General features: G+C 45.4%; 3 protein-coding genes and 2 pseudogenes across 3 annotated transcripts in view; 3 read left to right on the forward strand and 2 right to left on the reverse strand.

Moving 5' to 3' along the window:
- Nucleotides 1-15,883: 15,883 nt before the first annotated feature.
- On the reverse strand, nt 15,884-359,965 carry TSPAN12 (tetraspanin 12). Its single transcript, XM_073573369.1, has 8 exons — nt 359,796-359,965; nt 326,046-326,186; nt 250,669-250,751; nt 247,351-247,486; nt 133,863-133,937; nt 102,714-102,821; nt 56,645-56,788; nt 15,884-16,667 (listed from the first exon to the last, which is right to left on the reverse strand). Exons 2-8 carry the CDS (start codon nt 326,109-326,111, stop codon nt 16,365-16,367), a joined length of 915 nt encoding a protein of 304 aa, XP_073429470.1. The 5' UTR covers nt 326,112-326,186; nt 359,796-359,965; the 3' UTR covers nt 15,884-16,364.
- Nucleotides 359,966-421,967: 62,002 nt separating this feature from the next.
- Nucleotides 421,968-449,055, forward strand: ING3 (inhibitor of growth family member 3). The gene is made up of 12 exons (XM_073573370.1): nt 421,968-422,152; nt 422,265-422,336; nt 427,115-427,215; nt 427,954-428,019; nt 439,703-439,799; nt 440,711-440,782; nt 440,859-440,978; nt 444,596-444,765; nt 444,849-445,039; nt 445,502-445,697; nt 448,259-448,297; nt 448,503-449,055. Exons 1-12 carry the CDS (start codon nt 422,125-422,127, stop codon nt 448,617-448,619), a joined length of 1,269 nt encoding a protein of 422 aa, XP_073429471.1. The 5' UTR covers nt 421,968-422,124; the 3' UTR covers nt 448,620-449,055.
- An 83,525-nt stretch (nt 449,056-532,580) lies between these two features.
- Nucleotides 532,581-576,716, forward strand: part of CPED1 (cadherin like and PC-esterase domain containing 1) — a 600,308-nt gene continuing 556,172 nt past the window's right edge. Inside the window, exon 1 of the mRNA XM_073573371.1 lies at nt 532,581-533,279. Coding sequence (XP_073429472.1) covers nt 533,067-533,279 — 213 coding nt within the window. The 5' untranslated portion in view covers nt 532,581-533,066. The remainder of the gene's footprint in view (nt 533,280-576,716) is intronic.
- Nucleotides 566,435-566,574, reverse strand: LOC141087845 (U2 spliceosomal RNA; annotated as a pseudogene).
- LOC141087846 (U2 spliceosomal RNA) lies at nt 566,543-566,661 on the forward strand (annotated as a pseudogene).

Genomic DNA, 576,716 nt, shown 5'->3' on the forward strand with positions numbered 1-576,716 from the left:
CTTTTTACATCGATATGGGACCAAAACCAAACTGACTTCATATTCATTTAGAACCAAGCTTGTTACATAGATATGGTAACAGAAACAGCTTACTACAAAGACATGGGAGCATAACCAAGCTTACCATAAAGATAGCTGTACAGGACCAAGCTTATTACCTACATAAAGGAACATAGCTGAGCCTACTACTTAGTTCCTTTACACAAAGTATGATGTTTTGGCTCTCACAGACCTGTAACAACTTCTTTAAGAGTCTCCTCTTTCCTCCACTCCTTACCTGTAGTAATGGCACCTGTTTAAACTTGTTATCAGTATAAAAAGACACCTGTGCACACCCTCAAACAGTCTGACTCCAAACTCCACTATGGTGAAGACCAAAGAGCTGTCAAAGGACACCAGAAACAAAATTGTAGCCCTGCACCAGGCTGGGAAGACTGAATCTGCAATAGCCAACCAGCTTGGAGTGAAGAAATCAACTGTGGGAGCAATAAATTAGAAAATGGAAGACATACAAGACCACTGATAATCTCCCTCGATCTGGTGCTCCACGCAAAATTCCACCCCGTGGGGTCAGAATGATCACAAGAACGGTGAGCAAAAATCCCAGAACCACGCGGGGGGACCTAGTGAATGAACTGCAGAGAGCTGGGACCAATGTAACAAGGCCTACCATAAGTAACACACTACGCCACCATGGACTCAGATCCTGCAGTGCCAGACGTGTCCCACTGCTTAAGCCTGTACATGTCCGGGCCCGTCTGAAGTTTGCTAGAGAGCATTTGCATGATCCAGAGGAGTTTTGGGAGAATGTCCTATGGTCTGATGAAACCAAACTGGAACTGTTTGGTAGAAACACAACTTGTCGTGTTTGGAGGAAAAAAATACTGAGTTGCATCCATCAAACACCATACCTACTGTAAAGCATGGTGGTGAAAACATCATGCTTTGGGGCTGTTTCTCTGCAAAGGGGCCAGGACGACTGATCCAGGTACATGAAAGAATGAATGGGGCCATGTATCGTGAGATTTTGAGTGCAAACCTCCTTCCATCAGCAAGGGCATTGAAGATGAAACATGGCTGGGTCTTTCAACATGACAATGATCCAAAGCACACCACCAGGGCAACGAAGGAGTGGCTTCGTAAGAAGCATTTCAAGGTCCTGGAGTGGCCTAGCCTGTCTCCAGATCTCAACCCTATAGAAAACCTTTGGAGGGAGTTGAAAGTCTGTGTTGCCAAGCGAAAAGCCAAAAACATCACTGCTCTAGAGGAGATCTGCATGGAGGAATGGGCCAACATACCAACAACAGTGTGTGGCAACCTTGTGAAGACTTACAGAAAACGTTTGACCTCTGTCATTGCCAACAAAGGATATATCACAAAGTATTGAGATGAAATTTTGTTTCTGACCAAATACTTATTTTCCACCATAATATGCAAATAAAATGAAACAAAAACAGACAATGTGATTTTCTGGATTTTTTTTTCTCAGTTTGTCTCCCATAGTTGAGGTCTACCTATGATGTAAATTACAGACGCCTCTCATCTTTTTAAGTGGTGGAACTTGCACTATTGCTGACTGACTAAATACTTTTTTGCTGTATGGAGGCCTCCTTTTATGGAGGATCAGATTCTGTACGTTCTGTATGTTCTTCAGCCCAACATCTCGTCCTGTACCGTGTATTTAACTTCTTCCTCCTCCACCCCTATGGTGCTCTTAACCATACTGATTAGCTCACCCACATTCCCGGAACCAAGTGATATTTCTTGTTCCCTGGTTTTAGGGGTGGACGTGGAAGAGGAACCCTCAATCTCCCAAGCGTCCTCTGAATCCGAGGACTGAATTTCGTCTGAGTCTGGGTCAGATTCTATCAGAGCTTTCTTCCTCCTCCTAGAGGGAGGCGGTCTGGGAGAAGGGAGCCATGGAGGAGTGAACCTCCTGTATTATGAGGGATTTGATGCTATCCAGGAGGGCTGCTCAGCGCGAAGGACCTCTCTGTACAGGACAGGCAGAATTTTCTCCGTATGTCGAGGGAGTCTGGCAGCACACATTTTACACTTGTGGCTGGTTCTCATAGGGTCAGAGACCTTTTCTCCCCATATTAGAAAGAGAGGTATGCTACGCCATTTTAGTAAATAATGCTGGATAGCCAGGGCCGACGCCTGCTACTTACAGTAGCAGAGAGAGAGGGCTTGTCACCGTCCATGCCGTCTACAGTCAGACAGGTCTTACCTGGTGATCTCCTCACCCGGACCTTCAAAGATCGAGGGTCCAGCGTCATTTGTGCACCTCCTCCTCCCTTTGGCCCAATGGGGGGAAACCACATGAGGACGCCCCAGAATGTGACCGCCGATCCCAGGAGTAATGCACCCCCCCGGCGCTCCACCGTGGAACACATAGGGACAGACCGGAAATGACGCGCGCCCCAGTGGAAAGCCCAGTAACGCCCGAAGTGGAGGAACGCCACCCCCGGCCAGCGTGAACCCCCGGGAACCGGCAGCACGGAGGAGGAAGTCGGGGAGCTATCTGGAGGACCCCGGCGTGCACATCACCACCTCGCTTTACCCCCAAAGGAGGCGCAGGAGAGGCGGGAGAGTCCTGAGTCCCACCATGCAGGCGGAGACGGGAGCAGCCATCAGAGGAGGAGAGCAAGGCCCCCGACCTCAGCTGCCCGGCATCTGACAGGTATCTGTTGTGAGTTCATTTTTCCCTTCACCAGTGAGGTCTGATGAACTCCCTCTTCTGGCGAAGGAAGGTAGTGAGGCTGATTACCAAACAGCTGAGCAGGTAGATGATGACTGGATATAAGGCAGCCGACGACCTGCTGCCTTGCTGGTGATTGCCCTGCTGGTTCAAGGAGTCCGGTCTGATTCCTGCTTCTCAAAGCTAAGTTTTTTGCTCTGCTCTTTGTACATTTTAGTTTTGGTTTTGCTTGCCTTGTGTTTTGGAGTTCAGCCATCCCCGGCCGGGGGTGAGCTGAATTCCATTTTTGTCTCTAATCAGTTGATCTCTGGCTCTGTCTTCAGAATATACCTGAGTGCTGATATAGTCTTTTTGAAGCCTAGCGACTTCAGGGCCTGTTTTTCCTATCAGTCTGTTGGTACATTTTTGGATAGGGTTTTTGCGGATTGCAGACAGCGGCTTTTCTGTCCTGTCCTATTTCGTTAGCTTGGGCCCCATCATTTGCTCAACCTATCTTTCTATCTGTGTTAGTGTTTTTCATCTTGCTTCACAGTCATTATATGTTGGGGGCTGCCTATTGCTTTGGGGTCTGCTCTGGGGCAGTTTAGATTTTCCCTTTCTGTCTTTAGGATAATTTAGTTCTCCGGCTGTGACCGAGGGGTCTAGGGCTCCATAGGAACCCCCCACGACTACTGCCAGTTGTTGTGGATAGGTTCAGGGGTCTGCAATCCGATAGCTACCAACTTCTCTGGTTTTCTGGACTTAGCTATTATTTTTGCTTTTTCCTCCTTCGGTGACTCATACATAACAGGTATCCCAGCTGATACTGGGCGTGGGGTGCTCCCGATCGCCGGCCACGGCAGCACCATTGTAGACCTCTTCATGCCCCATAGGGGACAGGAAAACACTGGTGTTTGCAGGAAGGGGAGGGATATTTAACCTCTTCCTGTCCCCTATTAGGGCGGGGTAGACATCCTCCGATGTAGCTGTCGTGGAAGGTGACTAGAGAAAAAGGATTTAGTCAGCCACCAATTGTGCAGGTTCTCCTACTTAAAAAGATGAGAGGCGCCTGTAATTGACATCATAGGTAGACCACAACTATGAGAGTCAACATGAGAAAACAAATCCAGAAAATCACCTTGTCTGATTTGGCAAGATTTATTTTTCAAATTATGGTGGAAAATAAGTATTTAGACACCTAAAAGCATGCAAGATTTCTGGCTCTCACAGAAATGTAACTTCTTTAAGAGGCTCCTCTGTCCTCCACTCCTTACCTGTAGTAATGGCACCTGTTTGAACTTGTTATCAGTATAAAAGACACCTGTCCACAACCTCAAACAGTCACACTCCAAACTCCACTATGAAGACCAATGAGCTGTCGAAGGACCCCACTGTATATGCAGTATGATGGACAGATAACCCCCCACACACAGTATGATGTACCTATTAACCCGCTATATGCAGTATGAGGACATAACCTATGATCCCATAGCCCAGCTATATACAGTATTGACTGAGGCTCCTATACTCCGTACAATGCCCACAAAGCCTCCCTTTACACAATATATGCCCCCATAATTGTATACACTATGATGGCCCCATAGCTACTCTTACACATGGTATGATGTCTCCATAGCCCTCACATTTTAAAGCCCCATAGTATTCCTATATACAGTATATTAGACCCATAATCCCCCTTTATGCAGTTTGATTAGACCTATAACATCCTTTACACACTATGATGTCGTCATAGCTAACCTATGCACAGTATGTTGCCCCCTTTTCCCCCAATATACGGTATGATGGCTCCATATATGACTCAGCTCCCTTTATACAAAGATAGTCAAATATAAGCAGAATGATGGCCCTATAGCACTCTACATGTATGATAGTCCCAGCAGCCCCCCCTTTATACAATATGATGGCCTCATAGCCCGGCTACATAAAGTATGATGTGTACACAGTAAAACCAACTAACCAACAAAATAGGAGACATTTTATATTATTCCAGTTTATTTTCTTTGTTACTATATTTCAAGAAATATGTTTTCTTATTGTACATATAACACAATTGAACTTTCACACTTGGATAAGAACACAAGGAATACAAACAATAGTGGTGCCATTATTATATGTTTTTATGTATTATTGACAGAATAAAAAAATAACATCTTTTATTATAAAAACATCATGGATAAAGATAAACATTTAGAATAAAATCCTTTTTTGTTACCCTCAATATACATATTCGTATACATACAATTATTCCATGCATGAAACAGATACTCATGCAATACAGAAACATTCATAAGAATATTGTAGTCCAGTAGAACAGTTATACACTGGGATGCAACTATGACTATGTAGCACCCACGCCCTGCAGCCTAAGGGGGCCAAAGGTCTGTGTGGCCCATATTAAAGGCCAATATTATTAAAGACAGTGGTATTAGGAACATTGTTGTAGATGTTTCTTTTGGGCTCACAAGTTTTATGTTACACCACTGGTCATACATCAGTAAGGCCTTGATATTGGAGCTTAGTCAGATAATATAGAGGCTAATACAACTGTAGTTGTATTCAAATCCATAGTTCATGATACGTCCACAGTACTTAGCCTCCACTTCTTCCCCCCACAGATGTCCCATAGTCATGACCATGATTAAGGGCATAGAAATTGTGTAAGGTTTTATGATCATGATGGATTCTCCTGTTTCTAAATTAATTTCTAGTAAAGATAATTTCTAATAAAAAGAGCTTCACCAGCAGGAATTGGCACCCATTCGTCAACTTTCTGGTGTATCCCAAACAATATTGGTGTGGTGAGGTTCTTTATTTCTTTTTTCCTACAAACTCTTTTACAAGTAATTTTCATATAATCTACCCTAAATACCCCTCCAAAAAAAAATATAAAGGAAAAACATTTAACAAATATCTGGATAACATAATAAATGAGCTACAGTCAACTGAAAAAATTGTTCTATCCTGATCTAACAGAGCTTTGGAAAGTCAATTGTATTTTTACATTTTACTAGGCAACCCAGGTTTTTACATTTGTTACTAAGTATTTACTTACTGTAGTGTGCCCATTATGTTTTTATTCCAGATAGCTGAAGAGCCCAGCGTTGCCTGGGCATAGCAAATAACTGTGGTTAGTTATAACAAATCATAATGACTATCCTCCATCCCATAGTCCAGTGCCCAAATACCCATCATACATATCCTCCATCCCATAGTCCAGTGCCCATATTCCCATCATACTTATCTCCTCCATCCCATAGTCCAGTGCCCAAATACCCATCATACATATCCTCCATCCCATATTCCAGTGACCATATACCCATCATACATCCTCCATCCCATAGTCCCGTGCCAGTATTCCCATCATACTTATCCTCCATCCCATTGTACCGTGCACATATACCCATCACACATCCTCCATCCCATGGGCCCGTGCCCATATACCCATCATACATATCCTCCATCCCATAATCCCATATCCCCATCATACATATCCTCCATCTCATAGTCCAGTGCTTATACCGGGCTTTGCGTGTGGAGTGAGTGTGGCTATGTGGAGTGGGCTTGGCTTGATACACATACACTCATTGCGTGTGGAGTGAGTGTGGCTATGTGGAGTGGGCGGGGTTATATGGAGAGGGCGTGGCTTGATACACACATACAGAAATCTATCTATATATAAAAATGAGTGTAACTGCAAACTATTAACAAGGGGAAAACTTAAAGACTTAGAAGACTTAAAGCGAACCTATCAGCAGGTTTGGCCAATATAAGATGAGGCCACCGCCTTTCAGGGCTAATAGACAGCATTCTATAATGCTGTAGATAAGCCCCTGATCCAACCTGTAAAATAAGAAAAATAAGTTTTATTATACTCACCTGGGGGGATGTCCGGTCCGATGGGTGTCGCAGGTCCGGGTCATCCCATCTTCTTGCAATGCTGCCCTCCTGCGTACTTCTCTGCCCTGTTGAAGGCAGACCAAAGTACTGCAGTGCGCAGGTGCCAGGAAAGGTCAGAGAGACCCAGCGCCTGCGCACTGCAGGAATCTGCTCTTCTCTCAACAGGGCAGAGAAGTACACCTGCACAGGAGAACAATGCCGTGATTGACGTAGCAGGAGGGCAGCATGGCAAGAAGATGGGAGACGCCGGACTCGGACCTGTGACACCCATCAGACTAGTCCGCACCAGACCTCCCCACCGGGTGAGTATAATAAAACTTATTTTTCTTATCTTTCAGGTTGGATTGGGGTCTTATCTACTGCATTATAGAATGCTGTACATAAGCTCTGAAAGGCCGTATATTATATCAGGCAAACCTGCTGACAGGCTCCCTTTAAACATGTTAGCTCTTTTTTTAAAACATTACCCATTAATAATACCCAAAAAGAAAGAAGTTACACAAGATCTTTTCCATCTGACAGGACCAAAGTCTAATATTAAAGTGGTAGTCATTACACAAGTGGGGAAAAATGCAAAACTGAGCAGGTTATTAAAAGGATCCTTAATAAAACAATACTCAAAGTGATCATAAAACATTGTGCAAAAAATATGATTCCAACATATGCAATCTTCATACACTGCTCCGGTCACTTGCTCATACTGATACAAGGTGGCTCAGAGATGTTACTAGCAGAGGAACAAAGCATGTGTCCTTCAGGACTATATTAGTAAGTTATCTAATCCACTACAGGGTGGGGCATTTATGTCTACACCTAAATAAAATGGGAATGGTTGGTGACCCAGATCGGCGCGCTGAATTTGCAGAATGGGCAAAACAAAAATTGGAACAGGACCCTCAGTGTACACAGAACATTATGTTCAGAGATGAGGCAAACTTGTTTGGGTGGGCCATTTATATGGATACATCTAAATAAAATGGGAATGGTGAAAGTTTTCTTGCGCAGGGTGTCTTGCATTGAAATCTTCTGCAATGACCTGGGTACTGCGTTCACCAGACAGAAAACATAATTTCTATCTGCTCCACACGTGTTAACCTCTGTGATATGTCAATGGCTGTAAACAAAGAGAAACTTGTAAATAACTCATGAAAGAAGAAAGTTGCGTTAAAACCAAGCACATCATTGTTTTTCTTGTGAAATTCTCAATAAGTTTGATGTGTCACATGACCCTCTTCCCATTGAAAAAAATTAAGTTGGATCCAAAATGGCCAACTTCAAAATGGCCGCCACGGTCACCACCCATTTTGAAAAGTTTCCCCCCTCCCATATACTAATGTGCCACAAACAGGAAGTTGATATAACCAACCATTCCCATTTTATTTAGGTGTATCCATATAAATGGCCCACCCGGTATTAGAATCATAGAATCATAGAATCGTAGAGTTGGAAGGGACCTCCTGGGCCATCTGGTCCAACCCCCTGCTCAAAGCAGGATTCGCTAAATCATCCCAGTCAGATGTCTGTCCAGCCTCTGTTTGAAGACTTCCATTGAAGGAGAACTCACCACTTCTCGTGGCAGCCTGTTCCACTCATTGATCACTCTAACTGTCAAAAAGTTTTTTCTAATATCTAATCTGTGTCTCTTCCCATTCAGTTTCATCCCATTGCTTCTAGTCTTTCCTTGTGCAAATGAGAATAAAGTTGATCCTTCTACAATGTGACAGCCCTTTAGATATTTGTAGACAGCTATTAAGTCTCCTCTCAGTCTTCTCTTTTGCAAACTAAACATTCCCAAATCCTGCAACCTTTCCTCATAAGACAGGGTTTGCAGACCGGTCACCATTCTGGTCGCTCTTTTCTGAACTTGCTCCAGTTTGTTGATGTCTTTTTTAAAATGTGGTGCCCAAAACTGGACACAATATTCCAGATGAGGTCTGACCAAAGAGGAGTAGAGGGAAATAATGACTTCACGTGATCTAGACTGTATGCTTCTGTTAATACATCCTAGAATTGCATTTGCCTTTTTTGCTGCTGCATCACACTGTTGACTCATATTCAGTCTGTGATCTATTAGTATACCCAAGTCTTTTTCACATGTGCTGTCACTTAGCCCTATTCCTCCCATTCTATATATGCTTTTTTCATTTTTATTGCCCAGATGTAGTACTTTGCATTTCTCCCTGTTAAAAACCATTCTGTTAGTTGCTGCCCACTTCTCCAGTTTATTTAAATCTTTTTGAATCCTCTCTCTCTCTTCTCTAGTATTAGCTATCCCTCCTAGCTTTGTGTCATCAGCAAATTTAATCAGTTTACCCTCAATTCCTTCATCTAAATCGTTGATAAAGATGTTGAACAATACAGGGCCCAGGACAGAGCCCTGTGGTACCCCACTTGAGACATTCTTCCAACTGGATGTGCAGCCATTTACGACCACTCTTTGGGTCCGATCACTAAGCCAGTTATGAATCCACCTAACAGTTGCCTTGTCCATTCCATACTTAGTCATTTTTTCAATAAGGATTGTATGAGAGACTTTGTCAAATGCTTTGCTGAAGTCAAGATATACTATATCTACAGCATTTCCTTGATCCACCCAATCAGTGATACCGTCATAGAAGGAAATTAAGTTAGTCTGACATGACTTATTAGTTAGAAACCCATGCTGACTCTGTTTAATCACTTCATTCTTATCCAGGTATTGACATACATGTTGTTTAATAATTTGTTCAAAGATCTTTCCTGGTATAGAAGTCAGACTCACCGGCCTATAGTTGCCTGGGTCCACCTTCTTCCCCTTTTTGAAGATAGGAACAACATTTGCTCTTCTCCAGTCTTCTGGCACTTCTCCTGTTCTCCAAGAATTTTCAAAGATTATGGAGAGGGGTTCAAAAATTTCTTCTGCTATCTCCTTCAGTACTCTGGGGTGTAATTCATCGGGACCTGGAGACTTGAATTCATTTAGGTTAGCTAAGTGTTTCCTCACTATCTTTCTGTTTATAGATATCCTGGATTCTTCTATTCCCTTAATGGGACAGTGAATAACAGTTGATGTTGCATTTCCTTTCTGAGAGAAAACAGATGCAAAATAGGAATTTAAAAGTTCAGCCTTCTCAACATCCTGTCTTACCATTTCATCATTTTCATCCTGTAAAAATCCTATAGCATCTTTGACTTTTCTTTTACTTTTGACATATCCCCAAAATCCTTTATTATTGCTTTTGACATCTCTTGCAAGCCTCAGTTCATTTTCAGCTTTAGATAATCTGATTTGTGCCCTGCAGGTTCTGCAGACAGCATTATATTCTTCTTTAGATATGCCTCCCTCTTTCCATTTTATAAACATTTTTTTCTTCCTTTTTAGCATGTGCTTAAGTTCTGTGTTCATCCATCCTGGTTTCCTTAAATGCTTCCTATTCTTCCCTCTTTTCGGAATTGTTAACAACTGTGCTTTGAGAATTTCATTTTTCAAGATTTCCCATCCTTCCTGGACATTTTTGTCTTTAAGGATATCCAGCCATTGGATCCCTCCAATTCTCTTTCTGAATCCCTTAAAATCTGCCTTTCTGAAATCTAACCTTGACGTCTGAGTCTTCACAGGTCTTCCACCTCTAGTAATCCAAAATTCTAAAATAGCATGGTCGCTACCTCCTAGGGTCCCAGCCACTTTTACCTCCTCAACCATTTCCTCCCTGTTTATAAGGATTAGATCCAAGGTAGCAGTTCCCCTTGTTTTCTCCCCTACCTTTTGGAAGATAAAGTTGTCAGCAAGAGAGGATAAGAATTTCCTTGACCTGTTAGTTTTGCCTGAGTGAGATTCCCAACAAATGTCTGGATAGTTGAAATCTCCCATGACAACTATGTCATATTTTTTGGAGAACTTGGCCATCTGATGCATAAAGAGTTCATCTATATCTTCGGCTTGCACAGGCGGCCTGTAGTAAATGCCTACAATGGTGTCCTTTCCATTGTTCTGTCCTTGTATTCTTACCCAAACAGTTTCCACAGAACTCCCAGTCTCTGAAGCTTCAATCTCTGTGCAGATATACGCGTTTCGAACATACAATGCGACACCCCCTCCTTGTTTATCAAGTCTGTTTCTTGCAAATAAGTTGTATCCTTCTAGTCTTGTATTCCAATCATGTGTATTGTCCCACCAAGTTTCAGTGATTCCAATGACATCATATTTCTGTTCCTGTGTTAGTAGTTCCAATTCTCCTTGTTTGTTGCCCATGCTTTGTGCATTAGTATAGAAACATTTTAGTTTGTGATTGGTTTCTCTTTCTCCAATATTTTTATATTAGGTCACCAGATTTGACAATTCAAGCTGCAATAGGTCTTGTACACCTGAAGAGACTGGTGTACTATGGTAACTGAAAATTTATGTCAGAATGGCTAGGTTTCTGATATTAAAATGAGCTTTTTAGAGCCCAGCTTAAGGTCTCATTCGACATTCATGAAATACGTACATGTTTTACCCGTGATTTACACGGACAGAACACGTACCCATTAAAGTATAAGGTGCTATTGATATGGCCATGGTTTTTTTGTGGACTGTGGGTAAGTAAAAAAAAAATCATGGAGGCATGTCCCTTTTTGATGCGAGTCATGGATCAAAATTACCCACACAAAATCTATGAGTCTATAAAAATCATGGATGGCATCTAAGTGCAAATTTAAAAAAAAAAATTGCTGATTAAACACGGATGAAAACTTGGATCCAAAACACACTTACGTACGATAAAAATCACGAATGTCAGACAAAGGTCTGAGATGATCTTTTAATGTGCTCATTTTAATACCAGGACAGGAAACTTAAAAAAAAATTATTAACCAGGTATTCTGACATGTAGTTACAAAGTAAGTACACAAGCCTCATGAGGTGTAAGAGATCTGTTTACTAATAAAGGAAAATTGTACGGTGAAATCAGGCGACACATTCAGTTTAAGGGAGACAGTACTTTATCAGATTAAAGGGAATCTGTCACCTATTTTTTGGCATATAAGATTCGTCCACCGCCATCAGGGGCTTATCCACAGCATTCTGTAATGCTGTAGATAAGCCCCCGTGTAACCTGAAAGATAAGAAAAACGAGTTAGACTATACTCACCGGGGGGGGGGGGTGTCCAGTTTGGGTCCTCCCATCTTCTAACAATGACGTTCTCTTCTTTGCTTCCCGTCGTGGCTCCGGCGCAGAGTGCTGCAGCGTGCAGGCGTCGGGAAAGGTCAGAGAGGTCCGGCGCCTGCGCACTTCAGTACTTTGTTCTGCCCTCAACAGGGAAGAGCAGAACGCCTGCACCGGAGCCCCGACGGGAAGCAAAGAAGTGGACGTCATCGCTAGAACATGGGAGGACCTGAACCGTGACACCCATCGGACCCGGACTGGACCACCCCCCCGGTGAGTATAATCCAACTCGTTTTTCTTATCTTTCAGGTTACATCGGGGGCTGTAATGCTGTAGATAAGACCTAATGGCGGTGGTCGCATCTTATATGCCAAAAATTAGGTGACAGATTCCCTTTAATATAAGGAAATTGTGTTTACTTTACATATTTTTCCAGTTTCATATATTTAAAGATTAGAAACAAATGAGAGTAATAAACCAAGGGACAGTGAACATTTTTTTTTTTTTTTTTTTTTTTTTTTTTTTTAACAGAACTGTAAAAAAAGATTTCGCTGTCCTTCCACCGCCATTGTATCTCTATAACCTGCATACCTGCCTACTGAAATAATTAGTCGGTGACCTGTCACTTATTCTCCAGCTCTTACTGTACTATAAAGTATGTGACATGCATTTTCTGAAGTGACATTCTACGGCAATTGTATTTGAGTGCCGGCGCGGCGCACTTGAACAATCCATTTGTGAAAATATTACTTTACATCTAGCATAGGTGTTAAAAGAATTTTCTGGTTTCAGAAAAGATCTGTTCCCAGGTACACTGATGTTAAAAAAAAACAACTTTGCTTTACTAGGTCCACTGCTCTGTTCACTGACTGCAGCACAAACATGTCAACAGCGCTGCAGCCATTCACTAAGCTTAGCAGCTTGTGCCATCTACATCGGCTGAGTAAAACACACTGTGCCTGGGGAGAACGTTTCAGAAAAAAGAAATCTTCTTACAGTGTAAATATTAAGCCGCGGTCACACTTGTGAGTGCAATGCAAGAAACTCGCACTAGTCTCTCGCCTCAATACCCAGCACTGCCGCCGGCACTTGGATTGGAGCGTTGAGCTGAATAGAAAGACATGCAGTTACGCTGGCACTACCGGGTATTGAGGTGAGAGACTCGTGCGAGTTTCTTGCATTGCCCTCGCAAATGTGACCCCAGCCTTAGAATGTATTATAGAATACAAGAGTAGCAAAGCATAGATTAGTTCTTTTAAGGGCATATTTACACATACAGTGCCTTTCGAAAGTATTCGAACCCCTGGAACTTTTCAACCTTTTCCCACATATCATGCTTCAAATATAAAGAAACCAAATATAAATTTTTGAAGAAGAATCATCAAGTGGGACACAATTGTAAAGTTGAATGAAATTTCTTGGTTATTTTAAATTTTTGTTGAAATTCAAAAACTGAAAAGTGGGGCGTGCAATATTATTCGGCCCCTTTAACTTACCGTATATACTCGCGTATAAGCCGACCCCCCCTAATTTCGGCCCTTTTAACTTAATACTTTGGTGGCTGCGATTACAGCTGAAAGTCACTTGGGGTATGTCTCTATCAGTTTTGTACATCGAAAGACTGAAATTCTTGCCCTTTCTTTCTTGGCAAACAGCTTAAGCTCAGTGAGGTTTGATAGAGATTGTTTGTGAACAGCAGTTTTCAGCTCTTTCCAGATTCTCGATTGGATTCATGTCTAGACTTTGACTTGGCCATTCTAACACCTGGATACGTTTATTTGTGAACCATTCCATTGTAGATTTTGCTTTATGTTTGGAATCATTGTCTTGTTGGAAAACAAATCTCTGTCCCAGTCTCAGGTCTTTTGCAGACTCCAGCAGGTTTTCTTCAAGAATGGTCCTGTATTTGGCTCCATCCATCTTCCCATCAATTTTAACCATCTTCCCTGTCCCTGCTGAAGAAAAGCAGGCCCAAACCATGATTCTGCCACCACCATGTTTGACAGTAGGGATGGTGTGTTCAGGGTGATGAGTTTTGTTGCCTTTACGCCAAACATATCGTTTGGCATTGTTGCCAAAAAGCCCGATTTTGGTTTCATCTGACCAGAGCACCTTCTTCCACGTTTGGTGTTTCTCCCAGGTGGCTTGTTGCAAACTTTAAATGACACTTTTTATGGATATCTTTGAGAAATGGCTTTCTTCTTGCTACTATTCCATAAAGGCCAGATTTGTGCAGTGTACAACTGATTGTTGTCCTATGGACAGAAAGTCCCACCTCAGCTGTAGATCTCTGCAGTTCATCCAGAGTGATCATGGGCCTCTTGGCTGCATGTCTGATCAGTCTTCTCCTTGTTTGAGATGGAAGTTTAGAGGGACGGCCGGGTCTTGGTAGATTTACATTGGTATGATACGCCTTCCATTTCAATATGATCACTTGCACAGTGCTCCTTGGGATGTTTAAAGTTTTGGAAATCATTTTGTATCCAAATCCGGCTTTAAACTTCTCCACAACAGTATCACGGACCTGCCTGTTGTGTTCCTTGGTCATCATGATGCTCTCTGTGCTTCAAACAGAACCCTGAGACTATCACAGAGCAGGTGCATTTATACGGAGACTTGATTATACACAGGTGGATTATATTTATCATCATTAGTCATTTAGGACAACATTGGATCATTCAGAGATCCACAATGAACTTTTGGAGTGAGTTTTCTGCACTGAAAGTAAAGGGGCTGAATAATATTGCACACCCCAGTTTTCAGTTTTTGACTTTCCACAAAAATGTAAAATAACCAATAAATTTTGTCCAACTTCACAATTGTGTTCCACTTGTTGTTGATTCTTCACCAAAAATTTACATTTGGTATCTTTAGGTTTGCCGCATGATATGTGGGAAAAGGTTGAAAAGTTCCAGGGAGCTGAATACTTTCGCAAGGCACTGTAGCTTTTTTGATGCATTTGTTTTCTGCAGGCTATGGCTAGGAAACCACTGCAGAAATAACACTTTTTTGATGCATTTTTTTGTGCCAAGCCATTCAGATCTTGGCATAAAAACATTTAAAGGATGGACATGCTGAATTTTTGTTAAAAACAAAAGAAAGTGCACCACATGTCAACAAAATCAAAGTAAAGAAGCGCACCGTGAATGAGATTTCTGAAATCTTATTTATTTTGCTATTGTAAAATGGCACATTTCTTACTGCCTGGAAAAAAAACCCAATAAAAATGCTATGTATGAAAAAGTGCTAAATCTGTTATTCTCTTGCTTTAGAATGCACTTAGAATTTTCACACATTTAGGGCTCTGCTGATAGCACTCGGCCCAGTCTTATACTATGGGGCAGTGCAGACCTCAGATGATTTTATCATGCCGATTTGGCATTGGAAAACAATTGCAGCATGTGGCTCTGATATTTGGATCAAGCGCACCCATACAAGTCTTTGTGCGCGTGTGAAACAATGGACTGCACCGGGATGTAAGCCATGTGCAGTCCAATGTACACACACACAGAGACAATGGAGACGATGGAGAAATTACTAGGACAACCCCTTCCTAAACTAAAGGTTATGCCCCGACAAAATAATAAAGCCTATACACCCCTCCCATGCCAGCGCCGTTCCCACGGTGTTGGCACTCGCTCTCCCCAGGGCTGTGATGCGGTGTATGACACGTAACACCAGCACCCAATCAGCGCTTGCGTCATGGTCTCTGCGTATTCTCTCTATTCAGACTAAAAAGGCTTGGCACAAAAATAAAAAGTATCATAACGGTTTTCTCGCCATAGCTTGCATTTTTTAGGCAGAAAAGCCACATGTGAACATATCCTAGCAGTTTTATTGACTTCTCAGTTGAATGCTATATTTGTATGTCTCAGTACCTTATCCATGTGTAATAATCTCCAGGGTTCGACATTATGTTAAGTATCAAATAAATGTGTCACTAGGACTAGTGTGTCACATTTAACAGTGTTTTCAGCAACAAGCTATATTTACAAATTAAGTTACAAAGTACACGGGGGATCATTACAAGAGGCGGCTATGAGGTTCAGCCTATTACATCAGCACAGCCTCCCAATTTAGGTCGGGCCACACAAACGTATAAAAAAAGTTCAGATTTGTTTTACCTCCTGGGAAACATTCGCCCAGTAAAACTGACCCTGTGTCAATGGAAGCATGTCTCCCAATCCCTTTTATGTCTTTTAATACAGTATATCACAAATAGCATATACAGAATCATTACTGAAAGGTATCAGATAAGATCCTCATCCCTGAATCATTTGTCCTTGATTAAAGGAGCCAGTGATCAATGAATCCACTTTCTGTACCAAGGTCAAACCTGTGGACTCAGCATGCACTAATATTTAGCGGAACATACTTGGTTTATTTTTCCATCCCTGTCTGTCATTGATCACGTTGATTCCATACCGCCTGTGGTAACAAAAATGAATTATCACATAGGGGAATCCATTGTATAGACAATACCAACAATCCAACATGGCTTACATTCTTGAAAACATGCTGCAGTCTTGTAAAAAAGTACATCAAAAGTCAGATCTGACATGGTTTCTTACACAGTGAACTCATCTACTGTGTCAATCATGTCGAGAATTGTGCTATAATAAAGACACTTATATGGCCGACAATCACAACTCATCCATTTCCAGGTATATGTTAAGTCCGTTAGCAGTAGTCCTTGAGTCAGAAATCCTTGTGTGGTTGGGTGGTAGGATCTCCGCTGTGTGGCACTTGTGCTGGGCATCTTCATGGCTCAGAGGTAGGATTGGTTCGGTTTTTGGATCCTTCTTGTCATAGTACAAAGCCCACAGCAAGGTGATAGTGAGAATCATAGCGAGGATCTGGGTAACACCAACAGCAATCCCAAGGAATCTTAAAACTTGCAGTTGCTTGGTTCCTCTCAGGAAGCCATACATTTTTCTGCTACAGCCCTAGAACAAAATTAACACAAACCGTTAATAGTAAAATTGCACATTTTAATGCAGATGTGGCAAACTTAGTGCTATCACAGCAAAAAGAATATGGGTCAGAAATGGTTAATAATGGTTAACAATACCAACCTGACAATAGATGAAGTAGCAATAAAATAGAAAAATTTTCTTGTATGGAAAAAAAAAAAAAACTAAAAACCCACTTTTTATGATGTAAAACAGCTTCTTAGTGTTTTAAAAATACAAAGTATATTAAAATACATGCTCAGTACTTCGTCAGTATTTTCCATCAGTATTTGTAAGCCAAAGTCAGGAGTGGGTGATGAATACAGAAGTGGGGACGTGTTTCTATTACAGTTTTCACATGATTGTTCCTCTCCTGGTTTACCGATGTAAAATACTGACCAAAAACTGAACATGTCTTTAGAGTGAGGGTGGGCTGAGTGCTCGTGATTTTAAAAAGTATAATTTTAAAAAATATTCTGGAGGTGGAGGGGTCTTGCTAGAAGTGTAATTGCTCCAACACGGAGGTTCCTGCATTGCGTTAAGACGACTTAGTATCCAACTGCATAGTAAAATGTGCCATGTAGCTGTAACCTAAGGGCCAAAGTTGCCCACATCTGCAATATAGGTAAAGCTTTATTTCCCCAGTAATCATTTAGACAATGGCTAGTAAAAACTATGTATAAGCGTCCTTGTTATGGCTCCTATGACTTAACTTTCCAGCAATATAAATAATCTGTGGAAACTATATGAAAATACTCATGTACTGGTCAACTGCATAAAAAATGCATGAAATAAAATAATTAAATAGGACAGATTAAAAAGCCGAGCAGAATACATCACAGAAACTACAGGGCAATTTCTATTTCAATATTTGGAAAAAAAACCCAATAAACACTGAATTATCTCCATTTATGAATACTGAGCTCTAAAAAGCCATAAGGGATATCACCGCAACAATTCGAATATTAAATTCAAGCCTGCAAAATCTTGTTTCTGAACAAGCAGCAAGACCTAAGCTCCTAGACTTCTGCCAGGAATGGATTTTCTATATTACTTCCATTATTCTATTATCCTATAAAGTCAGTGCTGCGAGGAATCTAGATACCTTATTGTATTATAAATTGAAGCGTGTCGCCTGTTTGTTTGTAGTATATAAACACATAAGTGCGGTTAATCTGCATTGTCTTGTAGTATCACGTTGCTTCCATCATAAGACGCGCAGGACTTTTGTTGTCCTATCTATAATTAGATCTTAACGCTCTCAGATGAGTCTCCTATATGTGGCATCATTTCTTCTATCCTCAAGTGTATCTGGAATTGCTAATAAAGCCAAAGTAACAAACGGCAAAAATATACAAGATTGTTTCTGCAACTGAGAAGATAATTAGCTAAGAGCAATTCCCCCGAAAACGGCTGTATTATTGAGGTGAATTCTCGCTCATCTTCCCTGTAAATGTTTGTTTTCCTCATAGGATAAATAGCAAGGGTCAGAATGTGGCCATCCCTTCTAATTAGCAGTTTTGGTAATTTTACAGACTACTAATGATAATAATTAGTAATGTATACGAGAGTCCATGCTGCAGTGACATTCAATATAGCACTGTTTTTAGAACAGAACCTTGAAGAGCCTCCAAGTACTTTCTTTATCTGTTGGCCATAACATTAGTTTGGACAACTGCCAGCACTAATGGCTATTTCTACCAGCTTAATGTGGTTAACGCTCAGCGACATCAAAATGATCGTATGTTAGAATTCAACAGGCTAGATCCTTCTGAACCCCAATGTCATTTTAATGGGTACAGTGGAAGGCCCCATACACAAAGTATTGGTCAATGCCATCAATATCTCTATGACTTAGGTCTTGGGTTTCCTCCCACACTGCAAAGACATACTGATGATTTAGATTGTGAGCCCCAAGAGAGACAGAAACGATGATGTCTGTAAAGTGCTGCAGAAAATATGACGGCGCAATATGAGCAAATCATAATAAATACATTATAAGCATGAGGCCTTGAAGGGAATCCATCAGCACAATTCACACACCGAACTTACGTACAGGTAGCTCTTTCAAAGACGAGTCCAGTACCTGTATATTGCCAGTCGATTCCTCCATTAATGAAAAATGTAGCATTTGATTTGATGTGAACATGAGACTGAAGTTCTGAATCCTCTGTTACTCCAGCTCTATTCCCTGTCCAGCTCTACCTCCTCCTGCTTGACCGACAGCCTCTATGCTGTGTGACTTCAGACAAAGAAGGTATATCGACATATATATTATTTGGTATGTGAAATTCTGCTAAGTTTAAGTTTTGCTGCGGAAATCGGTTGGATTTTGGAGTTTGAAGAATATTTCCAGAAAAAATGTAAAGAATGGCTATTGATAATAATGAAGCAGTTTTTCAAGGTTTGAGCTGGAGCTTAGTTTTGGTAAAAGGAAATGCTGATACTTCCATCTTTTTAGCTAAAACTTAAAAATGGTCCTTCCCGACCTGTGACGCAGCGTGTGCGTCATGAAAACTTGTGCCATTCTGACCTGTGACGCAGCATATACATCATAGTGGGGTCGCATTCCTGCGGGTCGGGTGACTGAAAGGTCACCCGACCCACAGGTACAGGAGGACTTGTACTTCACCCCAGGGGGGTGGCTTTGCCCCCTCCCCCGTGGCTACGATCATTCCGATTGGCTGTTGAAAGTGAAACAGACAATCAGAGCAATTGTAATATTTCACCAATGAAACTTGGTGAAATATTACAATCCAGCCATGGCCGAAGCTGCAATATCATCGGCCATGGTTGGAGACCATGATCTGCCCCACCACCGACTGACGGCGGTGATCTGCCGCCATCAGCCTTTTCTCCCCTCCGCTCTGTCCTCCGATCCCCCGTGGTCTGATCCCACCCCCTCCCCCCCAGTACCTGCAGAGTCCAGGTGTCCCTCAGTCTTTCCCCATGGGCGCCGCCATCTTTCAAAATGGTGGGCACATGCGCAGTGCACCCGCCGAATCTGCCGGCCGATTCATTCATTCATTCCAGGTACATTTTGATCACTGTGATAGATCCTATCACAGTCATCAAAATCAAGAAATAGTAAATAAGACCCCCTTTATCACCCCCATAGGTAGGGAAAATAGTGAAATAAAGAAAATATATTTTTATTTTTCCACTAGGGTTAGAATAAGGGTTGGGGTTGGAATTCGTGTTAGGGTTGGAATTAGGGTTAGGATTAGGGTTGAAGTTGGAATTAGGGTTAAGATTAGGGAAAGGGGTGTGTTGGGGTAAGGGTTGGGATTAGGGTTAGGCTTGTGGTTAGGGTTATGGTTGGGATTAGGGTTAGGGGTGTGTTTGGGTTAGGGTTGTGGTTAGGGGTGTGTTGGGGTTAGGGTTGGAGTTAGAATTGAGGGGTTTTCCACTGTTTAGGCATATCAGGGGCTCTCCAAACGCGACATGGCGCCACCATTGATTCCAGCCAATTTTGCGTTCAAAAAGTCAAACGGTGCTCCCTCCCTTCCGAGCCCCGACGTGTGCCCAAACAGTGGTTTACCCCAACATATGGGGTATCAGCGTACTCAGGAAAAATTGCACAACAACTTTTGTGGTCCAATTTCTCCTGTTACCCTTGTGAAAATAAAAAATTGAGGGCTAAAACATCATTTTTTGAGGGAAAAAAATGATTTTTTATTTTCATGGCTCTGTGTTATGAACGCCTGTGAAGCACTTTGGGGTTCAAAATGCTCACCACACATCTAGATAAGTTCCTTGGGGGGTCTAGTTTCCAAAATGAGGTCACTTGTGGGGGATTTCTACTGTTTAGACACATCAGGGGCTCTGCAAACGTAACATGACACCCGCAGACCATTCCATCAAAGTCTGCATTTCAAAACGTCACTTCTTCCCTCCCGAGCCCCGACATGTGCCCAAACAGTGGTGGACCCCACATATGGGGTACCAGTGTACTCAGGACAAACTGGACAACAACTTTTGGGGTTCAATTTCTCCTGTTACCCTTGTGAAAATAACAAATTGCGAGCTAAAAAAAACATTTTTTGAGGAAAAAAAAAGATTTTTTATTTTCACAGCTCTGTATATAAACTTCTGTGAAGCACTTGGGGGTTCAAAGTGCTCTCTACACATCTAGATAAGTTCCTTGGGGGGTCTAGTTTCCAAAATGGGGTCAATTGTGGGTTATCTCCAATGTTTAGGCACATAGGGGATCTCCATACGAGACATGGTGTCTGCTAATGATTGGAGCTAATTTTCCATTCAAAAAGTCAAATGGCGCTCCTTCCCTTCCAGGCCCTGCCGTGCGCCCAAACAGTGTTTTATGACCACATATGAGGTATTGGTGTACTCAGGAGAAATTGCCCAACAAATTTTAGGATCCATTTTAACCTGTTGCCCATGTGAAAATGATAACATTGAGGCTAAAATAAAATTTTTCTGAAAAAAAAGTACTTTTTCATTTTTATGGATCAATTTGTGAAGCACCTGGGGTTCAAAGTGCTCACTATGCATCTAGATAAGTTCCTTGGGGGGTCTAGATTCCAAAATGGGGTCACTTGTGGGGGAGCACCAAAGCTTAAGCACACAGGGGCTCTCCAAATGCAACATGGTGTCCGCTAATGATTGGAGCTATTTTTCCAAAAGTCAAATGGCGCTCCTTCCCTTCCGAGCCCTGCCGTGCGCCCAAACAGTGGTTCACCCCCACATATGGGGCTTCAACGTACTCAGAACAAATTGGACAACAACTTTTGGGGTCCACTTTCTCCTTTTACCCTTGGGAAAATAAAAAAATTGTTGCTAAAAGATCATTTTTGTGACTAAAAAGTTAAATGTTCATTTTTTTCCTTCCATGTTGATTCTGCTGCTGTGAAACACCTGAAGGGTTAATAAACTTCTTGAATGTGGTTTTGATCAGCTTGAGGGGTGCAGTTTTTAGAATTGTCACTTTTGGATATTTTCAGCCATATAGACCACTCAAAGTGACTTGAAATATGAGGTGGTCCCTAAAAAAAATGCTTTTGTAAATTTTGCTGTAAAAATGAGAAATCACTGGTCAACTTTTAACCCTTAAAACTTCCTAACAAAAAAAATGTGTTATCAAAATTGTGCTGATGTAAAGTAGACATGTGGGAAATGTTAATAATAATAATAATTTTATTTCTATAGCGCCGACATATTCCGCAGCACTTTACATTTCAGAGGGGACTTGAACAGACAATAGACATTACAGCATAACAATAATCACATAGGTCATAACTAGTGTTGAGCATTCCGATACCGCAAGTATCGGGTATCGGCCGATATTAGCTGTATTGGAATTCTGATACTTAGTTCCGATACTTTTTTCATATCGATTACCGGAATCGGAAGTTCCCATAATGCTAGGAGCCCGCTCGATTTGATTCAGCCAATGGGGATCCTCAGAAGTGTGGGCACATCCTGTTAGGCATGTTAACTACTGGCATGGCAGTGATTGGCTGCTGAAATGATGTCATGATGCACTATAAAAACCGCTGCAGCCACCATTTCTGGTCACTCTGCTGTGAATTCAGTTAGGGACAGGCTGCTGTTGAAGACTGTGAGGGACAGTTAGAAATAGCGATTCTCGAAACACATATAGTGCTTAACCCAGGCTACATAAACCACCACTGTAGCTTGCTTTTCCCTAGCAGCGCTGTTTTCACAGCTGTCTGCAAGGGCTGTGTGAGTGCAGACCCACGCTGTGTAGTGTGTCCTGCAGGCACGTCTGCTTGTAGGCCGGCCAGCGTGTGTCTCTGCCTCATACACATTTTTCTTTTATTGCTGCTTTTTTTTTCTCCTGTATAGTGTGCTTCCATACGTATCCATATACGTTGTTTGCAAACACTAAAGGAGTGGACAGCGGAGCCTTTCAGCAGCCTTTCAGTGCTATAGCCCATTTCTCTGCACTGTTTTTGGCTGTCTGATAGGTCTCTCTGTGTGTGAGTGCAGCTCACGTTGCAGTGTGTTCTACAGCCACCGCTAGCTGTAGTCCGCTCAGCGTGCGTCACTGCCTCATACATAGTCCTTTTTTTGCAGCTAATTTAGCCAGATTTTTGCTCCTATATTAGTGTGCTTCCAACCGCATCCATTGTCATTGGTTGGTTGCAAACACTATATAGGATTAGATAGAGGAGCCTTTTTGCTGGCTTGTGCCCTTCAGGGCCAGCCAGACTAGTATCACCCTATTTTTTGGAGCCTCATCAATTGCATTGTAGGTTAGCTTCCTGCATTGTAATCGCTCCAAAAAGTTTGTGATACTATAGCTTTCAAACTTTGGTCACATCCTTTACTCCCCCCCCCCCCCCCCAAAAAAAAAGGAAATAAAGTTCACCAAACACTCCACTTTACAGTTGTCTAGGCCACATTAGATCATATTAAAGTGTAGTACACACACTCTTAGCCAAATTAGTGTTTCTTATACTGGTTAGCAGGTGTTCAGGAATAAGAACACTAAGCCACCCCTTTTTTACTTTTCTGCCTATCTTTATCAGTCTACCAAGATGAAGAAGGCAGGGAGTAAGGCACGTGGTCGTGGCCGTGGAGTTTCAGCAGGGAGAGGACGGGGGGATTCAGCAGGGAGAGGACGTGGGGATTCGGTGTCTGCTGCGGCCACCAGTGACCTGGCATCCCCCACTTTTACCAGGCAACAGTCCTTCATGCGCAGCTTTGTAGGACCTCGCCGTACCCCACTGCTGCGTGACGAACAAATTGAAGCCGTTGTCGGATGGATGGCAGCTAACGCATCCACTTCAATGACTTCCGCATCCTCCCAAGGCCAGAGCACTGAAGAGCAACCATCTGTCTCTTCACCACCTGCCAAATTGCCCAGGCAGTCTGAGAGCCCTGGACAGGAGCCATCTCAATCTTTACTTCTGTTCTCAGAATCTGTTGGCTTGGAAAGAGGTGGCCAGCCAAGCAGCATTCTAGAGCGTGAAGAAGAGGGAGTATGCAGTGATGCGCAACTGCTTTGTCCCTCTGAATCTGAAGAGGCGGGTGGGCCAGTGCCTATTGTCAGCACACCTCAGTGCTCATCTGATGATGATGAGACTCAGTTGCCAATTTCTGGTGCGTACGGTGCTGGCGAGACAACCCAGGACCAGCCGGTGCTTGAAGAGGGGAGTGGAGATGATGAGGTCCTTGACCCATCATGGTGTCAGCCACAGGAAGGTGGTGGGAGCAGCTCTGAGGAAGAGATTCCCCGAACGGCCAAAAGAGGAGGGAGAGGGCGGGGGAAGACTTGGTTGCCTGTAGCCTCCACTTTGGCACCCGTGAGGAGCAACCCTCTTCCAAAACACAAAACGGGCGCTCCCAGGACTTGCAGTGCGTGGTCTTTTTTTGACACAGTTGCAGATGACATTTGCTTTGTCAAATGCAAGCTGTGTCATCAGAAAGTGAAACGAGGGAAAAATGTGACCAACCTCAATACCACAAATATGTGGAAACATGTGCGTACCAAGCACGAGGTGGAGTTACACAGACACACTGAAGATGTAGGCCAACCTTCAGCAGCACCTACCACCTCTTCAGCTCGTGTTGGGGCCTCTTCCTCCAGCTCACACACAGCTGGTTCGGCTTCCTCACTGGAACGCCATGGAAGAACCACTGCCACTGTTGTTCAGAGACCCAGTGAAATTCCACCCACTGAACCACGTTCGCAGTCATCAGCACACTCCCAGGCCACTCACCAGCAATCGGTAGCACAGGCATGGGAGAAAAAGCGGCCATACTCGGCAAACCATCCCCGAGCACTGGCTCTGAATGCCGGCATTGCCAAACTGCTGGCCCTTGAGATGCTGTCATTCAGGCTGGTGGAGACTGACACCTTCCGGAACTTTGTCATTGGCAGTTCCACAATACAATGTGCCCAGCCGCTTTTATTTCAGCAGGCAAGCCGTCCCTGCCCTGCAAAAGCATGTGGAGGGAAAAATTAAAAATGCACTACTAAATGCCGTCAGTAGCAAGGTCCACCTGACCACCGATGCGTGGACCCGTAGCCATGGACAGGGACGATACCTTTCCCTCACTGCCCATTGGGTCAATGTTGTGGAGTCGGGTACAGATCTGGAGAGTGGCTCTGTACGTATTCTGCCAACTCCAAGGATTGCAGGAATGCAGTCTGTACATATTGAGTCCTCCTCCTACTCTAGTTCCTCGGAATCAGCACTGCGTGAGCCTGTTAGGCCAGATATGAGCACAGGTGTGGCCAAACGTCAACAGGCCATTCTTAAATTAATTTCTTTGGGGAATTGGAGCCACACAGCACAGGAGCTCTGGAATGCCATCAAGCAGGAGAGCGATGTGTGGTTTGTGCCAGCGAATCTCCAGCCAGGTTTGGTAGTGAGTGACAATGGCCGAAATCTAGTGGCAGCTCTGGGCCTAGGCAACCTCACTCACATACCATGTCTGGCACACGTGCTCAATTTGGTCGTGCAGAGCTTTCTGAGGGACTATCCGGATCTTGATGCACTGCTGCACAAGGTTCGCCTAGAGTGTGCTCACTTGCGGCGTTCCAGCATGGCAAGATCGCGCATTGCATCTCTGCAACGACGATTCCGCCTGCCAGAACATCGCATCATATGTGACCAGGTGGAATTCAACGTTACATATGTTGGAGCGGTTGTGTGAGCAGCAGGCAGCAGTAATGGAGTACCAGCTGCATCAGGCGCAAACAAGTCGCACTGTGCGCCGGACACACTTCACCACCACTGAGTGGGCCACTATGAGGGACATCTGCCAAGTTTTGCATGCCTTCGATGACTCCACGCGGATGGCCAGTGCAGATGATGCACTAATCAGCATGACTGTCCCCCTCATCTGTCTGCTTCAAAAAACCTTACAAGCACTAAGTGAGGAGATTTTTGAAGAGGTCGAGGATGAGCAGTCAGAAATGCCATCTGCTTCTGGCAAATCTGCGCAACGTGCTTCCACACAAAGGCCCAGGCAGGGGACACTTAGTGAGGAGGATGACGAGGAGTCAATGGAGGAGGAGGAACACATCTCTCCAGAGGAGGGAGGTACACAAGGCTCTAGTAGTCAGTGTGTACAGCGAGGGTGGGGTGATGCTGAGCAGGCAGAGATGCTGCCTCAAGCTGGGGACAGCGTTTCCGGTCCAGTTGGCAGTCTGCAGCACATGGTTGATTTCATGCTGCAGTGCTTGTTAAATGACCGCCGCATCGCCAACATTCTCCACACAGCTGATTATTGGGTGTGCACCCTCCTAGATCCTCGCTACCGGGACAACTTACAAAGCCTCATACCACAGTTGAACCGGGAGCGAAAAATGCGGGAGTACCAAGAAACACTTGTGCAGGCCATCATGTTCTCCATTCCCCCCGCAAGTGTTGCTGGTAGTGCTTTTCAAAGCAGCCATGTGGGTAGAGGCAGTGGAGGAAGCTCTGCACAAAGAGGTAGCAGAGGCAGTGCCGCAGGACAAGGCAAGGCCAGTATGGCCCAAATGTGGAAAAGTTTTGTGGGACCGCCACAAACGGCTACACCATCACAGACGGCTCCAGTCAGCAGGAGGCAACGTTTCCGTCAGATGGTGACAGACTACTTGTCGTGCCCTGTTAGTGTTCTCCCAGACGGCTCTTCCCCGTTCAAGTATTGGGTCTCTAAGCTGGATACATGGCCAGAGCTTAGCCAGTATGCATTGGAGGTGCTGGCTTGCCCTGCTGCCAGTGTATTATCGGAACGTGTCTTTAGTGCTGCAGGTGGTGTGGTAACAGACCGTCGCACGCGACTATCCGCCGATAATGTTGACCGGCTTACTTTTGTGAAAATGAACAAGGCCTGGATCTCACCTGAATTTGCCAGTCCTCTTCCAGAATAAATAATTGGCTGGCAACAGGATCCAGGTCTCCTGTTGTGTTCATGTTTCTATGACCTGAACTTTATTTCCTGGGCTACAGCAACGCCCGTTGTTGCTCAGAAGTGCTGTCCGCACAGACAAAACACTCGCTCATGTGTAAGTGGGGTTCGGTAACGTCAGCTGATCCCCTGCTGTGTGTATGGCAAAGTGTCCTGCTCCCTCCACAGTCAAACAACCTCAGATTTACACCTGGCTCCAAGTAGGCCTCGGCCTACTACCTGATTTTCCCTGGGCTCCGACACCGCCAGTTGGTGCTCAGAAGTACTGTGCGCACAGACAAAACACTCGCTCATGTGTAAGTGGGGTTCGGTAACGTCAGCTGATCCCCTGCTGTGTGTACGGCAAACTCTCCTGCTGCCTACAACTTCTGACTACCTCTGATTTAATATGTTCTCTGATTTGCCCTCTGTCTCCACTCTGTTTTGAGTATTTCCTCCGGCCTACAACACCGCCTGTTTCTGCTCTCAAGTGCCGTCTGCACAATCCACACTTGTTCCTGTGTTACCTGGGTCCTGTAACATCTGCTCATCTCCAGAGGTGAGCACGGCAATGTCTCCTGCTTTGTCTACATTCCCACTACTTGTAGTTGAAATGTGGACAGAGCAGGAGACATTGCCTGACTCACCTCTAGGGAGAAGCTGGTGTTACAGAACCCCAGTAACACAGGAACAAGTGTGGGTTGTGCAGACGGCATTTCAGAGCAGCAACTGGCGTGGTTGGAAGCCAGAGGAAATACTCGAAACAGAGTGAAGACAGAGGCCTAATTGGAGTACGTTGACAGTTAGTAGTAGTCTAGAAACAATCGCAAACTGCCACCAAGTAGGCCTCGGCCTACTACCTGATTTTCCCTGGGCTCCGACACCGCCAGTTGGGCTCAGAAGTGCTGTACGCACAGACAAAACACTCGCTCATGTGTAAGTGGGGTTCGGTAACGTCAGCTGATCTCCTGTGTGTGTATGGCAAACTGCTGCTGCCTCCAAATTCAAAATACCACAGCTTTACACCTGGCTCCTAGTAGGCCTCGGCCTGCACCCTGATTGTCCCTGGGCTCCAACAACGCCAGTTGGTGCTCGGAAGTGCTGTCCACACAGAAAAAAACACTTATTCATGTGAAAGTGGGGGTCGGTAACGTCAGCTGATCCCCTGCTGTGTGGAGGGCAAACTGCTGCTGACTCCAAATTGTAACTACTTCAGATTTAAACATTCTCTGATTTGGCCTCTGTCTCCACTCTGTCTCTAGTATTTCCCTGACCTCCAACACCGCCAGTTCCTGCTCACAGTTGCCGTCCACGCATTCCACACGTGTTCCTGTGGTTCTGTAACATCAGCAGATCCCCCAATATGTGTCCGCCACTGTCTCCTGCGCTGTCCACCTTCCCACTGCAAGCGGTGGGAATGTGGACAGAGCAGGAGACAGTGGTAGACACACATCAGGGGATCTGCTGACATTACAGAACCCCAGTAACCCAGGAACACGTGTGGATTGGGCAGACGGCTGCTGTACGCATAAACTGGCGGTGTTGGTGGTCACGTGAAATCCTGGAAACAGAGTGGAGACAGATGCCTAATTGGAGAACGTTGACAGTCTGTTGTAGCCTACAAACAATCAAAAACTACCACCAAGTAGGCCTCGGCCTACACCATGATTGTCCCTGGGCTCCAACAACGCCAGTTGGTGCTCGGCAGTGTCTTTGGCACGGGTACTCCCTGTTGCCCAGCCTGTTTTCAGCACGCCTGCTGTTTCCGGGTAGTGTCAAGGTCACTATGCCACCAATCCGTTGTCCTGTCGTCTTGCGGCCGGGTTAGCCGACTCTACGGTGCCTGCAGTTTAGGTGACTCCTATGTGGGCTGCGGGAACTGGCACTGAAGGCTGGATCCGTAGTGCCAATGGGACATGGACCCCCTGTAGGACTGTGGGTTTCGGTAACTGCGGCCGGCTTGCGGCCTGGCTACTTTGCTTTGAATGGGTACCTTCTGCTACCCACCCGGGTTCCAGCACTGTCTGCTGGTTCTCGCCAGAGCCTTTGGCCTAGGTGCCTCCATCTCGGTATCCGAAGTCCAGCACCGTCAGCTGGTCCTTGGTAGTGCTTTTTAGCACAGGTACCTTCTGCCTAGTAACCGTGGTCCAGCACCGTCAGTTGGTCCTCGGTAGTGCCATTGGCTCTTGTTCCTTCTGCTACCCATCCGGGTGCCAGCACTGTCTGCTGGTTCTCGCCACAGCCTTTGGCCTAGGTGCCTCCATCTCGGTATCCGAGGTCCAGCACCGTCAGCTGGTCCTTGGTAGTGCTTTTTAGCACAGGTATCTTCTGCTTAGTAACCGTGGTCCAGCACCGTCAGTTGGTCCTCGTAGTGCCATTGGCTCTTGTTCCTTCTGCTACCCATCCGGGTGCCAGCACTGTCTGCTGGTTCTCGCCACAGCCTTTGGCCTAGGTGCCTCCATCTCGGTATCCGAGGTCCAGCACCGTCAGCTGGTCCTTGGTAGTGCTTTTTAGCACAGGTACCTTCTGCTTAGTAACCGTGGTCCAGCACCGTCAGTTGGTCCTCGGTAGTGCCATTGGCTCTTGTTCCTTCTGCTACCCATCCGGGTGCCAGCACTGTCTGCTGGTTCGCGCCAGTTTCTCAGCCTTCTTGTACCTTCTGCTACATTTCCAAGATCAAGCTTTTTGAAATTGTCTTTGGTAATCCTTATTGATCTCCATGACGACGACCCTGATGATGACGACCCTGAAGACCACACCAAAGAAGACCAGAAATATGACCCTAAATAATAAGACCAAGAGGACAAAGAACATGAAGACAACCACCAAGATACAGAACAAAAGACAGAAGAACAAGAAGCAGAAGAAGCAAAAGCAGAAGAACAGAAAGCAGAAGAACATTAAGCATAAGACTAAAAATCAGCATAGAAGAAATCAAAATTATAAGCAGAAGAAGACTAAGCAGTAAATGGGGGTGAGTCCGTTCCTCCTCGTGGTGCCCCTGGAAAATGCCTGCTGCTGCAGGCCAAACTGAACGCGGACAAATCCTGTTGTAAATCTTTTGTGACAGGCAGAACGTAAGATGTAATCTTATAACTTTTATAGATAAGTACTACAGGAATGCCTGTCACCATAAGAAAATGAAGACAAAGAAGAATAGGAAGAAGATGAAGAAATAGCATATTAAAATTAATAATAGCTGAATAAGAAGAATATGAAGAATGGAAAAAAAAATTAATGGGAAGAAGATGAAGAAGAAGAAGATGAATAAGGTGAAGAAAAAGTTGATGAAAAAAATGCTACTGCTGCGGATCATGAAGGAGAAAGTGTGGGAGAAGTACAAAAGAAGGTGAAGAGCATGGAAGTTGTGAAACATACAGTACATATCTGACAAAATATAAAAAGGTTAACATAGTCAATATCTTTTTAACTCCGAACGTATTGAAAAAAAAAATTGGAATTAATGTTATGCCATGTGATTTGAATAAACCACTATGCTTTTAATGTCTCCTCCACCTCCCACAATACATTCTACATGATTCTTATTTGTTTTCAATTATGTAGAATTAGCCAACAAGGAAATAAAGGGCTTTTTTTATTCCGATACCGGAAGTCCCATTGACTTGAATGGGACTTCCGGTATCGGAATCGGCGATACCCGATATTTTTTTCGTATCGGGCGATACCATCCGATACGATATTTTTGGGTATCGAACGGTATCGCTCAACACTAGTCATTGTAATCAAACTAAAGGAACAAAAAAGCGCAATAGGGTCTTATCCGGGTTATTGCTGGAGAAATAGATTAGAATTTACTCACCCTTTTTAGGAGAGATTAAAGCATGTGGGATCAGTAATCTGCTTGCTGCACGTCCAAAGGTCAACTCTGCGACCGCTTCAAACATCAGATTTCGGAATAAATTCTTGGACTTTTGTGCGCCACCAGACAAAATCACCAATCCAGTGTCTGCAGCTAGGCGGCTGTCACGTGACAGCCGCCTAGCTGCAGACACTGGATTGGTGATTTTGTCTGGTGGCGCACAAAAGTCCAAGAATTTATTCCGAAATCTGATCAACACTAGTCATAACAGATACCAAGAGGAATGAGGGCCCTGCTCGCAAGCTTACAATCTCTGAGGAAAAAAAGGGGTAGACGCGAAAGGTGGGTGGTAACAGATGCCTTCATTGTTTGGACCAGCCATAATGTTCAGTGTGTAAAGGTACTGTCACACTTAGCGATGCACCAGCGATCCCAACCAGCGATATGACGCGGTCAGGATCGCTGGTGCATCGCTAAGTGGTCGCTAGTGAGCTGCCACACAGGTAGATCTCACCAGCGACATAGCAGCGGTCGGGGGTCGTTACTTACCTGTCAGACGAGGCGATCCCGACATCCTCCCGCGTCCACGCATCGCTCGTTAGCGCCACAGGAAGCCCAGCAGGAAGATGATGATGAGAAACGGTCTAGGACATTCCTGCACGATCAGCGATAATCAGCGGGGGAGCCGGTCGGAGGCAAGTATCACACATAGCGATATCGCTAACAATATCGCTGCTACGTCACAAAAACCAGTGACGTTATAGCGATATTGCTAGCAATATCGCTTAGTGTGACAGGCCCTTAACAGAACAGACACAGAGGGCTAATAAATGCATAAAGCATGTGGGAACATGATGCGGGGAACCTGGTTATGGTAAAACTTTTGACTGTGCCACACAGGGATAGTTAAGTTAATGTGTTGAGGCGGTAGGCCAGATTGAATAAATGTGTTTTTAGGACAATCGTATTGACCTGGGAAGTGCATTCCAAAGAATTGGCGCAGCACGTGTATAGTCTTGGAGACGGGAGTGGGAGGTTCTGATTATTGAGGATGCTAACCTCAGGTCATCAGCAGAACGGAGGGCACAGGTAGGGTGGTAGACGGAGACAAAGGAGGAGATGTAGGGCGATACCGAGCCGTGGAGTGCTTTGTGGGTGAGGGTAATAAAGTTTATTTATTAACTATTTTGTGTCATATAGCTCTCTGGTTTAACAGAATAAAAATTCAAAATGCCAAAATTTTCGCCAAATTTCCGATTTTTTCACAAATGCAAAAATTATTGATCTAAATTAACCACTAACATGAAGCCCAATATGTCACGAAAAAACAATTCTCAGAATAGCTAGGATCTGTTGAAGCGATCCTGAGTTATTACCTCATAAAGGACACTGGTCAGAATTGCAAAAAATGGCCAGGTCATTAAGGTAAAAATAGGCTGGGTCATGAAGGAGTTAATGTGACAATGCTCCCGTGAACAAAGCTGGGCTCATAACAGGGCTCATAGTCTTACTAGCTTTGGTGTAAACACCCTATGCATATAACCTCAGACTTCACGGGATAAAATATATTAGTGTCCTTATCAACTGGTGGTTTCTATAGTGTACTGTATAACCCTAGCAGCTAGTTTATCTAAGATTTCTTGACGCTTCAACTTAAGGCCAGAATTGAAATACTGGCAGGGGATTACTCAAACTTTTACTCTTCTACTGACTCTTTTCTGCAAGTCCCTCTGCTAGCAGCAAGCTGGCCTAGACTTTAACCAGAATATACGCTGTAATATAAAAATGGATATAATCTTTGGCTGAACAAAGTTTAAGAAGTCCTGCATTGTATTCTAAGCTTCCATGGACTGGCTCTGTCTGTTATGTCTTTTTACGCTTACATGCACTTGTGTACTACAGTTCGGCATCTATATATTAATCCTCTTTATATCACATTACACAGTTCCATTGAAAAAGTGGAACTACATACAGTAACTACTATTAAGAACAAATTCTACTTCACTGCCATATACTGTAAGTCTGAAAATCGCATTGACAAATTTGTAAAAATCTAATGAATTGCAATAGAGTATTTATTCCTCATAATTTTCAATTATAAACTCATTTCTATAATTTTAATAGTTATTTTTATTTCTCAATATATCTGCTGTACATTAGTCAGAAGAGCAGTAAGCATTTGGAGAATATAGCTATCACATTTCATCTAGTGTTTCCAAGACAAGGTGTATACAAGAACACAAGAGTAAAGCCCCCGTTAAACATAGCGATATCGCTAGCAATATCGCTGTAACATCACCGATTTTGGGACGTAGCAGCGATATTGCCAGCGATATCGCTATGTCTGATACTTACCTCCGACCGGCTCCCCCGCTGCTCATCGCTGGTCGCGTGAGAATGTCCTGGATCATTTCTCGTCAGCCACTTCCTGCAGGGCTTCCTGTGGCCGACGAGCGACGCGTGGATGCGGGCAGGAGGACATCAGGATCGCCGCGTCTGACAGGTAAGTAGTGACCCCCGACCCCTGCGATGTCGCTGGTGAGATCTGCCTGTGTGGCAGCTCACTAGCGACCACTTAGCGATGCACCAGCGATCCATATCGTTGTCGGGATCGCTGGTGCATCGCTAAGTGTAACGGTACCCTTAGGCTGGTTTCACACTTGCGATTTTTAGCGCTGCCCCTTGTGCGCTATCGTGCGCATGCGCATTGCTCCCCTATATTTAACATGGGTGTGCATGGTCTAGCGCATGCACGCGTTCGTATGCGTTTTCTTGTGCATGCGTTTTTTGTAGTGTGCACCTAGGCACGCTGGACACAACCTGTTGCATTTTTGGTCCGTCCAACCTGTCTCAAAAAAACGCATGTGCATGTTAGTGCACGGAATGCGCAAAAAAACAGCACTACAGTCTATGGGAACACACGCGTGCGCTAGGACATGCGCACGCATGCTTTTAAAATCGCATGCTTTTTTTAGTTAACATGGTGACAAACTGGTTAAATCGCATGCGCAAAAAAACAGCAAACGCATGCAAAACGCATGATGCGATTTTTGCATGCGTTTGGTATGCGCAAGAGGCGCAGCGCAAAAAAACACTAGTGTGAAACTAGCCTTAGACAGGCACATTTGTCCAGACGAAAAAAAATTCTCACCCAGAATGCAAACAAGCAGCATTATAGACTCCTATGATGTTGTTAGTTCACGCTACTAGACACACTGTTGTGCCATGATTTGTGCTTGTATTCAAAACTGAATGGGTGAGACTGTTTTGAACTATTTTGCCTACCCAGTGAGAGGACTGTTTATGGTATTAGTTTGTGCTGTGAAAGGGTGTGTGCACACGCTGCGGAATCCGCTGCGGATTAATCCGCACGGATTTTGCAAAAACCGCAGATAATCCGCAGGTCAAAAGACCTGCGGATTATCTGCGGTTTTGCCTGCGGTTTGGTCCTGCGGATTCACTATCTCCACAATGGTGGAGATAGGAACCCGCAGCGGTTTCCGCAGAAAGAATTGACATGCAATTCTTTCTGCGGATTCAAAACCGCAGCAAATCCGCGCGTTTTTTTCCGCAGCGTCAGCACAGCGTTTTTTTAGTACCATTCATTTGAATGGTACTGTACACCGCAGCTAAAACTGCTGCGGGTCCGCAGCGGCCAAAACCGCTGCGGAAACGCAGCGGATTCCGCAGCGTGTGCACAGACCCAATAGGCTGTTTGCTTGCATTTGAGCACTGTGGACGTTTATGAAATTTAATAAATATTGCATGGTTTGACAAAAGAATCCGATGCCTGAGTGTACCCCGACATCTGCTAGAGAGCTTGAATCACTGCAATGTACATAGACATACTTACTAGACACATAGTAAATGGACATACATACACATACAGTGGCATGTAAAAGTTTGAGCACACCTGGTCAAAATTACTGTTATTGTAAACAGTTGAAAATGAAATGATCTCTAAAAGGATTAAAGTTACAAAGGACATATTTCCTTTGTATTTTAGGCAAAAAAAATTGTCAACTCTTATAGTATAAAAATTACAAAAAGGAAAATGGGCCAATGCAAAAGTTTTAGCACCCTTGGAGATTTGTGTGCTGAGATACCTTTGACCAAGGTTTAAGACCTTAATTAGCCTGTTAAGGGTATGTCTTGTTCACTATCATCGTTAAGATAGGCCAGGTGATGCAAATTTCTCAGCTTTATAAAAACCCAGCATTGTCTAACCTTGTGCCAAAAACAGCAGCCATGGGTTCTTCTAAGTAGCTGCCTAGCACTCTAAACATGAAAATGGTGAAGGCCCACAAAGTAGGAGAAGGCTATAAGAAGATATCAAAGCATTTTCAAGTTGCCTTTTCCTCACTTCAGAATGTAAGTAAGAAATGACAGTTAACAGGAACAGTGGGCGTCAATACAAGATCTGGAAGTAGAATTTCAGTTAGAGCTGCTTTTAGGATTGCTAAAGAGGCAAATCAGAACCCCCACTTGACTGCAAAAGACCTTCAGAAAGATTTAGCAGACTCTGGAGATGTGGTACATTGTTCTACTGTTCAGAGACACCTCCACAAATATGACCGTCATGAAAGAGTCATCAGAAGAAAACCTCTCCTGCATCCTCACCATAAAATTCAGCATCTGAAGTATGCAAAATAACATCTAATCAAGCCTGATGCACCTTGGAAATAAGCCCTATGGACTGATGAGGTTATAATAGAAATCTTATGCCATAATGATCAAAATCACCAAAAAAGAAATACAGATGGCACTCACCGGTTAAAATCTTCCTTATTCTATTTCTTTAAAACATCGGCATAGGGAGGATGGGAGCAGGAGTGGAGATGATGATAGCTGTTTCGCGCTGCAGTGGCGCTTCTACTGGTCTCAGAGGGGAGTGAGCCCGGTCTCACTTCTTAACAGAGGGAGACAATCAAACCCCACCCCCACTGCTTCAACACATATGCAGCAATTATCAGTGACAGTTAAAATATTTTAGAAAAACAAATAAAAAACCACATATACAATCATGAAAGCTTATTATAGGAAAACAGACATATCCAATCTCTCATTTAGACCAGCAGATTCTTGTACCCGAGTACGCATGATCCATATGGCCTCTCTTTTCAACAGAAGTTTATGTAAATCTCCGCCTGGCACTGGAAGGGACACCCTTTCCAAGCCAGCAAAAGAAAGTACCTCTGGATTTCCTCCATGAGATTCCCTGACATGTTTAATTAGGCGTGGGACACCTTTACCTGATCCAACCGAATTATAATGCTCCCTAAATCTCACATATAGGGGGCGAATGGTCTTACCGATGTAAAAAGCTTTACAACATAAAACAAACCACGTGAGTTGTTTTACAGGTGATAAAATCCTTGACAACATTAGATACTCCCCCGATGCACAGTGTTCTATCTACAATATGGTAACTACAGAATGGACAATGTCCACACTTAAAATTACCATGTGGGACACTCTTGCTTAACCAATTACTTTGTTGTTTCACCATCCGCTTTTTTACTACTATGTCACCCAAGGTAGTACCCCATCTATTGGAAATAATGGGACCCCTTGCTGCCACCTCTACGATATCCTTATCACCCTCCAAAATATGCCAGTTCCTGCGAATGGCAGATCGTATAACCCCATCCATAGGGCCAAATTTGAAACAAAAAACGAATCTCTTTTCAGATCCACGGGCAGGGCGACGATTGCGACCTCCTGCCTGATCAGCCCTAACCTTAGCCTCATTAAGAAGACCATTAGGATAGCCCCTACACAATGGAACTTATCACATAATTCCTCTGCTTGCTGATTATAACCTTCCTGAGTATTATTAATTCTCTTCAATCCCAATAATTGGCTATAAGGGAGAGACCGTTTTACATGATTTGGATGGAAGCTATCAAACCGAAGAACGGCATTTGTGGCAGAGGGTTTACGAAATAACTTGGTCTGCAACTCACCATCTACAACACTGATCTGTACATCCCAAAAAATTGAGGTTAAGACCTCCATATCTAGACGTGAATGACATTCATGCCATTGGACTTATTTAGGTACTGGACAAATTCATCAAATGATTCCCGGGTCCGTCCCATATCATGAATATATCGTCCACATAGCGCACAAAAAGTCTGATATGTCTCAGAAAATTGTTCCCCACATTGTACACATAGTCCTCCTCCAACAGAGCTAGAAAGAGGTTCGCAAAAGTACAAGCAACCGGAGTTCCCATCGCGGTCCCAGTGCATTGTAAAAACCATGCGTCTTCAAACTTAAATGCATTGTGTTTTAAAACAAAATCAACCCCTTTGCATACAAAATTGACAAGACAGTCACTTCTCTTTAAAGACCCCAAAATCCTCCTCAAAACCACAATACCTAGATCCTGGGGGATCCTCGTGTATAGGCTTTCTACATCAATCGACACCAAAGAGAAGCCTGTTTGCCATACAATGCCTCTAAGCGCCCCCAAAAATTCATCAGTGTCTTTGATGTAGGAAGGGATATCTTGCAATACGGGGCGCAACAACCAATCCATGCATTGTGACAATGCTTCTGTGAGGGATCCAATCCCTGACACAATGGGGCGTCCTGGTAGAGCAATAGGGGATTTATGCACCTTTGGAATATAATACCAATGGGGGCGGCGTGGGAACTACGGTAATAACCTTTCAGCCTTTTTCTTAGACAGCAAGCCTAATTCCACATTTTTCCGTAAAAAACTCTGCAATTCATTTTTATACTTAATCGTTGGGTCCTGTGCCAATTTTACATAAGTAGACGTGTCAGATAACTGTGTCATAGCCTCCATCATATACTGCTCTCTTTGTAATAGGACTATATTACCGCCCTTATCGGCGTTCCTCACGACCACATCAGACCACTCTCTGATCTCAAAGAGGGCACGTCTTTCCGAGGCCGACAGATTAGGCGGAGCAGTCGGATATACAATGGACTCGACATCCTTCAACACCTGCGTTTCAAATAAATCGATAACATTCCCAGGAACCACCTGGGGCATAAAGGTGGATGGTACACCTCCTGTAAAGGGTTTCAAGGGATCTAAATCTGCAGAATGAGCCAATTCTGGAGCAGTCAGATCGCACAAAACCTGGGCATCCGCCCTAACATCGGCCAGTGAATTGGTGCCAGCAAGAAACCCCAAGGGGCCCACCTGACATGGACTCTCTCCTTCTAATGCTGTTACCTCTGAAACACCGGAAGAAAATGATTTGTGTAAATGAATTTTTCGCATAGCTCTAAAGAGATCTATTTTAAAGTCCACAAAATTAAATGCTTCTGAAACACAAAAACCCAATCCCTTTGAAAGAACAGACACATGTGAGCTATTCAGAGCATCATCAGTTAAATTCAACACCATATTACTACAAGAGTCTATTGCTGTTTCTGCCTCCAACAGCAATAGACTCTTGTAAATCTGTGGCTAGACCTCAAAATAGCAGTGCATGCAAGATGACCCAGGAAACTCACAGAACTGGAAGAATCTTCCAAGGAAAAATGAATGAATATCCCTCAAACAAAAATTGAAAGACACTTGGCAGGCTGCAAAAAGAGTTTACAAGCTGTGATACTTTCAAAAGGGGTGCTACTATGTACTAATCATGCAGGGTGCCTAAACTTTTGCATTGGCTGGCCCATTTTCCTTTTTGTGATTTTGAAAATGTAAAAGATGAATATATATGTAAGCACGTTGAAGATTAAATGATCTCTAAAAGGGCTAAACTGTTCGTAATAACAGTAATTTTGACCAGGGGTGCCCAAAAGTTTACATGCCACTGTACATAAGACGTACACATATACACTTGCATGACACATAACATGAACATACATAGACATACTGTACATGACACGTTACATTGACATAGATAGGTCCAAAAATATTTTGACAGTGACAAGTTTTGAAATTTTAGATGTTTACTAAAACATATTTAAGATACAGTTATATAATCAATATGAGATTAGAGTGCAGACTTTCAGCTTTAATTTGAGTGTATTCACATCTTAATTGGAGTAAGGGTTTAGGAATCTCAGCTCTTTAATATCTAGATGCTTCCTTTAAAGTGATAAAAAGTAATTGGACAATTACCTAAAAAGCTCTTTAACCCCTTCCTGACATCCGACGTACTATCCCGTCCATGGGACCCGGGCCCCTATGCCCATGGACGGGATAGTACGTCTACCGCGATCTGATCGCGGCCTGGTGTCAGCTGATTATCACAGCTGACACCCGGCACAATGTGTCAGGGGCGGTCACGGACCGCCCCCGACACATTAACCCCTTGCACACCGCGATCAAACATGATCGCGGTGTACCGGGGGTTAAAGGGAAGCATCGGCAGGGAGGGGGCTCCCTCCGTGCTTCCCTGAGCCCCCCAAGGCAGCGCAATGTGCAGCGCTGCTGCGGGGGGCTCCTTTCCTGCAGGCCCCCGAATCCAAGATGGCGACGGAGGCCTTCGGGGGCCTGCAGGAAGCTGGCTTCCTCAGTGCCTGCAAAGCGCAGGCATGAGGAAGCCTTCTGCACTGCCTGTGATGTGACAGATCAGCGATCTGTCACAGGACAGTGATGTCCCACCTGGGACTATGTAATAAAGTAAAAAAAAAATAAAATAAAAAAAAAGTGTTAAAATAATTTTTTAAAAAAAAATCGCCAAATAAATTAGAAAAAAAAAAATATTCCCCCAATAAATCCATTTTTTGGAAATAAAAAAAAAAACCAAAACAATAAAAGTACACATATTAGGTATCGCCGCGCCCTATAAAACTGTCCCATTAGTTAACCCCTTTAGCGAACCCCTTAAAAAATAAAAATAAAATACGAAGCAAAATATAATGATTTATTATCATACTGCTGAACATAAAGTGCAATAACGCGCGATCAAAAAGACGCGTATAAATATCCATGGTACCGCTGAAAACGTCATCTTGTCCCACAAAAAATGAGCCGCCACACAGCATCATCAGCTGCCAAACATAAAAACCGCCATAAATAGTAAATCAAACCCCCCGTTATCACCCCCTTAGTTAGGGAAAAATAATAATAATAAAAAAAAAAAAAATGTATTTATTTCCATTTGGGTTAGGGCTAGGGTTAGGGCTGAGATTAGGGTTAGGGGTGCGTTGGGATTCGGGTTGGAGTTAGAATTGGGGGTTTCCACTGTTTGGGCACATCAGGGGCTCTCCAAATGCAACATGGCGTCTGATCTCAATTCCAGCCAATTCTGAGTTGAAAAAATCAAATGGTGCTCCTTCCCTTCCAAGCTCTGCCATGCGCCCAAACAGTGTTTTACCCCCACATGTAGGGTATCAGCCTACTCAGGACAAATTGCAAAACAATTTTTGGGGTCCAATTTCTCCTGTTACCCTTAGGAAAATAAAAAATTGGGGGCAAAAATATCATTTTTGTGGAAAAAAATGATTTTTTTATTTTCACGTCCGAGCGTTATAAACTTCTGTGAAGCCCTTGGGGGTTCAAAGTGCTCACCACACATCTAGATAAGTTCCTTAGGGGTCTAGTTTCCAAAATGGGGTCATTTGTGGGGGTTTCCACTGTTTAGGTACATTAGGGGCTCTCCAAAGGCAACATGACACCCGCAGACCATTCCATCAAAGTCTGCATTCCAAAACGTCACTACTTCCCTTCCGAGCCCTGATGTGTGTCCATACAGTAGTTTTCTCCCACATATGGGGTGTCAGCGTACTCAGGACAAATTGGACAACAACTTTTGGGGTTCAATTTCTCCTGTTACCCTTGTGAAAATAAAAAAATTGGGGACTAATTGATCATGTTTGTGGAAAAAATACGATTTTTTTATTTTCATGCCCTGGCGTTATAAACTTCTGTGAAGCCCTTGGGGGTTCAAAGTGCTCACCTCACATCTAGATAAGTTCCTTAGGGGCTCTAGTTGTCAAAATGGGGTCATTTGTGGGGGGTTTCCACTGTTTAGGTACATTAGGGGTTTTCCAATCGCGACATGATGTCCGATCTCAATTCCAGCCAAAAACGTCAAATGGCGCTGCTTCCCTTCCGAGCTCTGCCATGCGCCCAAATAGTGGTTTACCCCCACATGTGGGGTATCAGCGTACTCAGAACAAATTGCACAATAACTTTTAGGGTCCTGTTACCCTTTGGAAAATAAAAATTGGGGTGAAAAGATCATTTTTGTGGAAAAAATATGATTTTTTAATTGTACCGCTATACGTTATAAACTTCTGTGAAGCCCTTGTGGGTTCAAAGTTCTCACCACATATCTAGATAAGTTCCTTGGGGGGTCTAGTTTCCAAAATGGGGTCAATTGTAGGGGGTTTCCACTGTTTAGGTACATCAGGGACTTTCCAAACGTGACATGGCGTCCGATCTGAATTCCAGCCAATTTTGCATTGAAAAAGTCAAACGGCGCTCCTTCCATTCTGAGCTCTGCCATGTGCCGAAACAGTCGTTCCCCCGCACATATCAGGTATCAGCGTACTCAGGACAAATTGCACAATAACTTTTGCAGTCCAATTTCTCCTGTTACCCTTGGCAAAATAAAAAAAATTGAACCTGAAGTATTTTTTTGTGAAAAAAAGTTAGATGTTCATTTTTTTTTTTAAATATTCAAAAAAATTCCTGTGACGCACCTAAAGGGTTAATAAACTTCTTGAATGTGGTTTTGAACACCTTAAGGGGTGCAGTTTTTAGAATGGTGTCACTTTTGGGTATTTTCTATCATATAGACCCTGCAAAGTGGCTTCAAATGTGATGTGGTCCGTAAAAATAAAATGGTGTTGTAAAAATTAGAAATCGCTGGTCAACTTTTAACCCTTATAACTTTCTAACAAAAAAAATTTTTGGTTCCAAAATTGTGCTGATGTAATGTAAACATGTGGGAAATGTTAGTTATCAAGTTTTTTGTGTGCCGTATCTCTGTGATTTAAGGGCATAAAAATTCAAATTTGGAAAATTGCGAAATTTTCTAAATTTTTGCCAAATTTCCGTTTTTCTCACAAATAAACGCAAGTTATTTGAATGAAATTTTACCACTAGCATGAAGTACAATATGTCACGAGAAAATGTCAGAATCACCAGGATCCATGGAAGCGTTCCAGAGTTATGACCTCATAAAGGTACAGTGGTCAGAATTGTAAAAATTGGCCCGGTCATGAACGTGCAAACCACCATTGGGGGTGAAGGGGTTAATGGGCTACATGGGCTAGTCCCATGTTAACCCATCATTAAACAGGCACATGGTGTGGAGCTGATTCCAGGTTTGGCATTTGCATTTGGAAGCTGTTGCTGTAAAAGTACAACACGCGGTCAAAGGAGCTCTCAATGGAGGAGAAACAAACCATCATTAGGTTGAAAAAAAGAAGAAATCTACCAGAGAGATAGCAGAAATATTAGAAGTGGCCAAATCAACAGTTTGGTTAAAAAAAAAAAAAAAAAAAAAAAAGAGAGCGAACTGGTGAGCTTGGGATCTCAAAGGCCTGGACATCCACAGCAGACAACAGTGGCAGATGATCACAATACTTTCTATGGTGAAGGAAAACCCCTTCACAACATCAACCTAAGTGAAGTACACTCTCCAGAAAGGTGGTGAGGTGTTTCAGTATCTAAGTCTACCATAAAGAGAAGACTTCATGAGAGCAAATACAGGTGTAAACCATTAATTTGTTTTAAAAATATAAACGTCAGATTAGACTTTGGCAAAAAACATCTAAAGAAGAAAGCCTAATTCTGGAAAAGAATTCTTTGGACAGATGAAACTAAGATCAACCTGTACCAAAATGTTGGGAAGAAAAAAGTATGGTGAAGGCTTGAAATGGCTCATGATCCAAAGCACACTACATCCTCTGTAAAACATGGTGGAGGCAGTGCGATGGATCCTGTAAGGAGCCACATTGAAACAGTTGTATGCCCAAATATTAGCAAATATGGATATTCCGTGACCAAATACACCAACGAAATACCAATATACAGTGGCCAGATCATCAAATACTAACATACAGAGTCTAAATAATACCAATATCCAGTGCTCAAATAATGGCAACCAAACAAAAATTACATTGTCAATATAATACAAACCAAATACTGATGAACCATGCTCAAATACAAAGCAAATACCAACATATAATGCCCACAAATAACACCAAGATATGCCTATATACAGTGGGGAAAAAAAGTATTTAGTCAGTCAGCAATAGTGCAAGTTCCACCACTTAAAAAGATGAGAGGCGTCTGTAAATTACATCATAGGTAGACCTCAACTATGGGAGACAAACTGAGAAAAAAAAATCCAGAAAATCACATTGTCTGTTTTTTTTTCATTTTATTTGCATATTATGGTGGAAAATAAGTATTTGGTCAGAAACAAGCAATCAAGATTTCTGGCTCTCACAGACCTGTAACTTCTTCTTTAAGAGTCTCCTCTTTCCTCCACTCATTACCTGTAGTAATGGCACCTGTTTAAACTTGTTATCAGTATAAAAAGACACCTGTGCACACCCTCAAACAGTCTGACTCCAAACTCCACTATGGTGAAGACCAAAGAGCTGTCAAAGGACACCAGAAACAAAATTGTAGCCCTGCACCAGGCTGGGAAGACTGAATCTGCAAAAGCCAACCAGCTTGGAGTGAAGAAATCAACTGTGGGAGCAATAATTAGAAAATGGAAGACATACAAGACCACTGATAATCTCCCTCGATCTGGTGCTCCACGCAAAATCCCACCCCGTGGGGTCAGAATGATCACAAGAACGGTGAGCAAAAATCCCAGAACCACGCGGGGGGACCTAGTGAATGAACTGCAGAGAGCTGGGACCAATGTAACAAGGCCTACCATAAGTAACACACTACGCCACCATGGACTCAGATCCTGCAGTGCCAGACGTGTCCCACTGCTTAAGCCTGTACATGTCCGGGCCCGTCTGAAGTTTGCTAGAGAGCATTTGGATGATCCAGAGGAGTTTTGGGAGAATGTCCTATGGTCTGATGAAACCAAACTGGAACTGTTTGGGAGAAACACAACTTGTCGTGTTTGGAGGAAAAAGAATACTGAGTTGCATCCATCAAACACAATACCTACTGTAAAGCATGGTGGTGGAAACATCATGCTTTGGGGCTGTTTCTCTGCAAAGGGGCCAGGACGACTGATCCGGGTACATGAAAGAATGAATGGGGCCATGTATCGTGAGATTTTGAGTGCAAACCTCCTTCCATCAGCAAGGGTATTGAAGATGAAAAGTGGCTGGGTCTTTCAAAATGACAATGATCCAAAGCACACCGCCAGGGCAACGAAGGAGTGGCTTCGTAAGAAGCATTTCAAGGTCCTGGAGTGGCCTAGCCAGTCTCCAGATCTCAACCCTATAGAAAACCTTTGGAGGGAGTTGAAAGTCCGTGTTGCCAAGCGAAAAGCCAAAAACATCACTGCTCTAGAGGAGATCTGCATGGAGGAATGGGCCAACATACCAACAACAGTGTGTGGCAACCTTGTGAAGACTTACAGAAAACGTTTGACCTCTGTCATTGCCAACAAAGGATATATCACAAAGTATTGAGATGAAATTTTGTTTCTGACCAAATACTTATTTTCCACCATAATATGCAAATAAAATGAAAAAAAAACAGACAATGTGATTTTCTGGATTTTTTTTTCTCAGTTTGTCTCCCATAGTTGAGGTCTACCTATGATGTAAATTACAGACGCCTCTCATCTTTTTAAGTGGTGGAACTTGCACTATTGCTGACTGACTAAATACTTTTTTTCCCCACTGTATAGTGCAGAAATAATACCAGTCAAATAATACTAATGCACAGAGCCCAAATATTCCAAAACTGTTTTAAACAGTTAGTGATTTATTAGCACCAATTACCACAGTACCGCGACTACCCCATTATCTCCCAATATCATTTATAACAGCCTCACACATAACAAGTCTGATTGGCAGCAGCAGAGCTGAATACTTATAGGAAGCATCGCAGCATCAGAGCAGAAAGTAAGTGTGAACACACGTGCGATCCATCAATCCATCTGCTATTGATACATAGAATTACATGACACACAGTACATGGACATACTGATATGACACATAGTACATGGACATACATAGGACGTACATTGACATACTGATATAACAGTACATGGACATAAATAGGACGTACATGGACATACCGACATTACACATAATACATGGACATACATAGATGTACATAGGACATGTTACAAGAACATACATGGACATGCACAAGCATACTTATGTGACACATAATATAGGTTTGCATAATACAATATTATTTAGCATTTAATATGAGGATAGTGTATAATACCTCTACATGTTTACATTTAGGCTAAGGATAAAAGGTCATACAACCGTAATTCCATGGCAAGTAAAAAAAAAGGCAGATTGTATGTGGGCTGCAAAATCACAAATTGCATCTAGATCTATGGTGGTCAAAATACTTGACTTCATTGACAATCATTATACGAGATGTCTCAATGTGACACTGCAGCCCTCACATTGCGTAACACGTCGCTGTGGGGACCTAGCTTTAAGACTTTGTTTTACAAGGTTAACAATCTAAAAAATATCAGAATAAAATCTCCATTTTGTGTTACTCTGTGAAGCTTAGTCATCCGTGTATTTCACCTCCAACAAGGTTCTATCATACAGTTTTCGTCACTAAGACGTCTCAGCAATGCATTCTCTTTCTGGTCTACCTTTTTCAACCTTTGGAACACAGTGGGAATTTGATAAATTGCAGCTGAATTGAACACTAATCCCAAGGGAGTTCTCATGTCTCTGCTTACTATTGGTATCCATTATTTGTTTGTAGTTTTATGCCTCTGGGGAACACTGCTATTTTCTACTGTTTTCCAATACCGGGCTCGAGAAGCTTGATTATATTTTATTTAACTTCACAGTAAGCAAGGTCATCTTTATCTATGGGTAGATGCTGTAAGTAAAAAACATGATGGGTACATCTAAAAAAAACATTTCTTGTAATTTAAAATGAAATTCAGGTGAAATTGTATTATAACTAGATAATTCACTTGTAAAGGTCCATTTACACTGCAGATTGTCATGAACGAGTGTTCCTAAAAACCCTACTATTATGATAATATTGCGGTATAAACAGGTTGCCATAACCCAACAAATTAAGCGTTTTGCCCATCAAATGATCTTTTGTGCTGCAAAAAAAAAAATTAAGGTTCTCGGCAGCACCACTGTCTTGTATAATCAGAATATGTGCTGCAAAGAATGCACTCTGGAGGATTTATTACAGATCGATTATTGTGCATCATTATAGAGATCTACTTGCATAAACAGTCTAACTGCCAACCTACAGCTTGTTTGCAAAGCAGCAGTCGTTTATTAGTGTCCCAGATTCACCCATGTAAATATACCCTAAGGACATGTTCACATGTTGAGTATTTGAGGAGTTGTTTTACCTCAGTAAGTCAAAACAAGGAGTGGAACAATCAGAGGAAAAGTATAATAGAAACACGTCACCACATCTGTATTTATCATCCACTCCTGGTTTTGGCTTACACATACTGTACTGAGGTAAAAACTCACCATGTGCATGTGGCCTAAGGCTCCATTGACATATTCGATTTTTGTATATTGGTGTTTCCATATACTTGTTGTCACTTGCAGAATATTGGTCCACAAAAATGTATTGAGACACATCAGAAGTCACTGATTCAACTGAATGCGTTGACACAAAAAAATGCTCCTATCATATCACCCAAATGTACCTTTCAGGTTATCCCTCAAGTACCCTCACTTGTCTTCCCTTCTTTTGAGGTTCATGCTGTTAGACTCTACGTCCCCTTCTCCATGTGAGTGGTGGTGGTGTATCATCCTCCTGGCCCCTCCCATCAGTTTCTGGATCACTTTGCCACCTGGCTTCCACACTATTTCTCCTGTGACATCCCACCCTCATCATGGGAGACTTCAACATCCCCATTGCTCTTCCCCTCTCACCTTTTATCTCTAACCTCCTATTTCGGCCTTTCGCAGCATACTAACTCCCCCACGCATGAAGACGGGAACTCCCTCCACTTGGTCTTCTCCCGGCTTTGCTCAGTGGATGATTTCACAAACTCCCCTCTCCTGCTCTCTGACCACAACCTTCTATCATTCTCAATCAAGAACTGCCATCCCGCCTAGGTCACCCCCACTTTCCACACTTTTAGAAACATACAGGCCATTAACACCCAGAAACTTATGAAGAACTTGCAGTCATCATTGGCCCCCCATCTCCTCCCTCTCATGTCCTGATTCTGCACTGAAGCATTACAATGAAACACTTCAAAATGCCCTGGATGAAACTGCACCTCCTATACACAGAACAACGAGGCATAGACGGCGATAACCCTGGCACACACTGCAAACACGCTTCCTACGGCGGTGCTCCAGGTGTGCCGAATGTCTGTGGGGAAAATCCAATCTACCCGAAGATTTCATCCATTATAAGTTTATGCTTAAAACATTCTGCCCTTCACCTCTCAAAACAAACCTATTTCAACATCCTCATCACCTCACTGTCCAATAACCCGAAATGTCTCTTAGTAGATCAGTAGATTTGGGTTCCAGTACCATCTCTATGCTGATGACACACAATTATACACTTCTCCTAATATCACGCCTGGCAGTGATTGTCTTACTGCTGTCTCTAACATCATGTCCTCCCTCTATCTGAAACGGAACCTGTCAAAAACTGAACTCCTTGGGTTTCCTCCCTCTACTAACCTACCTATGCCCGACATTGCCATTTACGTGTGTGGTTCCACCATTACTCCCCAGCAACATGCCCTGCTGTCTTGGGGTCATACTTGATTCCAAGCTTTTATTCACCCCCCACATCCGATCACTGGCTCGCTCTTGTTATCCGCACCTCAAAAACATTTCTAGAGTTCAACACTTTCTTACTTTCGACTCTGCAAAAACTCTTACTGTTTTTCTTATTCATTCTCGTCTGGACTATTGTAACTCTCTACTAATCGGTCTCCCTCTTACCAAACTCTCCCCTCTCCAATCTGTCCTGAATGCTGCAGCTAGGATCATATTCCTCACCAATCGTTATACCGATGCCTCTAACTTGTGCCAGTCCTTACACTGGTTACCCATCCACTCCAGAATTCAGTATAAACTTATTACCCTCACCCACAAAGCACTCCATGGCTCAGCACCACCCTACATCTCCTCCCTTGTTTCAGTATACCACCCTACCCGCGCCCTCCATTCTGCTGATGACCTGAGGTTAGCATCCTCAATAATCAGAACCTCCCACTCCCGTCTCCAAGACTTTACACGTGCTGCGCCAATTCTTTGGAATGCACTTCCCAGGTCAATACGATTAGTCCCCAATCCCCACAATTTTTAGCGTGCCCTAAAAACGCATTTGTTCAGACTGGCCAACAGCCTCAACACATTAACCTAAATTTCCCTGTGTGGTTCATTCAAAATTTTTTATCATAACCAGGTTCCTCGCATTATGTTCTCACATGCTTTATGCATTTGATAGCCCTTTGTGTCTGTACTTTTACTTATTTAGACTGTTAACTGGTTCATGCAGCAACAGGAATACCTGATTCTTACACTATGGCTGGTCTAAACCATAAAAGCAATTGTTACCATCCACCTTTCGTGTCTCCCCTTTTTCCTTATAGATTGTAAGCTTGTGAGCAGGGCCCTCACTCATTTGGTACTGTTTTGATCTGTGTGTTTATGGGTATGCTGTAATGTCTATTGTCTGTAGAAGTCCCCTCTATAATGTAAAGTGCTGAGGAATAAGTTGGCGCTATAGAAATAAAATTATTATTATTATTATTATGGACAGCACCACATCAGAGTCGCGGCCGTGAGCAAATAGTTTTCTACAGATTGCTAGCCTAGGAAAACCCCGCCAGATGACAGAACATAAAGACTGTCACAAGGACCAACAGATGAAAATCAGATCCCTAAACCGATGAAAATTTTTTTTTTTTAATAAGAAAAAGGCAAACAACTGACATATGAATTCAGCCTAACAGTTCCCTTCTGCTCCAACATAAAAGTTGTGGCTGTATATAATTCTTAAACTGGTTTCACATAAATCAGTTTTGTTTTTTAATTCTTGAATCAGACACAGCTAATGCTCGAGCATTCATAGCCGGAGAGAAAAATTTAGCATTCAAAGCTGTTTGATCTGGCACAGTCCAAGGAACAACTAATGTGCCAGTTTCCGGAAATGATACAACTATGAAAATGGAATAATATCAGGCATCGGATCCCTTTGTTGTTTCTGTACCATGGCAGAAGTAAAAATTAAACACTAATTGGACTAATGTATATGTGATCCAAGCCTTATTACTACACTTTGCCCTTAGTATAAACTAGGTGTGACCTAAACATAGCACCAATTAGTGATGAGCGAACCCAAACAGCAAGGTTCAGGGTCCGTAACTGGACAGCTAGCTTTCCCAGTCTGGGCACTTCTGGCCCCATGAAAGCCATGCCAAATAATGGTGATTGGCCTGTGCAGAATGTAAAAAAATAAATTTAAAAAACATGTGGGGTCCCCTCTATTTTTGATAACAAGCACAGGTAAAGCAGACAGCTGGGGGATGCTATTCTCAGGCTGGGAAGGTCCATGGATATTTGGCCCTCCCCAGCCTAAAAATAGAAGCCCGCAGCCACCCCAGAAAAACACATTCATTAGATGAGCCAATTCTGGCGCTTTGCCTAGCTCTTTCTGCTTGCCGTGTTGCATTGGCAAGCGGGGTAATATTTTGGGGTTTATGCTAGCTGTGTAATGTCCGCTGATATTAAGCTCAAAGGTTAGTAATGGGTTGGGCTCTATCAGACATCCTCATTACTAATTCGTTAAATAAGTAGTTTAAGAAAACAGACACAGAAAAAAATAGTTTATTTGAATAAAGACTCTCCCACACTCCCTTTTTTACCCATTTATTAAAAACAAGTAAAGGAAGTTCAGAAGGTAACAATAGTGAAATGTGTCACAGCATCTATCGAATCCTATGGAAATCTCGTTCTCAGAAGGAGACTTCATAGTTCATTCCCGTTCAGCAGCAGGCAAGGAAATTCTCATGCTCGTGGCTGCCATTGACTTCAAGTAACCCTATGGAGTCTGGCCCCCCTTATTAGTCCTGCACTCGCGCTACCCTAGCAAAACCCGGCCGTGGTAAACGGTGGTGATATCAGTAAGGTTACCTCCATTCACAGCGACGCTGCCTTGAGAACCGGCTGCTATGAAATTAGATAATCTTACTGACATCTTCTCAGTTCACAGCAGCAGGGTCTCGTGTAGTATAGCGTTGGACCCAGCAGTGGCTGCTGCTCCAGTCTATAGAAAAAAAATTCTTTGAATGAAGCTCCATAGACTGGATGAAGACCACTGGGATCTTCGTTTGACCTTCATATTATGGATTATGGCAGATCCTGTGGGTTATTCTTTGTATTTATTTTTATAAATTAGGAAAGAGGGAAATTCTTGGGGAGTTTTTTTTTTTCTGTGTTTTTTTTCAAATCAAGTTTATTTTTGGTGTGTGTTTTCTTTTCTTTTTACTTACTGGGTTAGAAATGAGGGTGTTTCTCCATTACTAACCTGTGCACCTGATGTCAGCAGACATTACACAGCTGTCATCAACCCCACAATCTCATTACCCTGATTGCCACCAAACCAGGGCAATCAGGAAGAGCCAAGGCTAAGGGTGTGTGCACACGCTGTGGATTCTGCTGCGGATGCGCAGCGGTTTTGGCCCTGCGGATCCGCAGCAGTTTCTGCTGCGGTGTACAGTACCATAATATCCTATGGGATATGGAAACCGCAGTGCAGACGGTGCAGATTTTTCCGCGTGGATTTGCTGCGGTTTCTAATCTGCAGAAAGAATTGACATGTCAATTCTTTCTGCGGATTCCGCTGCTGTTTACCATCTCCTCCATTGTAGAGGTGATAAACCGCAGGGCAAAACCGCAGGCTAATCCGCAGAGGATTTACATGCGGATTTTGCAAAATCCGCGCGGATCAATCCGCAGCAGAATCTGCAGCGTGTGCACACACCCGAAATGCCAGAATTGGAGCATTTAATGGATGCACCACTTCTGGGGCAGCTGAGGGCTGGCCATTCCAAGTTTATTAATATCAGCCTCCAGCTGTCTGCTTTTTCTTTGCTGGTTATTAAAAATAATTTTTTGTTGTTTCAAAATCAGACCCATCATCAAAGACTTGACAGAAAAGTTCTTGAGGTTCAACACCCCAACAGAAAACATTTCCATTGATGAGTCCCTTGTAAAATTCAAAGGAAGACTGCACCTCAAGCAATTTATTTCTTCTAAAGCCCCCGTCACACACAGCGATCTCGCTAGCGAGATTGCTGCTGAGTCACAAGGTTTTTAACGCAACAGCGATCTCACCAGCGAGATCGCTGTGTGTGACACTTATCAGCGACCGGCCCCCCTGCCGGGTATCGCTGATCGTGCTGGAGTGGCCTGGACATTTTTTTGATCGTTGGTCTCCCGCTGTCCAGCATGCATAGCTGCAAGTGGCAGGTGGGAGACCAGCGAGCTGGAGCTGGTAACCAAGGTAAACATCGGGTTTCTAAGCACGGCGCTTAGAAACCCGATGTTTACCGTGGTTACCAGCTCCCTGCACCAGCGCGCTGGTATCTTAACGTACACTGCGGGTAACTAAGCGACGTGCGTCACTTGTTACCCGCGTGTCGCTGTCCTGATCGCTGGTGAAGCTGCCTGTTTGGCAGCTCACCAGCAATCATGTAGTGACACACCAGCGATCCTGACAAGTTCATATAGTTGTCGGGATCGCTGGTGAGTCGCTATGTGTGAAGGGCCCTAAGAGAGCAAGGTTTGGAATAAAGCTCTATAAAATGTGAGAGAGTTCAACTGGATACCCATCTGCTTTTCGCATTTATGAGGGTAAAGATAGCCAACTAAACCCACCAGGATGCTCTACTTATCTGGGGACATCTGGAAAAATTGTTTGGGAGCTGATAACTCCATTTTTACAAAAAGGCTATAATCTGTATGTTGACAACTACTACACCAGCATACCCCTATTTAAAAGTCTGGTTGACCATAACACAGGGGTTTGTGGGACCATTCGCAAAAACCATCAGGGGTTTCCACAATCGTTGGTTTCTTGTGGTGGCTTCCACCATTCCCACAAACCCGACCCAGTAGCAAGCATGGTGTAGGAGTTGTCTTTCTCCAGTCAGATAACTGCTCCTTCACCCAAATTCCACTGCCACACTCTGTTACTCTCTCTTCTTTTGAAGGGTACTCTGTCCGCATCTACTTCCTCTCCAAATGGCTGTCATTTACTGTCTCCCCATGGCCAGAAACCACCTTCTTTGACCACTTCAGCCAGCACATAGCAACTTCATTTCCTTTCTGCTAACTTCCCTACTATAATCATGGCTGACTTCAACTTCCCCATTGACATTATCCACTCAGCTGACTCTTAGCTTCTCAATTTCCTCCTTCGACCTCATTCAATCATCTTCCACAGCCACTCACAAAGAGGGCCACACACTGGAACTCATCTTCACCCGCCTCTGTTCCCTATCTAACCTCTCTAAAGGCCCCGTCACACACAGCGTTCTAGCCTATCTAACCTCCTCGTTTGGCCTTTCGCAGCTTGCTAATTCTCCAACGCATGAAGACAGAAACTCCCTCGACTTGGTCTTCTCGGCTTTGTGCAGTGGATGATTTTGCAAACTCCCCTCTCCCGCTCTCTGACCACAACCTCCTTTCATTCTCTATCAAGAACTGCCAGTCTGCTCAGGTAACCCCCACTCTCCATACTTATAGAAACATACAGGCCATTAACACCCTGAAACTTTTGAAGAACTTGCAGTCTTCATTGGCCCCTCTCGCTTCCCTCTCATGTCCTAATTCTGCATTGAAGCATTACAGTGAAACACATCAAAGTGCCCTGGATGAATCTGCACCTCCTATAAATAGAACACCACAACACAGATGGCGACAACCCTGGCACACCCTGCAAACACGTTTCCTGCAGCGGTGCTCCAGGTGCACCAAACATCTGTGGAGAAAATTCAATCTACACGAAGATTTCATCCATTATAAGTTTATGCTTCGAACATACAACACTGCCCTTCACCTCTCAAAACAAACCTATTTCAACACCCTCATCACCTCACTGTCCAATAACCCTAAATGTCTCTGACACTTTTCATTCTCTACTCAACCCAAGAGTACAGGCCCCAACCACGGAGCTTCGAGCTGACGATCTGGCCAATTACTTCAAAGAAAAAATTGACCAGATCTGACAGAAAATTATCTCCCAATCACCTCATACCATGCACTGTCCTCCCTCCCCCACTGCATCTAGCTCACTCTCTGATTTTGAACCAGTCACAGAAGAAGTAAGCAGGCTCCTTGCATTTTCTCGCCCAACTACTTGCACTGGTGACCCATTTCCGTCACATCTCCTCCAGTCCCTTTCCCCTGCTGTCACCCCTCACCTAGCAAATATTTAACCTCTCTCTCTCGTCTGGTATCTTTAGCTCCTCATTTAAGCATGCCATCATACATCCACTACTTAAAAAACCATCCCTCAACCAAAACTGTGCCGCTAACTATAGACCTGTCTCTAATCTTACCTTCATCTCTAAACTCCTGGAACCCCTGGTCCACTCCCGTCTTATCAGCTGTTTCTTTGATAACCCTCTTCTCGACCCTCTCCAATCCAGTTTCCACTCTTTACACTCTATTGAAACTACCCTCTAAAGTCTCTAATGATCTACTAACAGCTAAATCAAATGATCATTACTCCATGCTAATTCTCTTGGATCTCTCTGCAGCATTCGACACTGTGGCTCATCAGCTCCTCCTCACTATGCTCCATTCCATTGGCCTCAAGAACACCAATCTCTCCTGGTTCTCCTATTTCTCTGACCGCTCCTTTACTGCATCTTGCTGGTTCCTCCTCCTCTCATCTTCCCCTTACTGTTGGGGTTCCTCAAGGATCAATCCTAGGCCCCCTCCTCTTCTCTTTGTACACTGCCCCTATTGGTCAAACAATCAGTAGATTTGGTTTCCAGTACCATCTCTATGCTGATGACACACAATTAAACGCTTCTTCTCCTGACAACACGCCAGCCTTTCTAGAAAACACCAGCGATTGTATAAATGCTGTGTCTAACATCATGTCCTCACTATATCTGAAACTGAACCTGTCAAAGACTGAACTCCTTGTGATTTCTCCCGCTACCAATGTACCTACACCCGACCTTGCCATTTCCGTGTGTGGTTCCACTGCTACTCCCCAGCAACATGCTCGCTGTCTTGGGGTCATACTTGACTCCGAGCTTTCCTTTGCCCCCCACATCCGATCACTGGCTCGCTCTTGTTATCTGCACCTCAAAAACATTTCTAGAATTCGACCTTTTCTTACTTTTGACTCCGCAAAAACTCTTACTGTTTTTCTTATTCATTCTCGTCTCGACTATTGTAATTCTCTTCTAATCGGTCTCCCTCTTACCAAACTCTCCCCCCTCCAATCTGTCTTGAATGCTGCAGCCAGGATCATATTCCTCACCAATCGTTATACCGATGCCTCTACCTTGTGCCACTCATTACACTGGCTACCCATCCACTCCAGAATTCAGTATAAACTTATTACCCTCACCCACAAAGCTCTCCATGACTCAGCACCACCCTACATCTCCTCCCTTGTTTCAGTATACCACCCTACCCGCGCCCTCCGTTCTGCTGATGACCTGAGGTTAGCATCCGCAATAATCAGAACCTCCCACTCCCGTCTCCAAGACTTTACACGTGCTAAGCCAATTCTTCGGAATGCACTTCCCAGGTCAATACGATTAGTCCCCAATCCCCACAATTTTAAGGGTGCCCTGAAAACGCATTTATTCAGACTGGCCTACTGCCTCAACACACTAACCTAATTTATCCCTGTGTGGCACAGCCAAAAGTTTTACCATAACCAGATTCTGCGCATCATGTTCCCACATGCTTTATGCATCCATTAGCCCTCTGTGTCCGTACTGTTACACACTTAACATTATGACTGGTCCATACAATCAGGGCAATTGTTACCACTCACCTTTCGTGTCTACCTTTTTCCTCATAGATTGTAAGCTTGCGAGCAGGGCCCTCATGCCTGTTGGTATCTGTTATGATCTATGTGATTATTGTTATGCTGTAATGTCTATTGTCTGTAGAAGTCCCCTCTGAAATGTAAAGTGCTGCGGAATATGTCGGCGCTATAGAAATAAAATTTATTATTATTATTATTATACTCACTCTCTCAATCTCTCTTCTACATTTACTGGTTGCACTAGTTGTCATATACGCTACTCTATTATTCTTGTAGGGGGATGTATGACATTTTTACTATTTTTACTTGAGTTGTTGCAAATTGATTCTCAGGACCCAGTTTATTGACCATGTCAGTACTCTGTGGTCAGTAAACGGGAGCTCTGAGAATCACCTTCTACCTCATGGCATCTGCGGATCATCTTTAGATTAGAGATTAGATGGCTTTGTATAGTGCTCATTGCGTCATGACACATGTGACATCGTGCCAGGCCTTCTACTCAAAAGAACTGCAGCGGATACAGCCACGAAAGAGGCAATTCTTAGGGCTCAAATCCAGTAACCAAAGATTACTGAAATGACTGATAAAGCGGGTCCTGCAAATTGATTCAAATCAACTCCAATTTTTACTAATCGTACCTGTACCATTAATATCACACATGGTCTTGGCCTCTAATCAGTATTTATTTTGCCAATTTAGAGATGTTTTTCTGTACGTGAAGATGGAGGCAGCCATCTTGCCTCTGTTGCTGCTGTGCTCAGTTAGGCCGGTTTCACATTAGCGCTTTTTAAGCGCACGCACGGCCGGGGGTAGCTCCGCCCCCGAGCCGGCTCTCTGCCCGGCGTGCCCGCCCCTTGCTTGTAGCGCCGCCTACTAGCGGACAGCGGCGCCTGCGATCGGCGCACCCTATCTTTAGCATAGGGTGCGCAGATCGTGCGCAGGCCGTGCGCTAGTTGCGCTTTGACCTGCGCTGCGCACTTCTGACGGTGCGCCGTGCGCGCCAAAATCCGAAAAGTTCAATTTTGGCGCGCACGGCGCACCGTCAAAAGTGCGCAGCGCAGGTCAAAGCGCAACTAGCGCACGATCTGCGCACCCTATGCTAAAGATAGGGTGCGCCGATCGCAGGCGCCGCTGTCCGCTAGTAGGCGGCGCTACAAGCAAGGGGCGGGCACGCCGGGCAGAGAGCCGGCTCGGGGGCGGAGCTACCCCCGGCCGTGCGTGCGCTTAAAAAGCGCTAATGTGAAACCGGCCTTAGAGATCTGCTTTACAGCAGGTGTACAGACAAACTGAAGCTTTAAGATGAGTTACAGAATGGAGTTCAATGGGAAAGGTATGCCCTGTGAGCTGTGCATTGTTAAGGTACGGCGAGTAAACTGTGACCATGACCTGTGTCAGTGGTGTATCTTGTGATACTTGCATCCAGCTATATAATAGAGGTCAAGTTGAAAAAAAATCACCAAAAATGTAAAATATATTATCTTTATAGAACCTGATTTATAATAAGGTATTTGGACAATATTAACATTAAGAATAGAGAATACAGTGCGTCCAGGGCTGTACAATTTCATAATGATCCTTTTGTTGCATGAAAATTTCAGGATAGCTGCATATGCAAAAAAACTCAAAATTTCAGACCTCAAATACATAGCAAATTCCAAAAGAATAAAAGTGTATTGGGTTTGAAATTTTTTGCGGCCCATTTGAAACACCTTTAAGGTGTGGCTTAAAGGAAAAAAAGTGTAGCTTAAAATGCAACAACAGACACCATGTTTTGTAAAAATTTTAGGTGCAAAAAAATAGCATACACCAACTAAGACATGGTGTAAACTCAGGCAAAAGTCTCCACAGCAGCACCAAATAAATCATCCAGCTTAAGTCCCTGTTCAAAATCTGCTGCATTTTCAGAGTGTCTAGTCAAAGACTGCACTATGAGATAGGATTAGGAAATCTCCCCCTAATGTGTCAAGGAGGCTTAATAAATATCACATAACATTCAGGACAGGATGCCCAATTTTTAGTAATACTTCTTGAAAACAAATAGAAAATTAATTTCACGTCTAAATTTTTGCATTTTTTTTATCTTTCTGTATGGTCAAGAAATTAAAATTAAAAAAAAAAATTAAAAAGCAAATGTCAAACATGTAAAAAAAAAAAAAATGTCAAATAAATCTGTACCTCTTGATACAAATCACTGAGATCTCCATGATGTGCTTGTTTGGAGCAACCAGCGTATTCTTTCACACAGCAGGAATCAGGGGGCCAATCCATCTCTGTCATCTCCAGCCAGTCTGTTAGGTATACCACTCCGCAGCACCTGAACTTTTTAAAAACAAAAGCATACCGTGATTAATCTCTAATGTAATTCTTCCACGGACCATAAGAGATGAACTGCAAGCAATCACAATTCTCCAAAAGCTTGCCATGTATTGACAAAGCCATTATGCATAATGGTAGCATTTTATTCTTAAGTAATGCATACACATATACGGTCATAAATTAGACACATCTTTTCTCTAACTCAGCCGCCAGATCCTGGCAGTGCCTTCATCACACCTTATTTGCTTTATTATTTAAATAAAAATTGAGGCATGATTAATGACACGAAGCACATCATCCTTTACCCAGGGCTGATAGCTATTGAAGTTATTGTTGACCAAGTGTGAAAAGTGAAACATTATACCTCTGTGCTAGGAGAATAATGGATTATACAATGATTCATGGTACAATTAAAGATCTTTCTTATTGTTCAGGTTTGTACTTACAATAGCTATACAAGACTAAAAATATCATAATACTCGCAGATTCTCATACATATAAGTTAAAGTGTACATCAAAATTAATTACAATTAAAGCACAGAAAAATAAAAACAATGACTCGTTAGGCAATTCTAGACATAATACAGAAGAAATTGTGTCTATTCTGTTTTTGGCGATAATATGTCTAAGGTTTTCATGCCTGTTGACTCAGTGGGGTCTACACTGTATGATGTTAGGGCTCTGCCATGCAGGGCACATACAGGAAGCTGCTAGTAAAATATAGCACAAACTTTAAAGGGAACCTGACAGTGGATACATGATGCCCGACCAACTAGTAACAAGTACACTGCGCGTCCGCCTGGATGGCGGTGATATGATTGCTAAGACTCTCAAGTATACCCGACATAAGGAGTATTGGGGGAGGGGGGATGGCTTTGATTGTATTACTACAAGATATGTGAATTGTTACATGTATATTGATATCCACTGTTTATTGTTTAAAATCTTTTGAAACCTAAATAAAAATAACTGGTTTAAAAAAAAAAAAAACAAGTACACTGCGCAACAAATTTCAGGGAAGTTCTTGTTCCCTGAGAAAATTTTATTATATCTTATAAATTTTGATATGCTGAACACAAATATGTGCTACAAAAGTCTGTATCACATAAGGTTTTTAAGAAACAACAGTTTATAGTCTACATTATGACGTCTGAGACACTACATACATGTACATCGATGTCAGTAGCAAAAGCAATTGCTGAAGTGTTTTGCAGAAGACTCATTTATAATCGATGTCAGATGCTTCTCGACTAAGATTCCAGCAATAATCAGCCAGCATTGATGTACTCCACTTTCCCTGGTACCTTTTCTCCATCAACGCAATGTCTTGGTGAAATCTTTCACTGTGTTCATCGCTAACGGCACCAAGATTAGCTGGAAAAAAGTCCAAGTGAGAATGTAGAAAATGCATTTTTTAGTGACATATTGCATTTCATCAAATGATATGCTGTGAGCATGTTGCCCACGAGTTGTTCAAAGTTCGGTGCCCTGCTGTTGCCAAGGAAGTTGAAAGTCACATCTTTAAAGGCTCTCCATGCCACTTGTTCAGCACCTTGCAAAAGACCACCAAAGCTACTGTCATTTATTATATCTCTGATCTGTGGGCCAATAAAAATGCTTTCTTTAATCTTTGCATAACTTATTCTTGGGAATTTCTGTTGCAAGTAAGAAAAGGCTTCCGATTCTTTGTTCATTGCTTTGACAAAATTCTTCATAAGCCCAAGTTTAATATGCAAAGGAGAGAGAAATATCTTTGCTGGATAAACAAGACGATTATGTTTAACATTCTTCTGTCCAGCAACCAGGTTTTCGCGGAGTGGCCAGTCCTTTCTGAAACTGTCCCACTCACAAATAAAACAATAATACTTGGTATATCTAAGCTGCAGTCCAAGAGCAAGTGCAACAACTTGCTCCAGTTATAATTTCTATTAATGTGGGCCAACAGTAACTCCATATTCTCATACATTTCTTTCAGGTGTACGGCATGACCAATAGGTATAGAAGGATAGATATTTCTGTTGTGTAGTAAAACAGCCTTCAGACTTAAAACTGACGAGTCAATGAACAGTCGTCATTCCTTCGGGTCATGTTCGCATCCAAGAGTAACAATACCAACAAGTCGTTGCAAAAGGTTAAACTGTCAACATGGTTGAAAAATTGATTAAGGACTTCTTGACTGCGAAAAACAAACTCTTGTTCCTGGTAATAAGAGATTCCGTTCTTGTAGCCTTGATCCCAATAATTCTACCTGCTTCTTTGACAATTTCAAATCTCTGACCAAGTCACTCAGATCACCTTGACTGAACAGATGTGGATTAGATGTAGAAGGCTCAAAGTCTGGGTCTGCAGCAGTTTAATTTTCCACTGACACTGTTAGTTCATATTCGTCATCCTCCACTGTCCATACTTTGGGCGGCTTTGGAACACGAAGACTTTCACCGCGTGGCACTGGTCTATGGCTGAAGGAATATTAGCATATTCTATTGATTTCTTGTTCTTTGCTGAAGATCCTGTTACATTTGTAAGGCAGAAGTAGCAATCTGTCACATGATCTCTCTGCTCTCTCTATATCATTGGGACAGCGAATGGCATTGAAGGTCGTGATCCATTCAGCCATGATCTAAGTATACAGTTGTGGCCAAAAGTATTGACACCCCTGCAATTCTGTCAGATAATACTCAGTTTCTTCCCGAAAATGATTGCAAACACAAATTCTTTGTTATTATTAACTTCATTTAATTTATCTTAAATGAAAAAACACAAAGAATTGTCCTAAAGCCAAATTGGATATAATTCCACACCAAACATAAAAAAAGAGGGAGGACAAAAGTATTGGCACTGTTCGAAAAATCATGTGATGCTTCTCTAATTTGTGTAATTAACAGCACCTGTAACTTACCTGTGGCAGGTAACAGGTGTTGGCAATAACTAAATCACTCTTGCAGCCAGTTGACATGGATTAAAGTTGACTCAACCTCTGTCCTGTGTCCTTGTGTGTACCACATTGAGCATGGAAAAAAGAAAGAAGACCAAAGAACTGTCTGAGGACTTGAGAAACCAAATTGTGAGGAAGCATGAGCAATCTCAAGGCTACAAGTCCATCTCCAAAGACCTGAATGTTCCTGTGTCTACCGTGCGCAGTGTCATCAAGAAGTTTAAAGCCCATGGCACTGTGGCTAACCTCCCTAGATGTGGACGGAAAAGAAAAATTGACAAGAGATTTCAACGCAAGATTGTGCGGATGTTGGATAAAGAACCTCGACTAACATCCAAACAAGTTCAAGCTGCCCTGCTGTCCGAGGGTACAACAGTGTCAACCCGTACTATCCGTCAGCGTCTGAATGAAAATGGACTGTATGGTAGGAGACCCAGGAAGACCCCACCTCTTACCCCGAGACATAAAAAAAAGCCAGGCTGGAGTTTGCCAAAACTTACCTGAAAAAGCCTAAAACGTTTTGGAAGAATGTTCTGTGGTCAGATGAGACAAAAGTAGAGCTTTTTGGGCAAAGGCATCAACATAGAATTTACAGGAGAAAAAAAAGGCAAAGAAAAAATCACGGTCCCTACAGTCAAACATGGCGGAGGTTCCCTGATGTTTTGGGGTTGCTTTGCTGCCTCTGGCACTGGACAGCTTGACTGTGTGCATGGCATTATGAAGTCTGAAGACTACCAACAAATTTTGCAGCATAATGTAGGGCCCAGTGTGAGAAAGTTGGGTCTCCCTCAGAGGTCATGGGTCTTCCAGCAGGACAATGACCCATAACACACTTCAAAAAGCACTAGAAAATGGTTTGAGAGAAAGCACTGGAGACTTCTAAGGTGCCCAGCAATGAGGCCAGACCTGAATCCCATAGAACACCTGTGGAGAGATCTAAAAATGGCAGTTTGAAGAAGGCACCCTTCAAATATCAGGGACCTGGAGCAGTTTGCCAAAGAAGAATGGTCTAAAATTCCAGCAGAGCATTGTAAGAAACTCATTGATGGCTACCGGAAGCGGTTGGTCGCAGTTATTTTGGCTAAAGGCTGTGCAACTAAGTATTAGGCGGAGGGTGCCAATACTTTTGTCTGCCCCATTTTTTGGAGTTTTGTGTGAAATGATCAATGTTTTGCTTTTTGCTTCATTCTCTTTTGTGTTTTTTCATTTAAGACAAATTAAATGAAGATAATACCAAAAAATTTGTGATTGCAATCATTTTCAGGAAGAAACTGCGTATTATCTGATAGAATTGCAGGGGTGTCAATACTTTTGCCCACAACTATCAGTATTGTCTTTTGATTTCTCCCCTGCCCAGGAGATGTGGTATGCGCTGTCAGCCGAATGATTAACTGCGCCTGCGCGGAATTCACATAAGTGCTTGCATATGTGTAGATCAGCGATTTATGTTATTTCAGTGGAAAATTCCGAATACACAGTTTCAGAAAAAGTTCATATGCGTTTTTAGAATTATAACAGAATATTATAATGTTTCACATCATTTCTCAAAAACCTTACGTGATAGGAAAAATCTGAAGTGATTTCTGAAATCAGCATGAAAAAATCTATCAGGAACACTTAAAATTGTCTGAGGGACAAAACCTTGGTAACACAGTGGTATTAGATAGTTACAAATTTCAGCCAAGTATGTTTGACTCTGGAACACTGCACCAAAAATACATTTTAAAAGCCAGGAAACGAGCCATATCATTGACTAGTCAGAATATTGGATCTCCGGCGGCTCCTCCCCACTTGCTACCAATGCAAGGTCTCATACTATACATACAAACAGGGAGCGACCCATTACTCAAGGGGTAAGAGTGTGGAGACCAGCCTTCTAAACTACTAACTTGTGCAGCTATGTTCCTGACCGGCCTTTAACAACACAGAGTTTAAGAGTCAAAGATATACATGGCTGGAATCATACAGCCAGTGTCTGAAACAAGTGCTTATCACTAAATTAGAACATCATCAAAAAGTAAATTTATTTCAGTTCTTCAATACAAATAGTGAAACTCATTATATAGAGTCATTAGAAACAGAGTGATCTATTTCAAGTGTTTATGTTAATGTCGATGATTATGGCTACAGCCAATGAAAACTCAATAGTCATTATCTCAGAAAACTAGAATACTTTATAACACCAGCTAGAAAAATGATTTTAAAATCCGAAATGTTGGCTTACTGAAATGCTCAGTAAATGCACCCATTACTTGGTTGGGGCTCCTTTTACATCAATTACATCAATTTACATGCATCACTGCGGCATGGCATGGAGGCAATCAGCCTTTGGCCCTGCTCAAAAGTTATGGAAGCTCAGGTTGCTATGATAGCAGCCTTCAGCTCATCTGCATTGTTGGGTCTGGTGTCTCATCTTACTCTTGACAATACCCTATATATTCTCTATGGGGTTAAGGTCAGGCAAGTTTGCTGGCCAAACAAGCATGGTGATTCTGTTGTTTTTAAACCACTGCTTGTGGCAGTGTGGACAGGCGCCAAGTCCTGCTGGAGAATTAAATTTCCATCTCCATAAAGCTTGTCGGCAGAGGGAAGCATCAAGTGCTCTAAAAATTTCCTGTTAGATGTCTGTGCTGAATTTGGCCTTGAAAAAAACGCAGTGGACCTTCACCAGCAGATGACATGGCTCCCCAAACCATCACTGATTGTGGAAACTTCACACTAGACCTCAAGCAGCTTGGATTGTGTGCCTTTCCTCTCTTCCTCCAAACTCCGGGACCTTGATTTCCAAATGAAATGCAAAATGTACTTTAATCTGAAAATAACACATTGGACCACTGAGCAACAGTCCAGTTCTTTTTCTCCATGGCCCAGGTAAGATGCTTTTGGCGTTGTCTATTGGTCATGAGTGGCTTGACACAAGGAATGCGACACTTGTAGCCCATGTCCTGGATATGTCTGTGTGTGGTGGCTCTTGAAGCAATGATTCCAGCAGCAGTCCACTCCTTGTGAATCTCCCCCAAATTTTTGAATGGCCTTTTCTTAATCCTTTCAAGGCTACGGTTAAGCCAGTTGCTTGCGCACCTTTTTCTACCACACTTTTCCCTTCCACTCAACTTTCCATTAATATGCTTAGATACATCACTATGAACAGCCAGCTTCTTTAGAAATGACCTTTTGTGGCTTACCCTCCTTGTGGAGTGTGTGAATGACTGCCTTCTGGACATCTGTCAAGTCAGAAGTCTTCCCCATGATTGTGAAGCCTACTGAAACAGACTAAGGGACCCTTTTAAATGATTAGGAAGCCTTTGCAGGTGTTTTTTGCTATTTATTCTACTTTACTGAGATAATGACTTTTGGGTTTTCATTTGCTGCAAGCCATAATCATCAATATAAACAAAAATAAACACTTGAAATAGATCACTCTGTAATGACTCTATATAATATATGAGATTCACTTTTTGTATTGAAGAACTGAAATAAATTAACTTTTTGATGATATGCTAATTTAGGGAGAAACACTTGTACATGCTGCCTGTCGATCGGGTAGCATGTGTCAGCTGTCAGGTTTCCTTTAACAAATCAAGAATTTTTAGTTTTTTCCTTTCCTTCTTCCAAAAGCAGTAACTTAATTTTCCATCAAAATAGAAGCATGAGGGCTTGATTTTTCAATAGAAGAGATACAGTTTTGAATCAGTTGTCAGATTCCCTTTAACATATCCAATGTAAACCATGAATCCTACCCTCTAATAAAAAAGCCAAGCACAATTTTGAAATCGGTGTGTTCGAATTCCGCAATAAGGTTATTTATTAGGCCAGGCCATGATGTTAGTCTGGCTTGCCACTGGTGTTCCAATTCAAATTAAAGGTGGAAGGTAGGGTGTAGGCCAAAGCTATATGCAGGACACTTAAATTCTTGTGTTTGGCTTGAAGACTTTGTGCACATTCGTGCTGGAAAGGTAAATAGGCATTCCCCAAACTATTGCAAGTTTGAATCATGGAAATATCTAAGAGCATGAGTCTCTGCTTTCGGTTCGCTTTTGGCTATTTCAGAGGGGTATATATTGGGAGTATTCTCTGAAAACCTTGAACAGAAGCTTCTCTTCAACACAGGGCACTTTCTAGGAATTCAGTGATATGTGTTACTGGAATAACCTTCCCTACATTGAAAAAATGTACGGTATATCAATCCATACCTACAAAGTGTAAGTCTAAGGCTGGAGTAAGACACAACGTATAAAAATATGGTCCGTATTTTACGGTCGTAATACGCAGAAATGTTCCCTGAACAGTGATCCGTATGTCATCCGTTGGCAAGGCTAGGATTCGATTTTTGTGCATGTAAGCATCCGTATGACGTCCGTATGGCGACATTTTCTCGCCGGCTTGCAAACTGGACATACATTGCCTTGCAAAAGTATTCGGCCCCCTGGAACTTTTCAATCTTTTCCCACATATGCTTCAAACATAAAGATACCAAATGTAAATTTTTGGCGAAGAATCAACAACAAGTAGAACACAATAGTGAAGTTGAACGAAATTTATTGGCTATTTTAAATTTTTGTGGAAAGTCAAAAACTGAAAAGTGGGGCGTGCAATATTATTCGGCCCCTTTACTTTCAGTGCAGCAAACTCACTCCAGAAGTTCATTGTGGATCTCTGAATGATCCAATGTTGTCCTAAATGACTAATGATGATAAATATAATCCACCTGTGTGTAATCAAGTCCCTGTATATTAATGCACCTGCTCTGTGACAGTCTCAGGGTTCTGTTTGAAGCACAGAGAGCATCATGAAGACCAAGGAACACAACAGGAAGGTCCGTGATACTGTTGTGGAGAAGTTTAAAGCTGGATTTGGATACAAAATGATTTCCAAAACTTTAAACATCCCAAGGAGCACTGTGAAAGAGATCATATTGAAATGGAAGGAGTATCATACCACTGTAAATCTACCAAGACCCGGCCATCCCTCTAAACTTTCATCTCAAACAAGGTAAAGACTGATCAGAAATGCAGCCAAGAGGCCCATAATCACTCTGGATGAACTGCAGAGATCTACAGCAGAGGTGGGACAGTCTGTCCATAGGACAACAATCAGTTGTACAAAGATTTCCATAAAAAGGGTCATTTAAAGTTTGCAACAAGACTCCTGGGAAACACACCAAACATGGGGAAGAAGGTGCTCTGGTCAGATGAAACCAAAATCAAACTTTTTGGCAACAATGCCAAACGATATGCTTGGCGTAAAGTCAACAAAGCTCATCACCCTGTACACACCATCCCCACTGTCAAATACGGCGGTGGTAACATCATGGTTTGGGCCTGCTTTTCTTCAGCAGGGACAGGGAAGATGGTTAAAGTTGATGGGAAGATGGATGGAGCTAAATACAGGACCATTCTTGAAGAAATCCTGTTAGAGTCTGCAAATGACCTGAGACTGGGACGGAGATTTGTCTTCCAACAAGACAATGATCCCAAATATTAAGCAAAATCTACAATGGAATGGTTCACAAATAAACATATCCAGGTGTTAGAATGGCCAAGTCAATCCCCAGACCTGAATCCAATCGAGAATCTGGGGAAAGAGCTGAAAACTGCTGTTCACAAACGATCTCCATCAAACTTCACTGAGCTTGAGCTGTTTGCCAAGGAAGAATGGGCAAGAATTTCAGTCTCTCGATGTACAAAACTGATAAGAGACATACCCCCAAGCAACTTGCAGCTGTAATCAAAGCAAAAGGTGGCGCAGCAAAGTATTACCATATATACTTGAGTATAAGTCGAGATTTTCAGCCCATTTTTTGGGGCTGAAAGTCCCCCTCTCGGCTTATACACGAGTCATATATCTGGGGGTTGGCGGGGGAGCGGGGGTGTCAGCGATCAAACTTACCCCCTCCTGGCGCGGTCTCTGCAGTCCCCCCTTCTCCAAGGTCTCCCTTCCTGCCTTCAGCGGTCAAGTGGTACCGCTCATTAAACTCATGAATATGCTCATATTCATGAGTGTAATGAGCGGTATCATGTGACCGCTGAAGGCAGGGAGACCGTGGAGAAGTGGGCTGCAGAGACCGTGCCAGGAGGGGTTAAGTATAGCGATATTCACCTGTCCCGGGTTCATTCATTGCTGCTCACCGCTGTCTGCTGCATCCTCTGTCTGTGACATTTAGGCAGCAGGGGGTGCAGTAACGTGGTTAGTGTGTGCTGCACCCTCTGCTGGCTGAACAGTCACTGACACAGGAAGCAGGCAGAAAGCGGTGAGCAGCAATGGACCCCGGGCAGGTGAATATCTCAGGTGCCGGGTCCTGAGCTGGAGAGGCGAGGATGGCATTTTATTTTTGCAGCAGCATATGGGGGCATAATATATGGAGCATCTTATGGGGCAGCATATAAGGGCATATTCTATGGAGCTGCATATGGGGGCAGCATATGGGGGCATATTCTATGGAGCAGCATATGGGGGCATAGTCTATGGGGTAGCATATGGGGGAATATTCTATGGAGCAGCATATGGGGGTATAATCTATGGAGCATCTTATGGGGCCATAACCTTTATGGAGCATTATATGGGGCATATTATTTTATGGAGCATCTTATGGGGCCCATCATGAACTGTATGGAGCATTATATGGGGCTCCTGATTGAATATGGATATTCAAAAACATTTAATCTACAGATGTCTCAATTAATTTTTTTTATTGGTATCTATTTTTATTTTTGAAATTTACCAGTAACTGCTGCATTTTCCACCCTAGGCTTATACGCGAGTCAATAAGTTTTCCCAGTTTTTTGTTGCAAAATTAGGGGGGGTCGGCTTATACACAAGTATATATGGTAAGTTAAAGGGGCCAAATAATATTGCATGCCCCACTTTTCAGTTTTTGAATTCCCACAAAAATTTAAAATAACCAATAAATTTCGTTCAACTTCACAATTGTGTTCCACTTGTTGATTCTTCACCAAAAATTTACATTTGGTATCTTTATGTTTGAAGCATATGTGGGAAAAGGTTGAAGAGTTCTAGGGGGCCAAATAATTTCACAGGGCACTGTATAATGGATCCCAATGATAGGTTAAAACACAAACTAAAGAATAGATATAAACACACAGAATGAATATATATACATATATATATACACACACACACTCACGTCATTGAGACACATTTTTATAGATATACATACACATATATATATATATATATATATATATATATATATATATACAAACACACACTTTTTTTTATTTCATAGAGTTCTATATAGTATAATAGCTGCTAAATCAATTGCTGACTTCTGTAAAATCATTACAGAACCCAACATGAAATGACACATGGTTTACATACAGTAAACCATTTCATTTAGTTTTTTTATATGTCTTTGACTAATAATTAGATTAGGGTATGTTTGTAAAATTTTGGACATGTAGGTGTTAAATTAAATTAAGGGGTTAATTTGTTGAAAAAAAAATTGTGTTGGCTCCCGCTGTAATTTCTCTGCCAGAGAGGGAAAGCCAGTGACTGAGGGCAGATATTAATAGCCTAGAGAGGGACCATTGTTTTTGCCCCCCCCACCACCGGCTAAAAAAAAATCTGCCCCCAGCCACTCCAGAAAAGGCGCATCTATAATATGATATGCTCACTACATGGGGGGGTCCATGAAAATGGAAAATAGTTTCAGAAACATTGCCAAAATGAATTGTGCCTTTGTATACTGTAGAATTAAAACTGCCTATTACTGCAAATAAGAGGTCAAATTAAATTCTGGAAAACAGACCAGTATCATTATTCCTACTTTACCAAATTTCACAGCAGGCACTACACTTCTCCTACTTCTATGTTGTTAGACACTATCACGAGCAGTAATAGTGTCAGACATGATAAGCTAATGTCAGGCCGGATTAGCTTTCTGCTGACAATAGAGAAAACTCCTGCCCAGAAGTCAAATCATGATTTCACCAATTTCATTGTTCAATATTAATAAGATTTTCTAAAATTAAATTTAGGCAGAGAATGTCTCTAAGATGTCCAATATGAAAGTACCTTTCTAAATAACTGCAATATTATGCTGTGCACTCGCATCTAATATCTGTATTAAAGTAATTTTTTAAGGGTACTTCCTCCTAATCTTGTTTGGTGAATAGATACAAATGGAATGGGTGTTTTCTGTCCTTAACTACTCAGAATTTTTTACACATTGATATAAAAGGCTTTAACACGCATAGCAGAATTAATTGTAGCATTATTATTTATTATAGCGCCATTTATTCCATGGTGTTTTACATGCAAGGAGGGGTATACATAATAAATACAAGTACGGTAATCTTAAACAATACAAGTCACAACTGGTACAGGAGGAGAGAGGACCCTGCCCGCGAGGGCTCACAATCTACAAGCATAAAGTATTAAAGGATTATTTTCAAGTTTGAAAGTTATCTCCTATCCATGCAATATGTGTAACTTCCTAATCATGGGGGTCTGACTGCTGGTGCCCCAGTGATCCCGAGTACCAGGGCTCTGAACCTCATGTGAAGGGAGCTGAGGTCGATAATGCACACTGCTGCTACATTCATTTTTATGTGAGCACTTTGCCATTTTCGGCAGCCCCATCAGGTGAACCCCGGTTCTTGAGAATTTGGGGCACCTCAGTGGTTGAACTCAATATGAGTGAGAAGTTACCCATATCCTATTGATAGGAGATAACTTTTTGAATTGAGAATACCCCTTTAAAAAAATAAAATATCCAAGTTTTAAGATATCGCAAAAAAATGTGTGAATGAAATACAATATTAACGACTAAATAAAAAGCAGCATTTACTTCCAATTCATTTCTTTTTTCCAATCTAAAGTCAGTTAAAATATTCTGCCTAAGAAGAATATTATAGTCGCCCATATACTTATTAGCCATCACCAGACTCAATGAGATACCCAACCTCCCCATACATACACGTATCTTAATAAAGAAATATGTCTGATGAAGATTAGAAACCTGCAAATTTATTTTTAGAGTTTACCCTTGGAGTGACTTATCTTCTCAAAAAATGCTGTTTTCTTTATTTGTCTTTATGTTTAACATTATCTGTCAGGGAGAGGTGATCATGACAAGATTATTATGTTTCGCTGACCTTATTTAATAAGCGTTTACAACTTTAGTCAGAAACCAATCCTCTTATACACAATAGTGCAGCCTGTTAGGCCATGTGCACACGTTGCGGATTCTGCTGTAGATCCGCAGCGTTTTTGGCCCTGCGGAACCACAGCAGATTTAGCTGCATTGTACAGTACCATTGTTTTCAGTGGAAAATGAAAAACGCAATGCACATGCAGCGGATTTGCTGCGGTTTCAAATCCGCAGCATGTCAATTCTTTGTGCAGAATCCGCAGCGGTTTTACACCTGCTCCATTGTCCAGGTGTCAAACCGCAGGGGAAAACCGCAGGCTAATCCACAATATTACTAATAATTAATCCGCACGGATAAATCCGCAGCACCTTTCACTACGTGTGCACATAGCCTTAGTGCTCCTGCCTCCTATACAGAAGGTTCTAATTAAAATCCAGCGCAGGAGCTGGCACAAGTAAAGCTGCAGCTAGTATAACTATTACAATCATCTGGAAATCTCCCTTAATTAGGCTTGATTAAACAAAGCTGAAACTTTCATGGATCATGGTTAACAAGTAACTTTCCAGTATCCTGTTGGATTGAAGCCCCTTGTTTGAAAAGATTTGATCCCTTTGGATCCAATATTCCAAGACATGCAAATACTTGTGTCAAACTCCGTTGTCATTCATATAGTCTTGAAAAATCAGGTCTAGAGACTTTCTTCCTACTATTTCTGGTTACTTGGTGACTTTTTTTCTCCCAATTTTACGCTTTTGTCTGGCTCTGGGATTAAACAAGGGAAGCTCTAAAGACACAGTTCAGCTAGGTAAATTACTTTAAAACAACAAGTGGGATTCTTCCTCTGATACGGACAGCATCACCCACCTAATCTATTCTATTATTTCTAAACACTGTTTTTGGTGATTCCTTTGGAATACTGCACCCACACACACAAACGAAACACCATTTGAAAGGTAAACTTGCCCCCTTCAGCAAGAAAATAGCCAAACAAACCACACATCCACGATTTGATCACAAAATACAGTTTAAACATTAATTTTCATAAACCTGCAGTAAGGAAAAATGATCTGCACGTGGCACCACAGTACCCAAAAACACACTACCAACACATTTGTAAACATGCACTGCTTTTTCTCTGATTACTTCGCCCCACACATACACATGATACACCATTTGAAAGTTAACTTGCTCCTTTCAGAAAGAAAACAGCCAAACAATCCATACATTCATGATGTTATCACTAAATACAGTTTAAACATTTATTTTCATAAACTTGCAGAATGACAGAATGAATTGCAGGTGGCACCTCAACCGGAAAACATTTTTTGGCCTCTTCTAATCAAAATAATTGTATTACCAATCTACATATATATAAATACCTGTCTGTGTTCATCAACTCATGAAATACATTTATATTTGACCAGCTTGCTTTTTCTGAAATTGCCTGCACCCCTGGACGACCAACGTGCGAAAATTTCACACGGGCCAAGCTAGTACTCTTAAATACGATTGTTGAATTATCTTGAGACCAGAGAATCTCATCTATTTCTTTTTTCCTCCTTGTGTTATAAAATTAGTAATGAATGACTGTATACATTATATCTAATCGTATGCCTAATTTGCTATTTCCTATTGAATTATACAGCTATACAATGTTATTTTAATTCTGCTAATAAAACTTTAAAACAGGAAATATGTTAAAACTATTCAAAGATGTTCCCTTTATTTTTCCTTGTAGGCCTACATGGAAAGTTGCAGCCATGACTCACATGACATATCCATCCACATACATTCCACATGATAAAGCTCAGTATATTGGGGACATGATGTTGTCTCATGGTTTCTTCATTCAATAGGATTGCTGCTGCTGGTGAAGCATCCATGTGACTAGGTTTCATTGCCACTGTATGGAGCTCTTTTAAATACAGTAGCCGATTAACGGTATGTGCACATGATCAGTAAATGCTGCAAGTTGGACGCTGCGTACTTGTGCAATGTCCAACAGGCAGCAACCAGCTGTTGCAGCATAGTGGATGGATTTCAAGAAAGTCTGGAGACTGACATGCGGCACGGCTTTCCAGACCTCAGCATGTCAATTTCTCTTGCGGAGACACTAGTCTCTGAAAGATAATTTTTTACCAACAAAATGTATTGGATGCAGTGAATCCGCTCGGTTCAGTGAACACATGCGGATTTACCTGCGTTCAATAGACAGCAGCACTTTGGATGCAGTGAACATGCTCTGAATCCAAAGCACTCCAATTCCAGATACTAGCCTTATAATTTGTAACATAGTGACATAGTTAGTAAGGCCGAAAGAAGACATTAGTCCATCCAGTTCAGCGTATAAAATTCTGCCAGAATAAATCCCCAGATCTACGTCCTTCTAAAGAACCTAACAATAACTGTAAGATACAATATCGTTGCGCTCCAGGAAGACATCCAGGTCTCTCTTGAACCCTTCAATTGAGTTCGCCATCACCACCTCCTCAGGCAGGTTATTCCAGATTCTCACTGCCCTAACAGTAAAGAATCCTCTTCTATGTTGGTGGAAAAACCTTTTCTCCTCCAGACGCAGAGAATGCCCCCTTGTGACCGTCACCTTCCTTGGTATAAACAGATCCTCGGAGAGATACTTGTATTGTCCCCTTATATACTTATACATGGTTATTAGATCGCTCCTCAGTCGTCTTTTTTCTAGACTAAATAATCCTAATTTTGCTAATCTCTCTGGGTATTGTAGTTCCCCCAACCCGCTCTAGTTCCATTATATCCTTCCTGAGCACCGCGCCCAAACTGTACACAGTACTCCATGTGCGGTCTAACCAGAGATTTGTACAGAGGCAGTATAATGCTCTCATCATGTGTATCCAGACCTCTTTTAATGCACCCATGATTCTGTTTGACTTGGCAGCCACTGCCTGGCACTAGCTGCTCCAGGTAAGTTTATCATTAACTAGGATCCCCAAGTCATTCTCCATGTCAGATTTACCCAGTGGTTTACCGTTCAGTGTGTAATGGTGATATTGATTCCTTCTCCCCATGTGTATAACCTTACATTTATCATTGTTAAACTGCATCTGCCACCTTTCGGCCCAAGTTCCCAACTTATCCAGATCCATCTGTAGCAGAATACTATCTTCTCTTGTATTGACTGCTTTACATAGTTTTGTATCATCTGCAAATATCGATATTTTACTGTGCAAACCTTCTACCAGATCGTTAATAAATATGTTGAAGAGAATAGGTCCCAACACCGACCCCTGCGGTACCCCACTGGTCACAGTGACCCAGTTAGAGAATATACCATTAGAACCACCCTCTGCTTTCTATGACTAAGCCAGTTACTTACCCATTTACACACATTTTCCCCCAGACCCAGCATTCTTCTTTTGTGTACCAACCTCTTGTGTGACATGGTATCAAACGCTTTGGAAAAATCAAGATATACCACATCCAATGACTCACCTTGGTCCAGTCTATAGATTACCTCTTCATAAAAACTGATTAGATTGGTTTGACAGGAGCGATTCCTCATAAACCCATGCTGATATGGCGTTAAACAGTTATTCTCATTAAGATAATCCAGAATAACATCCCTCAGAAACCCTTCAAATATTTTACCAGCAATAGAGGTTAGACTTACTGGCCTATAATTTCGAGGTTCACTTTTAGAGCCCTTTTTGCATATTGTTACCACATTTGCTATGCGCCAGTCCTGTGGAACAGACCCCGTCGCTATAGGGTCTCTAAATATAAGAAATAATGGTTTGTCTATTACATTACTTAGTTCTCTTAGTACTCGTGGGTGTATGCCATCCGGACCCAGAGATTTATCTATTTTAATCTTATTTTGCCGGTTTTGCACCTCTTCTTGGGTTAGATTGGTGACCCTTAATATAGGGTTTTCTTTGTCTCTCGGCATTTCACCTAGCATTTCATCTTCCACCGTGAATACCGTGGAGAAGAAGGTGTTTAATATATTAGCTTTTTCCTCATCATCTACAACCATACTTTCCTCACAATTTTTTAATGGGCCTACACTTTCACTTTTGATTCTTTTACTATTGATATAGTTGAAGAACAGCTTGGGATTAGTTTTACTCTCCTTAGCAATGTGCTTCTCTGTTTCCTTTTTGGCAGCTTTAATTATTTTTTTAGATAAAGAATTTTTCTCCTTATAGTTTTTTAGAGCTTCAACGGTGCCATCCTGCTTTAGTGGTTTAAATGCTTTCTTTTTACTGTTAATTGCCCCTCTTACTTTTTCGTTTAGCCACATTGGGTTTTTCCTATTTCTTGTCCTTTTATTCCCACAAGGTATAAACCACTTACAGTGCCTATTAAGGATGTTCTTAAACATTTCCCATTTATTTTCTGTATTCTTATTTCTGAGGACATTGTCCCAGTCAACTAGATTAAGGGCAAATCTAAGCTGGTCAAACTTTGCCTTCCTAAAGTTCAGTATTTTTCTGACTCCCTGACATGTCCCCCTAGTGAAAGACAAGTGAAACTGTACAATATTGTGGTCACCATTTCCTAGATGCCCAATTTGTGGGGTTATTTTTTTTACTATTTTTTAAGCAAGTTTCCTTTTATGTCTTGAGAGTACGACCTGACGTTTTTGGAACCAAATTCTTCAAAATGGCAGAAGCAATTCATAAATTTGGTGGACATAGTATAAAGTATAGCATTAAAAAAACCCACAACATTTGGCAACTTTTTGATGCCAAAAGTTGCAGGTTGCATCACATGGCACAACAATTGTGCCAAAACCCTGGCATACTCAAAAATACAAACCATAGATGCCCTGCAATTACTTTTAAAAGTCACAATTGATAAATCATACAAAAACATCTGGAATCGCTAAACTCCACTCTCAGAGTGGAAACAAAAAAAAAAAAAAAAAACACAGGTGGGCCGATATAGTATATATAAACTTTAATAAAGACAAATAAAATAATGAATTGGGTGCAAAGAAAAAAGGCACAAAACTACACAAAAACCAGATGCAAAGATGATGCTTAACCAAAAAAAAATGAACTGGCGTATAGGTTGGTATGCATGCAAAATAGGAGCATATTCACACTGGCCATTACACAAACAAAACACAAGACAAATAAAATGAACATATACCTTGCTGTAAGGAAAAGCAATAATGCATATAAGAAACGTAGCGTATTTGGTGAACACCATCTTTTAGTTAAAAAAAAAAAAAAAGTGTAAAAACCATTCCACCAGCGTCAAGGTGTACCACAATCAGGCTGGTCCTAATCTCGAGTATTAAAACCCCATACCATGTGTCAAAGTGACAATGTGAATAAGGCCAGAGCAGAATGGGTCCTGAATGGATACACAGCAAATGGGAAGCTATATAAACATTATGTCCAGGTCAAAGAAAGCTAGAGGTTCATTACCATCCTAATTGTGGCACATCTTGATGCTGGTGGGATGGCTTTTTTTTTTTTTACCAAAAATAGTGTTTACCAAGTACCCTACATTATTTATATGCACTAATGCTTTTACTTCTTTGCTTATAGCAGGGTATAGGTTAATTTTGTTTTAAGCAAAGACAAAGATGAATCGGGGCCACAGGATACGGGGACGGAAGCAATGTAATAATGTACCTACGACTCCCATGCAGTTTACGACACATTTACTTCATTTTGCAGAAATTTTATAAGCAACTTTTATATTAAAGGAATAAAGAAGTGATAGTTAAAAAAAAGATAAATTACAAACCATTTATTTCTAGCACAATTGCCACTTGTGGCCTATTAAAAAAATCCCAATGCATTTTCTAATCTAACATTTGACAGTATATATTGCACAGCATTATGATATTATGCATTATATGTAGATGTCATCTGCTAAAGAGACTGTCTCTGGTTCTTTAGCGTAACCTTTTAACGCAATACAAACATTTATGTCCATCAATTACATTTGGTTATTGCTCCTCTGAGACTTATCCTAATTACATAAACTCAGCTTGTTGCCAGAGGAAATTCATGGGCCTAATACCTAATCTACTAATAAATAATAAAATGTCATAAAGGACCTATGTAAAATCTATACTGTATGAGAAAGTATGGAGATTGATAGAAGATAAGTTGTATGTTTTTGGCAGGTTATGCATTAATCTGAATGAAATGAACAAAGTCATTTTACACAGTGATGAAAACAGATTTATCCCTGAGCTTCTCTCTATTTGGGGGCTTTCCCCACTGGAAACCTAAACTGATACTAAACTTATGAAACATAAATCACCCAATGATTGCAATATTGCACCGCAAAAAGTATTCATGTCAAAACAAAGTATATTTGTTTTGGTTTTTTTTTAAAAAAACCCTAAATGCCATGGGCAGCAACTAAAGCAGATGAAGAGTGCCCAAGTGTCAAAATGGCACATTTAATCATTATGCAGAGCTGCTATTTATCTGCATGCAAGCCCGATAAATCTTCTTCAAAGTCACAGTTATAAAGCATGTCTTCATTTGTCAATGTCCCGAATCTGATGTTTAATTTACTATAATTACAGGAAATGCCTCCAAACTTTAAAACCTTTGAAAGTAAGTCGATTAATCTGCTGCTCGTACTCACTCTCTTCATGCTATAATTGAAAATCTGTATCTCATTGTTTTACGACTCAAATTCATCTCCCAACATACATCAGGATAGAGGCTGGTGGAACAATTGGATCTCTGCATACCATTTATTAGGCATGCCTTGTGTATAAAACATTCACTCCAGCCTGGTGACTAATATATGGGCACCAAGCTATGATTTACAAGGCAGTCATTTACCCAGCAACATGTAGCTAGGAAAAATGCAAATCCCATTACATATATAAACACAAACAATTTATATTCATTTCGTTAATTATGCTTCTCATAAAACAAGAGATAATTTCTCTTTCTTGTATTCTGATAATTTAAACTGAAATTGCATTATCATAAAAGCACAATATTAAAAAAAAGAAAAATGAATATAGTGAGAGGAAACCCAAAGAATCAGCAATTAGATTATATGTGATTTTTTTAATAATATACACACAATGATTCCGAAATAATAGGAATAAGATACTTGTATTATGCTCAATGAAATAAGGGGGGCAGAGATGGGGGGGTGATGGCTCTAGTAGGCAGCATTTCTCCACCTTCTGCTTAGATTATTACGGCAGATTATCAAGCTTCATCTGGACTTTACCCCTATCTGGGGTTATCACAGTCAGACTGGGAAACAGCTCATATATAATGTCAGAGACATCGCACTACACTTGCTCATAGAGCCAGTGCGCGTGTCCTGAGTACAGAAGCAGTGCTAAAAGTTACCTGGGGAGCAGGGCAGCAGCGGTGACAATGCGTGCTTCAAGCTAATACTGTCAGGGTCCAGTCAGCGCCGGAAAGTAAAGAGGCATAGGACCTGCGGACACTGAAAATGAGCAAGCTGGCACAGGACCTATGGTCATGTGACTGCAAGGGGGCGGGGATTAGCATCCTGTTTTCAGATATGACAGGACACCATACAACAACTCAGAGTCAGGCAAAACGGAGGTCACAACAGTACGGGCAAACGAGGTACAGGAGGGACAAACAGACGGGTAGTCAGACAAAGCCAAAGGTCATACACAAGAGGGCGACGTGGTACCAAGGGGACGAGCAGAGAGAAGTCGGGTCACAAGCAGAGAGTCATACACGAGAGGTAGCGCAGTACAAGAGGGTCAGGCAGAACTCGTAACAGGGACAGAATCGGATCACACCAAGCAGGCAACAAGTTATCAGGCACAAGGCACACATATACAAGAGGTCACTTAACTCAGCCGAGGGCAGGAGTATAACTGACACCGGACCCAGGTCCAGTGAGCACTAAATAGCCTCCTTCTGCCAGAGAGAGGCAGCACAATTAACCAATAGTCTAACCAGGATGGGTCAAAGCGAAATCCCGTCCTGGATCATGACATAGAATTTGTCACAAAGTGCTAAGTTGTGCCTGTTATGACCCCGCTGCTCTTCGCATTGGGTTTCCAGGTGTCTCCTGGACCTATATGAGATATAAACCACTCAATTAGGTTTGGGCATTTAGTGGTCACTTCCGATGGCTGGCTGGTTCTTCCGGAATCATTCTTGGCCATGGACAACTCACCTCAATTAACTGAATAAGACTGAGAAGCAAAACCAGCTACAGCCCAATGTAAGTGTGGAGCAATATGTAGAGCGGGTGAAATAAATATTGAACAGATCACCAATTTTCTAAATATATTTCTAAAGACGCTATTGACATGAAATTTTCATCAGATGTCAGTACCAACCCATCCAATCCACACAGGCAAAGAACTCAAATCATAGATATCCAATAATTACATTATATGTAATAATGAGAACTAACACAAGGAAAAAGTATTGAACACATGAAGAAAGAGGTGCAAAAAACCCTGGAAAGTCATGACATCATATTAACTCTAACAATAAATAGAAAACAATCCTGCCACCTAGCAAAAAATATCAGCTGGCTCAACTGATGGCCTATAAAAAGGGGTCTCATTACCAAGGTGCGACACAAGAAACATCCCATGATGGGTAAAGCCAGTGAGCAGTCTCAAGACCGTTGCAACCTTATTATTGTAAAACATACTGATGGTATTGGTTATAGAAGAATTTAAAAACTACTGAAGGTCCCTGTGAGCACTGCTGGGCCCATAATCTGCAAGTGAAAAGAACATCATTTCCCCTTAAACTGGCTATGACTAGGTGTACCCCTAAAAAATTGAGACATAGGATTGAAAAGACTTATCAGAAGAGTTGTCTAAGAGCCAAGGAGCACCACCTGTGAAGAGCTACAGAAAAACCTGAAATCAGCAGGTAAAATGGTTTAAAAAAAAACTATAAGCAATGCACTCAACCTCCATGGCATGTATGCACACTCACCATGCAAGACTCCATCGTTGAACAAAAAGCATGTTAAAGCGCATTTAATGTTTGCTCAACATTTAAACAAGCCTGTGATATAATGGGAAAATATAGTCTGGTCAGATGAGATCAAAATTGAACTCCTTGGAAGTCACAAGGTACTGCATAGTACCCCAAAAACACCATACAAACAGTGAAGTTTGTAAGTGGTAACATCATGGTGTGAGGCTGTTTTTCAGCATATGGTACTGGCAAAAGTCATATCATTGAAAGAAGGATGAATACACAAACGTATGGAGACATTCTTGATAACAGTCTGCTGCCATCTACCAGGATGAGAAAGAGGAAACAAGGGTGGACATTTCAGCAAGACAATAATCTGAAACAAACCGCCAAGGAAACTCTCAATTGGTTTCAGAAAAAGAAAATAAAGCTGCTAGAATGTGCCAGCCAATCACCTGATCTGAAGCCAACAGAAAATGTATGGAAGCAACTAGAGCTCAGAGTTCATAGAAGGAGCCCATGGAACCTTCAGGATTTGAAAAATGTTTGTGTGGAATATTGGGCCAAAAATATCACCTGAGCAGTCAGAATCAACAAACGCATTTGTAAAAAGCATTAAATAAATTTCAGTAAGCATGTTCAATACTTTTCCCTGTGTAATTTCTCATTATTACACATAATTTGATTTATGGACATCTATGGTTTTATTTCTTTGCCTGTGTGGATTGGAAAGGCAGTTACCAACATGTGGTTAAAATTTCATGTTAATAGCTCCTTTAAAAATATATTTATTTAAAAAAATCGGTGAAATGTTCAATACTTATTCATATACTTATGCATATAGTACAGGCAAATGAAGTTATGTAGCTGAACTTTATGAGCAATGTGGCGACATTTCGGTTCAAGATGTGAACCTTTCTCAAGCAAGGATGAACCAAAACATTGTCAGATGGGCTATTAAAGTCTATCTATATTGCACTTTAGTTTGTTGCTGTGCTGTCTTGATGTATTTATTATATTCAACAGGCTTGGCTTTTGTCTGGGAGGCGTGTGCACCCACTTGTTAGCTGGTGCCGTTTCCACTCAAATGTATGTATATATATATATATATATATATATATATATATATATATATATATGTTATATAATCGTCTAATTCTGTCTAACTGAAATCCCGCAGCAGGCGCAGTCCGGCTGCGAATTGGCGTGGAATTTGAATGACGCACGCCACCGTTGGGAAATCTGCAGCGCTAGCCGCTGATCTCCCTATGGTTGCTGCGGGTCATCTCCTGCAGCTTGGAGGTCAGCAGCAACACAACTGGGAGATGACCGGTGTAGCGCTCAATGTGCGGATGGTACCCAGGGTCCGGAGGAGAGGAGACTCTCCTCCAGGCCCTGGGTACCATAAACCTGTAAAAAATAGAATTTAAAAAAACAAACAAAAAAAAAAAAAACTCACCTTCCGATGGCCCCCGGACTCTTTCCCTCCTCTCACCACGCACCCGGCATCTTCCGGTCCCAGTAATGCTGTGCGCAAAAGACCGCTGATGTCGCGCTCTCGCGAGAGTGACATCATCTCCGGTCCTTTGCGCTAAGCATTACTGGGACTGCAAGATTCTGGGAGCGTGGAAAGGAGATCGGGGACCATTGGAAGTTGAGTATATCTCTCCGTTTGTAATGGAAATCCCGCGTGCAGAGCACTGTGCCCTCCCGATGCCATAGCATCGGGCCTCCATCTAGTGTATATATTATATAAATTTTTTTTTTTTTTTTTTTTTTTCAATTAATTAAGGAATGTATTTTCTGGGGAGGTGTTAACTTTTTTTCAACTCAGCACATCAGCGTCCCTAATCACCCAATCACTCAGCGTCTCCCTACTTACATTGTTTTGCTCGAAGCAGTATGCAGTCATGGCAAACTGGGGGACATTATTGGTCTATATAGAGGTCTATACATGTGGTATTAAAGGTCCATTTATCAGGAACTTGTAGGTAGTGATTTTCAGCCCCAAATTTGAAGGTAAGGACTGATTTAATGAACTCACATTCTCATATTGTCTAGGCACTCTGAAGAAACTCAGTAACCAGTGCATCTATTTTTGGTTAAAGCTTTCCACTCGGAGACCAGATGTTATATGGATGATTCATCTGCTTCTCAACAAAAGAAAATCTTGAAGAATACTCTGTCCATAAACAGAGGAGAATAAGAGAAATCTCCAATCTAACAAATAGCTATTTGGCTGTACACTTTTATCTAATACTCCTAGAAACTTTTTTGGTAGCATAAATATTTCACCATTAGACAAAACAAAGATAGCATTCCAGGAGGCAGGACAAGTGATGGAGATGTGCTAGAAGGCAGATCAACCAGGCAGCATGGTGGCTCAGTGGTTAGCACTGCAGATTTGTGCAGTCGCCCTAAGGACAACATCTTGCAAGGAGTTTTTACGTTCTCCCCCTGTTTGTGTGGATTTTCTCCAGGTTCTCCAGTTTCCTCCCATATTCCAAAGATTGCTCTAGATTGTGAGCCCCAATGGGGACAGTGCCAATAATGTCTGTAAAGCGCTGTAGAATTAGATGGCGGCTGCTACTGATAAGATTCTATGTAGATAGGAGGGGGAGGCTACTCTAAAGCCCCCGTTACACACTGCGATATCGCTAGCAATATCGCTGTAAAGTCACCGATTTTGTGACGTTGCAGCGATATTGCTGCATGTGATACTTACCTCCGACCGGCTCCCCCCCGCTGGTTATCGCTGATCGCGCGAGAAGCTCCTGGACCAATCCTCGTCGGTCACTTCCTGAGGCGCTTCCTGTGGTGCTGACGAGCGACGCGTGGAGCCGGGCGGGAGGACGCAGGATCGCCGCGTCTGCAGGTAGGTAGCGATCCCCGTCCCCAGCGATGTCGCTGGTGAGATCTGCCTGTGTGGCAGCTCACTAGCGACCACCTAGTGATGCACCAGCGATCCTGACCACGTCATATCGCTGGTCGGGATCGCTGGTGCATCGCTAGGTGTAACGGTACCCTAAGTGAATGTAACCGTAATTCAAAATTATTTTTGTGACTGTTGCAATTAAAGAAATTACACCATTTGTCTTATATATAGCCTCTGAGTTCCACTGTCTATCATGGACTGGTGAATGAGTTAACTGAGAGACTGTTCGTAAGTCTGATCTGACAGCAAGTTCCTCTCGGATGATTCAGAGCCCAGTGACCACATCAAAGTTGAATGTCCAAGAAAACAGAGTTTGTAAAAGCAAACTGTGGAACATTTTCAATGAAAACTGCAAAAATGATTAAGCCTTTAAACAAAAAATAAATTGTCCCCAAAGGTGGACAATCCATTAAATGTTATTTTAGAAATTAACTAGGACATTATATTGGAATTTCAGCCAGAATTGTTGATGACTTGCTGGGTAAAAGGATGGGAGAAGAAATATTTCTGTGTATATCCGACAATCTGATCTGTAAAGGCAGGTACAGTGCGTAAATGTAACATATAATAAAGATTACAACAAACACCGTGCCTGAAACAGACATTTTCTTCATCCAAAACCACTTCTCACTTTTGTCAGCACGTTCGCCTTCCTTTATCTCCATTTCCATATCTATTCAGACTGGTCACATTATGTCACAAAAGGCATATCTGCGCACAGCTTATCAATGAAAAAGCCTTGATTTGGCTGAATCTATTCACATACTGATCACATAGGTGGAAATGAAGCTGTGAAATGCTTATATATGAAGGAAGAATCTGCCAGTTGACGAAAGGCTGCACATTTTGGTTGGCGAATTTCATCCAAAACTGCTATATATATTACATATACAACAGTGACACCTACAGGGGGATGCATGTACTGCTAACTAGTTGACACCAAGTACTTGAGTTAATATTGATGCAACAGTTATATGTTGTGCTTTATTCTAAGAGTGTAAAAACAGTAATAAAAGAGTTTGTAATGTTGTATGGAAAAAATAAAGTAAAAAAACAAAAAAAAAAAAAAAAATCCGAAACATAACAGGTGCATGCAAAGGCAGGGTTATAACCCAGGGTGTGGAAGCACTTTATGTAGTTTGACACTCTGTAACATATATTGACAATTTGAGAAAATAAGGCTATAAATATGTAACTCCAGCTGGGAAACATATAGAAGACCCTGAAGTGTGTGAATTGTGCGAAGTCTAGGTCCTTCATACGTCTACTGCCATGCACCAGATCCTGAGCTCCTGTATTTCTACCCACCGAGTATATGCATTAGATTTCATAGAGAGAGACCTAGGTACCCTGTATTTAGTAGTCTGGGCACAGATGTGTGCTTTAAATATTAATAACAACTTATAAGATAGGCCTGAATTTGTTTTTTTCACCCAACAGAAAATAAACGCATTCTTTTTAACTTACCATATACATTTATGAAAAAAAAAACAAAACAAGAAATTCATCAGTAATTGAAAATGCCAGCAAAGCAAATTTTCACAGATGCACTCAACCCTACCATTTCCACTTATGGATTCTTAAAAATTTAGATTACTACACATGTGCTATAATAATCGTACACGGATTAATAATTTAGCTCTAATTACTATAATTAGTGATCTTTTAATGAAGTATAACATGTTTAATTAAAAAATTATACAAATATTAAATTACATTTAAAAGGTCGTTCGCTTTCACCAAACTTTTCCCATAGGTTCAGTTAGGTATAAAACACACACACACACAAAAAAAAAAAAAACGCACTTTACTTTGAGTGCTTTTCACACTCATCAGGGCTTACGCCGAACCCCTCCAAAAAAAAACAAAACCGCGATTTGGATGCATGTGCTGATGGGCGCCTTAGACTATAATGATGCTGGCAGAGTGAATGTGCGCTCTGCAGTGCATCATTTTCGGGAGTGTACACCCACTGGAGGACATCATAAAAAGCACCCTTACCCTCCCATGGTCCAGAGCTGTGCCTCTGTCGTTGCCTCCATCTCTATTGTTTGGCTGCAACAGTGATGGCACACTAATAGTGCTGCAGACAGTCACTGAGCTCTGCGAGTTGTGCTGTCTACTTGGGAGTTTTGCTGAGATCAGTGATTGGCTGCAGCGCTGTCGAGGAGATGCTAACATATGTGGTGCTTCTGTTTTTACAATACTCCTTTGTAGGGCATTCCTTTCCATTTATAATAGTAAACCGTTACCAATGATCCAGTGCTACTGAACACTGCAGGAAGACATAAGTCTTTGTATTCTCCACCTTTCTTTCACTAATAGAAGAGGCGTCCTAATATTACTGGCTTTCTAGCAGTTTACCAATGTATGAAAAGCATGCTTGTAAACTGTTGAGAAATAGAATAAAATCTTCCTGTTAATGTAAGAGTTGTAAAACTCTTTACCTCACAGTCCAAGTGCTGGCAGCGCACACAAAAGCTCAATCTGCTTTCAAATTCATGACTTATTGTATATTAACACCCCGCAGGCACAGGGAACTTTCCGGAAGAATTGTAGTAGACCTGCTGGTAATGTGGAATTACTATTTTGTAAATTTATTACATAGTATGTCTCCGTGGAGTCTACTACTTGCTAGAACATCGTTCATGGTTGCCATGAGAACTCAAAAAGTCATCAGCGTGAAGAAGTACCGTACTTGGTCCGCCACATTTGCATTAGATTGTTATCTCAATTTATTTTTGTTTTTCACTGTAACACCTCACTGAGAAGCAACCAAGTTTTTACAAATTCCTTACTTAAAAGCGGTTGTTCTTTATTGGACAACTCGCTATCAAGGGGTGACACCGCTGCTGGATGTTGATGACAAGTGACCAATGGTGGGGGCAAAGCATTGAGTACACAAGAGCGGCACCAGTATGAGAGGTATGCTTTTTGTTTTTCGCCTCATCAGATGGCTTTTGCATTCACAGAAGGAAAGTCTGCAGTCACACAGTGACTGCTGAGTCTGCCAAGTTTTTCTGCGTGGGATGCAATCACTGTCATGATTCTACTGTAAGAGTAGGTGGTCAGATGACTGAATTTTTGCAATTTACACTATAGAATAGATTAATTGAAAAGAATGGAGAGAAGCCAGAAAAATCTAGTTGGCATGTGACTACAATCATGCATTTTTTAAAATTTATTTTTATTTTTTTATATAGCACTAACCTATTCCGCAGCGCTTTACAAACATTATTGGCACTGTCCCCGATGGGGCTCACAATCTAAATTGTATCAGTAGGTCTTTGGAATGTGGGAGGAAACCGGAGAACCTGGAGGAAACCCATGCAAACATGGGGAGAACATACAAACTCCTTGCATGTCACATACATGAGGTCTCGTGCATTGGGAATACCAGGGAATTATTATTATTAGTATTAATATTTATTTATATAGCCCCATTGATTCCCTGGTGCTGTACATGAGAGAATCATGAATCATGACAGTGTGCTTATTGAACAGTGTGACAATTCAGCAGACTACAATCACAAAGACTGCTGACTTTTTTTCCATTTCAGCCAGGAAAACTTTACTACTAGATTGTCCACTAGTCGACAATTCCTTTAAGACTTTGTGAGCTTGTTATTCTTATACAGTGGGAAAAATAAGTATTTGATACACTATGTAATTTTTATTGTATGTACACTTCAACTGTGAGAAACAATGTAAATATTAAAAACCAGAAAATCACATTGCATGATTTTTAACTAAATTGCATTTTATTGCATCAAATAAGTATTTGATCACCTACCAATCAGCAAGAATTTTTGAACTCGTTACCTGTATAAAAGACACCTTTCCACATACTTAATCACACCAAAGAGCTGTCTAAGGACACCAGGGACATAATTGTAGACCTTTACAAGGCTGGGATGGGCTACAGGACAACAGGCAAGCAGCTTAGTGAGATGGCAACAACTGTTGGCACAATTATTGGAAAATGTAAAAAAAAACCCATAATATAACTGTTAATCTTCCTCAGTCTGGGGCTCCATGCGAGATCTCGCCTCGTGTGGCAAGGATGATTCTGAGAAAGATCAGGAATTGGGCCAGAACTACACAGGGGGACCTGGTCAATGACCTGAAGAGAGCTGGCGCCAGTGTCTCAAAAATTACCGTTAACACACTACACCGTCGTGGATTAAAATCCTGCAGTGCATGCAAGGTTCCCCTTCTCACACTAGAACATATCCAGGACCGTTTAAAGTTCGCCAATGACCATCTGGATGATCCAGAGACAACATAGAAGGTCATGTGGTAAGATGAGACCAAAAGACAATGTTTTGGTATCAACCGCACTCGCCATGTTTGGAGGAAGAAGGAGGAGTACAACCTAAGGAACACCGTCCCAACCGTGAAGTATGGTGGGGGAAACTTTATACTTTGGGAGTGCTTTCCTGCAAAGGAGAAAGGACGACTGCACCGTATTGAAAGGAGGATGGATGGGGTCATGTATTGCAATATTTTAGCCAAGAACCTCCTTTACCTCAGTAAGAGCATTGAAGATGGGTCGTGGCTGAGTCTTCCAGCATGACAATAACTTGAATCACACAGCCAGGGCAACATTAGAGTGGATCCGTAAGAAGCATTTCAAGGTCCTTGAGTGGCCTAGCCAGTCTTCAAATGAACTCAACAGAAAATCTTTGCAGGGAGCTGAAACTCAATGTTGCCCAGGGACAGCTCTGAAAACTGAAAGATCTGGCGAAATCCCTGCTGTACTGTGTGCAAACTTGGTCAAGAACTACAGGAAACGTCTGACCTCTAACTGCAAACAAAGGTTTCTGTACCAAATATTAAAGTTCTGTTTTTCTATTGTATCAAATACTTATTTCATGCAATAAAATGCAAATTAATAAGATTTTCTGGATTTTTTTAAGATTTTGTCTTACAGACCTCTCTAATCTTCAAAGGTGGGAAAACGTGCAAAATCACAATGTATCAAATATTTATTTTCCCCACAATATACACCTATTACTCACAAAATGTTAGCAGAAAAGGTTGTGAAAGTAAAGTGAGTTACACAGCTTGATCATGCTTATAGCTCCACTCCTATACAGTCCTCATTCAACACTTGACTGGAGACAAATACTCCTATTTTGCATTGTATTTTGCACATTGCTGTACCAAAACTGAGCAATAAAAACGGTGAAAACAAAACATGGTAAAACTCCTGTTTTCATTGGCAAACGCAAAGTTAATTCTTTTATGTGATGTCCAGACCGCAATTTTTCTCCACACTAAATTCAATTGGCACTGGAAATGAATATCTCCAATCAAATGTCTTAGATTCGTCATTACTGTGTAATGTAATTATTTAATAGTATTTTACTGTCACCGTCAGCTGAAATTATATACTCACAATATGGTAGTACGATCCTGTCGCTATGGCAGCATTCAATTACTGTATGCAGTAATTATTCAGTCATTGTATAGTAGTAGTATTCAGTTACTCCATATAGAAATCAGTCACCTCACTGGAGGCATTATTTAGTTACTATATGCTATATTCATTCACTCACTATGGAATTATTCAGTTACTCTATACAGTAGAAACTCACTGTATGGTAGTGTTATTAATTTACCATATGCAGTAATTATTCACTCACTGTATGGAGACATTTACTATATACAGTAATTAGTCACTGTATGGCAGTACTATTTAGTGAACCTCTTAGTGAACCTCTTAGTTCTTAGACAATTTTGTACTTAATGACCAAGCCAATTTTTACAATTCTGACCACTGTCACTTTATGAAGTTATAGCTCTATAACGCTTCAACGTATCCCACTGATTCTGACAATGTTTTCTCGAGACATATTGTACTTCATCTTAGTGGCAAAATTTCTTTGATATGACTTGTGTTTATTTATGAAAAAAATGGAAATTTGGCAAAAATTGCGAAAGTGTTGCACTTTTCAAACTTTAAATTTTTGTGCTCTTAAATCAGAGAGTGATGTCACACAAAATAGTTATTAAACAACATTTCCCACAAGTCTACTTTACATCAGCACAGTTTTGCTAACAATCTTTTTTGTTAGGACATTATAAGGGTTAAAAGTTGACCAGCAATTTCTCATTTTTCCAACAAAATTTACAAAACCATTTTTCTTTTTAAGCACCACCTCACATTTGAAGTGAGTTTGGGGGGTTAATATAACAGAAAATAGCCCAAAGTGACACCATTTTAAAAACAGCACCCCTCAGGGTGCGCAAAACCACATTCAAGATATTTATTAACTCTTCAGGTGCTTCATGAGAACTAAAGCAATGTGGAAGGAATAAATTAACATTTTACTTTTTTCACCAAAAAATTTACTTTGGAACCAAACTCTTTTATTTTCACAAGGGTATCAGGAGAAAAAAGGATCACAAAATTTGTTGTGCAATTTCTCCCGAGTACACTGATACCACGTACGTGGGGGAATGCCTCTGTTTGGGCGCATGGCAAGGCTCAGAATGGAGGGAGCACCGTTTGACTTTTTGAACGCAAAATTGGCTGGAATCAATGGCACATGCCATGTCGCATTTGGAGAGCCCCTGATGTACCTAAACAGTGGAAATCCCCCCAATTCTAACTCCAACCCTAACACACCCCTATCCCTAATCTCAATCCTAACCACAACCCTATCCCCAATACAACCCCAACCCTAATAGCTCTAACCCTAGCTCTAACCCCAACCTTATCCATAGCTCTAACCTCAACCCTAACCCTATCTCCAACCCTAATGGAAAAATATACTTTTTTTAATTTTATTATTTTTACCTAATTAAGGAGCTGATAAAGGGGGGTTTGCTTTACAATTTTTTTTTATTTTGATCACTGTGATAGGGTCTATCACAGTGATCAAAGTGAACAAATTCTACTATTGTTGCAGGGTGCTGGTTGGCAGATCTCGGTGGGCGCACTGCACATGCACCCGCCATTTTCTCCCTGGAAGAAGACACCGAGGACCAGAGGACAGGATCGGGGGATGCAGGAGGTGCCAGAGGTACCGGGGAGGCTTGGGGACCCCATTTCTCTCTCCTCCTCTGATGTGCTAGATCATATCCGAGGAGAAATTAATAAATCAGACTTTTTTTGCGGTAGCTGTTATTCGGTGAATAATGGCGATCGCAACATTGGGGACAGTAAAAACCGACCGAAATCATGTTAGCTAGCCGAGACCCCGGAGATTTTCCGACACTGGGGGGGCGCTATAACCTTATTTCTCAGCATCGCTAAAAAGCGGCGCTGTGGAGTAAGTAGCCTTAACTGCCGCCTTTAAAATCCGTATCGGCAGTCGTTAAGGGATTAAAGTACAGTATTATTCATTTACTATATATTATGATTCACTCATTAAATGGTGAAATTATTCGATTATACGATATACAGTAATTATTCAGTCACTGTATAGTAGTATTATTTAGTTAATGCTTGTAGTACTTAAACCATTACAGTAAAGTGTCATTCAGTCACTGTATGGTTGTGCATTTGAAAAAAATGCATCAATCCACCAGCAGCCATGGATTATCCTTTATTGGTCACCAGAACACAGATGCCACGTATCGACCCACAGAAGACACTGGGTCGAGTGCGACAAGATAAAATAGAGGTGTCTGAGAATTTTGTCTAGTGATATAATTCAGTAACAGTATGATGGCAATACGTATCTGAGACTATGGTGGTGCTATTCATATACTCAGCATGGGTACACTGTTTAATCACTGTATGCCATATAAAGTTATCTTACAAACATTGTGTGACATTATTCCACTGTATTACGTTATCGTGCAATCACTGTGTGTTAGTATTATGAAGTTATTTCATGCAGGTTATGTTTCACACACTGTATGGTGGTATGATTCAGTGACTGCGGTGAACATTTCACCTTCAGAAAAAAAAAGTTTACAATTATTAAAAACAGGATGCTGTTCCTTTAAAGTACTTCCTAAACTTGAAATATGGAGTCTTTATATATATACATAGACAGAGGCGTACACAATATAAACTATACAGTGGATGCAATAAGTACTGAACACTTCAGGCATTTTCTAAGTAAATATATTTTTCAAGGTGCTATTGACATGAAAGTCTCACCAGATTTCAGTAACAACCCATCCAATGTACACAGGCAAAAAAATCCAACCATAAATGTTCATAAATTAAGTTATGTGTAATGATGAGAAATGACCCAGGGAAAAAGTATTGAACAAAAGGGAAGGGAAGTAAAAAAAAAAAAGCCATGGAAAGTCCTGGCACCAGCTGAAACCTATCAGTAATTAGAAAGAAATCCTGTCACTTAGTGAAAAATAACATTCACAACCTTATTGCTTAACCACGCAAGACTCCATTGATTAAGAAAAAGCATGTACAAAAGCACATTTAAAGTTTACTCAACAACATTTAGATGGTAATAAAGAGACATGTATACAAATAATCTCTAACATGATATTATTAGAATATAAAGATCAATGTTCCAGTAAAGAATTTGTCTCATCCACCTTTTTCAGGAGAGCACTGCTTCCCAGCCTCCGGTCTTCCTGACTTGTCAGAGGCGGTGCACTCCTGAAGTGGCATAATAACACAGCTGGTCAGATTTGTGCGGTCTCCGAGGCTGCTACCTAAGGCAACATTGCCTCTGCTACATGGGAGAAACGTAAGGGACTGAGGCTGGTTCAATGTGGCCATCTTTAATGTGCCATGAGCAGGCTGTAATGCATAGAGCCTGCAAGCAACATGTGCTCCTTACCTGGGAAACCAACTACTCAGACTGCAGGGTGGTCGGCAACCTAGGCAATGAGCTTTACACTATAAAGTTGTGCGAATGGGGAGGATTTTTAGTAGGAGGTAAATTGCAAAGTCACTTGCTTTTACTAGCACTTTTACCTATTTAAGAATTTGCGACAACTCCTATTAAATCAAGGTTAACAGAGGAATTCAAATTCTGTGTTTTCAACCTCTTCAGAAAAAAATACTGTATGTTTCTACTTTAAATATATAAAATATACTAACATACTTTACCGGAAAATTGTTTTGCTGATCTGGTAATTACCTTTACAGGTCCCAGTAATGTGGCAATGCAGATGAGCACTTAATTCCAGTGACAATCTGCGTGTGGAAAAAAAAACGCAAAATGCACTTGTTTCTTCCATATATCGGATCAGACTCACCTAAGTCCATGTGAGCCTCAACGGGGACAGTGATGATAATATGTGTAAAGTGCTGTGGAATTAATGGCGCTATACAGCTAAAATAAATACATTTTTCCCAAACCACCCCAGTGAAATTAAGCTCTTTTCCTGTTTTAGCTGCCTCTGACAAAACTTGAGCAAAACTACACTGGATTGCTTTTTACAATGAACAATATTACTTGGGGTCCATCACACACATTACATCCTACAGATATTAATGTCCCCACCTAATATATTACCTTCACAACAGTTCTATCATGGGTTTTTGGGGGGAGGTAATATGTACACTCTAAGGTACCATAAGGCTAAAAGTGTCTTCTCCGATTTCTGGATCACTGCATTTATAAGTAGCATTGGTAAGACTGCCTTAAAGATTTATAGGTCTCAAGAATCTGAACGATGACACAAATTTCATTAGCCTGAGCTACTTGGTTATGCACCTACTATTAACAGCCACAATATTAAACCAGAATTAATTACAGCTCACCGAAAAATTTTAAATTAAAAATAAACAAGCAATTAGCGCATTGTGAATCGGATAAAATCCCTTTCACCTTAGCTGATGTTCCTCTGAACCAGACAAATCAATGAAGAAGCAGGAAATGCTTAAATTAACAGGAAATCTGTAAAACAATGGATTTCTTTAACACCATGACAAGGCCAGCAGAATGATAGTCACAGCACAGCTCGGTTTCCGGTGCGCTGGCATTTATTTCACTCCTGACATCTTTCCTTTGTGCACTTCCTTACGTAGTGGTTATGGAGATGCATATAACAAATATGAAAAGTCCTTGGAAAGATAAACTATAGCCTCCATCTCCATGTCCTTTATCTCAATAGAGGAAATGGCAAAATTTAGGATTTGCAATATCTCCTGGTTACATCTTCTCACAGTGCTTCTGGTATTATGGATAGGATATAATGGATGGATGAGCGGTCTAAAGCTTTAACACTTGGAAAAAACTCTACTGAATATAGTATGTTTTGTATTTGGCATGGTTCTTTTACACAGGTAAAAAAATGATGCTTTCATCAATTGAAAAGAAGATAAAAAAGAAAATCAGGAACTTTTCCCGATTCAAAGAATTAAAGCGTAACAGTCATTTTAATTTTTGGTTCCTGAATCAATAGTACACATGAAAATAACAATTTTGTAATATATCATATTAGAGAAATCTGCTTTCTTCCTCTTCTGGACTGATCTTTCACTCTGAACTCATGGTTAGAATCAGTATTCAGGGGTGACAGATTTCCCCATTACTGAGACAGAAGCGGACACTTTGTGCTTTTATTGTATGGAAGAAGGAGGCAGACACAGACATTCTGCTGCAAGTTCTCCTGAAACAACTGAGTAGGTTCACAATCTGCAGTATTTTTGAAGTTTGCTTTTTCAAGCATAAAAAGTGCAGCATTCTAAAGCACAAGCAAAATGAATGCATTTTCTGAAATCTCATGCACATGCTTTTTTTTACATGCATATTTTAACCATCAATACATTTTCTTCAGTGTTTCTATCCATTCAAATGAAAGCATAAAAAACACAATAATGCAACAAAAATGCATCATAAATGCAAAAAGGAAAAACGCTGCAAAATCTTCATGTCCTTACAGTTGTCAATAGAACTTTAACCCCTTCAAAACCGCTGATACATATTGAAACAGCGGTCGATAAGCCACCTTATTCCCTCATCACCATTTTAAAACGGCGATCAGGAATCAGTTAATTGCACCCTACGGGTCAAAAAATGTCTAGGTAGACGAGACCCTGGAGAACACAATCAGGGATGAATTTTCCAGTCCCTGATCATGCCAATCACATAAAAAATTGAGCTCAGTATTAAAATCAGTTCTTTAATTTCCACAATGATATAACATGTCAGAGGAGAGAGAAATTGTGTACCAAAGCCCCAAATGGTACCTCAGCCATCTCCCTTGCCCTACGCCTCCCCTTTATGAAGAAAAACATGGATTTTTGTGATAAACTCACCGTAAAATCCTTTTCTCCGAGACGCTCATTGGGGGACACAGGTACTGTGGGTGTATGTCACTGCCACCTGGAGGCTGACACCAAGTAAAAAAAGAGGATAGCTCCTCCTCCGCCGTATACACCCTCACCCCGATTGTGGGCGGAAACCAGTTTGGTGCAAAAGCAGTAGGAGATCAAACAAAAATCAGACATCAACCTTAATGCAGGTAGCAACATATCTAGAAAAACACCACTCTAATATCAAATAAAGAGCATACTAAACAGAAGCCAACTTGGCTATTAGAGTGGGTGCTGTGTCCTCCAATGAGCATCTCGGAGAAAAGGATTTTACGGTGAGTTTATCACAAAAATCCATGCTTCTCCTTCGCCTCATTTGGGGGCACAGGTACTATGGGACGATCTAAAGCAGTCCCTGGGTGGGAAGTTGACTCACCGATCCAAGCTTCATGCACCTCCTTTCTAAAGGTGCGCCACCACTGCTTGGAGAATATTTCTACCCAGACTCGCATCCGCTGAAGCCTGAGTATGGATATTGTAATGTTTGGTAAACCTATGCTGGCTGGACCAGATTGCTGCCTTGCAAACCTGTTCCGACGAAGCCTGGTGCCGAAGCGCCCAAGAGGCGTCCACTGCCCGAGTAGAGTGTGCTCTGATCCCTGCTGGAATCGGCACGCCTCTGATTCGGTAGGACTCCTGAATATGCCAAACGAACCCATCTGGCTATGGTCGATTTTGAGGCAGCGAGTCCCTTCCTGCGACCTTCAGGGAGCACGAACAGTGCATATGACTGATAAAAGGGTGCCGTCCGTGACACGTACCTCCTGAGTGCTCTCACCAGGTCCAATGTATGAAGGGCCTTTTCCACATGGTGTACCGGTGCTGGACAAAAAGAGGGCAAGACAATATCCTCATTAATGTGAAACGAGGAAACGACTTGACAAAAAAGGAGGAGCTGGTCTAAGAACCACCTTGTCTTTGTGAAAAGTTAGAAACGGGGCTTGACAAGATAGAGCTGCCAGTCCAGAGACCCGCCTGATTGATGTTATAGCTACAAGGAACACTACCTTCCAGGAAAGGTATGACAAAGACATCCTGTAGCAGCTCAAATGGAGCTTCCTGGAGAACACTTAGGACCAGGTTAAGGTCCCAGGTGTCCATAGATGCCTTATAGGGAGGTACTAAGTGGGAGACCCCCTGGATGAAAGTCTTTACCTGCAAGTTGGTAGCAATCCTGCGCTGAAAAAGGATGGATAAAGCCGATATCTGTCTCCTGAGAGAACTGGGGGCCAAGCCTGAGTCTAGGCCAGACTGGAGAAAAGCCAAGATGTTAGTGATAGAGAATCTCAGTGGAGAACAACCGCGGCCTTGACAACATGCAAAGAATACCTTCCAGGTGTGGTGGTAAATTCGTGCTGAGGAAGGCTTCTGGACGCTAACCATTGTAGCAACCACTTTGCGCCCAAACCCCACCTGAGTCAGAATCCAAGATTCAACGGCCAAGCAGGCAAACACAGGGCTCTTGAGTTCGGGTGGCAGATTGTGACAGTGATAATGCCCACTTGGTACACTGGGCGCGTTCGGACTCGCAGGCTTTGCATACTCGCTTGGTCTGCACCTGCGGAAAACCAGACCAACAGGAGATGCATGCAGCGTATAGAAACGTATGCATCTTAGGTTTTCCTGACATGCTGTACCTGTCAGGCATCCGTGCTGGAAACCCGCCGGGGAGGGCGCTCTTCGTTTTTCCTAGCGTGGCCTCTCCAGTCCTGTGTCCCCTGTGTCCTGGAAGTGCGGGGCGTCGCTTTGTCCTGCATGCCACAACTGCGGGCAGGCCCCCGGAAGAAAAAAGGGATCCTGGGGGCGGTACTTCCGTGTGCGGCCTAGCTTCGGCCCGAAGTCGGGGCCTAAATTTCTTCGGTGCCCGCCCAGGCCACTGGGGGCGGGGCCGCCGTGACGCGATGCCAGGGCGGGGACTTCATGGCTGCGGCCTAGCGACGGCTGAAGCCGCGGCCTCGATTTTCAACATCTGCCGGGGGGGGAACGCTGGGCCCCAGAACCAAGGCATGGATCCGGTTCCGCCGGGGAGGGGGGGCTGTATGAAAAAGGACGGTGCAGGCACCCTAGCTCCATCCGACCCCTTCAAGGGGTGAGGAGAGGGACCGTCCGCCGCCTTGCAGCACCGCAGTCTTAGCATTGGTGGAGCAGTGGGGGCCGCACGGACTACACTTATGCCTCTGTGCAGCCCAGGGTTTCAATACCTTAGGGTGGACAGGGCTAAGTCCGGCATCATGTCCCACGGTCCAGGAGAGGATACGTTGAGGCGACACTCACACGTGCTCGCCCGTTGTTGGTTTGGGGAGATTGGACCCTTTCAATAGGGTCCATCGCCCGTATCTCACCTCCGTGGTCTGGCAATATCCCACGTTGCGGGATAGGATACGTGAAGGAGACACTTGCACATGCTCGCCCGTTGTTGGTTTGGCGAGATCGGACCCTTTCAATAGGGACCGTCGCCCCTGTCTCACCTTCATAGGGAAAAAATAAATAAGTCTGGAAACAGACAGATGTGTGGCTCCAACAGGTAACATCAAAAGTGGACCTCACAGTTTCTTAACCAATTGTGAAACAAAATTTTCAAATTACAAATTATTATTTCAAATAACAAATTATTGGAAACTCTTCCAATAGTGAAACTAAATTTTGGCTAAAGCAACATTTTAGAGGTCAAATTTAATTTTTTATACATTTCACTTTCCATTAATTCCTGTGTAGCACCTGAAAGATTACAAAAATTTCTTGACAACAGTTTTTAAGTATTTGAGGAGTGCAGTTTTTAAAATGGTATCACTTTTGGGGAGTTTCCAATATACCCTATATGCCCCTCAAGGTCCATTGAATCTGAATTGGTCCCTAAAGAAAAAGTTTTGTATATTTGTTGAAAAAATGAGAAATTATGTTTTAAAAATGTTGCAAATCAAAAGAAAACATATGGGAAAAGTTATTAATTATTTTGTACAGCATGACTGATGACATTGCGCTTATTATTTACTATGACAGACGTGTTATTCAGTAGGCCCAGGAACAAGAGCTATTGTTCACATGAGACTGAACATTGAATCTTGTTGTAGGTTGAATTGATGTTTGTTGCTTTGTTAAATGGCTGCTGATTACCTATTGTATATCAGTCCCTACAGTTTATTGTTCTGCTATCCTTGAGGGACAAAGAAGCTAGTTAATTGAACAATAGTAATATGTTGATTACCCATTTTATCAATCCATGCAGTGTGTTGTTCTGCAAACAGAGGACAAAATATGCAGGTTAATTGAACACTTGAACAATAAGAGATGACCTTCTCCCATCTTTCCCCTATCCTGTGGAAAAATGCCTGAATAAGAGCTCTGAACTATAAAAGGGGGATTAGCCTCTTTTTCCAGAGAGACTCGACATGACAGTAGCCAAGGAAACCTGGCTCCAATAGGAGGAATACAGATTTGATTCACTGCCCATCATGGAACCCATGGAGATGTTTGAAGAACCCAGGTTGAGACAATCTGGTCAGGTCACCTGGCCAAATACCTCAATGGACTGTCAATTTCCTAAACTTGCCGCTACTTCCTCTCTGTGGGTGCCCTCCAAAAGTGGGGTGCCACTGGTAGGGTAAGTTGGCCTTTGAAACCCCAAAGTTGTAGATTTTTATTTCCCGGCGAGCCAGTGGAAGTACGAGACTGTCATTTTCATCATCTCATGTACTTGCTGGAACAGTTCTAGATGTTATTGTAAACTGATGGTTCAATAAAGTATTGCCACACTGTGTTAACCTCAGCCTATGTTGTCTAAGTAGTATTCTGCCCACGGAAAGGAGTACGGGCGTTCAGTGGGATAAGAATTGATCCATGCGGTCTTTCTAATGACAGCCAGGACAGAGGATGAGAGCACCCACTGACCCTTATGTCTCCACAATAACTATCTGGCTTAACCCCTTTTACCTATCCAGACATCCAAGTTGAGTGGTACTTACTGACCTGGCTATTTTTTGCACACAGTGGCTGTGCATGCGCGATTACTGCTGAGTGTCAGCTAACACCCGCTCCCAGCACTCAATCCCTCAATCAATATTGATCACCGCATTTAGCATGGATGCAGAGAGAAGGAGCCCTCCCCTTTGCACTCCAATCGTCACCCTCACGTCATCACGAGCGGCAGATCGTTACCATGGTGACCCAATGCCATAATGATGACATCTAAGTCACCAGAGTTAGCAAGTTTGTCTGTCAGTGCTGCGCTGACAGATTGTAAAGCACAGCAAAGCTCATGCTTTGCTATGCCTTACAAGCGATCAGACTGCAAAAAGTGAACGTCCTATAGTTGGACAAAGTAAAAAAGTATTGTAAAAAATAAATAAAGTAATAATAAAAATAGATATATTGTACTCAAATATTTTTATGGGAAAAAAGAATATTAAGTACACATATTTAGTATTGTAGAGTTCGTACCTGACCTATAAAACTGTCCCACTAGTTAACCCCTTTAGTGAACAACGTAAAAAAAAAAAAATAGGCAAAAAATTATGCTTTCTCATCATACCACCAAACAAAAATTGGAATAAAATAAGATCAAAAAGATGAATGCAAATAAGGTATTTCTGAAAACGTCATCTTTTCTCGCAAAGAAACAAGCTGACATACAGCTCCATCAGTGGAAAAATAAAAAAAGTTATAGCTCTCAGAATAAAGCGATGCAAAAATTTTTTTTTTCTATAAATAGTTTTTATTATGTAAAAGCGCCAAAACATAAAATAGACAAAATTTCTGCGGAGGTTGGCACCCTAAAATACGATGTGGTGCCGACATTCAATGACCGCTGTCCCTCAGAAAAATCCCCAACTACTGCACTGTAAAGAAATAAAAAGTGCACATGAAAGATTGGTACTTATCTTGTGCTTTCACAATGCCCATGCGTACAACAAAGACATATCGCCATCACCAAAACATCTACTTTTCAATCGCCAAGTTCCCCAGTCTCTGTGTGCTTCCCCAATTGATGTTTAAGGTTCATAAAAATACACAGTTCTTCATTCAGGCACAATCGCCCACAACAACAAGGAAAGGGGAGCACAAATATCCCGATGTCCATAATTTACTGCCAGGAGGTTTATGTGCTCAAAGGGGGGGGGAGTCTATTTCCAGGTTCACTTTTACAGACTGTGTGTCACTGGATTTCAGGATGCGGTCAACACAGCCCATTCCCTATAGGAGCTGCAGGACCAAGCTTCATCACATAAGCCAGGTGAAACATCACTGAGTGAAACATCAGTAGGTGTGTCATCATCCAGCGCCACCGGCTTTCCGACTACAGGAGCAGCATCTATTCCATCATAGCATTACCTCATGATTATATGCCACATGCATTCCATTTCATCCATTTATTTGCATTCTTTGCAGCACCTAATACAGACCCATAGCAAAATATATTTAGGAGAAGTCTCATCCACAGAAGGTCTGATAAGATAATCTCATGGTGATATGTAGCCCAGACTTCACAATCACAAGTTCAAATGTAAAACGTTTGCAGATTTGGATGAAACTAAATCAGTCAAAAAAAAAAGACCACTAGGCTACCACCAAGAGGTGACCTGGATAGTATAGACATTTTTACCAAAGTAGTCACTGACAAACTGATTAACTTACTTTGTTATTTCTTAGAATGCATGTGTACTGGGATTATGGTGACAAATAATTAAACATTGCTTAAAATTGATGGCTAAAACCTCTCCTTTTCATTGTGATTTAAGAAAAAAAAAATCACATCAGCGGAAAAAAAAAAAAAAAGTTATAGCTCTCAGAATGAAGCGATGCAAAAGTAAATTTTTCAATAAAATAGTTTACATTGTAAAATCAACAAAAATATAAAAAGTATAAAAATGGAACTGCTGTAATCGTACTGACCCAAAGAAAAAAGCTGCTTTCCAATTTTAACACACATGGAATGACAATGAAAAAAACAGCAATTCAAAAATTTTATTTTCTACCTCAGAAAAATCAGAATAGAAAGCGATAAAAAAAAAAAAAAAAAATTGTGTATGAAAATGGTATCAATATAAAACGTCAAATTGTCCCGCAAAAAACAAGCCCTCATATGGCTGTTGGCCAAAATATGAAAAAAATTATAGCTCTCAAAATACAGAGGTGCAAACACTAGTTTTTGAAGAAAAAAAAAAAAAAGCATTTTTAGAGTGCTACAGCAGCCAAATAAAAAACTATATAAATCTGGTATTGCTGTAATCGCACCAACCCGAAGAATAAAGTAGTCTAATCACTTATACCGCATGAGGAACAGAAGAAAAAACAAATCTAAACAATTCTTCACCTGCTGTTGATTTGTTCATTCGGCCTCCCATAGATCATAGTGCGGCTCAGCTCACATTTATCCTGTGCTCTACGCTGATCACTTACACTGGAGTTTCCAAGTAAATCTCTGAAATTTGAATCTGAGATTTAGATGGAAACCCCGTTGTAAGTGCTCAGCGTAGAGTACAGTATAAACGTGATCCCAAATGTTATGCAAATGTTCCCAATGAAAGCTTCAAATCAAACCACAAAAAAGCCTCCACTCAGATATGTCATCTGTCAATGAAAATAAAGGGGGCTTCCATGTCACTGGTAGTACAAATGCTCTGGAAAAGCAAAATGGCCCCTCAGTCCCATTGTGCCTAAACAATATTTAGCTTCCACAAGTTTGGCATTTCTGTAGCCAAAAGCATGAGCAGGGTAATGTACAGGCACTACAATGTACTGGTCACTACAACAGCAGTTTGCAATTCTCACTCCACAACATCCACTGCTGCTTGTTTCTGGAAAAAAATAAGTCAAAATAGTCACTACACCTGTAGATAGATTCCCAAAGGGGTATAATTTCCAAAGTAGGGTCACTCGAGGGAAAATTCTGCTCTTCTAGCACTTAGGAGCTCTATATATGGAGTCCGCAAACTATTCTAGGAAAATGTGCGCTCCAAGAGGCAAATAGTGCTCTGTAGCGCCAGAGTCTCACAGTGTGGCTACGTAATACGGAACAGCTACACATGATGCCATTTTTACCCAATTCCCAGTGTGGAAATGTATAAACTGGGGCTAAAACTAAATTTTGGTGGTAAAAATGTAATTATTTTTATCTTCAGTGCGGTCAAGGAGATCACTGCATCCCTAGATGAATTCATTAAGAAGTGTAGTTTATAAAATGGGGTCTCTTATGGTGGGGGAGTTCTGCTGTTCTGGCACCTCAGGGGGTCTGCCAATGTGACATGGCACCCTTGAATCAGTCCAGCAAAATCGGAACTTCAATATGGCACTTATTCCCTTCTGAGCTTTGCACTGTGCCTCAAAAAATTTTTTTATTTTACCACATTTGGGGTATCGGCATACTCAGGAGAAAATGCCCAACAAATTTTGGGTTTCATTTTCTTCTGTTACCCTCATGAAAATACAAAATTTGAGGCTAATAAACATTTGTGTGAAAAATGTGATTTTCTTCATTTTCATGTCTCAATGTTATCGTCACGGTTACGTGTGTCTGGACGCAGCGAGTACCGCAAGGCGAACCCATGACACGCGTGACCCTGGATACACCGCCTCCAGTAGGGCGAATTTAAATAATAAAACGTGCAGCTGGATACACCGCCTCTAACTGGCGAATTTAGGTAATACACATTATATATACAGTAGTCTGGAAACCCCTCCTCCAGTAAGGCGAATTTAAATAATAAAGGGGAAACCTGGGTAACAATAACAATGGTGGGCCCTGCGATAGGGAATAGGGACGTGGAGACCTCCTGTACTCCCCTGAGCCAGTGTCCCTGCACTCCTAACGTTCCCTATGCCGGTTCCGCACCGGGCGACGCACGCGTGCCTCAAACCCTGACTCGCCCTGCACCTAAACCCTAACTAGGGAATTGGTCGGTGTGGAAACTAATCCCACCACTGCACTAACCACACATAAGGGAAAATGACAATACAGGGGGAACACCACTTAGCTTTGTTCTGTTGCGTACGCTCCTAGCAACAGAGCCCACCACCTGCGTGCATCTTCTCCTCCAACTGGATCTATCACCATAACCGGATCCATCACCCTAGTGCAGCCTTGGAGCAGAGTCCACCACCAGTTGCAGCTGCCCAGTTAACAGAGTCCTGAAGAGGAGTCCAGCTTCTGCCAAAAAGTCCAGCACGCTTGAGTCACACTTTTCTGCCAATAAATCCAGCATGCATGAGTCCAGTTTTCAGCAACCAAGTCCAGCATGCTGAGTGCAACTCTCACCATAGTCGCCACTCCACCAAGCCATGCAAGCACTTCCTGCTGACACCATAAACTGCGACTCCACCACGCCATGCCAGCCCTTCTTGCAGACCACATCGTTGGACTCCACCAATCCATGCCAGTACTCCCTGCAAACTCCATAGCTGCCACTCGTCCCCTCTGGCTGGGCTGTCCAGGACTCCTGTTCAGCTCCAACTTTCACCCAGGATTCCTTGAGAAAGACTAATTATCACCAACAGTGATTGAACACACCTGACACTCTTTTATAGAGCCTCACACCTGATTTGTAATTACATGCACATTAAACCTAAAGTGTAATACCACTCACCACCACCGGGGCAACTTAGAACAAACAACACCACGTGTAATAATTCTAATGGCCACCTGAAGCAATCAACCCACTTTGGCACCAAGCCAAAGGAAAAAAAAAGTTCACTTTGTCCATTTACTTGTCAGATCCACTTTGGATCATGACAGTCATAAACTTCGGTGAGGCACCTGGGGTTCAAGATGCTAACACATCTAGATAAGTTCCCTGAGGGGTCTATTCTCCAAAATGATGTCACTTGTGGGTGGTTTCCCCTGTTTAGGCACATCAGGGGCTCTCCAAACGCGACATGGCGTCAGTTAATTATGCCAGAAAATTTTACATTTAAAAAGTTAAATGGTGCTCCTTCCCTTCCGAGCCCTGCCATGTGCCCAAACAGTAATTTCCCCCACATATGGGGTATCAGCATGCTCAGGAGAAATTGCACAACAAATTTTAGGGTCTCTTTTTTCCTATTACCGTTGCGAAAAAAAAATTGGGTCTAAAGTAAAATTTTTGTGAAAAAAAAAGATAATGCTCATTTTTTTTCTCCACATTGCAAAAATTCCTGTGAGCCACCTGAAGGGTTAATTAATTTCTTGAAAGTGGTTTTGAGTATCATAAGGGGTGCAGTTTTTAAAATGGTGTCACTTTTGGGTATTTTCTGCCATATAGATCCCTCAAAGTCACTTCAAATGTGAGGTGGTCCCTAAAAAAAATGGTTTGTGAATTTTGTTGGAAAAAGGAGAAATCGCTGGTTAACTTTTAACCCTTCTTAACAAAAAAATGCTATTTAAAAAATTGTGCTGATGTAAAGCAGTCGTCAGAAATGTTATTTATTAACTATTTTGTGTAACATGACTGATTTAAGGGCATAAAAAATTTAAAGTTTGAAAACTGCAAAACTTTCTAAATTTCCATTTTTTTCACAAATAAACTATTTATAGCGAAGAAATTTTATCACTAACATGAAGTACAAGAAAACAATCTCAGAATCAGTGGGATCTGTTAAAGCATTGCAGAGTTATTACCTCAAAGTGACAGTGGTCAGAATTCTAAAATCTGGCTTCGTCATTAAGGGGTTAAAAGCACCAACTGCCATCTCCTATCTCAATAACAGGAAAGTCTGTATTCACTGAAGACAGATTTCACCCCAGAATTGAGAATTTTAAGAATAATCAGTCCAAGAGGAGAAAGAAGCAGATTTCCGTAATAAGATATATTACAAAAGTTTCTTTTTTTTTTTTCCACATGTTCTATTGATTTATGGAAATATAAAATTAACGACAATTACTCTTTATAGGACACTCCAGGAAAAAACTGACACTATCAGTGTTATACATACTTTAGGGCCTGATGAATAGAGGACATCTCAGTCTGATTTTCTCAGATTGACGGAATGGAAAATATAACCATTTTTTTTTCTTCTCTCCAAGTTCACGCTGATCAAAGTCCGATCAGAATAATGGGACCCTTTTTCTCGGATGCGGGGAAAATGGTTGTGTGACCCTACCCTAAATATTTGAGTCATCCACTATTCCCTGTATACCCGCACCAGGCATAATTAATGACATCATTTTTTTCTGGAGTGTTCCGTCAAGAAGTGGTGATATGCTAACACATGAAGATGATGATTACATATAGATAAAAAGCGCAACAAAGCCGTATATATTGGTGGGCGCAAAATAGTACTCCCACAAATAGTTCAATGTCCTTCAGTCATACACCAAGAAAAAAATAAGGCAGCAATGCAACCTAATTTTTCACTTAAAGGTGGTTGTTGGGCCTTAGGCTACAAGTCTGCAGTCACTTCCAGCCACATTCTGACTAGATGTTTCCAGCATCACTCAATACACTTGCAATGAGCGAGGCCTCACACATCTAGACGAAACCTAATGCATGCATGCAAACTGCATACTTGTGGTCATGCGCCTGCTGTTGCGGGTGCCTGAGAATCCTCACAGTAGGCAGTGCGCTCTGAGGGTTCACAAGTCTGCAGTCATATAAAGTGACTGTAGACTTGTAGCCTGAAGCTGGACAACCACGTAAAGATAGATGGAAAAAAAAACATCCTTTAATATGAATCTTGTAATACTCCATAGTTACATTTCTAGCACAGAGCACAGCATGCAATATTGAGATACAACTGCAAAAATGAAGACATATTTCTACATGAACCAGCAAGAAAGTCTCCTTGTACTATTGACAAAAAAATAATTCTTACCTCTCGTTGAAAGAAATTCCATGCATTAGTCAGCCATTGGTATCTGGGTAGACCATAGTTTGGCATTCTTGATTTCAAACTAATCATATCCGACCACTGAATTACAGCCTAAAATTCAAAAATATTCAACATTCAGGCTAGGCAGGACTATAAAATACCTAAACAGGATAAAAACAAGGTTAAAAATTGGCTGCGCTGCTGGAAAGAAGTCTCGTGCTGCGATATTCTTAGAAGGTTCTTAATTGTCCACTACGCGTTGCATTGATATCCTGACATCTCTATCAAGTGTAAATAAAAAAAAAACCTGACAGGTTCAATTACAGCCTGAAATTCTAAAATATTCAACATTCAATTGATATAGATCCCTTTCAGGCCTTCAGGTTAGACATGACTATAAAATAAGCAGACAATCCTAATTCACATAATTTTTTTGTTATTTTTACTTAATGAGTAACTGTCATTTTATTTTTGTTTTTCTTGCAAATTAGTAGTCAACGTCAAAATAAAAAAAACTTGTAATATATCTTGTTAGAGATAGCCATTTCTTTTTCCACCTGGACTGATCTTTCATTTTCAAAGTTCTCAATTCACGGATAAGATCTATCTTCAATTTTCTGAAATAGAAGACAATTGGTGCTGATAAAGCTCTATGGAGAACTGCCACTAACGCTTTCTCTCCTCAAAGCACCAACTGTCATCTCCTAATTCAGTAATGGGAAAGTCTGTCTTAATACATTGTATCCATTAATTCCGAGAGAACGATCAATCTAGGAGGAGAAAGAAGCAAATTTCTCTGATTCGGTTACAAATTTTCAAGGATACTTCTTGATTTATGAAATACAAATAAAATGATTGTTACTCTTCAAATTGTACTTATCATATACATTTTATAGCAAAAATACTATATACTTGCACTATAACTTCATAGTAGAGATGAGCGACTTTGCCTTTTTTAGGGTCGAGTCGGGTTTCATGAAATCCGAGTTTCTCAAAAGTTGAGTCAAACGAAATCGGCCGACTATAGGGAAAAGACGGGAAAAGTCGTGAAACACGAAACCCAATGCAAGTCAATGGGGAGAAAAGTGGCGATGAGTGGAGGACTGTAAACACACCTGGCATGAATTTTAACCCTAGAGGCGGAGAAATCTCTCTCTCTTCCCTCTCTCCCACTCCAGCTATGCTACGCTTCTCTCATTGGCTCAATAAAGTCACGTGCAAGCATTCAGCGAAACCCGACTTTGGCACTTGGGTCGCCGACCGCATGGCCAACTTCACATTGTGGTCAGGTTTCGTTTCATAAAACCCGACTTTGGCGAAAGTCGTCGACTTTTGAATCTGACCGACTTGTTTTGCTCAACTCTACTTCATAGGCTTTGAAACATTTAAGCAATACCATGGTCTTTGAACATTGAGGCCACCAGATTAGATACAAGAGACGTAATCTGCCAGCTCTTATTGGATTATGCTTTATCCCCACTAGAAGAACAGCTCTCAACACTTCTTATCATGTCTCATGCTTTACATTTATTGACCTACATATGATTGTGTGCATATTCCTTTATTGTCCTCACATTTTGATGGTTTACCACAATGCACCCACCAGGTGAGGAATCTTTTCAGGTGTGCATTTATGTGTATGCTTCTAATGTCACAGATAAATTGGCTGGAAATAGGTGAAATGGTAGGAAAAAGTATAATTCGGACATGTAACAGGTATGAAAACTAGCTCTTGAAAAATCAATACTGTTCATACAAAAATTATCTTAAAGGGATCCTGTCAGTTAATTATGTTTATTAAAGGGAACTTGTCAGAAAGTGATAAGTCGATATAGGTCTTAGGACAACAATACTAATAATAATAATAGCACATGTAAGTCCCTAAAAGATGCTTTGATGTCAATTTCTCCCAGCTTCACAGTGTGTCAGCTTAAGAAGGAGGAGGTGCGGCGAGTGACATTTCTGGAAGGAAGTGCATCAATATTGTAAGATGATGTGCCTTATTAAGATACAGGAAAAATATATATTTCTGTACCATGTTAGCCAGTGAATAGAATATGAGAGTCCTCAGTGGTTGATACCTTTTAATGGCTAACTGAATAGAAGGTAAATTGCAAGCTTTCGAGACTACACAGGTCTCTTCATCAGGGATAAAATAACACAAAATCTGAAGAGTCGCATTTATACACAACAGGATACAGAAATAATGCAATAGATGAGACAAGCAACGTGAAGCAGAACTATAGATGTGGGATGGGGAGAAAACAGCTGTGGCCATAAATATTGGAACAGTTCATAGATAAGGAGTGTGAAAGTTTTATTGTCCTCTGATTAACATCTGGTCCATGGTTGTGATGCCCCTAAATAGTCTGCAGAGCACACTCTTTAGATGATACAAAAATAAAAGAAAAAAGAATAGATCTAGCTGTGGACAATCCTTTTTGTATCCCTGATTACAGCGTCATGGACATGACATTACTGGTATTAAAAGGTAACATCAAATCTCAGAGACAAACATTTGGGAGTATAAACTTATGACAACCTTTGACACATTCAGGAACATGTGTTGTTCTTAAACCTCTATATAATGTTCAGCATTGATAGTGACTTTCAAGTTTTGTAAGCTGCCCATGCAAATTGCACTAATGCAAGCAGTAGATCACAAGCCTCTAATATTGACTTGTTGCTTGTGAACATGGACTTCTCCAGAATCTCCAAATCTTTTGACATTGTGTATTGTAGATGGTGGGATATTCACAGTCTGTGCAATTTTACGTTGAGGAGCATTATTCTGAAACTGTTCACCAATCTGTACACATGCATCTAAAATTGTGGAACAGTTGACCATCTTTTCTTCTGAGATACTCTGCCTCTAAAATGCGGTTTCCATACAGTCAATTGACTTGATTGAAAACCCTCCAGCTGTTTCCTTACTAATACTTACTTTTCCAACCATTTGTTGACCCTGTTCCCAACTTTTTTTGAGATTTGTCGCTGCTATCAATTTCTAAATTAGTAAAAAAAATATTCAAACGAAATGAAAAAATGTCTAACTTTCACCTTCTGATAAGTGTTCTATGTTCGGTTGTAAATAAAAAATGAATAAAAGCCTTCCAAATTGTTGCGTTATTGCTATCTTTACATTTTACACAGCAGCCCAACATTTTTAAATTGATGTAAATTTTGTGCACTTTTACTTCCATTTCAGGATGGTCCCTGCACTGATTTGGTATCTTAACTATTGGACCTCATAATGAAGTGCATAATACAAGAGATTGGTTAGGGTGAGCACTTTGATCCCCTATTTTGGTTGGTACTTGGGCAGCACCGTGGCTCAGTGGGGTCCTGTGTTCAAATCCCACCAAAGACAACATCTGCAAAGAGTTTGTGTGTGTGTGTGTGTGTGTGTGTGTGTGTGTGGGGGGGGGGGGGGGGGGGTTTCCTCAGGGTATTCCGGTTTTCTCCCACATTTCAAAGACATGCTGAGAGGGATTCTAGATTTTGAGCCCCATTGAGGACAGTGCCAATAATGTCTGTAAAGCGCTGTGGAATTAATGGCGCTATGTAAATGAGTAAAATAAATAAATACTGGGTCTGTGTATTTGTGCCTAGTATGATCTCTTGGCTATTACCATTATCTTGGCTTTAGAATCATTTACAAATGATTAATATCTGGATTTTTGATATAATGTATTGATATGGTGGTGCTTTATTATTTATTTGCTATACTGTTGTATGCATATTCATAGATCGCTCTATGGGGGACCTTTATAACTGCTTAGATTGTGTTATTATTTCTATGTGACCAGCCTTATACAGATAAAGCATTTCTGGTTACCTCATTTTTCATTGTGTGGATTCAATATAAATTTTTTTTTTATATTTTTATCTGATACATTTTCAATAACATTTCTGATTGTTTCATTATATTCACACTACTTGGTTGTTTTCCTGCCTACTTTATGGCTTTGTTGAATATTTGATATATCTATTACTGTTTTATGTGTTTGTATTCCAAAATGTATCTGGGCCACTTTGTCTGCATGATATACGAAGATAATGTTTTGCATGAATCATTTATTTATATTTCATGTACATGAGAGGGATTGTGGTGGGAGGAAGTTGTTTTTTATAATTATATAGAAAACCTTTAATAAAGAAGTTATCTGATTGAAAGAAATACTATATATGCCACCATAATCTGATGTTACAACCCTGTGAAATGAAGCTTGGCAAATAACCCTGGATGTCTGTTGGGAGTATGTCAATGCACTTGGAAATTATCAACTAAACCCCAGTGAACATTTAGATTACTTATAAATATAAAAACACTAGCTGAAGAGCTCGGCTTTGCCCGAGCATAGTAACTAACTGTGGGTCCCGGTCTCTCCCTTAACCACCCCGCTCTCCACCCACCATCATGCTCTCTCCTTCCACAGCATCGCTGTCCATGCACAGTCCCACTCTATCCCTCCGCAGCCCCGCTCTCCATCCGTGTCCTGCTCTCCCTCCATAGCCCCGCTATCCATGCTCCGTCCCGCTCTCTCCCTGGCAGCTCCGCTCTCCACCCGCGTCCCGCACTTTCCCTCTGCAACTCTGCTCTCCAGCTGCTAGTGGGCAAGGCTATGTGGAATGGGTATGGCTTAATACATACACACACACACATACATACAGCTTTATATATATAGATGTATTCTTTTCATTGTTGTACTAGGGGACCTATACAACCATACCACTGGTAACAATAGTAAAATCATCCTAAGGCCTCCTTTACATGTCTGTATAAAACCAGTACCGGTGTCATCAGTGTTTTGGATCTGTGTGCTGTACATGTTTTTCATGGACCCGTAATGGCCCTCATCCCTACGCTGCCGATAAAAAAAGGACATGTTTCCATGTGGTTTGCATGGATATGTGCACAGTAGGATAGATTATAATTGATACATATGGCACCCGTGGTGAAAACGGATACCACACACTGTACTAATTTATTACAACGTTTTGCATGTGTGATGGAGTGACATTGTGAACGATGTAGAGTCGTATCATTTTGGTGACCGGCGAGGGTTGCGAATTATAGTATCAATAGTGAAGTCTCAGAAATCTTCGTTTAGAATACAATATACTGAAGGCCTAACAAGATTCTAGTATTTTTCCTCATCTTACAATTTCACTTTAAAAGAACTAGTAGGTCTCTTGATATCGCTCTGAATGGCATCAAATCTTCCATACTTGTGCACATGCCCTGGAGTTCAGGGACTACACGTTAATACAGACAGTACTAAAAGTTGTGCTCTTTTATTCCAGCTGTTCAATAATGGACAGGGCAAAAACTTCCACTCTATCACTAGCATTGTATGTGGCACAGTTATAGAAAGCTACTGAAGAAGGATTCTGAAGATCACACACTACTGAACTTGAAAACCCAAGAGATCAGTAAGTTTATAGCGCTGAACTTCTTAACTCACACAGTGACATAAATACATACAGATATTTTACTGGAAGGCAAGGGATGGACAGAAAATATATAATAAAGCAATATGCTTGCCAGCACCTCGGGGCTGTTAAAGACACTTGATATGTTCATTTTGGGGTCTTTGTTTCCCATAAATAGTAAGTTGGACAATGTGAAAGCCTCAACACCTGCCCTACACAATGCACCAGCACTGCATGCTGACAGATACTTATTACATGTGCCGCATCTATTGGAAAACATACAATACACTATATTATACTGGAGAACGCTGCGATAATACAAATTGTATGAATGCAAGCACTATAACAAAGCAGATTCTATAGGTCGTAACGTGGCTTTGGTGGAGTTAAAATATATATTCTTGTTTAGACTTGTGTGTACAATTTTGCAAGATTAGGTAACATTACTGAAGTCTGTTCATACACCGGCTTCTGTTTTGCTAATCTTTATGAACCCATTAACTTGTAAAGAATGTGTATTGTTCTGCCCTCCTCATATTTAGCATTTCGACTGTGATGTTTTTATGTGCTGCACATGTCCAATTGTTGATGATAACCAAATTACTTTGAAAAGGTTGTCCATCTAAAACATACCACCTATCCGGTGGATATGTTGTAATTTGCTGATTGGTGGCTCTCATGACACCAATCAGTACATAGGGGAACTTTAATACCCATTACAAAATGGCATGGCAGGTCGAACGCCCAATCACCACTCAACTCACTCTCTCTAGCGTTGCTGAGAGTTGCGCAAGGCTTTTCCAGTGGCCCCATAAAAAGTCTTGTGTGCCGGTTGAGCAGAAGCACTATATTACGTAGGAGGTAACTTGTTTTCTGCGGACAACCCCCTTAAAGCCTGATTATAGCTTTTGAAAACGTCATGATCAGTAGAAATTTCTGTGACTGTATGATTCTTCTGAATGAGGTTTGGAGTCATCTGAATGAGGTTTGAAGAAATTCATATATATGCTGCAGAAACAAGCAGTGAGCCAGAAGAAGCATGTGTCCACACAACATAGCCATCACTCTAGATGCTGTCCTGCACCTCCCTGTCCTACCTCCAAGTTATCCGCTACATGGAATTACTATAAGGCTATGTGCCCACGTTGCAGAAATGCTGTGGAATTGTCCACAGCATTTCCGCAACTTCCCACTGCGGGTAAGACGCATGCGGAATTCGCATGCGTTTTGCTGCTAAACAAGTGTTTTGCAAGAATTTTTAGATTGCAGAATGCTAGCGCTTTTCCAAGCGATTTCAAGCATCGCTTAGAAAAGTGATTGATAGGTTGGTCACACTTGTCAAGCATAGTGCTTGACAAGTGTGACCAACTTTTTACAATTGATTATGCCTATGCAGCATCAATAGTAAAAGCTAGAATGTTAAAATAAAAAAAAAAATAAAAAATATGGATATACTCACCTCCTGGAGGCCCCCGATCTCAGCGGTGATCCCGGTCCTCAACAGCGCTGCTGGCAAGTTCCGTTCCCAGGCGTGCTTTGTGAGAATGACCTTTGTGATGTCACGGTCGCGTGACTGCTACATCATCAGAGGTCATTCTCGCAAAGCACGCCTAGGAACGGAACTTGCCGGCAGCGCCGCTGAGGACTCCGGGGGCCGACAGAGGGTACATATATCCCTATTTTTTACAGGAATATGGTACCCAGGGCATGGAGGAGAGTCTCCTCTCCTTCAGACCCTGGGTACCATCCGCACATGAAGCGCTCACTTTACGCATGGATTGCATAGCCACATGCGTAAAGTGAGCGTTTCAATGCAATCCTATGGCGGCGGAATCGCCGAGATTCCGCAAAATTAATGGATATGCTGATGATTTTTCCGCTATGCGATTCTGCAGCGGAAAAATCCGCAGCACTGGCACAGCAACTGCGAAATCTCATAGGATTGCATGGGTTGCGTTTTGTTAGTGTTTAAGCGTTTCCACAGCGGCAAAAATGCGGTGGAGACGCTAAAAAACGCAACGTGGGCACACAACCTAAAGCATGATGTACTAAAGTGAGTGATGCCAATTCTCTATTTTTTGATACATGTGCCCTTCCCTTAGGATATGCTTACATGCAATGTGTTTGCAATGTTTCAGTTGTATTTAATTTTTTTTTTAATAAATTCCCAGTTTTTACTTAATTAGATCCAGCAAAAATTGGTGATGGAGTATATTTTACTGCATACAACTTCCATTCCATTAAGAACAAAATACTGTCATGCAGTGTATACTGCAACTGTACAATCTGCATACAAATAGACTAGAATCACATAATAAAAGTGTATGTAAAACCTGTTAAATAACGTGAATAAGTGAAAAACAATGTCACGTCCTTTGTATGCCTTATAAAAAACACTGTTGCTGTTTCCACACGCTTTCCTATCAGCATGTATGACTAAGTAAGCAAATATTGTTTGACTTGGCACTATGGCTGATAGAAATGAAAGACTGGAAACAGACTTGTGTTTTACAAGACATGTTATGGTCTGCGAAATATAGATAATATCCTATACAAACTGTTTTGGATACCTTGGTGATTCAAACAAACAGGTCTGTGACCATACATTATACAGATTGGGACGGTTTTCAGAATGATTGCAATGTGGTTTTAGAATTACAGAGGAAAATTAAGACTAGAATATACAGTGGGGAAAAAAGTATTTAGTCAGCCACCAATTGTGCAAGTTCTCCCACTTAATAAAAAGATGAGGAGGCCTGTAATTGACATCATAGGTAGACCACAACTATGAGTCAAAAAGAGAAAACAAATCCAGAAAATCAGCTTGTCTGATTTGGCAGGATTTATTTTGCAAATTATGGTGAAAAATAAGTATTTAGTCAATAACAAAAGTTCAGATCAATATTTTGTTATATATTCTTTGTTGGTAATGACAGAGGTCAAACGTTTTCTGTAAGTCTTCACAAGGTTGGCACACACTGTTGTTGGTATTTTGGCCCATTCCTCCATGCAGATTCTCCTCTAGAGAAGTGATGTTTTGTGCCTGTCATTGGGCAATACAGACTTTCAAATCCCTCCAAAGGTTTTCTATGAGGTTGAGATCTGGAGACTGGCTAGGCCACTCCACAACCTTCATATGTTTCTTACGAAGCCACGCCTTCATTGCCCTGGTGGTGTGCTTGGGATTATTAGACCCATCCATGTTTCATCTTCAATGCCCTTGCTGATGGAAGGAGGTTTGCAGTCAAAATCTCACGATAGATGGCCCCATTCATTCTTTCATGTACACGGATCAGGTGTCCTGGTCCCTTTGCAGAGAAACAGCTCCAAAGCATGATGTTGTCACCCCCCATGCTTCACAGTAGGTATGTGTTATGAACAGGTCACCGATGAGGATGGCAGGAATATGCTAGGCCACCAGGAAACCAGAAAGGTTGGTCACTTAGCGAATTGCAGACCCCTAATCCTAACAACACAACTAACAGTAGCCGTGGAGCGTACCTACGATGCCCTAGACACCTCGACACAGCCGGAGAACTAACTAGGCCTAAAGCAAGAAAGGTTAAATCTAAACTGCCCCGGAGTAGAACCCCAAAGAAATATATAGCCCCCAAACATATATTGTCGGTGAGACCAGATGAGGGACAAACACAGGCAGAAAATATACTGAGCAAATGATGGGGCCCAAACTGTCTAGATAGGACAGGAAAGGAATGACTGTCCTCAATCATGCAAAAACCCTAAAAAATCCAACACGTCTGATGCACAAAAAAACACTGAGGTCTCACGACATCTCCCCCACTATATCAGCATTCTGGTGTAAACTGGCAGTAAAGCAGAATAGACTAACATAACAGGGGACTGAACAAACTGACACAAGCTGTAACATATGGAGCAGAGTCCAGCACAGCCCCAGCAGGGAGCACGCTGAACCCGCACAGCAAAGCAGAAAGAGGCAAAACCATATCAGAAGCAAAGGATTACAACTTAGCAGAAAAATGCAGGATCAGGCAGGAGACAGCAGACCTCAAGTTGCACAGGAAGAACTCATCACCAGCAACAATTGAGGGAAGCCTGCTCACTTAAGTACTCCCAATCAGTAACCCCAGATCTCCAATCATCATTGTCAGGTGGCAGACTTCTGTCAATCTGGCCAGCTCCACTACCCACAGTAACCACCAGAGGGAGCCCCGACTCAGAAGAGAATTCACAACAGGTATGTTGCTCTTTGGATGCATCTCAGCATTCTGTCTTCTCCAAACTCGATGAGTTTGTTTCTACCAAACAGTACTATATTGGTTTCTTCAGACCATATGACAATCTCCCAATACTATTCTGGATAATCCAAATGCTCTCTAGCAAACTTCAGACGGGCCCGGACATGTACTGGCTTAAGCAGGGAACATGTCTGGCACTGCAGGATCTGAGACCTTGGCAGCGTTGTGTTACTGATGGTAGCCCTTGTTACCATGGTCCCAGCTCTATGCAGGTCATTCACTAGGTCTCCATGTGGTTCTGGGATTTTTGCTCACTGTTCTTGTGATCACTTTGACCCCATGGGGTAAGATCCTGCGTGGAACCCCAGATCAAGGGAGATCATCGGTGGTCTTGTCTGTCTTCCATTTTCTTATTATTGCTCCCAGTTGATTTCATCACACCAAGCTGCTTGCCTATTGCAGATTCAGTCTTCTCAACCTGGTGCAGGGCAACAATTTTGTTTATGGTGTCCTTCGACAGCTCTTTGGTCTTCACCATAGTGAAATTTGGAGTGTGACTGTTTGAGGTTGTGGACAGGTGTCTTTTATACTGATAACAAGTTTAACCAGGTGCCAATACTACAGGTAATGAGTGGAGCACAGAGGATCCTCTTAAAGAAGAAGTTACTAGTCTGTGAGAGCCAGAAATCTTGCACGTTTTTAGGTGACCAAATACTTATTTTCCACTATAATTTGAAAAATAAATCTTGCCAAATCGACAAGGTGATTTTCTGGATTTGTCTTCTCATTTTGACTCTCATAGTTGTGGTCTACCTATGATGTCAATTACAGGCCTCTCTCATCTTTCTAAGTGGGAGAACTTGCACAATTGGTGGCTGACTAAATACTTTTTCCCCATTGTAAATGCAATGTGCAAAGCATAAACATTAGTCATGAGAAAACTGGTTATCCAAGCATGCTCATGTGCTAATCGAGTGTCTTACGCATGCTCAAATAATATGTTTGCGTCCCCGTGGCTGCATGTCTCGCGACAGGTATTGCATGTGTTGTGGCTGTCTAACAGCCACGAGACATGCAGCCGCGGGGACAAATATATTATTCGAGCATGTGGAAGACACTCGATTAGCACATGAGCATGCGCGGATAACACCATATCCAAGCACGTTCGCTCATCACTAAACATGTAAATCAGCCTTCTGTAACAGATGTATAATATTATCTCCCAGTACAATACCTGGTTCCTAAGTGTTCGGAATGTACGCTAATATTGTAAGTGGCAACATTGTTTTATTATTACATTCAATGTAAGGGAAATTTACTGTGTTAGAAAAGAAACACGCAATAATTGTAAAAGACAGAGGCATATCTGGGGGGGCCGCCGGCAGGAAGGTGCAGTCGGGCCGCCTAATGCAATGACAGTCGACACAGAAGCTGAAGACCGCCGACTCCCAGGGAACAATTGTACTCGCGTCTTAGATGCAAGTACGATTGAAGCAATGACCACGGGGTCAGAACAAAGCTAGCAGTGTGACCATGTCACGTGATCACGCTGCTGATGTCACTCACCCGCGCTGCAGAGGTGCACATTGGTGGTACATGCTCCAGTGGAACTGAAGACACTGAAGATTAAGTGCATGGGGGGGTTTAATGTGTGTGGGGAGATTTGGAGTGGGGATGGGGGGATTTAATGTGTGGGGGGAGAATAGGAGTCAATATGGGGGGGGATTTATTGTTTGGGGGGAGATTTGGAGTGGGGTTGGAGGATTTAAATGGAATCTGTCACCCCATTTTAGCCCTATCAGCTGTCGGCACCGCCATCAGGGGCTTATCTACAGCATTCTGTAATGCTGTAGATAAGCCCCCGATGTAACCTGAAAGATAAGAAAAACAAGATAGATTATACTCACAGGGGGGTGGGGCAGTGGGTGTCGCGGTCCGGTCCAGGTCCTGCCATCTGCATACGATGCAGTCCTCCTCCTTACTTCTACTGCGGCTCCGGCGCAGGTGTACTTTACTCTGCCCTCAACAGGGCAGATAAAGAACTTCTGCAGAGACATCGTCATCTATAAGGCACCTGGATGTAAATGTTATTTGTGATACTGACTAATTCTCTTGTTTTTATTTATGTTAGGAGCATTAAAGGGGTTGTCCACATTTGTGATGAGTTTGCAGTCATTCTATGTGACTGCAAACTTCTGAATCCTCACAGTGCTCACTGCACTCTGTTAGGATTCTCTTGTGCTGGCGATTTACATATATGTGTTCACATGCTGACTAGACATGTGTAGCAAGGTGGCCCAGCTAGGGGGGAGGTCCCCTGTTTACCTCGAACAGACGACACAGCCCCGAGACGGAGGCAGATTTCGGGTACAACAGGTCCAAGTTTATTGGCCGTCCTCCTGACCTCAGCAATACACCGCAGCACTTCCATAGCTCTCCGTATTCAGGCCCGGGTACCTTCACCTTTCTTCTGTCGTAGTGACGTTCCTCACGGCTCTGTCACTGGGGCCGCCCTAGGCCTATCTACTGCCAGCACTTCACCGGACAGAGGTCGTCGTCAATTTGGTACCCCGGGGCCTCGTCTGTTCTGCGGTTCTTCTTGTCGGGGCCACCCCCCTAACTTCTTTTCTCCTCAGTCCCCTAGTTGAGCTCGCCACACTGTCCGTACTCCTTCACTGATGCCTCTCCTTCTGAGCTCCTCCCGGGATTGGAACTTTCTGGAACCCTCCTGTACTATTTATCACCTTCCCTGGTCCCTGTAACACCGCCCCCATGACTAACCGTTTCTACAGCCATAAGCTGCTGTCAAGTCCTGTACGCACACTCCCCCCTGCCATCTTGTGGTCAAACCAAGGTATTGCACCCATTCTACAATTTTTTCAGCTGTTTCCCTTCTGTCATTATTAACATCTGTCTAAAGTGCACAAACCATCCCTTCTTCCTTCTTCCAAGTCCGTTCGTCCGGTTACCCCTTCCTTTGTCTATTGTCGTTCTCGACAATCGTCCCTACCTTCGTCGTCCTGAAGCTTTTCCACAGTCTGCTGTCGGACCGGTTGTTGGGCCAAACCCGCCACATGCGGGGCCGAACCAAATCGAGAGCACCATGCTCCGAGCAGCCTACTGCTACTCGCCAGCGTGCATGCCACATGACAACTTCTTTCAAATTGGGCTAGGTACACTCGGATTACTCTACGGCGTGTACGTCCCACTACTCTCCTCTTCTGTCACCCTCAACTGTCCGGAACGCCATGACCGATGCCTTACGCCTACCAGGTCATTGTTAGCGTCCGCCTATTCTTCTGGGGTGTCCGTTGTGTCAGGGACCTCGCTTGGGACCACTGTCTGATTCTATATCTTCCATCTCTTTGTCCTTCAATTTAAAAAGTCATGGTCGGCGTCTTCATCACACATACCTCGTACCCGGGACCTGTTGCATATTCCTTATGCATATTATACATTAAACCAACTTTTATGTAACCAGATTTTACTAATAGCATAAGTAACTTTTTTTTTCTTTTACCTTTTTCTTTAAACCAACATAAAAAAACAAAACAGGCATACTCCCCCTTCCTTTAACATTAGCACTTTCCCGTATGCATCCCCGCTGTGTCAGAAGAAAAACAAAAAAAAAAAACATTTCCCTTAATGTGGACATAAAACTGTCCTGTAGACTGCACAACAGTGCACGACAATCCCGGTAGTCTGGGCCATCTCCTGACCGCCAATGTTCCGCCAACTCAGCAGGGGACTCCACAGCCATTAAGTCCCTGGGATACTTGAGGTGTCTCTGTGAGTCCTTTTACGGGGGCTCGTAGTCTTCGGGGTAGGCGACCACTGCAACAGCGTAGTAGCCGCGGGGGCAGTACTCCTTATAGCAGGAGACCAAGTCTCCCTCCTGCAGAGCCCGGCTGTGACGGATGGAAGTCACATTCAAGTACACTTTTTGACCAGTGGCGAGGTCCCGGATGAACCCATAGCCTTTTTCCACATTTGTATATACCAGCCGCCCGGTGGACAATGGAGCCGCCATGCCAGACTCTCCTTTCTCATGGAGTAGCCCCCAGATCTCATGCTCTCTGGCCTTCTTTCCCTCAATGACCTCCGCATCCCAAGCAGAGGGTCCGGTGTAGGCCGCAGAGTCCGGTGGGTGGGCCGCGGTCGTGAGTGGAGCAGAGGTGACCGCAGATTCCAATGAGTAGGCCGCAGCCGGCTCCGGGAATGAAGTCGGAGTGGCCGCGTGGAGGCTGCAGCTGGAACCAAGGCGGCCGCGGGCACCGGCAAGTCGACCGCAGTCAAGGCCGCAGATGGAGCAGTGACCGCAGATGCCGGTGAGTCAAGCGTGGCGGCTGACGGCCCGATTACAGCAGTGACCGAGAGTGGGGCCAACGTGGCGGCAGGCCCCGATGAATAGGCCGCCGCCGGAAGATGGAGCGTGGCAGGGGCAGCCGCAGGTTGGTTCTGCACCGACAACAGTACGAGGTGCCGTCGGGCGGGGTGGCTCGGGGTTGTTGTAAGTGGCGACGGTTGGCCTGGCGGGGACCATGTAGTCATCCAGAGCTGGTGTCACCGAAGAGCGAGAAGTCGAGCGGGGAGGCCGAGAGCCGGTGTCAGGGCCCCAAGGCCTGTCCGGAGCACGGAGCATGGGGACGGGATCTGCATGTGGTGCCGCCGGCGGGGCCGGGGACACGCTCACCTTCCCAGGCGCCGCGGCTCCCAGCAGACTTTCCCACAGCTCCTTCCCCAGCCGATGATCTTCACCCCGCTGTCCGGCAGGGCCAGCCTCCAGGATCGACGGTTCCGCGGGGAGGCTCCCTGGGCAGGTCTCCCAACGAGACTCGATCTCGTGGAGCCACCGCCACTCCAGGCGTCCGATACCACGACAGTTGCGTCTCATTCCATCCAATGTCCAGTAGCTGAATGGCGCCAAACAGCCGCAGCAGGTCTCTCCACCCGGGCCACTCCCATTCTTGGGTGGGGAGGTGGTCGGCTTCTCCACCCATCTTCCAGGGTCTAACATGAGGGGGTGGTTGTCTCCAAATGAACACCACTCCCCCCAGGGGCGGATTTGATATAGCCCCGGATCATCCAGTCCAATTAGCAATGTCTGTGTCTCTTTTTGGCGCCAAATCGCCACAGCCATTCTTCCAATTCTTGTACCGCTCCGGTTCCTCTGGTGACAGAAACCAAGTCCCAAATTTATAATGTACAAATAAAGCAGCCTAAGTCCTTTTGCTTTCCTTTGTCGCAGGCCTACCGCTGAAGTTGAAGTATTGGCGGCAGCGATCCTGCCGACTACGCCAAATGTAGTAAGGTGGCCCAGCTTGGGGGGAGGTCCCCTGTTTACCGCAAACAGACAATACAGACACGAGACAGAGGCAGATTTCAGGTACAACAGGTCAAAGTTTATTGGCCGTCCTCCTGACGACCTTAGCAATACACCGCAGCACTTCCACAGCGCTCCGTATTCAGGCCCTGGTACCTTCACCTTTTTGTCGTAGTGACGTTCCTCACGGCTCTGTCACTGGGGCCGCCCTAGGCCTATCTACCGCCAGCCAGCACTTCACCGGACAGAGGTCGTCGTCAATTTGGTACCCCCGGGGCCTCGTCTATTCTCCGGTTCGTGTCGGGGCCACCCCCCTAACTTCTTTTCTCCTCAGTCCCCTAGTCGAGCTCGCCGCACTGTCTGTACTCCTTCACTGACTCCTCTCCTTCTGAGCTCCTCCCGGGACTGGAACTTTCTGGAACCCTCCTGTCCTATTTATCACCTTCCCGAGTCTCTGTAACCCTGCCCCCCATGACTAACGGTTTCTAGAGCCATAAGCTGCTGTCAAGTCCTGTACTTAAACCCCCCCCGCCATCTTGTGGTCAAACCAAGGTATTGCACCCATTCTACACTTTTTTCAGCTGTTTCCCTTCTGTCACTACTAACATCTGTCTAAAGTGCACAAACCGTCCCTTCTTCCTTCTGACAAGTCCGTTCGTCCGGTCACCTTCCCACACATGTGTGGCCTCACTCACTGAAAAGGAACTGATCAAGGCTGAGCACGTCTAGTCGGAATGTGGCCAGAAGTATACAAATCACATGCTTGTGCTGACATGACCGTGCACTCTTGCCACCGGCAAGGGAGAACCCTTAAAAGTGTGCAGTGCATTCGCTGTGAGAATTAAGAAGCCTGCAATGTCAGGATTCAGCTCTGCAGGTTCCAGTCATCACATGGACTCTTCACTCATATGCGACTTTCATACTTATGGTCCTGTGACAACGAGCTTCTCTTCCTGCTTCTCTCAGTTTTCCACTGAACATTGAGAGCATTAGGGAGAACAGCTCGTTGGTACATGACTAAGGGTCCTGTTTCACTTAGCGATGCACCAGCGATCCCAACAATGATACGACCTGTAGGGATCGCTGGTGCGTCGCTAAATGATCGCTAGTAAGCTGCCAAACAGGCAGATCTCTTCAGCGACGCAGCAACGATCCAGCGATCAAACACAGCGATGCATGCAGGCTAGTGGGACGCCGACAACAAGAAAATGGACCAGGACATTCCTGCATGATCAGCGATATCCAGCAGGGGGCAGGTCGCTGCTGCGTGTCACATGTAACAAGATCGCAGGCGAGATCGCTGTTGCGTCACAAAATCGGTGATGCATTAATGATCTCGCTATGTGAGACGGGGCCTTTAGTATGCAAATCGCATGTGTGCTTGGGGGGGAGGGGCGCCAAACTGAATTCTTACCCTGGGTGCCAGAAAACCTAGATACACCTCTGGTAAAAGATAATACTTTGCCTAATGCATTGCCCTCTTAAAGGGGTTATGTAACCTTTAAAAAATGCAACCTATAAAAAAAATGATGAAAAACAACAAATTATAAAAATTCTCCAGCCCCCTTGGTCCAGCACATATGCTCTAGTGGCCCCCCGCTCACTGTTTACAAGCAGGAGGCACACACAACCAATCTATACTGGCATCATGGCACGTGACTGCTGAGACTAATGACTTTTTGCAGAGGTCACATGCCGGCACACCGGTAAACACAGACTTCGAGAGCACCAATGGTTTCTGTGCTGGATTTGAAAAGTTTTTTTGGGCAATGAAAGCACATCTCATATAGGAAAAAAAAGTGTTTTTATTTCAGCATATTTTAAGAGCCATAACTTTTTAAAACAAAAGTTTGTGTTGCACATGAGAGCTTTTTTGTGAATAGTCATGCTTTTAAACTATTTGGAGCAAATTTAAATTACTGATTAACTTGTATTATTTTTCTTCTAAGTAAGCTGTGAAGAAGAAAAAGCATTTCTGTCACTACTTCTCATGTTTTTTTATTACATCATTCAGTGTGTAGCTCAAAATACATTTAACTTTTTTGTATAGGGTTTGGCGATTGCAGCAATACCAAGCATGTGTATTTGGTATCAACCCTTACAAAATAAAACTACTTTTTATGATAAAAAATTATTTTCTTTTTTTTGGTAAACCTTACCAAAACACACCACTTTCCAACTAATCAATGATATGCTTTGGTATAAATTAGGTTAAGGAGTTATATGGGTGGTTTAGGAGTGATCCTGACCATTACAGTGGGAGCCCGATTGTCACTCAATGCCAGGCTCATCGGTGTTCTGACGGGAACTGCATCTGTGCCTGCGTGCCCGCCATGTTGTAACTGTATGTCTTGGTAGCATACAGGGAATGGTCAGATTCAGGCTGCCCGAACCACGGCACCATGAATTGGAGCCTGACTGTACAATTGCACCCGTGTATGTTTTATTTCCTTAGCATGCTTCAGCATTTCAAAGTAAGACATACACAGGTGCAATCAAGTAGTAAGGCAGCAATTCATGCTGCCATGGTTGGGACAGCATAAATATGACTGTTTGCCTTTAATGTATACCAATCCATCACATATTTTGTATTTTTTGGACTGTGTACATCTATGATTAAGGAGAAAGATAACAGCATCCTTCCGGATCACTTAGAGAACCACTATGCACTGACGCAGTTCTCTCTCCTCCTGCACCACACTAAGGGTGTGTGCACACGCTGCGGATTCTGCTGCGGTGTACAGTACCTTTATACCCTATGGAAAAAAAAAACGCTATGCAGACGCTGCGGAATTTTCTGCGTGGATTTGCTGCGGTTTCAAAACCGCAGAAAGAATTGACATGTCAATTCTTTCTGCGAATTCCACTGTGGTTTGCCATCTCCTCCATTATGGAGATGAAAAACCGCAAGGCAAAACCGCAGGTCTTTTGGCCTGCAGATTTACCTGTGGATTTTACAAAATCCGCACGGCCAAATCCGCAGAGCATTCCGCAGCGTGTGCACAGACCCTGATGGATCCGATCAGGACAGGTGAGACAGGTGAGACAGGACAGGTGAGCAGGACAGGTGAGAATGCTAAAAGGATCTGCACATCAACTGCTGATTAGCTGAATGGCCTTGCTGGTAATGTGATCAGTCAGCGTCCTGGAAGAAAAGTCAAAACCTGGTAATTTCAAATTATTTAAATGTGTATGTATTTATGTAGCAGAGCTGTGTGTGTTAAATGTACAGAACAGTGCTTGTATGTTGCTCACACATGATAGGGTAGGAGGGTATGAGTTTCAATTTTTTTATTAATCTATTAAGAAAATATGTTAAGAACCCAATGTACATAAAAAGACAATTACAAAATTTACAAAAAAGCGGAATACTGCCAGTAAATAATTGGTTAAGGAATCCCAATGTACTCATTTTTTCCCCAAATAAGAAACCAATAGGACATGGGGAATTATAATGACACTAAGTTAGGGGAAAGCAGGTAGATCAACACCTATGAGAACTAATTTGCCCCTAAAAATCTTTTCCTACCTAAATGCGGAGGTTGGCACCCTAAAATACAATGTGGCGTCCTCATTCGAAGACAGCGGTCTCTCAGAAAAATCAATAACTATTACCTTATATAGAAATAAAGTGGACATGAAAGATTGCTGCTTATCTTGTGCTTTCACTATCCTCTTGTGTATTACGGAGACCGATATCACCATCAACAAAACATCTGCTTTTCAATCACCAAGGTCCCAGTCACAATGTGTTTCCCCCATAGAGGTTTAGGGTTCATCAGGAGACACAGATCTTCATTCAGGCATAGTCGAACATAACAGCAAGGAAAGGGGTGTACAAATATCTTGGCAACCATAATTTACTGTCAGGAGGTTTATATGCTCAAGGGGGAAGTCTACTCCTGGGTTCACTTTTCCAGACTGTGTGTCACTGGAGTGCAATGTGCATGCCACACAGTGCTCATCAAATACCCCAGTCCCTTTAGGAGCGGCAGGACCAACGTCATCAATAGGTGCTGCATCATTCAGCTCCACTCGCGTTCCATTTAAGTCATTAACAGAAGCCGCATGTGTGCCATCATAGAACTATATTCTCATTACATGCAACATGTGCTCCATTTCATCCATTTGCATGCTTTCCAGCACCTATTAAAGGCCCATAGCTATATACAGTGCATTGCGAAAGTATTCGGCCCCCTGAAACTTTTCAACCTTTTCCCACATATCATGCTTTAAACATAAAGATACCAAATGTAAATTTTTGGTGAAGAATCAACAAGTGGGACACAATTGTGAAGTTGAACAAAAATTATTGGTTATTTAAAATTTTTGTGGAAATTCAAAAACTGAAAAAGTGGGGCATGCAATATTATTCGTCCCTTTAACTTAATACTTTGTTGCGCCACCTTTTGCTGCGATTACAGCTGGAAGTCGCATGGGGTATGTCTCTATCAGTTTTGTACATCGAGAGACTGAAATTCTTGCCCATTCTTCATTGACAAACAGCTCGAGCTCAGTGAGGTTTGATGGAGATCGTTTGTGAACAGCAGTTTTCAGCTCTTTCCATAGATTCTTGATTGGATTCAGGTCTGGACTTTGACTTGGCCATTCTAACACCTGGATATGTTTATTTGTGAACCATTCCATTGAAGATTTTGCTTTGTTTGGGATCATTGTCTTGTTGGAAGACAAATCTCCGTCCCAGACTCAGGTCTTTTGTAGACTCCAACAGGTTTTCTTCAAGAATGGTCCTGTATTTGGCTCCATCCATTCTCCCATCAATTTTAACCATCTTCCTGGCCCCTGCTGAAGAAAAGCAGGCCCAAACCATGATGATGCCACCATCATGTTTGACAGTGGGGATGGTATGTTCAGGGTGATGAGCGGTGTTGCTTTGATTTTGATTTCATCTGAGCAGAGCACCTTCTTCCATATGTTTGGTGTGTCTCCCAGGTGGCTTGTTGCAAACTTTAGATGACACTTTTTATGGATATCTTTGAGAAATGGCTTTCTTCTTGCCACTCTTCCATAAAGGCCAGATTTGTGCAGTGTACGACTGATTGCTGTCCTATGGACAGACTGTCCCACCTCTGCTGTAGATCTCTGCAGTTCATCCAGAGTGATCATGGGCCTCTTGGCTGCATGTCTGATCAGTCTTCTCCTTGTTTGAGATGAAAGTTTAGAGAGACGGCCGGGTCTTGGTAGATTTGCAGTGGTATGATACTCCTTCCATTTCAATATGATCGCTTGCACAGTGTTTCTTGGGATGTTTAAAGTTTTGAAAATCATTTTATATCCAAATCTGGCTTTAAACTTCTCCACAACAGTATCACGGACCTGCCTGTTGTGTTCCTTGGTCTTCAAGATGCTCTCTGTGCATCAAACAGAACCCTGAGACTATCACAGAGCAGGTGCATTTATACAGAGACTTGATTACACACAGGTGGATTATATTTATCATCATTAGTCATTTAGGACAACACTGGATCATTCAGAGATCCACAATGAACTTCTGGAGTAAGTTTGCTGCACTGAAAAGGGGTCGAATTTTATTGCACGCCACATTTTTCAGTTGATTCTTCACCAAAAATTTACATTTGGTATCTTTATGTTTGAAGCATGATATGTGGGAAAGGTTGAAAAGTTCCAGGGGGCCGAATACTTTTGAAAGGCACTAATATATAAACACATATATACACACACACTGTATATTCATTTTTTTCCAACTCATGATGATACATAGCCCAAACTACACACAATCACCCGTTCAAATGTAAATGTTTGCTGATAAATCAGTCCAAAAAAAAAGAGCACTAAGCTCCAGAAATCCAGTGAATTCTGCACTCCCAAATCCAAATGCCCCCCCCTCCCTTCTGAGCTCTAGTGGGCCTAAACCACATTTAGTGTCCATATGTTTGTTACTTCTGTAGCAATGACAGCCTGCCAAATTTACAGGGGTGTGTCTCCAGAAGCACAAACTGGGTATAAAACTTACTGGTCACTACAGCATACTGTTCACTGCAAGGGCATATTACTGTATTTTTCGGATTATGATGCACTTATATACCCCAAATTTGTGGGGAAAATGGGGGTGCGTCTTATAATGTGGCAATACCATTCCGGCCGCAGGTTGGGATGAGAGGGTCTTCAGATGTTCGGTGTGGCGCCCCGCTGCTGCCGAGATCTCCATCTGCGCATATGCCGCCCCTGGCCAGTAGCCATTTTTCCGAAGTCCAGTCCACCGCATAGGAAACCATGTCACTGCAGAGGCTCTGGGCTTTCACAATGTCAGCAGAGCCACCGCAGCACCAAACACCCCCTCATCCCAGCCTGTGGCCTGCAGCAACGCTCCACTCTTGCCCCCTCCAGTGGCAACCCTAGTACTCAGTAACATCCACTGTTGATTGTTTCTGGAAAACACCCATGGCCTCAAAATAGTCACTACATATTTAGATAATTTCCCAATTAGGTATAATTTCCAAAATTTGGTAACTTGAGGGGGGATTCTGCTTTTCTACCACTTCAGGGCTCTGTATATGGAGTCCACAAACTGTTCTAAGAAAATCTGGGCTCTATGAGGCAAATAGCGCTCTGTCCCTCCCGAGTCTCACCGTATGGCTGAGCAGTAGTGCACAGCCTAGTATGGGGTATTTCTACATTAAGCAGAAATTGTTGGACAGATTTTGGTGCGATTTTTACCCAAACAATTTTTTTTGTGGTAAAAATGTAATTACTTTTTCTTCACTGCCCAATAGTATAAAATTTTGTGACATACCTGTGGTATCAATGTGATCACAGCAACCCTATATTAATTCATCAAGAGTTGTAGTTTGTAAAATGGGGTCACATGAGGCATTCTGCTGCTCTGGCACCTCAGGAGCTTTCACAGTGGGTCATGGCACCCGCAAACCATAACAGCAAAATCTGAACTCCCTTATTAGCTTTGCATTGTGCCTGAAAAGTATTTCCTGTTTACATGTAGGGTATTGGCACACTCAGGAGAAATTTTTATAATGGGTCCATTTTTTCCTACTAGCCCTTAGAAAAATTAAAAACTTGGGGCGAAAACAACATTTTAGTTTTTAAAAGTGTAATTATTCTTTCTTCAACACCCAATAGCATAAAATTCTGTGAGGCACGTGTCAATATGATCACTGCACCCTTAGATGAATTCATTGGGGATTGTAGTTTGAAAATGAGGTCAAATATGGGGGTGGGGTGGGAGGGGGAGTTCTGCTGTTATGGCACCTCAGGTGCTCTGCCAATATGACACTGCAACCTCAAACTATTCCAGCAAAATCTGAACCTATGGGATATCGGCGTACTCCGGAGAAATCGCACAACACATTTTACGGTCTGTTTTCTCCTGCTATCCTTGAGTAAATTAAAAAAATTTGGGGCTAAAACAATAGTTTTGTGGGATATTATTTTTTAATTCTCACAGATAAACGTTGCAAAATTCTGTGAAGCACCTGGTTGCTGAAGGTGTTCACCACATGTTTAGATTAATTCCTTGAGGGGTATGGTTTCCAAATGGGGTCACTTGTGACTAAACAGTGGAAAATCCCCACATCAGGGGCTCTCCAAACGGGACAAGGCACTCACTAATGTTTTCAGCAAATTTTGCATTCAAAAAGTCAAATGGTGCTCCTTCCCTTCCGAGCACAACCATGCGCCCAAACAGTACTTTTCCCCAAAATATAGGGTATCTGCATACTTATAAGAAATTGCACAACAAAATGGATGGTGCCATTTTTCCTGTTATCCTTGTGAAAATAAAAAATAGGGACTAAAAACTTTTTTTGTGAAAAAAATGTGATTTTTTTTATTTTCTCTGTTCAAGAATATAAATGTCTGTGAAGCACCCTGGGAGTTCAAGGTGCTCACCACATATCTACATGCATTCCTTCTGGGGACTAGTTTCAAAAAAGGGGTCACTTGTGGGGGTTTCCACTGTTTAGGCACATCTGGGGATCTTCACATGGGACATGGCGGCCGCTTTCCATTTCAGCATTCAAATGTCAAAATGTGCTCCTTCCCTTCCGAGCCTTGCCGTGTGCCCAAACAATACTTTTTACCCCACATATGGGATATCGACATGCTCAGGAGAAATTGTACAGCAAATATGGGGTCTATTTTCTCCTGGTACCCTTGTGAAAATAAAGAAATTTGGGGCTAAAGTAAAATTTTTGTGAAAAAAAAAGTTAACTGTTCATTTTTTCCTTCTACATTTTACTAATTACTGTGAAGCACCTGAAGGGTTAATCAACTTCTTGAATGGGGTTTTGAGCACCTTGAGGGGTAAAGTTTTTAGAATGGTGTCACTTTGTAGTATTTTATGTTATATAGACCTTTCAAAGTCACTTCAAATTGTGAAGTGGCCCCTAAAAAAAAGTTTCATAAATTTTGTTGGAAAAATGAAAAATCGCTAGTCAACTTTTAATCCTTATAACTTCCTAACCAAAAAAATTATATTAAAAAAATTGTGATGATGTAAAGTACACATGTGATAACTGTTATATATTAACTATCTTGTGTGACATAACTCTCTAATTTAAGGGCATAAAAATTTAAAGTACAAAAATTGCTAAATTTTCTCCAAATTTCCATTTTTTTCACAAATAAAGGCAAGTCATATCGAATAAATTTTATTACTATCATGAAATACAATATGACAAAAAAAACCCACATCTCGGAATCAGTGGAATTCATTAAAGCATTCTAGAGTCATTAGCTCAAAGTGACACTTGTTAGAATTGTAAAATTTGGCTTTGTCATAAAGATGCAATTACCAATGTACTAGCAGGATGCAGCAGACACCCCCATAATAAAGGCGGGGCATCACAGGTGCAAAATACTGATGCAAACAGCCAGTCATAAACCTAACAAATCATGGAGGTGGTGGGCTGTGTAGTATTAAACATACACCCAGATGGAGCTTGCATAGGACCCCAGTCACACTTGCATCAGTATTTTGCACCTTTGCTGCCCATGCTTTTATCATGGGGCTCTGCTGCATCCTGCTAGTGCATTGGTAATCTGACCTGATGTTTGTAAGGCTATATTTTTTTCTCTGATGTTTTCTGGTCATGAAGGGTCAAACAGCCTTGGGGAGTAAAGGGGTTAAAAACTGCACTTCTCAAATACTTCAACACCGTGGTCAGGAGATATTTTAACTATTCAGGGTCTACACAGAAATTAATGCAAAATTGAAAAAAAAAAAAGTACTTTTCCTCTAAAATATTGTTTAACCCAATTTTTTTCAATTTTACAAGGGATAGTATGAGAAAATAGACCCACAATTTGTTACCCAGTTTATTCTGAGCTCACAGATATCCAAGATGTGGTCAGAAACTTCTATTTGGACATACGGCAGGGCTCAGAAGGGAAGGAATACCATTTGAATTTTGAAATACAAATTGGCTGAAATAGATTGTGGGCACCATGTAGCATTTGCAGGGCTCCCAAAACTGTCTCCATTTTTGAAACTTCACCCCTCAAGGATTTTATCCAGAGGTATAGTGAGTATTGTGAACCCACAGGTACAACAAAGAATTTGATAACATTAGGTCAACATATTGAAAATTTTCATTTTTTTCCCCCTAACAATGATGCTTTAGCCCCAAATTTTTCACTTTTTCAAGAGATAACACCAAAAAGTGGTCCCCACAGTTTGTTACCCATTTTCATTTAAGTGCAGCAATACCCCACATGTAGTCAAAAAGTTCTGTTTTGTTAAGTGGCAGTGTTTGGAACAGAAGTTCAATATTTGAATTTTGGAACACAAATTTGGCTCTACTGGAATAGATATTCGCATTTGCAGAGCACATACAGTTCAAAAACAGAAAATCCCCATAAACTTATCTTTTGTAAATTATACCTTCTATTGTATTTATTTAGGGAGGTAGTCAGTAGGGTTCGATACCACCATTTTTTATGCAGTTAATACAAGTTTGAAAAGTTACAATATGCATTTTTTTCACTGAATCTTTTTTGTACGTTTTCGGGAACACACCTCAAATTTGATTGCATTGGTTTTTTCAGTGTTCAGATATAAGTCCAATATGGCACCAATTTGAGTACTGGACACATGGCTGTGCCTATTAGAAATGGTGCACCATTTGGTCTTCACAGTAAAATTGATGGAATTCCAGGACCTAATCAAAGCTTACAGAGACATTGAGCTACCAAACAAGAAAATCCTTCCAAGAATTAATACTCACAAACAAACGCATGCCCCTAAAATACATTTGCGGATTATAAAATATGGTCTTGCAAAAAAAAAAACCAAAAACCCAGCTGTACATTGTAGCAATAAAAAATTGTTCTATAGTGGATGGCAAAATGTTCAAAATATGGAGGAAAATGAAGCCAACTATGATAGAAACCTGAATTTGTTCCAAAGATGAAAGAACATAGGCAGGGCTTAAATGACAGGGATTGATGGAGCTAAACCTATGTGAGGGACGAATGTGCCAGTCGACATGGTACACCATAACATGCTCCTGCCCGCTATGTGCGCAAAACAACCTACAGAATTTTAAAAGTATTGTCTGGTACAGGAGGTTCAGCACGAACCATGCAATAAAGCACATAGTGTAAAAATACGGAACAGCCTCATTATTAGAGATCCTCCAATAAGATGATCATGCCCGTATCACCAACATAAATAATATGTAAGTAATAAAAATGAAAACAAAAGTTTTGTGAAGCAAGACAAATGTTTGTGAGTGATCAAGTCCTGGAATTGTCAGATGACCAGACTTTTCAAGAACATTTGTGGGGTCCACATTCTGGTGTATACAGACGTGTGTGTGTTCACGAGAACTTGTCTGAATATTAGTTTGGTATGTGATGATCGCGTCCTGGAATTAAATTGTGAAATGGGGTAAAATGTGTTTTACAGATGAAAATATTCTCTTCACTGCTTGTTCCACAAAAAATTACTCTAGCGAGAACCACTAAACAAGAATATATAAATTATTTGAAAAAAAGAAAGACCCTACCACATAATTTGGTGTAATTCATGACAATTTAATAATTGTAAGATGTGTGTTAGATCTCAAAACATGCAAATAAAGTCCGTGGAGCCTCATTTAAGAGTCTCAAACACGAGACTAGCCAGATCTTCCTCCAGGGAAGGACCCAGCCAAAGGAGTGGCTCCTTTCGGAAACCACCATTACCACCATATTAAGTGGCCCTTTAAGTCAATATCCAGCTCTTTATGAGTTTACAGATATGACAAGGGAAATACCAAGGCCAGGTTATCCATCCACAGACAGCTGTTTCGGGGTGTTGCCCATCATCAGTGTGGAGTAGGATTCTGGCTAGGTGGGAGCAATGCCTAGTAGACCAACATCACAAAACAATCACTGACCTCAGGGAGACCAGTCAAAGAAAACACTGCGGCAGCCGGAAAAGGCGCTCAATCTTTAATGAGGCTCCACGGACTTTATTTGCATATTTGTATTTCCCAGGGAGCAATGCACCTAGGATTTCACTGATTGAGCGCCTTTGCCGGCCTACTCCACACTGATGAGGGGCAACACCCCGAAACAGCTGTCTGTGGATGGATACCTGGCCTTGGTATTTCCCTTGTCATATCTGTAAACTCGTAAAGAGCTGGATATTGACTTAAAGGGCCACTTAATATGGTGGTAATGGTGGTTTCCGAAAGGAGCCACTCTTTGGCTGGGTCCTTCCCTGGAGGAAGATCTGGCTAGTCCCATGTTTGAGACTCTTAAATGAGGCTCCACGGACTTTATTTGCATATTCGTATTTTCCAGGGAGCAATGCACCTAGGATTTCACTGATTGAGCGCCTTTGCCGGCTGCCGCAGTGTTTTCTTTGACTGGTCTCCCTGAGGTCAGTGGTTGTTTTGTGATGTAGATCTCAAAACAGGAGGAGATAGAAAGGCCTAGCTGTGATGGGCACATGGGGCAATAATACTAAGAGTCGCTTCCTACAAACCAGGCATCTTTTTTGGGGGATACTTTTGGGTGGGAGTGGCAGGGACAGGGCAAATTAAGTGGCTTTCTGCAAGTCTCAGAGCATTCTCGGACTCGAAGCCTGCCTCTTGTACTGCCAAGTCAAATAGGAGACACTTGACAACTTTTTCTGGGAACTAGAGAAAAGTTAGTGCTCACTGTGACTTTTATAGAGGATGGAACGGTTGTAGGTAGAAATCTGGATGAGGTAGATTGCTAGCTTTTTCTACCTGGCCTTGGTCTTTTGCTTCACCAGGTATGGTTGAAGCACCTGGTCTGACAAGTCAATGTGTCCCATAAATTTATTATAGTCCAGTATGCAAACTTATTTTTGCTTGTCCCATGTCTCTGATAGTCACAGTGGTGTACACACGTCATCAAAATTGTTTGTACCCCTCGTTTAATGACAGAAAAACCCACAATGAAGACAGAAATAACTTGAATCTGCCAAAAGTAATAAATTAAAAATCTTTGAAACTGAACAAATGAAAGTCAGACATTGCTTTTCAACCATGCTTCCACAAAATTAAAAAAAAAAAACAAAAAAAAAAACTCATGAAATAGGCCTTGACAGAAATGATGGTACCCTTAACTTAATATTTTGTTGCCCAACCTTTTGAGGCAATCACTGCAATCAAATGATTCCTGTAACTGTCAATTAGACTTCTGCACCTCTCGACAGGTATAGAGCAAACTGCTCCAGTTGTCTCGTGTTTAAAGGTTGCCTTTTCTAGATGGCATGTTTCAGCTCTTTCCCAAGATGCTCAATAGGATTTAAGTCAGGCCTCATAGAAGGCCACTTCAGAAAAGTCCAATGTTTTCCTCTTAGGCTGGCTTCACACTTGCGTTGTATAGCGCTGCGGATGGCACCCAACTTCCTTCATTAAGCCCCGCCCACTGCCGCACCTCTTCCTTCAGCTCTGCCTACATCTTCATTCATCCTGCATACCCTATCTTTAACAATAAGTGCGCAGGCCAAGCGGATGCATGCCGACGCCTCCGCATGTGTCGTTTTGACGCTGCTCCGAACACAACATGTTACATTTTGTTTCGGTCAGCGGGCGCATCAAAACATCACATGCAGATGCATCAGCATACATCCGCATGGCCTGCATACCCAATATTTAAGACAGGGTACGCAGGACACATGAAGACCTAGGTGGAGCTGAAGGAAGAGGTGCAGCAGTGGGTGAGGCCTAACGGAGGAAGAAAGACGGAAGTAGACTGCCATCCGCAGCCCTGTCGAATGCTAGTGTGAAACTAGCCTTAGCCATTTTTGGGTGTTTTTAGCTGTGTGTTTTGGGTCATTATCCTGTTGCAAGATGCATGACCTGCAACTGAGACCAAGCTTTCTGACACTGGGCAGCATATTTCTCTCTAGAATCCCTTGATAGTCTTGAGATTTCATTGTACCCTCCACAGATTCAAGACACCCTGTCCCAGATGCAGCAAAGCAGCCTCAAAACATAACAGAGCCTCCTCCATGTTTCACAGTAGGGACAGTGCTCTTTTCTTGATATGCTTCATTTTTCTGTGTTATCATAGAGCTGATGTGTCTTGCCAAAAAGTTCCATTTTGTCTCATCTGTCCATAAGACAATCTCCCAGAAGCTTTGTGGCTTGTCAACATGTAGTTTGGCAAATTCCAGTCTGGCTTTTTTATTTCTTTCAAAAATGGTGTCCTTCTTGGTCATGTCCCATGAAGTCCACTTTGGCCCATACAACGATGGATGGTGCAATCTGACACTGATGTTCCTTGAGCTTGAAGTTCACTTTTAATCTGTTTAGAAGTTTTTTTTGGTTCTTTTCTTACCACTCGTATTATCTGTCATCAATATTCCTCCTGCAGCCACATCCAGGGAGGTTGGCTACAGTCCCATGGAACTTAAATTTCTGAATAATATGTGCAACTGTAGTCACAGGAACATTAAGCTGCTTGGAGATGGTCTTATAACTTTTACCTTTAACATGTTTGTCTATAATTTTCTTTCTAATCTCCTGAGACATCTCTTTCCTTCACTTCCTCTGGTCCATGTTGCGTGTGATACACACCATGTCACCAACAGCACAGCGAGTATCTGTAGCCCACTCACTGATTCCAAGATTGTAGACACCTGTGATGCCAATTAGTGGACACACCTTGATTTAACATGTCCCTTTTATCACAATATTTTCAGGAGTACCATCATTTCTGTCCAGGCCTATTTCATGAGTTTTACGGTATATTTTTTTTTTTTTTTTAATTCTGTATAAGCATGGTTGAAAATGTCTGAGTTTCATTTGTTCATTTTCATAGATTTTAGATTTATTATTAGTTTTGTCAGATTCAAGTTATTTCTGTGACCATTGTGAGTTTTTCTGTCATTAAACAAAGGGAACCAACAATTTTAACCACGTGTGTATATTTTGTATATTAGAAATGCATTGCATGTTTGTATATTAGAAAGTTGCACATGTACCCTGATGTGTTCTTGCACATTTTATATAATTTAACATTGTATTTTGCGATCTTGGCGGGGATAAATTGGCAGAATGACAGACGGATCTTGAAACTCATGAGGGACTTGTGGATTGCAACATGTTGCTCAGGGCTATAGGAATTGAAAAATGAATGCTTTAGGAGGTAAATTAGGGGTCTCAATTTACATTGATCATAGCTGGGGTCATTTCTTGGAGGGGTTGGGCATGGTCACTAAAGTTAAGTTATCTCAATAGGGTTTCATAACGGGTTCAGGTCATGACAGCTGAAAAAATAGAGATACGGTGGACAGATTTTGTTGCCCAGTAGGAATGGTGAATGAGGTTTTTTTGTACTAAACCCATGTTGTAGGGTAATGTCCAAACATTTTCTTTTTAATTTTAGGGACATTTGTGGGGATCCATGAACGGGAATGATAGGATACGGGTTTTTGGCCATATATATTTATTTTGTGGACAATTGTAAGACTTCTCGGGTAATTTAAAAAATTCAGAAGGGGTAAAATTGGTGACATTTACTTTTATTTCAGGGGTTGCTTGAAACCGAGAAATATGAAGGGAAAATGCAGTGATATCATACCAGAATCGAGGGGGGACTGCAGAACTTGGCTCTGCCTCTGATGCCTCAGCAGCGACAAATGACTCCTCTACCATTGAGCTGTCGGCTCTTGTGTAGGAAGAGTCATCGTAACTGGCTGAAAACTGTTCCATTTCAGAAGCAGATTTGGTTTCACTCATAGAACTGCCGGAGGAAAGCTTGCTCTACGGTGAACATTCTGTGGGCCATTATTTTATTTTATACGAATGCCTAACAAAAAAAAAACTAATCTAATCTAACACTAGTAAGCCTAACACAAAAGTAGTAATAAGAATTAAAAAATTATAAAATTAAAAAATGTCATCTTAGTGGAGGGATGACACGGGTGGGGGATGATCAGGGAGGTGAAGAGATTGGGAAAGAATTTATTGAACTAGATCTAGAAACATGATTTTTTTTATCTAACAAGACAGCACATAGGTGTACAGCATCTCTCTCCCAGAACAAATGAGAGAAGACAAAGGCACAGCCCCAAGTGCTGCTATATTAACAAAACATTTTGGGGTTTGATCACTGTGATAGGGTCTATCACAGTGATCAAATGTCAGGAACCAATAAACTTGGTTCATGATGTTGTCGGGCGCCGGCAGGCAGATCTTGGTGGGTGCCATTTTGCTTCACGAACAGGAGGAGGGGGGGCCGGGGATGGCGTTTCCGGTGCCAAGGTACCATGAGGAACTTGTTAACACCATTTGTCTCTCCTCTGATATATTAGATCATGTCAAAGAAGAGAGAAATTATTCTTAAACGGGACTTAACTTTATATTTTTTGTTTTTTTAACGTGATCGCCATTATTCGTTCAATAACAGCAATTATGTAATCAGAGGCTGTAAAAACTAGCCCCGATTGTGGCCTCCAGGGTCTCAGATACCCCTGGTTACTGAAATTCTAGAGATTTTCAGATGCTGGAGGGCCGCTATTGCCTTACTTTTCAGCGCGGACAAACAGTCGATGAGGAATAATGCCCGTTAAGTGCAGTTGTTAAAAGACGTATTGGGGGTTGTTATGGGATTACAACGTTATTATTTACTGTTGATGCTATAGATAATTGTATTTAAAATATTGCAAAGGACATACATAATCCAATAATGTAATAAAGATTTTTAACGTACCGTGATTTCCTGTTCATATGTCCATACTCCACATGCCAACTCAATGCAGAAAATGACTAGCAAGCTCCCAAAATACTGCAAGAAAAAAAAGATAGTGTATAAATGTCAAATTTAGCACTTCAAAAATCTATTACATTAACCTGTAATGCAAAAAACTTGAAGATGCAAAGCAACAGCACTAACCACTGAGCCACCATGTTGCACTTTTATAAAATCAGATTTTTGTCTTTGTCATATTATGGTCATGAATTGGCTCATGAGTGGCGTAACTAGAGCCTGATAGTCCCTGATGCAAGATTTGGAAAGGGCTCACCCATCCTGATGGCCTTCATCCTGATATATATGTATGTGTTGATCAGCAGTGATACTGCTGAGGTTCTGTGTAAATGTCTTAGGGAAGTTGTCAGGTAGCTGGAGAGATAGGCAGGACCAGCTACCTACAAATCCACCCAGGGGTGTGTCTGAAAACGCTGGTAGTAAAAGACTATGTGAGTGTGAAGGACCTGTGATGAGGTCATAGCCATGTGACCCGGTGGGTGTGGCTATGGACCATATAAGGTGGCCAGGGTAGGTCACGAGTGAATGCTCGGACCCGGTTGGTCCGTTGTGGAAGGTCCCGCTGGGAGATGGGCTTCCTGCCTGACAGCACGTGAATGCTGTGAATAATGGCTGCAAGCGTCTGACAGTTCCCAGGGAGAGGGAATGAACGTCTGCAGTGAGCTGAAGCAGCCATGAGGTAACCCTGACGGGGTGAGATATCTGTGAGGCTGAAGAGCCTGAGTACTGGACATTGCGTAACCTGTGTGACCACAGGCTTAACAGAGGGAAGCTCTGTCATGAACGCTATGCTGATTATATGAGCTTTATGTTGCTGCTGTGGGTTTATGATGCCTGAATAAACCGCATGGATTGTTATTCTTTTATGGAAAACCAGTGCCGGACGTGATTATTTTGCTGCCAAGCAAGTGTCCCCAACCTTGACAGCGCTACCTTACAATATATACATTATATATATATATATATATATATATATATATATATATATATATACACACACACACACACACATATACATACAAGCAACATGACCGAATTACGTCACTTCTATGCGCCACCGGTCATGCGCACGCCAACATCAGCTGCTGGCCTCTGATTGGCTGGCAGTATTTATTGCTGCGAATGAACCTGATGGGTCTGTGCATTGCAATACAAATAAGCTGGCTGTGCATCTGAGGACGCACATCCAGCTGAAATTTGCTGGCGTTGGCGGGCCCCTCACCTGCTGGACCGGGTCGTATCAGTCGTCACCACTGTATTTTATTACAGTTAAAGCTCACTCAGGAGATCTGAGTCAGGATTGAGTGATTATTAGAACACTCATTTGCCATTTATTAGATAGTGTAAACATGACAATCAAAACGATGAATGATTAAAATGCTCATTCATCTTGTGAAAAGTTTGTTGAAGCCAGAATGAAAATCGTGGTTATCAACAGCACATTGTTCTATGTAAATGGGATTTTCTTCCAGTAAATATATCTATGCAAATGTCATGTGATTTTCATGCGAGTACAATCCGATTTTTTAACACACAGCATCAGATTTACATCCGATTTACATGCGAATGCGGTCTGATTGCAATGCGATTTTAACATGAGCTTCTACATAGAGCAATTGTCATTTACATATAGTTTTCAAAGGAAATATTCTTCAAATATTTAATATATATATATATATATATATATATTTTAGATAGATTAATAGATTAGATACAAAAAAGACAAATGTGAGTGAGCTATATAATCAGTGCTTTACCTGGGTGGTTTACTCTACATGAGATCAGCACGAGCGTCGTTAGAACTTTTCCCACGGCACTGGCGCTGACGTCAGTGAGTTCAACAGAATTCATTGGCTGTGAACTCCCAGGACCTTTCTGTTGTCATAGTGTGAGAACTTTCTCATACTCAGTGAGTTGAAAGGATTTCACCACGAAGCGCTGAGCAAGCACACAACACTCGGTGTCTTTGCTGGATGGCAGGCTATATAGTCGCATCATGCAACAATGCATCCTGCCATATAGATGTAGCAGAGCTAGATGAGTCGCAGGACAAGTGGATTATCATCTTCTTGACAGACAGGTGAGAAATATTGCTGTTTATTATTTTAATTCTATTACAGGAAACATTAGCTTCTGTGGAGTGAACGATGATGTGAGTATGGTTTAGTTTAGATTCATTAAAGGAGTTTGAGTCAGTCTTTCAATTAAAAAATTTTATTCTGAGTGTGTTTTGTTATACAATATAACTTTGGAGTTTGTAATGGGGGTATCTTATAGACTGCTCTCCATTACTATCCCCTGGGCTTAATGTCACCTGACAATATAAAGGTGACATCAACTCCCCGAACTATCACCCCACTAGCCACCGCACCCGGGCAAGAGGGAGGCCAAGTATGAGAATTGGAGCAGGTTATGAATGCGCCTTTTCTGGGGAGGCTGAGAGCTGATGTTTTAAGTCTGGGAAGGGGCCAATATCCATGCCTCCTTCCTAGGCTATTAATACAGCCCACAGCTGTCTGCCTAGCCTGATTATTATAGGGGGCCCTACATCTTTTTTTTGGGGGGGTCCCACAATTTGAATAACTAGGAAAGGCTAAGAACACTTGTGAGCTGATATTAATTGCCAGGGAAGCTCCATGGGTATTACCCTATTTCCAGCCTATAAATATCTGCTCCCAGTTTTCCGCTTTCCCTCTGCTGGTTAATAAAATGTCTGGGTCCCACACCATTTTTTCAGAAAATAAGTAAAAAAAAAAAAAAAAACTACACAATCACTGTACTAATTATAAGTCTAACATGTTTATATCTATGTGTATATATCTATTCTATTTTGCCAGGTCATGCTGTGATTTTACTGTTTGCGGCAGATGAATTGCAGACTTTTCAAAAGACATGGGTGCGTAAAAAAAAAAAATCAGATGCCACTCGCATGGTCTAAGTGCCGTGCGTTTTTTTTCCATCACACCCACTGATTTGCACTGGCGAATCTCATAGATTAACATTGTTCAAAGTGCAATCAGATTTTTCATCGGATTGCTCTCGTCCAATTTCCTCGCAGATGAGTATGAGCCCTAAAGATCTGTGTTGCATAACAAGCTGTGCCCCACTGTAATAAACACACAATGGGAGATTTCTAAGTAATGTAAGTAATCAATTACCATAATTTACAACAAACAAATTGCATACAATAACAGCAAAGAGCTTGAAAACAATGAGGACTGCTAACATAACGTATGGTAAAGAACTACATAAATTATCCAATGAAGATTTAACAATATAAAACATGAAAATATTTAAAGATGATGCATTCAATGGTGAAAACATTTACCATATCAGCAGCTGTTTTGGTGAGCATTATACACTATATAGAAATCACAACAGGATTTGGAAAGCTAGAAACTAAATAAAGTATGTTTTTCACCATCAAAACCATTTGCAAATACTATACCGATCTCTGTCACAGCACATGATCATTCACAGCTGTATTTACAATTCTGCCAGCGAGTAAGTGCACATCAGCATTCATTGCTGGTTCCTTACGGAGCTCACCCAGAGATTTGCATTCTAGGGCAGGAAGTGTCCCTATTACATCAGGCACTGTACAGTAAGATTACGGACGAATTGCTAATGGTCCCTCTGCACTAGCTCCGCCATGAAATCATCAGCGCTTGCGATCGCAAACTAGAAATCAGAAATCTATGGCTGAACTTCAAAATGAATAATTATTTTATCTACTGTACATTTCATATTAACTGCAAACTACAAAACAAAAGGTGAAACTGTTTTTAAAGGGAATCTGTCACCAGAAATTTACGGGCTATGTAAATGCCCTGTGTCCGGTCCGATGGGTGGTGTTTCTTCTTCTTCTTCTTTTCTCCACCCCATCCATGGCCGACGTCTGCAATATTTTCAGGAATTAGAGTAATTCTCCTCCATATTTTGCACGTGTGCAAAGCAATCTTGCCTCGCGCACGCGCAGTAGGCTTTGCCCAACTGCGGGCAAAGCCGAAAATCATTAATGCGCATGTGCACTATGTCTCGGAACACAGCGAAATACTTACGGGACATAGTGTACCAGCGCATGAGCAGTAATGATTTTCGGCTTTGCCCGCAGTTGGGCAAAGCATACTGTGAATGCGCGATGCGAGATCGCTTGGCGCACGCGTGAAATATGGAGAACTACTCTAATTCCTGAAAATATTGCGGACGTCGGCCCACGAATGGGGTGGAGAAAAGAAGAAATACCGCCCACCGGTCCGGACACAGGGAATTTACATAGCCCGCAAATTTCCAGTGACAGAATCCATTTAAATGGGTTGTCCAAAACTGGACAACGCCTTCGTAACAGCTAAACTGCCAGGATTTAAAAATAAACACATACAGTACAGACTAAAACTTTGGACACACCTTCTCAGTCAAAGAGTTTTCTTTATTTTCATGACTATGAAAATTGTAGATTCACTCTGAAGGCATCAAAACTATGAATTAACACATGTGGAATTATATAATTAACAAAAAAGTGTGAAACAACTGAAAATATGTCTTATATTTTAGGTTCTTCAAAGTAGCCACCTTTTGCTTTGATTACTGCTTTGCACACTCTTGGCATTCTCTTGATGAGCTTCAAGAGGTAGTCACCAGAAAGTATTAAGTTACGTACCGGTAACGGTATTTTTCCGAAGCCCATGACAGCACCACGAGAGGGGGGATCCGCCCTTCAGGAACAGGCAACCTACAGATACAAAAGGGCGGCACCTCTCCCACGCATCAATTGGATTACAGAGCTTGAGAGGCTACCATAATTAGTGGCACAGCATATATACAATCTATATCTCCTATTTACAATTTCAATACCTTCTCCCATATAAGGTAAATCCGTGAAACAATCTTCTAAAGGAGTGCACCCCTATACATGAACAAGGGAGGGAACTAAGGATGCTGTCATGGGATTCCAAAAAATACCGTTACCGGTACGTAACTTAATGCTTTATTCGGACTCCCATGACAGCACCACGAGAGAATTACAGAGATGTAAACTAATTTAGGGAGGGACTACAGCCTGCAGCACCCTTAGCCCGAAGGTGAGATCTGAGGAGGCACCCATGTCTAACCGATAGTGGTTAAAAAAGGTGGAAGGAGATGACCAGGTGGCCGCCTTACTGTACATATCTGGTCAATTGACACTCCCGATCTCTCTGCCCAAGATGACGCCATGGCACGAGTGGAATGCGCCCTCAAATTCTGTGGAGCCGGACCGCCACCTGCTGTGCAGGCAAGAGAGATAGCCTCCCTAATCCACATTGCTAACGTGCGTTTGGATACTCTACACCCTTTCCTGGGACCTTGGAAGGATAGAAATAATGCGTTCTCCTTCCTCCAAGGATCCGTGGCTGATAAATATTTAAGTAGGCATCTTTTAACATCTAACGCCTGAAGTTTTTGTTCCTTAGGATTGGTCGGATTAGGGAGGAAGGAAGGCAGAACTATCTCTTGTGTCCTGTGAAAGTGTGACGCTACTTTGGGAAGGTATGCCGGGTCCGACCTTAGGATTACTCTATCCTGTAAGAATTCTGTATAAGGGGGCAATCTGGAAAGTGCCTGTATATAGCTTATTCAACGTGGGGATGTTATCGTTACCAGAAAAGCTGTCTTGAGTGATAGAACCTTTAGTGAAGCCGGATCTAGAAGTTCGAATGGTTTTTCTGTCATGGCTGTAAGGACTAAATTTAAGTCCCATGGTATACATCTGTCCTTGTGAATGGGTCTCGATCTAGCAGCCGCTTTGATGAATCTTGCCACCCAATAGTTGCTGGCAATATCACATGCAAATAGGGCCCCCAAGGCTGAAACATGTACCTTTAATGTACTTGTGGAGAGACCCACTTTGAGACCCCTCTGGAGGAATTCCAGAATCTGTTTTGTGGGTATTCCATCCCTGACATTAAACTCAAAAGGTGGACAGGAATCGCCTCCAGGTTCTAGCATAGATATTTGTGGTAGCTTGTTTTCTGCTTTTCAAGAGGGTATCAATTAAATTTTTGGAAAAACCTCTATTCTTCAATAGTGTCCTCTCAAACCAAATGCCGTCAAATGAAGTCCCGCTACCTGTGGGTGGCTGACTGGCCCCTGGTAGAGGAGATCCGGAAGGTTCGGCAGTACCCAGGGATCGCATACCGACATGGTCTTCAACCATGTGAACCAGGTCCTTCTGGGCCAGAAGGGGGCAATTAATGACCCTTGCTTGATCTTCCCTGATCTTCCTTACTACCAGAGGTAAGAGGTTTAATGGTGGAAAAGCATATGCCAGAGAGAAGTCCCATTTTATCAAGAGGGTGTCCACTGCCAGTGGATTTTCCCTGGGATTCAAGAGCAGAATGTTTTTTCCTTTCTGTTTTCTTTGTTGGCAAAGAGGTCTACCTCCAGCTGACCCCATTTGCAGACGATCAGGTTGTAAATGTCCGTGTTTAAAGCCCATTCTTCTTGCCTTAGGGCCCTGCGGCCTAGAAAGTCTGCCTTCATGTTGTCTTTCCCTCTGATGTGGAGCGCAGTTAAAGATTGAAAATTTTCCTCCGCTATCTGAAAAAGATGCTGCGTTATCCGCATCAGGGCCTCGGAGCGTGTTCCACCTTGATGGTTGACATAGGCTACTGCTACCTGGTTGCCTGAAAGGATCCTCATATGATGACCCTGTAGGTACATAACGAGTTTTTTAACTGCTAACTCAATCGCCAACAGCTCCCTCTGGTTAGATGAGGTCTCCGCATCGGAGTCCCAATGTCCCTGTACTACTATGTCCCCCATGTGGGCCCCCCAACCCAAGGGGCTAGCATCTGTGGTTATTATGCGGGTTATCTGCGTCACCTAGGGCACCCCTGAGGATAAGTTTTTGTCATCGAGCCACCACCTAAGAGACGCAAGAGTCAAAGGGCTTAGCGATACTTGAACCTGTAGAGACCCCTCTAAGGCCCTGCTATTAACTAGGACGTCTCTCTGAAGGGATCTAGTGTGAAATTGTGCCCACCTGACTGCTGGGATACATGAGGTTAGAGAGCCTAACAGAGACATGGCTTGTCTGAGGGTCATGGAGGGTCTATTAATTGCCCGAAGTACCTGCTGTTGTATATGTTCTAATTTATCTGATGGCAAAAGACACTGCTGAGTTTCTGAATTTAACAGTAAGCCTACAAACTTTTGGACTCTTAGGGGCTGAAATCGGGATTTTTCGTAATTTATTATCCATCCGAGGCTCTCTAGTCTGGATTTAGCCTTCTCTATCTGGGATAGACAATGGTCCACCGAATTCCCCACAATCAAAAAATCGTCTAAGTATGGGACAATCAAGATATCGGCCTCCCGCAAATGAGCCATGACCTTGGCCACATTTTCAGAAATACCCGAGGCGCCGCTGAGAGACCAAAAGGAAGAGCTCTATACTGAAAATGACGGATCAGACCGTCTATTGAAACTGCTACTCTCAGGAACTGCTGGAAGTCTACGTGGATAGGCACATGCTAGTACGCGTCTTTCAAATCCACGACTGCCATAAAACACCCTTCAAACAACATCTTTATTGTTGAATTGATGGATTCCATCTTAAAGGTGTGATTAACAAAAAACACCAAGGTTACTTACCGGTAGCCGGTTTTTCCGGAGCCCATGACGGCACACATTAAAAGAGGGGATCCGCCCAGTCAGGACAGGAACCCTACTGAAGATAAAAGGGCGGTACCTCTCCCTCGCTTCAGTTGGTTTACAGAGCATGAGAGGCCCCCCCGGGTTAGTACACATGGTAAAACTATCACCACATCATATCTAACTAAAAAACACCCAAACTATAGTGCACACCAAAGGAGTGAAAAGGGGGGGAATATACAGGTGCCGTCATGGGCTCCGGAAAAACCGGCTACCGGTAAGTAACCTTGGTGTTTTCCCGTCTCCCATGACGGCACACATGAGAGACTTTTGTAGAATAAGACACCTTAGGGAGGGACCACCGCTTGCAGCACCCTTCTACCAAAGGTTAGGTCAGTAGAGGAAGACAGATCCAGTCGGTAGTGCTTAAAAAAGGTGGAAGGTGAGGACCAAGTAGCGGCTTTACAAATTTGTTCAATTGATACCTCAGCCTTCTCTGCCCAGGAGGTAGCCACGGCTCTGGTGGAGTGAGCCTTGATGCCTTCTGGAACCGGAGCGCCACTTGCGGAATAGGATAACATAATGGCCTCCCTGATCCATCTGGCAATGGTACTCTTAGCTACCCCGTGCCCTTTTCTACTACCCTGAAAGGCTACAAAAAGGGACTGATCTTTCCTCCACTGACTAGTTACTGACATATATTGTAATATGGCTCTTCTTACATCTAATGTATGGAACTTTTGCTCCCCAGGGTTTCTAGGATTGTTACAGAAAGATGGCAAGGAGATCTCCTGAGTCCTATGAAACTTTTGGACTACCTTGGGGAGATAGGCCGGGTCTGGTCTTAGAACCACTCGGTCCTCCAAGATCTGTGTATATGGAAGACATATAGACAGAGCTTGAAGGTCGCTGACTCTTCGGGCTGATGTTAAGGCTACCAGTAAGACAGTTTTAAGTGTAAGTAACTTTGGTGACAGTTCTAGTAGTGGTTCAAAGGGGTCTTTAGTTAAGGCCTCTAAGACTAGGTTGAGGTCCCAGGGTGGTATCTTTTGGATAATGACCGGCCTTGACCTGCCACAGGACTTTATGAGTCGGGACACCCACCTATTGGCTGCTAAGTTGCAGTTATATTGGGCCCCCAAAGCTGAGACTTGAACTTTGAGTGTGTTAGGGGCTAACCCCAGTTGTAGTCCCGGCTGTAAAAACTCTAGGATAGGTCCCACTGGCGCTACATCCCCCAAGGGTTCCCCCAGGAAGTCTAGGAACTTTTTCCACGTTCTACCGTACATTTGGGATGTTATAGGTTTCCTACTTTTCAACAGGGTGGAGACTAACCCTGGAGAGAATCCCTGGCGACTCAGTAGTGCCCTCTCAAATTCCAGGCTGCTAGATGGAAGCCCTTCACCTGAGAGTGGACCACTGGTCCCTGGGAGAGCAGGTCTGGAATCTCCGGTAGTAGCCATGGATCTGTCACTGATATAAGCCTCAGAAGGGAGAACCAAGGCCTTCTCTGCCAAAACGGAGCTATAAGAATTATTCTTGCTCGATCCTCCCTGATTTTCCTGACCACTACTGGGATCATTGTTATCGGGGGAAATGCATAGGCCAGGATGAACTTCCAGGGTATTTGTAGGGCATCTACTGCGAAGGGGTTTTCCCTTGGGTTTAGTGAGCAGAACTTCCTGACCTTCCGTTGTGTGCGGTAGCGAACAGGTCTATTTCTGGTTTGCCCCAGGCCTGAACTATTTGTTGGAAGACTTTGGGGTTTAGGGACCATTCCCCTTGTCTTAGGTGCCTGCGACTCAGGAAGTCTGCCTGCATATTTTCTGCCCCCTTTATGTGCAGTGCTGTGATGGATAACAGATGTTGTTCTGCTAGCTGGAAGAGTAGATCTGATATTTGCATGAGGCCCCGAGATCTCGTTCCCCCTTGGTGATTGATGTAGGCTACTACTGCTTGATTGTCCGTCATGACCCGGGTGTGGCGGCCCCGAAGTAAGGGAAGGAAATGTTTCACGGCTTTTTCCACTGCCCACAGTTCTTTTACATTTGAACAGTGATCCCTTTCTAGCGAGGACCAGGTCCCCTGTATTGAGTGGGATCTCAGGTGTGCTCCCCATCCTGTGGCACTCGCGTCTGTTGTAACGATGTCCTCAACTGGTTTTTGCCATGGGACACGGGCTGTTAGATTCTTTTCTACAGTCTACCAGAGCAGGGAATCTCTTACAGCCACTGAGAGACATAGTTTGCCTTCTAAATGCCCTTTTAATTGTTTCTGTGCTGACAGAACTTCCCACTGTAGTTGCCTTAAGTGATACTGCGCCCATGCTACTGCGGGTATGCATGATGTCAACGAGCCTAAAAGTGACATTGCGTTCCTCAGTGTCATATTTGGCCTTTGTATTGCTGTGCGAGCTAGGCCCCTTATCTTGGTCACTTTGCTCTCTGGTAGGATGCAGTGTTGTTGCTTGGAGTCAAATATCAACCCTAGGAAGGATTGCTCTTTTACTGGGGTTATCCTTGACTTGGGGATGTTTACTATCCATCCTAGTCCTACTAGAATTGCTATCACTTCCTTCACTTGATGTGTGCAGTGGGACTCCGACCTCCTTATTACCAGAAAGTCATCTAGGTATGGGACAATCACTATGTCCCTGGAACGCAGAAAAGACATTACTTCGGCCTTCACTTTGGTGAATACTCTGGGGGCTGTAGACAGGCCAAATGGAAGGGCTGCGTACAGGTAGTGTTTCACCTGCCCCTGGACATAGAGTGCTACTCTCAAATATTTTTGATACTCCCGATGAATTGGGATGTGATAGTAGGCATCTTTTAAGTCTATCACTGCCATGAGGCAATGCAATGCTGGAACAGGATCTTTGTGGCCGTGTTGATTGACTCCATTTTGAAGGAGCAATTGTCTACCCACTGATTGAGTCTCCTCAGGTTGACAATGGTTCCCCAACAGCCATCTGGTTTTTGTATTAAGAGGGGGGAGTAGAACCCCCTTCCTTCTTCTTGCACTGGGACTTCCTGTAGGACTTGTTTTTTCACTAGTCCCAAGACTTCCGTCTCCAGGGCCAGCTGTTGCTCTTGGGCTTTCCTTCTGGGTGTCATTATGAAGGTATGCCTGGGCGGACAGATGAATTTTATTTTTAAGCCGTCATTGATTATATTTAGGACCCATGTACTGGGGGAGATATTTGCCCAGGCGGAAAGGAAGAGAGAAAGCCTTCCCCCTACCTCCAGCCCAATGTCATTGGGGAGATTTTTTGGAGGAAGTGGAGGGCCCTTTAAACATATAGCCCGATCCTCTTCTTTCTTTAAAGTCCCAGCTTTTTCTATCTCCTGGGGGACGACCCCTGTTAAATCTCCTCCTCCGAAAGGGCTGCTTTTTAGGTTCTCCCGGAAATCGGGGAAAGCTTTTCTTCCTATCCCCAGCATGTTCCAAAATCTCTTCTATTTTTTTCCCGAAGAGGAATTGGCCATTGCATGGAATGGAACATAACCTATGCTTTGATGGTAAATCTCCGGGACACCCTTTAAGCCACAGGGCTCGTCTTGCCACGTTAGACAGGCTTTTTGCTGCCCTTGCTGTCAATCTTGCGGAGTCTGCAGAGGAATCTGATAGGAAAGCCGCTGCTCCGTGCACCAGTGTCAATTTAGCCAGAATTTCGTCCCTAGGAACTCTATCCTTGATCTGGTCCTCTATTTGTTGCAGCCAGACCATGAGAGCACGAGCGGTACAGGTACCAGCTATCGCTGGTTTCAATCCACCTGCTGAAGCTTCCCAGATGTGCTTCAGGAACCCGTCTGCTATTTTGTCAAGCGGGTCTTTCAACACGCCAGAGTCCTCTAATGGTAGGGATACCTTTTTTGAGGATCTGGCTACGGCCCCGTCAATTTTTGGGACTTTTTCCCAGGCTTCTGAATCCTTCTGCTCAAAAGGGTACCTCCTCTTTGATGCGGAAGGTAAGCCCCCTGACCTCTCCGATTTTTTCCATTCCCTGTCAATTAGTGCTTTTATTTTATAATTTACAGGGAAGGTACGTTTTCGTTTTTCCTCCAGTCCTCCAAACATTACATCCTCTAATGATTTGGGAGCTTTTTCCTCTTTAAGGCCCATTGTAGCCCTAATCGCTCTGACCAGTTTTTCCACATCCTCTGTTGGGAAACATGGACGGCCGCCTATATCGCTGTCCGAGGAGGATTCTGAGGACTGAGCAGAGGAAGAGTAGGTGGAGGGGGACAAGGATCTATCCCGCCCCATCTGCCTTGGCGAGGCCTCTGAATCGGAGCTTCTTCTACGATTTCTTTTATCTTTCTTTTTAAGGGCTGCCCTTAGGGAACCTTTCATCTCCTGTTGAATTAACTGTTTAAGGCTAGTCACCAAATCAGGGGTCTCCTCCTGTATAGTTTTATTTATACAGTCAGCGCAGAGGTCTTTCTGCCACTGATCTGCCAGCGGGTGTTTACATAGGGCGCATTCTCTATTTTTGGTTTTGCTGCTGGCCTTCCTCGACCCCTAGTGATCAAACAGAGAAAATGGAACCCCGTTACCATAAGGGTGACATTCACGTAGATCACTCACCACCGCTGTCAATCAGGGGTACCGATCTCGGAGGCTCCTCAGATGCACTTGTGACGTTTCTCCTGGACGTCTCAGTCATGCCGATTGTGTTTATGACTGCTGCTCCCACCACTCGAGCGACTGCTCCTGGTATGTTGGCGGCTCGGCCTGGCATCTGGCGAGAGGTCTTGCTGCTGACGCTGCTGCTGACGCTACTCGTCTTGCCCCACTTCCATCATGAAGCCTTGGGCATGAGTGCGTCTTCTGTGGGCATCCCCCTTCAGTAAGGGGGATCCACTGCACGCTCTGCCTCCTCCGGTTACCCCACAGCCCGTCCCCCCCCGCCATGCCGTCGGGATCTCCTTTCGCCGGCCGGCGTTATTTGTTATGGGCGCCGCCATCTTGGATAGCCGGCTCCGCCTCCCGACGTCACGCAGGCACGCCCCCTCCCAGCGTGCCCTGCGTGTGACGACAGGGGAGCGCGGCCCGAAGTGGCCATTCCCTGACGCTCCTGGATGCAGCAGAGGGGGAGAGGGCGGCGCGGCAGCCACGGAAAAGCCCCCGAACCCCAGGCCGTGCTGCTCCTGCGCCCGCTCGGACGCTGAGCCCCCGGGGGACCCGCAGACGGCGCTTCCCTCCCCCCACGCACGGCGCCCAGGACCCTGCCTGTTCTTCCACGCCGGCACGAGAGAGGGGCAAGTACGTGTTCCTTCAGTACACGGGTCCCTGTCAGGACAGGAAACCCAACTGAAGCGAGGGAGAGGTACCGCCCTTTTATCTTCAGTAGGGTTCCTGTCCTGACTGGGCGGATCCCCTATCTCATGTGTGCCGTCAGGGGAAACGGGAAAATTCATTGAGGGAACTTAAATTAATGATGGTTCTAAATGTCTTATCTGGTTTTTGGATCAGGAATAAGGGAGAGTAGAAGCCTCTACCTCTCTCCGATTCCGTAACCGCCACCAGGACATTTTTCAGGCACAGGTTTTTTACTTCTGCCTCTAAAGCAGCCTGCTCAAGGGGCGACGATCTTAAGGGAGTTAGTTTAAAGGTATCCCGTGGCACATAACTGAACTCCAACCTGAGCCCGGTGGATATTACATTCCGCACCCAGTCACTATTGGTGATCTGCAACCATGCTGGGAGGAAGGCTGACAGTCTACCCCCCATGGGAATTGCTAGTCATTGGCTCGGTTTCTTTCGCTCTCTTGAGGAACGCCTGAACATGAAGCCCGTACCTCTTCTCTTTCTATCTTCCCATCTGGGACGGTCTCTAGGTGAAGGATTGCGCCTTCTCCTCTGACCGAATCTCCTTACATTGAATGGACGTCGGTAGGATGCAGACCACAAATTCGGGAACTTTTTCTTATCGTCCCCGGCTTTCTCAAGCAGCTCATCCAGGACTGCTCCGAACAAACATTCCCCCTCACACGGGATAGTACAGAGTTTTGCTCTGGATTGAATGTCTCCCTGCCAGCACTTTAGCCACAGGGCTCTATGAGCCGCATTAGAGAGTCCTGCTGCCCTGGCGGCCATTCTTACCACATCAGCAGAGGCGTCCGCTAGGAAGGCTGCAGCCTCCTGAATTACTGGTAGGGCCCCAAGAATTGTCTGTCTAGACGTCCCCTGTTTCAACTGTGATTCTAACTGGTCCAACCAGATCATCATGGACCTGGCCGTACATGTTGAGGCTACTGCTGGTCTTAAAAAACCGGCTGCCATCTCCCAGGTACTTTTAAGGAAGGTATCTGCCATCCTATCTAAAGGATCTTTAAGGGACCCCATGTACTCGAAAGGTAGTGAGGACCTTTTTGATGCCTTTGCGATTGCCGCGTCTAATTTGGGGGCCTTGTCCCAAGTGTTCACCGTCGGATCATCGAAGGGGTATCTACGTTTGAGGGCTGGTGGTAGCGAACCTCCCATCTGGTTTCTTCCACTCTCTACGGATTAGATCTTGAATCTTTTTGTTCAAGGGGAAGACCATTCGCTTCCTCTGCTCCAGCCCACCGAACATGACATCCTGCATGGATAACTGAGGTCTGGGCTCCTCCACTTCCATTGTTCCTCTCACCGCTTTTACCAGCTTGTCCATTCGGTCAAGCGGCAGACAAAACCACCCCGAATCCTCCTCTGAGGAGGAGGATGAGGGGGATGAATCATGGGAGTCCTTGCTTCTCCTCCATTCTACCGAGGAATCTGACTCCACAGGGTCCCCACCCCTTAAGCTTTCCGGTTAGGACAGGGATTTCAGGGTTTCCCTAATCTCTTCCCTGACTACATCCTTTAAGCTTGCAGCTACTACGAGCGCTTCCTCCGCCACTGTCTGCTGGATATAGGGGGGACACAATCTTTTGGGGCATGAGTCCGGTTAGCTGGCATGCACAAAGTGCACATTCTCTGTGTTTTGTTTTACTCGAAGATTTCTTCCCCTAGAAATAAAACATAGAGGGAGGCCCCGTCACTGAGTGAAAATTCACGTAGATCACTTACCAGTGCCGCAATTAAGTACCGGAGAATGAGGGGGATTTTTCTCAGTCGATGCTCCTGTCCGTCTAGAGGAGCTTTTATGACTGGATTGGTCACTTCACCCCGCACGTTCTTTACTGTCACGGGACTCCTTTTTCTTTTGTTTGACCTGCCGAAGGTCCTCTAGGGGCGGCAGTGATGATTGTCGCTGCTGCCGCCGCTACTGCTGCTTTTGCTGCTGCCGTTGCTGCTCCTGATCGCTCTCAATTACTGTGTGCAATAATGTGGCCAAAGCATGGAACCCATGTAGGGCCCTGCTTATATACCCCTCCTCCGGACAGCAGCTACCTGCTGCGCCCCCACTTAATTGGGTCCCCTCCCCCCCAGCTGGCGCTGCCACTGGCCGGTGGTCCGGCGCTTACCGGCGCCTCTCCCGATGGGCACTGCCATCTTGGGGTCCTCGCGCCTGCGCATTGGCGCCGCGACCCGGAAGCGCCCTCAGGCTCTGCCTCCGACGTCACCGCAACCCTGTGTGTGACCGGAAGTTACATGGGACGCCCGGGCGTCCCCTTACGCTGCGCTCCCCGGCACCACGGGGCTATGCCACCACCGACCACGCAACCGCGCCACCGGGGCCAGGAGACCTGGGGGGCATACTCACTGGCGGCAGCTAGTCTTTTTCCATGGAGAGAGACATCCTCCGGACGCCGCTCCCTGCTGTACACGCCACCGCCGTGCGCCCATCCAGGACCACCGTGGCGTCTTTCAGCACCGCACCTGGGATCCAGCATTTTGTCTGTAGGATCCCGTCCCCTCAGGAACAGGAAACCAACTGATGCGTGGGAGAGGTGCCGCCCTTTTGTATATGTAGGTTTCCTGTTCCTGAAGGGCGGATCCCCTCTCTCGTGGTGCTGTCATGGGAGTCCGAATAAATGGTTTTCACTTCACAGGTGTGCCCTGTCAGATTTAATAAGTGGGATTTCTTGCCTTATAAATGGGTTTGGGACCATCAGTTGTGTTGTGCAGAAGTCTGATGGATACACAGCTGATAGTCCTACTGAATAGACTGTTAGAATTTGTATTATGGCTACAAAAAAAGCAGCTAAGTAAAGAAAAACGAGTGGCCATCATTACTTTAAGAAATGAAGGTCAGTCAGTCCGAAGAATTGGGAAAACTTTAAAAGTGTCCCCAAGTGCAGTGGCAAAAACCATCAAGCGCTGCAAAGAAACTGGCTCACATGAGGACCGCTGTTGTGAGTTGATTTTCTGGTCCACCAGTTGTGAGTTCTCCTTCCAGGCTCCCTCTGGTGGTAACAGGAGGTAGTGAGGCTGATTTAATCAGGAGAGATCAGCCACCTGATAATGAGGATGACGATTGGACCTCAGGAATCTCAGACTGGATTTAAGACAGCTGACGCGCTATTCTGGTGCTGGTGATTCCTTCCGGCTTGTCAGGTCTTGGTTTTCAGCTCTGTTCCAGTCATCTAAAGCTAAGTTTTTCTGCTAATGTTGACACTTGATTTTGTTGGTCTATTCAGTTTTTTGTGTGGTCAGCCAGACCCGGCTGGGGCTGCACTAAATTTCCACTCTTATTTATCTGTATTTGCCAATTTGCTTTTTGTCCCTTATTAGATTGGTCTTTTTTTGCTCTGTCTCAGAATATTTCAGAGTGCTGATATAGTGGGAGAAGTCTAGTGACTTCAGGGTTAATTTTGCTATCAGAATTGTTGGACTTTATTTTTGTAGGGTTTTTTGCAGATTGCAGACAGTGTCTTTCCTTTCCTATCCTTTCTAGTTAGTTTGGGCCCCATCGTTTGCTCAGCCTATTTTCCTGCCTGTGTTTGTGCTTTCATCTTGTTTCACCATCAATACATGTGTGGGGGCTGTCTTTCCTTTGGGGTCTGCTCTGGGGCAGTTAGTTTTCCCCTTCTTTTCTTGTTTCAGGCTTATTTAGTCCTCCGCCTGTGACAAAGCGTCTAGGACCATCGTAGTTACGCTCCACGGCTGCTGCTAGTTGTGTGGTTAGGATCAGGGATCTGCAATCTGCATAGTTACCAACCTCTCTGGTTTTCTGTGATTTAGCTTGTTTTTTTTTTTTTCTCCTCGGTGACCCATTCATAACAGACCGCCCCAGGAAAGGAAGACCAAGAGTCACCTCTGCTGTGGAGGATAAGTTCATCCGAGTCACCAGCCTCAGAAATCGCAGGTTAACAGCAGCTCAGATTAGAGACCAGGTCAATGCCACACAGAGTTCTAGCAGCAGACACATCTCTACAACAGCTGTTAAGAGGAGACTTTGTGCAGCAGGCCTTCATAGTAAAATAGCTGCTAGGAAACTACTGCTAAGGACAGGCAACAAGCAGAAGAGTCTTGTTTGGTCTAAAGAACACAAGGAATGGACATTAGACCAGAGGAGATCTGTGCCTTGGTCTGATGAGTCCAAATTTGAGATCTTTGGTTCCAACCACCGTGTCTTTGGGCGACGCAGAAAAGGTGAACGGATGGACTATACATGCCTGGTTCCCACCGTGGAGCATGGAGGAGGTGGTGTGATGGTGTGGGGGTGCTTTGCTGGTGACACTGTTGGGGATTTATTCAAAACTGAAGGCATACTGAACCAGAATGGCTACAACAGCATCTTGCAGCAGCATGCTATTCTATCCGCTTTGCGTTTAGTTGGACCATCATTTATTTTTAAACAGGACAATGACCCCAAACACACCTCCAGGCTGTGTAAGGGCTATCTGACCAAGAAGGAGAGGTGATGGGGTGCTACGCCAGATGATCAGGCCTCCGCAGTCACCAGACCTGAGCCCAATCGAGATGGTTTGGGGTGAGCTGGACCACAGAGTGAAGGTAAAAGGGCCAACAAGTGCTAAGCATCTCTGGGAACTCCTTCAAGACTGTTGGAAGACCATTTTCGGTGACTACCTCTTGAAGCTCTTCAAGAGAATGCCAGGAGTGTGAAAAGCAGTAATCAAAGCAAAAAGGTGGCTACATTGAAGAACCTAGAATATAAGACATTTTCAGTTGTTTCACACTTTTTTAATTATATAATTCCACATGTGTTAATTCATAGTTTTGATGCCTTCAGAGTGAATCTATAATTTTCATAGTCATGAAAATAAAGAAAACTCTTTGAATGAGGTGTGTCCAAACTTTTGGTCTGTACTGTATACAAACCTCCCAGACCTGTGCTGGTCCAGAAATTCTGGTACTGTGATTCCTGCCAGTCACTGGCCAGTGTTATATCATATGACTGCTGCAGTCAGTCTGAGGCAACTGATTAGCTGCCAGGAGTCACAATGCCCACCTTGTGGGAATGGTGTCAGCAGGTCAGGAAGGTGAATATTTTTTTTTTAATGAAGGGCAATTTAGTCGTTAGGAAAATGCATAATAGAAAGTCGCTTTAATGGGAATATACAGGAAGGCACACTGGTGGACCAAGGCACAAACGTGTGATCCATTGGGGTTTCAACTGGGCATTAGCAGCTATTGTCAAGTTTTCCCAGGATTTCCAAAGTTGTTACTTGATATTTTGTGGCACCTGCTAAACTTATAGGTCTCAAAAATTGTATGTTTTTTTAAGTGGCTTTTCAGTTTTTGGGGGAAATAGTTGTGCAAAATTCTTTAAAATGGCAAATGCAGGTTGATGAATTTTGTGCTAAACCAAAGATTTTTTTTTTGTCTTTAACTTTTTTTATGCACCTTTTAAAGCCAAATGTTGCAATTTTCTTTGCACATTACACAAATTAAAATTACACAGACATACTACATTAGTTTACTATTGTACACTACATTAGGTTATTAGATTAAAGGATTATCTTACATAGAGTACAATTGTGCAAAAATTTTATAAACTATGAATTAGGCTAAAACAGCTGGATAAAGAAAACAACGCCCATAATGCAAAGCAAAAAAAACGTCCATGGTATACCATTAGTGATAAATATCAGTGAACCATGACTGCCTTATCTTTTACTTGCTCCACTAACAGCTACTGGAAATATATTGAGGAAGGAACGCTGTAAGTTCACATTTTCTTCTTTACACAAGGAGTATAAGGGCTTGTAAACATGCTTCATTTTTCTGCGTTTCTCCATGTGCTTTAAAAGGATAAAAAAAAAAATCACTGCACTTTACAGTACCAGCAAAGTGAGTGAGCTTTCTGAAAACCCATGCACAAAGCAATTTTCAGATCTGCAGAATTTCAATTCTTTCAGCGTTTTTGAAGATTTTTTTCAACCATTTAAATGAATGGGGAACAAACGCAAGGGAAAATACATATCAAATGAACATAAAAGCACATATAAAATGCATCTAAACATGTGTATTTTTTGTAGTATTTATGTAGTATTTGTATTTGTATTAGTATTTGTATTTTGTAGTATTTTTTCTGCCAATACTCTGGTTTTTGCTGCAGGAAATCTGCTGCAGATACTCAAGTTGCGCACATACAGTACCCGTAGTGATTTTGACACATTTGACGCGGAGAAAAATGCATCATTTTATAGCACCAGCAAAGTGAACGGGATTTCTGAACTTGTTTTTTATCTGCAGCATGCCAATTCTTCAGTTCAAAAGAACGGTTAAAAAAAAAACCTCAAGTAAAAACGTATCAAAGACGCAAGTAAAATAAGGCGCCAAAACTTCACACAGCGTTTTGCTTGCCAATTTGAAAAATCTGTGGCGAATACTGAACGTGTGCACATATTCTAAAGCAGAGGTCTCAAATACGCGGCCCGCATGCGACTCCTGAGGCAGGCATCTGCAGCCCGCGGTGCACCACATGTCTTACTCCCTGAGGCAGGGGGGAGGCGCGGATTCAGAAGCGGCGATGGCATTGGCTGTTCTGTGTGCACACACTGCACAGGACCTGTGATGAGGTCACAGGAGGAGGAGGAGTCAGGGGGGTCACATGATCAGGAGCCTCAGTGTGTGCAGGACGCTGGTGTCTGTGCTGGTTGTCACGGTGCTGGATGAAGGCAAGTTTATGCGTGGAGTCAGGAGGGGTTTACAGGGTGGATGTAGCAAAGCCCTGTGTGTATGAGGTGTACGGAGCAGAGCTGCGTGTGTACGAGGTGTACGGAACGGAACTAAATCATGTTGTGGTTTTAACACTTGAATATTTCTCTCGCATATTTTTGCAACTGAAAAAACTTAATGCGTAACCATCGTTATCATTTTTGTTTCATAAAGCGATTGTACACATGGAAATAAGAAACTTTGTAATATATTTCATCAGAGAAATCTGCTTCTTTTTCTTACACACTTTCCCATTACTAAAATAGGAGATGAGAATCGCTACTGATAAGATTCTATGCAGGCTGGAGGAGGGAGGAGCTCTGCCTCTAACCAGTCCTCGCACCAGGCCCGGATTGGCAATATAAACAACCGGGCATTTTCCCGCTGGGCCGCTGTCACGTGGGCCGCAGGCGGCAGCGCCCGATCATCTGGCCGCTTGCCAGCTGCTGCGGCTGCGGCCACTGTTGCTCCTGCCGCCGGCCCTCTGCCGTGATAGTTTCCAAGTTCCTCCCGCACTGCAGGGAGATAAGCCGCCACACACCCCCCACGCACCCCATCCTCGCCTTAGCATGAGACCCCCTCCCCCCCGCAGCCACTCACAGCGTCGCACTCGCTTGCCTGCTCGCTCTGTTCGCAGGACCTGTGATGAGGTCACAGGAGGAGGAGGAGTCAGGGGGGGTCACATGATCAGGAGCCTCAGTGTGTGCAGGACGCTGGTGTCTGTGCTGGTTGTCACGGTGCTGGATGAAGGCAAGTTTATGCGTGGAGTCAGGAGGGGTTTACAGGGTGGATGTAGCAAAGCCCTGTGTGTATGAGGTGTACGGAGCAGAGCTGCGTGTGTACGAGGTGTACGGAACGGAGCCCTGTGTGTACGAGGTGTATGGAGCGGAGCTCTGTGTCTATGAGGTGTATGGATCGGAGCCCTGTGTGTACGAGGTGTACAGAGCGGAGCCACGTATGTACGAAGTGTACGGAGCGGAGCCGCGTGTGCACGAGGTGTACGGGGCGGAGCCGCATGTGTACGAGGTGTACGGAGCGGAGCTGCGTGTGTACAAGGTGTAAGGAGCAGAGCTGCGTGTGTACAAGGTGTACAGAGCGGAGCCACGTGTGTACGAGGTGTACGGAGCGGAGCCACGTGTGTACGAGGTGTATGGAGCGGAGCCGGTGTGTACGGAGCGGAGCCGTGTGTGTACAAGGTGTACGGAGAGGAGCTGTGTGTGTACGAGGTGTACGGAGAGGAGCCCTGTGTGTACGAGGTGTGAGAAGCCCTGTGTGTATGAGGTGTGAGGAGCCGCGTGTGTACGAAGTGTATTAAGTTTGAAAGGAATGCGGCCCCCCAGCTCAAATTTTTTTTTATGTGCGTCCCATTTACTCTGCCAAGTTTGAGACCCCTGTCCTAAAGAGAGGACAATGAGCTTTTGTAGCGGGTATGGTGTAGATAATTTTAATAGAAACCGTACTCGGAATCCTTTTAGCAGTTAGTAGTAAATGTGTAACTTCTACAGTCTCAAAGTAAATTTTTTTTTTTTTGTTTGTTTCTGGAGATACATTACATGCTTTATATGTGCTGTACAGCAACGTCATAAAACACGTGCCAAAAATAAAGATGTGTGTGGCAAGTTTTAGTATCTTGCAAATCTTAAATTAAATAAGCGATATACAACTTAAAAAGCGGGAGATAAATTCCAGCCTGAGCGGTGTTCAGACCAGGGACATCACAGATGCACATGTAATTTATAGCCATCAGTTGTTTATTACTTTGCCAACTGGACAGGATATAAAGCAAGTGGAATCCAAAGTAAATTCCAGAAATCTGAATAAAGCAACTGTGTGGTCTTTAGTGATAAATAACATATATTTACAGCTTGCTCTGTGCTAGAAGATTGATAGATTGACCGAAACGATGGAACCTCCGGTCTGAGAAGCATCATGGCGGCCAGATTACTTTTAGAACAACTGAAAAGAATGCCTTCATATGGTGATAACAGTATCAAATTGATAAAACAATTCTATTCTAGACTAATTGATTGAAATATTCTTCAAAACCAGGTATGAACTTGATAACTCAGCCCTGAAGGAAGGGCAGAACGTCTAGAAGATTTATCTAGATGGATAAAAATGGCATAAATAGAAACATAAAACGGTATAGCTCAAATTAAGGTGAAGATTAAGGCACATAAAGGCTGCACAAACCCAGCTAGCCTAATGGCCTTCCATTCCATCGGTTTTCATATACTGTAAATTATGCACAAGTTTTATAGCTTGTTTTTCTTGTATTAAACCCAGTTTTCATACCGCTTCCAATCTGTCACCTCAAAAATTATGAAAAGTAAATTCAGAGAGAACGGAAATGATAGAACACTATTATTTGAGTTGAACGCTAATATTTCCTTTAATTAGTGTTGTTGCCAAGTAATTCGCAGGACACAGATCTTTAGCCATGTCAGTAATATGGCTGATGGACACCAGCGCAGAGAACCACCTATTCAATGACGGCATCCCAGCTCGGAGCAACATCATGTGGACGTCATGCATCATTGATGATGTTGTGCCAAACTGGCTAATCAACAGATGAGACATAGATGCCCTCGGTAAGAGATGTTGCTCAGGCTCTCGTCCAGCAGACAGATTAGGGACAAGGCCACTGTACCAGTTCCTGCAAATCGATTCACTCAAAATTTACATTTCTACACTCGAACATATTAATTTCCCAATTATCTTACATTTTCTATGATACTGTTGGTTCTTAAGGTATTAATGTTGTATTTACATTAAATATTAAAACCTGGATTAGAAGTATAGCCTGATCTTCCACTCCATAACAGTGCTTAGTACTAAAAGTCATGAAGAACATCATGCATTGTTTTTTTTACATGCGCATGCGAAGACAACACTATGTGAAATATGTATTGCTATCAAATGAGAACTATACGGCAAGAAAATCTATCAAGCTAGAGAATAACATCACAAAAGCCTGTGAAATAAAAAAGTAATGATGGTGACCTACTGAGCCAACCTCACTGCCAGTCTGTATAGTTACAAGGAAATGTACTGTGGGTTTGGTCAGGTACAAGTGCTTTAGATGTAGGTAGCTAAAGAATTAACTCTGATTGCCGGAACGTGATCTGTTCTTCCTTTCATCAATACTCCCCAAGATATGGAACATATCAAGCAAGAATGGAAAGATTACCAACCCCTTCTCTTTAGAAAGATTTCTTTCTCCATTTCTCTGGATCTTCTCTCTCGTCTTAAATACTAAACTCACTGATAAAACCACTTTAAGCTCTTCCAGACTGTACAAGAACTCCCCACATAATTGCATATAACCAAAATGCAAGCCCATGTTTCAATATTCTGGATGTTTTATTCTCTCTAACAATGCCATGTTAGAAGTTTTTTTATTATAAAATGGATCCTTGCTATCTTGGGTGGAAGTGCCTTGGCTTAATTTTCTTGCTTCTCTCCAAAATGCAAGCCCATGCAATTTGCATACCCCAATAGAATACTGTAATACTCTCCCTTACAGTAAATTACTACATACTCTGGTATCCATTCTATCTTAAAGTCTAAGTACGCTTATTTCTCTTCCACCCTTATACAGCCCAGGTCCCAGCATGGTGGCTCAGTGGTTAGCACTGTTGCTTTGCAGCGCTGGGGTCCTGGGCTCAAATCCCATGAAAGACAATTTCTGCAAGGAGCTTATGTTCTCCCTGTGTTTGAGTGGGTTTCCTCCAGGTTCTCAGGTTTTCTCCCACATTCCAAAGACTTACTTATAGGGAAATCGGATTGTGATCCCCAATGAGAACAGTCCTCATGATGTCTGGAAAGTGCTGTTGTGGAAATTAATGGAGCTAGATAAGCACGTAAAATACATACATAGATCAGGGTGTGCCAGTCCTTAATTTAACTTGTACAGCCCAGCCCAACTCTGATCCTTCTTACATTTTTACCAATTGCCTATTAAAATACAGTCTTCTACAGATGAAGTCCCGTTTAACTTGACAAGTAAGATACTATCTTGATAATTTGTCACAAAATATTTTCATAATCCTCTTCAGTGAGATAAACTAACATGGCACGAACCACTGAACAGGTTAGGCGTCGGATTATAATTTTATTGCCCTGTATTACAGTGCTGTATTAGGGCTCTTTCACCTGTCAGTGTCTCCAGCATGTGTGGTGACCGTTTCCACATGTACTGGAGACACAGACACACGTAGACACATTGAAATCTACGTTGCTATGCACATGTCCGTTTGCTTCCACGGACCATGAGTCCATGTGACCCACACATAGACATGGTTTTTTTTTTACCGGCAGTACGGGCCGCAAAACATCCTGCACACTTGCACATGGATGACACACTGGGATGTCATCCCAGTGACACGTCCCGGTGTCTGAAAAGTAGTGATATTTTAAGCGCTGTTCTCCAGTGCCTGATGCTGAAGACAGGTCTTATTCTCCCCTGCTCTGTCGGCGATCAGTGCAAGCTGAAGAGAATGATGAGAGTTGTATTCAAATGAGATCAATGACAGCAGGCGGAGGCTGATGGGACTATAACTCCCATTAGCCTACACCTGCTGCCGCTAACAACAGTGACAGCAGGAGTGGCTAATGGGAGTATTCCTCAGATGCCACCTGCACTATAAATAAAAAACCTGCGTGGGTTCCCCTGTATTTTCTATAACCAGCCAGGCAAAACTTACAGCTGGGTGTGGCAACCCTCAACTGGCAGCTTCTATTATCAAGAAGATGGGTCCTCACGCTGTTTTTTTTTAATATAAAATTTTAAAAACCAGCGTGGGCCCCCCCCCCATTTTTGACAACCAGCCTTGCTAAAGCTGACAGCTGGTATTCTCAGGCTGGGAAAGGGCTATGGATATTGACCCCCCCAGCCTAAAAATAGCAGCCCACATTTGCCCAGAATTCTGCATCTATTAGGGGCACCAATTCTGGCGCTTTGCCCAGCTCTTCCCACTTGCACTGTAGCAGTGGCAAGTGGGGTTGATGTCACCTTTTACTGTATTGTCTGATGACATCAAGCCCATGGCTTACTAATGGAGAGGTGTCTATAAGATACCTCTCCATTACTAATCCTACATTTATATGGTAAATAAAGACACAGCAAGTATAAAGTCCTTTATTAGAAATACAACAAAAACACACTTTCCATTTTTATTTAAAAATAATAAAACACAGTTATACTCACGTTACGCCTAATTCCACTGAATCCCTCGTCTCCTGTAATAAACCAAAAATAAAAAAAATATCCCTCACCTGTCCATCATTCTCTCCCACGTTGTAATCCATGGCTAGGAGATTAATAGTTTCAACCTGGATGGTGCCAAAAGGAGACGGTTCAGGCTGAGAACCACTGGTGACGGAGCTGCTACCGCCGGTCATTGAGGCTGCGTTCCCAGCCGAGCTGAAATGCTGTGACCTCAGCACCATGGGAAAAAGTCAGCCATGAGGCCACCTCAGTTCAAGCACAGTGAGTTCACAGCAGATCACCATGAGAATGGTACCAATAAAAATAAGCCCTTACATGACATCAGAAATCTGGAAACGTTATAGCTCTCAAAAGTCTTCATGATTGATACCAGCCAAATATAAAAAAATATAACTCTGGTATCGCTGTAATCACACCGACCCGAAGAATACAGTAGCTTAATCACTTGAACGGCATAAACGGCATAAAAAAATATAAATAAAATCAATTCTTCAACTGCTATTGATTTGTTCATTCTGCCTCCCAGAGATTGCAGAAAGGCTCAGTTCACGTTTATTCTGAGCTCTGTACTGAGCGCTTACACTGGGATTTAAGTGTAAATCTCTGAAGTTTGTTATTTAGAGGGAAACCCCGGCGGACGATTCCCTATAATGAGGCAGATGAAGGCACTGTGGACGCCGTCTGGCCTATGATTCGGCACAGTCTGTCTTTTTAGGTGTGCATAAAAGCATGGTTGGCAGTAGTTTTGTGAAGGATACCACTGAACAGACATCAGACGGTGTCTAGAATAACTCTTCTGCCTCATTATAGCGAAAGGTTCCTTTGTCCGTTTCATCAGAATCATATCACTCGGAGATTTCGATGAAAACCCTGATGTAATTGCTCAGCATTGAGCGTTGGAAAAATGTGATCCCAAATGCTATGTAAAATGTTTGCAATAAGAGCTTCAACTCAAATATAGGGGGCTTCCAAGTTTAATAGTATTACAATGCCTCTAGAAAAGTGCTATGGCTCCTCGCCCCCTAAAGAAATCCAGTGAATTCTGCACTCCCACATCCAAACGCCCCACCCCACCCACGCCTTCTGAGCACCACAGTGGGCCTTAACCAAATTTATTGTCAACATGTTTGGCAAGGTTATAATTTCCAAAATAGGGTCACTTCTGCTCTTCTAGAACTTAGGGGCTCTGTATATGGAGTCCAGAAACTATTCTAGGAATATCTGTGCATCAGAAGACTATAAGCGCTCCGTCCTTCCTGAGTCTCGCTATGTGTACAAGGAGTACAGCACAGCCACATATGACGTATTGCCACGTTCAGCAGAAATTGGGTGAAAAAGTTTGGAGCCATTTTTACATATTTCCCAGTATGATAATGTAAAATCTGGGGCTAAAACTACATTATTGAGTTAAAAATGTAATTGTTTATTCTTCACTGCCCAATGGTATAAAATTCTGTAACACCTGTGGTGTCTATATGATCACTGCACAACTAAAATGAATACATTGAGAGATGTAGTTTGCAAAATTGAGTCACTTATGGGGGGATTCTACTGTTCTGGCACCTCAGGGGCTCTCCCAGTGGGTCATGGGACCTGCAAATCATAACTGTAAAATCTACACTATGATATGTCGCTCTCTCTATTGAGCTATGTACGGTACCTGAAAAGTAGCTCACAATTACATGTAGGGTATTAGCGCAATCAGGATAAATTTCACAAACTGTGGAATCTATACTTTCCTATTAGCTGTAATAAAAATTTTAAATTTGGGACTAAAAAACATTTTAGAGGTAAAAATGTAATTATTCTTTAACGCCGAATGGAATAATTTTCTGTGAGGCACATGTGGTGTGAACATGCTCACTGCACCCCTAGATGAATTCATTGCAAGGTGTGGTTTGTAAAATGGTGTCGCTTATGGGGGGTAAGCAGGTATCTGCTGTTCTGGCACCTCAGGGGCTCTACCAATGTGACATAGCACCCTCAAACCGTTCCAGCAAAGTCTGAACTCCAATATGGCGCTTCTTCCCTTCAGAGCTTTACAGGGTGCCTCAAAATTAGTTTTCGACCACATGAGGTATTGGCACACTCGAGAAATTGCACACAAAAAAAACACTGTACGGTGCTTTTTCTCCTGTTACCCATGTGAAAAAAAAATTGGGGGCTAAAAACATTTTTGTAGGAAAAATGTGATTTTTCTTTTATTTCACAGTTCTACGTTATAAACTTCTGTGAAGCACCTGTGGGTTCAAAGTACTCACCACACATCTAGATACATTGCTTGAGGGGTCTAGTTTCCAATATCCACTGTTACACACATCAGGTGGTCTCCAAACACGACATGGTGTCCACTCTCAATTCCAGCCATTCAAAAAGTCAAACAGTGCTTCTTCACTCCTGGGCCCTGCCATGCACCGAAGCATTAGTTTTCCCAAACATAAGGGGTATATGCGTGCTCAGGAGAAATTGCACAACAAATTTTGAGTTTTAATTTCTTTTGTTACCATTGAGAAAATAAAAAAATTGGGGCTAAAGATTTTTCCTTCCACATTGCATTAATTCCTGTGAAGAACCTTAAGGGTTAATAAACTTCTCGAATGTGGTATTCAGCACCTTGAAAGGTGGAGTTTTTATAATGGTGTCATTTTTGGATATCTTCTGTTATATAGACCAGTGGTTTTCAACCAGTATTCCGCGGCACACTAGTGTGTCGCGACACATGGTCGGGTGTGCCGCGTGTCCGCATGGCTAATTTACATGCGATGCAAATTAGCCATGTGGAGGCAAGCAGGGCGGCGGGTCGGAGAGGCAGCAGTCCCGTGTTCCTGTGTCGCTTCCTCCCTGACACAGCAGTCAGCGGCGCGGCTGGATGACATCATCATTCAGCCCCGCGGCTGCTGTGCCAGTGAGAGGAAGCTGCCGGTGAGGAGGGGTGTGTGTGTGTGTGTGTGTCTAGGTGAGAGGTGTGTGTTTGTGTGCGTGTGTAGGTGAGTTGATGGATGTGATGAGAAGCAATGATGGGAGTCATGGAGAAGGCGGTGATGGGGAGAGGGCAATGGAGAAGGCGGTGATGGGGGTGATAAGAAGGCGGTGGTGGGGAGAGGGCAATGATGGGGTTGTCGAAAGGGCAATAATGGGGTGGTGGGGAGAAGGAAATGATGGAGGTAGTGGAATGGGCAATTTCTACATGAAGTGGATTATGATGGGGCATATTACTACAAGAAGGTGATAATGATGGGGCATATTACTAAAAGAAGGGGATAATGATGGGGCATATTACTAAAAGAAAGGGATAATTATGTGGCTCATATACTGCAATATAAAGGGGTACAATGAGAAATACTATGGCCATGAGGCTGGAGTACAAGCGCCAGCTCATATACTATATATATATATGGTATATGCTGATAATTATGTGGCCCATATACGTGGGACTGTATGTATGACTTTACATGGGACTGTATATATATATATATGGGAATACATGGGACTGTATGTATGAGGTTACATGGGATTGTATATATAAGGGGGTTATCCTTTTTTATTTAACTTTTTTTAAAATAAATAATTTATTGAAAGGACCTCTGCCAGGCATATTTCACTCTTGAGGGCTTAAAAAGCAGCTCTTGTGGTGATAAGAAGCTGATTTAAAACCCCCAAGAGTGAACTCCGTGAGAGCTGTATGTGTGGAATAATAAATGATATTTTGCCGGTCTTCAGCAGTCATGTCCTGCTTGAATTGACTCTAGTGGCGTAGCTCGTAGCACTTTGCAGCCGGCTCTATTCTACTTATAGAGAAAGCTGAGTGCTACGTCACTAGTGGCAATTCAAGCAGGAAATGCAGACCGTAGTAATATAAGTCATTATAACACACATACAGCTCTCACGAAGTTCACTCTTGGGGGTTTTAAATCGGCTTCTTATCACCACAAGAGCTGCTTTTTAAGCCCTCAAGAGTGAAATATGCCTGGCAGAGGTCCTTTAAGACTTAAAGTTTAAGTGTGGCAGATAATGTAATACTCTTCTATTTTAGTGTGTGGCTGCGCACACTATCTCAGCAGTGATGGAGAAGTATTTGAGAATGGAAAAGGCAAATGCCGAACAGGACCCTGGACACAATTCTAACCCAGATGAAGGCCCTAGTATGAGAGGTCGACAAAAGAAAAAAGACAAGACAGTGAGCTCAAGGCAATACAGTGAAAGCTATCTTTCATTTGGATTTACTTCCGCTGGGGATGCGACAGCACCAACACCACTGTGCTTGGTGTGTGGTGAGAAGCTTTCCAATAGCGCCATGGTGCCAAGCAAGCTTAAACGCCATCTCCAAACGAAACACCCTTCCGTTCAAAACAAGCCGATGGAGTATTTTGTACGCTTACGTACAAACAATGAGAAAGGGGCAACTTTTTTGAGAAAAAGCACAAAGGTAAATGAGAGAGCCCTCAAAGCTAGCTACCTTGTTGCTGAACTCATAGCTAAATCAAAAAAGTCCCACACTGTGGCAGAAACATTAATACTGCCAGCTTGTAAAGCTATTGTAAATGAGATGCTTGGCCCTGACGCAGCCAAAGAGATAGCTAAAGTGCCTCTCTCTGATAACACAATTGCCAGACGGATTGATGACATGTCTGCGGACATTGAAACTGTTGTTTTATCGAAACAGGCCCAGGTTTCACACTGAGTGAGTAAAAATACATTTAGAATCTATATTATTAACTATATGTATAATATGTACTGTTTTAGTGTCATTTTGTGCCATTTTGGTTGGTGGTATGCCCCGGGATTTTTTACGTATAAAAAGTGTGCCGCGGCTCAAAAAAGGTTGAAAATCACTGATATAGACCACCCTAAGTTACTTCAGATGTGATATGGTCCCTAAGAAAAAAGGTTTTGTAAATTATATTGAAAAATGAGAAATTGCTGATCAACCTTTAATCCTTCTAAAGGGCCTTTTACACATAGCGATATCGCTAGCGATATCGCTAAAGCGTCACCGATTTTGTGACGCAGCAGCAATATCACTAACGATATCGCTACCTATGACACTCACCTCCGACCGGCTCCCCCGCTGGTTATTGATCACGTGAGAACGTCCAGGGCCGTTTTCTCGTCGTCGGCTTCCTACTGGCGCCGACGAGCGAGCCATGGACACGGGCGGAAGAAGTCATCGCCGCGTCTGACAGGTGAGTATCAACCGCCGACCTCTGCTGCATCACTAGTGAGACCTGGCAGCTCACTAGCGACCATTTAGCGATGCACCAGCGATCCTGACCAGGTCGTATCGTTGTCTGGATTGCTGGTGCATCGCTAAATGTAACGGGGTCTTAACTTCCTAACCAAAAGAAAATTATGTTTCAAGAATTGTGCTGATGTAAACTAAACATGTGGTAAATGTTATTTATTAACTATTTTGTGTGACGTAACTATCTGGTTTAATGGCATAAGAATTAAAAGTATGAAAATTGTGACATTTTCAAAATTTTCGCAAATAAACTTAAGTCATATCAAACAAATTTTACCACCATCATGAAGTAAAATAATGTCACAAGAAACCATTCTCAGAATCACTGGGAACCACTTAAGCGTTCCAGAGTTATTACCTCATAAATGGACACTGGTCAGATTTAAAAAAATGAGGCCAAGTCATTAACCTACAAAGTCACTCGGTTCTTAAGGGGTTGCTTACATCTGCTGCTCACAGTATAGCGAATAGTGTGTAGAGACCCCTAAGGCCGGGGTCACACTAGAGAGAAATACGGACGAGTGAGGGGCGTAAAAACCACGCATTGCACACGGACCAATAAGTCTCTATGGGGCAGCTCCCATCAGCCGTGTATTTCTCGCTCATATTTTACGGTCCGTGCCAGTCGCAGCATGCTGCGATTGTCAGCGTATTCCGCACGCAATACGTTAATGCATGTCTAAGGGTGCGAAAAAACAATGCATTACACACGGACGAGATGTGTGACTTGCGAGAAATACGCACCCGGTGTCCTTTAGAAAAGCCGGCAATTCGGTGCGCGATACAGTAAAATCACACTGACATGTTTAATAAAGAAAAGAAAAAATAGATATATACACATAGAATACACACACACACATATATATTATATATACATACACACACACGTCATTGAGACACATATATATATATATGACGTGTGTGTGTGTATATATTATATATAAAGAAAAAAGAAGAAAAAACAGGACAAAAAACAAAAAAAATCCGGGTGCAAGCCTTCAAGGTACATACCAAACCTCTAAATAGTCCTTCAAAAAAAGAAAGCAGAACACCATATAGGTTTCAATAAAGTGCTATTTTAATAGCCCATGAGGCTATGTGCCCAAGCAGCAACATTTCAGTTCAGTGGGTGTGAATCTTGAAAAGTAGCACTTTATTGAAACCTATATGGTGTGCTGCTTTCTTTTTTTGAAGGAATATATATATATATATATATATATATATATATATATATATTATATATAAATTTCATAGAGTTCTACATAGCAGAATAGCCGCTAAATCAATTGCTGGCTTCTGTAAAATTATCCCCAAACCCGACAGGAAATGACACATGATTTACATACAGTAAACCATTTCATTTCAAGTATTTTTTTTATATGTCCCTGAATAATAATTAAATTAGGGTTTGTGTGTAAAATTTGGGACGTTTAGGTGTTAAATTAAGGGGTTAATTTGTTGGAAAAAAATGCGTGGGCTCCCGTGGCAAAATCGCAACCAGAGAGGTAAAGCAGGTGAGTGAGGGAAGATTTTAATAGCCTAGAGAGGGACCATTGTTTCTGCACCCCCCCCCCTCCGGCTACAAAAATCTGACCCAGACACCCCAGAAAAGGCGCATCTATAAGATGCGCCTTTTCTGGTACTTATCCTCTCTATTCCCATTGCCCTGCAGTGGTGGCTAATGGGTTAATATTAATGGCTTAATGTCACCTTGCAATTGGAAGGTGACATTAAGCCGATTAATAATGGAGAGGTGTCAATTAGACACTTATCCATTATTAACCCTAGACTATTAAATGGTTAAAAAACTAAAAAAACACACACAGACATTAATTAAAAATTATTTTAATGAAATAAAGACACCTAGTTTTTGACAAGATTTATTGCTCTGATAATCCAAAAATAAACCATCAACCTGTAACAAAAATAAAACAAAAAAACAACCATATCCTTACCTCTCCACTGCTCAGTCAGGTCCCCCGCTGCAATACATCAGAAAGGGTTAAGTGGTTTACACAGGGACCGATGCTAATGTGACCTGCCCCATGTAAACCACTGCCAGAATGAATTATTTCATCTCTGCGCAGCCTCCCTGGCTGCCCGGAGAAGAACTAATTACCGAGGGAAAGTTTCTGCATTTTTTCCCATGCTCATGTCGGGTTTTGTAATTTTTTTTAATGAAGCCGGCAAATATTTCAGCGACAATTCGGCTATATAGAACTATATAAAATATAAATATATATACATAATACTATATACACACACATACATGCACACATACAGGGGTTGGACAAAATAATGGAAATACCTAATGTTTTGGTATCAAAATCTTCGTACGTTATAAACATGCAAACAGTGACATATGGTAAGGTTTTGTAGTTGATTATTTGTGTTATGTGATATGTGTATGTAAATTAACTGTTTGTTTTGCAGAATTGTAAGAACATAGATGAAAACCTGATACCAATGGCAGACCTCTCGGATTTTCAAAGAGGCCAAATTGTTGGTGCTCATATGGCAGGCGCTAGTGTAACAGAAAGTGCCCGAATGCTTGGCGTGTCAAGAGGTACTGTCTCCAAAGTAATGACAAAAACAGGGGAAGAGTCCTGAGGAGAGAATTTGCTTATTCCCAGTGCCTTCTGGGATAAGTGAAGAGTCTCCGCGAGCTCAACGATCACTGGATTTTGGCTGTTGCAGCTGAAAAGAGGAAATCGGTAAACCGCGCGCCAAAATTTGCCTAATTTTTCATCGCTTTAACAATAACAATATGGAAAAGGCCAAGAGCCATTTGGTGAGCTGCATTTCTTGCTACATGTTCACAGACTTACCAGTGGAAAAGCCAAACTTCACACGCCACAAATGCAAGCTTGTGTCTCTGTTGGAAGAAAAGTTGCAAAATCTCGAAGAGAGGATAGCTACAGTGAAGATCATTAAGGAAGGTGAAGAGTTCTTAGAGCAGAATTATCTCTTCATGTTACAGAAAGAAAAGAAATTTGAAGTGCACCTGAAGAAACAGAGGAATGGAAACATGTGACCCAGAGAAGCAGGAGGATCGGGAAGCTGTCAGCGCCCATACTGCTAAGGAACATTGTAATGAAGTTGAGCATCTCATCTGGCCCCCACAATCCCCAGACCTCAACATTATTGAGCATTTATGGTCGATTTTAGAGATTCAAGTCAGACTTTGATTTCCACCGCCATCGTCGCTCAAAGAACTGGAGGGTGTTTTAACTGCAGAATGGGCTACAATTCCTTTGGAAACAATTCACACCTTGTATGAATCCATACCTCGGAGAATTGAGGCTGTAATCGCTGCAAAAGGTGGCTCTATACCATAATAAACTAACTTTTGTTGATGTTTCCAGGTGTTTCCATTAACCCCTGTACATACATACACATACAGTACAGACCAAAAGTTTGGACACACCTTCTCATTCAAAGAGTTTTCTTTATTTTCATGACTAAGAAAATTGTAGATACAATTTCTGTCCCTGCCCTGAAAAATAAAAACATCAAACAGGGCCGGAGCTCAGGAGGAATACTGATCTGGTGTAAAGAGGAGCTCCACCAGTACACCAAACCGGTGAAGAGAGGAGGCAGCCACATATGGATCAGGATCAGCAGCTCCATCCTCACCTCTCAGTCTGATGTCCACCTCTGTGCCACCTACATACCACCACCAGAGTCACCCTACTTCAATCAAGACTGCTTCGAGATACTACAAAGAGAAGCCGCCCACTATCAGGGCCTGGGCAAAGTTCTCATCTTTGGAGACCTCAATGCAAGAACAGGGAGAGAAAACGACTTCCTGACCACGGATGGGAACATCTACATATTTGGAGCAGAGAATGACGGACAAGACTCAGTACTAAGAGAGAAACAGCTATGACAGTACATTCAACAAAAGTGGTAAAAAGCTCCTGAACATATGTAGAAGTTTAGGACTTCATATTCTTAATGGACAAACCAAAGGAGACTCCTTAGGTAGGTGTACACTAAGCTCCCATGTAGGGAGAAGTGTAGTAGATTATGCCATTACAGATATGAACCTGACAAATATCAGTGCTTTCATAGTCTCCCCAGAAACGCACCTGTCAGACCACAGGCAACTTCTTCTGTACTTGAAATCTACAGAGAAACCATCCACTCAAAAGCCACAGCAGAGCGGCCTCTTCACCCGGCCTCCATCCTATAAATGGCACAAAATGTCGGCATTAAAGTATAAAGAGGCTCCCTGCAGACCTGAAATACAGCGGATGCTCCACCACTTCTACAACTACGAGTACAAGCTTAACCCAAAGGGAGTGAGTCAAGCTGCAAAAGACATCAACAATATATTCTATGCAATGGCCAGACTGTCCGACCTTAAAAAAGTCAACTACAAGAGACCAAAAGAAAAACAGATCAAGGGATGGTTTGACAGAGAATGTGAAGCCGTACGGAAGACCCTGAGAACGGCCTCAAACAAGAAACACAGAGACCCCAACCACCCGGGTCTGAGGGAAGCCTATGAAACCATACAAAAGCAGTACAAAACCATCCTCAGGAGGAAGAAGCAGAGTTAGGCTATGTGCACATGCTGCGGTTTTTGCTGCGAATCCGCTGCGGATCTGCAGCAGTTCTGCAGACAGTGTACAGTAGCATGTAAATCTATGTGATTTACAATCTGCAGTGCACATGCTGCGGATTTTTAACTGCGGAAAAGCTGCGGTTTTGAATCCGCAGAAAGAAATGACATGACTTCTTTTCTGCGGATTCTGCTGTGGTTTACCATCTCCTCCATTGTAGAGGTGATAAACCGCAGGTCATTTCAGATACAAATCCGCAGACCAATCCGCAGCGTGTGCACATAGCCTTACATCTCCATCAAACTTAACCAACTCCAAGATGCCCTCCAAGACAACTCCGTCTGGGAACTATGGAATCACATGGGCACAAAAGACAAAAAAAAAACAACATCCATATCCTAAATGGCAACATCTGGCTCCAGTACTTCAGAGACCTCTATAAAGACATTCCAAAGGAAGAACTAAGCCAAGAACAGGAAAGCATAATGGCAAAACTAAAAGCAATGGAGGAAAAAGTAAAAAATTTCCAAAACCCTGTGGATACACATATTACATTACAGGAAGTAGCAGAGAGAATCTCTTCCATAAGATGTAGAAAAGCCGGTGGCCTGGATGGAATCCTACCAGAAATGCTGAAGTACAGCCCACCAGAAATACAGGCCACAATGGTTAAACTCTTCAATATTGTGCTAAATGCCAGCTACTTCCCTCATACCTGGAACCAAGGCCTCATCACACCCATCTACAAGAATGGAGACAGGTATGACCCTGCCAACTACAGAGGAATGTGTGTCAGCAGCAACCTGGGAAAACTGTTCAACAGCATCCTGAACAAGAGGATCCTCAGTTTCCTCACCGAACACAACGTCCTCAGCAAGAGCCAAGCAGGGTTCATGCCAAACCACCGCACTACTGATCACATCTACACCCAGCACAGCCTCATTCAGAGACATGTCCACAATACAAAGAACGGGAAGATATATGCCTGTTTTGTGCACTTTAAAAAGGCCTTTGATTCGGTGTGGCACCCAGGCTTATTCCTGAAACTGCAGGAGAGCGGAATAGGAGGAAAGACCTACGATGTTATCCAAAGCTCCTACACCGAGAACCTCTACAGTGTGAGTGTGAACGGCAGAAGAATGGCTTATTTCCAGCAGAGCCGGGGAGTCAGACAAGGCTGCAGCCTAAGCCCAGCGCTCTTAAACATTTACATCAACGAGCTGGCTGCCGCTCTGGAGTCTTCCACAGCACCAGGTCTCATCCTCCACGATGTGCAGGTGAAATTCCTGCTGTATGCAGATGACCTGCTGCTTCTGTCACCAACCGAGAAAGGCCTCCAAGACAACCTGAAAATCTTAGAGAAATTCAGCTCCACCTGGGCACCACCGGTCAACCTAAAGAAAACGAACATCATGGTGTTCCAGAAGAGAAAGAGAAAATCAGACCAGCACCCTTCATTTGTCCTCAACAAATGCACCCTTACAGGAACGGACAAATATACCTACCTGGGCCTAGAGATTCACCAGTCAGGGAGCTTCAAACAAGCCATAGAGACCCTGAAAGACAAGGCATGCAAAACCTATGCCATCCAAAGGAAACTACCATCTGAAGCCACCAGTGAGGGTCTGGTTAAAAAAATCCGACTATCATCGCCCCAATCCTCCTGTATGGCAGCGAAGTCTGGGGTCATCACATCTACCCAGACTGGTCAAGGTGGGATTCAAGCCCAACAGAAATATTCCACCTGAAATTCTGCAAGCACCTTCTCCAAGTCCATTGGAGCACCTCCAACAGTGCTTGCTGGGCCGAGCTGGGCAGATTCCCTCTACACCTAACGGTTCTAAAGAGGGCACTGTCATTCCGGGCTCACCTACGTAGCAATCCAAGCTCCCATCACCATAAAGCCCTGACACATGTAGGTGAAACAGAATAACCAGGACCCTTGGAACAGCTCACCCAAACCCAACCTGACTAGAACACCATTAACAACCTGACAAAAGCCAGAATCAGGAAGATGGTAGACGAAGGCCAGGAGAGGTACGTAAGTGACTGGAAGAACGACATCATCAGCTCACAGAAACTGACCATGTACCGGAGTCTACAGAGAGACTACAGACTGGCCCCATATCTGGAGAAACTCCCAGACCCCAGAGACCGCAAGATCCTGAGTCGATATAGACTCAGTGTCAACAGTCTGGCCATCAAATCTGGCCGACACAGGCAGAGCTACAAGCCCAGGGAGGAAAGACTGTGCCAACACGGTGACCAGGAGGCCCTGGAGGATGAGACCCACTTCCTGCTACACTGCCCCAAATACTCTCAGAATCGTAGAGTTGGAAGTAACCTCCTGGGCCATCTGGTCCAACCCCCTGCTCAAAGCAGGATTCGCTAAATCATCCCAGACAGATATCTGTCCAGCCTCTGTTTGAAGACTTCTATTGAAGGAGAACTCACCACCTGTCGTGGCAGCCTGTTCCACTCATTAATCACTCACACTATTAAAACGTTTTTTCTAATATCTAATCTGTCTCCTCCCATTCAGCTTCATCCCATTGCTTCTAGTCTTTCCTTGCGCAAATAAGAATAAAGATGATCCTTCTAAAATGTGACAGCCCTTGAGATATTTGTAGACAGCTATTAAGTCTCCTCTCAGTCTTCTCTTTTGCAGGCTAAACATTCCCAAATCCTGCAACCTTTCCTCATAAGACAGGGTTTGCAGACCGGTCACCATTCTGGTCGCTCTTTTCTGAACTTGCTCCAGTTTGTTGATGTATTTTTTAAAATGCGGCGCCCAAAACTGGACACAGTATTCCAGATGAGGTCTGACCAAAGAAGAGTAGAGGGCAATAATGACTTCACGTGATCTAGACTGTATGCTTCTGTTAATACATCCTAGAATTGCATTTGCAGTGAGGGACTCACTTCAGGAGACTCTCACATCTCTTCCCGGATTTCATCACCATGAAGGAGGAAGAGAAAACATTTATCCTGCTGGGGGAAGAAGAGAGAGCAGTGGAGATAGCAGCGCAATATGTGAGCGAATGTCATAGACAGCGAGAAAGAACTATGATATGCCATGGACTTCTATAGCCCCCACCCTGGATCTGCCCCATGCCCCCCATCCACCTTCCCTATGCCACGGACTTCTATAGCCCCACCCTGGATCTACCCCATCTCCCCATCCACCTTCCCTATGCCACGGACATCTATAGCCCCATCCTGGATCTGCCCCATCCACCTTTCCTACAGTCCCTATCCCCATTCCCCTTTGTACACTTGCTTTGGCAAAACTAATGTGTATTTAGTCCTGCCAATAAAGCTTCTTTGAATTTATATACATACTATATATATATATATATATATATATATATATATATATTACACACACATTAATATATATATATATATATATATATATATATATATATATTATATATATTTATTACACACACATTAATATATATATATATATATATATATATATATATATTATTACACACACATTAATATATAATATTAATAGCCCATGAGGCTATGTGCCCCAGCAGCGTTTTAGTTCAGCGGGTGTGAACCTTTTTCAAGCATTACAATAGTGCAAGGTGAGTACCTTATAAAGCATACAAGTTACAATAGTAATTTACAATAATCAGTCAATAAACACTGTATACAATACAGATATAAGGACTCTGTTGGCAATTCCATAAAGTGCAAATATAGTGCAATGTGCAGAGAATGTGAATCATAATAAAAACACTCCCAATCAGCATAAATCCTGTTAATAAACAGTAATTAGTAATCAGCGGCAGCTGTAAAATAGAGAATAGATGTCACTCACCCATTAATATCAATAGAAAACAAGCCTGATACCGGTGTTCATGAGGGCTCATTTCTCCATATTACGCATGTAAAATACGGACCGTATTTCTCGTCGGTTAGTGCGACCCCGGCCTAAGACAGAAATATGGTGGCTCCTGGGAGGGAAGAAGTTCATTTTCTCCCTGTAGCCACATTTTAATTAAGACCGCCATGAAGCATTGTAACATTATTTACCTGCACATAAACTTTATGTCTGCAGGTAAACAGAATTTTCCGAGGTGAAATATTCCCGTTTAGGGCGACACTGGGGCCCAGAAGAGTTTTAGCCCCTTAACCCCTTCATGACCGGAGCTTTTTCGGTTTTGCGTTTTTGTTTCCTCTCCCCTTCTTTCCAGAGTCATAACCTTCTTATTTTTCCATCAATATGGCCATGTGAGGGTTTATTTTTCTGTGGGACGAGTTGTACTTTTGAACGACACCATTGGTTTTAGCATGTTGTGTACTCGAAAACAGGAAAAAAATTCCAAGTGCAGTAAAATTGTAAAAAAAAAAAAAAAAAAGTGCAATATCCCTTTTGTACTGTGTTTTTACGATACCTCATTAAGGATATATACTGTATCCGAAACGCGTTGTATCTCCTCTTTTTTAACCTATCAAATAAAAAAAAAATATATGAAATATCATCTTTGGATGTGAGTCCTGGGAAGCGCTGCCATTCATGGGCTGGATGTGCCTTTTTTGATATAAAGTATAATGTGCCACGAAAAAAAAAAAAAAACAATCTCAAAATCACTGGGATTTGTTTAAGCATTCCAGAGTTATTACCACATAAAGTGACACTGGTCAGATTTTAAAAATTTTGCTCGGTCACTAAGGGGTTAAGAAAAAGAGGTCCCAGAAATATTTATTCATAGGGAATACACTAAAACAGACTTATCAAGAGAGCAGACAGGCTGTCGCTAATAATATTACATCAGGGAATGGTTATTCATATTATCCACTCACAATCACAAGTACCAAATCGAAGCTGTGGAAAGAGAAGTGTAAACGTAGCAGCATATTACAATGCCCAAATAAACGTACTTAATTAAAAAAAAAAAAAAAAAACTGGGAATTCGGCACAGATCGAAATTTCATAATTGTTAGACAATTCACATGCACATTTGCACTTTGAGCTAATTTATAAGCAGATGAATAAAAGGAGACTTTGACATTATTTGAGACCAGATGGCAGGAAAAGAATGCAGATTATTGCCTTAATGTGTCTTGTCAGTGGTAAATCACGTGTATGCAGTTACTGGATATACATAATACATGGCATGCATATGACATTTGAAATCTCCTCTTCCTCATTTGCCTCAAATGATGAGGATCCTCAGCTGACATCGCTCATCAAGTTCTTTTTTACCACATTCCCTTCAATATGCGTGTTATTTCAAAAGTGATTTTTTTAACACGCTGATGACTAAATCATTAATATACGGCAAACACAGACAGAATCCTTTTATTAAAAAGAAGCAAAGGCCATGTTTCATATTTAGCAATAGTAAAAAAAAAAAAAATGGGATAAAAAGGTGGATTAACTCCGCGCTGCTTGAAAGATAGAAGTCCAAATGGATATTCAGATGAAAAAGTGGCTTTATTCGACGCGTTTCAGAGTACCATGACTCCATCAGGAAACCACAAAAGTATATCTATATATACTTTTGTGGTATCCTGATGAAGGAGTCATAGTACTCTGAAACGCATTGAACAAAGCCACTTTTTCGTCTGAATATCCATTTGGCCTTCTATCTTTCAAGCAGCGCGGAGTTAATCCACCTTTTTATCCGATTTCTTTTTACTGTGGCTGGTCACGAGGAGACCGGTGGATCTGCAGCAGCTAACATTTCTATGAGCCTGTGTTTGGGCTCTATCTGGGGCGTAAAATCTGATTAGCGGTATTTCTTAATACCCAGATAAGACCCTATTGCGCTTTTACTTTCCTTCCAGCTTTTTATTGATTCATATTTAGCAATGCCATTTACTAAGGGGAGGCAGATCACATCATATCCAGGATCTTGTATATGAATAGACTCCACAGGACCAGGTTATCAGTGGGAAATATTGATTACAATCGTTAGCCTATGCTCGCTGATTCACTTCTCTGCTCTTTTCCTCCCTTCGACTCAATGTGACATTTTAGAATTCAAAAGATGAGCAGGGCTGTAATTGCGGTCTCAGAGAGAGACATAGATAATTCCTAGTGAGACACAGATTCTCCTTTGGCACCAATTTATAAAGCTCCCCATGGTAAATTTGACCACACATCGCGGGACTTATTAACTATTCCAGATACTGGCAGGCAGAACAGCACAGCTTCAGAGCTGATATTCTATAAACGCAAAGTTCTGCTCACTGGGAATCTCTCTATAGACTACCCAATTTCCTTATACAAGGACGAGCTTATTTTTCTGATTGTTATTAACATTAATTTACAGGTCACAGAGATAATGTGTTCAAACTACCTAACGACCTATAGACATTATTTATCATCATCATTCCATTTTGTTTTTCTAATTCTGCCACAGTTTGCAACCTATCTATCCATCTGATATCAACCTATATCTCATATCAATCTATTTCATATCTATATTTGTCTCATATCTATCTATATCCATCTGTATCACATCTTATCGATCCTCACATCTGTCTCATCTCTCTCAATCTCATGTCAAATTCAAAGAAGCTTAACTGGCAGGACACATTAGTTTTGCCAAAGCAAGTGTAAAGTAGGAATAGAGAGACTGTTGGATGATGGTTAGGGACTGTAGGAAGAAAAGATGGGGGCACATCCAGGGTGGCTACGAAAATCCATAGTTCTTTTTCCCGCAGCCTATGGGCATGCGCTCACATACTGTACAACTATATTCACCAGGGGCGGACACAGAATGTAGTGGGCCCCTGTGCAAGAAATTTTTCGCCCCCCCCCCCCCGCCCTTCATAGGGCAACAAAGTTATTTGTTGTTATCTAATATTGAGGCTATGCAGGGCTGGATATAATATCTGTAGGGTGCTGCTGGGCTGTATTTATTATTTGCCAGTTGCAGCCTCCAAATTATATATACAGGCCAGCACAGCCTCCAAATAACATATATAGCCCACTAGCCCAGCATTGCCTCTAGTTGCTAATATATACAGCCCAGCACAGCCTCCAATTAATATATACAGCACAGCCTCCAGTTAATATATACAGCCCAGCACAGCCTTCAGTTAATATATACAGCCCACCACAGCCTTCAGGTAATATATACAGCCCAGCACAGCCTTCAGTTAATATATACAGCCCACCACAGCCTTCAGTTAATATATACAGCCCACCACAGCCTTCAGGTAATATATACAGCCCAGCACAGCCTTCAGTTAATATATACAGCCCACCACAGCCTTCAGTTAATATACACAGCCCACCACAGCCTTCAGGTAATATATACAGCCCACCACAGCCTTCAGGTAATATATACAGCCCAGCACAGCCTCCAGGTGATGTATGCAGCCCAGCACAGCCTCCAGTCAATATATACAGCCCAGCACAGACTCCAGTTAATATATACAGTACAGCAACAGCGTTCAGGTAATATATACAGCGCCCAGCACAGACTCAAGGTAATATATAATACAGCCCAGCACAGCCTACAAATAAAATATGGTATACAGCCCAGCATAGCCTTCAGTTAATATATACAGCCCAGCACAGCATCCAAATAACATATACAGCACAGGATAGCCTCCAGTTAATATACAGTTGTGGCCAAAAGTATTGACACCCCTGCAATTCTGTCATATAATACTCAGTTTCTTCCTGAAAATGATTGCAAACACAAATTCTTTGGTATTATCTTCATTTAATTTGTCTTAAATGAAAAACACAAAAGAGAATGAAGCAAAAAGCAAAACATTGATCATTTCACACAAAACTCCAAAAATGGGCGAGACAAAAGTATTGGCACCCTCAGCCTAATACTTGGTTGCACAATCTTTAGCCAAAATAACTGCGACCAACCACTTCCGGTAACCATCAATGAGTTTCTTACAATGCTCTGCTGGAATTTTAGACCATTCTTCTTTGGCAAACTGCTCCAGGTCCCTGATATTTGAAGTGTGCCTTCTCCAAACTGCCATTTTTCGATCTCTCCACAGGTGTTCTATGGGATGCAGGTCTGGACTCATTGCTGGCCACCATAGAAGTCTCCAGTGCTTTCTCTCAAACCATTTTCTAGTGCTTTTTGAAGTGTGTTTTGGGTCATTGTCCTGCTGGAAGACCCATGACCTCTGAGGGAGACCCAGCTTTCTCACACTGGGCCCTACATTATGCTGCAAAATTTGTTGGTAGTCTTCTGACTTCATAATGCCATGCACACGGTCAAGCAGTCCAGTGCTAGAGGCAGCAAAGCAACCCCAAAACATCAGGGAACCTCCGCTATGTTTGACTGTAGGGACCGTGTTCTTTTCTTTGAATGCCTCTTTTTTTTCTCCTGTAAACTCTATGTAGATGCCTTTGCCCAAAAAGCTCTACTTTTGTCTCATCTGACCAGAGAACATTCTTCCAAAACGTTTTAGGCTTTTTCAGGTAAGTTTTGGCAAACTCCAGCCTGGCTTTTTTATGTCTCGGGGTAAGAAGTGGGGTCTTCCTGGGTCTCAACCATACTGTCCCTTTTCAGTCAGATGCCGACGGATAGTACGGGTTGACACTGTTGTACCCTTGGACTGCAGGGCAGCTTGAACTTGTTTGGATGTTAGTCGAGGTTCTTTATCCAACATCCGCACAATCTTGCATTGAAATCTCTTGTCAATTTTTCTTTTACGTCCACATCTAGGGAGGTTAGCCACAGTGCCATGGGCTTTAAACTTCTTGATGACACTGCGCACGGTAGACACAGGAACATTCAGGTCTTTGGAGATGGACTTGTAGCCTTGAGATTGCTCATGCTTCCTCACAATTTGGTTTCTCAAGTCCTCAGACAGTTCTTTGGTCTTCTTTCTTTTCTCCATGCTCAATGTGGTACACACAAGGACACAGGACAGAGGTTGAGTTAACTTTAATCCATGTCAACTGGCTGCAAGTGTGATTTAGTTATTGCCAACACCTGTTAGGTGCCACAGGTAAGTTACAGGTGCTGTTAATTACACAAATTAGAGAAGCGTCACATGATTTTTCAAACAGTGACAATACTTTTGTCCACCCTCTTTTTTATGTTTGGTGTGGAATTATATCCAATTTGGCTTTAGGACAATTCTTTTTGTGTTTTTTCATTTAAGACAAATTAAATGAAGATAATAATACCAAAGAATTTGTGTTTGCAATCATTTTCAGGAAGAAACTGAGTATTATCTGACAGAATTGCAGGGGTGTCAATACGTTTGGCCACAACTGTATACAGTTCAGCTACAGCCTTCAGGTAATATATACAGCCCAGCACAGACTCCAGGTAATATATACAGCCCAGCAAAGCCTCCAGTTAATATATACAGCCCAGCATAGCCTCCACTCCAGGTAATATATACAGTCCAGCATAGCTTTATGGTAATACAGTCTAGCATAGCCTTCAGGTAATATATACAGCCCAAAACAGCCTCCAGGTAATATATACAGCCCAGCATAGCCTCTAAATGACATATATAGCCCAAGACAGCCTCCAGGTAATATATATAGGCACCCCCGTTTCCCTTTGCTTCATAATGCTCTCCCCCATATGCGGTCTACTTTTGGCATAGTGCTTCTCACCCTATGTGGCCCCCCCAGTTTATGCTGCTTCTCCCCATGTGCCCCCCAGTTTATGCTGCTTCTCCCCCTATGTGGGTCACCCGATTCATGTTTCTTCTCCCCCATGAGCCGCCCCATTCATGAGCAGCCAAGCATCTCCCCCAGGAGCCCCCCATTCATGAGCAGCCATGCTTCTCCCCAGGGGCCCCCACATTCATGAGCAGCCAGGCCATGCTTCTCCCCAGGCCAGGGGCCCCCCATTCATGCGCAGCCAGGCCATGCTTCAAGTTCTCCCCAGGCCAGGGGCCCCCACATTCATGAGCAGCCAAGCCATGCTTCCCTTCTCCCCAGGCCAGGGGCCCCCCCATTCATGAGCAGCCAGGCCATGCTTCAGTTCTCCCCCAGGACGGAGCCCCAAAAAATCATGCCTGCCATGCTTCAGTTCTCCCCCAGGAGCTCCCCCAAGATCATGCCTGCCTCGGTCCCAGTCCCTCAGTCCTGGTATTCTTACCTGGAACAGGCAGGGCAGACCAGACCAAGAGGATCCATCCACTGTCTACACATTCCTGAGCTGCAGCATTTAGTTATGGGGCACGGCACACAGTGACTTCATAGACACACACTGACGCTGCGGCTGCAGCCACTGTCCGACCGGCACCCCACGCACAGTGAGTGACAGTCAGTCTGTCTCCTCTCCTCCCCCACAGCAGCAGTGCAGCACAGCACTGATGCTGATCTCACCTCAGGGCTGGCTCCTCTGCACCTGTGCTAGCACTCTCAGGACCCGCTCCCGCCGCCTCTCGCAGCGCTGTTATCCTCCTTGCGCCTCAGGTCCGCGGTGCTCCACATGGTAAATTTGAATAGGTAATTAGCCATACCTCCCAACTTTTGAAGGGAAACAGGGACAAAGGCTGCGGTGTGTGCAGCTGCAAATTTTAGGCCACGCCCCGACCACACCTATTTTGTGACTAGTCACACCCATGTCCACGCCCAACCGCACCCATATAGCACTGGTGATCACACTGACTAGTACTGGGGGCATAGTGGTTGGCATTATGGGCACAGTGGCTGGTACTGTGGGCACACTGACTGGTACTAAGGAAAAGAAAAAAAGAAATCAGAAAAAAGAAAAGAGAGATAGAAAGAAAGGAGAGCAAGAGAGAAAGAACAGAGAGAAAGAAAGTGGGGACAGAAAAAAAGAACAGAGAAAGAAAGAGGGGAAAGAAAAAAAAACAGAAAGAAGGAAAAGAAAAAAAGAAGAGAGAAAGAAAGAGGGGAAAGAAAGAACACAGAGAAAGAAAGCGGGGACAGAAAAGAGTAAGAAAGAGAACAGAAAGAATAGAAAGAGAAAAAAGGGGAAAGAACAGAGAGAAAGAAAGAGGGGGAAGAAAAAAAGAACAGAGGGAGAGCGAAAGAAAGAGGAGAAAGAAAGAATAGCAAGAGAAAGAAAGAAAAAGAAAGAGGAAAAAAAGAAAGAACAGAGAAAAAGAAAGAAAGGGGAATAAAGAACAGAGAGTGAAAGAAAGAAAGAAAAAAAATGAAAGAAAGAAGGAAAAGAGAAAGAAAGAGGGGAAAGAAAGAACAGAGATAGAGAGAAAGAAAGATGGGAAAGAAAGAACAGAGACAGAAAGAACAGAGAGAAAGAAAGAAAGTAGTAAAGAAAGAAAGAACAGAGAAAGAAAGAAAGAAAGAAAGAAAGAAAGAGAGGGGAAAGAAAGAACAGAGAGAAAGTAAAAAAAGAAAGAACAGAGAAAGAAAGAAAGAAAGAAAGAGGGGAAAGAACAGAGAGAAAGAAAAAAAAGAAAGATTAGAGAGAGAAAGAAAGAACAGAGACAGAGAAAGAAAAAGAGAGAAAGAAAGAACAGAGAGAGAGAAAGAAAAAGAGAGGGAAAGACACAACAGAGACTGAGAAAGAAACAGAGAAAAAGAAAGAACAGAGAAAGAAAGAAATAAAGAAAGATTCTATAAAGATACTATAGCAACCCGGCTCCCATAGTAATGCCCACCTGAGCCTCCCGGTGTAGGACATACACACACATGGCCGGCATCCCCGATTTAAAGGCGATCCTGCTGTCCGCGCTTTCGGAGGAGGACATGGTGATGGATCTGAAGCATTCCTGGTTCTGTCACAATCGCCTCATGAAATTACCTCATTTCCGGTCAGCTTCCAGCACATCACTTCCGGTGGAACGTCACGTGCGAGTTTTAGAGTGCTCCTCGGGGCTCCGCTGTGTACTCCTGTGTCGGTGGGAAAAGCCCACTTTGTATGCCTCGTACACACTTGGCACTGCTCCGTACATCCAGTGCACATATGGCTCCACTTTGTACACACACGGCTCTGCATACCCCATACACACGCGGCTCCGCTCCGTACACCTCATACACACGCGGCTCCTCTCCGTACACCTCGTATACACGCGGCTCTGCTACATCCACACTGTAAAACCCTCCTGACTCCACACAGAAACTTTACCTCATCCAGCAGCAGCATGACAACCAACGCAGCAGAGTCCTGCAGCAGAGTGCAGACAGACACGGAGCCTGAGGCCCCTGATCATGTGACCCCTGACTCCTCCCCTCTCACAGGTCCTGTGCGCACAAAACTCACAGCCCAGCAGCAGCCACACGCTTGGGAGCCATGAATTAGCCATGCGGTGCTGGAGGGGTCCCCTCTCCCCCAGTGCCCCCGTTCAATGAACAGGCTGCACGGGCGGTAGGTCCGCCCCTGATATTCACAGTATGCTGTTCTTCCCCCAGCAGGATATAACATAGTAACAGTTTTGAAGGCTGTAGGAAGACCTTATGTCCATCTAGTTCAGCCTATTTTTAGTGCAGCTATTCTGCATTGTTGATCCTGGGGAAGGCAAAAAACCCACAGAGTAGAAGCCAATTTTCTCCATATACGGTTCCTCTTCCTCCTTCATACGGCTGAAATCCGGGAAGAGATTGGAGAGTCTCCTGAAGTGAGTGTCCCTCACTGCTGACTATTTGGTGCAGTGGAGCAAGAAGTGAGTCTTATCCACCATGTCCAAGTGTGGGTACATTCTGTCTTCTCTGAGCTTGTAGCCCTGTCTAGGTCGGCCAGATTTGATGGCCCAACTGTGGGAACCGAGTCTAGAAAGCTTAGGATCTTGCGGGCCAGAAGATCTTCCAGATATGGGGCCAGTCTGTAGTCTCTCTGTAAATTCCAGTAGATAGTCAGTTTCTGTGAGGTGATGATATAATTCCTTTAGTCACAGACATACCTCTCCTGGCCCTCTTCTACCATATTCCCGATTCTGGCGTACGCCAGGCTGCTGTTTTGGTCCGGTTGGGTTTGGTTGAGCTGTTCTGGACATCTTGGTTCATGTGAACCACCTACACGTAGTAGGACTTTATGGAGATGGGAGCTTGGACTGCTACTGCTGCAATGACTGTGTCCTCTTTGTAACTGCTAGGTGTAGAGGGAATCTGCCCAGCTCAGCCCCCCAGGCACTGTTGGAGATGCTCCCATGGACCTGGAGAAGGTGCTTACAGAAGTCCAAGTGGAATATTTTTGTTGGGCTGGAATCCTACCTTGACCAGTCTGGATATGTGTGAGGGCCCCAGACTTTGCTCTGCCATACAAGAGGATTGTGTCGATGATGGCATCGAAGATTTTTAGCAAGACTCTTACTGGCAGGCTCAGATTGTGGAATTTCATTTGGGTGGCATAGAAGGTTTTGAAGGGCTTTGTTCTTCAAGCCCTCTGTGGCTGTTTGACGCTCCCTGAATGGTGAATTTCCAGGACCAGGTAGATGTATTTGTCCATTTCTGTAAGAGAGCAATTGTTTAGCACAAATGAAGCTTGCTGGCCCGAATCAGTCTTTCTCCTCTATAACACAATGATGTTGGTTTTCTTTGGCTTGATTGGTAGTGCCCAGGTGGAGTTGAAGTTCTCCATGATTTTGAGATCATCTTGGAGACCTTTCTATCTGTCTCATAACTATCCATCTCATATCTATCTATATCTATCTATGCTACCAAATATCTCAATACTCTGTTGATTTATCTGCATCATATCTATCTCATATCTCTGTGTATCATATCTTCAGTGCTCTGAAAAAGTAATCATACCCTGTGAACGTTGCCACATTTTTTCACATTACATCCCCATATGCAAAATGTATTATAGGGATTTTATGTGATCTACCAACACAACGTAGCAAGTAAGTGGAAGGCTATGTGCACACATGTGGAATTCCCGCGGAAATTTCCACGGGAATTCCGGAATTCCCTGCCGTGGGAAATATGTGAGAAAACTGCATTTTACATTCCCACCTATTTCCCACGCAAAAACTAGCGATTTGCAAGCGTAATTAGCTTGCAAAATGCTAGCGTTTTCCAAGCGATCTGTAGCATCACTTGGAAAACTGATTGACAGGTTGGTCACACTTGTCAAACATAGTTTGATGAGTGTGACCAACTTTTTACTATTGAGGCTGCCTATGCAGCATCAATAGTAAAAGATATTAAGTTTAAAATAATTAAAAAAATAAAATATCATCATATTTTCACCTTCCGGCTTCCCACGCAGCGTTCCCGATCATCGCGATGCTCCCCGGCAACTGCCGTTCCCAGTGATGCCTTGCAACAATGACCTTTGATGACGTCGTTGAGGCCTGGTGATGCTGCGCGGGACATCGGAAGGTGAGAATATCACGATTTTTTTATTTTAATTCTATTTTATACAGGGATATGGTACCCAGAGCCTGGAGGAGAATCTCCTCTCCAGATCGTGGGTACCAACCGCAAATGTTCTGCTTAATTTTCGCATAGTGGGCATAGCCACATGCGGGAAGTAAGCAGAACAATGCATTCCTACGTGTGCGGATTTTCCCGCGATTCCGCACAAAGAATGAACATGCTGCATATTTTTCCGCGATGCAATTCCGCCATGGAAAAATCCACAGCATTAGCACAGCATGTGCGGAATCACATAGGATTGCATGGGATGCTTTTTGATTGCGTTTTCGTGGCAAAATCGCGCGTTTAAATCGCCGCAAAAAACGCTACGTGTGAATACAGCCTAAAAGAAATGATACATGGATTTCTAAATCTATTCTATTATTTCAAAAACAGTGTTTTTCAGTGATTCCTTTGTATCTCTGTTAATACTGCACCCACACACAAATGATACACCATTTGAAAGGTAAACTTGCCCCCTTCAGCAAGAAAATAGTCAAACCACACATCCACAATTTGATCACAAAATACAGTTTAAACATTAAGTTTCATAAACCTGCAGTAAGGAAAAATGACCTGCAGAGGGCACCACAGTACCCCAAAGCACACTACCAACACATTTGTAAACAGGCACTGCATTTTTGCTGATCACTTCGCCCCACACCAAATGATACACCATTTCAAAGGTAAACTTGCTCCCTTCAGCAAGCAAACAGCCAAACAAACCATACATTCACAATTTTATCACTAAATACAGTTTAAACATTAATTTTCATAAACCTGCAGAAAGACACAATGACCTGCAGGTGGCACCTCAACCGGAAAATATTTTTTGGTTTCTTCTAATCAAAATAATTTATTGTATTACCAATCTACATATATAATTACCTGTCTGTGTTCATCAGCTCATGAAATACAATTACATTTGACCAGCTTGCGTTTTCTGAAATTGCCTGCGCCCCCGATGACCAATGTGCAAAAATTTTGCACGGGCCAAGCTAGTATTTTAAAAATACAAATCTGAAAATTGCAACATGCATGTAAATTCAGCCCCACTTAGCCAGAACTATATAAGATCACCTTTTGCTGAAATTACTGCTGCAAGTCTTTTGGGCTAGGTCACTAACAGCTCTGCACATCTAGAGGCTGAAATTTTTGCCCATTCTTCTCTGCAAACTAGCTCCAGCTCAGTGAGACTGGATGAGAACAGCAATTTTCAAATCTTGCCACAGATTTTCAAATGAGATTTAGATTTGGAGTTGACTAGACCAGGCCTGGGCAAACTATGGCCCATGGGCCACATCCGGCCCCCCTCACTGTTCCTGTGCGGCCTGCTGACACAGCTAGAGAAGAACTGATCTTTCTGAGATTAGTCATTGTAACTGTAGCCCCGCCCCTGTCTTCTCATTGGTGGATGCGGGGCTGCTCAGTTCCTGGCTTACAGAGAGAGCTGGTGAAACCTGTGCAGGAGGCAGAGTGGTCAGGTCAGGAGGAGGGAAGCAACTACAACACCCATCTGCTGTAGATAATGGGCAAGTAGTTTCTAAGAGGAGCCCAGATACCACCTGGGAGGCAGCATCCTGTGTCTGCTGTGCTGAGTAGGTTATAGCACCTGCGTTGCCTCCTGTCACACTGTGGAGTGAAAGTTGTGGGACTGCAGCATATTAGTAGCCACTGCATCTCCCTGGCAGCTGAGTATTCCTACTGAATATGGGGTCCAGCAGTGAAGTGCCCCCTCACCTCCACTACATGCAGTCTTCAGATGGGATATTCTCTGTGCTCCCCAAGCTGCTCTTCTGCCCCACAATGAACTCTGCTGACTCCTCACCTCTGTGAGAGATAACCCTTACCTCTCTCTTTGCTTCCAGCTTGTACTGTTGTATGTCCTGTGCAGGAGAAGTAAGGCTATGTGCACACGCTACAGATTTACCTGTGGGTTTTTCCACGCAGATCTGCAGGTAAAACCGCAGGTAAAGTGACCTGCGGTTTTCCTGCGGATTAGCCTGCGGTTTTGCCCTGCGGTTTCACATCTCTACTATGTTAAAGGTGTGAAACCGCTGCGGAATCCGCCCCAACAATTGACATGCTGCGGTTTGTAAACCGCAGCAAAACCGCGTGGAAAAAACCGCAGCGTGAGCACAGCGTTTTTGAAATGCCATTGGATAACATGGTACTGTACCATGTCTGCGGAACTGCTGCGTATCCGCAGGGCCAAAACCGCTGCGGAAACGCAGCAGAATCCGCAATGTGTGCACATAGCCTAAGGGTTATGCCCCCCACCATGCTCCCCCTGTGATCTGTGGCTTATCACATCCACTCCATAGACTGCAGTAACGATTTCTCACCCCCTGCCTGTCAGCTCCTGCCCCATATATGATGTGGATATATGCATGTGTAACAGAGGTGGGGAGCAACATTTTTCCAATGTTCCCAATTTATTGCTTGAGCAACTACTATTACGATAAGCTTTATTGCAACAAGTATTATCAGGCTATGTTAACAAGACTGTAATAGTTGTCCAAGTGCTGTTCGTGAAAAAAAAAAATAAACCCAACCTCACACAGAGCACTAGGAGCAATGTTATGGAATTGGGCTATCCAGATTACAGTCAGAAAATATCTGTGTGAGAAAGATCACAGTACCCATTGGTCTCTTCTGTATTTCGGATGAGACTCGCTTGTTGAAGTCTATGGGTGTGCAAAAAAAAAAAAAGGGATCCCATATGAATCATCTGTATAGCATCCGATTTTTAATAAATAATAATAATCTTTACTTTTATATAGCGCTAACATTCCGCAGCGCTTTACAGTTTGCACACATCATCACTGTCCCCGATGGGGCTCACAATCTAGAAACCCTATCAGTATGACTTTGGAATGTGGGAGGAAACTGGTGAACCTGGAGGAAACCCACATAAACATGGGGAGAACATATAAACTCCTGCAGATATTGTCCTTCTTGGGATTTGAAACCAGGACTACAGCGCTGCAAGGCTGCAGTGCTAACCACTGAGACACCGTGCTCCATTAATAACAATGGACACTGCATTTTGTAAATTTTATTCACTTCTGATGTATAAAAATGGATGCTATACGGATGACAATACAGATGGAAAATAGTCTTTCTGGATGAAAATAACGATTTTTAATATGCTCATGTAAACTTAATCACATAAGCAACTGCTTTTTATAAAGTGATGAAATTAATATTATGCAGAATTAAAGGGTACTCCGAAACCGAAGGTGAATTTCATACTAAATTTAATTCAATAATCTAAATCACTTTTCTAATATATTTCAAATAAAAAAAATCTACCTTTCCCTCTCTACTTTTTTATTTTTTTTACTTCCAATTACATTTTTTTGAGAATCCCAGTGCATTTTGGGGTACTCACACGGGACGTCATTAGGGGGCAGAGGCTGCTTTCCCGACCATGAAATAAAGCATTTTCTGTTTCAGAGACTGGACTGGTCCCTGCCGGGTCATCACTTCTCTTTAGAGCAAGCAAGGGAACGCACGGTCACTGTGCTTTCAAACGCATTAGTACAGAAAACTCATACTGAGTATGCATCAGAATTTACGCACGACGCATTATCAGGTGAGCAGGACGAGCCGAGCCTCCAAAACAGACATCACTGATGGCACCTAATTTCAGAGAGGGCACAGAGGCTGCAGCAGTGATTGCAGCTTCTGCCCTTGATGACAGCTCAATCAAGTATCCCAGCATGCACTGGTGAGTCTCAAGCAAAATGTCATGGGACGTTAAAAAAAAAAAACCCACAAGACTATAGAGGGTACATTAGGGAATTTTCACTTTAGTAAATTAGAAAATGAGATTAGATTATTACACTGAAGAGATATACATTTAATATGATATTCACCTTTGGTTTCGGACCTCTCCTTTAAGTTCAGCCGATTGGTTCGGCCCTCTAAAGCAATGTCAGTTTCTCATGCGGCCCCTTGGGAAAATTAATTGCCCACCCCTGGACTAGACCATTCTAACACATGAGCAAGCTTCTAAACATTCCATTGTAGTTCTGGCAGTATGTTTCGGGTCATTGTTCTGCAAGATGGTAAACCTATACCCTAGTCTCAAGTCTTTTGCTACCACTAACAGATTTTCCTTTAGGATTACCCTGCGTTTAGCTCCATCCATCTTCCCCCCTCAACTCCAACCAGATTCCCTGTCCCTGAAGCAGAAAAGAATCTTCACAGCATCATCTTACCACCATGTTTGACAGTGTGGATGGGGTTTACAGGATGATGTGCAGTGTTTGTTTTCTGCCACACATAGTGTTTTGCATTTAGGTCAAAAATGTCTACTTTTGTCTCATCTGACCAGAGCACCTTCTTCCACACATGCTAGCTGTGTCCCCTACATGGCATTTTGCAAACTGCAAACAAGTCTTTTTAAGTCTTGCTTTCAAAAATGGCTTTTTTCTTGCCACTCTTCCATAAAGGCCAGATATGTGGAGTATATGATGGATAGTTGAGAATGTGGACAGATTCTCCCACCTGAGTTGTGGCTATCTGCAGCTCCTCCAGAGTGACCATGGGCCTCTTGGTCAAAACAAGATGGACTGCCAGCTCATTAGTATCAAATTACTGCTACCTTTTTAAGACTATGGAGAACAGAGGGTTAGGAAGGAGCAAGGAAAGGAAAGACAACCAAAAATAGATTGCAGTGCATCTTTATAGTATTTAGTTTATCATCATTTTACATGCTCCATTAATTACATAGCACTTTACAGACATCATGACTGTCCACACAATCCAAGTTCCTTATCAGTATGGCTTTGGAGTGTGGGACGAAACTGGAGGGTACCTAAGTGAATCTCATGGGGAGATCATACAAATGCCTAGTGCATGTTGTGCTTGGTGGGACCTGAACCCAGGACTTAAGTGCTACAAGGCAACAGTGCTAACAATTGGGTCACTGTGCTGCCCAAGTTCACCACAATCAGGCAACGACTGGGGCTGAAATTCAGCCTGGGCATTTGAAATCACACAGGCCCATGTTCTCCCCATCTCCATGAACAAGATGGGATATATTACTAATAATACCCTGGATGGAGGAAAGGAAGATTTTCTACAAGACCAATATTTCTAATGATACGCATGGCCCACAGGTGAAAGTGACGGAGTCAGCGACTTTGTGCTCCGTCACAACTCTTAACAGTATGAGGGTCTTGAATACACCAATTCTGTTAACAACGTAGCAGACAAGGCAGCCCATAACCAGACAGGCCCTTCTGGCATTTGCCAGAATTGCCAGATGGCCAGTTCGGCTCTGACCACAATGCTAGATGCATAGCAACACTGTTCAGTACTACTAGCTGCTGTTCAATGTTTTTCATGCTGCCGTTTTTGAGCATCAGCTGTATAGAAACAGGAAAGCATGAAACCTCTATGTCTCTGTGCTGCGTAAGGGAGACATTATAAAGGTCACCTGAAAGACAACTGGAAATTAGAGCTAGAGCACTGGCAAAAATTCAAGATACAAGATATAAAAATTATCCTGAATTAGTGTTATTCCTCATGTATACAGACACATCAGCGTATCTTTGGAAGTCATCTGATATCACAGGTAAATTTTAACGCCCTTTTAAGCTGAAAATTTGCATTCTACACGGGCCAATAAAAGGCCTAACGAGCTATTCGTTCCGAATTATTAGCCATTGTGTCCAGAGCAGTCATAAGTCAGCTGACAAGTAGATGCTCATTTTTCAGGCAATAGCATTGTTTATACATCCTAAAATTTATTTTAGTTAATAGGATTTCTCCCTGTGTAAACATGAAGATGCTCTGCCGACAATATGCAAACCGTATGGGGTCACCATGATCTTATTACCCATCATTCATCGCCATACAGTTTATATCGATTTGTGTAAAATATCATTTAAAAGAAACGACAATCAACTTATCAAACCGTCAATCATTATTTTTTATGGGCAGGAATAAGTGAGCAAATTAGCCTTTATTGGGTAAGGTGGAAATGATCAAAGACGACGAGAGGTGCAGAAAGTTTTATTTCCTCATATTGGGATCTGTTCCCATTATTTTACATTAAGGAATCATAATATGGAAGTCACATAGTTCATGCCAGCAACAAAATTTAAGCTCTTTATAGAGATTCAAAATGCATGCAAACTACTAGACTGAGAATAAGGAATGTTTAGTAAAATATGTAAGAACTTAAAGAATATAAATGTCAACCTTTTAAACATATTTAACACATTAAAGACAGTAATGAATTGTTAACTACTTCTAACATCTATAGGAGTGCAGTAGGAATCCTTCTAATTATGTTGTTACAAAGTAAAAAACACTTTGCCCATACAAATAGAAATGGTTAATTATAGCTGCTTGAGACCAATATTGTTCAGCTAACAATCCTGTGTAAATCTGATCACCAAGTGTTTTTTTTCTTTCTTTTATTTCAGAATGCAATTGTGTTTGTCCGTTCCACTTCTCTTTCTTCTGAATGGGAGACAGGGATAATGGCATTTGATGCAGGCAGGTGTTGTCCTTGGTTCAATATACAGATTCTATTTCCCAGGGAGACAGGTTTCATTTCATTATATCACAAGCTTATTATAATACGCTGATTAAGGCGCACTGGAAAGCCTGCAAAGCCGGTTTATCTCTAGGCAAGTTTACAGGTTTCACTTGTAGACACTAAGAATTATATGCAACAAAACAAAATCATTGCCCTATGGAAAATATGACTTCAAAGCTTCTCAAATCCTGTCTAAGCAGAAAAAAAAGATGGTCATGGATATACAGTGAGTACAGAAAGTATTCAGACCCCTTTAAATGTTTCACTTTGTTTCAATGCAGATATTTGGTAAATTCAAAACTGAGTGAAAAAAATAGATATTAGACCTACCGGTAATGATGTTTCCAGGAGTCCATCCTGACAGCACCATGCAGGACGTCCTCCTCCTTACAGGGACAGGAAAGCACATGAGAGGTTAAAAGGTCATGTCTCACTCCCTTTCCCTCAGTGATTTAACGAGTACCACAACGTGGATAATGCAAATAACACTTTAATGATACAATCATATTACAGCATATGACATAACATGAACAGCGAGGGAACTACCCGTGATGTCAGGATGGACTACTGGAAACATCATTACTGGTAGGTCTAATACCTATTTTCCAGGATGTCCACCTGAAAGTACCATGGAGAGTACCAAAGCACCTCCTCAGGGTGGAATTACCGCCTGGAGAACCTTTCTCCCAAATGTGTTCTGTTAACCAGATAGCTTGTAGTGCTTGCAGAATGTGTCAAGTCTGGCCCAAGTTGCTGCTCTACAGATCTGATCAACCGAGGCGCCCGCTGACTTGGCCCAAGAGGCCAATACTGCCCTTGTTGAGTGGGCCTTTAGAGTTTCTGGTGGGTTGGCGCCTTCAGACTAGTATGCGTTTGAGATAACTGAAGTAATCCATCTTGCGATGGATGCCTTAGAGGCTTTTTTCCCCTTGTTTTTACCCGCAAAAAGGATGAACAGGTTTGGATCAATACGCCAACTGTTGGTGGCCTCTAGATAGTCTATAACCGCACGTCTCACATCCAGTGAGTGGAGACGCTGTTCCTTCTTATTACGGGGGTTGTCACAGAAAGATGGTAACACTATCTCCTGGTTTAGATTTTGGCAAGAGACTACCTTTGGAATAAATGCCGGATCTAATCTCAAGATTATACGATCTTCTCCGATGTGGAGATATAGGTCTCTGGTGGACTGGGCCTGGATTTTCCCCTATTCTCTTAGCCGTGGTAATGGCTACAAGAAAGGCCGTTTTGCGAGAGAGAGCTGAGATGGACATCTCTCCACTGGAGACATAGGGATTCCTACATAGGGATCTGAGGACCAAGCCAAGGTCTCAAGGAGGGGTGAGCTGCCTAATCGCGGGGCGTAGACATTGCGTGGCCCTTATGAATCTTACTACCCAAGGATGAGAAGCCAGGGGGTAATCAAAGAAGAAGCTCAGGGCTGAAATCTGGACCTTTAAAGTGCTGTTCTTAAGGCCTTTAATAAACCCCGACTGTAGGAAGTTTAGGACACTAGGGAGGTCAGGGGTACCCGCCACGAAGTCGGACCTGCCACCCTCCAGACAGAACCTCTTCCATACCTTCAGGTAAATTGCGGATGTAACCAGCTTCCTGCTGGCCTGTAGGGTAGATATGACCTGATCTGATAAGCCTTTTGCCTTCAGGATCCAAGCCGAGAGGTGAAGTCTTGCTGGATTCGGGTGGCGGATCGGGCCTTGGTGGATGACGTCTTTCTTCAGAGAGAGCTCGACTGGGCTTTCCACTGCCATGGCCCCTAATAGGGGAAACCAGCTTCTTCTCGGCCAGTATGGGACGATCATTATCACCTTCGCGCCGTCCTCGCGGATCTTCCTGAGTACCGCCGGTATGAGTGCCAATGGTGGGAACGCATAAGAGAGGGGTTCTTCCCAGGCCTGGCTCAGGGCATCTACGCCTTCTGGGTGGTCCGCCGGGTTGAGGAAGTAGAATCTGGAGACTTTTGAGTTTTTCCATCTTGCGAATAGGTCTATTCTGGGGGTCCCCCAACGCTGACACAGCTGATGGAAAATCTCCTTATTCAGTTCCCACTCTGTCGGGCAGACCTGCTGTCTGCTTAGGTAGTCCGCTACCACGTTCTGGGAACCCTCCAGGTGGATTGCAGTTACTGAGAAGATTGTTCCCTCTGCCCTGCTAGGGTTTGGAGTGGTCGATGCCTGGGGCCTCCCTGGTGCTTCAGGAATGAAACCGCTGCTACGTTGTCGGACAATATTCGGACATGTTGATTCTTCAGGACCGTCCGGTTTCGCCTCAGTGTTTCCCAGACCGCATAGAGTTCCCTGAAGTTGGAGGATTTGTTTCTGATGTCTTCTGGCCATCTTCATTGAAAGATCTTCCCTTCTATGTGGACTCCCCATCCCCACGTGCTGGCGTCTGTGGTGACTACCACGTATGGAAAGGTGGTCCATAGTATTCCCACTTGCAGGTTCCTGGGCTGTGTCCACCACCGTGGTGATTTCTTCACCGGTCCTGGCAATTTTATGAATTTGTCGAGTGAAGACTGACGCTGTTCCCATATTGGAGGATCTCCTTTTGTAAGGGTCTAAAATGGAACTGGGCCCATCTGACGCACGGAATGCAAGCAGTCATTAGGCCCAGAACCTTCATTGCCTCTCTTATGGAGGAGTAGTGCTTTAAGAGGTCTTCGACTCTGTTTTGAATAGTCTCCTGCTTTTCCCTTGGTAGCAGGGATATCCTGACTCCTGAGTCTAGGAGAACGCCAATGAAGACCTTTCTGCTCTCTGGTATCAACTTCTGCCAGTTGATCACCCAGCCAAGGAACTTCATGACAGTGACTGTTCGGTTCCTGTCTTGAATGAGCGCTTCTTCGGATCCTGCCACCAGGAGGAAATCGTCTAAGTATGGTATGATCACTATACCTTGACTTCAGGTAGGCCACTACCTCTGTTACCAGCTTTGTGAATATTTGGGGGGCTGAAGCCAGCCCTAAAGGGAGGCATTGGAACTAGAAGTGGCAGGTCCGGGTCGGTAGTCTGACTGCGAACCTTAGCAGTCTCTGGGATGAGGGATGGATCGGGACCTGATAGTAAGCACTCTTCAGGTCGAGGGTGCACATGAAAGCGTCCCGGTCTATTAGGTGTTTTGCTGACCGAATTGATTCCATCCAGAACCTTTTGTACCTGACCCAGGCATTCAAAGGTTTTAAGTTTATAATAGTTCGGGCCTTGCCGGATGGTTTTGCGATGGAGAACAGGGAGGAGTAGTGTCCCTTTCCCATCTCTGTCAGGGGAACTGGTACTATAACCTCTGAACTGACCATGTCCTGTAGGTCTGTCCATATGGCGGAGTCCGCCGGGACTACGGTGGGGGAAATATATCTGTTGGGGGGAGGGGAGCAAACCTCTATGCTGTAGCCCTCCGCAATGGTCCTGAGGACCCACAGGTTGTGGGTAACTTGGGCCCAATTTACTGCGAAGTGGCGAAGTCTTCTCCCGATACCTAAGCCGTCATTGCCTCCTAGATCTGGAGGTTACCGCAAAAAGGGAGCCCTTGCTTCTCCCACCCTAGCTGTGGGAGCTCCTATAAGAGCTTCTGTTGGACCTGCCCTGGCTCCTAAAGTCGGCCTGTCTCCTAGAAAAGAAAACTCTCCGAAAGGACTGGGGCCGCTTTGTTTTTTCTTCTGGGAAACCTTTGTTTTTGTCGGACGCTAGCTCTAATATACTATCTAAGGCTGGCCCGAACACCCTTAGTCTCAAAAAGGGGATGGAGCATAGCTTCGCCATAGAAACGTTATCCCCCGACCAGGATTTAAGCCAGACCGCTCTCCATTAGACAGGGAGCTGTTCCTGGCTGCAAACCTTACTGATTCGGCCGGCGTATCTGACAGGAACGCCGTGTCCGATTTCACGAGGGGAAGGGATGCTAGGATCTCGGATCTAGGGGTCATGTTGGTCAGGTGCTCCTCTAACTGCCCCATCCACAAGAACATAGACCTGGCCACCGAGGTGGCTGCTATGTTAGCTCTAATGAGGGCTGCAGAAGTCTCCCAAGTCCTTTTTAATAGAATGTCCGCCTTTCTGTCCATTGGGTCCCGGAGGCTTGATGAGTCCTCGAACGGGATGGCAGTCTTCTTGGTGACCTTGGCTATGGGAACATCGATTTTAGGAACCTCTTCCCACGATCGTGAAACCTCAGGATCGAAAGGCAGTCGACCTTTAAAGTCACGGGATAGTACGAGTAGATGTTCCGCATCCTTCCACTCGTCTAGGACCATCGCTTTGATGTGTTCGCTTATAGGGAACACTGTGTCTCCAAGACATAAGTCCCCCGAACATCAGGTCCTGTCTAGATTGCGGCTTCGGAACTTCCTTGATCTGCATAGTGTTCCTCACCGCCTGGACCAACTCGTCAGTGTCCTCTAGCATGAACAGGTATTTTCTGCTCCGATTCTGTCTGTCTGCTGGGATCTCTCCTTCCTCCTCTGGATCAGAGTCCTGGAAGTCGGAACCTTCGATAGAGCTTGGTTCAGAAACTGTCTCTGCATCCCACCTCGGACGCTTGCGGCTCGGCCCTGGACTGGGGGACTGCTGCAGTGAGAGGCTGGACCTGGAGGCCTGGACTTCCTCACGTATCAGGGATCTGATCTTTGAGAGTAGGGATGGCTGCTCATCTCTTATGACCCTTGATGTACAGGGTCCACAGAGGGTTTTTCCATGGGTGTCTGGCAGCTTTACTCGGCATACAGGGCATCTGACCGATTTGGATGCAGACTTGGCGGGGTCTTTAGTCACTGTCGGGGGGGGCTGCTGGGGTTCCCTTATCCTATTGGTGTAAGACAGGGGTAGTCAGGTCAGTCATCCTGTGCTGTGGGGATGGCTGTGGGGAGGGTGGTCTGCGCCAGGCGCACTTACCCTTCCATTCGCCAGAGCCTCGGCTTCCATTGCCTCCACGATCTGCGATGCCAGAGAGACGCTGTCCCCCAAAGCGCGCGCTGAGGTACAAACACAGCTCGTGACGTCACCGAAGTGACGCGCGTCCTCTCGCGATAGGCTGGGAATCACTCCGGCCACTTCCGCTTCCAGCCTGGACGCTAGCCCTGCCTGTGCTCCTGACGACGCTTTGATTGTGACGCCGGCGCCCGCCCGGCTGCCTGTGGGAACCGTGCTCCACCTGACACAGCGGCCCGCTGTCTGGAGCCGAGAGGCTCCCTCCAGGAGTGTCGTCCTGCTCTCTGGCCTTTGGGGCAGAGGGACTCCCGACCGGGAAGGTCCGGCCCTGGGCTTCTTGACAGGGGGAAGGCTTGGACTGACCGCACAATCCCCCTGAGCCCTCCGGTAAGCTCTGCAGCAATCCTCTCGCATGTCCCTCCATGCAGGGACAGGAAAATCACTGAGGGAAAGGGGGTGGGACGTGACCTTTTAACCGCTCGTGTGCTTTCCTGTCCCTGTAAGGAGGAGGAGGACGTCCTCCATGGTGCTGTACGTCCTGGAAAAACAAATGTAAACATTTTTGCAAATTTATTAAAAAAAAAAACAAAAACCTGAAATATCACATGGTCATAATTATTCAGACCCTTTGCTCAGTATTGAGCAGAAGCACCTTTTTGAGCTAGTACAGCCACAAGTCTTCTTGGGATGATGCAACAAGTTTTTCACACCTGGATTTGGGGATCCTCTGCTATTCTTCCTTGCAGATCCTCTCCAGTTCCGTCAGGTTGGATGGTGAACATTGGTGGACAGCCATTTTCAGGTCTCTCCAGAGATGCTCAATTGGGTATAGGTCAAGGCTCTGGCTGAACCAGTCAAGAATGGTCACAGAGTTGTTCTGAAGCTACTCCTTTGTTATTTTAGCTGTGTGCTTAGGGTCATTGTCTTGTCGGAAAATGAACCTTCAGCCAAGTCTGAGGTCCAGAGCACTCTGTAAGAGGTTTTCATCCAGGATGTCTCTGTATTTGGCAGCATTCATGTCTCCTTCAAATGTAACCAGTAGTCCTGTCCCTGCAGCTGAAAAACACCCCCACAGCATGATGCTGGCAACACCATGTTTCACTGTTGGGATTGTACTGGGCAGGTGATGAGCAGTGCCTGGTTTTCTCCACACATACCGCTTAGAATTATCACCAAAAACTTCTATCTTCGTTTCGTCAGACCAGAGAATTTTATTTCTCATAGTCTGAGAGTCCTTCATGTGTTTTTTTTAGCAAACTCTATGCGGGCTTTCATATGTCTGCCACTGAAAAGAGGCCACTCTGTCATGAAGACCCGACTGGTGGAGGGCTGCAGTGATATTTGATTTTGTGGAGCTTTCTCCCATCTCCCCACTGCATCTGAGAAGCTCAGCCACAGTGATCTTGGGGTTCTTCTTTACCTCTCTCACAATGCTTAACTCTCACGATTGCTCAGTTTGGCTGGACAGACAGGTCTAGGAAGACTTCTGGTGGTCCCAAACTTCTTCCACTTTAGGACTATTGAGGCTAGTGTGCTCTTAGGAACCTTGAGTAAAGCAGACATTCTTTTGTAACCTTGGCCAGCTCTGTGCCTGGCCACAATTCTGTCTCTGAGCTCCTTGGCCAGTTCCTTTGACCTCATGATTCTCATTTGGTCTGACATGCACTGTGAGCTGTGAGATGTTAGGCTAGTTTCACACTAGCGTTTTGGAGCGCAGCGACGGCCTGCGCACGGCCGCCGCTAAGCCCCGCCCCCTGTCTCGCCCCGCCGGTAGCTCCGCCCACCGGCGCATGATGCCTCATGCGCCCTGCATCCCCTATCTTTATCACAGGGGGCGCAGGCCGTGCGCAGTATGCGTTTGGCGGCGCATGCGTCCTTTTGAGGGTGCGCCGACCTGCGCCAAACGCAACCTGCTGCAGTTTGGCTGCGTCTGCGCACCGTCAAAAAGGCGCATGCGCCGCCAAACGCATACTGCGCACGGCCTGCGCCCCCTGTGATAAAGATAGGGGACGCAGGGCGCATGCAGCGTCATGTGCCGGTGGGCGGAGCTACCGGCAGGGCGCGGCAGGGGCGGGGCTTAGCGGCGGCCGTGCGCAGGCCGTCGCTGCGCTCCAAAACGCTAGTGTGAAACTAGCCTTATATAGACAGGTGTGTGCCTTTACAAATCAAGTCCTCTCAGTTTAATTAAACACAGCTGGACTCCAATGAAGGAGTAGAACGATCTCAAGGAGGATCACAAGGAAATGGACAGCATGTGACTTAAATATGAGTGTCTGAGCAAAGGGTCTGAACACTTATGACCATGGGATATTTCAGTTTTTTTCTTTAATAAATTTTCAAAAGTTTCTACATTTCTGTTTTTTTCAGTCATGGAGTGCAGAGTGTACATTAATGAGAAAAAAATGAACGTTTTTGAATTTACCAAATGGTTGCAATGAAACAAAGAGTGAAAAATTTAAAGAGGTCTGAATACTTTCCGTACCCACTGTATGTTTACTAGGAGAGAGTCTTACAAGACAAAAGGAGGTGTTAAAGATGAGTGAATATTCTTGAATAACATGTTACCTGAGCATGCTCGGGTGTTATCCGAGTATCTTAGGCATGTTCAAATAATAATATTGCCTAACAAACAGGAGATCCCCGCATGTGTTGCAACTGGCTAACAGCCGCAAAACACGCAGTCGTAGGGACTCCAACATATTATCCAAGCACGCCCAAGATACTCGGATAACACCCGAGCACACTCCGATAACACATTATCCAAGCACATTCTCTCATCACTAACAAGTGTGTGTCTCAGCCACAGTAGCACAATTGACTCAAATATTTCACTAAAAGTCCTACACACTTGTTCACTGTGTGCATGGCCCATGTGTTTATATTCAATTGATTTCTTGTTTTTGCAAGATTATGGAGGTCTCCACCCCTCCCTTATGGGCCATGCATATATAAGCCCTCTTCCATAGCGTGTCCACATCGGACATTGCCTTTCTGAATCCTGCTCATATTAGGTACTGTACACACGGTCAGGTTTTTAAATACATCGGTTAGGGACTGTTCTGATATGAGTATACCTTGACGTTTGGCAGAGCGGTTTAGTATACATTTTTTGCAAAAAACGCATCAACCAAATACCCTGTATTGTTATCTTTTTACTAGCACTTGCTGTTTACTGTTACTTTTTTACAACAGAGTATTTTTATATGCTTGTTATACTGTGTTTTTCTGTGTTTCAGTCTTTTGGTGGTGTGAACACTGTCCTACAGACTTGTTCACAGTGTGCATGGCCCATGTGTTTATAGTCAATTGGTTTCTTGTTATTTTCATACTGCTGTAAGTATACCACCAGCTCCACCCACAAAATAAAGTTCACAAGGGACTGTACAATTTGTCTACTCATTGAAATAAAATAATAAAATGAGGTGTAATCAAACATTTTTTGAGTAATGAAACGCTTTCAAGAGATGAAAGTAAATGATAGTCAGAGTGGTGCAGGCAAGAAAGGAGAAAATGGAAGAATTGCACATATGTCACCACCTATATTCAGTGCCTCTATTGGACGTTTCTAACAAAAACTGGCTTTACAAATGGCGGCATGGAGAACAATGTAATAAATAACTATGGAATGGAGCACTTAAATCAAATAATCACGTAACCCCTTAATGACCGCTGATAAACATTAACCCCTTTCTGACATCAGACGTACTATCCCGTCCATGGGACCCGGGCCCCTATGCCCATGGACGGGATAGTACGTCTAGCGCGATCAGCGGCGCTCACTTTAAACTAGTAGTGCTATATGTATTCTGCTATATTTACCTGATAAGAAAAAAGGGAGAGACTGATTTTACAGGCGATTGGTAATACCACTACTCCACCAACTGTGAGTGTTAGTGAAATTGAACAGTGTTTTTCTATTGAAGAGACCGCTAAGATGAAGAATTTGTTTCATGATCTGGATAGATCAATAAGAGAAGAGTTACATAGTAGCATTGATACTAGATTTCTAGGAGTTTACCTGGATGAAAAATTTTGTCCAAAGGGATTAAGGATTAGCCATGAGTCTCCTTTCCCTAATGATCTGGCATTTACTACCGAATGGAATGCTATACTTTCTGACAGTATGCGCAATTTATTAAGGTGTCTAATGAAAAAAAGACTGGCTTTGAGTGATAAAGCCACAGAATGTGTAGAGAATATTTCTGCTAAATTGAGGTTTTTTTTAAATCACATCAGCTTTATAAAAAAATTAATACAAATATCTCAACCAGCATTCTCAAATTAGAACATGATATCATTTTGAAAAAAAACAACAAACTTACAAGGGACAGAGAATTTTACAATAAGAAAAATAGTATTTTAGCCGAGTATAGTTCGGAACCTAATGAGGAAAAATCTGATAATCTCTGTCGCCTGGACCTCTAAGTTTGGGAAACAGTTTGGAGCAATCGAGGCTGGAAAAATAGTAGAAACATTGAGAGTTTTTGTCAACACTAATAGAGCACCGGGGAATATCTTTAGTAATAAGGGTAAAAATGAGGTGGATTCTAGACATAATACTAAGCAGTTGGAGAATATTGATAACAACATTAGTACCCCTGTTGAAGGATCTTGAGGCTTACTAACACCAGTTATCCATAATAAGCCCATGAAGGGGGTACCCCCAAAAATGAGCAAGACATTAGTCAGAATACGGAAAAAATCTGGAAGATTTTAAAACCAAATTTTATGAGAATAGAAGGATATCATCTTTTGGTATTCCTTCGTTTGTACCTGAGGAATTACCGGACACTCCCTCTGATCAATAGACTTTGGGAATGTTGAAGTGGAGGATCTTTTAGATCTTTCCATACATGTTGATACCCCATCACAGAGCATGTCTCAAGATGGGGTCAGTAATATAAATCTTGGCTTAAATACTGACCGAAGGATTGATAATTGTTGCAAAATTCCAGTTGCAGAAACTTACCATAAAATTGATAATAACCACATTGTCATGGTAGATAATAGTGGAAACAATTCGGCAGGGATTGTTTCTTATTTTTGCCAGTGGCCACCTCTATAAAAGTAAGGAAAAAGAACAATCTGGAAGATTTTTTTTGGAGTAAATCCAAAAAAAAAGAAAGCCTCCTACAGAGGTACCGGGGGGGGGGGAGGAGGAGAAAGAAAGGCAACAAAAATAAAAAAAAGTAATCAGTGATATTAATTTGAGGGATAAAAGCACTAATATTTTTAATTTGTCCTCATATAAACTCAAACCGATTGAAGAGAAAGTATTATCCAAGGGTCTGTCTTTTAGTCCCTCACATTACCCTAGTGATTTTGATTTATTTATGGACATTCAACTTTTCTTGAGAAAGCTCACACTTCGTAGACACTTTTTAATACTAAAAAAGGATGATGTGAAATTACCAAAAGAAACATTGATCCCGGTTTCTGATACTCATTTACATATGGATGTGAAGTCCAAATCGAAATTTTTTCCTATAGAGAACATGGGGAGTTTTATTAATGTATTTGGGGACCTTGTACTGAAGGAATTCAAATCCTTGAAAAATTTCAATGATAGAAAAGGTAACCTGACTAGATTAGAGAAAATGGCATTGAAAAATCTGGCAAACAATCGCGAAATAGTTATACACCCAGAAGATAAGGGTGGGGGGATTGTTATACAGGATTTTAATACTTATTGCCAAGAGGCTTTTAAAATTTTATCGGACTCCAATTTTTATTCTAAAGTTAAATCTTATCCTGGTACCAATATTTTACAGGAATATTTGTCTTTTATAAAAAATGCCAAGAAAGATGGTATCCTTGATGAGAAAGAGGGGAGGTTTTTAATGGTTAAAAATCCGAATATTCCTTTTTTTTTTATCACCTCCCCAAGGTACATAAAAGATTTTAATAACCCCCTAGGCAGGCCAATTATATCAGGCATTGGTTCTATTCATAGCAGATTGGCTGAATATATTGATTCTGTGATGAAAGTCCATGTTTTTACACTACCTAGCTTTTTAACCCCTTCATGACCCAGCCTATTTTGACCTTAATGACCTGGCCATTTTTTGCAATTCTGACCAGTGTCCCTTTATGAGGTAATAACTCTGGAACGCTTCAACGCATCCTAGCGATTCTGAGATTGTTTTTTCGTGACATATTGGGCTTCATGTTAGTGGTAAATTTAGATCGATAATTTTTGCGTTTATTTGTGAAAAAATCAGAAATTTGACGAAAATTTTGAAAATTTTGCAATTTTCAAATTTTGAATTTTTATTCTGTTAAACTAGAGAGTTATGTGACACAAAATAGTTACTAAATAACATTTCCCACATGTCTACTTTACATCAGCACAATTTTGGAAGCAAAATATTTTTTTGTTAGGAAGTTATAAGGGTTAAAAGTTGACCAGTGATTTCTCATTTTTACAACAAAATTTACAAAACCATTTTTTTTAGGGACCACCTCACATTTGAAGTCACTTTGAGGGGTCTATATGGCAGAAAATACCCAAAAGTGACACCATTCTAAAAACTGCACCCCTCAAGCTACTCAAAACTACATTCAAGAAGATTATTAACCCTTTAGGTGTTTCACAGGAACTAAAGCAACATGGAAGGAAAAAAAGGACATTTTAATTTTTCCAACCAAAATTTTCTTTCAGCATCAATTTCTTCATTTTCACATGGGCAACAGGATAAAATGGATCCTAAAATTTGTTGGGCAATTTCCCCTGAGTACACCGATACCTCATATGTGGTCAAAAACCACTGTTTGGGCGCACGGCAGGGCTCAGAAGGGAAGGAGTGCCATTTGACTTTTTGAATGGAAAATATGCTGGAATATTTAGCGCTTGCCATGTCGCGTTTGGAGAGTCGCTGTGTGCCTAAACACTGGAGCTCCCCCACAAGTGACCCCATTTTGGAAACTAGACCCCCCAAGGAACTTATCTAGATGCATAGTGATCACTTTGAACCCCCAGGTGCTTCTCAAATTGATCCGTAAAAAAAAAAAAAGTACTTTTTTTCACAAAAATTATCTTTTAGCCTCAGTTTTTTCATTTTCACATGGGCAACAGGATAAAATGGATCCTAAAATTTGTTGGGCAATTTCTCCTGAGTACACCGATACCTCATATGTGGTCATAAACCACTGTTTGGGTGCACGGCAGGGCCCGGAAGGGAAGGAGCGCCATTTGACTTTTTGAATGGAAAATTCGCTCCAATCGTTATCGAACACCATGTCGCGTTTGGAGAGCCCCTGTGTGCCTAAACATTGGAGCTCCCCCACAAGTGACACCATTTTGGAAACTAGACCCCTTAATGAACTTATCTAGATGTGTAGTGAGCACTTTGAACCTCCAAGTGCTTCACAAAAGTTTATTACATAGAGCAGTGAAAATAAAAAATCATTTTTTCCTCAAAAATGATTTTTTAGCACGCTATTTTTTATTTTCACAAGGGTAACAGGAGAAATTGGACCCCAAAAGTTGTTGTCCAGTTTGTCCTGAGTATGCTGGTACCCCATATGTGGGGGGGGGCACTGTTTGGGTGCACGGCAGGGCGCAGAAGGGAATGAGCGCCATTTGACTTTTTGAAATGAAAATTAGCTCCAATCGTTAGCGGACACCATGTCGTGTTTGGAGAGCCCCTGTGTGCCTAAACTTTGGAGCTCCCCCACAAATGACCCCATTTTGGAAACTAGACCCCCTAAGGAACTTATCTAGATGCATAGTGAGCACTTTGAACCCCCAGGTGATTCACAGAAGTTTATAATGCAGAGCAGTGAAAATAAAAAATCTTTTTTTTTCCTAAAAAAAAATTTTTTAGTTGGCAATTTTTTATTTTCACAAGGGTACTAGGATAAATTGGACCCCAAAAGTTGTTGTCCAGTTTGTCCTGAGTACGCTGGTACCCCATATGTGGGGGGGAACCACTGTTTGGGCACACGTTGGGGCTCAGCAGGGAAGTAGTGACATTTTGAAATGCTGACTTTGATGGAATGGTCTGCGGGCGTCATGTTACATTTGCTGAGCCCCTGTGTGCCTAAACAGTAGAAACCCCCCACAAGTGACCCCATTTTGGAAACTAGACCCCCCAAGGAACTTATCTAGATGTGTGGTGAGCACCTTGAACCCCCAAGTGCTTCACAGAAGTTTATAATGCAGAGCCGTGAAAATAAAAAATCATTTTTTTCCCTCAAAAAAAATGAATTTTAGCACGCAATTTTTTTTTCACAAGGGTAACAGGAGAAATTGGACCCCAAAAGTTGTTGTCCAGTTTGTCCTGAGTATGCTGATACCCCATATGTGGGGAGGGACCATTGTTTGGGCACACGTCGGGGCTCGGAAGGGAAGTAGTGACGTTTTGAAATACCGACTTGATCGAATGGTCTGCGGGCATCATGTTACGTTTGCAGAGCCTCTGATGTGCCTAAACTGTGGAAACCCCCCACAAGTGACCCCATTTTGGAAACTAGACCACCAAGGAACTTATCTAGATGTGTGGTGAGCAGCACTTTGAACCCCCAAGTGCTTCACAGAAGTTTATAACGCAGAACCGTGAAAATAAAAAATCTTTTTTTTCCTCAAAAAATGATTTTTTAGCCCGCAATTTTTTATTTTCACAAGGGTAACAGGAGAAATTGGACCCCAAAAGTTGTTGTCCAGTTTGTCCTGAGTACGCTGGTACTCCATATGTGGGGGGGGGGGGAACCATTGTTTGGGCACACGTCAAGGCTCGGAATGGAAGTAGCGACGTTTTGAAATGCAGACTTTGATGGAATAGTCTGCGGTCGTCATTACGTTTGCAGAGCCCCTGATGTGCCTAAACAGTGGAAACCCCCCACAAGTGACCCCATTTTGGAAACTAGACCTTCCAAGGAACGTATGTAAGATGTGTTGTGAGCACTTTGAACCCCCCAAGTGCTTCACAGAAGTTTATAATGCAGAGACGTGAAAATGAAAAAATCATTTTTTTCCACAAAAATAATTTTTTAGCCCCCAATTTTTTATTTTCCCAAGGGTAACACGAGAAATTAGTCCCCAAAAGTTGTTGTGCAATTTTTCCTGAGTACGCTGATACCTCATATGTTGGGGTAAACCACTGTTTGGGCACACGTCAGGGCTTGGAAGGGAGGGAGCACCGTTTGACTTTTTGAACGCAAAATTGGCTGGAATCAATGGTTGCACCATGTCGCGTTTGGCGACCCCCTGATGTGCCTAAACAGTGGAAACCCCTCAATCCTAACTCCAACCCTAACCGCAACACACCCCTAACCACAGCCCTAACCCCAACACACCCCTAACCACAGCCCTAACCCCAACACATCCCTAACCACAAGCCTAACCCTAATTCCAACGCTAACCCTAATTCCAACCCTAACCCTAATTCTAACCCTAATTCCAACCCTAACTCCAACCCTAACCCTCTTTCCAATCCTAACCCTAACCCTCTTTCCAATCCTAACCCTAACCCTCTTTCCAACCCTAACCCTCTTTCCAACCCTAACCCTCTTTCCAACCCTAACCCTCTTTCCAACCCTAACCCTAACCCTCTTTCCAACCCTAACCCTAACCCTCTTTCCAACCCTAACCCTCTTTCCCACCCCAACCCTCTTTCCAACCCTAACCCTCTTTTCAACCCTAACCCTCTTTTCAACCCTAACCCTCTTTTCAACCCTAACCCTAATGGAAAAATAAAAATAAAAATATTTTCTTTATTTTATTAGTTCTGCCTACCTATGGGGGTGATAATCGGGGGGTTTATTTACTTTTTCTTTCATTTTGATCACTGTGAGAGTGATCAAAATGAAAGAATGGAATCTGCAGCCGGCAGATTCGGGCGGGCGCACTGCGCATGCGCCCGCCATTTTCTAAGATGGCGGCGCCCATGAACCGGACCCGCCGGACACCGGGAGCGACAGGGGGACTTAGAAGGTGCCGGGGGAGGTGAGAGTGGGTGAGGGGGGGATCGGAAGCTGGCGGGGAGCGGAGGGAATGGGAGGGGGGGCAGATGATGACAGCGGCGGCAGATCGCCGCTGTCATTCAGTTGCGGGGGGGGCGATCACCGGTGGGGGGGTGGAATCGGTGTCTCCAGCCATGTCCGATGCTACAGCAGCATCGGCCATGGCTGGATTGTAATATTTCATCAATTTTCATTGATGAAATATTACTATCGCTCTGATTGGCTGTTTCACTTTTAACAGCCAATCAGAGCGATCGTAGCCACGTGGGGGCGAAGCCACGCCCCCTGTGGCGAAGAACAAAGCCCCCTGTATCTGCGGGTCGGGTGACCTTTCAGTGACCTAGGTCACCCGACCCGCAGGGGGGCTTTAAAGTCATGACGCCACATAGGCGTCATGGGTCGTTCTGACACGACTTTTCATGACGCCTACGTGGCGTCAAAGGTCGTGAAGGGGTTAAGGGACTCAGCTCACTTGATTTAACTCTTGAAGACAGTACAGTGGAAGTATTCATATATATTTGTAACTTTCGATATTACAGCACTTTATTCAAATATTCAGCAAGATTTAGCCCTATCATGTCTATTATTTTATTTGGAATCCGATGATCGGCTTTCATCCCCCCAGAGAACCTTTATATACAATGGAATTTCACTAATCATGAAAAATAATTTTTTTACTTTTTTAGGTGCCTTTTATCATCAATTAACGGGTGTGGCTATGGGATCTAAAGTAGCACCAACCATTGATAATCTCGTTATGGGGGACGTTTTGAGAATATTTCTATAGAGAATTCTGTTTTTAAAAATGAGATCATTTTTTATAAGCGTTTTATTGATGATCTCATTTTAGTCTGGGAAACCGGCACAATAACCTTGGTTCTTTCATTGATCATCTGAATTCCAATGAATGGGGTTTTAATTTTACTTCCCATTTTAGTGATACCGCCATTGATTTTCTGGATTTAAATTTATTGAAAACTGCAGTATTCACACTAAGACGTTTTTTAAGAAGGTAGATGCAAACAGTTTTTTTACATTTTGAAAATGGGCATTATTTTAAGTGGGTTTTTAATATACCGGTAAATCAGTTTAAGAGGATTAGGAGGAATTGTACTGAGGAGAAAGATTTTTTTTTAGAGCAGGCGGAGTTTAAAAAAAAAAAGGTTTTATGCACAAAATTATCCTAAAAAACTTATTGAAAAATCCCTCAGACATGTACAGACTGAGTGTGATCAGGAAACGCTACTTATAAAGAAAAGGAACCGAGAGGATGGGAATTTCTCGGTTAATTTTCTAACCACGTTTAATAAGTGCCATAAACAAATGAAAAGCATATTAATGAAGAATTGGCACATTCTCCGCAGTGATCCTATCTTGGGGAATTCCTTGCCTGAGAACCCCAGGATCACTTATAGGAGGGCTCCCATGATCAAAAATATATTAGCCCCCAGTCGCTTGAAGGAGAAGACCTCTAATCGTTTTTTGAACATTAAAAAAGCCAGCAATATTGGAGTGTTTCGGGTGAGGGAAACTGAAATGCCATTGTTGCAAAGGCATTACTCAATGTTTCCTCTTTCAGCTCTACCTCTACTAATGAATCTTTCCCCATACGTGAGCGATTGTCCTGCGAGTCGGACTTTTGTCATTTATTTGATACAGTGTAGCTGCAATAAACAGTATATAGGGCGGACAACACAGACATTAAAGAAAGAGAATCAATGCACATCGCCACAATACTAAAAAAGGCTTCATGAAGCACGGCCTGTCCAGACACACTACTATTTACACAATGACGGGATTTCTTGGGTTTGCGGTTTTTACCTATTGACCAGATTACTCCTAATACTCCTAACAGATTCCAGGCTCTGTGTAGGAGAGAAATTTATTGGATTTATAGGATGAATACTATAAATCCAAATGGCCTCAATGAGGTGTGTGATATCTTCGAGTAAAACTTCCCCTCATGTATTCATCCGGCCATTTTTTTTGTTTTTTTTTTACCCTTTGGGTTACTCACAGTCATGGTCTCTGGCGCTCCCCGTGTATAAAGTTTATTTTCCATTTTAACAAAAATTTTTTCTTATCAGGTAAATATAGCAGAATACATATAGCACTACTAGTTTAAAGTGGATGACCTTGATTCATATACATACACTTAGTCCCACAACCTTATTGGTTTGATCCTGGTGTGGGGAGTCTTTTATGTTTCATTTTTAAATACTCTTATTTTTTTTCTTTTTTAATTAGTTCAACTTGGATGTAAGTTATTGTGTCTTTTAATACTTGGTCTTTTTTTGTGAAAGTTCTTGCATACTTGCATTTGGCTACTGCCCCCTCCCCCTCTTTTTTTTGTGAACAGCGGGGGGCCAAACCTCGATATGATATAAACCGCCAACTTCTGATTTATCTTCATTCCTGTACATTAGACCTGAACAAGAGGTCACTGAATGGACCTCGAAACGCGTTGTCTGTTTGTACCATAAATAAAGCACTGATATTGGAACCAATTTCTACAATCTACTGGATTTCCTCTATGATGGTTGAAATATAGCAGCGTGGGAATCTGGTGTTTTTTTCCCTTTTGGGATCTCCTCCTTGAGTATTGGAAGCAGATGCTGTCTGCCTACACCATCCTGCTGCAGCTTCATTGCATGTGACTAAGCGCATACAGTAGTTGTGGCTTTACACAACTATTGAGGGTGAGTACACTGCACAATTTAATTTATATTCATTATATTTACACTGGTAAGGCCCTATGGGCGCGCTTTTGTGGTTTTTTTTATCTTTACATACTCCAAAATGGTACCAAAAAATATGCAACTCGTCCAGCAAAAAGCAAGCCCTCACACAGCGCTGTTTGGCAAAAAGAAAAGTTAGAGTTCTCAGAAAATGGTGACAAAAAAACTACTTTTATAAAAAAATCATTTTTACTTTGTGATGGCAAAACCTAAAAAAAAAAAAAAAAAAAAAATGAAATAAATATTGAATAAACGTGTCTCATCACTTCTGCCACACGGTGAACTGTGCAAAAATAAAAATAAATATTCTTGTACTGCTATTTGTTCATTCTACCTCCCAAAAATCAGAAAAAGTCTCTGCTCAAATTTATCCTGCGCTTTCCGCTGAGCACTTACATTGGGGTTTCTGTGTAAATTCCCCAAATCTGCGATTCAGACAAAATGACAGACGGAAGCATTCACTTAGGAGGCAGATGGAGTCACTTTGGACTGGTCTCTGTTCAGATTTTCATTATTTTAGCCATCTTTTTAGCGCACAAGTGTGGGTGACCACAGATCTGTGCACATTTAAAAAGATGGACAACATCGGAGAAGATGCCAAACAAACTCCAAAGTGTCTCCATCTGCCTCATTATCATGGGTGGTTCTGTTGGGGGTTTTGTCTGAATCGCGCTTTTCTGTGATTTATATGGAAAAAAAACGACATAAGTGCTCAGCATAAGCATATAACACAAGATTGCGTTGGGGCTCTACACTGTATGGGGGCACAATGTATGGGCACTCAACTGGCATATTTGCAATTATCCAAAAAAAGATAGATGTTACAAAATAGTCACTGCAACTGTAGATGTAATTCCTTGAGAGGTGCAATTTCCACAAAGCGGTAACTTTTGGGGTTTGTCTGCTGTTCTGGCACCTTTGGGGCTCCGCAAATGGCACCCGTAAGCTATTCTAGCAAAATCTGGGCTACTTCCTTCTCAGCCCTGACGTGTGGCTAAACAATTTCTGACGACATATGGGTGCATCACATGTTCTGGAAATGTTGTGCAATAAACTATGGGGTCCAGTTTCACCTATTAACCCTTGTGTACCTGATAAATTTGTAACAAATACAAAAATTACATTTTACCACTAAAATGTCATATTTCTCGATGTTCCAAAGTTCTGTGAGGCACCCAAGGGTTCAAAATACTCACTACACCCCTAGATGAATTCCTTAGGTAGTGTCTCTTCCATTATGGGCTCAACTTATAAGATTTCTGCTGTTTTGGCACTTCAGTGGCTCAGATAATGGAGCCCAGAATCTATTCAAATGAAATCTGTGTTCTAAAACCCAAACTCATCCCTGCTGTGTGTTGAAACAGTAGTGTACAGCCACATTGGGGGTTTCTTCAAGTCAGGGTCTTTCCAAATGCGACATGGCATTCCCAATCTAGTCATGATGCATAGCGCTCTTTACTGTCCTAGCCTTATCATGTGCCCAAACAGAAAAACAGGAAAAATCGTGCAACAAATTATGGGGTCCATTTTCACCTATTATCCGTGAAAATTACAAATTTGGGTCTAAAACAGCATTTTCATTAAAAAAAATCTTCAATGAAATGATCTAATATTAAAATACCCATTGGTTCAAAATGCTTACTATAACCCCAGGATAAAATGTTTGAGAAGTGTAGTTTTTAAAATGGGGTCACTTGTGGGGGGATTTCCACTGTTTAGGCACATCATGGGCTCTCCAAGCGTGACTTGATGGATGCCCACAAACCATTCCATGAAAATCTGCATTTCAAAACTAGTTTCTAAGTTTCGCCCAAACAGCAGTGTTCCACCACATACGAGATATCGGCGTACTCAGGAGAAATTGCACAACATATTTTTGGGTCCATATCCTCCAGTTACCCTTGTGAAAATTAAAAAAATTGGGGCTAAAGTAACATTTTTGTGAAAAAAAAGTAATATGCTCATGTTTTCCTTTCACATTCGATTAATTCCTGTGAGGCACCCGAAGGGCTAAAGTTTCTTGAATACGGTTTTGAGGACTTTGAGGAGTGTAACTGTTAGAACGGTGTTACTTTTGGGTATTTTCTGTCATATAGGTCCCCCAAAGTCACTTCAAATGTGATGTGGTCCCTAAAAAAATGTTTTTGTACATTTTGTTGGAAGAATGAGAAATTGCTCATCAATGTTTAATCCTTCTTAACTCGATAACAAAAAAAAAAAAGAAAAAAAAAAGATGTTTCAAAAATAATGCAAATGTAAAGTAGACATGTGGTAAATGTTATGTGTTAACTTGTGTGTGACATAACTCTCGGGTTTAATGGCGTAACAATTAAAAAAGTTTAAAAATAGCTAAATTGGCTCCAAATTTCAGACGTTTTCACAAATAAATGTAAGCAATATTGAACAAATTTTACCACAATCATGAAATGCAATGTGTCACAAAAAAAAAAGCCTCAGAATCTCACAGGGATACATTGAAGCGTGAGTTATTAGCTCATTAAGTGACACTGGTCAGATTTAAAAAATTTGGCCTGGTCATTCAGGTTAAAATTGGTTTGGTAACTAAGGGGTTAATATACAGACAGAAATAATCTGAGATATTTTATAAATTAGCTACACTTATCTCAATCGAAATACTTGTTTAAAGGGTATTTGTCAGCTGATTCCTGGGCACCAAGAATCAGAGAACAACTCCTGTATTACAAACATTCATGTTTTATGAAGTGTGTATGTGACTTCTCCGTATTGGAAAGTGTTGCATGTATCACTAGCAAATTTTTTTTTTTTTTTTAAATGGTGAAGTTTAAAAACAAATAGTAGTTTCTTCACACAGCAAGCAAAGGACATTATTAGTGCACCTGTCTGATGACAGCTAATAACTTCAAATGCCTTAATTTTATCAGACAAGCTACCACATTGGAAACAAATTGTTCCAAATCTTTGTAGTGCGGAAATCTAAAATCGCCATTAAAATGGCAAGAATGACTAAAATCTCAATAGAATCATTTACTCAATCTTGGACAATTTTAACTGGAGGTAGATAATAACATAAGCAGCAATTTTAGATAATTTAATCTAAATCTATCAAACCTGCTAAACATGTCATGAATATTTTAAGAGTCCTATGACACTCTTTGGTCCTTTTTAAATACAGTAGTGTTTTAAGAATCCAGCTGAGGCTCAAAGAAGCAATGCAGCCAAAACGTAATTAGAATTTCCCAAACGACGCATAAAATGTGTTCTTGGAGAAAATTAGTTGCTCTGGGAAGAACAAATCTCATTAAAATGTGTCTTATGCCCTGTATCCTATATACACTGCACAACTCCCCCATTAGAATTCCCAAATTTTGGATTAGGAAAATATATAACATCTTTAGAAATCTGGTATGCAAAAGATGAAACCCCAGAATTAAAATTTAAAAACTACAGCTACCCAACGATCAGGAAGGGAGGTTAAGGTACTGCCACACTAAGCGATATAGCTAGCAATATTGTTATAACTTGTGACATTATAGCGATATTGCTAGCGACATCGCTGTGTCTGATACTTAACTACGACCCGCTCCCCCGCTGGTTATCGCTGATCGCGCGAGAACGTCCAGGACTGTTTCTCGTCGTCAGCTTCCTGCGGCGAGACGAGCGTGGAGCCGGGCGGGAGGACGTCAGGATCGCCTAGTGTGACAGGTAACTACTGACCCCCACCGCTGCTATGTCGCTGGTGAGATCTGCCTGTGTGGCAGCTCACTAGCGACCACTTAGCGATGTACCAGCGATCCTGACCGCGTCATATCGCTGGTCGGGATCGCTGGTACATCGCTAAGTGTGACAGTACCTTTAGAGCTGCGGCATACATAGGGGTACTTCTTGGCCTCCCAATTTCAGCATTTCAGAGGGAACAGAGGATGTGGGCAGTCTAGTTTTTACATTTTTTCAGAAAGGTCACAGCTTGCTGGAATCCCATAAATTTTAAGTCAACTTAAGGGCTCACACTCATCATGGAAAATAAAATCACTCCGATGTTGATTGAGAAAAGTAGGATGAGTGTCATGCGAGTAGAATGTGATTTTTCTTATATAGCATTGGAATGACATGCATATGACGTGTAAGCAATGCTCTTTTTTCTTCACAACTATTATTCTACAATCATTTATAGGACCATTGACAGTGTTGTATGCTACAGAATAGAAATGCATCTGTAAAAATCGGACAGCATACGAATGGTCCATTATTTCTTTTGCAACCGTTGACTTTCATTTGCGAGTCTCGTCCAATATACGGGGCCATTTGCAGCATGCTGCAATTTTTTTTTCTCATCCCGAATCCAGCTAAGAAAAAAATAGAGCAGCACTAGCTCAATGACTAGCATTGGTACAAGTGCAATCCAGTTTTTTAACCCCTGGGCCATTTTGTGTATTTGCGCTTTTGTTTTTTGCTCCCAATATTCCCAGAGCCATAACTTTTTTATTTTTTGGTCACAACGGCCACATGTGAGGGCTTGATTTTTGTGAGACAAGTTGTACTTTTGAACGACACCATTGGATTTAACATATCGTGTAATGGAAAAAGTGCAATTCCACAGTTTTTTGCCCTAGCTGTTCACCATGTTCACTAAATGCTAAAACTGACCTGTAATTAAGATTCTCCAGGTCAATACGAGGTCATAGGCACCAAACATGTCTAGTTTCTTTTTTAAGTGGTGAAAAAAAATCCAAACGATGGTTAAAAGAAACAAAAAAAAAAAAAGGGCGCCATTTTCCGAGACCTGTAACATCTTTAATTTTCATTTTTTGGAGCTGGGTTAGGGCTTATTTTTTGCATGCCAATCTGAAATTTTTATTGATACCATTTTTGGTGTAGATACAATCTTTTGATCACCCATTATGGCATTTTATTGCAATGAAGTGACCAAAAAAACGTAATTCTGGCGAGTGCTCCTCCCTCGATAGATTAATAAAAATTCTGAATAATACAATCTATATGGAGAAAAAGGTAAATATCAAAAGGGGAGCTACCGCCAAGTTTAGGAAATAATGGGGAACTGGATCAGATGTCCATCGGTATTATCAAGGGAATCGAAAAATGATGTGATTATTAATTTACTATATTTTAACATATGATGGCTTCTTGGTTATTGTTACGGCCACCACCGCCGCGCACCCTGCTCCGGTCTCCACTGCGCACTCTGCCGCTTGCCTCCATACTCACCTGTCGGCTCCGCAGCATTCCTCCTCCCAGCGCCGGCGGCAGCGTCCTCCTCTGGCCGGTCCGCGGCCTGTGACGTCAATGCGACTCCTGCGCATGCGTCCTAGGCCGCGGCCGGCTCTCCCTGGCTGACTCACTATTCCGGCGGTGCCCTGACCGGCTAGCACCGCCGGACCAATGGCAGCGGGCCCCTGCCTATATCAGGCCGCCCTCCCTTAGTGGAGGCGCCTGATCGTTAATGTTCCATTAGCACCCTGGGCCCCCTGCGTTAACCTCTCTGCCTTGTGCTCCCTCCAGCCTCCGCTCCTGTTGTCCGTGCTCCAGCCTCCGTTCCTGTTGTCCGAGCTCCAGCCTCCGCTCCTGTTGTCCGAGCTCCAGCCTCCGCTCCTGTTGTCCGAGCTCCAGCCTCCGCTCCTGTTGTCCGAGCTCCAGCCTCCGCTCCTGTTGTCCGAGCTCCAGCCTCCGCTCCTGTTGTCCGAGCTCCAGCCTCCGCTCCTGTTGTCCGTGCTCCAGCCTCCGCTCCTGTTGTCCGTGCTCCAGCCTCCGCTCCTGTTGTCCGTGCTCCAGCCTCCGCTCCTGTTGTCCGTGCTCCAGCCTCCGCTCCTGATGTCCGTGCTCCAGCCTCCGTTCCTGTAGTCCGTGCTCCAGCCTTCCTTCTGTGGTCCGTACTCCAGTCTCAGTCCCGCTGCCCGTGGTTCGTTCCAGCCGTCCTACTCCAGTTCGCCTACCCGGGCCTAGCTCCCCAGCACGCTCCGAGCCGCTCCTCTTGGTTCTGGCTACCGCGGCATCCGAATTCCCGGACCTGCTCCTAACGGTCCCTGTATAGGGGTCGGGTCCACCTGGTTGCTCGTCCGGGGCCCCTCGGTACCGCGGTCCAGAGGGTCCACTCTGGGACTTCCACCTTGCCTAGCGTGAAAGTAACAGTACGATCAGGCCATGGACCCCGCCGGTATCTCCGCTCCCGCTCAAAAGGAGTTGCTTTTCCAACGGGAGAACCAAGGGCGGATCATGTCCATAATGAAATCTATGGAGTCACGTCTGTCAGCTCTCCAGGCTGCCGATCCGGGGAATGCTGCCCAGCTGGCCAGTCTCCAGCAAGAGTTGGGTCAGCAGCGGGATGCTCAGTCCCATATCTTGTCGTACATGGCTTCCGTGGATAATCGTTTGGTGGCCCTCCAGTCCGCCGTTGCGGCCGCTGTCGCACCTCCTAGTCCTGCGCCGTTTCCTTCTCCCCGCCTAGCCAAACCCCCCCGATTCAGTGGGGATTCCAAGCAGTGTCGAGGGTTCTTGAACCAATGTAGCCTGCACTTCGAGCTTCTGCCTCATCAGTACCCCTCCGATAGGGCCAAGGTGGCCTTTGTCATGTCCCATCTGGAGGGAGAGGCCCTGTCTTGGGTCAATCCTCTTTGGGAGAGGGATGATCCCATAGTGTTAAATATCCAGCTCTTCTTGGACACCTTTCGGAGGGTATTTGATGAGCCAGGCCGGGTAGCTTCCCTTACCGAGTCCCTTTTCAACCTGCACCAGGGCACCCTGACGGTCGGTCAGTATGCCATCCGGTTCCGCACAATGTCGTCGGAATTGGGGTGGAATAATGCGGCTTTGGTGGGAGCCTTCTGGCAGGGCCTGTCGGGCAGGATAAAGGACGAATTGGCGGGTCGGGATACTCCCTCCACTCTCGAGGACCTCATCTCCCTGGCTACCCGCATAGACCTCCGTTTTCAGGAACGCGCACGGGAGGCTGCTAGGGATAGGAGATCCCCCAGGCCAGCTCCGCCTTCTGATCGGTCTTTTACGCCACGACCAGCGAGTTCCGCTCGCGCCCCTCTTCCCGAGCCCATGCAGGTAGACCGGGTACGGTTAGCTGAGACACGTCAGAGAGAGAGACGGGCACAAGGTTTATGTCTCTATTGTGGAGGAGCCTCGCATTTTATCCGTTCTTGCCCTGTGAGGACGGGAAACTCCTCCGCCTAGGCCAGGTAAGAGAGGCCTCCCTAGGTGAATACGATTCCTCTCAACCACTTACGTTATCTGTTCTTTTGCTTTCAGGGGAGAGGCGTGGGTCCGAGATGGCCTACGTGGATTCGGGCTCGGCAGGCAGCTTCATCCGGCGTGATGTGGTGGATAAATACCGGATTCCCTTGGTGGCCCTGAAGAATGCTCGTTGGATTGCCTCTGTGGATGGCAGACCACTACGGGAATCCATTTCCATGGTCACAGAAGAGGTTGTCTTGCAAGTCGGTGCTCTCCATCGGGAGAGCGTGGCCTTCTACGTGTTACCCGATTTGTCTCACGCCATTTTGCTTGGTCTTCCATGGCTCCGGACTCATCAGCCGGTCCTCGACTGGTCGTCTGGGGAGGTGTTGCGCTGGGGTGATCGGTGTCTAGGTCGGTGTCTGAACTCTATTCGTCCTGTCGTCTCTGCACGCCCCCCTCCGGGACTCTCGGGGCTTCCGGCGGCCTATTGGTCCTATGCCGACGTCTTTGACAAGAAGGAGGCAGAGGTCCTTCCACCGCACCGCCCTTTCGATTGCCCAATCGAATTAATCTCCGGTTTCACTCCTCCCAGGGGTAGGATCTACCCGCTGTCTCCTGCAGAGACTACAGCTATGTCCGAATACGTCCAGGAGAACCTTGCCAAAGGTTTCATTCGGAAGTCTTCCTCTCCGGCAGGAGCCGGTTTTTTCTTCGTCAAGAAGAAGGACGGTTCGCTGCGTCCATGCATCGACTATAGGGGCCTCAACAACATCACTGTCAAGAATCGGTACCCTCTTCCTCTCATCCCGGAGCTGTTTGACCGCCTCAGAGGGGCAAGGATCTTCTCCAAGCTGGACCTCAGAGGAGCTTACAACCTTATCCGTATCCGGGCCGGTGATGAATGGAAGACCGCCTTCAACACCCGTGACGGTCATTACGAGTACCTGGTGATGCCCTTTGGTCTATGCAACGCTCCGGCTGTGTTTCAGGAGTTTGTTAATGAGATTTTCCGAGACCTCTTGTACTCCAGTGTCGTGGTGTACTTGGATGACATCCTTGTCTTCTCCTCGGATCTTCCGTCTCATAGGAGGACTGTCCGTCTGGTTCTGCAGCGTCTCCGGGAGAATCGTTTGTATGCCAAGATGGAGAAATGCCTGTTTGAACAGACCTCACTACCGTTTCTGTGTTATATCGTCTCCGACGCCGGGTTGCAGATGGATCCTGAGAAACTGTCTGCCATTCTCAAATGGCCCCGTCCCATCGGCACAAAGGCTATCCAGCGATTCCTAGGATTCGCCAACTATTACAGACAGTTTATCCCGCACTCCTCCTCACTCTCCAGGCCGATCTCTGCCCTTACCCGTAAGGGGGTCAGTTCTAACTTCTGGCCATCGGAGGCTGAGGAGGCCTTCCACTCGCTAAAACAAGCTTTCTCTACGGCTCCAGTGTTATCCCGTCCGGAGAGCAACAAACCCTTCGTGTTGGAAGTGGATGCATCCTCAACAGGCGCCGGGGCAGTTCTGTCCCAGAAAACCCCCTCTGGTCGCCTACGTCCCTGCGGGTTCTTTTCCAAGGCCTTCTCCGCTTCGGAGTGCAATTACTCGATTGGCGACCGGGAGCTCTTAGCCATCAAGTTGGCCCTGCAGGAGTGGCGCCATCTTCTGGAGGGCGCCGTCCACCCGTTTATTATTTACTCGGACCACAAGAACCTGGCTTACCTGCAGTCCGCCCAGCGACTTAACCCTCGACAGGCCAGGTGGTCCCTGTTTTTCGCTCGTTTCGACTTTGAGCTCCATTTCCCTCCCGGAGACAAAAACACCAAGGCCGATGCCCTGTCCCGAGTTTTCCAACCATCCGAGGCTAGGGAGGAACCATCTCACATCATCGAGCCTACAAAGATAATCACTGTGGCTCCGTTGAATTTGCTTTCTCCACCGCCAGGCAAGACGTTCGTGCCGGAGAGTCTCAAGGGTAAAGTCCTACAGTGGGGACATTCCTCCAAATTGGCTGGTCATGCCGGAATACAGAAGACCCTTGCTCTCGTGTCCCGGTACTATTGGTGGCCAACCCTCCACCGAGACGTAGCAGGCTTTGTTGCCGTCTGTTCCTCCTGTGCCAGAAATAAAGTCCCACGTCGGTCTCCGTTTGGTCGGCTGCTCCCTTTACCGGTGCCTACATCTCCTAGTGAGAGAATCACCATGGACTTTATCACCGACTTGCCCCGCTCCTCCAGCTGCACGGTGATCCTAGTGGTCATGGACCGCTTTTCCAAGATGGTGCATTTTATTCCTCTGACCGGTCTTCCCTCTGCGCCCGAATTGGCCAAAGTCTTCGTCCATCACATTTTTAAGCTTCATGGCCTACCCCGTCGTATTGTGTCGGATCGTGGAGTTCAGTTTACGTCTAAATTTTGGAGAGCGCTATGCCGGCTTCTGGATATTTCCCTGGACTTCTCTTCTGCCTACCATCCACAGACCAATGGGCAAGTGGAGCGAACTAACCAGACGCTGATCACTTTCCTTCGTCACTTCTCCAACGTTCACCAAGATGACTGGGTGGACCTACTACCCTGGGCAGAGTTCGCTTACAACAATCATGCCGGCGAGGCCACTACTAAGTCTCCGTTCTTCGTGGTATTTGGCAAACATCCCAGCATGCCTCTCCCTGTAAGCCCGGTTTCCGAGGTTCCCACAGCCAACGTCTTGTCCCAAGAATTTTCGGAGGTCTGGTCCGAGACCAACTCTGCCCTCAGAAGGGCCAGTGAACGGATGAAGAGACACGCAGACAAGAAGAGGTTGGATCCTCCACCATTTCGCATCGGAGATAAAGTCTGGCTCTATTCCAGGTATATCCGGCTGAAATTACCTACTTACAAGCTGGGTCCCCGGTACATTCGTCCTTTTGAGATTCTGAAACGTGTCAACGAGGTCGCCTACAAGCTGAGGTTGCCTGCTTCGCTCCGTATCCCGAACACCTTCCACGTCTCTCTCCTGAAACCTGTGGTGCTGAATCAGTTTCAACCCTCTCCTTGTCCTGTTCCCCAGCCGGTGGGTGCTGACGACACCTTCGAGGTAAGGGACATTCTCGCCATGAAGAGGGTTAGAGGTAGAACCTTTTTTCTTGTTGACTGGAGAGGGATTGGTCCTGAGGAGAGATCCTGGGAACCCCGGGAGAACATTAACGCTCCCCACATTCTTAGGAGATTTTTTGCCAATCGCAGTAAGGGGCGGCTTAAGGGGGGGTACTGTTACGGCCACCACCGCCGCGCGCCCTGCTCCGGTCTCCACCGCGCACTCTGCCGCTTGCCTCCATACTCACCTGTCGGCTCCGCAGCATTCCTCCTCCCAGCGCCGGCGGCAGCGTCCTCCTCTGGCCGGTCCACGGCCTGTGACGCCAATGCGACTCCTGCGCATGCGTCCTAGGCCGCGGCCGGCTCTCCCTGGCTGACTCACTATTCCGGCGGTGCCCTGACCGGCTAGCACCGCCGGACCAATGGGAGCGGGCCCCTGCCTATATCAGGCCGCCCTCCCTTAGTGGAGGCGCCTGATCGTTAATGTTCCATTAGCACCCTGGGCCCCCTGCGTTAACCTCTCTGCCTTGTGCTCCCTCCAGCCTCCGCTCCTGTTGTCCGAGCTCCAGCCTCCATTCCTGTTGTCCGTGCTCCAGCCTCCGCTCCTGTTGTCCGTGCTCCAGCCTCCGCTCCTGTTGTCCGAGCTCCAGCCTCCGCTCCTGTTGTCCGAGCTCCAGCCTCCGTTCCTGTTGTCCGAGCTCCAGCCTCCGTTCCTGTTGTCCGAGCTCCAGCCTCCGTTCCTGTTGTCCGAGCTCCAGCCTCCGTTCCTGTTGTCCGAGCTCCAGCCTCCGTTCCTGTTGTCCGAGCTCCAGCCTCCGTTCCTGTTGTCCGTGCTCCAGCCTCCGCTCCTGTTGTCCGTGCTCCAGCCTTCCTTCTGTGGTCCGTGCTCCAGCCTTCCTTCTGTGGTCAGTACTCCAGTCTCAGTCCCGCTGCCCGTGGTTCATTCCAGCCGTCCTACTCCAGTTCGCCTACCCGGGCCTAGCTCCCCAGCACGCTCCGAGCCGCCCCTCTTGGTTCCGGCTACCTCGGCATCCGAATCCCCGGACCTGCTCCTAACGGTCCATGTATAGGGGTCGGGTCCACCTGGTTGCTCATCCGGGGCCCCTCGGTACCGCGGTCCAGAGGGTCCACTCTGGGACTTCCACCTTGCCTAGCGTGAAGGTAACAGTTATGTTACAGTTAATTTAGTGACAAAATGTATAAACAGTGAAGAAAGATTGAACATGATGGACCAAGTCTTCTTTCAACCTATGTAACTATGTATTATTTGTGGTACACCAGAAGGATAGGGCGTATTTGGGGGAAGGGGGATTACTGGAATGAAAACATTCAGTGTTCAGTATACTGTATATGTGAACAATAGTGGTGTATGTATACAATCCTTATGTACCGTATATATTTTAGAGAATGCAATTGTGATCACAAATTGTTCTGAAATGTATTTTGCCAGTTTTATTAAGAACGTTTTAATTAAAAAAATAAAATATGGCATTCATTGACAGCAACTATGCACTTTGTTTCCAGTATTATACTACTGTAATAAAACAACAATAGCAAACAGGAACTAGCATAGGACATCAGCACCTAAAACGTTGGTCTTCGTAATACAGCTCTTCTGAACATGTTGACTCTTCTCTCTCAAGCATAAAATATATTTTATTTCAGTGCACTGTAAAAATGTGCAGAGGGGTTTCATTTAGTAAAATATCTTTTAATTGGGTTTAAACTGATAAATGTCATAATCATGCCAATAGCCATTGTGCAGGAGGGGGCCTTCACTCCACTATATGAGCAGAAGTTGGAACAGTATACTTTAATCTGTACAGACAATGGCAGCATCTCATCATTCATTTACCAAACTATCCAGTTTATTATTATATGGAAGCATGGGTACATTTGTGAATATTTGCATGTTGCTGAACAGTGGGACCCAGAATTAATGCTACTGGTGGGTTCTTGGCAACTCAGTCAGAAATTGATAATGTCACAACTGTATCCTTATACAATGTACTAGAGATGTTAATTTTTTTCACATTAGTGCCATGATGCTATATAGTACAAATCAGCCATAATATTGTCATTTACATGGGGTGAAATAAGTATTGAATACGTCAATTTTCGAAGTTAAAATATTTGTAAAGGTGCTAATGATATGAAATTCTCACCAGATGTCGGTAACAACCCTTCCAATCCACACAGACAAGAAAATCGAACCATAGATATCCATAAATGAAGTTATGTGCAATAATGAGAAATGGCACAGGGGAAAAAGTATTTAACACATGAAGAAAGAAGTGTAAAACGCCATGGGAGGTCATGACAACAGCTGAAATCTATCAATTAGAAAGCAATCCTGCCACTTAATGAAAAATAATATCAGCCGATTGAACTTTTGGTTTATTAAAAAAAAAAAAGAAAAAAAAAAAAAGGTGCCACACAAGAAGCATCTCATGATGGATAAAACCAGCAAGCGGTCTGAAGGCCTTTGCAACCTTACTGTTTCAAACATACTGAGGTCATTGGTTACAGATGAATTTCTAAACTACTGAAGGTTCCAGTCAACACTGCTTGGGCCATAATCAGAAAGTGAAAAGAACATCATTTCATCATAACCGGCCATAACCATGTGCAAGATTTCAGACAGAGGAGTGAAAGGAATAATCAGAGGAGTAGTCCAACCAATAGCCAAAGACCACCTGTGGATAGCTATAGGAAGACCTGGAATCAGCAGGTACAATTGTTTCAAAGAAAACAATAAGTAATCCAGTCAGTCTCCATGACCTGTATGCACGCTCACTTTGTACTACTCTATTGCTGAACAAAAAGCATGTTCAAGCGTATTTTACGTTTGCTCGACATCATTTAGACAAGCCTGTGAAATGCTGGGAGAATATAGACTTGTCAGATAAGACCAAAATTGAAATCTTTGGATGTCATAATACACACCATGTTTGGAGGCCAGAAGGCACTGCACAACACCCCCAAAACACCATACCAACAGTGAAGCTTGGAGTTGAGAACATCATAGTGCAAGGCGATTTTTCAGTATATGGCATTGGCAAATTTGATATCATTGAAGGAAGTAAGAATGGACAATGTAGATAGAAACTTTTAGTTGGTTTCAGAAAAAGATGATAAAGCTGCTAGATTGATCCAGCTAATCACCTTACCAGAATATAATAGAAAATATATGGAAGGAACTAAACCTCGGGATTCACAGAAGAACCCCACGGAAAATACAGGCTTTGAAGAGTGTTCATGTAGAAAAATGGGCCAAATTCACACACGAGACATGCATGCAACTAGTTTCTCCATACAAGATGCATCTTGAATTTGTCATCACTAACAAAGGCTTTTGTACGTAGTATTACATACATTTCAGTAAGCCTGTGTAATTTCTCATGATTACACAACTTTATTTATGGACATCTATGGCTTGATTTCTTTGCCTGCGTGGATTGGATGGGTTGTTACTGACATCTGGTGAGAATTTTCTAACAATAGCACATTTAGAGAAAATTGGTGATGTTTTCAATACTTCTTTCACCCGCTAAGCAAAAAGAATCCTAATTTTTCAAAGTCAATGCTAAACTATTATTAGAATAGACTGAATTAAGAAATGTAAAGTATTAGATATTAAGAGGCTTTCTATCTCTGAATAATCTGGTCCCTGTAAAGTGAAACCCCTTCCCCCATATAACTACATACAGTGGGTATGGAAAGTATTCAGACCCCTTTAAATTTTTCACTCTTTCATTGCAGCCATTTGGTAAATTCTGAAAAGTTAATTTTTTTCTCATTAATGTACACTCTGCACCCCATCTTAACTGAAAAAAACAGAAATGTAGAATATTTTGCAAATTTATTAAAAAAGACTGAAATATCACATGGTCATAAGTATTCAGACCCTTTGCTCAGACACTCAAATTTAAGTCACATGCTGTCCATTTCCTTGTGATCCTCCTTGAGATGGTTCTACTCCTTAGGAGCCTTGAGTACTGCAGAAATTCTTTTGTAACCTTGGCCAGATGTGTGCCTTGCCACAATTCTGTCTCTGAGCTCCTTAGCCAGTTCCTTTGACCTCATGATTCTTATTTAGTCTGACATGCAATGTGAGCTGTGAGGTCTTATATAGACAGGGGTGTGCCTTTACAAATCAAGTCCCATCAGTTTAATTAAACACAGCTGGACTCCAATGAAGGAGTCAAGTAGGATCATAATTAAAAAACTGCACCCCTCAAGCTACTCAAAACTACATTCAAGAAGATTATTAACCCTTCAGGTGCTTCACAGGAACTAAAGCAACATGAAAGGAAAAAATGGACATTTTAATTTTTCAAATTTTCTTTTAGCATCAATTTTTTCATTTTCACATGGGCAACAGGATAAAATGGATCCTAAAATTTGTTGGGCTATTTCTCCTGAGTACAGCAATACCTCATACGTGGTTATAAACCACTGTTTGGTGCACTGCAGGGCCCGGAAGGGAAGGAGCGCCATTTGACTTTTTGAATGGAAAATTAGCTCCAATCGATAGCGGACACCATGTCGCGTTTGGAGAGCCTCTGTGTGCCTACACAGTGAAAAAACCCCACAAGTGACACCATTTAGGAAACTAGACCCCTTAAGGAACTTATCTAGATGTGTGGTGAGCAGTTTGAACACCCAAGTGCTTCACAGAAGTTTATAACGCAGAGCAGTGAAAGAAAATAAAAAAATCCTTTTTTTTTCCTCAAAAATGATTTTTTAGCCCGCTATTTTTTATTTTCACAAGGCTAAAAGGAGAAATTGGACCACAAAAGTTGTTGTGCAATTTGTCCCGAGTACACAGCTACCCCATATGTGGGGGGGAACCACTGTTTGGGCACACGTTGGGGCTCGGAATGAAAGTAGTGACGTTTTGAAATGCAGACTTTGGTGGAATGGTCTGCGGGCGTCATGTTACATTTGCAGAGCCCCTGATGTGCCTAAACTGTGGATACCCCCTGCAAGTGACCCCATTTTGGAAACTAGACCCCCAAGGAACTTATCTAGATGTGTGGTGAGCACTTCAAACCCCCCAAGTGCTTCACAGAAGTTTATAACGCAGAGCCGTGAAAATAAATGATTTTTTTTCCACAAAAATAATTTTTTAAGCCCCCAATTTTTTATTTTCCCAAGGGTAACAGGAGAAATTAGACCCCCAAAGTTGTTGTGCAATTTTTCCTGAGTACACGGATACCCCATATGTTGAGGTAAACCACTGTTTGGGTACACGTCGGGGCTTGGAAGGGAGGGAGCACCGTTTGACTTTTTCAACGCAAAATTGGCTGGAATCAATGGTGGCGCCATGTCGCGTTTGGAGACCCCCTGATGTGCCTAAGCAGTGGAAACCCCTCAATTCTAACTCCAACCCTAACCCCAACACACCCCTAACCCTAATCCCAACCCTAACCATAACCCTAAACATAACCCTAACCACAAGCCCAACCCTAATCCCAACCCTAACACCAACACACCCCTAACCCTAATCTTAACCCCAAATCCAACCCCAATTCTACCCTAACAGAAAAATAAAAATATTTTATTTAATTTATTATTTGTCCCTACCTATGGGGGTAATAAGGGAGGGGCAATTTACAATTTTTTTTTACTTTGATCACTGTGATAGATCCTATCACAGTGATCAAAATGAAAGAATGGAATCTGCCAACGGGCGCACTGCGCATGGGCCCGCCATTTTAGAAGATGGCGGCGCCCATGATCCGGGATGGCGGGACACCGGGAGCCACAGCGGGACTCAGAGGGTATCGGGGGTGATCGGAAGGCGGAGGGAGCGGAGGGAAGGGGAGGGGGAGCAGAAGATGACGATGGCAGCAGATTGCCCCGTCACTCGGTGGCAGGGGCCGATTGGCCCCATCAGTCGGGGGGGTCGGATTGGTGTCTCCAGCTATGCCCGATGCTATTTCAGCATCGGCCATGGCTGGATTGTAATATTTCTTCAAATTTCATTGATGAAATATTACTATCGCTCTTATTGGCTATTGAAAGTGAAACAGCCAATCAGAGCGATCGTAGCCACGGAGGGGGGGGGGGCGAAGCCATCCCCCTGGGGTGATGTACAAAGCCTCCTGTATGTCAGGTGACCTTTCAGTAACCCCGGCCACACAACCCGCAGGGGGGCTATCAATTCATGATGCCACATAGGCATCATGGGTTGGATTGGCACCGACTTTCATGAAGCCTACGTGGCGTCAAAGGTCGGGAAGCGGTTAATGAGAAAAAAAATGACCTTTCTTGAATTTACAAATGGCTGCAATGAAACAGAGAGAAAAATGTAAAGGGGTCTGAATACTTTCCGTACCCACTGTACGTAGGTCAATAGAGGGAGACTTGGCACTTAGTTGTAAGGCTATGTGCACATATTGCGAATTCTGCTGCGTTTCCGCAGCGGTTTTGGCCCTGCGGAAATGCAGCAGTTCCGCAGACATGCTACAGTACCATGTTATTCAATGGCATTTCAAAAACGCTGTGCTCATGCTGCGTTTTTTTCCGCGCGGTTTTGCTGCGGTTTACAAACCGCAGCATGTCAATTGTTAGTGCGGATTCTGCAGCGGTTTCACACCTTTAACATAGTAGAGGTATGAAACCGCAGGGCAAAACCGCAGGAAAACTGCAGGTCACTTTACCTGCGGATCCGCACAGAAAAACCCGCAGGTGAATCTGCAGCGTGTGCACATAGCCTAACATACTGTAGAGGCAATTGTGACCCGCACTCAGCAGCCAGGTGGGTGGGTAATGAGGGAAAATGATGCTGAGCCACCCACTCATCAGTGTACAGTGGGCGGTACTAAGCAGGAGGAGTGAAAAGGAAGCCATGTCAACCAACTGTTTCCTGCCCTCAGCAGTGTAGCACTAGCAGAGATTAGCTCCTGTATCATTAGAACATGTTTTTGCTTGAGCTTCTCCGGCACCACCAGCCTGTGGCTAGCAGCTCCTGCAGCATTCACTGCCCACATCAAAGAACTGTACAGAGCGTTTTGGGCACTACCAAGTCAGGGAAAGGCGGTGCTCACCAGCTTCTGCTGCATCCAGCGCCCACATTGAAGTGCTGTAAAGGAATGTACAGATTGATGAGGCCACTAGCATGCACAGGATATGTTAATCTTGGAGTGGTGTTGACTTATGTCCATTTAAAAATGGCTTGCCATTCAGCTTAAAGTGTTTGCAGTTTCCAGTAAAACCTGCATTTGCTAGGACCATTAGTAAATAATAAGGTCAAACACTTGAACATGCTGGAATTTATTTGCCAATTTTTGGGTATGGACAAATGAATGTTGCGTTTAAAACTTTTCAAGATAAAAGGGATTGTCCACTACTAGGATAACCCATACTTGGGTCTAAATCTTAGGTGCCGATAAAATAAAAAAAAAAAACTTATACTCACCTCCCATACCGGCACCTTACCAACAGTGTCGGCACTCATGTTACTGGGGCTCTGGTGCGGTTGTTATGACATGTGAGCACAATGGAAAATCAGGGCTGGCGTCACTGTTCCCGCCTTCGTACGAATTGAACATGAAGAGGAAGGAGAGGGCTGTGGCTGCTCTCTCACTTCTTCTTCATGTTCAATTTGTACGAAGGCGGGAACAGTGATGCCAGCACTGACTGGGTGCTGAGCTCATGTGTCATAAGCTCATGATAGCCTCGGAACAAACACGAGTGCAGACATCGCTGCAACGGCACTGACCCAGAAGGAGAAAATAAGCTTTCTTATTTTATTATGGCCAAAAGTGGAGTATGAGAAGGGGTTATCCTAGTAGTGGACAACTGTTTTAAAGGAGAGGAGCAGATTTGACAATGTTTTAGATTCCCCTTTGCAGGGAACTTTAGTACAAAAAAAAAAAAATAGTGACAATGTATTTACCCAAAACGTTGTTTATCAGGAAATATTTTAACAACATAAGCTAACAATAACAAAGCCAGCAATGCTTAGGAAAAATTCCATCAATGTCTATGAAAGTAGGCCAGTTGGGCAACATACAAATTGGTCTGTCCTGGGTATTTTGCCGATGCCTTTGCACTACAACTATTACGAATTCTATTAAATCGTTTATGTGAACATGAATTTTTATATATTTATGGATTGCAGTCATTGTCCTTGGACAAGATCTCTGCCCTCAAGTGGATGTATTTTCTATTACAAAGTAGCAAAAAGGGGAGCAGCATCCGTTCCAGGTGAAAAAAATAGCTTTATTTGCCAATCAAAGATAAAGACCTTTTTGGTCGAAACGTTGTATCAAGCATAGCAAATGGCAAAGGGAGCGACCATATATAGTGTGGGTAAACAATCACCATCATGGAAAAGCCCCTCAATCACAAAGCATACATAACATTTACAAACAAAACATCAAGTGCATATAAAAAACAATATAGTGTCCAAAATACAATATACAATCGCACAAATCTGAGAAATCACATTGTTTCAAAACAACAAATAGATATAAACAAAGGACATAAAGCGATCTCCCAATCAACACATGGCATAGTCGCTGTTATGGTGATATCTCACCAATCCCCATTATCCCAACATGGCCCACATATTCCTAACAATAGAAGCGCCATATCACATTAGCGCCAAAATTGTGGCCAATCCTTACATGCATTGCAGAATAGCAGACATAGGTACCTGTGTAGGAGCTTAACCAATAGCTGGTGGTGGCGCCGCGCAGTCACAGGAAACGCAGAGATCTCGCGATGCCTCCACGTCAGGAGTATCGCGCAAGCGTGATCTCAGAGCCCGCCCCACTCCGCCCACCCGCATGTGTCAAAATCACTAATATGTCATTGAGCCACATCCATGGCTTCTATACGCCAGATCAGTGGGGAACGCAAACTAGAGGCAGGAGAACGTCACATGACCGGTCATATGTACCGCCATGTAAACAAATCCACTACCATCCCAAAAGCATCACCACACTACATCAAACTATTGGAACAGAAGCTCCATATAACAAAAAATTAATTTATAAAGATGCAAAAGGCACCAAACTATACATACACGTAAACATTTTTATTACATATAAAGGACAACATCTGGCCCATAAGGAAAATAGAGGGCACAGGGACTGGACAGCAGGCCCCCGCAGAATATAGCAATGCCTTCAGGACTGTTCAGTCCCTATGTCCTCCAATCACTCCCCAGGCGCCAATTGCAATATAAAATGTACAAATTAAAAACAGTGAAGAAAATCCTTCATATATAAACTTGATACTTTAAGAGTATGTCAACACCAATAGAGAGAAAGTGGATTTTATCGAGTACAAATAAGTAAATTATAGTCCACATTCAAACCCCTTGGTTGTAATGTGTCCAAAGTGGAAATCCATCTTAATTCTTTTTTCTTTAAAAGTTTAACTCTGTCACCACCACGTCTCAACACTGGAACCCCATCAATCACTCTAAACCTCAATTAGTTGACTGAATGTTTGCAATCAACAAAATGCTTAGGTACAGGTAAATCTAGAAGTTTAGTCCTAATGGTACTTTTGTGTTTACTGATCCTCGCCCTAATCTCCATGTTTGTCTCTCCCACATACATAAGCCCACAGGGGCAAGTAATCAAATAGATAACAAAACTTGAGGAACATGTATATCTCTCTTTAATGTAAAACTTTTTACCCGACCGTCGGTGACTAAAGCTGTCACCCTTAATCATATTCCCACAGCTTGCACATCCCAAACATGGGAAATTACCTAGTCTTGGTGGACAGGGTCGACTGGAGTAAACTTTTTTCACAGACCCTATATCAGCCTTTACCAACTTGTCTTTCATATTGTAACCCCGTCTATACGATAGAATTGATCTATTGGTAAATTCACTAATCTGTGGTAAACCCTTTTGCAGAAGGCTCCAGTGTCTATGTAAAATCCCCCCCAAGTTTATTACTTACTGGGCAAAAAGTAGACACGAATGGAATACGTTTAGGGGCCCCCACATCCCTCTTATGTCTAATTTCATCAGGAGCAAGGTCTAAAGCTTTTTCTTTATAGCGTTTGAAATCCTTTTTCGGGTAACCCCCTCCTGACAAATTTGTCACACATTTCCTCAAGTCTAGTATCCATTAAAGTCTCATCTTTCACGATTCTCCTAACCCGCAAATCTGACTCCAAGGTAGTGATTCAACCATCCTCCTTGGATGATTGCTATTATAGAAAAGAAGACTGTTCCTATCTGTTTCCTTTACAAAAAGATCAGTGCATAAAGCACCATCGCGTTTGTACACCATAGTGTCAAGAAATTGAACTCGGTCAGTAGAGTACGTCAAAATAAATTTCAATTCAGGAATGACACCGTTAAGTTCATCCTGAAGCTTCAACAAATCATCAGAGCTGCCATCCCATAGGCAAAAAATTTCATAGATGTAGCGCCACCAGGCCCGGACATTGCGCCAGTAGTTGGAACAGTACACATGCTGGTCCTCAAATACCGCCATATAGATGTTAGCATAAGTGGGGGTCACATTTGACCCCATGGCGGTACCCCTCACCTGCAGGTAAAAATCATCCCCAAAAAGAAAATAATTCTTCCTGAGGATGAAACCCAGCAGGGTGAGGACCAGCTGTGCACAACCCGAAGCCATGTCAGAGCCCGATAGCACCACATCGACGGCATTATTGATTTTACTCAGAAAATCATTAGTATCTACAATGTAAGATTTTGCTGATGTAAAATCTTACATTGTAGATACTAATGATTTTCTGAGTAAAATCAAAAATTGTCAGGTGAACTCTGATACTGTGTTGGCCTCCTTTGATGTGGTCTCGCTGTATACATCAATTGAACATGACAGAGGACTTAATGCCGTCGATGTGGTGCTATCGGGCTCTGACATGGCTTCGGGTTGTGCACAGCTGGTCCTCACCCTGCTCGGTTTCATCCTCAGGAAGAATTATTTTCTTTTTGCGGTATTTGAGGACCTGCATATGTACTGTTCCAACTACTGGCGCCATGTCCGGGCCTGGTGGCGCTACATCGACGACATTTTTTGCCTATGGGATGGCAGCTCTGATGATTTGTTGAAGTTTCAGGATGAACTTAATGGTGTCATTCCTGAATTGAAATTTACTTTGACGTACTCTACTAACTGAGTTCAATTTCTTGACATTATGGTGTACAAACACGATGGTGCTTTATGCACTGATCTTTTTGTAAAGGAAACAGATAGGAACAGTCTTCTTTTCTATAATAGCAATCATCCAAGGAGGATGGTTGAATCACTACCTTGGAGTCAGATTTGCGGGTTAGGAGAATCGTGAAAGATGAGACTTTAATGGATACTAGACTTGAGGAAATGTGTGACAAATTTGTCAGGAGGGGTTACCCGAAAAAGGATGTCAAACGCTATAAAGAAAAATCTTTAGCCCTGGCTCCTGATGAAATTAGACATAAGAGGGATGTGGGGGCCCCTAAACGTATTCCATTCGTGTCTACTTTTTGCTCAGTAAGTAATAAACTTGGGGGGATTTTACATAGACACTGGAGCCTTCTGCAAAAGGGTTTACCACAGATTAGTGAATTTACCAATAGACCGATTCTATCGTATAGACGGGGTTACAATTTTGAAAGACAAGTTGGTAAAGGCTGATATAGGGTCTGTGAAAAAAGTTTACTCCAGTCGACACTATGTCCACCAAGACTAGGTAATTTCCCATGTTTGGGATGTGCAAGCTGTGGGAATATGATTAAGGGTGACAGCTTTAGTCACCGACGGCCGGGTAAAAAGTTTTACATTAAAGAGAGATATACATGTTCCTCAAGTTTTGTTATCTATTTGATTAATTTCCCCTGTGGGCTTATGTATGTGGGAGAGACGTCCTTGGAGATTAGGGCGAGGATCAGTAAACACAAGAGTACCATTAGGACTAAACTTCTAAGATTTACCTGTACCTAAGCATTTTGTTGATTGCAAACATTCAGTCAACCAATTGAGGTTTAGTGTGATTGATGGGGTTCCAGTGTTCAGACGTGGTGGTGACAGAGTTAAACTTTTAAAGAAAAAAGAATTAAGATGGATTTCCACTTTGGACACATTACAACCAAGGGGTTTGAATGTGGACTATAATTTACTTATTTGTACTCGATAAAATCCACTTTCTCGTTTATATATGGAGGATTTTCTTCACTGTTTTTAATTTGTACATTTTATATTGCAATTGGCGCCTGGGGAGTGATTGGAGGACATAGGGACTGAACAGTCCTGAAGGCATTGCTATATTCTGCGGGGGCCTGCTGTCCAGTCCCTGTGCCCTCTATTTTCCTTATGGGCCAGATGTTGTCCTTTATATGTAATAAAAATGTTTACGTGTATGTATAGTTTGGTGCCTTTTGCATCTTTATAAATTAATTTTTTGTTATATGGAGCTTCTGTTCCAATAGTTTGATGTAGTGTGGTGATGCTTTTGGGATGGTAGTGGATTTGTTTACATGGCGGTACATGTGACCGGTCATGTGACGTTCTCCTGCCTCTAGTTTGTGTTCCCCACTGATCTGGCGTATAGAAGCCATGGATGTGGCTCAATGACATATCAGTGATTTCGACACATGTGCGGTTGCGGGTGGGCGGAGTGGGGCGGGCTCTGGGTGATATTGTCCCGTCTGTGAGATCGCGCTTGCGCGATACTCCTGACGTGGAGGCATCGCGAGATCTCGGCGCTTCCTGTGACTGCGCGGCGCCACCGCCAGCTATTGGTTAATCTCCTACACAGGTACCTATGTCTGCTATTCTGCAATGCATGTAAGGATTGGCCACAATTTTGGCGCTAATGTGATATGGCGCTTCTATTGGTGTGAATATGTGGGCCATGTTAGGATAATGGGGATTGGTGAGATATCACCATAACAACAACTATGCCATGTGTTGATTGGGAGATCGCTTTATGTTCTTTGTTTATATCTATTTGTTGTTTTGAAACAATGTGATTTCTCAGATTTGTGCGATTGTATATTGTATTTTGGACACTATATTGTTTTTTATATGCACTTGATGTTTTGTTTGTAAATGTTATGTATGCTTTGTGACTGAGGGGCGTTTCCATGATGGTGATTGTTTACCCACACTATATATGGTCGCTCCCTTTGCCATTTGTTATGCTTGATAAAGACCTTTTTGGTCGAAACGTTGTATCTTTGATTGGCAAATAAAGCTATTTTTTCACCTGGAACGGATGCTGCTCCCCTTTTTGCTACTTGGTTGCCTTTTGATCCTATTGGGTCCTGGGATCTTTGGAGCGTGCATTCCATCAAGTTCGTGTGCTGTTGGCTGTTTCGTATTTTCTATTACAGTCACCATCCCGGGATAGGCCATCTACAAGTACCGTATTTTTTGGACTATAAGACGCACCAGACCATAAGGAGAACCCCAAATTTTTAGAAGGAAAATAAGGAAAAAAATTAATGTGCCAAATGGGGGTCCACCTTACAGACCAAATTCAGCTTACTGGGGGGGGGGTTAATCTGTATGGCTGTTGGAGCACGGTCACAGGGAGTGTTCGGTGGTCCAGCAATATGATTCCCATCCCAGACTGGTGGGGCAGGTTCGGCGGTGCTAAAGGTGTGGGGGCTCTGCAAACATATTCTGAAAGCCCGGAGCCCCCGCACATCCATTGCTCTGATGAGGTGGCCTCCGGGAAATCCCACACACACCCATTTTCCCCAAAAACTTTTAGGCAAAAAATACGGTATATACCAAGATGGGTATTGCATCTTCAAGATGTTCTACCTTAAAACATTTTTCTACTTTAAATAATCAGTAAGACTGGGTGTATTTGTCACTGAAATAATGAGAGAAATATTAGGAAAATGAGATACATTTTCATACTAGACTTAAACTAATGAATACATTAAAGTTTAAAATTACAATTTTGTAAAATTATATGGTTTAAAATTAAACATTTGTTTTTTTTTTTATAAATTTTCTTGTGCAAGGACAGTATGGTCTAGTTAATGGTATGTAATATGCAAAAAAGTAGACTTCACATACCGTACTGTATAATGTGGCAGCTAACATGCCGGTCTGACGCACATAATTACCGCGGATAATTTAATGAACTGAAATGTTAGAAACAAAGAATGAATATAGAGCATGAGTGAACTCATACAGGTCATGTTCCTACAGGCTCACACAGAAGAGGAAGGCTCCCCACTCCTTCCTTCAGGAGAAGGAAGCCAGATAACACAAAATATAAATGAGTTCTTATCTTCTCACAATAAACTAATTTAATGATGCGTCTGGGCAAAGGTCACAAAAGCCCAGTGAAGGAAGCTTAACACAGCTGCCTAATCTCTGTTCTGCAGGATGACATTTGCCAACTCTGAAACCCCAGTTAATCTTACAGTAATGCACAGAAAATAACCATCTCCTGCTCTGATTCCAGTTGTTTGACTTTCCACATGACTGCTATATGACATGAAACTTCATATAAACTATGCAAAATACGATTTTATCTTTTTTGAAGCTAATATTGGTGCTGGTCTGGTTTTCTGTGCCCTAATGTTCCCATCCAATATCATTTAATGCCATTGATAATCTCAAAGCTGAGATTCATCAAACAGTGCTTTTATACAGTGCTTGCCTGCTGCTTACTTCACAGAATTTGCTGGCTGATTGCTTTTTATTTCTGCTCCCTTAGAGCGGAGCAGTGGTAGGACCCGATAAACAGTGCTGAGTGCTGACACAGGGGCATTGTCGAATAGGAATCTGAGGCAGGTTAAAATCCCCATCCTGTATGGTCACTGGCTCAGGCTGTGCCTCTGTCTGTACCTGATAATACTAATTTGGATTAGCTGCTCGGTATCTGTGCATTTCCACTTCATTCTTTGGAGAGCAGGTCAGGACATTTTCATTATAGCATCAAGAATGGTGATAAACTACACTGCTCAAAAAAAAAAAAAAAGACAACACTTAGGGTACCGTTACACTTAGCGATGCACCAGCGACCCCGACAATGATATGGATCGCTGGTGCATCGCTAAGTGGTCTCTAGTGAGCTGCCACACAGGCAGATCTCACCAGCGACATAGCAGGGGTCGGGGGTTGCTACTTACCTGTCAGACGCGGCGATCCTGAGGTCCTCCCACCAGCGTCCACGCGCCGCTCGTCGGCGCCACAGGAAGCCCAGCAGGAAGCGCCTGACGAGAAATGGTCCAGGATGTTCTTGCGCGACCAGCGATGAGCAGCGGGGGAGCCGGTCGGAGGTAAGTATCAGACATAGCGATATTGCTAGCAATATCGCTGCTACGTCACAAAATCGGTGACGTTACAACAATATTGCTAGCGATATCGCTATGTGTAACGGGCCCCTTAAACACCACGATATAACTCCAAGTCAATCACACTTCTGTGAAATCAACCTGTCCAGTTATGAAGCAACACCGATTGTGAATCAATTTTTCCTGCTGTTGGGCAAATGGAACAGACAACAGGTAGAAATAAATCGGCAATTACGAAGACACCCCCTATAAACGGAGTGGTTCTGCAGGTGGGGACCACAGACCATTTCTCTTTTCTCATCCTTTTTGGCTGTTGCTTTGTTCACTTTTGCATTTTGTCATTGCGCTCATCCATAGAGGTACTGTACAGTAGCATGAGGCAGTGTCTACAACCTACAGAAGTTGCTCAGGTAGTGCAGCTTATCCAGGAAGGCACATCAATGCGAGTGTCATGCCCGCCATGTCCGTTATGCCTGTCATGTCCATTATGCCTGTCATGCCCGCCATGTCTGTTATGCCGCATGACCCATGGAGCAGTGTGCAAGTGCATCGAACTATCATGCCCGCCATGTCTAGTATGTCGCATGACTCCAGGAGCGGTTTGCACATGCACTGAATTCTCATGCCCGTTATGTCTCATGCTGCAAGATGCCTGGAGCGGTGTGCACATGCGCCTTACCTCATGGCTGCACGCCGTTGCTAGGTAACCATCCGTCTCTGCTCTGATTCTGCAATCCTCTGTATTCCTGGAACCTCTGATCATGTGACCTTTACTATGTTCTAGCACTGTCTCATTCTGCAATCCTCTATGTATTCCTGGAGCCCCTGATCATGTGACCTTCACTATGGTTCAGCCCAGTCTGATCTAGCAATGCTCTCTATGATCCTGGAGGATCTGAACCGGAAGTCCTTCCCTGATCCTCACCCGGAAGTGCAGGTGCTATGGTGCTATATCAGACCGCCCCTTCCTATTGTCGGGACCTGATTGTCGGGTGTTGCTTCCCTGCATGGCTGCTTAGTCGCTCTCTGTATTCTGTTCCCCTGCACTCTGCTCTGAAGTGCGTCTCTGCACACGCTCTGGTGCTTGTACTCTGCCTCTTGTCTCGTGCCTTGTCTTGCGTTTGTCCATTGTGCCATGTTTTGTCCGTGTCATGCTTGGACTTGTAGTCCCTCCGGTGTTCTCTGCCTTGCCTGCTTTGCCATGTCTTGCCTTTGCTATGCTTTGCCTTGTGGTCCTTCCTATGTTCTCTGTCTTTGCTTGTTCTTCCTTGCTCTTACCTATGATGCTCTGTAATGCCTCCTGGCACACGCACCATTCCTCCTCTCTTACCTCTGGTGCTCTCTTGCACATTTCCATGCTAGTCTCAAGGTTCTCCCTTGACCCGGCTCTGGGCTTCGGCCTACACTCCGCTGCTAGCTCTGTTCCATTCTGACCTGATTCTGTGTTTCTGCTTATGTTCCGCTCCATGTTCCATACTCTGTCTAGCCTTGCCTTCTTTCTCGCTTTGCCTAGCCTTGTTTCTTTGTGTGCCCTTTGCATGCGCCTGGCCTTCCTAGCCTCCTGCGTGTGCATCAGCCGTGCCTGCCCTAGCCGTGCCTGCCTGCTTGTGCCTCAGCCGTGCTCGTCGGTTAGTGACAGCTGTGTCGACTGCTAAGCCCCAGTCGGGTTCGCTGGAGTCTTACCCGCCTGTTTGTGCTGCAGCCCGTCCAGCTAGCCAGTGCCCAGTCATGCTCTCCGTGCTTCTCTTAGCACACGCAGGACTCTGCCTTCCACTCTGACCCTGGCGTGTCTCTCTGCTCGCGCAGGACTCTGCCTTCCACTCTGACCCTGGCATGTCTCTCTGCACGCGCAGGACTCTGCCTTCCACTCTGACCCTGGCGTGTCTCTCTGCACGCGCAGGACTCTGCCTTCCACTCTGACCCTGGCGTGCCCCTAGGCACGCGCAGGACTCTGCCTTGAACCTGACCCTGGCATGCCCCTAGGCACGCGCAGGACTCTGCCTTGTACCTTGGCGTGTCTCTACACACGCATCCTGTCTTGTATGTTGAACTTTGAACCCTGGCGTGTCCCCTACACACGCACCGTGTTTCGCACTTTGAACCTGGCGTGTCCCCTACACACGCACCTTGCCTTGCACCTTGCCCTGGAGCCTGGTGTGCCCTAGCACGCACCCTGCCTGGAATCTTGCCTTGGACCTCGGCGTGTTCCCTAACACGCATCATGTCTGGAGATCTATCGTGCCTCCTTGCCTGAACCCTGGTTTGCCTGCCGGATGCCCGGGAACCTGCCGATCGCTGCCAGAGATCGTAAGCCTCATGACTGCAGCCTGGTGTCCAGAACTGATGTCTGCAGCCTGATGCCTTGATCCTATTGATCGCTGCCAGTTGTCCGGAGTCCGATGCCATTGAGCCCTTGCCTGTACCCAGGCGTGCCACCTGGCATGTACCATGCCATGGACCTTGGCGTGCCACGCACGCACCTTGCCGTGTTTGCTTGTTATCACGTTTTTGCACTGAATGCTATCCTGAATTTGCCTTAATGAAGATCCCTTGAACTTACGTGTTGTCTTGTTTCCTGCACTGGTACCTAGTGCCTACTTGAGCCGGCTGTCTGGTGCCAGCAGTCATGGTGGCTCACCCCCTTGGTCTTGCCCTTGACACTCCCTGTATAGGGGGTGGTTCCTCACAAGGTCAGCTCGCCCTAGGTGGGTGGGTGCCACGACCCAGAGGGTCCACTCTAAAGAAAACGACTTAGCATAAGCTGATCTCGTCACATCGAGCTGTGGCAAGAAGGGTAGCTGTGTCTGTCAGCGTAGTGTCCAGAGGATGGAGGCACTACCAGGAGACAGGCCAGTACACCAGGAGACGTGGAGGGGCCGTAGGAGGGCAACAACCCAGCATCAGGACCGCTACCTCTGCCTTTGTACAAGGAGGAACAGGAGGAGCACTGCCAGAGCCCTGCAAAATGACCTCCAGCAGGCCATAAATGTGTATGTCTGCACAAACGGTCAGAAACCGACTCCATGAGGATGGCCTGAGCGCCCGACGTCCAACACCCTGCAGGACATTTGGCATTTGCCACAGAACAGCAGAATTGGCAAATTTGCCACTGGCGCCCTGTGCTCTTCACAGATGAAAGCAGGTTCACACTGAGCACATGTGACAATCTGGAGACGCCGTGGAGTGTGATCTTCTGCCTGCAACATCCTTCAGCATGACCGGTTTGGCAGTGGGTCAGTAATGGTGTGGGGTGGCATTTCTTTGGAGGGCCGCACAGCCCTCCATGTGCTCACCAGAGGTAGCCTGACTGCCATTAGGTACCGGGATGAGAATCTCAGACCCCTTGTGAGAGCATATGCTGGTGCGGTTGGCCCTGAGTTCCTCCTAATGCAGGACAATGCCAGACCTCATGTGGCTGGAGTGTGTCAGCAGTTCCTGCAAGATGAAGGCATTGAAGCTGTGGACAGGCCTGCCCGTTCCCCAGACCTGAATCTGATTGAGCACATCTGGGACAGCATGTCTCGCTCCATCCACCAACATCACGTTGCACCACAGACTGTCCAGGAGTTGACGGTTGCTTTAGTCCAGTCTTGGAGGAGATCCCTCAGGAGAACATCCGCAACCTCATCAGGAGCATGCCCAGGTGTTGTAGGGAGGTCATACAGGCACATGGAGGCCACACACAATACTGAGCATCATTTTGACTTGTTTCCACTTTCATTTTGGGGGTCTCTCCACATCCAGGCCTCCATTGGTTCAAAAATTTGATTTCCATTGATGATTTTTGTGCGATTACGTTGACAGCACATTCATCTTTGTACAGAAGTACTTAATGAGAATATTTCATTCATTTAGATCTAGGATGTGTTATTTGAGTGTTCCCTTTATTTTTCTGAGCAGTGTGTATAAGAAACTGAGTGAAAAGGATTCCACTTATACCGAACACTGTCGGGTGGCAGTGGTATCTGTAGTCACGGCTTTAAAAAGAAACTGTCAGAAGATTTATGTGATGTAATATGACAGCAGCATGATGAAGGGGAGGACCCGGATTCCAGCGATGTATCACAGTTCACTGGGTACAACAGTTATGATAGTCACAGTTTTCTCTCCTGCAGATCTAGCAGAGCTCAGTTGATGATCTGTGTATAACCGCCTCCACTACAGATTTCTGTGTACATTGTATAGTGACTAGTGATGAGCGAGTATGCTCGTTGCTCAAGATTTCCGAGCATGCTCGGGTGCTCGAGTATTTTGGGCGTGCTTGGAGATTTAGTTTGTGTCGCTGCAGCTGCATAAATTACGGCTGCTAGACAGCCTGAATACATGTGGGGATTTCCTAACAAACAGGCAATCCCCACATGTATTCAGGCTGTCTAGCAGCCGCAAATCATGCAGCTGAGGTGACACAAACAATCTCTGAGCACATCCAAAATACTCGGACACCACCCGTGCATGCTCGGAAATCTCGAGTAACAAGCACACTCGCTCATCACTAAGGCTGTGTTCACACTTTGCGTTTTTTTCGCATTTTTCCAGCGGATTTACAAAAAAATCCACTCAAAAAACGCCTAAAAGAAGGTTCCCATTCATTTTAATGCATTTTGCACTTTGTGTGCATATTGATGCGTTTTTTACCGCGAAAAAAACGCAGCATGCTCATTAATTTTGTGGTAAACTCCTCATTTCTGGCTATTTTCTGTGTGTCTGGAGATGCTCCGGAAAAAATCGCGGCAAAAACGCGCGTTTTCTGGGAAGGAGTACGGTTTCAATGCAGAAATTTTCTGCATACGTGTGCACATAGCCTAATAGTGACAGCTGTTACTCAGTGGTAGGAGTGTGGTTTGACTATGAGGCACCAAGCAAGTTGTCCTCTTTTGATAATCTCCTGCTGATAAAACACTGATTGTATTGAAAGAGAAAAATACAGCCTAGTAACTGACAAATCTCTACTATGCTGACAAGAATCCCTTTAATTCCACTTTATGATTCTATGGCCAAACAGAAGTATGAAATTTACAAAGTGGATGTAAATTTACAAAGACAACCTCTTGAAATTCTGCTATAAATTGCAGCATAAAAATACATGGTGTTACATTTATTGCATCATTCTGATAAAATTCAGAACACATGACACATGCACAAAAACTGAACGGGTCATAAGACCCTGTTCACACCACCCAAGAACTAAGACACAAAAACAGAACACAGTATGACAAACGTGCATAAATACTCTGCTGTAAAACATGGATTTTTGTGAGTACTCACCGTAAAATCCTTTTCTCCGAGACGCTCATTGGGGGACACAGAGACTGTGGGTGTGTGCTTCTGCCGTCTGGAGGCTGACACTAAGTATACAAAAAAAGAGTTAGCTCCTCCTCCGCCGCATACACCCTCGCCCCCAGACCGGGCGTAACTCAGTTTAGTGCATAAGCAGTAGGAGAACGCGCCTTAAACTCAGGCAAGAAATTATACGTCTGGAAAAGGGACCACCCTGATCCTTACATAAGGATTTGTATAACTTAAAATAAGCAAAAGCCAACTGGCTAGTAGGGTGGGTGCTGTGTCCCCCAATGAGCGTCTCGGAGAAAAGGATTTTACGGTGAGTACTCACAAAAATCCATGTTTCTCCTTCGTCTCATTGGGGGACACAGAGACTGTGGGACGTTCTAAAGCAGTCCCTGGGCGGGATCTTAGCTCACCCAATCCATGCTATTTTGCGCCCCTGATTAAAGGTGCGCAACTGCTGCCTGGAGAATCTTTCTTCCCAGGCTTGCATCCGAGGATGCCTGGGTATGTACGTTATAATGTTTGACAAACGTATGCAAACTGGACCAGGTAGCTGCTTTGCACACCTGTTCCGCTGAAGCTTGGTGTCGCAGTGCCCATGAGGCACCCACTGCTCGAGCCGAGTGTGCCTTGATCCCTGCCGGAACCGGCGTGCCACTGATTTCATAAGATTCTTGGATCGTCAGGCGAACCCATCTGGCCAAAGTCGCTTTGGACGCAGCAAGCCCCTTCCGCCGCCCTTCTGGGATCACGAATAGAGAGTCTGTCCGGCGGAAAGATGCTGTCCTTGTCACATACCTCCTAAGAGCTCTTACCAGATCCAGTGTGTGCAAAGCCTTTTCTACCCTGTGCACCGGTGCCGGGCAAAACGAGGGTAAGACAATGTCTTCGTTGATATGGAATGCAGAGACAACCTTCGGCAAGAAGGGAGGAGCTGGCCTTAAAACTACCTTATCTTTATAAAAAGTCAAGAACGGCGGTTTACAAGATAAAGCCGCCAATTCCGAAACCCGCCTAATAGACGTAATAGCTACCAGAAAAACGACCTTTCTGGACAGGTAAGGTAAGGAGACTTCTTGTAAGGGTTCGAAGGGGGGCTCCTGAAGGGCTCTGAGCACCAAGTTCAGGTCCCATGATTCCGTCGGCGCCTTATAGGGGGGTACTAAATGTGCGACCCCCTGCATAAACGTCTTAACCTGCCAGACCGAAGCGACCTTTCGTTGAAAAAGGACCGACAGGGCCGAGATTTGCGTCCTGAGCGAACTCGGAGCCAGCCCTGCGTCCAGCCCTGCCTGCAAAAAAGCCAGTACGTTGGGGGTTGAAAAAACCAGAGGAGTCACTCCGCGATCCCTACACCAACGGAAAAAAACTTCCCAAGTCCGATGATATACCTTCGCCGAGGAAGGTTTTCGGGCACTCACCATCGTGGCCACCACATCGCGCCTGAATCCTGCCTGTGTTAACAGCCAAGATTCAATGGCCACGCCGTCAAACACAGGGCCCCTAAGTTCGGATGGTAGATCGGCCCCTGGGACAGCAAGTCCGGTCGATCTGGTAGACGCCAGGGTACGTCCACCACTAGCTGAACCAGATCTGCATACCAGGCCCTCCGAGGCCAGTCTGGCGCTAGCAGAATTGCTGGAACCTTCTCTCTCCTTAACTTTCTGATGACCCTTGGAAGCAGAGGTAGCGGGGGGAACAAGTATGGGAGACGAAACTGGCTCCATGGAAGCACCAGAGCGTCTGCTGCGATCGCCTGCGGGTCGAGGGATCGAGCGACGAACCTTTGCACTTTGGCGTTCTCTCTGGATGCCATAAGGTCCATGTCTGGTGTCCCCCACCGTTGGCAGATCTGTTGAAAAACCTCGGGGTGCAGGGACCATTCCCCTGCCGCGACCCCCTGTCGGCTGAGAAAATCTGCCGCCCAGTTTTCGACTCCCGGAATGTGCACCGCTGAAATTACCACGTGGTTCTTTTCGGCCCAACGCAGTACCAGTCCGACCTCGCGCATGGCTGTTTGGCTGCGCGTGCCCCCCTGATGGTTGACATATGCTACTGCTGTAGCATTGTCCGACTGAATGCGCACCGGCCGGTGTCTCAGGAAACACTGAAAATGTTGCAGGGCCAATCGTATTGCCCGTATCTCCAGAATGTTGATCGGGAGAATTATCTCCTGAATGGACCACCGCCCCTGGGCTGTGTGACTCTGGAAAACTGCTCCCCAACCTTGCAGGCTTGCATCGGTCGTCACCACCAACCACTGTTCCGGGGGAAAGGGTTTCCCCTGGACAAGAGACGAGTCGCGAATCCACCATCGGAGTGATTGTCGGACCAGCGGAGACAAATTGCACCGATGACTGAGGGATAGCAGCCTTCTGTCCCATGCTGACAAGAGCGCATGCTGAAGCGGACGGAGATGGAACTGGGCAAACAGGATTGCCTCCATCGCCGCCACCATTCTGCCCAACACACTCATGCCGTACCGGATGGATCTGGAGCCTGGCTGTAGAAGGTTCCGTACCCCCTGTTTGATCTTTCGCGCTTTGTCCTGAGGGAGGATCACCAGCCCCCGGGAGGTGTTGAAAACCATGCCTAGGATCAACCAGCCTAGACGCGCCAGGGTATCCAGCGTGATACCGACATTCTCCTGGCACGCCTGAAAGGACGGCCCCTTTACCAAAAGGTCGTCCAGGTAAGGTAGTACCGTTATGCCCCGAGCATGCAGGATGGCCATAACCACCGCCATTATCTTCGTAAAGACTCTGGGAGCAGTGGCCAGACCGAAGGGCAGAGCAACAAATTGAAAATGTCGCCCTCCGATCGCAAAACGCAGGAACCTCTGGTGTGGAGGAAAAATCGGAATGTGCAGATATGCATCCTGCACATCGATCGAGGCCAGGAACTCCCCTGGATCCATGGCTGCAATGACCGAACGGAGGGATTCCATCCGGAACCGCCTGACTCTGATGAATTTGTTTAGGATTTTTAGATCTAATACTGGCCTTACTGTCCCGTCCTTTTTGGGGACCGAAAACAGGTTGGAGTAAAAACCTTGTGTCTCTTCGCTTTTCGGTACTGGGACAATGACCCCGTTGCGCTGTAGCGTCATTATGGCCTGTAACAAACTCTCCGCCTGCGACTCTGTTCCGGAAAGTCGGGAACGGAAGAATCGCCGTGGCGGGAGTCCGAGAAACTCTATCTTGTACCCGGACGATATCAATTCTGCCACCCAAGCGTCGCGTGCCACTGCGACCCAAACGTGGCTGAACCTTAGTAGGCGTCCGCCCACTCTGTCGTCCGAAGGTACGAAGCGCCTCGAGTCATTTTGCTGGAGGCTTTTGGGATCTGGCTCCCCTTGTTCTGGGCAAACGGCCTCGGCCTCTACCCAGCGGATTGGCTCTGTAAGAGATTTGCCTTTCCCTAATCTGACCATCATTTGCGGAGGTGGATGCTCTGGCCGAAGTCCCCCTCCAGGGGTTACGAAAAGGCCGAAAACGCCTCTGTGTCTGCCTGAATGCTGGCCAAGTCCTCTGCTGCGGGAGGAAACTACTCCTCCCCCCTGTGGCTTCTGAGATAAGCTTATCAAGCTTCTCACCGAACAACCGATTGCCCTGAAAAGGCAATGAGGTCAAGGACTTTTTGGAGATAGAATCCGCTTTCCACAATCTCAGCCATAATGCTCGCCTAATGGCGATCGCATTTGCTGCTGCCACCGCAGAACACTCGGCCGCGTCCAGAGAGGCGCTGACGAGAAAATCACTTGCCCCTAAGATCTGATTTGTCACCTCCAAGACCTCCGCAGGCAGGTCTCTGTTTTGGAGGGCATTCTGCAGAGCGTCCGCCCACGAAACCATGGCCTTAGCCACCCAAGTAGCCGCAAAGGAGGGGGCAAGGGCCGACCCCGCTGCCTCATACACCGAGCGGGCAAGCCCCTCTATAAGGCGATCAGTTGGGTCCTTGATAGAAGAACCGCTGGGTATCGACAATAGCGATCTTGACGCTAAACGTGATACCGGTGGGTCCACTACTGGCGACTCCACCCATCCCTTATGGAGTTCAGGAGGAAACGGATACTTAGCTTGCAGCGCTTTTTGCATTGCAAAACGCTTATCCGGGTGTTCCCTATGTTTCTGAACTAGCTCCTCGAACTCCGGATGCGTGGCAAACCTTCTATGCGGTCGCCTGGTCTTTTTGAAGGAGACCTTGTGACCTGAGGCCGTGGACACATCGTCCTCGATCTCTAAAGTCTGGTTGACTGCCTCAATGAGGCTGTCCACCGAGTCTTGGTATCCCAGGCTCTCTGGATTCCAGGCCTCCTCCTCGCCCTCATCCTGCTCGCTTCCTGAGCTCGGCGACGGGGAACGAGATACCCTAATACCCGCCACCGAAGCCCCAGAGGGTCCGGCCGACGGGGAACGAGCTCTTTTGCTATGAGCTTGTCTGGTGCTGGAGCGGCCTCTAACGGTCGGAGGGTCCTGAGACGTGGACGAGCTGTCTTCCGCTGGCAGACCACCATCCTTGTCCCTACCTGGGCCTTGGAGAGACTCAATTGCCTTTGTAAGGGATATCATAGAGTTTGATAAAGACACCGCCCATTCTGGAGGGTCCTGACCTCTGGGCTCTGCAACAATGGGGGGCTCCTGGGCTCGCTCCGACTCGCAGGCTTCACAAAATTTACCCGGCTGTGCTTTAGGCAGCCTGACCCCACAGGAAACGCAAACAGCGTATAGGAAAGAGTGAGCTTTCCCTTTGCCAGACATATTGCAAGGTAGGGTAGGAGGAGGAGGATAACCCCTTCCTTGACTACTAGTGCGGCACTCGCAACGGGGATGCACTTACCCACCGGTAATGGCCCAACTTTGCGTCTCTTCCGTGCGGCGTTACCCGCCGGGGCACTCGCACTCCGGGAGATAGGGGGCGGCTTCCGGCCCCACTTCGGCGAGGAAATGCAAGGAGGGGGGCGGGAGGTCCCCGGTTACTGTGCGCGCCCGCCGCTCTCCGCCCCCGGAAGTTAGTGGGCGGGGCTTCCGGCTATCCCCGGAAGTCGGCGGGCGGGCGCACGGACTCCGGACCTCCCCATACAGCGGGGACCGTGGCCGCCCGCGGGGCTCTGGCCGCACTCCACGTGCGGCGTTGGAGGGAGGGGGCGGGAGCTCCCCGGTCACTGTGCGCGCCCGCCGCTCTCCGCCCCCGGAAGTTAGTGGGCGGGGCTTCCGGCCATCCCCGGAAGTCGGCGGGCGGGCGCGCGCTCACGGATCTCCCCATACAGCGGGGGCCGCGGCCGCCCGCGGGGCTCCGGCCGCGCTCCGCGTGCGGCGTTACCCGCCGGGGGCAGCGCCGGGTGAGAGACGGACTACCTGGTCCCGGCCTATCAACCAAAGGTGAGCCGGGCCGCCGAGGGGGCTCTACGGAGGTGCTTCTCAACCCCATCCCTGGGCAGGGAGGGGGAGGCTACTGTACCGCTCTCCGCTCTCCGCTTCAATCCCTGGCTTACCTGCGCCCCAACTCCACCCCTGGACTCACTACCTAGGGGTGGTAGGGGCATTTCCACGTTGCAGGAGAGAACAACGTGGAGGATCGCTCACACGTGCTCGCCCGTTGGGGACGATGGGGAAACCGCAATCCTCTTATCAGGATGCGTTGCCGCCTCTTTCAAAATAAAAAAGAAAAATAGTTGTCTGGGGAAAAGTCCCAGATGTGTCCCTCGGTGCGGGAGAGAAACACGTGGAGGGTTACTCACACGTGGTCGCCCGTTGATGATTTGGGGAGATCGGACCCTCTCTATAGGATCCGTCGCCCCTGTCTTATCTTCATAGAGGAAAAAAAAAAAAACAAAAAAAAAAAACCTAGTCTGGAGCTCCAGACTGCGTGTGCCTCCATCAGACACTAAGCAAAAAACTGAGTTACGCCCGGTCTGGGGGCGAGGGTGTATGCGGCGGAGGAGGAGCTAACTCTTTTTTTGTATACTTAGTGTCAGCCTCCAGACGGCAGAAGCACACACCCACAGTCTCTGTGTCCCCCAATGAGACGAAGGAGAAACATATGTAACTGTAAGTAGCAAGTGCTAGTAAAAGATGTTAACAAAACCAGGGTATTTTGTTGATACTTTTTTTGCAAAAAAATGTACGCTAAGCCACTCCGCCGCGTCAAGGCATACCCTTCTCGGAGCAGTCCTATCTAATATATTTAAAAACCTGAACATGTGAATAATACCTTCATGAGCAGGGTTCAGAAAGGTTTTTAAATATATTAGATAGGACTGCTCCGAGAAGGGTATGCCTTGACGCGGCGGAGTGGCTTAGCGTACATTTTTTTGCAAAAAAACGTATCAACAAAATACCCTGGTTTTGTTAACATCTTTTACTAGCACTTGCTACTTACAGTTACATATGTTTTACAGCAGAGTATTTATGCACGTTTGTCATACTGTGTTCTGTTTTTGTGTCTTAGTTCTTGGGTGGTGTGAACAGGGTCTTATGACCCGTTCAGTTTTTGTGCATGTGTCATGTGTTCTGAATCCATTGATTTCTTGCTTATGCAAGCTTTGGGAGATCCCCGCCTCTCTCCTTTGGGACATGCATAAAAAGCCATTTTGCCCAGCGAGCCCATACCGGGCAGCACCTTTCTGAACCCTGCTCATGAAGGTATTATTCACATGTTCAGGTTTTTAAATATATTAGATAGGACTGCTCCGAGAAGGGTATGCCTTGACGCGGCGGAGTGGCTTAGCGTACATTTTTTTGCACAAAAACGTATCAACAAAATACCCTGGTTTTGTTAACATCTTTTACTAGCACTTGCTACTTACTTGCTAAAATTGTAGCAATGCTGAGCATGCTTGTCAACACTTAAATTGGTGGACAGGTACAGCCAGAATGTATTCTAAGCCACACAGAACATGAGAAATACACCACAAATATCAGTCTCACAGACCCCTGGAGCTAGATCTAGATTTTGTAGAATTTCAGGTCTAGCTAGAAGTGCCCTATATCTAGTAGACTTCAAGGCTGGCAGCTCCTGGAATGTGTTACATGATAATGTTGAATGTTATCAAATTAAGAAGTCTAAAGGAGATGTCAACTTTTGTCACTAAGTGCACTATGGAAACAGAAAGTACTCATTTAGATTAATAGGAACATGAGACTAAAGTGGTTTTGAACATGGTACCTTCATCTTCATTTGAAAACAAAAAAAAAAAAAAAAAAAAAAAAGAGATTCCTATACAATGACAAATGTTTTCTTCATAAGCAAGTATAGCCATTGAAGAAAACCAATGAGGAAAAAAGCATGGCTGTAGAGGAAAGGGGGTCCAGGTAAAAGAAAATTAAGCTCCCTTATGGTGTTTTATAGTAAGCTGTCATTATCTTTTACTTATGTCATCATCTTTTACTTTGTTAGCTAAACAAGATATTCTGCCTTGCACTGATGAGGGGCAAACACTCCGAAACAAGTTTGGTATCTGCAAACTTGTACTGACCTGGAGAATCATATTGCCAGGTCAAATTTAGCATTTATTGAACATGGTAAATAAAAAACCCAAAAAACAATTGTGGAATTGCACTTTTTTTTGCAATTTCAATGCACTTTGAATTTATTTCCAGCATGCTATATGGTAAAATCAATGGTGTCCTTCAAAAGTACAACTCCTCCTTAAAATAAAGAAGCCCTCATAGAGCTATAGTGACAGAAATTTTTTAAAAAAAGTTATAACTTTTGGAAAAAAAGGGAGTAAAACATGAAAGCGCAATGACGGACAATCGCAAGGTTGTGGTGGGGTCAAGGAAGGATCTGATGACCGGATGCGTGCTTAAGAAAGGGGAAGGACCACTGAAATGTCACCCAGGTGTGGAGCTTCAGTTTCTGATATGGTGTCTCTACCCGACCTACATTGGAATAAAATTTCTGCCTCACACCTTCACAATCCTAAACATCTGAAACGGCAGAAATTTGTTTGTGTAAGGCTAGTTTCACACTAGCGTATGGCCGAGGTGCGGAGGGCTGCGGTCTTCCTCCGTGACGCTCCGCCCCCCCCGGCCGCACCTCCTCCGGTCAGCTCCGCCTCTGTCGGCATGCAGCCTGCGCACCCTATATTTAGCATTAGGTATGCAGGCCGTGCCGATGAATGCAAATGCCTCCGCATGCGTCTTAATGCAACATGCTGCGTTTGGTGCAGGTCGCCGCACTGTCAAAAAGACGCATGCGGAGGCATCTGCATTCTTCGGCATGGCCTGCGTACCTAATGCTAAATATAGGGTACGCAGGCCACATGCTGACAGAGGCGGAGCTGACCAGAGGAGGTACGTCCGGGTGCGGAGATTCACGGAGGAAGCTCGCAGTCCTCCGTACCTCGGCCATACGCTATTGTCAAACTAGCCTTAAGACGTGTGTACTAGACTGCTGTGCTCCACCCCGAAAGTCACCAATCGTGTAATGTATAAATTGTACTGCGTCTTTTGTATATATTGCGTCATGTGATGTTTGTCAATGTAATATGTAGTAATGTATAATGTAGGATGTGATAACGTAAAATAGCATAGAGCGAGACATAGCTTGAAACTTAGGACATGAGCTAGGTAGGATAAGATAGTGACTGTAGTTAGAATACATTAAAGTAAGGATAGAGTTAATGTCGTGACTAGCCCATAGTGTAAGGGGCTTAGTGATAGGGCTCATAGTCACATGCGAGAAACTTGGATGAGTCTCACACGTCAATGCTGCCGGCATTCGGATCGGAGCGTTCAGCTGCATGTATTTCTATGCAGCTGAACACTCCGCTCCCGAGTGCTGGCAGCAATGCCGTGTATTGACATGCGGGACACGTCCGAGTTTCTCGCATGTGAGTATGAACCCTTAAGGAAAGAAACGACTTCCTGTAGATAGTGAAATAGGGACAGGTTCAAGTTGAATTGTCTGTAAGCAGTGCTGTCATTTGGGTGAACTACTAAGAAAAGGAGACTAAGGGAAAAGCGCGACCTGGAAATGGCCAAAGATGAGACAGAGAACTTACACCTTGGTCTAGGCTTCCGTTCTTTTGGTACATACAAAAATAAATTTCAGACATTCATTCAAAATTGCAAATAAAATGGTATTTTAGAGGGTGTTGTCCTCTTAATGAAAGCCACTGTACACATAATAGGGGGATTAAAAACCCAGCAAAGAAAAATCAGATTTACAGGTAAGGTTTGAGCCTTGATCTTGAAGATCAATTCTAAATCTTTATTTCTATTATCTCTTATACATTAATTAGCTAATAAACAATTAAAATACAAAGAGTAGCCTACAAGTAAAATTGACTTTTCAAGTTTTATACTGAGTTCTTAACATGAAGCTAAAATTGTCCAATCTCACAAAAGGAAAAAACCACAACAATCATTCTCGGTGGAGAGTACCATTATTGTATGACTAGTAGCAGTTGATAGGGAGTCAGTCTAGAAATCCAACTACACTTACCCATACAAGAAGTATAAGATTGCTCTTCACTGCTCCACAATAACCCAGCATGCCCACTATGATAAGGAAACAACAGACAGCGACCATCACCGGGTGGAACACCGGGAAGTAGATGAGAAGAACCGCATCCTCCACTCTAGAATGATAAGCCAGGCACAACTTGGTATTACAACGGTATAGTAGCAGAAGTAATAGCCAAAGGAAAGGAAAAATATTCATAAAGAAAACAGAAATGGAAATTCTAATTATTCTAAAACTGGCTTTGCTTCCTGTTTTTGGCAAAGAGTGTCTTTCATGTCAGCCCTAAATAGCATCAATGTTAAAGGTGTAACTTTTAATAATTCTTTTCTTTTTCTTCATCATCTAAAAGCTGCTTACACATTTACAGACCATTTTTAGTTTTTCACAGCAGCCAAAATAAATAAGCAGCAACTTTGCAGCTTGTATATTGAAAAAAAAAAATCTTACAATTTTTAATCTACAGCTCCTACACATATCTATGCAATATGAAAATGTAGTTCAGAGCACAACAATGTATCATAAATTGCTAACAGCAACAAAAAGATTCAAAGTGTCAATATGATCCTGAAGAAGTCTAGGCGAAACGCGCGTAAGGGCTGGCAGTCCTTTGACACACTGTGACCATGACGGGTGAGGATCTCTCTTTGATTAGCTAATTTACTAGGTGCCCTTAAAGGTGTATACACATGTTACTTAATGGTCGATATTTTCAAAGAACTTGATCTTTATATTTATTTATCATTATTCAGATACTCATTTGAAACTCATGTATCTATACACAGTGGTATTTATACATACTTCTTACTGTTTATTTGTATTGAATAAATGATTTTCTTTTTCATTTGACATTTATCTTGACTCCATTTTTTGTTTTAATTTTTTATATATCTATACAAGGTTATGTTCACATGTGGCGTTTTTGCAGTGGTTTTTTTTTCTGCAGCCAAAACTTCCACTCTCGGCAGTAAAAACGCTGGTTATTAAAGTAAAAAAAGCCACATTTTTTACTGCGTTTTTTTTCCTGCATTTTTCAGATGGATTACGAGTGATTAGCCTACAGTACATGTTAATAAAAGATAGTTTTATTTACCAAAAATGGAGCAAATATTATGCTGCCTTGTTTCCAGCATTTTTACACTCTCTCATTGTTTTCTCTGGGTAAAAAAGCACTACAAATACCAAGAAAGAAATGACATGATGCAGATTTTCAAAAACACTGCAATGCTCAAATTCAGTCAGGGAAAAAAAATTAAAAAAAAGATGTGGGATTTATGAGATCTCAGAGCTTTGGCTGGTAAAGTAAAATACAGCAGCTTTCCAGCAGAAAAAAAAACGGTGGGGACAGCAAAAATGTAAGGTTTCTGAACAGTGTAAACAGCAGTAAGGTCAAAAACTTCACTTATATTTAACAAGGACCCTTACAGCAAATATAGATGTAGATTAAAAACTAAACCTTTAATAGAGACTAAATTGAAGACAAAACATCCACACAGTAATACAAACCGTGTCACCTACTGCACCCTACAATGGGGTCCTGATGTCAAACTGTCTAACAACGGATGTTGACACCCTAAACATGATCGAGATTGGCGCCCCCGTTCCACGGCGGCTGTACCCTATGGCTCCTAGATAACCCTGAATAGGTGCCACATGCAATCACTCAATTAATCAGGAAAGGAGTGTATAGGGGTTGCCAAGTAGGTAGTTGGGTAGGCAACAATAGAAAAAGTGCAAAAATAGTGCAAAAAGACAAGACAATAAAGTGACATGTGCAAAACAGATGAGTACTTAACTATCTGTTCCCTGTAAACTGTATACCTTCCTACCAGCGGAGGTTGGCACCCTACTGGTCAGTGGAACGGCGCCCCCGCTCCACGACAGCTTACCCTCAAAAAGCCCTGATATGACTATTGATTAAACACCAGGGTAATATAACAATATTTTTGGAAGGCATAATGCATAACATAATCCACAATACGGAGATATTAAAAATTATTGATAACAAATAGAAAAGGGCACTCATTTTGAGGATGGATAGGCAAAACCTCAGCGCGTTTCTCCTAACAGGATCATCAGGAGGTAGGTAGTTATCTACCTCCTGATGATCCTGTTAGGAGAAACGCGTTGAGATTTTGCCTATCCATGCATTATGCCTTCCAAAAATATTGTTATATTACCCTGGTGTTTAATCAATAGTCATATCAGGGCTTTTTGACGGTAAGCCGTCGTAGAGTGGGGGCGCCATTCCACTGACCAGTAGGGTGCCTGGTAGGAAGGTATACAGTTTACAGGATTGTTTTGTCTTCAATTTAGGCTCTATTTAAGGTTTAGTTTTTAATCTATATCTATATTTGCAGTAAGGGTCCTTGTTAAATATAAGGACAACAAAAATGTCAAATGTGAACATTGCCCAAGTCAACTTGCATACAGGCAGTTCATAGTACAATCTTGTAGTCATACGGTCTTCCATCTGTGCCTTCATGCTACTCAATGTATGTTTGTAATTAGCAGGGGAGAGACAAAAAGGACAATTTAGACCGCTTCAAATATTGGGCAGGCAGGTTAAAGGTGCTGTTGACTGTCTAGATACTGATGGCCTGTCCTTAGTACAGCTCATCTTTATCAGACTGGCTTAGCACCTCATTCATAATAGGAGCCATAATGCTACTCAATGGATCCTCATGGTGTCCTTTGGCTTTCATTGGTTTATGGCAAGAACATTGCTGAATTCAGGTTTGCATAGTGAGAAATTCCCATATTTTTCTTCTATTAGCATTTATTAACCATCACCAGCACACAGGCTGTACACACAATATTGATTGGGATATTATTTAAAGGGTAGCAGAAACCTATTTTGTGTGTGCAGTATTCTATTAACCTACTGACCGCATACAAATCCGATATTGCGATGTGCACTTGTTATTTCCCTACTGCAGTACATAATATAACTTGAAGCTAAAAGTACATTATAGAAACTACAATTAGATACAGTCAATTAGTCTGCACGTTACACCGCGAAAATAAACAGAAAACAATTTCCAACTGCACGGATGAAGGGAGACGATCAAAAGAAGCCAACCATCACAGCACATTTCCTAACTACAGCGCAAAAGCCAGTTTATACCAAGCCGAATATATTTCATGCGGAAATAGCCTCAACTGTACTACTGGCCATGCTTAAAGAAAATACAGAAGTGCCAAAAAGCAGAGACATCTCCAGGGGAATCTGAATTTCCATGGCGTTATCAGCCCTTTCTCCTTTGAAGTTACTTGGAAGGATGATTAGGAAGTGCTTACCTGGTTTCAGCAGTCAGCGTAAGTACATTATTTATGTAGTCTCTCATCCAAGCGGAAACTCCCAAAACACATATCGACATCAGCTAAAGCAAACAGAGAAGAGGTTATTAGCATGTATAGTGGCGCACAAAGACAATCTGCTGCGTGCAGCCATGCTTTATCCTCATTGGTACATCTCTATGGTGGAAGCCAACACTTGTCAATTCCGACACCTATTTTAGGTGTCATTGTAAATTCAATCACTAATAAGAGAAAAAAAAAATAAATATGCCAGTGGAGAAAAGAGCAGGCCCTAAACGCAATAAAATTAGCATAATCGATAATAACTAGAATATAACTTACAGCACCTTTGCATCTAAAATAAAGTCAAGTTACAAAGATTTCTTGATTCATCTGGTCACACCATTTTCTAATTGCGTATTAGGTAATGAACAGGTAATGTTCACACAAGTTGAACAGATGTGCTGTGAATGTACGCAGCTTCATAGATCTGGGAGATGTGTGCTCATCAGGTACGGAACTTGAGATCAGATTAGGGGAAGGGTTAGTCTTCCCGTGAATTCTTATTTTCTTCAAAAATAATACATTATTAATCGTTACATAATTTGTGTATGTAACTGAGAACGGAACAGACAAGAATGCACATGGATGCCATTCCGTGTACAGTCTATTACAAACAGGGAGAAATTAGTTTTTTTTATCTATATATAGGAACATACGAATACACAGGAAGCCTTCTAATTTCAGAGAGTTGTCACTTAAACCATTACCGGAATAAGAACCGCATGGTTGTGGACACAGATACTAAAGAATGATTAACGCAAATTTCCAGTTAGGTGCTTGAAAATTATATGTAAGCCAGTATCTATAGGTAATGCTCACCAAAGGTTTGGTTTTATCAGACCTTGCTTCTTAAAGGTGTTATTCCCTTTTAATTAAAGTTTCGACCCCGACTGCAGTTTGTTTAAAAAAAAAAAAAAACCATGATGCACTCACCTTTCCCACCGAGGTGACTGTGTGTCTCTGCTGCTGCTTACAGTGTCTGTCATTGGCTGATGTCACCTTGACGGTACGTCAGCCAAGCAGTGAGCTCAGTGGCTTTGCCAGTGTAGATGGAACACTTCCGCTCAGAGCCGTTGAACATACTGATTGGCTGCTGACCTGTCTATGAAAAGTCAGTGCCACATTAAATATCACATACCAGGAAAAGCTTGCCGGTGGACATGGGGAAGGCGAGAACCAGGAGGCATGTTTTTTGCTTTTTTTTTTTTTATAACAAACTGCAACAAAGGGTAGAAACATAATTAAATTAGAACAACCCCTTTCAACAGCTTTTTTGCTCAGTTACATTGGGGCAAAGTTGTGATCTATGACTACGGCTTAGTTACAGTGCATAGAAGGAGAGTACGGTAGTCTGTGACACTCCAGGTTTTATCATTGGTTCAGACTCATGTAGTAGTACAAACTACTAGCAACATACACATTAATAATGCCATAGAGGCAATTTAATAAAGAAAATATACTAAAGTTTCCAGGTAGTTGTATAATTGAGTCCAAAAATACATTGGAAGGAAGAAAAAAATAATGCACAGGATGTAACGTCATGATCACATGAAACCTCACCATCTACTGAATATTGTCAACATGAGCTCTAAGCTGCTGTAACAATTGGGCCTCTTTCTTAGGATGGAAACTTTGTGCCTTCCCTTAAGACTATAATGTTAAGTAGAGTCTTTCCATAATTTTTGGGTGATTCATTTTATCATGTATTGACATTATGTGAAAAAGTGAGATTTCAAACTCCTCAGGAGCTTAAAGGAGTTGTCCAGGACTATGATATTGATGACTTGCCCTTTGCAATGGTCTTCAACATCAGTGGGGTCCACATCACACCCATCTCTAACACCAAGTTGCTGTTTTTTCAACCACCGGAAAAACAAAGTATATTGGGCCAGAACACCACAGTTTCCTTATGCTATGTCTAGTGGTCATCTTCAGCTACTGCATTTCAGCTCCTAAAGTGACTGGTAGCCCAAGAATGACAACACTTCTGGCGGCCCTTGGATCCGCTAACAGCTGATTCAGATAACATCTTTATTTTAAGGCTCTGTGAGTGATTTCCTAGTCTTGGACAACCCTTTTTATACACTTATGGCCTTTTCTTAGTCTGGGACAATTGTAATAATACACCACTGTAGGTATATATTAGGCTATCTTCTAGCTATAGTAACCAAAGGTATAAATAACCACAAGTAACCATATATTAAATAAACTTACATTTTAACATTAAAGGTAACTTGTCATTTATTATTTTATGTATTATGCTTTGCTTATACGGCTCTATCATATTCTACAGTGCTTTACATTTTCATCACTGTCACCAATAAGGCTCGCTATCCAAATTCATGGGAGGAAAATGGAGTATCCAAAAGAAACCCATGCAACATGGGGAGAACATATCCTTGCAGATGTTATCATTGGTGAGATGTGAAGCCAGTACCCCATCGCTGCAAGGCTGCAGTGCTAACCACTGAGCCAACATGTCACCAGAACATCTAGACAAATGATAAGCAGGTTTTAGAACAATTAGCTCACAAAAAATTAATACCTTTAAAATATACCTATGCCACCCCTAATCATTTGAGTCATATGATTGATGGTGCCCAAAGCACTAATCAGAGCATGAATTAGACTGGCTCCTGCATTACAAACACATATGTTTTAAGCCCCGGTCACACACAGCGATCTCGCTAGCGAGATCACTGCTGGGTCACAAGTTTTGTCGCTGGTGCTGATCGCTGGTGAAGCTACCTGTTTGGCAGCTCACCAGCGATTATGCAGCGACACACCAGCGATCCTGACAAGGTCATATCGTTGTCGGCATTGCTGGTGCGTCGCTATGTGTGACAGGGCCCTTACTCAAAAAAAATAAATAAATAGCGCATGCAAGAGGAAAACATAATTAAAAGAGTGATCGGGACAAGATTGCTAGTTCAAAAAGTTTTTGCCCGCCGGCTTCTCCCCGACCGCTAAGCTAGACTGACATACCATGCGATAGATTCCTTTTAACAATATCAGAAATGCTCAAAGTTATTTTGCGACTTAAACAAAATAGTTATTTTGTAGAAAGCCTTAGCATTTCTCATGACAGATAGCATAGTCAACAGAATCTTTTCTTTATAGATAACATCAAATACTAATGTCATCCCTCCTGTAAAAAGTGTAAATATTCACAGACTGGTACAAAAACAAGGCAACAGCAATCTGTCTTTGGTTTTACTTTGTTCTTTTCTGAACAAAAGGTAGCTTCTCATTTTTCAGATATAACACTTCCTTCCAGTACATTAAAAAACCTCAGGCACTTTTACCAGAATTTAGACTTAATTTGGGAAATGCGAGGTCCTGTCATCGGATTTCACAATATAAGACATAATGAGGTGTACTCATTTTTAAAATCTATCTTAAAATGACTGAATAATCTTTCTCCACCCCTTTCTGACTTATGACGTACTAGTATGCCACATGTGAGAAACTGAGCTTGCATCATTCACAACAAATGACGGTGTATCACATAGCCATCATCTACAGTACCTTTAATAGCAGCAAGTGGAGCAGAGCTCAGCACGCTGTCGTTAATGATTTAAAGGGATTTTCCAAAATGAATTGTTCATTTTAATCAATAAATCTTGGAATAATAAATTCCACAATCGAATGTGCTGATATAAAATGTTCCTGTGCTGAGAAAATCTTCTACAATGTGCCCTCATAGTGGGGAGGGGAAAGATTAGAGTTTAGCAGGAGCATAGTAAGGTCAGAGACCCGGGCCTCTCTACCTTCAAGGGTACCACCGGGACAGGGATAGTTAGGGTTCAAGTTCCAGGAACAGTTTGATGCCCCTCTTTCTTACCGAACACCATCACTGCAAGGCAAAACCACATTCCTACAAAACACTAACCAAAAATAGGGAATAAGGAAGGGAAAGTGAGGAATAAACAAACCAAACAGGAATAAGGAGGAGAAACAATCGCGAGAATCAGAAAATCCCTATGAAATCCAAAAAATGGTATAATAAACCCTGAGTGACAAGTCATACCATGGAATCACACCCCTGCAGGGGATTTTATAAGGATTTTCTGTGTGTGAAATAAATGACTACAATGTGTCCATACCAATGGGACTTCGTTAATTATTGTATGCCTTATACGATTCACAGATAGCATGACAGCATATATGTGCAATAGGTTACAATTACAGTGCTTCTCCCTTTTTTCATTCTTTCAATGTATGATTTTATCTACATTTGATTATTTCCATTACACTGAAATGGCTATACACATTGAGTTTTGTATTTAATTTGATGTACTTTATTGTTCAACAGTGTTTAACCTGCACTATATACTGTAGATTGCTGCTGTTCAGCTGTCATCAGCAATCATCTATTCCTCTCATCAAATTCACGTTCTCATATCTAGCACACATGTGATTACCATATTCATGTGTATTTCTTCACAACTAAATTATGATGAATAGATCTCTTGAACAATAATACCCTCAGTGAGGTCTACCTTCTGCTTTAACATTTCCTTTTTAATATGCTTGTCATCATTTGTTATACATGTGCTTAATAAAATTCATTGGATTTTTATGTATGGCTATTCTACTCTAGTTCTTTATATTGGTCTTATTTAAGCTTCATTAGGAGAGCCGTTTATCTCTTTGGTCTATTGATAGGTTGTTTATATTGTATGTTGCACTCTGAAAGGTATTTGGATTGTTAACCTTTCCAGATGCTCATGGACTGAAAAAACACTGTGTTAAGTCATAATCAAATGAGGCCGAAGTGCTCTGGGAGTGTCAAAGCACTTCCCAATCCTCTTCACCACTTAGACTCACCTTCCTCTGTTTCACTGACTGGCTATATAGTCAAGCTTGAAAGCCATCAGTCAAGCAGAGGAAGGTGGGGATGGGTGGGGAAATTATAGCAGACGCCATGTCACATTTGCAAAACCTCTGATGGGTCTAAACAGTGGACCCCACACAAGTGACCCTATTTTGGAATCTAAACCCCTCAAAGAATTTATCTAGAGGTGTGGTGAGCACCTTGAACCCATAGGCGATTCACATAATTTTATAGTGCTGAGCCTTGAAAATGAAAAAAATTCATTTTTTTCTCGCAAAAATGTTGCTTAACCACCAAATGTTACCTTCAAGGGTAACAGAAGAAAATGGACAGTACAATTTGCAGTGTAATTTCTCCTTAGTACACTAATACCCCTGATACTGTGAACACCACTGTAGCTTTTGCAGAGCCCCAGATGTGCCTAAACAGTGGAACGCCCCGCCCTGCCCCAAGTGACCCCATCTTAGAAACTACACCTTGAGGAATTCATCTAGGGGTATAGTAAACATTTTTAGCCATCGGGTGATCCACAGAATTGTAGAATTGTATAACATTGGCTTAGTAAATGGAAAATTTCCATTTTTTCCACTAAAATATTGCAATGGCACCACGTTTTCAATTTTCAAAAGGGATAATAGGAAAAATGAACAGTACAATTTGTTCCACAGTATCTCCTAAGTACACCAATGTGGTTGAAAATTATTTTTGAGACATAGTGCAAAGCTCATATTGGAGTTCAGATTGTGCTGGATTGTTTGCCGTTGCCATGACCCACTGGAAGAATCCCTGAGGTGCCTGAACAGCAGAACTCTCCCCATAAGTGACCCCATTTTAGAGACTACACATCTCATAGGTGTGTCACAGAATTTTATACCACTGGGAGATGAAAAAATAATTACATTTTTTACCACAAAGATTTTGCTTTAGCTCCAGATTTTTCATTTTCATATGGGGAAATGGTTAAAAATGTGCTAAAATTTGTCACACAATTTCTGCTCAACGTAGAAATACCCCATATGTGGCTGTACAGTACTGCTTAGCCACACAGCGAGACTCAGGAGGGAAGGAGAGCTCATTGTGCAATAACAAAGTATTGTACAATGGTTTGCAGACTCCATATACAGAGCCCCAAAGTGTCAGAAGAGCAGAAGTCCCCCTCAAGTGATCCCATTTTGAAAAGGACAACCCTCTGAGAATTTATGTACAGGTGTTGTGATGATTTTGACTCCTTTGTTTTTTCCCCAGAGAGAAGTGGATTTTGGAATGAAAATGAAAAATCTGCCATTGTAGTGAACGCACATTGCAGTGTCAAGTACATTGTAGCGCCAATATGCTTGGCCCAGCTCGTGCTTCTGGAGACATGGACCCTGTAAATTAAGCGGGTTCTCATCGCTACAGAAATCCCAAACATGTAGACGCTAAATGTTGTTTAGGCAAACTGGAGGGCTCAGAAGGGAGGGGTGCATTTAGATATGGGAGCGCAGAATTTGCTGAATTTCTTTTGGGGGGTGAGGAGTCAGCACTTTTCCAAAGCCTTTGTGCTACAAGTAACATGGAAGCCCCCTATATTTCCATCCATTGACAGATGGACCTGAATGGGGGTTTGCTTTTTTGTGGATTGTGTTGAAGATTTTATTGGGAACATTTTACTTCACATTTATCCTGCGCTCTACACTGAGAATTTACACCAGGGTTTCCAGCTAAATCTCCAAATGACACAATTCAGATGAAACTCCTGAGGTAAGCATTCACTGTAATGATGTGGCAGAGTTTCTCTGGACTCCAGGGGCGGGCTGGGCCGGGTGGCAGAGAGGCAATTCTCCTAGCAGCAGCTTTGAGCCATTGCCGTTCAGCCACACATTACTTCAGAAGCCTCACTGTGTCTTCATTTGTTCTTCGCAACAAGCAGCATCATCCTGATTGGTGGAGCAGAGGTCACTGCAATGTCCTTCCAGCCCTCTGATTGGTGGAGAAGCCGTCCCTAGGGGCTGTACTGTATTCTTCCTGCTCTGTGTACTGCCTTACCAATCCGAGAGCAGGAAGCAGACAGTGCAGCACCGCTGAGGAGGCCCCCGGCTGCCTCACAACATGTGACAGTGTGAGTAGCTGCAGGCATTCAAGGGGGCTTGTGATAAGGTGTCTCTTTGCTTCTTAGTTGTTTGGAGGGACGCATTGTTGAAACTGAGCTGGAGGAGAGCAGTTAGGGTACATATCTGTCAGGCAGGCAGAAATAGGAGGGGAATTTTCTGTATGTCTCATTCTGTGTGATTAAAAGCAGTTTCAAGTCCTCAATTCAGTGTATTCCTGTGTATGTTTGTGTGTATGTGTGCGTGATGACACGTGTATGTATACTGTACATGCATGTTCTTGGTGAAGTGTGTATCAGTGTATGTGGTGAAGTGTGTGAGGATATGTGCGTCTGTGTATGTGAACTGTGAATATGCGCAACCGTGTACGTGGTGACCTGCGTGGGTGAGTGTGCACATGGTGACTTGTGTGTGTATGAGTGTGTACATAGTGACATGAGTGGTATGTGGTGATGTAGGTGTGAATGTTTACGTGGTGATGTGTGTAAGAGTGTGCACATGTTGACCTGTGTATATGTAGTGATGTGTGCATCCGTGTATACGGTGACGTATGTAAGTTTGTGGTGACGTTTGTATACGTGCGTCCGTTTAAATGGTGATGTGCATATGAATGCATTTGTATGTGTGCATAGTGACATGTGTAGGTGAGTGAGTATATACACTGCAGGGAGAAAATTTACTTTATGCTCCATGTAGCGTTCGCGTTTTATTCATGGAGACAGTGCAGACACAGGTTCAGTCACCGCTCTGCAACCGCACCCTCGCATTGACTGATTCCCTGCATTGGGGTGGGCTGCCAGTCAGGGCCGGGGGCGCAGTTACAGCTATCACTCTGTATACTCAGAGCGGTGACTGAACCTGCGTCAGCACTTCCCCCACCCCGTGACTGACAGCTTTCGGCTAAGTGAGGGCGCTGGGCAGGTTAGTAACACTATTAATCTGCAGATAATTCCAATATCTGCAAGTTGATAGCGTATTTCTGCAATCAGGTTCATTTTAAACAAAACATCACAGGAAATGGAGTAAAAAAACTTTTAGGCTATGTACCCACATATGCAGAAAAAAACAGACTTCTTCCCAGGAAAAACGCACTTTTTTATGCGTTTTTCGCGATTTTTGCGTGTTTTTGTTCGCGTCTTTTACAGGAGCATCCTCCTAAGAGAATATACTTGGAAATGCATTTTTTTCCGCAAAGTTAATGAACATGCTGCGTTTTTTTTCCGCAATGCGTTTTTTTCGCATAAATTAACGCATCATGTGCACAAAAATTGCGGAATTCATTAAAAAGAACGGGATGCTTCTTGTATGCAATTTTGAAGCGTTTTCATTAAGCGGCGCACTGATCACGTAATGAATTAGGCACATCTTATCACAGATGTGCGCCTTGCCAAAAGTCTACATTTCTGGATTAAGTTAGGCCACTAAAGTATTGTAACTTTTGAAGAATTTGGTTGACGGGCTTTGCCATACCACTTGACGCCCTTGTTCTTCCTACTTTGGTGTGTCTGAATAAGACTGGGTGAAAATGGCAAAAGCCACAACTTTAACAACTTTGAGATGTGCAAAAATTTTCTGACTTTTCAAAGTGTATTATGCCAGGATTCTAGCAAAAATACTTTGATGAATTGTGGCCTAAGTGTATTAGTGGATTCAGTACACAAGTAAAACTAAAGTTTCTTAGGCATTTGTCATGTCTGTATATCAATCTTACATTATGTGTTACTGTAAACACTGGGGTGTTACTCCAAGAAGGCATGTGATTATAAGCATAAACAGGTTAAGGCTGACATCTCAGGTAGCATTTGTTGTGTGTAACACTTTACGGTATGGCTGCCAAGTAGTAGAGTTGAGCAAATATGTTCGGAATCGATCACCGAATCTGAGTTTGCCATAATAGTACCAACATATTGGGACATTTTTACTCACATTGACTCCAATGACGTTTGGCTGTGTTCAGCGAATATTGCAAATACAATATTTGCCGCTGATCATAATCGGAACCGAATTTTGAAATATTCCATCAACTCTACTAAGACAATTTAAGCTTAGTATGTATGAAATGTTTTCTTATCAGTTGCACTACTCACGCTGAATGGTATGTGAGACCTTAGACTCTTTAACAAAAAGATGGGCCACCACTCCTGGGCCAGTGCTTTGTGTTTGCCCCCCAGGCTAAAATTTGCCAGCCAGCCCCTGCTGGACTCCGTCTGGCCTCTGTTCAGCAGTCTCCTTTTCAGAGGTGCACAAAACTGTAGCCAACCACGCTTTTATGCATGCTTAAAAAGAGTGACACCACTGGATCATAGACCAGATGGCATCCATCTGCTTCATTATGGGGAACCTTACGCCGGAGATTCCGTCTAAATAATGTCTTTTAGAGATTTACATGGAAACCCCAAAGTGAGTGCTCAGCGTAGAGCACAGGATAAAGGCGATTTTCGTGGGGGTCCATGATCACCACATGTGCCACATGATCACCATGACGCAAGTTTACATCATAGGTTGTGAACCCCTTTCCGATCATGATGTAAACTTACAAAGGTTGTGAAGGCATTAAAATTTATGCTAAAATATTAAATGAATGTTTATGGTCAGTGAGGTTTTTACAAAGTAGAGGGACCAATCCATCGCTGCACCTGTATATTGTGTCATTTTTTGCATCCAGCATTAAATTTTCCATTTGCTCCTATTTTGAAGTTTATTTTATATGTTGTTTCCTGTGTTTTGTTTTTTGAGGTTGGCCACTGAGAACAATTGTTTGATTTTTCAGATTTGTGACTTTTCACATAATTGGTCACAAATGTATTTCAATCCCCTATGGGGTGATTTTATGAGCGTCAGATATTGTGGAACTATTTTTGCACAGTTTTGCAAAGTGTGTGACTTTTTACTTTAATAATTTGCGAACAAGGGTAAAGTCAAAAATAAAGAATTTTTTAGTTAGCTCAAATTCATCAACCGTGTGTGCAATTTTGAAGAATTTTATGCATAACAAAAGGTGAACAATTAACCACAAGTCCAAAAATACGCAAATGATGGGAAGAGTGGGGGGAGGGGTTCTGCCATTTTTCAAATAGGTTTCTTTATAGGACTTGTAAAAATAGTTGAGAAATATTTGTTACAACTTTACATAAATATAAAATACCACAAAAATACTTAAAAAAAAAACAAAATGAAAAACACCTCAAAGTCAAAGCTTTTGTGAAGGAGCTCTAACATACTGACAGCACTTGAAGTTTAACGACAAGAAAAAAAAATTGATTTAAGATGAAAAAGGGTCACATATCACAGCGCACTCATGACCTTGGGTTCATATGAAAGATATGTGCGATTTCCATTGGCACTCAACTACAAATATCATCTACGCATGCTTGGTCATAGCAGGAGAAGTCTGACTATACGGTTAGAAACAAATTAGAGGACCAGTGATCTGGTTACATAAGCAAGCCTAGTATAGAAAAAGGAACTTTTAGAAGTGAATTCTATATGAAAAGAACATATTTCCAGGATAAAAAAAAAAAATCCATCCTATCATAGTAAAACCCCTTTAAAGGGAATTTATCACCACATTTGACATATTTAAACTATTAATATGGGCATATAGGTTATAGACTACTTAGAAAAGTCTTCCATGTCTCATATCAGCTGTGTTGCTGCTGAGAAAACATCTTATCACTTCATATAGGTGACTTCTTCCAGGCTCTGGGGAGGATGGTGCCTGGAGATAACTCTGCCTCCAGAGATTATTTTACATGGAGAGGAGTTACCATTGAGACAAGTAACTAACACAGAACAGAATGAAATGAAATCTGTCTTCTTACAAACACATGGTCCTCTCACCCCCCCTATCCTGGTATGCATGGTCCTCTCACCCCCCCATCCTGGTATGCATGCTACCCCCCCTCACCCCCCGATCCTGATATGCATGCTACCCCTCACCCCCCGATCCTGATATGCATGGTCCTCTCACCTCCCAATCCTGATATGCGTGGTCCTCTCACCTCCCAATCCTGGTATGCGTGTTCCCCTCACCCCCCAGTCCTGGTATGCGTGGTCCCCTCACCCCCCTTTCGTGGAATGCGTGGTCCCCTCACCCCCCTTTCGTGGTATGCGTGGTCCCCTCACCCCCCTTTTCCGGGTATGCGTGGTTCCCTCACCCCCCTTTCGTGGTATGCATTGTCCACTCACCACCCAATATTGGTATGCATGGTCCCCTCTCCCCCCTTTCCTGGTATGCATGGTCCCCCTCACCCCTATTAAACTACACACATACAAAAAAAAACCCATTTATACTCACCCTTCTTTCCTGAGCTCCAGCGCTGTCACATTCTGCTGGAGGCTGGGGGAGGAGTCAGGCGCCGAAGTACGCGCATACCCATAGCGCTGTCCGGCGCCATATTGCTGAAGACACACTGCAAATGTGTCTTCAGTAAAACGGCGCCGGATCGCGCTATGCGCATGCGTGATTCCGGCCGCACTCCTGCCCCAGTCTCCGCCCGAAGAGAAGCGCCGCGGCAACGCTCCTCCCGGTCAGGTAAGTATGGCGCCCAAGATCGCGGTATGCAGTGTGTACGCGTACGGCCATCTCCGACGCCATACACACTCCACACCGCTGGATGCCTCATTCTGTCTGGAGCCAGACTGTGCAGGCGCGTTGCGCTTGCGCAGTCTATAAAGGCTTCAGACAGAGTGACGCTTAGCCCGTTAAATTATAGATTTCATTGCAGGAAATAAGATAATTACATGCATTGGGCTCATTTCCTTGTATTTTCTTTTAAATTAGTTCACATTCAGAAATAATGTATTTCAACCAGTGTGATCAGCTGTGCTCAGCAGGAGCCCAAGGGTTGGCTATGGAATTGTGCTCGACAGTAGTCATCTGTAAGAGAGGGATGTTGTGCTTTATTAAATGCCCCTGCTCTGTAGGGAAAGAGGATCAACTGTACAGATCCCCATTGCAATCGCTTCCCATCTATTTATTTTTCATCATAATGCAAATCATTTAAAGACTTTTCTTTGTAATATAACAAAAGATACAGTACCTTAGAAAGCCAAGTTACACCCAATGATGCCACTTCTTCTCATTAAACAGATTACCGTAGAGCTCTTCTGATATGTTCTACAAAGACTGTAGGGATAGATGTGTTCATCTATTCATAACAGATAGTCTAAAACTTTGTTCTGTTTCTTAAGTAGTGTAGGCCAAGTTCAATGCTTTTGTTAAACTAGTCTTATGGAAATATTTTGTAACATTTACGATTTAGAATATAAATATTCCATTAAATCAAATGTGTAAAAAGTATATACATTTTACACTTGAAGGGTATGTTCACAGGAGGCAATAAAGCTGTTTTACCATAATTTAGCAAAAACAAAACAAAAACAGAGTAACACATACATATATAACCCCTTAGCAACAGAGCCAGTTTGCAGCTTAATGGCAAGGCCAATTTTGACAATTCTGACCACTGTCCCTTTATGAGGTTATAACTCTGGAACGCTTTAATGGATCCCGCTGATTCTGAGATTGTTTTTTCGTGACATATTGTACTTCATGTTAGTGGTAAAATTTGTTCGATAAGTCTTGTTTATTTATGAAAAAAACAGAAATATGGTGAAAATTTTGAAAATTTTGCAATTTTAAAACTTTAAATTTTTATGCCCTTAAATCAGAGAAATGTGTCACAAAAATTTCTTAATAAATAACATTTCCTAGATGTCTACTTTACATCACAATTTTGGAAGCAACATTTTTTTTGTTAGGAAGTTATAAGGGTTAAAAGTTGACCAGCGATTTCTCATTTTTACAACAAAATTTACAAAACCATTTTTTTAGGGACCACATCATATTTAAAGTCATTTTGAGGGGTGTACATGACAGAAAATACCCAAAAATGGCACCATTCTAAAAATTAGACCCCTCAAGGTGCTCAAAACCACATTCAAGAAGTTTATTAACCCTTTAAGTGCTTCACAGGAACTAAAGCAATGTGGAAGGAAAAAATTAACATTAACTTTTTTTTGCAAAAAATTTACTTCAGAGCCATTTTTTTTATTTTCACAAGCGTTAACAGAGAAAACCAACCACAAAATTTGTTGTACAATTTCTCCTGAATACGCCAATACCCCATATGTGGGGGTAAACCACTTTTTCAGCACACGGCAGAGCTCGCAAGGGATGGAGCGCCGTTTGACTTTTTCAAAGCAGAATTGGCTGGAATTGAGATCGGATGCCATGTTGCGTTTGGAGAGCCCTTAATGTGACTAAACAGTGGAAACCTCCAACAAGTGACCCCATTTTGGAAACTAGACCCATTAAGGAACTTATCTAGATGTGTGGTGAGCACTTTGAACCTTCAAGTGCTTCACAGAAGTTTATAACAGCCGTGAAAATAAGAAATCCATTTTTTTCCACAAAAATGATCTTTTCGCCCCTAAATTTTTATTTTTACAAGGATAACAGGAGAAATCATACCCCCACAGTTGTTGTGCGATTTGTCCTGAGTACGCCGATACCCCATATGTGGGGGGGAAAAACTGTTTGGGTGCATGGGAGAGCTCAAGGTGTGCCATTTTGGAATGCAGACTTTGATGGAATGGTCTGCGGGCGTCATGTTGCGTTTGCAGAGCCCCTGATGGGCCTAAACAGTGGAAACCCCCCACAAGTGACCCCATTGTGGAAATTAGACCCCCTAAGGAACTTATCTAGATGTGTGGTGAGCACTTTGAACCCCCAAGCGCTTCACAGAAGTTTATAAACACAGAGCCGTGAAAATAAAAAGTCTTATTTCCACAAAAGTGATTTTTTTAGACCCAATTTTTAGACCCCCTAAGTTGGTAAATAGTGGAAACCCCTCAATTTTTGCTCCAACCCTAACCCCAACACACCCCTAACCCTAATCCCAACCCTAATTCTAACCCTAATCCTAGTTCGCCCTAACCCTAATACTAACCCTGGCCCCAACCCTAGCCCAACCCCTAACCCTAATGGAAAACTGAAAAAAAAAATATTTTCTTTCTTTCGTTATGTTGGCCTAACTAAGGGGGTGATAAACAGGGGGATTATGTACTATTTTGTTTATTTTGATCACGATGATAGTTTATCATCGTGATCAAAATGAATGAATGGAATCTGCCAGCCAGAGCCGGCCGATTCTCGGCGGGCGCACTGCGAATGCGCCCGCCATTTTCCCTGGATCCAAGATGGCGGCGCCCACCGGAGGACGTCGGCGGGACGCAGGACCACCGGGAGGGGACAGAGGGCCACGGAGAGGTACCGGGGGGGGATCGGGGACCCTTTTTCTCTCTCCTCTGATGTGCGATCACATCAGAGGAAAGAGAAAATAAATGTAAAATCGTGGCTTTTTTTTGCAGTCGCCGTTATAGGGTTAATAACGGCGATCGCAAAAGCGGGGTCGGTAAAAACCGACCGATTCATGTTCTCTGGGGTCTCGGCTACCCCCGGCAGCCGAGACCCCAGAGAAAATCCCACACTGGGGGGCGCTATTCACTTTCTCCACAGCGCCGTGAATTAGTGGCGCTGTGGTTTTAGTATATATAATAATCTTTATTTATTTTTTTATACAGCGCTAACATATTCCGCAGCGCTTTACAGTTTGCACACATTAATAAATAATAATAAAGAAACATGTTTTTGTTTCAAAACAATTTTATTGTGTAGTTTCCTTTTTTTCTTTAGTTCTTGGTAAAAGGTTGAAAGTACACCGGTGGTGTTCAGATACAAGTACACAACACGTGGTAACATTTCAAAGTACACTGGTGGTGTAAAGGTACAAAAAACACAACACTTATTACCCACAATTGGTGTAAAGGTATCAAAACTAAAAAAGGAAAAATTACTAAAGCTTTTCTTATCCAAAAAAGGAACCTTTGTAAAAAAAAAAAAAAAAAAAAAATTATACTTTGTCATCTTGCCAGTCGACTCTTCCTTCTGGTGACAGAAAATAATCCGCAAACGTGTCCCTCATTCTTGATACTGACACAGTACTCCGAACACTTGTCTGCTGATAATCCCACAAGGTGGCTTCACAAACATTTTCTTCCATGGAAACAGGTTCCTTTGAAAGTACAAAATTGTGCAGGATGACACCTGCCTTCACCACCTCATCCATAGTCTTAGTTTTCATTTTTATGGCCGATAGCAGCACTCTCCATTTTGCAGTTAAAATCCCAAAAGTGCACTCCACCACTCTTCGCGCTCTTGTCAATCAATAGTTAAATATTTTTTGCTGTGTGTCAATCCATGACTACCATGTGGCTTGAGAAGATGTTTGGACAGTTGAAATGCGTCATCACTAATACACACAAATTGCATTGGTGGGCCTGTTGTTCCAGGGAGTGGTCTTGGAGGTGGGAAATCAAAATTGTCTCCACAGAAACGACGGCCCATTGCAGACATCTTGAACACCTGAGAATCATTTGATCGACCATACGCACTAATGTCCACGGCATTTGGAGTCTGCAATGGCCATCAGTACAATGGAGAAGAATTTCTTGTAGTTGAAAAATTCTGATCCAGATCCAATGGGTTTCACAATCCTTATATGCTTCCCATCAACTGCACCAACACAATTTGGAAACTGGCAGATTTCTTGAAAGCTGTCGGCAATCTCCAGCCACCTCTCCTGTGTTGGCTCTGGGATGTACTCCTCGTGTAGACAATCCCACAATGCCCGGCAGGTCTGTTGGACAATTCCAGATATTGTTGAAGTCCCAAGCCGAAACTGGTAATGGAGGGAGGTGAAGGATCCTCCAGTTGCCAGGAATCTGGTAAAAAAAAAAAGGGCAAAAAGTAAAATTAATACAAACTAAAAGCCATAACATAACAATAAAAGTCTGCAGAATCTGAAAACTTGTAAAAATTAGATAACTTACCGAAGGGTCACCATCAAACGCTCCACCGGTGAAATAGAAAAGCGCATGTAGGTGTCCCTTCTCCGGATTTGTGCTCCAACACGCTCCACCAATATCTCAAACAAGTCGTGCCTCATCCACACATAATTGAAGAACTTGTCCGGATTATCCCTCAATTCCAGATACAGTGTAGAAAACACGCCAAGAGTAAATCTCTGTGCATTTATCGGATGAATCCACTGCCGTCATCTCTTCATGCGTTGGAGACGCAGGATTCACAGTCTTCTTTTCTCCCTCTGGAGAGCAATAATTGCCAACCGATTGCATTGAAAATCAAATTCCACACAGAAGCTGTTAATATTCGCAGTGACTCCTTCCATCTCTGCCACTAGTTCTAAAACCTTTCAAAGATATTGTTTTACAACACCATAGATATAGCTTCCCCTAATTTCCAGGAGCCAATCACATTTGGGAGCATTTTCCAAGAGCCAATCATATTTGGGAGCATCCAATTTTGGAGGTGTGGAAAAACGGATCCGTCAGAAAACGGATCCAATGGATGGCAAAAACGGATGCCAGCAGATGGTACGGATCCGTACAAAAATCAGTCTAGCGGATCCGTCAAAAAACGGATGCGTACCATCCGCTTGCATCAGTTTTTACACATTTTTAGCGGATCCGCCATTATGAAATTTTGGCGGATTTTGACCGATGGTGAAAATCTGATGTGTGAAACAGGCCTTACAGGAGACACTGGGGCTGGAGTATATAGAATAGGAGATATTTGGGGCTGGAGCATATATTCATCACAGGAGGCACTGGGGCTGGAGAATATATGGTATTCATTGCTGGAGCATATATTCATCAGGAGGCATTGAAGCTGGTGTGGAAAACCCAGGTAGCATTGGGACAGGAGCATATACATCACAGGAGACATTGGGGCTGGGACATATACAGTCGTATGTTAAAGTTTGGGCAACCCTATTAATGTTAACCTTTTTTCTTTATAACAATTTTGTTTTTGCAACAGCTATTTCAGTTTCATATATCTAATAACTGATGGACTCAGTTATATTTCTGGATTCAAATGAGGTTTATTGTACTAACAGAAAATGTGCAATCTGCATTTTAACAAAATTTGACCGGTGCAAAAGTATGGGCAGCTCAACATAAAAGTGACATTAATATTTCGTGGATCCTCCTTTTGCAAAAATAACAGCCTCTAGTCGCTTCCTGTAGCTATTAATGAGTTCCTGGATCCTGGATGAAGGTATTTGTGACCATTCCTGTTTACAAAACAATTCCAGTTCAGTTAAGTTTGATGGTCGCTGAGCATGGACAGCCTGCTTCAAATCATCCCACAGATGTTCAATGATATTCAGGTCTGGGGACTGGGATGGCCATTCCAGTACATTGTAATTGTTCCTCTGCATTAATGCCTGAGTAGATTTGGAGCGGTGTTTTGGATCATTGTCTTGCTGAAATATCCATCCCCTGCGTAACTTCAACTTCGTCACTGATTCTTGCACATTATTGTCAAGAATCTGCTGATACTGAGCTGAATCCATGCGACCCTCAACTTTAACAAGATTCCCGGTTCCGGCATTGGCCACACAGCCCCAAAGCATGATGGAACCTCCACCAAATTTTACTGTGGGTAGCAAGTGTTTTTCTTGGAATGCTGTGTTTTTTTTAGCCTTCATGCATAACGCCTTTTTTTATGACCAAACAACTCAATCATTGTTTCATCAGTCCACAGGACCTTCTTCCAAAATGTAACTGGCTTGTCCAAATGTGCTTTTGCATACCTCAGATGACTGTTTGTGGCGTGCTTGCAGAAACGGCTTCTTTCGCATCACTCTCCCATACAGCTTCTCCTTGTGCAAAGGGCGCTGTATTGTTGACCGATGCACAGTGACACCATCTGCAGCAAGATGATGCTGCAGGTCTTTGGAGGTGGTCTGTGGATTGTCCTTGACTGTTCTTACCATTCTTCTTCTCTGACTTTCTGATATTTTTCTTGGCCTGCCACTTCTGGGGTTAACAATAACTGTACCTGTGTTCTTCTATTTCCTTACTATGTTCCTCACAGTGGAAACTGACAGGTTAAATCTCTGAGACAACTTTTTGTATCCTTCCCCTGAAAAGCTATGTTGAATAATCTTTGTTTTCAGATCATTTGAGAGTTGTTTTGAGGAGCCCATGATGCCACTCTTCATAGGAGAATCAAATAGGAGAACTACTTGCAAGAGGCCACCTTAAATACCTTTTCTCATGATTTGATACACCTGGCTATGAAGTTCAAAGCTCAATGAGGTTACAAAACCAATTTAGTGCTTCAGGAAGTCAGTAAAAAGTAGTTAGGAGTGTTCAAATCAAGAAAATGATAAGGGTGCCCATACTTTTGCACCGGTCAAATTTTGTTTAAATGCAGATTGCACATTTTCTGTTAGTACAATGAACCTCATTTGAATCCAGAAATATAACGGAGTCCATCAGTTATTAGATATATGAAACTGAAATAGCTGTTGCAAAAAACAAAATGGTTATAAAGAAAATAGGTTAACATTAATAGGGGTGCCCAAACTTTAACATATGACTGTATACATCACAGATGGCACTGCGGCTGCAGCATATATACATCACAGGTGGCATTGGGGCTGCAGCGCATATTCACGGATGAAATGGGGCTTGGGCATACATTACAGGAGACACGCGGGCTATCGTTGCTGGCTTCATCTGTGGGACGCAAGCGCATCCCGCACTAGCTCTGACCACGAAGTACGTCCAGACGCTGGCACTGACTAACATCAGGACATAATCCTTCATACCATGCGTGTCTTTGCAGTGTAAGAAGGGTTTACATGGCCATCAACTGGAAAAGCCGGCTTGAGCACTGCAGTCCCCATGGATCTTTCCAGGGGCCAGAGAAAAGTTCATCTTTTTACCGGCTGGAGGTTCCTCATTCCTGACTTAAATGATCAGTTTGATACACTTAATACTGTAGTTGTACACCTTATTGTATTTATGCTTTAATTTTTATTTAGCGTTATTCCAGCGCACCTACTGTGACTAATATTGGGGGGGGTTTAACCCTTTCTGACATTAGATGTAATAATCCGTCCATGTGAACTGGGCCTATTTGACCAGGGATGGATTTTTACATCCGCGCGATCGCCAGCAAACACAAGGGGTGTGTGGGTGATTGCCGGCCAAGTGTCAGCTGAATCTGACAGCTAACACCTGGCACAAAGTGCCAGGAATGGTCCCAGACTGCTCCCGGCACTTTAACCCCCGAAAGGCTGCGATCAAACACGATCACAGCATCCGGGAGCCAGCAGTGGGCTGACAGACCTTCTGCCTTTGGATCGGAGACGCTGCGGCGTGACGAGGGGTTGCAATCGTTGCCATGGTGATCCGATGCCGTCATGATGACATCCGGATCACCAGACATAGGAAATAACCCAGTGCATGATAAGGATGTTTGTTTGTCAGTGCAGAGCTGACAGTTTCTACAGCATGGGGAGGCTGCTGCATAGTGGGACAAAGTAAAAATTTAGAAAAAAGTAAAAATATTTCTTAACTAAAACTAAAAAAAAAAATTAAAAAAGATATTGCATCTCTAAATAAATATTTGAATGAAAAAAAAAACAATAAAAGTACACATCTGGTATTGCCGCGTCCGCAACGACCCGTCCTATAAAACTGTCCCACTAGTTAACCCTTTTAGTGAACACCATAAACAATGCTTTATCATCATACCGCCGAACAAAAAGTGGAATAAAACACGATCAATTTGTGATCATTGTACCAGGGAATTCAACTCTACCACTACTCATAAATCATACAAAACCTGTTTAGCCTGTAAAATCCAGTAACTGGGATGTACCACCAAACAATTAAAAGTTAGGATTAGACGCCATCTATCCAACGCAGCCAATAATAAAATGGTAAAATGCTCGGCGGCTTCAAGGCATTTTTCACTACATTTTTCTTATTGGAATAGAAAGAATTTCCAAACCATTTAGAGGAGGGGACCATCATAGAAAACTTTTGAACAGAGAATCATGGTGGATTTATGTGCTGCAAACAAGAGCACCTTCGGGAATGAACATCAAACATGATTTGACGGATTATGTATAAATCTCCTAATATTGAATATCATATTCTAATGTGATTTTTTGTGGCTTGCCTAGATCTTGACCATTATGTCTATCGTGTGGGTGTTTTTATTTACTATTTGCTTTTTATTGTCAAAAAATGAGAATAATTGACATCTCTTAACAGGTGAGAAACGTTCAGGCCATTTTAACCTTGTGCGCTGGGTGACTAAATGCTACAGCACTATTTCCCAGGAAGGCATGTGTAATGCTAACAATAGGGGAGACTCTCAGGCATGCGCAGTGCTGCTCTTCTTGTACATAGTGAGCCTGAAGTGGGCAGAGCTGGCACTACACCTGCAGCACTACAGTCAGTGGACAGCTCCACACTGCAGCACCACGACCCAGGTAACATGCCATAGCCCCCCTTCAGGCATTGGCTTCCCCTCAACCAATGTTATCTGGTGCTTGATTGCAGATCACTGGCTGCGGGGATCCATCCACACACAGCATCAGTCCCAGAAAGGCTGCAAGGAGCATTCTGCGCTAACAATGTGGGTCGCGTGGACGGGGCTTTGCGTGTAGAGTGAGTGTGGCTATGTGGAGTGGGCGTGGCTTGATACATACACACATATATTATAAAGCTGAGTGTATGTATTATAATATATATATGTATATTATAAAGCTGAGTGTATGTATGTATCAATGGATGTTTTAGTCATTTGTAATATACCATTAGAAAAATAAGTTTGTGGCAGCAGGGAATGATGAGCCCTGATATTCCTGAGCTCCCGGCTTTTTCTACACCCGGCCCCTGATTTACAGGGCTTTTCTTTTTTTTTTTTAACTGAATTAGCAGCTGGGGCGGAGAACGTCAGGAACTCATGAATATTCAGGACTCATCATTATGTGCTGGAGCTTCTAATACAAGATTTTGGTACAACTGAGTGACCCAGCATTTTGTTATGGGGATCTGTCACTAGTTTATTACCGTTAGTTGGTGACAGATTCCCTGTAACAGAATCCTTGGATAAAACCTTTAGGGTAGTTTCACACTAGCGAGTCCACTGCGGGATGCCTGCTGCTGGTATCACACAGTTGACCCGCTCTGGAGGAGGATCGTGCTGTCATTATACTGATTTACAATGCTATGAGTCAGAGTGAACTCTTTCAGGTGTATTGAACACCTCTTTAATGGCCCTCTGTCAGCACAGAATGGCTACTGAAACCAAGCAGAGGCGCTCAGATTGTCATGGCGGCCAATCATTTATACACACCTATTTGTTTTCCATCCATCTCTGGCTCTATGAAACTAGAGCTATCAATCAAATTAGAGGGGGGTGGAGAAAGATGGAATACAAACAGGTGGGAAGGTGAATGTACATGATTGGCCCCACCGTGAAGCACCAAGCGGCAGGACTTACTTTGGATAGTTGTGGGGAGGAGGACTCCCAGACAGTGAATGGGCAGGTACTCAGGGGACCGCCATCAGGGTTCCTGAGGGAACGATACTGGGAGGACAGTAAAGGGAAAGACTTGACTGAAGTAGTCAGGGAAACAGGGGGCGGGGCAAGCTTAAAAGGAGCAGGGGGCTCGCTGAAGTGGCAGTTGACAGAGCCGGACAACAACAGGAAGCCGTGTGAGACAGAGAGAACTGAAGGAGCGGACGGTGTGTTGTGGAGAGACCGACAGGGCCCTGTGAAAGGAAAGCTGCGGACTTACCGACTAGTGACACGAGAGCCTTGCACCGGCGGCCGCTCCCCTCATACGGACGCATACAGCCGCCCCCGCTGTTTCCCTCCCTGCTGTGACAACTCCACAACCTCCACTGACTGTTGCGACTAGAGACCATTCCTTTACAGCGGTCAGGACACTGCCCCCCTGCCTTCTCCCACAGCTGTGGCCCTGTCATCACCGGCCCCAGGGAGCGCCACCTCGCTACAGGCGGCAGCAGGGGCCCCCGTCCGGTTTGCTAAGGGACCCTGAGCAGAGTTTGAACGGTTATATTTAGAGACCAGAGCCGCAAGGAGACGTCTGTTGTGCCCCACCGGCATCGTTTCTTCAGGGCCTGTGGCGCCCCACCGGCATCGTTTCTTCAGGGCCTGTGGCGCCCCACCGGCATCATTTCTTCAGGGCCTGTGGCGCCCCACCGGCATCGTTTCTTCAGGGCCTGTGGCGCCCCACCGGCATCGTTTCTTCAGGGCCTGTGGCGCCCCACCGGCATCATTTCTTCAGGGCCTGTGGCGCCCCACCGGCATCGTTTCTTCAGGGCCTGTGGCGCCCCACCGGCATCGTTTCTTCAGGGCCTGTGGCGCCCCACCGGCATCATTTCTTCAGGGCCTGTGGCGCCCCACCGGCATCGTTTCTTCAGGGCCTGTGGCGCCCCACCGGCATCGTTTCTTCAGGGCCTGTGGCGCCCCACCGGCATCGTTTCTTCAGGGCCTGTGGCGCCCCACCGGCATCGTTTCTTCAGGGCCTGTGGCGCCCCACCGGCATCGTTTCTTCAGGGCCTGTGGTGCCCCACCGGCATCGTTCCTTCAGGGCCTGTGGTGCCTGGTGGACACGGGGTCTCAAGTAACCACTATGCCCGCAACGTACTTTCAACAGAACTTCCCGGAAGCAGCAAGGCCTCAGTGGGGGCCCGTGATCAGACTAGTAGCTGCCAACCAACTGCCAGTCCCATTTGCCGGGGTGGTGTGGGTGCAAGTGACGCTGTGCGGGAAATCCCTTGGTCGCAGAGGGGTGGTACTGACTCAAGGAGAAGCTGATAAGCAACACCCCGTCACCCTAGGCATGAATGTTCTACGAGAGTTTGGCAACCTACTGCTCAATGACCCTACACAGAGGATTCTGAAACAGTGGGTTTCTCGCACAGCCCAGGGACAGGTATTCCAGCAGCTGGTGTGGGGAGCACGGGTACATCTGGACCGCCAGGAAGGCGAGGCTCTGGGTAAGGTCATCACGCCAGCGACTCCCCTGCTTGTGTTACCTCCAGGACAGACTGTGGTGGCCCTGCCCATTCGAGCCCCGATACCCTTGGAGGGTGTGGAGCCATGTCACTCGGAGCACTTACCTCCTGGCATACTGTGGCCCGTTCCCTGGCTACTGTGCAAGAAGGAGCCGTCCTGGTGCGCTGCGTTAACCTTGAAGACCGAGACACCGTTCTGAAAGCACGGACTGTACTGGCCAAACTAGTAAGGCCTTTAGAAGAAGTGCTGCCAGCTCCTGCGGTTCAATTACGGGTACACCCCGAGGATCCTTGGGAAGTAACAATACGAACTTTACAGGCCCACGAAGTCTCGGCACAAAAGAAGGGCCGGAATATTTTGGAGTAGATGCGGGCCGAGCTTTCTGGATTAACTGCAGCCCAGCTCTCACAGATAACAACATTGCTGGGACAGTACCATGAAGTATTTGCTAGTCATGAGGACGATTTTGGGTGTACCACCGCCATCACTCATGAAATCCCCACAGCAGGAGTGGCCTCTATCCGGGAACGATATCGACAGATTCCACCACAACTCTATCAAGAGGTGAAAACTTTGCTGGCCCAAATGCGAAAAGGGGTGATACGGGGAAAGTCAAAGCCCCTGGGCGGCCCCTATCGTGTTGGTCCGGAAGAAAGATGGTACACTACAATTCTGTGTGGATTATCGCAAACTGAATGCTTGCACTATTAAAGACTCATACCCACTGCCCCGCATAGAAGAATCCCTGTCCGCCTTGGGGAAGGCAACATTTTTCGACCCTGGACTTGGCCAGTGGGTACTGGCAGGTGCCCATGTTTGAAGAGGACAGAGCCAAGACGGCGTTCATATTGCCCATGGGACTGTTGGAGTTTATTCGGATGCTGTTTGGGCTGGCCAACGCCCCCGGGACCTTTCAGCGATTGATGGAGCGATGTCTGGGAGATCTCAATTTTGAGGCCACGTTGATCTACCTGGACGACATCATTGTCTATGCCGCCACCTTCGAGGACCACCTGAAGCGGTTGGGACAGGTACTCAGCTGGTTGCAAAAGTATGGGTTGAAGGTGAAGCCTCAGAAATGCCACCTATTTCGCTCTCAGATTGAGTATCTGGGTCATGTCGTTTCGGCAGAGGGTGTGAGGCCATCCCGGGAGAAGGTTGCAGCTATCCAGGAATGGCCTACCCCCGAGAGACGGTGAAAGATTTGCGGGCTTTTCTGGGGTTAGCCGGATATTACCGTCGCTTCGTAAAGAATTTTGCATGTCGAGCTCGAGCCCTGCACGACCTACTGAAGGGGGCTCCCGCTGGGGCCAATGGGCAAAAAATCCAGTGGCAACACCCTCAGGAAGAGGCCTTCCGAGACCTCAAGGCTGCACTCTCGGATGCCCCAGTGTTGGCTTATGCGGATTTCTCTCAACCGTTCATCTTGCACACTGACGGGAGTCTTCACGGGCTGGGGGCTGTGTTGTTACAGGTTCAGGATGGCCGGGAGAGGGTGATCGCATATGGAAGTTGCTCAATCCATGACTCCGAGCGTAACCCTGACAGTTACAGCTCTTTTAAACTCGAGCTCCTCGCAGTGGTGTGGGCTATGATGCAGAGATTCGCAGAGTACCTAGCGGGCTCCGAGGTGGTAGTGCTAACTGACAACAACCCGCTGGCTCATTTGGAAAACGCCAAATTGGGGGCTCTGGAACAACGATGGGTGGCCCGGATGGCGAAGTACAATTATAAGATTATCTACAAGAGAGGGGCCGAGAATGTCCATGCAGACGTCCTCTCCAGGATTCGACATACAACTCCAGGGCACAATTGAGACGAAGAATTGGAAGGAGAGGAAATACCATTCGCTCTCACTGCTACCGTGCACACAACAGACAATAAAAAGACATCTTCCTATGAGACCCCAAGGGCCATACTGGAACAATCCCGGGATAAATGGATACAACAGCAACAAGAAGACGAAGAGGCTGGCCTTCTCAGGACATGGGTCGCCGCTGGGCAATTACCCACTGACTCTCAACGGAAAAATTTGACTCAAGACCTGTTGCTTATGCTGTGACAATGGGAGAGGTTGGTTATCCGAAAGGGATTATTGTATCGTAAAATAACAATCTCAATGACGGTTTGGCAGGTGGTTACGCCAGGAGCCCAACTTCATGTACTGGCTCGGGAGGCTCACGAAAAAGGGGCCCATTTTGGAACAAAACAAAAAAAACTTTGCAATGGCTGCAACAGAAAGCTTACCACCCGCGCTTGCCGGCTGTTGTGGACAAAATTTGCCGGACCTGCCGCTTATGTAAATTAGCCAAACCACCCGCTCAGCGAGCCGCAACAGACTATTGTGACCTCAGCACACCTTGAGCTCCTGATGGTGGATTATCTGACCATTGGGCCCGCATTTCAGGGATACGAACACTGTCTCGTTATGGTAGATCATTTCACCAAATTCGCTGTGGTCACCCCCACTCGGGATCAGACCGCAGAGTCAGCTGCCTCCGCAATTTGTAGAAACTTTATACAAGTATACGGCTGTCCTCAATGAATACATTCTGATCAGGGAGCATGTTTTTTGGGAAAAGTCATGGAAGAACTACATCACCTCTATGGAATTGACAAATCCTGGACCGCACCGTATCACCCGCAAGGGAATGGGGCTTGTGAACAATTTAATCGGACACTGATTCAGATGTTGCGCACTCTGGAGAGTGACAAGAAGGCCCGTTGGCCCGAATATGTTTCCGAATTAGTTTGGGTCTATAACAATAGGGTACATCGAGTGACTGGCTATACCCCCTATTCCCTGTTTGGGCGAGAAAGTAAAGGGATCACGGAGGTGGAGCTAGACCCCGAAGAGCCTCAGCCCTGGACTGGAGTGTTGTCTTGGGTCCGAAATCATCGCCATCGGCTGCAAACTCTTCACCGAATTGTACACACCAAGCTCCAAGACTGGGAGCACCCAGGGAAGAATGCAACCCCACCTCCTCACCTCCAAAGCGGGGACCGGGTGCTTGTACTAGATCAACGCCCCCAGAACAAACTGGAGCCGCATTGGGAAGAAAGTCCTTATCGGGTATTACGCCGTATCCATCCAGACGGACCGGTGTATGAAATACGATCAGAGGAGAATGAAACACTGCCCACTCGTGTTGTGCATCGTAATATGTTACGCCCATGTACTTCCTCCGACCCGAAGCAACCGGAGACTATCCCGTCGACATCTGAACCGTCTTCCATATGTTGGAATCCGGATGACGACGAAGATTGTCTCCCAGGACCCGGAGGCCCTCCACTCAGTAATGAATCATCTGACACAATTAGCCCGCCCGCACCAACCAGCCCACCGATGTCCACCACCCCAGACGACTCTACCCCAGTTGAACTTAGACGCTCCAAGCGGTCAACAGCCAGCAAACCCCATGAATGATATGAGCAAGATCAATTCATATGGCAACGAACATTGAAACCCCTACAGACTGATCTCTATAGACTAAGGCCCTCGTCCGAGGACTGGCGAGCTTACAGGGTGGGGGAGTGTGGGGAGGAGGACTCCCAGACAGTGAATGGGCAGGTACCCAGGGGACTGCCATCAGGGTTCCTGAGGGAACGATACTGGGAGGACAGTAAAGGGAAAGACTTGACTGAAGTTGTCAGGGAAACAGGGGGCGGGGCAAGCTTAAAAGGAGTAGGGGGCGCACTGAAGTGGCAGTTGACAGAGAGCCGGACAACAGACAGGAAGCCGTGTGAGACAGAGAGGACCGAGGGAGCGGACGGTGTGTTGTGGAGAGACCGACAGGGCCCTGTGAAAGGAAAGCTGCGGACTTACCGGCTAGTGACACGTGAGAGCCTTGCACCGGCGGCCGCTCCCCTCATACGAACGCATACAGCCGCCCCCGCTGTTTCCCTCCCTGCTGTGACAAGTCCACGACCTCCACTGACCGTTGCGACTAGAGACCATTCCTTTACAGCGGTCAGGACACTGCCCCCCTGCCTTCTCCCACAGCTGCGGCCCTGTCATCAACGGCCCCAGGGAGCGCCACCTTGCTACAGGCGGCAGCAGGGGCCCCCGTCTGGTTTGCTAAGAGACCCTGAGCAGAGGTTAGTGAACAGTTATATTTAGAGACTGCGTCATAACTCCGCAGTGAGACCAGAGCCCCATCTGCACCGTTTCTTCAGGGCCTGTGGCACCCCACCGGCATTGTTCCTTCAAGGCCTGTTGCACCCCACCGGTATCGTTTCATCAGGGCCTGTTGCGCCCCACCAGCATTGTCTCTTCTTTTTTTTTTTTAAACCAGTTATTTTTATTTAGATTTCAAAAGATTTTAAACAGTAAACAGTGGATATCAATATACATGTAACAATTCACATATCTTGTAATAATACAATCAAAGCCATCCCCCCTCCCCCAATACTCCTTATGCCGGGTATACTTGAGAGTCTTAGCAATCATATCACCGCCATCCAGGCGGACCATATTTTTTTGAAAGTTCTTTCACCATGCCTTCGCCTGTAAATGCTTTCCTCTAAATGCATTACCGTACGTGTCTGAGCAATAAATTCCCTCCTGGGGGGGGTTCCGAATCCTTCCATTTTCGTGCTATTAGTTTGCGTGCCACATACAGCAACCTCGCTATTGCCACCTTGTAATGTTCTGAGACAGGTATCCCATCCACCTCCCCCAAAACACACAGCACTGGATTCCTGTCGAGCGTACATGCATAAGCTCTCTCAATTTTGTTGATAACGACCAGCCAGTATGCCACCAGCCGCGGACACGACCATAACATATGTAACAGTCCGGCCTGGTCTGTGCCACATCTAGGGCAGCTAGAGTCTCCCCTCAAGCCCGCCCTGAATAGGACCAGCGGTGTTTTGTATGTTCTATGTATTACATATAATTGGGAGAGCCGTGCCTGCTCGCTTAGGTTAGTTTCACACTAGCGCTTTTGAGCGCAGCGACGGCCTGCGCACGGCCGCCGCTAAGCCCCGCCCCCTGCTGCGCCTCCACCGGTAGCTCCGCCTACCGGCGCATGACGCTGCATGCGTCCTGCGTCCCCTATCTTTATCACTGGGGGCGCAGGCCGTGCGCAGTATGCGTTTGTCGGCGCATGCGTCCTTTTGACGGTGCGCCGACCAGCGCCAAACGCAACCTGCTGCAGTTTGGTTGCGCCGGCGCACCGTCAAAAAGGCGCATGCACCGCCAAACGCATACTGCGCACGGCCTGCGCCCCCAGTGATAAAGATAGGGGACGCAGGACGCATGCAGCGTCATGCGCCGGTAGGCGGAGCTACCGGCGGAGGCGCGGCAGGGGGCGGGGCTTAGCGGCTGCTGTGCGCAGGCCGTCGCTAGTGTGAAACCGGCCTTAGAGAGATCTTCGGGACATATTCAAGAATAGCCTCCCATTGTTCTGTTGTGAGGGTACCCACCTCCCTTTCCCATTTACTCTTTGCAGTGAGGTGATTGTCCCCCAGACAAGAGTGTAGTAGATCATGATATATGCTCGATATAACTCCCCTCGTCCCTCCCTTCATACACACAAAGTCTAGTACGATGTCGCCCTGAACTGTCATGGCTCCCAATCTACACTGTGCCCTCCAAGCATGTCGAAGCATATAGTATTGAAACCCCCATACCGAAGGCAAATCAAATTCCTCTGTCAATGTCTCAAAGGTCTTCAGGTCCGTTCCACTCTGCAGCTGGCACAAATATCTCACTCCTTTCGCCTTCCAATTGCCCATTTGACGCAGCTTATTAAGTTCCGGCAGATGCTCATTGTCCCACACCGGTGAGTACCTAGTCAGCTCATCCACCCCTCTGATCCTTTTAATGGTGTCCCATACCTTCTGAATCATGCCTATGGTAGGATATGGTGCTCCCAGTTTCTTAAAGGTACCATCCTCTAGACCCTGGATAAGTGGGCGTCTCCCCGTCACATGTACCAGCACCCGGTGAGCTGCTCCTCCACAATCGAGCTCTCTCCATCCCCTGACATGCTGGCCCTGTACTGCCGAGAAATAGGCCCATGGACTTGGTGCAGCCAGTCCTCCCTCTTCCCATCGTGCACCCCAGTGTCTCTCCTGCTCTTTCCAAAAACAACAGAATGTCGTCAGCATACAATGATATTTTTTCTTCCAGCTTCCCAAATTTAAATCCGACCACTCCCCTCTCAGCTCTGATCTTGGCCGCCAGGGGCTCCACTGCCACCGCTAACAATAGCGGGGACAGCGGACACCCCTGCCTTGTGCCCCTATGCAAGTCAAACATTCCTGACTGTTCTCCATTCACCTTAACTACCGCCTTTGGAGATGAGTACAATAACTTCACCCAGGCCATGAACGCGGGGCCGAATCCCATCAGTTCCATGATTTTCCATAAGTATTGCCATTCCACGCTATCAAATGCTTTTCTAGCGTCCAATGACATCACTATTCTCCTGCCACCATTATCAGCAGGCAGTTGCATATTAAGAAATAATCTTCTTAAGTTACCAGCCGTGGAGCGGTTAGGCATAAAGCCCGACTGGTCCTCGTGTATAATGGTATGCGCAACCCCGGTGAGGCGGGTGGCCAGGATCTTAGTGAGTATTTTGACATCCATTGTCAACAACGAAATGGGCCTGTATGACTCCGCATCCATGGGATCTTTTCCCTTCTTTGGCAGAACTACTATCCCCGCTTCCTCCATTGATCTCGGCAGTGCCCCCGTCACTAAAGCCTCATCAAACACAGATTTCAATTTCGGAGCCAGCAGTTCCACTAACTCCCTGTACACCTCCCCAGGTAGACCATCAGCTCCCAGTGATTTGTTATTGGGCATAGACAGTATTGCACATTCCACCTCCTTCACACTCACAGGTTCTTCCAACCTCAACCTATCTTCCTCAGACAATTTAGGTAGTGAAATGCCTTCCAAAAAATTCTCCACATCCCCCTCTGTGTCCCGTACTCTCAAAGTGTACAGTGCCATGTAATATGCCTTGAAGACCTCCAGTATGTCCTTTGTGTCTGTCAGCGTCGCCCCTGTTTGATCTCTCAGTTTATACACCCTGGAAGACTCCCTCTGTGCCGCAGATATCACCGCCAACAAGTGACCCACTCTCTCTCCTTCTTCAAAGAATTGGGCTTGATGAAATGCCCTTTTCCTCTCAGCTTGCATCATGTGCAGTTTATCAACTGCCTCCTGAGCCAATTTTAGTCTATTGTGAGCTTCACTCGTTGGCGCCAAAATCATGTCTGCCTCCGCTCTTGTCAGGTCATCCTTTATTTGTTGATCTGCCAATTTAGTTTTGGTCTTACACCTCGCAATCTCACTTATAAAAAGTCCCCTCGTAAACGCCTTCATTGCATCCCATACCGTTGTGGTCTCAGTACTCCCTTCATTCATTTGGAAGAGGTGCTCTAGCTCTTTGGTTATGCCACCCATATCCACCACTTTAAGCCACGTCGGGTGAAGACGCCAACCTCCCCTCTGACCCTGAGCAGATCTCACCAGAAGCGTGACCACCACAGGACCATGATCCGAGAGAGTCCTCTGTAGGTATTCCACGTCCCCCACCATCTCGTCCATAGCGGTATCCCCCAAAGCCAGGTCTATCCTCGACAGTGTTCCATGTGTTGCCGAATTACATGAAAAAGTCCTCTTACCCTCATTTCGTACTCTCCACAGATCTACCAGCCCAAGTTCCAATACATACGTGCCAAAGGCAGTCATCCTGTCCTGTCCAGCTTCCGTACCTGCCGGTCGTACTTTATCCCAATAATCATTCATAGTGTTGTTAACATCTCCCATAATCAACAATGGAGTCTCCCCCATCTGCCCGTCAGTTCCAGGACTGCTTGTAGTTTCTTTTTAGAGTAAGGTGGAGGGATATATAAAGCCACTAAAATCCTTTTGTGTCCGAACAATCTGCAAGCAATCCATACATACTGCCCTTCACTCTCTACATGCACTTCCAGCTCTTCGTAATGTGTGTTTTTGTGTATTAGGACTGACACCCCCCTGGAGTACGAGGAATAAGTAGAATGATATGTCTTTAGCATCCAGGCTCTTGACAACCAGTGCATAGTGTCTCTAGTGAGATGTGTCTCCTGCAAGCACGCGATCATAGGTTCACAGGATTTGATATGATTCAGAACAGCCGCCCTCTTAACCTTATCAGATATACCACGTACATTCCAACTTAACATCCGAACAGTACGGTTACTTATTGTGCATTAGAAAGAACAATCCATCATCATCAAGTAACATCATTACATTGTGGTCCCAATCATACCCGGTCAAACAGCATGAAAACCCCCATCTCCCTACAAATCCGCCCCACCCACCTCCCCCCATCCCTCTCCGCTTCCCCTCCCCCCCACCCTTTCCCTTTTGCAGTTGTCACTCTCTCCCCAACGTGGGAGACTCAAGCTGAGCAACGTCTCAGTATTCCGCACTTCAACATGCGTCGTGTCCTCCTCCATCATTGGCAGCCTCTCCGTCATATTGTCAACAGTATGCATAGTCCCGAACCATTAATCAAACAATTAACCATAATACGTAGATCCCAGTGGGGAGTTCTCCCCCTCCTTTGCGCTCCTATTTCGCAGAGTAAAGCAGCGCCACAACCCTGTCCAGTGATCAGTCTAGCAGGGTCATGTGGTCATATTGCCAATATCTTCTCTCAATTTGCTCCGGTTGCGCTCCAACCACGAAGCAGCCTCAACCGGTGACGGGAAAAAAATGACCTTTCCAAAAGCTTCCACTCTTAATTTAGCAGGATAAATTGTAGAGTATTTCAAATGCAAAGAGCGGAGCTGTTTCTTCACTTCGCCATACCGCAGTCGTAACTTTTGCACCCCGGCTGAGTAATCCGGGTATATTTCGATTTGTTTGCCCTCCAGGTTAAGATCTGTCAACTTTCCAGCCTTTCGTAAGATAGTGTCCCTGTCTCTGCAATTCAGGATTTTGGCTAGCATCGTGCGAGGTCCATCTCCCGGCACTGGGGGTCTCATGGGTACGCGATGGGCACGCTCCACCGCAAACACTCTCGACAAGTTATCAGCACCAAACTTGTCCAGCAGCCAGGTTTCAATAAAGGCTGTGGGGTCAGCACCCTCAGCTCTCTCAGGGATGCCCTCAATGCGCAAATTGTTCCTACGTGACTGGTTTTCCAGGTCATCATTTTTATTGGCTACTACCGTGATCCTCTGAGTGTGCTGTTGTTGTGTCTTTTGCACTGAGGTTAAGTGATCTTCTGTTACACCAACTCTGTCCTCCACCTCAGTTAATCTGGCTGTAACTTTCTGCATAGATGTTTTTATGCCTCCCATTTCCTCTTTCAGGCAATTCACCTGCTTTGTCAGAGCAGTTAAGGCAGTCTTGCAGTATACGACAGCTTGGAATACATCCCGCAGGGTGGGCTCTGCTACATCTGCACTTTCAGCTGCCTGCACAGTGTCACCATCCCCCTCTTCCTGCAGCTCCAACTTTGCATTCAGCACAGGCATCTCTTCATCGTCTTCCTCCTCATCTCTGTGCTTCTCACTCCCTCCATTTCCTTCTTCATCTGTCTCCATGCCCCTCACATACCTGTTCAGCCGGGCTGAGACTTCAAGCTTCTGTGCATAGGCTGTGTTTCTTCTTCCCGCCTCCTCCTCTCTCTCAGCGCCATCTTGGACTGGGGCACTGCTGCAGGCTCCGGCATCTTTCTGCCTTTTGCGGCCCATGTCTGTCTCTCTGAGTCTGGCAGAAGCTTGCCCCTGACTCCTGGGACCTTCAGACATCTGATCCTGGTAAAGGAATTAGCTAGTTCGGGCTCTGTGCAGGATAATTGAGGCTAATGGTGGCAGAGAAGCACAACCACCCGACTTCTCACATCAAGAGCTAGGCCCCGCCCCCCACATTGTCTCTTCAGGGCCTGTCGAGCCCACTTCCTTCCCGGAATATCGAGGCATCAAGGCAGCCGCATCAGCGGCCACACTTGTGATCCTAACAGACCCCTGGAAGGATAAGTTTAATATAGAAGATAAGGACCCGTAGTTTGGTCATATGTGGCCTACAACACCCGGACTAGCCGGATTAGTTGCATTTAGTATAAGAAAAGTGTTGTAAATGTTACTGAGTCCCTGCGAGGACATTTTGTTGTTGCCTATTTGGTTTGTTAACAAAGCCCCAGCGGCACCAATTTATAAACGTTTATTTTACAAATCACACTGTCTCGTGTCTCGTCACTGCATCCCGAGAACCTGTCTGAACCCTACACAGTCGTTCTATACTGACAGAGTCCCTTTAAGGGTAACTTGTCACCTTGATAAATGCTATTTATCTGCAGATAAAGAGTTAATCTGCAGGTAAATGGGATTTAAAGCCTGGTTAGCCGGCTTAATGGAAAAGTTTTGACTACAGGAAGAAAATTAAGCTTTATTCTCCCTTCCGCCAGTCGCTTCCTCTGATAGGGTCGGTGCAAGGAGGGAGATATTACAGTCACCGCTAATTACAAAGTCACTGTGCTGTAATAACGTCCCGCTACTGTGATTGTAACATCGTCCAGGGAGCCCAACCTCCGGCTGGGCTTCATTGACAGACTAACATGGCAGCAACACACAACACCCATCAGCAACCTGTAACTGAGTCACAGGAGGCTGATGGGTGCTGGTGAGTGCAGGTACCGGCCATCATGCCATCTAAATGCCCTAAATGCCACTGTCCGTGATTGACAAGGGCATTTATATACTTAAAACAGCAGCAATCAAGAAGAGCTCTGATCACTGCTGTTACAGGCAAACGCTATGTATCACAGCCGACACCTGCCTGGTATGGAGCAGGCTCAGTTCCTGAACTCGCTCCATACAAGCATATCCCCAAGGAGACAGCTATGACAAGGTTAGAAAATTTCACTAGTCAGTTCCTAAATATGGAAAGACAAATGGAATTCCCTAACACATGTGAAAGAGCCCTTATAGATTTAGTAAATGAGCCACAAACAAATGAATGCTTTAACACACCACAATACACTGTTACATACATGCATCATACAAAAATACATATAATTACAGATATGCAGACAAGCACAAACACGCCAGTACATAAATACAACATCTGAACCACAATCAGTACATGGTTCATCAATTGTAATATGAGGTCAGCCCCATAAACCTTTGTATCGCATGAACCTGCAACTCCCAGTACGTCTTAATCAAGAAACTTGGAGTTGTCATAAGCCATCATCAGACTGCGGACCATACAGGAACCACAGCACTGATGAGAGACAGGCTGGATCACAAGTAAACATTTACATCAAGGTATCTTACCTGTGATGTCTTCTTTGATTAGAGTCTCTCTCTTTCTTTTCATCTCTGTCTTGACCAGACTCCATGATGACACTTCTCATACACAGCTGTTCTATGCAGACCTCCATCTTCTCTGGTCTTGTGCAGCACATCCCAACACAACACCCCTAAAAATAGCAGTGTCATTATAATGCTACTAAATAAAAATATATGCCCTACGCTGAGCCCCTGTATAGACTACTAACTCTCACAATGCTCCCTGCACAAAATATGAACCACTCTATCCCTCTTGTGGTACATGTCCTCCATACTGCCCTTTATTTTCTATTCTGGGCCTCCTCTTCACACTGTACTCTCACACGGTGTTCCCTCTATACTGCACAGTCTCTATACTGTGCCTTCATCACACTACCTCTCTTCAGCATACTGTTCCCTCCTTGCTGTGCCCTCACACTGTCCTCCATACTGCCGCATCTATATAACTCCTCTCACACTACCTAATCTCTGTTCTGTGTCCCCTTGTCCCCTCACACTTTTCTCCCCCATGCTGTCTCTTCTCACATTCCTCCCACTCTCCATATGGTCTCCTCATACATCCGTTCCCATACCCAATGCTCCCTCCCCTCATTCACCATACTGTTTCTTCACACGTTCTTCCTATACGGTCTCCTAAAATAACCCCACCTCCATCTCTCCCCAGTTATAATAAATATCTGGAAGAGCACAGACACACAGACATACAGAAGCACACACACACACACACACGAAGACATGCAGACATGCATTAGTCAACACACACTTGCAGATTGCACACACACAAATGCAAGCACATACATACGCAAAAGTGCACACAAATATGCAGACAGTCATGCTCATACACAGATACACAAAGAAATTCACCCTCATACAAACATACAGAAATATGGACACACACATGTAACGACACATACACAGAAATGCACACAGACACATACAAGCACACCCAGTGAAACACAAACACAATCACATGCAGACATTCAAAGACATGCACACACAGAAATGCATATGTAAACAGACGCGTGCATGCAGACAAATGCGTACGCAGACACGCACACAGACATGCGCGCGCACACACAGACATATACATCCAAATTTTATATATATATATATATATATATATACACACACACACAAATTATATATATATATATATATATATATATATATATATATATATATATATATATATATACACACACACATACCATGCATGCATACAGGTATATAATAAACATATACTATGCATACATACACATACGGGCATGTACATACACATACACCATGCATACATACAGGCTTATACATACACATACATACAGGCATATACATACAATTCATATAACCCTACATAAACATTAGGAGTGTTAGTTACCTTGGCTTGTTCCTAGTCCAGTGATCTATTGAAGCACTTCCATGGCCGGAAGCAGCAGTGCAGGGCACACAGAGTGACGTCACTTCTAGCAGATGCGGCCGCGGTCGTGTCTGCTAGCTGTGATGCTGCCGGGCGTCCGACCCCGGCTGCTCTCCTGCTCCCTGGCCCAGCCACTGTTCTGTGCAACGCAGCTGTCCAGCTGTGTGCGCGCGTGCATTAAAAGAGCCTGCAACGTCTTTTTTTTGCCTTACTCCTCTCTCCTGCCCATCAGGGATTTCCACGGCACCCACCAAGGCCTATCTGACCCTGGTCACATGCCTGAAAAACTTCAAAATGTGGTAGTGTATATAGCGTGTGTTTGTTTATGTATGTAGGTATGTATGTATGTATGTATGTGTGTGTTGATGTGGCAGAACTATGTCTATGTCGAAGAGCTGTGTGTGTATTAAGCATAGTTGTGTGTATAACTTTGTAGCAGAGCTGTGTGTGCATGCAGCAGAGCAGCATTTGTGTAGCACAGTTGTAAGTATAGAAGAGCAATACAGTTGTGTATGTAGTAAAGCAGAGCTGTGAGTATGTAGCAAAGCTGTGTGTTTATAAAGCAGAGCTGAGTATGCATGTACTGTACATGCAGTAGTGTTGTGAACGTGTATACTGCAGAGTGTGTACATAATAAGCTTGCCGTTTTATTTATCTGTATAATACACATGGTCCATAAATTCACTAACAATACATCTATTACCTCCTAATTCTACCGTAGTACCTTTTAACCCCTTCATGACTAAACCTATTTTGACCAGGCCATTTTTTGCAATTCTGACCAGTGTCCCTTTATGAGGTAATAACTCAGGAATGCTTCAACGGATCCTAGCGATTCTGAGAATGTTTTTCCGTGACATTCTGGGCTTCATGTTAGTGGTAAATTTAGGTCGATAATTTTTGCGTTTATTTGTGAATATCAGAAATTTTCAAAGTGAGAATTTTTATTCTGTTAAACCAGAGAGTTATGTGACACAAAATAGTTACTAAATAACATTTCCCACATGTCTACTTTACATCAGCACAATTTTGGAAAAAAAATTTTTATTTGTTAGGAAGTTATAAAGTTAAAAGTTGACCAGTGATTTCTCATTTTTACAACAAAAATTTACAAAACCATCTTTTTTTTTTTTTAGGGAGCACCTCACATTTGAAGTCACTTTAAGGGGTCTATATGGCAGAAAATAGCCAAAACTGAGACCATTCTAAAAACTGCACCCCTCAAGCTACTCAAAAGTACATTCAAGAAGATTATTAACCCTTCAGGTGCTTCACAGGAACTAAAGGAACGTGGAAGGAAAAAAATGGACATTTTAATTTTTCGAACAAAAATTTTCATTTAGCATCAATTTTTTCATTTTCACATAGGCAACAGGATAAAATGGATCCTAAAATTTGTTGGGCAATTTCTCTTGAGTTCACCGATACCTAATATGTGGTCATAAACCACTGTTTGGGCGCTCGGCAGAGTCCGGAAGGGAAGGAGCGCCATTTGACTTTTTGAATGGAAAATTAGTTCCAATCGTTATCGGACACCATGTCGCGTTTGAGAGCCCGTGTGCCTAAACAGTGAAAACCCCCCACAAGTGACACCATTTTGGAAACTAGACCCCTTAAGGAACTTTTCTAGATGTGTAGTGAGCACTTTGAACCCCCAAGTGCTTCACAAAAGTTTATAATGCAGAGCAGTGAAAATTAAAAAAAAACAAACATTTTTTTCCTCAAAAATGATTTTTTAGCACGCTATTTTTTATTTTTACATGGCTAACAGGAGAAATTGGACCACAAAAGTTGTTGTCCAGTTTGTCCTGAGTACGCTGGTACCCCATATATATGGGGGAGAACCACTGTTTGGGCACACGGCAGGGCTCAGAAAGTAAGGAGCGCCATTTGACTTTTTGAAATTAAAATTAGCTTCAATCGTTAGCGGACACCATGTCGTGTTTGGAGAGCCCCTGTGTGACTAAACTTTGGCGCTCCCCCATAAATGACCCCATTTTGGAAACTAGACCCCTTAAGGAACTTATCTAGATGCATAGTGAGCACTTTGAACCCCCAGGTGCTTCACAGAAGTTTATAACGCAGAGCCATGAAAATAAAAAATATTTTTTTTTCCCTCAAAAAATTATTTTTTAGTCCGCAATTTTTTATTTTCACAAGGATAACAGGAGAAATTGGGGGGGGACCACTGTTTGGGCAAACGTCGGGGCTTGGAAGGGAAGTTGTGATGTTTTGAAATGCCGACTTGATGGAATGGTCTACGGGCGTCATGTTACGTTTGCAGAGCCCCTGATGTGACTAAACTGTGGAAACCCCCCAAAAGTGAAAACTAGACCCCCTAAGGAACTTACTGTCCCTAGATGTGTGGTGAGCACTTTGAACCCCCAAGCGCTTCACAGAAGTTTATAAACACAGAGCCGTGAAAATAAAAAGTCTTATTTCCACAAAAGTGATTTTTTTAGACCCAATTTTAAGACCCCCTAAGTTGGTAAATAGTGGAAACCCCTCAATTTTTGCTCCAACCCTAACCCCAACACACCCCTAACCCTAATCCCAACCCTAATCTCTAATCCTAATTCTAACCCTAATCCTAGTTCGCCCTAACCCTAATACTAACCCTGGCCCTAACCCTAGCCCAACCCTAACCCTAGCCCAACCCCTAACCCTAATGGAAAACTGAAAAAAAAAAATATTTTCTTTCTTTCGTTATGTTGGCCTAACTAAGGGGGTGATAAACAGGGGGATTATGTACTATTTTGTTTATTTTGATCACGATGATAGTTTATCATCGTGATCAAAATGAATGAATGGAATCTGCCAGCCAGAGCCGGCCGATTCCCGGCGGGCGCACTGCGAATGCGCCCGCCATTTTCCCTGGATTCAAGATGGCGGCGCCCACCGGAGGACGTCGGCGGGACGCAGGACCACCGGGAGGGCACAGAAGTTTATAACGCAGAGACATGAAATTTAAAAAAATCATCTTTTTTCCACAAAAATAATTTTTTAGCCCCCAATTTTTTATTTTCCCAAGGGTAACAGGAGAAATTAGACCCCCAAAGTTGTTGTGCAATTTTTCCTGAGTATGCTGATACCCCATATGTTGGGGTAAACCACTGTTTGGGCACATGTCGCGGCTTGGAAGGAAGGGAGCACCGTTTGACTTTTTGAACGCAAAATTGGCTGGAATCAATTATGGCACCATGTCGCGTTTGGAAACCCCCTGATGTGCCTAAACAGTGGAAACCCCTCAATTCTGACTCCAACCCTAACCCCAACACACCCCTAACCACAACCCTAACCCCAACACACCCCTAACCTCAACCCTAACCATAACCCTAACCACAAGCCTAACCCTAATTCCAAGCCTAACCCCAACACACCCCTAACCCTAATCTTAACCCTAATTCTAACCCTAATTCTAACCCTAATTCCAACCTAACCCTATTTCCAACCCTAACAGAAAAATAAAAATATTTTCTTTATTTTATTAATTGTGCCTACCTATGGGGGTGATAAAGGGGGGCATTTGTTTACTTTTTATTTTGATCACTGTGAGAGTTTATCACAGTGATCAAAATGAATGAATGGAATCTGCAGCCGGCAGAAACCGGCGGACGCACTGCGCATGCACCCGCCATTTTCCAAGATGGTGGCACCCATGATCCGGGAACGTGGGACACCTGGAGTGACCACGGCACTCGGAAGGTATCGGGGGGTGGGAGGAGAGGTCATCGGAAGCTGGGGGGGAGCGGAGGGGAGCACATACACACACATATACATACACACACACACACAGCTCTGCCAAAAATTAAGAGATCACTGCAAAATTATCATTTTGTCTGATTTTTCTATTTATAGGTATATTTTTTTAGTAAAATGTAAAATTACTCTTTTATTCTATAAACTACTGACATGTCTTCCAATTTCCAAGTACTAAATTTTGTATTTATTTTCAGAAAATGAGAAATGGTCAAAAGAACAAAATAATGCAATGTTTGCAGACCTCAAATAATGCTAAGAAACAAGTTCATAATCATTTAGAAACAAAAGAAATGCTAATGTTTTAATTCAGGAAGAGTTCAGAAATCAATGTTTTGTGGAATAACTATGATTTTTAATTACAGCTTTCATGCGTCTTTCTCTCTTTCACACTGCTTTTGGGTGACCTTATGCCACTCCTGGTACAAAATTCTAAGCAGGTCTTCTTTGTTTGATGGCTTGTGGCTATCCATCTTCCTCTTGATTACATTCCAGATGTTTTCAATGAGGTTCAGGTCTGGAGATTGGGCTGGCCATGACAGGGATTTGATGTGGTGGTCCTTCATCCACACATTGATTGACCTAGCTGTGTGGCATGGTGCATTGTCCTGCTGGAAAAAACAAAGTCCTCAGAGTTGGGGAACATTGCCTGAGCAGAAGGAATTAACTATTTTTCCATGATAACCTTGTATGCGGCTTGATTTATACGTCCCTCGCAAAGATTAACCTGCCCAATTCCAGCCTTGCTGAAGCATCCTCAGATCATCACCGATCCTCCACCAAATTTCACAGTGTGTGCAAGACACTGTGGCTTATAAGCCTCTCCGGGTCTCCGTCTAACCAGTAAACAACCAGGTGTTGGGCAAAGCTGAATATTAGACACATCAGAGAATACTTTACTCCAGTCCTCTATGGTTAAATCCTTATTGTCTTTGGCATATTTCAGCCTGGCTCTCCTTTGCGTCTCTCATTGATGAAAGGCTTTTTTCTAGCTTTACATGACTTGAGCCCTGCCTCTTGGAGCCTGTTACGAACTGTTCTTGCCATGCACTTCAACCCAACTGCCATTTGCCATTCCTTTCGTAGGTTATTTGATGTCATCCTGCGTTTGATGAGTGACATTCGAATAAGGTGATGGTCATCCCGGTCAGTGGAGAGTGGTTTTAACCCTCTGCCGGTCTGTAGCTTTGTTGTCCCCAATGTCTGCTGCTTGACCCTGATGTAATGGACTGCCGTTTTAGAAATTTTAGGGATAGAGGCAACATGACGCTCACTGTATCGCTCTGCTAGTAAAGCCAGAATTGAGCCCTTCTTTTCCTCATTCAAGACATTTCTTTTCAAGTCCTTTGGCATGGTTAAAAGTTATTTTTTCATTCCTATTACGTTTGAGATATAATATATATATCGTAATACATATACACACACACATCTATATAATATATATACACATGCACATGTGTACACATATATATATACATATATATATATATATATATATATATATATATATATATATATATATATATATATTGTAGGTATGTGACTCACTCAGGTGCAGCGGGAGACAATCATGAGGCAGGTTCTTCCCAAAGTTCATGAGGTTTATTTGCTCCATAAACCATAAATCAGCATATCACCAAAATAGCCTCTAGCTTAAGCACAAAAGAACATAAACGTCCGTGGCTTCAGACTCGGACCGAGTGTCTCAGCACATGCTGGGAGGTGTAGTCCTCCCCATATACAACCTCTGTAGTGTCCCGCCTGGACACATGGAAGTCTGTCCACACTCAGACAGACTCCCTCCACACTCTCTCACATGTGCCAAACACCTCAATTACATAGCCCTGTAACCACACCCACAGGTGATCACATGACTATGACATCACTAAACGTTGTATAGACACACACAGGCTTCCCTGACACAGTGTAACAGAAAGATCAGCAGTACCTCTGCTGATCAATACACCCTGGAGCCTGCATCCCAAGGCCACCCACCTTGAGACCCATAATGGTCATTTAGGACCCTGCTCCTGTTACCACACTGAATGTGCCTGTACACCCGTCCTGGGACACCCACGCAGCGCCCCCTAGCTGACATAGTGGTAACTACACCACATACCTCCCCCCTCTGTTCAAACTTGTGGGGTTGAACACATGACATCACCCAGGGATCTTGAGACCTGGCACCCATGTCACCTTGCCCTACCAGTCGGGAGGACCATCTCCGTCTGTTTCGGTAGTCATACTGCATATTTACGTTAGGCCTCCCCTGCCCCCAGCGGTCAGTATCTCGGCCTTGGGCCTTCCCGTCAACGTCCGTCAGTGTGACCAGACACTCTTTAGTCTCCGCCTGTCTGCAGTGTGCTCCATCACGCGACCTTTCTCTCACTGACTGGCTCTCCCAGTTCGCACGGTCATGAGTCCCACGTCCAGCTGGGCCAACTGGCTGGTCTGAGTCTGACCCTCTGTCGCTATGTCCACCACCAAGTCTCGTGCCTATGTTACTAAGATTAGACCGGCCACTTGCGGACTCTCGACGTTCTTGCCTTCGACTACCTGTCCTTTCATTCCTTGGAGGATCCCTTCGGGTCCTTACACCTTGGGTTGGAGGGGGGACGCCACCTGACATTCTGTATCTGCTTATTCACCTGCAGTCGATCCTGTCTTAGCTGCTCAATCTCCTTCAGGTACGCTACCCGATATTCCAGGAGCATGCGAAGCTTCCCAATGCTTTCCACCGAACCAACCACAATGACAGGAACCATGTCATCTTCAACAGCGACTTGGATTTCAGCAGCAGGTGGGATCCTCACTCTCTTCACACTGGATCGATTCACCATCTCCTGCATTACCTTTCCAAGTCTGCCAACAACTTTCCCCACCAGATTTTTGGGTACCGGAATTATGTCTTCCACAAAGCCCAGCCGACTTTGCGCTTCCCTTGCAAGCTCCAGACGTCGAGCGGCTTTCCTATTACGCTCCACGAGCATCTGTTTCGTGCGGAGACATTGTAGGTGCATCTCCTTCAGGACAGCCACCCTTCTCTCTGTGTCTTCCGTTTCTGCCAGTATCACCAACTGGTCTGTTTCTGGTGCCCAGCTCACACTATAGGCCTTTACTGCCTTTTTAAAGGTCTCATGCACACCTTCGCTGGCACACGCTTCTCGCACGTCTTCGGGTACCTCCATCACGCACTTGAAGGTCATGGACTTGCTCTCATCCTGGACAGATGGCTCTGGGTTCCCCACAGACACTTCCCTCAAGGTATCTGCCAAGACCGGGTGACTGTCTTGTGCAGCTCTTGGCTCACCATCTTCCTGAGATTTACAGTCTTCAGGACCCTTTTCCAAGATGGGCTTTGGCAGTTCTGCCTTGCTATCAGTCGGGCAAGGCCGCTGTACGTCTTCGCCCATCCACTTCTTCTCCTGTAGAAGACCTTTTACTACTCCACTGAGTTCTTGCAGAACTTTACCTCGCTCCTCTGCCAGGTAGCGACGCTGATCCTCTCTCCTGAGAATCTCCTGTTGATGCTTCTCTTGGGCCTCTCTGAGCACCTCCATATCTTCCAACAGGGTCTTGTTCATGGTTTTACACGGTGACAGGTGACCTCTGAGCTCAGAGACTTCCTTCTCCAGCTCATCCACTCTGTGCTCAGCTGCTTGCCTTAGGACTCTTTCCGTTCGACATGTTCTGTTACAGTGTCCTTTATAAGCTGTATCTCACGATATTGTTCTCTTTTGGCCAGCACGTGTCTCACCACTACCTCTTTAATTATATCATCAAAGGGTACCACTGGGTCAGTCACACCAGTCGAGTGAACCCTCCAGTTACCGTCCAGCACCAATGTGTCTAGTCCAGTAGTCTCATCTCCCAGCCCACCATCTGTCTTATCACGAGACGTCAGGTCCGTCAGTTGGGCAGATGTACTTCTTCCTCTGGTCAGTTCTACCTCTGACCTGTCCATGTCAGGAGCCGTCACTGTTTCAGTGTCTGCTTGCCCCACAGTCGAAGCATCTCCACCGTCCGACCAAACGTCATCAAACAAAAGAAAGTCCCGGCCCCTCTCCCAGGCATAGACTAAGTCCCGTGGTATCCCTCTACCTTGGGACTCACCACCTTTGGTCCCCTCAAACACTACTGTGTCTACTGCGTAGTTCACCGTGACCCAGTGTTTACAGCGAACCCTGACGTTTTTCTCGGTCAGAGAGAAAACGAGAGGCATTCCTGTCAGAGTCACCTGACTCTCTGAGTCCAGCCGACCAAAGGCTCCTTCCCGGTGCAGCATCACTGTACACATCTGTGGCCCATCATTACTACCCGGAAAGGATATTCCACATTCTGAAAAAGACCTGCACATACACTGCGGTACTCCAGACATACCTACTGAGACACCCAGTGCTGTCACTTAACACTTGGCCCCTTTCTGGACCACCACCCCGCTTTGGGTTGCCACCCCAATTTTGGTCACCGCCCCCTTTTGGAACTCCACCCCTTTTTGGGTTACCACTCCAATTTGGGTCACCGCCCCCTTTTGGGACTCCACCCCTTTTTGGGTTACCACTCCAATTTGGGTCACCGCCCCCTTTTGAGACTCCACCCTTTTGGGTCGCCGCCCCTTTTGGGTCACCGCCCCCTTTTGGGATTTCCCCATGTCCGTCCTGCAGAACCTCTTAGGCCACAGTTCACACAGTACAGTTTGTCTTTTAACGATACCACACAAGTCTTTGCTGGCACCACCACAGCTCCTGCTGTCACTGATCACCGGCACCTCCGGCTGCTGTTCACACACATACACAGCGGCTGGTGTCACTGCAGCTCCTGCTGCGCCATCTTCGTGGACCCGCCGATCCACCGGAAGCCGCTTGTCACCTTCGTAACCCCGCCGGGTTACTGGAAGCCGCTTGTCACCCTCAAAGATAAAAAAGCCACAAAAGTGCACCCATAGGGCCTTACCAGTGCAGGTATAATGGGTTATGCAGCAATAATACAGGGTACTCACCCTTAATAGTTGTGTAAAGCCACAACTACTGTATCCGCTTTGTCACATGCCATAAAGCTGCAGCAGGATGGCGTAGACAGACAGCGTCTGCTACCAATGCTCCCAGGGCAGATCCCTTAAAGAAAACACCAGGTCTCTGTGCTGCGAGACCTTCGTGACCCCACTGAGCCACAGCAAGCACCTTCAGGTTTTGCAGAGGAAAAGAAAAAAAAAAAGAAAAAAAAACACATGCACAGTCTCTCACATGTCCTGTCCGTGTGCTGTTCAGGACGTACCGTCTCCACCTGAGACCGTCCAACACACAGGGCACACCGGGTGCTATTCAGGGAGCCGACCCTCCTCCCAGGGTCTCCCAACACACCGGCCTCACCAGGTCCAGGGGCTCAGCAAGTGCTCTTCAGGACATCCGTCTCCGCCTGAGACTGCCCAACACACACCTCACCAGGTCCAAGGTCATACCACGTGATCCAGGGATCCGATTCCTCTCCCAGAACCTCCCAACACTGACCCTCCAGGACCTTGCTCACTGACCCCTCCAGGAACACAGTCTCTCACTGACCCTGGTCAGTGCAACACAGACTCCTGTCTGTTACCTGTGTCGGCCACACAGGTTCCTGGACGCCTCTTCTCCTCAGAGGTATCCCACAAATATTAATACAGTCACTTTCTCTAACCTCGGTCAGTATTACTCACGGTTGTCAGACCGTCTGCTCTCCTGGCTCAGAATCGCCAGCACTGCCACACGTGCTTCTGGGAATCGCTGCCCGCATTCTCCACCAATTGTAGGTATGTGACTCGCTCAGGTGCAGCGGGAGACAATCATGAGGCAGGTTCTTCCCAAAGTTCATGAGGTTTATTTGCTCCATAAACCAAAAATCAGCATATCACCAAAATAGCCTCTAGCTTAAGCACAAAAGAACATAAACGTCCGTGGCTTCAGACTCGGACCGAGAGTCTCAGCACATGCTGGGAGGTGTAGTCCTCCCCATATACATCCTCTGTAGTGTCCCGCCTGGACACATGGAAGTCTGTCCACACTCAGACAGACTCCCTCCACACTCTCTCACATGTGCCAAACACCTCAATTACATAGCCCTGTAACCACACCCACAGGTGATCACATGACTATGACATCACTAAACGTTGTATAGACACACACAGGCTTCCCTGACACAGTGTAACAGAAAGATCAGCAGTACCTCTGCTGATCAACACACCCTGGAGCCTGCATCCCAAGGCCACCCACCTTGAGACCCATAATGGTCATTTAGGACCCTGCTCCTGTTACCACACTGAATGTGCCTGTACACCCGTCCTGGGACACCCACGCAGCGCCCCCTAGCTGACATAGTGGTAACTACACCACAATATATATATATATATATATATATACACACACACACACACACACACACATATATATAATGTATAATGTGCGCGCATGTATGTATAAACGTGTGTATGTGTGTATATTATATATATTTTGGGGGAAAGTGGGGGGTGAGTCTTATAATCTGAATCTGTGTGCTGCTATGCTACAGAGTGGTGGGGGGGCCACTCTGGCATGGTGTCAGGGGGCTGGGGTGGGCTGGCTGCGGGCTGCACAGAGAGAGGGTGGTTAGTGCTCCCGCTCATTAGGCTCATGTAATATTCACTGCACCCGCTGTCCATCACCTCAGTGCTGAAGCCGTGCTGAGTCAGTAGACAGGGGTGCGGTGCATATTGCATGAGCCTCCACTCTATTCACCTATAGTCACGTGATCACAGGTCCTATTGGTCACGTGATGGAAGGTCCTGAATGAACTGCCTGAATGAGCAGCTGTTGCCGCACGCCCTTGCAGGAGGAGGTTGTCAGCATAGACACAGGAAGAGCCACAGGGCTGCTGGAAACAGGACCCATCATCGGAAGGTGAGTTAAGTGTTTGTTATTTTATCATGTGCTTGCCAGCAAGGGGGAATATAGGGACGGGGAGCCGTGTGTATGCCAGCAGGGGGGAATATAGGGACGGGGGGGCGTGTGCATGCCAGCAGGGGGGAATATAGGGACTGAGGGGGCATGTGCATGCCAGCAGGGGGGAATATAGGGACGGGGGGGCGTGTGCATGCCAGCAGGGGGGGGAATATAGGGACGGGGGGCACTGTGCATGCCAGCAGGGGGGGGAATATAGGGACGGGGGGCACTGTGCATGCCAGCAGGGGGGAATATAGGTATGGTGGGGCCATATGCCAGCACAAGGAGGCAACGTGCCAGGATGGGGGTTATATGATTTGAAAGACGGACACTGGCATTATAAGACAAACCTCCATTTAACATTAAAAAAAAAAAATCTTTTTCTTCAAATTTGGGGGTGCGTCTTAGAATCAGATGCGTCTTATAAAGCGAAAAATACAGTATATAATATTTCATTTGAAAATGATGTGCAAATGAGTTTCTCTATAGAAAAGAAATTTTGGCAAGTCCCAAAAATAGATAAAATCCTCAAATTTATTTCAAATTTTTTTCTAAAAGATCATATAGGTTGGGGATACATCTCAACTCATTTCTGGCAAAAGCCCTTATTCACTTAGTTTCTCTTTGAAAACGCTCATGATAAAATAGCAATCACACTGCATTCAGATGCAAATCGGATGATAGGTGTGAAAAATCGGATTGTACTTGCATAAATAACGCATTACACTCGTCCAACCCTCCTGCATCAAAAACGGACCAATTTTAAAGTCGCTACTGTGACTCCAGCCTAATCATGTCATTTGGAGATTTAGATTGTTCTGTCCTCACTAATTGAAGCAGACTTCATGTAGCTTAAACTGGCAGCTAAACCTCTATACCGGGGTCCAATAAGGAGACTGTAGGTTGAATCTGTGTTTTATTGAACGCTGTGGTATATTGATGTGGTGAAACAAAACATATACCGTATATTCTCGTGTATAAGCTGACCCGCGTATAAGCCAACCTCCCTAATTTTGCCACAAAAAACTGGGAAAACTTATTGACTCGTGTATAAGCCTAGGGTGGAAAATGCAGCAGCTACTGGTAAATTTAAATAGATACCAATAAAAGTAAAATTAATTGAGACATCAGTAGGTTAAATGTTTCTGAATATCCATATTGAATCAGGAGCCCCATATAATGCTCCATACAGTTCATGATGGGCCCCATAAGATGCTACATACAAAATACACCACATATAATGCTGCACAAAGGTTAATAATGCCCCATAAGATGCTCCATACAATAATACGCCCCATATAGTGTTCCATAGATTATGCCCTCATAAAATGCTCCATAGATTATGCCCCAATAAGATGCTCCATAGAATAAGCCCCCATATGCTGCTCCATAGATTATGCCCCAATAGAATATGCCCCCATATGCTGCCCCATAGAATATGCCCCCATAAGGTGCTCCATATATTATGCCCCCATATGCAGCTGCAAAAAAAAAAATGCCATATTCATGAGTTTAATGAGCGCTGAAGGCAGGAAGGGAGACTGTGGAGAAGGGGGGGCTGCAGAGACCACACCAGGGAGGGTAAGTATGATCTGTGACATCCCCGCTCCCCCTCCCCCCCAGGTATATGACTCATGTATAAGCCGAGGGCTTAAAATCTCGTCTTATACACGAGTATATACGGTATATACAATCAGTACTGGGTTCATAGGAATACATAATATACATAACAGATTATCTGCACTAATAGCTATCCAGGGGAGAGCTAACTAAGCAGGGTAGTATGAGATAGGAATTAGATATAGGAAGCGTGATTACCTACCAGTGATGCTGACACAAGGGGAGTAGAGAAATGAGATGTTCCCAAGAAGCAGGCTTGAGAAATAATGGAGGACTGGAGGGAAAAATGGGGGCTGGACCAAACCATAATCCTTTTCAAACTTACCAGGGTGCTTTGCAAGCTTTCCCAAAATGCATTGTGAAGGGAGGGAAATAGAAAATGAATCTAACACACACACACACACACACACACACAATAACACTGCAGCTATGACTCTGGTCAGTAGATGGAGCCAAAAACAATGAAAACAATAAATCTAGGGCTGAAACTGAAGATTATGGATATTCTCAGCAAATTATATATATATATATATATATATATATATATATATATATATATATATACACACACACACACGCACACACATATATACACATACAGTACAGACCAAAAGTTTGGGCACACCTTCTCATTCAAAGAATTTTCTTTATTTTCATGACTATGAAAATTTTAGATTCACTCTGAAGGCATCAAAACTATGAACTAACACATGTCCCTTTTGTCTTCACTCTGCGGTCCAGCTCACCCCAAAACATCTCGATTGGGTTCAGGTCTGGTGACCGTGGAGGCCAGGTCATCTGGCGTAGCACCCCATCACTCTCCTTCTTGGTCTAATAACCCTTACACAGCCTGGAGGTGTGTTTGAGGTCATTGTCCTGTTGAAAAATAAATGATGGTCCAACTAAACGCAAACTGGATGCAATAGCATGCCGCTGCAAGATGCTGTGGTAGCCATGCTGGTTCAGTATGTCTTCAATTTTGAATAAATCCTCAACAGTGTCACCAGCAAAGCACCCCCACAGAATCACACCTCCTCCTCCATGCTTCACGGTGGGAGCCAGGCATGCATAGTCCATCCGTTCATCTTTTCTGCGTCGCACAAAGACACTGTGGTTGGAACCAAAGATCTCAAACTTGGACTCCTCAGACCAAAGCACAGATTTCCACTGGTCTAATGTCCATTCCTTGTGTTCTTTAGCCCAAACAAGTCTCTTCTTCTTGTTGCCTGTCCTTAGCAGTGGGTTCCTAGCTGCTATTTTACCATGAAGGCCTCCTGCACAAAGTCTCCTCTTAACAGTTGTTGTAGATTTGAGTCTGCTGCTAGAACTCTGTGTGGCATTGACCTGGTCTCTAATCTGAGCTGCTGTTAACCTGCGACTTCTGAGGCTGGTAACTCGGGTGAACTTATCCTCCGCAGCAGAGGTGACTCTTGGTCGTCCTTTCCTGGGGGGGTCCTCATGTGAGCCAGTTTCTTTGTAGCGCTTGATGTTTTTTGCCACTGCACTTGGGGACACTTTCAAAGTTTCCCCAATTTTTCGGACTGACTGACCTTCATTTCTTAAAGTAATGATGGCCACACGTTTTTCTTTACTTAGCTGCTTTTTTGTTGCCATAATACAAATTCTAACAGTCTATTCAGTAGGACGATCAGCTGTGCATCCACCAGACTTCTGCACAACACAACTGATGGTCCCAACCCCATTTATAAGACAAGAAATCCCACTTATTAAACCTGACAGGGCACACCTGTGAAGTGAAAACCATTTCCGGTGACAACCTCTTGAAGCTCTTCAAGAGAATGCCAAGAGTATGCAAAGCAGTAATCAAAGCTAAAGGTGGCTACTTTGAAGAACCTAGAATATAAGACATTTTCAGTTGTTTCACACTTTTTTGTTAATTATATAATTCCACATATGTTAATTCATAGTTTTGATGCCTTCAGAGTGAATCTACAATTTCCATAGTCATGAAAATAAAGAAAACTCTTTGAATGAGAAGGTGTGTCCAAACTTTTGGCCTGTACTGTATATATATATATATATATATATATATATATATATATATATACACACTCACTGGCCACTTTATTAGGTACACCATGCTAGTAAGGGGTTGGACCCCTTTTGCCTTCAGAACTGCCTCAATTCTTCGTGGCAGAGATTCAACAAGGTGCTGGAAGCATTCCTCAGAGATTTTGGACCATATTGACATGATGGCATCACACAGTTGGCGCAGATTTGTCGGCTGCACATCCCTGATGCGAATCTCCCGTTGCACCACATCCCAAAGATGCTCTATTGGATTGAGATCTGGTGACTGAGGAGGCCATTTGAGTACAGTAAACTCATTGTCATGTTCAAGAAACCAATCTGAGATGATTCGAGCTTTATGACATGGCGCATTATCCTGCTGAAAGTAGCCATCAGATGTTGGGTACATTGTGGTCATAAAGGGATGGACATGGTCAGCAACAATACTCAGGTAGGTTGTGGCGTTGCAACGATGCTCAATTGGTACCAAGGGGCCCAAAGAGTGCCCAGAAAAAATTCCCCACACCATGACACCACCACCACCAGCCTGAACCGTTGATACAAGGCAGGATGGATCCATGCTTTCATGTTGTTTACGCCAAATTCTGACCCTACCATCCGAATGTCGCAGCAGAAATCGAGACTCATCAGACCAGGCAACGTTTTTCCAATCTTCTACTGTCCAATTTCGATGAGCTTGTGCAAATTGTAGCCTCAGTTTCCTGTTCTTAGCTGAGAGGAGTGGTACCCAGTGTGGTCTTCTGCTGCTGTAGCCCATCTGCCTCAAAGTTCGACGCACTGTGCGTTCAGAGATGCTCTTCTGCCTACCTTGGTTGTAACGGGTGGCAATTTGAGTCACTGTTGCCTTTCTATCAGCTCGAACCAGTCTGCCCATTCTCCTCTGACCTCTGGCATCAACATGGCATTTCCGGCCACAGAACTGCCGCTCACTGGATTTTTTTTCTTTTTCGGACCATTCTCTGTAAACCCTAGAGATGGTTGTGCGTGAAAATCCCAGTAGATCAGCAGTTTCTGAAATTCTCAGACCAGCCCTTCTGGCACCAACAATCATGCCACGTTCAAAGGCACTCAAATCACCTTTCTTCCCCATACTGATGCTCGGTTTGAACTGCAGGAGATTGTCTTGACCATGTCTACATGCCTAAATGCACTGAGTTACCGCCATGTGATTGGCTGATTAGAAATTAAGTCTTAACACACAGTTGGACAGGTGTACCTAATAAAGTGGCCAGTGAGTGTATATATATATATATACACATACACACACACGTAGACAGTCAAAGATCATGAATTATGTCAGAGACAGGACATAGATGGAAACCCCAATGTAAGTGCTCAGCGTTAGAGCACCGGATAAATGTGATCCAAATGTTTTATGTAAAATATTACCAATAAAAGTTTCAACTCAATCCAGAAAAAAGCAAGTCCTCAGTCAGGTTCATCATTTGTCAAGCCTGCTTAATTTATGTGGTCCATGTTTCCAGATGCACAAGCTGGACACAATTTACAGGCACTACAATGCAAGTGCACTACAACAGCAGATTTGCAATCTTCACTCGGTAACCTTCTTTGCTGCCTAAGGATGAGCAAACATCTTTGGATAAAAGCTTATCCTAATAGCTATAGCGCTTACTGAATAGCTGCATTGGAAACCCAGATACCTGGAGTTCTCCCAATAATCAGCTGTTCGGCTCCACAGCTGCATGTGTTGTGGGTGTTTCACTGTCACAACACATGCATGAAGAGCCTGCTTGTTGGGCTCTCTATGCATGTGTTGTGACTGTCACACAGCCACGACACATGCAGCTGCGGAGCCGAACAGCTGATGATTCTGAGCGTTCCAGGTATCCGGGTTCCCGATTCAGCTATTCGATAAGCGCTATAACTATTTCGGAGAAGCTCTTATTCCAAGTTATTCGCTCATCCCTAGTCACTACACCTGTAGATACATTCCCAGAGGGATGTAATTTCCAAAATGGGTCACTTGTGTGGAGATTCTGCTCTGCTAGCACTTAGGGGCTCTGTATATGGAATCCGCAAGCTATTCTACAACAATTTGTTTTCCAAAAGTCAAATTGAACGCCTTCAATTCAGAGTCTCACAGTGAGGCTAAATAGTACTGAACAGACATAAATTGCATATTGCCTCATTTAACAGAAATTATGTGACAAATTTTGGTACAATTTTTACCCATTTACCCATGTGAAAATGTCAAATCTGGGGCTAAAACTATATTTTTCTGGTAGAAAATGTAATTATTTTTTCTTCACTGCTCAATGGTATATAATACTGTGACACCTGTGGTGTCAAAATGATCACTGCACCCCTAGAAGAATTCATTAATAGGTGTAGTTTGTAAAATTAGGTCACTTCTGGGGGGGGGGGGGTTCTACTGTTCTGGCACCTCAGGGGCTCTGCCAAGGTGACATGGTACCCCTAAAACATTCCAGCAAAAAAATCTACACGATAATATGGTGCTCCTTCCCTTCGGAGCTTTGCACTGTGCCTCAAAAATGGTTTTCCACCACATGTTGGGGCACTGAGGAGAAATTGTGTATCGAATTGTACCACAAAAAAGTGACACTGATCAGAGTTGTAAAATTAGGCCTGGTCAGAAAGTATTAAGTTACGTACAGGTAACGGTAATTTTCAGAAGCCCATGACAGCACCACGAGAGAGAGGATCCGCCCTTCAGGAACAGGAAACCTACAGATACAAAAGGGCGGCACCTCTCCCACGCATCAGTTGGATTACAGAGCTTGAGAGGCTACCCTGGTTAGTGGCACAGCATATATACAATATACACAATCTATACATCCTATTTACAAATTATATGTAATCTTTTACTCCAAAATAAGGTAAATCCGTGAAATAGCTTTCTAAGAGGAAGGAGTGCACCCCTATACGTGAATAAGGGAGGGAACTAAGGGTGCCGTCATGGGCTTCCGAAAAATACCGTTACCGGTACGTAACTTAATTTATTCGGACTCCCATGACAGCACCATAAGAGAATTACAGAGATGTAAACTAACTTAGGGAGAGACTACAGCCTGCAGCACCCTTAGCCCAAAGGTGAGATCCGAGGAGGCACCCATATCTAACAAATAGTGGTTAAAAAAGGTGGAAGGAGATGACCAGGTGGCCGCCTTACATATCTGGTCAATTGACACTCCAGATCTCTCCGCCCAAGATGACGCCATGGCACGAGTGGAATGCGCCCTCAGATTCTGTGGAGCCGGACCGCCCCCTGTTGTGTAACCAAGAGAGATAGCCTCCCTAATCCACTTCACTAACGTGCGTTTTGATACCCTAAACCCTTTCTTAGGACCTTGGAAGGATAAAAATAATGCATTCTCTTTCCTCCAAGGATCAGTAGCTGATACATATTCTAGCACGCATCTTTTAACATTTAAGGGTATCGTTACACCTAGCGATGTACCAGCGATCCCGACTAGCGATATGACGTGGTCAGGAACGCTGGTGCATCGCTAGGTGGTCGCTAGTGAGCTGCCACACAGGCAGATCTCACCAGCGACATCGCTGGGGACGGGGATCGCTACTTACCTGTCAGACACGGCGATCCTTCGTCCTCCCGCCCGGCTCCACGCGTCGCTCGTCGTCACAGCAGGAAGTGGACGACGAGAAACGATCCAGGAGCTTCTCGCGCGACCAGCGGGGGAGCCGGTCGGAGGTACGCTTCACATGTAGCGATATCGCTAGCAATATCGCTGTAACGTCACAAAATCGGTGACTTTACAGCGATATTGCTAGCGATATCGCAGTGTGTAATGGGGGCTTAACGCATGAAGCTTCTCCACTTTAGGGTTGGTAGGATTAGGGAGGAAGGAAGGGAGAACTATCTCTTGTGTCCTGTGAAAGTGTGACGCTACGTTGGGCAAGTATGCTGGGTCTGGTTTTAGGATTACTCTATCATGTAAAAACTCTGTATAAGGGGGCAACCGGGAAAGTGCCTGTATATCACTTATCCTACGTGCGGATGTTATTGCTACCAAAAAAGCTGTTTTAAGGGATATAATCGTTAACGAGGCCGAATTCAGAGATTCGAATGGCTTCTCTGTCATAGCTGTAAGGACTAAATTCAAGTCCCATGGTATACCTTTATCCCTGTGTATGGGTCTAGATCTACTAGCAGCTTTGATGAATCTAGTCACCCAATAGTTGCTGACAATATCACAGGTAAATAGGGCCCCCAAGGCTGAAACCTGCACTTTTAAGGTACTTGTGGAAAGACCCAACTTGAGACTACTCTGAAGGAATTCTAGAATCTGTTTCGTGGGTATTTCATCCCTAAGATTAAACTCAGAGGTGGACAGGAATCGCCTCCAGGTTCTAGCATAGATATTTGAAGTAATCTGCTTCCTGCTCTTCAGGAGGGTATTAATTAAATTTTGGGAGAAACCTCTACTCTTCAACAGTGCCCACTCAAACTCCATGCTGTCAAATGGAGCCCTGCTACTTGCGGATGGTTGACTGGCCCCTGGTAGATAAGATTCGGCAGGTTCGGCAGTACCCAGGGATCGCATACTGACATGGTCCTCAACCATGCGAACCAGGTCCTCCTGGGCCAGAATGGGGCAATTAATATGACCCTTGCTCGATCTTCCTCACCACCAGAGGTAAGAGGGCCAATGGTGGAAAGGCAAATGCCAGAGAGAAGTCCCATTTAATCAGGAAGGTGTCCACTGCCAGTGGATTTTCCCTGGGGTTCAGAGAGCAGAACTTTTTTACTTTTCTGTTTTCTTTGCTGACAAAGAGGTCTACCTCCAGCTGACCCCATCTGCGGACAATCTGGTTGTAAATGTCCGTGTTTAAACCCATTCTCCTTGCCTCAGGACCCTGCGGCTTAGAAAGTCTGCCTTCATGTTGTCTTTCTGTCTGATATGGAGCGCAGTTAAAGATTGAAAATTTCTCTCGGCTATTTGAAATAGACGTTCTGTTATCCGCATCAGGGCCTCGGCGTGTGTTCCACCTTGGTGGTTGATATAGGCTACTGCTACCTGGTTGTCCGAGAGGATCCTCACATGATGACCCTGTAGGTACATAATGAGTTTTTTAACTGCCAACTCAATCGTCAACAGCTCCCTCTGGTTAGGCGAGGTCTCCGTTTTAGGGTCCCATTGTCCCTGGACCACTATGTCCCCCATATGGGCCCCCCAACCTGAGGGGCTAGCATCGGTGGTTATTATACGGGTTATCTGCATCACCCAGGGCACCCCTGAGGATAAGTTGTTCTTGTCAAGCCACCATCTAAGAGATGTAAGGGTCAAAGTACTCAAAGATATCTGACCTTGTAAAGACCCCTCTAAGGCCCTGTCGCTAACTAGGACGTCCTTCTGAAGGGATCTAGTGTGAAACTGCGCCCACCTGACTGCTGGCATACTTGAGGTAAGAGAACCTAACAGTGACATGGCTTGCCTGAGGGTCATGGAGGGTCTATCAATTGCCTGAAGTACCTGCTGTTGAATGCGTTCTAACTTATCTGATGGCAGAAGACACTGCTGGGTTTCTGAATTTAACAGTAGGCCCAGGAATTTTTGGACTCTTAGGGGCTGAAATCGGGATTTCTCGTAATTTATTATCCACCCGAGGTGCTCTAGTCTGGACCTAGTCTTTTCTATCTGAGAAACAATGCTTCACCGAATTTCCTACAATCAAAAAATCGTCTAAATACGGGACAATCAGGATATTCGCCTCTCGTAGATGAGCCATGACTTCGGCCACTATCTTCGTAAATACCCGGGGGGCCTCTGAGAGACCAAAAGGGAGAGCCCTAAACTGAAAGCGACAGATTAAACCGTCCACTGAAACTGCCACTCTCAGGAACTGCTGGAAGTCTGCGTGGATAGGCACATGATAGTACGTGTCTTTCAAATCCACGAATGCCACGAAACACCCTTTAAACAACATCTTTATTGCTGAATTGATAGACTCCATCTTAAAAGGTTCGGTTAACCAAGAATTCATTAAGGGAACGCAAATTAATAATGGTTCTAAATGATTTATCTGGCTTTTGGATCAGGAATAGGGGAGAGTAGAAGCCTCTACTTCTCTCAGATTCCAAAACCTCCACCAGGACCTTTTTAAGACAGAGTCAAGACTTCTGCTTCTAAAGCCGTTTGTTCAAGTGGCGAAGATCGTAAGGGAGTTAGTTTAAAGGTATCCCGGGGAACATAACTAAACTCCAGCCTGAGTCGGGTGGATATTACGTTCCGCACCCAGTCACTATTGGTGATGTGAAGCCAAGCTGGGAGGAAGGCTGACAGTCTACCTCCCACAGGAATCGCTAGTCATTGGCCAGGTTTCTTTCGCTCTCTTGAAGAATGCCTGAACATAAAGCCTGTACCTCTCCTCCTTCTATCTTCCCATCTGGGACAGTCTCTATTAGGTGATGGGTTGCGCCTTCTTACCTGACCGAATTTCCTTCTAATGAACGAACGTCGGTAGGATGCGGACTACAGATTAGGGAACTTCTTTTTGTCGTCCTCTGCGTTATCCATCAATTCATCCAGGACTGTTCCGAACAAATATTCTCCTTCGCACGGGATAGTGCAGAGTTTTGACCTGGATTGGATGTCTCCCGGCCAGCACTTTAGCCACAGGGCTCTATGAGCTGCATTAGAAAGTCCTGCTGCCCTAGCGGCCAATCTAACTGCATCAGCTGAGACATCCACTAGGAAGGCTGCGGCCTCCTGGATTACTGGTAGGGCACCCAAAATTGTCTGTCTAGGTGTACCGTTTTAATTGAGACTCCAGTTGGTCAAACCAGATCATCATGGACCTGGCCGTACATGTTGAGGCTACTGCTGGTCTTAGGGATCCGGCTGCCATCTCCCAAGTGCCTTTAAGGAAGGTGTCTGCCTTCCTGTCTAGGGGGTCTTTAAGGGTCCCCATGTCCTCGAAGGGCAGTGAGGCTCTTTTTGATGCCTTGGCGACTGCCGCATCCAATTTAGGGGCCTTGTCCCAAGTGCTAGCTGCCGGATCATCAAAGGGGTATCTACGTTTGAGGGCAGGTGGTAGTGAACTTCTCTTGTCTGGCTTCTTCCATTCTCTACAGATTAGATCCTGAATCTTTTCGTTCAAAGGGAAGGCCCTCGTGCCTTTTCTGATCCACCCCGCCGAACACGACATCCTGCATGAATAACTGTGGCATGGGCTCCTCCACCTCCATTGTTCCTCTCACCGCTTTCACCAGCTTGTCCACCCGGTCTAATGGTAGACAGAACCGACCGGAATCCTCTTCCTCTGAGGAGGACGAGGGGGATGAGCCATAGGAGTTCTTATTTCTCCTCCATTCCGCCGAGGAATCTGACTCAAAAAGGTTCACAACCCCTGAGCTTCCTGCTTGGGACAGGGTTTTCAGGGTTTCTCTCATTTCTGCCCTGACTATTTTTTAGGCTTGCAGCGATTTTAGGCGATTCCTCTGCCACCATCTGCTGGATACGGGGGGGGGGGGGGCACAACTTTTTTGGGGCATGAGTCAGGTAGTGGGCATGCACAAAGAGCGCATTCCCTGTATTTTGCCTTACTCGTGGCCTTCTTCCCCTGGGAATAAAAACATAGAGGGAGGTTCCATCACTTCCATTGCTACTATGAAGTACCGGAGAATGAGAGGGATTTTTCTCAGTCGATGCTCCCGTCTGTCTGGAGGAGCTTTTATGACTGGATTGGTCACTCCGTTTGGTGTCCCACGACTCCTTTTTCCTTTGCTTGACCTGCCGAAGGTCCTCTAGGGGCGGCAGTTTTGATTGCCGCTGCTGCTGCTCTTGTTCGCTCTCCATCATCGCATGCAATGATGTGGCCAGAAGCATGGAACCCCCGTGGGCCCTGCTTAAATACCCCTCCTCCAGTCAGCAGACATGCCACGCCCCCCGATTGGTCTCCTCCCCCAGCTGGCGCAGCTATTGGCTCCCGAGCCGGCGCTTACCGACACTTGTCCCGATGGGTGCCGCCATCTTCGATCTTCCGCGCCTGCGCAGTGGCGCCGCTGACCCGGAAGCGCCCCCAGGCTCCACCCCCGACATCACCGAGGCCCCACACACACTTCCTGTGTAACCACAATGCCCGGACATTCTCCTGCAGCGCTCCCGGACACAGAGTTGCGCTGGCACACCGACCCCAGCCACTGCGCCGCTGGAGCAAGGGAGACCCCGGGGGCATACTTACCGGCGGCGTCTTCCTAACAGAGGCGGATATCCTTCGGACACCGCTCCCTGCTGCAAACGCCACCGCCGTGCAGCCCAGCGAGGACCACCATGGCATCTCCAGGAGCTCCGCACCTGGCCGAAGTAGGAGACCCCCCCGCTGTATCGACCGGTCGGCCTGGGATCCTCTTCGGATTCCATCTGTAGGATCCCGTCCCCTCAGGAACAGGAAACCAACTGATGCGTGGGAGAGGTGCCACCCTTTTATATCTGTAGGTTTCCTGTTCCTGAAGGGCGGATCCCCTCTCTCGTGGTGCGGTCATGGGAGTCCGAATAAAGTGTAAATAGGCTTCGGGGAAAAGGAGTTAATAAAGATATGGATTCTCTTCTGAACCATAACTAACACATGTAATTGGTTTGGGGAGGGGGGAGGTAGAATGAGAAGATAAATTCCCATTACATCAAACTACCCAATATTTACATTTTTATATTATCTGTTGGGGTACAAAACAGGGGGACCGTATACACATTGGATAGTTGGCTGATCCTGCATGTTTGTTACTTTTAAAGGTGGCGGTAGGTCATTTTCCAATTTTCTGTCAGTAGTTCACGTATATGGACAACTTTATAAAGATACAAAATGACTGCACTACTACATCTATACAAATCAAATGATCACACTGTATTCTCACCAGTAATGCACCCCTTATTAAGTCACAGACTCCAGTCACTCTTCCTTGCAGAGTATACAATGATCATTACATTTCTCTCACCAATAAACTATTTTCGTTCTCGCTCCAAAGATTCTACATACGTGGCAGCATTCTGCTGAATCAAGTACCTTTCAGTAAAAGCAATGGAAATAAATAAAAGTGCCTCCTCAATGCCCAGATTTCCTGCTGTTTTGCTCTACTGGAAATGACTATATTATAAAGAATCTTGAAGAAAATCGGATTATACTGTAATTCAATGTATTGTCTGTGGTGTAAACAAAACACAACACAGGCAGAACTAAACTAAGCAAACTAGACATATCCTTTCTTGTGTGAGTCAAACCAGACATTAAGTAAACATATCACAAATCACAAGCAAATAGCCTTACATGTGATATGCCCAGTGTCACAATAACCAGGGACGGAGCTGCAGAAGAGAAATGTATATTTCTTTCTAGAACAATGTACAATGAAGCAGATTCCTATGTATCAACGGGTTATTTGTTCTAATGAAAGCATGTGTCTTGTGATCCAATATTGGTTGATAACAACCTAAGCATTAAGCATGTGTTTCCAGGGTCATAAAGTAGGCAATAGGATGCATGGACAGGACGGTTGTCATCTTGATGAAACAACCCCTTTAATACTTCGATTGGAAAAGACCTTTAGAAAATACTGTCATGCGAGGTAAACAAATACTGTGACCACCTAACAATGGGATGCATCTTAGGTTGTGTGCACATGGTGCGTTTTTTTTCTGCACGGAACTGGCCCAAAAGCACTAGGGAAGCCTACTGTCAGCAAAGTCAAAGAGAAACCTGAAGTGCTGTGCACATGATCATTAGTTTTTCTTTCAGGGTTTGTGATGCTTTGAAATCCGCAGCATGTCAATTCTCTGTGCGTTTTTCACCCATTGAGTTCAATTGAGTCAGTCAAATACGCAGCAAAAACGCAGGTATAAAAATGTTTGCGGATTTGCTGAGTTTTTGCAGACTGTCTATGATGTTTCCCACACTGTCATTTGTGTGACAGTGCGAGAAATACTGGCGGTTTTGATTGACGGTACCGTTACAGCAAGTAAGATCATTACGGTCAGTTAGAGTGCTGCTGGGTCACAGGTGTTGGCTGATTAGAGACTACTACTCCCATCAGCCGACACCTGCGGTCACTGATTACAAGGGGAGCAGGCAGTGGCTGATGGCCGTAGTCATCACCAGGCACCTGTGCGCAAAGTAAAAAAAAAAGTTAAAATAAAACAAAAAAAAAAACACTCTCCTTACACCTACTTCCTGAAGCCCTTGTCTCCTATAAAAAATAAAAAAATCTCCATATACTTCCTTAACGCCTAATCCCTGATGCTCATGCCACCTGGAAACATTAAAAAAATAAACCACCATTATCCCTCACCTATCCACCATGATCCATGCTGTTCCGCAACGATTCGAATCACTTGTAAAAGTAGTCACATCAGCTGATGCAACTGCTCTACCCGGCAGCCAGCTACACACTGACAGGAGCATATAATCACTCCTACAGTGTGTAGCGCTGAGCTGCGATGAGAAAGTTCACCAGCTGATGAGCCCCAGTGAATTTTCTCATGCAGTGGTGCCGTAAGTTAGGTCACCAGGGCTCATCAGCTGATGAACTACGGTGAACTTTCTCACAGCAGCTCAGCGCTAGACTCTGCAGGAGTGATTACCTCCTGTGTCAGTGTGACCCTGCTATCCTTGAGGAGTCACATCAGTGACTGCTCTCAAAGTCATCAGGATTGTCATGGGACATTATAGATTATCTTTTTATTTTGGACAGGTGAGGAATATGGTTATTTTAATTCATTTACAGGTGAAATTGGCTTCAGTGGACTGGGCGATGACAGGATTATGGCTTAGGCTGGAGTCACACACAACCATTAAAAATTCGGACCGATTTTAACGGTACGAAATCGCACAAAGATTTCTTGTCCAGGGATCCGTCTGTCATCCCATTTTCCGGCGATGAACCGATTTTATTCGCATCTAAGCATCAAATTGACATCCAATGCCAATGCCTGATCCTCTTTTCTGTTGACTTGGAGAAGTCTTGCGATTTTATCGCAAGTCACACTTGTGGTCTGTTTGTAATCCGATTTTTAATCGCATTCATAGACTTGCATTGGCGAATCCGATCCGAAAATCGGTGACAATCGCAGCATGCTGCGATTGTCTCAGTCCGAGGAACGGATCCGATAAAAAAACCTATGATGGGAGCAGCACCATAGAATAACATTGGGACGAATGCAATGCGATTTTTTATCGCATTGGATTCGTCCGATTTAATCGCTAGTGTGACTCCGGCCTTAGAGTTAATAAAGGAGTCTGTGTCATTTGATGAAATATAGGACATTAGTCTAGGTGGTTTTTTTTATACAATATCACCATAGCGTTAGTAATGGGGGCATCTAATAGGTGCCTCTCCATTACTAACCTCTGGGCTTGATGTCACCTGATAATACAAAGGCGACATCAACCCCCCCAACTATCACCCCACTTGCCACCTCACCAGGGCAAGTGGGAAAAGCAAGATTAAGTGCCAGAATTGGGGCATCTTATGGGGGGGTGATGTTTTTACTCTGGGAGGTGGCCAAAAATCCATAGCCCCTTCCTAGCCTATTAATATCAGCCCACAGCTGTCTGCCTAGCATTTGCTGGTTATTAAATATAGGTGGACCCAACGTCATTTTTTGGGGGGGGTTCACCATTTTAATAACCAGTAAAGGCTAAGAATACAGGTGTGAACTTATATTAAAGTGGGAAGCTCCATGGGTATTACCCCCTTCTCATGTCGGGTTTTCAAGGACATGGGTGTGCAAAAATCGAACGCTACTTGCATGTTCCATATGCCATCTATTTTTTTTTCTTTTTGCACCCATTAACTTGTATTGGCAAGTCTCGTCCGATATAAAAGGACCATCGCAGCATGCTTCGATTTTTTTTTCTCTGTCCGAATTCAGCTAAGAAAAAAAAAAAAAAATGAGCAGGGACTCCTAGATTAACACTGATCAGAGTGTGGTCCTTTTTTTATTGGATTGCTCTTGTGCATTTTTCTTGCAGATGAGTGAGCCCTAATAACCCCACATGCTTCACCGCCGCCAGATGTTGCGGTGCACACCGAGGTTTGCCAGTTGCTGTCTGGTTACAGCCTATGTAAGTTCATTCTGTGAATGCTCCTACATAGTCTGGTGACAATGTGGGACATCTCTAACAGTTGGATTACCGGCGGACCTGGGGTGAGTTTATTGGGTTAATTTAAATGATTAAAGAATGTGTCTATTTTATTTCAAATAAAATCTCTTATCTCATTAGTAAAGAGGATGCCTCTGGCTGACAATTATTCATTACTAAACTAAGAGATGGCGTCAGCAACAGCTGCTGACACCAACCCCTAATCCAATTACACTGATGTGACTGCACCATCAGGAAGAGCCAGGGTTACGTGCCGGAAGTGGAGCTTTAAATATGAAGTGCCATTTCTGGGGCAGCTGAGGGCTGGTATTCTTAGCCTGGGATGAGGCAAATAAACATGAAAAAAAGAAGAGGTTGAACAAGGAAATTGCACCACAACACTTTTTTTTATTTTTTCAATAAAATATTTTTTCAAAATATCTTTACTTAGCGCCAAAAAGTATTTATTGCTGTACTAAACCGCATAAAAAAACGCATTTAAAAACACGCATTTTTCGTTGCGGTTTTGCTGCCAACAAATTCCTAGAGATGCAGAAATTTATGCAATCAAATACTCAATGTATGTGTAGGGAAGGTGACCTGACGGACGGACGGACGGACGGACTAGTCAGAGTGAAGAAGGAAAGGTTTGCACAGTGTAGGTAGGTGTCAGTTATTACAGTAGGGAAACAGCTAGGAAAGTGTAGTGGACGTGCAGTACCTTGGGTTGACCATTAGATGGCAGGGAGGAGTGTGAGCAAAGGACTTGACATCAGCTTAGGGCTTTAGAAACCGTTGGTCATGGGGGGCGTGGTGACAGTGACAGTTTCAAGGAACCGGGTTAGCTATAAATACTGAGGGAGGGTTCCAGAAAGTTCCAGTCCCCAGGGGGAGCCTCAGTGACAGGAGGACTGCTACAGTCTGTGCGCTGTGAGGTGAATCCAGACCAGGGGGACTGAGGAGAGAGAACAACAGGGGGGTGGTCCTGACAGATACACCGCAACAGAGACGAGTTAAAAGGGAATAGGCACACCGTGTAGAGTACGACGTCTGACCAGTGAACGGACTGTTGGTGATTTGGCTTAGGGCAGCCACAGTGTCAGAAGCTGTAACTACGTCAGGAAAGGAGAAAGGACAGGACGTATATATAGGTCCCCGGCGAGAAACACGGTGTGTGAAGCGGCTCTGGATATAGAGGGCCATGAGTGAGGTACTGTGCTGTGTCGTGAAGTGGCTCTGGATGCGGAGGGCCGAGAGAGAGCGATATGGCGATGTGTTGCGAGGGCCGTCAGACGGACGGCATGCAGAAATAAACTTGGACCTGTTGTACCCAGTACCTGCCTCCATCTTGTCTCCCCAGCTCAGCCCACCAACCCTACATTTGGCGTAGTCGGCAGGATCGCCGCCGCTATTACATCATCTTCTGCGGCAGGCCTGCCTCAAAGAATGGAAAAGGACTTTGACTGTGCTGCTTGGATTATAAATACCTGTGGATTACAATTGGCTTACCTGTGGATTACAAATTGGGAGCGCTGTGGTGACTACGTGGTGCTGACAGAAGATCCGGGGCGGTATCAGGAGCTGCGCAAGATGGCAGCATTACTACAGCACAGGGGAGAGGTCAGGGTGTTTGCAGTCGTGTTGAATGGACTGGGACCCCCTCCAACTACCCCCGTGGACAGCAGTATGTGCCCGGAGGCCGACGCTCCCATGTACTGGACCCTGGCAGATGGGTGGAAAGGCCTGCCGACGCCCCACCCAGCAGGAGGAGTGGCACAGAAGAAGGACTTGGATGTGGCTGTTTGGCGCTATTCGATTGCTGCCCCACGGACGGTATGAGACGCTCTGGGTGTCGGGGCCCCGGCCGCCTAGAGTGGCAGTGGCGGCAGGGGATGGAGCTGTGCCAGGAGTCGCCCTCAGGACCACGGGCAGGTAGCGGGACGCTAGGCTGGGGAGCGGAGCCTGAGCGGAGTCAGCGAGAGCGGCCGCCACCAATACCGGCAGAGGACTTCCCAGCTGAGCCCCCGAGTCTGGGGGAAAGGCCCGCAGGACAGTGGAGCGGGGGACAGAGGCTGCGGGGGAAGCCGCGTGTTGATGTGATGAAGGCCGCAGCGCCGGGGAAGGTGAGAGTACCCCCGGCACCACCAGTGCCTCCGCAAGCGGCCCCATCATTCTGCCACAGCATGCGGTCTCCAGCATACCGGAAGGTCGGGCTGCAGAGGATCCTATGATATACGCAGAGTTGAGTGAGGCCCCTGCCCCCATCCCTGAGCCATCCCGCCCGGAGTCACCAGGGCGGAGCTTGTTGACAGAAGATGTGTCTGTGCTATCTCGGCCGGAAAAACCGCCATCACCAGAACCGGCTGTCATTCCGACTCTGCTGGAAGAATTGGATGCGGCCTACCCTGCGGCCGCGGTGATGCCTGCATTAGAACCGGCTGTGGCCTGTGTGACAGGCCCTGTGGACCAGCCCCCCGGAAACACGGCTGCTCCCATCCGCCACCCGGCCCCAGCGGCTGCTGAGCCGCAGAAATCATCGGCCGCCTCTGATCCACGCCCTTTCTCGGCAAGGTCCCACCCACCGGACTCTGGAACTGGCGCGACCCCCTCTGTCTGGGTGGCGGAGGTGATAAAACAAAAGAAGATCCGGGAGCAGGAGGTATGGAGCCTGCTTCACTCAAAAGGGGAGGCTGGCATGGCGGTGGAAAGATCCCGGGGACGGCTGGTGTACACCAACACGGACAGGGGGTACGGTTTCATTCGTGACCAGTCTGGCCAGAAAGTGTATGTGAATGTAGCATCCATACGTCATGGCCGGGCCCTGAAAGAAGGGGACTTCGTCTCCTACTATAAAGAATACTGCCCCCGCGGGTATTATGCAGTGGCAGTACTGGCGGAGTTTGAGCAAAGCAGACCCCCGTGAAAAAGGACTGATATGGACACTCTCGGTTCCCCCAGGAGTTCCACGGCTGTGGAGCCCTCACCTCTGTCCACTGAGAGTGGGATAGACTGTCAGGAGTTCGATGCACCGTTGTGCAGGTTATAAGGACAGTTGCATTTAGGAAAAAATGTTTTTGTTGTTGTTTATCTGATGCAACTATTTTCTCTCTCTTTCTTTCTTCTTTCTATGTTCTTTATATACGAAAATATGTTTACCTGACAGAACGGGCATACGGAAAAGCGGAGGAGTGTCCAGGTCCAAGGAAGGGGGGGGGGGGGGGGGAGAAAGAGGATCTGCCATGTTATGTTGTTATATGTTGGTTTTAAAAGCAAAGGAAAATGAAAAAAAAAAAATATAAAAATGGGGTACTTGTGATATTGTAAAGTTGTTTTGGTGTACAATATGCACAAGAAAATGCAACAGGTCCGGGTAAGGGAAGGTCTGCGGGACCAAAGGAAAGTGTGAGATCCGGTAGGGATCTAAGAGTTGAGGAGGTCTGGGAGACCGGGACGCCGACCATGACATGTAATTGAAAGAAAGGAAAATGAGTTGGAAGACGTGAGGAAGACAGCCGTCCTAGGTCAGGTCCCCAACACCACGGACACCCCTAAAGGAGGAAGGTGGGCGCTGGTAATGATCTGGAAGGTAAGAGACCTCGATCATGGCGTACCGAATAGTGAAGGTGACAGTAGGGGAGAGTAGGGGAAGGTACACGCCATAGAGAGAATATGGGTGTACCTAGCCCAACTTGAAAGACGTTGTCATGTGGCGTGCGCGCTGGTGAGTAGCAGTAGGCTGCTCAGAGCATAGTGCTCCCAGTATGGTTCGGCCCCCGCAGATGGTGGGTTTGGCTCAACAGCTGGTCCGACAACAGAATGTAGGTGTAGCTTCAGAACGACGAAGGCAGGGATGACGATTGTCGAGGACGACAATGGACAAAGGAAGGGAGAGTGTAGGGAAGGTGACCTGACTGACGGACGGACTAGTCAGAGTGAAGAAGGAAAGGTTTGCACAGTGTAGGTAGGTGTCAGTTATTACAGTAGGGAAACAGCTAGGAAAGTGTAGTGGACGTGCAGTACCTTGGGTTGACCATTAGATGGCAGGGAGGAGTGTGAGCAAAGGACTTGACATCAGCTTAGGGCTTTAGAAACCGTTGGTCATGGGGGGCGTGGTGACAGTGACAGTTTCAAGGAACCGGGTTAGCTATAAATACTGAGGGAGGGTTCCAGAAAGTTCCAGTCCCCAGGGGGAGCCTCAGTGACAGGAGGACTGCTACAGTCTGTGCGCTGTGAGGTGAATCCAGACCAGGGGGACTGAGGAGAGAGAACAACAGGGGGTGGTCCTGACAGATACACCGCAACAGAGACGAGTTAAAAGGGAATAGGCACCCCGTGTAGAGTACGACGTCTGACCAGTGAACGGACTGTTGGTGATTTGGCTTAGGGCAGCCACAGTGTCAGAAGCTGTAACTACGTCAGGAAAGGAGAAAGGACAGGACGTATATATACGTCCCCGGCGAGAAACACGGTGTGTGAATCGGCTCTGGATATAGAGGGCCATGAGTGAGGTACTGTGCTGTGTCGTGAAGCGGCTCTGGATGCGGAGGGCCGAGAGAGAGCGATATGGCGATGTGTTGCGAGGGCCGTCAGATGGACGGTGCACAGAAATAAACTTGGACCTGTTGTACCCAGTACCTGCCTCCATCTTGTCTCTGTTTCGTCTCTGCGCAGTAAGAGGAGGGACCACCCCCCCAGCTCGGCCCACCAACCCTACATTTGCACATACCATAGACTACAATGTTATGTAATACTTTCAGATAGAAAATATATTAATTGTGCTCTCATTCATGGTTGTGCTCCTGAAGTGGATTCCTAACAAAGAGAAGTAAAATGACAGCATACCTGTGAGGACAAACTTTTGGCAGATTAGACTAAATCTGACACCAGGTTTATGCTACCTAATATGAGAGCAACATGAGATATAGGCAGAGACCCTGATTCCAGCATTGTGTTACTGGGTTGCTTGCTGTAGTAATGATAAAGAAAAAATCACAGCTTTATCTGAAAGAGATTATGACTAGAGGACTAGTGTTGCCATGTAGTCCTCCAATATTCATAATCACTGTATAACCACACAACCCCCACTGATTGTGCATAGGCAAAAAACTGCCAGTCTACACAGAAATCTGTCAATTGGTCTCAAGTAGGCATATAAGGTCTAAAGTCATGTACAACAGTGCAAACTGTGACACTGTCTGCATCATTATAGTCAAGGGCTGATGTGGCCATGGCCTGTGTTAAACCAATTAATCAACAGGCATTAGGTTTTACACCAAAACCATATTTTCTGTTAGGCCAAGTACACACTTGGGTTTGGCAAGAGTGTGGAGGACTGTGTACCCGTGCGGTCGGCGGGCACGTCAAAACGCCGCATGCGGACACACCCGCATACAATGCATGTCCCTGCGTACACAATGTTAAAGATAGGTACACAGGACATCTGCAGAACTAGGCGGAGCTTAAGGGAAGCTGTGAGGAAGTAGGCAGGGATTAAGGGAAGAAGTACGCAGCCCTCCGCACTCTTGCCAAACGCAAGTGTGTACCCAGCCTTACAGTATTTTATATACACCACGGTACTGATGGGCAGTTTTATCGCCATGATTAACAACTAGTTCTTCGTATTGGTTCACTGACCTCAAGATTACATTTTTTCTACATAAGAAAAAGGAGCGCCTGGTCATAAAAATTACACAAACCCAGTTGCAAACAATGCGTAATCGTCAAGTGACTAACGTTAACAGGTTATGAACTTTGTAACTTACACAAAGATAAGCCGCACCACAGCAGAATAAAAATACTATTTTTCATGTATAGAGTATTTTGAGTTCAGAAGGAGTGTATTATTTGTGGTAATTTAGTTAAAGGGTTTGTGCAGGCATACAGTATTGATGACCTATTAACAAAATAGGTCATCAATAGCAGATCAGTGAGGATCTAACACCCCCACCCCCACTGTTCAGCTGGTTTCTGCTCCAGTGGCGGTCAGACAAACACCTCGAACGGAGCACAGCTCTAATTAAGGTGTAGCAGCTGCTGCCAGCCATTGCCGGCTTCTGCAGCGCAGCTTTTATATATAAAAGAAGAAGAGAAGCTGCACTGCAGTGTCCGAGCAATGCTGATCGATGGGAGTGCTAGGTATCCAACCCCCACTGATCTGCAACTGATGAAATATCCTGCAGAAAAGTCATCATTAACATTTGCAGGCATCATCCCTTCATAATACGAGTATACAGTGGGTATGGAAAGTATTCAGACCCCTTTAAATTTTTCACTCTGTTTCATGGCAGCCATTTGGTAAATTCTAAAAAGTTCATTTTTCTCTCTCACTAATGTACACTCTGCACCCCATCTTAACTGAAAAAAAAAACAGAAATGTAGATATTTTCTTTAATAAATTTGCAAATAACTGAAATATCACATGGTCATAAGTGTTCAGACCCTTTGCTCAGACACTCATTTAAGGTACATGCTGTCCATTTCCTTGTGATCCTCCTTGAGATGGTTCTACTCCTTCATTGGAGTCCACCTGTGTTTATTTAAACTGATAGGACTTGATTTGTAAAAGGCAAACACCTGTCTACATAAGACCACACAGCGCAAGTCAGACCAAATGAGAATCATGAGGTCAAAAGGAACTGGCCAAGGAGCTCAGAGACAGAATTGTGGCAAGGCACACATCTGGCCAAGGTTACAAAAGAATTTCTGCAGTACTCAAGGTTCCTAAAAACACAGTGGCCTTCATAATCCTTAAATAAAAGAAGTTTGAGACCACCAGAAGTCTTCCTAGACCTGGCCATCCAGCCAAACTGAGCAATCATGGGAGAATAGCCTTGGTGAGAGATAAAGAAGAACCCCAAGATCACTGTGGCTGAGCTCCACAGATGCAGTAGGGAGATGGGAGAAAGTTCCACAAAGTCACTGCAGCCCTCCACCAGTCGGGCCCAGACTATGAGAAATAAGATTCTCTGGTCTGAGGAGACGTAGATAGAACTTTTTGGTGATAATTCTAAGTGGTATGTGTGGAGAAAACCAGGCACTACTCATCACCTACCCAGTACAATCTCAACAGTGAAACATGGTGGTGGCAGCATCATGCTATGGGTGTGCTTTTCAGCTGCAGGGACAGGACTACTGGTTGCAATTGAAGTAAACATGAATGCCGAGTGCTCTGGACCTCAGACTTGGCCGAAGGGTCACCTTCCAACAAGACAAAGACCCTAAGCACACAGCTAAAATAACAAAGGAGTAGCTTTAGAACAACTCTGTGACCATTCTTGTCTAGCCCAGCAATTATTATACAGTTAAATGAAAAATGTTAATTTTCCCCATTTCAATTGTTTAATTTTATCTGTTAAAGTGAGAATAATAACCAATCACCTGAAAATGTTCAAAAATAAATTTGTCATTTAAAAACATAGGTGATTTGGCCTAAGCCAACACCTTGTGTGGAATGATATCATCTAGATTACAAGTGGATAAACATCCCTTCCTAAATCCTAGGAGGCGAGTATAATGTGCTGGCCACTCATCAATTACGGTGTTCGGAAGCGGAGGATATGAACATCATATAGTCACAGTGTCCACAGATGGTTAAAGAGATCGAAAAGGGCACTCTGAAAGGACAGCCTAACAATATGTAGTATAAAATAAATTACTCTAATCCTAAACAAGGCTATTACCAAATGATAGGAGTGTCAGATCCTAGTGCCACCCTGCATTGTAGTACCAGAAATCAAAGCAGGTAGGCACCCCACACAACAGGCCATGAATACGGTCACAGGTCCCGCTCAATATACATGACCCAGAAATACGAAATTACAATAGGGAACAAGGAAATATCTCAGCTGCCATACTGAAAAACAGTGTCACCCGTATAGACCATAAAAACATAATCAGTGCTTAGCATACAAGTCTCTAAATAGAGGCATAGAAGTAAATGATAAAATCTGCTTCGTGTAATAGGCATATTGAAGTTCTCATAAAGCCAGACCCATAAGGTAGGTACCACTTGCAATATCCCAATGCTTTTCCCCAACGTGTTGTTCATCTCCTTGGTAGATAAGGTGTTTTGTTAGCTTACACAGCATTTTTTTACAGATGGGGCAGCAAAGAAAAAATAGCAATACTGAAGTTTACATTTTTCTATCTCTTTAAGGTGTTTATTTTCTTAATATCTATTACTGAGCCAGGAAAAGTATGGTGGTGAATTATATATATGTACAGTTGTACTCAAAAGTTAACATACCCTGCAGAATTTTTGGTTTCTTGGCTTTTTTACAGAGAATATAAATGATAACATCAAAACTTTTTCTCCACTCATGATCAGTGGTTGGGTGAAGCCATTTATTGTCAAACTACTGTGCTCTCTCTTTTGGTGCCTGGAGCTTGTTTATCTGATTCTTAATCCCTAAATGATCACCAATTCGCCTTTTAACGGTGGCACAAATAAGTAACTGTATAGCACCCCCCCAGCGTCAGAAAATCTCCTAGGTCATGGCTACCGGGGTAGTTGAGACTCTGGAGAACATGATACGGGTCAGTTTTTACCGTCCAGTCACAAAAAAAAAGGCCGGTTCTCCATTCATTTTGGTTTGGGTTCAGCTGAGTTTAGGGTTGGGTTTAGGGCTGTGTTAGGGTTGGAGTTAGAATTGGGGGGTTTCCACTGTTTGGGCACATCAGGGGGTTTCCAAGGGCGACATAGTGCTTGCCATCGATTCCAGCCAATTCTGCATTTAAAAAGTCAAATTGGTGCTCCCTTCCTTCTCCTGCCATGCACCCAAACAGTGGATTTCCTCCACATATGGGGTATCTGTGTACTCAGGAGAAATTGCATAACAAATTTTATGGCCAATTTTCTGCCGATACCCTTATAAAAATAAAGAAGTTTGGGTTTAAACAGTAAATTTTTTGTGAAAAAAAGTTAAGTTATTTTTCTATCTTTACATCCTAACCACTTTTGTAATTTGCTTCACTGCACAAAACTGTACACTTTTTTTATCTAGCTAATCCCTAAATGTGTGTTTTTTCTTTCTTTTTTTTTTTTTTTTTTTTTAATTGTACTTCCTGTGACGTTCCGTTTGAGAAGAGTTTGAAACGTGACGTCACAGGAGGTTGGTGCTGCACAAACTCCATGCAGCGTCCATCGCCCCTCCTGGAACAGGGGGCAGCACTGCAGTTATCCACTAGTTTACTGCATTGCTGCCTCCTCTGAAGAAATCCTGGATACTGGGAGATTGACGCTGTGAGATGCGGGTGCAGAGCTGGCTCTCTGCTTCCAGCTAAGGAACGTAGCTTCTGTGAAAGAAGAAATCATCAGGGGGAGCAGACAGAAACAATGTGTGATACCAGCACAGCTCCATAATAATAAAAAAAAAAAATATACGGTACATTTTAGGTGCCGAAACATAACTAATGCCTAATATAAAGATATAATTCCAGTACATGAAGTCCATCTTGTGTGCGTAATTAATGTATTTAATAGTACTTTCTACATCTATGCCAGTAGGATGATGTCTCTTTTGTCCTTACTCCATTTACAAATATGTTACCAAAACAAACAGTGACATGAAAAAACTGTTCCTACATATACCAGATATTGACTGCTGAAGAAGATTTTAGGGGGACAAACAAATACCGTATTTTCCAGATTATAACACACACTTCAAATTTTGAGGAGAAAAATAGGAATTTTTTTTTTTTAATAAAATGGTGGTGCTTCTTATAATCCATGCGTCTCAGAATAATAGAATAGAATCGTAGAGTTGGAAGGGACCTCCTGGGCCATCTGGTCAAATCCCCTGCTCAAAGCAGGATTCGCTAAATCATCCAGCCTCTGTTTGAAGACTTCTATTGGAGGAGAACTCACCACCTCTCGTGGCAGCCTGTTCACTCATTGATCACTCTGTCAAAAAGTTTTTTCTAATATCTAATCTGTGTCTCCTCCCATTCAGTTTCATCCCATTGCTTCTAGTCTTTGCTTGTGCAAATGAGATTATTGCTTACCGGGGGTGGTGGCTGCAGTGAAGCGGGATCCCATGGTTCCTGCAGGAGGAGGCATGAGTTGGTTGATGCTGCAGGCCGCAGGCTGGGATGAGGGGGTGTCCAGATGTGCGGCGTGCCACTGCGGCTGTCTGGTGCTGCTGTGGTGTCCAGCGCTTCTGCCCGATGCTGCTGCGGGTGTCTCAGGTGCCCGGCGGTGCTACCAGGGCTGTGGAGTCGGAGTCGTGGAGTCGGAGTCGGTGCTCATTTTGGTGGAGTCGGAGTTGGAGTCGGTATAAAATGGACCGACTCCTAAAATATATAATAAATTGGGTACAGTAATTCAATGCAGGATGTGCTGAATATTTTTTCATAGGAGTTTGGGAAAGTTATGAAATGTCCTATAAATGGCTGTTATATTCCTGATCTAAGGCTACATTCACACACAACGTTTTTCCTGTGTTTTTTGAGGATATGTTTTTCAGCTGCAAAAGCTGATCATCTTTTTAAAAAACTGCATCACCTGAAAGGTTTTTGAGCTCATAGATAATGTTTTCAATAGCAAAAGCAGATTAGAAATCTGCTCTATCTATATATCCATTTATCCATATCTGTCTATCCATATCGTATCTGTACCAAAAAGAATGAAAACCGGGTAGTACACCAATATATATTCTGTTCTATCTAAACATCTTGATTATTGGATCATAAAAATGATTAAATGTCTGAGGTTCACATTGTACTACAATAAATTTTTTCAATTTTTCACTTAAATATAAGCAATATGTGTGGGAGTCGGAGTCGTGGAGTCGGAGTCGGAGTTGGAGTCGGTGTAAGGGAAATTGAGGAGTCGGAGTCGCAGGTTTGGCTTACCGACTCCACAGCCCTGGGTGCTACGGGGGTGTCCAGCGGCTCTGTCGACATTTTGTGAAAGGCCAGAGCCCTGGCAGTTCCATGTTTTCCTGTGCTGTGGACTCCGGGAAAATGGCCGCCGGGGGCGGCGCATGCGCAGATGGAGATCTCAGCACCAAGATCTCGAGAGATGAAACTTCAGCGCTGGCGGCCATTTTCCCAGAGTCCACCGCACAGGAAACCATGGAACTGCCGGGGATCTAGACTTTCACACAAGGTCAGCAGAATCCTGGCAGCACCGGAGACACCCGCAGCACTGCCAGACACCGCTCATTCCAGCCTGCAGCAACGGTACCGGTAAGTTATATACACATTATAAGATGCACCCCCATCTTCCCCCCCAAATTTGGGGGAAAAAAGTGTGTCTTTATAATCTGAAAAATACGGTACATAAGATGCGCCTACTTTATGCACACCTTTTAAACACATTAAAAGGTGCTGTCCCACGAACAAAGTTAAAGGGGTTATTCCCATCTCGAAGAGCCTGTTGCAACAAGTAGAAATGTAGAATAATTTTTCTGATTCCCTATTGTCTCTTTCCTCATGTGCAGGTATTGCAGGACCTTTGGTATCCATGTTTACGACTGCTAGCAATTAGCTATCTAACAGTCACTACATTAGTGGTCATAACCAGGAATACCCCAGGTCCTACAATGCCTGCACATGAGGAAAGAAACATAACGAATCAGAAAAACTATACTACATTTCTAATTGGAGATATTTGCTATTATTAATATTACACTTACTACATATTGGTATAGGATCTCGGAGATTAACTTTGCTTGTTGTACAACACCCTTTAATGTGTCTAAAAGGTTGGTTGGATTTAGAAAAAAAATGTTCCTGTGCAGAAACAATCTTGTGCCCTTGTGTACCGTGTAATGGCTGTGTCTGACCATACAGCAATATGGTCTGATCATACCACAGCTCTTGGGCAGGGGAAGGGAAGCAAAAAAACATATAGACATTACAGCATGGGATCGCAAATAATTCTTTGAGGTAAACATTTATATAAATAAATAAAAAAAAAATAAAAAAAAAAAAACAGGCAGAGCTTTACCTCACAGAAAGAATCAGCTGTGATCCTCTGCTGTAATGTCTGCATATTCTCTTGGTCCTCCCCCTGCCCAGGAGCTGTGGTATGATCAGACCATGCTTCTGCACGATCAGACACGGCCATTACACAGTACACAACAGGGGAACATTTATAGGATTATCTCAGCACAGGAACATTTTATTTTAAACACATCCTATTGTGGAAACTATTATTCCAAGATCTATTGATTATAATCAACCTTATAATTATCTATGTTAGTGGGAAAACCCCTTTAAGTGTTTCACAGTCCATCCATGTTGCAGAAACTTATACCTACACAAAATATAGCAAGGTGCACATTTGCATTATAATTTACTTCAATTTATGGTGTAAATTATATTTAAATTTAACTTCCATAAAACCCTACACCTTTAGAAAAAATGGCCAGGTCGGGGAAAAAAAAATTATGCAAATGGATGGTGTGAAATAATCTTTTTTTCACCCCCAATTTTGGTACACAGTCCTTAATAACTTTCTCGCATGGTGCACTCTTGTAAACTATACACTCAAAACATTTTTCCTGGAATAAACTGCATCTTACCACGGAAAATTATAGTAACTCTCAAAACATACTGTTATTATTATTGGCCTCAACGTTCAGGGTTAAACAAGCACAATCCAGTCCAGATAAGAAGAAATGCTTTTCTCATTAACCAGTGAGGATGTGTTTCCTACCAATGAATGACACTGAGAAGGACGGCAGAGCCCAGTTCTCCTGGGATTTTATACCCCTGCACAATCTTAATAATGGAACAAAGTGTAGCTCGCAGTTATCTCAGCTGTTTGGAACTACAAACGCCAACATTCACTTTCAGCATCAGCCACGGACTTTTACCATCTTGCATGCCAATGGAAAGTCCTCCTCTATCACTTTCAAATGAATGCAGTGGAGGGCTTGGTCAGGCTCTGAATATTCATTTCACACTTAGGAAGTTAATGAATAATTCTAGCTATGGCTGTAGAGCACATGACTGGTACCAGTTAGGAGGATGATGAAAGAAACACACTGCTTCTATAATTCCAGGGCAGTTATTTATCACCCTTTCCCTTTGATAAGTAGAGAAAAGCTGGCACGAGAAATGGCACATGTGGCAGCAGTGTATATTGATCAAAGGAGCTCCTAGAAGACAACCCTTAGATCTTCGGAAAATACATAGTAATCCTGCTAAATGAATTCATGCTTAGCTGTGCCCTTTGGTGCCTTCTCGCTTGGCCAGCTGTAACCCGAGTCGAGGCATTGCCACCTGCTTGACAGACTTGAACTGCCTGGCCCTCTTGACTCACCCAGAAAAGCAAATTGAGGGCGTAGAGCAGGCAGCGCAGGCACTTCACAGAGTCCTCTCTGGCCATTGTGCAATCGTGCAGGAGACAGCGCCATCCTTTCACCACTTCATCCTCTCCAGGGACTAGGGCAGATTCAGGGCACTTCAAAAAAAAAAGAGGAGGAAAAGGATCAGCTTGCAAATAGTTATCGTCAAAGTAAGCCCTGGAAAGGTTGGAGCTATGACTTGTAGCACATGAAAGACAAGATCATTTTATCCATAACAGTGTGTAATAGTGCTGCATACCCAAGTCAGTATACCATAGGTCTTATTTATAGACTTTTCTCTAATTATACATGGTACACAATTGATATCTGTGCAGAAGTTATTATGGAAAATTACTCCGACTCAAAAAATTAAGTCATTTTGCATTACAGAATAATAAAACTCACTTCCTGAATTATTCCAGGATTGAGTCTGTTATGTTTGGGATAATAACGTCATGATCATTATAAAGTTGTACATCAAAACCTCTCTTTTTACTAGTAGAACTTTGTGCATGATTTAGGAGACCATATGACAGACCACTTTTTATGGCTGACATAGACCACTAAGACCATCTACACACAACACCTTTTTTCCCAGCAGTAGAGCCATTTTTCGCAAGCGGCTTCACTGGCAGCTTTGAAGTAGTTTTTTGTGGCTTCTCTTCTTTGTGCTTTCCACTATAAGTGCAGGTGCAGATAAGTGTACTTTCAGTCCAAATGCAATTGAACAAAACATCGGATCACATTCAGACCAATATTAGCTTATGGGGCTGTACACATATCAGAGTTTGATCCAATATTCAGATCGCACTCAGCCAAGCAAGTCAACGGGTCTGTGGAATCATTGTATAGCACTTGTACGACATCTGAGTGCAGTCCGATTTCTGCACACTGACAAAATGAAGAAATTTCTATCTTCTCCTCGTCCGAAATTATCAAATCACACCATGCGAACTCTTGCACTCTTATCAGAGCCTAATCACAGTGTGACTTCCATAAATCCCCAGATTCTATCAAATGAAAGAATATACTTGTCATCTGGACCTGCTCAGAGGGTGAGAATGAACATGCTATATATCTTTTAATACACTTAAAAAATTCCTAGGTACGTGAAAAAATTCCAATACATTCAAATCTACAATTCCTCCAGTAAAATAAAAAAAAACAAGCCCTCATACGGCTCTGCTGAAAAAAAAAATTACGGTTTGTGTGAAAAAGCGTTTGCCCCCTTCGTGATTTCCTATTCCTCTGCATGGTTGTCACACAAAAGTTTAGGGTCACTTAGAAATTTCCTTATTTTTGAAAAAAAAAGCACAGTTTTTTTTCCAATGAAGTTAACATTAACTGATTCAGAAATACACTATACATTGTTAATGTGGTAAATGACTATTCTAGCTGCAAACGTCTGGTTTGTCATGCAATATCTTCATAGGTGTATAGAGGCCCATTTCCAACAATCATCCAGTGTTCTTATGGTACTCTGTGTTTGCTAACAGTGTAAGAAGGCTAATGGATGGTTAGAATACCCTTGAAAACCATTGTGCAAGTATGTTAGCACAGCTGAAAACAGTTTGGCTGATTAGAGAAGCTATAAACCTGACCTGCCTTTGAGCTAGTTGAGAATCTGGAGCATTACATTTGTTGGTTCCATTAAACTCTTAAAATGGCCAGAAAAAAAGAACTTTCATGTGAAACTCGACTGTCTATTCTTGTTCTTAGAAATGAAGGCTATTCCATGCGAGAAATTGCCAAGAAACTGAAGATTTCCTACAACAGTGTGTATTACTCCCTTCAGAGGAGAGTACAAACAGTCTCTAACCAGACTAGAAAGAGAAGTGGGAGTCCCCGCTGCACAACTGAGCAACAAGACAAGTACATTAGAGTCTGCTGTTTGAGAAATCGACGCCTCACAGGTTCTCAAACTGGCAGCTTCATTAAATACACGCAAAACGCCAGTGTCAACGTCTACAGTGAAGAGTAGAGTTGAGCGACTTTGGTCGGATCGGGTTTCGTGAAACCCGACTGAAACAAAATTTGTTTCAGATGAAACTGGTCCGACTAGGGCAAAAAAAGTCGGAGTTTCGTCCAAAACCCGACCCCAATGCAAGTCAATGGGGAAAAAAAGTCTGCATTGAGTGGATGAATGTGGATGAACTCTGACTTTTTTTTGCCCTAGTCGGACCAGTTTCATCTGAAACAAATTTTGTTTCAGTCGAGTTTCACGAAACCTGATCCGACCAAAGTCGCTCAACTCTAGTGAAGAGGCGACTCCGGGATGCTGGCCTTCAGGGCAGAGTGGCAAAGAAAAAGCCATATCTGAGACTGGCTAATAAAAGGAAAAGATTAATATGGGCAAAAGAACACAGACATTGGACAGAGGAAGATTGGTAAAAAGTGTTATGGACAGACGAATCCAAGTTTGAAGTGTTTGGATCACACTGAAGAACATTTGTGAGACGCAGAACAACTGAAAAGATGCTGGAAGAGTGCCTGACACCATCTGTTTTGCATGGTGGAGGTAATGTGATGGTCTGGGGTTGTTTTGGTGCTGGTAAAGTGGGAGATTTGTACAAGGTAAAAGAGATTTTGAATAAGGAATGTTATGATGTGGCGACTGATCGAGTGGAGTGGGCTTTTAGCATCTCGGGAGGAGAGATCTCTTTATGAATATGCCAGGGAGATGGACTGCTTGATCCAACTTGCTATCGTGTTTTTTGCCGCCTTCTTTCCTTTATTCCGTCATGAATACTGAATGAACAGATTCTGGTCGATTCTCCAATCCCTGGTTAGTTCAAGGTAATGGAGGACCACCCTGCGAACGTCCAGGGTGTGGAACCTTTCTTCCTTCGTATTAGAAGGATTTGGGCAGAATGAGGGCAACACAATATCCTGGCCTCGATGGAAGTCTGACACCACTTTGGGCATAAAGGAGGGGTCTAGGCGCAGTACTATACTGTCCGAGATGAGTAGGAGGTATGGTTCTTGCACCGATAGTGCCTGTAGTTCCCCCACCCGCCTAGCAGTGGTGATTGCTACAAGAAAGACTGTTTTGAGTGTGAGAATCCTCAATGAAATTTCTGACAAGGGCTCAAACAGGGCCTGTGTTAGGCTATTAAGCACTATATTAAGATCACAGGGGGGAATCCGACTAGGGAGTGTAGGCCGTATTCTGCTTGCAGCGGTCATTAATCGTTTAACCCAACTGTGTCTGGCCAAGTCTTGGTCAAAAAAAGAACTATGGGCAGATACCTGAACCCTCAGTGTGCTTGGAGTAAGTCCTAGCTCTAACCCTTTTTGCAGGAAATCTAGGACCTGGGCAATATTGTGATGGAAGTTGTCAGGGACCTTAGGAAGACACCAGGAAGAAAATGTCTTCCATATTTTGCCATATATGGCATTAGTTACCAGCTTTCTACTTTTTTGCAGGTTCCGGATTACTTCATCAGATAGCCCTTTGGTCCTCAGAATGTTGGCCTCAATAGCCAAGCTGCTAGACTCAGTTTGCTGGGGTTTGGGTGCAGTAAGGGCCAATGGAAAAGGAGGTCGGTCTTTTGGGGTAGAAGCAAGGGACCTTCCAGAGCCATGTCCAACAGGGCATTGTTCCAGCTCCGTCCTGGCCACATTGGAGCCACCTGGATTGTCGTGACCCTGTCTGATCTGATTTTCTGTAGTGTCCTTGCCAACATAGGGATTGGTGGAAAGGCGTAGGGCAGTTTGAAGACCCATGGATGAGCGAACGCATCCGTCCCCCGGGCTCCGTACATGGGATTGAGGGAGAAGTAGGTTGTTGTCTTCGCGTTTTGAGCATTCGCAAATAGGTTGACTTCTGGGTCTCCCCATCTTAAGGTCAGAGCCTGGAAGACTTCCTGATTCAGACACCACTCTCCGGGATGGACGTCCTTCCCGCTTAGGAAGTCCGCCTGGATGTTTTCTGACCCTTTCAGGTGTACCACAGAGATGGATTATAGGTGTTTTTATGCCCATAGGAAGATTCTTTTTGCCACTGTCTTCAAACTGGCATACTTCGTGCCCCCTGGTATCTGAGATATGCTACCGTGGTTATGTTGTCGGAGTATATCCGGACGTGATGGTTCTGGATAAGGGATGAAGCGGCTTTTAGTGCTTCTTCCACTGCCTTCAATTCCCTTAGATTTGAGGATCTGGTTCTTGTGTTCTGGGACCATTGTCCCTGGAAGTAAGACTCCTCCACCACGGCTCCCCAACCTCTGAGACTGGCATCGGTACAGAGTATTTTCAGACGAAGCTGGTCCCAGCTTATTCCTTGTCTCAAGTTCCTGTAATTCAGTCACCACAAGAGGGCCGATTTTATGTGTCCTGGAAGTGAAATCTTTCTCAACAGATTGTTCCGATACTTCCTTGCGCTTACCAGGACGTATGACTGGAGGATTCACGTATGTGCCTGTGCCCAGGATACCGCCTGAATACATGCTGTCAGGGAACCCAGGACAGACATGGCGTCCCTCAGTGTCGGTGCCCTTTGTTCTCTGAACCGGATTATTCTCCGACGAAGGTCTGATTAACGATCCTCGGGAAGAAAGGACATCCTTTTTTCTAAATCCAAAAGGATCCCCAGGAATTTTTTCCTTGGGGAAAGATGAAGGTTCGACTTCTGGAGATTCGGGATCCAACCTAGGAATTCGAGCATCTGCAGGGTCTTGGACACGTCCTGGTTCAGCCGGGACACTGATGGAGAGATAATGAGCAGATTGTCTAAATATGGAACGATGCATATTCCCTGAAGATGGATAGAAATGACTGCTTCCCTCATAATCTTCGTAAATACCCTTGGTGCTGGGGATACGCCAAATGGAAGGGCGTTGAACTGGAGATGGCTGATCCCTTGTTCGTGGGACACCGCAAACCTCAGGAACTTCCGGTGATCCGGATGAATTGGGACATGGTAATACGCGTCCCTTAGGTCTATCGTAGCCATCAGCCAGCCCTGTCCAATAAGAGGGATTGCCGATTTTACTGACTCCATCTTGAACCTCCGGTATCTGATGAATCGATTCAGGGGTTTTAGGTTTATGATAAGTCTGTGCTTCCCGGAGGGCTTCTTCACCAGGAATAGGCAGGAGTAATGTCCTCTGCCTATTTCCTGTTGAGGTACGTATGAAATTACTCCTTCCCATAATAGATCTTCTATCGGAAGATCTCAAGAAGTAGAACTTTTTGGAGACTTGGGGACTGTGTAGGGGTGACTCTTAAACAGTGTGTGGGGGGGGGGTGTCCGAACTCCAGTTTTAGCCCAAATTGTATCGTATGCAGGATCCACTGGTTCGAGGTCGTGGCCTGCCATTGGGCGAAGAACTGAGTGAGGTGACCCCCCACTGGGGAGTCACTGTTTGTCCGGGGGACGTTGTTGCTGAGGGACAAGGATGTTTTTCCCTCTAGCCCCCTCCATTGTCCTGTCTTGCCTTTCCCTCTAACTCCCTTTGGGAGGCTTGCTCTCTTGGGGGACGAAAAAACCGTCTCTTGGCGACTCTCTGCTCGGGTAGAGATTTCTTTTTGTCGGAGGCCTTTTCGAGGATGTCATCCAAGACTGGTCCGAACACGTGGAGCCCCTGGAAGGGGATGGCACAGAGTTTTGTCTTGGAGGTGACGTCACCTCCCCATGACTTCAGCCAAAGGGCTCTTCTGGCCGAATTTGTAAGGACTAGGGACCCTGCTGCTACCCGCACCGTTTCTCCCGAAGCATGGGCTAAAAAGCCTGTTGCTTTTTGGAGGAGGGAAAGGGAGTCTAAGATTTCTTCTCTGGGAGTACCCCCCCGAGAGGTGTTCCTCTAATATACGAAGCCAGAAGAACAATGATCTGGCGACGCAAGTAGAGGCTACGTTTGCCTTAAGCAAGTTCGTAGAAGTTTCCCAGGATTTCTTAAGGTGACTTTCTATTTTACGATCCATCGGATCCTTCAACTGGGAAGAATCCTCGAAGGGGAGGGACGTCTTTTTAGTCACTTTAGAGACCTGCACATCTATTTTAGGAATTTCCCAAATAGAGCTGTCACCCTTGAGGGGAAAGCGGCTTTTTAGTTCTGATGTTACACTAAGTGCCATCTTGGGGGAGGACCACTCCTGAGCTATTAGATTTTGTATGTTTTCGTGAACCGGAAAGCCCTTTCTACTTCTGGGTTTCAGCCCCCCCAAACATCTCATCCTGGACTGAGAGCTTCACCTCCTCCTCCTCAACCCCCATGGTATTTCTCACCATGGAGACCAACTCCTCCATATCCTCAGAGGAAAAATAGTATTTCTTTGCGTCGTGTTTGGAGGTAGATGTGGAGCCCTCATTCTCCCAAATATCCTCTGACCCGGAGGAGCAGACTTCTCCTGAATCTGAGTCGGCCTCCTTAGGTGCCCTTTTCCTCTTTTTTGGGGGAGGGCCCTGGGTCACCGGGGTCTGGGCCGCCATGGAGGTCTGAACCTCCTGTCTAATGAGAGTTTTTATGCTGTCAAACAGGGAGGGCTGTTCGATGCGCAGAATGTTCTGCGTACAGGGCTGGCATAGCTTCTTTTTATAATCAGAAGGGAACCTGGCACCACAGATACCACATTTGCGAGGGTTTCTTGGGGCAGAGGCCTTGTCCTCCTACAAGAAGAGAGAGAATGCTTGCTCAGACCCGTGCCACTAAAGTTTGACAGTTTAGGGACCGGCCCTGCTACTCACGCTGGGCTCCGCAGATGCAGCAGTTGAGGGCTTGTCACCGTCCATGTCCGCACTCATACAGACACACTGTGCTTACCTGGAGTCTGTGGCACCCTTATATGGGCGTTTTCAGCGTCCGTCATATTGTGCCCCTCCTTCCTCCTGGTCCATGGGGAGGAACTGCCGTCCGACCCCTGCTGCCATCGGATCCCCGGGTCCCGGTGCGCGTCCCCGTCCCGGGAGACGCTGGAGGACGCGAACAGAAAGTGCACGCCGATGTCACTTCCGGTCTGAAGCTCCGCCCCCTCCAACGCCAGCCTCGAACAGCAGCGTGGGAGGAAGGAGAAAGCCGGGGAGCTAACGGGAGGACCCCGGCCAGCACTATACCGCCCCGCTTTGCCCCGGGGGGCACGGGAGGGGCAGACAAGTCCCGAGTCACACCGGGAGGTGAAGACGGGAGCAGCGACACGGAGGAGGAGAGGCAAACCCCCCCCGACCTCGGCTGCCCAGCTGTAAGTATGTAGGAGCTCTGCTCGCTGGCCACGGCAGCCCCTTCTGTAACCTCTTCATGCCCCACTGGGGGACAGGAAAAACACTGGAGGTAGCAGGAAGGGGAGGGTTATTTAACCGCTGTGTGTTTCCTGTCCCCCATTAGGGTGGGGAGACAACCTCCAAGGTGACTGTCGTGGAAGGTGACTGGAGAAAAAATAAATAATAATTGTGCCATTTTCCAAGACCTGGAGCATCTCCATTTTTTGGGATCTGGTGCTGAATAAGGGCTTATTTTTCATGTGCCAAGCTGACGTTTTTATTGATACTATTTTGGTGCAGATATGATCTTTTGGTCAACCGTTATTGCATTTTAATGCAATGTTGCAGCGAAAACGGAATTCTGGGTGTTAACTTTTTTCTCATAACTCCATTTACCAATTGGATTAATTTTTTTATATATTGATAGACCTTGTAATTCTGAACGCGGCGATACCAAATGTGTATTTTTTATATTTTTTTTTATTTTGAATTGGGTGAATGGGGAGTGAATTAAACTTATATTTTTTCATTATTTAAATTTTTTTTTTTTTTTTTTTTTTTTAACTTTACACTTGCTTCCATAGTCTCCATGGGAGACTAGAAGCTGTGATCATCAGATTGCCTGTGCCACACAGAGTAGGGTTTCGGCCCTGCTCTGTGTAGCAGAAATGCTCACTTGCTATGAGTGCGGAGCACTGGGCAATGACAACCACAAGGGTCCACCGTAGACCCTGGGTTGTCAAGCAAACCCATCGGCAACCTGTTTTCATGTGACATGGGCACTGATGGGAGGGATTAGTGGCGTGAAATAACAGGTTAACAGGTGGATCTTGATTCCACTCACGGCTGTTAGGGGAACATGTCAGGTGTTGAAAGTAGCTGACATGTATCATAAAAGATGTGGGCTCAGTAAGTGCCTAAGCTCACATCATAAGGAGAGACCCGACATGTGCCATACAGGTACGGCGTATGTCGTGAATGGGGTTCAAAAGCGAAAATTTTAACTTTTAGGGTGACGTTTTCTATGGAGACTTAATACGGATACAGAAAAATGAATGAGCCACTAACCCTTTACGTTTCAAGTTTCAAAACTGTAGTATTATGTAATATTCAGATTCTAGGGAAGAATATCTATGTACAGCATACAGGCTCTGTACAGAGGCCTCTGCTGAATGCATCCCTTATTCGGAACACCATAATATGAATACCATGACTCGCCTTTTAGAACAAAACATTTAATTTCTTATTCTAAACACTTATGTACGGTATTTCAAGAGATGACTAGACAACAAGAAACAAAATTGGCCATATTTTTCCATAAGCAGGCAGAGTAATATGAATATGAACGCAATAAAAATACTCTGCACCAGACCATTATATTTAACAGGAAGTAAAAGTGAGATAAAGTTCACTGGACGTAGGATTCACTACTGGGGGAATTTTCTGCTCTATTAACTTAATGGAACTGCACGTCACATAATTCATAACACAGGATGCAAAGTTGCACAATACCACACCTATGCATCCAGATGGAAAATGAACAAGAGATTAAATTGTATTATTAATAACCTAACTGTAGAACTTAAGGGTATAGTCACATGTTAAGATTTGTTGCAATAATTTCTACAACTCAGATTAATCATTCTGTTTTACTTTTTTGGTGACAAGCACATACAGCACATTAGAATATCATCAAAAATCTGTCATCTACCCTTCGGCAGGCGAAAACGAGGTCGGTCCGGTCCGATGGGCGGTGTTCCCGCTGTGTGCCGCCTCCCCATCCTTGCCCGCCGTCCGCAGGTTATTGCTGAATTGGAGTAGGTGTACGCCATTTTTTGCGCGTGCGCTGAGCATTCATAGCTAGCGCACGCGCAGTATGCTTTGCCCAACTGCGGGCAAAGCCGAAAAGCCGGACTGCGCATGCGCCAGTTAACTAAGCCCCGGAACACAGCAAAATACTTCCGGGGCTTAGTTTTTCCCCAATGTGAAGCTTACCGTTTGCCACATGGGTTTTTTTTTGCCTTCCTCTGGATCAACATGTTAGGGCAAGTTAGGATAGGATATGGGTTGAACTAGATGGACTTAAAGTCTTCCTTCAACCTTAATAACTATGTTACTATATATTGTCTGCGCCATGGCGACTGGGTAATTGGCACTGGGGGACTGCGACGGCCATCAGCTTTCGGAAACTGTCTGTATCTACCAGGCGGAAAGGCAGCATTTCCGGTGGAGTTCAACCTCTTAGTATTGTCATGCACAGGAGGAAACAATCTTTTACGTGACCACAACTGCAGAACTGTGGGCTGGCTGCAGTGCTGTGAGGGCGGAGTACGGTGAACCGGACAAACTGCTGGACCGTGAGAGAGGTGCAGGCGGATATGTTACTGTGGATTGAGAAACTTATGATGTGTTCATTCTGTAACATCGGTCAAAAACTGCAGGCATGTCAGCTTCTGTTACAGCTGAAGGAGGCCTCTCAGTCAGCGTGACTGGAGCAGGTAAAGAACCAAAGGTTCTGCGTCTCAATAGTTGGCACGGTAACAAAGGAGAAGAAAGAAGCAGCAGATGGGATTGAAGGGCTGGTTGTTGAGGTCCACTGGCCCACGTTTTTTGCACAGTGGGATTCCCACAGTAAAGTATGTTGATTGCGCATGTGAAGGTTCATACATGTAGTCGTCAAATTATTGCACTTTTACCTCAACTCAGTTGCAAAGTTGTCAGATTACGTGAGTTGGCTCATCCTTTGCAGTGTCAAAAAAGGCCCAGGCTAGGCAACCTTTGCCATCTCTGTGAGCTGCAGACCCACGGATGCTGCTGGTCAGAGGCACAGTTAAGGCTGAGGATGCATCGCTCGTCGTCAATGCACCACTATGTGTCTGCGACGGATGGCGCAACGTAACCTCCTCAAATGACCTACTCAGGTGTGTCTCTCTATGTTCACGCCAACTGGGATCTAACACCTCATCATCATCCTCTGTGTTATCACATTACTTGTTATTGGAGTTACCCTCCTCCTCTTCTTGCCGTGACAGCACAGTACAGTCCGCGTGATCCTCAGATATCTGAGTCTCATCAGGATCACCTCCCCCCAGGGGTTAACATCTGACGACGAGGGTCAGGATGCTGTTCGGACCGTACTTCGTCCTGCCCAGAGTCCAAGCTAAAAAAATTTGGGGTATCAGTGCAGATTTCCTCTAGATGACTCTGCAAAGCTTTTGAGTACACTTCTGATGAATATGGCATAGAATGTGTGAACAGCTCTTCAGACTCACCTCTGTGGTTCTGTACAGTCAGTTGAACAGTTAGATAGTTGGGACGCGGGGGGGGGGGGAAGCAAGCAAGGGGAATTTGAGTGCCACCTCTGTGGACTGTACTGGGTGTGATGTTGAGGTGGAGGAAGAGGAGTTGAGGCCACTTGAAGCTGTGCTTGCCATCCACTCTAGTACATGCTATTTCTGGGCATCATCTACAAGGCGCACCGCTGTGCATCTGCCAAAGAAAGGTAGTGCTGTAGCCTGTCCAGTAACATAAGTTGTTAGTTGTCTTTGCATAGGACATAACGTTGCTTCATGAGTGTTTTCATAAACATTAAACACCTACCCCATGTATATGTTGAACACCAAGCCTAATTCCCCTTCCACCATGTTCTCGCTTTTTCCCAGTCATGTTGCTCCGATAGTGTGGTAGGAGCACAGTATAAGCAACTAAAAATTAGATTTTAAACTCTGCACCACTTCTGCAAACAGATGAATTTCAGTAACAGTAAATTCAAAGTTGAAATATGGCATGCTGTACCGTGTTAGTCACAGAAAAAAATTGAGTGTGGATGAGGCCAGTATGACAAAGAAGATATGCTACAAACAATTTTAAAGTCAGGTCCCCTATGGTATGACACTAGGAACGGAAGAATTTTTTAGAGGGCCTATGGATCAGGTCTTTATAACACACTAGATGCTACAAACTATTTTTAAAGTCCGGTCCCTTACTGTAGGACGTTAATAACATAAGACTTTTTGGTGGCCTAAGGATCAGGCCTCTAGAGCTTAATTTCAACCCAACCAAGTGTGATACACAGTGGGTTGTCTAACTTTTTGCAACTGAAATTTTTTTTTAATGTGCCTTAGGTCTGCAGACAGTTTTACATCACCACAGCACTAAATGACAAGGTGGGATACAGCAGGCTGTTTAATATTTTTTTCAATAGCTACATGTGAATTAGAATGCTATACTCGTGCACGGAGATAGAGACAGTGCACAACACGTGCTCTGCTGGCTTTCTTTGTGGACCTCAGTAAAAAAAAAAAAAAAAATGCTGAAGGTAAATTTAACAGCCATACAGGACAGTAGCTCGCTACACTATCTGAATGATATACAACCACCTAGCTAACTAGCTAAAATGTGAGATACAGCAGGCTTTTTCACATTTACCTAGTGAAAAAATATTAATTAGAATGCTATACTCGTGTATGGAGCACAATAGAAGCAGTGCACAACACACTTGTAGGACAAGTGCCCTGGTGGCTTTGTCTGTGGCCAAAAAAAAAAAAAAAAATGTAGGAAGGTAAATTTAACAGCCACACTAGACAGTAGCTAGCTACACTGACTGATATACGACCAACTAACTAGCCAAAATCTTGCTGTTAACAGTAGCAGTGTCAGGAGCAGCCTCTCTGCGCTGTTACAGTCTCAAAATGGCGCTAAAACAAGATGCCCTCTATTTATTTGGAGAGGGACATGTGATTTGAGCAGCCAACGGCACAAGCCTTTGTGTCAGGACATTGTGGGTGTTCCCTGTGCCCTGATTGTCTAGCTGCAACGTGCAGACCAAGTTAGGAAAAAAAAAATGACTGCTTACAACGCCACGCCTCTGAGCTCTGCAAACCCCCTACCCTCATCAAACACGTGCCAAATGCTCATGATACACCACCATTGTCGTTGCTAAAGTGCTGAAAATATTTTTGTGGCAAAAAATATTTTCCCGCACTTTTACCGAATGTTACCGATTGCATAAAATTTTGCTCGGGTTTCCGATCAAGAATCCGAATGTGCCATATTCGTGCCAATTTTATGTTTGGCAGTCATTTTCCAAACAAATTCACTCATCACTAGTTATCTCAGTATATTAGAATACTTGATAACACCAGCTTGAAAAATGATTTTAATATCTGAAATGTTGGCCTACTGAATGTTCAGTAAATACACTCAATACTTGGTCGGGGCTCCTTTTGCATCAATTATTGCATCAATTCGGAATGACATGGAGGCGATCAGCCTGTGGCACTGCTGAAGTGTTATGGAAGCCCACCTGTATGTATGTTTTGCAGGCCTCATTTAAAAGAATAGAACAGCTGAAAAAAGTCTGCAACAAAACAGCCTGTGTGAATATATGCTCATAGCTCCCGTACTTTAGAATAGGTAATGTTTGCAATAAAATATTTTAAATTCTAAAATTATTTGAAGGCAAAAGAAGGTTCTGATAAAATAAATTACCAACATTCAGAGTGTGCATAAAGCAGACTCATGAGTCGAGCCACATCTACACTGGGCAGAAGCAATTGGAGCCAACTCAACCTCTGAAAGCAGCATTTATGTCAATCCCAGTGGGGTTTTCCATTCTGGCACCCATCGCGGACTCTCCACAACAAAATGATGGAGTACAGATGGATTGCCAAGGCAGCCAGGGGCCTGTTGAAGGCTTCAGCTGCCACTATCATAGTACTCCTGTGAAGTTCAGCCAGCGTGGTAAAATAGGACATCCATTCGGGTTCCTGACAAAGGCCCTCATCGTCAACATGTTTCAACTCCTGTAAGGCTCAGCCAGTGCAGTTGGACTTCCATTGGCCACCTCCTGTGCGAGGCTAAGCCAGTGGACTGGAGCATCCAACTGGCGCTCATCATAGTTAAACTCTACAAATTTGTAACTGCACTCTAAAAAACCAAGCAACATGGTGGGTTTTACCATTTTCAATTTTTTTTGGTAGACTGATTTGGGTTATTCAAGACTACAACTTGTCCTGTAAAAACAGAAGTGGCCTCAAATGGCTATGTTGATGGAAAAGTAAAGACATTATGGCCCTTGGAAAAGGGGGTGAAAAAAAAAAAAAAAAAAATCACAAAAATAAAAATTAGCTTAATTGTTAAGGAGATAACATAGCGTAAATTATTTTTTTGGACTTGTTTTATTAAGTAGACTTAATAGTACCAACAATGACAACTTATAAACCATCCAGAGGATAGTTGCTAATTGCTATGAATCCCATGGTTGGGACTCAAATTTAGCTAGTTCTATGAGTCCCATAGACTTTGAACAGAGCATCAGAGACCAAGACTGCAAATTTCAAGCAAACAATTAGTAGTGATCAATGGGGTCCTGTGGATTGATGATTTGTTTAAATTCTTGGAGAACTGGGCCGAGTTCACACCTCCATCCACATCTGCCACTAAAGCAAACCGAAGATTCTTAGTTACTTATCAGTAATGGGATTTTCAGAACCCATGAGAGCACCACGAGAGAGGGAATATGCCCACCAAGGACAGGAAACCTACAGGCTAATAAGGGCAGCACCACTCTCTCTCATCAGTTGGTTTACAGAGCACGAGAGGACCTCCAATGGTTAGTACAATACAAACAAAACAACAAACACCACAAACTTAAGGTGTATAATCACAACACTAGCAAAATAAGTGCTCACCCACACGTGACAGGAGGGAATATAAGGGTGCTTTTATGGATTCCGAAAAATCCTGTTACCGGTAAGTAACTAAGACTTTATCAATCAACCATGATAGCACCATGAGAGAATTACACAGTAAATAAGAATTCAAGGAGGGACCACGACTTGGAGCATAGAGATCAGAAGGCGCACCAATATCCACATCTTTCCTGGAACGACAAAAACAAATGATTTATCCTTTCTCCAGCTTTCTGTAGCAGCCAGTTATCTGATTTTGCATCTTCTAACATCCAAAGTATGATTGTTTTCCTCCTTCTGTTTTACTGGACTAGAACAAGAAGGAAGGAAGGACGACCTCTAATAGTCTATGAAATTGGGATGCTACTTTGGGAAAGTAGGCTGTCATCTAGAATTTATTATTTATTCATAAAGCACCATGGGTTCCATGGTGCTGTACATGAGAAGGGGTTACATATAAATTACAGATATCACTTACAGTAAACAAACTAACAATCACAGACTGATATAGAGGGGAGAGAGGACGCTGCCCTTTCGGGCTTACATGCTACAGGATCGTGGGGAAGAAGACAGTAGGTTGGGGGGGGGTTGCAGCAGCTCTAGTGATGAGGCAGTAGCTCCAGTAGTGGTGAGGAGGCAGTGGGGGATCATTGCAGGCTGTAGGCTTTCCTGAAGAGGTGGGTTTTCAGGTTCCGTCTGAAGGATTCGAGTGTGGTTGCTAGCCAGACGTGTTGGGGCAGGGAATTCCAGAGGATGGGGGTTATTCGGGAGAAGTCTTGGAGGCGGTTGGGTGAGGAGCGAATAAGTGTGGAGGAGAGAAGGAGGTCTTGGAGGACCGGAGATTACGTGAGGGAAGGTATCGGGAGATTAGTTCAGAGATGTATAGAATCATAGAATCATAGAATCATAGAATCGTAGAGTTGGAAGGGACCTCCTGGGCCATCTGGTCCAACCCCCTGCTCAAAGCAGGATTCGCTAAATCATCCCAGTTAGATGTCTGTCCAGCCTCTGTTTGAAGACTTCCATTGAAGGAGAACTCACCACTTCTCGTGGCAGCCTGTTCCACTCATTGATCACTCTAACTGTCAAAAAGTTTTTTCTAATATCTAATCTGTGTCTCCTCCCATTCAGCTTCATCCCATTGCTTCTAGTCTTTCCTTGTGCAAATGAGAATAAAGTTGATCCTTCTACAATGTGACAGCCCTTTAGATATTTGTAGACAGCTATTAAGTCTCCTCTCAGTCTTCTCTTTTGCAAACTAAACATTCCCAAATCCTGCAACCTTTCCTCATAAGACAGGGTTTGCAGACCGGTCACCATTCTGGTCGCTCTTTTCTGAACTTGCTCCAGTTTGTTGATGTCTTTTTTAAAATGTGGTGCCCAAAATTGGACACAATATTCCAGATGAGGTCTGACCAAAGAGGAGTAGAGGGAAATAATTACTTCACGTGATCTAGACTGTATGCTTCTGTTAATACATCCTAGAATTGCATTTGCCTTTTTTGCTGCTGCATCACACTGTTGACTCATATTCAGTCTGTGATCTATTAGTATACCCAAGTCTTTTTCACATGTGCTGTCACTTAGCCCTATTCCTCCCATTCTATATATGCTTTTTTCATTTTTATTGCCCAGATGTAGTACTTTGCATTTCTCCCTGTTAAAAACCATTCTGTTAGTTGCTGCCCACTTCTCCAGTTTATTTAAATCTTTTTGAATCCTCTCTCTCTCTTCTCTAGTATTAGCTATCCCTCCTAGCTTTGTGTCATCAGCAAATTTAATCAGTTTACCCTCAATTCCTTCATCTAAATCGTTGATAAAGATGTTGAACAATACAGGGCCCAGGACAGAGCCCTGTGGTACCCCACTTGAGACATTCTTCCAACTGGATGTGCAGCCATTTACGACCACTCTTTGGGTCCGATCACTAAGCCAGTTATGAATCCACCTAACAGTTGCCTTGTCCATTCCATACTTAGTCATTTTTTCAATAAGGATTGTATGAGAGACTTTGTCAAATGCTTTGCTGAAGTCAAGATATACTATATCTACAGCATTTCCTTGATCCACCCAATCAGTAATACCATCATAGAAGGAAATTAAATTAGTCTGACATGACTTATTAGTTACAAACCCATGCTGACTCTGTTTAATCACTTCATTCTTATCCAGGTATTGACATACATGTTGTCTAATAATTTGTTCAAAGATCTTTCCTGGTATAGAAGTCAGACTCACCGGCCTATAGTTGCCTGGGTCCACCTTCTTCCCCTTTTTGAAGATAGGAACAACATTTGCTCTTCTCCAGTCTTCTGGCACTTCTCCTGTTCTCCAAGAATTTTCAAAGATTATGGAGAGGGGTTCAAAAATTTCTTCTGCTATCTCCTTCAGTACTCTGGGGTGTAATTCATCTGGACCTGGAGACTTGAATACATTTAGGTTAGCTAAGTGTTTCCTCACTATCTTTCTGTTTATAGATATCCTGGATTCTTCTATTCCCTTAATAGGACAGTGAATAACAGTTGATGTTACATTTTCTTTCTGAGAGAAAACAGATGCAAAATAGGAATTTAAAAGTTCAGCCTTCTCAACATCCTGTCTTACCATTTCATCATTTTCATCCTGTAAAAATCCTATAGCATCTTTGACTTTTCTTTTACTTTTGACATATCCCCAAAATCCTTTATTATTGCTTTTGACATCTCTTGCAAGCCTCAATTCATTTTCAGCTTTAGATAATCTGATTTGTGCCTTGCAGGTTCTGCAGACAGCATTATATTCTTCTTTAGATATGCCTCCTTCTTTCCATTTTATAAACATTTTTTGCTTCCTTTTTAGCATGTGCTTAAGTTCTGTGTTCATCCATCCTGGTTTCCTTAAATGCTTCCTATTCTTCCCTCTTTTCGGAATTGTTAACAACTGTGCTTTGAGAATTTCATTTTTCAAGATTTCCCATCCTTCCTGGACATTTTTGTCTTTAAGGATATCCAGCCATTGGATCCCTCCAATTCTCTTTCTGAATCCCTTAAAATCTGCCTTTCTGAAATCTAACCTTGACGTCTGAGTCTTCACAGGTCTTCCGCCTGTATGGAGGAGACAGGTTGTAGATGGCCTTGTAGGTCAGTATTAGTCATCTGAATTGGATACGCTGAGGGAATGGGAGCCAGTGAAGAGATTTGCAGAGGGAAGAAGCAGAGTAGCGAGGAGAGAGATCAATTAGTCAGGTGACAGAGTTGAGGATGGACTGGAGAGGTGCAAGGGTGTTAGCAGGGAGGCCACAGAAAAGGATGCTGCAATAGTCGAGGCAGGAGATGATCAGGGAATGGAGGGTTGAGAAAGGGACGGATTCTGGAAATATTTTTGAGCTGGAGGCGACAGGAGGTGGAGAAAGCTTGGATGTGTGGTTTGAAGAACAGGGCAGAGTCAAGGGTTACTCCGAGGCAGCGGACATCCGGTACGCGGGAAAGCGTGATGTTGTCAATTGTTATAAAAAGGTGGGGTAAGGAAGATCTGTGAGATGGGGGAAAGATGATCAGTTCAGATTTGTCCACATTGAGTTTGAGGAGAGGAAGCAAGAGGAGAAGAAGGCGGATATGGCTGATACACACTCTGGGATTCTGGAGAGCAGAGAGGTGATGTCTGGGCCAGAGAAGTAGATCTGAGTATCATCAGCATAAAGGTGGTACTGGAATCCGTGGGACTTTATGAGTTGCCCAGGCCAAGTGTGTAGATTGAAAAGAATAGGGGTCCTAGAACAGAGCCTTGGGGGACTCCAACAGAGAGGGGGTGGGATGAGGAGGTCGTGTGGGAGTGGGAGATGCTGAATGTGCGGTTGGAAAGGTATGAGGAGATCCAGGATAGGGTGAGGTCTTTGATGCCAAAGGAGGAGAGGATCTGTAGTAGGAGGCAGTGGTCAACTGTGTCGAAAGCAGAGGACAGGTCTAGAAGGAGGAGTATAGAGTATTGTCTGTTAGCTTTGGCTGTATATAGGTCGTTGGTAATTTTGGGCAGGGCTGTCTCAGTGGAATGATGGGGGTGGAAGCCAGATTGTAGATTGTCAAAGAGCAAGTTAGATGAGAGGTTGGAAGAAAGTTCAGCATGGACATGCTGCTCCAGGAGTTTAGAAGCGAATGGGAGCAGCAATATTGGGCGATAGCTGGACGTGGCTGTTGGATCGAGGGTTGGCTTTTTAAGGATAGGCGTGATTGTGGCATGTTTGAAAGCAGAAGGGAAGGTACCAGAAGTTAGTAATAGGTTGAAGAGGTGGGTTAGGGATGGGATAAGAGTGGTGGTGATGTTGGGGAGGAGGTGGGATGGGATAGGGTTAAGTGCACAAGTGATGAGGTGTGATTTGGAGAGAAAATGAGCAAGCTCCTCTTCAGTGATGTTTGATAAAGAGGTTATGGGGTCTGGGCATTGGTCAGGTATACAAAGGGGTTGTGGTGGTTGAGCAATAAAAACTTGCCGTGTTTGGTCTATCTTGTTTTTGAAGTGTGCGGCAAAGTGGCAAAGTCCTCGGCAGAGATTAGGGAAGTCAGAGGGGGCAGTGGTGGGCAGAGGAGGGAGTTAAAAGTATTGAACAACTGTTTGGGGTTGTGGGATAAGGAAGATACAAGGGATGTAAAGAAGGCCTTTTTAGCAGAGGTGAGAGCTGATTTGAATGCAAGTGTTGCTTGTTTGAGTGCAGTGAATTCGTCTTGCGAATGCGTTTTCTCCCAGCACCGTTCTGCAATTCTGGATGCTTGCCGAAGCTTTTTAGTGGTGTTATTGTGCCAGGGTTGCCTATTGACTGGTCGCACTGTGTTATGCATGACAGGGGTGACTGAGTCTATGGCTGATGCAAGAGTGGCATTGTAGAAACTAGTGGCAGTGTCAGTGTTGTGGAGCTATGGAGGACAGGACAGTGGTAGAATAGAGTCAGAGAATGTGCGAATGTCTAGATGTGCGAGGTTTCTGCGGGGGTGCGCATGCTGCTGGACATGGGTGACAGGTGAGGAGGACAGGGATGAAAAAGTGAGTAGATGGTGGTCAGAGAGAGGGGAGGTGGTGAAGTTAGAAAGAGAGCAGAGGCGGGTGAAGACCAGGTCTAGTGTATGTCCGTCTGCGTGGGTGGCTGAGGAGGACCACTGAGTAAGTCCAAAGGATGAACTAAGGGACAGGAGTTTGGAGGCTGCTGACTGGTGGGTTTCAATGGGAATGTTGAAGTCACCCATGATGATGGTGGAAATGTCCGCAGAGAGAAAGTGAAGGAGCCAGGTAGAGAATTGGTCAATGAAGGCAGTGGTCGGGCCCGGAGGTCGGTATATGACGGCCACTTGGAGGGAGAATAGATGCGGACGGAGTGGACTTCAAAAGAGGGGAGGATAAGGCAGGGAAGAGGTGGGATTGGGTTGAAGGTGCAGTTGGAAGAAAGGAGAAGGCACACTCCTCCGCCCTGTGTTGCCAGGGCGAGGAGTGTGGGTGAAGTGGAGGCCGCCGTAACAAAGCGCAGCAGTGGAGGCGGTGTCGGAGGGTGTCAGCCATGATTCGGTGAGGCCAAGGAAGGAAAAGTTACGAGAGGTAAAGAGGTCGTGAATCACATGGAGTTTATTGCAGACCAAGCGAGCATTCAAGAGTGATCCAGAGAGTGGGAGCAGGGTGGTGGTTGTCAGGGGCACGGATTTCTAGTGTTTGCATTGGTTTGGGAACAATAGAAGGGGGTAGTAATGGGAGGTATGAGCTGTGGGGGTCCAGGGTTGGGAGATATGTCGCCAGTAGAGTTGAGCGACTTTGGTCGGATCGGGTTTCGTGAAACCCGAATGAAACAAAATTTGAGTCGGATGAAACTGGTCCGACTAGGGCAAAAAAAGTCGGAGTTTTGTCCGAAACCCGACCCCAAAGCAAGTCAATGGGGAATAAAAGTCGGCATTGAGTGGATGAATGTCATCCGCTCAATGCCGACTTTTATTTCCCATTGACTTGCATTGGGGTCAGGTTTCGGACGAAACTTTGACTTTTTTTGCCCTAGTCGGACCAATTTCATCCAACTCAAATTTTGTTTCATTCGGGTTTCACGAAACCCGATCCGACCAAAGTCGCTCAACTCTAGTCGCCAGCAGTGAGGAGAAGCAGAGAGAGGGAGAGCATGTGGGAGGAGAGTAGGTGGCTTGTTTTGCATTTTATTAGGAGAGCTCTGAAGTTGAGGAGCAGGTCAGCAGAGGAGGTCAGGTGGGGAGGCAAGAAGAGATTATTATTTGGTTAGCGGGTGCTGGGGTTTTTGAATAGCGAAGGAGAGTGAGGGTTAAAGGAGCCAAAACTGTTAGAGCGTATGTCAGCATGGTGAGAGTAATTTAGAAGGCAAAAGAAATTTAGTACATTTAAACGCAGCGTTTAGTCGTACCTTCTGGTCACTTCAGGCTCATTTCAGGCATTATTTCAGATATTATCCTTAGAAGACATCCTTGGAATGACAGACCGAGGTCATGACAGACCTCTGAGTCTGAATCTGAGTAAAAGGTGGAGCTATAGAGAGAGCCTGGATATCACTGACTGGGCCTAGATATCGATGATGCTTTAATAAACCATGACATCCAATAATTACTAGCCAAATCACAGGTGTACAGCGCCCCGATTGCTGTATCCTGGACTTTTAGGTTTTAGACCTTGAGAAAGATAAAATATTTCTCCAAGTTCTAGCATATATTCGGGTCGTGACTGATTTCCTACTCTGAAGCAGGGTGGAGATGAGATTAGTAGAGACCTTTATTACCTTTAATAGTGCTCTTTCAAATTCCAAGCCATCAAGTGGAAGTTGGCCACTTGCAGATGATACACTGGTCCCTGAGAAAGGAGATTTGGAATCTCTGGAAGAATCCATGGATCGGACACCGACATTATCCTTAGCCATGAGAACCATGGTTTTCTGGGCAAAAAGAGGACAAATGCCACAATTCTTGCCCTGTCCTCCCTGATTTTTCTTATGACTAGCGGGATCAGAGCTACTGGATGAAAGGTGTAAGCCAGGATGAAATCCCACAGAGCTGGCAAAAAGGTCTATGACAGGGAGACCCCACATCTGAACTATCTAGATGAAGATGACCTGACGGCTCCCACTCCCCTTGTTTTAGAAGACTGCAGCTTAAGAAGCCCGCGTTCTTGTTTTTCTTCCCTTTTATATGCAGAGCCATCAAAGAAAGGAGATGACCCTCTGCTAGCTGGAACTAGCGATCTGTCACCTGCAACAAGGGTTTGGACTGAGTTCCCCCCTGGCTATTTATGCAAGCCACTGACACTTGATTGTTCAAGAGGATCCAGACATGCTGACCCTGCAAGAAAATTTACTCACAGCCAGGTCTACCATTAGTAGTTCCTTTATATTTGATGAAATGTAAGTGATTCTCTCACTCCTAATCCAGATCCCCTGGACTAAATCATACTCTAGATAGATAAGCACCCGCGGGACTTGCATCTGTGGTGACACCCCATGTAAGTTTAGTAACCCAGGGAACCCTAGACAGGTTTGATCCATCCAGCCACCACTGAAGGGATTGCACCGTCTGTAGGGATAGGGTCATCCTGCCTTCCAGGTGCCCCCTAAGGGAGATCTCATTCTGTAAAATGTCCCATTGCAAAACCCTGGAATTGAGCGGGGCCCACAGAACTGCCAGAAAGCACAAGGTTAAAGAACCCAGGAGTATTGCATTCCTAAGGGACATGGAGGGGACTTCCATGGCTCTCAACACTTGACTCTGGATTTTTTTCTATTTTAACCACTGGGAGGTGACATTCCTGCACCTCGGAGTTCAATAGCAGCCCCAGAAACTCTTAAATATTGGGGGGGGATTCTAATCTGGACTTCTTTAGATTCAGTAGCCAGCCCAGGCCCTTTAGGGTAGCCATCACCTCCTCTAGTTGACTCTTACAATGTTGGATTGATTTACACATCTTTTTCCCACAGATGAGACATAACCTCCGCAATCACCTTTGGGAAGACACGAAGAGCTATAGCCAGCCCAAATGGGAGGGCCCTAAATGGAAAGTGCCTAACTACCCCATCAATGGCTATTGCAACCCGGAGATATTTCTGATGTTCCATATGTCCGGGCACATGATAGTACATATCTTTTAAATCTAGTACTGCCTTAAAACAACCATCTTTATTGCTGACTTAATGGATTCCATCTTAAAAGACTGAACTCTCAGGAATTTGTTCAAAGTCTTCTGATTTATTATAGTCCTGAAGGACCTGTCCAGCTTGCTTAATAGAAAGACAGGGGAGTAGAACTCCATCCAATTTTTCGGACTCTGGTACTTCTAGGAGGACTAAGTCCAGGACTTCTGGCTCTGGGTCCAATTGCTCTCTTAGTGAAGATCTTCGGGGGGGGGGGGGGGGGTAATCTATACAAATCTTCCTTGTGAGACTGACTGGAATTCTAAAATTCTAATCTCAACCCCAACCTAATCAGGTTGTGAATCCAGCTACTGGACAAAATTCCCTCCCAGTCAGGAAAGGAGTAGGAAATCCTTCCCCTAGCTTGGCCAGGCATCATTGACCCAATTTCCTTTTCTCTTGGGAAGAGGTTCCAAAACATGAGGCCTCCACATTTCCTTCTGCAATCTTCCCATTTATCTTGCTCCCTGGGAGGCTTCCTTCAGACAAACTTCCTTTTTCAGAAAGGATTGCTTTCTCTACAATTTCATCCAGGGCTGGGTCAAAAAGATACTCTCCCTCACAAGGAATGTAAAACAGTCTTGATCTAGCCTGAATGTCCTCTGGCCAGCATTTCAACCACAAAGCACTACGGGCTGAGTTGCAAATGGTGGCCAACCATGCCGCCAGCCTTACAGAGACCACAGAAGCAATGGACAGGAAGTCCACTGCTCCCTGCATAAGCGGAATAGTGCCCAAGATATTGTCCCTTGTAAACCCTGTCCTTTAACTGGGATTCCAGGCGATCCAGCCATATCATTAAGGATCTTAGCAGTACACGTTGCTGCTACCGCCAGTTTCAGAGCCCTGCTGATGTCTCCCATGTACCCCTAAGAAAGGTGGCCGCTTTCCTTTCGAGGAAGGGCATAGAAGCTTTCTTGGCGGCCGTTATTGCCACCTCCAGTTTAATTTGGTTCCATAATGATGAAGTCTTGTCAAAAGGGATATTTCATTTTGAAGGATGGCGGAAAAAAGCCTCTCCGACTTTCTCCACTCTTTCTGAACTAAAACCTGGATCCTTTTATTAAACATTTTTTCTTATCTAGGCAATGGAACATGATGTCCTGCACCGATCTTTCTGGCCTAGCATCCACAATACCCAATATGGATCTGACTAATTTAACTAGCCTATCCACTTCTTTAAGCGGGCAAACTTCCCAACCCCTTTATCCTTCTTTTTCTGCGAGAGGGATTTAAGGGATTCTTTAACCTCCACCCTTATGATGGAACTTAAGTCTGTGGCAAAGGTAGGAGTCTCCTCTGCCACTGTCTGCTCTATGCAGGATTGACAAAGCCTTATCGGATAGGAATCCAGCAATAAAGGTTTTACAAAGTGCACATTCTTTGTGCTTGGTTTTAGGCACGCATTTCTTCCCCTGGCAATAACTGACAAGAAAAAAAAAAAAACACATTAACAAGTGAACTTTCATGAAGACAACTTATCACCCTGATTCAATCAAATGGTATCGGTTTAAAGGAAGGGCATGTCTCAGCCGGGAGTTCATCACTAGAGGCTGCAGATTAGTCCACCTTGCTGGAGCTTCACTGACTGGATTTGCTCTCTTTTGCAGGACTCTGTCTCTGTGGTACGGCTGCCGCAGGGATGACAATACCCCACCTCCTTCTGGGGCTTCCCATCCGGCTGCCATGGCTGTCGCTACTTTGCTGTTGCTGCTCCGAATCTGTCTCCATTCTCCTTAAGGTGACAAGTTACCTAGGAAGCACCTGAGCAGTGGTATCAGCTTTCCTTTATACTGGCCAATGTGCTCCCACCGGTACCCCCAGCATTTCCAGCTCACGTGGATCCCAAGTCGGCCTCTGTGTGTCATCCGGATGCAAGTTACCGATACGGCGCCCAGCGTACGTTACTGCCTTGCACTCGCCCATCAAGAGGGCCTGTCACTCATGCACCTGCTCATCAAACCGGGTACATCACAGGCCGTGTCATACAGACCCACCTCCTGGCCTGCATTATCAGACAATCTTATTATAAGGCACGTCACTCCGATGTATGAAGGCGGGGTGCACAGAAACAGGGATACCAATCCCAATATAATATATGAATAGATATGAAATCCGGCACTCCCAATTGCAGAAAAAAGAATTTTCGTTTTATTCACAGCTTTAATTTTCCACAAGACAATAAATATGTAACGTTTCAGTCCTTAAGATGGACCTTCTTCAGACAAGTGGAGCTGTGAAGAGACACCAAATGAAAATCGGCGCTATCCGGTATGTATCATATCATTATGAAAAGGAGCGCCGGATTTCATATCTATGCATTATCAGACAAGTCCTGGACCACACGTCACTTCCGGTGTCGGCCATGTTACATCCAACACCGCGCTGTGGGGAGGGGACAATAGGGATAGAGCAGGCTTAATTCTAGTTGCCTGTTGTAGCATGAGCCACGCCAGAGCCGGCCATCACCTGCTCAGGGGTACTGCTCACTTGTGTCCGCACACGCGTGAAAGTCCCCTTGGACCTACTGGGGTGCTTACAGGAACCCTGCACCGGCCGAAGCAGAGAAGGGATTGCTGCATGAGCCAGCCATCCAGGCCTGGGAAGGGAATACTTCATCTTTAGTCCTTCTAAACACAGGTATGCCTGCATGAGGTATCTATGTCAAGGACAGGAAACCAACTGATGCAAGGGAGAGGCACTGTCCTTTTAGCCTGTATGTTTCATGTCCTTGGTGGGCGTATCCCATCTCTTGTGGTGCAGAATTGTAGTTGTGATCAGTTAACCCATGGCCCTACTGATTTATAATGGGGTTAGTCAGTTTTCTCTGAAATCTGCACCTCTTGAGTGTAAATTAAAAAAAAAAAAAAAAAAAAAGCTATTTTTTATCAAATGTGATGGAATCTTTAGCGGAGCCTTCAATGCTGATGTGAAGAAAGACTAAAAAGGATGAAAACTTTATACCAAATCATATGCATCCACAGCTGTATAAATATGCTGCTGACTTTCATATATAAAATATACCCCAATGTATACACTGTGCTCTGATCTTTAAAGCAGAGCAGCCTATGTTATTCCGTACAGAAACAGGAATCTAGACCTGCCAAACGTCACACCGATGACACTCTTTTGGCATACCCTCACACTATAGAACTCCATACGTAGGTCACAGCATATATCTCAAAACACCATATCTCCGCATATACACCTGATTTATGTACTGATAAGAAAAATATTTTGTATATGGCATTACTAAAAAATATCTATCTATAGATTTTTGAACAAATACTTGGCGCTATCACACTACATAACAGTATTAGGCTAGGGCCACACCAACGTATTTTCTTTCATCTAAGCGAATTGGTCCAATAATGCTAATCAAATTCTGATCAGAGTGCCATCGGATTTCCTTGGATTAGAAGATGGAAAAAAATTCTATATTTTTTTCATTCTTTTAGTCTGTGAAAATCGGATATCATTGGGTGCAGTCCGATGTTTTCCACGGACTTATTGACTTTCACTGTCAAGTGTGATTCGAATATACAGGTGCTTCTCACAAAATTAAAATATCATCAAAAAGTTAATATATTTCAGTTCTTCAATACAAAAAGTGAAACTCATTATTTAGAGTCATTACAAACAGAGTGATCTATTTCAAGTGTTTATTTCTGTTAATGATGACTATGGCTTACAGCCAATGAAAACTCAAAAGTGATTATCTCAGTAAATTAGAATAATTAACAAACAATACCTGCAAAGGCTTCTAAGGGTACCGTTACACCTAGCGATGCACCAGCGATACCGACCAGCGATATGACGCGGTCAGGATCGCTGGTGCATCGCTAGGTGGTCGCTAGTGAGCTGCCACACAGGCAGATCTCACCAGCGACATCGCTGGGGATGGGGGTCGCTACTTACCTGTCAGACGCGGCGATCCTGCATCCTCCCGCCCGGCTCCACGCGTCGCTCGTCGGCGCCACAGGAAGCGCCGCAGGAAGTGACCGACGAGGAATGATCCAGGAGCTTCTCGCGCGATCAGCGATAACCAGCGGGGGAGCCGGTCGGAGGTAAGTATCACATGCAGCGATATCGCTAGCAATATCGCTGCAACGTCACAAAATCGGTGACTTTACAGCGATATTGCTAGCGATATCGCAGTGTGTAACGGGGGCTTTAGTTTCTAAAACGGTCGCTTAGTCTGTTTCAGTATGCTCCACAATCATGGGGAAGACTGTTGACTTGACAGATGTCCAGAAGGCAGTCATTGACACACTCCACAAGGAGGGTAAAGCCACAAAAGGTCATTGCTAAAGAAGCTGGCTGCTCACAGAGTGCTGCATCCAAGCATATTAATGGAAAGTTTAGTGGAAGGAACAAGTGTGGAAGAAAAAGGTGCACAAGCAACTGGGATAACTGCAGCCTTGAAAGGATTAAGAAAGGGCTATTCAAAAAATTGGGGAAGATTCACCTGAAAATGGCTGTCCATCAACGTTCACCATCCAACCTGACAGAACTGGAGAGGATCTGCAAGGAAGAATGGCAGAGGATCCCCAAATCCAGGTGTGAAAAACTTGTTGCATCATTCCCAAGAAGACTCAAGACTATACTAGCTGAAAAGGGTGCTTCTACTCAATACTGATCAAAGGGTCTGAATACTTATGACCATGTAATATTTCAGTTTTTATTTTTTAATAAATTTGCAAAAATGTCTACATTTCTGTTTTTTTTTCCAGTCAAGATCGGGTGCAGAGTGTACATTAATGAGAAAAAAATGAACTTTTTTTGAATTTATCAAATGGATGAAATGAAGCCAAAGTGAAAAATTTTAAGGGATCTGAATACTTTCCGTACCCACTATATACAGAGACATATACACATTCACTAAATAACAAACAAGTGCCTTACTCCACGCTAAATAGTCAGTACATGGCAGTGTATGGGGTAGCGGGGTATATGTAATTAAAGTTACACAGTGGCTAACCCTCCAATAGTATAGTAGCTATGGCATAATTTAGTGCATATACAACATGGAGTCAACATATAAACGCATGCCTGCCTACGAGAAATATGGTAGGAGAAAAAACAACAAAAAAAAAAAAAAAAATCAACCCCTGGACGAAGCATTTCATTGTGAAACGCGCGTCTAGTGTTGTGGACAACAGGACCTCTACTCTGTTGGTAATAGATATTTCAGCATATTTCTAGTAGGCAGGCATGCTTTGATATATTGACTCCATATTGTATATGCATACGTACTATATACTCCATAGCTACTATACTATGGGAGGGTTGGTCACTGAGTAACTTTGATATATCCCGCTAGCCCATACATTGCCATGTACTGACTATGTAGCGTGGTAATTTAGTGAACGTGTATATGCATCTACAGTTAGGTCCATATATATTTGGACAGAGACAACATTTTTCTAATTTTGGTTCTAGACATTACCACAATGAATGTTAAACAAAACAATTCAGATGCAGTTGAAGTTCAGACTTTCAGCTTTCATTTGAGGGTATCCACATTAAAATTGGATGAAGGGTTTAGGAGTTTCAGCTCCTTAACATGTGCCACCCTGTTTTTAAAGGGACCAAAAGTAATTGGACAGATTAAATAATTGTAAATAAAATGTTCATTTCTAGTACTTGGTTGAAAACCCTTTGTTGGCAATGACTGCCTGAAGTCTTGAACTCATGGACATCACCAGACGCTGTGTTTCCTCCTTTTTGATGCTCTGCCAGGCCTTCACTGCGGTGGTTTTCAGTTGCTGTTTGTTTGTGGGCCTTTCTGTCTGAAGTTTAGTCTTTAACAAGTGAAATGCATGATCAATTGGGTTGAGAACAGGTGACTGACTTGGCCATTCAAGAATATTCCACTTCTTTGCTTTAATAAACTCCTGGGTTGCTTTGGCTTTATGTTTTGGGTCATTGTCCATCTGTAGTATGAAACGACAACCAATCAGTTTGGCTGCAACTGGCTGGATCTGAGCACACAGTATGGCTCTGAATACCTCAGAATTCATTCGGCTGCTTCTGTCCTGTGTCACATCATCAATATACACTAGTGACCCAGTGCCACTGGCAGCCATGCATGCCCAAGCCATCACACTGCCTCCGTCGTGTTTTACAGATGATGTGGTATGCTTTGGATCATGAGCTGTACCACGCCTTTGCCATACTTTTCTCTTTCCATCATTCTGGTAGAGGTTGATCTTGGTTTCATCTGTTCAAAGAATGTTCTTCCAGAACTGTGCTGGCTTTTTTAGATGTTTTTTAGCAAAGTCCAGTCTAGCCTTTTGATTCTTGATGCATATGAGTGGCTTGCACCGTGCAGTGAACCCTCTGTATTTACTTTCATGCAGTCTTCTCTTTATGGTAGATTTGAATATTGATATGCCTACCTCCGGGAGAGTTTTGTTCACTTGGTTGGCTGTTGTGAAAGGGTTTCTCTTCACCATGGAGATTATTCTGCGATCATCCACCACTGTTCTCTTCCGTGGGCACCCAGGTCTTTTTGCATTGATGAGTTCACCAGTGCTTTCTTTCTTTCTCAGGATGTACCAAACTGTAGATTTTGCCACTCCTAATGTTGTAGCAATTTCTCGGATGGGTTTTTGTGTTTTTGCAGCTTAAGGATGGCTTGTTTCACGTGCATGGAGAGTTCCTTTGACCGAATGTTTCCTTCACAGCAAAACCTTCCAAATGCAAGCACTACATCTCAAATCAACTCCAGGCCTTTTATCTGCTTAATTGAGAATGACATAACGAAGGGATTCCCCACACCTGTCCATGAAATAGCCTTGGAGTCAATTGTCCAATTACTTTTGATCCCTTTAAAAACAGGGTGGCACATGTTAAGGAGCTGAAACTCCTAAACCCTTCATCCAATTTTAATGTGGATACCCTCAAATGAAAGCTGAAAGTCTGAACTTCAACTGCATCTGAAGTGTTTTGTTTAACATTCATTGTGGTAACGTGTAGAACCAAAATTAGAAAAATGTTGTCGCTCTCAAATACATATGGACCTAACTGTATATACGGTAAATAGGTTCAAAGAAACTGTTAAGTTTGTCTACTTACTTACGTAATCATCGCGTGTTTTTCTGAGTCATACAAGTGATGCTACCCAACCATTGATTTACTTGCCATTGCCCCTCTATTACCATAGGTGTCCAGGCTGTTCCACCTTTTTGCCTCATCTTATTCTTAGCACCCTTTTTACTACCCTATTGCCTTTATGTCTAGATTTTATTATCCATTTCAATAAAGTTATGTTTTATACTCTTTACTTTGCCTTCGTATGAAGTTTATCTGTAGGTGTTATACATAGTTATTTCCTTCATGTCATAAATTATAGGATTTTTGTATAGGTGTCTTATATGGGAATATGGCCTTAGAGATTTAAAAAAAAAAAATCACTTTCCCAAAAGAAAGGCCCAATTTTTAGAATACTTGGAAAAAAGAATACCAGTGTCTAGCACAGTTAAAGCTTAAAAAATATATATATATAATAATATAGGAAAAGTAAAAGAACACCTTATAACTTTAACAAGCATTTGGTAAAGTAGGCAGGTAAAAAAAAGTGACACTTATAAAAAGTAGCTTATAAAAGAAAATATGCAATTTGCTTCCACAAGACTGCAGAGTGCAGGTTGAAGGTATACTGCAGGTTATGTATCTGCAAGAGTAACAAGAAAAACAGCACTCACCCGATCCTTCTTTCAAGATGTGGTTTTAATCCATTAAATAGGTGACATTAATATTTGCATAGGTGCAGGTGTCACAGGAGTTATTTCACGAGAAGGGAGACCTGCCGGACTACGGCCGTTTCACGCCTTGCTGACACTTCTATAGGTCCCATAGAAGTGCCAGCAAGGCATGATCAGTGCCAGCAAGGTGTGAAACGGCCATAGTCCGGCAGGTCTCGCTTCTCATGAAATAACTCCCATGACACCTGCACCTCTGCAAATATTAATGTCACCTATTTAATGGATTAAAACCACATCTTGAAAGAAGGATTGGGTGAGTGCTGTTTTTCTTGTTACCCTTGCTGATACATTATATGCTCTTTAATATATACGCCACCCAGAAGAGATCCGACAAGGCTATTACTGATGATTTGGGTTGTAATAATAACACACAGAATTAAGTGACTTGGTGCCTGGAACAGCCCTTCTTTTTTGTGAATTATACTGCAGGTTACCTTGGAGCATATGCAGGCTGAGGGTATACTGCATGTTACTTTGCCGCCTGTGCAGAGTGCTGGCTGAGGGGAGCTGCAGGTGACCGTGCCGCCTGAGGGGAGCTGCAGGTGACCGTGCCGCCTGACGACCGTGCCGCCTGTGCCGCCCGAGGGGAGCTGCAGGTGACCGTGCCGCCCGTGGGGAGCTGCAGGTGACCGTGCCGCCCGTGGGGAGCTGCAGGTGACCGTGCCGCCCGAGGGGAGCTGCAGGTGACCGTGCCGCCCGAGGGGAGCTGCAGGTGACCGTGCCGCCCGAGGGGAGCTGCAGGTGACCGTGCCGCCCGAGGGGAGCTGCAGGTGACCGTGCCGCCCGAGGGGAGCTGCAGGTGACCGTGCCGCCCGAGGGGAGCTGCAGGTGACCGTGCCGCCCGAGGGGAGCTGCAGGTGACCGTGCCGCCCGAGGGGAGCTGCAGGTGACCGTGCCGCCCGAGGGGAGCTGCAGGTGACCGTGCCGCCCGTGGGGAGCTGCAGGTGACCGTGCCGCCCGTGGGGAGCTGCAGGTGACCGTGCCGCCCGTGGGGAGCTGCAGGTGACCGTGCCGCCCGTGGGGAGCTGCAGGTGACCGTGCCGCCCGTGGGGAGCTGCAGGTGACCGTGCCGCCCGTGGGGAGCTGCAGGTGACCGTGCCGCCCGTGGGGAGCTGCAGGTGACCGTGCCGCCCGTGGGGAGCTGCAGGTGACCGTGCCGCCCGTGGGGAGCTGCAGGTGACCGTGCCGCCCGTGGGGAGCTGCAGGTGACCGTGCCGCCCGTGGGGAGCTGCAGGTGACCGTGCCGCCCGTGGGGAGCTGCAGGTGACCGTGCCGCCCGTGGGGAGCTGCAGGTGACCGTGCCGCCCGTGGGGAGCTGCAGGTGACCGTGCCGCCCGTGGGGAGCTGCAGGTGACCGTGCCGCCCGTGGGGAGCTGCAGGTGACCGTGCCGCCCGTGGGGAGCTGCAGGTGACCGTGCCGCCCGTGGGGAGCTGCAGGTGACCGTGCCGCCCGTGGGGAGCTGCAGGTGACCGTGCCGCCCGTGGGGAGCTGCAGGTGACCGTGCCGCCCGTGGGGAGCTGCAGGTGACCGTGCCGCCCGTGGGGAGCTGCAGGTGACCGTGCCGCCCGTGGGGAGCTGCAGGTGACCGTGCCGCCCGTGGGGAGCTGCAGGTGACCGTGCCGCCCGTGGGGAGCTGCAGGTGACCGTGCCGCCCGTGGGGAGCTGCAGGTGACCGTGCCGCCCGTGGGGAGCTGCAGGTGACCGTGCCGCCCGTGGGGAGCTGCAGGTGACCGTGCCGCCCGTGGGGAGCTGCAGGTGACCGTGCCGCCCGAGGGGAGCTGCAGGTGACCGTGCCGCCCGAGGGGAGCTGCAGGTGACCGTGCCGCCTGTGGGGAGCTGCAGGTGACCGTGCCGCCAGTGGGGAGCTGCAGGTGACCGTGCCGCCTGTGCCGGAGGAGGGGAGCTGCAGGTGACCGTGCCGCCTGAGGGGAGCTGCAGGTGACCGTGCCGCCTGAGGGGAGCTGCAGGTGACCGTGCCGCCTGTGGGGAGCTGCAGGTGACCGTGCCGCCTGTGGGGAGCTGCAGGTGACCGTGCCGCCTGTGGGGAGCTGCAGGTGACCGTGCCGCCTGTGGGGAGCTGCAGGTGACCGTGCCGCCTGTGGGGAGCTGCAGGTGACCGTGCCGCCTGAGGGGAGCTGCAGGTGACCGTGCCGCCTGAGGGGAGCTGCAGGTGACCGTGCCGCCTGAGGGGAGCTGCAGGTGACCGTGCCGCCTGAGGGGAGCTGCAGGTGACCGTGCCGCCTGTGGGGAGCTGCAGGTGACCGTGCCGCCTGTGCCGGAGGAGGGGAGCTGCAGGTGACCGTGCCGCCTGAGGGGAGCTGCAGGTGACCGTGCCGCCTGTGGGGAGCTGCAGGTGACCGTGCCGCCTGAGGGGAGCTGCAGGTGACCGTGCCGCCTGAGGGGAGCTGCAGGTGACCGTGCCGCCTGAGGGGAGCTGCAGGTGACCGTGCCGCCTGTGGGGAGCTGCAGGTGACCGTGCCGCCTGTGGGGAGCTGCAGGTGACCGTGCCGCCTGTGGGGAGCTGCAGGTGACCGTGCCGCCTGTGGGGAGCTGCAGGTGACCGTGCCGCCTGTGGGGAGCTGCAGGTGACCGTGCCGCCTGTGGGGAGCTGCAGGTGACCGTGCCGCCTGTGGGGAGCTGCAGGTGACCGTGCCGCCTGTGGGGAGCTGCAGGTGACCGTGCCGCCTGTGCCGGAGGAGGGGAGCTGCAGGCGACCGTGCCGCCTGAGGGGAGCTGCAGGCGACCGTGCCGCCTGAGGGGAGCTGCAGGCGACCGTGCCGCCTGAGGGGAGCTGCAGGCGACCGTGCCGCCTGAGGGGAGCTGCAGGCGACCGTGCCGCCTGAGGGGAGCTGCAGGCGACCGTGCCGCCTGAGGGGAGCTGCAGGCGACCGTGCCGCCTGTGGGGAGCTGCAGGCGACCGTGCCGCCTGTGGGGAGCTGCAGGCGACCGTGCCGCCTGTGGGGAGCTGCAGGCGACCGTGCCGCCTGAGGGGAGCTGCAGGCGACCGTGCCGCCTGAGGGGAGCTGCAGGCGACCGTGCCGCCTGAGGGGAGCTGCAGGCGACCGTGCCGCCTGAGGGGAGCTGCAGGCGACCGTGCCGCCTGAGGGGAGCTGCAGGCGACCGTGCCGCCTGAGGGGAGCTGCAGGCGACCGTGCCGCCTGAGGGGAGCTGCAGGCGACCGTGCCGCCTGCGGGGAGCTGCAGGCGACCGTGCCGCCTGAGGGGAGCTGCAGGCGACCGTGCCGCCTGAGGGGAGCTGCAGGCGACCGTGCCGCCTGAGGGGAGCTGCAGGCGACCGTGCCGCCTGAGGGGAGCTGCAGGCGACCGTGCCGCCTGAGGGGAGCTGCAGGCGACCGTGCCGCCTGAGGGGAGCTGCAGGCGACCGTGCCGCCTGAGGGGAGCTGCAGGCGACCGTGCCGCCTGAGGGGAGCTGCAGGCGACCGTGCCGCCTGAGGGGAGCTGCAGGCGACCGTGCCGCCTGTGGGGAGCTGCAGGTGACCGTGCCGCCTGTGGGGAGCTGCAGGTGACCGTGCCGCCTGAGGGGAGCTGCAGGTGACCGTGCCGCCTGTGGGGAGCTGCAGGTGACCGTGCCGCCTGTGGGGAGCGCTCCCGCTGTCACTGCCCTGTGCCCGGGAATGGAGCGGCTGTGCAGTTGCGGAATGCTGGCTCCTCACCCGGGGCTGTGACCTGCGGCCATTTGTGTCTGCAGCTGTGGCAGAACACAAGCTCAGACACTTCCACACTCCGCACTGAGCGCTCATTCATTAGCTGCGCTCCCTCTGCTGCCAGCACCAGCAGGAATGTGACCCGCCATGTACATGCAGTGACTGGCACAGTAGTTCGGCACTTCTCTACTAGTGACAGCTCTCCAGCCTAGTCCCAGTCCTGCACCACTGGGCCACCTCCACGTGCATTACCTTATCCGTGTGCTGCTGACACCAGAGCTCTGGGCTTCTCCCCTAGGTGCCGCATCTCTGCCATGTGAGGCGCAGGACCCCTTCCTGGACGAGCAGCGTCAGTGCCGAGCTCTCAGCTGCTCCAAACTCAGCCGAGTCCCAACCAGCGGGGAAAGCAGTGCATCGCGCATGCGCGGCCTGCCTCCCACAGTCAGTGCTGGGTCCTGTCAGACATTTGATAACTGCTAGGAATATAACTCTCCCCGGTCTCCTGCCTCGAACTGGTCACAGCACCATTTCCCACAGCACATGTTTCACAATACTGACACTAGACTTCCAGGAATAGCTTTCTAAACGGGGCTGGAAATGAATTTGGGAAGTGTATTCTTGCATGGAGGTGTCCTGCTGTGGCTTCCCGGATAGTATTTATAGGAGGGCATCAAAATGCCTGGTATTGGGGGAGATAAAGTACTAGGATAAGAGGCAACAACCTGAAATACATCACCCACAGGACCCTTCTCTATCCCTCCCCAGTCAGATATGAGGAAATTATAGCCGAAAGGATCACAAGAAGCTTCACTCCCGACTAGAGGCGTAGCTAGGGTGTTGGTTCAGGGGGGCAAAACTTCTCAGTGGGCCCCTAAACAGAGAACCTCAGCAGATGACCGCGCTGCTGCCAAAAATAATAATAATCTTTATATAGCGCTAACATATGCCGCAGCACACACATTATCATCACTGTCCCCAATGGGGCCCACAATCTAGATTCCCTATCAGTATGTCTTTGGAATGTGGGAGGAAACCGGAGTACCCGGAGGAATCCCACACAAACACGGGGGAGAACATACAAACTCCTTGCAGATGTTGTCCTTGGTGGGATTCAAACCCAGGACTCCAGCGCTGCAATGCTAACCACTGAGCCACCGTGCTGCCCATATATAATCTATATATATATATTCCATTATTGCGGCATCAGCGCGGCCCCCGGTGCGCTCCGCAATAATGGAAGAAAGAGCATCACATGACGCTCCCTCTCCCATCATTACCCTCTTCCTCTGACACACAGCGGGTCCAAGATGATGTCACTTCATCGCATCCCCACAAAGGGGGGTGAGGGGACCATGCATACCAGGATTGGGGGGGTGAGAGGACCATGCATGCCAGGATTGGGGGATGAGGGAGTACCATGCATACCAGGATAGGGGGTGAGGGGACCACGCATACCAGGATTGGGGGGGTGAGGGGACCATGCATACCAGGATTGTGGGGTGAGGGGACCATGCATACTAGGATAGGTGGGTGAGAGGAGCATGCATACCAGGATTGGGGGATGAGGGAGTACCATGCATACCAGGATAGGGGGGGTGAGAGGACCATGCATACCAGGATTGGGGGGGGTGAGGGGACCATGCATACCAGGAATGGGGGGGTGAGAGGACCATGCATACCAGGAATGGGGGGGTGAGGGGACCATGCATACCAGGAATGGGGGGGTGAGGGGACCATGCATACTAGGATAGGTGGGTGAGAGGAGCATGCATACCAGGATTGGGGGATGAGGGAGTACCATGCATACCAGGATAGGGGGTGAGGGGACCACGCATACCAGGATTGGGGGGGTGAGAGGACCATGCATGCCAGGATTGGGGGAGGTGAGAGGACCATGCATACCAGGATAGGGGGATGAGGGGACCATGCATACCAGGATTGGGGGGTGAGAGGACCATGCATACGAGGAATGGGGGGGTGACGGGACCATGCATACTAGGAAAGGGGGATGAGGGTGACCATACATATCAGCAAAGGGGGGTGAGGGGGACCATGCATACCAGGAAAGGGGGGTGAGGGTGACCATACATACCAGCAAAGGCGGGTGACGGGAGCATGCATACCAGGAAAGGGGGGTGACGGGACCATGCATACCAGGAAAGGGGGGTGAGGGGGACCATGCATACCAGGAAAGGAGGGTGAGGGTGACCATGCATACCAGCAAAGGCGGGTGACGGGAGCATGCATACCAGGAAAGGGGGGTGACGGGACCATGCATACCAGGAAAGGGGGGTGAGGGGGACCATGCATACCAGGAAAGGAGGGTGAGGGTGACCATACATACCAGCAAAGGCGGGTGACGGGAGCATGCATACCAGGAAAGGGGGGTGACGGGGCCATGCATACCAGGAAAGGGGGGTGAGGGTGACCATGCATACCAGGAAAGGGGGGGTGACGGGACCATGCATACCAGGAAAGTGGGGTGAGGGGGACCTTGCATACCAGGAAAGGGGGGGTGAGGGGACCATGCTTACCAGGAAAGAGGGGTGAGAGGACCATGCATTCCAGGATTGGAGGGTTAGGGGTACCATTGCATATCAGGATTGGGGGGTGAGAGGACCATGCATATCAGGATTGGGGGGTGCATTATTGCATTATTATTAAATCTTCATAAATAAACGACATACATATTCTAGAATACACGATGCGTTAGAATCGGGCCACCATCTAGTACATTAATAATGGGTTAATATGTATTAGTATAACCAGGATTAGTATAAGACCGGTGTCACACTTGCTAGCGTGATGCGAGAAACTCGCGCATCAACACCCGGCACTGCTGCCGGCACTCGGACCGGCATGTGCGGCTACATAGAAATACATGTAGCCACTGTAACAAGCCTGCTGGCATCACTACATGGCCTCCCATCCCCCGCACACCAACTTACTTTCTGCTTCAAGCCATGCTGTGAATTCTGTCTGTTGCCAGCTCTGTGCCTCTGCTCTCCATGTTTCCAGACTGTGTGTATAGGGGGGCGGCGCCTGAACTCTCTGGCTCTTATGCAGTCAGGGTGCACCTGGGTAATCTGTCCCTGACCAATCACCTGGAGCCCTTGACTATTTAGTTTCACCACTCCCACTGAAACATTGCCTGTGCAATAGCTAAACTCAGTTAGCTCCTTGCTGCTGAGCCAGCCAGGCCCTGTTCTGTATCTTGCCTTCTCTGAAGGCTCTTACTGTGTACTCTTGTGTCTTGGTACCTTGCCTAGCATTTCTCTGTCCGTCTGCCAGGAGGCAGAATACCCTGGCCCTTGAGTCTTGGTCCTTGTGTCTTTGTCTGTGTCTCTGTCTGAACTCAGTCTCCCTTTCTCCTTGTCCGTGGCTCCCTTCCTTGCTGTGTTTTTCCTTGTGTCCTCCCTGTCTGTGCAGCTGCACCTTCGCAGCTTTATCTGTGCATCTGCACCCTCACAGCTCTGTCTGCACGGCTCCTTAGCCGCTTTGCCTGCCCTGCGCTCCTGCGGCTCTGCCTGCTCCGCGCTCCCCGTGTGAACAGGTCTAACCTGTTCCTTCATATTCCACTCCTTCCTGCCTATACCCATACCTGCAACTCTTGTGTGAACAGGTCCAAACCTGCTCTCTCATACACTACTCCCTCCTGCCTACACCTGCTGTGTGAACAGGTCCAAACCTGCTCTCTCATACACTACTCCCTCCTGCCTACACCTGCTGTGTGAACAGGTCCAAACCTGCTCTCTCATACACTACTCCCTCCTGCCTACACCTGCTGTGTGAACAGGTCCAAACCTGCTCTCTCCTACACTACTCCCTCCTGCCTACACCTGCTGTGTGAACAGGTCCAAACCTGCTCTTTCATACACTACTCCCTCCTGCCTACACCTGCTGTGTGAACAGGTCCAAACCTGCTCTCTCCTACACTATGCCCTCCTGCCTACACCTGCTGTGTGAACAGGTCCAAACCTGCTCTCTCCTACACTACTCCCTCCTGCCTACACCTGCTGTGTGAACAGGTCCAAACCTGCTCTCTCCTACACTACTCCCTCCTGCCTACACCTGCTGTGTGAACAGGTCCAAACCTGCTCTCTCATACACTACTCCCTCCTGCCTACACCTGCTGTGTAAACAGGTCCAAACCTGCTCCTTCTCATACCACGCCAATCTGCCCTGTGTCTCAGCCGCGCCTGTCATGCCTGCCTGTCTATAGCCTCTGTCAAAGTGACTTGTCCCCGAGTGGGACCAGCAGCCACAGCCAGACACCACCCTGGAGTGGCACCCGACAGCTATCTGCCGCACAAGCCTGACCTCACCATCAGAGGCTCCAGTGAAGACCGAGGTAGCTGTTGTAGACACGCCCCTTCCAGGGTAGTCTGGTTTGTGGCACAGTGGGGCCACAACCCCCCGGCTTGCGCCATTCAGCCAATGCGCGAGCGTGACAGCCGCACACTCCGCTCCCAATTGCTGGCGGCAGTGCCGGGTATTGAGGTGCGAGACTCGTGCGAGTGTGACCCCGGCCTTAGCATAATGGCGCAGGCAGACGGCCGTATAACTCATGCGACAATCGCACCACAATCCTCGGACTGGCCGGTACCGCTCCTGACATGAGTGTGACAGTGTGATGGATTACTATGCAGCTGTCACACTCAGGTCAGGAGAGATGACAGTCAGTCCGAGGATTGCAATACGATCCTCGCACGAGAAATATGTCCATCTGTCGGCCCCTTAACAAGTATAACAATACAGCAACCACGAGCTAGCTGCATGCTATTTAATAATTTCATAATTAATATATTATTATAAAGTTATTAAAGGCTCGGGGTAATTGCAGTCAATCTGAGACTACAGTTGGCCAAATCATGATATGGTGCACCTGCTGTCATGAGACCCCAATACCACTGGTGTGATCAGGCGGTCATGCAACCACATTTGCTATTTGCACATATCAACTAGATAAGTTTGACTTCTCTCAATAGAAGATAATTGGGAGAAGCCGAACTGGTCATCACACCACCCCTTGCTCACATCAGTGATGCTGGGGCCATTATTACTGTACATAGGTGGACTCAGTTAAATATTAACCGCTTTTAGACCACCAACGGTAGATAAACGTCACTGCTTGTTGGGCTTTGTGCAACGCTGATGTTTTTCTACTGTCAGCGGTTTTGTGCCCCCCGGGACCCCCACATACCTTATAATGTCGGGATCCCGGCTCACAATGCTTGCTGCGACCCCTGACCTCATCGAGACCTGATTGGTTCAGGTCCTGATGACGTCACCGTCACAGCAGCCAGTGAGAAAGATCGCTGGGAAAGCTTGTTGTAACAACGATCTGACTCATAGTAACGCCACTTCTCCTCTGATCTCGCACTGACAGGAGATCAGAGGAGAAACAGCGTTACTGTGTGACAAGCACTGCTGGCAACAGCTGTGCCAGGCAGCGATCTTGTCACACAGTAACGCTGCTTCTCCTCTGATCTGTCAGTGTGAGGTCAGAGGAGAAACAGTGTGACAAGTGCTGCTGGCAATAGCTGTGCCAGGCAGCGGTCTTGTCACAAAATAAAAAAAAAGCAGATATGCAGGTTAGGGTTAGGATTACTGTTAGGGTTAGGGATTAGGGATAGTACTATAGTTAGAGTTAGTGTTAGGGATAGGGTTTGTGCTATGGTTAGGGTTTGTGCTATAGCTAGGGTTAGGGCTAGTGCTATGGTTAGGGTTAGTGCTATAGTTAGGGTTACTGTTAGGGTTAAGGTTATGCTAAAGTTATGGTTACTGTTAGGCTAAAGTTAGGGTTACTGATAGGGTTAGTTTACGGTTAAGGTTAGGGTTACTGTTAGGCTAAAGTGAGGGTTATTGTTAGGCTAAAGTTGGGGTTAGGCTAAAGTTAGGGTTAGGGTTGGGGCTAAAGCTTGGGTTAGGATTGAGGCTAAAATTAGAGTTAGAGGTGGGGCTAGGGTTAGGGTTGAGATTAGGGTTAAGAGAGTGTTGGGGTTAGGTGTTATGAATGGGTCACCGAGGAGGAGAGTGCAATAAGCTATGCCACCAGAACACCAGAGAGGTTGGTCGCTCAGCAGATTGCAGACCCCTGATCTTAACAACACAACTAGCAGTAGCCGTGGAGCGTTCCTACGTTGCCCTAGACGCCTCGTCACAGCCGGAGGACTAACTATGCCTAAAGGCAGAAAGGTGAAATCTAAACTGCCCCGGAGCAGATCCCCAAAGGAATAGACAGCCCCCAAACATATATTGTCAGTGAGACAAGATGAAGCACAAACAGACAGAAAATAGACTGAGCAAATGATGGGGTCTACACTGACTAGATAGGACAGGACAGAAAAGGCACTGTCTGCAATCACGCAAAGAACCCTAATAATTCCAACACAACTGATGAACAAAAATACTGAGGATTAAACAACCTCGCCCCCACTATATCAGCACTCAGGTATGAACTGGTGGCTAGCAGGGGACTGAGCAAACAAACACAAGATACAAAAATACAAGGCAGGAGCCAGCAGCCCCAGGGGGAGCAAGCTGACCCCTGACAGCAAGGAAAAAAACAGATGCAAAGGGTTTAGCAAATGACACTTAGCTGAAAAAATGCAGGATCAGGCAGCAGACAGAAATCCTCAGTAAGCAAAGAAAGGAGTATCACCGGCAGTCACTGAGAGAAGTCTGCTCGCTTATATAGTCCCAGTCACTACCACCACTCCTCCAATTATCTTCTGTAGCTGTTGAGTTAACATCATGTTAACCAGCACCACTACCAGCAGTCTCCACCAGAGGGAGCCTTGCCTCAAAAGTCAGATCAAGAGAGCTCACAACAGTACCCCCCTTGAGGAGAGGTCACCGAACCCTCATCCACGCCACCAGGCCGATCAGGATGGGCCCAGTGAAAAGCACGAACCAATCTCTCGGCATGAATATCAGAAGCAGAGACCCAAGAATTATCCTCCTGGCCATAACCTTTCCACTTGACCAAGTACTGGAGTTTCCGTCTAGCCAGACGAGAGTCCAATATTTTCTCTACCTCATACTGCAAATTACCCTCAACCAATACAGGGTCAGGGGGCGCCGCCACAGGAACTAATGGCTCCACAAACCTTTTCAACAATGATTGTGGAAAACATTATGAATCTTGAACGTACCTTGAAGAGCCAAATGGACAGAAACAGGGTTAAGGATTTCCAAAATCTTATAAGGTCCAATGAACCTTGGCTTGAATTTTGGAGATGCAACCTTCGTCGGAATATTTTTTTGAGGGCAACCAAACCATATCACCCACTTTGAACCGGGGACCAAAGGTCCTATGCCGGCTGGAAAACCGTTGGGCCTTTTCCTGAGAGTGGGACAACTTGTCCACTACTTGGTCCCAAATCTGCTGCATTCTGTCCACCACAGAATCCACACTTGCGCAAGCAGAAGCCTCCACCTTCCCCGAAGAAAATTGAGGATGAAAACCAAAATTACAGAAAAACGGAGACATCAAAGTGGCGGAACTAGCTCTATTGTTTAGAGCGAATTCGGCCAATGGCAGAAATGAGACCCAGTCATCCTGACCAGCAGATATAAAACATCTCAAATAGGATTCCAAAGTTTGGTTTGTTCTCTTAGTTTGTCCATTGGTCTGAGGATTAAATGCAGAGGAGAAAGATAACTGAATTCCCAGTTTAGAACAAAAGGCCCTCCAAAATCTGGAAACAAACTGGACTCCTCTGTCTGACACAATGTTCTCAGGAATCCCGTGCAAACGAACCACCTGTTGTAAAAGCAGGGGCACCAACTCAGAAGAAGATGGCAACTTCGGGAGTGGTACAATATGGACCATCTTGGAAAATCTATCACAAATCACCCAGATAAGTCATTCTCTGAGAGACAGGGAGATCATAAATGAAATCCATTGAAATATGGGTCCATGGCCTGCTGGGCACCGGCAGGGGCATCAACAAACCTCTAGTACGAGAACAGGACTTGGACCTGGAACAAGTCCCACAGGACTGCACTAAATTCCTGACATCACGAGATAAGGCAGGCCACCAAAAAGACCGACTCACCAAATCTCTGGTACCAAAAATACTCGGATGACCAGCCAGCGCAGAGCAATGAATTTCAGCCATCACTCTTTTCCTCCACTGGTCAGGGACATACAATTTCCCCACAGGGCATCGTTCAGGCTTGTCCTCCTGAAATTCCTCCAGGCCAAGTCTCAAATCGGGTGAAATGGCGAAAAGAACCACACTCTCACCCAGAATGGTAGTAGGCTCGGTCACATCAAGACAATCCGCAAAGAAACTCCTAGAAAGGCCGTCCGCCTTAACATTCTTAGTGCCAGGAAGAAAGGTGACCACAAAACTAAAACGCGTGAAAAACAAGGCCCATCTCGCTTGTCTAGGATTCAAGCACTTGGCTGATTCAAGATAAATCAAATTTTTGTGGTCGGTAAGGAACACAACTTGATGTCTAGCTCCCTCCAACCAATGTCTCCACTCTTCAAATGCCCACTTCATGGCCAACAACTCTCGATTCCCCACGTCATAGTTACGTTCAGATGGGGAAAATTTTCGAGAAAAGAAGGCACAGGGATTCATCTTAGAGGTTACCGGATCCCTTTGAGACAAAATGGCTCCTGCACCATTCTCAGAATCATCTGCCTCCACCTGAAGTGGTAGTGAAACATCAGGTTGCCGCAGAACCGAAGCAGAAGTGAATCTCTGCTTAAGCTCCTGAAACGCCGAGACTGCCTCTGGAGGCCAATTCACCACATCAGCGCCATTTTTGGTCAAATCTGTCAGTGGTTTAACAATACCAGAAAAATTACTTATGAATTTACAATAGAAATTAGAAAAACCCCAAAACTTCTGAAGAGCCTTCAAAGAAGTGGGCTGAACCCAATCATAGATGGCCTGTACCTTGGCCGGGTCCATTTCAATAGCAGATGGGGACAAAATTAACCCCAAAAACGAAATCCTCTGTACACCAAAGAGACATTTCGATCCCTTAACATACAGAGCATTTTCTCTCAAGATCCGGAACACAGTCTGAACATGTTCCACATGAGAATCCCAATCACTGGAAAAAATCAAAATATCATTCAGATAAATGATCTAAAACTTATCCACCAAGTCTCGGAAAATATCATTCATGAAGCAATGGAAGACAGAAGGGGCATTAGTGAGCCCAAAAGGCATCACCAGGTACTCAAAATGTCCCTCCTGGGTATTAAACGCCGTCTTCCATTCATCCCCATGCTTGATGCGAATAAGATTATACGCCCCCCCCTAAGGTCAAGTTTGGTAAACCAACAAGAACTTTTGACCCTGGAAAATAAATCAGAAATCAGGGGCAACGGGTACTGATAGTTAACAGTGATCTTATTAAGGGAGCGATAGTCAATACATGGCCTTAATGAGCCATCTTTCTTGGCCATAAAAAAACAGCACTTAAAGGTGAAGAGGATGGTCTTATGCGACCCTTCTCTAATGACTCCTTGATATAAGATCGTATAGCATCATGTTCAGGTACCAATAAGTTGAAAAGCGGACCTTTGGGAAATTTACACCCGGGCATCAACTCAATTGCGCAATCATAACTCCTATGAGGAGGCAAAGATGTGGACTTACTCTAAATACATCAGAAAAATCAGCCAAATTATCCAGAACATCTTGAGACTGGGAAGAGGTAGAGAAAACAGGAGTGTCACCAAGAGCACATTGACAACCCCAACTCACCACAGACACAGACTTCCAATCCAACACAGGATTATGGGTCTGCAACCACGGAAAACCTAGTACAATAATATCATGTAAATTGTGCAACACCGAAAATTTACAATTCTCTTGGTGGTCCGGGGCGACCCGCATAATCACCTGGGTCCAAAACTGGGGTTTATTTTCCGCCAAAGGGGTAGCATCAATACCCCTCAAAGGAATAGGGGTCCGAAGTGGCACCATAGGAAAACCACAACGCTTAGCGAAGTCAAAATCCATCAGATTCAAATTTGCTCCTGAATCCACAAATGCCTTAGCGGAAAATGTAGACAAGGAGCAGATCAAGGTAACAGCCTAAAGGAACTTAAGCTACACACTGCCCATCGCAAATGAGTGAGCAAAACATTTCTCTCGTTTAGGGCAGGCTGAAATATCATGAGAAGCATCTCCACAAAAGAAGCATAACTTATTACGCCTTCTAAACTCTTGGCATTGCGCCCTAGACAAAACGCTATCACTTTGCATGGGTTCAGAGGTTTGTTCGAAAGGCGGCACCACCTCTCGCGTAATCATACGTTCTCGTAAACGTCGATTAACTTGAATGGCCAATGACATAGTCGTTAAGACCAGAAGGGACAGGAAATCCCACCATAACATCCTTTACGGATTCTGCTAGACCTTTCCGAAAGAGAGTTGCTAGGGCATCATCATTCCATTTAGTAAGGACCGCCCACTTTCGGAATTTTTGACAATATAACTCAGCATCATCTTGACCCTGTTTTAATGCAAATAAGGTTTTCTCAGCTTGATCAATAGCATTAGGCTCATCGTACAATAACCCCAGGGCTTGAAAAAACGCATCTACATTAGCCAGAATAGGATCTCCAGGTGTCGGAGAAAAGGCCCAGTCCTGGAGATCTCCGCGCAGCAGGGAAATGACAATTTGAACCTGCTGCACCGAGCTCCCCGAGGAGTTAGGCTTCAAAGCAAGAAATAGTTTACAATTATTCATAGAGTTCAGAAATTTAGACCAATCCCCAGAAAACACATCAGGAGTAGGGATCTTTGGTTCTACAACAGATGATTGGGTGAGATAAGCAGAAATTCTGCACACTTCAGCAGCGAGCTGCTCAACATGATCGGACAATTGCCTAGTCTCCATTAAGGAAAAAATCCTCCTATGGCCCCAGAGAAAAAAGAGAAGAAAATATATAAAAAATTCTGACACTTTTTTTTTTTTTTTTTTTTTGCAATTCTTTCCTTCTTTTGAGTACCCTAGAATCTACAGTTTGGCCGGCGATTCTGTTATGAATGGGTCACCGAGGAGGCGAGCGCAATAGGCTATGCCACCAGAACACCAGAGAGGTTGGTCGCTCAGTGGATTGCAGACCCCTGATCTTAACAACACAACTAGCAGTAGCCGTGGAGCGTTCCTACATTACCCTAGACACCTCATCACAGCCAGAGGACTAACTAAGCCTAAAGACAGGTGAAATCTAAACTGCCCCAGAACAGATCCCCCAAAGGAATAGACAGCCCCCAAACATATATTGTCGGTGAGACAAGATGAAGCACAAACACAGACAGAAAATAGACTGAGCAAATGATGGGCCCACACTGACTAGATAGGACAGGACAAAAAAGGCACTGTCTGCAATCACGCAAAAAACCCTAATAATTCCAACACGACTGATGAACAAAAATACTGAGGATTAAACAACCTCGCCCCCACTATATCAGCACTCAGGTATGAACTGGTGGCTAGCAGGGGACTGAGCAAACAAACACAAGATACAAAAATACAAGGCAGGAGCCAGCAGCCCCAGGGGGAGCAAGCTGACCCCTGACAGCAAGGAAAAAAACAGATGCAAAGGGTTTAGCAAATGACACTTAGCTGAAAAAATGCAGGATCAGGCAGCAGACAGAAATCCTCAGTAAGCAAAGAAAGGAGTATCACCGGCAGTCACTGAGAGAAGTCTGCTTGCTTATATAGTCCCAGTCACTACCACCACTCCTCCAATTATCTTCTGCAGCTGTTGGGTTAACATCATGTTGACCAGCACCACTACCAGCAGTATCCACCAGAGGGAGCCTTGCCTCAAAAGTCGGATCAAGAGAGCTCACAACAGTTAGGGTTGTGGTTAGGGTTATGGTTGGGATTAGAGTTAGGGGTGTGTTGGTGTTAGGTTTGTGGTTAGGGTTGAGATTATGGTTAGAGGTATGTTGGGGTTAGGGTTGGAATTAGAATTGGGGGTTTCCACTGTTTAGGCACATTAGGAGCTCTGCAAACACAACATGCCGTCCGCAGACCATTCCATCAAAGTCTGTATTCCAGAACTTCACTACTTCCCTTCCGAGCCCCACCGTATGCCCAAACAGTGGTTTTCTCCCACATATGGGGTACCAGCATACTCAGGACAAATTGAACAACAACTTTTGGGGTCCAATTTCTCCTGTTACCCTTGTGAAAATAAAAAATTGGGGGCTAAGAGATCATTTCTGTGGAAAAAAAAATGATTTTTTTATTCTCATGGCTCTACATTATAAACTTAAGTGAAACACTTGGGGGTTCAAAGTGCTCACCACACATCTAGATAAGTTCCTTGGCTGGTCTAGTTTCTAAAATAGGGTCACTAGTGGGGATTTCTACTGTTTAGGCACATCAGGGGCTCTGCAAACGGAACATGACACCCTCAGACCATTCCATTAAAGTCTGCATTCCAAAACGTCACTACTTCCCTTTCAAGCCCCGATGTGTGCCCAAACAGTAGTTTTCTCCCACATGTGGGTTATCAGCGTACTCAGGACAAATTGAACAACTTTTGGGGTCCAATTTCTCCTGTTACCCTTGGGAAAATTAAAAATTGGAGACTAAAAGATCATTTTTGTGGGAAAAAAATAGGATTTTATATTTTCACGCCCTGGCATTATAATCTTTAGTGAAACACTTGGGAGTTCAAAGTGCTCACCACACATCTAGATAAGTTCCTTAGGGGGTCTAGTTTCCAAAATTGGGTCACTTGTGGGGGTTTCCACTGTTTAGGCACATCAGGGGCTCGTTAAATGCGACATGGCATCCGATCTCAATTCTAGCCAATTTTAGGTTGAAAAAGTCAAACGGTGGTTACTCCCACATATTGTGTATCAGCGTACTTAGTACAAATTGGACAACAACTTTTGTGGTCCAATTTCTCCTGTTACCCTTGGGAAAATAAAATTTTGGGGACTGAATGATCATGTTTGTGGTAAAAATGATTTTTTTTATTTTCACGCCTCGGTGTTATAAACTTCTGTGAAGTACTTGGGGGTTCAAAGTGCTCACCACACATCTAGATAAGTTCCTTGGGGGGTCTAGTTTCCAAAATGGAGTCACTTCTGGGGGGTTTCCACTGTTAAGGTACATTAGGGGCTCTCCAAACGTGACATGGTGCCCGATCTCAATTCCTGTCTGGGCGCTCCTTCCCTTCCAAGCTCTGCCATGCGCCCAGATAGTGGTTTACCCCCACATATGGGGTATTAGTGTACTCAGGACAAATTGCACAATAACTTTTGGTGTCCTGTTTCCCTTGTAAAAACAACAATTGGGGATGAAAAGATCATTTTGTGGAAAAAATATGATATTTTAATTTTACGGCTGTACGCTATAAACTTATGTGAAGCCCTTGGGGGTTCAAAGTTCTCACCACACATCTAGATAAGTTCCTTGGGGGGTCTAGTTTCCAAAATGGTGTCATTTGTGGAGGGTTTCCACTGTTTAGGCACATCAGGGGCTCTCCAAATGCGATATGGCTTTAAGCCAATTCTGCGTTGAAAAAGGTCAAACGGCGCTCATTCCTATCCAAGCTCTGCCATGCGCCCAAACAGTGGTTTACCCCCACATATGGGGTATCAGTGTACTCAGGACAAATTGTACAACAACTTTTGGGGCCCTGTTTCCCTTGGGAAAATAAAAATTGGGGGTGAAAAGATCATTTTTGTAGAAAAAATAAGATTTTTTAAATGTACGGCTGTACATTATAAACTTCTGTAAAGCCCTTGGGGGATCAAAGTTTTCACCACACATATAGATAAATTCCTTGGGGGATCTAGTTTCCAAAATTCCATCAAAGTCTGCATTCCAAAACATCACTACTTCCCTTCCGAGCCCCGAAGTGTGCTCATACAGTAGTTTTCTCCCACATATGGGGTATCAACGTACTCAGGATAAATTGGACAACAAATATTGGGGTCCAATTTCTCCTGTTACCCTTGGGAAAATAAAAAAGTTGTGGACTAAAAGATCATGTTTGTGGAAAAAATGATTTTTTTATTTTCACGCCCGGGTGTTATAAACTTCTGTGAAGCACTTGGGGGTTCAAAGTTCTCACCACACATATAGATAAATTCCTTGGGGGGTCTAGCTTCCAAAATAAGGTCACTTGTGGGGGATTTCCACTGTTTAGGCACATCAGGGGCTCTCCAAACATGACATGGCATCCGATATCAATTCCAGCCAATTTTGCATTGAAAAAGTCAAACGGCGCTCCTTCCCTTCCAAGCTCTGCCATGTGCTGAAACAGAGGTCCCCCCCCAAATATCAGGTATCATCGTACTCAGGACAAATTGCACAATAACTTTTGCAGTCCAATTTCTCCTGTTACCCTTGGTAAAATAATAAAAATTGCAACTGAGGTAATTTTTTTGTGAAAAAAAGTTAAATGTTCATTTTTTTTAAACATTCAAAAAATTCTTGTGAAACACCTGAAGGGTTAATGAACTTCTTGAATGTGGTTTTGAATTCAGTCAGGGGTGCAGTTTTTAGAATGGTTTCACTTTTGGGTATTTTCAATCATATAAACCCCTCAAAGTGACTTCAAATGTGATGTGGTCCGTTAAAAAAATGGTGTAAAAATGAGAAATTGCTGGTCAACTTTTAACCCTTATAACTTCCTAATGAGAAAAAGAATTTTGGTTCCTCATGGGAAATCTTACTTATTAATTTTTTTGTGTGCCATATCTCTGTGATTTAAGGGCATAAAAATTCAAAGTTGGAAAATTGTGAAATTTTCTAAATTTTCGCCAAATTTTCACAAATAAATGCAAGTTATATGAATAAAATTTTACCACTATCATGAAGGACAATATGTAACGAGAAAAACAATGCCAGAATCACCGGGATCCATGGAAGTGTTCCAGAGTTATTTACCTCATAAAGGGACAGTGGTCAGAATTGTAAAAATTGGCCCCGTCATTAACGTGCAAACCACCCTTGGGTATAAAGGGGTTAAAGTAGAGTTGGCCCTGCCAAAAGAGTCTACCTTGAGGTGGTGGCAGGTGAAAAAAATCTTTTAACCAAAGCAAAAGCTGTTGGTTATGTATGAGACATGGTGTTCAATGGGAACTATTATTGAGTAATTGATGAGGATGTGGTGCAGAAGTGGAGGTTTTCCAAGAGTGGGCGGTGGGACTGTGGAAGGTTTGATGGGTGGAGGCGGAGCTGGGGTGGAAGTGTCAAGGGGACCTGAAAATTTTGCCTGTATTGGGACCTGAAATTCCTGGTGGTTGCCCTGATCAGCTCACTGAGAGATCAAGTTACACCTGCTCCCATAGAAGTTTATGAAGAGGGAGAAGGGATAGGGTGGATCAGATGCAGAAAGAGCAAGGCATGGACTCATAGGCACATCGCTTCTGCTTCTAATAAGTCTTTTATTGTTCCATAATAGTAAATAAAATGTCCTTCATGCTGCTGCTCTTCTATATATGGCAGCAAAATCTCCTCTTTTCTATGTAGGGTAGACATAATAATAGCTACTCTCCAAACTGCCTGGAGCTTAGGAAAAAGTAATAATTAAGGTGCTTGCAGAGGGTAAATTCCGTAAAAATGGAAAATACAAGTTATATAAAGGTCACAAATAAAGTTATTGCTCAAATACACATAGGTTCTAAAAAGCAACCTGAAATGTGTTACACATCAATGTCTTTAAGACATTCATGTACATGTATCTCATATGTTGGCTGTGGGGGTATGGAGATGGTTTAATAGCTTAGTCTGAAAACAAATAACAAATAAAGGTTCTATAAACACCAGAAATGCTGGTTTTTTAGTCACCTCACCCCCATAAACATAGAATAAAATGTCATATGTACCCCAAAATTGTGCCAAAACAACAACTCAATCTAAATAAAAACAAGCTCTCACACAATTACAAAACAAAGCTATGGGTCAGAAAAATGGCAGGCAGCCTCAGTAGTAAAAGATAGGATGTAAAAAATGATAAAAAAAATTATAAAGTCTTGTTATTCTTACATTCCGGCGTCCCACGCAGCCTTCCTGCCTCTCTCCACGCTCTCGGTCCCAGTAATCCTTTGCGAGAATGACCGCGATGGCATCTGTTCTCACGGGATCGTGACGTCTCGCGGTCATTCGCGATGATGTCGCCTGCGCAGCATCAGTAGTAAAAGATAGGATGTAAAAAATTGGTCACACTCATCAAACACTATGTTTGACGAGTGTGACCAACCTGTCAATCAGTTCTCCAAGCGATGCTGCAGATCGCTTGAAAAACGCTAGCATTCTGCAAGCTAATTACGCTTGCAAAACGCTAGTCATTCTCACAAAGGATTACTGGGAACAAGAGCGTGGAGAGAGGCGGGAAGGCTGCGTGGGACGTCGGAAGATAAGAATGACAATATTTTTTATTTTAATTCTATTTTTTACAGGGATATGGTACCCAGAGCCCGGAGGACAGTCTCCTCTCCTCCGGACCGTGGGTACCATCCGCAAATGTCCTGCTTACTTTTTGCATGGTGTGCACAGCCACATGCGGAAAGTAAGCAGAACAATGCATTCCTATGGGTGCGGGATCACCGCGATTCCGCTAAATTAATGAGCATGCTGCGTTTTTTACCGCAAAGCGATTCCGCCGCGGAAAAAAACACAACATTGCGGAATCCCATAGGAATGCATGGGATGCTTATTTTTCACGGCAAAATCGCGTGTTTAAAACCAGCGTGAAAACGTGAAAAAAACGCTACGTGTGAACTCAGCCTTACTGGTGTCCTTCAAAAATGTATTGCTCGTGTAAGAAGGATAGAAAAAAATAAAAGTGCAAAAGCGAAAATTAGCCACGGAGGGAAGGGCTTGAGAGTAGGCAACTCATGGATCAGGTGGTATTTAAGAGCGCCTGATCTGACATTACCTCTATATTGGGAATAAATGAGGAAAACATGTCTACTAGAAAGAAACAGGCTACTGCCGAAAGAATATTTTATTTATAGTTTTCAGAAGTTTACTTTTGCTCTGTCGGCCCATCCTGTAACACTAGTGTCCTGCTTATCTGAAGCTCATCTTGCCTTTATCTATTTATATCCATTCTGATACATGGGGTTTAAATTGTTTTTCTGTAGATCCTCATCCTCTCTCTGTGCAAACAGTGAAATTCATTTCCTTTAGAATTATTGAAAATGACTTTAGGAAGCTCAAATCACTTTCTGACACGGTCATCAAATATTTAGTTAAAAATATAATGGGTGTAGTGAAGAAACAATTCAGTCTGTGTCTGGCCAGGCAGCTTTCAGCTCTTCTTTTATAAGCATTTCAATGTAAGATTTTTGTTTAGTCCATTCACATTGGCCTGTGACTGCGGCTATTGAATTGTCATATGCTCAGAACCTCATGTACAGTAAGTTTAGAAAAAAATATCACACGTCGCATTATTATATATCACATTCATCTAAGACAGGGAAGGGCAATTAATTTTACCAAGGAGCCATGAGAGAGACCATGACTGTCGTGAAGGCCCAACCAATAGGCTAAAATAAAATCTGTTCAATATTAATAATATAATAATATTAAAGAGGTGGTCCAAAGGCAAAGTTAACTTGCTCCTAACTCCCTATCTTCAGTAATGCTATAATCTAAGGTATTTTCTCACATACTTGCTTTAAAAATTCCCTACCATTCTGTAACTCTACTATCTAGCTGCAATTGTATGTTTTTCCCCTACTTCCTATGTGATTAAGATTCAATGAGTATCTCAGTGCATGCTGGGATACTCAAAGTGTCATCAGGGGGCAGTGGTCACTGTTAAAGTCCCTCCCTGAAATGAAGCATCATCAGGGGGCAGAGCCTGCGGTCACTGTCATAGCCCCTACCTGAAATGGAGTGTCATCAGTAGGGAGAGGCTGTCACAGCCACTCCCTGAAATGAAGCATCATCAGGAGGCAGAGGCTGCAGTCACTGTCACAGCCACTCCCTGAAATGGAGTGTCATCAGGCGGAAGAGGCTGCAGTCACTGTCACAGCCACTCCCTGAAATGAAGCATCATCAGGAGGCAGAGGCTGCAGTCACTGTCACAGCCACTCCCTGAAATGGAGTGTCATCAGGCGGAAGAGGCTGCAGTCACTGTCACAGCCACTCCCTGAAATGAAGCATCATCAGGAGGCAGAGGCTGCAGTCACTGTCACAGCCACTCCCTGAAATGAAGCATCATCAGGAGGCAGAGGCTGCAGTCACTGTCACAGCCACTCCCTGAAATGGAGTGTCATCAGGCGGAAGAGGCTGCAGTCACTGTCACAGCCACTCCCAGTGCATGCTGGGATACTCAAACAAAGTGCCACAGTCAAAGCCCCTCCCTGAAATGAAGCATCATCAAGGGGCAGAGGCTGTGGTCACTGTCATAGCCCCTACCTGAAATGAAGTGTCATCAGGGAGAAGAGGCTTCGGTCACTGTCACAGCTGCTCCCTGAAATGAAGTGTCATCAGGGGGAAGAGGCTGCAGTCACGGTCACAGCCACTACCTGAAATGAAGCGTCATCAGGGGGAAGAGGCTGCGGTCACTGTCACAACCACTCCCTGAAATGAATCATCATCAGGGGCAGAGGCTGCAGTCACTGTCATAGCCACTCCCTGAAATGAAGCATCATCAGGGGGAAGAGGTTGTGGTCACTATCACAATCCCTATCTGAAATGGAGTGTCATCAGGGGGAAGAGGCAGTGGTCACTGTCACAGTCACTTTCTGAAATGAAGCATCATCAGGGGGAAGAGGCAGTGGTCACTGTCACAGTCACTTTCTGAAATGAAGCATCATCAGGGGGAAGAGGCTGCGGTCACTGTCACAACCACTCCCTGAAATGAATCATCATCAGGGGCAGAGGCTGCAGTCACTGTCAAAGCCACTCCCTGAAATGAAGCATCATCTGGGGGAAGAGGTTGTGGTCACTGTCACAATCCCTATCTGAAATGGAGTGTCATCAGGGGGAAGAGGCAGTGGTCACTGTCACAGTCACTTTCTGAAATGAAGCATCATCAGGGGGAAGAGGCAGTGGTCACTGTCACAGTCACTTTCTGAAATGAAGCATCATCAGGGGGCAGAGGCTGCGGTCACTGTTGCAGCCACTCCCTGAAATGAAGTGTCATCATTGGGCATAGGCTGCAGTCAATGTCACAGCCCCTACCTGAAATGGAGTGTCATCAGGGGGAAGAGGCTGCGGTCACTGTCACAGCCCCTCCCTGAAATGAAGCATCATCAGGGGCAGAGGCTGCAGTCACTGTCATAGCCACTCCCTGAAATGAAGCATCATCAGGGGGAAGAGGCTGCAGTCACTGTCACAGCCACTCCCTGAAATGAAGCATCATCAGGGGGAAGAGGCTGCAGTCACTGTCACAGCCACTCCCTGAAATGAAGCATCATCAGGGGGAAGAGGCTGCGGTCACTGTCACAGCCACTCCCTGAAATGAAGCATCATCAGGGGGCAGAGGCTGCAGTCACTGTCAGAGTCCCTACCTGAAATGGAGTGTCATCAGGGGGAAGAGGCTGCGGTCACTGTCACAGCCACTCCCTGAAATGAAGCATCATCAGGGGGAAGAGGCTGCGGTCACTGTCACAGCCACTCCCTGAAATGAAGCATCATCAGGGGGAAGAGGCTGCAGTCACTGTCACAGCCACTCCCTGAAATGAAGCATCATCAGGGGGAAGAGGCTGCGGTCACTGTCACAGCCACTCCCTGAAATGAAGCATCATCAGGGGGCAGAGGCTGCAGTCACTGTCAGAGTCCCTACCTGAAATGGAGTGTCATCAGGGGGAAGAGGCTGCGGTCACTGTCACAGCCACTCCCTGAAATGAAGCATCATCAGGGGGAAGAGGCTGCGGTCACTGTCACAGCCACTCCCTGAAATGAAGTGTCATCAGTGAAGCTTGCTTTAGGGGCTGTGCTGTCCTTGATGTCTCCCCCGTGCGCTCTCTCCCCGTGCGCTGTCTCCCTTGTGCGATAGCAATATATGTAGCGCATTGTCTTCCCTGTATGCGCTCTGTTCTCTGCTTAGATTAAAAGTAATAAGCCAGAACAGAGCAATGTCATTATACCTGGCAAAGAGCAGTGGCGCCACATGAGAGAGGCACTAATCTCCTGGACCGCTGAGAACAGTGAAACCACTCTGTTCCCAGTTTATTATTATTCATCTAAGCAGACAACAGAGAGCACATCTGGGAGACATTGTTCTGCACACAGCGCACAGGGGAGACAGAGGACAGGGGAGACAGCACTCAGGGGAGACAGAGCATGGGGGAGACAGCGCATGGGCGAGATAGAGCCCAGGAGGGAGACAGAGCACGTGGGAGACATGGGCGATACAGAGTATGGGGGAGATAGGCCACGGATGAGACAGCACAGACAGTACCACCCCTGAAATAATGCTTAATTTCAGGGAGGGGACAAGGGCTGTGACTGCAGTCTCTGCCCCCTGCTCTGATGACACTTCAGTATCACAGCATGCACTGGGGTACTCAAACAAATCATCATCACACAGGTTGTAGAAAAAATACAACAGCAGTTAGACAGTGCAGTTAAGGAATGGTAGGGGATTTTTAAAGCAAGTATATCAGAAAATAGCTTAAATTATAGAATCAAATAGCGTCACAGCGGTACTGTCACGCTGGTGCCTTGGCTGATTGGCGCGAGCGAGGGGATTGTGCCACAAACCAGACTACCCTGGAAGGGGCGTAACTAATGCAGCTACCTTGGTCTTCGCTGGAGCCTCTGATAGTGAGCTCAGGCTTGTGCAGGTAGCTGCCAGGTGCCACTCCAGGGTGGTGTCCAAGTGTCCTGTGGCTGCTGATCCCACTGGGGGACAGGACACTTGGACAGGTGCGACTGACAGGCAGGCAGGTGAGCACGGCAGGCACGGCTGGTACCCAGGCAGGCACGGCTGAGACACAGGGCAAGCAGGCACTGCTGAGACACATGGCAGGCAGACACGGCTGAGACACAGGGTAGGCAGGCATGGCTGAGACACAGGGCAGACAGAGAGGTACAAGGCAAGGTAAGAAACTATAGTACAGGAATCAGGATATTCTGCCTCCTGGAGGGCAGACAGAGGTACTAGGCAAGGTACAGAGACACAGAAACTAGAAATAAAGCCTCCAGAGAAGGCGAAACATAGGACAGGACCTTGCTTACTCAGCAGCAAGATACTAACTGAGTTAAAGCTTTGCTCAGGCAGCTAGCACTGTGGAGCTGCCCTAAATACTAGAGGCCTCTTCGTAATTGGCCAGGGACACATTAGACAGGTGTACCCTGATTCCATAAGAACCAGAGAGTTCGCCCCCTGTGGGAGAGGGGGTCCCGGCAGAGTGCCCAGGTCGGAACCAAGGGGACCGTCAACTGGGTTCCGGGGGAAACTGTTCCCAGGGGACAGAGTTCGGGGACGGACCGTTGTGACAGACAGATGGGCTGGGGGAGGGACCAGTATAAAGGAGGCGGGGAATTCCCAGGACGATAAGTCAGCAGACCGGGACAGAGGCAGCAGGAGACCATGGGAGCGACTGAAAGCTAGAGCAACTTACCAGTGACAGGGAAGACACTCACTGAGGACTCCAGGGGGACGGCGCCAAGACAATCATCCGAGACTTGCTGCCCCGCTCCAGCCCACGGCCACTGCGGCCCCAATTCAACCCGTGGCCGCCTCACCTCAGCCCGCGGCTGCGGCCTACCTGCGCTCGCCCACTGACGTCTCGCTACAGCCCGCGGCTGCGGCCTGTTCCCCGCAACCCGCAGCTGCCCTGCTCTCACCAGTGGCTGCGGCAAGTACAGTGCCGTCGGTGGCCACCACTGTCCCGCTCCGGTCCACAGCAGGGGCCGAGCCTCTGCTAGCCGCGGATTCCCCGTCGCAGCCGTTAGCTGCGCAGGTAGCCTGTCCTTCGCCAACCCACATCCGGGGGCTGCGGCCCATCCAAGGACTCCGCCAGGACCTGTGGGGCTCCAGTGTCATCAGCGCGCCGGAGAGCGCGAAGACTTCGTCAACGCCTCAGCAACTGGGCCCAGCGACTACTACACCGAAAGACCACCATCCCAAACGGTGAGGGACGTCTGGACGGCTTAGTTGACTATATAATTAAGGACCCGTAGTTGGCCATACCGCGGCCCTATAGTGACCGGCTATTGCCGGAAGTAGTCGTTTTCTACCCGTTTGTGTTTGCTTGTATAGAGCCCCTGCGAGGGCAACCCGTGTTACCCCTTTTGTTGATCAGGCCGTGACTTAGGAAAGTTCCCTCTAGTCTTATAAACGTTATTATAGAAAGCACCACGTTGTCTTGCGACTCGTCACTGCATCCTGCATACCTGCAAGTACCACATTTGGCGTAGTCGGCAGGATGCAGTCTCCGAGCGCGGACAACAAGGGCCCCCGGCGCAGTATTTCTTTGGGGGCTATGCTAAGCAATCTACCCAGGTTCTCCAGCAGCAATACTATGCTGTGGAATTGGACAGAGCATATGCGTGGGTTATTTAGGATGCATCAACTTGTCCCCGACCTAGAGGCAGAGGTGGCCATGATGGTGTTGGATGGGGAAGCTCGGGATAATGTTGAGGCTCCGGGGGCAGCGAAACACCTTCGTCAGGGTGCTACAGATCTTAGAAGAGGCCTATGGGGACCTGACCGATGTGGGGGAACTGAGAACCCAGATGTTTAGACGCATGCAGAAAGAGGGGGAAACAGTGACCCAGTATGTGAATGTTTTGCAGGAACTGTTTTTAGCCATTGAAAGGAAGGGTGGAGTCGGTGTGGGGACCGTGGATGTAACATTACGTGACCTGTTAGTGACCGGGTTACATGACCACTTGACAAGACAGGCTTTGCAAGAGCGGGTGCGAGTGGACCCACATTTGACCTTTTCCAAAATAGGGAAGGAAGCACGGGTTCGGGAATAGGAGGCATCAACCATCGCGGCCCTCGACCAAGTTGGTCCCCGCGACCATTCGCATGTTACGATTGTGGAAAATTGGGGCACTCCGCCCGAGAGTGCCTGCGTTCCAGGGGGAACCTGCCCTGCTGGCCAAGAAGAGCAGAAAACCCTGAGCCGATGCCCGGAGCCCACCACACGAGGTGGAGGGAGTCATGAAGACCTGGCCGCGCGGTGCCCAGTGGTATGGGTAGAGATTAAAGGCTGTGCCGTACGATGCCTAGTAGATACAGGATCGCAAGTAACAACCATGCCAGAGACTTACTTTTGGCAGCATTTTCCCGAGGCAGTGAGACCTCAGTGGGGGACCGTGATAAAGTTGGTAGCCGCCAACCAGCTACCAATTCCTGTCATCGGAGTAGCCTGGATGCAGATTTCGATAAGCGGCAAATCACTCGGCCACCGGGGAATGGTCTTGACCCGGGGAGACACAAGCAGCAAACATCCGGTTACTCTGGGTATGAACATACTACAAGAGTTCGGCAACCTCCTCCTCAATGAGCCCACACAAGAGACTCTGAGCCACTGGGGTTCTCGCACGGCCCAAGGGCAGGTCTTCCAGCAGTTGGTGTGGGAGTCGTAAGTGCTCCAGGAGTGCCAGGAGGGTGAGGCGCTGGGCAAAGTCGCCGCCCCGGCGGCTCCCCCGCTCGTGCTTCCTCCAGGGCAGACGGTGGTGACCCTGCCGATCCACGCCCCGATGCCACTGGAAGGCGTGGAGGTGCAGGTGGAACCATGCTACTCAGAGCGCCTGCACCCTGGCATACTAGTAGCCCGCTCCCTGGCCATGGTGCGAGAAGGGACCGTCCTGGTGCGTTGTGTCAACCTGGAAGACCAAGATATTGCCCTGAAGCCGCGGGCCGAAATGGCCAAACTAGTGAGGCCTTTGGAGGAGCTGCCGGACCCCATGGTCCAGTTGAAGGTGCAGCCCGAAGATCCTTGGGAAGTAACGGTACGAACCCAACAGACTGCCGTATACTCGACCCAGGAGAAAGGTCGAGCCATCCTGGAGAGAATGCGGGCCGAACTTTCCGGCCTAGCGCCAGCCCAACTTCTCCAGGTAGAGACACTTCTTGGACAATATTACAGTGTCTTCGCCAGTCATGAGTATGACTTTGGATGTACCACGGCCATCACGCATGGGATCCCCACGGCAGGGGCGGCCCCCATCCGGGAGCGATATCGGCAAATACCACCGCAGCTATACCAGGAAGTGAAAACTCTATTAGCTCAAATGCTTCGGAAAGGGGTCATACGAGACAGCCAGAGCCCCTGGGCAGCCCCCATTGTTCTGGTTCATAAAAAAGATGGCACTCTGCATTTTTGTGTGGATTATCGAAAGTTGAACGCCTGCACCATCAAGGATTCGTATCCACTGCCCCGCATAGAAGAGTCTCTGTCCGCCTTGGGGAACGCGACATACTTTTCGACTCTAGACCTGGCCAGTGGGTACTGGCAGGTGCCGATGTCGGAGGAAGACAGAGCCAAGATGGCATTTATCCTTCCCATGGGACTGTACGAGTTTAATTGGATGCCGTTCGGGCTGGCCAACACCCCAGGAACCTTCCAGCGGATGATGGAGCGGTGTCTAGGAGACCTCAACTTTGAAGCCAGGTTGATATACCTGGACGATATCATTATCTATTCCGCCACGTTTGAGGACCACCTGCGGCGGTTGGGGCAGGTGCTCGGCCGGGTGTAGAAGTACTGGTTGAAGGTAAAGCCCCAGAAATGCCACCTGTTCCGCACCCAGATCGAATATCTGGGGCATACCGTCTCGGCGGAGGGTGTCAGACCATCCCTGGAAAAGGTTGCTGCCATCCAGGGGTGGCCTACCCCCGAAACGGTCAAAGACGTGCGGGTCTTCCTGGGGTTGACCGACTACTACCGTCGGTTCGTGAAGAATTTTGCACGCCGAGCCCGAGCACTGCAGGACCTGCTGAAGGGGACTCCAGCCGGGGCGAATGGACGGAAGGTCCAGTGGCAACAACCGCAAGAGGATGCATTTCAAGATCTCAAAGCTGCACTCTCGGACGCCCCAGTAATGGCATATGCGGATTTCTCACTACCGTTCATCCTGCATACCGACGGGAGCCTCCAGGGACTAGGAGCTGTGTTGCCACAGGTGCAAGACGGCCGAGAGAAAGTGATCGCCTATGGTAGCCGGTCGCTGCATTACTCCGAACGAAACCCAGACAATTACAGCTCCTTTAAGCTCGAGCTCCTCGCGGTAGTGTGGGCAATGACGGAGCGGTTCGCAGAGTACCTGGCGGGCTCCGAGGTCGTTGTGCGGACTGATAACAACCCATTAGCCCATTTGGAGAATGCCAAACTGGGAGCCCTAGTGCAGCGGTGGGTGGCTCGGATGGCCACGTTCAACAAGATCATCTACAAACGGGGAGCTGAAAACGTGCACGCTGACGCACTCTCCAGAATCCGACACACCACCCCAGGGAGGAATCGAGAAGATGAATTAGAAGGGGACGAGACGCCGTTCGCCCTCACCACCGCTGCGCTTACTGCTAACGCGCAAGAAGCGCTCTATCCGGGACCCTTAGGGGGAATATTAGAACAGCCACGTGACAAGTGGATTCAGCAGCAACAAGAAGATGGAGAGATTGGACTCCTGCGCCGATGGGTGGCCACCGGCAAATTGCCCACTGGCTCACAGAGACAGACTTTGACCCAGGATATGTTGCTGATGTTGCGCCAGTGGGTGAAACTAGTCATCAAAAAGAGACTTTTATATCGGAGAACCGTGTTATGAACAACGTCTGCAACAGTATGGCAGGTGATCATGCCCGGAACCCATCTCAGCCAACTGGCTCAGGAAGCCCACGAAAAGGGGGCTCACTTTGGTGCTCAAAAGACTTTGCAGTGGTTGCAGCAGATAGAGTACCATCCACGCTTGCATGCTGCTGTGGAAGAAGTTTGCCGAACCTGACGCCCATGCGAGCTCGCTAAGCCTCCCGCGCAACAAGCCCTGGTGCAGACAATTGTAACATCAGCTCCCCTCGAGCTCCTCACGGTGGAACATCTGACCATAGGCCCTGCCTACCAGGGGTATGAACATTGCTTCATTATGGTGGATCATTTCACCAAGTTCGCCGTGGTCACCCCCACCCGAGACCAAACAGCGGAGTCGGCTGCCTATGCGATTTGTAAAAACTTTATCCAAGTGTACGGCTGCCCGCAACCAATACATTCGGACCAAGGAGCGTGCTTCCTAGGGAGAGTCATGGAAGAACTACATCATCTCTACGGTATTGATAAGTCTCGGACTACACCATACCACTCGCAGGGGAACGGAGCCTGCGAACGATTCAATCGGACACTAATCCAAATGCTGCGTACCCTAGAGAGTGACCGAAAGGCCCGCTGGCCTGAATACGTCCCTGAGTTGGTGTGGGTATATAATAACGGGGTGCACCGAGTGACTGGTTACACCCCCTACTCATTGCTGTTTGGACAGGAGGGCAAAGGAATCACGGTATCATGATACCAGTGCTGGTGGACCGGCACTTCTGGGGTTAATGGTTTGATCTCAGTGCAGACTCTTACCTGCACACCTGGGACTTATTATGGTGGCCTCTCATTGGTTCTGGGAAAGCTTCTTATTGCCCCAGGAAGCTTCCATCCCCTGTCAGTTATACGTTCGCCCTTGGCATTGTGTGGTGACCCCTGAGTGTGTTTGTGCTGTGTTCTGGTTGCTTGATACTCTGTGTATGACTCAGTCTGTTCTCTGGATATTGCTTGTTGGATTCTGCTTGGTACCTTCTATGTCTGTTTGGTTTCGACCCCTGCTTGGCCCCGACTATCCGTTCTGTCTCATCCCTGGTACTTTACTGCTATCTCTGTGTATGACCTCCGTTTTGCCTGACTCTGAGTATCTCTGTATAGTGTCCTGCCATCTCTGAAAGCAGGACACTAAGCCCCGCCCCCTTGCAGTCACATGACCGCAGGTCCTTCACTGCTTGCTAAACTTCAGCGTCCACAGGTCCTGTGTATCTGTACTTTCTGGCTGTACCTGACCCTGGGCCCCCCTACTGTGCGGGTGAGTCCCTGCTCAGCGGAGGCTGCACGCTGGCGCTGGCAGGATCCTGACACACGGAAGTGGAGTTAAACCCGGAGGAACCCCAACCCTGGACCGGAGTCTCCTCGTGGGTCCGAAACCACTGGTACCGGCTGCAGACCCTCCACCGAATCGTCCATACAAAGCTCCAGGATCTAGAACACCCGGGGGAGCGCTGCCCCCACCAATTGACTTCCAGACTGGGGATCGGGTACTCGTACTAGTTCAGCGCCCCCAGAACAAGTTAGAACCATGGTGGGAGGAGAACCCATACCGAGTGTTGCACCGGATAAGCCCGACAGGCCTGTGTATGAAATACAATCCGAAGGAAACGACGCACCTCTCACTCGGACTGTGCACCGAAATATGTTGCACCCCTGTGCCTCCACTGATCCCATGCGACCTGAGCCAATCCCTCAGGTCCCCGACCCCCCGTCACAAGTCTGGGACCTGGATGACAAAGAGGACTTCCCAGTCACATCCGCAATCCCTCCAAGTAGTGACATTGCAGCAGACCCAGTTAGCCCGCCAGTGTTGACCGGCCTACCCCCATCTACCACCCCAGAACGTCCCACCACAGTCGAACTTAGACACTCTGAGCGGTCAACAGCTGGCAAGCCCCCTGAACGCTACGAACAGGACCAGTTCGTATGGCGACAAGAACTGTCGTCTCCAAAGACTAACTCGAGTCTACTAAAGCCCTCGCCCGAGGACTGGCGAGCATACAGGGTGGGGGAGTGTGGGAGAGGGGGTCCCGGCAGAGTGTCCGAGTCGGAACCAAGGGGACTGTCAACTGGGTTCCGGTGGAAACTGTTCCTGGGGGACAGAGTTTGGGGACGGACCGTTGTGACAGACAGATGGGCTGGGGGAGGGACCAGTATAAAGGAGGTGGGGAATTTCCAGGACGATAAGTCAGCAGACCGGGACAGAGGCAGCAGGAGACCGTGGGAGCGACTGAAAGCTAGAGCGACTTACCAGTGCCAGGGAAGACGCTCACTGAGGACTCCAGAGGGATGGCGCCAAGACAATCATCCGAGACTTGCTGCCCCGCTCCAGCCCACTGCCACTGCGGCCCCAGTTCAACCCATGGCCGCTGCCGGCTCACCTCAGCCCGCGGCTGTGGCCTACCCGCGGTCGCCCGCGGCCGCTGCCGTCTCGCTACAGCCCGCGGCCGCGGCCTGTTCCCCGCAACCTGCAGCCGCCCTGCTCTCACCAGTGGCCGCGGCAAGTACAGTGCCGTTGGCGGCCACCACTGTCCCGCTCCGGTCCGCAGCAGGGGCCGAGCTTCTGCTAGCCACGGATTCCGTGCCGTTAGCTGCGCAGGTGGCCTGTCCTTCGCCACCCCACATCGCTGCTGCTTGCCCCAGTCCGGGGGCTGCTGCCCATCCGTCCAAGGACTCTGCCGGGACCCGTGGGGTTCCAGTGTCATCAGCACGCCGGAGCGCTCAAAGACTTCGTCAACGCCTCAGCAACTGGGCCGAGCAACTACTACGCCGAAAGACCACCATCCCGAATGGCGAGGGATGTCTGGACGGCTAAGTTGACTATATAATTAAGGACCCATAGTCGGCCATACCGCGGCCCTATAATGACCGGCTATTCCCGGAAGTAGTCGTGTTCTACCCATTTGTGTTTGCTTGTATAGAGCCCCTGCAAGGGCAACCCGTGTTACCCCTTTTGCTGATCAGGCCATGACTGAGGAAAGTTCCCTCTAGTCTTATAAACGTTATTATAGAAAGCACCAAGTTGTCTCGCGACTCGTCACTGCATCCTGCGTACCTGCAAATACCAAACCCCTATGCACACAGCCAGGAAGCATGCAGAGAACAGGCAGGAATCAAGAGGCACCCATGGAGCTAGTGTGGGAGAAGGGGCCCCCGTCGAGTGTCCGGGCCGGAGCCAAGGGGACCATCATTTAGGTTCCGGGGCAGGTTGTTTCCGGGGGACAGAGTTCAGGGGTGGACCGTTGAGACAGACAGATGGGCTGGGGGAGGAGCCGATATAAAAGTGGAGGAGAACGCCAGTCACAGTGAGTCAGCAGAACGGGGAAGAAGGAGCAGGAGACCGTGGAAGTGTGTGAGAGTCAGAACGACGTACAGAGGCCCGAGAGGAGGACAGAAGCAAGAGGGACACTTACACTGGACAGCAGGGGGACGGCGCCGAGTCGGCAGTCAGAGAACCGCTGCTCCGCTTCAACCCATGGCCTGCCCGCGGACGCCTGTGGCTGTTGCCGCCACACTCCAGCCCGTGGCTGCGGCCTGTCTGCGGTCATTTGCGGCTGTTGCCACCACACTCCAGCCCTCGGCTGCGGCCCGCCCGCGGTCACCCGCGGCTGTTGCCGCCTCACTCCAGCCCTCGGCTGTGGTCTACCCCTCGCCGCCCGCAGACGCCCCGCTCCCGACCGCGGCTGCGGCCAGTTCACTGCAGACGGCAGCCACTAGTTCCCCGCTCCAGTCCGTGGCAAGAGTCGGGCCGTCGCCCGCCGTGGACTCCCTGTTACAGCCTCTGGCTGTGCTGGTGGCTTGTCAATCGCCACCCCGCTTCGCGACCGCTTACCCCCGTCCGGGGAATGCGACCCATCTGTCCAAGAACTTTTCCGGGGCCTGTTGTGCCCCTGCTTCGCCTGAGCGTCGGAACGCTCGAAGACTTCGCCAGTTCTTCAGCAGCTGGGCCCAGCGGCTGCTACGCCAAAGAACCATCACCCAGGACGCCGAAGACGTCAGGACGGATAAGTGTCATTATTTAACTAAGGACCCGTAGTCGGCCATACCGCGACCTTATAGTGACCGGCCATTGCCGGGGTAGTCGTGTTCATATATATCCGTGTTTGCTTGTGTTGAGTCCCTGCTAGGACAATCCCTGTTACCCGTTTGGCTGCTTAGACTAGTCACCTGATCTATACTTATAAAAAGTTATCACCAAAAGCATAAAGTCTCGCGTCTCGTCACTGCATCCCGCGTACCTGCCGATACCACATTGGCAGCAGACAGAACACACAGCAAGGACTGGAGCAGTGAGTAAGTTGGTGTGCGGGGGATGGGAGGCTATGCAGTGATGCCAGCAGGGTTTTTACAGGTAACCTGTATGCCTCCTCAGCACTACCCTATGCACCGTGGACATCACTGAGTTTTGCCTCTTGCAGCACCGCTGGATCTTAGAGTGGTTTGCATTAGAGTGGCATGGCCGGTCTCTGCAGGAAAATAACCCTGCTGTGCCTTGCAGAGATTAGGTTCCCAGGTCTATCTCATGTCAGCAGTCTCTATATCTGGCAGCTCCTCCTACCACTCCTTGCCCGAACATTCTATATAAAGTATGAGCCCCTACATAGCCCTAATACACAGTTTGAACCCCACATAATCTCTCTATATGCAGCATGAGCCCACCACATAGACTCCTTTATATATTATGAGCCCTCACATAGCATCCTAAATACAGCATGAGCCTTCACATCGCCTCCTATAAACCATAAGAACCCTCACATAACCTCCTACAGTTGAGGCCAAAAGAATTGACACCCCTGCAATTCTGTCAGATAATACTACCGTATATACTCCAGTATAAGCCGATCCGAGTATAAGCCTACCCCCCTATTTTTGCCACAAAAAACTGGGAAAACTTATTGACTCGTGTATAAGCCGAGGGTGCAGAGTGAGTGGCCTCAGTTATCTGCAGTGTGTGGCCCCAGTTATGATGCACAGTGAGTGGCCCCAGCTTTTCTGCACAGTGAGTGGCCCCAGTTATCTGCATAGTGAGTGGCCCCAGTTATGCACAGTGAGTGGCCCCAGCTTTGCTGCACAGTGAGTGGCCCCAGCTTTTCTGCACAGTGAGTGGCCCCAGCTTTTCTGCACAGTGAGTGGCCCCAGTTATGCACAGTGAGTGGCCCCAGCTTTGCTGCACAGTGAGTGGCCCCAGTTATCTGAACAGAGTGGCCCCAGCTTTTCTGCACAGTGAGAGGCCCCAGTTATCTGCACAGTGAGTGGCCCCAGCTTTTCTGCACAGTGAGTGGCCCCAGCTTTTCTGCACAGTGAGTGGCCCCAGCTTTTCTGCACAGTGAGTGGCCCCAGTTATGCACAGTGAGTGGCCCCAGCTTTGCTGCACAGTGAGTGGCCCCAGCTTTTCTGCACAGTGAGTGGCCCCAGCTTTTCTGCACAGTGAGTGGCCCCAGTTATGCACAGTGAGTGGCCCCAACTTTGCTGCACAGTGAGTGGCCCCAGCTTTTCTGCACAGTGAGTGGCTCCAGCTTTTCTGCACAGTGAGTGGCCCCAGTTATGCACAGTGAGTGGCCCCAGCTTTGCTGCACAGTGAGTGGCCCCAGCTTTTCTGCACAGTGAGTGGCCCCAGCTTTTCTGCACAGTGAGTGGCCCCAGTTATGCACAGTGAGTGGCCCCAGCTTTGCTGCACAGTGAGTGGCCCCAGTTATCTGAACAGTGAGTGGCCCCAGCTTTTCTGCACAGTGAGTGGCCCCAGTTATGCACAGTGAGTGGCCCCAGCTTTGCTGCACAGTGAGTGGCCCCAGTTATCTGAACAGTGAGTGGCCCCAGCTTTTCAGCACAGTGAGTGGCCCCAGTTATGCTCAGTGAGTGGCCCCAGCTTTGCTGCACAGTGAGTGGTCCCAGCTTTTCTGCACAGTGAGTGGCCCCAGTTATCTGCACTGTGAGTGGCCCCAGCTTTTCTGCACAGTGAGAGGCCCCAGTTATCTGCACAGTGAGTGGCCCCAGCTTTTCTGCACAGTGAGTGGCCCCAGTTATGCTCAGTGAGTGGCCCCAGCTTTTCTGCACAGTGAGTGGCCCCAGCTTTTCTGCACAGTGAGTGGCCCCAGCTTTGCTGCACAGTGAGTGGCCCCAGCTTTTCTGCACAGTGAGTGGCCCCAGCTTTGCTGCACAGTGAGTGGCCCCAGCTTTGCTGCACAGTGAGTGGCCCCAGTTATGCTCAGTGAGTGGCCCCAGCTTTGCTGCACAGTGAGTGGTCCCAGCTTTTCTGCACAGTGAGTGGCCCCAGTTATCTGCACAGTGAGTGGCCCCAGTTATCTGCACAGTGAGTGGCCCCAGCTTTTCTGCACAGTGAGTGGCCCCAGTTATGCTCAGTGAGTGGCCCCAGCTTTGCTGCACAGTGAGTGGCCCCAGTTATCTGCACAGTGAGTGGCCCCAGCTTTTCTGCACAGTGAGTGGCCCCAGCTTTGCTGCACAGTGAGTGGCCCCAGCTTTGCTGCACAGTGAGTGGCCCCAGCTTTGCTGCACAGTGAGTGGCCCCAGCTTTTCTGCACAGTGAGTGGCCCCAGCTTTTCTGCACAGTGAGTGGCCCCAGCTTTGCTGCACAGTGTGTGGCCCCAGCTTTGCTGCACAGTGAGTGGCCCCAGCTTTTCTGCACAGTGAGTGGCCCCAGCTTTGCTGCACAGTGAGTGGCCCCAGCTTTTCTGCACAGTGTGTGGCCCCAGCTTTGCTGCACAGTGAGTGGCCCCAGCTTTGCTGTACAGTGAGTGGCCCCAGCTTTGCTGCACAGTGAGTGGCCCCAGCTTTGCTGCACAGTGAGTGGCCCCAGCTTTTCTGCACAGTGAGTGGCCCCAGCTTTGCTGCAGTGAGTGGCCCCAGCTTTTCTGCACAGTGTGTGGCCCCAGCTTTGCTGCACAGTGAGTGGCCCCAGCTTTGCTGCACAGTGAGTGGCCCCATCATGTTGCTGCTGCCGCTGCCTCCCTTACAAAAAAAAACAAAAACCTGTATACTCACCTCAGTCGCTGCCCCCTGCTCTGACCTGAATGTCACTGCAGAGGACGCAAGACAGCAGAGCGTAGGGACAGGTGACTATGCCTCCCAAACCCCCCTTCATACTCACCGGGTCCTGGCGCTTGTCTCTGCAGCTCCCCTGCTTGTTGTTCCATGTTGTCGGCGCTGCTCTCTTCCTGGTTCAGCGGTCACGTGGTACCCGCTCATTAAATATGCGCATATTTAATGAGCAGGTACCATTTGACAGCTGAAGCAGGAAGAGAGCAGCGCCGACAACATAGAACAAGCAGGGGAGCTGCAGAGAAGGGTGAGTATGATCTGACATCCCCGCTCCCCCTCCCCTGCCAATCCCCCCGGTATATGACTCGTGTATAAGCTGAGAGGGGGACTTTCAGCCCAAAAAATGGGCTGAAAATCTCGGCTTATACACGAGTATATACGGTAAGTTTCTTCCTGAAAATGATTGCAAACACAAATTCTTTGGTATTATTATCTTCATTTAATTTCTCTTAAATGAAAAAACACAAAAAGAATTGTCCTAAAGCCAAATTGGATATAATTCCACACCAAACATAAAAAAGAGGGTGGACAAAAGTTTTGGCATTGTTCAAAAAATCATGTGATGCTTCTCTAATTTGTGTAATTAACAGCACCTGTAACTTACCTGTGGCACCTAACAGGTGTTGGCAATAACTAAATCACACTTGCAGCCAGTTGACATGGATTAAAGTTGACTCAACCTCTGTCCTGTGTCCTTGTGTGTACCACATTGAGCATGGAGGAAAGAAAGAAGACCAAAGAACTGTCTGAGGACTTGAGAAACCAAATTGTGAGGAAACATGAGCAATCTCAAGGCTACAAGTCCATCTCCAAAGACCTGAATGTTCCTGTGTCTACCGTGCGCAGTGTCATCAAGAAGTTTAAAGCCCATGGCACTGTGGCTAACCTCCCTGTATGTCAACGGAAAAGAAAAATTGACAAGAGATTTCAATGCAAGATTGTGCGGATGTTGGATAAAGAACATTCTTATGCCCCAGTGTATAATGGGCCCCGTACATGCTGCTCCAGTATCGGATTGTCCCCCATTTGTAATGCTACAGTATATGATGGGCCTCATGGATGATGCTCCAGTGTATGATGGCCCCAAATAATGCTCCAAATATTATCTGGCCCTTTTTGAATGCTCCAGTATATGAAGGGCCTCATGGATGATGCTCCAGTGTCTGATGGGCCCAAAGAATGTTCCATATATAATGTTCCCCATTACTTAAGCTCCAGTGTATAATGGGCCCCGTACATGCTGCTCCAGTTTCGGATGTCCCACATTTGTAATGCAACAGTATATGATGGGACTCATGGATGATGCTCCAGTGTATGATGGCCCCAAATAATGCTCCAAATAATATTATGGTGGCTTCCATTTCTTTTTTCTTTATATATTTTTTTTTTCTTTTACATTATTCACTTTTTTTAATTTTTTCAATATTACATTGTCCGGGGGGTGTCATCGATGGCATGTATCAGATCGCCGATCTCGCACATTACACAGCGATGTGTCAGATCAGCGATGTGACAGGCGCAGCACAAGGCCTCTGCCATTTATATCTCACAAGTGCAGTGAGTGCTGATGATGGAGGCAAATGACGGCTATGTATAACAACACTCACCTCGATGGGATGCGCTCTCTGAGCGTATGCTGGCAAGGCGGTCCCGCAATCTGTAACGCAGAACTGCCAGTTTTTTCCAGATCTGCGTGGTGGAGCGGTGAATGCCGAACTGTGTTGCCAGGCCACGCTTAATCCTGCGCAGCGCAGCCTGCTTGTGCAGAACCGGATGGTCATAGTATTCTGCACACTCATAGTCTCGTGCTTGCATTTCTTCTATGAGGTAACGCACCTCAGCCTCCCCCCACGGTGATGCACGTCGCCTGGCCGCCATTTTAACGCCTCAGTAAACAGACTAGGCCGCAATAGCGTTCTTAGACACACCCACGATGCACCAGCTCTGCCCAGTGTTAATGACGTGCGGTGGCTATTAGAGAACGCTAATGCATTCCCTAAAAGCCTCGACAGTGATCTCATTTCATTACTGCGACTCAATTGCGTCCTGAAATTGATGCTTCATCTATATAACACTGCGATGCTGTATGAAGGATGTTTAGTGAATGGATATATATATATCTCTTTTTGTAAATCGACATATATCCATGTGACTATATACAGTTGTGGCCAAAAGTATTGACACCCCTGAAATTTTGTCAGATAATACTCAGTTTCTTCCTGAAAATTATTTCAAACACAAATTCTTTGGTATTATTATCTTCATTTAATTTGTCTTATATGAAAAACACAAAAAGAATTGTCCTAAAGCCAAATTGGATATAATTCCACACCAAACATAAAAAAGAGGGTGGACAAAAGTATTGGCACTGTTCGAAAAATCATGTGATGCTTCTCTAATTTATGTAATTAACAGCACCTGTAACTTACCTGTGGCACCTAACAGATGTTGGCAATAACTAAATCACACTTGCAGCCAGTTGACATGGATTAAAGTTGACTCAACCTCTGTCCTGTATCCTTGTGTGTACCACATTGAGCATGGAGAAAAGAAAGAAGACCAAAGAACTGTCTGAGGACTTGAGAAACCAAATTGTGAGGAAGCATGAGCAATCTCAGGGCTACAAGTCCATCTCCAAAGACCTGAATGTTCCTGTGTCTACCGTGCGCAGTGTCAAGAAGTTTAAAGCCCATGGCACTGTGGCTAACCTCCCTAGATTTCAATGCAAGATTGTGCGGATGTTGGATAAAGAACCTCGACTATCATCCAAACAAGTTCAAGCTGCCCTGCAGTCCGAGGGTGTCACGCCGCGCTCACCTGGGGGCGGGACCTTGGTCCCGACGTCCTCTCTTCCGGAGCCGCGGTCACTCCGGGGGTCCCGCCGGGTGTGCACGCGCACCTCTCGTACCTAGGTCCCTGTCTCCTCCATGCTATGTCTGCGCTTGCGCGCTTTTCTCAGTTCGGTCTCCAGGTCAGTCCTCTCTATGGTACTGGAGGACTTGACCCAGGAAGCTCTCGTGATCATGTGCTATATCAGGCTACCTCTTCCTAGGGGAGGTGCCTGATTATTGTTGTGCTTCCTGGCTTGGTCTGCCGTGTCCCTTCCTGGCTGTGCGCTGTATTCAGGTCCCCTGCCTTGCACTCGGTTGTGCCTCTTGGCACACGCTCTGAACTTGCACTCTGCCTTGTACTTGGTTGTGCCTCCTGGCACACGCTCTGATCCTGTACTCTGTCTCATACTCAGTTGTGCCTCCTGGCACATGCTCTGATCCTGTACTCTGTCTCATACTCAGTTGTGCCTCCTGGCACACACTCTGATTCCGTGCTCTGTCTTATACTCAGTTGTGCCTCCTGGCACACACTCTGATTCCGTGCTCTGTCTTATACTCAGTTGTGCCTCCTGGCACACACTCTGATTCCGTGCTCTGTCTTATACTCAGTTGTGCCTCCTGGCACACACTCGGACCCTGTGCTTTGTCTCATACTCAGTTGTGCCTCCTGGCACATGCTCTGATCCTGTACTCAGTCTTTTACTCTGTTACACCTCCTGGCACACCTGCTGCCTGACTCAGTGCTGACGTGCTCCTTGCACGCATCCTGCTTCACTCACACCCGGACATACGAAGTCTCTGTATACCACGTGTTCCCGTGTCCATGCTTTACACATTCCTGCAGACACACTCACCCACTCGTGTCTCCTGTGAGCCGGCCGCCTGGTGCCAGCAATCGTGATGCCTCACCCCCTGGGGCTTGCCCCTGACACTCCCTGTATAGGGGGTGGTCTTCACTAGGTCAGCTCGCCCTGGGAGGGTTGGTGTCACGACCCAGAGGGTCCACTCCAGGAGTCGTCACAGAGGGTACAACAGTGTCAACCCGTACTATCCATCGGCGTCTGAATGAAAAGGGACTATATGGTAGGAGACCCAGGAAGACCCCACTTCTTACCCCGAGACATAAAAAAGCCAGGCTGGAGTTTGCCAAAACTTACCTGAAAAAGCCTAAAACATTTTGGAAGAATGTTCTCTGGTCAGATGAGACAAAAGTAGAGCTTTTTGGGCAAAGGCATCAACATAGAGTTTACAGGAGAAAAAAAGAGGCAAAGAAAAAAACACGGTCCCTACAGTCAAACATGGCGGAGGTTCCCTGATGTTTTGGGGTTGCTTTGCTGCCTCTGGCACTGGACTGCTTGACCGTGTGCATGGCATTATGAAGTCTGAAGACTACCAACAAATTTTGCAGCATAATGTAGGGCCCAGTGTGAGAAAGCTGGGTCTCCCTCAGAGATCATGGGTCTTCCAGCAGACAATGACCCAAAACACACTTCAAAAAGCACTAGAAAATGGTTTGAGAGAAAGCACTGGAGACTTCTAAGGTGGCCAGCAATGAGTCCAGACCTGAATCTCATAGAACACCTGTGGAGAGACCTAAAAATGGCAGTTTGGAGAAGGCACGCTTCTAATATCAGGGACCTGGAACAGTTTGCCAAAGAAGAATGGTCTAAAATTCCAGCAGAGCATTGTAAGAAACTCATTGATGGTTACATGAAGCGGTTGGTCTCAGTTATTTTGGCTAAAGGTTGTGCAACCAAGTATTAGGCTGAGGGTGCCAATACTTTTGTCTGGCCCATTTTTGGAGTTTTGTGTGAAATGATCAATGTTTTGCTTTTTGCTTCATTCTCTTTTGTGTTTTTTCATTTAAGACAAATTAAATGAAGATAATAATACCAAAGAATTTGTGATTGCAATCATTTTCAGGAAGAAACTGAGTATTATCTGACAAAATTGTGGTGGTTTTAATACTTTTGGCCACAACTTTACATGTATGTCTGTAAGTTTGTGCATATGTGGGTGTGTGTATATGTGTGTTTGTGTAGATGTGTATGTATAGGAATATGTATGTTTTTATGTATATATCGGTTTACAATGGAGGATACGTTGGTTTAAGAGCAGCATGTCCACGCTGAACTTTCCTCCCATCTCTCGTCTAACATGCTCTTTGACAATCTACCATATGGTTTCCGCCCCCATGACGCTACAGAGACAGCCCTGACCAAAATTGACCATTGTACAAAATTGACAGTTGACCACTGCCTCCTAATACAGATCCTCTCCTACTTTGGCATTAAAAACCTCGCCATTTCCAACCGTACATTCAACGTGTCCCACTCCCACACTTCCGTCTCATCCCACCCTCTCTCTGTTGGGAGTCCCCCAAGGCTCTGTTCTAGTACCCCTAATATTCTCAAACTATACACTTGGCCTGAGGCGACACAAAGTCCCACGGATTCCAGTACCACGTATAAGCCAATGAAAATATTAAGAATAATAAGGGTCCTTACAAAAAGAAACAATGAGAAACCAAGGTTTTGTGACGTAAAAAACAAGTTTATTAGACAAAGCATTAGAAAACTGTAAAAATAATAAAGAGAAACATAATTATCCATAAGCAAAAAACACATTATATTATCCAAATATGTACAAAAATAAAAGAACTGTTAACTATATAAGTAGTAGTCCACTATAAGTTCTGGTGCTGCCAATTAACAGCACCGGGACCGTTAAAATAAGAACGGTAATTGTCTCTGCAGGTCTTCGCATCCAGTGTGTTTCTTCCAGGTCCCAAAGGCCGAAGGCCAGCAATTGTGTGTTCGTTTGCCCGCCATTCGCCGAGCTGAACTTCTCCGTTAGGGTTCACAGAGTCCACAAAGCCAGGAGGACTATATGAAATAGAATCCCGCCGGATCCCGAAAATTGTGAAGCACACAACAGGTCAAAACAACAGAGTCAATAGACTCAAGTTTCATGTTAATGGGTGTGTGCAAAACCCGAAAGCGATTAGCCATGATTCCAAAGGCATTCTCCACAACACGATGTGCCCTTGATAAACGGTAATTATAAATTCTCCGTTCCGGTGTGAGAGTTTTTTGAGGGAAAGGTTTGATAAGATTGGGATGAAGCGGGAAGGCCTCATCGCCAATAAAAACAAAGTTAAGGTTTCCTCTAGTGTTTGAGTTGGGAGGCAAGTTAAGTTCACAGTTATACAAACGCTCTCCAAAAAACGTATTCTCCAAAACTCCTCCATCGGAAACCCTTCCATTCATTCCGTCAACATAAATGAATTCATAGTTTGCGTTTACAAGGGCCATCAGTATGATGCTGAAATAGCCCTTGCAGTTGAAGAAATATGATCCGCTGTTAGGTGGTTGAGTTATACGGACATGTTTACCGTCCAAAGCCCCACCACAGTTTGGGAACTGCCACAGCTGATCAAAATCGTTGGCGATCTTGCTCCATTCCGCCTCCGTGGTGGGAAACTCAATGTAGCTCCGAAGACAACTAAAAATCGCCTTACACGTTTCCGGAATGAGAACGCTCAGCAGTGGCCTTGAAATGGCGGAAGAACAGAGCTTGCTTTAGTGCACTGGGTGCAGTTAAACCCTGTGCACATTACCGCCACAGTGCTCTCCCTCTTTAGCAGCGGTTTTTCCATCCACCGCACAGTGGACCCCGAGTGGCGAAGGCACTTTATTTTTTATTTAGTGCCTTCCGCCACTCCTAACATAATACTAGCGCCAGGGTCTGGCTAGAGATGGCAGAACAGCAGCAACTTCTCCAGTGTGTGCGTCAGCTCGAGACTCGCTTGGTCACCCTTGAGAGGGCTCTCGCAGCTGCGCAGGCCACAGACGCTGCTATCCAGGCACTCACAGATGTGGTAGGGCATATGTCCATGGTCTCATGTGCGCCGACAGTTACCCGCCTCCCAATAAATTCTCTGGGGATGGCGCCTCCTGCAGGGGTTTCTTCAGCCAGTGCTCAATACACCTGAAGCTGCTGGCTGCGCAATTCCCTACAGAGTGGGCTAAGGTGGCCTTTGTTATCTCCTTACTGTCAGGCAAGGCCTTAGAATGGGCTACGCCTTTATGCGAACGTGGTGACCCCGAGATTCGGACCGCTGCCAACTTGCTAACTGCTATCAAGCAAGTATTTCTTGGTCCGCGGGTCATGCACGACACGTCTCTGCAGCTACACGCCCTTACTCAGGGGTCACTCTAGTTTAGCCAGTATGCCGTCCGTTTTCAGACACTGGCGTCCGAGTTGGAATGGTCCGACAAGGCCCTTATCCCCATCTTTTGGCGAGGTCTAGCAGAGCACGTGAAGGATGCTCTCTCCACTAGAGACATCCCCACTAGCTTGGAGGAGCTAATTGCCGTCTTCTCACGTATCGATCTCCGTTTTTCGGAGTGCGGTATGGAGCGGGCTCATTCCAAGCGAGGAGCTGTCTCAGCTCCTAAAATTTTTGAAACTCTTGAGTTCTCTGAGCCCGAGGTTCTACCCCCTGAGCCTATGGAGGTGTCTCGAACCAATCTTAATGCAGATTCGGACCAGGAATCGGTTTGTGGTTGTCACCAGGTGTGTGCGGTTTCTCCGGAAGCCAGCTCCCCGCAATGGTCAGAGTCTGAGTCGCACAACGAGACTTTTTTTCCTCCTCACCTTAGGGCTCAGGTCCTTACCTGGGCACATGCATCCAATACGCACCACCATTGGGGCTACATGCAAGTCCTAAAGCTATTGGCTGGAGCGTATTGGTGGCCCCATAGGGCACGGGACATCAAAAAGTTTATCCAGGCCTGTACCTCATGTGTTCTGGACACCCTTCCTAGGCGGAAAGTGGTGACGGTTGCCGATTCACGGCGGCACTCTGCTACAGCGCCCGCTCCCGCCATTTCCCAGGTTTCCCTTCTGAAACCTGGTGACCTTGATTCCTCTGATGCCTTCCAAGTGTCCTGGGTCTCTGTAACACCTACCAGGACACCAAGCTCGCCTTCGGACGAGTTTGAGCCCTATGCCACCGTAGGGCACAGGTTGTTGGCCCGGAAGGCTCAGGGAGGGGGCCCTAAGAGGGGGGTAATGTTAGGATTCTGGTTTCTACCATGCATAGGCAGGAATCCAGATTCTCACATTTATCTCCAGAGGCTAAGTCCTTTGTTCCGTCATCTGAGCATGCTCACGGGACGAGCTCCCATTGAAGTTCGGGAGTCAGGTGCTCAGGTCCCGCTCCGGATCCTATTGGCTCCTTTTGGAGACCTGGAGATTTCCAGCAGGTCCCGTACGCTATAAAATGTGCGCATGGCCGTTCCGCCATGCGCTAGTATTTTCATACTGCTGCTGTGTGTATGGTGATGGATGCTTGGACTGGTGACTGACTTATTAAGAAACCCCTTCCCTCTGATAATGTAAGGTACACCTGGGGTGGACCCGCTAGACCGTGGCAACGAACCTCCCGGGGGCGAGCTGACCAGGTGGACCACCCCCTATACAGGGAGCGTTTGGGGCAAGCCCGCGGGTAACTATTACCACGGCAGCTGGTACCCTGGGAAGTAACGACAGACAGACAGCTAGAGCCGAGTTGGGGATACAGGACTGATGGTACCGGCTGGGAACCACAGGACAGACGGGCACTGCTTAGAGACACGAGATAGGTGGGCACGGCCTGGAGACACAGGAGAGGCGGGCACGGCCTGGAGACACAGGAGAGGCGGGCACGGCCGGGAGACACAGGACAGGCGGGCACGGCTGGGAGACACAGGACAGGCGGGCACGGCTGGGAGACACAGGACAGGCGGGCACGGCTGGGAGACACAGGACAGGCGGGCACGGTTGGGAGACACAGGACCTAGGAGAGAGGAAAAATGGAGAGGTGAACGAGCAACGGATGGACAGGACGCGATAGCGTGCATAGAGGGCGGCCAGAATCACTAGGGAAAAGCAGTGATACTCAGGCACCGCTGGCAGGAAGAGGCGGCCAGATATAGGGGCTAGTAGGAGGACTTCCGGGTCGTGACCTAAAGTGGAGGAGGAGCAGGCGCGCGTCCTCAGGAGGAGGAGGAGGAGGCGCGCGCGTGCCCAGGCACAGTATGTGCGCGCGCCCGCCGAGCAGGAGGAGCGGGAGCGTGCACCCGGCGCGGTCCGGAAGACCAGACGGAGGAGACCGCCGGACAGAGAAGAGTCGCCGGGGAGGACCGCGGAGAAGACCGCGGCCGCCGGCGCAGAGAGGAGCAGGACACCGGAGGATGGGTAAGCTGCGGCCGGGAGGAGGCAAAGAGAGGAGTGCGCGGCAGCCGCCGCGTGACAGTACCCCCCTCCTTACGCGCCTCCCTCCGCAGTCCGGAAAAAAACTTAGCCAAGATTCGAGGGGCCTGGATGTTCTCTTGGGGCTCCCAGGACCTCTCCTCGGGACCAAAGCCCTTCCAATCAACCAAAAAAAAGGTTCTCCCCTTTTGCTTCCTCATGGCCAAAATATCTTTAACCTCAAATACATCGTCTGCGGAGACAGGCGGAGGCGAGTGAGGGGCCTTAGAAAGGAAACGATTGAAGATGACTGGTTTTAGCAAGGACACATGAAAGGCATTAGGGATACGGAGAGAGGCAGGAAGCCGTAGTTTGTAGGAGACATCATTAATACGGGAGAGGACCTCAAAAGGTCCAATATAACGGGGACCCAGTTTATGGGAAGGGATCTTGAGGCGAATAAACTTGGAGGCCAGCCAAACTTTATCACCAGGGTGATATGGCGGAGCATCCAGGCGTCTTTTGTCGGCGTGTCTCTTGACTCTGTTACGTACCAACTCGAGAGCGGCCTTGGTCTCCTGCCAGATCCTGGAGAATTCCCCGGTCAGAAGGTCAGCCGCCGGTACACCCGAGGCAGGGGGAACCGGAAGAGGTACACCAGGATGTTGCCCGTAGACGACAAAGAAAGGAGACTTGCCCGAAGACTCACTGACGTGGTTATTATAGGCGAACTCAGCCCACGGGAGAAGTTCAGCCCAGTCGTTCTGGTGGACATTGGAAAAATGCCGGAGGTAGTTCACCAAGCACTGATTTGTCCGTTCGGCCTGACCGTTGGACTGGGGGTGGTAAGATGAGGAGAAGTCGAGAGTGATATCCATTGATCTGCATAGGGCTCTCCAGAACCGAGAGGTGAATTGGACTCCTCTGTCAGAAACAATATGTTGGGGCAGTCCATGAAGACGGAAGATGTGCTGAACGAAAATCTTCGCCAAGGCTGGGGCCAATGGCAAGCCGGAAAGAGGAACGAAGTGTGCCATCTTAGAAAACCTATCAACCACCACTAGGACGACAGTACAGTTGGCAGAGCGGGGCAGGTCCGTAATAAAGTCCATGGCAATGTGTTGCCAAGGGGACGAGGGTACTGGAAGCGGGTGTAGAAGACCAGAAGGCAGCTGCCTAGGCACCTTGATCTTGGCACAGGAGAGACAGGAGGCGACGAAATCCCGGACATCCTGGGGAAGAGTCGGCCACCAGTAGTAGCGGGACACCAGGAGAAGTGTCTTCTTAAGCCCGAGATGGCCAGCCAGCTTGGAAGCATGTCCCCAGTGGAGGATTCGTCCTCGGTCCTTCTCCGGCACAAAAGTCTTGCCAGGTGGAGGTGAGAGAAGAGAAAGTGGTGCCACCGTGATGAGCCGGGATGGATCCAAAATATGCGTGGGTTCCTCTTCGACATCTGCGGGAAGGAAGGACCTGGACAAGGCGTCAGCTTTGAGGTTTTTGTTGCCTGGGCGAAAATGCAGGTCAAAATCGAATCGAGCGAAAAACAGAGACCACCTGGCCTGGCGTGGGTTGAGTCTCTGTGCAGACCGAAGATAAGCTAGATTCTTATGGTCTGTGAAGATTGTGAAGGGATGTGCGGCGCCCTCCAATAAGTATCTCCACTCCTCTAGAGCTAACTTGATGGCCAGCAGTTCTCGGTCCCCAATGGAATAATTCCGCTCTGGGGTGGAGAAGGACTTGGAAAAGAAGCTGCACGTAACGAGCCTACCGGAGGAAGATTTTTGAGACAAAACCGCTCCAGCTCCAGTTGCTGATGCATCCACTTCGAGGACAAACGGTTTGTTGACCTCAGGACGATGGAGTACGGGAGCCGTGGCAAATGCTCGTTTCAGAGATAGGAAGGCCTCCTCTGCTTCAGGGGTCCAGACGTGGGGGTTGGCTCCTTTACGAATCAAAGATGAGATAGAGCCGGCCAATGAGGAAAAATGAGGGATGAACTGCCGATAATAATTTGCGAAGCCGAGAAATCGCTGAACGGCTTTCACCCCTTGGGGACGTGGCCAGTTGAGCACGGCAGACACCTTCACCGGATCCATACGCAGGCCGGAGTCGGAGATGATATAGCCCAGAAATGGAAGGGAGGACTGTTCAAAGGCGCACTTCTCCAATTTGGCGTACAGGCGATTCTCCCTCAATCGGAACAGTACTCGGCGGACATCTCTTCTGTGGGTGGACAGATCGGGAGAGAAGACCAGGATATCGTCAAGGTACACAACCACACTGGAGTACAGAAGGTCTCGGAAAATGTCGTTCACAAATTCTTGAAAGACTGCGGGGGCGTTGCACAACCCGAAGGGCATGACGAGGTACTCGTAGTGTCCATCCCTGGTGTTGAAGGCGGTCTTCCATTCATCTCCAGAGCGAATACGGACGAGATTATAGGCTCCACGGAGATCCAATTTAGAAAAGATTCGCGCCCCTCGTAGCCGGTCGAAAAGCTCGGGGATGAGAGGTAAAGGATATCTGTTCTTGATGGTAATCTGGTTAAGACCTCGATAGTCAATACAGGGGCGGAGAGACCCGTCCTTCTTCTTGACAAAAAAGAAGCCAGCCCCAGCGGGAGAAGATGACTTTCGGATGAAGCCTTTGGCCAAATTCTCTTGTACATATTCAGACATGGCCTGGGACTCGAGTGGACTCAACGGATAGATTCGCCCCCGGGGCGGAGTCAAGCCGGGTACAAGCTCGATGGGGCAATCATATTGCCGGTGCGGTGGAAGAGCCTCTGCCTCTTTCTTATCAAAGACATCCGAAAAAGCCCAATAGGCCGAGGGCAAATCCGCAGGGCCCGAGACAGGAGACGAGCATTTGAGGGGTTGTACTGGACGAAGACATCTAGTCTGGCAAACGCAGCCCCAGCGAAGAATGTCTCCGGTCCGCCAATCCAGGACAGGTTCATGCATCCTCAACCACGGAAGACCCAGGAGCAATGTGTGGGATAGAGACGGCAGCACAAAGAAGGCTATTGTCTCACGGTGCAGGACCCCGATCTGTAATTCCAGCTCTTCAGTGACCAGCGTAACGGTCTCGCGCAAGGGAATGCCGTCGACTGAAGCTAACTGCCGGGGAACCTCCAAGGACCTAACAGGTATCCCCAATCTCTTCACCGCCTCGAGTTGGATAAAATTACCAGCAGCCCCTGAGTCAATATAGGCTAACTCCGAGAAACGTTTGGATCCCTGGATAAACAAAACAGGAAGGGTCAAAGGTAGAGAGGTGTCGAAGGCACCTAGGGAGGCCTCTCTTACCTGTCCTAGGCGGAGGAGTTTCCCGGCCTCACAGGGCAGGAACGTAGAAGGTGGGAAGCACTGCCACAATAGAGACAAAGGCCATGAGTGAGTCTCTCCTGGCGGCGTAGCTCTGCGGGCCTGAGTCGGTCAACCTGCATAGGTTCAGGGGCTGACGCCGAGGTGGAAGGCCGAGAGCGGGGAGGACTGCGTGTCGGAGGAGAAAACCGAGTGGGTCTTCTCTCCCTGGCGACCTCGCGGGAACGCTCCCGGAAACGCAGGTCAATTCGCGTTGCCAGCGAGATGAGATCTTCCAAAGATGTAGGTGTATCCCTGCCTGCCAACTCATCTTTGATTCGGGGCGACAAGCCACGCCAAAAAGCCCCTACTAGAGCCTCATTGTTCCATCCTAGTTCAGAAGACAACGTACGGAACTGGATGGCGTACTGTCCCACAGAGAGAGCACCCTGGCGAAGGCAAAACAAGGACTCGGTGGCGGAGACCAGACGGCCGGGTTCATCAAAGACCTTACGAAATGTCTCCAAGAAGGTTGCGAGCTGGGAGACTATCGGGTCATCTCGCTCCCACAATGGATTCACCCAAGCCAATGCCTCACTCTCTAAGTGGGAAATCATAAAGGCCACCTTGGCCCGGTCGGAGGGATACTGCAGGGATGCCAGCTCGAAGTGCAACTGGCACTGGTTAATGAACCCCCGACAGAGTTTGGGATCTCCACTATAGCGTGGGGGTTTGGCCAAGCGGGGCGAGGACTGAGAAGCTGCCGCAGGCGCAGGGACAGCGGCCGCCGTCTGTAGAGCTAGAAGGCGGTTATCTACAGAGGCTATGTAGTTCAAAATATGGGCCTGGGTGTCGCGCTGCTGAGCAAGCTCCTGCTGTAAGCCGGAGATTTGGGAGGCAATCCCCGGATCGGAGGTTTGCAGAGATGAAAGTCTGGACTCCATTGACTTGAGGAACGACATGATCCTCGCCTGATTCTCACGAAGGAACAAAAGTTCCTTTTGGGTCGGGGTCGGGGTACCAGCGGGATCCATGGCCTGAGTATTCTGTAAGGTACACCTGGGGTGGACCCGCTAGACCATGGCAACGAACCTCCCGGGGGCGAGCTGACCAGGTGGACCACCCCCTATACAGGGAGCGTTTGGGGCAAGCCCGCGGGTAACTATTACCACGGCAGCTGGTACCCTGGGAAGTAACGACAGACAGACAGCTAGAGCCGAGTTGGGGATACAGGACTGATGGTACCGGCTGGGAACCACAGGACAGACGGGCACTGCTTAGAGACACGAGATAGGTGGGCACGGCCTGGAGACACAGGAGAGGCGGGCACGGCCTGGAGACACAGGAGAGGCGGGCACGGCCGGGAGACACAGGACAGGCGGGCACGGCTGGGAGACACAGGACAGGCGGGCACGGCTGGGAGACACAGGACAGGCGGGCACGGTTGGGAGACACAGGACCTAGGAGAGAGGAAAAATGGAGAGGTGAACGAGCAACGGATGGACAGGACGCGATAGCGTGCATAGAGGGCGGCCAGAATCACTAGGGAAAAGCAGTGATACTCAGGCACCGCTGGCAGGAAGAGGCGGCCAGATATAGGGGCTAGTAGGAGGACTTCCGGGTCGTGACCTAAAGTGGAGGAGGAGCAGGCGCGCGTCCTCAGGAGGAGGAGGAGGAGGCGCGCGCGTGCCCAGGCACAGTATGTGCGCACGCCCGCCGAGCAGGAGGAGCGGGAGCGTGCACCCGGCGCGGTCCGGAAGACCAGACGGAGGAGACCGCCGGACAGAGAAGAGTCGCCGGGGAGGACCGCGGAGAAGACCGCGGCCGCCGGCGCAGAGAGGAGCAGGACACCGGAGGATGGGTAAGCTGCGGCCGGGAGGAGGCAAAGAGAGGAGTGCGCGGCAGCCGCCGCGTGACAGATAATACATCTGTGTGAGTGTGTGGGATTTAGTCAGTAGCAGCGCTAGCTCCAGCGTGCTCTAGCTCCATCTGTTCCAGCAGCTAGCGTCCTGCATCGCACTTGCGTGTTAGCGGTGCTTTCCTTGCGGCTTAGTTCACGCCGCGCTGCGGTAGCAGTCCTGCCGGGCGTTCGCACTTGCGACGACACGCAACTTACTTCACGGTAGCTCTAGACGGAGTAGTCCTGACGTCTAAGGCTACTCCTGTGACTTTTAATACCATGTCTGCTCCGCTGGAGTCTGTGACCTAGAACAGACTCAGCGGTTTTGTATGCTTTAGGCTTGCAGTTCTGTGACTTTAACAGAGCTTGCTTTAGTGCACTGAGTGCAGTTAAACCCTGTGCACATTACCGCCACAGTGCTCTGCCTCTTTAGCAGCGGTTTTTCCATCCACTGCACGGTGGACCCCGAGTGGCGAAGGCACTTTATTTTTTATTTAGTGCCTTCCGCCACTCCTAAGAGTGACTGCCAATCTCTCATCTGCTGGGATGGCAGCACGCATCACTGTATCCTTGCGTTCAATAAGTGGAGTGATTTTTTCTAGTAAAAATGTGAATGATTCCTCAGACATCCGCAGATAATTGCGGAAATCATGCAGATTTTTTTTTCCTGAAGCTCTTTCACCAGCTGCATGTGGGCAATTCTGACCTCTTCAGCAGCCATTCTCTTGTCCACAAGCGTCGCTTTCTTTTTGAACGCCTCTCCTGCATCCGTGACTCTTCTTGACGCCGATGTTCCTCAACAAGTAATGCAGCAACCACGACAGCACACTCTGCATTATTCATGATGGTGCAAACTGAAAAAAAAAAAAGTACATTGGTTGTTTTGTTGGGGGTTGGGTGCGTGCACACAAGACCACCTAAAATGGCTGACCAGGCATTAAACATACGCACAGACAAAGAAACCACACCCTCCTTCCGACAAGAGCAATGAAAGCAGATAATTGGTAACTGTTCTTTAACGTTGTGAAAATGGAAACGCAGTTGAGACCCCAAATGATACCTACTGTGATCAGGAGAACCGTTGATGAATAGAAATATCAGTGTGGAATCGCAGCCGGAGAACGCTAATTCCATCTGTGACCAGCAAGAAGGGACAAAGAACACAAACCCTGCTATGCTGCCTTCTTCACGGGGTAAGGAACAAAGAAGAAAAGCACCACTGTGTTACATTCTTTAAGGGCAAGGACGCCAATCAGAACGCAGTAGCGATCACCAATCGGAGCTGAGGGGCGTGGAAAAGGCACCGCTTAAACACGCCTATGTTTCTCGTTTCAAGTCGCTAGCGAGGTCGTTGGTTAGGTGTCAAACAGGACGATGCATGCTACCCAGCGGGGCCTCAACGAACAAAAAAATGCCCAGACTATTCCAAAACGACCAGCGATCTCACAGCGATCTCTGGTCGCCGCTACCTGTCACATGTAGCGAGATCGCTTGTAAGGTTGCTGTTGCATCACAAAACTTGTGACTCAGCAGCGATCTCGCTGTGTGTGATGGGGGATTTAGCTTTATCCGCCGCCAAGGCTCCAGGCAGCAGAGAAAGACACCCGATCAGCATCCAGCAGCAACTCCACTGCTCCAGATAAGCTGAACCCCCTCTCCACCAGGTAGGTCCAGTCTTCACCAAGGTTTGTTAGCAAATGACCAGTATTACCAACAGGGAGCAGCAACAGCTGATGACCTTTTATAGGAAGGAGGGGGGGGTCACCACCTGCTGACTAATTAAACATGTAGTAACACCAGCGGCCACCGGGGGGTAAAAACCCAGCAGCCGACCAACTACAGTTGTAGTAACACCAGCGGCCACCGGGGACAAAAACCCAGCAGCCAACCAACTACAGTAGTAGTAACACCAGCAGCCACTGGGGGCAAAACTCCATATTAGGCAGCACGGTGGCTCAGTGGTTAGCGCTGCAGCCCACCAAGGACAACATCTGCAAGGAGTTTGTATGTTCTCCCCGTGTTTGCGTGGGTTTCCTCCCACATTCTAAAGACATACTAATAGGGAATTTAGATTGTGAGCCCCATCGGGGACAGTGATGATAATGTGTGCAAACTGTAAAGCGCTGCGGAATATGTTAGCGCTATATAAAAATAAAGATTATTATAAAGATTATCATGTTAACCCCCGAGGCCAGAAGGAAAAAGGTTCATATAAGAGTGTCCAGACTCTGCCATAGATCCGAAAGTGGATCATGACAGCCGGACACTGATCTTATGAGCCGGACACTGATCTTATGGGCCAGTCACTGAGCTTATGGGCCGGTCACTGAGCTTATGGGCCGGTCACTGAGCTTATGGGCCGGTCACTGATCTTATGGGCCGGTCACTGATCTTATGGGCCGGTCACTGATCTGCATGAGACCATGCCTCCAGAGGTTATTTTTAAAAGGACCTGTCACCAGGTTTTTCCCATATAAAGTACGTCCACCACCATTAGGAACTTTTTTTTAAAGCATATTGAAATGCTGTAAAAAAGTCCCTAATCTAGTCTGCAGATCCCCAAAAACACCTTTTTGTCATGGTCCTGTCAGCGCCGGCATGCAGTCACCGCGGAGCAAGGACTCACCCACACTGCAGAGGGGCCCGGGGTCAGACACGACCGGATAGTTCAAGCAAACAGGACCTGGAGAAGCTAAAGTCAGTGAGCAGTGAAGGACCTACGGTCATGTGACCTAAGGAGGCGGGGCTTAGCGTCCTGCTGTCAGAGATAGGCAAAATACTATACAGGAATACTCAAAGTCAGACAAACCGGGTCATACACAGAGATAACAATAAAGTACCAGGGATGAGACAGAACGGATAGTCGGGGACAGGCAGTGGTCAAAGCCAAACAGACATAGAAGGTACCAAGCAGAATCCAACAAGCAGTATCCAGAGAACAGACCGAGTCGTACACAGAGTATCAGGCAAACAAGAACACAGCACAAGCACACTCAGGGGTCACCACACTATGCCAAGGGCGAAAGTATAACTGACGGGGATGGGAGCGTCCTGAGGCTATAAGAAGCTTTCCCAGAACCAGGGAGAGACTACAATCATAAGCCCAGGTGTGCAGGTAAGCCTGCACTGGGATCACAACCTTTAACCCCAGAAATGCCAGTCATCAGCACTGGTTCCAGACATTAACCCCACATGTGCGAGTCAAACCCGCACTGAGATCATGACAGTACTCCCCTCTCAACGGGGGGCCTCTGGACCCCCAGGCTTGCCTGGGTACTTAGCATGGAAAGCCCGCACTAGGCGATCAGCATGCATCAACCGGGCCGGTACCCAGGATCTGTCTTCTGGACCATACCCCTTCCAATGAACCAGGTACTGTACCGACCGCCGTACCAACCTGGAATTTACGATATGACCAACCTGGTACTCCACCTGGCCCTCGACCAAAACAGGAGGAGCAGCAGACTCGGAGTCCCCCCGTAAGTTTCAAAAGGTTTCAGTAGAGATTTGTGGAAGACGTTAGGGATCTTGAAAGAGGGTGGAAGACACAGCCTATACGCCACTGGATTGATTTTTTCCACAATCTTGTATGGGCCAATGAATTTGGGCCCCAACTTGGCTGAAGGAACCTTTAACTTAATGTTTCGCGTGGAGAGCCAAACCTTGTCTCCAACCTGAAACGTGGGCCCTGGTGTTCGTTTCCTGTCCACGAAAACCTTATACCTGCCCTGAGACCTAGATATACTCCGCTGGACTTCTGCCCACGTATTCTGTAATCACTGAACAGAGCCCTCAGCCCTGGGACACCCCGAGTCCAGATGAGAAAACTCACCAAATGAGGACTGAACCCATAATTGATCAAAAAAGGAGTCATACCCGTGGATTGACTCACCCGACTATTGAAGGCAAACTCAGCCAACGGCAGTGCATCGCACCAGTAACAGAGGTTAGACACCTGAGGATCTGTTCCAGGGACTGGTTAGTGCGTTCTGTCTGACCATTGCTCTCAGGATGGTATGCAGATGAAATGGACAGAGACATCCCTAATTTTTTTGCAGAAAGCACGCCAAAACTTAGCCACAAACTGCACACCATGATCAGTCACCACATTCAGGGGTACCCCATGCAACCGGATCACATGCTGCACAAACAAATTGGATAAAGTCTCATCTGACGGTAGAGCGGACAGGGGTACAAAATGAGCCTGCTTAGAAAACCTGTCCACCACTACCCATACCACCGTATTACCCTTAGATGGAGGGAGATTGGTAACAAAATCCATGGATAAGTGAGTCCATGGTCTATCGGGCACTGCCAAGGGCATCAGCTCCCCTGCCGGCCGGTTATGAGAGCTTTTGGAACGAGCGCAGACCCCACAACCAGCAATGAATTTTTTTATGTCCGAACCAAGGGTAGGCCACCAAAAGATCCTAGCCACCGCCAGACGCGTGGCTGAAATACCAGGGTGAGCACTCAGCTTGGATTCGTGGAACTCATGCAAGAGTTTCAGGCGAAGTTGCTCTGGGACAAACAACTTACCCCCCGGCTTGGCCGCCGGAGCCCGCGACTGGGCCCCCTGAATCTCCCATTCGAATTCAGACGAGACCTCTGCTAACACAACCCCAGGGTGAAGAATGGAGGACGGTGGCTCGGGGGGAGACACCGGCTGAAAACTGCGTGATAAGGCGTCTGCCTTGACATTCTTAGACCCTGGACGAAATGTAATCGTAAACTGAAAACGTGAAAAAAAAGTGACCAACGGGCCTGTCTGGGCGTTAGTCTTTTAGCAGACTCAACGTATGACAAATTTTTGTGACCCATGATCACCGTAACCGGGTGACTGGCACCCCTCCAAAAAGTGCCTCCATTCTTCAAACGCCAATTTGACCGCAAGAAGCTCTCTATTGCCTACGTCGTAATTTCTTTCCGCAGCAGAGAACTTCTTGGAAAAGAAAGCACATGGCCTGAGGTTGGTTAGAGTGGCAGGCCCTTGAGACAACACCGCCCCCACCCCCACCTCGGCGGCGTCCACTTCCACGACAAATGGTTTGGACGGATCTGGCTGTACTAACACGGGAGCAGACATAAAGCTTCTTTTCAGGGTCGCAAAGGCCTCTTTTGCGAGCGAGGACCAGTTTCTCCCATCCGCACCTTTACATGTAAGATCTGTGAGTGGTTTGACCACCTGTGAAAACCCCCGAATAAATTTGCGGTAATAATTGGCGAACCCCAAGAAGCGCTGAAGACCCTTAAGGTCTCGGGGTTGCACCCAATCCGCAATGGCCTGCACCTTCTTGGGGTCCATGCGAAAACCCTCACAGGACACAATTAATTCCAAAAAAGACAATTCTTGAACAAAAAACACACATTTCTCCAATTTGGCATACAGATGATTTTCCCTCAGTCTTTGGAGGACGGTTCGTACATGATTCAGATGAGATTGACTGCCGGGAGAGTATATCAGAATATCGTCTAAGTAAATGACAACAAAACGACCAATGAGATCCGAGAATACGTTGATAAAATTCTGAAATATGGCTGGGGCATTGGTAAGACCAAACGCCATGACTAAATTTTCAAACAGTCACTCGGTCGCGAGGAACGCGGTTTTCCATTCATCCCCCTCCCGGACCCTTATCAAATTATATGCCCCCTGAAGATCCAGTTTGGAGAACCATTTTGCCCCTGAAAGTTGGTTACACAAATCGTGAATCAACGGAAGGGGGTACGTATTTCATACAGTAATCTTGTTGAGCTCACGAAAATCGAGGCAGGGACGTAAACCGCCATCTTTTTTCTTTACAAAAAAACACCCTGCCGCCACAGGTGAGACTGAGGGACGTATGTGTCCTTTGCGAAGACTCTCAGCAATGTAATCTTTCATGGCCAAGTGCTCAGGGCCAGATAAATTAAACAGACGGGCTTTAGGCAATTTAGCCCCCGGGACTAACTCGATAGTGCAGTCAAAGTGTCTATGTGGCGGCAACGTCTCAGCCTCGCTTTCAGAGAAGACATCTTTGAATTCTTTCAGGTACTCCGGAATACCTTCCAGCTCGACAGATGACACAGATACAGATTTAACAGGTTCAACCAATAGTGCAGACTTATCACATAACATCGAATCATTAAACCCCCACTGAACAATCTCCCCCGTTTTCCAGTTAATGACTGGGTTATGGCGTTGTAACCAGGACATGCCCAACACCAATCCTGCTGGTAGATTGCTCAGAACCAAACAACTTAAGTTTTCCACATGGGTAGCGCCCACTTTGAGTGAAAACAAGTCAGACATAAAGAAAATTCCATCTTTAGTGAGGGGGGGAGGAGTCAATGGCCACCACTTTGATCGGAACCTTAAGTCTAACTGTCCCTACCTTACAGCGTGTGACCAATTAGGAGTCAATGAGATTGATGGATGATCCGCTGTCCACGAAAGCTGTAGAGGGAAAACAACAACCGTCCACTAACAGTTCCACATGAAGCAACACCTTAGAAAACGAGGAAAAGGGTACCTGAGGGTCTGAGTAGTCTCCCCGCTGACTACCCAGACTTAGTCGTTTCCCGTCGACCGGGTTGAGGATAGACAATCAGGACACTCCCTTTTCCAATGTACCGTTTTACCACAGTAGAAGCATAACTGCTTTTCTCTCCGGCGTTGTCTCTCCTTTTCCTTCAGGGAGAGAGCCCCTACGTCCATGGGCAAAGAAACAATCTCTTTTCCACTAGGGAACAATGGAGTCTCCGCCTGCATCACCCCCCTGGCCCGCAGCCTGCGGTTCATCCGGACGGTCTGGATCATGGCGTCCTCGAGTGAATTAGGTGGGTGATGTAATGCCAAGGCCTCCTGTAACCGCTCGGACAAGCCTCTGCGAAAGAGTCCTAGGAGTGCGGCGTCGTCCCAAGAGACCTCTGCGGCCCAGCGGTGGAATTCTGTACAAAACCACTCAGCCGAGTGTTTCCCCTGACAGACACTCATCACCATGTCCTCGGCCTATCGTACTCGGTCCGGCTCATCATATATGTGCCCGAGGGCCTCAAAAAACGCATTCACAGACACTCTCTCAGGGGCAGTGGGAGGAAGGGAGAAAGCCCAAGCTTGTGGGGACCCTCTTAATAGAGACATAATGACCCCAACCTTCTGACTTCCGTCCCCAGAGGAACTTGGCCTCAAATTAAAGAAGAGTTTGCACCCCTCCATGAAGACCCTGAACTCCTTTTTGTTCCCAGAAAAGAAATCAGGCAGTTTAACAGGTGGTTCTGGGGGACACCAAAACAACATCACTCGCCCCAGCCCCCAGCAGCTAAAGCCCCCCGCACTGTCTCAGAAACCTGCTGCTGAGAACGAGCCAGAGCTTGCTGCTCCAGAGATAAACCCTGAAACATCTGACTCAGATTTTTCATTTGCTCACCAAGAGATTGTATGGGATCCATATTTCTCAGCAGAGAATGAAAAAAAAAAAACCAAAAACTTAACGGTCAGTTATAATGTCACGGTCCTGTCAGCGCCGGCGTGCAGTCACCGCGGAGCAAGGACTCACCCACACTGCAGAGGGGCCCGGGGTCAGACACGACCGGATAGTTCAAGCAAACAGGACCTGGAGAAGCTAAAGTCAGTGAGCAGTGAAGGACCTACGGTCATGTGACCGCAAGGGGGCAGGGCTTAGCGTCCTTCTGTCAGAGATAGGCAAAATACTATACAGGAATACTCAGAGTCAGACAAACCGGGTCATACACAGAGATAACAATAAAGTACCAGGGATGAGACAGAACGGATAGTCGGGGACAGGCAGTGGTCAAAGCCAAACAGACATAGAAGGTACCAAGCAGAATCCAACAAGCAGTATCCAGAGAACAGACCGAGTCGTACACAGAGTATTAGGCAAACAAGAACAAAGCACAAGCACACTCAGGGGTTACCACACTATGCCAAGGGCGAAAGTTTAACTGATGGAGATGGGAGCATCCTGAGGCTATAAGAAGCTTTCCCAGAACCAGGGAGAGGCTACAATCATAAGCCCCAAGTGTGCAGGTAAGCCTGCACTGAGATCACAACCTTTAACCCCAGAAATGCCAGTCATCAGCACTGGTTCCAGACATTAACCCCACATGTGCGAGTCAAACCCGCACTGAGATCATGACACTTTTATAATACTTACAGACAGGGCGATCCGATCGGATGGGCGTCAATGGTCTTGGTCCAATGTCTCCTCTCTTCTTGCAATCACCATCCTTCTGTAATGCCTTGTGTGACTCGTCCTACGTCATCCACAGTGTCCTCCATCATGCTGCTGCGCATGTATAATTCTCTCTGCCTGCAGATCAGAGTATTGCAGTGTGCATGCGCTGGCTTTACCTATGGGTCACTGGCGCTCTTTGGACTTTGCATGCACATGCATATTATAGTACTTTGCTCTGCCCTCCGCAGAGCAGATAGAAGTATGCCTTTGCAGGACTGCGATGCTGGGCAGAGTACGCCTGTGCAGGAGCACGCCAGGGAGAAGTACACCTGCGCAGGAGCGCGATGCCGAGCAGAGAGAAGTAGGCCTGCACAGAAGCACCATGCCGAGCAGAGAGAAGTAAGCCTGTGCAGGAGCACAATGCCGGGGAGAGAGAAGTATGCCTGCACAGGAGCGCGATGCTGGCCAGAAAGAATTACGCCTGCACAGGAGCACCATGCCGAGCAGAGAGAAGTATGCCTGCGCAGGAGCATGATGCCGAGCAGAGAGAACTACTCCTGCGCAGGAGCATGATGCTGGGCAGACAGAAGTACGCCTGAGCGGAAGCACGATGCCGGGGAGAGAGAAGTACGCATGCGCAGGAGTGCGATGCCAGGCAGAGAGAGAAGTACGCCTGTGCAGGAGCATCATGCCGAGCAGAGAGAAGTACTCCTGCGCAGGAGCACCATGCCGAGCAGAAAGAACGCCTGCGCAGGAGCACCATGCCGAGCAGAAAGAAGAACGTCTGCGAAGGAGCATGACGACAAGCAGAGAGATATATGCCTGCGCAGGAGCACGATGCCAGGTAGAGAGAAGTACGCCTGTCACGTGGACCCATCCTGTGTGACACGGCTCGCAGGCCGGTAACTAAAACAACAAGACAAGGGGTAGGGAAACAGTTACAACGGTGGGCCATGCGATAGGGAAAGGGGACGTGGAGACCTCCTGCACTCCCCTGAGTCAGTGTCCCTAACTCTCCTAACGTTACCTATGCCGGTTCTGCACCGGGCGCCGATCACGAACCTGTCGCCCTAGCACACCCTACACCTATCCCTTGCTAGGGAGCTGGGTGGCGCAGGCACTGGTCCCACCGCTGTACTAATGCACACTAAGGAGAAAACACAAACTGGGAAACACAACTTAGCTTTACTCTGTTGCACTTGCTCCTGGCAACAGAGTCCACCACCAGCGTGCAGCTCTCCTCCTGAATCGCTGCCACCAAGCTCTGTCAGAGCTAAGAAAATCCCCTATGACTCCTTTCACACCAGGCTCTGTCAGAGTTGCTCTCCAGCTCCTTCCTCCACCAAGGATGGTTGAAATGAACACTATCACCAACGCTGATTGCAACACCTGTGACTCTTTTATAGCAGAGCCAGCAATCACACCTGCATAATAATCATGTGCAACTAACAAAAGAAACTAGAAGGCAATGATGCTCACCACCGGGGGGAAAACTTAGAACAAACGACACACAGTGCAATAATCCTAATGGCCACCGGGGGCAAAAACACCTTAAGCACAGCTTAGGAAAAAAAAAAGGTTACTTTGTGCATTTATCTGTCATGATCCAGCATGGATCATGACAGTACCCTCCCCTTAATGAGGGGCCTCTGGACCCTCAAGACCGCTCCCCATCAGGGAACCACCTACAGCGGAGACGCCCAGATCCAGAGTTCACCCCTGCAACTACCTGCACCTCAGGTTTATGACAAACGAGCCCGCTGGTGTTGGCAATGTATGTTCTGGAGGCAACACATATCTCCGAAGCTCTGACCTGGGGGAACGGGTTGTGTATGTTTGGTATGAGCTGGTAAGACTCCACAACACACTTCCACTGGATGTTTTTTGGTGGCCACCCATACACGCTCGTTCACACACAGGTCCGGACCGGAATGTTTATTGCCACTCGTTTGTTTGTCACCACTTGGAGAACTCTTTCTGGGATTGACAACAGAGGCGTCCCCCTGTGTCATCACACTCACACCCCCGCACCTCACCAAGGGGTACACCACCCGCCAACCCCTTCCACAACGAGGTCTGCGCCTCCCAGGGTTGGCCAATGGCGAGGGTTGAGACTTGCCCCTACTCTCCTGCAGCACATCCGCTGCCCTCACCGGCGAGGAAGGGGTCCGTTGAAGAGAGACGGCAGAGACAGTAGTTCCTAGGCGGCAGCCCTCACACGACTGCCCCCAGCTGGCTACTTCCCTCGCCCGCCAATCTTTTACCTCCGGTACGCCGCCAGCCAAGACCTCTGCTGACATGGTACTTTGGGAGGGCAAAATGGAGGAAATGTATACTCCCTGGTCGCCTCCCTCTAAGCGACCAGGGGAATGCGGCTTATCAGATGGCACAGATAATTTGGCGCGCAATGGGCAAGCCTTCAAGACATGACCAGTCTGCCCACAGTACAAACATGCCGACACCACTCCCCGAACCGTAGGCAGCTCCGTACACAAACTAGCTCCTCCTACTTGCATAGGTTCGTCAGGAGACTTGGCATGAACAGGGCAGGCTCTCATAAAATGGCCAGGCTTCTCACAGGAAAAGCATACCCCCCCACCACGACGAGCTGCAGACACCCCCTTTTTTGTATCAACAACAGCGGGCTGTCTGGGTTCCTCCGTCCGCACTGGTGGGTCCTCCTTCCTAGCGAGGACATCAGGGGGCACTTTCTGTATATGTCTTTCCCTAAGGCGTCTATCCACCCATATGGCAAGGGACATGGCGGTCTCCAGCGACCTGGGAGCGGCGTACTGCACCAGAGTATCCTGCAACTTTGGGGACAAACCCTGCACAAACAGACTGCTAAGTGCAGGGTCATTCCACTGAGTATTAGTGGCCCATCTCCTAAACTCTGAGCAGTACTCCTCAGCGACCCGGGCTCCCTGTTTACACCTACGGATTCGAGATTCCGCCAGGGCGACGCCATCAGGATCCCCACACACAAGCGCCAAAGCCACAAAGAACTCGTCCACGGATTCTAAAGATCTCCATCGTCCGGTAGGGAGAAGGCCCAGGATTGGGGATCCCCTTTAAGAAGGGACATAATGATTCCCACCCGTTGCTCTTCACTCCCTGATGAACGAGGGCGCAGCCTGAAATATAATTGTGTTGTGAGTTCATTCTCCCCTTCACCTTTGATGTCTGATGAACTCCCTCTGCTGGTGAAGAGAGGTAGTGAAATTGATTGGGATGGGAAGAACCTGTCATCTGAACAGGCGGAGTGTGATTGGACATCTGGAATTTCTGAGTGGATATAAGGCAGCCGACACCCTGCAGGGCTGCTGGTGATCCTTTCTGCTCTGAGCTCTTGCATCCAGTTTAGTTCCTGTCTACTAAAAGCTAAGTTTTTGTCCTGCTATTATTGCATGAGATTTTGTCTGGTTTCCTTAGTGTTTATATTCAGCCAGTCCTGGTTGGGACTGGCTGAATTCCATTTTTGTCTCTGATCAGTTTATCTCTTTGCTCTGTTTTCAGAATATACCTGAGTGCTGATATAGTGATTTTGAAGTCTAGCGACTTCAGGGCCTTTTTCCCCATCAGACGGTTGGGACATTTTTGGTAGGGTTTTTTGCGGCTTGCAGTGAGCATCTTTTCTGTCCTATCTAGTTAGTTGGGCCCCATTGTTTGCTCTGCCTGTCTTTCTGTCTGTGTTTGTGTTTTCATCTGTTTTTCACCGACAATACATGTTGGGGGCTGTCTAATGCTTTGGGATCTGCTCTGGGGCAGTTTAGATTTCCCCTTTCCTTCTTTAGGCTTATGTAGTTCTCCGGCTGTGACGAGGGGTCTAGGGCACCGTAGGAACCCCCCACGGCTACTGTTAGTTGTGGTGTATAGGATCAGGGGTCTGCAATCCAATAGCTACCAACCTCTCCGGTTTTCTGGACTTAGCTTGTATTTTTATTTTTTCCTCCTCCGGTGACTCATTCATAACATAATTTGCAGGCTTGCTGAAACACCAAGAATTGATCTCTCCCTCCAGAAAATCTGTCAGGGAGGGATATCTTGGGTTCTGGCTGAGCCTGTTCCTGGACCAAGCCCCCAGAGCCCACCAACAGCCGCAGCTGCCGCACCAACCCTCCGCGCAGCCCCCTAATCTCATTAATAAGGGTCTGCAGCAATTGGGCAAAGGGCTGAACTGGGTCCATGGCTCAGCAGAAAAAAAAGTTAGGTTGGTGTTATATGTCACGTGGACCCGTCCTGTGTGACACGGCTCACAGGCCGGTAACTGAAACAAGACAAGGGGTAGGGAAACAGTTACAACGGTGGGACCTGCAATAGGGAGAGGGGATGTGGAGACCTCCTGCACTCCCCTGAGTCAGTGTCTCTAACGCTCCTAACGTTCCCTATGCCGGTTCCGCACCGGGCTCCGAAACCGAACCCTGTCGCCCTAGCACACCCTACACCTATCCCTTGCTAGGGAGCTGGGTGGCGCAGGCGCTGGTCCCACCGCTGTACTAATACACACTAAAGAGAAAACATAAACGGGGAACCACAACTTAGCTTTACTCTGTTGCACTTGCTCCTGGCAACAGAGTCCATCATCAGCATGCAGCTCTCCTCCTGAATCGCTGCCACCAAGCTCTGTCAGAGCTAAGGAAATCCCCTATGACTCCTTTCACACCAGGCTCTGTCAGAGTTGCTCTCCAGCTCCTTCCTCCACCAAGGATGGTTGAAATGAACACTATCACCAACGCTGATTGCAACACCTGTGACTCTTTTATAGCAGAGCCAGCAATCACACCTGCATAATATTCATGTGCACCTAACAAAAGAAACTAGAGTGCAATGACGCTCACCACCACCGGGGGGGGGAAACTTAGAACAAACGACACACAGTGCAATAATCCTAATGGCCACCGGGGGCAAAAACACCTTAAGCACAGCTTAGGGAAAAAAAAAAAAAGATTACTTTGTGCATTTATCTGTCATGATCCAGCATGGATCATGACAACACCTGAGCAGGAGCGTGATGCCGGGCAGAGAGAAGTACGCCTGTGCAGGAGCATGATGCCAGGCAGAGAGAAGTACGCCTACACAGAAGCACCATGCTAAGCAGAGAGATGTATGCCTCAGCAGGAGCATGATGCCGAGCAGAGAGAAGTACGCCAGTGCAGGAGCTCGATGCCGGGCAGAGAGAAGTACGCCTGCGCGGGAGCACGAGGCCGGGCAGAGAGAAGTTCGCCTGTGCAGGAGCACGATGCTGGGCAGAGAGCAGTACGACTGCACGGGAGCACAATGCTAGGGAGAGAGAAGTACGCCTGTGCAGAAGCGAGATGCCAGGAAAAGAGAAGTACGCCTGTGCAGAAGCACGATGCCTGGCAGAGAGAAGTACGCCTGCGCAGGAGTGTGATGTCGGTCAGAGAGAAGTACGCCTCTGCAGGAGCGTAATGCCAGGCAGAAAGAAGTACGCCTGTGTGGGAGCACGATGCCGGGCAGAGAGAAGTACGCCTGTGCGGGAGCACGATGCCAGGCAGAGAGAAGTACAACTGCGCAGGAGCACGATTCCGGGGAGAAAGAAGTACGCTTGAGCAGGAGCACGATGCCAGGGAGAGAGAAGTACACCTGAGCAGGACCACGATGCCGGGCGGAGAGAAGTATGCCTGAGCAGGAGCACGATGTCGGGCAGAGAAGTACACCTGAGCAGGACCACGATGCCGGACGGAGAGAAGTATGCCTGAGCAGGAGCACGATGTCGGGCAGAGAGTACGCCTGCGCAGGAGCGTGATGCCGGGCAGAAAGAAGTACGCCTGTGCAGGAGCACGATTCCAGGCAGAGAGGTACGCCTGTGCAGGAGCACGATGCCAGGCAGAGGTACGCCTGTGCAGGAGCACGAGGCCGGGCAGAGAGTACGCCTGCGCAGGAGCGTGATGCCGGGCAAAGAGTACTCCTGAGCAGGAGCGTGATGCCGGGCAGAGAGAAGTACGCCTGCGCAGGAGCGTGATGCCAGGCAGAGAAGTACGCCTGTGCAGGAGCGTGATGCCGGGCAGAGAAGTACGCCTGTGCAGGAGCGTGATGCCGGGCAGAGAGAAGTACGCCTGCGCAGGAGCGTGATGCCAGGCAGAGAAGTACGCCTGCGCAGGAGCGTGATGCCGGGCAGAGAGAAATATACCTGCGCAGGAGCGTGATGCCAGGCAGAGAGAAGTACGCCTGCGCAGGAGCGTGATGCCAGGCAGAGAGAAGTACGCCTGCGCAGGAGCGTGATGCCAGGCAGAGAAATATGCATGCGCAGGAGCGTGATGCCAGGCAGAGAGAAGTACGCCTGCACAGGAGCACCATGCCGGGCAGAGAGAAGTACGCCTGCGCAGGAGCGTGATGCCAGGCAGAGAAGTACGCCTGCACAGGAGCACCATGCCGGGCAGAGAGAAGTACGCCTGTGCAGGAGCGTGATGCCAGGCAGAGAAGTACGCCTGCACAGGAGCACCATGCCGGGCAGAGAGAAGTACGCCTGCGCAGGAGCGTGATGCCAGGCAGAGAAGTACGCCTGCACAGGAGCACCATGCCGGGCAGAGAGAAGTACGCCTGCGCAGGAGCGTGATGCCAGGCAGAGAAGTACGCCTGCACAGGAGCACCATGCCGGGCAGAGAGAAGTACGCCTGCGCAGGAGCGTGATGCCAGGCAGAGAAGTACGCCTGCACAGGAGCACCATGCCGGGCAGAGAGAAGTACGCCTGCGCAGGAGCGTGATGCCAGAGAGAAGTACGCCTGCGCAGGAGCGTGATGCCAGGCAGAGTACGCCTGCGCAGGAGCACCATGGAGGACACTGTGTGGATGAAGTCGGATACTTCACACGACGGCGATCACAGAATAGGCGTCGGATCACGGCCGACGCCATGCCTGCCTGTCACCAAGTTTCAAAGCAGCGGAGGGAGGGTGTCCCTTAAGTTTATTATTTTTACCCAAGAGACTGGAAAACTCCTTTACGAAATTATTTTGGGCTAAATGCATTATTTTCTTTCAAACAACTCGATAAATACACAGATATACAGTAGGAAAAGTTACTGCTCGGGTGAATGGCTGCCATGCATGGAGCCTGTGGAGCGGCAGACCCCGTGTGCGGTAACAGCCAGGGATGCCTCAGCTGCTCCTGCTGCTACGCGGTTTATTATTGGGAGAGCAGCGCGCGCAGAGGAAATACACTACCCAGAACTCTCCGCGCCAGCCGACGTCATCACTCCTCGGAGCCTATCAGATCGTCCGCTGGCCGCCTTCTCTTCTCGCCCTTTGTTTTGTTGCTGCTGAGTAGGCGCCATATTGACTCGCAGTAATACACGGAAGCTGTAGTTTCTGTGGTGCCTTGAGAGAGAAAGATGCTGTACCTGGAGGATTACCTGGAGAGTGAGTATGCTGCCCGTGCGCCCGGACCGCTCCGCTGGACGGTCTGGAGCGGGTTGTGACCGTTGACGACGCTGCCTAATAACCGCCCTCTCCCCCCTCCCTCTCTCCACAGTGATCGAGCAGCTTCCCATGGATCTGCGCGACAGGTTTACGGAAATGAGGGAGATGGACTTGCAGGTGCAGAGTACGTGAGAACCCCCAGCCTTTGTCTCCACGCTGCAGCGCCGTGTAATGTCCACCAGTGCTGCAAGTGTGTAATATGCACTGCCGGGTCCCGTCATATCAGGGCTTGGCAGCAGGGGGCAGTGTGTAATATGCACTGCCGGGTCCCGTCATATCAGGGCTTGGCAGCAGGGGGCAGTGTGTAATATGCACTGCCGGGTCCCGTCATATCAGGGCTTGGCAGCAGGGGGCAGTGTGTAATATGCACTGCCGGGTCCCGTCATATCAGGGCTTGGCAGCAGGGGGCAGTGTGTAATATGCACTGCCGGGTCCCGTCATATCAGGGCTTGGCAGCAGGGGGCAGTGTGTAATATGCACTGCCGGGTCCCGTCATATCAGGGCTTGGCAGCAGGGGGCAGTGTGTAATATGCACTGCCGGGTCCCGTCATATCAGGGCTTGGCAGCAGGGGGCAGTGTGTAATATGCACTGCCGGGTCCCGTCATATCAGGGCTTGGCAGCAGGGGGCAGTGTGTACTATGCACTGCCGGGTCCCGTCATATCAGGGCTTGGCAGCAGGGGGCAGTGTGTAATATGCACTGCCGGGTCCCGTCATATCAGGGCTTGGCAGCAGGGGGCAGTGTGTAATATGCACTGCCGGGTCCCGTCATATCAGGGCTTGGCAGCAGGGGACAGTGTGTATGTACTGCCGGGACCCATCATATCAGGGCTAGGCAGCAGGGGGCAGTGTGTATGTACTGCCGGGTCCCGTCATATCAGGGCTAGGCAGCAGGGGGCAGTGTGTATGTACTGCCGGGACCCGTCATACTAGAGCTCGGCAGCAGGGGGCAGTGTGTATGTACTGCCGGGACCCGTCATACTAGAGCTCGGCAGCAGGGGGCAGTGTGTATGTACTGCCGGGACCCGTCATACTAGAGCTCGGCAGCAGGGGGCAGTGTGTATGTACTGCCGGGACCCGTCATACTAGAGCTCGGCAGCAGGGGGCAGTGTGTATGTACTGCCGGGACCCGTCATACTAGAGCTCGGCAGCAGGGGGCAGTGTGTATGTACTGCCGGGACCCGTCATACTAGAGCTCGGCAGCAGGGGGCAGTGTGTATGTACTGCCGGGACCCGTCATATCAAGGCTCGGCGGCAGGGGGCAGTGTGCATGTTAGGCTACTTTCACGTTTGCGTCTTTGTGCACAGCGCATCTTGCGCAAGTTGAGACCCATGCAAAAACGCATCATGCATTTTTGCATGCGTTTGCGTTTTTTATGCGCGTTCGTTCTCTAGGTGTCAAACCAGTGTCTACACGTTTACTCGTAAAACGCATGCGTACGCAAATGCAGGCATATACATGTCCATGCGCACGCCTGCGTTCCCATAGAGTGTAATGTGTTGTTATGACGTATTCCTGTGCGCAAGGGAACGCATGTTTCTTTTTTTTTTTTTACACCTTTGGACACGCCCAAAAATGCACCAGGTTGCGTCTGGCATGTCTAGACGCACACCTTGAAAAAACGCATGCACACAAAAACACAGACGAACGCGTGCAAGCGCAAGACCATGTGTACGCCATGTTAAACATAGGTACGCATGCGCACGATGCGCTGCGCAAAAAAATCTAATGTGTAACCAGCCTAAGCCTGGGTCTGTCATACCAGAGCTCAGCAGCAGGGGACAATGTGTATATGTACAGACAGGACCCATCGTACCAGAGCTCAGCAGCAGGGGGACAATGTGTATATGTACAGACAGGACCCATCGTACCAGAGCTCAGCAGCAGCAGGGGGACAATGTGTATATGTACAGACAGGACCCATCGTACCAAAGCTCAGCAGTAGCAGGGGACAATGTGTATATGTACAGACAGGACCCATCGTACCAGAGCTCAGCAGCAGCAGGGGGACAATATGTATATGTACAGACAGGACCCATCGTACCAGAGCTCAGCAGCAGCAGGGGGACAATGTGTATATTTACAGACAGGACCCATCGTACCAGAGCTCAGCAGCAGCAGGGGGACAATGTGTATATGTACAGACAGGACCCATCGTACCAGAGCTCAGCAGCAGCAGGGGGACAATGTATATGTACAGACAGGACCCATCGTACCAGAGCACAGCAGTAGCAGGGGACAATGTGTATATGTACAGACAGGACCCATCGTACCAGAGCTCAGCAGCAGGGGGACAATGTGTATATGTACAGACAGGACCCATCGTACCAGAGCTCAGCAGCAGCAGGGGGACAATGTGTATATGTACAGACAGGACCCATCGTACCAGAGCTCAGCAGCAGCAGGGGACAATGTGTATATGTACAGACAGGACCCATCGTACCAGAGCACAGCAGCAGCAGCAGGGGGACAATGTGTATATGTACAGACAGGACCCATCGTACCAGAGCTCAGCAGCAGCAGGGGGACAATGTGTATATGTACAGACAGGACCCATCGTACCAAAGCTCAGCAGTAGCAGGGGACAATGTGTATATGTACAGACAGGACCCATCGTACCAGAGCTCAGCAGCAGCAGGGGGACAATATGTATATGTACAGATAGGACCCATCGTACCAGAGCTCAGCAGCAGCAGGGGGACAATGTGTATATTTACAGACAGGACCCATCGTACCAGAGCTCAGCAGCAGCAGGGGGACAATGTGTATATGTACAGACAGGACCCATCGTACCAGAGCTCAGCAGCAGCAGGGGGACAATGTGTATATGTACAGACAGGACCCATCGTACCAGAGCACAGCAGTAGCAGGGGACAATGTGTATATGTACAGACAGGACCCATCGTACCAGAGCTCAGCAGCAGGGGGACAATGTGTATATGTACAGACAGGACCCATCGTACCAGAGCTCAGCAGCAGCAGGGGACAATGTGTATATGTACAGACAGGACCCATCGTACCAGAGCTCAGCAGCAGCAGGGGACAATGTGTATATGTACAGACAGGACCCATCGTACCAGAGCACAGCAGCAGCAGCAGGGGGACAATGTGTATATGTACAGACAGGACCCATCGTACCAGAGCTCAGCAGCAGCAGGGGGACAATGTGTATATGTACAGACAGGACCCATCGTACCAGAGCTCAGCAGCAGCAGGGGGACAATATGTATATGTACAGACAGGACCCATCGTACCAGAGCTCAGCAGCAGCAGGGGGACAATGTGTATATTTACAGACAGGACCCATCGTACCAGAGCTCAGCAGCAGCAGGGGGACAATGTGTATATGTACAGACAGGACCCATCGTACCAGAGCTCAGCAGCAGCAGGGGGACAATGTGTATATGTACAGACAGGACCCATCGTACCAGAGCACAGCAGTAGCAGGGGACAATGTGTATATGTACAGACAGGACCCATCGTACCAGAGCTCAGCAGCAGGGGGACAATGTGTATATGTACAGACAGGACCCATCGTACCAGAGCTCAGCAGCAGCAGGGGGACAATGTGTATATGTACAGACAGGACCCATCGTACCAGAGCACAGCAGTAGCAGGGGATAATGTGTATATGTACAGACAGGACCCATCGTACCAGAGCTCAGCAGCAGGGGGACAATGTGTATATGTACAGACAGGACCCATTGTACCAGAGCACAGCAGTAGCAGGGGACAATGTGTATATGTACAGACAGGACCCATCGTACCAGAGCACAGCAGTAGCAGGGGACAATGTGTATATGTACAGACAGGACCCATCGTACCAGAGCTCAGCAGCAGCAGGGGGACAATGTGTATATGTACAGACAAGACCCATCGTACCAGAGCTCAGCAGCAGCAGGGGGTCAATGTGTATATGTACAGACAGGACCCATCGTACCAGAGCTCAGCAGCAGGGGGACAATGTGTATATGTACAGACAGGACCCATCGTACCAGAGCTCAGCAGCAGCAGCAGGGGGACAATGTGTATATGTACAGACAGGACCCATCGTACCAGAGCTCAGCAGCATGGGGACAATGTGTATATGTACAGACAGGACCCATCGTACCAGAGCTCAGCAGTAGCAGGGGACAATGTGTATATGTACAGACAGGACCCATCGTACCAGAGCTCAGCAGTAGCAGGGGACAATGTGTATATGTACAGACAGGACCCATCGTACCAGAGCTCAGCAGTAGCAGGGGACAATGTGTATATGTACAGACAGGACCCATCGTACCAGAGCTCAGCAGCAGCAGGGGGACAATGTGTATATGTACAGACAGGACCCATCGTACCAGAGCTCAGCAGCAGGGGGACAATGTATATGTACAGACAGGACCCATCGTACCAGAGCTCAGCAGTAGGGGGACAATGTGTATATGTACAGACAGGACCCATCGTACCAGAGCTTAGAATTATATGAGTGTTCACTTTGAGCTGATAATTTTGCATTTAGAAATACCCAATATTAAATATAATGAAACAGCATAATATGCTTACACGAAGTTCAAGCCCCTACATTTGCAATCCTTTCATGTTGGGATTAAATGCATTGGTAAGCAATAATACTGATTATTATCTGTGTTATTACACTAAGTTCAGCCAAGCCTAATGTGCACTAGATGGTGGGGAAGAAAAGGAGCAGGCATACTAACGCCAAACAGGTCTGACCATTCATTGTCCCTCACCGAGGACACATGCACACTTGTTTTTAGATGTGATGGCTCCTTTTTGCTCTCTTTCTGAACACTTGTGTGATCCTCACATTCCATAGTTCTAACTGCATCTTTCACTGTTGATGCTATTTTAGAACCGGAGATTTTGCTTCAAGTTGTGAAATATTTTTCCTTGCTGCAGATGCCATGGACCAGTTGGAGCAACGCGTTGGTGAGTTTTTTGCCAATGCTAAGAAGAATAAACCAGAATGGAGAGAAGAGCAGATGACATCGATCAAAAAAGTAAGTTCTCTCCATGTCTTTCTTAACCGTCAGGTTTTTCCCTTAGGTTGTAAGGTAGTGTAAATGGAGCTGCTTATTGGCTTCATGCACTTGCAGGCTAGATCCATTCCTTTTAGTAAGGCTGCGTTCTCACATAGTGGATTTTTTTGCCTGCAGTTATTAGAAATGGACATGTAGCTGCGAATTGTGCATGAGTCCTGGCCTATATGTGTAGACGCGGCTTTGACGGTGCCGCTCACATGATGCACAATTGCCCTTGGATAATTTTTGTGTTTTCTTGAAAAAACGTAATAAAGACATGGATGCACACAGGGCATCACAGCAAAACAGGTGACTATCTGCTAACCTGATTACTTTCTACTGATTGTAAAGCAGCTGTGATCACCTGGATTAATTGGATTTTCTAGTTTCAGAAAAGCTCTGTCCCCATGTAGCAGGTTGTTTTAGACCCTCCTTGGGTCCAGCACTGGGTCTCCATAACTGCTCCCAGTGTCTGTTACTGTCTGAGAGGAGATGTCACATTGACAACACCACATCCAATCTGTCATGCCTGTGGTTTGTGTAGTCTACAAAGGCAGAGTCGCTGAGCCTACAGATTGGCGCAGCAATATGACTTTGGCATGGCGTGAATCTAATGTGTTGCCAGCGTATTATACATCAATGAAGAGTTATTACATAGGACTTATTATATCAGCTATCTGTAAGATGCTGATCTGTAACTGATTCTTTTTTCTTCAGGATTATTTCAAAGCTCTGGAAGATGCTGATGAGAAAGTACAATTAGCAAATCAGATTTATGATTTGGTAAGTACAAACTGGGAAAAAAAAAAAAAAAAAATTATATGTGCATGCGTGTTAAAGGGAATCTGTCACCCCATTTTTGCCCTATGAGATGCGGCCACCGCCATCAAGGGCTTATCTACAGCATTCTGTAATGCTGTAGATAAGTCCCCTTTGTAACCTGAAAGATAAGAAAAACAAGTTATATTATACTCACCTGGGGTGCGGTCCAGGTCCGATGGGTGTCCAGGTCCGGCGCCTCCTATCTTCTAGCGATGACGTCCTCCTCCTTGCTTCATGCCGCGCTCCTGCGCAGGCGTACTGATCTGGCCTGTTGAGGGCAGAGCAGAGTACTGCAGTGCGCAGGTGCCAGGAAAGGTCAGAGAGGTCCGACGCCTGCTTACTGCAGTACTCTGCTCTGCCCTCAACAGGCCAGATCAGTACGCCGGCGCAGGAGCGCGGCATGAAGCAAGGAGGAGGACGTCATCGCTAAAGATGGGAGGCCCTGAACCACCCCCACGTGAGTATAATATAAATCGTTTTTCTTATCTTTCAGGTTACATTGGGGGCTTATCTACAACATTACAGAATGCTGTAGATAAGCCCCTGATGGCGGTGGCCGCAGCTCATTGGGCAAAAATAGGTGATAGAAGGGATTAGCCTTTAACAATATTGACATGTCCTGCACCATTTTTTTGTTTGTGAATTTAAGTTTTTAACTAATTCTAAAGAAACCTGGGAAAGATGCCATACCTAGAACATGCTTCGTTTAAAGAGAAGCTGACAGATTACACATGCTGCCCGATCCACGGGTACTGTGTATCAGACACTGGCCTCATCGCTCAGCCAGTTGTGCTGACTCTGAAACGCTGCGGCGTTAAAAGCCGTCCAGGAACAAAGCTGTACATGTGACTTGTCGAGAAGGCCAGTTCCTGGTGGCTTGTCCACACCTTGCTCCTCTTGAGTGATGGATCTCTCCCTGCTTGACACCGGGGCCCAAGCCATGCTGCAAGACTAGTGAGCTAACAGGTTTGTGGCTACTTCTCCCCACCCTTTCCCCTGAAGTAACTGGTTTCTTACTGTATGTGGATTTAGGGTGAGACCTGTCAAGTCATTGGAAGTGAGCTGGTAGAATCCACCAGAGTCCCGCCTGTCCGACTAGTTTCCAGCGTGAATCAGTCCCTGACGGCATTTAAAATACGCTTTTCTCTGAAATGCCGCAGCATTTTAGTGTCAAATATGCGTGGCTGAGATCATACAGAGTGCCTAAATACATGGTGCTTGTGAATTGGGCAGCATGTATCAGCCGTCAGGTCCTCCATGCTCCCAGAACCACCAGCAGTTGTCTGCCCATGTAAATCCCCTGCCTAACAGTCATTGTATTGTATTACTCACAAAAACAGCTCTGTAGAAAAAGTATTTCTAAAGCCCATTTTTATGTAAATGAGGGCTTTGACTAGTCGAGGGGGCATTAGTGTCCCCAGACTAATTGGTCAACTTAGATGTTATTACACCCTGTTGGCGTGATAACATAGTTTACAAGCGCTGGCATCATCAGAAGCGCAATACTTGCCTCGTGCATGCGTGCGGCTTCTTCCCCCCCCCCCCTCTCATCATTGATCTTCTGAATCCAGGTGTACACCTCCCGGGTTCAGAGAGGAGCACTGGACGTGATCGGAAATCTTTTAAAGTCATAAATGGACTTTAGAAATACTTTTTCTAAAGATCAGTTTGTGTGTAATGTAATACAGGGACTGTTAAGGGGGTTTTACACTAAGCGATATCGCTAGCAATATCGCTAAAACGTCACTGGTTTTGTGACGTTATAGCGATATTTCTAGCGATATCGCTATGTGTGATACTTACCAGCGACCGGCTCCCCCGCTGTCCATCGCTGATCGCGCGAGAATGTCCGGCTCCATTTCTCGTCGGGCACTTCCTGCTGAGACTTCCTGCTGTGACGACGAGCGACGCGTGGACGCGGGCGGGAGGACATGTGGATCGCTGTGTGTGAAAGGTGAGTATCGTGCGCTGCGTCGCTGCTGCATCGCTGTGAGATCTTTCTGTATGAAAGCTCACTAGCGATCATTTAGCGATGCACCAGCGATCCTGACCGGGTCGGATCGCTGGTTGGATCGCTGGTGCATCGCTAAATGTAAAAGGGCCTTTAGGCAGGGTGTTTTAGATATGCAGACACAACTACCTGAGGTTCTGGGGGCACGGGAGACCTGACAGGTTCCCTTTAAGGGAAAAAAAACATTCAGGATACACATGGAGTATTTTTGGGCAGAATTTACATGTAGTGCCGAAGTTTGTTAGCTATGTTAATAAGTTTGTTTTGCAGCTAAAAAATATTAGTTATTACTGTAATATCTACAGAGTGTTATTCAAAAGTTCAGACATTGTGGCTTTAGGTGCATGTGTGTTTCTTCCTCCACCCGCCGCTTAATGGGGCTATTTTGCTAAAGGTCTCCAAGGGCTTGTTAAGATAAGTCCAGGACAATGGACTTGTAGCTCTCCTGCCCTCCCTCTGTATTTCCGGTGTCTCTTTTATGTGTCTTGCCTTTCCTGGTCTTTCTGGAGCACAGCTCCCAGCACTGACTGCATTTGTAATCTGAGAGCAGCATAAAGTAGCAACAGAGACCCTGATTCTAGCAATATGTCACTTGTTTTGCTGCTTTCTGTAGTTTTGATAAAATCTCTTCAGCAGGAGATTATTAGGAGAGGATTATTAAATCTGCTGTTATGTAGTTCTCGATATTCATAACTGACAGCTTTCTGTGTACACTGAGCAAAGTCAGAAAGCTATTGATCAGTGGTGAGGGTGGTGTCATACAGAGCTCCGCATTCATAGAACTGGTAGATCTGACATTGATCAGATGTTGGATGGGAGCATTTTTTTTTTTTTTTTTTTGTTTGTTACTGCTTATACTGTATATACAAAGGAACAGCGGGTGCTGCTAAGAGCTGATGTGTGGTGGTGCTGAGTGTTATTGAACAGCATTATTGCAGTGGAACAATTCTTTAAGTGTACACCATCTATTAGTTGACTTTGGTCAACTAAGTTCCACTAAAATATGTTGCGCTTTTAGACTGCACACTTTTTCTGCCCACTTTGTGATATGCCTCACTCCTTGGTCGAGCTTGTCTAGAACTAGAACATGAATAAAACAGTGTGTTTTGTCAATAGTTTGACAATAAATGGCTTCTCCCAACCACTAACCATGAGTGGAGAAAAAGTTTTGGTGCTATCATTCATATTATCTGTAAAAAGGCCAGGAAAGCAAAAATTCTGTTGGGGTATGAAAACTTTTGAGCACAACTGTATATCTTGCCCATACCTTTCATCACCTGTAAGGCAGTATATATCGGCTAGTAAAGTAAAATTCCTTTCCTGGAATGTAAGAGGTCTGGGGGACTCCTCATAGAATGCAGATATTATGGAATGCATTCGGGACCTCCTGCCAGCAGTAGTGTGTCTACAGGAGGTACATTTTGAGATAAACAGCAGTGCGTGTATTACGTATTCGTGGATCAGTCATAGCTTCCACTCCACGTTCTCAGGCTATTCTAGAGGGGTCCGCATACTAGTGCACAGATCTATCCTCTTTGAACTCAGATGGGAAGTTCCTTTACAAGGGGTTTGAGGAATAGAACGGGTACAATAGTCAACCAGCCTGACTACCCTGTTTCCCTGAAAATAGGGGCAGCACTGTGCCTGCTAATATAAGGGCCCCCTCCCCTCCCCCGAAAATAAGGCATACCTTGTTCCGTGCATGGGGCATGCAGTTGTCTCACTCCCGCTGTCCGGTGCCCGCCACTGCAGCCGCGCTGTTCGCAGGAGTTAATCACAGCCTTGGAGCTGTGTGCCGATCTCCGCCCATGAGCCTTTCGCCAATCTCAGCGCAGGAACCATGGGCCAGCTGATGTCATCCATAGCCTCTGATGGCTCCTGCGCTCTGATTGGCCCAGGGCTCCTGCGCCACCAAAGCACTGAAAGCAGCACCGCGGAGGAAACCAGTAAGAAAGTGTGTGTGTCTGTGTATGGGTGTGTGTGTACGGTACACACATGGAAGGCTGCAGTGGGATGATGGGAGACTGCAATACTGTACTGTAGAATGATAGGGGTGCTGTATTGAGGACTGTAAAGGGATGATGAGGGCTGCAATGGGATGATGGGAATATTTGGGGCTGCAAAATGATGATGAGCAAGACAGGGAGGGGGGGAGCAGGTGAATAAGCCCCGCCCATCGGACTGGACAGCGGCAGTTTACATACATCTGAACCAATATAAAAAAGGTATTTATGCATGAAAGGTGCGGGGTCAGGGGGAAGCAAAAGTACTAAGAGAATCCTTATGTGACACACAATTGAATGATATCATTATGATATCTCAAAAAAAAGGGGTGACAGATTCCCTTTAAATAGTCATCTGCAGTTGGAGTAATTACAAATGGATGTGGCATCTATGGCAAATAACATTGCCAGGGTTGGACAGGCTCCCCACGGAGATTTATAATAAAAAAAAACAAAAAAAACCAAACTATATTACCTCAATTATTGACTACTTTTCAGGATGCACCCGAAGGGGTAGGGGTAACGCTAACCTCGTTCAATACAAGAGGCAGTGATTGTAGTTATACTTAAAGGGGTTTTCCTGTGAACAAAAGCTCATTTTATTCACTAGATCTTGGCATTAAAATAAGTTACACATCAGGAATTGATTATAAAATGTTCCTGTGCTGAGATAATCTTATAAATGTGTCCCTGCTGTGTACAGTGTAATGTCTGTGTCTGACTGCAGGAACATGGTCTGATCATACCACAGCTCCTGACTTGGGAAGGAAAGAAACGAATATACAGACATGACAGGGTGTCATAAATTCTTTTTGTCGGGTAAAACGTGTGCCAATCAGCTGTGATCCCATGCTGTGATGTCTGTAGTCTGTGTTTTTTTTTTTTTTCCTTCCTCCCCTGCCCAGGAGCTGTGGTATGATCAGATCATGTCCCTGTACAGTCAGACACAGCCATTACACAGTACACAGCAGGGACACATTTATAAGATTATCTCAGCACAGGAACATTTGTTTTTATAACATCCAGTTGTGAAAGTTATTTTTATTCCAAGATCTAGTCTGCTACTCCTAGATTCCTACAGACCCATATCCTTGTTACCCATGGATATCAAAAATATGTCGACATTTCCGCCCTACACATTAAATAATGTAAGACATACTGACCTACAGGGTTTTACGCCTGCTAGATCCACAGCTGTCAATATCTGTAGACTATTTTGTAACCTCCAGCTGCAGATGGACAATGATGGGTTATATGCTCGCTTGATGCCGCTAAGGTGTTTGACTCTATTGAATGGAAGTTTCTATGGGCAGTTCTGGAAAAATTTGGTGTGGGCTCTACAGTCATGGCCAAAAGTTTAGAGAATGACACAAATATTATATTTTCACATGATCTGCTGCCCTCTGGTTTTTCTGTGTTTGTCAGATGTTTTTATCACATACAGAAATATAATTGCAATCATATTATGAGTAACAAAAGGTTATATTGACAGTTAGAATGAGTTAATGCAGCAAGTCAATATTTGCAGTGTTGACCCTTCTTCAGGACCACAGCAATTCTCCCTGGCATGCTCTCAAACAACTTCTGGATCAAATCCTGACTGATAACAGTCCATTCTTGCAAAATTAATGCTTTTATTTTGTCTGAATTTGAAGGTTTTTGTTTGTCCACCCGTCTCTTGATGATTGACCACAAGTTCTCAATGGGATTAAGATCTGGGGAGTTTCCAGGCCATGGTACCAAAATCTCTGTTTTGTTCCCAGAGCCATTTAGTTATCACCTTTGCTTTATGGCAAGGTGCTCCATCATGTTGAAAAAGGCATTGTTGATCGCCAAACTGCTCTTGGACGGTTGGGAGAAGTTGCTCTTGGAGGACATTCTGGTACCATTCTTTATTCATGGCTGTGTTTTTAGGCAAGACTGAGAGAGAGCCCATTCCCTTGGCTGAGAAGCAACCCCACACATGAATGGTTTCAGGATGCTTGACAGTTGGCATGAGACAAGACTGGTGGTAGCGCTCACCTGGTCTTCTCCGAATAAGCCGTTTTCCAGATGTCCAAAACAATCGAAAAGGGGATTCATCAGAGAAAATGACTTTACCCCAGTCCTCAGCAGTCCACTCCCTGTACCTCTTGCAGAATATCAGTCTGTCCATGATGTTTTTTCTGGAGAGAAGTGGCTTCTTTGCTGCCCTCCTTGAGACCAGGCCTTGCTCCAAGAGTCTCCGCCTCACAGTGCGTGCAGATGCACTCACACCTGCCTGCTGCCATTCCTGAGCAAGCTCTGCACTGCTGGTAGCCTAATCCCGTAGCTGAAACACTTTTAAGAGACGGTCCTGGCGCTTGCTGGTCTTTCTTGGGCGCCCTGGAGCCTTTTTGGCAACAAGGGAACCTCTCTCCTTGAAGTTCTTGATGATGCGATAGATTGTTGACCGAGGTGCAATCTTTCTAGCTGCGATACTCTTCCCTGTTAGGCCATTTTTGTGCAGTGCAATGATGACTGCACGTGTTTCTTTAGAGATAACCATGGTTAACAGAAGAGAAACAATGATGCCAAGCACCAGCCTCCTTTTAAAGTGTCCAGTGGTGTCATTCTTACTTAATCATGACAGATTGATCTCCAGCCCTGTCCTCATCAACACCCACACCTGTGTTAATGGAGCAATCACTGAAACGATGTTAGCTTGTCCTTTTAAGGCAGGGCTGCAATGATGTTGAAATGTGTTTTGGGGGATAAAGTTCATTTTCTAGGCAAATATTGACTTTGCAAGTAATTGCTGTTAAGCTGATCACTCTTTATAACATTCTGGAGTATATGCAAATTGCCATTAGAAAAAAAATGAAGCAGTAGACTTTGTAAAAATTAATATTTGTGTCATTCTCTAAACTTTTGGCCATGACTGTAGTTTTATTTCATGGATTAAAATGCTTTATGGGGAGCCGATGGCTAGAAGAAGGGTAGGTGGGCGTCTTTCTCCGTCCTTTGTATTGGTTAGGGGAACGCAGCAGGGATGCCTTTTGTCTCCCTTGTTCTTCGTGCTAGTTATTGAACCATTAGCTGCAATTGTTAGAAAACATCCGGATATAGTGAAATTCCATAGGGGAGAAAGTTGCACTCTATACTGATGACACTTTACTATTTCTGGCCAAAGCTTCCAGTTCCCTATCAGCAATGGAGACAATTGAAAATTTTGGAAGATACTCGGGCTTAGTGATCAACTGGAACAAATCTGTTTTACTTCCACTGGTCAACACAGATAATAGTGTACCTCACTATACTAGCTCAGGTCTACATGTGGTCTCTGAATGTAAGTATTTAGGCATCAATATAACAGAGTAAATGATTCCAATAAATTAAACCTTAATCCATTATTAATGAAGTTTTAAATGTACAGTAAGTTGGAAGCCTGCTCCAAACGGCGATTATCAGTGGTGGGGTGTGCTGACTTGGTTGCCACAGCTATTCTATGTGTTAGGTAATTCCCCAGTATGGGTAACCCAGAGACATTATTTTTTTTTTTTTTTTTTAAGGTTGAACGTGCATTCAGGGATAGAATTTTGGAAAGACAAACTCTGCAACTGAAGCTAGAAACATTGCAAACAAATAAAACAATGGGGGCATTACATTAGGTTTATTGTATTGCAGCTCAACTCCAGCATATCTGTGGGTGGGATGACCCTGGGGGTTTTGGGGGAGATCGATGTCTTTTACTTCAGCATCATTTTAAGTCAAATAAGTTGTATGAGGCGCTAGAGGCACATAAATTTAAAACCTCTGCAAGTAAAAGTCCAACTAAGCTGTTAATACACAAACTTTGGACTGTGAGAAAACTACAAGGCATATATGGGATTTTGCAGTTTACATAGTTATAGGATACCATATGGCTCTCCAGTATGTACCAATTACAAGGTTTTAGAAATTGGAGCTTAAAGTGGTTGAAAAGATTCACCCATGCATTAATAGGTAACTCGATTAAGGGATTTTCACAACTACAATGTGAATTTGGGCTAGGCATGTGTATCTGGCAAGGGTTTCACTCTAGATAATTGTGTGCGTCAAAATATTTTAACAGAGGTTATTTCACATAGCTCTAGGGGTTTGATTTCTTTACTATACAACATGCTCCTGGATCTTGTCCAAACACAATACCCTGTGCACTCAAAAAAAGAAAAAAAAAAAAAAATATGCCCTATTGGAGAAAAACATTGACTAGAAATTTTAGAAAGAGTCCACAGTTGTCCCTAAGTGAATCCTATAGATTTTATCATTTATAAGTATTACATCATCTGTATAGGACTCCTCAATTTCTACACAATATTGGGTTTCGGCCCAGTCCTATTTGTTCTAGGTGTAAAGTATATTCAGCAGATATGATGTGGACGTGCCCCAATTTGGAGTCCTTCTGGAAAGGAGTACTACCAATTATTAATAGTTTATTCAGCCAATGTGGATCCCTCACCTTTGTATGTATATTGAGACTTGTTGAAGATTTGATCACTGATGAACATCAAGATAGCGGTGTCACGTATGCTTTATATGGCTAGGAATTTAATAGCTCAGTTGAGTATCAGATCAGTCGGCCACAATCCCAGAATTTATAAAAAATATTGTCTGCTAAACCTGGAAAGAGGCATTTACAGTGGGTACAGAAAGTATTCAGACCCCTTTAAATTTTTCACTGTTTCATTGCAGCCATTTGTTAAATTCAAAAAAGTTCATTTTTTTTTTTTTTCTCATTAATGTACACTCTCCACCCCATCTTGAATGAGAAAAAACAGAAATATTGAATCTTTTGCGAATGTATTTAAAAACGAAAAACTGATATATCACATGGTCATACGTATTCAGACCCTTTGCTCAGTATTGAGTAGAAGCACCCTTTTCAGCTAGTATAGTCTTGAGTCGTCTTGGGAATGATACAACAAGTTTTTCACACCTGGATTTGGGAATCCTCTGCCATTCTTCCTTGCAGATCCTCTCCAGTTCTGTCAGGTTGGATGGTGAACGTTGGTGGACAGCCATTTTCAGGTCTCTCCAGAGATGCTTGGGTTTAGGTCAGGGCTCTGGCTGGACCAGTCAAGAATGGTCACAGAGTTGTTCTGAAGCCACTCCTTTAGTTTATCTGCATGATTAGGGACATTGTGTTGTTGGAAGGTGAACCTTCTGCCAAGTTGAGGTTCCAGAGCACTCTGGAAGAGGTTTTCATCCAGGATATCTCTGTATTTGGCCGCATTCATGTTCCCTTCAATTGCAACCAGTCGTCCTGTCCCCGCAGCTGAAAAACACCCCCATAGCATGATGCTGCCACCACCATGTTTCACTGTTGGGACTGTATTGGGCAGTTGATGAGCAGTGCCTGGTTTTCTACACACATACCACTTAGAATTATCACCAAAAAGTTCTATCTACGTCTCATCAGACCAGAGAATCTTATGGGAGTCCTTCATGTTTTTTTTTTTTTCGCAAACTCTATGCGGGCTTTCATATCTTGCACTGAGGAGAGGCTTCCATAAAGGCCCGACTGGGGCTGCAGTGATAGTTGACTTTGTGGAGCTTTCTCCCATCTCCCTACTGCATCTGTGGAGCTCAGCCACAGTGATCTTGGGGTTCTTTACCTCTCTCACCAATGCTTAACTCCCACAATTGCTCAGTTTGGTTGGATGGACAGGTCTAGGAAGACTTCTGGTGGTCCCAAACTTCTTCCATTTAAGGATTATGGAGGATACTGTGCTCTTAGGAACCTTGAGTACTGCAGAAATTTTTTTGTAACCTTGGCCAGATGTGTGCCTTGCCACAATTCTGTCTCTGAGCTCCTTGGCCAGTTCCTTTGACCTCATGGTTTTCATTTGGTCTGACATGCACTGTGAGCTGTCAGGATTTATGTAAAGAGGTGTGTGGCGTTACAAATCTAGTCCTATCAGTTTAATTAAACACAGCTGGACTCCAATGAAGGAGTACAACCATCTCAAGGAGGAGCACAAGGAAATGGACAGCATGTGACTTAAATGAGTGTCTGAGCAAAGGGTCTGAATACTTATGACCATGTGATTTTCCAGTTTTTCTTTTTTTTTAGTATATTTGCAAAGATTCCTACATTTTTTTTTTTTTTTTTTTTTTTTTTCAGTCAAGATGGGGTGTAGAGTGTGCATTAATTAGAAAGTAATGAACTTTTTTGTATTTACCAAATGGCTGCAATGAAACAGTGAAAAATTTTAAAGAGGTCTGAACACTTTCCGTATCCTCTGTACCTATAAAGAGGAGCGGTACAATCACTAAGGCTGTGTGCCCACGATGCGATTTTTAAGCATTTTTGCTGCGATTTTCGGCGCGAAAACGTTTAAAAATCTTGTACATGACGCACCCCATGCATGCCTATGGCATTCCGCACATGCTGTGCTAATGCTGCGCTTTTTTCCGCGGCGGAATCGCATCGCGGAAAAAATCGCACCATGCTCATTCTTTTGTGCGAAATCGCAAAGAATTGCCGCGATTCCGCACCCATGGGAATGCATGAGAATCGCTTACTTCCCGCATGTGGCTATGCCCACCATGCGGGAAGTTAAGCGTCTCATGTGCGGTTGGTACCCACGGTGTGGAGGAGAGGAGACTGTCCTCCAGGCCCTGGGTACCATACCCCTGTAAATAAAAAAAATAAAAAAAAAATAGGGGTATATTTACCTTCCGACGTCCCGCGCTGCCATCCCGGGCCTCAGCGTTCCCAGTAATGCCTTGCGGCAAGGTCCTGTGACGACGTGGTCTCGCGAGATCACTATAGTAACGCGAGACCAACGTCATCACAGGTCTTACAAGGCATTGCTGGGAACGCTGAGGCCCGGGATGGCAGCACGGGACGTCGGAAGGTAAATATACCCCTATTTTTTTTTTTTTTCCCATTTTTAACATTTTATCTTTTACTATTGATGCCGCATAGGCGGCCTCAATAGTAAAAAGCTGCTCACACTTGTCAAACACTATGTTTGACGAGTGTGACCAACCTGTCAATCACTTTCCAAGCGATGCTTCAAATCGCTTGGAAAGTGCTTGAGAAAATCGCGGCAAAATCACGCAGAAAAAGCCACGCGATTTCTGGGAAGGAGTCCGGTTTTCATTGTGCGTTTTAAAACGCTACGTGGGCCCATAGCCTAAGTCTGATAACTTGTGAGCGCCATGGATTGATGGTTCTGGCTTGTCGTCTAGAGAATTGCAGAGATTTCATATGGGCCTATTTTAATCTGTCACCACACATTCTTGTAATGCATAATCAATATTCTCAAACGTTTTAAAATGCAAAATATATATATTTTTAATTCAGCATCTAACTGCTTATTCATGTGAAAACTCTCAATTTGATGCAGAACTGTGGATCATTACTGAATCATTACATATTTTTGTCATTGTAAAAGTGATGTATGCTGGGGGGAGGGGCTGGGGATTGTTTTTGTAGATCTGTAATGTTATTTACAAAAATCGTAATCTAAATAAAAAATGTTTGATTTTAAAAACATATACTGTTGCAGGAGTCTAATAATAATCCTGAGGAGCAGTTAGGTTTTTGATGTCTTGACGCTATTTTGGGTATTGAAGGTCCATCTTGTTGTAACTAATTTCTTTTTCATGATTTCTATTACAGGTAGATCGACATCTGAGAAAACTAGACCAAGAACTGGCTAAATTCAAAATGGAGCTGGAAGCTGATAATGCAGGAATAACAGAAATACTGGAAAGACGTATGTACCGGATCAGAATTATATTGGTTTTATGCAGATATTGTTTGAAAAATTCCCCAATGTTCTCAGAATAATGGAACCAGTTTCAGGTAGAAATAACTGCAGGTTCTGTTACAATTTACAAAACGTTTTGGTCAATTTACCAAGACAGGATACTTGGCGGAAGGACTATTCTTAATGTTTGGTTCACAGGGGCTGATATTGTGGCGCTCGTTTAATGGCAATCAACTATATAGAAGTAACGTACTGTCTTTTTTAAATATTCTGACAAGCATTGATGAGACAGGATAAAATATAGTATCATGTTTACACTGGGTGATATGCTGCCAACAACGATTTTTTTTCTTATGCCAGCATAGTAATAATAATAATCATCTTGATCAGCTAATGAACTGTTGGCTCATTTGCTGATTGATGGCATTTTTTCACGGGCAGATAATTGGAAACAAACCTTTTATATATGTTCTTAGGTTTGCCAATTTTCATTCTATTTTTTTTTTTTTCTTTCATGTATATTTGAAAAGGATTGTGCAAACTTAGTCCACTGGGTGTCTGATGGTTGTCATGTTCAGTGTGTAGTGTTTTCTCCAATCCCAATGACAAATCAGACAGAAGAGTAAGATGGTGTGTAAATCCATATTATTATGTTATTGATGTGGGTATTGTGGCAGCAGTTGACACTGGCTTAGTCAAGAAGCCAGGAAAAGAGAGTACCTGCTGTTTTCTCAATCTTTGCAGTTTGCTGGACTGCTTAGTGGTCATAGTTGGAACATGTTCTTAGAATACTGCGGGCATCTGCAATATTGTGGAAGAAAAATGAAGTTTACATTTTGATTGTCTTTATCATTTTTAAGTTGTTACTGTATTATTAAATTACTATTTTTATATTTGATTTTAATGATTTTCCATAGGGTCTTTGGAATTGGACACGCCATCGCAACCTGTCAACAATCACCATGCGCATTCCCATTCTACAAGTGAAAGTAAGTATCAAGCAAGTACACGATTAAAAAAAAGAAATAATCTATGATGGCTGTTACATAGACTGTCTGTTTCTAGAGAGGAAGCACAATCCATCATCCCATCATTCTACTACAGACCATGTTCCAGAGAAGAAATTCAAGTCTGAGGCATTGCTGTCAACGCTTACATCTGATGCTTCCAAAGAAAACACTCCAGGCCAGTATTAATATTTACTAGTTTAAGACGGTACACTTAGGCTGTGTGCACACGCTGCGGTTTTTGCTGCTGTTCCGCTGCGGTTTTGGCCCTGCGGAACCGCAGCAGTTCCGCAGACATGGTACTTTACCATGTTAGCCTATGGGTTTTCAAACCCGCAGTGCTCGCGCTGCGTTTTTTTTTCCGCGCGGTTTTGCTGCGGTTTTTTTTTTCCGCAGCATGTCAATTGTTTGTGCGGTTTCCCACCTTTAACATAGTAGAGGTGTGAAACCGCAGGGCAAAACCGCAGGCCAAAACGCAGCAAAACCGCAGGTCACTTTACCTGCGGTTTTACCTGCGTTTCCGCGCGGAAAAAAACGCAGCGGAATCCGCAACGTGTGCACATAGCCTTATGTAACTCGGGAGATTACGCCTAACAAAGTAGTTATGTAATTTAGCCTTTGTGGTATTCTGACTTCTATTTTATGAAAGGTTTAGAACACTTGATGTTAGTTATTATTTTCTCACTTGGTTCCTGAAGCATTTTTACCCTTAAAACCACCAATATCAAAACTGATGCACAAACTGTCATAATTTGAGGTAATATAAAATCTGCAGACTTAAAGTGGCATTCCCATCTCCAAGGTCATATTCCAATATGTAGTAGGTGTGAGACAGTGAGGGAAATCATATACGAGGGTTCTGTATCCCCTGAGATGCGCATAGAGGCATATTGAACCCACTCGAGTTCATTGTAATGACAGCCGCAGCTGTAGTTACAAAGCAAAATAAGTGTGGACTTGGTCAAGCTATATGACCAGGTCAGGTATAGGAAAACCTCACATGGGCTTTTAGTTTTGGAGAGATCTATAGGATTGGTAGAAGGATGGGTCTCTCCCTCCACTTCGGGCTTTGGTAGTGGCACATGTCCAAGATTACCATTTAAGCTTTCAGTTTAGGTCTGGGTGTGTCCGTTTTGGTTTTGCAAGCAGCAGAATAGGAAGCTCTGTGCAAGACAAGTCTGTATGAGACTGAACACAGGCCAGAGACTCTAAGCCACTGATGCACACACGAGCGATACGGTGGTGCCGTCGCCCAAGGCAACAACGTTTTACGGACTGTGAGGGACAATCCAGCTGTGATCTGGTGGACCATGTTTGGTTTTTTTTGTTGTAAGTTGCCAAAATAAAGACTTTTAAGTTGGACTAACCTGGGTGACTGCCTCATTACCGCACTGTGTGAATACCGCTACACACATAGGTGTAATAATATTACCAAATGCCTCCAAATTCTTCTGATTCACGATGTTGCTTTCCCCATGCAGGACATTGCAGTAGCTTAGATATCAATGGTTACGACCACTAACAACTAACTGACTGTCACTGTGAGTTGTCGTAACCATGGCTACCTAAGCTACTGCAGTGTACATGGGGTAAGCGACATAGCGAATCAGAAGAACTAAACTACATTTCTAACTGGAGGCATTTACTAATATTACTGGTTTCACAAGCTGCGGCTGAAAAGTCCAGCCACCCTGAGCTGTTGCAGTCTTTTTATGGCTCCTTACACAATCCATTAATTTGGTAGGAAACCACGGTTATGCTACAAGAGGCATAACCTTAACATTTTCATGACCGGGTTATTTTTTGTTTTTCCTTCATTTCCAAGAGCCATAACCTTGTGAAATTCAACAATTGTTTTTTAGTTACCAACTTTGATTATATGGTAGAACTGACCTGGTTATGATTCTCTGGGTAATTACAATTACACAGATACCAAACATGTATAGTGTGGGTTTTTTTAAGACGTGAAAAAAAGAAATGGAAAAGTTGTTACCGTTATATATGAGAGATTTATTTATAAATATATTATATTGCTGATTTCAAAAACCTGTAACGTTTCCATTTTCAGGATATGTTGCTGTGTAATGACTTATTCTTTGCACCCTTCCCAACCTTTTTGCTGATAACATTTTGGGGTAGAAACGTAATTCTGGCATGTCGAGATTTATTAGTTCCATTAGTTGGTCGTTTGGACTATACAGAGCAGTGCTTCTGCACTGCTACAGTATGTATAGCGGAAATCATGATCTATAATAAACTCTGGCTTTCAAAGGCGAATCGTCATGACAAGCACATAGGTCGTCAGCACACACCCAACTGTCATGACAACCCATCGGCAGGGGCGTGCCAATGGGCATGTTGAATGACATGCATCCCACCAACCCACTGATGGGTACCAAATGCCGATCAGAGATTGAAAGTGACATTTAACAAGTCATGGACACAACATATAGCATATTATGTTATAAAGGGGCTAAAGGAAATCTGTCATCAAGTTTTTGCTACCCTATTTGAGACCAGTATCATATAGGGGTAGAGACCCTGATTCCAGCGATATGTCACTTGTAGTTTTCTTTCGAAAATTTGTGTTCTCTGCTGCAGATCTAGCAGTTCTCTGAATGCTGAGCTCTGTATAACCCCACCCGCACAGATTGGCAGCTTTCTGTGTACACTGTGCATTGGCAAAAAGCTGCTCATTAGTGGTGGATTCACAAGGCTCATGAGTATTGAGGACTACTTGACAAGATTACTAGTCCTCTAGCGATAATTTCCTGCCGAAGAAATAGTGTGGATGGCGCTCATAGGAATGCTATATTTCTGCTACATATAGGCGATCTGAGCATCGCCTATATGTAGCAGAGCCGATCAAGTATGGCATGCTTCTAGCAAGTGTTTAAAATTAAAAAAAAAACAAAACAAAAAAAAACCCCATAAGTTTAAATCACCCCCTTTCGCTCCAATCAAAATAAAACTATAAAAAAAAAACATATCAAACCTACACATATTTGGTATGGCTGCGTTCAGAATCACCCGATCTATCAATAAAAAAAAGGATTAACCTGATCGCTAAACGGCATAGCGAGAAAGAATTAAGTTTTTTTTGGGCACCGCGATATTGCATTAAAATGCAATAACGGGCAGTCAAAAAGCGTATCTGCACACAATTGGTATCATTAAAAACGTCAGCTCGGCATGCAAAAATTAAGCCATCACCCGACCCGAGATCACGAAAAATGGAGACACTACAGGTCTCACAAAATTGCGCATATTTATTTATTTTTTTTAAGCAAATTTTGGAATTTTTTTTTCACCACTTAGATAAAAGATAATCTAGACAAGTTTGGTGTCTATGAACTCATAATGACCTGGAGAATCATAATGGCAGGTCGGTTTTAGCATTTGGTGAACCTAGCAAAAAAGCCAAACAAAAAACAAGTATGGGATTGCACTTTTTTGCAATTTCACCGCACTTGGAATCTTTTTCCCGTTTTCGAGTACACTACATGGTAAAACGAATGGTGTTATTCAAAAGTACAACTGGTCCCGCAAAAAAGCCCTCACATGGCCATATTGATGGAAAAATAAAAAAGTTATGGCTCTGGGAAGAAGGGGAGTGAAAAACGCAAAACCCAAAAATGCTCCTGCCATTAAGGGGTTAATGATCTGCTTTGTGACATTCCTCTATATCATGGTCATTGTTATGGTTGTTTTATAATTGCAGTGTTTGTGAAACAATTCTTTGTTGAACCCTCTTATGTTTTTTTTTTTCCTCCTTTTTTTTCCTCCCTATGACAGGTTGTAGAAATAATATGGCTGCTTCAGCCACCACTAATGTTTACAGTGTGAACTCCTCTCAGCCCCTTGCATCCTACAACCTTGGCTCACTCTCTGCCGGAGCCGCAGCTGGGGCAGGAGCTGGTGCTATCACAATGGCAGCTGCTCAGGCGGTACAGGTGACTGCACAGGTCAGCTTTTATTCTTTTCACACCATTATTTTATGCTGCCATCATAAAGATTGATTTTAAGACCCTGTTGTATCGGTACACAGATGAAAGAGGGTAGAAGAACTTCCAGTATGAAAGCTAGTTATGAAGCATTTAAAAATAATGACTTCCAGCTCGGGAGAGAATTTTTGTCTAGGGACTCGACAAGCTACTCCTCTTCAGCACTGGCTTCCACACTGACACAGACGTTGACGTCTTCAGCCACAACAGACTCGCGAAGTGGACGAAAAAACAAGTGAGAGTTCATTTTATTTTGACTTTGTTCATGTGCAGCTCTGCTGAAATGATTATGAAAGCTAAATTGTGAATAGTGAATCCTGAAAAGTACATCTCAAAATCTGCAAATGGCAAATAATTCATATTTATTACTGCCCTCAAACAATTTTCTAGTAATGTACATTTATTTATGAACTATAGCTGGAAATTCCTGAACAGCCTTGAGCCAGCCAAAAATGTGGAATAAATGGATGCTGCTCATTGCAAGTTTAGGTTTTATTTTGTTCAGCCCAAGATGCTCCAAATAGATTGAAATGTTTGGCTATGTAATAAATTTGGCTAATACATTTCACTTTTCCCCCCTCCATCCTTCACCTAGACTGGCATATGAATAGCCAGTCATAGTAAATGTGCTCCCATAAGGTTTTTGATATATTAACGTGACTAATTTACATCTACTTTTTTTCCCCCCTGTATTAAGGAGCAGCAATAAATCATCAAGCCAGCAGTCATCATCCTCTTCATCCTCCTCTTCTCTATCTTCTTGCTCGTCATCATCCGCTTTGGCCCATGAACTGTCTCACCAACAGACAGCAGCTATTCCAGAAACAGATTCTAATAGCCAGGTTGATTGGACGTATGATCCAAATGAGCCCCGTTATTGCATCTGTAATCAGGTCAGTAAATTACTGCAGTGGTAAATATGGCAAGAATTGTTACATCTATATTTTAGATGGTTGGTTGTAAAAAGCCATTCTAGGAACAGATTTGTTAGTATAATGCTAATTTCAGTCAGCTGTAATACAGGGGTTGGACAAAATAATGGAAACACCTGGAAACATCAACAAAAGTTAGTTTAATATGGTGTAGGTCCACCTTTTGCGGGGATTACAGCCTCAATTTTCCGAGGTATGGATTAATACAAGGTGTGAATGGTTTCCAAAGGAATTTTAACCCATTCAGTTAAAACACCCTCCAGTTCTTTGAGTGACGATGGCGGCAGAAATCAACGTCTAACTTGAATCTCTAAAATAGACCATAAATGCTCAATAATGTTGAGGTCTGGGGATTGTGGGGGCCAGATGAGATGCTCAACTTCATTAGAATGTTCCTCGTGCCATACTTTTAACGATTCTAGCTGTATGAATTGGTGCATTATCATCCTGAAAGATGGCGTTCCCCTCCGGGAACAGTGCTTGAACCATAGGATGCACTTGCCCAAAATGCCTAAATAATCGCCGCTGTTAATTCTTCCATGAAGGGATATCATTGGCCCGGCGGATCTCCACGAAATAGCACCCCAGATCATCACAGAACCTCCACCATGTTTTACGGTTGGGAGAAGGCAGTCTGGATGGAATGCTTCTTTCGGCTGTCTACAAACGTACACTCGGCCAGAGGTCGGAAATAGGGTAAACGATGATTTGTCTGAGAATATCACGTTTCCACTGTTCGAGGGACCAATTCTGGAGGTTTCTACACCACTCTAAACGCTTGGAAACATTTGTCATTGAGAGCAGCGGTTTTCGAATTTCAGCTCTTCCGTGGAATCCAGATTTGTGCAGCTCCCGACGAACAGTTTTCATGGAAACTGGGTTCTGTAGGTGTTCATTGAGCTCAGCAGTGATTTTCGGAGCCGTGGTCTTGGGATCCTCTCTCACAATTCGCTTTAGAGTCCGACGGGCTCTCTCAGTCAACTTCGACTTTCGGCCGGACCTGTGCTTTGCTGCGGACGTTTTTCCTTCTCTTTCAAACGCAGTCATTACTTTGGAGACAGTACCTCTTGACACGCCAAGCATTTGGGCACTTTCTGTTACCCTAGCGCCTGCCATACGAGCACCAACAATTTGGCCTCTTTGAAAATCCGAGAGGTCTGCCATTGGTATCAGGTTCTCATCAATGTTCTTACAATTTTGCAAAACAAACAGTTAATTTACATACACATATCACGTAACACAAATAATCAACTACAAAACATTACCATATGTCACGGTTTGCATGTTTATAACATGTTCGAAGATTATGATGCCAAAACGTTAGGTGTTTCCATTATTTTGTTCAACCCCTGTATGTCTGCAACTCCCAGACTAGAGTGGTTCTGACTATCATTGGTTCTCTGATAATTCAAGTTTGTTTCAGAGTAGTATTGCATTATGAAATTGACATAACTTGTTCCAACAGAGTACACCTTTTTCATCCAAGCATAAAATCAGTGATACATTTTAGATCTGTGGAGGTCAGATTGGATCCCAACTGATCGCCAGAACTGAGCACTTTTATCCTTATTAAAATAGTGTCAGTGTGCATGCTCGACTAACCCACCATTAATTCTTTATGGGATTGAAGAGTGCTCAGTTTTTTTTTTTTCCGGACGTCCCATAGCAAATGAATGGAGTGAGAGTCAAACATTTGGACTTCTGCTCCATTCTAATGAAGATAAAAATTTACATTCTGGCAATCGTTGGAAGTCCTCGGCCCATTAATCAGCAGTTATCACTGTTGCTTTACCTGTATGTGTTATAGTAACTAGAAATGAACAGATGGCTTTGTGTAACCATGATCCAGGTCCATTCTCTCTCTGGTCATGGACAGGAGTTACTTGAATTTCCTGAAACTCTGGGTTCCTTGGTGTGTGTGTTGATTCGGTGGCCTGGCATCATGTGAGTGACATGTCGCCAGCCAAAGCAGAGCCTGGGATCCCAGAGTGTAAGGAAATTAGCCCCGCTACTGTCCACAGCCAGAGAGAACTGACCTGGGCCATGAACTAGGGTTGCACAAAGTGATCTGCTCATCTCTTAATAATAAATATTGTCTAGTGTGTCTAAAATAATAAAAAAAAATGTAGAACTTCCACAAATGAATCAATTTTTAATATCCATTTTGTTTACTTTAGATATGTGTCTCCATAGTAACAGACTACAAACCCTGCAGTCGTACTTCCATCTGTTCACCGTTTTATTGAGAACAGTTCGCAGTCAGTATGACTGCGGCCTTGTCTACTGCTATGGAGGTGGCTTGTTTCATTTTAGATGCACTCGAAGAATAAAGATAATTGTGTCAGAAGATGACCTACTCTTCTAGGACTAGTTGACTAAGTTCTAATAGCTGGTTTGTGTCTGGGTAAAATCCACCTACATTTGAACTTTTCATCTTCCCCACACTTTTTTTAATGTCCAAAATTCATAGTAGCTTTTCAGTTATCTTTTTTATTTATCAAGTTGTGAATCTTTTGTTCTAGGTCTCCTATGGTGAAATGGTGGGCTGTGATAACCAAGATGTAAGTGTTCCTACTTTCTGTATATTCAGCCAAACATGTACAGTGTTTTGTCTGGGAAATCTAGAGTCCCACATTTCCAATACAATTTGTAGAATTGATGCTGGTTTTTATACTTTTTCCCTCTTAATATATATGTAGTTTGCTTGCTCCCTGTATAAACCCCAACTTGCTTCCAGTATCACTTGACATCTGTTTTCTATTTCAGTGTCCAATTGAATGGTTCCATTATGGATGTGTTGGATTGTCTGAGGCCCCTAAAGGCAAATGGTATTGCCCACAGTGTACCGCTGCTATGAAGAGGAGAGGAAGCCGACACAAATAGCAGTCATACAGACTTTTAACATGAATACAAAAGCTTTTTGATACAACGTAACGTTACAACAGTCGGGCTGCTTTGTCACCTGGTGTACTGAACCGAACACTACTCCAGTGGCTCAGCACCTCGAGATTTCTATGTATTGAATCACATTTCTGTCCTTCAAGGATTTCAATATGTTGTTGTTTTTTTTTCCAATTTCTGTTTACATTTATATATCAGAGATTTCTCTTGCATGAAATTCCAGGCTATGTATGACTATTCTCCTCCCGTCAGAGTATGCCGTCATTTTTACACTTTGTAAACATGTTTGTTTCCTTTTGAAACAAATTTCAGCTGGCTGATGAAATGGTAGTTTTTGGGCTGGAATCCATTGTATGTGTACATATTTCATTATTATGTCATGTGAGGAATAAAATATTAGCAAAATGTACTACCCTAACTTGTGTAACTATTGTCATTTTTATCAGATGTAATTTGTGTTACATGGTAGATACATTGGTAAATAAAGCAATGCATTTTTTTTGTATTACACATTGATCTGTAAAGTCTGGGGTTATATATTTACATGTTTTATTACTTCTATTTATAGAACCAGATTATTTACAAATGCTATTATGTCTAATTTTGAGAAATTATACCTTACTCATACTAATTCATAGGTATATATATACACTGCTCAAAAAATAAAGGGAACACTAACATCAGACTATACAGTGGGGCAAAAAAGTATTTAGTCAGTCAGCAATAGTGCAAGTTCCACCACTTAAAAAGATGAGAGGCGTCTGTAATTTACATCATAGGTAGACCTCAACTATGGGAGACAAACTGAGAAAAAAAAATCCAGAAAATCACATTGTCTGTTTTTGTTTCATTTTATTTGCATATTATGGTGGAAAATAAGTATTTGGTCAGAAACAAAATTTCATCTCAATACTTTGTGATATATCCTTTGTTGGCAATGACAGAGGTCAAACGTTTTCTGTAAGTCTTCACAAGGTTGCCACACACTGTTGTTGGTATGTTGGCCCATTCCTCCCTGCAGATCTCTAGAGCAGTGATGTTTTTGGCTTTTCGCTTGGCAACACGGACTTTCAACTCCCTCCAAAGGTTTTCTATAGGGTTGAGATCTGGAGACTGGCTAGGCCACTCCAGGACCTTGAAATGCTTCTTACGAAGCCACTCCTTCGTTGCCCTGGCGGTGTGCTTTGGATCATTGTCATGTTGAAAGACCCAGCCACGTTTCATCTTCAATGCCCTTGCTGATGGAAGGAGGTTTGCACTCAAAATCTCACGATACATGGCCCCATTCATTCTTTCATGTACCCGGATCAGTCGTCCTGGCCCCTTTGCAGAGAAACAGCCCCAAAGCATGATGTTTCCACCACCATGCTTTACAGTAGGTATGGTGTTTGATGGATGCAACTCAGTATTCTTTTTCCTCCAAACACGACAAGTTGTGTTTCTACCAAACAGTTCCAGTTTGGTTTCATCAGACCATAGGACATTCTCCCAAAACTCCTCTGGATCATCCAAATGCTCTCTAGCAAACTTCAGACGGGCCCGGACATGTATAGGCTTAAGCAGTGGGACACGTCTGGCACTGCAGGATCTGAGTCCATGGTGGCGTAGTGTGTTACTTATGGTAGGCCTTGTTACATTGGTCCCAGCTCTCTGCAGTTCATTCACTAGGTCCCCCCGCGTGGTTCTGGGATTTTTGCTCACCGTTCTTGTGATCATTCTGACCCCACGGGGTGGGATTTTGCGTAGAGCACCAGATTGAGGGAGATTATCAGAGGTCTTGTATATCTTCCATTTTCTAATTATTGCTCCCACAGTTGATTTCTTCACTCCAAGCTGGTTGGCTATTGCAGATTCAGTCTTCCCAGCCTGGTGCAGGGCTACAATTTTGTTTCTGGTGTCCTTTGACAGCTCTTTGGTCTTCACCATAGTGGAGTTTGGAGTCAGACTGTTTGAGGGTGTGCACAGGTGTCTTTTTATACTGATAACAAGTTTAAACAGGTGCCATTACTACAGGTAATGAGTGGAGGAAAGAGGAGACTCTTAAAGAAGAAGTTACAGGTCTGTGAGAGCCAGAAATCTTGATTGCTTGTTTCTGACCAAATACTTATTTTCCACCATAATATGCAAATAAAATGAAACAAAAACAGACAATGTGATTTTCTGGATTTTTTTTTTCTCAGTTTGTCTACCATAGTTGAGGTCTACCTATGATGTAAATTACAGACGCCTCTCATCTTTTTAAGTGGTGGAACTTGCACTATTGCTGACTGACTAAATACTTTTTTGCCCCACTGTAACTCGAAGTAAATCAAAGTTCTGTGAAATCAAACTGTCCACTTAGGAAGCAACACTGATTAACAATCAATTTCACCAAATGGAATAGACAACAGATGGAAATTATTGGCAATTATCAAGACACAATAAAGGAGTGGTTCTGCAGGTGGGGACCACAGACCACATCTCAGTACCAATGCTTTCTAGCTGAAGTTTTGGTCAGTTTTGAATGTTGGTTGTGCTTTCACACTCGTGGTAGCATGAGACGGACTCTACAACCCACACAAGTGGCTCAGGTAGTGCAGCTCATCCAGGGTGGCACATCAATGCGAGCTGTGGCAAGAAGGTTTGCTGTGTCTGTCAGCGTAGTGTCCAGAGGCTGGAGTCGCTACCAAGAGACGTGGAGGGGGCCGTAAGAGGGCGGCAACCCAGTAGCAGGACCGCTACCTCAGCCTTTGTGCAAGGAGGAACAGGAGGAGCACTGCCAGAGCCCTGCAAAATTACCTCCAGCAGGCCACAAATGTGCATGTGTCTGCACAAACTGTTAGAAACCGGCTCCATGAGGATGGTCTGAGTGCTCGACATCCACAGATGGGGGTTGTGCTCACAACCCAACACTGTGCAGGATGCTTGGCGTTTGCCACAGAACACCAGGATTAGCAAATTCGCCACTGCGCCCTGTGCTTTTCACAGATGAAAGCAGGTTCACACTGAGCACGTGTGCTGCCTGCAATATCCTTCAGCATGACCGGTTTGGCAGTGTATCATTAATGGTGTGGGATGGCATTTCTTTGGAGGGCCCACAGCCCTCCATGTGCTCGCCAGAGGTAGCCTGACTGCCATTAGGTACCGAGATGAGATCCTCAGACTCCTTGTGAGACCATATGCTGGTGCTGTTGGCCCTGGGCTGCTCCTAATGCTGGACAATGCCAGACCTCATGTTGCTGGAGTGTGTCAGCAGTTCCTGCAAGATGAAGGCATTGAAGCTATGGACTGGCCCGCCCGGTACCCAGACCTGAATCCGATTGAGCACATATGGGACATCATGTCTCGCTCCATCCACCAACATCACGTTGCACCACAGACTGTCCAGAAGTTGGCGGGAACCCTTCGGCAGGCTGGCCGGCGATGGCGCCTGTGCTACGCATGATCGCAGCTATGTGTAGGTAATGAATTTCTTTGTTATGTATAAATTCAGTAAAAAAAAATAAAAAAGTTTGACAATGGCACCTATGGCAGCTCCATCTTGCTATAGGAAAAAAAATCCTCCAAGATGGCGGTGCCTGCGCAGTAGCATCTATCAGTAATAGCTGCTACTGCACCAGCCGCGGCGCCACTTTGAAGTAGCAATTTTTTTTTTTTCTATAGCAAGATGGCACCACATGAAGACACTCCCCCCACGAGCATATCATTAACTCAAAACTGAAAATAAAGATTAAACAACAATCACAAGACTGATTTCATCATCCAAGGTATCATTTTAATCAGTAGAACGGTGTCAACCTGACACTGTGTAGGCTACTGTCCACTATCCTTTGACAGGTTCCCTTTAACAAAGGAAACATTTTGACAAAGATGGTGAAACCTAAAAGAGAATTAATTACCGGTAGTTGAATCCTGGAAAAGAGGATTAGATTGAATCATTAAGCGAAGAATTCTCATTTAACTTTTATTGATCAAACATATTTAGATAGATCCATTTGGCTTCTGTCTTAAGTAACATTCCATCCGAATTGCCAGCTCTGATTCCAAGATTCACTTGACAGATACCCCAAAATTACCACCATGTACAATTCTCTCTTGTAAGGACAGCTATGTATATATAGAACCACTTAGATATAGTTCCAAATCACTTGGTTAATTAAATATGTGCATCTTTAGTTAGATGAAAGTGTGGAAATTCCTTATCACATCATTTTTTAAATGGGTTGTACAGAATTAGAAAAACATGACTGCTTTCTTCCAAATATGCCACACATACTCGCAGCATGTGTGGTTTTGGCGTTCAGTCCCACGTGTGGTGCTGTGTTTTGAAAGAAGTCATATGTTTGTAATCCTGAACAAACTCTTTAAGACTTGTAGGCTTGATTCTTAGGCCGGGGTCACACTAACCGACGCAAAATACGGTCAGTATTTTACATGCGTAATACGGATGAATGGCCCCTAAATAGTGCTCCGTATGTCATCCGTAATCAAGGTGTGGTCGCGTATTTTGCGCATGTCTGGCATCCGTATGGCGAGATTTTCTCGCAGGCTTGCAAAATGGACATATAATGGAGCCCTATGACAGGGTTTCTAAACAGAAACCAAAGAATAGATATAGACACATAGAATGCGCATATATATATATATATATATATATATATGTATTCTATGTGTCTATATCTATTCTTTCTTTTCTTTATTAAACCTGTCAGTGTGAGTTTACTGTATAGCGCACTGAATTGCCGGCTTTGCTAAAAGACACCGGGTGCGTATTTCTCGCAAGTCACGTGTGGTCTGTGTGTAATCCGTATTTTTTGCGCACCCATAGACTTGCATTGGCGTACTACGGGCGTAGTACGCTGACAATTGCAGCATGCTGCGATTGACACGGAGCGTAGGATACGGATGAGAAATATACGGCTGGTGCGAGGGACCCCATAGAGAATCATTGGTCCGTGTCTAATGCGTGCTTTTAGCGCCTCTCGGCCGTATTCCTCGCCAGTGTGACCCCGGCCTTATTCCTAAACTTTTGATGTGTTTAACCCCTTCATGAATTTGTACGTATCCATACGTCCAGGTTGGTAAGTACTTACCGACAACGGATGTATGGATAAGTCATATGTTTAATGCGTCATAGCAGTCTATCCTTAACCCCTTCACCCCAAAGACTTATCAGCTTCCTGACCAGGCCAATTTTTATAATTCTGACCACTCACTTTATGAGGTCATAACTATAACGCTTCAACGGATCCCGCTGATTTTGAGATTGTATTCTCGTGACATATTGTACTTTATGAAAGTGGTAACATTTCTTCGATATAACTTGAGTGTATTTGTTAAAAAAAAATGGAAATTTGGCAAAAATTTTACAATTTTCAAAGCTTAATTTTTGTGCCCTTAAGGCTACTTTCAGACTTGCGTTACCAGGCACAGCGTTCGGCCGCCGCTAAGCTCTGCTCCTGGCCGTGCCCCCTCTGGTCAGCTCCTCCTATGGGCAAAAACATACCAGTGCACGGCCAGCGTAACCCAACGCTAAATATAGGGTACACTGATCGCATGCAGCGTCATGCGACCATAGGAGGAGCTGACCGGAGGGGGCGAGGCCGGGGGCGGAGCTTAGCGGCGGACGAGCGCTGCACCTGGTTACGTAAGTCTGAAAGTAGCCTAAATCAGATCGCACAAAATAGTTAATAACAGTTCCCACATGTGTACTTTACCGCAGAACAATTTTGGAAACATTCTTTTTGTTTTGTTATGAAGTTATAAGGGTTAAAAGTTGACCAGCAATTTCTCATTTTTACAACAAAATTTGCAAAACCATTTTTTTGAGGGGAACCACCTCACATTTGAAGTGACTTTGAGAGCCTATATGACAGAAAATACCCAAAAATGACAACATTCTAAAAGCTGCACCCCTCAAGGCACTCCAAACCACATTCAAGAAGTTTATTAACCCTTCAGGTGCTTCACAGGAATTTTTGGAATGTGGAAGAAAAAAATAAACATTTACTTTTTTCACAAATCTACTGTTTGGGCACACGGCAGGGCTTGGAAGGGAAGAAGCGCCATTTGACTTTTTGAATGTAAAATTTGCTGGCATAATTAGCAGTCGCCATGTCGCGTTTGGAGAGCCCCTGATGTGCCTAAACAGTGGAATCCCCCCACAGTTTACACCATTTTGGAAACTAGACCCCTCAGGGAACTTATCTACATGTGTATTGAGCACCTTGATCCCACAGGTGCTTCACAGAAGTTTATAACCTTAAGCCATGGAAATAGAAAAGTCTCATTTTTCAAAACTTTCAGTTCCATATTTTGCATTTTCATAAGGGTAATAGGTTAAAATGCTCCTTACAATTTGTTGTGCAATTTCTCCTGAGTACACTGATACCCAATGTGTGGGGGAATACTACTGTTTGGGCACACGGCAGGGCTCAGAAGGGAAGGAGCGCCATTTGACTTTTTGAATGTAAAATTTACTGGAATAATTAGCGGATGCCATGTAACGTTTCGAGAGCCCCTGATGTGTCCAAACAGTGGAAATCCCCTTCATTTGACCACATTTTGGAAATTATAACCGTTTGGGAATTTATGTATTGACGATTTTTGACTCCATGGGTGTTTTCCAAAAACAAGCAGCAGTGGATGTTGCTGAGTGAAAATTGCAAATTGCCATTGTAGTGACCAGTGCATTATGCCCAGCTCATGCTTCTGGAGACATGCACCTGTAAATTAGGCGGGCTCTTATCACTACAGAAATGCCAAATATGTGGGTGCTAAATATTGTTTAGGCACACTGGGTCTCAGAAGTGTGGGGGGCATTTGGGAGTGCAGAATTTGCTGAATTTCATTTGGGGCGTGTGAAGCCATTTAGCTTTTCCAGAGCCTTTGAGCTATCAGGTGGAAGCCCCCTATATTTCTGTTAACAGATGAGGGATCTCAGTGGGGACTTTTTTTGTGGATTGAGTTGAAGCTTTTATTGGGAACATTTTACATAACATTTGGGATCACATTTTCCGTCTCACTGCACTGAGCACTTTGGGGTTTCCATCTAAATCTCTGCGTGACGTGACAGATGAAAACCCCACCGAGGGATCCATTCACTATTATAATGAGGCAGCAGATTTGCTCCTGACTCTGTCTGGCCTCTGTTCAGTGGTGTCCTTTTCAGAAGTGCACAAAACTGTGGCTGACGGCACTTTTATGCAATCCTAAAAGGACGGACACCGCCGGATCACAGGTCATATGGTACCTACAGTGCCTCCATCTGCGTCATTATAGAGAATCTTCCACTGGGGGTTCTGTCTGAATCACGTATTTCAGAGATTTACACAGACACCATGGTGGAAGCGCTCAGCGCGGAGCACAGGATAAATGTGCACTGAGCCTTACTGCCATCTTTGGGATGCAGAATTAAAAAATCAACAGCATGTGAAGAATTGGTTTAATTTATTTTTATGCTGTTCCTCGTGCAGTATAAGTAATTAGGCGATTACAGAGATACCAGATTTATATCAGGTTTTTATGTTTGGCTGCTGTCACACACTCAGACACTTTTTATTGCGAAAACTAGTTTTTGCATCACCATATTTTGAGAATATAATTTTTTTCATATGTCAGCTGATAGTCATGTTATGACTTGTTTTTTGCGGGATGAGGTGACGTTTTTATTGGTACCATTTTCGGGCACATGACATTTTTTAATTGCTTTCTATTCCGAGTTTCGTGGGACAGAATGAACAAAAACCTGCAATTCAGGATTTTTTTTTAAACCATTCTGAGTGTGGTAAAATTGATAAAACACCTTTATTCTTCGGGTCAGTACTCTTGCAACGATACCTCATTTACATAGTTTTTTATGTTTTGGCACTTTTACAAAAACTTATAGAAAAAATTATTTTTGCATCGCTTTATTCTGAGAGCTATAACTTTTATTTTTCTGCTGATGGAGCTGTATTATGGCTTTTTTTTTGTGGGACAAGATGACGTTTTCAGCAGTACCATTTCGATTTACATCCGTCTTTTTGATCGCGTTTTATTGCACTTTTTGTTCGGCGGTTTGATGATAAAGCATTGTTATTTGCCTCGTTTTTTATTTATTTTTTTACAGCAATTATCACCTGAGCAATACTAAGGAAATCCTGAAAACATGATCTGTTGGTGGGCCTTGAGGACAGGAGTTGGGGAACCCTGGTCTATAAGACGCCTCTCCTTTACTAATACTATAGTTGTATTAAATAAACACAGCCAGAATAAAGTCCTTTATTTCCAATAAAACTAACTATAGGATTAGTAATGGATAGGTGTCTTATAGACTCCTCCACCACTAAGTTGTGGGCTTGATGTCACCTGACAATACAAAGGTGAAGTCAACCCCACAAATATTACCCCACTTGCCACCGCTACAGATCAATTGGGAAGAAACGGACAAAGCGCCAGAATTGTTGCATCTAACAGATGTACCTTTTCTGGGCATGGGGGGACAATATCCATGGCCCATTGCCAGCCTGAGAATAATTGTCTGTTGGGGGGACCCCGCCCTGTTTTTTTTTAAGTTATTTAAATAATTACAACAGCGTGGGGACATCTCTACAACCAACTTTGCTAAAGCTGAGAATTGCAGCCCGCAACTGTCAGGTTTGCCTGGCTGGTTATCAAAAATACAGGGAAACCCATGCAGTTTTTTTAAAAAATTATGAATTTAGAGTGCAGAAGTCAACTAATGAATACTCCCATCAGATGCCACCTGCTCTCACAGTTCACTGCAGAAGGTGTAGACTGATGGGAGCAGTAGTCCTATCAGCAGATGCCAGTGACCAGAGTTATGCTTTTTACGTAAGAGCATAGCTGCAGGCTCACCCTGTCATTTGACAGTAACACGAACTTCCTGGTTAAGTTTGTGTTCAAAGTCCGTGCCCGAACAGTATTTGTTCGGTACCGACGCCAAACCTTACTGTTCGGGTTCGCCCATCTCTATCTACGACACTTCCCCAACTTTGATTGACTTTGCAAAGTTCATTTATCACTGCAGCAACAAGTTTGCTGAGGTGTATGTTCCCCAAAGCGGCATATGAGTGGATGAGTCTCTAATACATTTCAAAGCAAGGCTCAAATTTCGGCAATACCACCCAGTAACAGGGCCAGGTACGGAATTACCTTCTAAGGCTGTGTGCACACAATGCGGATTCTGCTGCGGTTCCGCAGCGGATTTGGCCGCTGCGGACCCGCAGCAGTTTTAGCTGCGGTGTACAGTACCATTCAAATGAATGGAAAAAAAAAACGCTGTGTAGACGGTGCGGATTTTTCCGCGTGGTTTTCCTGCGGTTTTGAAACCGCAGAAAGAATTGACATGTCAATTCTTTCTGCGGAATCCGCAGCGGTTTCCTATCTCCACCATTGTGGAGATGGTGAAACCGCAGGCTAATCCGCAGATAAACCGCAGGTCTTTTGACCTGCGGATTTATCTGCGGATTTTGCAAAATCCGCGCGGATGAATCCGCAGCGTGTGCACATACCCTAAAAGCTGTGTGAGAGTACACCCACCAAAGCATGCTTGCTTCAGACGCTTCCTGCACTCACACAGCTCTGTGAATGAGAACGATCTGGCCCATAGGTCATACCTGTGTGAGCCAGCTGATCGGCCACTGGGAGGATGGATAAAGCTTGCAAAGGGAATAAGGCAAGGACCATGCTTCAGCAGATGAAAGCTTATTTTTTGAATGGAGCATAATTTTTAATAACTAAATTACAAAACCATTTATTTCCACCTTTTCTGCTTGGTTAAATGTATTCTTTAAGATGTGAGAACCCCTTTAAGTGCAAAATTAAAATCAAAGCATTTTTTTTCCTTTTGGAAGTGATTTTTACCTTTTAGATTTTAAGGACAATTTTCACACACTTGACTTGCCCATAAAAGCATAAATTGTAAAAGGGGAAAAAAAACATGTGCCAGGCGTCTGAAATATCACAATATATGGTTATATATTGTGATATTTAAGACGTCTGGCACACAGAATAAAACCCAGTATAATTAAAGCATAATTTCAAAACTCTCTGATAGAAAGAAAGCCAAGTTAATGTGAACATATATTATGTTCTTATATCAGTTACTTCTGCTCAGTGAAAGGCTGCACAGTGGGAGACTTCTCTACTGAAGACCAGTTCCTAAACTTTCCCTATTTGTCTCCATTACAGCATACCTGACATTTTCTTCCCCTAACTGGACAGGTTAAAATGGTATGACGTGCTCCCCCCCTACCCAATTCCACTCTGCCTCCAATGTTTTTTTTTTCTTTTCCTGTCCATCCTTTAGAAATCAGAGTTGTTGGGAGAGGGTCTTTTTGCCTTTGGTGTAGTCCATGTTTGTTGGACTTTTTCTTTCTATTCAGTGGGTCACTAATGGGTTCCTCATTGAACATGTCCTTGGGGGTGCACAGGAGGGCTTGATGTGGGAGTAGATCACAGGAGTAGCTGGATGAACATTGCGTCTAAGGGTATGTGCACACGTTGCGGATCCCATTGCGGATTTTTCCACGTGGATTCTGCAGAATCTGCAGGTAAAATGACCTGCATTTTACCTGCGGATTCCCTGCGGGTTTTCTGCGGATTTTGTGCAGATTTCGCCTGTGTTTTTACACCTGCGGATTCCTATATTGGAATAGGTGTAAAAACGCTGCGGATTCCGCACATAGAATTAACATGCTGTGGAAAATAAGCCCCTGCGTTTCTGTGTGGAATTTTCCGCAGCATGTGCACAGCGGTTTTTGGTTTACATGGTACTGTACACCGCATGGAAAACTTCTGCGGATCCGCAGGGCCAAATCCGCAACGTGTGCACATACCCTAAGTTCTTCTGGCTCCAAGCACGAACCAGGTTTTTGGAGGCATCCTTCGCTTACATGGGAAGAGTGTAGCATCATCTTATTATTTTTGTAAGTGAATTTGGCTTGTCTTGAGAGCTTTCAGTCATGTACTGGTGCTGAGGCGTCATTATGTTCGGGTGCATGCTCAGCGCGTATTAACTGGTGCTGTACGAGTAGACGCTGCTCTAGATTTTTTTTTTTAAAGAATGTAGGCATTACCTTGTTTGAATTTTCTGATTTTCTGTGGCCTCCCTGCTAACACTCTCTCACCTCTTCAGTCCATCCTTAACTCAGCTGCCTGACTAATTCATCTCTCTCCTCGCTACTCCTCCGCTTCTCCTCTGCAAATCTCTTCTTTGGCTCCAATTCCCTCAGCGTATCCAGTTCAAATTACTAATACTGACCTACAAGGCCATCTATAACCTGTCTCCCCTATATGTCTTTGAACTAATCTCCTGATATCTTCCCTCACGTAATCTCTGGTCCTCCCAAGACCTCCTTCTCTCCTCCACACTTATTCGCTCCTCACCCAACCGCCTCCAAGACTTCTCCCGAATAGCCCCTATTCTCTGGAATTCTGTGCCCCAACACATCCGACTATCAACCACATTGGGATCCTTCAGACGGAACCTGAAAACCTACCTCTTCAAGAAATCTTACAGCCTGCAATGACCCCGCTGCCTCACCACTACTGGAGCTACTGCCTCACCACCACTGGAGCAGCCGCAACCCCCCAACCTACTGTCTCCTTCCCCACCATCCTGTAGCATGTAAGCCCGCAAGGGCAGGGTCCTCTCCCCTCTGTATCAGTCTATCATTGTTAGTTTGTTTACTGGAAGTGATACGTGTAATTTGTATGTAACCCCTTCTTATGTACAGTAACATGGAATCAATAGTGCTATATAATAATAATGTATAGAGTCTTCATTCCAGGCTCTCTAGTCTCTACGTTTCTTAAGCTGCTTTTCTTCTGCAATGATCTATAGCCGCCCCAGCGTGGAACAAATTTTCCCAGCTTTAGCCCCAGGTATGGTGTATAAACCTGCTGGCAGGTACTTGGTTATATCTTCAAAGTCATTTTCTTTGCTATTCCTTCTTTCTCTTATTTTTTGGAATACAAAGACACATCTAATTCTGATAACCAGAAAACAAAGTGCTTCTTATATTAACCCCTTAATGACCGAACTTTTACAATTCTGACCACTGTCACTTTGAGGCTGTAACTCTGGAACGCTTCAATGTATCCTATTGATTCTGAGATTGTTTTTTTTTCGTGACATTGTACTTCATGATAGTGAAGCAGGGCAGCACGGTGGCTCGGTGGATAGCATTGCAGCACTGGAGTCCTGGGTTTGAATCCCACCAAGGACAACATCTGCAAGGAGTTTGTATGTTCTCCCCGTGTTTGTGTGGGTTTCCTCCAGGTACCCTGGTTTCCTCCTACATTCCAAAGACATACTGATAGGGAATTTAGATTGTGGGCCCCATTGGGGACAGTGATGATAATGTGTGCAAACTGTAAAACGCTGCAGAATATATTTCGCTGTATAAAAATAAAGATCATTATTATTTGATATGACTTGCGTTTACGTGTGGAAGAAAAACATAAATTTGATGAAAATTTCACAATTTTAAACTTTTAATTCTTAAAACAGAGATGTCACACAAAATAGTCAATAAATAACATTTCTCGCATGTCTACATCAGTACAATTTTTGAGACTTATTTTTTTATTAGGAAGTTAGAAGGGTTAAAATTTGACCAATGATTTCTCATTTTTCCAATAAAATTTATAAAACTATTTTTTTAGGGACCTCCTCACATTTAAAGTGACTTTGAGGGGTCTATAGGACAGAGTACTCAAAAGTGACACCATTATAAAAACTGCACCCCTCAAGGAGCTCAAAACCACATTCAAGAAGTTTATTAACCTTTCAGGTGCTTCACAGGAACTGAAGCAATGTGGAAGGAAAAATGAATATTTCATTTTTTTCACAAAACAATTTACTTTAGACCCAAACTTTATTTTCACAAATAGTAACAGTAGAAAATGGACCCCAAAAGTTGTTGTGCGTTTTCTCCTGAATACGCCGATACCTTATTTGTGGGGGAAATCTTCTGTTTGGGTGCATTGCAGGGTTCGGAAGGGAAGGAGCGCCATGTGACTTTTTGAATGTAAAATTTGCTGGAATAATTAGCGGACGCAATGTCACATTTGGAAAGCCCCTGATGTGCCTAAACAATGGAAACCGCCCACAAGTAACCCCATTTTGGAAATCACACGCATCAACAATTTTATCTAGGGGTATAATGAGCATTTTGAATCCACAGGTACAACACAGAATTTGATAACATTAGGTTGTCATATAGAATATGTTGTCTGTGTTGAGTGCAAGTGCTTGTTACTCCAGTTTGCATCGGGTGCTCGAGTATGCACCGAATAACGCGGGTGCCCAAGTGACATGTTTGAATCCCAGCCCCGCATGTTTTGCAGCTGTTAGACACCAAAAAACAAACATGGGGATCCGCGATACTCCGTGCATACCCGAGCACTCAGACTAGAGTAGCGAGTACTTGAGTTCAGCATTAGCCGTCATATTGTTATTTTTTTTTTTAACTTTTGAAACTAAAAACAATTCTAACTCTAACACAACCCCAACTGCAAAGAATGGAATATATATATATAAGCTGAAGAGCCCGGCGCTGCCTGGGCATAGTAACTAACTACGGATAGTTATAACAAATTATAATGATTATATCTACTGTATATATATAAAGCTGAATGTATAGCCCCGCCCACTCCTCAACCACATTCACTATAATATCCCACATCATCCCATCAGCCAGAGCTACCAGACTACTAGCCCTAATATCCCACATCGTCTTGTCAGCCAGAGCCACCGGACTACTAATATCCCACATCATCCCGTCAGCCAGAGCCACCGGACTACTACCCCTAATATCCCACATCATCCCGTCAGCCTGGGTCAGAACCAGAGTGCTAAGTGAAATGGCCCTAACTTCCATACTGGGGATTCCTTTAAGAGAGGCCTGGGGTCAGTACCAAAGCGCAGAGTGGATTTGCCCTCACTTCCATACCGGGGATCCCTTTAAGAGGCCCTGGAGTCAGAACCACAGCATTGAGTGGAACGGTCCTAACTTCCATACCGTAGATCCCTTTAAGAGAGGCCTGCGGTCAAACCAAATTGCTGGATGGATTTGCCCTGACTTCCATACCAATGATCCCTTTAATAGAACTCTGGGGTCAGAATCAGAGCGCTGAGGGATTTGCCCTAACTTCCATACCGGAGATCCCTTTAAGAGGGAAGATGTGCCTATGGGATGGAGGATGTGTTATGGGTATATGGGAAGGGAGGGGGTGATTCATTTCTGTCATGTGGTCTCTGCTCCTTTTTGGGGGGCAGGCAATGGCTGGGAGCTTATGTTCCCAGGGATGCTAGATTTCTCCCACCCAGTCACTGTCTGCTGAGGTGTTTTCGTGGAGTGAGAAAACTGTTGCTCATAGCAACCAAACACAGCTCAGCTTCTTTTAAACGGCTCTGATGAAATGAAAGATGCTTTGTGATTGGTTGGTGATACACACACACACACATTCAATTATATATATATATATATATATATATAAAGTTTTATATGACTAAGGGGGTAACAAAGGGAGATTTGGAACCAATAGGAAAAATTTCTTATTGTTGCCTGGTTCTGGCCAGGAGAACTCGACAGCCACAGTGCCCATGCGCCGGCCATTTTTTTCCCATGTTGATGAGGCCGGCCCGGGGGACAGATCAGGAGGGACAGGGGATGGCGGCGGTATCGGATGGTCTTAGGAGGGAGGGGGGCATCATTTTTCTCTCCTATAACATGTACAGCATGTCAAAAGAGAGAGAAATCATAGAAACAGTGGGCACACTTTTTTTTTTTTGTGATTGCCGTTATTCACCGAATAACGGCGATTACATGATCAGACACCGGAAAATTCGGCCCTGATCATGTTCTGGGTCTCACCTACCCCCGGAGATTTTCCGACTCTAAGTGTTAGGCATCGGATTCCTGCAGCTGCACAGCGGGAATTCAGAGCCATACATGCAGCTGTCTCCCATTCCTTTCCAACCGCTCAGGCACCTGGACAGCAATCTCGGTGATCCAGGCGCCCTGCTCAGACCAGTTCTCTGGGTCTGGATGTTGCTGCCACCTCTGGACCTGCAATGGTAGCGCAACCTGCTTTGCAGGAAACCACTCCAGAGGCTAAGTCCTCACGCCGCGCTACTGGGCATGCCCACGAGACGATCTGCCAGTGGAGATCGGGGGTCACGTGCTCAGGTCCTTGTCCTGATCTGATTGGCCCATCTCAGAGGTCTGGAAGGTCTCGGAAGCGCATGGCTATAAAAGGCCCGAATGGCCACTCGCCCATGTGCTAGTATAGACTATACTTGCTATGTGTGAATGGTGATGGATGTATGATTCTGGTGACTGACTCATTATGAAACCCCTTCCCTCTGATTTTACGCAAGTGGATAGGGAATTAGAGTTATAGTCAGCACTAGAGTTGAGCGATACCAGCCGATACTTGAAAATATCGGATCGGAATGGATCGGCCGATCTTAAAAAAAAGTATCGGTATCGCCGATTCCGATACCGGGAACCAATGCAAGTCAATGGGGCCAAAATATCGGAATTAAAAAAACCCCTTTCTTTCCTTGTAGGTTAATTCTACATGAAGAAAAACAACTAAGAATAATGTAGAATGTATTGTGGGAGGTGGAGGAGACATTAAAGCCATAGAGGTTTAGCCCAATCAAATGGAATAGCAGGAATTAAACTTTTTTTTTAAAGACGTTAGGAGTTACAAAGATATTGACTATGTTAGCCTCATTTATATTTTGCCAGACATGTATGTCTTCTTCTTCTTTCTTCTTTCTTCTTCTTTCTTATTCTTCTTCCTTTTTTTACCTTCTTCTTCTTCTTCTTCCTTTTTTTACATTCTTCTACTTCCTTTTTTTACATTCTTCTTATTCCTTTTTTTACATTCTTCTTCTTCTTCCTTTTTTTAAATTCTTCTACTTCCTTTTTTTACATTCTTCTTCTTCTTCCTTTTCTTACATTCTTCATATTCTTCTTATTCAACAATTATTATTCTACATATTCAACTTCTTCATCTTCTTCCTATTCTTCTTCATCATATTCTTGTTTGTGTCAGGCATTCCTGTAGTTGTTATCTAGAAAAGTTAGAAGTTTACACCTTCCGTTCTGCCTGTCACAAAAGATTTACAACAGGATTTGTCCGCGTTCAGTTTGGCCTGCAGCAGCAGGCCTTTTCCAGGGACACCACGAGGAGGAACGGACTCACCCCCATACACTGCTTAGTCTTCTTCTGCTTATAAATAAGATAATATCATTTGCTCAGAGTATTAGTCTTATGCTTAATGTTCTTCTGCTTTGTTTTTTTATGCTTTTTTGTCTTCTCTCTCTTGTTGTTCTGCATCTTGGTGGTTGTCTTCCTGTTCTTTGTCCTCTTGAACCAGCTGACGGTACTGGCACCCGGAGGGGCAGCAGAAGGAACAAGAGCCAATGGCACTACCGAGGACCAGCTGACGGTGCTGGAACCCGGTTACTAAGCAGGAGGTACCTGTGCTACAAAGCACTACCAAGGACCAGCAGACGTTGCTGGAACTCGGATACCGAGATGGAGGCACCTAGGCCAAAGGCTCTGACGAGAACCAGCTGACGGTGCTGGAACCCGGAGGGGTAGCATAAGCTGCAAGAGCAAATGGAAATAGCGAGGACCAGCTGACAGTGCTGGCACCCGGAGGGGCAGCAGGAGGAATAAGAGCCAATGGCACAACCGAGGACCAGCTGACGGTGCTGGAACCCGGTTACTAAGCAGGAGGTACCTGTGCTACAAAGCACTACCAAGGACCAGCAGACGTTGCCGGAACTCGGATACCGAGATGGAGGCACCTAGGCCAAAGGCTCTGACGAGAACCAGCTGACGGTGCTGGAACCCGGTTACTAAGCAGGAGGTACCTGTGCTACAAAGCACTACCAAGGACCAGCAGACGTTGCCGGAACTCGGATACCGAGATGGAGGCACCTAGGCCAAAGGCTCTGACGAGAACCAGCTGACGGTGCTGGAACCCGGAGGGGTAGCATAAGCTGCAAGAGCAAATGGAAATAGCGAGGACCAGCTGACAGTGCTGGCACCCGGAGGGGCAGCAGAAGGAATAAGAGCCAATGGCACAACCGAGGACCAGCTGACGGTGCTGGAACCCGGTTATTAAGCAGGAGGTACCTGTGCTACAAAGCACTACCAAGGACCAGCAGACGTTGCCGGAACTCGGATACCGAGATGGAGGCACCTAGGCCAAAGGCTCTGACGAGAACCAGCTGACGGTGCTGGAACCCGGAGGGGTAGCAGAAGTTATCCCTGAAAAGCAAAGTTGGCATGCCGCAAGCTGGCCGCAGTTACCGAATCACACAGTCCTACAGGGGGTGCTTGTCCTACTGGCACTACGGAACAAGCCTTTCTTATCAGAACCCGCAGTCCACATAGGAAGCACCTAAACTGCTGGCACCCTAGCCTCGGCTAACCCAACCGCAACACGACATGGCAACTTGGGGTGGCAAACTGACATTGACACTTCCCGGAAACAGCAGGCAGGGCTGGAACCAAGCTGGGCAGGAGGGAGTACCCGTGCCAAAGTCAGTTATGAGCAGCAACTGGCGATGTTGGAGCCCAGGACAAGCACTTAGCAGGCTGAGGCCTGATGTGCTGTCAATTGGGAGGCAGCAGGACAGATTGCCATCAAACAGCAGGGGAACAGCTGACGTTACTGAACCCCACAAACACAGGAGCTAGTGTTTTACTCTGTGAAGACGGCACTTCAGAGCAACAACTGGCTGTGTTGAAGCCCAGGGACAAGCACGGAGCAGGCTGAGGCTGCATTGAAGAAATTTTAAGATCGGTTGTAGACTTCTACTAATTTTAACCAAGCTCCACTTAGGCCTGTGGCTTCACTGATTTTCGTATTTCCCCTGTCCTCCAACCCCGCCAGTTACAGCTCCGAAGTGGCGTCTGCACAATCCACACTTGTTCCTGTGTTACAGGTGTTCAGTCCGGTCAGTTAATCCCCTGATGTGTGTCCGGCAATGTCGCCTGCTCTGTCCACATGGACAGAGCAGGCGACATTGCCGGACACACATCAGGGGATTAACTGACCGGACTGAACACCTGTAACACAGGAACAAGTGTGGATTGTGCAGACGCCACTTCGGAGCTGTAACTGGCAGGGTTGGAGGACAGGGGAAATACGATAGACAGTGGAGCCACAGGCCTAATTGGAGCACGGTTAAAAATCAGTAGTGGTACGACTGTGTAGGCAGCAGGAGACTTTGCCATCCACACAGCAGGGGATCAGCTGACGTTACTGAACCCCACTGAGACACGGGAGCAAGTGTCTCTTTCCGTGTGGACGGCACTTCCGAGCTACAACTGGCTGTGTTGAAGCCCAGGAAATAGGAGGGTGTAGGCAGAGGCCTACTGTATTTGGAATGTGGAGACAGCAGGAGAGACTGCCATCCACACTGCAGGGGATCAGCTGACGTTACTGAACCCCACTGAGACACGGGAGCAAGTATCTCTTTCCGTGTGGACGGCACTTCCGAGCTACAACTGGCTGTGTTGAAGCCCAGGAAATAGGAGGGTGTAGGCAGAGGCCTACTGTATTTGGAATGTGGAGACAGCAGGAGAGACTGCCATCCACACAGCAGGGGATCAGCTGACGTTACTGAACCCCACTGAGACACGGGAGCAAGTGTCTCTTTCCGTGTGGACGGCACTTCCGAGCTACAACTGGCTGTGTTGAAGCCCAGGAAATAGGAGGGTGTAGGCAGAGGCCTACTGTATTTGGAATGCGGAGACAGCAGGAGAGACTGCCATCTCCACAGCAGGGGAACAGCTGGCAGTGCTGAACCCCACTAACACTCGAACAAATGTGTTTGGCTCTGTGGAGACGACACTTCTGAACACCAACTGACGCTGTTGGAGCCCAGGATTAGGCGAGGAGCAGGCTGGGGCCTGTTGCTTTTGGCAGGTGAAGGCAGCAGGAGACTTGCCATCTCCACAGCAGGGGAACAGCTGGCAGTGCTGAACCCCACTAACACTCGAACGAATGTGTTTGGCTCTGTGGAGATGACACTTCTGAACACCAACTGACGCTGTTGGAGCCCAGGATTAGGCGAGGAGCAGGCTGGGGCCTGTTGCTTTTGGCAGGTGAAGGCAGCAGGAGACTTGCCATCTCCACAGCAGGGGAACAGCTGGCAGTGCTGAACCCCACTAACACTCGAACGAATGTGTTTGGCTCTGTGGAGATGACACTTCTGAACACCAACTGACGCTGTTGGAGCCCAGGATTAAGTGAGGAGCAGGCTGGGGCCGGTTGCTTTTGGCAGGTGAAGGCAGCAGGAGACTTGCCATCTCCACAGCAGGGGAACAGCTGGCAGTGCTGAACCCCACTAACACTCGAACGAATGTGTTTGGCTCTGTGGAGATGACACTTCTGAACACCAACTGACGCTGTTGGAGCCCAGGATTAGGCGAGGAGCAGGCTGGGGCCTGTTCTTTTTGGCAGGTGAAGGCAGCAGGAGACTTGCCATCTCCACAGCAGGGGAACAGCTGGCAGTGCTGAACCCCACTAACACTCGAACGAATGTGTTTGGCTCTGTGGAGACGACACTTCTGAACACCAACTGACACTGTTGGAGCCCAGGATTAGGTGAGGAGCAGGCTGGGGCCTGTTGCTTTTGGCAGGTGAAGGCAGCAGGAGACTTGCCATCTCCACAGCAGGGGAACAGCTGGCAGTGCTGAACCCCACTAACACTCGAACGAATGTGTTTGGCTCTGTGGAGACGACACTTCTGAACACCAACTGACGCTGTTGGAGCCCAGGATTAGGTGAGGAGCAGGCTGGGGCCTGTTGCTTTTGGCAGGTGAAGGCAGCAGGAGACTTGCCATCTCCACAGCAGGGGAACAGCTGGCAGTGCTGAACCCCACTAACACTCGAACGAATGTGTTTGGCTCTGTGGAGACGACACTTCTGAACACCAACTGACGCTGTTGGAGCCCAGGATCAGGCATGGAGCAGGCTGGGGCCTACTGGATTTTGGCAAGTGTAGGCAGCAGGAGACTTGCCATCTCCACAGCAGGGGAACAGCTGGCAGTGCTGAACCCCACTAACACTCGAACGAATGTGTTTGGCTCTGTGGAGATGACACTTCTGAACACCAACTGACGCTGTTGGAGCCCAGGATCAGGCGTGGAGCAGGCTGGGGCCTACTGGATTTTGGCAGGTGTAGGCAGCAGGAGACTTGCCATCTCCACAGCAGGGGAACAGCTGGCAGTGCTGAACCCCACTAACACTTGAACGAATGTGTTTGACTCTGTGGAGATGACACTTCTGAACACCAACTGACGCTGTTGGAGCCCAGGATCAGGCGTGGAGCAGGCTGGGGCCTACTGGATTTTGGCAGGTGTAGGCAGCAGGAGACTTGCCATCTCCACAGCAGGGGAACAGCTGGCAGTGCTGAACCCCACTAACACTTGAACGAATGTGTTTGGCTCTGTGGAGATGACACTTCTGAACACCAACTGATGCTGTTGGAGCCCAGGATCAGGCGTGGAGCAGGCTGGGGCCTACTGGATTTTGGCAGGTGTAGGCAGCAGGAGACTTGCCATCTCCACAGCAGGGGAACAGCTGGCAGTGCTGAACCCCACTAACACTTGAACGAATGTGTTTGGCTCTGTGGAGATGACACTTCTGAACACCAACTGACGCTGTTGGAGCCCAGGATCAGGCGTGGAGCAGGCTGGGGCCTACTGGATTTTGGCAAGTGTAGGCAGCAGGAGACTTGCCATCTCCACAGCAGGGGAACAGCTGGCAGTGCTGAACCCCACTAACACTTGAATGAATGTGTTTGGCTCTGTGGAGATGACACTTCTGAACACCAACTGACGCTGTTGGAGCCCAGGATTACGCATGCCGCATGCAGAGGCCAATGGGCAGCGGTTTTTATGGAGGTTGTTGACTACTACTGATTCTAACCATGCTCCACTTAGGCCTCTGGCTCCACTGTCTCTACTATTTACCCTGGCCTCCAACCCCGCCAGCTACATCTCTGAAGTGGCGTCAGCACAATCTACACTTGTTCCTGTGTTACTGGTGCTCAGTCCCGTCAGTTGATCCCCTGATGTTTGTCCGGCAAGTTCGCCAGCTCTGTCCTCATTCCCACTACTGGTTATGGGAATGTGGATAGAGCAGGAGACCTTGCCGGACACACATCAGGGGATAAACTGATGGGACTGAGCCACAGGAACACAGGAACAAGTGTAGATTGTGCTGACGCCACTTCAGAGATGTAGATGGCGGGGTTGGAGGTCATGTTAAGGGAAGAATATATGGCACATGAATATATACAAGAATCAAAACTGTATCACTATATGGACGCTTTGCTGGATATTGGGATCATGTTGCTTTAAGATACTTCTGATTTTCTTATATTTTCTTAGAGTTGTTTCTGTATGGTATCACTCACCTAAGCTTCATCAAATATTGAATAAACTGGGTGGACCAGGGTAAGCCAAGCTAGAAAACAATACTTGTGTATATAAGTATTGTTTAGCAATATGGGAGCAGTAAACGGTAACCCAGAAATGTACATAATGATTGTGTAGCGACCTGGGAAAAGCAAATAGTAACTGGAAACATGTCCATGATGTAACTGATGATTTAGCTCAAATTCTGTTATAAAAGCTGTACACGTTTGATTAAAGACAGAGAAGAATCATACTGACACGATACCCTCTTGTCTTGTGTATTCTTTTCTCGAGTATACGTATACCTTGTGCCAAAGCTACAATTCGGCCACAGACAATTAAGACGGGTCGCACCTTAGTGTGACAGAATCATCAGTTGGCGCCCAACGTGGGGCAGCCAACTGATGATTCTGTCACACTAAGGTGTGACCCGTCTTAATTGTCTGTGGCCGAATTGTAGCTTTGGCACAAGGTATACGTATACTCGAGAAGAATCATACTGACACGATACCCTCTTGTCTTGTGTATTCTTTTCTCGAGTATACGTATACCTTGTGCCAAAGCTACAATTCGGCCACAGACAATTAAGACGGGTCGCACCTTAGTGTGACAGAATCATCAGTTGGTGGGTTGGCGCTCAAACAGTTGGCGCTCAAACAGTGGGGCTCAGGACGATACCAGATGATCACAGCCGCAACAAAATCTCCCCCCAGGACGGACGTCTTTCCAGCGGGACGAGACTGCAGCTCGAGACCTGGTGAGAAAATATATCATCTTACCTAACCTTCTGTATTCACGTCCGGCTGGGAGGAGATAGTTGGCTGTCTTCTCTGAACCCTTAAACTGACCACGTTTGAAAGTCCTGAGCCTACGGACCCGGTCAGGTATATAATTCCTTAATTGTCTGTGTGTATTGTCCGGTCTAACCAATTCAGAGGGTGTGTCTAGAATCTGTCAAGTATCTGATAAAAACTATTTCATACTGCACTAGCGCTACTAGAAACAAAACAGAGCAGAGTACAAAGGGGGTGTTCACACTGGGTTATCACCCTGGTTCCGACCTTAGAAGGTCGAAGAAGTTATAGGTATATGTATACACATATAGGTGCTCATGTCCGGCCATACGCCCACAGTATAAACTGGGCCCGGTGACGTGAATGACACGGTAGTTTATAAGGAAAGAGGTGATTACTAAATTTTCCCCCCTCTGCTGAAATATCAACCACCTATCTAGAGGTGATTACCACTATTTACTATACCTAAAGTGACAAAAAGCCCAGCCCTAGTTGCCTTGGTAACAAAAGAACAGTGAAAGGGATAAGGAATACATTCATAATAGTTTTTTTTATGTTTGAAGTATTGATGCATTGTTGTGACACGCCTGTCCGCAGCTCTCATATTGAATATACTGCCATACTGGTTAGACTGCTATTTCAGCTGCATTTCCTGAATGCAAAGTGTTTAACAATCACGCTACATTATCTGTATTCAGTCCGGAGGATATAAAATATAGAGTGTAATAAGTTGTTTTATAGTATACACACAGTAACCCTTCAAGCATATTTATAATTACGGTAATCTAAAAGTTTAATTGTCTGCCTTATCTGCTTTGCCTCTCTGCTTTGCTGTTTTGGTTGTTTGCATACGTGATTGTTACCTCAGCCAGCCTGAAAAGGAAAAAAATATAGATAGGGAGACGTACTGAGCAAATTCACTGTCACTCTGGTTCCGGTCCTGCTCTCGGCTTGACCGATGATCGCAGAAGTCTGAACTGTGTCTCTCCCAGTGGGCAAGTGGGAGTAGGGGCTTGATTACTCTCAGTGATTTTCCAACCTCTAAGTGGTTGGTGACTTCTTGCGGGTTTCCCACCGGACATCATCTGGCTAAGATGATGGTGTTTTAGCTGCAGCATAGGTTCATAAGTTATATGGGTGGAAGGGTAATTTCAATTACCGTGTTGATGTGACTGAGTGATTGCTCTCTCCCTGAAAAGTATGGTTTGCCCAGGTGTAGATTTTTCACCTCTACAAATCAGGCTGGCATATGGATAGGTAAATTGCGAATTGTTTTGGTGTCAAGGATTCGCAGTATTTGATGTCAGTACCAGTTTTAAATTCATTGTCTTTTGTCTTTTGTAGTGTGTATAATTTGCAGGAGGCGTACTAGCATGTGGTTAAAATTTTTGAATGCATTCTATGTGTGTATACATATATATGTTGTGAAATTAGAGAATTGGATAAACTGGTTTTGTTCTGCATACTATAATTATAAGGTTAGTTGGTTCAGGTAGAAAGAGAATTACTTGAATGGTAATTGCTTGATTTGTACAGCTATCTCTGTGAGATCCGAGGTCTATTGTTACTTTTTAGTTATTGTTTTACTAATGTCACTACATTTCTCTATGAGATGGTTTTCTTTGAAATATTTTAGAGCGAAAGTTTTGAGGAAACAGAAATTTTAACAATTTATAAGGTATTTTTATACTACGCAGTTTCTGGATACACAAGATTTGTGAAATACTCTGGTGTTAGTTGTTGGTTAATTCCCTGTATTACTGTGTTCAAGATAGCTAGACATCACTATGTTCACTGAAGACCCCTTTACTCGGACATAAGGAGTACATACAGCTTTTACAGTAACATATCCAACTGTTCATAACCCCGTGAGAATTTGTTTTAAGACGCACACATACACATGTTTTTCAGATATACTCAGAATTCAGATGATAGAATGGGTGGGAGCAGTCAGTCAATATCTATAAGACAGATATGACCCATAGTGGAGTGAGAAAGAAAATGTACGTTAAGAAACCCTCCGATCACGAGGGGAGGAGCATTAGATAAGAAGGGATAGAAGAATGTGTTAATGAGTGGAGAGCAGCGTCCCAGCCTCAGGTATTATGAGGTGTTACAGGACCCTGAAGCATTTTATAAGATGGCAGAGGAAGTTAGGAAAAAAGGCATGAGGAGAGGAATATAACAAGATTGCTGAATTTTGTGCAAAACAAATATTTACACAGGAAGATGTCAGTTGCAATATCTGCATTACATTCATTTATACTTCTATATACATTCCAGATGACTGGACGTGTGCCAGCTGTCAAACGCAGAATGCAGAATATCGTGAGACTTGTTCTGACTGTCAGATGACCAACCCAAAGAGCCGTACCTTCTTTCCAACTATTTATATAGACGGCACGTCTTGTGCTACATCCTGTCCAGCATCCATTATAGTTTTATTAATTAATGTAATTTATGAAAAGAATAATGAAGAAAAAGATGAATATGACATGGAGGTATATAATTAAACAGAACAGGAGGAGACAGGAAATAAATAGCTCAGACTGATAATCTACAGTATTTATCGTTATATGGTGAGGGGACATAATCATCATCATCATCATCTTTTAAGCCTCAAAGCTCATTCTTTTGTACACAATCTACTCCACACAAGGACTCCTGGAAATATGCAGGGAAAAGGAGAACCTGTGGATAATTTCTTCCACCAATGTAACAAAAAGTTTCTGGATCTCAGATTTGAAATACTCTTGCAGCCCCCCCCACAAAAATACAATAGAGAAACAACATCTCTCACCCAGACAGAGGTTGAGGATACTCCTCTCAAATTCCTGGTGGGTCCCGATGCAATCAGAAGATTGATCAGGGACATTGATCTACTTGCTGAAGAAGTATGTAGTCTTTTCTTTTTTTTTTTTGCAGGACACATCTGTAGATCATGTGGGCGTTGAACTAATGGCACTGATTCCAGATTCAATATTGGCAGGCTGAAAATCCAGTTTGTAAAGGTGGGGCAGAAGCCAGTAGCCCAGCTGCCAAGGAGATTGCAATATTTACCCTCCATTTCATAATTTGCAATTATTTCTATGAAGTTATGGATAATACATGACTTATGTGCTGTCAATGAAGTTATAGTACTGAACACATCTATGGTACCAAACCCACACACTATGTTTTGTTTTTATCAATTCTATTTATTTTTCTATGGTTCACGGTGATTGACCTGGCCAATGCTTTCTTCAGTTTATTTCTACATGCTGCAAGCCAGTACCTGCTTGTTTTCACACGAGGGCCAGCAATATATTTGGACTATGATGCCTCAAGGGGCACAGTATAGCCTCTCTATGTTCACCCGAGCCATGACCACGGTCCTGGAGCCCTGGAAGAGGATACATCCCACAGCCACTTTTTTTTTTACAATACATATGGATGACCTCCGACCCTGACTGAAGACAGCCAAGACAATACTGCTCTTCTACACATGCAACCTTTTTTATAACTATTTTAAGGTTAACCAAAGAAGGTATCGGTGTTGTGCTGTTCCATGCATGTTTCTAGTTAAAGAAATGTATTTATGTTTTTTCGCTTGTCTCTGCTGCCATCTGCTGGCCAGACCATTTAGTTCCTCAGTCTTTCCTTGTTCAGCCTATGGGGAGGGGCTTCTCTTCAGCCTCTTCTCTTCCTGTTTGCTCAGTCATCGGCAGACATCTTACCTGAGAGAACTGTTCTCCCTCATGAGCTGAGGAAGCAAAGTCTTTTGACCCGCAAGTAGCGACTCCAGAGACAAGCTCCATGCAAGAGACTCAATGTAATGTTTGGATCGTTATCTACGGAATAAACCAACATTGTTCTTCATCACAACGCGTGTATGCTTATCTGAGAAGCTGCTAAGGGTCATGTCTGCCTCGCTTATTGGATACACAAAGGTAGGAAACTTCTCTCACTTACATGTCTGCATACCTTTAATCGCCATTAAGTGGGGACAGAACAGTCAAAAGACTAGCTTGCCGGCCCATACAAGTCAGAAGACTACTTTTAAAGCTCATAAGCAGCTAGAAAACCTCCTTATAGCCCAGCACCCCAGCTACAGATCTCCATCTGCCCCGTCTCCCTATGTGTAATCTGCCCAGCAACAAGCCTCGCACACCAGTCTGCCTGCTGCAGTGCACGTCTGGACAAGCCTAGAAGTAGCTCCACCACCTGCCACATCTTGCAATAACTCTGCTCGTACTGTTAATGAGGACTGTCTATGCACCTGCTGTTTCCTTCTGGCCACATCGCTCCTAAAGGCCTGCAGTACTCCATACCTCATTACCGCGCATCAGCGATCCGCGAACCCCCAAGTTTCGCCAAAGCCACTCTGGGAATCTCATCCGGGACCTCCCGCAGAGCCGCACAGCGATTTTCGGACCCCGATTCAAAAGTTGAATTTTTTAAAGAGACAGTACACCTTTATTCAAAATGGCCAAAAAAGACCTCGGACAGGTCCCTACTGCTGAAACAGTGCAAATACAACCTGATACCGTCCACGATGAAGCCCAGGAGGCAGACCCCACATCTCAAGCAGACCAAGTCACCCGACCAAAACGTTCTGCCAAACCAACTATAAAGGTGCTTGAAAACTATCACAATATGAAAGATGAGCTATGTGATCACCTGGAAGAACAGTGGGAATGCGTCACCTCTTATATGTCAAGACTCGAATCCTCATCAGGCAACGCCGCAAGCTTGCAATCCGTCATGGAGCGGCTGAACACCGCCCGTGAAAGGTACAAGAGACTATCAGCAAAGTACATCGCTCTTCTAAAAGATTTTAATTCTGATGAAGCTCCTCCAGACCTCAGTGAGGCGCTAGAGACGGACAAGGAGAGAGACGCCAAGGTCCAACAGGCCATAAACAAGGCTGAACACCGTATCTCTCACCTGCAAGAAACCAGGTCACACCGATCGACCTCATCTAAACGTTCCTCTCGGTCATCCAAGGCATCGTCCTCAAGAAGTTCAACCATGAGCGACAGGATACTAGAGGCCCGCATAAAGGCAGAGGAATCCAGAGTGAGACGCTCTTTCACTGAGAGAGAAGCTAAGGCAGAGGCAAAAAGGGCAGAAGCAGACATGGAAGCCAAGAGAGCAGAAGCAGAAGCGGAGGCTCAGCTGAAGATTCTTCGGTCACAGATGGAAGAGGAGGTCGCACTAGCTAAAGTGAGACTACTTGAGCAGGCGTTGATCCAAGGTCCTGATGCAGCTAACTCGCCACCACTGGAATCAGACGATCCAGTCAATCGCACGAAAGACTATGTACTAAACCAGCTACCTGTAGCAACCCCGGTCTACAGTACCGTCCAAGTCGACAACACCAAAACCTCCAACGTACTTCCAGAGGTGCCAGTACCCTCGAAGGCACCCGAGCTAATTAATGACAGTCACCCAGAGATACCTTCTCAAACACAGTCACCACCACAAGATGGCAACCAAGTGTTTCCTGACCCACCTTCACAGCTCAAGCGGTATTCGTCAGATTCTTCAAGGGCTAAACCACAGCTCAACCCTGCAGCAACATCGTTCTATCCGGGAACAGCTCATCCATTCACACCAGGCGGCCCATACGCCCCAGGGGCATCACGAGTCGTCGTGGCAACGAGTGGTGAGAAGTTGGATATGTCCGAGTTCGCCAGGTTCATGGTGAGCAGAGAGCTAATCAACACCAGTCTTACGAAGTTTGATGATCGTGCAGAGAGCTACAGGGCCTGGAAAGCAACCTTTAAGGCAGCCATCGCCAATCTCAACCTAACTGAAGAACAGGAACTTGACCTCCTGATAAAGTGGTTAGGTCCAAGCTCTTCAACCCGTGTCAGGAGCCTCAGAGCGGTCCACGTGGGACAAGCAGAAGCAGGTCTCGCTGCCGCATGGCAAAGGCTGGAACGCACCTTTGGCAGCGCAGAGGCAATAGAGAAAGCCCTATTCAAGAGATTGCAGGATTTCCAAAAGATCAACCTTAAAGACGTCCACAAGCTGCAAGACCTAAGTGACCTGCTAATGGAGCTGGAGCTCGCCAAAAGAGACCCTCGTCTGTCTGGGCTGTGCTATCTGGATTCAGCCCATGGAGTAAACCCGATCGTGGTGAAGCTGCCATACAGCCTGCAGGAAAGGTGGGCAATGTCAGTATCAAGATACAAAAGAGTGAACGACGTTACCTTCCCTCCATTCATCCACTTCTGCAGGTTCATCGATGAACAGGCCCAGATGAGGAATGACCCCAGCCTCGACTTCCTAGAGTCCAATGCTTCGACAGCCGCACCAACTCCTGCGCCAAGGTATGAAAACACCACATACAAACGCAGAGACACTAAGAGAGCTGTGAGCGTTAGGAAGACCGAGCTACCGTCACCTGCAACGCCCACAGACGAACAGAACATCGTCTCAACACGAGATAAATCCTTTAATCGTGAATGTCCCATCCACAAGAAGCCACACTCGTTGACCAAGTGCAAAGGGTTTAGATCCAAAACCCTACAGGAGCGCCAGAAGATCCTCACAGAGCTCGGGGTTTGCTTCAAATGCTGCGCATCACTTGAGCACATGGCCAAGGACTGCAAATCCACAGTCAAGTGTGGGGAGTGCCACAGCGAAAAGCATGTTTCAGCCATGCACTCAACCCGAATAGCTAGAGACACACCGGCTGCAGTCACCACCGCTCCCGCTCCAAGTCATGGCGGGGAGCCACAGAATCAGACCGACACCGCCACAACTGTCTCCTGCTCATGCTCAGAAGTATGTGGAGAGGGCCGCATGGAGAAATGTTGCGCCCGAATATGCCTCATCAAGGTTTACCCCGAAGGACATCCAGAAAAGGCAATGAAGGTGTATGCCATCATAGACGACCAAAGCAACCGGTCCCTGGCAGGAGCCAAATTCTTTGAAGCCTTCGGAATTAGTGGACCATCAGAGCCCTACACCTTGAACACCTGCTCAGGCCGCATAGAGACTAGCGGCAGAAGAGCCCAGGGATTCATCGCTTCTCCTATCAACGGGAAGACTGAAATACCTCTGCCAACGCTAGTTGAATGTGACCAAATACCCAGCCTTAGGAGTGAAATTCCTACCCCAGAAGCTGTACTTCATCAGCCGCACCTGAAGCACCTCGCAAGCGTCATCCCACCTATGGACAACAACGCGGAGATTCTACTCCTGCTCGGCAGAGACAACCTGAGGGTACACAAGGTGCGACAACAGTGCAACGGACCTGACTACGCACCATACGCCCAGAGACTGGACCTCGGATGGGTAGTCATAGGAAACGTGTGCGTTGATCGATCAGAAATCGACTCCTTCAGGACCTACGTCCATGGAGACGGACGCACAACCTGCCTAAGGCCATGTCCTCATCACTATGAAGTGAAAGAGAAGCCCCCAGACTCAATACAGCTGCCTGACATCGCTTCTTCTCTGCGTACCGACAACTTGGGAAGATCAGTCTTTCACATCACCAAGGACGACGATAAAGTAGCCTTGTCAGTGGAGGACAGAGAATTCATCGACATAATGGACCGTGAGTTCTCTAAGGACAAAACCGACCACTGGGTCTCTCCATTACCCTTCCGATCCACCAGGGTAAGACTGCCAAACAACCGAGACCAAGCTCAGAACAGATTCAACTCTCTTCAACGTTCAACGAACCACAAACCTGAAATGAGGGAGCATATTGTCGCCTTTATGGACAGAATATTTCGCAACAACCACGCGGAACCCGCTCCTCCCGTGAAGAAGAACGAAGAGTGCTGGTATCTGCCTTTATTTGGTGTCTACCACCCACGGAAACCGAACCAAATCAGGGTTGTCTTTGACTCCAGCGCCAAACATGGAGGCGTATCACTCAACGATGTCCTCCTCACAGGTCCCAACCTGACGAACAACTTAGTAGGAGTGTTGCTGAGGTTCAGGAAAGAACTCGTCGCCATCACTGCCGATATCGAACAGATGTTCCACTGTTTCCTAGTCAGGGAGGACCACCGGAACTTCCTCAGATTCCTGTGGTTCAAGGACAACGACACCAACAAAGAGATGGTGGAATACCGAATGAGAGTCCATGTCTTCGGGAACAGCCCTTCACCCGCAGTAGCAACCTACGGTCTACGAAGGACCGCATCAGAGGGAGAGTCTGAGTATGGCACAGACGCAAGAGACTTCGTTGAAAGAGACTTCTATGTAGACGACGGGCTCAAATCACTGCCCACCGAAGAAGCAGCCATTGATTTGCTCAAGAGGACCCAAGGTATGCTGGCCCAGGCAAGGCTCAGGCTTCATAAAATCGCTTCAAACAGCCCGACCGTAATGAGAGCCTTTGATTCGGGTGATCACGCCCCTGGATTCAAGGACATTGACTTGGGGCTAGACAGCCCACCCGTGCAGAGGAGCTTAGGCATCAGATGGGATCTCGCAGCCGACTCCTTCGGGTTTCAAGTGAATTGCTCGGACAAACCGTTCACAAAACGTGGTGTCCTCTCCATAGTGAACAGCTTATTTGACCCGCTGGGGTTCGTGGCGCCCATCACCATACAAGGCAAATCCTTGTTGAGACAACTATCTGAAACTGTCAAGGATTGGGATACCCCGCTCCCCTCCGACAAAGAGAAAAAATGGGAAACTTGGAAACAGTCGTTGTGCGGATTGAACAATATTCACATCCCGAGATGCTACACCAAAATCTCCCTTGCCTCTAGCGGAAGGAAAGAACTCCACGTCTTTTCAGACGCCTCCACAGAAGCCATAGCGGCGGTTGCATACCTGAAGGTGATGGACGCCAGCGGGCAAAGCTACGTCGGATTGGTGTTCGGCAAGGCGAAGCTAGCCCCGAAGCCCGACCACACCATCCCCAGACTCGAACTCTGTGGAGCCGTCTTGGCAGTGGAAATTGCTGACTTCATACTACAAGAACTGTGTATCGAAATAGATGAGGTCCAATTCTACACCGACAGCAAGGTCGTTTTGGGTTACATCTACAATACATCGAGACGATTCTACGTGTATGTCAGTAACCGCATCGAAAGGATCAGGAGATCCTCCAAACCGGAACAATGGCATTACGTACCATCGGAGCTGAATCCAGCAGATCTTGCAACCAGACCCATGTCTATATCTTCTTTCGTTAACTCTTCTTGGCTTACAGGTCCAGAGTTCCTGCTGAGACAGTCAGAAGAAGGTGTCCAGGAAGACTTCAGCATCCTAGATCCAGACAACGATCCAGATGTCCGAACTGAAGTCCATACCCTGACCACCAGTGCTGAGAAAACATCCAACCTCGGCTGCCAACGTTTTGAACGTTTCTCCAGCTGGTTAAGACTCGTCAGGACTGTTGCCAGGTTAGTGCACATCGCCAGATGTTATCGTGCAGACTTTAAAGACAAGGACTGTCATCGCTGGCATGTATGCCACAGACCTCTTTCTGCTGAGGACATCTCCCGTAGTGAGTCCCTCATTATACGCCACCTCCAACAGAGCGAATTCGCCACCGAATGGAAGTGCTTAAATAACAAACAGCAGATTCCATTAAGAAGCCCCCTCGCCAATTTAAACCCAGTAATGGACAGCTTCGGCTTACTGAGGGTTGGCGGTCGTTTAAGCCAGGCTCGTTTCGGTGTCGCAGAGCAAAATCCTCTCATCATTCCCAACAAACACCACGTTACAGTCTTACTGATCCGTCATCATCATGAAAGGGCTGAACACCAAGGCAGGCAAATTACAGAGGGCACTCTACGGTCTGCAGGCCTCTGGATTGTCGGGATGAAGAGACGTGTAGCACAAATACTTCACGATTGTGTGCACTGTCGCAAAGTGAGAGGAAAGCAACTGTGCCAACAAATGGCCGACCTACCTACAGATAGACTTTCCATGGAACCACCTTTCACCTATGTGGGCCTAGACGTTTTCGGACCATGGATGGTATCCACACGCAGAACTCGTAGCAGCCGTGCGGACAGTAAGCGGTGGGCTGTGCTATTCACCTGCTTGAGCATCCGAGCCGTTCACATCGAGGTGTTAGAGTCCATGGATACCTCCTGCCTGATTAACGCCTTGAGAAGATTCCTCGCCATCAGAGGACCAGTAAAGCAGCTGAGGTCCGACCGCGGCAGCAACTTCGTCGGTGCATGTAGAGAGCTGAACATCGACACCAAGCCAATCCAAGACCAGCTGGCAGACAAGGGTTGCACCTGGATCTTCAATTCTCCTCACAGTTCTCACATGGGAGGCTCCTGGGAGAGGATGATCGGAATCTCACGCAACATCCTGAACTCCATGCTAAAGGACGTCAACTCCTCGAGACTCACGCACGAGACTCTAGTGACTCTTTTAGCCGAAGTCTCAGCCATCATCAACTCGAGACCCCTTGTGCCGGTGTCAATGGATCCAGAGGTACCAACCATGTTGACTCCCAACATCCTTCTTACCCAGAAGATCGACAACGCGGTAATTCCCAGCGGAGACTTCACTCATGCCAACACCTACCAAAGACACTGGAAACGAGTCCAATATTTGGCCGACTACTTCTGGAACCGATGGAGGAAGGAATACCTTACCATTCTTCAAGGGAGAAGGAAGTGGCGACATCCCAAGCCGAATATCAAGGAAGGAGATCTGGTCCTCATGAAAGACCAGACCACTGAAAGGACTGACTGGCCTCTGGGACTTGTTACCAGGACACTGCCTAGCCAGGACGGCAACGTGCGGAAGGTGGAGCTGAGGGTCTTTAGGAAGGGTGAGACGAAGATCTTTGCGAGGCCAATCCATGAACTCGTCCTCTTACTGCCTATCGAGAGCGCCACTACGGGATGAGCGTTCTGCACCCGAAGTTTGGCCGTTTTTCTGATTTTTTGAACTTTAATTGTTGCATTTAACATGCCCTTTCTTTTAGGTTTATTATTATTATGGACAATAGTGGAATCCCCATAGTGAATTCCAGACGGGGGGAGTGTGCTGTTCCATGCATGTTTCTAGTTAAAGAAATGTATTTATGTTTTTTCGCTTGTCTCTGCTGCCATCTGCTGGCCAGACCATTTAGTTCCTCAGTCTTTCCTTGTTCAGCCTATGGGGAGGGGCTTCTCTTCAGCCTCTTCTCTTCCTGTTTGCTCAGTCATCGGCAGACATCTTACCTGAGAGAACTGTTCTCCCTCATGAGCTGAGGAAGCAAAGTCTTTTGACCCGCAAGTAGCGACTCCAGAGACAAGCTCCATGCAAGAGACTCAATGTAATGTTTGGATCGTTATCTACGGAATAAACCAACATTGTTCTTCATCACAACGCGTGTATGCTTATCTGAGAAGCTGCTAAGGGTCATGTCTGCCTCGCTTATTGGATACACAAAGGTAGGAAACTTCTCTCACTTACATGTCTGCATACCTTTAATCGCCATTAAGTGGGGACAGAACAGGTGTGTTTTATATGCTAAATTGCAATCACATTTTCACAGCTCTAGGACTGCCACGCTATACTGAACTGTTTTGTCTGTTTGTCATGAAGAAGCCTGACCATGTAAATGGAGTCCTAACACAGCTTCACGGAGGAAGACAATGCCCTCCTGGCTTCTACTCTCCAAAACCTGACCAAGTGACTCGTGAAGTCCAAACCTGCATGAGAACCGTGTTTGCAACCCACCTGTGCTGGATAAAGCTTCTGATATTTCTGTCTGCAATGCCCTACTCTGCTCCCGGACAACGTCACCATCTCCAGATGTGCTGTCCATAATCCAGCTACTCTTCTACCTCTGCCAAAGGGGGGAGGAAGATGGAGGATGAAAACCACATCTCTGACACATTAGTGGAAGAGGTAGTCGACTCTGAAATGGCTGAACGCGATTGTCTTGCTGTCATGAGGCAAGAGAACACCTGGAAGATCCTGACCTGATGCTCTTTGTGGCTAGACCAAGGTATGCAGACCAAGAAGGCCGTTCGCACACTGGTATAGCAGTAGCCACAGAAGTAACTTGCTGCCAGCAAAACCACTGCCTACATCCAAAGGCAGGACTGCGGGCCTTGACAGAAGCATACGAGAGGTCCACTCAACATGAAGCTGTCAAGATCAATCTGGAGGGAAAGAGGCTTCATCACGGCTAACGGAACGCCAGTCTGACACCACAAAGCCATACAAGAATTAATGGAGTCCTTGTTGATGCCAGGAAGAGTTGCGGTGGTAAAAGTAAAAGCACACACACTGGAGACACTTCAAGGGAAGCAGTGGGCAACAGACTAGCTGAAGTAACAGCAAAAGAAGCAGCAGTAATACCGGTTGACACGGAAACAGAGGAAAAGGAATAACACTCCAGAAACAAGTATCCAAGGAAGAAAAGAAGAAATGGACCTAAGATGAAGTTATACAGGATGAAATACGCCTAAGGATGAACAAGGAAAATTTAAGGCCTCGAACAAAACTCTACATACTTGATGCTATACAGGAAACAGGGGTCATAGCATAAGAGTTTAGTCTTTCCCTTGGGTCACATACACGCACAAGTATAATTGCCTATATGTAGACTAAGTTTAAAAACATGTGACTAAAATGCATTTTCGAGTCTTTTCATCCATCCCAGATCCTGAGGACATAGGAGCCCACCAGATCCTGCCCGGTGACTGAGTCCTCATCACCAAGAGGTTCAACAGACGTACCCTTGAACCTAGAGATGACAGCCTGTTCCAAGTCCTGTCAACTATCGCAGCAGTCCATGGGTCCTCGCTTCCCACTGCAAGGAGATGCCGGATCCAGAGTCCAGTAGCGGCTGCCACTCTTCATCCATCTGGCACTTATCCTTTTTCCTAGCTCAAGGGGTAGTCAGTCACCAAGGGGTAGTCACTCATGAGAAGGGCATACTGACTTTCTGGTATAATGTCTCCACCCCAAGAGTAACATATCAATTTGACTACTGTCTCACAATAAGAATGTCCAGGCCCCATGGCACAGTTTCATATCAGGTTTAATACACAATTCATCTGTGTCACTACTGCTGAAATAGGGGAAGGTTCAAACTGGGAGGATTAGTCTCTTGTTGGGTGGCACACTGGTGAAAGTGACTGGAGACATCAACCAGCCCAGGCCCTACAGCGAAGGGACAAATGGGGAATAAGCCTATTAAGTCGCATGACCCTGTCCAAAGCCCATTTTAAGGGTCAGAGTGGCCTTCCAGATTCAATACTCCCTGTCACTGCCACTCACTGCCCCAAGGAGGGATGCATAGTTCTGTACCTTACTATTGACAACCCTTCAGAGTATGAGCAAGGGTTATATGTACTAGGCTCAAGTACTAAACTTGGGAGGGAAAATGGTGACACAAAAGGTAAATTTTGGCTAAGAAGCATAGATACCAGTGGGGGCACACAGGGAGCACCTGACAAATTCAAAGTCGAGAACGAGACAATAGTTGTGTTTAAACCCACCATCCCCGTAAATAAGAATGCAAAGCGGATAAACTATTTATACAATAATCAACAACGGTTTATAAAATACACTGGGGATGCCATAAAGGCAATTATTGACCCATTAAGTTTGCAAAAGTTATTTTATGTCCTTTGATCATATTTTCTTTAATTCTATGCTGCATAGTGCCATGCCTTAAGAAAATGATGATGAAAACTATGGAAACCACAGTGATGACCATGCATGCCGATTTTGAAGATCCCCTGTATGAAAGATGTCCCAATGAAAACATGCAAGCACCACCTCCGGAATATGCCTGCTTGAAGCAAGCCAATGAGGGAAAGTCCAGGATCTGACTTCCTCCTGTGCAAAGTCCGTTAGGAGGGGGTCCATCTACTAGAGATGGGTCGTCTCGTATATACGGTGAAGATTAGTTAGTTAGGTTCCAGCATTGTTGAGATAGGTAGGCCGGGAGGACTGATCGATAGGTTCGACGAGATTAGGATTTTGATTTTGCATATCTCCAAAGGAGGGACTGTTAAGGGAAGAATATATGGCACATGAATATATACAAGAATCAAAACTGTATCACTATATGGACGCTTTGCTGGATATTGGGATCATGTTGCTTTAAGATACTTCTGATTTTCTTATATTTTCTTAGAGTTGTTTCTGTATGGTATCACTCACCTAAGCTTCATCAAATATTGAATAAACTGGGTGGACCAGGGTAAGCCAAGCTAGAAAACAATACTTGTGTATATAAGTATTGTTTAGCAATATGGGAGCAGTAAACGGTAACCCAGAAATGTACATAATGATTGTGTAGCGACCTGGGAAAAGCAAATAGTAACTGGAAACATGTCCATGATGTAACTGATGATTTAGCTCAAATTCTGTTATAAAAGCTGTACACGTTTGATTAAAGACAGAGAAGAATCATACTGACACGATACCCTCTTGTCTTGTGTATTCTTTTCTCGAGTATACGTATACCTTGTGCCAAAGCTACAATTCGGCCACAGACAATTAAGACAGGTCGCACCTTAGTGTGACAGAATCATCAGTCAGGGGAAATAGTAGAGACAGTGGAGCCAGAGACCTAAGTTGGGCACGGTTAAAAATCAGTAGTGGTTTGAATGTTGATGGAGCTGGTGACTTTGCCGTCCACACAGCAGGGGATCAGCTGGCGTTACTGAACCCCACTAACACAGGAGCTAGTGTGTTTCTCTGTGCAGACGACACATCTGAGCGACATCTGGCTGTGTTGAAGCACAGGGATTATAGTTCAGGTGGTAGAAAAATGAACACACCAGCAGACCTGGATACAGTTGCCAACCACTAATTTAGTCTGTAAGAGGAATGGCAAAGTCTTTGGAGATCCAGGCCTTGTTCATTTTCAGAAAAGTCAGCCGGTCAACATTATCGGAAGATAGTCGCGTGCGACGGTCTGTTAGTACACCACCTGCGGCACTAAAGACACGTTCCGATAATACACTGGCAGCAGGGCAAGCCAGCACCTCCAATGCATACTGGCTACGCTCTGGCCATATATTCAGCTTAGAGACCCAAAACTTGAAGGGGGAAGAGCCATCTGGGAGTACAGTGACAGGGCAAGACATGTAGTCTGACACCATCTGACGGAAGCGTTGCCTCCTGCTGACTCGAGGCGTCGCTGATGGTGTAGACAATTGTGGTGGACACACAAAACTTTGCCACATTTGGGCCATAGTGGTCTTGCCTTGTGCTGCGGCGCTGCCTCTGCTCCCTCTTTGTGCAGAGTTTCCTCCACTGCCTCGACGCACAGAGCTGCTTTGTAAAGCACTAGCAACAATGCTGTCGGGTGGAATGGAAAACATTATGGACTGCACCAGTGACTCTTCGTACTCCCGCAGTTTACGCTCCCGGTTCAACGTTGGTATGAGCCTTTGTACGCTGTCCCGGTAGCGAGGATCTAGGAGGGTGTACACCCAATAATCAGCCGAGACGAGAATGTGGGCGATGCGGCGGTCGTTTCTCAGGCACTGCAGCATGAAATCAACCATGTGCTGCAGACTCCCAACTGCCAAAGAACCACTGTCCCCTGTTTGAGGCGTGACCTCGGCCTGCTCTGCATCACCCCACCCTCGCTGTACATACTGAGTAGAGGTTTGTGTACCTCCCTCCTCTGGAGAGATGTCTTCCTCCTCCATCGACTCCTCCTCATCCTCCTCACAAAGTGTCCCCTGCCTAGGCCTTTGTGAGGAAACACGTAGCGCAGACTGTCCAGAAGCAGATGGCATTTGGGACTCCTCATCCTCCACCTCTTCCGAAACCTCATCCCTTAGTGCTTGCAGTGTTTGTTGAAGCAGGCAGATAAGGGGGACAGTCATGCTGACTAGTGCATCATCTGCACTCGCCATCCGCGTGGATTCATCGAAGGCACGCAAAACGAGGCAGATGTCCTTCATAGAGGCCCACTCAATGGTGCTGAAGTGTGAACGGCGCACAGTGCGACTTGTTTGCGCCTGATGCAGCTGGTACTCCATGACTGCTGCCTGCTGCTCACACAACCGCTCCAACATATGTAACGTTGAATTCCACCGGGTGGGTAGGTCACATATGATGCAATGTTCCGGAAGGCCAAATCGTCGCTGCAGAGCAGCGAGGCGCGATCTTGCCGTGCTGGAACGCCGCAAGTGAGCGCACTCTATGCGGACCTTGTGCAACAGTGCATCAAGATCCGGATAGTCCCTCAGAAAGCTCTGCACGACAAGTTAAGCACATGTGCCAGACATGGGATGTGTGTGAGGTTGCCTAGGCCAAGAGCTGCCACCAGATTTCGGCCATTGTCACACACTACCAAGCCCGGCTGGAGATTCACTGGCCCAAACCACACATCGCTCTCCAGCTTGATAGCATTCCAGAGCTCCTGCGCTGTGTGGCTTCGATTCCCCGAAGAAATTAATTTGAGTACAGCCTGTTGACGTTTGGCCACGGCTGTGCTCATATCGGTCATAACAGGCTCCTGCTCTGCTGTTTCTGAGGAACTTGAGTAGGAGGAGGAGTCTATGTGTACAGACTGGAGTCCTGCAATCCGTGGCATTGGAAGAACACGTACAGCGCCACTCTCCAGATCTGTACCCGGCTCCACAACATTGACCCAGTGGGCAGTGAGGGAAAGGTATCGTCCCTGTCCATGGTTACTGGTCCACGCATCGGTGGTCAGGTGGACCTTGCTACTAACGGCGTTAGTAGCGCATGTTTTATTTTGCCCTCAACATGTTTCTGCAGGGCAGGGACGGCTCGCCTGCTGAAATAAAAGCGGCTGGGCACGTTGTATTGGGGGACTGCCAATGCCATTAAGTCCCGGAAGGTGTCAGTGTCCACCAGCCTGAATGACAGCATTTCAACTGCCAGAAGTTTGGCAATGCCAGCATTCAGAGACTGTGCTCGGGGATGGTTTGCCGAGTAAGGGCGCCTTTTATCCCATGCCTGTGCTACCGATGGCTGTGATGGATGGGAACGTGCTGCTATGGGTGGAATCTGACAGGGTCTCTGGACAACAGTGGCAGAGGTTCTTCCTTGGCGATCCTGTGAGGAAGCCGAACCAGCAGTGTGTGAGCTGGAGGAAGAGGCCCCAACACGAACTGAAGAGGTGGTAGGTGGTGCTGTACATTGGCCTACGTCTTCAGGGTGTCTCTGCAACTCCAACTCGTGCTTGGTGCGCACATGTTTCCACATATTTGTGGTATTGAGGTTGCTGACATTTCTCCCTCTTTTGACTATCTGATGACACAGCTTGCATTTGACAAAGCAAATGTCATCTGCAACTGTGTCAAAAAAGGACCACGCACTGCAACTCTTGGGAGAGCCCGTTTTGCCTTTGGAATGAGGAATGCTCCTAACGGGTGCCGAAGTGGAGGGTACAGGCAACCAAGTCTTCCCCCTCCCTCTGCCTCCTGTTTTGGCCGGTAGGGGAATCTCTTCCTCCGAGCTGCTCCCACCACCTTCCTGTTCCTCACGCCATGATGGGTCAAGGACCTCATCATCTTCCCTCCCCTCTTCAAACAGCTGCTTCTCCGGGGTTGTCTCGCCAGCACCGTACGCACCAGAAAGTGGCAACTGAGTCTCGTCATCATCTGATGCGTACTGAGGTGTGCTGACCATAGGCACTTGCCCACTCACCTCTTCAGATTCAGAGGGACAAAGAAGTTGCGCATCACTGCATACTCCCTCTTCTTCACATTCAGGAATGCTGCTTGGCTGGCCCCCTCTTTCCAAGCCAACAGATTCCGAGAACAGAAGTAGAGACTGTGATGGCTCCTGTCCATGTCTCTCTGACTGCCTGGGCACTTTGGCAGGTGGTGAAGAGACAGATGGTTGCTCTTCGGTGCTCTGGTCCTGAGAGGCTGTTGAAGTAATTGAAGTCGATGCGTTAGCTGCCATCCATCCGACAACGGCTTCAATTTGTTCCTCCCGCAGCAGTGGGGTACGTTGAGGTCCTACAAAGCTGCGCATAAAGGACTGTTGCCTGCTAAAACTGGGGGATGCTGATCCACTGGTGCCCGCAGCAGGCCCAGAATCCCCACGTCCTCTACCTGCAGAATCCCCACGTCCTCTCCCTGCAGGATCCCCACGTCCTCTCCCTGCTGAAACTCCACGCCCACGCGCCTTACTCCCTGCCTTCTTCATCTTGCCAGACTGCTTAAGATAGGCAGAAAAGTACAAACGGGGGGCCTTAGTGTGCTTATTCCTGAACAGCTGGTTACAGGTACAAGAAACACTAATTTTATGAAGTGTGTGTGTGTGGACTACACTTTAATAGGAGCTGATGTGGCCTACACAAGTTCCAAATGTAGTGTTTGGTGAACTTTTTTTGTGGTTTCTTTGTTGGAAACAAACTCAAAGTATGTGAACAAAGAATTGAAACTGATAGTATCACCAACTTTTTGGAGCTATTACAATGCAGGCAGGTAACCTACAATGCAAAAGATGAGGCTCCAAAAAAATTGGGTAATACTAATCTGGCTGCGCCGGCAGGGCACAAGCCAGAAAAAAAGGCTCCTCTATCTACTCCTATATAGTGTTTGCAACCAACCAATGTTGATGGATACGGATGGATGCACACTAATAGGAGAAGAAAAAATGAGCTGCACTCAAAGACAAATATGTGTGAGGCAGTGACGCACGTTGAGCGTCCTACAACCAGACGTAGCTGCAGGACACTCTACTCTGCGTGAGCTGCACTCACACACAGTCAGAGACCTCTCAGACAGCCGTGAACAGTGCAGCTAAGTGGGCACTGGCACTGACAGGCTGCAGAAAGGCTCCGCTGTGTACTCCTATATAGTGTTTGCAACCACCGTAGATGGAGACGGATGGATGCACACTAATAGAAGAAAAAATGAGCTGCAATAAAAGAAAAATGTGTGAGGCAGTGACACGCTGAGCGTCCTACAACCAGACGTAGCTGCAGGACACACTACTCAGCGTGAGCTGCACTCACACACAGTCAGAGACCTCTCAGACAGCCGTGAACAGTGCAGCAAAGTGGACACTAGCACTGAAAGGCTGCAGAAAGGCTCCGCTGTCTACTACTAGTGTTTGCAACCAACGTATATGGATACGGATGGAAGCACACTAGATTGAAATTATGTAAAAAATGCAGCTCAAAAATTAAAAGATGTATGAGGCAGCAGTGATCACACTGGGTGGCCTACAGCCTGACGTGGCTGCAGGACCCACTCCACAGCGTGAGCTGCACTCACACAGCCCTTGCAGACAGCTGTGAACACTGCTGCTAGGGCAAAGAAGGCTACAGTGGTGGTTTATGTAGCCTGGGTAAAGCACTAGATGTTTGGTGGAATCGCTATTTCTAACTGTCCCTCACAGTCTTCTACAGCAGCCTGTCCCTAACTGAATTCACAGCAGAGTGAACCAGAAATGGCGGCTGCGGTGGCTTTTATAGTGCATCATGACATCATTTCGGCAGCCAATCACAGCCATGCCAATAGTTAACATGCCTACATGCCTAACAGGATGTGCCCACACTTCGGAGGATTCCCATTGGCTTAATCAAAGCAAGCAGGCTCATAGCATGATGGGAACTTCCGATTCTGATTCCGGAATCCGATATGACAAAAGTATCGGAAGTCAGTATCGGAATTCCGATACCGCTAATATCGGCCGATACCCGATACTTGCGGTATCGGAATGCTCAACACTAGTCAGCACCAGTAAGTGGCAAGCCATACGCCACAGTGCATACCGCACCGCTACACTAGCGTCCGATAGTGTCATGCCTCATGGCACTGTCGTACAGCGGCAGTAGTTACCGCCACACTGCAGTTAGCAGCACTTACTGGCATCCACGGTAGCGTCGCCGCACGCACGGTAGGTCAAGACGGACACTGACCTCTGCCTTGGGCCGTGTCCTGTGACCATATACCGCGTGTGCATGCCAGCTGAGACCTGTGAAGCTAACAGGCTTGGCGTTTATGCTTTATTTATACTAAAGCGCCTCTGTGAGTTTAACAGAGTCTGCTCTGCGCACCTTGGGTGACGTTTAACCTGAGCGCAGTATACCGCCATATAGCGAGTCTGACATTACTCAGCAGTGGTTGTTACACCTACTGCACGGTGGACCGTGGGCGGCGAACGCACTTCCTATTATTTATATTTAGTACATTCCGCCGTCCCTAACATTATACTAGCGCCAGGGTCTGGCTAGTAATGGCGGACCTGCAGCAGCTGCAGCGGTACATTCGGCAACTGGAGAGCAGGTTGGCGGCTATCGAGAGCTCCACCTCAGCTGCGAATGCTATGGTAGCCGCTGCTCAGGTGCTCGCAGAGGCTGTCTCACGCCTATGCCGACAATATCTCGCCTCCCACTCCGACAAGTTTTCGGGTGACAGCGCCACCTATAGGGGATTCATGAGTCAGTGCTCTATCCAGCTTGAGTTTCTGGCTGCACGGTTCCCAACAGAGCGGGCTAAGGTGGGGTTTATTGTTTCTCTCCGTGCTTCCTTAACCTTACCACCAGTATGCGGACGTCTTCTCTAAAAAATCTGCGGAGACGCAACCGCCGCACCGTCCTTACGATTGCCTGATACATCTTCTGCCAGGCACGGAACCTCCTAGAGGCTGTGCGTATCCACTGTCACTCCCTGAGACAGAAGCTATGTCTCAATATATCCGGGAGAACCTGGTTTGAGGTTTTATCAGAAAATCGGTGTCGCCGTTTGGTGCAGGGTTCTTCTTCGTGCAGATGCAGGGTTCTTCTTCGTGCAGAAGAAGAGTGGAGAGTTACGTCCCTGCATTGACTAGAGAGGTCTCAACGCCATAACAGTTAAAAACAAATACCCTCTCCCATTGATCTCTGAGCTATTTGATAGGTTGCGAGGGGCCCGGATCTTTACGAAATTAGATCTACGGGGGGCGTACAACCTGATCCGCATTCGCGAAGGAGACGAGTGGAAGACAGCCTTTAATACCAGGGATGGCCACTACGAATATCTGGTCATGCCCTTCGGCCTTTGCAATGCGCCTGCTGTCTTCCAGGATTTCGTCAATGACGTCTTTCGCGATATGCTCTCCACCTCGGTGGTGGTCTATCTGGATGACATCCTCATCTCGCCAGATTTGACCTCCCACCGGAGAGACGTCTGCAGGGTCTTCGACCGTCTGCGGGTGAACTCTCTTTTCGCCAAGCTGGAGAAGTGCCAGTTTGAGCAGGAGTCCTTGCCGTTCCTGGGCTACATCATCTCGGCCCAGGGGTTGGCTATGGATCCGGCCAAACTGCAAGCGGTAATGGACTGGCAGGAACCACACTCACTCAAAGCGTTGCAGCACTTCCTGGGGTTCGTCAACTATTACCGCCAGTTCATACCTCACTTCTCCACACTAGTAGCTCCTTTGGTTGCTCTCACAAAGAAAGGAGCTAATCCTAACGCGTGGTCTGAACAGGTATCCAAGGCCTTCTCATCTCTAAAATCCCATTTTGCTGGCGCTCCCATCTTACACCGTCCCAATGTGGATAAACCGTTAATCATGGAGGTGGATGCCTCTTCCGTCTGTGCAGGAGCAGTCCTTTTCCAGAAGGATGCTCAAGGTCGGAAGCATCCCTGCTTCTTCTCTAAGACCTTCTCACCGGCGGAGAAGAATTACTCCATCGGGGACAGGGAGCTGCTAGCAATGAAGTTGGCCTTTTCCGAGTGGAGACATCTCCTGGAGGGAGCCCGGTTTCCCTTCCAGGTGTATACGGACCATAAAAATCTGGTCTATTTACAAACGACCCAGCGCTTGAACTCTCGTCAAGCTAGGTGGTCGCTCTTCTTCTTCCGCTTCCGCTTCACCTTGCATTATCTCTCTGGAGAGAAGAACGTCCGTGCGGATGCTCTCTCGCGCTCGGTGGTCTCACCAGAGGAAGGGGAGGCTGAGCCACGGCTAATTCTCCCTTCGGAGAGCTTTACGACCGTGGCTCCAGTTGCTCTCGAGTCAGTGCCACCGGGCAAGACCTTTGTGCCTCCTCAGCTACGGCCAGAGGTTCTCGCCTGGGCACACGCATCCAGGGTGGGTGGTCACTTTGGCAATAAGCGGACCACAGAATTCCTGGCAAGGTCGTATTGGTGGCCGCACATGGCTCGAGACACTAAGGTATACATACAAGCATGCGTCTCGTGTGCACGAAACAGGTCCTCTAGACAGAGGCCGGCTGGGTTACTGTACCCTCTGCCGGTGGCGGATAGACCCTGGGAGATGGTTGGCATGGATTTTGTGGTTGGCCTGCCCAAGTCTGGTGGCAGTACGGTCATCTGCGTGGTCACAGACCATTTTTCTAAAATGGTGCATCTGGTGCCACTCGCACGGTTGCCTTCCGCTCGTGGTCTTGCCACACTGTTCATAAAACATGTATCCCGTCTGCATGGCATGCCGGACAAAATTGTTAGTGATCGAGGTCCCCAGTTCGCGTCCCGGTTTTGGAGGGAGCTCTGCAGCCTACTCAGCATTGAGCTAAACCTGTCCTCCGCTTACCATCCTGAGACAAGCGGCTTGGTTGAGATAGCCAACCAAACCTTGGTCACGTACCTGCAGCATTTCGTCTCTGCCAGGCAGGATGACTAGGCATCCTTGCTACCGGTCAGACGCCGTTCCTTCTAAATTACGGCTAACATCCGCGCGTCCCTGTTCCGATGCCAGTGTCCTCCGCTGACTCCAGGGTGGCAGACTGGGCAGTGGAGGCTCGTGACATTTGGGATCGCACTCAGGATGCTATTCGTGCCTCTAATAAAAGAATGATGGCATCCGCCGACACTCATCAGTGACCCGCTCCAACCTTTTCCCCCGGCGACTTGGTGTGGCTCTCTGCTCGAAACATCAAGCTGCGGGCCGAGTCCACCAAGTTCGCGCCGCGATACATCGGACCTTTTAAGGTTCTCGAGCGAATCAGCTCGGTGGTCTACCGCCTGGCTCTTCCTCCACATTTAGCCATTTCTGACGTTTTCCATGCATCCCTTCTCAACCTGGTCACATGGCCCGATTCTCTGAGTCATCTGCCGGGTCATCAGACTTGTCTTCGGACGAGTTTGAGGTTAACGCCATTGTGGGACGCAGGATTGTGCGTGGCAAAAAGTTTTATTTGGTGGACTGGAAGGGTCATGGTCCAGAGGCCCAGACCTGGGAGCCAGTGGAGAACATCCACGCTCCGCTCCTGATCACAGCCTTTGAGCGTAGCGAGGCTCAGAGTGGGGGGCCCTAGGAGGGGGCGTAATGTTAGGCATCGGATTCCTGCAGCTGCACAGCGGGAATCCAGAGCCATACATCCAGCGGTCTCCTATTCCTTTCTGACCGCTCAGGGACCTGCACAGCAATCTCGGCAATCCAGGAGCCCTGCTCAGACCAGCTCTCTGGGTCTGGATGTTGCTGCCACCTCTGGACCAGCAATGGTAGCGCAATCTGCTTTGCAGGAAACCACTCCAAAGGCTAAGTCCTCACGCCGTGCTACTGGGCATGCCCACGAGACGATCTCCCAGTGGACATCGGGGGTCACGTGCTCAGGTCCTTGTCCTGATCTGATTGGCCCATCTCAGAGGTCTGGAAGGTCCCGGAAGCGCATGGCTATAAAAGGCCCGAATGGCCGCTCGCCCATGCGCTAGTATAGACTATACTTGCTATGTGTGAATGGTGATGGATGTATGATTCTGGTGACTGACTCATTATGAAACCCCTTCCCTCTGATATTACGCATGTGGATAGGGAATTAGAGTTATAGTCAGCGCCAGTCAGTGGCAAGCCATACCCCACAGTGCATACCGCACCGCTACACTAGGGTCCGATAGTGTCATGCCTCACGACACTGTCGTACAGTGGCAGTAGTTACCGCCACGCTGCAGTTAGTGGCACTTACTGGCGTCCATGGTAGCGACGCCGCACGCATGGTAGGTCAAGACGGACACTGACCTCTGCCTTGGGCCGTGTCCTGTGACCATATACCGTGTGTGCACGCCAGCTGAGACCTGTGAAGCTAACAGGCTCGGCGTTTATGCTTTATTTATACTAAAGCGCCTCTGTGAGTTTAACAGAGTCCGCTCTGCGCACCTCGGGTGACGTTTAACCCGAGCGCAGTATACCGCCATATAGCGAGTCTGCCATTATTCAGCAGCGGTTGTTACACCTACTGCACGGTGGACCCCGGGCGGCATACGCACTTCCTATTATTTATATTTAGTGCGTTCCGCTGTCCCTAACACTGAGGTTGCTACAGCCTTATTCCTGATCACCATTTTAAAATGATGTTGAGGGGATAAGTACCCTTTGCGGCCACCATTTTGATGCGTAACGGCGGTCGCTAAGCGGTTAAACCACTATTTATAACATGTATCATTATTTAAAAGGAATCTCCTGCTTTTATGGATGATATTAACACCTTAGTTAGGTCCTTATCCTCGTACCTGGTTCTTGGGCACCATGTTGTAGTAAACATTTAACATCCATGACCACACTATACACTATAGAGAGTGAGGATCCACCCTTCAAGATGAGGAAACCTACAGAATAAAAGGGAAGATCTCCAAAAGCATTAGTTTCCTGTCTTTGGACAGGAAACCTACACTCTGGAGTCCGACCAGGGAGAAGATCATTGTGGGACAACTTACCCATGCCCTGGTCCGGTCACCCTTGGAGCTGACATGTACTGCTGTGGCCAGTCATGTGGAGTTATGGAAATGCCTCAGAGCTTCCTTGGGGGAAGGCAGCTGGTGAGTGATCCAGGGTCTGCGCATGCGTGGGCACGCCTGAACACAAAGTGCGTGTCCTGATGATGCACACACCAGGTGACATCAGGAGCACACCGAAAATATTGGGAGCCTTTATTTTTTTTAAAAGACTGTGCTGATTGATCTGGTGGTCAGTGCCAGTATCAGCAGCCATCTCGGCAGCAGCAGTGATGGTCTACCAGTGAGTTTACTACAGAATGGATTAGTCCCCGACCTCCAGATGAGAGATGAGTTTGTTTGGAAGCATTAATTCCTCGTCCTAATCCGGCATTTGAAAGCTAAGTGGATAAGTGACCTCTGTAAATGTGCACTTAGAGATTTTTGTTATATTTTTGGATAATAAACCTATTAAGTACATCTCAAAAACTAAGCACAAAGAATGTGTGTTATGCAGAATGAAGCACCAAATACATGGAAGAACAAATAGTTGTTTTTTCCCCCATACAGGGCTGCCAATCTTTGAAGAATCCCCTTCATTTGCTTTGGACATTAGATTAAGGCACGTTAAAAATTCCCTTAAAACCCTAATCCACCTTAAAGAGCTTAGGGGAGATACAAGTGTGTCTCACTAAATTACAAGATCATCAAAGTTAAGTTAATTTATTTCGGTCCTTCAATACAAAAAGTGAAACTCATATATTATATAGAGTCATTACAAACAGTGAACTGTTTCAATTGTTTTATCGTTATGGGATTGAGCACCCGTTCCAAGTGGGATTAAGGTGTTTTTTATTTAATATGGAGAAAAATACATGTGCGGACATTTAGGGTAATTTTTTCACACAACGGTGCCGGATATTTGTTTTCTCAATTCGTGGACTGTTTCAATTGTTTGTTTCTGTTAATGTTGATGATTATTGCTTACAGCCAATGAAAACCTAAAAGTCATTATCTCAGTAAATTAGAAAAATTAACAAAAAGCAAGTGCAAAGGCTTCCTAAGCATTTAAAAAGGTTCCTTAGTCTGTTTCAGTAGGCTCCACAATCATGGGAAAGACTGCTGACTTGACAGATGTCCAGAAGGCCGTCATTGACACACTCCACAAGGAAGGTAAACCACGAAAGGTCATTGCTAAAGAAGCTGGCTGTTCACAGAGTCTTCAGATGTCTGGTCATGTCCAGAAGGGAATATGTGCCTTCTTCCTCACCATCCTCATCTAATGAGAGAGATGCAGGATGTTTCTGTTTTCTAATTGACGGAATGGGCAAACTAAAGCTATTAGTTCCACTATGTAGGTAGAAGAACCTAAGGCTTCTAAGTATACTGCTCAAAAAAATAAAGGGAACACTTAAACAACACAATGTACTAGGATGTGTTCCCTTTATTTTTTTGAGCAGTATATATACAATACATAATGTTTGGGGGTCTAGAACAATGCAAATGTTGGACCTTTTTAGTTAAACACAGGGTGTTATCTCATATCTCTTAGGCTGCTTTTATACTTACAATGTTTTTGTGGGCCGATTTTGCGGCAAAATCGGCCCGCAAAAATTCCACGTTGCTCCATGTGTCGTACGGCTGTGAGGGCCGTATTTGCAGCCGTGATAAAAGATCGAGCTTGCTCGATCTTTTTCATGGTGTATGGACATGGCCCCCATTGAAAATCAGTGGGGCTGCAAAAACAAACAGAAGTTTCTTTTTGCAGGTGCACTGTGAGTTCCGGTTTTGTGGAATGCAGTTTTTTTTTCCAGTGCTATTTACATACTCTAGTATTGGAAAAATGAAAAACGGAGATCCACAAGCTTTTTTGCGGTCCGTTATTGTGACAGACTGCAAAAAATGCCGGAAAGTGTAAAAGTAGTGTTATTAAACGTAAGTGGAAGAAACCTGAATGAAAGAGTTTCCTGCCCACATCAAAGCGTAAATACCCCTTTGAGGAAGATACTTAGGCCGTATGGGGTAAAGCCCCCAAAAATATTTAACCATTTCAAAGACCTCTAAAAAAAATCCTTACTGTCCTTTGAAGATATTGAGGCATTAAAGGACCCCCTAACTAGAAAAGTGGATGGTCTTTTAAAAAGGACCTGAGAGTCTTCCGCAGGGGCCTATAAACCAACCACATCAGCAACATGTACGGCCAGGTCCCTGATGGTATGGCTTGCCTGTCTGGTAAACCAGTTAAGCAATAAGGTATTGATAGAAAGTATTCTAGCTGCTCTCCCCATTATGTAAAGGGCAGTAGCATTTCCAGAAGATACCTCAGCGGACATAGTGCAGTTGGCAGCCAGATCCTCTGAACTCTCAAATGTGAATCAACACGCTCTGAGGATAAAGTGCTGATCGGGGAATATCCAGTCCAAGTCTAGGCTTTGCTCTCTGCCCTGAAAAGTAGATACTTCAAGTTTGTTTGTTCCTTCTCGGAGCACGAAGAGTCTGCACATACGTCATACTCCAGGAGGGGAGGGGGGCTGAAATACTTTTCTGGCCTGGGCTATCAGCAATATCATAGAATCAGGATTAAAGTTAGAGTTCCTTGCTGTTTACCCCAGAACTTTGTGGTGACAAAGGCCTGAAGTTCTCTGGGGGAACAGATGGCACTGGAAAAAGAAGTCTTAGGCTGTGTGCCCACGATGCGATTTTTAAGCGTTTTTGCCGCGATTTTCGGCGCGAAAACGCTACGAAAATGTTTAAAAATTGTGTACAGAACGCACCCCATGCATTCCTATGGCATTCCGCACATGCTGTGCTAATGCTGTGCTTTTTTCCGCGGCGGAAGCGCATCGCGGAAAAAAACGCAGCATGCTCATTCTTTTGTGCGGAATCGCAAAGAATTGCCGCGATTCCGCACCCATAGGAATGCATGAGAATTGCTTTCTTCCTGCATGTGGCTATGCCCACCATGCGGGAAGTTAAGTGTCTCATGTGCGGTTGGTACCCACGGTGTGGAGGAGAGGAGACTGTCCTCCAGGCCCTAAAATACCCCTGTAAAAAAAAGAATAAAATATAAAAAATCGGGGTATATGTACCTTCTGACGTCCCGCGCTGCATTCCCGGCCTAAGCGTTCCCAGTAATGCCTTGCGGCAAGGTCCTGTGATGACGTAGTCTCGCGTGACTCTAGCGGTCTTGCGAGATCGCTATAGTAACGCGAGACCAACGTCATCACAGGTCTCGCAAGGCATTACTGGGAAAGCTGATGCCCGGGATGGCAGCGCGGGACGTCGGAAGGTAAATATACCCCGATTTTTTATTTTTTTATCATTTTTCACATTCTATCTTTTACTATTGATGCCGCATAGGCGGCCTCAAAAGTAAAAAGCTGGTCACACTTGTCAAACACTATGTTTGACGAGTGTGACCATCCTGTCAATCACTTTCCAAGCGATGCTTCAAATCGCTTGGAAAGTGCTTGAGAAAATCGCAGCAAAATCGCGAACAGAATCGCGGTAAAATCGCGCGGAAAAAAAGCGCGATTTCAGGGAAGGAGTCCGGTTTTCAGTGTGCGTTTTAAAACGCAACGTGGGCACATAGCCTTAGGCTATGTGCACACGTGTGGAATTCCCGCGGAAATTTCCACGGGAATTCCAGAATTCCATTCCACGGGAAATATGCGAGAAATCCGCATTTTAAATTACAGCGTATTTCCCATGGAAAAACTAGCGATTTTCAAGCGTAATTAGCTTGCAGAATACTAGCGTTTTCCAAGCAATCTGTAGCATCGCTTGGAAAACTGATTGACAGGTTGGTCACACTCGTCAAACATAGTGTTTGACGAGTGTGACCAACTTTTTACTATGAGGCTGCCTATGCAGCCTCGTAGTAAAAAGATCTAATGTTAAAAATAATTTAAAAAAATTAAAATTCGTGTTTTTTTCACCTGCCGGCATTCTGCGCAGCGTTCCCGATCATCGCGATGCTCCCGGCAAGTCCCATTTCCAGGGATGCCTTGCGACAATGACCTTTGATGACGTCGTGGTCTTGCGAGACCGCGATGTCATCAAAGGTTATTGTACAATGCAGTCCTATGTGTGTGGATTTTCCCGCGATTCCGCACAAATAATGAACATGCTGCATATTTTTCCACAATGCAATTCCGCCGCAGAAAAATACGCAGCATTAGCACAGCATGTTTGGAATGCCATAGGTTTGTATGGGCTTCTTTTTTTTTGCATTTTCGCGGCAAAATCGCACGTTTAAAAGCGCAAAAACGCAAAAAAAATGCTACATGTGAGCTCAGCCTTAAAGCTTGTAAAATAAAAAGTTAGTTCTAGTGTAGGTTCCAATACAGAAAAAGTGGGCAGGGGAGGGGGGTTACTTACCCCTCTTTCTAGAAAAAAAAGAAAGTCTCCACTTACAGAACAATTATGAACATAAAAAACATGAACTGGTTTTTAAGAGTCAAAGCTTTCTAAATGGAATACAGATTGGAAAAAAGCTATTCTATCCAGATTTCTACATGGCAGTTTTGGATCTAAAAGACCTCTTTAATATTGTCCTGATTGGGGCAAAGCACCAGAATTTCCTAAGAGTAGCTCTCCGCATAGAGGGAAAACCAAAGTCTAATAAACCTGAGAGTGGGTCCCTCATGTCTAGGGGTCAGATGTGGCAATATTGTTTGCATGATAGTGATTGTACATGTTGGATTACAGTTCCTAAAATACAGTACTAAACACATCACTAAGACACACCCCAAATTTAAAGGGGTAAAATAGGAAAAAAGTTTGTTTTTTTTATGTGAAAATGGGAGTTCGTAGCATAGTCAGAATTTAGCTAAAGTGGGGGGGTGCATGGACCGAGTTCGGTGCTGTAGGCCATGGGCTGGGAGGAGGGGTGTCCCAGCGGTGTGAGGCAGGAGCCATTGATATCCTGGCAGTAGGCTTCAGTAAAATGTCAGCGGTGTGAGGCAGGAGCGGGGTCCCCACTGCACACATTGATCTCCCAGCTGTGGGCTTCCAGAAAATGGTGCCAGCTATGATCTTGACTCTTCATTGAGCTGAGATCTAAATCTGCATATGCATTTTTACATAGTATTTTTAAGGTGCAAATATAGGAAAACTATACGAATTCGGTACCTCATTAATCGTACTAAAATATTGAAGTTTTCCCTTTTTGTCATCAGCCACACATTTATTTCTTGAAGACTAGAGATGAACGAATATTTCAATGTTTTATTCAGATTGCGTTCGCCGAATTTGCAATATTCGCCTATTAATTTGTTGAATATTCGCCGAACATTACCAAACACCATTCACATCAATGGGAGGCAAAAACAAACGAATGCACAACACCTTATAACGGCCCCAAATGCTGCCAAAACACATCAAATGAAGGACAGACACCAGGAAAGTGGCCTCAATTCACCCACAGTACAAATTGCAGCATGGAATTGCAGCAATCAGCCAAGCATAAGGTATCGGGGTCTGGGACAGCATTTAAAGCTTTCCAATGAACTTCACAGTAAGACGAGGTGGGTGAGGGATCGGTGTAGGGTCCCTTTGCTGGAAGCCCTGACACCACATGCAACACCTCTACCTGCTTTCATGCTGAGCCACACTCAGGTGGCATAAATATCAGTTTTCTAGACTACCATTGTCAGAAAAATTTAAGGATAGTAACATGGGTAGTTGAGTACAAGGAAGTGAAGGCCTGACGGTCTCGGAGGCCTACTGCTACAGGCAACACGCATGAAAGAGACCCAACCAGGAGTCTACACGTTTACAAAAATTAGTGGCAGACACCAACAAAGTGGCATCAATTGCAATAAAGTAGAATTAGTATAGCGGGGACCGACACCTCTTCCACTACAGCCAACCCAGTAGATGGAGACTGTAATGGACAAGGTGGTGGAATCCCTCTGAAAGCCTGGAACGGGCATAACTAGGTGGCCTACCAAATCCCTACTCGAACCAAGAATGCACAAAGAGGTGGCACCAGGAGCTACTCCATGGCTGACCTAAAAAATGTGGCAGCTGACCCTCTACAGCTGGTAAGCTGCTAAGGCCCAGGAGGGATATAAAATGCAGGCAGGCACTGTAGGGACTCTGGAACCACAGGTGCAGATGGGACCGGCTGAGGAACAGAAAAGCACTGGAAGGTGCAGGCTGGACCGGGTGTTAGACAGATGGGTGCTGGCAGGTGCGATCTGGACTGGGTGATGGACATAAGAACGCAGACAGGTATGAGCAAACAGGCACAGGCAAGTAAGATCAGACGGATACAGGGTAGACAAGTAGACAGATGGACCTGGGGAACCTGACAATTAGCAAGAATGCAAGGCAAACTAACAACGTAGCTCAGGCACCTCCATATTGGAGGAGAAGTAAGATCAGACGGATACAGGGTAGACAAGTAGACAGATGGACCTGGGGAACCTGACAATTAGCAAGCATGCAAGGCAAACTAACAACGTAGCTCAGGCACCTCCATATTGGAGGAGAAGCCTTAAATAGAAGGTGACGCCTAGCTGTAGGTTGGGAATACCTTAGGTTGATGTGTGTGGTCCTTTTAAGAGGGAGGGAGCACACAAGTGCTCCCTCTAAGCATAGTTGCTGGTCCTCCAACTGAACCTTGGTGGACACCGACACATAGGGGGTGAGATGAGGTGGTGTGTGATTGGGAGACACTGAATGTCCTGTTTGTTAGGTACGAGGAGATCCTACAAAGGGCCAAGTCTGTAATGTTAACAGATCAGAACATCTGTAATAAGAGGGAATGGTCCACTCTGTCAAAGACAGATGCCATGTCCAGGAGAAAGAGGACAAACTCGCGTCACTTTCATTTGGCGGTTAGTAGGTCGTTGGTGACTTTAGTCAGGGCAGTTTCAGTGGAATGGTGTAGTCTGAAGTCAGATTGTACGCAGTCAATGAGGGAGCAAGAGGAGAGGTGGGAGGATAGTTCAAAATGGACATGTTGTTCCAGTAGTTTGGTGGCATAGGAGAGAAATGATATGGTGCAATGGGTAGACACAGAGGATGGGACAAGGGTGGGCTTTTTGAGGATGAGTGTGATTGAGGTATGTTTCAATCAAGATGGAAGACATCAGTTGTTAGTGACAGGTTGAAGAGGTGGGTTACGCTTGTGATGAAGACTGGTAAAGTTTGTAATGAGGTGGGACGCTATGGTGTTACGTTCACAGGTGGGGAGGCAAAATATCCAGATGATAGGAGAGGGAGGGGGAACTGGTGGATGCAGGAAAGAATTGAAAGTGCTGAATAGCTGTTTAGGGTTGTGAGACAGGTATGATATGAGGGATGAGAAGTCGGTTTGTTTTGCTGCAGTCAGAATTTGCGCAGCATTTGTACAACTTCTGTTAATGGAAGGGCAACTCTGCTCCCTTTCTTTGGCAGCCATACAATGGTACGCTTTGTAGATGAGGGCCTGAAAGAACATGTGCTCCAGTAGATAGCAAGTGCAGCATCAAGTGGCCTCTGCTCCTCTTCCTACAACTTAACATCACACATTACAGTCCTCAGTGGTGGCACCCCAATTAACCTTTTTTTCTCCCCACATCACAAATCTCCAAGCGCCCAACTGACTGTGGGGAACCACATATGGGCTATTCTGCAGAGCTGTTCACACATTCTATTCCATGGGTATCAGAGGTCTGCTCTAAACATTCACAGAGTCAAGAGGAGGAAATCATCTGCACCGATGGCCAAATTTGTTCTGACTTCGATCTATGGCCAGACAAAGTTTTGTCCGAGCATAAACCAAACCCTCTTCAACAGATGTTAACCCCTTTGGGTGAAGGTGATACATTTGTGATGAGACTCAGATATTTGAGGCACCCACGGACTGTGCTGTCAAGGCAGGAAGAGGAGGAGCGTGACTCTCAGGACAAGGAATGGGAGAACAGAGAGGATGACGATGAGGCAGTTGGTCACACTTGTTGTAATCCCACAGGCATGCAGCTGATTAGCTCAGCAGATGAGTAGGACGAAGATGAGGAGGTTACGTACACAAAGAGTTATGCAATCATGGCAACCAATGCATCCTGAGGCCCAACTCTGGCAGTGGACAGGAACATTCGTGGCTCTGCAGTTACCTAGCTTGGGTCTTTTTTCATATTGGCAAAAATCTTAGAAATCATGTTATCTGTCAACTTTTTAAAAAACAACCTAGTAGAGTAAAAAAATTAAATCATTTCAGTACTACATGCATGACCTGCCACATGCGTGATCAACATGCTTTAATCTGGGAATGTCATTGTGCTAAAATGCAGACTAGCGAGTCTCAACAACCACTGTCCACCCCATCAACTGCATCTTCTGAATTTTCCTCCTCCCTCACCATGGCAAGTGTTGTCACACAGTTCTCTGGCCGAAGAACATCCACTTGTTTACCTCCCACTGTTGGGGTGATTGATAGCCTGTCAGCTGATACTGAATTGGACAAGCCTGCTGTTTTTGATTGATCTTACCTATCAAGCACATCCCATATTTCTCAATCCACCATAACATCCCTGCCTGCACCTCTCCCACAGTCCAGCAGCTTGTCGTGTTCACCCTACTCCACCCTATGTCGGCACAGCAGCAAACCCGCGTTTCTGCAGTTGTGCTCACATAAAAGATTCTTCACTCCTACACATTGCACAGGTAACAGTTTGAATTTCACCATCTTCAATCTACTAATAATAGTAAACTTTATTTTTATATCACAAACATATTACACATAGCTTTACGAGTCAGCAGTTGTTAGGGCTGGCGGAACGCACCAGATTATAAAATAGTAGAGAGTGCGTTCGCAGCCCGGGGTCCACCGTGCAGAGGTGGTACACTGCTGCTAGGTAATGGCGGAAGGGAAGAGCGGCGTGAAAACAGTCACACGTGGGTTACGTCACCCAGTGTGAACAGGGGCGGATTCTGTTACTTCACAGAACCGCACAGACGCTTGAAAGTGAATGCCGGAGCCTGCTTAGCTCACAGAGCCCGGCCACAGAGTGCACAGCAAACAGCCACAGAACTCCATTCCAAGGCATGGGGTTAGAGTCCTTCTAGGCCACTGAGCGCGTGGCGTCGCTGCCACGAACACCGCTATAGACGCTGGCTAAGGAGTGCGGAGCACTTGCTCTGACTCAACTCTGTCCTACCTACGCCTAAGCCTGGGTGCTAGCAGGCTAGGCTGCACAACACATGTGTACCAAGGGTAGGGGTTTCATAATGAGTCAGTCACCAGAGACATTCATACGTGCATCCATCACTCACTCCTTATAGTCAGAAAATACTGCCTATCCTAGCGCATGGCCAAGCGGCCATGCAAACCTTTTATAGCCGCAAGCGTCCGGGACCTTCCTGGCTTCTCGGATGGGCTGATCCGAACACGAACAGGTCCTGAGCACGTGACCTTCGATCTCCAATGGGAGATCACACCACGGGCATGCTCAGTGGCCCGACATGAGGACTTAGTCCCTAGAGAATCTCGCTGCTGAGCAGCATGTATTGCCATAGCTGTGCCAGAGGTGGCAGCAGCAAGCAAACCCACGGAGCTGGTCTGGGCAGAGCGCCGGGACCGACGAGCCTGCTGAGCAAGCTCCTCTGCGGCTGGAGAGGAACGGGAGACTGCCGGAAGTAAGGCTCGGGATTCTCGCTGTGCAGCGACAGAAATCTGACGCCTAACATTGCCCCCCTCCTAGGGCCCCCTCCTCTCTGAGCCTCACTCCGCTCAAACTCCGCAATGAGAAGAGGAGCGTGGATGTTCTCCACTGGCTCCCAGGTCCGAGCCTCTGAACCATGACCCTTCCAATCCACCAAGTAAAACTTTTTGTCCCGCATCACCTTGCATCCCACGATGGCATTGACCTCAAACTCGTCAGATGACAGGTCTGATGTCCTGGCAGATGGCTCAGAAAACCAGGACATGTGAACCGGCTTAAGGAGAGACACATGAAACATGTCCGAGATAGCCAAATGTGGTGGAAGGGCCAGACGGTAGACCACAGGGTTAACCTGCTCGAGGACCTTAAAATGGCCAATATAGCGTGGTGCGAACTTAGCGGATTCCACCCGCAGCCTGATGTTTCGAGCAGAGAGCCACACTAAGTCGCCAGGAGCGAAGGTCAGAGAAGGGCGCCGGCGAGAATCAGCGGAGGACCTCATTCTCTCCTTGGAGGCCCAGATAGCATCCTGCGTGTGATCCCAAATGTCACGTGCCTCCATCGCCCAGTCTGCCACCCTAGAGTCAGTGGACAACACGGGCATGGGCACGGGGACGCGCGGATGCTGACCGTAATTTAAGAGGAATGGGGTCTGACCGGTGGAGTCGGCCACAGCGTAGTTCAAGGCGAACTCAGCCCACGGCAGCAAGGATGCCCAATCATCCTGCCTGGCCGAGACAAAATGTCGCAGATATGTCACCAGGGTCTGGTTGGCTCTTTCAACCAACCCATTCATCTCGGGATGATAGGCCGAGGAGAGATTTAGCTCAATACTGAGCAGAGAACAGAGCTCTCTCTAGAACCGAGATGCAAACTGAGGACCCAGTCGCTGACAATTTTATCCGGCATGCCGTGCAGGCGGAAAACATGTTTAATAAACAACGCTGCCAGACCCCGTGCCAATGGTAGCCAAGAGAGTGGTACCAGATGCACCATCTTGGAGAAATGATCGGTGACCACCCAAATGACAGTGCTGCAGCTGGACTTGGGCAGACCCACCACAAAGTCCATATCGACCATCTCCCAGGGCCTGTCCGCAACCGGCAGAGGATAGAGTAACTGCTGCCAAGAGGACCGATTCTGGGCGCAAGAGACGCACGCCTGAATATAGTCCCTGACGTCACGGGCCATATGCGGCCATCAGTACATCCTCGCCAGGAGTTGAGGTCCGTTTGATCCCAAAATGGCCACCCACCCTGGTCGAATGGGCCCAAGAGAGGACCTCCGGTCGCAGATGGGCAGAAACTAAAGTCTTGCCCGGAGGTACAGACTCGAGAGCATCCGGAGACATGGTCCTCAGGCTCTCCGATGGGACTATCAACCGAGGCTCCTCCTCCTCCAATGACACCACGGAGCGGGAAGGAGCATCGGCCCGGATGTTCTTCTCTCCCGGAGAGAAAATGCAGCGTGAAATGGAATCGGGAGAAGAACAAAGACCATCTGGCCTGGCGAGAATTCAGCCGCTGGGCTGTCTGTAATTAGTCCAAATTTTTGTGGTCAGTGAACACCTGGAATGGGTGGCGAGCCCCCTCCAGGAGGTGTCTCCACTCTGAGAAGGCCAGCTTCATTGCTAGCAACTCCCTGTCCCCGATGGAATAATTCCTCTCTGCCGGTGTGAAGGTCTTAGAGAAGAAGACCCATGCTTCCGACCTTGCGAGTCCTTCTGAAAAAGGACCGCTCCACCTCCAGGATGAAGGGCTTATCTACATCAGGGCGATGTAGAATGGGAGCGCTAGCGAAGTGGGACTTAATGGAGGCGAAGACCTTGGAGACAGTCTCCGACCACAGTTTGGGATTTGCACCCTTCTTGGTGAGGGCAACCAAGGGCGCGACCAAAGTTGAGAAATGGGGAATGAATTGGCGATAGTAATTTATGAACCCCATAAAGCGCTGCACCGCTTTGAGAAAATGGGGTTCCTGCCAATCCATCACTGCCCGTAGCTTGGCAGGATCCATGGCCAAACCCTGGTGTTATGAATGAGTCACCGTAGGAGGCAAAAACAGAAATACTAGCTAAGTCCAGAAAACCAGAGAAGTTGGCAGCTATCAGATTGCAGACCCCTGACCCTAACAACAACAACTAGCAGTAGCCATGGGGGGTTCCTACGGTGCCCTAGACCCCTCGATCACAGCCAGAGAACTACATAGCCTAAAGGCAGAAAGGAAAATCTAAACTGCCCCAGAGCAGACCCCAAAGCAATAGGCAGCCCCCAACATATAATGACGGTGAAGCAAGATGAAAAAACACTCACACAGATAGAAAGATAGGCTGAGCAAATGATGGGGCCCAAGCTAACTAAATAGGACAGAATAGAAAAGCTGCTGTCTGCAATCCGCCAAAACCCTCTCGAAAACAAGAGCCAACAGACTGATAGGGAAAAAAGCCCTGAAGACGCTAGGCTTCAAAAAGACTATATCAGTACTCATGTATTATCTGAAGACAGAGCAAAAAGGAATTCAGCTCACCCAGCAGGGAAAGGCAGAAATCCAGAAAAACAAGGCAAAACAAAACACAAATGCAAAAAGTAGAGCAGAAAACTTAGCTTTTGAGGAGCAGGAATCAGACTGGTCTCCAAGAATCCCTCAGAGTAATCACCCGCAAGGCAGAAGGGCGTCGGCTGCCTTATATCCAGTCAGCAATCCCAGTCACCCAGTCATCATCATTCTGCTCAGTTGCTTTGTAATCAGCCTCACTACCTTCCTTCACCAGAAGAGGGAGTTCATCAGACCTCAATGGTGAAGGGGAAAATGAACTCACAACACCTTAGGCTGAGATGATGTAGCCCAGGAAAGGCAAGGACTCCTGCTCAAACACACATTTCTCCAATTTGGCATAAAGAGAGTTGGCCAGCAGGAGAACGAAAACTTTGCAGACATCTCTCCGGTGGAAGTCAATATCTGGAGAGTAAATGAGAATATCATCCAGATAGACTACTACCGAGGTGGTAAGCATATCCCGGAAGATGTCGTTCACAAAGTCTTGGAAGACGGCTGGTGCATTACATAGCCCGAAGGGCATCACTAGGTACTCATAGTGCCTGTCTCTGGTGTTAAAAGCCGTTTTCCATTCGTCCCCCTCACAGATGAGAATCAGGTTATAGGCTCCCCGCAGATCGAGCTTAGTAAACACTCTCGCTCCCCGTAGCCTATCAAGCAGTTCCGATATCAGGGGCAAAGGATACATGTTCTTAACGGTTATAGCGTTAAGACCCCTGTAATCGATGCATGGACGTAATTCTCCATTCTTCTTTTGGACAAAGAAGAATTACGCACCCGCCGGAGACACCGACTTCCTAATGAATACTCTTGCCAGATTCTCCCTGATATACTGAGACATGGCCTCTGTCTCTAGGAGAGATAGTGGATATACTCGACCCCGGGGAGGCTCAGCACCGGGCAAGAGGTCAATAGGGCAGTCGTATGGGCGGTGCGGTGGAAGGGTCTTTGCCGCCTTCTTGGAGAATACGTCTGCATACTGTCGATATGGCTTGGGAAGCGAGGAGAGATCTGCAGGAACCTCAGAAGTGGTGACCTGTACGCAGTCCTTCAGACACGTACCCTCGCAGGCCTTGCTCCAAATGAGGATTTTTCCCGAAGACCACTCTATAAGGGGAGAGTGAGATCGCAACCAGGGAACCCCTAGGAGGACCTCGTCGATCCCTTCGGGCATAACAAGGAGAGACAGCATCTCCTGATGAGAAGGAGACAAAGAGAGTCTCAGTGGAGCTGTCTGGTGGGTGATTTGGGATGGGAATGTCGCCCCATTCACCACTCTGATGGTGACTGGTTGAGGTAGCAAGACCAGGGGGACTGCATGTTGTTAAGCGAAGGCAGATGACATGAAATTGCCCTCCAACACCTGAGTCCACACAAACCTCCACCATCAGAGTGGAGGAATTAAATTCTAATTCCCCTTTAAACAGGAGCTTGGAGGAGAAAGTCACGGTGTCTAGTAGGCCCCCTCCGATAACCACTAGACGGGAGCGCTTCCCGAGTGCTTTGGGCACTGGTTAGCAAGATGCCCAGTCTGCCAACAGCGGAAGCAGACTGGAGGTACCCACGCAGACCGGGTCCTGGACCCCGTGCGGGACACCTGCATGGCCTCTGGAGGCTCGAGAGGCTGACTGGAAGGTTCCAGCCCTCGCTCCGTGAAGCGAATGCCTATTTGAGTAGCGACCGTAATGAGCTCCTCTAAAGTGGTGGGAACCTCCCTGGTGGCCAGGGCATCTTTGACGTGATCAGTCAGGCCTCTCCAGAATATGGGTATGAGAACCTTATCTGGCCACTCCAACTCCGAGTCCAGAGTTCTGAAGAGGATGGCATACTGGCTGACCAAAGACACTCCCTGGGTCAGAGCCAGCAACTGAAGTGCGGTGTCGTGCGTGACCCGAGGACCCAGGAACACCTGCTTCAGAGTGACCAGGAAATGGATGTCACTCTGTACCAGGGGATCCCCGTGCTCCCACAGCGGGGTGGCCCACTCCAGGGCCCTGCCCGACAGGAGGGAGAAGATAAAACCCACCTTGGCCCGCTCGGAGGGGAATCGTGTGGCCAGCAACTCCAGGTGAATGGAGCACTGATTCACGAAACCCCTGCATGAAGCACTATCGCCCGAGAACTTCTCGGGCAGCGGGAGGCGGGACAAGGTCAGGGCAGGACAGGCCGTGGAGACATGGGCGACAGCCTCTGTAGCTGCTTGGACGGCGACCGAAGTAACATTCGCAGCTGAGGTGGAACGCTCTAGCGCTGCCAACCTACCCTCCAGCTGCTGGATGTATCTATGCAGTCGCTGTTCATCCGCCATTACTAGCCAGACCCTGGCGCTAGGATAATGTTAGTGCTGGCGGAACACACCAGATTATAAAATGGTAGAGAGTGCGTTCGCAGCCCGGGGTCCACCGTGCAGAGGTGGCACACTGCTGCTAGGTAATGGCGGAAGGGAAGAGCGGCTTGAAAACAGTCACACGTGGGTTACGTCACCCAATGTGAGCAGGAGCGGATTCTGTTACTTCACAGAACTGCACAGCCGCTCTAAAGTGAATGCCGGAGCCTGTTTAGCTCACAGAGCCCGGCCACAGAGCGCACAGCAAACAGCCACAGAACTCCACCCCAAGGCACGGGGTTAGAGTCCTTCTAGGCCACTGAGCGCGTGGCGTCACTGCCACGAACGCCTCTATAAACGCTGGCTAAGGAATGCGGAGCACTTGCTCTGAGGCGTGCCGAGTCACTGATAGTGACTAATATCTGACTCAACTCTGTCCTACCTACGCCTAAGCCTGGGCGCTAGCAGGCTAGGCTGCACAACACATGTGTACCAAGGGTAGGGGTTTCATAATGGTCAGTCACCAGAGACATTCATACGTGTATCCATCACTCACTCCTTATAGTCAGAAAATACTGGGTATCCTAGCGCATGGCTGAGCGGCCATGTGAACCTTTTATAGTCGCGAGCGTCTGGAACCTTCCTGGCTTCTCGGATGGGCTGATCCGAACACGAGCAGGACCTGAGCATGTGACCTTCGATCTCTAATGGGAGATCACACCACGGGCATACTCAGTGGCCTGACATGAGGACTTAGTCCCTGGAGAATCTCGCTGCTGAGCAGCATGCATTGCCATAGCTGTGCCAGAGGTGGCAGCAGCAAGCAAACCCACGGAGCTGGTCTGGGCAGAGCGCCGGGACCGACGAGCCTGCTGAGCAAGCTCCTCTGCGGCTGGAGAGGAACGGGAGACCGCCGGAAGTAAGGCTCGGGATTCTCGCTGTGCAGCGACAGAAATCCGACACCTAACAGCAGTTCATATAAAACAGTTAAAAGTTACCAAGTTTAAGATAATCAAACAATTCAAGCAAAAATAATTATGACCCTGCTCTTCAGAGCTTACAATCTACAATGAGGTGGGGGTGACAACAATTAGAGGTGCTTATTTACAATGATGGTACAACCATCTTGAGTAAATGGGGGTAGATAAAGGCTGCATGAGCCTTTTGGGAACGGTTGAGTTTGATGGTGAATTATGTTCAGAGAAGTAGAGAATAAGCTGTTTATATATAAAAAGGACTTTGATTAGGGAACGTGAAAGTCTGCCCTAAACACATGTGTTTTTAGATGCCAAAATTGAAAGAGACGGATGGCACTCACCGGTAAAAAACTTCTTTATTCCAATACTTTAAAACATTGGCGTCGGGAGGATGGGAGCAGGAGTCGAAGGGACGACAGCCGTTTCGTGCTGCAGTGGCGCTTCTACTCGTCACATGTGTTTTTAGGGAGCACCTAAAAATGTCTAAGTTGTGGTTATAGTCCTAGTTTCATGGGGGACAAAGGGTACGAGGTGAGTCATCTAGGTTAGAAACTTAACCGGACTAAAGGCCCTTTTACATTTAGCGATGCACCAGCGATCCGACCAGCGATCCGACCCGGTCAGGATCGCTGGTGCATCGCTAAATGATCGCTAGTGAGCTTTCACACAGAAAGATCTCACAGCGATGCAGCAGCGATACAGCGGACGATACTTACCTTTCAGACACAGCGTTGAAGACATCCTCCCGCCCGCGTCCACGCGTCGCTCGTCTCACACAGCAGGAAGCCCAGCAGGAAGCAGATGAGGAGAAATGGAGCCGCCCGATCTCACGCGATCAGCGATGGACAGCGGGGGAGCGGGTCGGAGGTAAGTATCACACATAGCGATATCGCTATAACGTCACAAAATCAGTGACGTTTTAGCAATATTGCTAGCGATATCGCTATGTGTAAAACCCCATTAAGTCCAGATCAGGAGTGTGACTGTCTTTGTGCATGTCAAAGTTTGAAAGTTGTGAGAGGCCACGAGAATTGGCTAGAGATAGAAGCTGGGATGCAGTTGGGGAGGTGGAGCTTTTGAAGTCTCCTAGGATAAGGTTTGCCAATTCTGAGGACATGAAGTGTGGACACAACGCATAAAAGTGGTCAAGGAAGTGGGTAGGTGAGCCTGGGGGCCGGTATATGACTGCTACTCTGAGGGAGAAGGAATGGAACACCCTGATAGTGTAAACCTCAAAAGAAGAATGGTGTCCAATCGGCCTGCATTTATTTATTGGGTTACAAGCAGGAATGTTGTTGGCAGCGAGGAGTGTAGGGTTATCGTGGAGTTAGTAGTGAACATACATCAAGCTATACGCATATTCCATGTGTTGTAATCTGGATGTGGATAAGCCGTACCCTCAATATTACTTTTCTGAGAACTAATTATTGTGAACAGCCTGCGGCCTCCACGGATGGTTCGTGGCCCAATCGTGTCATTGTCTGGACGATAGGGGCCAGCTGAGAGCTATTTGCTACTAAGATCACAGCTCTTGCTTCTGTATGACTCATGGCCTGTGATCTCTGTGATTATTGCAAGGCCACGCCAATCTATTGACCACAGAAATGCAGCCTTTTCGCCTTATGGATACAGACGGTTTGCGAAAGCTGATGGCCGCCGCAGTCCCCCCAATAACAGTTGCCCTGGCACCATTACGTCTCTAAGAAAGATGTGCCTGTGCTACAGCAACAAGTCACAAACAACATCAACCGATCCCTGAAAAATTCTATGTCTGCCAGGGTGCATTTAAACAATGACACCTGGACAAGCAAGCATGGACAGGGGAATTACAGCTAGATGACTGGGCACTGGGTGACTCTGGTGGCTGTAGGGGGAGTTGTGGAAGGATCTGTTCCACAAGTTCCACAATCCTCAAGGTTTGCAGGGCGCTTGGGGATGGGAAAATAAACTACTACACACCATAAGATGGATATCTAAACTACTAGACAACAGGGGTTGGTGAACGAAACTACTAAACAGCTAGGGTTGTAGAACTAAACCAGTACACACCATAAGATGGATAACTAAACTAATATACAACAGGGGTTGGAGAACTAAACTACTAAACAGCTATGATTGCAGAACTAAACAAATACACACCAGAACATGGAGAACTAAACTACTAGACAACAGAAGCTGGAAAACTAAACTACTAAACAGCCAGGGATGTAGAACTAAACCACTACACAACATACAATGAATAACTAAACTAATAGGCAACAGGGGTTGGAGAACTAAACTACTAAACAGCTATGATTGCAGAGCTAAACAAATACACACCAGAACATGGAGAACTAAACTACTAGACTACAGGGGTTGGAGAACTAAACTACTAAACAAATTGACTTGGAAAACAAAACTACTACACACCAGGGGATGGAGACTCTAAGCACTAGACAGCAAGGTGTCACTAGACACCAAGTCTTTGAATCCCCAGGGCTTGCGGAAAAAAACTCTGTATGTAATACTTCCTCCAGTGCTTCTGCCTCTTCCACCTCCTTTAGCGCCTCAACCTGTGCCCTCAACCTCTGCCTTAATGAAACCAACGTTACAACACTGCAGAGGGAATTCCCCCAGCTGTGTACTGCGCAGCCACGGCTCACCCCAATCAAGCAGCTTTTAAATTAATATGCCTTGGAGATCACAGTCATTCATATCAACAGTTGTGGACAGCTATCCTTGCTGAGGTTGACCAATGGCTGTCTACACTCAACCTGTAGCCAGGGAGGGTCATGTGCAATAACAGTGCAAACCTGGTGGCGGCCCTACACAGGGCCAACCTTACACACGTGCCTTTTATGGCTCGCATCCTCAACCTGATGGTACAGCAATTCCTACACCGCTGTCCCAGCATGGATGCGTTGCTGTAGAAAACACTGTAATTGTGTGTTCACTTTCACCATTCCACTTAAGTGGGTATAGAGATCTTTCGGACTACCGGTTAACCGATTGATATGCGAAGTGACCACACCATGGAATTCAGCTCTGCCCATGTTGCAGTGACTGTGGCAGTAGTGCCGAGACCTGGGGCAGTATGACATTTTGTATAGCCTGGCACATCATAGCATGGACGTAGTGCAATTCACACTTGCGTAGCTACACAGATTAAGGACCTTTGCACGTTTCTGCATGTTTTCTAAATGGCTGATAAGATGTTTAGCAGTGACAATGCCGTAATCACCATCACTATTACTGTCATCTAAATGCTGGACCACACTTTAAATAGTCTGGGTGAGGAGGTGCTGGTGGTCCCGGGTGAAGACGAGAAAGCAGAGGAGGATACCTTTAGGGTTAACAATATCTCTAAGTTCAGGTCTGTCGTCTCACAGGCGGTTGCCATGGGAGGAACAAATGGAGGAGGAACAAATGGAGAAGGACCATGAAAAGGACAAGCAGGAAGAAGTGATGGACTCGCACCAGTTAGGAGATGAACAGGATAATGATTCCCTCTCTGTTGTTCATGGTTGCCACAAGGGGATGGACGAAGAAAGCTTGAGTGTTATCCCGCCACCAGCACACTGTGGAGTTGTACCTCATGAAAGAGACCCATGTGAGCCTTTTTGCAGCACTATCTGCAACATGATTGTTACCTTCATAGTTATGCTTCAAAATAGTGCTGACTTCTCAGTGCCAGTGTGTTCTATCCATGATATAAAAGTACATTTTGACAGATGCTTCCCCACCTGAAAAATGGACGCGCCCATTTTGCAGTATCAAAATATGTTTGAATCTTTACAGTGGGTTTCCCCAAGAAAGCAGTGAGGCACACAGTTTGCATCACAGTGATAGGCTTCCAACCACAGAATCGTTGAGTCGTCAACGCAAAAACATTAGCAGCCTTGCAGTGCTGGACTCCTGTGTTCCAACCCCACCAAAGACAGCATCTGCAAAGAGTTTGCATGTTCTAATCATGTACAGTGGGGCAAAAAAGTATTTAGTCAGTCAGCAATAGTGCAAGTTCCACCACTTAAAAAGATGAGAGGCGTCTGTAATTTACATCATAGGTAGACCTCAACTATGGGAGACAAACTGAGAAAAAAAAATCCAGAAAATCACATTGTCTGTTTTTTTTCATTTTATTTGCATATTATGGTGGAAAATAAGTATTTGGTCAGAAACAAGCAATCAAGATTTCTGGCTCTCACAGACCTGTAACTTCTTCTTTAAGAGTCTCCTCTTTCCTCCACTCATTACCTGTAGTAATGGCACCTGTTTAAACTTGTTATCAGTATAAAAAGACACCTGTGCACACCCTCAAACAGTCTGACTCCAAACTCCACTATGGTGAAGACCAAAGAGCTGTCAAAGGACACCAGAAACAAAATTGTAGCCCTGCACCAGGCTGGGAAGACTGAATCTGCAATAGCCAACCAGCTTGGAGTGAAGAAATCAACTGTGGGAGCAATAATTAGAAAATGGAAGACATACAAGACCACTGATAATCTCCCTCGATCTGGTGCTCCACGCAAAATCCCACCCCGTGGGGTCAGAATGATCACAAGAACGGTGAGCAAAAATCCCAGAACCACGCGGGGGGACCTAGTGAATGAACTGCAGAGAGCTGGGACCAATGTAACAAGGCCTACCATAAGTAACACACTACGCCACCATGGACTCAGATCCTGCAGTGCCAGACGTGTCCCACTGCTTAAGCCTGTACATGTCCGGGCCCATCTGAAGTTTGCTAGAGAGCATTTGGATGATCCAGAGGAGTTTTGGGAGAATGTCCTATGGTCTGATGAAACCAAACTGGAACTGTTTGGTAGAAACACAACTTGTCGTGTTTGGAGGAAAAAGAATACTGAGTTGCATCCATCAAACACCATACCTACTGTAAAGCATGGTGGTGGAAACATCATGCTTTGGGGCTGTTTCTCTGCAAAGGGGCCAGGACGACTGATCCGGGTACATGAAAGAATGAATGGGGCCATGTATCGTGAGATTTTGAGTGCAAACCTCCTTCCATCAGCAAGGGCATTGAAGATGAAACGTGGCTGGGTCTTTCAACATGACAATGATCCAAAGCACACCGCCAGGGCAACGAAGGAGTGGCTTCGTAAGAAGCATTTCAAGGTCCTGGAGTGGCCTAGCCTGTCTCCAGATCTCAACCCTATAGAAAACCTTTGGAGGGAGTTGAAAGTCCGTGTTGCCAAGCGAAAAGCCAAAAACATCACTGCTCTAGAGGAGATCTGCATGGAGGAATGGGCCAACATACCAACAACAGTGTGTGGCAACCTTGTGAAGACTTACAGAAAACGTTTGACCTCTGTCATTGCCAACAAAGGATATATCACAAAGTATTGAGATGAAATTTTGTTTCTGACCAAATACTTATTTTCCACCATAATATGCAAATAAAATGAAAAAAAAACAGACAATGTGATTTTCTGGATTTTTTTTTCTCAGTTTGTCTCCCATAGTTGAGGTCTACCTATGATGTAAATTACAGACGCCTCTCATCTTTTTAAGTGGTGGAACTTGCACTATTGCTGACTGACTAAATACTTTTTTGCCCCACTGTATGCAAAGGTTTCCACCCAGTACTTATTTTTTTACCCACACTCCAAAGACATAAAGATATTAAATTTCGATTGTGAGTTCCAATGGTGACAGATGCAGTAATGTCTGTGAATGTCTGTGAAGCAAATACTGAATTATTGGCGCTATATTAGTGATAAAAAATTTTTGAAATTGATGCTCAGCCACACTCGGGTGGCACAAATATCAGTTTTATTGATTACTATTGTCAGAAAAATGTAAGAATAGTAACACGGGTAGTTGACGCAATGAGAATGGAGGACTGCTAGTCTCGATGGCCTACTGCTACAGGCAGCACACATGAAGGAGACTCAACCAGGAGTCTACACATTTCCAAAAATTTATTTGCAGAAGACACCAACAAAGTGACATCAATTTCACCACAGAAGAAACAGTATAATAGGGACTGACAAATCTTCCACTATAGCCAACCCAGCAGATAGACACCCAACCAGGAATGTTCACATTTCCTATACTATATTTAATGGTCACCACAGTACAAATAGTATAATAGGGACAGACAGGTCTTCCACTACATCAAACTCAGCGGATGGACAGTTGGACACCCAACCAGGACAGCTCACATTTCAAACAAATAGTGGCAGCCACTACCAAAGTGGCATCAATTTCACAAGCGTAAAAATAGTATAAAGGGGAGCGACATCTCTTCATCTACAACCAACACAGCAGATATACACCCAACCACGAGTGCACACATTTCGATAGTGGTATCAATTTCAAGAGAGCAGAAATATTATAATAGGGACTGATGCATCTTCCACTACAGCTTACCCAGCAAATGGACACCCAACCAAGAGTGTACACATTTCAAAAAATTAGTGCCAGACACCAATAAAGTGGCATCAATTTCACCACTTACCTCATTTAGACCTAGAACACCGAGCCTAATTCCCCTTTCACCATGACCTCGATTTTTTACAGTCATGTTGCTCACATAGTGTGCTGCTGTGAGCACAGTATAAGCAACTAAAATTTAGATTTTTTACTCTGCACCACCTCTGTACAGCTGAATTTCACTGGCATTAAATGAGAAGGTGAAATATGACATGCTGAATCGAGTTAGTCACAGTAAAACAACATTTTTTTTGTGTGGATGAGGCCTGTATTACAAAAAAATTTAAACTCTGAGATCTCCTCTACTCTATGACTTTAGTAACAGAAGAATTTTTTTTGGCCTGTCGATAAGGCCTGTATAAGATTGAGTGGATGCTCAGAACAATTTAATAGTGACATGTCCCTTACTGTCTGACGTTAGTAACAGAAGAATTTGTTTGGGTTTGTCGATAAGGCCTGTTAAAAATTGAGTGGATGCTCAAAACAATTTAAAAGATACATGTCCCCTGCTGTATGATGTTAGTAACAGAAGAATTTGTTTGAGCCTGTCGATAAGGCCTGTATAAGATTGACTGGATGCTCAAAACAATTTAAAAGTGACATGTCCCATGCTGTTAGTAATATGCAGCAGCTCTGCACACAGAATAATTTCAACGACACTAAATGAAAAGGTTGGATATAGTAGGTTGTATTCTGTGTATCAACAGAAAAAAATAGAATTTTTTTTAATCCGCGTTAGGTCTGCAGACAGGTTCATATCACCGCCACAACATGACAATATGTGATACGGCAGGCTGAATCACATTAATCAACAGAAAAAATTCTTATTTTTTGTCCTGTGCCTTAGGTCTGCAGACAGTTTCATATCACCACAGCAATAAATGACAAGGTGGGATACAGCCACACTGGACACTATTTAGCTACACTATCTGACTGATATGCAACCACAAATCTAACTAGCTAAAATGTGGGATACAGCAGGCTTTTTCACATTTAGGAACTGAAATAATATTATTTAGAATGCTATACTCGTGCATGGAGCACTATAGAAGCCGTGCACAACACACTTGTAGGACATGTGCCCTGCTGGCTTTGTCTGTGAACCTCAGTAATGCCCCACCCCCAAAAAAAAAAATTTCGGAAGGTAAATTTTACAGCCACACTATCTAGCTACACTATCTGACTATATACAACCGCCTAACTAAATAGCTGAAATCTTGTTATTAACAGTGCCAGCGTCAGAAGCAGCCTCTCTCTACGCTGTATCATGGCTCTAAAACAAGATGTCCACTATTTCTATGCAGTTGGACATGTGATTTCAGCAGCCAATGGCATAAGCCATTGAGTCAGGACATTGTGGGTGATTCCTGCTCCCTGATTGGCTAGCCACAATGTGCACACATAAAGTTAGGGGAAAAAAAAAGAGACTGCTGTGGTGTGCTTACAAAAATGCCACGCCTCTGAGCTCTGGAAACCCCCTCCCCTCACGTGCCAAACGCTCATGATACACCACTATTATCATTGCTAAAGTGCTGAAAATAGTTTTGTGGCAATGCAAATATTTTTCCGTACTTTTACCGAATGTTACCGATTTTATACAATTTTGCTCGGGTTTCTGATCACGAATCCGAATGTGCCATATTCATGCCAAATTTTTGTTTGGTGATCATTTTCCAAACAAATTTGCTCATCTCTATTGAAGACACTTTTGGGGTCAAAATAGTCACTATGTATAAATGCTTTGAGTTTCTAAAAATGGGGTCACTTCTGGAGTGTTTCCTTGAGTCTGTACTAACACCTTAAGGGCTCTGCAAAAGCAATATGGCAACCAGAAATTGTAACTGCAAAATTTGCGCTCCAAATGGCGCTCATCTCTACTAAGCCATACTGTTCGCCCAAACAGTAGTATACAGTATAACAACATATAGGGTTTCTCCACATGCAGAAGAAATTGCATAAAAATTTAAGGGGTGTCTTTTGAATTTTTCAATTTATTCAAGTCACTTTGCATTAGATCATGTGAGCACGTGAAGGATTATCAAACTTACTAAATATTACTTTGCAAACTGTAAGGTGTGTTTTTATATAAATTTTGTGATTTATTCATTTTTTTAATACACAAGTCCCCAAAGGCACTTGAGAATTGAGTTGTCCCCTAAAAAATACATTTCTGAAAGTTCATTGAAATTTTTAAAAATCACTTCTAAACTTATAAGCAAGCCTTCTAATGTTCCCTCAAAAATAAATGGATGTGCAAAAATCGATTCCAACAAAGTAAACTTATGGTAAATGTCATTTATTAATTATTTTGTCTGGTATGACTTTTAGTTTTCTTGGGGCAGTCACATTAAAAGTTTGCAAAGTGCAACATTTCTCTTTTGTATAATACATTTTTAAAACATATCGAACATTCCTAAGTTATTGCTCTATAAAATGACACATACCAGATTTTGGGTCTTTCCAATTTTGATGATTTGATAATGATATATACAGTAAAATGTAATGGAGTGGACCCTCTGGGTCGTGGCACCCACCCACCTAGGGCGAGCTGACCTTGTGAGGAACCACCCCCTATACAGGGAGTGTCAGGGGCAAGACCAAGGGGGTGAGTCACCATGACTGCTGGAACCAGACGGCCGGCTCAAGGAAGACACAAGTGTGAGTGTCTGGCAACAGGGAACGTGCAGGGTACAAGACATAACAAAACGTGGTCACAGGGTTTCTTCAATAAAGCGTGGTCTCAGGGTTTAATCAGGAACAAGACATAGGTACAAGGACAAAGTGATACATAACAAGGCGGGTGCGAGGACACACCAAGGTCCAAGGCATGATACGGGCTAGGTGGCACGCCAGGGTTCCAGCAAGGGCTAGATGGCATCGGACTCTGGACATCTGGCAACGATCGACAGGGTCTGGACATCAGGCCACAGTCATCAGGCTCCGGACCTCTGGCAGCGATTGGCAGGCTCCGGGCATTCAGCAGGCAAGGAGGCATGCCAGAGTTCAAGATATGGTGCGTGTTAGGAGACACGCCAAGGTCCAAGGCAGGGTTCCAGGCAGGATGCATGCTAGGAGACACACCAGGGTCCAGGGCAGGGTTCAAGGCAGGGTGCGTGCTGGGGGGCACACCAGGGTCCAAGACAGGGTGCAAGACAGGGTGCATGCTAGGAGGCACACCAGGGTCAAAGGCAGTGTTCTAGGCAGGATGTGTGCTAGGAGACACTCCAGGATTCATGGCAAGACCTGCATGTGCTTTAGAGAAGCACGGGGAGGTATGCCAAGGAGCAGTCTAGGGCCTGCGCATGCCAGGAGGCATGCTAGGGTTTAGGCTAAGGCCTATGCATGCTAGAGGACACCTCAGGGTACAGGCTAGGGCCTGTGCGTGCTTGGAAGCACGGCACAGTTCATGGCAGGACCTGTGCATGCTTCAGAGAAGCACGGGGAGGTATGCCAAGGAGCAGGTGAGGGTTTGCGCGTGCCTGGAGGCACGCTATGCACAGTGTAGGGACAGCGTGAGTGCAAGGAAGCACAGAGAGCACAGCTGGGGTACTGGCTAGCTGGTCGGGCTGAGGCTCAGACAGGCAGGCAAGACTGAGGTGAGCATGGCTGAGGAACAAAAGGCGGACACAGCTAAGTCACTGGCTGGCGAGCACGGCTGAGGCACAAGCAGGTGGGCACGGATAAGGCGGGCAAGGCTTAGGAACAAACAGGCGGACTAGGAAAGGCCAGGCACATGCAAAGGGCATGCGGAGAAACAAGGCAAGGTAAAGCACAGAACAAGGAGCGGAACGTAGGCTGAAGCACAGAGCCGCGTACAAGAAAGAGAAGCGGAGCGTATGCTAGAGCCCAGAGTCGGGTCAGATACATAGAGCAGCGTACAAACAGGTAGCAGAACGTATGCTGAGGCACAGAGCCGGGTACAAGGAAAAAGAGGAGCGTATGCCAGAGCACAGAGCCGGGTACATGGCAAAGCACAGAGTACAAGACAAGACTTGTGCTAAAGGAGCATGGAAGGTCAGAATGAAAAGATAAAGCTCAAGACAGAGTACATGGCCAAGGAGCGTACAGACAGCACAGCGCGGCATAGTACAGAAACTGGCTTGTGCAAGAGAGCACGATAGGGCAGAGCAAAGGAAGGAAGCAAAGCTTGTGCTAAAGGAGCACAATAAGACAGAGCACAGAGGAAGCACACAAGGCTAGATACAGGACCAGGTACAGAACACCAGTCGAAGACAGGACACCAGATGAAGTACAGGACAAGGACAAACACAGGACACCAAACGAAGTACAGGACAAGGACAAAAACAGGACACCAGACGAAGTACAAGCACAGAGCGTGTGCGAAGAAGCACAACAGGGCAGAGTGCAGGGGCACAGAATACAGGGAGTGACCAAGCAGGACCATACAGCCTAGCAGGGAAGCAACACCATCTCAGGCCCCGACCATAGGAAGGGGCGGTCTGATATAGGGCATTAGCACCTGGACTTCTGGGTCAGGCCATGGGGGGAACTTCCGGGTCAAGTCCTCCAGAACCATAGAGCGGATCGCTGGGTCAGGTCCTCCTGGACCATAGAGAGGATCACATGGTCGGGTCTACCAGGACCATAGAGAGGATTGCTGGATCAGGTCCTCCTGGACCATAGAGAGGATCACATGGCCGAGTCCTCCAGGACCATAGAGAGGATTGCTGGGTCATGTCCTCCTGGACCATAGAGAGGATCACATGGTCCTGTCCTCCAGGACCATGGAGAAGGTTGCTGGATCAGGTACTCCTGGACCATAGAGAGGATTGCTGGATTTGGTCCTCCAGGACCATAGAGAGGATTGCAGCAAGCAGAGCAGAGACGGGTGCGCACACAGCAATGACATGCAGCCATGAGGTAAAGCACACATGCGCACAGCAAAGGCATGCAGCCATGGTGAGGTACGCATGCACACTAGCCATGGCGCACAGCCATGAGATGAAGCACATGTGCGCACAAGCAATGGCGTATAGCCATGAGGTAGAGCACGAGTGCGCAACGGCAGGCAGCCATGAGTTGTGGTGCGCATGCACACTGCTCCAGGGGTCATGCAGCATAACAGACCCGACAGGCATAACAGTGAGGTGCGCGTGCACACTGCTCCAGGGGTCATGCAGCATAACAGACATGACATGCATGACAATAGGCCAAGGTGGTATGTACTGTGCATGTGTTAAACTTTTATTTTAAGAAGTTGTGTTGTACCTTTGTTTCTGTTTGAGTCACACTTTTAGCCACTCGTATCAATTTTTTTGCAGTTTTTTTTCTTTTTGTTTTAAACTTCACTTTCACATAAAATTGCATGAAGTTGCCTGGGTGTATAAAGTGGTGAGTGCCATTTTGACTATGTGGCAGGTGTCTACTTTCAGAAAATATTTAGGTAATTATTGTTAACATACATTTTTTTTTGTAATTTAGGTTTTATTTGTCCTAGGCAAAAGAGCAAAAAATTTCCTGGTTAGCAGAGGCATAAAGTGTAAAGAAATGCTTTGAAAAAAGTTAAAGACCACCTGTTGTGATGAATAACCAGTCTGATCTACAGGTGACATCTTCCAAAGCAAGAAGAGCCAAGCAGATCCAATATATAATTTTTCAGACAAGAATTATTATTACAAATTTTACTCAAATTCTCTGCTCATTCTATGCTTATTGCTTAATAGTCATGTGGTCGGTCATATTCAGTGATGACTTAAATAGGACTGCTCTCTGGACTCCAAAAGTAGTGGGGATTTTATTAAAAAATACAAGTTACACTTAATGTTTTGCCTAAAAAAAGTACATATCAACATTCTCACGTGGCGGTCAATGTGACAGGTTCACTTCTTTTGAGTGTTGCTAGACGGTCATGCTCAGACTAATTCCGTTTCCGTATCTTAGATCATTAGATGCTGAACATTTTATATATATAGTAAATACTTATGTTCTAAAAAAAAAATGAAAAATGAGGAAAGATACCTATATTGGCTAACCATGAAATTATATTCACAAGCTTTCAAGGCTCAGAAGGCCCCTTCATCAGGCCATATTACAAGTCTGATGAAGGGGCCTTCTGAGCCCTGAAAGCTTGTGAATATAATTTCTCTGGTTAGCCAATAAATGTCTCACTCCTTAAATACTTTTCTCATTTTATTGGGACATAAGTATTTACATTTATTTTTCTGGCTAACACGGTACCACAATATTATTTTGTATTGTACATCGTATATACAGTATAAAGTAAAATGTTACATCTTCTAGTTTATCACTATGTTATACTGATTGCCTTCCTCTAGTATACTTAACATATTCTACTTTATTAATGTGTACATAAGTGCACATTTGATAAAATATCTCAAACTGAATCCAAAAAGTGATTTTAGTATTTCCATTGCTTGCGTTATTATTCTTCACTGTTGTGTATAATATGTAGTAAAGTGAATGCAGCTGGAATGATGTCATTTCCTTAAATCCTCTGCTGGCAGCGCACATAGTAAAGCCTTGCCATACTCCTGTTCTATTAAACTAACAGGTTTCAGGTTTGCAAAAGCAAGAAAAAAAGTTAATGCAAAATCGTCTATCAATATATTTGACAAAAATGATCTTTACATTTGTTTTAGTATACCTGACAAGGAACAAAGATCTACCTAAAAAAAAGACTATTGCCTTCGTGATTCACCGCCTCCACCAGGTACTTTATCCACCTCTGTGATGAATAACTAATGGATGCTGAATGTTCTTTACCCCATAAAAATTACCATACCCTATAGACTTGAAACATCTTAAAAATACTATCAAATGGAAATATTTGTTTCTATATTTAGTTTCCTTTTTGTGCAAATGGTTGGTTTCTGTTTTTCATTCCCATATCATAGTTTGCCTGCTTTTCTAGTTTTCAATTATTCTTGGAAACATCTACTGTTGTGAAGTCTTAATTAGCAGAAATGTCCACACTACATAGATTGATGTCGCTTCTTACAACTAATGTACCCATGATCTGGCTACATGTACTACCCAGAGTAACAAAGAAATCCATCATAGCTAAATTAAACATCAATAAAATCAGAACAAATTTAAAATACTGTAGGCAACGTTACAAACTAACGTTTGTATTAATACCGTACCCAATATTATTAAATGCTAATAAAATATTATCAATATTGTAATACAAGAAAGACTCCTGGTCATCCATTGATAATAAAAAGCATCAGACGTTACATGTAAGAAATATGTATAATTTACGCAATAAATATTGACATGTATACTTCCCACCAGGCTTGATAGAAATATGTAAATGTACATAGTGGCAACACAATATTCTAGCCAGATAAGGAAACAAGACGTAAGTAGCACATCAACATTAAATGTGTATAGGAAAACCTGTAATGATGTCTATAGATGACGTGAAGCCTATAAATGTCTGATACATACAAATGTCCTCAAACAAAAGGTTGCTGTAAACCAATATCCCAAGGAAAAAATAGGACAGCAAAGGTATAAAGGTGTTATCTATCATGATGGCATAAGTGACGTGATAAGTGACCAGAGATGTCAGGTGTAGCGTCCTCACAACCAGACGCGCGTTTCACCGATAACTTCTCCCGGGGGTGTGTCATGCTGGAGGGCAGTGGCCTATTTAAATAATTAAGCACCAATAGACGCTGTGAAGGAACCGATGATGACATTGATGCTATGGCTCATGATGACGCATCTGCCACTCCCCATATTCTAATTGAACTTCCCAGAAACATGCTAAAGTTCAGGAGGTGTGAGTGAGAGAAAAAAAATCCTACCATCACAGAAAGTCATATACAAATTTGAGACCAACACATCCCAAATAGATTGAAAGGAAGACTCTGAATAAATAGTCCCTATACTAAGAAAGATGTGGGAATTAGCATTAAAGGGGTTGTCTGGGCTTTTCACATAATCTCAGTGCATATCTGGGCTGCAGAATGGTGACAATAAGTAATTTACCTTCTGTCACCATTTTGCAGGGTTTTCTAGATATCACTCTCTTGCTGCTGATTAGAAGGTCAAAGGGGGGTGTTCTGGCATTGAAATGAGAACTGGTCGTTTCCTCCTACTCTACTAAAAACCTGCCCTCTATAGCAACAACCCCACCCTCCATAGCAACAGGCCCTCCCCATCCACATGAACAAGCACTCCTCACACAGTAACAAATCTTCCCCCTCTAGCAGCCTCAGTGCAGAGAGCAGAACCACCCAGCTGCTCCTCCCCCAGACACACACTGAACAATTATCTACAAGGAGTATGGCATGGAACATGTAATGGCCCTATCTATTACCATTGTGGATGTGATATAGATTGTGCTGCTTTCACATATACAGGATCACTGCTGTGTTCTTTCCAATGCTGGAATGATGATAAAGATGAGTGCTGGTGCAGTTTACTGACAGCCAATGAGTGGGCAGTGGGTGGTGCTGGTCACTGGAGCTTGGTGGAGCTTCACACATACACTGCACCAAATCTGCTGCTGTGTGAAGACATCAGTGACACAGAGCTGTCTCATTCACACAGCAGAGGCTTTGTCACAGAACAGATTACATCAGTGACTGCCATCCCCTGTGCAGATTAGAAGCTGCAGACCCCCATCACTGGCCATCACACAGTCTGTTCTCACTGCTGCCAGCAGTCGAGCCCCATCACTGCCAGCCCAAGCCCCATCACTGCCAGCAGCCTGGGACACTGAGGGAAGGAATCACTGATAATGAGTGACTTATGTATTGTAATCATGGAGTGGCCCAGAATACAGGACGATTTTCCCTCCTCACTAGAGTTTCACTTTCCATAGATCACTGTTCAGTGTGTGTCTGGGGGAGGAGCGGCTGGGTGGTTTTGCTCTCTGCATTGAGGCTGCTAGAGGGGGAGGATTTGTTACTGTGTGAGGAGGGCTTGTTCATGTGGACGTGGAGGGCCTGTTGCTATGGAGGTTTGGGTTGTTGCTATAGAGGGCAGGTTTTTAGTAGAGTAGGAGGAAACGATCAGTTCTCATTTCAATGCCAGAACACCCCCCTTGGACGTTCTGCTCAGAAGCAAGAGAGTGATATCTAGAAAACCCTGCAAACTGGTGACAGAAGGTAAATTGTTATGATTGAGTCACCGTAGGAGGCAAAAACAGAAATGCTAGCTAAGTCCAGAAAACCAGAGAAGTTGGCAGCTATCGGATTGCAGACCCCTGAACCTATCAACACAACTAGCAGTAGCCGGTGGGGGGTTCCTACGATGCCCTTGACCCCTCGATCACAGCCGGAGAATTAAATAGGCCTAAAGAAAGAAAGGGGAAATCTAAACTGCCCCAGAGCAGACCCCAAAGCAAAAGGCAGCCCCCAACATATAATGACGGTGAAGCAAGATGAAAACACTAACACAGACAGAAAGATAGACTGAGCAAAGACGGTGCCCAAGCTAACTAGATAGAAAAGGACAGGAAGGCTGCTGTCTGCAATCCGTGAAAAACCCTATGAAAATAAGAGCCAACAGACTGACAGTGAAAAAGGCCCTGAAGACGCTATTGTCAGATAAGTGTTTTAAAGCAACATGTGTATGAAATATGTGCATGTGATGCAGAGAGAGTGACACAGTAGCCAGTGTTGATTGCATCCTCCCATTTCTAATGATGGAATGAGACATGTGCATGATATGGCCTATATTGATTGCACGTTCCGACTTCCTATAAATAATGTGAGTAGACATCACCTCAAACAATATAAACATCATATATATTACTGTACACCTCTCATCAAATAAATGCTTAATAAACCCTTTATCAGCTCCTATCAATCATTTTAACACAGCAGTATCTAGCTTATGTGAAGACAAAATGGCAGGAACACACAAAAAGGGAACAAACACACCCCTGTCACTATTATCAAGCTTCTCTGATGGCACAGGCACTAACATTATAAAACAGTCCACTGTATAGATATAGCAATTTAATTCACTGTGAAGGACACAATTGTCCATCCATAAACACACAAGCATAACTCCCATAGGAAGGTTGTTCAAATGCATAGTATTGGTTTGAAGGTAGGATGACTCATTTCTGCCGAGGTCCAGATACTGTCCTTGTCTGCTTCAAATATACTCCCCAAGAAAAGTTCCTGAAATCCGTGGTACTGGTAAATGCCTTTTATTTCTGCAGAAGCCCAAATACTGTATCTTTCTGCTTCATATTATTACGTCAGCGTCTTCCATTGATGATCAAAAAGAGGGGTGTATACCTGAAATCAGAATAAATAAAGAAACGTTAAAATAAATATAAAAAGAACCAGCTTAGACTGCACTCAATGCCCTCTAACCCCTAAAAATGATGCCACTTCATAGGAATGTTGAGAAGCCCAGATTTTCATTGAGACCTTGTGGGCTGACAGTATCCAGCAAGTAGATCCATCTACTCTCCAATTGCGACAAAATTGTGCCAATGTCTCCTCCATTGGGACTCAAATCCACCTGATCAATCCCCTCAATAGTAAGACCTCTTGGATTTCAGTCATGGAAACGCTTGAAATATTTGGCAAGGTCTTGAGAAGAGTACAGTCCCTATGGATTACGCCTTCTCAATCTCCCTGATATGCTCCCTGACTCTAATTTTGAGCTGTCTAGTGGTTAACCCTATATATGCTTTTCCGCAGGGACATTCTGCATGATATACCACCCCCTTATAGGGAGCAGGTGATATGTCTTCTAATATCAAAATCTCTAGACCCATCAAAATTCCTCAATTTGGTTGAATTGACTAAATTCAAACATGCTTTGCACAGACCACATGGGAAAAATCCCATCGGTCCCTGTGAGCAACCACTGGTAGATTTCTTGGGGTCATAATGACTATGCACTTGGAGGTCTTTTAGATTATCAGATCTTTTTGCAACATAGGAAGGACACAGTGGCAGGATTTGCTTAGGGTATGGTTCACCCAAAGGACAGTTCAATGTTTTTTGATGATGGTTGTAAGTTCCCGCCTTTGGGTACAGAAGGTGGATATAAAACGTCCCTGTTCCTTGTCTTCCTTTTTCCTCCTATTGTTAGGATACAACAGTTCATCTCTTGTAATTTTAGTAGTCCTCTTATAGCCTTGTCTGATTAGTCTATTGCAGTAGCCTCTTTTCTGAAATCTTCGGGTAAGGTTTGCAGATTGACCTTGAAAAGAGCTTTCCTCAGAGCAAATCCTTTTAGCTCTAAAAAACTGTACAATTAAAAGCCCATCAACAGAGCAGCTATGAACAAGAGCTTCACTGTTGACATGGAGAAGCTGAATCATCAAGAGAGCATAAACTCCTGTTCTGTCAATGTGACGTCAGCAGATACTGCTTAATCGCCGGCAAGAGCAGTCTATGACTGATCTGTGCTGGTGGAGATTGACAGCAGGCAGGTAGGCAGTATCAACCTGTATGTTAATACTTATGCCTATAGTAAAAAAAAAATAGTAACAGATAATCTCTTTAAAGGTGTTGTCCAGAACAGGACAACCCAGGCTTAAATGATCCAGTTCCTCAAATACAGTAAAATATAAAAAATATACTAATCTCCTGCACCAGCGAATACAGGTCTGTATTATGTGTGTGAGCACTGCAGCCTATCAGCGTACACCAGTGCTGCCTCCTGGAATTTCAGGGCTCCATGTTAGTAAAATTTTCAGGCCCCCTTGAGACTGCCCATGTTCTACTCCAGCCCCATCTCCACCCTGCGAACCTTCCACAGTTCCACTGCACACTCTTGGAAAAATTCTGCACCACGTCCTCACCAATCACACATTAACAGTTCCCATTAAACACTATATTACATACATAGCCATCAGCTTTCATTTTGGCTAAAATATTATTTTAAGCCACCACCATGACAAGGTAGACTCTTCTGACAGGGCCCAACTCTACTCTAACCTATTAAATATTTGATAAAATACCCACTACTCTTTTTAGGTATATTTTTCTTTATTTTTGTTTAAGGGTACTGTATGCCACATACATTTTTAAAAATGGCCAATAATACCACATACAAGGGACACATACTGTCACACCATGGGCGGGCCTCAAATTACCACCACAGAGTGACCGAATTATAACACATACAAGGAACAAATACCATCACACCATGGCCAGACCACAAATTACCACCACATAGTGACTGAGTACCATATACAGCGACAAATAACACCACACCATGACCAGACCACATATTGCCACCACATAGTGACTGAATACTACAATACTGATCATTAATTTAAAAAAAATGCTAATATTACCATAAGTGCCATAATACCCAGGAGCTCTGTACATAGTATACAGTGTATAGTGTCAGTGTACAGGTAACAGTGACTCACCAGTGACATAATACACAGGAGCTCAGTATATAGTGTACAGGTAATACAGAGATCATGGTGACATTATACACATGAGCTCTGTATATACTATATAGTGTAAGTGTACAAGTATCACACTGACTTAACAGTGATATCTCTAGTTGAAGATATTCATCTTTGCTTTGCTTCTTCATCCAGCACAGATTGCCATCACATCTTCAAGCCAGGACTCGCCTGCAGAAAATAACAGTTATCTAGAGCACATTCCCCAATTTTTACTCAACTTCTACACTACACCAGATGAAGTAAAGAGTGCACAATAATAGTCCTCTTCCACCACTGAAAACAGTGTCCTCAAAAATAAAATACATCACAGCAGTAATAATATCCCTTAATTAGCCACTACAGTAATAACATCCTACATCCCCCATGTGTCTCATTCCTGGCCCCATGTGTCTCCATCCAGCTCCCATGTGTCCTCCCCTCATGACCCCATATGTCTCCATCCTGCCCTCCTTATGTCCTACTATCATGGCCCCATGTGTCTCCATCTTAACCCCATATGTTCTCCCATCCTGGCTCCATATGTCCTCCCATCCTGGCCCCATATATGTCCTCTTATCCTGGTCTGATATCTCTCCATTCTGCCACCATATGTCTCCATCCTGCCCCCCATACATCTCTATCTTTCCCTTCCACGTGTCTCAATCCTACAACCCCTTAAGTCTCCTTCCTGCCCACACATATATCTCCATCCTGCCCCCATATTTTTTCATCCTACTCCTTATATGTCACCAGTCCAGCAGCATCCTCTTCCTCAACTATTTGAGGCTTGGACATGCCGACGCATGACTGTGACATCACACGCTGGCAACGTGTGCACCGGTCTCTGGCTGGTGGCTACTATTGCAGTGCAGGAAGCGGGTCCTGCACGGCAATAGATTTCAACTCAATGTGCATCCGAGGATACACGTACAGTTGCTGAGTGAATGGCTGAATCCTGCCCCTAGGTCCAGGTAAAGAGGGGGCTCGGACCAAGGCCTCTTCCTCACTGGGCATTATGTGTCAGTAACAACCAGCACACAGGCAAAAGATGCTTACCTGCCCAGGCCACAGAACAAATGCACTAACAAGGTGCAGCGGACCCAATAAGATGGAACAGGTGCAAAAATACCTGATGAGACATCTAGCCTACAATCAGGAAATGGCTGCTTGGTATAATAATGTTCACACAGAAAATGCAAAGCACTGGCTGACCTGCCTGATCTAAGAGCATGCATAAAGGGAGTGGAGGGCACCACTAGTAAATCGTAGGCAGGAATATTTCTAAGAGAACAAGAGGGTTCACCAGGGTATGCTAGAGACAATAAATGCAAAAAAAGGAAAGATCATACCCACAAAGAGGGAACACCTCAATTGCACAAAAAATACAATAATATGAAAACATTTTTGTTGTAATTTTATTAATGACCAAACAAGAATACATACATGACAAAATCCAAACGTATAAAAACAATTAAAATTGCATCTAATTAGTGCAAAGAAGCCCAGAACAATGCCACACCTTAATATGGAGACTGTGGAAAATAACACAGGGTACTCACAGAGGCGCTATATAAGAAAAATAGTTGGCTTAAACATATATGACCACACAATCAATGTATGAGAAGGACACACCATAAAATCAGTATGAGTCACACATAGATAACTATGCACCAATATACAAAAATGTATGCAACCTAAATCAGAGTGTGAATACGCTACCAACAAAGAGAGATTCAACAGCATTTATGATGTGCAGTCACACAGCAAGATGCGGCCGAGTCTCGCAGGTTAAAACCAAGCTCTGGCGCCGGCACTCCGGAGCGGAGCGTGCAGCTCCATGTATTGCTGTGCGGCTGCACGCTCCGCTCCGGAGTGCCGGCGCCAGAGCTTGGTTTTAACCTGCGAGACTCGGCCGTATCTTGCTGTGTGTGATCCCGGCCTTATACTTAAAACCCTGTAGAGGGATCTGGTCTTACAACAAGGTTCACTGGATTGCTTCCACAGAAGGGCTGCCAGCCAAAAAAGCGAACCAAAGACGAGATGTCTTAACACTGGGTCGATACTGAGTAGTCACGTCAGAGACAAAACCAGGAGACAAGCTGGTAGACAAAATACAAAAGAAGGTCAGACAACAGGATAAACAAATTGCACACTGTTTGCTGGGGTTTATAAATAAGGGATCACTACCCATGGCTCCCAGCAGAGAGCTAATCACATACCAGCTCACTGCAGCAAAACACAGGTGGACAGGAAAGGGATAACTAGTCTCAGTAACTAATCTCCCACATTCTGTCAATGTTGAGCTGGGGTTGCAGAAGTATGTTCAAACATGGATGTGACAGAACTGCAGAAAGGATACATCGTTATTCACGAAGAGACAAATCAAGAGAGCTAACAGACCCTCATTCACTTTCTTAAATTAATCAAAGGTGTGTTTGTATTCAATTTTCAAAAATATTTACATGTATACATAATTCTTTATTCAGTAAGCAGCATAATGACAACTGAAACTTTCTTCCTAGAACTTTACAATGGAAATGTCAAGAAAATGTGCAGCATGTGTAATCCAAACAGCAATGGCAGCTGTATTAACCAGACACAAAGCTCCTTTTTCCAGCCAGCCTATGCACACTTCTATTGGAAACATCTGGATGCAATTTCATTTCGGTGTAGAATAATAATAAAAACAATGCCCGATTTAAAGCTTGAAAGTTTGCGACTGGTTAGCAAATTCTTTCCTCACTGACTTGTGGATAAACCCTAAACTGCATTATTATTATTATCCTGTAGTTCCTGTGCTGGGACAACCCCACCCAAAAAGAAAGCAAGTCTTTCATTTGTGATGCCTGTGGTCCAAGAGCTGAGATATGTGTGTATGTGCAGTGTTTGTGCTAGTTTGGAGCAGTGCGCACATCAGCAACCCATCAGGGGATAGACGAGAATGTCCTGTTAGCGGAGAGAGAGGACTTTGGAAGTAAATGCAACATTTCTACTAAACTGAAGACAGAGAGTAAACTTTGCCACGCTCAGCTATTTTTACTCCTACTGTAATATGGATACAGATGTGAAACACTTCTGAAGCTTCTGAACCTCCCAGTTTGAGATGATAAAGGACACTGAACTTAAAGGTCCCATGAAAACTTAATGAAGTTGGAAGAGTTTGGAATACTTTATATTTTAAGAAAAGTTAACCTCCTCTGGGCCAAGTTTCTGCCTGACTGCTTAAGGATACTACAGCATGCAGGGAAGATGGAAGCCGGGTGCTGATAATGGGGACCCATGCTTGATTGCATCATTATGTTGTCTAAAAGAGGTCTAAGAGAAGTGGTGGAGTAGAGGACATGGGCTGGAGACGCAGGTATTGCCCTAGTCCTGTATTTATAGCTCTTTTTGTGGCACTATGTGTCTTCTATCAGTGTCTGTCTCTGCTTTGGAAAAACACTACATGGACTAAGGATTGTGACTTAAGGAGAAGTTTGGGTCTCCTGGAGGTTGCCACGCAGAACAAGGAATGCCTCCGTACGTGGAATAGCATAGTCACAAAGATAAAGGATGTGAGTGGACTGTCTTTTCATTTTAAGACACAGTATTGCTTGCTACTATATATTCTTGCAGTTGTCAGTTTTGTACCTTGCATGCTATTAAATGATTCCATATACTTAAATCTGCTGCTTATAACCCTGTTTTGCAGAACTGACAAGTTAGTGGTTAGTTAATGGAGTTATTGTTGAAACAAAAAATGCAAAAATACAATTTCCCTGTAATTTAATGAATTTATATACAATAATTGCATGATGTTGAAGGTTCAGTGATCTTATATTATTATGTTACGAATGCTGTATAAAGCAGTTTTCATCTAAGGATATAATGTTTCTGTATGTTTTTGCCTTTATTTTATTAAGCTCAGTTGAGTCAGGAACAGATATATTATCGCTAGTAGACTTTGTATAAAACACGTGTGAGGTGCCAGCAGTCCAACCATGAAATGGATTGCATAAAGGATGCAGAAGGGGACACAGACAAAAAAGGACCCCTGTGGGCTCTTCACAGTCCAATAGCTCTTCATAAAACACAATGCCACCTGCTTTGAGGGTTGAAGTGGTCCCCTTACCTCTTGGGCCCATTAGTTGCACCAATGGTGTGTTCACCTCTGAAAAGATTTCAGTCACGACCCGCTTCATGGTAGGAGCGCCAGCACGTTGCACGCATGCTGGAGATTTTATATTTTAGGCAGTCCTGCTATTACTAAGTAGAGTGCATGGAAAAACGTCAATCACACTCATAGGGGGTGTGAGAATAGGAACCGATCCAGGACTAGTCTGCAGAAAGCGATGCTATGTCGGAATTATCCTGGCTCATTTTCACATATAAAGAGCTCTTCTAAAACACAGAGCAGATAGTAACTTTAAAAGCTTCATTATAACACTACAATCAGTATATTTATAAACTTAATAGTGGGTTTCTGTCGCTTTGGGGGTCTGACAAGTTCCCCTTAAATATTTACATGTAGGATGTTCATAGGTTTGGCTACTTCATTGTCTTAAGTTTAGCAATTTTCCATTTAGTACTGAGATTCATCTGACAGTCTGAAAATATAATTACAGATTGCCTTAACTTCTGTATATAGCCAGTTCTCCGGCTGCGGCGCATACTCACTGACCTTCGTAACTGTGGGGTCAATGACCTCGCTGCTGATAAACTACATTAAAAATCACAGCAGTCAGACTATCCTAGCTAATGCACTCATGTCCCATTAAATCAAAATGCCAATGTTGGTGTCGCTTATTGCATGTAGTCATGTCTGGAGATTATGTTCCACTTTTATGATCTACAGTTGAGTGTTACAAGAATATTGCCTGAGAAAGATAATGGCATAAAGGAAAAGCAGAGATATTTTCCATCATAATCAGTCACATTGCTTCTTGTATTGTTGGTTCCTTTGCTATTATGAGCCTTCTTATTTGCTTTGGATTTCCCTCTGAATAATATTCATTTGTAGGTACGATGTATCAGACCACGTTCACACATTCAGTATTTGGTCAGTATTTCACTTCAGTATTTGTAAGCCAAAACCAGGAGTGGGTGATAAATATAGAAGTGGTGACGTGTTTCTATTGTACTTTTCCTCTAATTATTCCACTCCTGGTTTTGGCTTAAAAATATTAAGTGAAATACTGACCAAATACTGAGTGTGTGAACGTGGTCATAGAGTATGAAATGTTACTGTGTAATTAAGAAGCAAGGTAGCCACAGACATGAGCCATTTTAGCCATCAGAGTAGCTAAGCCGTAACACCATTCGCCTACGGAATATGATATATAGATTTTTAGTTATTTGTATTATAATTTTACAACACTTTTATTCATTTCAGAATGATGTTCTCCTCTTTTCGAATACAGATCTAGCATATTCTAACATGACAAACATACCATTATATAGCAAATCAACACCCTACTTGATAAATCAAAAGGCTTCTGTTTTATCAAGTTAACTATGGTCAACATGGGATAGTTCACATTTTTATTAGTGCGGTTAAAAACAAATGCTACATTTGTAAATTAAATGAGGTACACAACCATAACTATGCCCTTGTTCTTTATAACTGTTGTTCATCTGCATGTCTTCTATGTTACACCACATTTCCCCTGAAGTGGGAAATTTACACTGTTTAAAAAAAGGAAGGGGAATCTTAAAAGGGTTGTCCACATTATTATGTCACGCGATCCCTGCAGCCAATCAGCGAACACGTAACTGACATGCGGAGTAAGTGAAAGCTGCAGCTGTTCTCTCAGTTCCTCCGGATGACTAATTTGGATGGGGAGTGAAGTAGCCGCTGATTGGCCCCAGGATTACATGACATCATGACATAACAGTGTCATTGGAGCCTCGGAAAAGCCAGTGTCTAGACCGTTAGAACAGCACCAGCACTGTAAGTGAGTATAGGTGTTATTATTTGCATAGTAATTGAAAAGGGGTTGTTCAAGTAATGGACAACCCCTTTAAGCATCACAGTATAATCTCACCTCAATTTAATTTAACAAATACCAATGTGACCATTTAGGAAGCATAAACGATGGAGAATCACCTGACTTCCACTACAAGTCACAAGGTATGTTGGAGAAGTAGCAGCAAGAGAAACTCAAAGAGGTGATACCTGTAGCCCAATCAGGCTGCTCAGGTAGTCCAACTCCTCCAATATAGCATATTAATACAGGTGCTCTTCACAAAATTAGAATATCATCAAAAAGTTAATTTATTTCAGTTCTTCAATACAAAAAGAGAAACTCATATATAGAGTCATTACACACAGAGTGATCTATTTCAAGTGTTTATTTCTGTTGATGTTGATGATTATGGCTTAGAGCCAATGAAAACCCAAAAGTCATTATCTCAGAAGATTAGAATACTTCATAACACCAGCTTGAAAAATGATTTTAAAATCCAAAATGTTGGCCTACTGAAATTTATGCTCAGTAAAATGCACTCAGTACTTGGCTCCTTTTCCATCAATTACTGCAACAATATGATGTGGCATGGAGGCGATCAGCCTGTGGCACTCCTGAGGTGTTATTGAAGCCCAGGTTCCTTTGATAGCAGCCTTCAGCTCATCTGTATTGTTGAGTCTGGTGTCTCTCATCTTCCTCTTGACAATACCGCATAGATTCTCTATGGGGTTAAGGTCAGGTGAGTTTGCTGGCCAAACAAGCACAGTGATACTGTTGTTTTTAAACCAGGTATTGGTTCTTTTGGCAGTGAGGACAGGTGCCAATTCCTGCTGGAGAATGAAATTTCCATCTCCAAAAAACTTGTCGGCAGAGGGAAGCATGAAGTGCTCTAAAATTTCCTGGTAGACGGCTGCACTGACTTTGGTCTTAATAAAACGCAGTGGACCTTCACCAGCAGATGACATGGCTCCCCAAACCATCACTTATTGTGGAAACTTCACATTAGACCTCAAGCAGCTTGGATTGTCTGTCTCTCCACTCTTCCTCCAGACTCTGGGACCTTGATTTCCAAATGAAATGTAAAATTTACTTTCATCTGAAAACAACACCTTGGACCACTGAGCAACAGTCCAGTTCTTTTTTTCCTTGGCCCAGCTAAGACGCTTCTGGTGTTATCTATTGGTCATTAGTGGCTTGACACTAGGAATGCAACACTTGTAGCCCATGTCCTGGATACGTCTGTGTGTGGTGTCTATTGAAGCAATGATTTCAGCAGCAGTCCACTCCTTGTGAATCGCCCCCAAATTTTTGAATTGCCTTTTTGTAACAATCCTTTCAAGGCTGCGGTTATCCCGGTTGCTTCTGCACCTTTTTCTATCACACTTTTTCCTTCCATTCAACTTTCCATTAATATGCTTGGATACAGAACTCTGTGAACAGCCAGCTTCTTTAGCATTGACCTTTTGTGGCTTACCCATCTTGTGGAGTATGTCAATGACTGCCTTCTGGACATCAGTCAAGTCAGCAGTCTTCCCCATGATTGTGAAGACTACTGAAACACACTAAGGGATCTTTTTAAGCATTTAGGAAGTCTTTGCAGGTGTTTCTGTTAATTATTCTAATTTACTGAGGTAATGACTTTTGGGCTTTCATTGGCTGTAAGCCATAATCCTCAACATTAACAGAAATAAACACTTGAAATAGATCACTCTGTTTGTAATGACTCTATAAAATATGAGTTTCCCTTTTTGTATTGAAGAACTGAAATACATTCACTTTTTGATGATATTCAAATTTTGTGAGAAGCATCGGGATGTGCGAATGCAAGGTTTCCTGTGCCACCCAGCACTGTCTCAAGATGTGCTGGAGCATGGAGAAGATACCAGGAAATGAACCATTATGAAAGAGGAGCAAGGCAGGGCTGTATAAGTTAATCAACTCAACAAGGAGACTACTGCCAAAACCGTACAAAATTACCTCCAGCAGGATACTGGTGTACATGTTTATGTGTAAACTGACAGAAATTGACACTATGAGGGTAGCATGAGAACTAACGTTATATAATGGGAATTGTGCTCACAGCTCAGTACCATGCAGTTCGATTGTCTTTCACCAATAACATCAAAATTAGCGAATCCGCCATTGGTGCCCCATTGTCTTTAGCAGGTTCACTGAGTGCATGTTACTGTTGTGAAAGATTATGGAGATGCCATGGGGAATTTTATGCTGCCTGCAACCAGATACCAGATGTAATCCTCAGTGACATTGTGAGACCCTGTGTTGGTGCAGTGGGCCCTGGATTCTTCCTTGTGCAGGACATTTACTCTCCCTCATGTGGTCAGAGTGTGTAGGCAGTTCATATATGTTAGACATTGATAACGTAGAGTGGCCTTCCCGTTCTCCAGACCTCAACTGAGAACCTATATGGCACTATGCATCAGTGCATCTGACTTAGCGCCACTGACTATATATAAACTGCCTTATGCCCTGATTTAGGTCTGGGAGAAGATCTCCCAAGACATCACCTGTTGCCTCATCAGGAGCATGCCCAGACATTGTCAATAGTCCATACAGGTATATGTATACTTCTGCAAACTCTGGTGTGAATCATCGTCAGGAAGCTTATTTTCTTTCCCCATTAACATCAATAGGAACTGCATGATTGGCTGGTGGCAGTTGCCAGGTGGTTAGTGACATAATGAAAGGTCCTGTCACGCGGCGGCTGCCGCGCACTCCTTCCATCGCCTCCTCCCGACCGCAGATTACCCGCTCGCCGGTGGTCTCCTCGCCGCGGCGCCGGCTGCCGCGGGCTTCTCCGCGGTCCCTCCCGGCTCCTCTCCTCCGTCCGGCGATCGCGTCCGTCCGGTCTTCTGGACCGCGCCGGGTGCGCGCTCCCGCCCCTCCTCCTCGGCGGGCATGCGCACACACTATGCCCGGGCACACGCGCGCCTCCTCCTCCTCCTGAGGATGCGCGCCCTCTTCTCCTGCACTAGAGGTCACGACCCGGAAGGCCCTTCTACTTCCCCTATATCAGGCCGCCTCTTCCTGCTGGCGGTGCCTGATTATCACTGCGCTTCGGTAGTGATTCTGGCCCGCTCTCTATGTACGCCCCTGCGTCCTGTTCGCCCGTAGCTCATCTGCCTTTTCCATTGTCCTCTCTCCTAGGTTCGGGAGGTCCGTGGTCGTGTCCCGTCCAGTTCTGTTCCCGCACCAGTGTCCTTCTGTTCGTGCCTGCTGTTCCTGCCTGTCCTGTGTCTCCAAGCCGTGCCCGTCTGTCCTGTGTCTCCGAGCCGTGCCCGCCTGTTCTGTGTCTCCAAGCCGTGCCCGTCTGTCCTGTGTCTCCAAACCGTGCCCGCCAGTCCTGTGTCTCCAAGTCGGGTCTACCTGTCTGTCTGTCTTTACATCCCCTGGGTACCAGCTGCCGTGGTAATAGTTACCCGCGGGCTTGCCCCAAACACTCCCTGTATAGGGGGTGGTCCACCTGGTCAGCTCGCCCCCGGGAGGTTCGTTGCCACGGTCTAGCGGGTCCACCCCAGGAGTACCTCACAGAATAATCAGGCGATGGATCCCACTGGTACCCCAACCCAAAAGGAACTTTTGTTCCTTCGTGAGAATCAGGCGAGGATCATGTTGTTCCTCAAATCAATGGAGTCCCGACTTTCTTCTTTGCAAACCTCCGATCCTGGGATTGCCTCCCAAATCTCTGGCTTGCAGCAAGAACTTGCCCAGCAGCGCGACACCCAGGCCCACATTTTGAACTATATAGCCTCAGTAGATAACCGCTTACTAGCTCTACAGACGGCGGCCGCTGTCCCTGCGCCGGTGGCAGTTCCTCATTCTTCCCCCCGGTTGGCTAAACCCCCACGCTATAGCGGAGATCCCAAACTCTGTCGGGGGTTCATTAACCAGTGCCAGTTGCATTTTGAGTTGGCACCCCTGCAGTATCCCTCCGACCGGGCCAAGGTGGCTTTTATGATATCCCACTTAGAGGGTGAGGCACTGGCTTGGGTAAATCCCTTGTGGGAGCGTGATGACCCGATAGTCTCCCAGCTCGCGACCTTCTTGGAGACATTTCGTAAGGTCTTTGATGAGCCCGGCCGTCTGGTCTCCACCACCGAGTCCTTATTTTGCCTTCGCCAGGGTACTCTCTCTGTGGGACAGTACGCCATCCAGTTCCGTACGTTGTCCTCTGAGCTTGGATGGAACAACGAGGCTCTAGTGGGGGCTTTTTGGCGTGGCTTGTTGGCTCGAATCAAAGACGAGTTGGCAGGCAGGGATACGCCCACGTCTTTGGAGGATCTCATCTCGCTGGCAACGCGAATTGATCTGCGTTTCCAGGAGCGTTCCCGCGAGGTCGCCAGGGAGAGAAGGCCCACTCGTTTTTCTCCTCCGACACGCAGTCCTCCCCGCTCGCGGCCTTCCACCTCGGCGTCAGCCCCTGAACCCATGCAAGTGGACCGACTCAGGCCCGCGGAGCTACGCCGCCAGGAGAGACTCACTCATGGTCTTTGTCTCTATTGTGGCAGCGCCTCCCATCTCCTGCATTCCTGCCCTGTGAGGCCAGGAAACTCCTCCGCCTAGGACAGGTAAGAGAGGCCTCCCTAGGTGTCTTTGATACCTCTCTACCCTTGACCCTTCCTGTTTTGTTTATCCAGGGTTCCAAACGTTTTTCGGAGATAGCCTATATTGACTCAGGGGCTGCTGGAAATTTTATCCAACTCGAGGCGCTGAAGAGATTGCGGATACCTGTCAGGTCCTTGGAGGTTCCCCGGCAGTTAGCCTCAGTCGACGGCGTTCCCTTGCACTGGTCACTGAAGAGCTGGAATTACAGATCGGGGTCCTGCACCGTGAGAGAATAGCCTTCTTCGTGCTGCCGTCTCTATCCCACACCTTGCTCCTGGGTCTTCCGTGGTTGAGGATGCATGAACCTGTCCTGGATTGGCGGTCCGGAGACATTCTTCGCTGGGGCCGCTTCTGCCAGACTAGATGTCTTCGTCCAGTACAACCCCTCAAATGCTCGTCTCCTGTCTCGGGCCCTGCGGATTTGCCCTCGGCCTACTGGGCCTTTGCGGATGTCTTTGATAAGAAGGAGGCGGAGACTCTTCCACCGCATCGGCACTATGATTGCCCGATCGAGCTTGTCCCCGGCTCGACCCCACCCCGGGGGCGAATCTATCCGTTGAGTCCACTCGAGTCCCAGGCCATGACTGAAAACGTACAGGAGAATCTGGCCAGAGGCTTCATCCGGAAGTCATCTTCTCCCGCTGGAGCAGGCTTCTTTTTTGTCAAGAAGAAGGACGGGTCTCTCCGCCCCTGTATTGACTATCGAGGTCTTAACGAGATTACTATCAAGAACAGATATCCTCTACCTCTCATCCCCGAGTTGTTCGACCAGCTACGAGCGGCGCGAATCTTTTCTAAATTGGATCTCCGTGGAGCCTACAATCTCATCCGTATTCGCTCCGGAGATGAATGGAAGACCGCCTTCAACACCAGGGATGGACACTACGAGTATCTCGTCATGCCCTTCGGGTTGTGCAACGCTCCCGCAGTCTTTCAGGAATTTGTGAACGGCATTTTCCGAGACCTTCTGTACTCCTGTGTGGTCGTGTATCTTGACGATATCCTTGTCTTCTCTCCCGATCTGTCCACCCACAGAAGAGATGTCCGCCGAGTACTGTTCCGATTGAGGGAGAATCGCCTGTACGCCAAATTGGAGAAATGCGCCTTTGAACAGTCTTCCCTTCCATTTCTAGGCTATATCATCTCCGACTCTGGCTTGCGTATGGATCCGGAGAAGGTGTCTGCCGTGCTTAACTGGCCTCGTCCCCAAGGGGTGAAAGCCATTCAGCGATTTCTCGGCTTCCCAAATTACTATCGGCAGTTCATCCCTCATTTTTCCTCGTTGGCTGGCTCTATCTCGTCTTTGATCCGTAAAGGAGCCAAGCCGCACGTCTGGACCCCTGAAGCAGAGGAAGCCTTCCTGTCTCTGAAACGAGCATTTGCCACAGCACCCGTACTCCATCGTCCTGAGGTCAACAAACCGTTCGTCCTCGAAGTGGATGCGTCTGCAACTGGAGCTGGAGCGGTTTTATCTCAAAAGTCTCCCTCTGGTAGGCTTGTTACGTGCGGTTTCTTTTCCAAGTCCTTCTCCACCCCAGAGCGGAATTATTCCATCGGAGACCGAGAACTGCTTGCCATCAAGTTAGCTCTAGAGGAGTGGAGATACTTATTGGAGGGCGCCGTACATCCCTTCACAATCTTCACAGACCATAAAAATCTAGCTTACATTCGGTCTGCACAGAGACTCAACCCACGACAGGCCAGGTGGTCTCTGTTCTTCGGTCGATTCGATTTTGATCTGCATTTTCGTCCAGGTAACAAGAACCTCAAAGCTGACGCCTTGTCCAGGTCCTCTCTTTCCGCAGATGTCGAAGAGGAACTCGTGCATATCTTGGATCCATCCATGCTCATCACGGTGGCACCGCTTTCTCTCCTTTCACGTCCACCTGGCAGGACTTTTGTGCCGGAGAGGGACCGAAGACGAATCCTACACAGGGGACATGCTTCCAAGCTGGCTGGCCATCTCGGGCTTAAAAAGACACTTCTCCTGGTGTCCCGCTACTACTGGTGGCCGACTCTTCCCCAGGATGTCCGGGATTTCGTCGCCTCCTGCCTCTCCTGTGCCAAGATCAAGGTGCCTAGGCAGCTGCCTTCTGGTCTTCTACACCCGCTTCCAGTACCCTCGTCTCCTTGGCAACACATTGCCATGGACTTTATTACGGATCTGCCCCAGTCTACCAACTGTACTGTCGTCCTAGTGGTGTAGATAGGTTCTCTAAGATGGCACATTTCATACCTCTTGCCGGCTTGCCATCGGCACCAGCCTTGGCGAAGATTTTCGTTCAGCACATCTTCCGTCTTCATGGACTGCCCCAACATATTGTTTCAGACAGAGGAGTCCAATTCACCTCTCGCTTCTGGAGAGCCCTATGCAGATCGATGGATGTCACTCTTGACTTCTCCTCATCTTACCATCCACAGTCCAACGGTCAGGCAGAACGGACGAATCAGAGTTTGGTGAACTACCTCCGGCATTTTTCTAATGTCCACCAGAACGACTGGTCTGAATTACTCCCGTGGGCTGAGTTTGCCTATAATAACCATGTCAGTGAGTCTTCTGGCAAGTCCCCTTTCTTTGTCGTCTACGGGCAACATCCTGGTGTACCTCTACCGGTTCCTCCTGCCTCGGGTGTACCGGCGGCTGATCTTCTGACCGGTGAATTCTCCAGGATCTGGCAGGAGACCAAGGCCGCTCTCGAGTTGGTTCGTAACAGGGTTAAGAGACACACAGACAAAAGGCGCCTGGATGCCCCGCCATATCACCCAGGTGATAAAGTTTGGCTGGCCTCCAAGTTTATTCGCCTCAAGATCCCTTCCCATAAACTGGGTCCCCGCTATATTGGACCTTTTGAGGTCTTGTCCCGTATTAATGACGTCTCCTACAAACTACGGCTTCCCGCCTCTCTCCGCATCCCTAATGCTTTTCATGTGTCTCTTCTAAAGCCAGTCATCTTCAATCGTTTCCATTCCACGGCTCCTCACTCGCCTCCGCCTGTCTCCGCAGACGATGTATTTGAGGTTAAAGATATTTTGGCCATGAGGAGGCAAAAGGGGAGAACCTTTTTTTTGGTTGATTGGAAGGGCTTTGGCCCCGAGGAGAGGTCCTGGGAGCCCCAGGAGAACATCCAGGCTCCTCGAATCTTGGCTAAATTTTTTTCCGGGCTGCGGAGGGGGGCGCGTAAGGAGGGGGGTACTGTCACGCAGCGGCTGCCGCGCACTCCTTCCATCGCCTCCTCCCGACCGCAGCTTACCCGCTCGCCGGTGGTCTCCTCGCCGTGGCGCCGGCTGCCGCAGGCTTCTCCGCGGTCCCTCCTGGCTCCTCTCCTCCGTCCGGCGATCGCGTCCGGTCTTCTGGACCACGCCGGGTGCGTGCTCCCGCCCCTCCTCCTCGGCGCGCGCGCGCACACACTATGCCCGGGCACACGCACGCCTCCTCCTCCTCCTGAGGACGCGCGCCCTCTTCTCCTGCACTAGAGGTCACAACCCGGAAGGCCCTTCTACTTCCCCTATATCAGGCCGCCTCTTCCTGCTGGCGGTGCCTGATTATCACTGCGCTTCGTTAGTGATTCTGGCCCGCTCTCTATGTACGCCCCTGCGTCCTGTTCGCCCGTAGCTCATCTGCCTTTTCCATTGTCCTCTCTCCTAGGCTCGGGAGGTCCGTGGTCGTGTCCTGTCCCGTTCTGTTCCCGCACCAGTGTCCTTCTGTTCGTGCCTGCTGTTCCCGCCTGTCCTGTGTCTCCAAGCCGTGCCCGTCTGTCCTGTGTCTCCGAGCCGTGCCCGCCTGTCCTGTGTCTCCAAGCCGTGCCCGTCTGTCCTGTGTCTCCAAACCGTGCCCGCCAGTCCTGTGTCTCCAAGTCGGGTCTACCTGTCTGTTTGTCTTTACATCCCCTGGGTACCAGCTGCCGTGGTAATAGTTACCTCACAGGTCCTTATGCTTTCAAGAAACTTGCATTAGAATGTCATTCATCAACTTTGTTTCCCCTAATTAGTGTTATGACTTTGTGCAAGTGTATTAATTCGCCTGACCATTTGTTTCATTTGTGGTGAATATACAGTGTTGATTCAACAGCTTCAAATTACAGACTTTGTGAAAAAAGTATAATTCGCATACTTTTGACTAAAACTTGGAGATCAAGATAAAGTTTGGACCGCTCATAAAGTGTACAAACGATGTGTTAAGGACCTCCGAAATTCATTCAAGGGTAAGAAAAAAGCTTTCCGTTATGGGATTCCTATGGTATGGTGAGAGCAAAAGTACTATAGTGATGATTGTTACTTTTGTTCATGCAAAACATTCCATTTCATTTCATACCCTAATATTCACTCAGCAATTTGTCCCATCCCCATGGCACAGATATGCAAGTACCCAAGGACCCTGCTACTTTGGAAGAGATACCGAGCACTGATTAAGGTGGAATCATAACTGAACCACATGATGAATCAAGTTCTGACTTTGAAGATGATACAAGACCAAATTGTTTTTCCCAGGAGGAGATGAAGGATTTAGTAAGAGACTTGAATCTTCCCAAAGATGCTGCTGAGTTACTCAGATCAAGGCTCAAAAGCAGGAATTTAATGTTACCAGGAGTGTCTTTTTCATGGTTCAGACATCATGAAAGGAAGTTCATTCCTTACTTTGCCCGGGAAGACAAGTTGGTTTAAGCATTGATGTCGAAGGTTTGATGGGTCAATTCAAAATCCAATATGATTCAACGCAATGGCGTCTTTTTATTGATTCTGCAAAAAGAAGTCTCAAAGCCGCTTTACTCCATAACGGCATTTTTTAAGCTTCCATCCCTGTAGATCATTCCGTGCATTTGGAAGAAGCCTACGAGAACATGGAATTGGTTCGTCGTAAACTTAAATATGAAGACCACGGTTGGCAAGTGTGTGGGAATTTGAAGGTCTTGTGTATGCTGTTCGGGTAATAAGCTGGACATACTAAATACCCTTGTTTTCTGTGTCTGTGGGACAGTTGAAACTGACAAAATCACTGAGTTGACAGCTGAGGGTGCTCAAAGTCGGTGAAAAAAATGTCCTCCGAGAAACTTTGGTACCTCCCTATAAAGTACTTCTACCACCTCTCCACATAAAATTGGGCTTCATGAAGCAATTTGTAAAATCACTACCAAGAGATGGGGAATGCTTCAAATATTTGGTCACCAAGTTTCCAAGCCTCTCAGAGGCAAAATTGAAGGAAGGTGTGTTCTTCGGACCAGACATTAGAAGGCTTATAGCTGATGAAGAGTTTGTCAATACCATGATGGCTCCTAAAAAAGAAGGGTGGATTGCATTTAAAGAGGTTGTAGAGAAATTTTTAGGCAATAAAAGAGATCCTGACTACAAAAAGATTGTCAAATGAATGCTGAAAGCATTTCAAGTTTTAGGTTGCCTGATGAATTTGAAAGTGCATTTCCTACATTCCCAACTTGACTACTTTCCTGAAAATTTGGGAGCAGTGTGTGAAGAGCAAGGTGAACAATTCCACTAGGACATTAAAGAGATGGAAAGAAGTTACCAGGGAAATGGAGCATTACAATGATGGCAGACTACTGTTGGATGCTTCAAAGAGACATTCCAGATGTCACACAATCAGCACTGGCATCACTGTCCCCACCTTCAAATGAATTGAACATGAAGAGGAAGTCAGAGATCAGCCACAGCCCTGACTTCCTCTTCATGTTCAGTTTGTATGAAGGCGGGGACAGTGATGCCCATGCTGATTGGGCGCCAGGCTTACATGTCACAACTGCACGAGAGCCCCGGGATCACGGGTGCCTATACCACTGAAACAGCCCCCCACAGGAGGTGAGTACAGGCTTTTTTTTTATCCAGGCCAAACATTTAGAATGAAAAGGGGTTGCCCTGGTAGTGGACAACAGTTTTAAGCTCTCTCAACATGTGTTCAATGGGATTTAGATCCGGACTCATTGCTGGGCACTTCAAAACTCCTGAGCGCTTATGAAAAAAAACGGAAATATGGCAAATTTTGAAAATTTTGCAATTTTCAAACTTTGAACTTTTATGTCCTTAAAACAGAGAAATATGTCACACAACATAGTTAATAAATAACATTTTACACATGTGTACTTTACATCAGCACAATTTTGTTAGGAAGTTATAAGGGTTAAAAGTTGACCTGCGATTTCTCATTTTTACAACAAAATATACAAAACCATTTTTTAGCAACCACCTCACATTTGAAGTCACTTTGAGGGGTCTTTATAGCAGAAAATACCCAAAAGTGATATCATTCTAAAATCTGCACCTCTCAAGCAGATCAAAACCACATTCAAGAAGTTTATTAACCCTTCAAGTGTTTCACAGAAGCAGAAGCAATGTGGAAGGAAAAAATGGTCATTTATTTTAGTCACAAAAATGATCTTTTAGCAACATTTTATTATTTTCACAGCGGTAAAAGGAGAAAATGAACAGATAAAGTTGTTGTGCAATTTCTCCTGAGTATGCCGATACCCCATATGTGGGGGAAAACCTCTGCATGGGCACACGGCAGGGCATGGAAGAGAAGGAGCGCCGTTTGACTTTTTCAAACCAAAATTGGCTGGAATTAAGATCGGACGCCATGTCACATTTGGAGAGCCCCTGATGTGCCTAAACAGTGGAAATCCCTCACAAGTGACCCCATTTTGGAAACTAGACCCCCTAAGAAACTCATATCAACATAGTCTATTGCGGTTGGCAGCCACAAGACAAGAAGAGATTCCAACTGCGGTAATATAGGTTAAAACATAAAGGTTTATTTATGTTAATCAATAAAAATTTAAAAAAGACAGGGAAAAACCCTCCAAAAAGGGGGGAGGAAGAGGAAGGAAGACGCACAAAATGTCAGAGAATGAATTAAATAGGGAACCAATCGGTAGGAGTAAAAAGGAATAAGACCACCAGAGCTAGTATCAAATACACAATTAATAAATATAATACCAAAAACATGAAGGGAAGCAATATGCTGGTACAAATTTTTAAAAATGAAAATAGAAAAAAATCCTTAATAATGCACAAATATGAATTTTATACCAAAGTGCAATGTGCTGGTACAAAGTGCTACTAGTGGAGATATAAGAACAAAAGATGTCAAAATTAAGTAAAACTCCTAAAGGGGTGAAGGAGTACAGTTACAAGCATTATTTATCATGCAAATGTGCTATATAGTTGAAAACCCCCAAAACAACACCCCACTCTCTAGCTATAGAGGATACAGCCCTTACCCTAATGATTATAAACCAGGGTTAAATAATTATGCTCATAAATATGCTTCCATTACCTGGGTAAAAGAAGATAAAGGGTCAAAACAGCTGGGTGGTGCTGAATGCAGGGTAGGTGCTGACAGGTCCCAAGGTGGTCTGTGCCTCCCCCATGCCCAACGGGGGCTGATTGCTTCTTCTGGGGGGCGTGTGATATGGGGGGAGAGAGGAGAACTCATAAATATGGCATGTCCGTATGTGATAGGATTATTCCTGATTGCATAACAGCGTGTGTGCTAGGGACTCCGCCCCCTATGGCCAAGGGGACTTCCGGAATAGTGCTCAATGGAAGGCAGTGCAACGCACTGCGGTCACATGATTGAGCACTTCCGGAAATCAGAGAGAAGACAGGACCCGGTGCACGCGCAAACAAAAAGGCACAATCCAGCCGTAAGAGGATGAATGTGAGAGCCAAAGCAGTACCAGGACACAATAGATAATAGCTGCAGTGGTTTAATTAGGGAAAAGTAATGAAAAAGAACTCCATAGGAGGGTGTATGATTCCTAAAGATATAAATAAATAAATAGCTGGAGATGGTATATGGTTATAAGAGGAAATATATAAAAACTGTGTTATGGACATTATTTAAAAAGGACCGCAAGGGGAGAATAAGTGTAAAGAAGTAAATAAAAATAAGTATACCAGGGAATGTATACGCTAATAGGTGTGATTGGAGACGGTATTTAATTGTAGGAAAAATACTAATATAAGGACTATACTATGAATGTCCTGGAGTGGGATATGTGATAAACTAAATACGATGTGGGCTAATAAAAAATGAAGTCATAAAGGTGAACTGGGAACTAAACTTGCGAATTACAAAAATATAGTGCTACAGATATAAAGTGTAAAAATCATTAAATTATAAGAGATCAAATAGGGGAATGAAATCATATATATATAAATACTAGAGGTGTGCCCGATGCAATCACATCAGGAGGGAAGTGTGTGAGTACATGTGTGTGACCCGCAGCTGCCTGCCCACCCACCTCCATGCAGTCACAGCCGACAGGAGAGAGGGAGGTTTGCGGCCTGTGCTGGAGATGTGAGTACGTGTGCATGCGTCTGTGTGTGAGTACGTGTGTACTCGAGTACGTGTGTGTGTGTATGTACGTGTGTGTATGTGAGTACATTTGTGTGTGTGTGTGTTTATACGTGTGTGTACATGTGTACGTACTGTGAGGTAGCGCTGTCATTTACTTAGGGGATTCTCGCCTGCAGCGAACAAAAACCAGTTCCGGCACGGATTTTCCATCAAATCATTCAGTCCTTGCGGTTTATTCACGCCTCATAAACCACAGCAGCAACAGAAAGTTCACTTAACAGCATTACCAGCATAGCGTCCATTATAATGCTTCACTCTGGTTACCAATGGCCAGTACGCAGGCTCACTTAGCCTCACAACAGTCTCACCCAAGTCAGGGCTCCTCATGCGGCTTCAGTATTCCGCACACGTTCATTCCCTCCAGGGAACTCTCAGGCACACATCGCCATTGCTCACAGCCACTTCACAAGTGCTGCCAGGCAGGAAGTTCCATCTCTGTGGGACCTTCCACACTGGCCCAACCAGGTCCCAGCATTCCTCATGTGACCTACCCTGGCCACATTATATAGTCTATAGCCCCGCCCACCGGGTCACATGACTATGACCTCATCACAGGTCCTTCACACACTCACAGTCTTTTACTACAGGCGTTTTCAGACACACCCCTGGGTGGGTTTGTAGGTAACCGGCCCGCCCAACTCCCGAGTTACCTGGAGACTTCTCCCTTTTATCTTGAAATAACACTTCAGCAATATCATTGCTGATCAATACACAATTAAGTCTCCATCTCAAAGCCACCCACTTTGAAATCCATAACCATCCTTCAGGATTCTGTCACTCATCCTTTCTCTTGGAACCTCCACACAGCGCCCCCTAGCGGACATAGTGGTTACTACACCACATACCTCGCCCTTCTGTTCAAACTTGTGGGGTTGAACACACAACATTACATCAGGCTCTCAAGACCGGGCACTCAACACACCTTGCCCCACAGGTCGAGAGAACCTTTTCCAAGTGTCATACGGCCTCTTCTCTACGTTAGGCCTGCCCCCCCCAGCGGTCTTGATCTTTGACCCTCCAGTTATAGTCTGTCTGTGTCATCAGACACGGTCTAGTCACCAGTTTCCTCTCTCTGTTTGTTCCGTTCCCCGACCAGCTCCCCCGGTTGGTAAGGTCATCAGTCCTAATCAGGCCTATTGTCTGGCCTGAGTCTGATTCATTCAGGGTCTCACAGGAACTACGGTCTCTCCACGTCATCCTGCCAGTCGAGCTACCGCTTGCTGACATTCTTCGGCCATCTGCCCTGTCACTTCTTGGTGGCACTCTTCGGGTCCTTACATCTTGTTGGGTTGCAGGCGGCCGCCATCTGGTATTCCGTACTTCTTTATTAATTCGCCGGTGGTCCTGCCTCAACTGCTCAATCTCTTGCAGGTACCTCACTCGATACTCCAAGAGCATCTGAAAGTCTCTCAGGCTCTCCACGGAGCCAACCACCAGGATGGGAATCCTACCCAGCTCACTGGATACTTGGTCTTCATCATCAGGAAGGATCCTCACTCTCACCACACCGGAGATATTCACAAGGTCTTGCATTACTTTCCCGGATTTTCCAATGATCCTCCCAATCAGAGCTTTGGGTACTGGTACCACATCTTTCCGCAAACCCAGCTGGTCCATAGCCTTCTTTGCTACCTCTAGGCGTTGAGCAGCCTTCACATTACTCTGCCTGACCTGCTGTTTGGTGTGGAGACATTGTAGATGCATCTCTTTCAGGACCGTTACTCGGTTTGAGGTATCTTCTCTCTCCGATACTATCACCAACTGCCGAGTCTCAGGTGCCCAGCGCACCTTACACGCTTTGACCGCTTCTTTGAAAGCCTCATGCACTCCTTCCTCCACACAGGTTTCTTGCATGTCTTCTGGTACATCAATTACAAACTGGAAGGTTGTGGTCTTGCTCTATTCCTTGACCGGAGGCTCTAGCTTTACCACGGACCCTTCCCTCACTGCCATTGACCCGACCGGGTGACTGTCTTCTTCCGTTCTTAACTCATCAACATCACATGACTTGGTCCTTTCATGAACCTTTGCCCCGAGGGCTACTGGCCGTTCTGTCCTGTTATCACTTGCGCTCACCCGCGGTAAGTCTTCATCCAACTTCTCCCGCAGAAGACTTTTAACTACTCCTCTGATTTCTTCCATTTCTTCTGTAAGGGTCTTGTTCACATTTTGCCATGTTGACAGGTGACTTCTGAGCTCCAAGACTTCTTTCTCAAGCCCTACCACATCCTCTCTTAAGGTGTTGTTCACACTGTGCCACGTTGACAGGTGACCTCTGAGGTTCAAGACTTCTTTCTCGATCTCCTTCACTCTGTGCTCGGTCGTTTGTCTCATCACACTTTCACGTTCGAGATGATCCCTTACTGTCTCTTTTATTGACTGTATCTCCTGCTCTAGTTCTCTTTTGGTCAGTATGTGTTGCACCATTACTTCTTTAATCATATCGTCTAAGAGTACCCCTTGGTTAATCCTGTCAGCCGAGTGAACCCCCCAGTTACCCTCTGACTGTCTCTACTCCCGTTATCTTCTCGACCAGGTTACCATCAGTCCTGTCACGAGTTTCAGTCAGCACAGCACTAGACTCTGTCCTCGTGGAGGCTACTGGCAACAACACGTCACAGTCACACCACACCGTATGGTGAACCCCCAGGACACTCTCTGTCCGTGTGTCAGCTCCGCTCTTTTTGTTTCTCACACCCTTCTCACTCACACCGTTGTACCCTTCAGGTGACGTCCGGTCTGTAAGTTCGTCCAACGTCATTCTTTCTCCGGTCGCCCCTACGTCTGGCCTGTCCATGTTAGGAGGCGTCAGCGTCTCAGTGTCTGCTAGCCCTACAGTAGACACGTCTCTTTCTTCCTGGCATAGGTCATCAAACCTGACCAAATCCCTGACGCACTCCAAGGCATAAACTAAGTCTGGTGGTATACTGCCAGCTTGGCACTTACTACCTCCGAACTCCTTAAACATTACTCTGTCTACCGCATAGTTCACTGTGACCCCATGTGCACAGCGAACCTGGACCATTTTCTCTGTCAGACAGAGAGTGAGAGGAGTTTCTACCAGAGTCACCCGACTCTTTGAGTCCAGCCGTCCCGATATCCCTTCCCGGTGTAGCATCACGGTACACACTTGCGGCCCATCATCATTCGGAAAGAATATCCCACATTCTGGAAATGACATACACATACACTGCGGTACTCTAGACATACCCACTGAGTCACCCAGTGCTGTCATTCCTTCAAACTTGGCCCCTTTCTGGACCACCACCCTACTTTGGGTTGCCGCCCCCTCCTGGGACTCCACCCCTTTTTGGGTTAACACCCCGCTTTAGGTCACTGCCCCCTTCTGAGACTCCACCCCCTTTCAGGATCTCCCCATGTCCGTTAAACTGGTCTTCTCAGACCACAGTTCACACAACACAGTTTATGTCTTAACGATACCACACAAGTCCTTGTTGGCACCACCACAACTCCTGCTGTCACTGATCACCGACACCACTGGCTACTGTTCACACACACAGCGGCTGGAGTCACTGCAGCTCCTGCTGCGCCATCTTCGTGGACCCGCCGATCCACCGGAAGCCGCTTGTCACCTTCGTAACCCCGCCGAGTTACCAGAAGCCGCTTGTCACCTTCGTGACCCCACTGAGCCACATCAAGCCGCTTGTCACCTTCTTGACTCCCACTGAGCCACCGCCAGCTGAGTTGAGAAAAGAAAAGAAAAACACCACACAAAAAAACTCAAAAAACTCACGTGTCCTTTCTGTGTGCTATTCAGGACGTACCATCTCCGCCTGAGACTGTCCAACACACAGGGCGCACCGGGTGCTATTCAGGGAGCGACCCTCCTCCCAGGGTTTCCCAACACCGGCCTCACCAGGTCCAGGGGCTTAGCTGGTGCTATTCAGGACATCCGTCTCAGCCTGAGACTGCCCAACACGTATGCCTCACCAGGTCCAAGGTCATACCACGTGCTCCAGGGATCTTCCCAACACTGACCCTCCACGACCTTGCTCACTGAACCCTCCAGGAACACAGTCTTTTCCACTGACCCAGGTCAGTACCACACGAACACCAGTCCGTTGCCTGTGTCGGCCACATAGGTTCTCGGGTACCTCTTATCCGCAGAGGCACCCTATAGCAATCACCAGTCTCTTGCTCACTGACCCCGGTCAGTAGAACATGGTTTTCATGACCGTCAGCCTTCCTGGCTCAGCGTTGCCAGCACTGCAACATGCACTTTTTGGAAACCGTTGCCCTTAGCAACCGACTTTGCAGTCCTCTTCCCTTGCTCCCAGCAACAAGGCTACAACATTGCCCGCATTCTCCACCAAATGTGAGGTAGCGCTGTCATTTACTTAGGGGATTCTCGCCTGCAGCGAACAAAAACCAGTTCCGGCACAGGATTTTACAACAAATCATACAGTCCTTGCGGTTTATTCACGCCTCATAAACCACAGCAGCAACAGAAAGTTCACTTAACAGCATTACCAGCATAGTGGCCATTATAATGCTTCACTCTGGTTACCAATGTCCAGTACGCAGGCTCACTTAGCCTCACAACTGTCTCACTCATGCGGCTTCAGCATTCCGCACACATTCATTCCCTCCAGGGAACTCTCAGGCACACATCGCCATTGCTCACAGCCACTTCACAAGTGCTGCCAGGCAGGAAGTTCCATCTCTGCGGGACCTTCCACACTGGACCAACCAGGTCCCAGCATTCCTCATGTGACCTACCCTGGCCACATTATATGGTCTATAGCCCCGCCCACCGGGTCACATGACTATGACCTTATCACAGGTCCTTCACACACTCACAGTCTTTTACTACAGGCATTTTCAGACACACCCCTGGGTGGGTTTGTAGGTAACCGGCCCGCCCAACTCCCGAGTTACCTGGAGACTTCTCCCTTATATCTTGAAATAACACTTCAGCAATATCATTGCTGATCAATACACATAACTAAGTCTCCATCTCAAAGCCACCCACTTTGAGATACATAACCATCCTTCAGGATTCTGCCACTCATCCTTTCTCTTGGAACCTCCACACAGCACCCCCTAGCGGACATAGTGGTTACTACACCACAGTACATGTGTGTGTATGTGTGTGTGTGTGTACATGTGTGTGAATGTGTGTGTATGTACATGGTGTACACTTAGGTAGGAAGGAAGGATCATCCCCGCGCTGCCACAAGAAGAATTCCAAAAATTGTAGAGATTTCAGTGTGGTTTATTCTACGCGTTTCAGGTGACCCCTTCATCAGGACATACCACAAATATTGTACAACCAGGTCCTGCACTGACCTGTGGATCTGCAGTAGCCGCCATTAATATGTCTTTCCTTCACTCTCACCAGGTGAGTAGTTCTCTTGGTGGGCAATTCTGTGTAACGTTTGATAAGACCCTATTTGCACTTTTGTGTCTCCCTCTTTTCTCTGACTATGTACATGGTGGGCAGGCAGCAGAGGGTCCGGCAGGGGGGTCCGGCAGCATGGCCAGCAGTGGCGGGTCCAGCGGCGGTGGCAGGGGGTTCAGCAGTGGCAGGGGTCCTGGAGGCAGCCAGCCAGCAGGAAAGACCGCGGCTTGCGGCCTGTGCTGAAGATGGGGTGTGGCGCCACCAACGGCAGGGTGGGGCAGCAGGTCCAGCAGCGGTGGCGCGGGGGTCCCGGCGGTGTCCCGCTGGTGATACTGTGGAAGGGCCTGGTACCACCAGCGGGTGCCATATTGGAATACCCATCACTTGGGTATTCCAATATGGCAGTTGGTGTACTTCCGGTGCGGCGTGGTGGATTGTGGGATTCGGGGACATCCAGACGGAAGTGAATGACGGACAATTTAAAGCAATTATATATAGATAATCATAAATATACCAATATGTGTATGGTGTATGTGCATATACCCACATTCCCCACCTGTCCCATATAGCCAAAATAAGGTACAGTACCTTGCAAAAGTATTCAGCCCCCTGGAACTTTTCAACCTTTTCCCACATATCATGCTTCAAACATAAAGATACCAAATGTAAATTTTTGGTGAAGAATCAACAAGTGGGACACAATTGTGAAGTTGAACGAAATTTATTGGTAATTTTAAATTTTTGTGGAAATTCAAAAACTGAAAAGTGGAGCGTGCAATATTATTTGGCCCCTTTACTTTCAGTGCAGCAAACTCACTCCAGAAGTTCATTGTGGATCTCGGAATGATCCAATGTTGTCCTAAATGACTAATGATGATAAATATAATCCACCTGTGTGTAATCAAGTCTCCATATAAATCACCTGCTCTGTGATAGTCTCAGGGTTCTGTTTGAAGCACAGAGAGCATCATGAAGACCAAGGAACACAACAGGCAGGTCCGTGATACTGTTGTGGAGAAGTTTAAAGCCGGATTTGGATACAAAATGATTTCCAAAACTTTAAACATCCCAAGGAGCACTGTGCAAGTGATCATATTGAAATGGAAGGCGTTTCATACCACTGCAAATCTACCAAGACCCAGCCGGCCCTCTAAACTTTCATCTCAAACAAGGAGAAGACTGATCAGAGAACTGCAGAGATCTACAACTGAGGTGGGACAGTCTGTCCATAGAACAACAGTCGTACACTGCACAAATCTGGCCTTTATGGAAAAGTGGCAAGAAGAAAGCCATTTCTCAAAGATATCCATAAAAAGTGTTGTTTAAAGTTTGCAATAAGCCACCTGGGAGATACACCAAACATGTGGACGAAGGTGCTCTGGTCAGATGAAACCAAAATTGAACTTTTTGGCAACAATGCCAAACGATATGTTTGGCGTAAAGGCAACACAGCTCATCACCCTGAACACACCATCCCCACTGTCAAACATGGTGGTGGCAGCATCATGATTTGGGCCTGCTTTTCTTCAGCAGGGACAGGGAAGATGGTTAAAATTGATGGAAAGATGGATGGAGCCAAATACAGGACCATTCTTGAAGAAAACCTGTTGGAGTCTGTAAAAGGCCTGAGACTGGGACGGATATTTGTCTTCAAACAAGACAATGATTTCAAACATAAAGCAAAATCTACAATGGAATGGTTCACAAATAAATGTATCCAGGTGTTAGAATGGCCAACTCAAAGTCCAGACCTGAATCCAATCGAGATATGTGGGAAAAGGTTGAAAAGTTCCAGGGGGCCGAATACTTTTGCAAGGCACTGTAAATACATACTTACACATTCACATGTTAGAGATGGCAAAAAAGGGAAGAGGGGGAGTGCAAAGTGTAAATAAAGTAGTTTATTGTGAGTTAAAGTGCGCAAAGAGACAAAAGTACAAGACTAAAATGATGATGAAAGTGACTACATGAAACTCTAATCCATAATTATTATTAAATAATTAATATATATAAAAAAGGAGAAGATAAATAGATAAGTGCATTAAGATAAAATGAATAAATATGATATGCCCTCAAAGGAGGGAGAAGGGTACAATAAATAGGTATACATCCAATCCAATATTATGTTTTACAATGGTATGGTGGGATTAATAATGTTAGGAGTCAGATTCCTGTGTTTACTCAGCAGGGATCCAGATCCTCACATTCTGCACTCTCCTCCTATTTTTCCACTGCAGAGGAGATTGCCTTGCAGCAAATCTCTCCTGAGGCTAAGTCCTTCTGTCCTCTTACTGGGCATGCTCATGAGACGATCTCCCATTGGAGATCGGGAGTCATGTGCTCAGGTCCCGTTCCAGTTCTCATTGGTCCATCTCAGAGATCTGGAAGCATGGAGAAGGTCCCGGCTGCTATAAAAGGCATGCATGGCTGTTCCGCCATGCGCTAGTATAGTCATACTTGCTGCTGTGTGTATGAGGACGGATGCATGATTCTGGTGACTGACTTATTTGAAACCCCTTCCCTTTGATATTACGCATGTGAATAGGGACTGAGCTAGTTTCAGCGCCAGTGCTCCTCAGCTTCAACTTGCACAGCTGCTAACGCCCGACATTGCGCTTGCACCTTGCCTTTGTCGTTTGGCGGCAGTGTCCACGCTGCGCTGCAGTAGCAGCCTCTTTTGTGTTCGCAGTTGCAACGCCGCACACACGGTAGGTCTAGACGGACGTAGTGCCGCCGTCTTGGGCTACTCCTGTGACCGTATACCATGTGTGCATTTTTTACTGAGTACTGTGACTACAAAAGGCTCAGTTATTTGTGTTTGTACTTTTGGCATCTCCGTGAGTTTAACTGAGATTGCTCTGCGCACCTGGGTGGAGTTTAACCCTGTGTGCAATTCCGCCATATTGCTCCTGCCACCACTTAGCAGCAGTTATTTCACCTACTGCACGGTGGACCCCGAGCTGCGAGCGCACTTTATTTATATTTTTATCTAGTGCGTACCGCCGTTCCTAACAAATATACTGTTATATTAGTAATCCCATGAAGGGAAAAAATTCCATGCGTTTCCCTATTATATATAAGTGTATAAAGATCTAGATCCTTGGAATGAATAAAAAAACTAGACCCCCTAAGGAACTTATATAACTGTATGGTGAGCACTTTGAACCCCCAAGTGTTTCACTAAAGTTTATAAATGCCAGGCTGTTAGAAAAAAAATCCACAAATGATATTTTAGTCCCCAATTTTTTTTATTTTCCCAAGGGTAACAGGAGAAATTGGACCCCAAAAGTTGTTGTCCAATTTGTCCTGAGTACGCTGGTACCCCATATGTGGGAGAAAACTACTGTTTGTGCACACGTCGGGGCTCGAAAGGGAAGTAGTGACGTTTTGGAATGCAGACTTTGTTGGTATGGTCTGTGGGCATCATGTTCTGTTTGCAGAGCCCCTGATGTGCCTAAACGGTAAAAAAAAACCCCACAAGTGACATCATTTTGGAAATTAGACCCCCAAGGAACTTGGCTAGATGTGCCCTCTTTTTGGAACTAATCTACTGCTTCCTGTAAATCTAAGTAAATTAGTAGTGCATGGAGGTGTGGAACAATTTGAAGCAATCTTTCATACACAAACCAGGTTTTTCGGGGCAGGTGTCGCATTGATAAATGATGTCCTTGCATATTCCCCTTTTGTAACACACTCAGCACCTTTTTTGAGGCTTACCTTTTCTTTCGGTTGGTGGGATCACCCCCTGGAAAATGCTGACCTGGTACGATACGAGCACCTTCAGTTCCAGAAGTACTGGTGCCTGCTCCTTCCTGAGTGCCAAATATCAGGGTCTTAACCACTACCTCCCGGAACTGAAGGTACGACGTATCGGTGCGGCCTGCACATTGTGACAACAGGAAACGTTGAGCATTGCCATTTGTACAATGTGCATGGCCAGCTTTTTTACCACACCTAGGCCTTTCTCAAAGCATTGTATGGCTGGAGGAGTTGATCAGAGAGATCAACGCCTCCCCCGTTTTTGTTGTACCCCAGTACACAGTCCGGTTTGCTGACCTGTGTAGAGGTACCTCCTACAGTGCTGAGGGCATTGCCATCACCATGTATGATAGTCAAGAGAAGGACATCCTTCTTGTACTTGACCACCAGCAAGTGGTCGCTACATTGGACTCTGTTGTCACCCCTTCTGAGCATCTGCCCAAGTAGTGTTTTCTGGAGGCCTCGCTAATTTTTGCGGACATTATCGCAGGCTACAGTACCTTGTGAGGGATTTGAAGAGTGGAATGCTGGTATAAAAGTTATCGGTGTAGAGGTGATAACCTTTATCCAGCAGTGGGTGCACCAAATCCCACACAATTTTCCCACTCACTCCCAGGACGGGGGGGACAATCAGGGGGTTCAATCCTGGTATCCTTTCCTTCGTAAAATCTAATCATGCAGGTGTACCCTGAGGTACTCTCGCACAGTTTGTAGAGTTTATTTCTGTACCTGGCCCTCTTGCTGGGCAGATGCTGATGGAAACTGAGCCTTCCCTTAAACTGAATTAATGACTCATCCACACAGATGTCCCTTTGAGGCATGTACACTTCAGCAAACTTTTTGTTGAAGTGTTCGATGACCGGCCGAACTTTGAACAGACGGTCAAAGATGGGTTTATCTCGTGGGGGACACTGTGCATTATCGGTATAATGCAGGAATTTGTGGATGGCCTCAAAATTCATCCGGGCCATGACTATTTGGAACACTGGAGTGTTGTATAAAATATCAACACTCCAATATTGTAGAATTTCTGGCTTCTTCAGGATCCCCATGTGAAGGACCAGGCCCCAAAACTGCATCATTTCAACTGCGTCTTTAGGAGACCAGTTAGGCTAGTTTCACACTTGCTTTTTTTTGCAGCGCGTTTTTCCCGCAAAAAAACGCATTAAAAAAACGCATACAAATGCATACAAACGCTGCGTTTTTTTCAAGCATTTTTATGCGCATGCAGGAAAAAAACGCAGTGTTTTTGCGCGTTTGTATGCGTTTTTTGTGCGTTTGCGTTTTTTTACAGATTTTGGAAAAACCCCACAAAAATGAAAAAACAACCATTCGACAACACACAAGACCAATGGGACTTCATTGTGGGTGTGGTATGTTAATATATAGACCCTGTCTACAGTATTCTTCACATTTGCTTGATTCTTCTCGTGACCATGGATCTGCGCTGGAAGAGTTTTCACTTCAACTTGGATTTGGACATCGCGATGGCTCAGGCGTATGCAGTTGCTTGCCATGAACAAAGGAAGAGAGAGAGGCAGCGAAGACGGCGGCGTATGTGGATACATCCGATTGTTGAACTCCGGGAGAGCCGTGGGGCATACCACACCCTCTACAGCGAGCTACAGGCAAACCCGGAGAAATTTACAGATTATATCAGGATGTCCCACGAAAGTTTCATGGATTTGCTTGCTCGTGTCCAACAATCCATCCGGAGACAGGACACACAGCTCCGTCGTGCGATTCCTCCTGAGGAACGGCTACTGGTGACATTACGGTATGTTTTAAAAACCAAGGGGTGCGGTCTGATGGTTTTTTTTTAAATTTAGTATTCAAAACCGTGGGTAATTAGTTTTCGTGAATGTACTAATATTTTATTTTATAGTTTTTTAAAATAATATACATAAATATTAATTTTACTTCTTTGTCTGTTCACAGATTCCTGGCGACTGGAGAAACCCTATCTTCACTACACTTCCAGTACCGTATTGGAATCTCTACCTTGTCTGGAATTGTTGCTGACACCTGCCGGGCTCTCTGGAATGTTCTTTGCCCAGAATTTATGCCCCTGCCCACCGCTGAAAAGTGGATGGAAATTGCTGACAAATTCTGGACAGTATGCAATTTTCCCAACTGTTTGGGAGCTGTTGATGGTAAACACATACGGATCATCAAACCCCAAAGAACGGGATCTGAGTACTATAATTACAAAAAGTACTTTTCAATAGTACTCATTGCGATTGCGGATGCCGGATGTATGTTTGTAGCAGTGGACATTGGAGCATTTGGCCGTGGTAATGACTCACAGACTTTTAAAAACTCAGACATGGGCCGGAGGTTGTATGGCAACCAATTTAATTTCCCTATGCCACGGCCTCTTCCTCACACCGAAGCTCCGCCACTGCCCTTTGTAATGGTTGGCGATGAGGCTTTTCAAATGTGCGGAAACTTACTGAAACCCTACTCCAGCCGGGACTTGGACCACACCAAAAAAATATTTAATTACAGGCTGACCAGGGCCAGAAGAACTGTCGAGTGTGCTTTTGGGATTCTTGTTTCCAGATGGCGAATTCTGGGCACGGCCATTAATCTTAAACTTGAAACAGTCGATGAGGTGGTGAAGGCCTGTGTGGTTCTACATAACTTTGTGATGGCTAAAGAGCACCCGACCTTTGAACTGGACGATGATGCTCCTAACCCATTGCCTGAATTCACTCAGCACACTCTCAGGTCATCCGTTGAAGTTGGCCAAATGAGGGACCAATTTGCGGCCTACTTTATTTCTGATGTAGGACGGGTGCACTGGCAAGATGAAATGGTGTAATGTTTTTGTTTGTTTATGGTAATAAAAAACCTTATTTGATACCATTACTGAGTGCACTATATTTTTGAAACTCCAATTTAATAAAAAACTTCCCATGTATAACTGAATTTTTTGATGTTCACACACCTGGGCAGGTAAATACACATATGAGTTAAAATGCAGCATTGCTAGTCTGCGTGAAATATATTGGAACGAGCAAAGCTGCAGGCCATGAATCAGGAAACCATTTTTTTTCAAGAGAAAATTGTGCAACTAGTTGAAAACAAAGTATGTGATTTTCTCAAAACACAACCCTCAAAACCCAACCCCAATGAAAGTCCATGGGGAATACAAGTCAGCATTGAGTGGATGAATGTAATCTGCTCCATTCCAACTTACAAGTTATTACACTAGGCCTTTGAATTACTATTCTTATTTTTAAGACAAGTTTCAACAGTTTGTTTTTCATGAAACCAGATTCTAGTTGGTAAAACTAGAGTTATTAAACTAGGCCTTGGAATGACTATACTAGGCCGTGGTATTTCAAATATGAGTATAGTAGGCCTTGGGCCTACTAGTATAGTCATATGTGAAATACCACGGCCTAGTATAGTCATACCAAGGCCTACTGTAATAACTCGATTTTTAACAACTAGCATCTTGTTTCACAAAAAACAAACTGGTGAAACTAGAAAGAAACTTATAAGTTTCAACAGTTTGTTTTTCATGAAACCAGATTCTAGTTGGTAAAACTAGAGTTATTACACTAGGCCTTGGAATGACTATACTAGGCCGTGGTATTTCAAATATGAGTATAGTAGGCCTTGGGCCTACTAGTATAGTCATATGTGAAATACCACGGCCTAGTATAGTCATACCAAGGCCTACTGTAATAACTCGATTTTTAACAACTAGCATCTTGTTTCACAAAAAACAAACTGGTGAAACTAGAAAGAAACTTATTTTTAAGACAAGTTTCAACAGTTTGTTTTTCATGAAACCAGATCCAAGTTGGTAAAACTCGAGTTATTACACTAGGCCTTGGTATGACTATACTAGTCTGTGTTATTTCACATATGACTATACTAGGCCTTGGGTTGGTTTTTAACATGTATTTACCCATCAGTGTGTGTGAGCGGCGCAAACAACATTAATGAAACTTAGTAATGGTGAACCACAAATGTAAATTTATTTTTTATCACAAAAATAAACCAAAAAATTATTTTTTCCGGCGTTTGGGGGCAGATGGTTTCAATTTGGGGGTGTGCAGGGAATATGCAACACTTGCTGTTGAAGACGGTGTTTGAGGGGAAGGGGCAACAAAACTTGTGGGGGAAGGTAGTCAAGTTAAGGGAATCAAACTAGGAACACTTGGAGGAGAGGAAATCTGTTCAGGTACATTAGTTGTAATGGCATGTCGCCGTAGGCTTGTGTGCCTGGACCGACTTTGGCCCAATGCCCGCCTTGATGGATTTCGCCTTGAAGTAGGGGCAAATATTGAGTGTAGGTACCCCGTCTGCAGGTGTGGCTGCTGCTGCTGCTGAGGTGGCGGCTGCTGCTGCTGAGGTGGCGGCTGCTGCTGAGGTGGCGGCTGCTGCTGAGGTGGCTGCTGCTGCTGAGGTGGTTGCAGCTGCTGCTGAGGTGGTTGCAGCTGCTGCTGAGGTGGCTGCTGCTGCTGAGGTGGCTGCTGCTGCTGCTGAGGTGGCTGCTGATGAGGTGGCTGGAGCTGCTGCTGAGGTGGCTGCTGCTGCTGCTCTTCGTTGTCAGTGCTCGTCCTTGCAGGAGGACTGGTGGCGGCAGTGATGGTCCAGGTTTGCAGAGTGGTGGTGGCAGGGCTACTACACGTTGTTGTAGCGGCAGGGCTGTTCCATGTTTGCCTAGTGGTGGCTGAGCTCCACGCATGCATGGGAGTGGCGGTGGTGCTCCAGACAGGAGCAGCGCTTGCCATGGTGGTGTCGGTGAAGTGACCAGCTGCACTCAGACTTGTGGTGGTGTAACGGTGGGTGTCCTGGCTTTGAATAGAGGTGTCCGTGCAGTGGTATGCAGCACAAGTCGGTAGTGAGGTGAAGCGAGTCAATGGTGGCACAGGTGGAAAGGACACCACTGACTGCTGACCGTACCGATTATGCTGCATAGCCTGCAAGAAAGCATTGTTGCAGGCCTGCAGCACATTCAGCTGTTGATCAGGACTAAGGTGTTCCGCCATGCCCTTTTCAATCTTACTAAAAAAATGGTGTGCTGGTCTGTTGAGGTCGGCCTCCAGACGGTCAAGGCGCTGTTCTACAGAATTGAAGCGGTGTTCAAAGTGGTTAAAACCACGTTCCATGAGTGCAAAACCGCTTTCAACTCTGTCGGACAGTGACTTGAGGCTGGAATTAAATGTCTCGCTCAAATGCATAAACTCGGGCAAGACATTCCTGTCCAAGGCCCTCTGCCGCTGGCGGGTAGTGCACGCATAACCAGTGGCAGAGACCTGGGACAGGGGAACACCTGATGGCCCAGCTTCCTGGTCACCAGCTGTGTGTGTGGTTGACCTGCAAGGTGCTTCCTGGCTGTCGGATGGCTGGGACGGGTCAGAGGACGTCCGAGGAAGGACCGCTCCAGGGCCAGGTTGCAGGGTGCTGCTCCAGGTGCTGTTGAAGAAAGGAAAATCATTACTACCATGCCTTTACAAGAAGCATCAGCTGTGGATTAGAAAAACACAGATTAATAAAAATAAAAACCCAAAATTTATAATACTTACGATCTCGTGGCAAGGACCGGTCTTAGGAACTGCAACGCGTTATAGTGACGGTATCTAGTTCTGGTCCTTGACGCAGATCCACTGCGAACCTGGCCCTCAGCACGAACATCACTGTTGAAGCGGTCCTTGATCGAACGCCAACGTGTTCGGACTTTGTCCACTGTTGATAAAAAAAAACAGTGCCGTCAAGGACAACAGTCACTGCGGCACAATGTAGCAATACAATACTCAAAGCAGTCACTGTAGACCCCGATGACACTGTTGGGTTTCCTGCTAGAATACACCTAGCACGAAACCCAACAGTGCCGTCAAGGACAACAGTCACTGCGGCACAATGTAGCAATACAATACTCAAAGCAGTCACTGTAGACCACGATGACACTGTTGGGTTTCCTGCTAGAATACACCTAGCACGAAACCCAACAGTGCCGTCAAGGACAACAGTCACTGCGGCACAATGTAGCAATACAATACTCAAAGCAGTCACTGTAGACCCCGATGACACTGTTGGGTTTCCTGCTAGAATACACCTAGCACGAAACCCAACAGTGCCGTCAAGGACAACAGTCACTGCGGCACAATGTAGCAATACAATACTCAAAGCAGTCACTGTAGACCCCGATGACACTGTTGGGTTTCCTGCTAGAATACACCTAGCACGAAACCCAACAGTGCCGTCAAGGACAACAGTCACTGCGGCACAATGTAGCAATACAATACTCAAAGCAGTCACTGTAGACCACGATGACACTGTTGGGTTTCCTGCTAGAATACACCTAGCACGAAACCCAACAGTGCCGTCAAGGACAACAGTCACTGCGGCACAATGTAGCAATACAATACTCAAAGCAGTCACTGTAGACCACGATGACACTGTTGGGTTTCCTGCTAGAATACACCTAGCACGAAACCCAACAGTGCCGTCAAGGACAACAGTCACTGCGGCACAATGTAGCAATACAATACTCAAAGCAGTCACTGTAGACCCCGATGACACTGTTGGGTTTCCTGCTAGAATACACCTAGCACGAAACCCAACAGTGCCGTCAAGGACAACAGTCACTGCGGCACAATACAGAGCAGGGAAATACTCACTAAACGCCTTTTTGGAGGATGCTGTGGCGCTGTCCCAGCCATCCATCAATGCTGCGGCCACCTCATTCCATAGCCGCCGGGTCACCACAATGTCCTTGTGCAGCCGGTCACGGCTGTCCCACAACGGCGAACGCTCCTGGACCAGGCTGGTGAGCTGCTCATTATCCAGGTACACGTCTTCATCTCGTTGTGGAACCTAGACAAAACACATTCATTAGAATAATCCAATTTAAATTGAATAAAAAGTTACAAAAAAAGAAACATAAAAAAGAGTAAAAATAGAAGATAAAAAATAAAGAACATTACAAATCATTTGATACTTACATTCCGTATCACCACCGGGACTTGGCTTCGCTGCTCCTGCTCTTCGCCCTCACTAGTCCCGTCCACAGAAGAGGATGATGACGATGTCTTAAAAAAGTTGAAAAAAACGTAAGAGATTTGGAGAAGCAGCAGATATACTTACCAGATGCACAAAAATAATCACCTCACGGTCTGCTTGCGCCAATTCCTGCCGCGATGGGGAATACTCTGATTCTGAAGACATATTGCATGTAAAAATAATAAAAATCATTAGTACATACATAATTTAAAAGGACAGGCATATAATGTAATATACTCACATTCTTCGCTGATATAATGGGTTCTTGGTTGACTGTCTGCTCTTCAATCTGTCAGTGTAGTAGTGGCAGAGTTTTGGCAGGCACCTCCTTTATATAGACTTTTTTTTTTTGACTTTAGAAGATTATAACTAGGACAACAAGTGGACACCACCAAAAAAACGCAGCGCTAAAAAAACGCATACCTGCGCATGCCAGTGCGCACGTATGCGCATCCATAGGTTATAATGGCCATTTTTAGCGCAAAACGTGCGCATACGTGCGCATGCGCTTTTTTCAAGGGCCAAAAAATGCAACATGCTGCGTCTGGAAAATACCAACGCACACCCCAAAAAAACGCAGCGCATGAAAATCGCATACATGCGCTTACCAGCGCGCAGGTATGCGCACCCATGTTAAATATAGGGGAAAAAACGCATGCGCAGGTATGCGTTTTTTTCCAGCGCTAAAAAACGCAAATGTGAAACCAGCCTTAGAAAGTGATGAACCGGGGTTTGGGGCCAAAAATTGACGAGCATATAAATTAGTTTGGTCCACCATGAGGTTAATAAAATTCTCAAAGAAAACGACTTTGAGAAAGTCTATTTCTGTGAGGCAGGTTTTGTCAAACTTGATTCCTGATTCTGCCACAAAATCAGGAATCAGTGGCTCATAATTTTCGGGGGGCGAGGTCCATACGGTGTCCACAATGGGGTGTGCTGGTTCATCTTCTGGAATGGTGGGCACTGCCTCATCTTCTGTCCTGGGACATCCGCATGACCCGAGGAGAAAGAGGAAGAGAATGAGAATGAAGAATCTGAAAAGTCAAGAAATATGGGATCCTCTCCCTCGCTATCAGTGTCGGAGGCAAGGAAAGAATATGCCTTCTCCAATGAATGGCGCTGTTGGGACGAGCGTGACGAGCGGGACTTTTTTGAATATGGTGCTTTGTGTGTACTTTATTTATAACTGTGTGTGGGGGTGATGGTGATTGGTGTAAACTTTTATCTGAAAAGAAAAAGCTAAAAGAAAAAAGGCAAATAGGGAAAAAAAATTCCTGTGAAAAGAAAAGTGTATAACAGCAGGCACGTGCACTGATAAGTGAACTGCGTCACTTACCAAAGTTTGGCTACTGCTGGATGTGCGTACGGAGGTGGCGCGAAGGAGGGGGTGAAAAAGAAAAGCACGCACGAGTGTTGATCGGTGAACTGCGCCACCAATCAACGCTCGGTGGCTGCTAAATGTGCGCACAGAGCTGGCGCAAAGGGGGGTAAAAAGAGGGGGAAGGGGGATGGGGGATTTGGATGGATGAGATTGGGCAGGGATCAGCACTCACGGTTGTAGTCTCTCTTCTTTCTTCCGTCTTCTTTCTTCTAACTTCTTTCTTCTGTCTTCTTTCTTCTGTGTTCTGCAGGGATTGTGGTGTCACAGGCTTCAGTGGCACCACAAGCCACAAGGCCCAGCACAGGAGGAGATCTGGCCAGTCTGAGCAGTTTTGGCTGATGCAAAACAGATACTACACTTTATCTTAGCCAAAAGGCTGAGAAGCGATCATGTGTAGTATCTGTTGTTTTCAGTTTAATATCTGATACGTCCCCTATCTCGTGACCATACATTGAATAAACCACGTTGAACTTTTACTATTCCTGGAATTTTTCTTGCGGCAGCGCGGTGATGATCCTCTCCTCCTACTAATTGTATACATTGCAAAAGATAGCATCAGTCATAGAAGGTAATAATTACCTCAGGCACAACCTTCCCCAAAGTGCCTTGTGAATAATACAAAAATCCAATTGATAGGGAGATAGAGAGAGATAGGAGAGGTGTCAACAGCAGTGCCAGATTCAGTGGGATTAATCAGTGATGGTTTAGCTGGCATCTCTCCTACAGTATTTGAATGACAATTATACATTTTTTCACTGTTAATGTACTAGAAAGCAGAAGCAATTCAGCTAAATATTTTTACTGGAAAAAAATCTAAAGTCAGTGTCACAGTGTGATCGCTTGTGACAAACAACTCTACAGAGTTTTTTTCATTTCTTGTGCAATCTTTTTTGTGAAATGGATTAATTGTTTATTTGTTTATTAATTATGCAAAAGACAATTCTATAAACTTCAGACACTTAACTGCAATTTCATTACTCTCAGTTTGCATGTCTTGACTATTTACATCCTCACCCGCCACACCAATAAAGTCCTCTTTTGCAGTTATTCACTTACCTAGCATTTATTATTTTGCCATTTTTTTGGGAAGGGGGATCAATTTTGTTGAAAGAATTGAAAACAATATTGACATTTAACTGTGCATATCTGTTTTTGAACACCTGTTTTACTAGCCCAGTTTGGCAACCACACATGCTATACTTTTACTGTATCCTGCCGCCACATTTTGCTTTCTGTGCATGCACCTACCGACTTTGTATTTCTTACTACATTGTTTTTGAATAATCGGCTTTGAAATAATTGTCAAATATGAATTATAGTATTATACAAAATATATGGTAAAAAAAACAGCAATGGATGGGATAATGTAAAAGAAAATAACCATACTTCATCTAAGAATGTGCTAAACTTGTCAGCAAAAACACCACCACCACTGGCACCAGTTGTCCAGACAGTAGTATTAGCAAATGTAGGTCTCTTTTACCTCTCACTAGTATATTAGTGGAGATGAAATGAAGAGCATTATGGAATATATGGCATATCACTTATCTCAGTCACCGCAGGATGATGTTACCTGTAACAGTGACACCGTCAGTTTGCGCTACTGATCTACATCATCGGTCTGTCTGATCACAAATGACTATGAGGGATAATTTTTGGATCTTTTTTATTTGTAAAAAAAAAATATGAAAAGTCTGCGTGATTAAATGGGATGTTTATTGCTATCCAGTTTCCCCCCTTTTCCATGTTGACATCACTTTGACATTACTAAGCCTGTGTTTGCAATAAAAATATTGACACGGTTGAATACAGTCTTAGGAAACGTCAGAGTGTTATTCAGATATTTTCAAAGCAATTAGAGTACATATAATTTGCTGTAAATTTATTTACCGGAAATCAAACTTTTTTGAAAAACTTGTGAAACCTGCAAATTTGAATTTTAAAACATTCATTAATCGGGCTGCACGGTGGCTCAGTCCCACCAAGGACAACATCTGCAAGGAGTTTCTATGTTCTCCCCGTGTTTGCGTGGGTTTTCTCCGGGTTCCTCCCACATTCCAAAGACATACTGAGAGGGAATTTAGATTGTGAGCCCCATCGGGGACAGTGATGATAATGTGTGCAAACTGTAAAGCGCTGCGGAATATGTTAGCGCTATATAAAAATAAAGATTATTATTAATCTCCAATATACATATTTTTATTTTTTATAGGTGTAATTCTATGTTATTGAGTTACCTAAAACTTAAAAGCAGTGAGTCTAGGTGACAAGGTTATGAAATACTGAAGACTCTTGAAACTGTTTAATATAAACAAGAAAGAACAAATGGCAATGAGACTTAGCTGCTGACACTGAGAAAATGCTCCCTTGTACTGTTCACACCTCATTTAGATACGATGCCAAACTGTTTTCTAATAAAAGCAATATGCGGACAGGCAGTTAATTGTCTGCTTTCATGTCACTGAAAATTATTGAGCTCTAAATCACTTTTGCTATGTGTTATGCTCTTCTTTATACCTCAAATAAATAACATTTATAGTCCAAGGCTTTTTCCTAGACTTAATGCTTTGGAACAAAATTGGCAGTCATTTCCATCTTTTTGGGAGTAGTGATTTATTAAATTGCTATGATAAGTAAAAAAAAAAAAAATCTAGTGAGATGCATTTTAATGCAATTTGCTTGAAATCAGTATTCTTCTGAACCCCTGGATCTTCTCTGTTGAAGGACAGGAAATAGAGCTTGAATTCCAGTCATCTCAACTTTAGCCTTCAGCATTGCTGCTGCCCGCCGGAACAACACAAATTTTAGCTCCGTTTAGAAATAGCTCTGAAATAAAATGCCATTAATATGATATCATTATGGGCCATGCCTGTAAGGGCTTTGCTACTTTGGAAATTATGTGACATTTAATTTACACTTAAAACTAATGATAAAGTAAAATATATAAATACATAGTCAATTTATAAGCAGCAGAAAATCATAATATTACTTGTCATAAGGCTGTATTTATTTTATAGCTCTAGGGTCCTATTGGTACAATGATAAATGGGAGATTGGATTAACAGTAGTAGCAAAACCAGCACTTATATTAGTGGTAACATTTTTTTTCGTAGTAGTAGTTAGTCTTACAGTAATGAAGAACCAGCATATTTTTCATTACTAAGTTATTTAATCTTGAACTTCCCGGCCACCCATTGTAGATAAATGTCGTCACTTGCTGGGCTTTGGGCATCGCTGATGTTTCTCTAGGCCAGCGGTCTCACAGCGCTCTGGACCACCAGGGTCCTGAAAGCACTGTGATTCTGGTGCAGAACGATAGCTCTTATAGGTAATATCATTGAATGAGGTCCTAATGATGTTAACTAATTGCTATCTTCTAGATGCCACGATGAATAGTGAGCAATTAGGCATTTAGAAGATAGTGAGAGCAACTCCTTCCCTTACCTCTCCAGCGCCCCCCGTGATGTGATCACGAGGAAGCCGAGGATTGTCATGGCAGCCAGAGTTCACATGATGATCTCTGGGTCTGCCAGTTATGATGGCCTGTTAGACTCAGCCTGCAGCTGAGTCTAAACAGCCGATCTGCCAGTGTAAAATGACAAGTATGCAGTCACTGTGTGTCTGCAGACATTTGAATCCCCCGGGGGATTCAAATGTCTGCAGACACACAGTGACTGCATACTTGTCATGATCTGCCAGTGTAAGGCTGCGTTCACACGTCGCGGTTTTTTTGTGTTTTCGCGGTGGTTTTTAACGTGCGTTTTTGCAGCGAAAATGCAAGAAAACAGCATCCCATGCATTCCTATGGGATTCTGCAATGCTGTGCTAATGCTGCGGATTTTCCCCCGGCGGAATCGCATCGCGGAAAAATACGCAGCATGCTCATTAATTTTGCGGAATCGCAGGGATTCCGCCCACATAGGAATGCATTGTTCTGCTTACTTTCCGCATGTGGCAGTTCCCACCATGCGAAAAGTAAGCAGAACATTTGCGGATGGTACCCAGGGGGTGGAGGAGAGGAGACTCTCCTCCAGGCTGTGGGTACCATATCCCTGTAAAAAATAGAATAAAAAAATCAGGTTATATTCACCTTCCGGCATCCCGCGCAGCCTTCCCGGTCCTCAGCGATGCTCCCGTTCCCAGTAATGCCTTGTGAGACCTTTGATGACGTCGCAGTCTCTCGATACTGTAGCGGTCCCTATTCCTCGCGAGATCGCTACAGTATCGCGAGACCGTGACGTCCTCAAAGGTCTCGCAAGGCATTACTGGGAACGGGAGCATCGCTGAGGCCCGGGAAGGCTGCGCAGGACGACGGAAGGTGAATATAACTCGATTTTTTATTTTTTTTTATTATTTTTAACATTAGATCTTTTTACTACTGATGCTGCATAGGCAACCTCAATAGTAAAAAGTTGGTCACACTCGTCAAACACTATGTTTGACGAGTGTGACCAACCTGTCAATCAGTTCTCCAAGCAATGCTACAGATCGCTTGGAAAAACGCTAGCATTCTGCAAGCTAGTTACGCTTGCAAATCGCTAGCTTTTCCGCGGGAAAATCGGAAGTTACCGTGAGAATTCCACAACGTGTGCACATAGCCTTAGGCTATGTGCACACGTATGCAGAAAATTTCTGCATGAAAACCTGACTCCTTCCCAGAAAACTCGCTTTTTTTCTGCAAGTTTTCCGTGCGTTTTTAATGCGTTTTTTTCCGGAGCGGTCCCAGTCACATAGAAAATAGCTAGAAATGCGGAATTTTCTGCAAAATTAATGAGCATGCTGTGTTTTTTTCCACGATGCAAGGCATCAATATGCACAGTGCGGAATTCATTAAAATGGATGGGAAGCTTCTTTAAGCATTTTTAATGGTTTTATTTGGTAAAAATGCAAAAAAAAAACGCAACGTGTGAACACAGCCTAAAATTGACAGGTCTCATTCATTGCAATACATGAAACCAGTGATAGAAACCAGTGATCAGAAAAATAAAAATTAAAGTCATACAGGAACTAAGTAAAAAACTAAAAAAAGTTAAATTTTTTAAACTATTAAAAAAATTCATAGAATAAATAAAACAAGAATGAAAAAATGTTAAACTAATAAAGATGTAAATTTATGTAAAAATAAAAAAGTACACATACTTGGTATTGCCGTGTTCGGAAAAACCTGACCTATAAAATTGTCACCCTAGTTAGCCCCTTCAGTGTACACTGTAAAAAAAAAAATAAAAGCGGGGCAAAAAACTATGCTTTTTCATCTTGTCGCTGAACAAAAAGTGAAATAAGATGCAATCAAAAAGTCAAATGGAAATTAAAATGGTATCGATGAAAGATGTCATCTTGTCCTGCAAAACACATACAGTTCTCAGAATATAACAATGCAAAAACAATTATTTTTTCTTTAGAATAGTTTTTATTGCGTGAAAGTGCCAAAACATAAAAAAATGTATAAATGTTTTATTGTAATCATACTGATCCAAAGAATAAAGCTGTCAATTTTACCACCTGTGGAACAGCATTGAAAAAAACTTGAAAAGCAAATACTGAATTGCTGTTTTTTGTTCATTTTGCCACCCAAAAATCTAAATAAAAATCAAGCAAAAAATGTTATGTGATCAAAAATGGTAAAATAAAAACGCCAACTTGTCCTGCAAAAAAACAGCTCTCATATGACTGTCGGCAGAAAAATAGAAAAATCATAGTTCTCAAAATGTTGCTATGCAAAAACTTTTGTTTTGTATAAAAAGCAGTTTTTTAATGTGTGACAGCAGCCAAATAGAAAAATCAAAATAAATCTGGTATTGCTGTAATTGTACCGACTCGAAGGATAAAGAAATCTACGGTAATCACTTACACTATCATTCAAAAGTTTAGGGTCACTCAGAAATTTCCTTATTTTTGAGAGAAAAGCACAGTTTTTTTTCCAATGAAACTAACATTAAATGACTATTCTAGCTGCAAACGTTTGGTTTGTAATGCAATATCTTCAAGGGTGTATAGAGGCCCATTTCCAACAAGCATCACTCCAGTGTTCCTATGGTACTTTGTGTTTGCTAACTGTGTAAGAAGTCTAATGGATGTTTAGAAACAGTTTGGCTGATTAGAGAAGCTATAAACCTGACCTTACTTTGAGCTAGGTCAGAATCTGGAGCATTACATTTGTTGGTTCCATTAAAAAAAGAACTTTCATGTGAAACTCGACAGTCTATTCTTGTTCTTAGAAATGAAAGCTATTCCATACGAGAAATTGCCAAGAAACTGAAAATTTCCTACAACGGTGTGTACTACTCCTTTCAGAGGTGAGCACAAACAGGCTCTAACCAGAGTAGAAAGAGAAGTGGGAGGCCCCGCTGCAAAACTGACCAACAAGCCAAGTACATTAGAGTATGTAGTTTGAGAAATAGATGCCTCACAGGTCCTCAACTGGAAGCTTCATTAAATAGTACATGCAAAACACCAGTGTCAACATCTACAGTGAAGACGTGACTCCGGGATGCTGGCCTTTAGAACAGAGTGGCAAAGAAAAAGCCATATCTGAGACTGGCTAATTAATAAAAGGACAAGATTAATATGGGCAAAACAACACAGACATTGGACAGACCAGGATTGCAAAAAAGCGTTAAGGACAGACAAATTCAAGTTTGAGGTGTTTGGATCACACAGAAGAACATTTGTGAGATGCAGAACAACTGGAAAGATGCTAGAAAAGTGCCTGACGCCATCTGTCAAGCATGGTGGAGGTAATGTGATGGTCTGGGGTTGCTTTGGTGCTGGTAAAGTGGGAGACTTATACAAGGTAAAAGGGATTTTGAATAAGGAAGGCTGTCACTCCATTTTGCAATGCCATGCCATACCCTGTGGACAGCGCTTGATTGGAGCCAATTTCATCCAACAACAGGATAATGACCCAAAGCACACTTCCAAATTATGCAAGAACTATTTAGGGAAGAAGCAAGAAGCTGGTATTCTATCTGTAATGGAGAGGCCAGCGCAGTCACCAGATCTCAACCCCATTGAGCTGTTGTGGGAGCAGCTTGACCGTATGGTACGCAAAAAGTGCCCATCAAGTAAACCAACTTGAGGGAGAGGCTTCTGGAAGCATGGGGTGACATTTCTCCAGATTACCTTGGCAAATTAACTGCTAGAATGCGAAAGGTCTGCAATGCTGTAATTGCTGCAAAGGGTGCATTCTTTGATGAAAGCAAAGTTTGAAGGAGAAAATTATTATTTCAAATAAAAATCTTTTTTTGAACCTTGTCAATGTCTGGACTAGATTTTAAATTCATTTGGCAACTGATTTGATTAATAAAAGTAAGAGTTTTCATGGAAAACACAATTGTCTGGGTGACCTTAAACTTTTGAACGGTAGTGTATACTGCATGAGGAAAGGCGTACAAAATAAATTACACTAATTATTGACCTGCTGTTGATTTGTTCATTCTGCCTCCCAAAGATTGCAGTAAGGCTTGGCATACATTTATACTGCGCTCTGCGCTGAGTGCTTGCACTGGGTTTCCATGTAAATCTCTGAAATACGTGATTCAGACGGAACCTCCAGCACAAGATTCCCTATAATAAGCCAGATGGAGGCACTGTGGACACCGTCTGGCCTATGATCTGGTGGTACCTCTCTTTTTGGGCATGCATAAAAGTGCTGTTGGCCACAGTTTTGTGCACCTCTGAAAGGAACGACACTGTTGAACAGAGGCCAGATGGAGTCCAGAGTAACTCTGCTGCCTCTTTGTTCTGAATGGATCTCTCGAGTGTTTCATCTGAATCATGTCTCTCGGATATTTAAATACATAGTAACATAGTAACATAGTTATTAAAGTTGAAGGGAGACTTTAAGTCCATCTAGTTCAACCCATATCCTATCCTAACTTTCCCTAACATGCTGATCCAGAGGAAGGCAAAAAAAACCCATGTGGCAAACAGTAAGCTTCACATTGGGGAAAAAAATTCTTTCCCGACTCCACATACGGCAATCAGACTAGCCCCCTGGATCAACACAATATTAAGGAAACTAGTGTATATACCCTGTAATATTATACTTTTCAAGAAAGGCATCCAGTCCCTTCTTAAATTTTAGTAGGGAATCACTCATTACAACATCATATGGCAGAGCGTTCCATAGTCTCACTGCTCTTACAGTAAAGAATCCGCGTCTGTGAGTATGCTTAAACCTTCTTTCCTCCAGACATAGAGGATGCCCCCTTGTCCCCATCACAGGTCTAAGAGTAAAAAGATCATTAGAAAGGTCTTGGTATTGTCCCCGCATATATTTATACATTGTAATAAGATCACCCCTAAGCCTTCGATTCTCTAAACTAAATAACCCCAAGTGTAATAACCTGTCTTGGTATTGCAGACCCCCTAGTTCCCTAATAACCTTGGTCGCTCTTCTCTGCACCCGCTCCAGTTCAGCTATGTCTTTCTTATACACCGGAGACCAGAACTGTACACAGTATTCTAAGTGTGGTCGCACTAGTGACTTATATAGAGGTAAAATTATGTTCTCCTCATGAGCATCTATGCCTCTTTTAATGCATCACTTTGCAGCAGCTGCCTGACACTGGCCGCTAAATGTGAGTTTGTCGTCCACCCATACACCCAGGTCTTTTTCAGTGACTGTTTTGCCCAGTGTTTTACAATTAAGCACATAATTATACATCTTGTTCGTTCTACCCAAGTGCATGACCTTACATTTATCCCCATTAAAGCTCATTTGCCATTTATCAGCCCAAGCTTCTAGCTTACATAAATCCTCCTGTAATATAAAATTGTCCCAAATGGCACAAAATAAGTGCTCAGCGTAGAGCGTGGGATAAATGTGATCCCAAATATTATGTGAAATGTTCCCAGTGCAAGTTTCAACTCAATAAAAAAGCCCCCACTCAGGTCCATCATCTGTCAATGGAAATATAGGGGGCTTCCATGTTGCTGGTAGTGCAAAGGCTCTGGAAAAGCTAAATGGCTCCTTGCGTCCCAAAAGAAATTCAGCAAATTCTGAGCTCCCAAATCCAATGCCACTGTAACATCTGCGGCCGTGCCCTGGGCCGCGTCTTCTGCAGAGGCACCCGCCGCCACCTCCCCTTACCGGCTCCTCCGCCGCAGCACGCACTCCTGTCCTGCCTCCAGCACTGCGGCGTCCATGCGCCCCTTCCTTAGGCCGCGGGCGCGCGCCAGCGCTTCCTCTTCTGCTGGCGGTGGGCGGCATTGAGGGTGGCGCGTGTCCTCCTCCTTCCGGTCCCTAAGGTATTTCAGGCGTCCTCTCTGTTGAGAGGACGCCTGAGGATTTTTGTGCTAAACCCACGTCTTTCCTGGCCGCCCTTGCCTCTATAGTTACTCCTGTTATTCCTCCTGATTCTTCCTGTCAGCTCCCGTGTTGTCCTGCCTTCCTCCCTCGCTCTCCTGCTCCCCTGTTTCCCTCTCCTCCAGCCTATTGCCACCCTTTCCTCCCCTGGCGTCTCCCTCGTTTGCATACCTCTTGCTCCCGTGGCTATTCCTGCTCTCCCTACTAGCATCCGCCGCGTGGGGGTTCCCCATTTCCTATAACCCTGCTCGGGCACTCCTGTCTCTGTCCTGTGACCTAGCCGTCTTCTGGTTCCTTGTCATTGAGCCGTCCCTCCTGGTACCGGCTGTCGCGGTTCTGTCCTCTGCGGTTTTGCCCCTAACTTTCCCTGTATAGGGGTCGGTCATCACCTGGCGCGCTCGACCCAGGGGCTCCCGACCCGTGACCCAGAGGGTCCACTCTCGGATGTAGTCCATCCGCGGAACGTTACAGTATCCTCAGGCCATGGACCCCGCCGGTGCCGCCGCCGCCACGCAGAAGGAACTACTGTTCCTGCGTGAAAATCAGACCCGGATAATGTCCTTCATGATGTCCATGGACACCCGGTTATCCGTGCTGCAGACCTCCGACCCAGGGCACGCTCCCCTCCTAGTTAGTCTTCAGCAGGAGCTCGCACAGCAGCGCAATGCCCAGTCTCACATTTTGGGTTACATGGCGTCCGTTGACGATCGACTGCTTGCCTTGCAGTCTGCTGCGGCCACTCCTACCCCACCCCGGGACTCAGTCTCGTCTCTGCCACCCCGCCTGGGAAAGCCTCCCCGGTATGGAGGAGATCCTAAGCTATGCCGGGGTTTCCTAAACCAGTGCAGACTGCACTTTGAGCTTTTGCCCCAACAATATCCCACAGATCGCAGCAAAGTGGCGTTCATTGTATCCCATCTTGAGGGAGAAGCTCTGGCCTGGGTGAATCCTTTATGGGAAAGGGATGATCCTGTCGTGTCTAGTATCCAGATCTTTCTGGAGACGTTCCGTAGAGTGTTTGATGAACCCGGACGCTTAGCGTCTACTACACAGGCCCTATTTAACCTCCGCCAGGGTTCCCTTACTGTGGGACAGTACGCCATCCGCTTTCGGACATTGTCGTCGGAACTTGGATGGAATAATGAGGCACTTGTAGGGGCCTTCTGGAGAGGCCTCTCGGGTAAAATTAAGGACGAGCTTGCCGGATGAGATACCCCGAC

The sequence above is a fragment of the Dendrobates tinctorius genome, unplaced genomic scaffold (assembly GCF_039654945.1).
Source record: "Dendrobates tinctorius isolate UK_male_01 unplaced genomic scaffold, ASM3965494v1 ptg000035l, whole genome shotgun sequence".
NCBI lineage: Eukaryota > Metazoa > Chordata > Amphibia > Anura > Dendrobatidae > Dendrobates > Dendrobates tinctorius.

Coding starts and splice junctions, on each gene's coding strand:
- TSPAN12 (XM_073573369.1), bottom strand. CDS start 326,111: ATGGCCAGAGAGGACTCTGTGAAGTGCCTGCGCTGCCTGCTCTACGCC. Junction 56,789..102,713: donor GGAATTTCTTTCAACGAGAG/GTAAGAATTATT, acceptor GTTTTTAAAAAG/TTCAGGTGCTGCGGAGTGGT. Junction 16,668..56,644: donor TCAGTGATTTGTATCAAGAG/GTACAGATTTAT, acceptor ATTTTGTTCTAG/GGCTGTAGCAGAAAAATGTA.
- ING3 (XM_073573370.1), top strand. CDS start 422,125: ATGCTGTACCTGGAGGATTACCTGGAGA. Junction 427,216..427,953: donor AGATGACATCGATCAAAAAA/GTAAGTTCTCTC, acceptor TTTTTTCTTCAG/GATTATTTCAAAGCTCTGGA. Junction 444,766..444,848: donor CGGTACAGGTGACTGCACAG/GTCAGCTTTTAT, acceptor ATCGGTACACAG/ATGAAAGAGGGTAGAAGAAC.